The following is a 502,078-nucleotide window of genomic DNA, read 5'->3' on the forward strand; positions in this document are numbered from 1 at the left end:
CATTGCAACATGATTTACACATTTTTTCTCAATTTTCACCATCATAAAATTTTTGATTTTTCACTTAATTCAATTTTAAAAGGCTGAACTGAAATTTGTTGACCTGGGACAAACAGAGTACTATTAATCAGAGCACGATGAGCGTTTGCTGCTGTATAATCTAGCAGCGAATTCAACTCGATGAAGTCAACTGAATAATAGAGGTACAGCTTGACTTGTTTCATCTGTCGATTTGGCCTATTGATAAGGTGTCGAAGAGGTAGACTCGAGTTCGATTCCTGTTCGAGGGAATTTTTTTCACATACCATTCACGATTGATTTTTTTTATTGTTACATTATACGGCTAATGGCATCAAAGCATCATCCGTCAAACAAAACACCAGAAACATAATGTATGAGCATGTGTTAATTCTTTGAATTCTACAAACAGACCTACATTATTTTGTTATTGCTTTGCTTGCTCGATCATGAATGATAAATGAAAAAAAGCACCTTGACCAGGAATCGAACTCGAGTCTACTGATTACCTCTCCGACACCTTACCAATAGGCCAAATCGTCAGATGAAACAAGTCAACCTGTAGCTCTATTATTCAGTTGACTTCATCGAGTCGAATTCGCTGCTAGATTCCCCGGCAGAAAACGCACATCGTGCCCTGATTAATTGTGCTTATACTGCCCCAGGGAGTTTCTCATTATGCCCCACAGTGACTTGTTTTCGCAAGCCAACCAATTACACGCTGAGAATGAGTTCCTCATTTCTGAGTTGTTGTGAATGATCCGTGGAATAAACCATGAGTTGAAGTCGAAATTCGTTGCCTGACGCCATCTTAAAATCCAAGATGGCGGCTATCGCTGAACTTTAAAATGTTGTAAATGACCTAAAATCGCATGAAACCCTAACAATATTGGTGTTGGGTGATAGACCTAAACGAGTAGCAGTCGAAGTCCGCTATCTGACGCTATCTTGAAATCCAAGATGGCGGCGTCCGCTCAACTTTAAATGCTGTAAATGACAAAAAGTCGCATTTAACCACCACTATATGAGAATTGGGTGAAAGAGTCAAACTAGAAGAAGTCGAATTTTTCCTTTCCGACGCCATCTTGAAATCAAAGATGGCGGCTTCCGCTGAACTTTGAAATGCTGTTGATCACTGGAAATCAAATGAAACCCCTACAATATAAGTATTGAGAGAAATAGCTAAACTAGCAGAAGTCGAATTTCACTATCTGACTACATCATTAGATCCAAGATGGTGGCTTCCACTGCAATTTAAAATGCTGTAAATCAATCCCCCTTATTCTGCGCCGCGCGTGAGATGACGATAGTCGAGTCACCCGATTCCAGTAGTCGCTTTAGGTGAGAAACGTCTTTTAAAATTAACTTTTTGAGTTCTTATCCTAATCTAGTAGTCACCGTGTGAGACAAATCGATGCTTGTAGTGACGTTTTCAAACGAGAATAGAAACTCTGTCACATCGGCTTCGGGAATGAGGTGACAAGGCTCACGTGACTCCGACTCGACTCGACTATCGTCACCTCACGCGCGGCGCAGAATAAGGGGGAATGTAAATAAATCTAAGTTGAAAGGGATCAACGGAAAGAAGACAAATTTCGCTATCAGGCGTCATCTTGAAATCCAAGATGGCGGCTTCTACTGAACATTAAAATGATTTTAATCACTGGAAATCGCTCGAAACTCCCACAAAATGAGTATTAGTTGAAAGGGATCATTAAGAAGACGACATTAAGAATTGGGTGAAAGGGCTAAACTAGAAGAACCAGACCCTGTTTGTTTTTGGCAACACGCCCGTACATTTTGTGTTGCCAAAATCGAATGTTGCCAAAATCGAATGTTGTTAAAATGTAACGATTTTTTCCTCAACTTTGTTTTTACTTAGTTCTAAACTACTTTTTCTGATTTTTAGAAAATTTCCGTTCATTTTTAGTTCTTTTTTTATCATGTTTCTGATGCATTTAGCACCTTTCTCGTTTTGTTTATAGTGTTTTTTTTTGACATATTTACTATTTATGTCATTCTATTTTGTCTATCATGCTATGCTATTATTTCTAATTTGTATTGGTCCTATTCTAGCGAAAACTATAACGTTATGTTGTTTCTGTAAAATGATCGATTTTGGTACATGTGCCAAAATCGAATGTTGCCAAAATCAAATGTTGGTCTGTATTGTGGCTGTTTCATGTGATTTTCAGTAATTCACAGCATTTCAGAGTAAAGCGAAAGGAGAAATTCGACTTTTACTCGTTTATTAGGGGGTTCATGCTACTTTCAATCATTTTCAGCAGTAGTACAGTAGTTTAGCTGAAGCCAGCATCTTGGATTTCAAGATGGCGTCAGGAGACGAAAATCAACTTCTTCTAGCTTATCCCAATTAACTAAAACCCATATTTGGAGTTTTGATGTGATATTCAATGGTTTATAGCATTTTTAAAGTTAATCGTAAGCTGTGGATGTTTCAATAGATTTTCAGTAATTTACGGCTTTGAAAATAAAAAACAGAAGCCACCATCTTGAATTAATGATGGCGTCAAGCAATATTTTTTTTACTATTTGGGCCTTTTCACTCAATACTCATATTTTGAAGATATTCATACCACTTCCGGTAATTTGAAATATTTCAAAGGATTTTATTTATTTTTTAATTTAATTAAAAAATTTCACTCATGATATATCAAAAATTGCCTTGCCACACCTACCAAAAATAAATTAAATTTTAAAACAAAATAATTGAGGAGCAATAGCTTGAAATAAGAGCTGCAACTAGAGTTTCGAATTGCACTACAAAAATGATTTAATAAAATTTTCTGGAACTTGATCTCTAAATTAGTTTTCCAATATCTGCTAATTTTGCTTTGTTTTCATTAACTTCAAATTGATTCTTTAATTAATACAAAATGAATGTTTTACTGGTATGGATTACTCACCTCTTTTCCCTTTCAATGCGGGAAGGGTTCACGAACTACTATAGATACATTTTAAGTATCTGAATATCGTAACATTTCGCTCCATTCGTTTGATAAGTTTTCGAAATAAAAGTGACGGTCCCAAATTGTCCGTACGCAAACAAACTCTCTCATATTATACAGTCTCTAATTCTCAATAAGTAGTTGATTTATGCCAAAAAACTTGCATAGAACCGTCCTTTCTCCTCCCGATCTACAACTGCTGGAAAGACGTAGGGATCCCAATTTTACGAAATAAAAACCACTATCTTATCCCCTTTTCAAACTACAAGCATAGAGTACAGACGTACAAGATAGCCCACAAAACTTGGGTAAAAAATCCAACGCCCTTTTTTAACCAATTTTTGTTTTTTGGCTGGGCCACCAGATGTCTTCACACACCAAAGAGAACTGTCCATACAAAACTGAGAAAAAATAACAAAATTCAAGTCAAGTTTTAAACAGGTCGTATTAGCTACTTGGCATGTTTTAAGAAAATCGCTGTTGAAGTTTCGTAACACATTCGTCACGTTCCATAGAAATGTATCCTAAAACGTATCCGCTATTTTATTCAAACTTGCAAGAAGTACTAAATTTTAAGTAATGGGATGCAAATGAAATACGTGAATGAAACCCGCTTTGAGATGCCTAATATTAGTACTGCTGGGTGAAAATGATCGTCAAGATTGTTCTTATTCGACTGGACATATTGTGAGTTTAGATAAAAAATTTATAAACGTCGTTGGTGAACTGCACGGTAATTTTAAATTATTCAGAGACTGATTTGTTTTGATTCAGGAGTCGCACCTTGTATGAAGATGAAAACAACTGAGTGTGAAACCTTCAAAATTCTGAGTTGTTTTCATCTAGCGAGATCCAAATCATCGGACTTAGCAAAGACGCACACGCGTTTGAGCAAATTAGATGAAAACAACTCAGAACTCTTTGAAAACGGATGAAAATAAAAGTCAGACGGGGACGGATAAAGTTTTAAAATTTGTTTTATTTAATTGTATTTATTTATATTTTAATTAGAGATGTACCGAATAGTGGTATTCGGCGAACGGCCGAATACCGAATATTGACCTTTTCAACTATTCGGCCAAACGATTTGAATCGTTTGTGTATCTCATTCTTGTCCGTAAGGCCGATGACATAGTGAGAGCGATGCGATGCGAAATTGGCGAATGCGAACTCGAGCGGCGGAACAAATTGACATCTGCTTCGCCGCGTTGAGTATGTCAGGTTTAAGCGATTCACATACATTATCATCAAGTGTGGTTCACCGCATTGAATCGCATTCGCCGGTTCGCATCGCATCGCACTCACTATGTCATCGGCCTAAGAGTATATTAAATATACGTGAAATTTTCACGTGAACACAAACGATTGCTGGTGAAAACAGCAACAGCAACAAAAAAAAAAACAATTCCACCCCGGCAGAGGGTGGTTTGTACAAAATATTTCGATCCCGACCGATTCTACTCAAACCGTTTTGGCGCTAATACAACCAGTGCCATACACGATGCAAATCGTGTTCACAGCGACAAAATTTCATCGCATTTATACCAATGTTGTGTAGTCTGTGGCCCGCTTAATGTATGTAGAGACACTCTGGTGAATCCAAATTTTTGTGTGGCAACATTGCATATAAAACACTGTTATTTTTTTTAAACACAACTGTCAAAAGTTCGGAAGTAAGTTCGGGATTGGAAGTCCGGACTTCCGAAGTAAAATTTAGTGCTGGCGCTATAATAGCCCATACTTCCTTTGACTTCGATAACCGTTCAAGAAATGCGAACGCTTGATCAAAAAGTTGTCAGTTATTCTCTGTCCCAGTAGTTCTAAAATAAAAAAGTAAAATTTTTCCAAGTTAAAACCCGAATAGACTTGCACCTTGAAAAAACCTTGAAGTTCATAATCACAATACCATGAATTTGATGGTTTTCACCATGACTTTTACGATCCACGATATCGTGAATACACATTGAAGTTCATAGTTTACGACCATACATTTAATCGTTTTGACGAAAATTACCATGAAAAAGGGGTATTGTTATGCAGCGTGACCATGAAAAAAATGGCGATTTCCCATACATTGGAAAGCTGAAAAATATAAAGTTCATGGTTTTTACAGCTTCCATTTTTTCACAATAAAACCATGAAAACCCATTGTTTTTCATAATATTTTGATTATTGCTTGGATGATGAAAGTCATTGTTATTAATATTTTGCGATCATGGAATAAAATTTTATTTTAATTATGTTTAGATTTTTTTTATTTATTCCAAAAATACATTAATTTACATCACATCACAATCACATATCACTTTGTTAAATAACAATACATAAAAAAAACATGTTGAACATGAAATATTTTCTGAAACAACCGCAGACCATAAGATGTGGGATCTCCGAGTGACACTGAAATTTATTTCGTCCGCAGACCACGAGCCGGGCTGTTCTTGGGTCACTATATGTATAGGTAGTTCCAGCTTGGTGATTCCTGGTCATTCCTCCCAATGGCATTTTGATGCATTTTCCAAGCCCTGCGGAAGCCATCGGATTGGGTCTCGCACTTCGGGACTTGCATCGCTAGAATTGAGGAAAAAGTTTAAAATATGTTTTTCGCGTAATTTCGATACAACTCACTGGTGGTCTACTTTAAAAACTTCGATTATTTTACAGTTCTTTTCAAACTTAACGTACTGAATTGCGAATCAAAACAAATCGTACAAAAAGTTCACTTTTGGCGCGCGAAAATTTCAAGCTACACGAAAAAGTGGAAATGTGTAAGTATCAAAAATATTCAACCAAGTATGATGTTTCTACCATGAAGTATATGGTAAACATTGAATTTCATTGTAAAAATCATGTTTTACCATGGTTCTGGTCTATTCGGGAAGTTATTCTATTTGCATTTATCAAGCGATAAATTGAAGCCGTTCGTTTTACTGAGATATTGGCCAATTTATTCATGATTTTATATAGGATTACACCGTTACATGAGCGCTTTAAAAGTTGATTTGGTACTGTTTCCTGTCAGTTTTAACGCACTTTACTGATGATAGCTTTTAAATGTTAACACCCTTTTCTGAAGATTTTTTGTTCGAGCTTGTACGTCTGTTCTCTGTGCTACAAGGCAGAAGGGTGAGTAACATTCAAAGAAACCATATTGTATTTGGGCCCCTCCTTGTGTACTCCCTCCTTCAAATGATTTCTGATGTTGTATTTGGTTCCATTTAATAGATAAATTCCTGGTTTATGCAAAACAATTGTATGGGAGCCTCCTTCTTCCCTAACTTCATCTTCAATTGAGGAAAAGGAGTCTCAAATAAGCAACACTATAACCTTTTCTCGTAACCAAATGTCCTCCCATGCCAAAGCCAATTCTATTTCCTCGATAAGCTCTAAATTTATGCGAAAAAATGTAAAGGTGCCCCCCTCTCTTCTTTCTATCAGCCAACTGGAATAAGGCAGTAGTGCTAAATATTCATAGAAACATTCCTCGTACGCAAATATTCTCCCAAGCCGAATTTGGTTCCATTTGCTGGATAAGTTCTCGAGTACCGTGGCATATTTATATTTTTTGAAATCAGTACTGGACTCCTATTAACGTAAAACATGGTTGCAGAAATTTATTAGACTACTTTAAATTTGATTTAAAAATCGATTTCTTCTCTGTTTAGAATTTGATGCCTAGGGTTAACATTGATCAGTCTCTATTTTGAAGGTTTTATCGAGTTTTTCGATCATAAAGGATACAAAACACCTTGATAATATTTACAAATGCTAGTTAATCAATTTTACCTTGCTTTTTAACGTTTTCTTTTAAAAACATTTATAATCGAAAGAAAAAAATTGTTGCTGCATACATTTAGGGGAAAAATTATAACAATCGCTAAATAGTTTTAGCTACAAAATACGTAGGCCCTCCCACTATTTTGATTTCCTTTTTTTTCTTTAAAATTAACCATTCAATAGGTTTCCTATCCATTTTTCCATTACGAGCTTACTCTTGGAAAATGTCTTTAATTTTGTAAATATTAAAAATTTATCATTGAATGACTATAAAAATAGCACTACAACTATACATATACAGAAAAAAAGTTATTCTTTCACATTCAACAACCCGTTTGCTTCTAAATGCTTTTTAATATCATCAGGAGAGTTGTTTGTTTGTGAGCCTTGGAAAAATTAGATATTTAAGACTTTGAAATTATAATTTTACTAACAGAATAAAAAAAAACAAATACAAAAAATTGCCTTTTTGAAACTGAATTAATAGGCTTTCAAACATAGAAAACAGTTTAATAAACTCAAACTATATGCTGAGTTATAAATGATAATGTGGAAAATTTTATTGTTGGTCAAAGTTACCCCGGTGATCAATGTTACCCCGGTTTACGGTACTCTTTTTTGATGTGCATTTGAAATGTGGTTCAATTTTCTCCACGAAACTATCAAACTTGAATTGTCTTTGAAAATATTTATTTTTAATCTGAAGTCGCATAAATTAAATATGGAGAAAATCTGAAGGCCCTGAATTGTCAGATAGAAAAATCCACTAGTATTAGTTCTATTACTTTTTTGTTGGTAGAAAAACTACAATGAAGAAGTTTATCGTGAAAATGCGAAAAAATGAGGACTGTTGTGAAGACAACGGTAAGATTAGAAGAAAATTGTGAACCTCTTCAGCGATTTCTAAGATTTGAAAACCAAGGATTAAAAGCGAAACTTTTCGGATTCCAGAAAGCAAACACAGCAGGTGATAATGTTATTTAATTTATTTTACAATAAATTGGGCTTAGTAACAATGCTTCTTTGATTTTTTTTCTTCATTTTATTTTAACTTTATGTTTTTTTCTTCCCAGCAGCTGATTAAATATCAAACCAGAATGCAAGTCCGGTCCGATCCGATTTTTTTTTCTCAGTGCACACAACATGTTGTTCTTTTTCTGTTTACGATTGCACGTTTTTGTTTTGTTTTGTGTTTGCTTCTGTTATTTTGCATCTTTTCTGTTGTAGTTAAGCATCTTCGAAACTAGTTTGGATCTTCCTAAATTATCTAACCGGAATGTTTTTTTTTAATATTTCATGCTCAGCATTAGCGTCTTTTTTGTTTAGATTTCCGAATGTTTTGCAACCATTTTTCTTTTCTCATATTTTAGTTGGCTAATCTGTTACTTTTTCTTCTTCTCTGTGTTTGACTTTAATCAAGTAATTCATAGGATTAAGGATTTAGTAGTTTAGTCATTTTTGTTTTTTTTTCGTTTATCGTTTAGCAATAATGTCTCACAAAATATAGGGGATTTGTTGTATTTGCAATTACTCATACTCATAAATACAAGTGCGCGTGTGTTTTTGTGTGGGTGTGTTTATGTTGTATTCTAAGGGTTTGTAGTTATTTCTCTGTATTCCATTCATCTGTTTGCGATACTCCTGTTTTAATTGTTTGTTTTCAATTTATGCTCAAGCGTTTTTTTTCTATAACGCTTACTAACGCTTCCCACTACAACTATTTTTCTTTGCTGTTCTCATTGTTTTGGTTTTGTTTATCCGTGTAGCAGTGTAATGTGACCGATAAAAGGCTAACCAAAGTGTATTGCTTCGGGTTACGATTACTCGTAACCAGACTGTATGCAATGTTTAAGCTTAAATGGGACTTTCCGGCTAAGGTTTTGCTTTTTACAACTGGTTTCTTAAAGTTTCAATCTTTTTTCCCACTAATATTGTTTATCATTTATTCTAGCGTTATAAAAAGTAGGGTATTAAAACATCGCAGATTATCTTGTTTTTTTTTCTGTTGATTACTTCAGATGCTTGCTCACAATATGCCTCTGATGTCTAGTTTCACTTTCTGGCGGTAAGCGTTTGTATTCACTATTTTACACGTTGTAAGCAAACGCTTATTTTGTATTTCTTTCTTGTTTGTTTTCTCATCTTTTTTGCTTGTTTATCTTAAAAATGCTCAACTAGATTTTACTGGTTTGCTTGCTTATCGAAAGATAGAAATTGATTTAAAAGTGCAAGTTACTCGACGCTTAGTGTGCACGTGTTTTATTTTTTGCGGTTTTTCTTGCTTGTTTTGCTGTTTTTTTTAATTCTATTTTGGTTAAAGATGGATTTTGATCAAATAATCGGAAACATTTTTTGCTACTATTTTGAGTGAATTTTTTTTTCAACTTTCTTCTTTGAAAATAACGGCTACGCTAGGATTTGTTTGCCTCTGCTGTGGTTTAAAGAGTTTTTTTTTCAATTGTTTGCAGTAATCTTTGTTTCTATTTTCCATTTAAGGTGCACATGTGCCAGGGACTTTCAAATTAAACTTTCTACTGCGCATGCGTCAGAACATATTTTTGCTTGCCTACTTTGAAAAAAAGAAGAAAATTAAAATATGCATTTCCTATCTTTTAATTTTTATATTTTCCCAATCAAAGTTCTAGCTAACTGCAACATCAAAATTGGTTTTCTATGCCCTAGATTTGATTCACTTTAACTAACCGTGTACACCAACACCAACTTAGAAAATACTGCACAATGATTTTCTTAACCTAACAACTCAAAAGACTAGCGAAAAACTATAAACTATGGAGGGTAAATTATAAAATACTTTCCAATTAAGTACTTGTTTAACAGTAAGCGTGATAGATATCAACTTAATTTTTACCCATGAAACATTCAAAATCAATGAGGTGTTCAGAAATCAAAATCTTTCTAAAGTTAAGGATAAGTCTCTTTTTTACAGTTACAAAGGATGTAGTTCTCAAAAATCCACAAATCGTAATAAGAAATATGAATTCTAAACTCAGATATTAAAACTCAGAATTTATAACTCAGAACATAGAACTGAGATTGCTGAACTCTGAACTCTGAACTCTGAACTTTGAACTCTGAACTCTGAACTCAACACTCAGGCCTCAGACCTCAGAACTCCGAGCTTAGAAGTTAGAACTCTGACAAAAGAACTGAGAATTCAGATCTTTGAACTCAGAACCTCGAGCTTAGAATTCAGAACTCAGAACTTGGAACTCAGAGCTTAGAACTCAGAACTTAAAACTCAGAACTTAGAACTCTGATCTCTGAACATAGAACTCTCGAATTCGAACTCAGAATTCAGAACTTCGAAGTTAGAACTCTGAACTCTGAGTTTTGAGTTTTGAACTCAGAGCTTAGAACTCAAAATCAGACGGCAAAATTCGGAAACTGATCTTAAACCTCACAACTCAGAGTTCAGACCACAGAACTTAGAATTTTGAACTCCGAAATTCAAGTTTGAAATATGGTAATCCAATATTTTGATAATCCGTATTTCCGAATTTCTTAATACTTAAATTTTAATTAAATAAATTCAAAAATCATTTTGTGGAGTCATTTAGTTGTTTAAAACTTTCTCTTTCCAATGAAAGCCTACCAAAATTAATCAATAGAGGGATACAGTAAAATTTTCTCTTGTAAAAATGTCTGAAATGATTGATATTTTGAAGTTTGATCGTCTTCATGCAAGTTTAAAATGAGCAAAGTGTGTTGAGCAGTTTGTATTTTTCTACGCCTGTTGATTTAATAGTAACCTAATTTTTCTCGAAGTTTTTACCAACGTCATTCTGCAAGTGCAAAATAAAAAAATACAACTAATAACATAAAATGACAATCGAAGACGGCGGGTTAATTTGTCCATTCCTTTTCGTGTTTTTTTTCTCTTCCGGTTATTCATGCACAGCTAAATCAAAACAAGCAATCTGGACGGAAAATTGCATGCACACTTACATACACATACACACAGACAGTCCTGACTTTGTCGGATCGAAAATAGTTTTCGGTTTTTTTTTCTCCTCGCGTTTTATTTTGCTTAAACTTTTTTTGTTTGTTTTTTTCTCTTCTTTTAGAACTTATCCACTGTGTTCCGTCCGATTTTATTTTTAAAGAGGCAACGATCATTTTACAAAAATTGCAAGCTTTTTTTTCTTTTTTTTTTTTGTTTAGAGTAGAGTTTGTTATTAAAGATAAGCAATGCTTTTCTGTGCTGCTAAGGGTGTAAGGTTATTTTTTTTATGTTTTCGCGCTCGATTTAAGTTCATTCTTTTTTGTTGGGGGGGCAGGATTATCGAAAAATGCTTGGCACGTGAAAGATTAATTTTATCTCATGTTTTATGTATACATTTTAGTTTTTTTTTTATTTTTTTTTTTGATTTTGACAACTTGTTTCTCTGTGATTTATTGTTAAAGGTGTTTCCACCAAGAGTGGCAAACTAACACAACATGGGGAATGTGCTGCGATTTCTAGTGCTTTCTTCCACTGATTTTTGTTTTTAATTGTTGTCTTTTGTTTGTTGCTATGTGTGTGTTAAGGTTTATGTAAATATTTGCGGACGGATAACCTTAAAAACTGTGTTCACCTTGATTCGATCCTCTGATTCACATTGCTGGCTTCTAATTTAGTGTTTTTTTTTTAATATTCAAACTTACATTCTGCTCGAATTCAAAGTGTTTGCGGTTTTGTTTTACTTAAAACTGTTTAACCGACCTGTTTGGACGTCTCGTCATTTGGCAACCTTGATTTATGCTTCTTTCTCTGTTAGGAATCGTACAAACTCATTCTTACAAGTCGGTAAACATCGCTTCTCTTCTTAGTTTCTCAGTAAAATTATGGTGGCTAAACTCTGTTCATCCAGTGATCTAAATGTAAATGCGTTTGTGTTTTTTTTTATCGAAAGAATGTTTCGTTAGAACTTTTAAAAACCTCGTCTTGAATCCTGTCTTTAATTGTTGACGCTTCTGTCTTTCTCATGTCACCTGTTTGAATACATCAATTTTGGCATTGGTTTTGTTTGTTTCATACCCTCACGACTTTATCTCAAGTCAATCATGCTTTCACCCCTTCTCTCCTTGACTTAACCTATATTCTCATAGTTTTTGAGAATTTCCCCGTCGATAAAGTAGGCTGGCGTTAAATCTAAACACTGTAGCTGCATCATCAGTTTTTGTTGCTACGAGACCGCGAAAAGCGCCTGCTTTTGCGGGAATGCATTTAAAACTGTCGAAAGCTTTTCACTACCTTTAGAGTGTAGTTTTTTTTCTGCAGTTGTTTTATGATAAATTTTTCATTACTAATTTTGCTTAGTTTCTTCATCTTAATATGAACGAATGTGCACATGTTTGAACAGTTTCGAATTTCTAGACAATAAGTAACAACTTCTCCGCGCATCGGCTCCGATAACAAGAATTTGGCATCCTCCAGGTTTATGTTTAAGTACACATTTTTTTTCTATACACTTGCTCCTCCTTCTTCTTCCGCTCCTTCTCTCTGTAGATTGCATCGATAAAGTAGAACTGCTAATAAGGTAGGTGTATCTATACGCTTAGGAGATAAAACAGATGAATATTTCAAATCATCACGCTCACGCCGCAAGCCGTTTTTCCTCTTCTTTCGTTTAGTGCGAGGGAGGCGTCTGGCGATATTGCAGCTCTTCCTCGCCGGCCCGGGTGATCGTGATGTAGCGCAGGGACGAGTTTCAGTAACGTTGCTGGTACTCGTGGTGCCAGCGGTTGAAGTCGATGTGGAACACAATGATCGAGCCGGTGGCCAACCCCGCTAGCAAATATCTGGAAAGGAAAGAAAAAAATTAGTAATATGACTAGTATTCAGGCAAAAGTTCTGTTGACAGATAACGATTCTTGAAAATTTTTTGGCGTGTTTTTTAAACCAAATGGTATTCGATAAGATTTCAAAGTCTTTCATAAGCATCACGTACTTGCAACTCTTGACAACCAAAAAAAGGAAAATTGATAAGAGATCTATATCGCATGTTATTATGACCTGTTATACCCCGGAGAGTGAAAAAAACAAAAACAGCAAGTGAAGTCCTTCTGAACACTTCCGTTATAACATCCTCTTCAGGAGTCATCGTAATGGATCAGCCAATTTGGGGGTCTGCGACTGGACGATCAGAGGACTGAAAAAGAGACTGGGGATGGCTACCCTGCATCTTGGAAATCGTCATCTGGTTTACTATCTGGTACGATTGAACAAGTCCATCTACTACCCTAAAGACTAGTTCGGTATCCAGGAAGACATCGCTTCCGTTCAGGAACGTTTCTTAGCTGTACGTAGAAAGGATCTGTAGATGTTAAACAGCAGCAGACCCCGTTTCAGAATGCCAATCACCCATCCGAGACAGAAAATCAACATGTCCAAAACTTGCAGTCAGTAGCGTCCTGCAAGACGTCCTTCAGCGTCCTGCATAACTTTCATTTACAGAAGAGCGCGCGTCTTCTCGGAATCTGAGAGACGACCATTCGAAGATGTTGCAAGGTTCTGGTCCAATCAACAATCTCTTCGTTCCCTACCACGGTGGTCTGGAACCCAGAATAAAAATATCAGTTTTTTATGACCAGGTGTGACACTCTCATACTAGTTCGGAGTAACAAGTGAACGTACTTATATTGCTCTAAGAGCGGCCTGGCTGTCAGAGAATATGTAGATACCTGTATTGCTTGTACACATGTACCCTCTTTGATCCGCGAAGTAGTTCCACCTACCCGTGATAGTACAGCAGATGTACGGCCGAGAAAACTACACCTCCCCCCCCCTCCTCCCCCTTATGAAGACCCTCACAACGAACTTTGACTATGACCATGGATTCTCTATAGGAAACCGAATCCATTTAGTCAATGTGTGCTGCTCACCGTGCCGATGAGCCTGGAAGGCTGGCGGATCTCTAACGGTAGCTAATGGGGCACTACTACGCCAACCAGGTCACTGGCGAAGTGGACCTTATTTTTACCTTGCTATTCGTGGGACCAGAATGTCAACAAGAACACAAGAAAGATGAAGGAATGAATGCCAACCTGGTGGACCCGACGGCGGAGTCAGGGGAAACACTGACCGAGGAGCGCGCGGACCCGGACGAAGCCGTAAAAAAATTCTTTATTCTATTCACAAAGACATCCTGACTTATATTAAAGTCATGCAATGCAAAAACAACATTAAAAGCTCGAATACAAGTACTGAGTGGATTGTTGTATCCATAGCTTGTCCTGTTAAATGGTAACACAAGCCATGGTTTCGAAGATTACGAGAAGGGGTGTTAATATTGATATTTGAAAGCAAAGCTGAGCAATCGATACGGTTTGTAAGAAGGTCAAATATAAATATTCACTGTAACTTAAGGCGTCTAGCCGAGAGCATTTTTAAGCCAATTAACAAGCAGCGTGAAGGATACGGCGGCAGCTCAGCAGGATTATTCCAAGGAAGCTGACGAAGGACGAATCGGATAAAGTGTTTTTGGACTCATTCTAGATTAAGGGCATGTGTGACGTGATACGGTGCCCAAACTGGCGCTGCGTAGTTAAGTACACTACGCATCAATGAGCAGTATAAAGATTTGAGAGCATAAACGTCAGTGATAAATGCTGCGTTGCGGCGAATGAAGCCCAAGACAGAAAATGCTCTGGCTGCAGTTAGCGAAACATGTTCGTTGAATCTTAGTTTGCTATCAACTACCACACCTAAGTCACGAATAAAACTAACCCGCTCACAGTTGAATCAATTGCGTAGCTAAATTTGATAGTAGTCAGACACCGAGTAAATGAAACTTCTTTACATTTCTTGACGTTAACGGCCATTCCGTTTTCATCACACCACATCAGGAGCTGATCGATATAATATTGCAAGACAGTACAATCTATGATGGAAGCTATTATTCGGAAGATTTTGAGATAGTCAACGATGAATAATTTCCCAGATTTTAATCGGTATTCGAGGTCGTTGATGTATAGGATGAAAATTAGCGGACCGAACACGCTCCCTTGAGGATCCCCTGAGGTGATGTTGAATAGCGTTGACGCTTCGTGATTCACTTGAATGAATGCTTTGCGGTCTGACAGGTACGAATTCAACCATTCAACTATCCACCTCGGAAAGCCCAGATGTAAGAGTTTGTCGATTACAAGGGTATGTGGAACTAGATCGAACGCTTTTGAAAAATCTACCTATATTGGGTCTACCTGGCAACGAGATTCAACTGCAGGGAACAGTGTGTTAGTATAGTCCATTAGGTTTGTCGTTGTTGAACGTCGCTCAACGAAGCCATGTTGAAATTCGCTGATCAATGGTTTCCACAATAAGTTTCAACAAGTTTTATACTTCCTACCTTGTGAATTGGTACCATCTTAGCAGTCTTCTATGCTGACGGGAACGTACCCTCAGCTAACGAACGGTTGAAAATCAGTGTAATTGGTGCAGCCAGCGCTTCCGAACAACCTTTCATGAAAAATGATGTTAGTCCATCAACTCCAGGACCTTTGGTAGTGTCTAAACTATTAAGAGCTGTGAATACATCTACGGTAGAGAAACGAAAGTTCGGAACGGTCACGTCGTACGTTGGCACGAAGTGAAATCTTTCAGGATGTGATGAAGGAGAGGCGGTACGGAATACACGTTCAAAGAAGTCTGCTAACAGATTGGCTGCTTCCTCAGCTGTGCATGCTACACGTCCTTTATACTCCACGTTGCCCGGGATGCGTTTTGACGTTTTTTGAGTCCTGATGAAAGTCCAAAACGACGACGGATTCTCCTTTAAGTTTGATTGCAGCCTTTCCAGATACGCCACGTAAGTCGATGTAAGCAGATCGTTATATTCGCTTTCAATGGCTCGTAGACTATTGCTGTTTTCTTCGGATTTGGTACTGAAGAAGCGATTGCGGGCTTTACAGAGTCTGTTGCGTAAGTAACGGAGCTCATTTGTCCACCAAGGTTGCCGACTTAAGGTGGTCGTGGTGTTACGGTGACGTGGTACAAATTCGTGGAATAAGTTGTACAATGTTTCATAGAATGCATCCACTGTTCCATCGACAGAAAAGCAACTCAGGTTTTGTGTCCAATCTATTGTCGAAAGCTTATCATTCAACAAGCCGAGATCACACCTTTTAAAGTCAAAGCCAATAGCGTTATCCCTAACGTTGTCGTAGACTGGTAGAGTAAACTGCATGTCACAGTGTAGAATGAATGGCTTGTGATGTTCGTCAATCTTCAGAAGTGATACGGGTGGACCAATAAGCTCGACGTTATCCGGACTATTGACGTAGGCTAAATCGAGAATTCAGCCATTCGCATTTCTTAGGCAATTCAATAGAACAAGCCCGACAGCAGAAATTTCGTAGAGGACGCAGCACTATAGATGCCATTCACTCTGACATTGAAATAGTGGGCAGAGCAAGGCTTACGAAGAGGAAAGAGCTCCGCTTTTGCGTGATGGTCACTCTGGACGCGAAGACTGCTTCAATAGCATCAGTTGGACAGCGATTGCGTGGTCGTTCATCCAAATGAGAGTCCCGGCATATCTGTATAGGCTTGTGGAATGTTATTTAAACAATCGTCAACTACAGTATATCACCGGTGATGGCATACGGAAACAAAAGGTTTCGGCGAGGTTACGTATAGCTCCTACGAATGAGCCTCCCATCGGGAGCTGAATTCGTAGCATTTGCAGATGATGTAGTCCTCTTGGCGAGAGTCTCCTCGTCAGCGAAGGTACAGCTACTTGCCACAGTAGCTATCCCGGATGTGGAAAGCTGGATGCACTTCAAGTGCCTGCGCCTAGCCCACCATAAAACCGGGATGGTACTGATAATCAACCTTCTGATCTCACCCCAAAACAGGTACCATATCAGTTGGATCGTGTGATATCGTGTCCAAACGCGCAATTAAGTACCTAGGGGTGATGATCAACGACCCAACGACGATGATTTGTGTAAGAGAGCGGCAATGGCCACGGCCGCACTCACACGGTTGATGTCGAACTCCTCGGCAATCCGCAGTAGGAGCAAAAGGATACTGTCAAGCGTGACCACATCAATCTTGCGGTACGGAGCGGCAGCCTGAAGGCAAGCCCTTGCAGAAACTAAGCAGCGTTCAGCGGCTGATGAACATGCGGATTATTAGTGGATACCAGACCATCTTGTCCGAAGCCGCCTGCGTAATGGCAGGCGTCATGCCCATCTCGGTTTTACTAGAGGAGGATGTCTATTGTTACGACAATGAATGTACGAGATCTCGCCAATGAGTACTCGATGTCTAACTGGCTGCAGCTGTGAGACAGCTCAGTGAGAGGAAGGTGGACCTATCGTCTGATCCCGCACATCGGGAGCTGGATCGGAAAAAGAAACGATAAATTGGACTTCTATATGAAGCAATTCCTGACAGGTCATGGATGCTTCATGAAGTACCACTATCGGCTCGGGCATGTTTTTTTTTGTTTCGATTATAGTCGTTTTACCATTTTTATGGCATTCGCGACTTTATCAACGTTGCAGTTGGCGGATCGTTATTGAATAACTTATCCGGTACAACTGTGTTCAATGTTTACTCTTGGGCTCGAACTCGCGGCTCGGACATGTGGCTTCGCCTTATTGCCCAGATTGTGATGACGAAGAGGAATTACCTGAACACCGAGGTTTGCGGCGATACGTACCAACATACATGCCGTCTGTGGGCCCGACACGACTGTATACAACGTGATGCAGAGAATGGGTCCACCCGGGTCATGAGCTGGAGTCAACGGCAGTTTGCGAATGGTGTAGGATGACTCCATCATCGCCGAGGAGCCTTTGAGTAGTGTGCGTCCGATCACTTGATCGAAGCTACAAAGATAAGGCATCATCTTCTGCGTAATGGAGGTTATGGATGCGCTGCGAACGTGTGTAGGATACCCAACCGGCGGGGAGTATTCGAGTAGTGCCGCTTCCTACGGGTCTCATAGCGGACCTCGTAGGAAGGGGGTAAATCATTGTCGGGAGATAATCACGGACTCTCGATGCCGGTCGAGCCTATCAAGTCGGTGTAGGATATCGTCACTGTCGGGAAACATCAGAGTCGTTGCATTGGCGCGAGTCCAGGACAAGCTGCTCTCGATCTGGTGCACAACGGGTAGAAAAAGCAGTAGGGAAAAATCCTAGGGTTGCCAGCCAAAGGTATAAAAGAAGACCGGACAACCGTCGGAGTAGGCCGGTGAAGCTAGCGACGAGGGTCATCGACGGGGGGCTGTCAAGTAGTGTGCATCCGACCCCACGGTTTGAAACTACAAATATAAGACAACATTGAAGTAAGTACGCCGCTTTCGTGCGTAGGATGCTCCACCTTCGGGGAGCATCTGAGTAGTGAGGTTGCAAACGACCGAAGTTGTGGAGATATGACCTGACCTTCTTCGCAGTGGAAATCGTTGAGAGAGGGATATTCCACGATCGGGAAATACTCACGACTAGAGTGGCTCTCGACACCGGGTGAGCCATTCGAGTCGAAGGTGAATGAAGTTTCGTTGGGAATCATCTGTTAAGTTGCGTTATGTCCGTGTGCTGTGACAGGCGTGAGTCTAGGATAAGCTGCTTTCGATCGGCACTCGACGGGCATATAGGTGGCAAACCTCGAATCTTGGGGATGAGAGGTCTGGCTTCAAGTTGTTAGAGGAGATACAGGCCTCCAGTCATCAAGAGGAAAGGTTTGTGTGGTCAAACCCGAGTCTTTACGATAAAACGTCGGATTTCGAGTCGCAATAGGAGAGATCAGGCCTTTAATCAACAAAAAGAGGGAAATATGTAAGTGTTTTTTTCGAGTCAACACGAAAAGACATCAGATCTCGAGTTGCTAGAGGAGAAATCAGGCCTTAAGGCGCGCAGAGGAGAGGTATGTGTACCCCAAGTAACCAATAAGCAGTAATAATGGCCCTATTTTGGCATTATAGTGGGATACAGAATATACCCAACAAGTCTTGATAGCTTCATAATTTACCCAAGTGCTGATTGAAACGGGTTTGGACTGCAAATCGGCTGATATACTGCCTATGCGGAAATGTCAATAAAATTTCCAGTGGGTGCAACCCACTGGATGAAACAGAAAAAAAGGAATGTTTATGTTTTGTCTTTCATCCTCCGCTAGCTATCTGTTTTCCTTTCTCCCTTACCCTTTTCCCAACTGTAAATTTTTTCGTCGTATGCAATTTTTTGCTGGAGAAACAAGAATTGAACTCATAACCTACCAGGTGCTACCGGTACAAAGCATTTATCAGCACCTTTGGCTCTTGAACTATTTCGTTCATGTCTCAATTTTGAGAAATTTGTAGTATTTAAATCCAAATATGCTACCGTTACCCCGAAAAGGAATTGAACGTCACAACAATGAAACATGAAGAATTACAACATAACAGTGGTAAACGAATAAAAAAAACATCCATGTTTATCGGGAAAGTTTTAGGTTATTTCTAAGTTTTATCATGGCACAACACAATTTTTTTCCGATATATACATCAGTAAAATAACACAATAAATATTCAGTATTTCAATTTTCACTTTTTTTCTTTAATTTTTATAAGCCCAATTTTTTGGCAGAAATACTAGCATAAGCAAACTTGATAGATGAACCGCTCGTTTTCTCTGCTCCTCCAGGATTACTCGGGTGGTCTTCCCCGGAAGATTCGATGCGTTATCCATTTCCTTAAAAGTTTTCGCAGAATCTTCACTTTCTTGGCATTTCAGACTTCTCGGTCCAACGGGATGTTGAACAGCTCGAGCGTGTTCCACCGGCACTTTTGGCTAGCCTAAGATTGAGCGGCCTGGTCTTCTGCTTCCGATATTGCTGGAACAGATTCATCTTTGTCCTTCCGGTATGAAATCAAATGCAATTTTTATCGCCGGTAGAATCCACTGATTCGAAAGGTAGCACGATTGGAGATTTTCTTTTTATTGAAACTATCACTCGTTTTTTTTTTCTTTTCCAAAATGTCATACACAAAGCCGGCTATTGGCACTAATATTTGCTCTCTAAGCTCACACAGGGCTTATTTGACGTTTGAATGTCACCTAGCCTATTGGCATTAGTAAATATTCTGAACAGCTTATAGGCACTGTAATGCTGAAATGCAGCCCAGATGCAGCTTATAATAGTGCTTAATGGTTTGTTGGGACGTCAACCTCGAGGCGATGCGAGGAGGGGCCTGATCTCGAGTCGTGAGAGGAGACCTCAAGTTGCGAAGAGGAGAGATATATGAAGGAACTTCGAGTCATTGCGAAGAGATGTCGGTTCTCAAGTCGTTAGAGGAGAGACCAGACTTCGCGTCGTAATGATGAGATGTATTGCTTAAGTGGTCTCGTCTATGAGTATTACCTTGGAGCAGACTAGCGTGAATAGACCTCTCACTATTGAAGGATAATGTATTAAACAGTTGCAGTTTTGGGAGTAGGAGGTGTTCACGATGTATATCACGAGTTTTTTTTTATTGCACCTATGGACCCAAAGAAGAAACCTGGAGGAACGCGATGGCTCGCAGTGCCTTGCAGTAGAATCCGTAAACGGGGACTTACTGTGGATACCAACAGTAAAAACAGGCTAAAGTGAATTCTAGAATTACTTGAACTTCTGCTTGGAATACTATTGGCCAGTTTCCCATAGGAATTGAGATTCTGAGTCTAGGTCCGAACACCCCTGCCCCAGTTCTATTATCCATTTTCGACCCAACAGTAAAAAATTGTATCGATCCGGGGAGAACCGCAGGCTCATCTGATTTGCACACGCCCCTATCATTGATGGCTACATTGTGTGGTATGCCTAGATTTGCAACGGACTGCATACAATGATTGAGTTTATTTTAAATTTCTTCAGGACTTTTAGATGTCCTGTCAGATCCCCCTTACAGGACGTTAATTTCTTCCGGGTCGTAGCTTACAGGACCACTATACTAAAGAGATATAAGAGATTTTGGGTTTTATTACAGCTGTAAATACCCACTAGATAATTTTCGGCCGGCTTTGAGGCCTTGAAGCTCGGCATCAGCCTTCAGAAGTGCGACAGTCCGACCTCTTAGAGCAGTACATAAGGCGTGAGACATTATGAACAAAATTTCCCAGTGACCACGATCAGTAATTGAGCTGACCTTCAGATCCGGGTTGATAATACGAATCACATCTGTTGAGGCACAGACAGCTACAATTTTCGTCCCTTGAGTTGAAGGTTGGCCAAACGTTTCCAAGACTAATGTCCAATGGCTTGCCATATTTCTTGAAAATATCAGAGCTCCATGACCGCTTGAGATTCTAATCATAAATGATATGACTTTCTTTTTAATTTTTTTGTTTTTAATTGAGATAAAATAAAAAAAGAAAGTGACTTACTTTTGATCATGGGTCAGCGCCAACGATCGAATCCCACTATTGCAGGCGGGGAACGCATACAGCGGAGCCAGGTTGAACGTCCGCCAAACCTCCACGATACCCTTGTTGCCTGCGGTCATCAAGTACTCCCCATCGCGGGATAGGAGCATGCACTGCGAGAGGAAAAAAAAATAGGTAAGTTATGCCTTCCTTTCCAAAAAAAAACTGCAAAAGTTAGTTCTTACCTGTAAGTTATCGTTGTGCGACTCATGTCGCAGCAGCTTTCCGTTGATGGTGTACGCCGCCACGTTGCCCTCGTCGTAGTTGACCACGATGAAGCCTTCCCGCGACAGGGTGATGTTCTCCGGGGAGATGAATTCCGCTGGGGCCTCCAGCGAGCGCAGCAGATCGCCGAAGGTGGTGTGCACCAGCACCGGACCGTCTGATTTTGGTTAAAATTCGAGAGAAATTTTTAAGAATGAGGTTTTACGGGGTACTTATCGAGGTTTAAGCATACTTATCGATCCGGAAACCACCAAGCCGAGCTCGGCGCTGATCACAACCGATGTAACGGAGGTTTCGTGACCCGTGAGTGTAGCTCGTGGAGTTGGTATCTACAAAAAAAAGAAATTGTTTACGAAAAATTTCTTCATTTAAAACAAATTTATTAGTCCTACCTCTCCCTCTCCAACGATACTTTGGGTTCGTGCGTTCCAGTGCCACAGCAGGATGGTGCAATCGGCCGAACCCGATGCGATGTAACAATCCGAGGTGATGTTACACTCCGAACGGGACAGACACGTCACCACATCGAAATGTCCGAAGATAATCTGCACGATCTTAGCCGTTTCTGTCGAAAAAACTCGGAAGCTATTGTCCCAAAAGCCGCAAGCGATTAAGAACCGACTATCGACGGTGGTGACGTAGCAATTCGATTTGATGCGCAGCTTCTGGCTGAAGTTGTCACCCAAATGCCGGCGGTTTTGCTGTTGGCTGTTGTTGTTACCGTTGATTTGAGCTATTGGAAGCAAGGAAATTGTAGATTTTTTTGAATAATTTGGATATTAAATTCGAAGGAACTTACAAAGCAGTGGGTCCATCGTCAGCGGCAGGTTCGCGTTGATGTTCTGGGCGGATTCGGCGTAGCTAGGGCTCTGGATGCTAGCGGTGTATTGGCAGTTCCATCGATTGACTGCAAACTGGTGACCCGCAGTGACGGTCACAACCGAAGGCAGTGGCAGCTGAGGGTAGGTATTGGCAGAGATGTGGATGATCGGCGAGTTCAGATGGAACTTGAGGGACATGCACACGTCGTCCGGCATGGTGTTGAACATCATCGGCGACAGGTGCATGGCCGAGCTTCGCGGAGGATGCGGTTCCATCAGCAGCAGACTGGGCGTTTGGCCGAAGTTCTTGATCTGATTCTCGATCGCTTCCCGGGTTACGGGATCGGATATCGTGTCCAGGTCGACGCTTCCCTCGTAGGTGAGGTAGTAGAATACGTTGGTGGCACGCATGGCTTCCGGTCCGCGCTGTTTGTAGCCGAATATTAGATCGATCCACTGGTGTAATTGACATGATACGAACTCCGACTCCAGAGCCATTCGGTTGATTCGGACAAACTCTTCGGGAGTTTTTGCCCATGGCGGTAGTTCAACGTCGCTGACGATGTTGCCGTCCTCTCGTCGGCCTAGCCGGTAGTCGGATGAGTTGTAGAACATCTCCGGTAGGAAGTACCATTCCGGGATGAGTTCTTTGACGTCCGAGGTATCTCGTTGACAGTTCTTCCAGGATAGCGCAATGGAGGAGAACAATCGATCAGGGTGATCAAATTTTCCACCCTGCAGGGCTAGGAACATTGTGGAGAAAGGTTCGATTCGGATGAGCCAGTTCAGCACAAAAGCCGACGTCGAGTAGTGAGTTCCGTAGTGGAAGGGAGGTATTCCAGGGGTGTCCCAGCTTTCGTAGCGTTCCTCGAAGTATTCGCGTCTCGAGTGGTTCAGAGCTCCTATCGGTTTGGAAAGGTCTCGATAGTTAGAGGGTTGACTGAGGTCTAGTTCTCGCGATTCGTAGTTTGTAAGGACCCAGGGGAACACCGGATACTGGTTGAGATCGTTGTACGTTCGACCAGCAATGGTGTTTAGGAACATTAGATACTCGAAGTTGGAAATTTCTCGCCGTTGCCACTTTTGGGTCATGTTGGAGTTTCTCATAAGTTGACGCGGGGACATCATTGAGGCGCGACGCGTTTGCGGGATACCGTACTTGATACCGACACCGACGCGTGGCAAAGCCTTGATCACCTTCTTCACGGTGTGTTGATCGGGGAATGCAAACAGGATCGATGTTCTACTCGCAAGGAATATCTCCAGCGCTACGTTTTGCAGCAAGTATCTGCGGGAGAAGATGGCACGAATTTCGGAAAAGTACCACTTTCCGTGAAGATGATCACAGTACTTGAGAACTTCCTGATCGATACCTTGGAATTCGGGGTTATCTTCGTCTACCTCAAAGTACATCTCCGTAGAGGTAATTGACATAGTTCCTGGCGCGACCAATCCGGGTGCGATGAGCTTAGCCTTGGTGCTAATGTTCACGGGACCAGTGAGGTCCAGATCTAGTTCACGGTCTTCTATCAGTAGCTCGGAGTCATCTAGCAAGTCCGGTTGCTGTGAACGTGGAACGGCAATCTGGGAGTAGATTTCATCCCGTGCCGATTCTCGACCTTCGTCTCCACCTCCGTTTTCAAGCGACGCTTTGAGTGTTGCCTGAGGGTGAGTCGACCCCCTAGGGTTCTGAACCATTCGCTTTCTCCTTCTGGCGTCATCCTCCCAAGCATCCAACTTCCAGAAGATTTGCTTCTGATACGCTCCACTGCTATCTCCCCAAGCACCGTGTCTGTTGCCCATGATGTTGCGAACCTTTTCCAACAGTCGACTAGCGATGACATTGTCACGCCTTCGAGCGGCGGTGATCAAGTGATCGCACATACGCTCTTCTTCACGCCGTTCCAACAGCGTTTGAGCGCACTGTGACTCAAAGTCGGCATGTTTCAAGACGTCATCAGCTCGCATTCGATTAAGTATAAATTCGGCTTCATTTGCCACCCTTACGATGTGATCTTTCATGGCGTGGGAAAGCAATCTTCCCTCGTTGATCAGTTCAATGAACGCTAAGCCAGCGTGTTTCTGTAGACTGTTTTGCCATTCCTGGGAGCAGAGCAACATGACCAGCTCCACAACCGAGTGACTATTCTTAAATGTTGTTAAGCCCTTGCCTTCCATCAGCAACTCTTGACCATGCGATCCGACCAGGGTTTTCGAAAGGAACGGAGCAAAGTCTACCATGATCTCTCGCAGCAGCGGGCAAACCGGACCCAGAGCGATCTCCAACTTCTGGGTCAAGCTAGCCTCTCGCGAAGGAATCGTCATCGGTATCTGACCCACGAACGGAGCCTTCAAGCTCAAATCTTCCGGTCGACCCCGAGCTGACGAAGATTGGTAGTTGTCTGGTACTCGAACCACCGAGATATCCGACTCCAGCTTGCTCGAGTGATCTCCACCTCCCATGATCGGTGCTGACGAGAGCTGACTAATGGGCACTTCCGGGATGGCACCGCGCATTATCGACTTGTTGACGGCCGCTATTCCACCACTGTCCGTGGGACCTTCGTCGTTCAGATTGACGTCGGTCCAGCTTTCGTCGTTCGAGTTGGTCGGTTTGTTGTCGTCGGCCATGATCTCGCTCGACGTTTCCACCTCCGGGGCGTCGTTTTCGGTCGAGTTGAGATTCAACGAAGCCGCATCCGAGTCGACACTCTGTAGGGGAAGGGAAGAAGTCGATAGAACAGGTTAGCGTTTCCTGTTGGGACAAATTCGAGGTCGGGTGAAACACGCAGGTGAGCATCAATGTGTTTCAATCGGTAATGAAGAGCGAATGTGAGCGCGTTGGATGTGATTCGCCCTAGTGTTTTTTTTCGGGTGAGCATTTGTAATGATTTGATCGGTGGGTGAGACTTTTGTAAGGTTCTCTAGTTAGGAAAATGCTTCTACGTTCAAACGAAACAAAATGCATAAAAAAGCAGACCAATGAAATCGGAACCAAGCAATTGTGCAACTCGGTTGAGATCTAAAAACGTGAAAAAAGCTTACAGGATAACAGCATGAAAGTTTACCTTCGGAGACTTCTGTGGGGATCTCAACTGAGAGCCTTTCGGCGAGAGGGGCCGATCTTGAACCGTACTTATGCTAGTTGTAGTGATAGTTGTGGTTGTTGCCGGATACCTAGTGTTAGTAGTTGTAGTAGTAGAATTGGTTGATGGCTCGATCCCGTTGTTATTGTTATTATTTCCACCTGTCTGACTTCCGGGAGAGGTCGGAGACCCATAAACGGACGAAGTTCGGCGAGATGTAGACGCCTTGTCGTCGTGGTTTTAGTTCAGAGATCATACAAACCCGTATAGATAGCAACAGTTTGAAAGTAAACCAAGAGAACATCATGCAGTTACAGAGAGCAAACAAAATATACACTTTCATGATCGAGAATGAAAATGAAACAAAGACGTGGCTTCAACTACAAATTTTTCAAGTCCGACCACGTCTCTGATGAAGTCGATAAAAAAAATCGAAATTTTAAGATGTAACACCAGTTAAAAGAACAAATTGAATTTCGAAAAAACCTGAACAATTATGCAAAAGTCATGCAAAATAACCAGCTTAAATCTACCGGAAACTATCCACGAATGACGCCATTACTTATCAAAGAATTTAATTTTGCCAAGCATTATTCGTGGACAACTCCCTATATAACTCGTTCCTCCATAAATAAATTAACTCGAATCGAATCAACAAATTGAACAACGTTAAAAATGTTAGAATGGAATCAGTTTTTTTTCGTGGAAAAGGGAAAAAATGCTCACCTTGATCGACAGAGGACCACTCGAGTGAGACTCGTTGTCGGCGATGACCGAGGAGTTGTTCTCATCCACGACGATCACCTCGTAGTCGCCATCCTGAAGCGAGCGATTTCCTGGAAAAATAATTCAGAAATTTACGTTAGAAAATTGACTTAGGAAGTTGTTTTTTTTAATTTCTAAGATTTTTTGTAATTTTTTTAATGATTTATCGTTGAAATAATCAGAAACAAAATCGATCTAATTTTTTTTTAACTTTGATTGTCGGTTTTTCAATATAAGGTAGGTAATAACAGTTGGAGTGTGCAAAGGTTGAGGTTTGTGTGGTTGTTTAGTGCGCTCAAGCATGTTTAGAACTTCCATGTTACAAGAGTGGAGATATTTTCAATTCGTGTTCTCTAAAGAACAGACAATATTTTACGCCTCAATATAATACTGAATTCTGTATACTGAATTCAGATTCAGATATAAAAATCAGATTGAGTCATCAAAAATCAAATTCAGAATTCAGGTGAGAATTCAGATTCATACTTCAGACTTGAAAGTTCAGAATTAAGAATTCAGTGTAAAGAATTGAGAGTCCATAATTGAGAGTTCAAAATCCTGAGTTCAGAATTCAGACTTCAAAATTCAAAATTCATGAGTTCAGAATTCAGAGTTCAGATATGAAAGATCAGTATTCAGAATTCAGACTTCAAAATTCAGAGTTCAGAATTCAGAGTTCAGACTTCAGAACTCAGAGTTCAGGATTCAGAGTTCAGAATTTAGAGTTCAGAATCCAGAGTTCAGAATTCAGAGTTCTGAGCTCAGAGTTTCAAATTAAGAATTCAGAATCCAGAGTTCTGAATTCCGAGTTCAGATTTCAGGGTTCAGAGTTCAGAGTTCAGAATTCAGAATTCAGAATTCAGAGTTCAGAATTCAGAGTTCAGAATTCTGAGTTCCGAATTTGGAGTTCAGAATTCGAAGTTCAAAAATCAGAGATCAGATTTCAGGGTTCAGAATTCAGAGTTAAAACTTCAGAATTCAGAATTCAGAGTTCACAGTTCAGACTTCAGAACTCAGAATTTAGAGATTCAGAATTCAGAATTCAGAGTACAGAATTCAAAGTTCTGAACTCAGAGTTCAGACTTCAAAGTTCTGAACTCAGAGTTCAAAGTTTAGAACCCAGAGTTCAGAATTCAGAACTAAAAGTTCTGATTTCAGAATTCAGATTTTAGAACTAAGACTTCTGAATTCAGACTTCAAAATTCAGAATTCAAGGTTCAGAATTCAAAGTTCTGAACTCAGAGTTCCAAATTCAGAATTCAGAATCCAGAGTTCAGAATTCAGAGTTTAGAATTCAGAGTTCAGAATTAAGAGTTCAGAGCTCAGAATTCAGAGTTCGAAATTGAGTGCCTAAAAATTAGAGGTCACAATTCAGAGATCAGTTTAGAGAGTTTTGAATTAAAAGTTCAGAATAAAAATGTACGGGTTGAGGGTTCATAACTAAGAGTTAAGGATTCAGAGATCTAATTTCAGAGTTCAGACTTCAGAGTTTAGAGGTGGGAGTTCAATATTCAGAGTTAAGAGTTCAGAGTTCAGAACTACGAATTAAAAATTCAATGTTCAAATTTGAGAGTTCAGAATTCAGAGTTATGAACTCAGAGTTCAGAATTCTGAATTCAGAGATCAAACATTAGGCTTCAGAGATCAAAATTCAGACTTCAGAACTCAGAGTTCAGAATTAAGGATTTAAAATTCAGAGTTCAGAATTATGATTTAAGAATTCAGATTTCAGAATTCAGAGTTCAGATCAGATTTAGATCAGATTCCGATCATTTTCAAATCGAATGAGTAACATATTTAGATCAGATTCAGATGAGATTCAGTTCAGATTCAAATAAGAATCAGATCATATTTAGATCTGATTCAGATCATATTTAGATCTATTTAAAATCAGATATCACATCAGTTCAGTTATATCAGTTTTGAATCACAATCCGATCACATTTAGATCAATTTAAGATCAGATTCAGACCGTATTTGGATTGATTTCAGTTCATATTCAGACCACTTTCAGACTACATTCAGATCAAATTCAAAAATAAATTCATTTCAAATTTAGATAAGATTGAGTTAAGATTCAGATCAGATTCAGATAAGATTCAAATCAGATTTAGATCAGATTCAGATCAGATTCAAAATTGACTTTGATTAGATTCAAAATCGATTCAATTTAAATTCTGATCAGATTCAAACAAGGCTCAGATCAGATTCAGATCAAATTTAGATCAGATTGAGATCAGATTCAAAACCAATTCTAGAGACATTCAGATCAGATTCCAATCAAACTAAGCTCAGATTCAGGTCGGAATCAGATCAGAATCAGATCAGATTAAGATTAGATTCAGATCAGATTCAGATCAGAATCAGATCAGATTCGGATCAGATTCAGATCAGATTCAGATCAGATTCAGATCAGATTCAGATCAGATTCAGATCAGATTCAGATCAGATTCAGATCAGATTCAGATCAGATTCAGATCAGATTCAGATCAGATTCAGATCAGATTCAGATCAGATTCAGATCAGATTCAGATCAGATTCAGATCAGATTCAGATCAGATTCAGATCAGATTCAAATCAGATTCAGATCAGATTCAGATCAGATTCAGATCAGATCAAAACAAAATTAGATTCAGATCAGATTCAGATCAGATTCAGATCAGATTCAGATCAGATTCAGATCAGATTCAGATCAGATTCAGATCAGATTCAGATCAGATTCAGATCAGATTCAGATCAGATTCAGATCAGATTCAGATCAGATTCAGATCAGATTCAGATCAGATTCAGATCAGATTCAGATCAGATTCAGATCAGATTCAGATCAGATTCAGATCAGATTCAGATCAGACTCAGATCAGACTCAGATCAGATTCAGATCAGATTCAGATCAGATTCAGATCAGATTCAGATCAGATTCAGATCAGATTCAGATCAGATTCAGATCAGATTCAGATCAGATTCAGATCAGATTCAGATCAGATTCAGATCAGATTCAGATCAGATTCAGATCAGATTCAGATCAGATTCAGATCAGATTCAGATCAGATTCAGATCAGATTCAGATCAGATTCAGATCAGATTCAGATCAGATTCAGATCAGATTCAGATCAGATTCAGATCAGATTCAGATCAGATTCAGATCAGATTCAGATCAGATTCAGATCAGATTCAGATCAGATTCAGATCAGATTCAGATCAGACTCAGATCAGATTCAGATCAGATTCAGATCAGATTCAGATCAGATTCAGATCAGATTCAGATCAGATTCAGATCAGATTCAGATCAGATTCAGATCAGATTCAGATCAGATTCAGATCAGATTCAGATCAGATTCAGATCAGATTCAGATCAGATTCAGATCAGATTCAGATCAGATTCAGATCAGATTCAGATCAGATTCAGATCAGATTCAAATCAGATTCAGATCAGATTCAGATCAGATTCAGATCAGATTCAGATCAGATTCAGATCAGATTCAGATCAGATTCAGATCAGATTCAGATCAGATTCAGATCAGATTCAGATCAAATTCAGATCAGATTCAGATCAGATTCAGATCAGATTCAGATCAGATTCAGATCAGATTCAGATCAGATTTAGATCAGATTCAGATCAGATTCAGATCAGATTCAGATCAGATTCAGATCAGATTCAGATCAGATTCAGATCAGATTCAGATCAGATTCAGATCAGATTCAGATCAGATTCAGATCAGATTCAGATCAGATTCAGATCAGATTCAGATCAGATTCAGATCAAATTTAAATCAGATTCAGATCAGATTCAGATCAGATTCAGATCAGATTCAGATCAGATTCAGATCAGATTCAGATCAGATTCAGATCAGATTCAGATCAGATTCAGATCAGATTCAGATCAGATTCAGATCAGATTCAGATCAGATTCAGATCAGATTCAGATCAGATTCAGATCAGATTCAGATCAGATTCAGATCAGATTCAGATCAGATTCAGATCAGATTCAGATCAGATTCAGATCAGATTCAGATCAGATTCAGATCAGATTCAGATCAGATTCAGATCAGATTCAGATCAGATTCAGATCAGATTCAGATCAGATTCAGATCAGATTCAGATCAGATTCAGATCAGATTCAGATCAGATTCAGATCAGATTCAGATCAGATTCAGATCAGATTCAGATCAGATTCAGATCAGATTCAGATCAGATTCAGATCAAATTCAGATCAAATTCAGATCAGATTCAGATCAGATTCAGATCAGATTCAGATCATATTCAGATCAGATTCAGATTAGATTCAGATCATATTCAGATCATATTCAGATCAGATTCAGATCAGATTCAGATCAGATTCAGATCAGATTCAGATCAGATTCAGATCAGATTCAGATCAGATTCAGATCAGATTCAGATCAGATTCAGATCAGATTCAGATCAGATTCAGATCAGATTCAGATCAGATTCAGATCAGATTCAGATCAGATTCAGATCAGATTAAGATCAGATTCAGATCAAATTCAGATCAGATTCAGATCAGATTCAGATCAGATTCAGATCAGATTCAGATCAGATTCAGATCAGATTCAGATCAGATTCAGATCAGATTCAGATCAGATTCAGATCAGATTCAGATCAGATTCAGATCAGATTCAGATCAGATTCAGATCAGATTCAGATCAGATTCAGATCAGATTCAGATCAGATTCAGATCAGATTCAGATCAGATTCAGATCAGATTCAGATCAGATTCAGATCAGATTCAGATCAGATTCAGATCAGATTCAGATCAGATTCAGATCAGATTCAGATCAGATTCAGATCAGATTCAGATCAGATTCAGATCAGATTCAGATCAGATTCAGATCAGATTCAGATCAGATTCAGATCAGATTCAGATCAGATTCAGATCAGATTCAGATCAGATTCAGATCAGATTCAGATCAGATTCAGATCAGATTCAGATCAGATTCAGATCAGATTCAGATCAGATTCAGATCAGATTCAGATCAGATTCAGATCAGATTCAGATCAGATTCAGATCAGATTCAGATCAGATTCAGATCAGATTCAGACCAGATTTAGATCAGATGCAGATCATATTCCAAGAAAATTCAGATCAGATTCAGATCAGATTCAGATGAGATTCAGATCAGATTCAGATCAGATGCAGATCAGATTCAAAGCAAATTCAGATCAGATTCAGCTCCGATTCAGATCAGATTCAGATCAGATTCAGATCATATTCAGATCAAATTCAGATCAGATTCAGATCAGATTAAGATCAGATTCAGATCAGATTCAGATCAGATTCAGATCAGATTCAGATCAGATTCAGATCAGATTCAGATCAGATTCAGATCAGATTCAGATCAGATTCAGATCAGATTCAGATCAGATTCAGATCAGATTCAGATCAGATTCAGATCAGATTCAGATCAGATTCAGATCAGATTCAGATCAGATTCAGATCAGATTCAGATCAGATTCAGATCAGATTCAGATCAGATTCAGATCAGATTCAGATCAGATTCAGATCAGATTCAGATCAGATTCAGATCAGATTCAGATCAGATTCAGATCAGATTCAGATCAGATTCAGATCAGATTCAGATCAGATTCAGATCAGATTCAGATCAGATTCAGATCAGATTCAGATCAGATTCAGATCAGATTCAGATCAGATTCAGATCAGATTCAGATCAGATTCAGATCAGATTCAGATCAGATTCAGATCAGATTCAGATCAGATTCAGATCAGATTCAGATCAGATTCAGATCAGATTCAGATCAGATTCAGATCAGATTCAGATCAGATTCAGATCAGATTCAGATCAGATTCAGATCAGATTCAGATCAGATTCAGATCAGATTCAGATCAGATTCAGATCAGATTCAGATCAGATTCAGACCAGATTCAGATCAGATTCAGACCAGATTCAGATCAGATTCAGATCAGATTCAGATCAGATTCAGATCAGATTCAGATCAGATTCAGATCAGATTCAGATCAGATTCAGATCAGATTCAGATCAGATTCAGATCAGATTCAGATCAGATTCAGATCAGATTCAGATCAGATTCAGATCAGATTCAAATCAGATTCAGATCAGATTCAGATCAGATTCAGATCAGATTCAGATCAGATTCAGATCAGATTCAGATCAGATTCAGATCAGATTCAGATCAGATTCAGATCAGATTCAGATCAGATTCAGATCAGATTCAGATCAGATTCAGATCAGATTCAGATCAGATTCAGATCAGATTCAGATCAGATTCAGATCAGATTCAGATCAGATTCAGATCAGATTCAGATCAGATTCAGATCAGATTCAGATCAGATTCAGATCAGATTCAGATCAGATTCAGAACAGATTAAGAACAGATTCAGATCAGATTCAGATCAGATTCAGATCTGATTCAGATCAGATTCAGATCAGATTCAGATCAGATTCAGATCAGATTCAGATCAGATTCAGATCAGATTCAGATCAGATTCAGATCAGATTCAGATCAGATTCAGATCAGATTCAGATCAGATTCAGATCAGATTCAGATCAGATTCAGATCAGATTCAGATCAGATTCAGATCAGATTCAGATCAGATTCAGATCAGATTCAGATCAGATTCAGATCAGATTCAGATCAGATTCAGATCAGATTCAGATCAGATTCAGATCAGATTCAGATCAGATTCAGATCAGATTCAGATCAGATTCAGAACAGATTCAGATCAGATTCAGATCAGATTCAGATCAGATTCAGATCAGACTCAGATCAGATTCAGATCAGATTCAGATCAGATTTAGATCAGATTCAGATCAGATTCAGCTCAGATTCAGATCAGATTCTGATCAGATTCAGATCAGATTCAGATCAGATTCAGATCAGATTCAGATCAGATTCAGATCAGATTCAGATCAGATTCAGATCAGATTCAGATCAGATTCAGATCAGATTCAGATCAGATTCAGATCAGATTCAGATCAGATTCAGATCAGATTCAGATCAGATTCAGATCAGATTCAGATCAGATTCAGATCAGATTCAGATCAGATTCAGATCAGATTCAGATTTGATTCAGATCAGATTCAGATCAGATTCAGATCAGATTCAGGTCAGATTCAGATCAGATTCAGATCAGATTCAAATCAGATTCAGATCAGATTCAGATCAGATTCAGATCAGATTCAGATCATATTCAGATCAGATTCAGATCAGATTCAGATGAGATTTAGATCAGATTCAGATCAGATTCAGATCAGATTCAGATCAGATTCAGATCAGATTCAGATCAGATTCAGATCAGATTCAGATCAGATTCATATCAGATTCAGATCAGATTCAGATCAGATTCAGATCAGATTCATATCAGATTCATATCAGATTCAGATCCATTTCAGATCAGATTAAGATCAGATCGGGATCAGATCCAGATCAGAAGCAGTTCAGATTCAGATCAGATTCAGATCAGATTCAGATCAGATTCAGATCAGATTCAGATCGGATTCAGATCAGACTCAGATCAGATTCAGATCAGATTCAGATTCAGATCAGATTCAGATCAGATTCAGAACAGATTCAGATCAGATTTAGATCAGATTTAGGTCAAATTCAGATCAGTTTCAGATCAGATTCAGATCAGATTCAGATCAGATTCAGATCAGATTCAGATCAGATTCAGATCAGATTCAGATCAGATTCAGATCAGATTCAGATCAGATTCAGATCAGATTCAGATCAGATTCAGATCAGATTCAGATCAGATTCAGATCAGATTCAGATCAGATTCAGATCAGATTCAGATCAGATTCAGATCAGATTCAGAACAGATTCAGATCAGATTCAGATAAGATTCAGAATCAGATGAGATTTAGATTAAATTCGGATAAGAGTGTTTCTTTTTCCAAATAACTTCATTCAAATACTTTATTTCAATATGGTAGAAAATTATTGTTTAAATGCTTTCCCAACGATTTTGATTCAAATGCATCATTTTGCAAAAAAAAGAGTTAATCAATTGAGTGTAACATGGAAGATCAAACCATTCAAACAGTGAACAAGTGTACAAAAGTGTGGTGCATGTAGGGCAAGAAACGTGGCAGTGACAGCAGCGCGCAAGGGAATTGAACGACATTTGTAGTGTCAAGTGCATTATTGGTGGTTTTTGGTGGTGGGTGTAAGCGTGCATTGCATTGCTCTCTAAGTTCGAAAACAGAACAAAAAAGTTCAACAAAGGGCTGACATTTGACGAAAAAGAAAACGGCCAAGTGAACGAACAGAAGAGTAAACAAAAACAAAGAAAGATCAACCAACGCAACGCAACGCAACCGAACGACACAAACGCAAATCGGGGCAACGTTGAACCTCGCCTCGGAACAGAAATCCTTGACAGCTGAACTGTCAACGGAAACACAAGAAAGGAAATCATACCGAAGAAATCAAAACGATGAAGGAAAACTTGAACAATTCGGTCGGAAAAATATGTTAATTAAACGTTGAAATGTTTGGGGTGCCAGAACAAAACACAATACCTGTCATACCGTTACAATGATAGATATGGTTATCACCGTTATTGAGTGCTTTCTGCATTTTGACATTGGACCCGTGGCCTACTAGACCATTGTTAAGGGTTCCGATAGTTCGGCCACCGGACCGTAGATGACTCTGACCGTACATTCCTGCATTGCCTACCAACGAACTATTGTTATTGACTAAGTTGTGTTGTGTCTGTTGTTGTTGTTGTTGCTGCTGCTGGTGGTGAAGATGGCCGATCGACGTGTAACAATTGACCACATCCGACGGATAGCCATTGGTTAGGGAGCTCCCAGTTCCATTGTATGCCACCATTGAACCCATTGGGCCATTCATCGTCGGTCCATTGTTATTGCTCGATCCATTGTGCAGCGACGACGACGAGGTTGTTTGCGATGACGAAGACGTTATTGTGTTATTACTGCCGCCATGATGCATCACTCCAACTGATCCGACTGGGGGCTGGCCCAACTGACCGCTAGCTGCGGCTGCGGCTGCTGCAGCTGCTGCCGCTGCCGCTCCCGTTGGCACGAAGGCAGACGAGCCGGACGCTGCCGCTGCTGCTGCCGCCTGGTGGTTGGGATGTGAACCCGGCAGAAACTGGGGATACACATGGTGAGACCACTGCGGGAACAATGGTCGATTGCCGGAATCTACTGGAAGGTGTGATTCCATCATCGTCGATTCGATGAGTGGTTATTTATGGTTTTTTTTTATTGTTTATAGGATCGTTTAAACAGTTTGATTTACGTTAGATGGTGAAGGGGAACAAGCGCGCGCGCAGCGGTAGATTACAATAGATATATGGTGGTAAAAGAAGAGAAAATGTAGAAAAAAATGGAAAAGGGAGTTTGCATTTAATGACTTCCATTTTAATTGAAATACATTTTCTGAATGTGAATTTTGTATTTTTTTTTTTGACTTTATATACTGGCAACACAGATTTTAGGAATGACTACGATACACATACTAGTTCACATTTAGACATACATTCATACGGATACAAGATAACACCAACAAATCAAAACGTTGAAATTAAGAAACAAAAACATAATCGAAAATAAACAAGCTTAAGAACGAGCTGTGAAAAGTGAAGACTATCGTAGAGTAAGCGATATTGCCACAACTGGTTTTTAGGGAAATCAGATTGACTGATAATCTCATCAATTTAATAATCTGGAAAGAGATTTTTGATTTGTAGTATTATTCAGAACGACGTTGGGCTAAATTTCCATGTTTTCTCAACACGGAGAAAACACTTTATGTTGCTTTCGTGTCAAAGCACAAGATTTATTTAAATAGTTGCTGGCAATGTTCACGGAACTACGCTTCTGTTCTCCATGTCAGGAACGGCGTGCGGAGTGCAACAACGTCCTGGTGGTGTTCGGGACCCAAAACAGCAACATTACGAAGGTCCTCCTGCAAGATAGTGGGGTAAGCCCGTGACTACAAAAAATACAAATAACAACATTTCGGATGAAAATCGGCAAAGACAATCGCGACGAAAACGGACTAGCGATTGGGAACTTGGAACTGCCTATCTCTAAATTTCGTGTGCAGTACCCACATGCTCTCCAACGAATTAAAGAGCCGCAAATTCGACATCGTAGCGCTGCAGGAGGTATGCTGGAAGGGCTCCACGGTACGAATGTACCCAGATGCTGCGGCAACACACACGATCTTGGAGCAGCTTTTATAGTGATGGGAAAGATGCAAAAGAGCGTGATCGGGTGGTGGTCGATCAACCCACGAATTTTTCGGTTGAGAATCAAGGGCCGCCAGTTTGCTTCCAGCCTTAGTCGAAGTCGGATGTTTCTAACTCTCGATTCTCGATCAAAAGGCAGTGATTTTTTTCTATCGATAAAGTGTGTTAGAGCGCGTGGTGATGAGCCCATCACCGGGTGACCATCCAAATCGGACTGTTCCGGAATGGATGGATGCCCAAAGTTTGCACGGTCGGTTATATTATTTAACGCTACAAGGTGCTAAGGGAAAACAACTACCAACAAACCCGTTCTTGATTGGACGTTCCATCGAGAACCTTGCGGGTAAAATTGAAGGAGCCTTCTACGAAAAATCCCGGAACTGGTACGTGCTCAAGATTAGAAATAAGAACCAAGGAAGACAGCTGACAACATTAACTACCCTATTAGACGGTTCACCGATTATGATAGGACGTCATCTAAGCCTAAACCAACGGAAATTAGTGGTCACCTGCCGAGAAGTGGATGGAATGGAAGATAAAGAATTGCTAGAAGAACTATCTCCTCAAAAAATCATCAATGTACGCCGCATAACCAAAAAAACTCCTGCCGGAATCATAGGAACATCAACCTTGATTTTAACAATTAACAGCACCATTATTCCGGAATTTATCCATTTCGGACTACTACGTGTTCGTACACGTATTTATTATTCCCAGCCTCTATTATGCCGGCAATGTTTGCAATACGGTCACCCTAAGAGCCGTTGCAACAATATGTTAGCTTGCAAAAATTGCTCTCAAAGTCACGAAAGTGATGACTGCCAAATCGAACCCTTTTGTGGGAACTGCAAAATAACAGGTCATTCCCCTTTGGATAGAAAGTGCCCCATTTGGACAGCAGAATCTACAGCTTTAAAACTCAGCACCGATAAAAATATCCCCATTAACGAAGCACGACGAATGGTACACACGAGCAGCAACACACTCAGCTACGCAAATGCAGTCAAAGCCAACCAGAAACAACAGATTACAACACACCCACAACAAGTTCAAAAAAAAGAAGCACCAAACCAACAGACGAACCTGAACCGAAAAAGGACCCCTTTTCCAACCTCTCTTCCAACAACTTCGGCAAAAGAAGTTGTACGTGAAGAAATGGTATCAAACTCTTCTCGATCAATTGTGACGCGCAGCATGCAGCAGGTGCGGCCACCAGAGATACCCAAATAACCTCACCTCCTCATATCCTCCCACTTCCTATTTCCTTTCATATCCCCTTCCCACATATAATTTAATTGAAAGTGACCCTCGGCAAATTATTACTTTTATATTTAAGTTAAATGCCTAATAAACGTTAATTAAAAAAAAAAAATCATGGGCCGATTCTCAAATTACGTGCACAGCCCTCACCTCGGAAGTACCGGTGACGACAAAAACGAATTCTACGCGCAGCTGGAGCATGAATACGACCGCTGCCCAAAAAATGATATCAAGATCGTCATCGGGTATTTTAATGCTCAGGTCGGTCAGGAGAAGGAATTCAAACCGACAATTGGAAGGTTCAGTGCGCACCAGCTGACCAACAAAAACGTTCTCAGACTTATCGATTTCACCGCCGAATGGTCGTTCGTAGTATCTTTTTTCAGAACCGCCTCCCACACAACTACACCTTGAGATCACCGTGTCAAACGCAATCACATATCACACATCTTGACGAAGCCTCCTCGAGGACTGGTGGGATACCAACAAGACAGTCATCAAAAGTGTTGCGGAGAACGTCATTGGTCATGTGGAACGAACTCGACGGAACGACTGGTTTGACGAGGAGTGTGTGAGGGTGATGGACGAAGAGAATGCCGCGCGGCGGCAGTAGTGCAAAGAAGCACCTGTCGAAATGTAGAGAAACACCGACAGCGGAAAAGGCAGCGATTACAAATTTTCCAGGAGAAAGAATCAGCAACTTAAAGCATCCCGCAAAGGCTTCGTGCCGCAAGCTAAAATGTACCGGGATAAGGACGGGGGCATCCTGACGGACAATTGTGATGTGATCAAAAGGTGGAAGCAGCACTTCGATGAACAAAAGAACGGCGCACACGCAGGAGACCAAGACGGTGAAGGAAGGTTCATCGCTGGCGTAGCCAACGACGTAGAGGAGCCACTCCCAACGATGAGTGAAGTTTAGGAAGCCATTCGCCAGTTGAATAGCAACAATTCGGTTGAGAAGAATGGCATCGCAGCGAAACTCATCAAAATGAGCCCGGTAAAGTTAGCCGATTGCCTACACCGGTTGATGATCCTAATCTGAGACACAGAACAGCTTCTGGAGGAGTGGAAGGATGGGTCTCATCTAACAATAAGCCCCATCTACAAAAAGGGCGACAAATCGGACTTAGAGAACTACCGAGCGATCACTGTCCTAAATGTCGCCTACAAAGAGCTGTCCCGACTCCTACTCCGCCGCCTGACTCCACAAGCAAACAGATTTGTGGGAAGTCATCAGGACGGCTTCAATGAGGGGTGCTCTACGGCGAACCAGATCTTCGCATTACAGCCAATCCTCCAAAAATGCCGTGAACACCCAGTCCCTACGCACCATCTATTTATCGGCTTCAAAGCTACATACAGCACGATAGACCGTGACGAGCTATGGAAAATCATGGACGAGAACGGCTTTTCCGGGAAGCTGACCAGACTGATCAAGGCGATGGTGGATGGAACGCAGTGCTATAAAGCGCACAGGGGGCTTCGATAAGGCGATGGTATATCCTGCAGTGGTGGGCGAAATGTGGGGCACGATTTTCAACAGATCCAGTCAACTCATCTGCTTTGCCGATGACATTGATAGAGTCGGTAGATCATCTGCGGCGGTGGAGGAGATCTACGGCAAATTGAAACGCGAAGCAGGAAAGATTGGGTTGATGATTAATACGTCCAAGACGAAGTACATGCTGGTCTGCGGATCTGAGACCGACCGAACCCGCTTGTCCAGTAATAACAAGGTCACGATCGACGGCGCTGAAATGGAGATAGTCGAATACTTAGTCTATCTCGGCAAACTGGTGACCGCAGACAATGATACCAGCCGTGAGATCCGGCTTCGAGTTATCAGCGGAAGTCGTGTCTCTATTATTTTGTAGCAATATTAATTCTTAAAATTGAAGCCTAAGCTATTTTTTTTATTTATGTAAAAACATCATTGGATCACATGTTGATCCTAATGATAGCTTTACAGAATAATGAATCAAAAACTACTTTAATCCACACAGTCTTCGATACCATTTAATTTTTTCTTCGGAAAGTCGCCCTTGAAATGTCGAAGTCGAAGTACTCGGCAAAGCGGTTGAAAGTTCTCAAAATTCATAAAAAAGTGCTGTAGGCTCCTTAGTTGTTCAACCGGATTGGAACATACAGCTTCAGATTTTGGTTCATCAATCCTCGGAGTCGCACATTGAGGGGAATAGCTTCCAGCAGCATGGGAGAGTCAATCCTCGACGCAAGATGATCCGCTACGACTAAAACACGTGCCGCGATTCGGCAAACATGAAGCGTGTCTAAATCAATTAAGCGGCAACGGCTTTCGTATCTGAATAAAGGAACGGATCTAGCCAGTTCAAGTGTCTCAGGGCATACCACATGAAACGCTGCTGGATAGCCACTAAATATTCGTTTATCTCCATTCTGGTTAAATTGTCCCTCAACTGCAGGGCATTTCTACGGACTAAGCGTCCCAACCAATGTCCCCCATCCCTCATCGGTCAGAACTCAGCGACAACATCATCGTTCGACCGGAATACTGGCAACTCTTCTTCGATGACATTTCCGGAGCGAACGAAAAGAGGAGCCGAAGGAAACGGGTCATTAACAGTGTGGTCGCTGATCGTTGCGGACGTCCTAATCCGTCCGCCTGCACACCAACCGAGAACCACTTGGAAAAAGGTATCCGCCAAAAACGTGCCTGCAGCCTTCGTGCAGGCTCCTTCCTCAGACCGGTCCGGTTTTCAAGAGCTTCACTGCAAGGTCACCGATGGACCTAGCCATCTAACGGTCCGGGCTATCACCCTGCTCTGTACAGTGGAGGTAAGCTTTGCGCGTCTTCGACCGAGCTATCGGGAGGACGACCCACCCTGCAATCCCAATAGATCCGGCAGTGCATTACCGGTGGCCAACCACCATCACGTCAATGCGCATAGCCATCGTCATCGCTCGGGATTCCGTCAACATATGCCGGCATGTAACATATTTGTAAATGGGCCCCAACGTTCCCCTATCCCTGAACCCTTCCCCCTAAAATGTAACCCAGAATAAAACGTAAAAAATGTATTCGTCGCTTTGTGTGCGAGTACACGTTCGAAAACCCCTTGTGCATTTTGGCTTAGCTTTATCAGTGTGTTAGTCCCCCCAGGTCATTTGTCCACTCTACAGCAAGTGAAGCCGACCATGAGGTAACGAATAACTGAGCTAGCCGTCGTTACAGCATATTCGAGAGTTGAGCGAACTATGACGCAATTCAAGCTTTTGAGACAGTACACATCTTTAAACTGCTTGGTTACCCGAAATAAGAAGCCATGACTTCTTGAAGCATACAACGTATGAGTCCTCAACTTCAGTCGATGGTCTAGGATAATGCCCAGATCGTTGATGTGGTCCACCCGGGCGATGGTTTCGTTACCAAGAGTGTACTCCGCTTGAAGATCGTTCCGCTTGCGAGAAAATGAAATGACCGTACATTCACTCCGGTTCAGAGGCAGGCAGTTGGTGTCACACCAGTGAGCGAAGGTATTGAACTGCCTTTGCAAGAGATCGATATCGTCTTAGCCATTGATGGTGTGGAAAAGTTTGAGATCATCAGCATACGCAAGTTCATCAAGAACAGTGAGTACATCGTTAAAATAGATGACAACAATTATCGGTCCCAAGTGGCTTCCCTGAGGCATAACTGAACACGCGAAGAATTATCTTGAAAAAAATTTCCGAAACCAATCCAATAATGATATGCAGAATTCTAAGTGTTTCTAGTTTAGCGATTGCAATATCCTCTTTATCGAAAGCAGCAGAAAAATCAGTATAGTCAGTTTGAGACTTCATGGCAAAGCTATCTTGCACGAACGATGTGAAGGTCAGCAAATTTGTTGTCGTGGATCGTTTTGGCAAAAATCCGTGTTGATCGTTGGAAAAGTATTGCTTCGTAGACGAGAAAATCTGATCCAGAACAACCAATTCGAACCGTTTGGCTATCGAACAAAGAGCTAAAGTTCCACGATAGTTGTTTACATCTTTCTTATCTTTTTTTTTGTGAACAGGGAATATGTAAGCGTCTTTCCAAAGGGAGGGAAAGATTGCGAAGTCCAGCGAAGCTCGAAAAATATGCCTAACGGGAGTCAGCAAATGTGGCATGAAACTTTTCAATAAGACCCATCTGGACCCGTAGAAGATGAATTTTTAAGCTTAGCTGTCGCCTTCAAAATACCTGCGTCATCAAATGGGATACCGTTAAAGGAAAAATCTAGTGGTGAAATATTTCTTTTAGCCATATTCAGTTGCTCTGAGGAAATGAACCCCGTTGTGAAAACGCTTGAAAATGTCTCAACAAAAAGATAACATAATTCAGAATCGGTGTTCGCTGTGTAGCCGCTTTTCTCGATTCCTCCCGCTGATCTTTTTTTTTGTATGAGCAAATCCACTGCGACCAATTTATTTGATCTATTATGGAATGACCCAATTTACTATTTGTCTGATTACGTCATACTGTCATCAATTCAGGGCTGCTAAATTTCAGTCAATATCGTTCCATCCTGACCAACGTCTAGTAGTCAATGTCATCGAAAAAATATCAAAGTCGTTTACCAGTTGAATGAGCCAGCTACTATGTCAGTCAGGCAGCAAAGTCAATATTGAATGACATTTTTGCACTCCGCTCGCATCACACATACGTCTTTCTATTTCATTTTCTGGCTTGGTTGGGATGGATTTTACGTCATAAGTTGCGCAACAGTTGAAAAAATGTAGTTGTTGGCTATTAGAAGAAAAAAGTCATAGCAAGCATGATGTCGTTAATTCAACTTGGTAATGACATTGGAAGCTTTTGTCACTGACCAAAAATCAGTATCGCGTGACAAAGACATGCTAAGCAGTATCAAAGTCGACTGATATTGACTGTCTGAGACAGATCATTTGCAGCTCTGGTCATCATTAATTGAGATGTCAGTTGTAGACGAAATCAAGACATAGATCCAGTTTGGGATGGTGTTTCTTATGAATCCCACCACCTTACTAACCTTCATCTTCCAAATATCATCCCGCTGATCTCTGACGTACTTCCAGACAGATCTAGGGTTGGTCTTGAAATTACGCTGTAGCGGGTGGAGATAGTTCTGGTAGCGACGCCTGCTGCTTTTTTTGTGCGCCGCGTTTAGCTTGCGGTATTCTACTTTTGTGCCGAGGGACTTGTGCGTGCTGTAGTATCGAAGAGATCATCTTCAATTGTCGCAGTTGATAAGTGACCCAGGGGGCTCGTGGGTTGGAAGGTAAGCTACGTTTCGGAACATGACGATCGATTATGTAGTTCAGTTCTCCCATTCGATGGAACCTAGGACGAGGGAGATAGCTTCGTAATCTACATCTTTGAGGTACTGGTAGAAGGTTTCCTCTATGGGGGCGTTAATTTTAGTGACACCGAGTGAGACTACTAAATCTGGATGATTAGAAACAACTTTGACGACAGGAGCGGGAGCTAAATCTATAGTCGGATTCCCGAAGCCTTCGTTTATGAAGCAGAGGGCTAGCATACGGCTGTTTTCGTTCTCGAAGCTGTTGATCTGGCGAAGATTAGCGGTGCTCAAAAAATCCAGGAAGATGTTGGAAGGAGACGAGAAATAGGAGCGCATAGGATCTGGGAACAAAAAGGCACCGTGGGAAGGGATTTTCAAACCCGCTTTCAAACCAGGCATGTTGAAATCACCTATAACAAGTATGTCATCTTCGGGAGAGCAGATTGAGCTTACTTTGGAGAGACAGTGTGAAAAAGACTCTACTACAACCAGGTTACTAGAGCGATCAGGAGGAACGTACACTATACATAAGTACAGTGTCCGGTCACCGAGATCAATGCGAGCCCAAAGAAGTTCCAAATCTTTCCAGGAACTATCTTCGATCAGCTGAGCCGTGAGTCTGGACTTTACAGCAATTAAAACTCCGCCTCCAGTTGATTTTTTGCTGTTCAGGGGGCTTCGATCGCAACAGAACACTACATAGTCTGGGCCGATAATTTGACTGGATTGATGCGGTTGTTTAGCCATGTTTCTGTTAAGACGATGATTTCGTAGCAGGAACATGACGTGGCAAAGAGGTAGTCAACCAGACTGGAATTGACTCCACCGAAGTTCTGGTAGTAAACGTTGATAGGCTCAGATGTGTCGGGTTAAGAATAAGAACTAATCCCTGGACATTCAAATTCCATCACGTGGAGAAGAACAGTTGATAACAACGTACTTGCCTGAAAGCGCAGGCTGAGAAACCCTTCACCACAGACGAACTCAGGGCTGTTGGAAGGCCAGTAGATATTGTGAGTTTAGGATCAATCACGTTAGCTTAGTTTTAGCTAGATCAGGAGGCTGCGGATTCCATCATTGTAATCGCGTCAGAATAACTAGAGACGTCCAACAATAAAGACGTAAAACTTATTTCAAGTCCTTCATTTACCTCGGCAATCCTGCAATATAGCAAAGTCAGGATGAATATGCGGGTTTGATCGGAAACAGGATAGGCAAGGAAGACGATGAGACATCATTACGGGGTAATTGCTTCTGAGAGCGACTTGAATGTGACTTGAATAAAATGTATGCCTGTGTTTTGACTTTTTTTTAGCTAACAGTAAAGTTGTTAGCAACATTCAATTAGACCTTTGTAAGATTTTCGTACTCTACCTTACAGGTCCACGAAGTTTGAGGATGGATCATGCCTGAGGCTGGAAGTGAGTGTCGCTTGGTTTAACCGACAAGGCTAATGGAAAGTCAGCTAAATGGTTACATTCGGTAGAATATGTGAATTTTTAGCTGGAAGATTGTTGATATTTACAAGCATACTATTTTTTTTTAATTCAATCTTTTAAAGAATCGTTTGAAAAGGATTAAATCTTGACAACTTATGTGAGAAAAGTCAATAATATATTAATTTTTTGCACATTTCATTATAAAATTTTATAATTTTAGAAATATTCAACAGTGTTTTCTGGAATAATGTAGGAGAGAGTGGGGTATCATGGGTAACAGTGGGCCAACTCGAAATCTCGGAACTAAAGGGTGATTCGGTCAAAATTTGGTCAATATCAACTTGACGTATTTCTTTCAATTTTGCATTTAAAAACCCTGAACACCCCTCATTTTGAAGGTGTATGTGTGTGTAGAATGTTGCTTCTATTTTGATTTTGAAATTCACTCTTCAGTTGTAAAAATGCCGTCCAAGGAAGAAGAGCAGCGTATCAAAATTTTGCTCGCGCATCGCGAAAATCCGAGCTACTCGCACGAAAAGCTGACAAAATCGCTAAAAGTTGCCAAATCAACCGTTACAAATGTAATTAAAGTGTTTGGGGAACGTTTGTCAACAGCCAGGAAGTCTGGATCGGGGGGAAATCGAAAACCGGAAGACACTGAGACGACAAAGAGAGTTGCCGGTAGTTTCAAGCGAAACCCTAACCTCTCTCTCCGAGATGCCGCAAATAAGCTGGGTGTATCGTCTACCATCGTGCATCGAGCCAAAAACGAGCCGGACTATCGACTTACAAGAAGGTAGTGACTCCAAATCGCGATGATAAACAAAATACGACGGCCAAAGCACGATCCTGGAGGCTGTACACGACGAGGCTGACGAAGTTCGACTGCGTGTTAATGGACGACGAAACCTACGTCAAAGCCGACTACAAGCAGCTTCCGGGATAGTAGTTTTATACGGCAAAAGGAAGGGGAAAGGTAGCAGATATTTTCAAGCACATGAAGCTGTCAAAGTTCGCGAAGAATTATCTGGTTTGGCAAGCCATCTGCACCTTTGGCTTGAAAAGTAGCATTTTCATAGCTTCCGGGACTGTCAACCAAGAAATTTACGTGAAAGAGTGTTTGAATAAACGTCTGCTGCCTTTCCTAAAGAAACACGGTTGTTCCGTACTGTTTTGGTCGGATTTGACATCTTGCCATTACGGTAAAAAGGCCATGGACTGGTACGTCGCCGAAAACGTGCAGGTGGTCGCCAAGGACAAGAACCCTCCCAACACGCCAGGGCTCCACCCAATTGAGAAATACTGGGCTATTGTCAAGCGGAACCTAAAGAAGACTAAAAAAACTGCTAAGGACGAGCAACAGTTCAAGGCAAACTGGCTTTCTGCGGCGAAGAAGGTGAACAAGGTGGCTGAACAAAATCTGATGGCAGGGGTTAAGCGTAAGGCCCGGCAATTCGGATTTGGAGAAGCGGAAGCCTAACTGAATATTTTTTCTGAATTTTATACTAATTAAACTTAAAAAGGAAATTTAATTTGATTTTTTAAATAAACGATTTCACCGATTTACACGCGTTTTCCCTTGACCAAATTTTGACCGTATCACCCTTTTTGATGAGATTATTTTATTCCAACTGTTATTGTCGTCGTTCTGCTGCTTTCATTTAACTCGTCAAAATAAATGCATCCACAATTTATTGGCAAACGACCGAAAATTGCTCCGGCGTAGGGCTTATATTTTGTGTGAAAAATATAGTTATAGAGTGTATCGACCAAAAAATGGGTTTATCAAAAAAAAAAAAAATTAAGAAGTTTAAATTTTTTTAATGTACAATCTTTCGCTGAAAATTCGTTACATTTAAAAATAATGCTAGATACAGTGAAAGGAGCTTGAACTTCCAGCTTTAGAAGCATAAAATTGCCAAACTCTTAGACCAAATCGTCCGTATCTCATTGAAAAAAAAGTACCGGGAGGAACCGAGGAAATATTTCCGGCCGGCAACGGTACCGCAAAATGGCTTCACTTCCTAGCCGTGGCTGAGGAAGCAAATTTTCAGACTGGCTGCTCCCAAGCCGTCTCTACTCTGTTATGGATAGGCTAAAGTTAATTACCGAACTTTATCACTCTGTTTACACAAGAATACGAAAGCTTTCTCTAGGGTTGGGTGGGATGCAGCAAACAGAAAAGAAATGTTGGAGAAAAGCAACAAACGAAATCCTCCCGCCGGAACCAACCACGATTATTAGACACCCGGCCATATTTACACCCACACACTTACTAGCTCCAAGGTTCATACATATCGCGACCATAAGCTCATCTGTCGGCTGACGACGGACATTGGACAAAAACCCACGACGACGACGACCAGCTCGGAAAAATTATGGCGTTCATTATTTCAATCTTCCACCTACTGTTTTTTTTCTTTTTCAAGACTGGTGACTCTGTGAATACCTATCTTAGCAGTGGAAAGCTTGTTTGTCTCAAAGTAATCTTTAAGTTAACAAAAAATAAGGTGTTGATAATAGTTTTTGAAAATTGAAAAATACGTAAAAGATCATCACTATTTATTTAAAAAAATCCCAAACAACCTATCCGTATCAAATTTTCCGTTTTGTTTGCTTTCCCCCCAGACTATCTTCAATTAGGGAAATTTCGTTAAAGGCGAGCACCCAGAGGCGCTAACCCGACTCTAGGTCAGTCTGTGTGTCTATACCATAAATTTCAGCATAAATATTTCCCAATTTTCGGACGGTTCTTCCTACGCAATATGGGAACATCCTCTTTATGCTCGGTGGCGGCGTTGCCATGGAAAAGTGTCTGTGGTTAAAAGGTTTTTTTTCTCCTCGGTCGTTCCTCATAAAAGCTTTTGATGTTGTTCCAGGAAAAAGCAAAATCAAGATCCTAACTAGCTCAATAAGGCCCGACCGAGCGGATTTGCAATTCAATGGGAAGATAAATGAATCTAGTCGAAGCAATGTTAGACGTTCGAGAGAGTAAATAAGCATGGATTGGTAAAACTAAACATCTTTAAGAGTCAAACATGGAAAATTGTTAGGAATTTATCAAAATTCATATTTTTTCAGCAAAATATCGTGATAAACGCATATTACGCGTTTCAGTCTTCAAATTTTCCGTTTTCATCTCCTGAATTATGTCACTAACTTCATATTTTTTGTAGTTTTTAAAAGATTTAAAAATTTTCAAATTTATTAAATTTATTTTTGAAAAAATTTGTAAATTTATTAAAATTCATGTTTTTAAATTTGTAAAATTTGTTAACTCTGTAAATATTATAAATTTTGAAAATTTTGTTAATTTTGTAAATTTTGTAAATTTTGTAAATTTTGTAAATTTTGTAAATTTTGTAAATTTTGTAAATTTTGTAAATTTTGTAAATTTTGTAAATTTTGTAAATTTTGTAAATTTTGTAAATTTTGTAAATTTTGTAAATTTTGTAAATTTTGTAAATTTTGTAAATTTTGTAAATTTTGTAAATTTTGTAAATTTTGTAAATTTTGTAAATTTTGTAAATTTTGTAAATTTTGTAAATTTTGTAAATTTTGTAAATTTTGTAAATTTTGTAAATTTTGTAAATTTTGTAAATTTTGTAAATTTTGTAAATTTTGTAAATTTTGTAAATTTTGTAAATTTTGTAAATTTTGTAAATTTTGTAAATTTTGTAAATTTTGTAAATTTTGTAAATTTTGTAAATTTTGTAAATTTTGTAAATTTTGTAAATTTTGTAAATTTTGTAAATTTTGTAAATTTTGTAAATTTTGTAAATTTTGTAAATTTTGTAAATTTTGTAAATTTTGTAAATTTTGTAAATTTTGTAAATTTTGTAAATTTTGTAAATTTTGTAAATTTTGTAAATTTTGTAAATTTTGTAAATTTTGTAAATTTTGTAAATTTTGTAAATTTTGTAAATTTTGTAAATTTTGTAAATTTTGTAAATTTTGTAAATTTTGTAAATTTTGTAAATTTTGTAAATTTTGTAAATTTTGTAAATTTTGTAAATTTTGTAAATTTTGTAAATTTTGTAAATTTTGTAAATTTTGTAAATTTTGTAAATTTTGTAAATTTTGTAAATTTTGTAAATTTTGTAAATTTTGTAAATTTTGTAAATTTTGTAAATTTTGTAAATTTTGTAAATTTTGTAAATTTTGTAAATTTTGTAAATTTTGTAAATTTTGTAAATTTTGTAAATTTTGTAAATTTTGTAAATTTTGTAAATTTTGTAAAATTTGTAAAATTTGTAAAATTTGTAAAATTTGTAAATTTTGTAAATTTTGTAAATTTTGTAAATTTTGTAAATTTTGTAAATTTTGTAAATTTTGCAAATTTCGTAAATTTTGTAAATTTTGTAAATTTTGTAAATTTTGTAAATTTTGTAAATTTTGTAAATTTTGTAAATTTTGTAAATTTTGTAAATTTTGTAAATTTTGTAAATTTTGTAAATTTTGTAAATTTTGTAAATTTTGTAAATTTTGTAAATTTTGTAAATTTTGTAAATTTTGTAAATTTTGTAAATTTTGTAAATTTTGTAAATTTTGTAAATTTTGTAAATTTTGTAAATTTAGTAAATTTTGTAAATTTTGTAAATTTTGTAAATTTTGTAAATTTTGTAAATTTTGTAAATTTTGTAAATTTTGTAAATTTTGTAAATTTTGTAAATTTTGTAAATTTTGTAAATTTTGTAAATTTTGTAAATTTTGTAAATTTTGTAAATTTTGTAAATTTTGTAAATTTTGTAAATTTTGTAAATTTTGTAAATTTTGTAAATTTTGTAAATTTTGTAAATTTTGTAAATTTTGTAAATTTTGTAAATTTTGTAAATTTTGTAAATTTAGTAAATTTTGTAAATTTTGTAAATTTTGTAAATTTTGTAAATTTTGTAAATTTTGTAAATTTTGTAAATTTTGTAAATTTTGTAAATTTTGTAAATTTTGTAAATTTTGTAAATTTTGTAAATTTTGTAAATTTTGTAAATTTTGTAAATTTTGTAAATTTTGTAAATTTTGTAAATTTTGTAAATTTTGTAAATTTTGTAAATTTTGTAAATTTTGTAAATTTTGTAAATTTTGTAAATTTTGTAAATTTTGTAAATTTTGTAAATTTTGTAAATTTTGTAAATTTTGTAAATTTTGTAAATTTTGTAAATTTTGTAAATTTTGTAAATTTTGTAAATTTTGTTAATTTTGTAAATTTTGTAAATTTTGAAAATTTTGCAAATTTTGTAAATTTTGTGAATTTTGTAAATTTTGTAAATTTTGTAAATTTTGTAAATTTTGTAAATTTTGTAAATTTTGTAAATTTTGTAAATTTTGTAAATTTTGTAAATTTTGTAAATTTTGTAAATTTTGTAAATTTTGTAAATTTTGTAAATTTTGTAAATTTTGTAAATTTTGTAAATTTTGTAAATTTTGTAAATTTTGTAAATTTTGTAAATTTTGTAAATTTTGTAAATTTTGTAAATTTTGTAAATTTTGTAAATTTTGTAAATTTTGTAAATTTTGTAAATTTTGTAAATTTTGTAAATTTTGTAAATTTTGTAAATTTTGTAAATTTTGTAAATTTTGTAAATTTTGTAAATTTTGTAAATTTTGTAAATTTTGTAAATTTTGTAAATTTTGTAAATTTTGTAAATTTTGTAAATTTTGTAAATTTTGTAAATTTTGTAAATTTTGTAAATTTTGTAAATTTTGTAAATTTTGTAAATTTTGTAAATTTTGTAAATTTTGTAAATTTTGTAAATTTTGTAAATTTTGTAAATTTTGTAAATTTTGTAAATTTTGTAAATTTTGTAAATTTTGTAAATTTTGTAAATTTTGTAAATTTTGTAAATTTTGTAAATTTTGTAAATTTTGTAAATTTTGTAAATTTTGTAAATTTTGTAAATTTTGTAAATTTTGTAAATTTTGTAAATTTTGTAAATTTTGTAAATTTTGTAAATTTTGTAAATTTTGAAAATTTTTAAAAATTTTGTTAATTTTGTAAATTTTGTAAATTTTGTAAATTTTGTAAATTTTGTAAATTTTGTAAATTTTGTAAATTTTGTAAATTTTGTAAATTTTGTAAATTTTGTAAATTTTGTAAATTTTGTAAATTTTGTAAATTTTGTAAATTTTGTAAATTTTGTAAATTTTGTAAATTTTGTAAATTTTGTAAATTTTGTAAATTTTGTAAATTTTGTAAATTTTGTAAATTTTGTAAATTTTGTAAATTTTGTAAATTTTGTAAATTTTGTAAATTTTGTAAATTTAGTAAATTTTGTAAATTTTGTAAATTTTGTAAATTTTGTAAATTTTGTAAATTTTGTAAATTTTGTAAATTTTGTAAATTTTGTAAATTTTCTAAATTTTGTAAATTTTGTAAATTTTGTAAATTTTGAAAATTTTTAAAAATTTTGTTAATTTTGTAAATTTTGTAAATTTTGTAAATTTTGTAAATTTTGTAAATTTTGTAAATTTTGTAAATTTTGTAAATTTTGTAAATTTTGTAAATTTTGTAAATTTTGTAAATTTTGTAAATTTTGTAAATTTTGTAAATTTTGTAAATTTTGTAAAATTTGTTAAATTTGTAAAATTTGTAAAATTTGTTAAATTTGTAAAATTCGTAAAATTTAAAAAATTGGGAAAATTGGTAAAATTTGTTGAATTTGTAAAATTTGTAAAATTTGAAAAATTTGTAAAATTTATAAAATTTGTAAAAATTGTAAAATTCCTAAATTTGGGAAATTTGTAAAATTTGTAAAATTTGTAAAATTTGTAAAATTTGTAAAATTTGTAAAATTTGTAAAATTTGTAAAATTTGTAAAATTTGTAAAATTTGTAAAATTTGTAAAATTTGTAAAATTTGTAAAATTTGTAAAATTTGTAAAATTTGTAAAATTTGTAAAATTTGTAAAATTTGTAAAATTTGTAAAATTTGTAAATATTGTAAATTTTGTAAACTTTTTGATATTTGTAATTTTTGCAATTTTTGAAGTTTTTGTAGTTTTTGTTATTTTTGTAATTTTTGTAATTTCTGTTATTACTTTTTGTTATTTTTTTTTATTATTTTTAATTTTTGTAATTTTTTTAATTTTTTTTTGTTATTTTTGTCATTTTTGAAATTTTTGTAACTTTTGTATTTTTGTAATTTTGTTAGTTTTTTAATTTTTGTAATTTTTGAAACTTTTGTTATTTTTGTTATTTTTTTATTTTTTGTTATTTTTGTTATTTTGGTACCTTTTGTAATTTTTGTATTTGTTGTAATTTTTGTAACTTTTGTAATTTTTGAAATTTTGGTAATTTTTGTAATTTTTGTAATTTTTGTAATTTTTGTAATTTTTGTAATTTTTGTAATTTTTGTAATTTTTGTAATTTTTGTAATTTTTGTAATTTTTGTAATTTTTGTAATTTTTGTAATTTTTGTAATTTTTGTAATTTTTGTAATTTTTGTAAATTTTGTAATTTTTGTAATTTTTGTAATTTTTGTAATTTTTGTAACTTTTGTAATTTTTGTAACTTTTGTAATTTTTGTAATTTTTGTAATTTTTGTAATTTTTATAATTTTTGTAATTTTTGTAATTTTTGTAATTTTTGTAATTTTTGTAAATTTGTAATTTTTGTAATTTTTGTAATTTTTGTAATTTTTGTAATTTTTGTTATTTTTGTAATTTTTGTAATTTTTGTAATTTTTGTAATTTTTGTAATTTTTGTAATTTTTGTAATTTTTGTAATTTTTGTAATTTTTGTAATTTTTGTAATTTTTGTAATTTTTGTAATTTTTGTAATTTTTGTAATTTTTGTAATTTTTGTCATTTTTGTAATTTTTGTAATTTTTGTAATTTTTGTAATTTTTGTAATTTTTGTAATTTTTGTAATTTTTGTAATTTTTGTAATTTTTGTAATTTTTGTAATTTTTGTAATTTTTGTAATTTTTGTAATTTTTGTAATTTTTGTAATTTTTGTAATTTTTGTAATTTTTGTAATTTTTGTAATTTTTGTAATTTTTGTAATTTTTGTAATTTTTGTAATTTTTGTAATTTTTGTAATTTTTGTAATTTTTGTAATTTTTGTAATTTTTGTAATTTTTGTAATTTTTGTAATTTTTGTAATTTTTGTAATTTTTGTAATTTTTGTAATTTTTGTAATTTTTGTAATTTTTGTAATTTTTGTAATTTTTGTAATTTTTGTAATTTTTGTAATTTTTGTAATTTTTGTAATTTTTGTAATTTTTGTAATTTTTGTAATTTTTGTAATTTTTGTAATTTTTGTAATTTTTGTAATTTTTGTAATTTTTGTAATTTTTGTAATTTTTGTAATTTTTGTAATTTTTGTAATTTTTGTAATTTTTGTAATTTTTGTAATTTTTGTAATTTTTGTAATTTTTGTAATTTTTGTAATTTTTGTAATTTTTGTAATTTTTGTAATTTTTGTAATTTTTGTAATTTTTGTAATTTTTGTAATTTTTGTAATTTTTGTAATTTTTGTAATTTTTGTAATTTTTGTAATTTTTGTAATTTTTGTAATTTTTGTAATTTTTGTAATTTTTGTAATTTTTGTAATTTTTGTAATTTTTGTAATTTTTGTAATTTTTGTAATTTTTGTAATTTTGTAATTTTTGTAATTTTTGTAATTTTTGTAATTTTTGTAATTTTTGTAATTTTTGTAATTTTTGTAATTTTTGTAATTTTTGTAATTTTTGTAATTTTTGTAATTTTTGTAATTTTTGTAATTTTTGTAATTTTTGTAATTTTTGTAATTTTTGTTATTTTTGTAATTTTTGTAATTTTTGTAATTTTTGTAATTTTTGTAATTTTTGTAATTTTTGTAATTTTTGTAATTTTTGTAATTTTTGTAATTTTGGTAATTTTGGTAATTTTTGTACTTTTTGTAATTTTTGTAATTTTTGTAGTTTTTGTAATTTTTGTAATTTTTGTAATTTTTGTAATTTTTGTTATTTTTGCCATTTTGTAATTTTTGTAATTGTTTTAATTTTTGAAATTTTTGAAATTTTTGTAATTTTTGTAATTTTTGTAATATTTGTAATTTTTGTAATTTTTGTAATTTTTGTAATTTTTGTAATTTTTGTAATTTTTGTAATTTTTGTAATTTTTGTAATTTTTGTAATTTTTGTAATTTTTGTAATTTTTGTAATTTTTGTAATTTTTGTAATTTTTGTAATTTTTGTAATTTTTTAATTTTTGTAATTTTTGTAATTTTTGTAATTTTTGTCATTTTTGTAATTTTTGTTTTTATGTAATTTTTGTAATTTTTGTAATTTTTGTAATTTTTGTAATTTTTGTAATTTTTGTAATTTTTGTAATTTTTGTAATTTTTGTAATTTTTGTAATTTTTGTAATTTTTGTAATTTTTGTAATTTTTGTAAATTTTGTAATTTTTGTAATTTTTGTAATTTTTGTAATTTTTGTAATTTTTGTAATTTTTGTAATTTTTGTAATTTTTGTAATTTTTGTAATTTTTTTAATTTTTGTAATTTTTGTAATTTTTGTAATTTTTGTAATTTTCGTTACTTTTGTAATTTTTGTAATTTTTGTAATTTTTGTCATTTTTGTCATTTTTGTCATTTTTGTCATTTTTGTCATTTTTGTCATTTTTGTCATTTTTGTCATTTTTGTCATTTTTGTCATATTTGTCATTTTTGTCGTTTTTGTCATTTTTGTCATTTTTGTCATTTTTGTCATTTTTGTCATTTTTGTCATTTTTGTCATTTTTGTCATTTTTGTCATTTTTGTCATTTTTGTCATTTTTGTCATTTTTGTCATTTTTGTCATTTTTGTCATTTTTGTCATTTTTGTCATTTTTGTCATTTTTGTCATTTTTGTCATTTTTGTCATTTTTGTCATTTTTGTCATTTTTGTCATTTTTGTCATTTTTGTCATTTTTGTCATTTTTGTCATTTTTGTCATTTTTGTCATTTTTGTCATTTTTGTCATTTTTGTCATTTTTGTCATTTTTGTCATTTTTGTCATTTTTGTCATTTTTGTCATTTTTGTCATTTTTGTCATTTTTGTCATTTTTGTCATTTTTGTCATTTTTGTCATTTTTGTCATTTTTGTCATTTTTGTCATTTTTGTCATTTTTGTCATTTTTGTCATTTTTGTCATTTTTGTCATTTTTGTCATTCTTGTCATTTTTTTCATTTTTGTCATTTTTGTCATTTTTGTCATTTTTGTCATTTTTGTCATTTTTGTCATTTTTGTCATTTTTGTCATTTTTGTCATTTTTGTCATTTTTGTCATTTTTGTCATTTTTGTCATTTTTGTCATTTTTGTTATTTTTGTCATTTTTGTCATTTTTGTCATTTTTGTCATTTTTGTCATTTTTGTCATTTTTGTCATTTTTGTCATTTTTGTCATTTTTGTCATTTTTGTCGTTTTTGTCATTTTTGTCATTTTTGTCATTTTTGTCATTTTTGTTATTTTTGTCATTTTTGTCATTTTTGTCGTTTTTGTCGTTTTTGTCATTTTTTGTCGTTTTTGTCATTTTTTGTCATTTTTGTCATTTTTGTCATTTTTGTCATTTTTGTCATTTTTGTCATTTTTGTCATTTTTGTCATTTTTGTCATTTTTGTCATTTTTGTCATTTTTGTCATTTTTGTCATTTTTGTCATTTTTGTCATTTTTGTCATTTTTGTCATTTTTGTCATTTTTGTCATTTTTGTCATTTTTGTCATTTTTGTCATTTTTGTCATTTTTGTCATTTTTGTCATTTTTGTCATTTTTGTCATTTTTGTCATTTTTGTCATTTTTGTCATTTTTGTCATTTTTGTCATTTTTGTCATTTTTGTCATTTTTGTCATTTTTGTCATTTTTGTCATTTTTGTCATTTTTGTCATTTTTGTCATTTTTGTCATTTTTGTCATTTTTGTCATTTTTGTCATTTTTGTCATTTTTGTCATTTTTGTCATTTTTGTCATTTTTGTCATTTTTGTCATTTTTGTCATTTTTGTCTTTTTTTAACTTTGTAATGTTTAAAAATTTCAAATTGCTTTAAATGTTGTAGTTCTTATGAAATTTAATGAGGTTATATTTTTCAGTTTTTGATTAATTTCTATTCTTCTTCTATTTTAAATTTTTTCGTGTTTTTGTAGTTTATATGAATTCAATTTTTCAAAATAAAACATAATTATTGTGATTTTCTTAATCTTGAAGTGCATTTTGGTGTGAAGCAAGCCATGACAGTATTCATCATTCGTTGAAATCTATTGGGAGTTTTGTTCAGCCCAAACGGAAGCTCTGTAAACTTTGTAAATCTAATCAATTTTTAATTCAAAAGTTTTTTTTATAATGGAGCCATCTTTCTAAAAACATTTCAATTTATAAATAAATTACAGTGAATTATTAACACCAAATGTTTATTGACAGGCTGATAATGAACAATATAAAGTTTTATGAAACAACTTCGAACAGAATCAGAACAAACAAGATAAAAAATTACGTGCTCCATGTATCCGTTCAAATATTTCTGGCTAGAAACACTCGAAAACCTGCCAAGAACAGCTTCCACGCTGCCACTCCTTCTGCAGGGCAAAACCGCTAAACATTGTTGATTTGTACCAATAAATATTTGATTGTTCGGCGAATTCCGGCGGCGAATCAACGAAGCAGGTAGCATAATTCATTCCTCTGAGCTGAGCTATTTCACGGAAAGAAGGAAGGAAGGAAGAATGAATGGGTTTACGTTCGGTTTGGTTCGTTCCAAGGCCCGCCCCCGAAGGATTAATTCAACAAAGTTTTATTTTATCATTCCCGAGGAAACCATTTGCCAGCATTTTACGGGGTGATTCTGTTTTTTTTTTCTTGCTACCGTTTCTGTTATTTGTTTTCGTTTCGATTCGTCCTTCCTGTGTGGGGATAGAACAATGTCAGTCGAAGACGTGCATCTACGCGGTCGGTGTGCGAAAACGGAATCATTCAGCAAAGTTTCTTTCCGGGTCAAAATAAGGGGTGTGGGGTGAATTCGACCTGGACCAGCATCGTTTTCCCGCACCCGTTTAACCGTTAAACGAGAAGTTGAATTGAGAATATCTTACGACGTCGGACTGTGGGAAAGATATAATTTGATCCCAGAGGGATTTGGATGGTATACACTTTTAATTTTTTTTTCGTTTCCAAAACGCTCGTTAGCTTTTCACTCGCTCAAAGAAAATAATTCGAAGCAAACGAAATTTGAAAAAAAAGAAAAAATAAGGAAACGAAAGATCGATCGGAACACGTGGTTAAACGATGAGGATAGTAATCGAGAAAAAAAAAAGTAGGCGGGTGACCCAGCGGGAAACACCGAATACGAACTACTGTTGAGAATAAACGAACAAAGCAGCCTGTTTGCCAGGTTGAATTCATAGAAAATGCCGCAACCGTTGAACGAAGCCTTCGGTAAGCTTGGTACTGCGGTTGTGCGTATTCGAGGAAGCACAGTTTGCTAGACTTACCCTGCGTTGGAGTTGCTCGCTGCGTTACCGGCGATGAGTTCCGGTGGATTTGCAGTTCCGGCGGTGGTTCCAGGATGTCCCGATATTTGGACACCATCAGGACCGAGATGAAGTAGACGATGGCCAGCGAGAGGAATTGCGCTTGCTTGGTTTCCTCCTGGAACAGACGTTTCTTTAGATTAAACCATATATTAGGAGTTTTACGCTCGGTGGTTGGGAATGGAAGAAGGAAAGTTTGTTGTTGGGTGTTTCTTGCGGTTCGGGTTTTGCGGGTCTTAGGCAGATAGACACGATAGTTTTTTTTTTGAACGAGAAACTTATGACCACTCCGGGCTATACTCACCACATCCCGATAGATAACGGCGCGAAGTCGGTTGATGTCCATATCTTGGAGGAGTTTCTCCGGATCTTTGACCGGGCTCATTGGACCGGAGAGTGATTCGATGATCGTTTTTGAGGTTGTCTGGGCTCCTCGAATCAGTGCCTGTAGATGTGCCCCTCCAGGAATGTCCTTGAGGGACATCCCGTTGTAGAGGCCTCGGGTTCGCTCTTTGCATTCTAGGCAGTTGCGAACAGCACAGGTGCAAACTAGCCGGAGACACTGTCGAAGAATACCTCCACTTGACATGTTCTTCTCCGCCTCCAGTTCACCGAAATTGAGAGAACTAGCGAAGATCAGCACGTCAGCCATATTGACCAGTCGTTGCAGGAACGATACGGCCACATCAAGCGGCATTCCCTGGGTAGGCTCCAAAACGTCAAGCTCAGACTGAAACGAAGGAAATCATCTAAAAGTTACAAACAAACAATTCACTAAACAAGCACTTACATTCGGGGAGGTAGCGCTGGCCAGCAATGGCAACAGACCTCCGCACGCAATGATCAGGTTGTCGGCGAGTTGCGAAATCAAATGTACGGTGTTAACGACGAAGATTGCATTCTCAGCGGAATTGACAAAGTCCAACACGCTCTTGGTGGAATGGGATCGCCACACCTGGATGTCGGTCTCCAGGGAGAACAGAACGTCGGACAGCAGCCGTTGATGGATGTAGGACCACTTGAACTCCGGAATGCGGAACGGAGGTCTCGTAGGGCCAGGCGAGAACATCGGACGGGTCGAGGCCGATTTTGAGCGTTGTTGTTTACTTGGCCCACTCGTCGGAGCCGCAGTTTCATAGTGGGCAGCTGGCGAATCCGTAGTTGTACTGGTCGATGCCGATTTCTTCCCAACAGCTGCTGCCGGTGGCAGAGAACTCTGTTGAACTGTGGCACTAGTGGTTGCACTTTGAATAATTGAATCGTTGTGAATAACGGTAGCGACCGTAGCCGGAGTGTCCGGTATCTCGCTATCTTCGTCTTCCTCTTCGAGTTCCTGATCATCTTCCTCGATCAAGTTGTCTCTACTTCCGGACTCAGCTCTAGCAATTTCCGCTGAAACCGTTCCAACTTGAACGAATGCTACTCCCTTCTCCGGACTCGACTCGGTACTCATCTGCTCCAGCTCCTGGTCTGGTTCGGGTGTTGAAATCTGTTCTGCCTGCACGACGGCATCTGTTATGATCGATTCTACCACTTCCTTCACTTGAGCTTCGATTTCACTCTGCTCATTCGCTTCCACAATCACGACGTGATTATCGTTTGCATCAGCCGTAGACTGTTGCAGACTGTTTTCTACCATCTCGTTGACAATGTTGGAGATCATGGCTTTCACTTGCTCTTCGCTTTGCGGTTCCGCCTGATCGCTCTCACTATTGCTACTGCTAAGATTATTATTGTTTAAATTGTTGCTATTACCACTAGTTATTGCACTTGACGCTACACTATCAGTCTTTTGCAAAACATTGTCGGTGCTGCTGCTGTTGTTATTCAGTGCATCGTCTCCTACTGCCATATTCGATTGCAGGGCGCTTCCCGACGTTTTCAGCGAAAGAACACCCTGAACGACTTCATTGACTGCCAACTCAATCTCTTCATCCTTGATAACCGGAGACGAGGTCGTAGGCTCTTCACTTGTTTCCGTCAGCGTATCGGAATCCTTCAACAGGCTCTCCGATTTGCTGATAATTTCTTCAACAATCGTTTCAACTACCTGTTCGGATACGCTCCTCTTCTCTTCCAGCGATCCAATCTCTAATGCTTTTTTCATATCACTTTGTGACAAATCTTCATCCTCCTCCTCTATGTCTTCTTCGATCTGCTCGTCATCCATCTCCTCTTCTTCCTCCTCTTCTTCCTCTTCGTCGTCTTCCTCATCATCACCATTCTCCACCAGCCTAGCTTTGCTCTTAGCTCCCTCCGACTCTTCCGGCCCACAAACACACTTCTTTGTTGCCTCTATGGCACCTACATCACTCTTCATTCCCCCTCCTCCATCATCACCTCCGCCTCCCCGATCACCACCAGCACCTCGTTCCCATCCACTGATCGTACTGATTGGTCTCTGCTGCCTCAAAGCCGGATCCGTTATATTGTCGGTCCGATGTTTCTCGTAGTGTTCGTACATCTGGGCGAACTGCAACTTAAACTCTTCGTACGAAACCTTCGAATGTACAATGGCCAAGGTATCGACCCACACCCGCCATCCTCCGTACTCGTACTTGATAGCGTGGTGCAGCAGCATCCGGAACAGCGAGTAAACCATATCCGACAGCTTCTGCTCCTCGGAGTTCTTCGGATGGATGTAGGCCATCGCGATCAGCCACTCCTGCCAGACGCTCATCTGCAGCACCGTTCGACGATTCTCCCGGTTATTATTGCACAACAAGGTCATATCCGATAGGAACAGCTTCTTGACCTCTAAAAGTTGTTCACTTTGCTTCGATTGCCGAATTAGGGTGGCGACCACCTTCAGGATCATCGGATTCTCGAGTCGGTAGTGACTTTCCGGTTCCGGATGTTTGGCATACAGAATCTGCTGCGAGATATGCTCGGTCATGATCTCGTACAGCACGTTGTAAGTCGGCAGCGAGAGTGACTCTTCGTACAGCAGAAGTCTTTCCGCTAGCAGGGTGTATAGATTATGCGGTGACATCACGTCGTATTTTCGCCTTTTAGAAAAAAAAAAATGTAATCAAGTGAAAATATAAACAATAGAAATTCCCAGTTAGAAAAATACCCAAATCCACTTACTTGTGAGTGCTCCTGGACAGGAAGAACCCGAGCAGCTTCAACGCCTGCAGCCGGATCAGCTGACTTTCGGCAGCAAGCAGCTTGAAGATGGTACGAACTCCATGTTTCACGTCGAAAGCTGGCACCATCGAGCTCGGATGTTCGGACATCAACGAGATTAACATCTGCAGCACATCGTGCAGATTTTCATCCTCGTGCATCGTCATCAGATAGTTGAGGATGCTCTGCAGCTCGTCATCCTTGACCCCGTTTCCGATCATGATAAGCTGCTTCAAGAACAGCAGAATGTAGGCCCTAATGGCCAGGATATCCTTTTGCGCAGGCCGTGGCCCATCCAGACCCTTCGGGGTGATCCCGGACTTGGCCCGCGGATTCACTACCCAGTAGTAGAACTTGAGCGTATGCACCGTCTGCAGCACCGTCGAAACCCTTCGAACGTTGCTGTAGATCTGGGTATCGCTGAGGAACTCCGTGGCCAGATAGGCGTACAGACGAGCTTGAACCGTGGCCGGAGTGTAGATCCACAGCGATGGATTAAACAGCACGTGGTCCAGCAGCTGCCAGGTAAGGAAAGAGAAACAGAAGAGCTTCATCTTAATTTTGATTTTCATCTGTCCTGCTACATGGCCGGTTTGACTCTCTGGGCATGCAGCATGGATTGGTAAAAAATTGGAACGGAAATCAAAGGGTAAAACCGAAAAGATCAGGCTAGGATCGGACATTCATTCATTCTAATAAACGTAAGGGTTCGGTAAGTTTTGGGGAGTTCGAGAGTTTTGTTTTTTTTTTTTGGTTTGATTTTTATTTAGATTGAAACTAAACTGGGGGGAAGAAAACAAACATACGTGCAGTTGTATTGACATTCAAAGCATTATTTTTATGAACATGAAATAAATACATCCTTGTCTCATCGACCAGATGCTGTTGATCGTTTTTTGGCCATTTCATTTATCTGATCAATAAGACAAAAATTTCTGAACTACACAATGTGTAGTACACATATCTTACAACATTTTTTTAGAGAAGCAACTAAAACAGGCATGGAAAGAAAAAAAAACTTTGATTTAACAAGCACTCCTTATTTAAAAAAAAAACCTCGGCTTTAATGTTTTCGATAAACTGATATCGTTTTTACAAAGTTTTACAGATATTTAATCGAAATTCATACAACACGGTGTCTCTGATGGAACGATTTTATTTATCGAAAATTAGCATCGCTAATTTTTGCACCATTCGAAAGTAGGGACTTCCTCCTTTAATTTGAGCCCAAATTTGAAATAATCCACCGGGGGGTCTAGAACATTTTATTTTTATGAAGATTTTTTAACCTTTTTAACGGTGTTTTTCAAAGTCAAAATCGTACTAATCACTGTGAAAATGAGTGTCTTTCCTTTAGCGCAAATCCAACATCATATGTCAATAACATGATTTTATAGGAAATTTCCCTGGCTACAATTTTGTAGAAGACATCAAAGTGATACAAATTGAGAGAAAAGAGTTGGACTGTCACAAACAGAGTGATTATTATTTCATTTGAAAAATCCAATAAAACTTCTCACCACTGATTGTACTAAGACAAGAAAAAGTATTCTACAAGCTTAGTTATTGATTGTAGAGTGTATTAATGTTCAAAACGGTTTATTTACATTAAAAATCAATCTTTCACATAAAGTTGATCAGGATTATCTGATGTTATGAGCATTTGTAGCGTTTTATTATTCCGGAACAAATATCAAATTCTTTTTTTTTTTCAATTCAATATTTCCAAAAATCCCTAAGTGGGGAATAAATAAAGTTTAAGGTATTTTAACAAAAATTTGATACATTCTTCGAAAATTCATACAGTTGAAAGAGCGAAAGCCAAAATGTAGATGCTGGGAGTAATATCACCTGTCGTTTAGAATTTTTTTGTTTAAATGTTTGATCTTAATTTTCTCGATTGTTTGATTTTGTGCAATGTAGATTGTATACAAGTTTATTGCAAGCCAGCTTTGGTTCAATTTGTTTCCAATGTATTGAAAATTTGAATTAATTTTTATTTTAAATCCCCCCTTCTTCTCCCCTACTCGTGATGTTTCAACTCCTAATGACAAGAGATAGATTTCAAATTTGATCCGGCCATATAAAACAAAAGTCACCTGCTTGACTTGAAAATTAGGTTATTCAATTCATACTTTGAGCAAAGTTACATTTTGAATAAGTGCCTAATCTGGGCAAATATATGTAGAAAAAATATTTTAAGCATTTCAAGCCACTGCTTTAAATACTAATTATGACACGATGTTATATTTTGTTTTCATACAAGTAGGAAAATAACATTCTAGGGGAAAGTCAAATATGCAGAAATCCACAGACAAATGTTTGCAGTGTTCCATACTATCAGATAAAATCCCCCTTTTTTATCTAGGAAATTTGAAAAAAAATCATCAATTTGAACAAATGCAAAATTTTCAGAAAACGAACCAAAAAATTCGCAAAAAATCTGATGACTTCAGATCTGAAAACTTAAAGTTGAGAGAATATTTTCAGATAATAGTATTACAACAAATCAATCTTTTAAAATTGTTGGAAACAAAGTTGATGTTGAGATTTTGTTATCTTTTTTTTTCCTTTTTATCAAAAAAAAAACAATGAAAGACAATGAAAGATTAGGTTCAGTTCGTGTACGTTTGAGAAAAATGAACAATCTAGAATTTTTGCTTGAAAACTTAAACTCGACCAAATTTTTACATACACCAGTGGTTCCAAAAACCTTAATTTATGCAATCAAACATAAAGAAAAGATTGAGTTTTTTTTTAAATTTTATATATGACACTTTATCATGCTTGTGATACTCTTGTTTAAGGTTTAACAATCAATCAAAAGTGAAAAGTATGAAAACCTTCAGAAATCATCAAAAAGAATGAAAGATTTTCAACCAAGATGTTTGATTTTGAAATTCAGGTGAAAATTTTAAATTTGGGCTTAACTGTAAGAAGTAAATCTGATTTGTTTCCTAGTGCCAAATGTTTGTTCATAAAGTATTCAATCTAACTTAGCTCAGAATACAAATAACTAAATTTTCAAGACAGGTGGAAGACTTTTTTTCCAGAATAAAACCCTACAAATGCTCATAACTTCAGATAATACTGATCAATTTCATGTAAAAGATTGATTTTTCAACGTAGTTAAACCGTTTGAACATTAATACATTCAACATTCAATAACTACGCTCGTTGAATACTTTTTCTGGTCTTAGTACAATCAGTAGTGAGAAGTTTTATTAGATTTTTCAAATGAAATAATAATCACTCTGTTTGTGACAGTCCAACTCTTTTCTCTCAATTTGTATCACATTGATGTCTTCTACAAAATTGTAGCCAGGGAAATTTCCTATAAAATCATGTTATTGACATATGATGTTGGATTAGCGCAAAGGGTAAGACAATCGTTTTCACAGTGATTAATATGATTTTGACTTTGAAAAAAACCGTTAAAAAGGTTAAAAAATCTTCAAAAAAATAAAATGTTCTAGACCCCCCGGTGGATCATTTCAAATTTGGGCTCAAATGAAAGGGGAAAGTCCCAGCTTTCGAATGGTGCAAAAATTAGCGATGCTAATTTTCGAAAAATAAAGTTTTCTCCCAGAGACACCGTGACAAGTTTGCCACATTACGAAGCTAGACAGTTAGTTGATAAAAATTCATTTCCAATTTCAGTAAAATTTGATAAAAATTACCAACAATTTGGAAAACGTGCATGCAATCATATAGTAACTAGGTATACAATATTATCATATATGAAAATTTTGACATCTGAATGTGAAAAAAATTATCTTTTCAATCTACTTTTTGAAGAATTATTGAAGCTGATTCCAAGTACCAAATTTTTATTTTAGAGTTCTCTAGTGACGTTATATGTAGTTAGCGATCTGGGGCTATACGAAAAGATTTGCATTCAATGCCTCATTGCTAGCAAATTTTGATGTTGTAATGCAGCGATAAGTAGGTGGAAAAGTTGATTCAGTTAAACTGATTGATCTCTCAAGCCAAAGATATTAATTAAGATTGAGTAGTAAATACCAGTAGTGTACTTTTTTCGAAGAAACTTTTTTTTGCAAAGATCCGAATGGAGATGAATTCCTTGGTATGTAAACGGATTGACCGAAAAGCGTAGGATTCTTCTTTAACTCGATAGATTCAGTTTACGCAATCAAACAAGCTTTCAACATTTTAAAAATTTCTTCGAATCAGTATTTTCTCTATCTTTTTTTACCATTAAGACACTGTATTGGCTTTTAGGGGTGTTAAACGAAGACCATTGGACTTCTCTTGAATGCTTGATTGGATTTCCCAACTGAAATGTTGTTAATACTCAATTAATCATGAATTTTCAATTAAATTGAAAGTAATAGTAGGGTGAGTGCTCCTACTTTGGACCTAGAGCCTACTTTAGTCCTAAAATGCCGAAAATTTGAAATAATTCATTTTGCTGGCATAGAATAAAAATATTCCTATGCACATACTGAACCCTTATTCTTCCTGAATCCTACCATACCATTTTTTGCCATTAAAAGTCTTTCTGATAAATTTTTCAACGATTTTAAAAATGTACCTTCTCATCAGTGGTAAATCAGACAGCTCAATTAGTGGGGCGCGTATTAAGAAATTGGAGTTTTTAAGGAAAAATCACGATATTTTACTGACTAAGCCAAAGTTTGAAGGAAAATAACATTCACTGTGAAGAATATTAATCATTCTACCTATTTTTCCTAAAATAAATGAAAATCCATGGAAAACTCGGAAAATTTGGAAAGGGTCCAAATATGGGAAACTTTCGACTTTGATGTTCCATGTTTAGACCTGACATCACCAATACTTTGTATCAATACCAACAAATCAACAAAGGTGCGAATTTATAATTGGGGCATAATTCAGAACCAATATTGAATAATTCTAACATTTCTTGCCAGCTTTGAAAAAACTACAAGATAGTAAACACAAACAAGTTTTAGCTATTGTTCTACTGATAGAGCTGACGGGGAATAAACAAATTTGTGATATTCATAACCGAAATTTCAGTTTTTTTTTTCAATGTTAAAAAGCTGTTATACTTTTGTATGATAATAATTGATTGAAGATTATACTTTAAATGAATTTGTTTATTTGTTTTCGAAAAATAATACATTTTATAGCAATTTTTGTTCTAGGTCCAATGAAAGGCACCGGTCCAGTACCAAAATAGGAACAGTAGGTTCAAAGTTGGAAATGTTGATCATCCATATCTTTGCAAATCTCTCAATGGCGGCAAAACCTAAGTTGAAAATTTTCATTGAAACTTGCAGATAAGATCATGACTTATAAATGAATTTCCTGAAAGATATAAATCTCCCGTTAATTTATGAGAAAAACATGATTATTTAAAAACCATCGCTTAAAGGGTCCAAAGTAGGGCAACTAACCCTATCACAGAAAACCATCACATTTTTTTTCTGGAAAAATCACAAAATTTTGAAAAAATCAATACATCGAAAAATGTGTTTTGTTTGCATTAGTAGTTCGGGGGGGGGGGGGGGGGGGAGGGGGAGTCGAGTCATTCAATCAAAAGAAATTTACTCACTCGTTGTTGAATAGAAGGATATATTCACCAATCTTTCAGTTATCTATTTTTTCTGGGCGTCTTTATATCTGCGCAAGGTCAACAAGCTTATTTTTAATGATTTTTATTTGGAAATTTTACGTTCGAAAAGACAAATATTTGAGATAAGTTTTTGATAACTATTGCTATGAATTTAAAACTAATTTTAAAACTGTGATACTTTTTTATCATTTTGATTTTTTTTCTGAATAAGGATTTGAAAATAATGTGTTGTTTTTATGAATTTTGACACTCATTTCTCATTGTAAATTATGGCCGATGAATTTTACATCTATATCTAAATTCAATTCTGAAATAAAATTATAAAATATTAATCCGGAAGTCTGGAGCTTCTGGAACTCTACTTTCATTGATTTGCTCCTGAATTTCCAGTACTTATTCTTGGTTTTACAACTTTATATAACCCTGTACGTACAACCAACCCCTGCAATTAGACGGTGGTCATTAAAATAAGCGTGGAACCAAATCCAATTATTTTTATTTACTTTTAGCACAATATTTTTTAAAACACGTCAATCTAACAATCCATACTAAGTAATGAAAACTTTTTGACAAACAGATGTCACAGCTTAAGGAATAAAAAAATAAAATAGCTGATTACAGTTAGCTCTAAATTTTCCACCATTCTGGTAGATTTATAAAAAAAGATTTTAATTTTGTGAAATTATTTTATCGGTTATATCGGTGAAATATATATCCTTTGAGAAAGAATATTTAAGAAATGAAAGATTATAGACGGATAGAAGATTAGAATAAAATGAAAGATGTTGAAATTGAGCGGAAGGGTAATTTTAATTTGAAAACTTTTCATCACATTTCATCGATTTGTTCCTCACAGGCCTACTACCTTGCAGTGGTTGATACAGATAGAATTGTAGCAACCACCACACAATAGTAGGCCTAGCGTGGTTCGCCCCACAAGCGGAAACTTGCAGTACAAACGAAATCAAAAAAATGATTTTAAGTTAGCTAAAAAGATGTAGGGGAAAGATGTAGGGGAAAGAACGAATTTAAAAAAAAAATTTAAATTAGCTAAAAAGATGTAGGGGAAAGTCGGGTAAGACGAACACCCTAAGGTTGAATCGCAATAGAAAATCAAATATTGCTATTTTCGTTGCAGTCTTCATGCAAATGGGCAGTTTAGGATCTTTACTATCGTATTTTGCATTGACCTGATCCTGTCGAGGCGCCAACATCGAATCAGATCACTATCTGGTGATGGTGAAGATGCGCCCAAATTTCTCCGTAGTGAACAACACACAAAACCGGCGCCTGCCTCGGTTAAATATCGCACGACTGAAGCAACCTGAGGTCGCGGCAGACTACGCGCAATCGGTCGAAGCAGCGCTGCCGACAGAGGGCGAGCTTGACGAAGCCCCTATCGAGGACTGTTGGGATACCATCAAGACAGCCATCAACAGTGCTGCGGAGAACGTCATCGGTTATGTGGAGCGAACTCGACGGAACGACTAGTTCAACGAGGAGTGTAGGAGGGTGATGGACGAAGAGAATGCCGCACGGGCGGCAGTAGTGCAAAGAGGCACCCGTCGAAATGTGGAAAATCACCGACAGCGGAAGAGGCAGCGAATCCGAATTTTCCAGGAGAAAAAGCGTCGCCTGGAGGAGGAGGAGCTCGAGGAGCTGGAGCAGCTGTATCGTTCCCAAGAAACACGAAAGTTCTATCAGAAACGCAACGCAACGGGTAAGGAACATCGCCGGCGTAGCCAACGACGTAGAGGAGCCACTCCTAACGATGAGTGAAGTTATGGAAGCCATTCACCAGCTGAATAGAAACAAGTCGGCTAGGAAGGATGGCATCGCAGCTGAACTCATCAAAATGGGCCCGGACAAGTTGACCGATTGCCTACACCGGTTGGTAGTCCGGATCTGGGACACAGAACAGCTACCGGAGGAGTGGAATGAGGGGGTAATATGCCCCATCTACAAAAAGGGCGACAAATTGGACTGTGAGAACTACCGAGAGATCACTGTCCTCAAAGTGTTGTACCGAATCCTACTCCGCCGCCTAACGCCACAAGCAAACAGATTTGTGGGAAGTCATCAGGCCGGCTTCATGGAGGGACGGTCAACGACGGACCAGATATTCACATTACGGCAAATCCTCCATAAATTCCGGGAACACCAAGTCCCTACGCACTATCTATTCATCGACTTCAAAGCCACATACGACACGATCGACCGTAACGAGCTATGGAAAATTATTGACTCTCGGACGGCTTTTCCGGGAAGTTGATCAGACTGATCAAGGCGACGATAGATGGAACGCAGTGCTGTGTGCGGATTTCGAGTGGATTGTCGAGTTCATTCGAATCGCGCTGGGGGCTTCGACAAGGTGATGGTCTATCCTGCAAGGTGTTATTCGACGAGCGGTGGGCGAAATTCGGGGCACGATTTTCAACTGAGCCAGTCAACTTTTCTGCTTTGCCGATGACATTGATATAGTCGGCAGATCATCTGCGGCGGTGGAGTAGATCTACCGCAAACTGAAACGCGAAGCAGGAAGGATTGGGTTAATGATTAATATGTCCAAGACGAAGTACATGCTGGCCTGCGGATCCGAGACCGACCGAACCCGCTTGCCCAGTAATAATGATCGAAATCGACGAGCTGGAGATAGACGAAGACTTTGTCTATCTCGGCTTATTGCTGACCGCAGACAATGACACCAACCGTGAGATCCGGCGATAAATTCTCATCGCAAGCAACTGCGGTCGAGAAGACTTAGCCCTCGCACGAAGTGCAACCTGTAAATGACGCTCATTAGACCGGTTGTTCTCTACGGGCACGAGACATGGATATTGCTCGAGGAGGACCTGCGTACACTCGGAGTATTCGAGCGACGAGCGTTAAGAACTATCTTTGGCGGCGTACAGAAGATCGGAGTGTGGAGGCGAAGGATGAACCACGAGCTCGCGCGACTCTACGGCGAACCCAGTATCCAGAAGGTGGTGAAAGCTGGCCGGATACGCTGGACGGGACATGTTGCGAGAATGTCGGACGACTGTTCTGCAAAACAGGTGTTCGCTACGATTCCGGTAGACGAGCGAGGTGGTTAGACCAAGTGGAGCGTGATCTGGCGAACATGGGTTGTCCGAAAAATTGGAGAACGGTTGCCATGGACCGAGTGAATTTGAGGAATTATGTTCGTCAAATTATGTCGTGAGACGGAATACGATGTAAATAAAAAATAAATAATTGAAGGTCAAGCTTCAGGAAACACAATTAACAAACGACGTATTACAGGACACGACACGTAACGTTCTTACAAAACGGAAAAAGGATTCAAAATTACCTGAGGTACAAGAAATGCGTTAGAAAAACCTCACACTTAAACGCATGGGAGTCAATGTTCATTAGCACGGCCGAAATACCGCTAATGAACGAAGACGAGGCACCGATTACGTCGTCACTCTTCTCCCTTACTAAAAATAAATCGTTATAAATTTGACCATCCTTTCGACAAATACTACGACATAGTAGGATGCTGCAAGTGTTTTTAATTTCTTTGTGTGATCAGTCGGACATCGTCCTGTAGATGGGCAACATCGAGCCCGAAACCGGTGGCCAAAAAAAGGAATTTTGAATCCTTTTTCCGTTTTGTAAGAACGTTAAGTGTCGTGTCCTGTAATACGTCGTGTGTTAATTGTGTAATTAAGTTCTTACGTTGGCACAATCCCGTTTAATATGAGCTTCAGGAAACAGTAAACGAAAAACGAAAATTTGCAAATGTAAACTTTGCATTACCGTGTAACTTTGCTGAAAATTTCATTAATTTCTATCCATGCATTCAAAAGTGATTCATAAAAAAAAAGTGTTGCATTTTATTCGAATACACTCCTCATAACACATCTTAGCCTTTTATTCCCAAGTGTAGGGGAGAATCAGGAAATTTGATTCCTGTGGATACTACACAGCAAAAATTATTACCTGTAAAATTACGCAAATGTCCTGTAACAAAAAGGAGCAGGACATTTAGCGTAATTTTACAGATCGAAAAGATGATTACGTGACATTTAATTTTTAGTGTACAACTTTTACAGGACATTTGCTGTAATAATGAATGAATCTTCGTTAACTTTCAAGGAAAACAATTTAAAATTTCAGGTTTTGTTAATTACAGGTGATTTATTTTAAAGGTTGCAGTTTTAAGTGACACGTAATAGTCAAATTTTTTTTTTGTGTGTAGATTCCTCAGCTATATCTCTAGACTGGAATGTCTCACATAGATCAAATGTTCTAGAAAAATTTGAGAAATTGAACAAAATAACAAACCGATTATCTCGAAAACATTTTTTTTTTTAGTTGTGCATTTTGTTTAAAAAATCTAATAAAATGTGACTTGAAAATCTTCTTTTTATCACTTTAAAATATATTTATTTCAATATGGCAATCGTAAAAGTAATTCCATATTTTTAAAGCAACAGTAAACTCTCAATTTAATTCAAGAAAAAGTTTTCCTAAATGTATGTTATGGGTTCACTTAATCGAGTCCAAAAAGATGTATTTTTCTTCTGAATGGATGTAAATCGTTGCTAAGCACGAAGCCGTAAATATTTTATCAATAACTAATATTTATTCAATGATTTCCTGATAAAAAGGACTCGAAGTAGTGCATTTATCTAAAAATTGGAACATTGCGCCTTTAAGTATGCAATTAATATAGGGTAGTAAACAAACATTTAGAATATTTTTTTCTGACACTTACAAACTGAAATTGAAACTTTTTAATTTAAAAGTAACAGATATGGCCAAAAAAGTCAATGGAACTTTTATGTTTAGATTTTGCATGATTTTTGCCAAAAGGCACCCTCTTTTAAGGATCAAGTCTCCATAAACTTGCAAAATATCACAATTCACAATTATTTTTGGAAGTCGAAGAAATCGCTTCTAGTTCATCTACGGATTCATGAATCGATCTAACTTTTGCAGCATAAAGGGTGATACGGTCAAAATTTGGTCAAGGGAAAACGCGTGTAAATCGGTGAAATCGTTTATTTAAAAAATCAAATTAAATATCTTTTTCAAGTTTAGTTAGTATAAAAATCAGGAAAAATATTCAGTTAGGCTTCCGCTTTTCCAAATCCGAATTGCCAGGCCTTGAGCTTAACCCCTTCCATCAGGTTTTGTACAGCCACCTTGTCCACCTTCTTCGCCGAAGAAAGCCAGTTTCCTTGAACTGCTGCTCGTCCTTAGCAGTTTTTTTGGGCTTCTTTAGGTTCCGCTTGAGAATAGCCCAGTATTTCTCAATTGGGCGGAGCTCTGGCGGGTTGGGAGGATTCTTGTCCTTGGAAACCACCTGCACGTTGTTGGCGGCGTACTACTCCATGGCCTTTTTACCGTAATGGCAAGATGCCAAAACCGTACGGAACAACCGTGTTTCTTCGGGAAAGGCAGCAGACGTTTATTCAAACACTCTTTCACGTAAATTTCTTGGTTGACAGTCCCGGAAGCTATAAAAATGCTGGTTTTCAAGCCACAGGTACAGATGGCTTGCCAAACCAGATATTTCTTCGCGAACTTTGACAGTTTCATGTTCTTTAAAATATCTGCTACCTTTCCCCTTCCTTTTGCTGTATAAAGCTCCCGTTCCGAAAGCTGCTTGTAGTCGGCTTTGACGTAGGTTTCGTCGTCCATTATCACGCAGTCAAACTTCGTCAGCATCGTCGTGTACAGACTCCGGGATCGCGCTTTGGCCATCGTATTTTGTTTATCATCGCGATTTAGAGTCACTACCTTCTTGTAAGTCGATAGTCCGGCACGTTTTTTGGCTCGATGCACGGTTTTAGACGATACACCCAGCTTATTTGCGGCATCTCGGAGAGAGAGGTTAGGGTTTCGCTTGAAACTACCGGCAACTCTCTTTGTCGTTTCAGCGGCTTCCGGTTTTAGATTTTCCCCGATCCAGACTTCCTGGCTGTCAACAAACGTTCCCCAAACACTTTAATTACATTTGTAACGGTTGATTTGGCAACTTTTAGCGATGTTGCCAGCTTTGCGTGCGAGTAGCTCGGATTTTCGCGATGCGCAAGCAAAATTTTGATACGCTGCTCTTCTTCCTTGGACGGCATTTTGACAACTGAAGAACGAATTCTAAAATCAAAATAGGAGCAACATTCTACACACACCTTCAAAATGAGGGGTGTTCAGGTTATTTTAATGTAAAATTGAAAGAAATACGTCAAGTTGGTTTTGACCGTATCACTCTTTTTAAACTTCAGAGTACACGCTGTCAGAAGATGCAAAATACAGCTATCTGCAATTTTTTACATTTAATATTTTGAGAAGCAATTGTTGGAGTCGGTTTTTGTAGTTAATAAAAAATTATCCTGAATGAAAACAAAAAGTGATTTTTAATATGCGTTGAAGCGTTAATAATTCATCACTCATAGAAATAAAAAATTTGATTTGTTGAGCAAAGTTTAAATGAACGAAAATTTGCATCTTTTGATGGTATCAACATGAGTCAAAGTTTACGGAAGGAACATATTTTGGATAGTCGAAAATAATATCTATTTATATATTTTTTTCAAGAAAATACTTTGTTGTTGAAAAATTGTGATTCAATTCTGGATGCTAGATTCAAGTCTACAAATGAAACAAAATTTAAAAATTTTTTTTGTCCTTTTCGAGGCACCGTAAACTGGGGGAACTTTGATCAAAGGAATCTCTTTGATCAACATGAAACTTTTGCAGATAATCATCATTAACTAAGTCTGAAGTTGAAATATCTCAAAACTCTTTTCTACGTTTGAAAGCTTATAAATTGAATTTCAAATAGGCTAAATTTGGTTTAATGTTTTAAAATATCTATTTTTTCTAAGACCCACAAACAAACACCTCTCTTGATAAAAGTCATAGCATTTAGAAGCAAATGAGTTGTTTTATATAAAAGTTTAACTTTTTTCCTCTGAATAGGTATAGTTTTAGAGTTAATTTTATGGTCATAATATGATGATTTTTGGGTATTTAAAAAAAATGAAAATTTTTTATTAGAAATTAACTACATATCAAATTTTTAAGTTTGGACAAAAAAGGACATTAGAACAGTGGGAGGACCAAAGGAATTGCATGAAGGTAAAATTTAATTGGTTTTGAAACCAAACAATATTGAGAAATGTTTATAATTTTTGCCCCTGAATGTATGCAGCAACATTGTCCGTCTTTTGAGTATATTTGTTTTTGAAAGAAAACGTTAAAAAAATCAATTGAGTCCAAATAAAAAATTACTAATATTGATGTTTTAAGCCTTGTGTGCGAATTGGCATCAGAACAATAAATTTGGAGATACGTTAAAACTAGAGTGATCAAAGTTACCCCGAAACATGAAATCTGGTATTGGAACAAACATTTAGTTACAGATAGTCACTAATTCTGCTATCAATGATCATGCATTATACTTCTTACCTTAGTAAGTATTTTAAGACTTTTAAGAGTTACAAAAAAGCAACCCTTTCCAAACTATTCGAAAATTAATTTAAAGAAAAAGTGATCAATGTTCCCCCAGTTTACAGTACTTTTAAGATTTTAGAAATATATCTCCAGAAGTGACCTTATTCCAAAATTATTATTTTGGGTGTCTCTAAAAAATATTCTTTTGAGTTGGCTTGCATTATGCAATTTTGGGACACCTTAGTGTTCATGTACGTGAATTAATTACTTCTTTAGCTCCCATCAGTTTGACAGACATCATTCATCTTAAATTTAAAAGATTTTTTAATTTAATCTAAATAAGAATCCGGGATGCTGTCGTCCTGCCACACCGAACCATTAATCATTGATCACCATTGTCACGATGGCGATGACCGCCCGAAGGCAATCGCCCGTCACGAATCACTGCACTGATTCCGCAGAAACAATTGGATTAAACATTAATCTACTTTCTGGGGCTCCAGTAGGGGATGGGTGATTTTTCCCGATTATTGCCCATATTCGAGCTATCTGTTTAACGCTTCGGAAATGCGTTTATTTTCCGGATTTTTATCACCCATCGTTCGTTTTTTTTTTAAATAGTTTCACCAAAGGTACGAGGGCTGCTTTACAGTTAAAAATGGAAAGCTAGCGATTCATTCACTCGGCAAGAATGATACGACACACAGAGCCATTGAAAAGTGAATTAAAATCCTTCATGCGGAAGTAGGGTACATTGAACAAAAAAAAAACCGGAATGAAAAACAATCGCATCATAACTAGTTACTCACTCGCTCACACCCTACAACTCATTCAAAACAAACATACAAAAAAACCACTAAAGCGACACTACAGTGAAATTGAAGCGATAAATTTTCAATATTCATGTGCTGGAATGGAAAAAAAAACACACCAGAAAGAACGACATGCAATATGGTAGATAGAGTAAGTATTTTTTTTTTATTTCAATGCTATCTGAAAACGTGGTTCAAAAGTTAATCATAAATTCGTTTATTAATGTTTGATTTGACTGTTTCCTGTTTGAAAATGTCATTGTTTTTTTCTTTCATGAAGAAACTTTTGAGCTGAATAAAAAAAAAGTAAGACTGAAATTTGGTACAATCTTTCGATTGCGAATTTTTTTTTCGTTGAAAAAGATACTCTTATAAAACATGAAATAATCGATCTGAAATCGATGAGTCAGTTTTAAACAAGTGACACGAATAACCATCAGAAAACTTGAAATTGTTTGGGAATGACTTTTTGGTAGACAAAATAAGGAAAATATATTTTTTTTAAATTTATATAAACAAGGGAACAAACCTTCAAAACTTGTTGAAATTTGTTCAACGGTCTCGAAAACTAAAAAAATTAAATTATAACCAAGTTTTAATAAACATATTAAGTTATTAACAAGACCTCACTGAAACTTAAACATTTTAAATGAAGATGATTGTTGGTTTTTTTTCTTGGCTTTGATTTTGAACCCTCAGATTGGTTAAGCAATGTACAGCTTCCGGTGCATTTCAAGTTTGAGATTTACATGGCTGGTTCATATTCAAAGCGTACATTTCCGAATACAGTTTCACACTTTTGCGGTGCAATTTTGGATTAGCCTAAAGAGAGGTGCAATTGAAGATCTGCCTGCAGGCCTATTTGACTTTTTACACTAGAAGGTAATGGAAATGTCTGTGATTTGTGATCTAATTTCAAACTTTGGCGTGTGGGTGATTTTTTCTCGGTGAATTGAAGATGTGTGTTTGGTTTCTCTTTTTGGCATAAGACATCTCTAGTTGATTTTGTGGATTTTTTTTTCGAAAATGGGGGACCCCTAAAAGACATTCCTTCTAGCTGTCCTACTGTGAATCAATTCTAATCTCTCCAAAGAAAAATTTAAAAAATCGTGGGTTTTTGCACTCTAGAGAAGAAAAATTGCCGGTCGCCGATTGTGGACGGTGATTGATTGTGGTGGTGAGTGTGGAGTAAATTTGTGAAAGGACCTATTAAAAATGACCCGGTGACTCGGAGCTGAATCACTGCAGACACGTACCTGTTTCAGGAGCAAGTCCGAGTTTGCCGACAGGCAGGTGACCAAGTACTTGGTGAGGCTAAGGAACGAGCCCAGCACTTCCGACGTCAGATGATCGCGGGACGAGCGCTGCAGCATGAACGATATCACAAGAAAGCCACGATTCTGTAAGAGAAGAAAATGGTGAATTAAAGACTAATTAACATATTATTGAATATCAAAATTTCCCAAAATTGAGTTAAGTTTGAATGTACACTGTAAATTTTTGCTTCGATTTTTGGAAACGTTTAGCTATCCAAATTTTTGCTGGAAACCAGCGATCGGTTTTCAAATGGCTGGACTTTCCAGCAATTGATCTAGTTTGCTGGAAAATCAGCAATCGAGTTGTCACATTGGATTCTGTTTATCTTCGTACGCTGAAGCAAGGTGAAACTCTATTTTACGAATTTTGGTTAGATTGATATTTTTTTTTTTGAGGGATTTTCATCCTATTGGATGATTCATCCCATCTCCTACCGTGGCTAGTGAACTTTTTTCTTTTGAGTTTTTTTTTGTATATTTTTTTGTATTTTTTTTGTATTTTTTTTTTTGTATTTTTTTTGTATTTTTTTTTGTTTTTTTTTTTGGAAAAGGGAAAGGAAATGGGTTTTTGGTAGGGACAGATAGGAAGAAAGTTGTTCATATTTCTTCGTAGATGCTGCTGCTCCGGAGAAATGAAAGGACCTTTTCCTCTTCTTCAGGGTCGTTCGACAGGATCTGTCGAAGGTTGTCGGCTAGGTCGCAGTCCAGGCGGGCTTGCTGGTGTATAGGGCATTGCGCGAGGATATGTTTGATGGTGATGGCTACGCTGCAAGCGGGGCAGATGGGAGGATCCTCTTTACCCATAAGATAGCCATGGGTCAATCTTGTGTGTCCTATGCGTATTCGGGTTAGGGCTCTCCGCTCAAAGAAGGAATTCCGGTCGTTCCATGCATAGGTGCAGTTTTTGATCTCCCTCAGCTTGTTTTCGGTGATGTTGTTCCAGGTGTTTGCCCAAGAGAGGAGCAGGTGGTTTTTAAGCCAGTGGGAGGCATCTGAGGGAGGGATGGCCGTATTGGGGGGTTCCAGCTGACTACCGTTGAGAGCCAATCGATCTGCTGCCTCGTTGCCGGGAATCTCGGAGTGACCAGGAATCCAGCACAGAGTAATTTTTTTCGTCGCTGCAATGTTGGAAAGTGCAATGATCCATGGGTTCTTTGTGTTGGCTGCCTGGACAGCTCTCAGCACGCTTGCAGAGTCGGAGAAGATGACTGCGCCGGTAGATGGGCAGAGGTCCTGGGCTGCTTTTAGGATGGCGAAAGCTTCAGAGCTGAAGACGGAGCATTTGGGTGGTAGAGAGAGGGCTACACTGTCGGTAGCGCTGAATATGCCACATCCAACCTGGCCATCAGTGGACTTGGAACCATCGGTGAAGAACTTGGGTTTGCTTTGGTATTTTCGACTAACGAGTTGGTGATAGTTGGCCAGAGCAACAGTTGAGCTCCCTCCGGCTCGTACCGCGGAGAGCAAGCTAAGATCGACTTTTGGGACAGGAGCATTGAATTTGCGAAGTCTAGGTTCAGGGCGGGTTGATATTACAGGGATAGATGCTTGGTATTTTTGCAGGTAGTTTTCGGTACGCTGGACCATAGGTACTTCGGGGTTTCGGTTGTAGGACAGCCAACGGATCGTTTTAATGGAAAGGTTCTTGGCGATAATATAATATATTTTCGGGAGCGAAGGTGAAACCCATGGAAGGTGCCCAGTTGTCTACCTTGTCCACGGCTATTTGTAGTTGCTTTCGGGATAGTACGGAGTAGGGAGACACGGATATCAGGATAATGTCGTCGGCGTAGGCCAGAACATTGACGTCTTCTGGAACTACATCAAAGAGCGATTGCATCCCAACAAGAAACAACGTTGGGGCCAAGACAAAACCTTGGGGGACACCATTTGCTCCCGGGCTAAGGCCTGGGTCCGCAGAGGAGACGGAGGAGAAGTGTGTGCAGAAGGATTCAGCAAGCAATGCAGGGTCGTTAGAGTATTGTTGACCCAACAACAGATGGAAACGGCTGGTGCGATTGGAGCCACTCAAGCGTTTGATTTTATCCCAAACTTTGGCGGATGGAGTTTCAGGATTGATTTCTTCCACAAAGTCCCTCCAACTATTTCTTTTAGCGGTTCTAACAGCAGCTTTAGCGACAGACCGGGCAGCTTTGTACTCTCTAAGAGCGAGAAGCTTTTGAGGGTGGTCATTAGGAAGGCGACGTAGTGCTCGGAGTTTTTTACGGCGAAGCTTGATGGAGTCTCGAACTTCTGGGCCCCACCATGGAACAGCTTTTTTCCCTGGTACCCCAGTAGTCTAGTGAAGGAATCATATGTGTGGTTTACGCTACTTTTCAAAGCTAGCTCGATTTCGGATTGGTATCCGTCCAGTCGGCGTCCTCGTATTTCCACCGAGGTCTTGTGGCTATTTGAGGGGTAGAGTGCTCGAATGATACAATGATTGGAATGTGGTCACTGCCGTGAGTGTCTTCCAGAACTGTCCAGGAGAGTTTTGGGCTAAGGTTCCAGGACACTAAGCTTAGGTCCAGGGCAGAGGTATTCCCAGTTGAGGGGTCAATTCGTGTGGGAGAAGAGTTGTTCAGGATGTACAAATTGTTGGTGGAGCAAAAATTTTCGATGAATGCACCCTTTTTGCTTGTTTGGGAGCATCCCCAGCTAATGGAGTGAGCATTCAGGTCACCCAAAATTAAGACTGGTTGGGGGAGTTGATCCAGTAGTTCTTCAAGTTCTTGGGTGTATTCATTCAGTGGTTTCATGGGGGGTATATAGAGCGAGACTATGGTGATGTTTGTGGGGGATTTGAGTTGGATACCAACTGCGTTTAGTGGAGAGTTGATAGGAACAGTTGTGTATGGGTACCCATTTCTGACTGCTATACCGGATCCTTGCCCATGGTTAGAGCTCAAATATAGTTTATAGCCGTTAATAAGGTTATGAGCGATCTGATTTTGGCGGGTAAGGGTTTCTTGTAAGGCAAGTACAATGGGGGAGAATTGTTTGGTAAGGAGTTCCAATTCAGCTGTACGGGCTTTTAGACCCCGTAGGTTCCATTGTAAAGCGGGTGTGGGAGTTCTGGTTGAGACCGGTGAAGTAGTACTTGAGGAGCCATTATTGTTGTGTAGGGATTGGTTCACTTGAGTAGCAATGGGTGGAGCCATTTTTATAGATGGTATTGAAATTGGTTACTCACCGATCTGAGAAGATGGCTGGGGCTAGTTGTTGCTTCGGGAGTTCCGGTTGTTGGCAGATTTGGGTCCATTTGTTAGTAGGGGCTTTTTCTTTTTCAGGTCTACAGATGTTGGGCTTCGATCCTCTGATGATCCACGGTTCCTGTTCCGTTTGGGCGTGGCCGGAGCGGAGCTGGTTTCTGATGTCATGGTTGCATCAGAGTCGGATGTGTCTCCTTCGGTATCGGTTGCTGGTCTGGAACTTTCTTGATGTTTGTTTAGCAGGGAAGTAAGTTGAGCGACTTGTTTTTCCAATTGTTGGATTCGGCGGTCCTTCTCGTCGTTGACGGTGGCACGTCTGGCTGTGTCTAGACGAAGTTGAACTGAGCTGGCATTTCTGGCGGCAGCACATCGGGACTCGGGACTGGAATTCTTTTATGGCTGCACCCTGGGAAATTCCAAGGTCAACACGGATTCGAACGATTGATTGCTCTTCCTGCTGCTTTGGGCAAGTGCGGTTTATGGCAGTGTGTGGTCCTCCGCAGTTGAGACCTTTGGGATCTTTTTTGCAGTCTGGGTGTGGTCCAGGTTCCCCACAAGCAAGGCACATTTCGGCATGTTGGCAACGCTGTTTGGTGTGGCCAAATTTGCCACATTTGTAGCACATCATAGGGCGAGGGTAGTACGGTCTTTTGGGAACTCGGACATAGCCGAAGAAGACGTGGGTTGGGGGTACGGTTCCTCTAATGGTGAGGACCATGGTGTTGGTTGGTTCATCCTTTCCATTAGACTTTTTCAAGAAGCGGTAGACTCGGGTGATACCCTGATCCGCCAGCTCCTCGGTGAGATCCTTGTCAGACATGCCTGCCGCCTCCCGACAGGAGACAACACATTGGGTGGTGTTGAGAGTTGGGTGAGAGATGATAGATACGGGGGTTCCATCGATGAGTTGATCGATGCGGATTAGTTTGGTGGCTTGTTCCTGGCTACGGACCTTCAGTAAGTAGCTGGTTTCACCGTCGGTGGGATTGGCAGCTTCAACTCGACCAACAGCTTGGTCGATAGTCTTGGCGATGATACATGGATTAGATGGCAGCTTAGCGTTGGGTGTCGGTTTTAGAACCAAGAACTGGACGTCCCCGTGCATTCCGTCACGGTCCATCCAGGAGGGCATTGTTCTCCGGTTGCTACGACCAGGGGGATCCACCTGGGAGCCCCATGGTGGATTTCCATCCACCGACATAGCACTGGCTGCAGATTGCAGCACTATAAAGTCTCTTATTTAGCAAAAACACTTAGGAAAAATCCTTCAAAAATGATGTCCGGGATAGAGAAAACGCGGCGATAGACTTGATTGAGAAGGCACTGAAGAAAGCGAAGTTTAAACACGTCTGTACGTGAGCGCATTCAAAACGAACTGGGAAGGGAAATCCAATTGATATAATTATTATTATTTTCTTCTACAGTGAGTTTTTATTGGACAGATTTCATAAAAAATTCTAATCAGAACTCTTTTCTCAGGTGGCGAATGACCAACACTTTGGCACAAAGCTGCCACTCCAGAGCCGGCGTTGGAAAATTAAAAAAAAGCTCTTGAAAATAAATACAAACATAATTTATAAATAGAAGAAAATAAAAAATAATTGTTTTCCATTGCTCATTTTATGCACAGCCAGTATTCAATATTTAATTTTGAATTGAAATATAAATTTGGTAATAAATACAGCCGGTTGTTTTGAAAGAAATAGCTGGTTTCCAGCAATCTGGATTGCTGATTTTCCAGCAGTTTGAATTGCATTAACGTGTGCTGTTTATTTTCAGCAATTCAAATTGCTGGAAATTTTGCTACAAAGTCAGCGGGACAAAAACCAGCAAATTTTTTATTGTTTCGAGCCAAAAAAAAAATACTGTGGTCGAGCGGTTAGCGTGGTAAAACGGTTTTCGAGGAAGAATGACCTTAACGGGTTAAACTCCTATCAAAAAGAAAAAAAAAAAGAGAGTGGTAAGACGGTAATCGCTGGTCAACTGATGTCATGGGTTCGATTCCCATCTCGGTACTAGGTGTTAAATGTTAATCTTAAGTTGTCCACGTCATTTATTCAGTCTGTAAAGCCTTAATCGGCTAAGACGGTGCATGTCTTTTTTATGCAGGAAGCATCGTAGGTCCATAATGCTGAATAGCGACGACCAGCGTACTGGTAGACCTCAGAATTTGCTGAGCTTCGTACTAACTGTCTAAAAGCCAGGCGACGAGCTCAACGCGCGAGCCAAGCCTATACAGTTGCACTGGCGGGATTCGGTGGCCCAGAGTCGCCGACCGAAAAGTGTCCCGAAAAATTGAAATAGATCGTTGCACATCTTATTCCGCAGCATGGCCTGACGCAGTGGCCCTTTAACCCCGTACGACCCGGGAGCCCACGACATCGGACCAGTAACTAACAAGGAACTTGTGGTTAGGCAACCCGCTGGTGGTGAGCCTACGGCACCGGAGTGCAGGAGGACGGCACGTGAAAAGGACGTGGTGACCCCTCTGCGGGTGGAAACGATTTGGTCGAAGAAGGTCAGTGTCTTCGTACAGACTGACGGCGAAGCGGAGTTTGCCGGAAACGCCAAAAGGCAGACCGGTGAGATCACATGTCCGAACCTGTGGTGATACTTCATTAAGCATCCATGACCAGTCAGGAATTGCGTCCTCTAAAAATCCATTTCGCTATGCTTTCTCTCCATCCACTCCTTGATATTTGGGATCAAACGATGGCCTCTTTCTGAGCTGTCCCACAGCTGCTGCCAGTTGGCCATGGAGCTATCTCTGCCTCGTGTTCTCACGTTTTGCGTGCCTCTATTTTCGTAGCAATAGGAATCCTCCACCAACAAAACCGAGATGGGCATGACTCCCGCTACAACGCATGCAGCCTCCGACAAAACGGTGCGGTATGCACTGATGACCCGCAAATTTATTCGCCTCTGTATACTGTTCAGCTTCTGCTGGTTACACCGGATGTTAAGACCAGATTTCCAGGCCGCCCCTCCATACCGAAGGATTGACGAAACTACAATCGAAATTATTCTTCGCTGACTACTTCGGATCCCCGAGTTGTTCGCCATTATCCTCTGAAGCTCTCAGCTGGACGATTTCTGTTGAATAACTCGTCGCTAATAGCACAACCAACCAACTTTACTCCCTCTGGCAGGCTCATTGTCCGCACCTCATCGTATGTAATATTCCACAGGACCGGGCCCAGTATCGACCATTGCGGTACTCCAGCTGTACCATCCATTTCCTGGAATCCTTCGCTCGTAATATATTGTAGCTTGCGGTTCTGGAAATAGGTTTCCACTAATTTGCAGAGATATTTCGGTATCCTCGCGGTGCATCGCCCTTTTCGAAAGCCGTACGTACTGCTGGATACAATTCAAGATCAACTTTTCCAGAACCTTTCCAACCGTATTCAGTAGGCATATTGGCCTCTATGCCGATGGATTCCCCAATGGCTTTCCTGGTTTGGACAGCAGAAGCAGCTTCTGCCGTTTCCAAACATCTGGAAACATCCTTTCAAATTTGCAGTAGCGCTAAATTTCTTCAAGGTCCACCTCGGTGGAGCGTAGCAACTACCGAAGAAGATCCCATTGACTTTGGCTATCACGAAGCCTTCTTCATTCGATGTGACCACTTCTTGTATGGGAAACTTTCCTGTCACCTCTATTGTGGCCAGATTGGCACTATCGGTCACCCAATTTGTGCCATTCAGGGCTCTTTAAGGGGGGTCTGCTACTAACGCTATGTCTAGCTTCTCTTCCACCGCCATCTGTCGCAGAAGCTGTTGTGCTTCGTGACAGTGATTGAGGTTGATTTGGATTACTTCCAAGCCCTTGGTATCGCTGTTAGCGCCTTTTGGTAGGCTGGTAGCTTACTGCAGCTAGCCGCTATATGACCGGATTCTCCGCCCCCACAGCATAATCCTCGTCTGTTAACTCCCTTGCAGTCAAACGACTTGTGGCCGTACTCCGTGCATCAAAAGCATACCTCTGGTTGCTGGGAGATGGTTGTCTTACAAACTGACCATCCCACCTTTGGCCGCCTGTACATGAGTGCTGCATTGGCTGTTACCATTGAAAGCCTCACAATTGCAACCTGTGTTCCAGATTTGGGAGCACCCTGTCTCTATCGGATCGAGATCTGATCCTTGTCGATCTTACACTGGTCGACTTGCGCTGTCCTGACTTCATCTTCTGTCGTAATTTCGTCGAGGTTTTTGATACGGATGGTTACTTCGTGACATAGCACACGCACCCCCGCCTTCTCGCCTAGAACTTCCTCCGCTAGCACCTTGAAGGATGCACTCTTTGTAGCTGAACTTCTAATTTCCTTGTAATTAATTTTAACTTGTAGGAAGATTGTTCCAATTTACAATACCTCGAACGAAGAGTGATTAACCGTAATAAGAAGAACTATGCAGAGGAATTAAAATATTTCGAGTGTGTGAATTTATTAGAGAAGAGAGCAATGAGAAGTTTCTGTAGGTTAGAAACTCGAGAAAACCGTGATAAATTGAAGGCATATCTTACACAGGAATTAAGGGCGACTCGAAGTCTTACAGATCTCTCTGAAGCGTTCAAGTAGATAAAATCATCATAAATAAACAAAGGAAAAACATTAGCTTTGAATAATTTTAGTTTGGTATTAACATCAAGATGTCTAGTTGTTAGGTTTATTCTTTAAACAGCACCATAAATTTTACCACATTGAGCATTCACATGTCGATTCCAAGCGAGATCACGATCGAAAATAATACCCAGGTTTTCGGCGTGATCCACAAATTGAATAACGTCATCATTTAAAGTAAGTTGTTTATAGCTAATGAATGATTGTTGTTTTCCGAAGAACATAGCTTTTGTTTTAGAGGGATTGATTGGTAAGAGATTTGCGTTTGACCATTCAGTCAGTTTAGTGAGATCATGGTTTATTTTACTAAAGAAGCGGACGTGAGCTAACGCGTGCTAACCGCAACCTGGCTCGTGCAGCATCGAGATTAACATTTTCGATCTACTAACCTTCTCGAACATAACCTCTCGCGGTATCTCGTGGCTGGCTTTGAATATCTTGCTGCCTGATGGTCTTCTTGCTAGTTCCTCTGAGCTAGCTGGTTCATCCGGACTGGGTCGTCTTGGTGCTGACTGGTCTCTCTGGCTAGTGATCCTCTTCCAGGTCGTCCTCTGGCTGGCCGCACCGCAAGTTGAATACTTCAGAGTGTAATCACATTTACTCTGGGGGAGAATGTAACCCGTATAGAGTAAGTTGTTACCCGAAATGTCCCGCAAACCTGCACTGCTAATGACCACCTCACTTGTGCGCCAACGACGGAGATCATCCGCCGATGTGAGACGGCGTGTTGGATGCCCAGCTAGTAAAACTTTCTCTCAGGGCGGGTCAAGCGGACGGGAAAGGATAAATACTATTAAGCGAAACCCAAAACGCAAAGTATAGAATTTGCAATACGAGACGAACCAACCCAAAACTTACTTTGTCCAAATGAGCTTCGCTCACTAATCAAAATGCTCACAAAATACCATTTAAGCTTTATATTCGGTAGCTCTCAATCAAAACATAACATGAATACAATATTATATCCGTAATTGTAACCTGAGGCTATTTACCCTGGGTTTGCAAACCACATTATAAATGTTTGGTCAAACTAAACTGTAAATGTTTCATATGATAATGTTTATATATCTTATAGTCTAGAGAAGATCTGACCCTATTTGTTGCCGACGTAGTCGGATTGTTGTCCACGATTCCGTTTCGGTGGTGACAATGTTTGTGGTCGAACCACAGACGAACGGCTTCAGCGACTACCGAGGCTTGGTCTGGTTGACTCAGAGCTCGGATGTGAACTCCTACTGACCTGGCCTAATCCGTGAGCTAGATTCGGATCGCCGATCGGAGAACCCGATGGGGAATCCACGGTAGCCGTGTCCACTGGCTCAGGGCAGAGACTGGTGCCCCTACGGACGGATGACAGCATGCAATGCCGACCCGGAAGTGTCGGAAACCCTTGGCTCGGAACCCTAACGGGAGTTCCTATGGCTTGATTCGGCTGGTGAGCACAGCTTTTACGCTAGCCAGATGGCTTGCGTCTTCGACCACTAACCGACCGGGTCCCTTGGCTCGGAGGTGGTTGCTGGTACCTCCTACGGACGTGCAAGCTGCCTGGATGACCTTGACCACGCTATTGCCGATCACTCGGCCCAAACGTTGTTTTCTCCCACTGGCCAGACTCGGTTCAATATGTTCACTCAGAAAAATCCTATTATGTAGACCATAAGATTCTCTTATGAAGTGGCGCCATAAGAAAAAGTAATGAAATTCATAAGATTGTCTTATGATGGAATGAACTTAAAGGATGAACACCGGTTTCAATGGGGGGCTGTTGCTTTTCATAAGATAATCTTATGGAATAAGGATATATCGCATAAAATAAAAAAAAAATCAAGATTATTTTTAATTTCATTTTATTTTCTGCTAAATTCGTTTGAAAAAAATACATGGTGATACTAGCTGCACTTCAGCACCCGATTCCATAATAAAGTTTTATTGCACCTCATCTTTAACTTCGTGCTTTTTGCCGGTAACCAAGCTGAAAAGTAAATAAAACATAAAATGTACCTTAAGTTTACAAATACTTTCGACTTAAAAATAGATTTCAACTCATACTTACCACTTAGAAGATCAAATTCACATCAATGTTTTTTGAAAAAGTAGTAACTTTACAACTGGTGACTGCTTCTGACGACGATGGAAAATATGACTGATGGAATGAATGTGTTCATCATTTTTTTTGCAATGCCGTTTCTTGTATTTTTCATTAGAACTTCGAATGAGAATTGGAAGAATTTCATAAGACTCTTATGAAAAACGATTTTACACTGTAAAAAGCGGTTCATAAGAAGCATCTTATGAAAGTTATAATAAAAAGTCGCCTGAGTGTTGGATTCGGAACCGACTGGCCGAGACGACGGAACTGTAGAATCTACAGAAAAAACCTTCGTGTGAAGGTTTAATCTACACACACGTGTACGATTAGGTTACTAGGTGTACGAAAAACGGACTAAACGGACAATGGTCATACCTGATGATCTTCTTTTATCTAACGGATCTCTTTGCTGTAGCTTTAATGTGGTATTGTTAGAGCAGTTCTAGACAAAATGGATATCATTTAGTGTTTCGTTTTTGTTTAACAAAATTCTTATCACTCACTTTCGAACACGCTATTCATCGCATGCACCGATGATACATCTAGCGACAGTAAATAAAGGCTGGAAATACTATAATAAATAGTTACAAACTATCCCACCATGTGGTATTTCACCGCAGCCTACCATTTGTATCGAACGGAAACGAAAACACTTAAAATCTGCTGCGTGCACAAAACTTCAATTGCTCTCGATGAAGCCCAACGAACAAAGAGGCTTGAGTCAGCTCCTCGTGGCTTTACCAATCCCTTGGATAAGCCGCCAAACTCACACAATGGATTTCGGTCGAACCTAAGAGTAAGTGGGAAAGGTAGAAAGAATGCCACAGTTGATCAAGTTGTACTAAAAGATTTATCCAAGACACCGCTCATATACACTGAGGTGAATCGAATAAACGGTGTACAGAATACTGTTACAAGAGTACTCCTTTCGAACCAACTCGTAATTTCTGTATCCAGATACAGGCCCATAACCTGTTGATAAATGCAGGTTTCTGGGGTGGAATAACGTCAATCTTTATTCTCGTTCTTTGTCTACTCGTTACAATGTCACTTGTATCATTAGCGATAGCTTATTTGTCACTACTCACGCTTGGATTCCTTGACCGGAAAAGTTCTCATTTCCCAATGAGTAAAATGATACTTTTACCCAGAATATCTGGCAACACTTTTGTGTTACCACGAACCTAATTTGAGAAGTCTCGCTTAACCGTGTAATGATGTAAACATGTATTATCAGTGAAAAGAGATGTCCTTTTTAGTTGGACATCTTATGATTATGGCATTTTTTAGATGGATAGAAAGTTAGAAGAAATGACAGATGGTGAAAATGAGCGAAACCATCTTTCATTTCTTCCAACCTTCTATCCATCTATAAAATTTCATAATCTTAAAATATCCCTACTAAAAAGGATATCACTTTTCACCGATAAGGCCGATAAAATAAGTAACAAACATAATTACGGTGATTAATCTCTTCATGAAAGTAAAAAAAGTATTTTCTTAGCGCTAAATCATTCAAACTTGAGGTAGGTAATTAGGAAGAATCAGAGATTCAAATTCATCATGTGAAATCCGTCTTGTTCATTTTTTATTTAAATTTGAGAAAAGTTGTTATTTGTGATGGAATCTTTAAACCAATTTTAAACCAATCAAAATGTAGGTAATTATGAGATTATGTAGAAATATCTAGTATTTGACGTTTGGTTTTGACGAACATTTTCTTAAATCTTCTTAACTGGTATATTTAACCTCTATAGAGAAACAATTCTTGAATTCAAAATTTGAGGATGGCGGGAGACTCACCTGAATCATGTGCTGTTGGACGGTTTGTGAACTTTCCACAAGCTCACAAATAAAACCAAGAAGCTTTGCGCTGCGAAAGGATAAAAAAAAACAAAACATGACGAAAATTAATAATGCATTCCACACAATTTTTATCGAAAACAAAAAAAAACACGTCTCACCACAAGGTCGGATCCTTCTTAACGTCCGTCCCCTCGTACGGCATATCGAGCTGGGAGAACAGCGGAAACAGAACCTGGATGCCGCCGATCGAATTGAGCGTACAGTGTATCGAGTGGGTGACCACGGCTTTGACGTCCTGAGGGAGAAAATATTAACTCAAGCATAAACTGCCATATTCGGACGAAGTTATTCGGAGAAAAAATTACCTGCAACATCAACGAGTGTGGCGTATGTACAAAGTAGGACAGATTGCCCTTGGGAGCGGACTGTAGGCACAGCTGGCCATCGGTGGCCACTGGATTGTACATAAATACGATCCCACTGGACAGTTTGCCATCGTAGAGGACCTGGGTTGAAAGGGAATTTGTTTTAGTTTTTTGGGAAACAAAGATGTTTCCTGTCTTATTCGTAAGCACAGATACTCTAAGCTAGTTAGCGAGTTCTTCTATTTTTTCTTCACAGGTATATTTTCATGCGGATATATTTTTCTCGAGTTAAAAAAAAGTTGATTTGAATTGGAATAGATTCTTTTAATTTTGGTAATAAAAACAAATCGGGATTACATGCGGCAAATCGTAAATTATACAAAAAACAATCGAATGATAATGTGGGTGTTTGACCTTTTGACAAACCTTCCATCTGAACAAACCTGTTTTCCCAATTTCAAGACCAAGGGTGTAGATTTAACGGGTGCGTTACACGAAACAACTTAAAACGAACTTAAGCTAAACGAAAATAAGGGAACACAAAAAGCATGCTTACAGAGCCAAAATCAAACAGTTCGTCGGAGGAGGAGGAAGAAGCATCTAGCGGCGACCCGGCGGCTGCTCCACCACTACTACTGGCAGCCAGGGCACTCGACGACGACGGGGCTGCCTGGCGCTGGGAGGCGGCATTGGACGAGGTGGCGGCAGTGGTCGCAGCGGCTCCACTTGCCACCAAACTCCGATGGATGTTGGACTCGATCGGGGCCGGCGGCATCGGCTGGAACGACGAAAGGCCACTACTGGCAGCATCGCCGGCACCACTGCCTCCACCTAGGACGCCGCCGCCACCTCCGCCGGCCAGCAAGGCACCCTCGAAACTCACCCGCTTGTGATTATCCGGTAGGTTAAGGTAGCACTCGTTGTCGAACCGGAACTGAGACTGCAGGAGAAAAAACGGTCGAATTAGCCTCCAGTAGCCTAACCTAAAGGCTGATCATCCCTACCTTATAACCGGGACCTAACCGGTGCATGGCACAGATCTGTTGCGTCGTCAGCGCTTCACTGAACAGATAGATGGCGGCCATCTGGCCACAGAACACCCTTTCTTCGTCCAGTTCCGGCGTTGCACCGATGTAGCATTTGTCGAAAGGCTGCAACCATACAAAAACCCCAAAGGTTATTAACCCACAATACATACATAACCACAATCACTCACATCGTTCGTCGAGACGAACCAGGCCATTTCGGTGCTTGAGGCCAGCTGGCCGTTGACCAGGCACTTGATCTCACTCTTAGTCCACCGGTTGTAGATGTACACGATCGCGATCATGTACCACTTGCGCGGCTGGAACTCGTACTTGACGCAGTGCTGAAAGCCCTTGCCTTTGACCTTCATCGACGTCAGCACCAGGCAGTTGCCGACGAAGTGGGCCGTGTAGCCGACGCCCTTGGACGTCTTGAAGCTGATGGCGATGAACACGAATTTCAAATTAACTAACCCTTTAGATATCATTGTAGGCTTTTGAACCCCTAACTTACCAGTACAGATAAGGCTTCTCCCGTTCGATGTTGACGGAGTTGATTGGATCGAGCCGGAACCAGGTCGTGAAGGTGAATCCGTTCTCGTAAGGCCATTTTGCCAAAGGCGGGAGGACGATTGCCTGGAAAAATTAAAGATGAAAAGAGAGAAAAAACAATTGAGGATTTGAATCGAGGTCTACTGAAATCTTCGGGAGTAACAAAGTTTTATTCTGTTTGTTAATTTTTTTTGCGATACTTTTCCGAAAAGCCTAAAAGGGACTATAAAAGCACTTTTGTAGTTGTCAGTAAGGCGGGATCAATACAGAGTAGATGTTGGTTTGCTAGCAAACTTTTGGTCCTTCGAGCTGGATCAAATGGGGTATCTACTCAAAGAACTCTATTTTACATTTTACATTGGAAAATTGAGCTATATATAATGATGAATTCCTTTTACTGTGTTTAGCAACTGCATCCATCTTAGCATGGCATAGAAAAAGGACTAGGACCAAGACTAGGACAAGGACTATGACTATGACTGAGACTAGGATGAGGACTGTGAACAGGACTACGGCTGGGCCAAATACAAGGACAAGGCCTAGGACAAGGACTTAGACTAGGACTAGGACTCGGACAAGGAATAAGACTACTCTAAGACGACCATGAGTGTTATCGCTTTTCAGATCAGATAACCAGGGAGGTTTGAACAGAAACCAAGTCGTACCGCCATCCAGTTGAATCTCCTCATGAGGCTCTTCGGCTCATCTGAAGAAACAAACATTCACCAGCAATCCGAAATCATTATTGAAACCGAACTGGTTCGTCACGCTGCAAGTTTCCATTTTCACCATCTTTCATTTCATCTAACTTTCTATTCGTCTATAAAATTGCATAATCTTACTGAAGCTATTTTTACTAAAAAGGACATCACTTTTCACCGAATAGGCTGATGAACTAATTAACGCATTTCATAACACAGATTAAACATCAGTAGAAGGGAACGGGATTGTGTAATACAAAATGAATGAATACATCATATAGGGAGATTCCAAATACTAAAAAAAAATGTAATCGAAAAAGAATAAGAATCCTAGAGGGCGGTCAGAAACCATTTTCTTAACATTGTTTTTCAAACCAGTAATTTGAGTCGTTGAAGAATTTTGTACTCCAACTCCTGGATTCCTGAGTATAAAACCTTCCGTAAAATGCTCGTTAAATCATCAGACAGTATTCCTCCTTTTGTTAAAGATAAAACTGTCGTCTCCATCGGTTTTATAAAATAGCGCTCTATGTCTTTCTGCAAATCAAATACAAGTTTTTTTGGGAGCTCTATCCTTATTAAGCCATTTCAAATAAAAGTTTATACTCAAGCGTTGCATATCTGTTGTCAATTTATCGATATCAATATCATTGTCGTGCTGTTCATTCCATTTAGAAGAACTCTTCCAGTACTGTTGTCATAAATATTGTCCATTTCTACACTGCTCCACATCTTCTACAATGTTGCATGTTTTACATGGACTGTACCAAAAGAGAAGCAAATCTTTGTCCAATTCAAGTTTGTGATTTGTGCGAAAACTCTTGCTTTTTTGTGATTTTTAGTGGACGAAAAAAACTAGTAGATGAAGGAGTTGGATTTTTCCATAAAATAACTTCTGGATTGTCTCCGCTTTGGAGTTGCAAAGCTACTAAGCAAGTCGATAGAATACTGGAATCGTCATCTCCTGTATTTTCAAGGTACTGTTTGTAGTTGGAAAGAGAAACACCTCTATTGAATCCCCATTTTGAAATCAATGTGCAGTTAGTTAAATCGGATAACGAGAGATTCTCAAAATTTTCTGTTTGACTCTCTAATATTCGTTCAAGGGTTTAATTTAGAAGTCCGTGTAGAAAAACCTCGATTTTATCCCTTTAACATCAATTTTATTTTCGACTGGATAGCATTTTGTCTTCGAATCTTTTACTTCACTGTAGCTTGGAAACAGGTCTGCGCCTTTCTTTTCCAAGGCTTTCCGAAGAATTTAGTAGCTTCGTTTCAAGTTATCCACGTCCATGCTTCATCTATTCGGTGGCACGGGTTGAAGTCGTATCCACAATTTGTCGAATCAGGACTGCAGCAGCTCTGTAACAGAAGCTCGAAGATTCATTTCGATTGCTAACGCTAGGGCAGGTGTTGGATTGGAACTGTTTTTCGAATTTAAGAATCCTTTCGTTTTTGTGATCGATTGTTACTTTTGGCAAATGGAAGTGTTTTTCTTCCAGCTGAAGAAAACATAAAATAGTATTTAGTATCATTTATGACACTTATTAAGAGTTGAATAGTGATCGTAAGATCATAAATTATTGATGAAACTTACGGTTTCCTCCGGAATCCAGAAAGCAGCGGATTACTTCTGCTGCCTCGGGTAGAACCAAAACATTGTTTGTTTTGGTTCTTCACATGCTTTGGTTCCAATTCGCAATCGAGAACAATGGATCAATGATGCTGATGACAGGTGATGATGATAAACGTGGTACAAATGTTTACATAATCACACGGTTAGGCGAGAATACTCAAATTGGGTTTGTGGTTTCCAGATATTCTGGGTAAGAGTATCAGAGTACTCATTGAGAAATGAGTACTTTCCCGGTTAGGGAATATGATAAGGGAAGAGTGCGACAATAGCAATCGCTAATAAATTGTGTAGTTATTATGTGTAAAGCACCGAACCGAATAGCGACAGTAGGGTCAGCGAAGCATTTTTACTGGCGAGATTCCTGTCATTCGCAGGTTGGTTTTTCTTTTTTCAGTCCAGTAGGCGATTTCGATGTAGTACTTGAACATTGTTTATGTTATTTACTGTACATTTTCCTAAGGCCATCAATCGCACGCTTCAAGTCTCCTAGGAAACTCGCCCTGCGTCGTTATTATTTTCAACGTCGCGACGTGTGTGACGTGTCGCTAGTAGGCAAAGCTGCTATGATTATTAGCGCTCATATTTTGGATTTTTCTGCATGCAAAATATGTAATGACTTGACTTACGACACATGAATTAAGATAACTCTATTCCACCACTGAAACCTAGATTTTCAACAATTATAAACAAAAATCAGACTGTGAAATTTTCAAGTGTAACTTCTTTCTTAGCCATTCGTAGTTAGTTGAAAAAAATCAAGCTTTATTTCTTGAATTTCTTAATTTCGAAACCAGTCGTGAAAATTCTAATTTCAACGATTTCGGTATTTCGCTATACTTCGTTTTCAAGTGCTAAAAACTTATTCGCAACATGCACGATCTTCATCATCCACTCGATGCTCTTCTGCGCGAAGACACCAAATCGCACTTGTAGTTATTATATTAACTCTTTAACGCATGACTTTTTTAAATGAGAATTGCAGTTATTATTCCAGTGAAATAATGACATTTTAATTCGAATTACAAAACTCAACAGGTTTGAAGTCGATATTGTGAGTATTATAAAAGTTATGGCCTATCAAAGTTGAACAACAATTTTTGAAATTCTTAGTTCATTTCAATACGGTTTTGCTAATTTAATCAAAACCTTGTCAATTGGGCACAGGAACGTGTTAGTGATTGATTGAGTTTGAAAATTTTTTTAGAATTTGCAAATCTAAAAAAAACACCAATTTTCCAAAAACTACTTTTTTAAAAAGAAAAAAATGTGGTTTTTGACATTTCTCCGCATACTTTGTTCGATATCTCACACATACATTAAAATACCATTATAAAAATACCATGGGCTAATTTCTTCTAATCTCTAGAATATTTATCGTGAACACATCAATATTGTTTATTGCAAAAAAAAGTTTTGCTTAAATCTAGGTCTATCTAAGCATACATACTGAGTTTTCTAATTAGTTTTTTTCTTGACTGGCCACTTATGTTAGATTCGATCAAGCGATTAAATGTTGCAGTTGAGACATTAAAATCAAAGGGAGCTTTTTTTTGTCAGGAATTTACCGCACTCAAAGGGAGCATAATGGCGTAAGAAGCTAATTTTTTCGGAATGTAGGGAAAATTTTATCAACAATTCCATTCTGCCGTTTTTTACAATTTGAAATTTTTATACATTATTTTATTTGAATGGGCGGTAGTGAGGGTAAAAGTTCAAGACTAAAAACCCTCTTTAAATAAATGTACCACAACAACAACATGGGCGGTAGTTTTTTTTATATTATGTGTATAGCACCAAACGAATAGCGACAGTAGGACTAGCGACGCATTTTTACTAGCGAGATTCCTGTCATTCGTAGGTTTGTTTTCCTTTTTTCAGTCCAGTAGGCGATTTTGATGCAGTACTCGAACATTGTTTATGTTATTTACTGCACATTTTCTTTAGGCCATCAATCGCATGCTTCAAGTCTCCTAGGAAACTTGCGCTGCGTCGTTATCATTTTCAACGTCTCGACGTATGCAACGTGTCGCTAGTAGGCAAAGCTGCTTTGATTATTAGCGCTCATATTTTGGATTTTTTCTGCATGCATAATATTTATTTGGAGTCCATAACATTTACCTTATGTCTACTGGGATGAATAAAACGAGGAAGTTTTAAATCCCTTGAAAAGGGGGCAACTAAAATTTTAGATTTTTTTTCGAACATAAACATGAATGAGCTTAGAGAAAAAAGAAAGTGTGTGTGTAGCTTTTTTCCTCCTCTTTTCGCCAGTATGTTTTACGTTCAGAACCGTTTGTTTACGCTCAGTGCGGTATTGATGCCAGCGGTGTGTAAACTCGCTTCGGAAAGAATCATTCGGATGATTTCTTCAGAGTTTAACTTGTTGTGTGCAGATCGAACTGGTGCCTTCACCATTAACACATTCGCATCGTGGCTCGTGCTGTCCTGATTCATTTCTGCATTCACTTTCGTGTCTACTGAATTATTAGTAGTTAGCCGGTCGCTTGTGTCTTCAACGTCTGATCCCAAATCGGTGGTTGGTCAGAAAATTTCGGATTGAGCTGAGCGCCATTGTTTCTTTCCTGTTTCGAATCGCTCCGGCGTGGGTTGCGTCTTACCTGCTAGAAGGTCGGGGACTGGTTGACTGTTGGTGACATGCACTTAGCGTGGGCACTCACGATGAGCGACCGAGCGTCAAGTGTCATGTTATATTAGGGTCGTGCCACACTGCGTCAGGAGTGCTTGAGGTTAGTCCACATATTCACCCTCTTCTCGCAAAAAATGTAAACCAAAAAGAATGATGAATGGACAAATATGGGTTTCACATAATCGTATCTTTGCTATGATCCACTTTGCAAAACTTGATTGTGATTCCTGTCCACGTTGTTCTTGTGGTCGTCGCTCGTTGTCAGCCGTACGCTGCCGTTTGACAGGTGGCGTTCTGCTCCTGTCGGTAGCACTGTTTGTGATTTCTCTGCTCATATGAGCGGTCCTGACCATTCCTAACCTGTAATATACTTTAGGTTCATCTCGTTGCTTGTCCTCGCTTCCAAAAGCTTCGTTTCTTGTAGCAGATTGATCTATAAAGTTCGTGTCATAACCATAAGTCCATGCCTGCTTCACCAGTTCCCTATTTTCAAACCTGATAGTAACGGACAAATCTATCTTCGTCACTCAGACTATAGTTTGAAGACCTTACTTCAGCCTTGCGTGAAAGTAAACGGCGGATTCATCAGGTCCTTGTACCATCCAAGAAAAAGCGTTATGCTCGGCGGCAGTATCTTTCACCGATAGTCGGTGGTTTTGTATGTTGGAGACAAACATGCTGTAGCAACTAGCGCTGGAAAGGCTAGGACTCAGTTTTGCCACATTAACGATTCCTTGCAGCTCGTTGCCCATGGAGAGATATTATAGTTGTGTTCTCTTGACGGGGTCCTCGACATATCTATTTCACTCCTCCCAAAGTTTGTACGCTGCAATTCCACTTGGGAAGGGTTTCAAGTGGTCCCATCGGATGCCTGAAGTACTCGATCTGCTCGCATGCAGGTTGCCATTACTTGAAATCTTCCAACTATTATCTATTATGCTGCTGTCGGCCTTTTGGCTCTGTGCCGGTGGGGTTTGCATACGTTTATTTCCTTCATGCGCTGAATTCTTTCCGCATTGGAATGGTTCAATGGTGCCTGATTTTTCTGCTTCCGCGGTGTCGTTTTGATACAACCTTTTCTAACCGTGCCAAAAGCCCAACGGTATTGTAATAGTCATTCGCCTATTCCCTATCCTGCACAGATGGTCTCCTAATTGTGGACGTTCTTAACGCGCCTTTCTCGATGGTACTGTTGTACGCTGAATTTCAATGTTGTAGCCGGCGACGGGTACAATACACTTGGGCCATTGTTATTAGATTTTGTTGTTGTTGTTGTTACTCCGCGCTTCTCCTAATGCCCAGTAAGCGCGTCCTCTCAAAAATCGACAGAGCATGCAAAAAATTGAGAGTTGAGTTGAGGCGACACTCCAAGAACGCAAAAGTTCTCATTCGGTTTGTTCTGCCGAGCAGTGATGTCAACCTTCCAGATTTTGTCTGGATCTTCCAGACTTTTTGGACTTTTGCCAGACATTTTTTTAGGCTTCCAGACTTCCAGACTTTTGACATTTCTTCCAGACAATTCCAGACTTTTGGATTAGGACGTAAATTGTTCAAGAAACTATGAAAATTCAAAATGGTCATGGTAAAATGTGGCAGTAAATGATTAGAATTAATGAATTTTGAATGTAGAAGTGGTTTAAAGCTAGGGAATAATGGCAAATGCTTGAAGGTGTGCGTTAAATTGAGAGTCAAACAGCACACGTAAGTGATAGTGTCAGAAACAAACGATTAGTGGCTATCTGCAACATTGGGATTTGGAGACAAAAAAAAAAGGTCACCGACTTCCCAAACAGCTAGTCAGACTTTTCCAGATATTTCCAGACATTTTTTCAAAATCTTCCAGACTTTTTCGAAAAACAGTTGGCAACCCTGCTGCCGAGATACCTAGAGGCAACGAATACGGATGCGTACATGCGAAATCAGTTTGAATCGTACTCTCGTACGGTGTGGTCGCATGTATCTACGAGTTTTTTATATGCGTGCTCTCAATCGTACCAGTCGACTTCGCAGGAAGGCAAACACGCGTCTTGAAGAGAAACATACAAACACGATTCGGGTTGTTTTCGTGTGTTTCTCTGGAGGGCGTGTCTTAGATTATTTCGTGAAACTCACTCAAGGCACGCGTATGGTGTGTTTCTCTCTGCCGATTAGATGATGCAAAATCGCAAGAGAGATCGTTACGATCCCTCTGTCGATTTGAGTCTGCCGATTCATGTTTACTGGGCAGATGCGAATCAATATAAGGCGCACCATCGACGGCGGCCGACTTAGTTGTTGGGCGTTATCCCGTTCGGTCGGCAGCAAGTGCTGCAGTGGTGTGAAGTTAAGTGCCAAGTGACCAGGTGTGATACGTTTCGCTGTGCGGTTACTGGTAATCGTCTTGGACGCTTTCGGAGGCTGACTGTCAACGTGGATGCTGGAACGCACGGAACACGGGACGGACCGTGAGAGCGATCGAAGCCCGTTGATTCCGCTAGAAACCGCATTGCGTGGAATCGGTTGTTTTCACAACCATAAAAATTGCTGAAAGAGTACCTGAAAGAAGATCTCTCTCACACGCCCGAGTACGTGCTAGCAGAAAGCCGAGTAAGTTTCGTAAGATCGAAACCTACTAGTGAAGATTCCTAAATGTCCTTGGTTTACGCCAGAATCAGCATCGGCCTTTCTTTTGACCTCTGTTTTTCGTCTGGAAGAATACGGATTCAGCCGAGGGAAGCTGCCCTGCTGGTCCGTGAGAGCTCTCACGTTTGTGAAGAATTGTTTTATTGGCCAATTAGTTTTGCTAGCTTTTCTTTCAATACAAGTTTGCAAACTAAAGAGCGTTTAAATCTTTTTTGAACCATTTTCCTCATAACAAGCTTCCCGCGACTTCCCGCTAGCCGCCGGGCAAAAGTAACGAAGTAACTGAAATTTGGCGCATGAGCCAGTGTTTTTTCTTTGGATTTTGAGTTTCAGGATTTTCACTTTTTCTTAGCCCATTGAAACGTTACAGCATTTGTATGGAATAAAAATTCGCAAATTTTCTCTCTGCACTTAAGAGCATGAGACTACCTCAAGTTCATGAGTTCGAGCCCCACCAACATTGTTGGTGGGATACAATATTATTTCTCGATATTATTTCTATTATTTCTCAATAAGGCCGGAACAAATTTCAAATCCTTCTTTTGTCACTCAGAGTTGGAACATCGCGAGGGGGGGGGGGGACAATAAAAAATAATGCGAAAAACAAATAAATTGGAATAAATTGCACGGAAGCTTGTATGCAAAACAAGTTGCATACTATATCGTTGCACAAAACTTGTAAATCAAATATTTTTTTACCGAATAATTCAATCAAATCAAGAAAACAAAAGGTGAAATAACATCCATCTTCTTAAATTTGTTTTTTGGTCTTTTAATCTTTCAGATATTGTAATTTTTAAACGAAATTTACATAAATTACTTCAAACTTTATTTATTTCCCCCTTCGGGTTTTTTGAAATTTCGAAGGGGGGGGGGGGGGGGGGTGACAAAAGAAGAAATTGATATTTGTTCCAGCCTAAATCAATTCAAGAAGCTTGACACATAATTCCTTGACTGTCTGTGGTATTTGCTATGTCTCTCAAAATGAAAGCGATTGAGCTATCGACCTTTAATTATTATGATCTTATTGTGAATTGAACCAGAATCAAGGTCTCTCAATTAGTGTTGATATGCCGAATCAATAGTTCGAGTTATTCTAGAAGACAATAAACTCAACAGAATGTTTCTTCTTTCATGTAGCTTGATTTTAGCAATATATTGAGCAGGTGCATGATAAGAAAATCGATATTGCTTGATTTGACTTTTCAAAACATTTTTTTTTAAATCTTCAAGACTTTTTTGGAAAGCATTTGGCAACTCTGCACGGAACACGCATTTCCAAGGAAGACTGGCTGGCGTCTCTTTTTTTTTTGTTAATTCTTTATTTGAAACGGCTCATACCTTTAGGCTTTAAGGAGCCAAACTCTTTTTGTTTTTTTTTACAATAGTTTGCTTACTTCTAGTTCACTTTTTTTTAAAGAAAAGAAAATAGATAGGGAAATATGAAAATAAAAAGAATTATAGACGAAGATCAATAGCTTTAAGGAAAAGATATATTTCGAACATGTAGTCCAAGTCTATCACTGCCAGCACATCTCTCACTGGAACATAGGGTGGTTTTCCTCGGGCCCGAAGGGAGTCTATGAAATTCGTTCTAGCGACAAGATGGACCTCGCACGACCAAACAATATGCTCGATGTCGTGGTAACCTTGGCCGCAACTACACAAATTGCTGCCAGCAATATCAAAACGATAGAGTACCGCGTCTAAGGAACAATGATTGGACATGAGACGGGAAAATATACGAATAAAATCCCGACTCAGGTCCAATCTATTAAACCATGGTTTAAGGCTTACCCTTGGGATAATCGAGTGCAGCCACCGACCATCCTCATCCTCGTCCCATTTGCGTTGCCAGTTGACAAGAGAGTTTCTTCGAACTAAAAAGTAAAATTCGTTGAAGGCGATTTCACGCTGATACGTGTCGCCTTCCATCGCCCCCACCTTTGCCAGAGAGTCTGCCTTCTCATTACCCTCTATCGAGCAATGAGAGGGAACCCAAACAAAGGTGATGGTAAAGCGACGTTTTGATAAAGCACTCAAACTATCCCGTATCTTCTCGAAGAAGTATGGCGAGTGCTTTCCCGGTTTTATGGAGTGAATTGCTTGAACAGAACTCAGACTATCCGTTACAATAAAGTAGTGCCCGATTGGCCTTGAAGCGATACTGTCCAAAGCCCAATGAATTGCTGCTAACTCTGCTATATACACAGAGCATGGTGACTCGAGGCTGTAAGAGGCGCTAGATATTTCGTTGAACACTCCAAATCCTGTTGATTCCTCTATAAGTGATCCATCAGTAAAGTACAATTTATCAGCATCGACGTGTCTATATTTAGCTTCGAAAATTCTTGGAATCAGAAGTGGACGATGCGGATCCGGGATTCCACGAATTTCCTGCTGCATAGACAAATCAAACTGGACAGAAGAATTATCGTAGTCTGGGCTACAAACACGAGCTGGAGAATACGAAGAAGGGTTTACCTGCATTGACATGAGGACATGGTATATAGACATAAATCTTGTATGAAAATTTTGCTCAAGTAACCTTTCAAAGTTAACGATCACCAATGGGTTCATGACCTCACACCTAATGAGGAACCGGAGTGACAGTAGATTGAATCGATCTTTCAAAGGGAGTATTCCTGCCAAAACTTCAAGACTCATGTTGTGCGTAGAGGGCATACAGCCCAAAGCGATGCGAAGACAACGGTATTGGATACGCTCGAGTTTTATGAGGTGAGTTTTGGCAGCCGACTGGAAACAGAAGCTACCATATTCCATCACGGAGAGAATCGTAGTTCGATACAATTTTAAAAGATCTTCTGGATGGGCTCCCCACCAGGTGCCAGTAATTGATCTGAGAAAATTGATTCTTTGTTGGCATTTTCCTTTCAGATACTCAATATGGGCCCTCCAGGTACACTTGGAATCAAACCAAACCCCAAGATACTTAAAACACCTCGATTGAGTGATCGTTCTGCCTAGGAGTTGAAGCTTAGGTTGAGCAGGTCTATGTTTCTTAGAGAAAACAACCATCTCCGTTTTCTGAGCAGAAAATTCAATCCCAAGCTCCAAAGCCCAGGAAGATAATCTGCCAAAGTATCTTGTAAAGGTCTGTGCAGATGAGACTCAGTAGATCCTGTTACAGACACCACGCCGTCATCTGCAAGTTGTCTTAGTGTACAGCCTTCAGAGAGACAGCTGTCGATGTCACTCACGTAAAAGTTGTACAAAAGTGGACTCAAACATGAACCCTGCGGGAGGCCCATGTAAGAGGTTCTTCCAACAGCAATATCTCCGTGAGCAAAGTTCAGATGTTTCTCACAAAGCAAGCTGTATAAGATGTTGTTCAATACAGGAGGCAGACCCCGGGAGTGCAACTTGTCTGACAAAACCTCTATCGACACTGCATCAAAAGCTCCCTTTATGTCTAGAAACACTGAAGCCATTTGCTCACGTTTTGCATACGCCATTTGTATCTCTGAAGACAGCAAAGCAAGACAATCGTTTGTCCCTTTGCCCCTTCGAAACCCAAATTGAGTATCTGAAAGGAGACCATTTGCTTCTACCCACTTATCTAAACGAAACAAAATCATTTTCTCCATCAACTTGCGTATACAAGACAACATCGCTATAGGACGGTACGAATTCGCATCGGATGCTGGTTTTCCGGGCTTTTGGATAGCGATAACTTTCACTTGTCTCCACTCTTGGGGAACAATGTCGTTCTCCAAGAATTGATTAAATAAATTTAACAAGCGAAATTTTGCTGCGTCCGGAAGGTTTTTCAACAAGTTAAATTTGATTTGATCAATTCCCGGAGCTGAATAGCTGTTACAAGAGAGGAGCGCAAGTGAAAATTCGACCATCGAAAAGCTGGAATCCAGACCACACCTATCAGAAGGCACGTTCCGGATTATTTTTTGCACAGGTGTAGAATCTGGACAGACTTTCCGTGCGAAGTTGGATATCCATCTATGTGTATATTCTTCACTTTCATTTGTAGATGATCGATTACGCATGCTTCGTGCAACTTTCCATAAGGTACTCAAGGATGTTTCCCTTGATAAACCACCCACAAAATTTCTCCAATACGCCTTTTTCTTCCCTTTGATCAATTTTTTGAACTGATTTTCAAGGGAAACGTATGATTCAAAAAGGACAAGGGTTCCATGTTTTCGAAAATCTTTGAATGCTTTTGATTTGTCCTTATAAAGCTTGGAACACTGCTGGTCCCACCATGGATTTGGGGGCCTTCGAAGAACAGTTGAATCTGGGATGGGTTTTGTTTGGGCGCAAAGTGCACTTTCATGGATCAAACGTGAAAGGAAGTGATACTCTTCCAAAGGAGGTAAAACATTCATAGAATCAATGGCAACTGTTATTTCGTCCGAGTACTTTTTCCAGTCGATGTGTCTTGTAAGGTCATATGCCATATTTGTTGAATTTGAAGTGCTGGCCCCATTGGTGATTGTAATTTTGATTGGCAAGTGATCACTACCATTGGGATCAGGGATTACCTTCCACTGGCAATCCAATGATAGTGAATTTGAGCAGAGTGAGAGGTCAATTGCACTTGGTCTTGCAGGAGGTTTAGGTACCCGTGTTTTTTCACCCGTGTTCAAAATTGTTAAATTGAAACTGTCACAAATGTCATAAATAAGAGTAGAACGACAATCGTCAGTTTGTTCTCCCCAGACAGTTCCATGTGAATTGAAGTCACCCAGGATCAACCTTGGCTCAGGAAGCACTGAGCACAGGTCCTCTAGGTGATTTCGATCCACTGCAACTCTATGAGGCCAGTACAAACTGACAACGCATAAGTCCTTACCTCTTATAGTTATATGACATGCAACAGCTTCAATTCCTCCTGATAAAGGGAGGTGGATTCTATAAAAGGAGTGGCGCTTATTGATCCCCAAAAGCACCCCTCCATAAGAATCGTTGCGATCCAAACGGATAATGTTAAAATCGTGGAATGAGATGTTTGATTGAGAAGAAAGCCATGTTTCTGAAAGGGCAAAAATATCGCAACTAGTTTCATGAAGAAGAAATTTGAACGGATCCAGTTTAGGAACTAAACTACGGCAATTCCACTGTATAACAGTGATATCTCCGACCTCTCGGCGTAAATTAGCCATCGAGAGAGATAAACATTGAAATGAGGGGCCAAGTTTGCATCAATTGCTTCAAAAATGTCTTTACTACAGGAAGCATTACTGTAACAATGCTTTTGATGGATTCAGAAACGTTGAAAAACGAAAAAATTCCATTCAGAATGTCAGTCAACTTAAACAATCCTGACTGGGAAGTTGATTCTGAAAAAACTGCATTCGTCAAAGGGGCCTTTGAGGTCCCGGCTGGTGTTGCATCATTCTGTGGTGAAAAAATCGTACGGAATCCAGGAGGATTTTGTTTTTTGTTCTGCAGCATTCGGCTTTTTAGGGACACTGATTGGAGGGCTCATTGTAGGGATTTTCTTGGGTATTTTGGGTGTCTTGGGAGTTGTTTTAGCACGTTTCCGGGAGTTCGCAACGAAAACAAAAGGGATTTCCTCATCCGTTGTTTCTTCGTTGTCAACTGGCAACACAGAAAAGATGTTACTTGAATGAGGTTGGGCCAGTGGAGAAGCGCTCTTTAAGATAGAGGCATAAGAACGTCTCGATCGTTCCTTTAAAGAGCGCTTCTGTTTATCCCAGCAACTCTTGAATGCCTCGCACGAAGAGATTTCATGGGGTGAGCCCCCGCAATAAACACATTTCTGCTCTATTGCTGAGCATGCTCCAGCCCCATGATTCTCTCCGCATTGGGGACAGCGTGGCTTATTGCAACAGTGCGACGCTGTGTGCCCCAACTTGATGCAATTTTTACAATGCATGGGTCGAGGCACGAAGAGTCGCACAGGAAGCCTTAAAACTCCGTCAATCAAGACGTAGTGAGGGAGGGCGGTACCCGCGAAGGTCACACGAAATGAAGCTGAAGGCGAATACTTTGTAACTCCATTTACGACGTTGGCAGTGTTGAGTTGACGGCAATCCACGATTTCGACAGAAGTCGAATCGAGGCTCTTAAACTTACCAACGCCGTTAGATTTAACGTATTTCGCATCCAGACTCATTTCTGTGATCACGCCCTCTATCTCTACGTCTCGAGACGGGATGTAAACGTGATACTCTAGGTTCAGAAAATTACTTGCTACAATCTCGTTTGCAGCTTTCGAGTTAGCCACAACAACGCGCAGCTTGTTTGCACGCTGTTTTGTAACACTGGTTACAGAGGGCCACCTCGCCAGATCTTTGGTGATCTGTACCACGTTAAGAGGCTTACCGTTTTTTTTGGGCCGGATGAAAACCACCCATGGCCCAGAGGAAGATGAGCCCTCTGCATATGCTCGGAGTCGGGTTGTTCTACTCTCAGCTGGGGATGATGAAGAGGCATCATCCATCTGAGAAAGACTAGCATTTGAAGGACCAGCAGCATCTGGGTCCTCCAGATGCTCCTCATTTTCGTAGGTTGAACTCTCATCATCCATAACTGAGGGGTTTAACCCCCCGCCTTCGTTCATATTTTTTCCACGGAGCCACTAATGACTCCGTTTTAAAAATATGAGCGAAGCACTCAATGGTCGAAATAATAAAAAAAGGGAAAAAAGATAGGGGAGAAACAGAGAAAAATAAGAGAAATTACAAACTTGTTTTATTTTCTTCGTTGCACGACTATTCGGCCAATTTACAAGTCGTCTATTTGGTCCAGTGTCGACGATGGCTCCAACCACGTGGTCTTCCTTTGTTGATTGATGATGGCTGCCACGACGTCAACGATCAAAGCAACCAGTCTTGATGATGATGAGGCCGTGTTTTGCCTAACAATAACGGCGGCCCTCACCCGTCTGGCTGGAGAAGAAACACTTCCAGCGGGGGTCGATTGACTTCCACGGGGAACAGAGGAAAAAAAACCACTTCCAGCACTCGACAGCGCAGTCTTCAAAAAAGTCACCTACACACTTTTTCGTCACTAGCGAAGGCTTTCCAATTCATCCGCTATGGCAGCTAGCGGGAATAAGAGTGTCCAATGTGTCACCTTACGGCAAAAATCACCGGATTGAACGCGGTAACCGTCTCTCCACTCAAACGTTCGAAGGACACTTTTCTCACACACGAAGCTCGAGATGCACAAAACCACGACCGTGTTCAACAACTGATGGGAGACGAATGTGGCTGGCGTCTCTTTCGTCCGACAAAGTGCCATCCGTACCAGGTCCATGCAACGTTACACGATTTCTCTATATCTAGAACGTGTGACCAACATCTAAATATTTGCTTAGTGTTAATGAATTTCGTTTTAAAGCTTTTTTTGATCTGATTGAGGCTTTCATCTCCAATCCTCCAAGGCAAAAAAAAGCTTAAATCTGATAGAAAAAGCCTAAATCTGCCACAATAAAAGCTTAAATCTGAGAGCTATTCTCCACATGGCTTCTTTAACGTTGTATCCGCCTGTCCGTACGATGAAACTACAAGCTCCTCTCACTTTCAAACTGAGCTTTCAGGCCCATGCAACGTTATAGCAGTCATCAGAGATTCAAGCTTTTTTTTGTCAGATTTAAGCTTTTTCTATCAGATTTGAGCATTCATCTCCAATGCTCTGAACGCAAAAAAAGCTTAAATCTGATCTAAAAAAGCTTAAGAGCTTGCGTCTGGCTCACCACAAGACCGAGATGAGGCTGATCACCCACCTGATTTCAGCAAAATCAGGGACGATTGCAGCTGGACCGTGCGCGATCGAATCCAAGCGTGCGATCAAGTACCTGGGGGTGATGATTGACGACCGGCTGAGCATTACGGCCCACGTTGACTACGCCTGTAAAAGAGCGGCAAAGGCGACAGCAGCCCTCTCACGGGTAATGTCAAACAACTCGACGATCCGCTGCAGCAGAGGAAGGGTCCTGGTGAGTGTGACCTCGTCCATTTTGCAGTATGGAGCGGCAGCCTTGAGCAGGCAGTGTACTTGCAAAAGCTCTGAAGTGTGCAGCGGCTGATGAACCTGCGAGTAATCAGCGCATACCGAACGGTGTCCTCGGTAGCTGCTGATGTTGTGGAGGGGATCATGCCCATCTCGGTCTGCTAGAGGAAGATATCTTCTGCAACGAGCACAGGCACATGTCCGATGTGCGGAGACATGCCAGAGAGGCTTCGATGTCCAACTGGCAGCACCAGTGGGACAGCTCGGAACGTGGCTGGTCGGATCCTGGATGGACCGGAGACATGGAGAGGTGGATTTCTGCATAACACAGTTCTTGACTGGTCACGGATGCTTCATGCAGTACCACCATCGATTTGGACATGTGGCCTCACCATTCTGCCCAGCCTGCGGTGACACAGTAGAGACACCAGAGCACCTAGTGTTCAACTGTCCGAGGTTCGAAGGGGTACGCGCTAACCTGCTTGCTGCCTGCGGACCAGACACGATGCCAATACTTGGTGCGTGGTCAGCGAAGGGTTCACCCGGATTAGACTGCCCTATAGAGAAGTTGGAACCAGCATCAGTCCGGTGTAGGGTGATTCCTTCGTCAGGGAGCATCTGAGTAGTGCGCGTCCGATCCTAGCAGTATTTAAAGCATACAAAGATAAAACTCTACCTTCTGCGTATGCCGAGCTGTAAGGTAAGTCGTGAACGTTGTGTAGGAAACTTCCACCGCCGCCGAGTATCTGAGTAGAACGCGCTCCCTACGACGAAAGCTGCGGGGAAAAGACTTAACCTTCTTCGCAGTCAACGTCGTCGGCTGGTGAGTCACTCGAGTCGGTGTAGGATGACGTGTTCGCCGGGAATCATCCGAGTAGTTTTCGAAAAGCTCCGGATGTGTGCTAAGACAGGCGCGAGTCTAGGATAAGCTGCTCGCGATTCGACACACGGAGTGTGCCTCGAGCCAAACCAAGCGGAGTCAAGATCTCGAGTCGTTAGAGGAGAGGTCATTGGTCTCTTGCAATGGTCTCGAACAGAGGCGGAGAGCACGATAGTCGTGGAAACCAAGCGAGTTACGAGTGAAGGCCGGACCTCGAGTCGTCAGAAGAGAGGTCCTTAGTCTTGAATCGTAACAAGATGTTAGTTTTGATTTGAAACCGAGTAAACGGGGACTTCGTCTTTATCTCGGTACAGCCTCCGATGCAGGTCCGGATGGGAACTATGGCCAGAGGCCCCAGGTGGATTTTATGGCGTAGGGGTACATAGTATCTAGAGTCGACCAATTGCACCCATGGACCCAGAGTAGCATACTGGGCAGACGCGGTGGCTTGCCGTGCCTTGGAATGCAATCCGTAATTTTACCACCTGGGTGATCAACCAATAAAAAAAAAGACCAAAGGCCCCTGTTGAAGGCTAGGCTTGTATTAGCCTTTCCAACTCCGTTATTCTTCCTAATGGAATATGCACAAGATTGTCCTACTGGATTTCTTTTCTGTACTACGTGCCTCTTCTATCTGGTTCACTTTCAGGCACGATGCAAAAATCGCCTAAATCCTCATTTAGGAGCCTTTCAAACGTGAATGCTGGTATCTGATCGCGACCCATCCGCCACTCTCGGAAATATTTCGGAATTGTGACGTGATGTCATCAGCTTCCTTAAAATTACAAATGGAACTACTTTATGGGATGTGTACGGCGTGCGTCTGGGAGGTATGACGTGTTTTGTTCTGTTGGCTCATATTTTCGAGTTATTCTTTTACAGGGCAACTATCGTTTGGATGTCCAACTTCTGGTCCCGAACAGGTTTGGACTATCTAGCAATTTGAAGATGTCTTCAATGCCAAAAGAAATAAATACCTTCATTCAACAGTTATCTGTACACTCAGAAAAATACTATTATGTATGCCATAAGATTCTCTTATGAAGTGGCGCCATAAGAAAAATCATTGAAATTCATAAGATTGTCTTATGACGCGAATGAATTTTGAAGATGAACGCCTATTGCAATGAGAGGTTGTTGCTTTTCATAAGAGGTTCTTATGGAAACAGTAAATAACTTTCTAATAAGAATAATTTTAGATATTTCATGCTGAAAACATTCCCTTTATTATTTGCCAAATTTGTTTGAAATCAAATCATTTCTGGTCACCATCAGCAGTGCATGAACAGACGCTTCCATCAAAGTTTTTTTTTGCCGCATCCCAATCTTCGACCTTGTTAGATCAGATAGCTGAAAAGTAATCAAAAATGTATTTCAAATTACTAATATGTCGCTCACATCAGAAACAACAAATCGGACTTACCATTCCGGAAATGACAATAACATTTATCTTTGAAGTAAAACTAGTAACTATGAGCTGGCGATTGCTTCGTTCTGTTAGATGATGAAAAAAACTGTTGAAATGAACGAATGTGTTCATTACTTTCACACAATGCCGTTTCTTCTATTTTTCATAAGAACATCGTATGAAAATTAAAAGAATTTCATAAGACTCTTATGAAAAATTATTTTACACTCTAAAAAGCGGTTCATAAGATGCATCTTATAAAAATTATATTAAGAATTTGCCTGAGTGTAGAGATACATACACTCTCCTTTGGTCAAACTCAAAATTAAGTTGTTTTGGATCAAAATAGCACTTCAGCCATCGACTTTGAGTTCGCCGTTCGAACTCTTTTTGAACCATCGCAGGAAGGAAAAAGTGAACTCATTTTTAATTTCATAGAATCGAACTATGTGTTCAATAAATATTGAAAAATTATGGTCGAATTTTGAATCAAAACGAAGCAGTTTTTAGACCATAGGGTTTGAAAAATTCGAAAATGACCCCAAATCGATTCAGTCTAGTGTGCACTCTAAAAAAAAATCTGCTAATTCGGAACATCTGTACTTCATACTGAAGTGTACGGAGGGAACTAATTATTCAAATTTCAGTGAAAACAGTTTGCCTAAACACTCCAAACGCTCCATATATTCAATCACTCACCGATCCTTTCCGTCCCGGAAAGCTGAAGAACACATCCGGCCCGTTCCTGTGCGGCATCTGTCGGAGGACGTTGAGCAGCTTGGCCGAATGCCGGGGCCACTTTCCACTGGAGGCCTTCATGGCTCCAAATAGCAGCTTCAACTCCTTGACCGTGATACTGTAGCTGGCCAGCACTCCCAGCATCTCGATCAGAAGGTCTGTGGAGTAGAAGATAAAATAAATCAAAGATATTCCCTAGTTTGAAGTTGAGAAAGTGAAGAACTTACCAGCCACGATGGGTTCTGCCCTCGATAACCTGGCCAGGACGTGCTCAATCAGACCGATCTCGGTGCAGGCCTGCAGATTTCGTACGCTCTTCTTGAGGATGGCGATGAACACGGACCAAACTTCGGCCTGCAGATTCGCCGGACAGTGATCGAGCAGTTCCAGCATGTGCTTCACGTTCTGGGCATCCTGGACGACAAAGTTCAGCTCCATGTCGAATTCGCCGCCCACGAGCTGCATTCCGAAGAAAAGAAGCGAGAAAAAAAAACGGAAAGAATAAATTAATTAGTTTTTAGAAATATATGGCAGGAATTAATCTTCCCGGAAACGGAACTGCCCTGAGAGGTGCATTCCGGTGCATGGCCGGAAGAAAACTGTCAGCAGCAACAAGAACGGTATCGTTTGTGTACAGCTTCCTGCCGGGAGAGAAATCCCGTTTTCTAGGGCAGCAAAAAGTAAAGTATTTCCCGACGAGACCAGACCAGATGAGTGCAAATTTTCATTATCTTGATTTGTCGTCTTCGTCGTCGTCGTCGTCATCACCGCATATAGTCGTCATCACAAACCTGGTCCTCGACAGGCTGACTGACTGACTTGTAGGATGACTGAATGACTGACTGATGGTGACAGCAGCAAGTGGAAAGTCGGCGGGACGATGACGATGTGGTTGTTATCATTTACATCAATTTTATCGTTCAACTTTCTCCCGAGCATCATCTAACTCTACACACGTATGTATGCAGGTACGTGTCCCTAGTGAATGGCCCCGGGTGTTGATAACATTTTCCCAGGAAAGATGCTAACAGGGATCGGATTTAGGAGTAGAAATGGGGTAGAAATGTAATATTATTCAAAATCCCATTTATAAGGAAATTATAGACACCAAAACAGAAATGTCTTAATTAGAACTTTTTAACTATCATTCGCTTCAAGTTTTAACAACCGTATCAACAGGAATGTCACAAAAATGTTTTGATATATACACAATTAGAAGGCCTAAAATACATTTTAATAAAAAAAACGATAATTTTTAGTAAACTTCTTCAAATTTTAAGAAAAAAATGTATTTCCTAAAATGCTCTTCTCTGAGATGTAATGAAGAAAACACTAATAATTCGACTGAGGCCTTATAGCATGAAAGAAATTGGAAAAGAAACTCGAACAATTTTAAAACAATTTTTGATAAAATTTGGAACATAGACATGAGGTCATTACGAGCACCCGGGGCATAGTATGCAATCCTCTATTCTACAAATGTACCAATTTTCTTAAATAAAGTTTCATGAGGATAAGTTTCGTACTTATTATTTATCGTATTTATTACTTCAAATCATCTTAATCTGTAATTTATTTACGCACTGCAAAAAGATGTACACATTGTTCCTCAATTTTCACCATCATTAAATTTCTGATTTTTCGCTTCACTTCACACTTCAATCGGGACGACCAGAGCACCATCAATTGGGGCACGATGAGCATTTTCTGCCGTTGAATTTAGCAGCGAATTCAACTCGATGAAGTCAACTGAAATATTGAGCTGTACCGCTTGAAAAGTTTACTTCAGACGATTTAGTCTATTGGTAAATATCGGAGGGGTAATTAAAAGACTCCAGTTTAATTCCTGGTCGAGGCTTTTTTTTCAATTGCCATTCATGATTGATTGTTTGATTGTTATTTTACAAATAGACATACAATTCGCTGCTAGATTCTACGGCAGAAAACGCTCATCGTGTCCTGATTAACGGTGCTTATACTGCCCCAAGGGGGGGGGGGGGGGGTTCTCGTTATGCCCCTACACCCCTTACATACATTGAATGCTGTCTGTATTTTTTTTTTTAATTTAAATATCTTTTCAGGTTTCTATTTTTTTGTTCCAATTACAGTCGTTTCAAGTTTTGTGTCATTCGTGACTCAAAAGATGTTTTTTTTTTTCGATGTTTGCCAAATGAACTATAGAATATCCTTAAACAACATTTTTTTAATATTATAGAAAATGCAATCCTGTTTAAGGCCTTTCTAAAACAAATTGTTGAAAGTTGAAAAAATCAATTTTAAAAATTGATTCTGGAAATTCTAACTACCATAATTAAAAGATTTAAACAGTAACCAAATAAAAATGATCATTTTTAAAAGATAAATGTACAATTTTTCACATTTTTCGATGCCGGAAAAACTTTACCCAGTATGACGGGTTGGCTTGATAATATCACCTACAAATTTCATACAGGTTTCTTCATCCTCATTCTCCACTGTTGATGTAAAAATACAATCACTAAATTTTTTTTAGTAAATATTTTTATAAATAATTCGGTTACCAGTCTGGGGTAAAATGCAACAAAATGCATATCAAAGAAACACCTTGTAAATCTCATTTCCATATGCTGGAAAATGATTGTTTTGCATCACGCGTTTGTCAACGTTGAAATTTTTTTCATCCAAACATTATTTTCTATGTTTTCGGCTTTTACAATTTTTAGTAGTATTGTTTTACCCCTTAATGTATGCAGCACCCTTATTTTCAGAAAAAAGGTGAAAATAAATTTTCATAAAATCATTGCAAATGTTGTTTAATGATTTTAAATTCATCGCAAATTTATCAAAAACTATACATTTTCATACGTTTTCATAAGATTTTTCATCAAAAACAAAGTTTGTTGCAAGTTACCATATTTTCTGAGGAGGATGAAAATCACATGTTTTTAGAAAATTGAAAATAACTGAAGAATCCAATAATTTCAACCCTGAAACTTTTACTGCATAAGGGGAATGATTAACTGTGAACATAAAGTTTTTAGAAGCCATCGAAATCGAAAATTGTTGCATGTTGCCCGGTAGTCAATAAACAGTTACCTATAAATTTTGAGCGGAATCATTGATGAATTATATTCAAATTGATGTAGTTGTCGAAATGAAGCAAATCTTTTCTAAAAAATGGAACATGAGGCTAAACAATTTTTGAAACCAACTGGTTCAAAAACGATTTTTTTACGCTACTTAATAATCGATAATTTTTTTTCCATGGGTGGGTAAATACCATGGCTGTAGGAACGGGGGGGGGTTGGGGGTTAAACCCACCAAAGTTATTCATGAGTAACAGTTCAAATTCAAAACTTATGCCAAAACCTCGAAAATTTATCCCCAGTTCCAAATTTTGCTTCAGGTTTCCTAAATTTTCTACCTTGTTTATTTAAATTCAGTCCTAATCATTTTGATTGACATTTTACTCATTTCAATGGCTCTGGTTCCATATATTCCAAACAAAAAATTGCATTTCTATTATCATATTTCGGATTCTGTATTCAGTTTAGGATTCTTGATTTTCAGTTCAAGTAAAAAATTATAAACGAAAAGATGCTTAGAAATCCTAGTTCAAATTTGTTTTTTTTTCATTGCATATCAAAATTGATAATCAATTTTCGATTATTTTTTTTTGTTTCGTTTATAGTCGTTTTACCATCATTATGGTTTTCGCGACTTTATCAACGTTACAGTTGGCGGATCGTTATTGAAAAACTTATCCGGTACAACTGTGTTCGATGTTTACTCTTGGGCTCGAACTCGCGGACATCTGCTCAGGAGACAACAGACTTGCCAACTGAGCTATATCACAAGCCCGTGTCATTCAAGAATACATCGATTCATAATTTACAAAAATTATATGGCTTTTTAATTTTTTGAATAATAATTTTCTTTTCCTTGGTTGATTTTCTGCTTTCAGTCTCAAGTCTTTCAGTAAAATAAAAAAAATTCCTTCACGAATACCCCAGGAGTGCTAAAATGTTTAAAATAAATCAATAAACGAACATATAATTTTTTTTTTTTATTTTTTATTCAGTTTCAAAGTCCTTTAACTTAGTTCTTATGAAAAATTGTTTTATAACAAAGCTTCAAATGGCGATCTAAAATTAAAAACTCACAATCAGATCCATCATTCGAAATTATTTTTTTAAACCAAATCTGCTGTTAAAACTTAAAATAAGCAATCATAATAATGAATTCAGATTAAAACACCTTAACTATAGAATTTAAATTATAGATTCGTTATTGAAGGCTCTAAAACTCGGCTTTTGAAATTCTGGTCTGGAATTAAGATTCGGATATCGAGTATTTTTGTACATTTCAGTTATCGTGTTGAAAATTGGAAACAGATTGAAATTTTTTTTCTTGAATTCAGGTTCAGAATTCAGATTCAAAATTCAGGTTTAAAATTGAGAATATGATTAAGCTCGTAGATGAGTTTTCAAAAATTTCATTTAAAAATCGTTTGTACGCACATTTTAGCTGAAAATCACAAATACATAGTAGAATTTGAGTTTTTTTTGTTTTTAAGTCTACAAGTTCCGTTTTTCGAAAAAAATATCTGATTTTCATTTTAAAAATGTCTTTCGTAAGATTGAAAATTATTTGCTGATAAAAAAACATGTTTCTGATCTTCACCTAAAACATCTGCACAAAATTCTGTATCTTTTCGGTGTGTGTTTTAATGATGTTATCATTAATATTGCAGGTTCTCAATAACCAAATTTCAAGCTAAAATCACAAATTCAGATCAAGTTTGAAAGAAAAGAAAGGATTTGAAACGAAAAATTTAAATCTCTTACTTTTATTTTTGAAAATATGATTTATTTTCACCAATATGGTTAAATCCTTGAATTTGTTCTAGAGTTTTAAAATACAGTTTATTTAAAAAAATATGAAAGTTTTCCTTAAAAAAAATTGTTTAGACTCAAATCTCATCTAACAGACTCTTGAACAAATTAAAAGATTTTATTTCACGATGAAAGTGGATTCCATATTTAGTTACTTAAAGTTCCATTATACAAATATAGCTTACCATTTAAAAAAAAAATAGTGCGTATTTTCTAAAGCTACGATTCAACCCTCTAGAGGCCAAGTTTTTTTCGCTGAAAAATATACAGAAGCTTTTTTAATGATCTCAAACAACTATTGTTCTACGAAAATTTGATAGATGATAAAAATCGTTTGACATTTTTTTCAAAAATGTCATAATTTGAACTTGACTTTCAGTACTTTTTCGGTTGTAGTTTCTACACACTTCAATCAATTTTCTTAAATTTTTAAACATATTGACGCTAATCCATAGCTATATTTTTGTGTAGTTGTTGTCAAAATTGGTCAACAAATAACTAAAATATTTAAACTTATATGAAAAATAAATACTAAGCATATTTTTCTAATTGATGTCGTACTTGCCCAACCACGCCTTTAGACGTGGTTTATGTTCGATCTCTCCTTTCAAGCTTAGGATTTTCTCAAATAGTCAAGCCAGAGTAATGGTAACTTTTTGACCTTACTGACAACCTTTTTTTTTGGTTCGAACAAAGCACAGACCAAGGATTTCTGAGGCTACCAAATTGAACATACCAAATCATTGATGCGGTTTTATAATTCTTTTAATATATTATATTCATTAATATATTTATTCAAATATAATATATTTAAATTTATGAAAAAGTGTTAACAAACATGTCGCAAATGTCGCCTTCGGCGGTTTTAAGTACTGTATCACTCTAGGCCTAAGACATTTCATTCTGCGACAGTACATGACATTTACGAATTGGAAATAGTTTTTAATTGTCAATTTCGATTTACAAGAACATAGTTAACCCTATCTTGTCTTTGAAATTGGTTTTTATTTAAAAATGTCGGTATCGAAGCAAGTTCATCCATTACGTTATAACTAATTATTTTGATAATAATAAAAACTTTTATATCATAACAAATTTAATGCTGATATGAAATATTCTTAGAGACCAACCAATTTCAACATCAACTTTAATTTTTGTTTATTTTTCTTTTAAATACTCAACTCGACATTTAAAGGATTTTGATAAATTACGGAAAGCCACAAAATTCACTTAAAATTAAGGTGCAAAGAATTTACGAGCTTATTTTGAGTAATTTTGGCGTCTTGCTACTTTTGAAAATATGTTTATTAAGGAAAATTCTACACTTTTCTGATAAAATTTTGAAACATTTGAAACAATTTGTAATTTGTAAAAAATCATTCAAATTTAGATTTTCGTAAGCATTTTTTCAAGTCAAACCATCATAGTTCAGATCCAACAACTTTGAAATGAGAGCTGCAGCTGAAGTTCCGAATTGCAATTCAAATTTGTTATATATTATTTACTGAAACTGGATCTCTTAATTTGTTTTTCAAGATCTGAAATTTATACTCTTTTTTAAAGCTTCATAATGACTAAAATAACGTAAAAAATGTATGGATTTTCCACCTTTTTCCCAAAGTGGAAAGTTACGAACTCCCATAAAAACATTTGAAAAGCACTTTATCTTAAACTTAAATGGGAGCTCCCCAATCTTTTCCAATTTTGTCCCCCACTGCTTGAAAAAGGTAGGCTGATTCACTCGGCTCGAGTTTACATAAATTTCTAATTGAAAGAAAAAGATTCGTATTGTACTATATGGAGATAGAAATTTGAAAATCGATCAATATCGTGAATCGGGTCATTTTTTTTAGTATAATCCTAATATTCTGTATTATGAGGACTTCCAGCTCCTGATTAGCTTTAGATGGTGTAATTTTTGGAGTTGAAAAAATAAGCTATATAAATTTATAAAAAAAAACGATGAAAAGGATTTTGAATAACCATTTTCAAACAGATTTTTTCACCATCCTCGCCCTTCGAAGCAGTTTGAATATCTATGATTTTGGGCCAAAATTATGCAAAAAAATGTTTCGCCATATGCCAAACTCGTGGACATGAGACATTTCAGCTTGAAGTTTTCCCAAACAGCATTTGTCATGGTATGAAAATTATCGATTTCAAACAGTGCATGTTTCTTTTTTTTCTAATAAATTTATTAAAGCAAAAAAATATAAATATTAAAAAAAAATATCAGTTGCATCACTGAATAAATTCTCAGCATTTTTTTTATTTTTTCCTTGAAAGTCAAATATTCAAAAATGTTGGCAAAAACAATTTCTAAGTTCACATTTGTCCCGTTTATTGGGGCAACTGTGAATGCAATGTTTAATTTCAGATGCGTCAGAGTAATGGCTTAAAAATGGATTTAATACGTACTTCTGTCTGTTTTATCATGTTTCATGTATATCTGCAGTATTCCTGCAGTATAAATTTATGGTTGTTACTCCACATTTAACGAATGCTGTTCAAAGCAAATGACCTTCATTACAAACATATTTGAAAATTTTTAATTTCCGCTTCCGTTCCAACATTCAGAATACCCCTTCTGGTCTTTCCAACACATTGAATCATTTTAAAGATGAATTTCTTAAAAGTTCGACGTTTGACCTTTGCCCACCGTGTAAGTTGACAGAAGGGAAAATTTTTTTAACTTTTAAGGGTATACTAAAAATTCCTCATAAAAATTTTGTTTCCAGTTGAAAATCATTTCTAAAGTCTCACTTTTCAAAAAAGAAGCGGATCAAAAGTCTCTTTTATGCAGCCATGTAACACAAAAACCTTTTTCATCTTAAGTACATACTTCAATTGGTATGCAGGCAAAAAGTACGATGTTTTTTTCAGAACTTTTTAAATTAAAAAGTTTTCATTTTTATTTCTAAATTCGTTTCAGTTGTGCATTTGGGCCGATGTAACAATTTTTAGAAGAAAACAATTTTATTTTTATTTTTTTGTAACAGAGAAAAGATGAACGTTTGAACATGCTCTGGTGCTCCTTGAATCAAAATTCTTTGGGAAAATGAATTCCCTCACTTTTGGTCAATAAAAAGCAGTTTATTTCACTGATACCTTTCACTTATGCGTCAGTCCTATGTTATCCAATTTACAGAAAAGGCTTTTGATCAGTTCATGTGTCGGATCGGATTTTTTTATCTTCTTTAAATTTAAATGGCGCTTGATAAAACTTGTTCATGTTCAACAAAATGTTTCCGATCTATCTCTGTAGAAAACATCTTATTCATATTTCTGTTTTCAATATAATTCAAAAATAACGTTGTTGGCAAAATGGGTTAAAAAATTGTTTGTAAATTCTATACTTTCTGAATTTTTTTTCAGTTGTCTGCAAAGTGTCATACCATTATTTCATTAGCATCAGAACTAAATTTATATTTTTTTTGGCAACAAATGATACCTACATTAACACGAACTATTTTTGCAAATCTTTCGATTGGTTTTGATTCGATTGATAAAATACCCATTTGTGTCACATCTAGGGGTCATTTTTTTCACGTGCTGTGTACAATTAAGCAAGAAAAAACACATCTAGGTTGCATATCGCCCCCACGTGCATAAGAAATATAGGTTGAGAAACAGGCGCCTTATTATTCAATTTTTCCAGCGATCAATGAACAGTATGCTTTGGTTATTATCCATTTGCGACGACGTTTGCTTGGCCATAGAGACGAAAAACAAACCCCTAAAAGAAAAGAAAATCTCCAAAAATTAACGCCATGTCTTTTCAATTTCAGATTTTGGCAAAAAAAATGTATATGTTTTATTCGATCGGCAAAATGTCAATCTGGGTCACATCTAGGCGTCATTCATTAGCATGTGCTGTACAAATGAGCTGGGAATCAAGAAAAAAAATCACATCAAGGCTTCATATCGCCACCCCTTGCATTGAAAATATGTTTGGTTGAGAAAAACGCGCCAAAATATTCCCACTGATCAGTATGCTATGACATGGTTACTATGGATCGCTGGAAAAAGCTAATTTTCCGAGTGGAGTCGCCACTAGCGCTCAGAGCTGTCAAACCTCATGATCAAAGTAGCAGAGAAAACACAGAAAAATCAACAAAACACGGCACTGTGTTGTACTATGAGAAATCACGCGGACAAAAAATCGGAAAAAAAATCAATTAAATTTTCACTAGGAAGAAGACACTTTGTTTAAAAAAGTTCGTATTTCAGAACTCTTCCGTTCTTAAGATATTGAAAAATGAGGAAAAATTGCAAAGATATATATGTTTAATAATAAAAAAGTTACAAGGCTAATTTATGATCACTGATTATAAAACAACTTCTACGTACAATACATTGATGTAAACGTTAATCTCTGTGAAAATACAGTGTTGAGAGGCTTCAGAACCACTAATAAGAATATAAAGTATGAGAGAATGAAAAAAATTAGAAAAAATTTAATAATTAAAGCTTTCGGACGAGATCATTTAGGTCCGGATGATTTTTCATGTTTTATGTGGATATTTAACAAGTTCTGAAAAGTTCAGTTCCGATCTCAAGATTTGAAGCTTTTTTAGAATTTCACCAGTGTCAGTTTTTTGGACCTATCCTCTATGAAAAGTAACTATAAAACTATCAGATCAGTTTTCCAGATTTAGAAGTTACCCGTCTTTGACTTTGAAACTAGGTATCCTAACGGGCTACCTATATTGTCCTAACTTTTCAAACATGTTTTCTTTTGCAAATAAGAGCTGGCTAGAAGTGTTTAAAATATAAAAGGGCAGCCACTGAAAGGATAGGGGCCTGAGTTCCGCTCAAATACATGTATAATTTTTCCCATTTTGTATAAAAATTTTTATTTATATTTTATTATTTAATTTCCAAAATATGATCGTTAAATATAACTTTTTGATCTTACGATCGAAACCAAAAGGAATGACAGTCAAATCGTTGAAAACATTTCAATACATGTTTGTATTTCGAAATAATCGAAATTTTTCGGTTAATATTAATCAAACAAAAGCTACTTCTCGAGTAGCTCGAAACTTATAGACAACTAGTAAATTTTGTTGGATTATTATGAAAAATTCACCGGACATCGTTGATAATTTCGAAGTACAAACAAAAGCGTTGATAAAACCAAAACTCCAATTAATAAAGTTTGTCCGCTTGCTTGTATGACTATCTCTCATAGTGCGTTACCATAGTTGCCATAGTTACCACAGAAATTGTTTTATTTCCATAATAAACCAGAATAAGCGCCAAGGATAGACATGAAGTAAACGTGAAAAATTAGGCTGGCAGATTTTATGAAGTTTTAATTCATATTGAAATGATTTTTTTTTTCAACAAAGTAAAAATAATTATCTGATCGAGCGATTCTATCTGCGTGCTTGTCTTAATGAATCGAGTGCGAATGGTGCAAAAAACAATGAAATTTTATATTATGCTTTCTAGAACTTTTCAGCACGTTGTCGAGCCTGGCCATTTTTTTTAAAACGAGTGAAAAATCGTGCATTCATTTGAAATTTGGAATACAAAAACCGGGCATTATCCGGACAAATCAGAGCAAAATATATCCATTTTTCGAACAAAATCAGGAAAAGATAGGAGAAATTTGAACCTTTATTTTTTCGTCTAATGTGTTCAATGCTTCAAAATAATTCTTATTAATTTTGATGAAACTCATTATGAAATATCCGTTTTCGGATCAGAAATAAAATAAATCATTACTCAATTTCATTTTTTTTTTTGATAAATTGAACAAATTATGTGAATACATCCAGACAAAAACCGGACGATTGAAATAAAATCCGGGAATCCAGGCTCGCCTCGATATTTTCCTTGAATAGAAAATTTTGAAATCGAATAAGAAATTTATTAAATTGATTGATAAACATAAAAAATAGCTAAATTGAAAATCATTATCATTGTTTTGAAGGTAAAGGTAAAAATGGACAGTTGTTTAAAAAAAAAACATTTGAATAGATTAATCTAGCTTAATTTCAATATAGCTGAATGTCAGTTGGAACATTTGAGAAATTTTTGATACTATTAAAAATAATCTTTTTCTTTCCATTGAAGTAATTCAATGGTTTTTTATTCAACAGTTGAGGAATGAAAATGTTATGGCCAGTCATTTGATCAATTATACTAGCATTCAATTTGCAGTTGAATTTATCTAAAATCTAAATGATTTCATGTCACCCTAATCAGGTTCACTCCAGTACTGCCATCTGATTGAAATAAAAAGGTTTTTAATGAATACGATGGCAGATTTCTATCTCTCTAGCGGAAAACTACGATCCATTCTCTCGCGACGTTGGCTCGAGACGCCTCGACCATGGAGACGAAAAACAAACCGCTCAAAGGAAAAAAAATCTCGAGAAAATGGATGTTATGACTTTAATTTGTTTCGAAAAACTACAACTTTTGTATGGAAGCCCCCTCTCCCTTAAGTCGGAGCGGTTCGTAACTATTACAGAAACCACCTCCGGCCCCAAAAATTCTCAGATGCCAAGTTTCACGATGATCGGTTCAGTAGTTTCCGAGTCTATAGGGAACAGACAGACAGACAAACATTCATTTTTATATATATATATATAGAAAAGATTTCAAACGAACTTTTAAAGATGTATTAATTAAATTGCATTTGAGATATTTTTAAAGCAAAAATCAAATCGTTTTGCAAATTTCAAGAAGTTCATATATTTGAATCATCAATTGAGTTGTATAAATAAATTTAAAAATTGTATGTCTTTTTTATTGAAAAAATGTCTTCAAAAAATGTTAAATTTTTATTTAAAACACCTTGTTTTGGATCCGTGAATTGACTGAAAAAGCCGAAATATTTTCCCGTTGTTTATATTTAAATACATGAAAAGACCTTATTGATGAAAGTTATAACCATTAAGTAAGAAGATTTTAAGATCAATTTAGGCAGATTGAAAGAAATGAAATGACTAGATGTTAAAATTTGTTGACTAATTTGTCCTTATTTTCAAAAAATATCTTATTTGTAATTGAATTTTCAGTTAAATTATCAGCATATCGAATAAATCAGCAATAAAATAAATTAACCGATCAACCGAAACTGCATGTCAGCTAAGATTCTGATTGTCACAGTGTATAAATTAAGGCGTTTACAGTACCTTTATTTTGGCTTTATTTATGCAGTTCAAGCTGAATTTGTAGTGTCCTGAAAAATCCTGATTTTTTCTTCATGGTGTCCTGATTTTTGACAAAACCTCTTGAAGGAAAAAAATACTCTGATTTGATAATAAGGGGTAAAATTTTGAACTTTTTGTTCATTTCAGAAAATATTATGCAAATTGTTTCCCAACCCAAAATTCTAAACGTGAAAAAACGAAAACAATTGGAAGATGTTGAATCAAGCGTAGTAGAGTTGAGAGGGGTTAACGATTTGGAGATTTTCTTGAAACAAAACTGGAAAGTATTTGTAGAACCGTACCAAATAATATGCTTATTATGTGGAAATGTTTAACACGTTCGTCGCCACGGCATCCATATTCGGGTGACGGGTGTATTTCCTGGGAGGCCCCGTCACATCAAAATGCGTGTGCCGCTCTCTTACTCGAGTTTACCGCTCAGCTTCGCCACACGTTTTAAATATGGGAGTTCTCCCTCTTTGCTTGCTCTCTCTGAAAATTTCTTTGGGCCTGGCTAGTAAAACTACCAAAATGAGCATGGCGACGAACGTGTTAAAGTATTCTGTGTAAAATCTACTCTATTCAACATTTGCCATTTTCTTTTGGTTTTGAATTCTTACAAACTGGGTATTTGGAATAACAGAAATAGAATTTAAAAATAAGGAATTGCATACGTATCCTGAAAGCAGTGAATGAAAAAATAATAGCATTGATCCTTCAAAGGGTAGATCCGGCTCTGCCGCTGCTGCTGGCACTTCTTCATCTTCTTCTCATTTGTTTACCCTGTCTCTGTAAGGTGCACCAGTTGGAAAACAGGTGGATTTTAAATCGCTCAAAAATTAAACCTCACTCAATCAACAAAATGATGGGACTTGCACCCCCATAAGTTAGACTTCAAGCACAAAATCCTTGTCGCCAACCAAGTCCAACTTATTCGGAAAAGTTTGCCTCTGTAACCTGACTCTTCGACTCCGATGGAGATTATTATTGCCACGACGAGTGGTTTTGCGAATTTTCCCGGGAAAATTAAATGCACTCCTTCGTCATCGACTTTGGCGCGAAGGTGGGTGGGTGTGTGTGTGTGTGTTTGGGAAATTTTGACAGGTGCATTTTGTGGCCCCTGGCTGCTGGTGTAGCGAGAAATTTTCAACAGAACACCATTCCGATGTAGGGGTACATGCCCTATTATGCGCCACCTAAGCGAATCGCTGATTTTCTATGTATTCCACGTACAAATTGTGTTAAAAATGTGTGCAATCGTTGGAGAAAATTGTTTTCTACAAATGCCTATGATTTTTTATTACTCAAATTGCTATAGTTGCTTCAAAAACTTGATTGTTTAAATCCTTATTCAAAGCCACAGAACAAAACTGTGTTGCAAATACGCGCCGCCGTGTATTCAATACGCGCCTAGCAGCCGAACACACCCGAAAGCAGCCGAAGACCGAAAACACACCAATACTTACAGACACTTTGAATGAAAATAAAATCAAAATGGACTAATCAAAATTAAAAAAAAAATGAAAGTAGATTTTTTGGGCTGAATTAACGTTCAAAATAAGGTTTGAGACTTTTTGTTCATTTTCAATGAAAATTGGCCTTTTTGAAAAATTAATGCTATTTTCAGCCTACTACGATTGGCGCGTTATAACGAGCGCATGAGCCGTGATAAAACATACCCATAAAAAGCATACCATAGCGAGTTCGGTATAATTTTTTAGCATTAAATCGTAGTTTAGATTCTCCTCTATCGATGTGTAAGAAAATATTGTCTTATTCGTTTTTCTCTGCTTGGTGACACCTTATTGGAAGTGTTTTAAAATTTAGATCGAAATGAAGAAAAACCTAAATTGTGAAATTATCACGACACAGGAGCATTTTAAGGAAAAATTCATACTTGCCATGACCAATCACAGCATTTAGAACAAATTGGTAATATTTTGCAGGCTTAAAATGCTTCAGATTCTTCAAAACAAGAGTGGCGCGTATTAGCCACATAGGGCGTTATATGAACTTTTCCCCTACCTTCTACCTAGTACAGTATAGCATAAATTGTACGATTGGCACCGTTTTCGTTCATTCGTCGAAAGTAATTATTGACATGCGAGTTTAAACCGTGTTGAGTTTGCTCATCAATTTGCGTTTATTGCCCATTTATCAAACTCATTACTGTCATAGCTCCTGCATCGTGCACCCGTGCAAAGGTATGTATGTATGTATGTTTGTGAGTGGTTGTTTGAGCTGCAAATAACACACATAAAAATGGATATCATTGACACCACCTATTCGTGTTCCAGCTGCCATGCAACGTAATGGGATTTAACTTTGCCATTTGTGAATGGTTATTAATTTTATATGATTTTCATCCACATTGATCGGGCTCTCGGACACTCTTATCACCGATTTTCATGCAAAATTAATTAGACGATTCAACAAAACAATGGCGAAAGCTGACCAAGAAAAAAATATAGATTACATGTTTAATTATTTGGAATTTCAGATCGCTTCCTATCGTTAATCATGGGTTCGCATTTCACCGGTGTTAAATTTTATCTGATACCTTCATAATAAATAATGACCAAATAACAACCTGATTGAATGTGGAAAATTGTTTTATGAAACCCATACATCAAAAATTATTTTGATTACGATACCGAAATAAACCACCCTCTTCTTAAAAACTCCATTTTTTTTAATTCTTTTGACAAACATACACATATATGTAAGATCTCAGTGAAAACATCATGTTCCTTTGAAGAGATCTAATTCTGCTTAACACTAAGGCGTAGGGGAACATTCCCTATTATGCGCCACCTAAGCGAATCGCTGATTTTCATATGTATTCCACGTACAAATTTTGTTAAAAATGGGTGTAATCGTTGAAGAAAAGTGTTTTCTACAAATGCCTATGATTTTTCATTCCTCAAATTGCTATAGTTTCTTCAAAAACATGATTTTTTAAATCCATATTCAAAGCCACAGAACAAAACTGTGTTGCAAATACGCGCCGCTGTGTATTCAATACGCGCCTAGCAGCCGAACACACCCGAGAGCAGCCGAAGACCGAAAACACACCAATACTTACAGACAATTTGACTGAAAAGAAAATCAAAATGGACTAATAGAAATTTAACCAAATATGAAAAATAGATTTTTTGGGCTGAATTTACGCTCAAAATATGGTTTTAGACTTTTTGTTCATTTTCAATGAAAATTGGCCCTTTTGAAAAATTAATACTATTTTCAGCCTACTACGATGGCGCGTTATAAAGAGCGCATGGGCCGTGATAGAACATACCCATGAAAAGCATACCTTAGCGAGTTCAGTATGATTTTTTAGCATAAAATCATAATTTAGATTCTCCTCTATCGATGTGTCAGAAAGTATTGTCTTATTCGTTTTTCTCTGCTTGGTGACACCTTATTAAAAGTCTTTTAAAATTTAGATCAAAATGAAGAAAAACCTAAATTGTGAAATTATCACGACACAGGGGCATTTTAAGGAAAAAATCATACTTGCCATGACCAATCACAACATTTAAAACAAATTGGTAATATTTTGCAGGCTTAAAATGTTTCAGATTCTTCAAAACAAGAGTGGCGCGTATTAGCCACATGGGGCGTTATATGAACTTTTCCCCTACATCATTCAAGAAAGGCTATTTAGCAGCTTGCTAACAAATGCTAAAACCACCAGATAACAGAAAGAGTACTACGTAAGCCTTGACTTTGATTCGATTTCATGACGCTTGAACGCTATCCTCTAGGCCACGGTCGGCGGCCAACTTAAATAAACGGTAGCGGACCTATTGTGGACCAGGTGATTAATTTGGACCACCTTGCTTATAACTCTCTTTTACAGGGTGGCAACGTGAAAGTGATACACTTTGTTTATTGCATAAAACTCAAACCGTTTGCTATTTCTCCTCGGAATCAATTTCAATTTCATCTAGAAGTAGTGAAATTACAAACTAAAGGGTGTTCGGATTTATAAGTGGTCAACCTCAACTCGAAGTATTTTTTTTTCTAATCATTCATGTAAAAAATTTGAAACTTCCTCATTTTGTAGCTGTGCATGTGAAATGATGTTTCTGTTGGATTTTAACATTCGATCTTTAGCTATCAAAATAAATTGTTCAATATGGTCACCACAGTAGTAAAAATGTTCGGGAAACGTTTATCGACAACTGGGAAGCCTGGATCGAGGGGGTGTGGGATATATGCCATTTAAGAATTATACCAAACACGTTTAACATTGTCAACTGGCAACCCATTTTGCCAGCATTCATACATACTTTCGCGCTCTGTCACTTTTCGTCCAACTCTCTCCCTCTGGCGAACCTCATTCAGTCGTTCGTCGTCAAGCTCAACGGTCGCGTTCTGCTCGTGGAAAGCACATCACCAGGTAAGATTTTCCCTGGAACAGAAACCAACTAGTCGGCCCTTTCCGGATACTTCATGGGCTCCGGAAGGGCGCTCACATTTTGGCGACCGTGACAGGACAGGGGATTTCACATTGGTGATTCCCTTGGCAACAGTTTGAAAGTGCCGCAGAAATCTTAGTTCACTTTTCGGCTTGATTTTCAAAATGGCGGTCGGTGTTAGCAAATCGCGTCTAGTAAATTGATGCGATGAAGATTCTGGCGGATACCAGAAGCTAAAATTTAGTAGTTCGGCGGATACCGACTATTAGTTCACCAAACCCGGCAGATACCGGAAGATAAGTTTCCAATAGTTCGGCGGATACCGACTATTGATTGGAAAAACCCGGCGGATACCGGAAGATTAGTTTTCAGTTGTTCGGCGGATACCGACTATTGATTGGAAAAACCCGGCCGATACCGGAAGATTAGTTTTCAGTTGTTCGGCGGATACCGACTATTGATTGGGAAAACCCGGCGGATACCGGAAGATTAACTTTCAATAGTTCGGCGGATACCGACTATTAATTGGACAAATCCGGTGGATACCGGAAGATAAGTTTAGGCAGATTAGTTTAGGTTAAACTTTGATAGTTCGGCGGATACCGACTACTAACTTGACAAACCCGGCGGATACCGAAAACTAAGCTCGAATAGTTCGGCGGATACCGACTATTGGCTGGAGAACCCCGGAGGATATTGAAAATTTAGTCTCAAAAGCACGGCAGATACCGATTATAGATTTTACAAATCCAGCGAATATCCGAAGTTTAGATAGCAAGGTTGAATCCCACAACTACTGGATGAGGCTGGAGTTGAATTTCGTTCATATGGCACAACCTATCTAAAAATATACCATGGTTTTTGTTATTTATTGATACCTAAATGTACTCGTTTCAAGTGTACGTCAATACCTGATGAACGAAACACCAAAGTATTTGTCGATACCTAATGATCAAAGCACCACAGTATTTACCGATATCTGATATTAAAAGTGATTCAACATTATGTTGTTTAATTTATTTCCAGCGCAACTTTTCAAAATGCCTAAGTCTGGACGCTTTGTTCGCGTAAATTGGAGCGATTCAAGTGACTCAGAAATTGAAGAAATTGACGCCTACAGAAGCTTGGAGTTGTCGTAAGTCTAGATTGACAACATAATTGACAAGTTTAACCAGATTTTAACTATTTTTTTTAGAAATAGAGAGCCCACGAACCCGGAACATACTATGGACAAAACCCAGCACGGTACCCAAGGAAATATTGGATGTAATACACCTGAAGTTGATCGCTTACTAGGAAGCGGTACGAGCTCTTCGACTAAAGGTGACAGAATGGAACAAATTGAATTGTTCAGTAAAATGCTAAATTCATTTTTGGCAGCATACCAGCAAGAAGAACAAATTTCTCCAGCGACTCAAGTGGAATCACAGCTAACACCACAATTGAAGGCCAACTCAAGAGTTAATAATGATACTGAGCCGATACCTTCCCCACCCACCGCGGATTCATCACATGGCATTCGGTGGGGGCATGTCAAAAAGTTTCCGGAAGATGTTCCGACAGGGCAACTTTGGGAGGTATGGCGCCGTTTTATACAGAATTTTAAAATAGTGGCTTCACTGAGTAACGCTCAAAGCCCTTCTCAGTTAGGAAAGTTGCTGTTTCTGTCTTTGAGTGAACAACTGCAACGGATAATAAATGCCTTCAATTTAATGCCGGATTTCGAGGCACCAGATTGCTATAACAATCTAGTCCGAAATATCGAAACACATCTTGTTTCAATGACAGACCCGGCAACGGAGCATGAATCGCTCCAAAAAATGCGACAGAGCGTAGACGAATCGATGGTCTCCTTTCACTCAAGACTTGTTGAAAAAGTGCGGCTATGCGATTATAGTCCTGAAGACCAAGATAAGTTCGTAAGATCTCAACTTATATCTGGCATGCTGAATCGAGATCTGTCTAGCTCATCAAGGAACCATGGGTACGCCACAACACAAATAGTCCAAATTGCTACTCTGTTGTTCCTGCGATATACCTTCTTAAATGTTTACTGGGATACGCCCTAAGACCCATAAACAAAAAGAGGCCTTGAGCGAAAACCCAAACCCAATAGTCCCCGTGCAATAAACCAAGGACTGGGTGTTTATTTGTTTATTTGTTTATGGTGTTGCTGGGTAACCCCTTCTGGGTAGACCCGTTCCTGAGGAAAAGCAAAGTTTTAAAAAGTACTTGGTTAACTTAGAAAAACCAGTACCACTTGCAAATCATCGTCCAGCTTTGTCCCTGCGTTGGCCAATTTCTCGAATAGATTCTCTAGCACCATCAAATAAGCTTCAATCCCGTCGCTGTCATGGTACCTCAAGTCACAGATTCGCTTCAATAACAGTACTTTGGAGGATAGAGACTTCTTCTCGTACTGTTTCGCAAAGTTGGACGAAACTTCTTTCCTTGTGCGATTGTTGACTCTAACTCAGCAACAAGCAAACCGTGATCGCTGATCACCATCGTCCCACGCAGTCACCGCAGCCACGTTTACTGGTTCCAGGGCAAATGAACATCCACAGTCCCTCTCGAATAAGCAGGAACTCAACTTCTTGCCTCCACGAATCGTAATTTTCCTTGGTTAGCTTGAGGATACCATTCTTTTCCAATTTATTTAACAGTTAAATTTACAGACTGCTATGATGAGTCGTCGTCTTCTTAGCTTCCAATACTTTAGTTATCAAAATGGCGTCCAAGCAGAGGAGCTAAGAACCAAAATTTTGTACCTATATGCGTCGTGAAAATCCAAAATAAACGCTCGCTGAAATTGAAAAATCGTTGAATGTGGCCAAATCAACCTGCACTAAAGTAATAAAAGTGTTCGGGGAACGTTTGTCGACAAATAGGAAGCCTGGATCTGGGGAAGAAGCGTATGCCGCCTTTCCTGAAGGTACATGACTTTTCTGTGCTGTTTTGGCCGGATTTGGCATCCTACAATTAGGGAAAAGGCCATTGGTATGCCACTAAAAACACTCAGGTTGTGCCCATGGATAAGAACCCTCCCATTGGGGATTCTTAATTGGGCGATAGTTAAGGTTGAACCTTAAGAAGACCCAGAATAAACTATTAGCAGCGAGAAGCAGTTTGAACCAAACTGGCGTTCTGCGACGAAGGAAGTGATAAGGATAAGGTGATTGTGAAAAACCTGATAGCAGGCGTCAAACGAAAGGATCTCAAATTTTGACGAGCTCGACCGGAATCTTAACTGAGTATTTTTTCCGCATTTTATTCATATTGAACTTCATAAAGAAAGATACTTCGATTTTTTAAATAAAAATTTTAAAAAAAATCACCGACACCCATTAAAAATAGATATTTATGGATTAGGTATACATAGTTAATTCGGCGTTCCTCTTTATTTGAATCGACTATCTAGTCATTCATTCTAATGTGAAAAAAGCTCATAAAGTTGCTTATCTTCCACAGCGCGTCTCTCTTCTCAGGCTGAAGCAATCATTTCTTAAGTTTATAAGCATAGGTAGCCCTACTACCTGTCCAAATTCCCAAAAAAGGATCTTAATGAGAAAAAGATGCTGTTCCACAAACACTTCACTCTTGCAGGCTCTAGGACATTTCCTGGTGCTGTTTTTTCATTCACCTTTCTCGAAGCCTGGCTCGATGCTCTTTCGCAACTATCATTAGAGAAAAAATGTGTTCCATTCAGTAGGTTCGGACGTTCGTCAAATCGGGGAAGAACATTTTGTTGGTGGTGGGGGAGAAATTTCAAATAAACTGCTGTCAAATTGTATTGCAACAAGCAGCTTCCGGAAGAGCTTTTAGCTATCTTGATAGCTGAGAAAATTAAAATTTGATGAATCATTGATAAGATGCCTGGCTTTTCCTGCTGTTAGAGCGATCATCTTGAACGGTTTGACCCCTTTGAATTTGTTACATTTATCTCACTCAAACAAGCCTTTGATGTCAACTTAGACATTTAAAATATCTGAAAATGTTTTCCCCACAATGCAAAAATTGTCTATTTTTTCCTGGTTGGCTAGATAATAAAGATGATATCTCTTGAGAAAGACTGTGATTAGGTTCCTAGAAACCCTTTAAAAATACATTACAACAAAACGATTTATTTTAAAAGTGTGCAATCATCGGACGAAATAACAGATATGTACTTCCTAAATGATGGCTTCACGCCCTGCGAAGTCTCATCTGCTTATCAACGAACCGGGACTGTTGTAGAAAACATAAACAGTACCAAAGGAAAAACTCGTGAATCTTCAAATAAGACACGAACAAGTCGGTGAAGATTTCTGTTATCTATTATTATTATTACTTTTTTTTCTCTTCCCAGGCTCTTTCAGAGCCTCTTCTCAAGATTTTTCTCAAACGAGTGAGTGCGTGCAAAAGTAATGTCGTTATTTTCCATGTTTGCAGCAGCATAAAATGACATGCTACTCGACGAAAAGCGGAAGAAGAAGTACTGTGGATGTGAGTGGGTGGCCAGAAAAAAAAGAAGAAGCTGATTCGAATCGACTTCTCTCACATCGTGCCATTTTTTTCCTTCTATTTTCTCTTTCCAATGGCGCTCTTGGAAATTTATTCATAAGTAATCCGCTTCCCCGAAAAGCTTCTGATATTTTTCTCCCCCGATTCTGTTTGGTTTTTTTCTGGTCCTTTCCACCGGGTGCTGCCAACCGGAAACCATATTATACATGATTTGATGGGGGGCCATTATAATTTCATCTTTTTTTTCTCGCTCGTACGAGCGTGAGTGTATTTTGTATATGCCTTTTCTTTTTATTTATTCCCAAGGAGGAAAAGATGAAGAAGAATCAAGTCATGTAACCCATGCGTAATGAGTTTTGGTGTTTAATGAGGTTTTACTGGTAAAAATAGCATACAATTTCACTAAGGAAATCGAATCCATTTTCTTTTCTAAAACTTCGCAAAAACTAAGCTCCAAACATTCAATCCACTATAAATATACTATAAATATTGATTTTTAAAATCCATATTCCAAGCAATCAATTCTTTAATCACAAATTTCCCATTTTCAAATTCTCAATTTTATTGGTTTTTAAATTCTCAATAACCAACTCTCAATTCTCAATCCTCAATTCTCAATTCTTAGTTCTCAATTCTAAGTTCTCGGTTCTCGATTCTCAATTCTCAATTCAAAATTTTCAATTCTCAATTCCTAAATCTCAATTTTTAAATTTCAATTCTAAAATCTCATTTCTTATTTCCCATTTCTAAAATTCTCAATTCTCCTTTATGGATTATCAATTCTCAATAATCAATTCTTAATGCTTAATCATCAATTTTGTGTTCTCAATCCTCAGTTCACAATTCTAAACACTCAATACTCAATTCTCAATTCTAAATTTTCAAATCTCAGTTCTCAATGTTTAATTCTCAATGTCAAATGTCAATTATCAATTCTCCATTCTCAATTCTCATAACTCAATTCTCAATTCTCAATTCTCAAATCTCAATTTTCAATTCTCAATTCTCGATTATCAATTCCCAATTTCAAATTCTCAATTCTAAATAATCAATTCTCAATCTTAAATACTCATTTCTCAATCCTCAACTCTGAGTTTTCAATTCAGGATTTTCAATTCTCGATTCTCAATTCTCAGTTCACAGTTCTTAATGCCCAGTTCTCAATTTTCAATTCCCAATTCAGACAATTCTGACAAAAATGTCAAAAATAACAATTCTGAAAAATGTGAAAAATGTAAAAAATGTCAAAAATGTCATAAATTTAAAAATGCCAAAAATTTCAAAAATGTCAAAATATCAAAAATATGAAAATTGTCAAAAATGCCAAATATAGCAGAAATGAAAAAAATTTCAAGAATAAAAAAAAATACAAAAATAACAAAAATAACACATTTACAAAAATAACAAAAATTTCACAAATAACAAAAATTACTAAAATAACTAAAATTACAAAAAATTACAAAAATTACAAAAATATCAAAAATTATAAAAAAAAACAAAAATTAAAAAATGACAAAAATGACAAAAATGACAAAAATGACAAAAATGACAAAAATGACAAAAATGACAAAAATGACAAAAATGACAAAAATGACAAAAATGACAAAAATGACAAAAATGACAAAAATGACAAAAATGACAAAAATGACAAAAATGACAAAAATGACAAAAATGACAAAAATGACAAAAATGACAAAAATGACAAAAATGACAAAAATGACAAAAATGACAAAAATGACAAAAATGACAAAAATGACAGAAATGACAAAAATGACAAAAATGACAAAAATGACAAAAATGACAAAAATGACAAAAATGACAAAAATGACAAAAATGACAAAAATGACAAAAATGACAAAAATGACAAAAATGACAAAAATGACAAAAATGACAAAAATGACAAAAATGACAAAAATGACAAAAATGACAAAAATGACAAAAATGACAAAAATGACAAAAATGACAAAAATGACAAAAATGACAAAAATGACAAAAATGAAAAAAATGAAAAAAATGACAAAAATGACAAAATGACAAAATGACAAAAATGACAAAAATGACAAAAATGACAAAAATGACAAAAATGACAAAAATGACAAAAATGACAAAAATGACAAAAATGACAAAAATGACAAAAATGACAAAAATGACAAAAATGACAAAAATGACAAAAATGACAAAAATGACAAAAATGACAAAAATGACAAAAATGACAAAAATGACAAAAATGACAAAAATGACAAAAATGACAAAAATGACAAAAATGACAAAAATGACAAAAATGACAAAAATGACAAAAATGACAAAAATGACAAAAATGACAAAAATGACAAAAATGACAAAAATGACAAAAATGACAAAAATGACAAAAATGACAAAAATGACAAAAATGACAAAAATGACAAAAATGACAAAAATGACAAAAATGACAAAAATGACAAAAATGACAAAAATGACAAAAATGACAAAAATGACAAAAATGACAAAAATGACAAAAATGACAAAAATGACAAAAATGACAAAAATGACAAAAATGACAAAAATGACAAAAATGACAAAAATGACAAAAATGACAAAAATGACAAAAATGACAAAAATGACAAAAATGACAAAAATGACAAAAATGACAAAAATGACAAAAATGACAAAAATGACAAAAATGACAAAAATGACAAAAATGACAAAAATGACAAAAATGACAAAAATGACAAAAATAACAAAAATGACAAAAATGACAAAAATGACAAAAGTGACAAAAATGACAAAAATTACAAAAATTACAAAATTGACAAAAATGACAAAAATGACAAAAATGACAAAAATGACAAAAATGACAAAAATGACAAAAATGACAAAAATGACAAAAATGACAAAAATGACAAAAATGACAAAAATGACAAAAATGACAAAAATGACAAAAATGACAAAAATGACAAAAATGACAAAAATGACAAAAATGACAAAAATGACAAAAATGACAAAAATGACAAAAATGACAAAAATGACAAAAATGACAAAAATGACAAAAATGACAAAAATGACAAAAATGACAAAAATGACAAAAATGACAAAAATGACAAAAATGACAAAAATGACAAAAATGACAAAAATGACAAAAATGACAAAAATGACAAAAATGACAAAAATGACAAAAATGACAAAAATGACAAAAATGACAAAAATGACAAAAATGACAAAAATGACAAAAATGACAAAAATGACAAAAATGACAAAAATGACAAAAATGACAAAAATGACAAAAATGACAAAAATGACAAAAATGACAAAAATGACAAAAATGACAAAAATGACAAAAATGACAAAAATGACAAAAATGACAAAATGACAAAAATGACAAAAATGACAAAAATGACAAAAATGACAAAAATAACAAAAATAACAAAAATGACAAAAATGACAAAAATAACAAAAATGACAAAAATGACAAAAATGACAAAAATTACAAAAATTACAAAAATGACAAAAATGACAAAAATGACAAAAATGACAAAAATGACAAAAATGACAAAAATGACAAAAATGACAAAAATGACAAAAATTACAAAATTGACAAAAATGACAAAAATGACAAAAATGACAAAAATGACAAAAATGACAAAAATGACAAAAATGACAAAAATGACAAAAATGACAAAAATGACAAAAATGACAAAAATGACAAAAATGACAAAAATGACAAAAATGACAAAAATGACAAAAATGACAAAAATGACAAAAATGACAAAAATGACAAAAATGACAAAAATGACAAAAATGACAAAAATGACAAAAATGACAAAAATGACAAAAATGACAAAAATGACAAAAATGACAAAAATGACAAAAATGACAAAAATGACAAAAATGACAAAAATGACAAAAATGACAAAAGTGACAAAAATGACAAAAATGACTAAAATGACAAAAATGACAAAAATGACAAAAATGACAAAAATGACAAAAATGACAAAAATGACAAAAATGACAAAAATGACAAAAATGACAAAAATGACAAAAGTGACAAAAATGACAAAAATGACAAAAATGACAAAAATGACAAAAATGACAAAAATGACAAAAATGACAAAAATGACAAAAATGACAAAAATGACAAAAATGACAAAAATGACAAAAATGACAAAAATGACAAAAATGACAAAAATGACAAAAATGACAAAAATGACAAAAATGACAAAAATGACAAAAATGACAAAAATGACAAAAATGACAAAAATGACAAAAATGACAAAAATGACAAAAATGACAAAAATGACAAAAATGACAAAAATGACAAAAATGACAAAAATGACAAAAATGACAAAAATGACAAAAATGACAAAAATGACAAAAATGACAAAAATGACAAAAATGACAAAAATGACAAAAATGACAAAAATGACAAAAATGACAAAAATGACAAAAATGACAAAAATGACAAAAATGACAAAAATGACAAAAATGACAAAAATGACAAAAATGACAAAAATGACAAAAATGACAAAAATGACAAAAATGACAAAAATGACAAAAATGACAAAAATGACAAAAATGACAAAAATGACAAAAATGACAAAAATGACAAAAATGACAAAAATGACAAAAATGACAAAAATGACAAAAATGACAAAAATGACAAAAATGACAAAAATGACAAAAATGACAAAAATGACAAAAATGACAAAAATGACAAAAATGACAAAAATGACAAAAATGACAAAAATGACAAAAATGACAAAAATGATAAAAATGATAAAAATGACAAAAATGACAAAAATGACAAAAATGACAAAAATGACAAAAATGACAAAAATGCCAAAAATGACAAAAATGACAAAAATGACAAAAATGACAAAAATGACAAAAATGACAAAAATGACAAAAATGACAAAAATGACAAAAATGACAAAAATGACAAAAATGACAAAAATGACAAAAATGACAAAAATGACAAAAATGACAAAAATGACAAAAATGACAAAAATGACGAAAATGACAAAAATGACAAAAATGACAAAAATGACAAAAATGACAAAAATGACAAAAATGACAAAAATGACAAAAATGACAAAAATGACAAAAATGACAAAAATGACAAAAATGACAAAAATGACAAAAATGACAAAAATGACAAAAATGACAAAAATGACAAAAATGACAAAAATGACAAAAATGACAAAAATGACAAAAATGACAAAAATGACAAAAATGACAAAAATGACAAAAATGACAAAAATGACAAAAATGACAAAAATGACAAAAATGACAAAAATGACAAAAATGACAAAAATGACAAAAATGACAAAAATGACAAAAATGACAAAAATGACAAAAATGACAAAAATGACAAAAATGACAAAAATGACAAAAATGACAAAAATGACAAAAATGACAAAAATGACAAAAATGACAAAAATGACAAAAATGACCAAAATGACAAAAATGAAAAAAATGACAAAAATGACAAAAATGACAAAAAATGACTAAAATGACTAAAATGACATAAATGACTAAAATGACAAAAATGGCATAATAATGACAAAAATGACATAATAATGACAAAAATGACATAAATGACTCAATTGATAAAAATGACAGAACTGACAAAAATGACTTGAATGACAAAAATGACAAAAATTTCAAAATTGACAATGATTATAAAAATGACAAAGATTACAAAAATGAAAAAAAAAACTGTGATTTCAAAAATTAAAAGAGTGACAAAATTGACTAGAAATCAAATAAAATCGAACATGAAATTTTTTAAAACATGTTATGAGTCATGAAAATCTACCCATAAAATTTGCAACAATCCAGAATCGAGATGCAAAAAGCTATGACTAAGTAGTGTCCCATTCCTGGAGCAGCACAAACAATAATTTCCCTTAATCCCTTAACCTTTTCCTTTGGCATCCTTGGCACTACACTTAGAATGCACATAGTCGGTAGTTAAACAGAGCAAACAGTAATCCAATGTTACTTACAGAAGGGCAGGCAGAACCCTGCAGAAAGTGGATTAAAATCCCAACGACGACAACGACGAAAGTTTTCCTCCACATCTTGGTCTCTCGGAATCCTTGTTAGTTGCTTTCTGGAACATGGAACTTTTCCAGCTTTCGGTTTTAGGGAACGACACTCTGAATGTCTTCCATCTTTCCGGAAACAAGAAAAATGACCCCCCTTCTTCCCCACCCAGGAAGAAGCAGAAGGATTTGGGGCAGAGAGTGTGCCCTTTTTGATGAGTTCATTGGCAGCAGAACTACACTAAGAGTTTGCCTTAGGATAATAATAAAGTTCAGTCATGGCCTTTGGAAATAGATATTTGCTCTGCACTGTCGACTGTCGGGTGAAGTCTTGGAAGTTTGGGGTTTCAAGTGGAGCGGATTTCCTGGAAACATCCTTTATGGTTTGCTTGAATACTGTCAACAAATTTCGATTGGATTGCATCCGTTCCAGATTCATTTACATATTTATTCTCATCAAATATCAAAATCGAGTTGCTTTCCAGATATTTTCTCAAAATAAACAACATCCCCCATCAAATTTGTCCAGCAATTGGTGCCCCCGCAAAATTTTAGGCTAAGCTGTTGCCATTTTAATCGGCAGCAATTCATCTTTTCAATTTGCTATTAGATAGCCAGTAAAACTAAACAACAACAAACAGCGCGAGTATTAAATTGAACCGAACATGCCCCCGATTTCGCCGATTCCGTTGATGATGACGAATGATCCTGAATGAGCTTGAAATATGAGCGGCCATTTGTTTCTATTGAGCCTTGTTTGTATCCGCAAAAAGTTGAGGTACCACCACCATGGGCTGACTTTGAATTGAACGCATTTGTCAGGCAAAGTTTGGCGCTTCCGAGAAAAAAAAACTGAGCAGCGAAATCCTCCGGATTTTATCATGATAAGCTTTCTAAGATAGGGGCAATTCTGCTGAGAAAATCCCTACGATCGATTGAAAAGAATCGAGAACAACAAGGAATCCAAACGATTACTTGAAAGATCTGAGGAGTAAATTGTAAAAAAAAATGCAACTTCTTGTTTTGTGAATTGAAAACAACATATTTGATTTTTACCTCTGTTTTCGATTAATTGCACTATTCCAGATCCAACCAAAACAGAGTATAAACTTTGTAGAATTTATGGAAAAAACCGCAATTTTGTCAATAGCTATGTAACACTGACTGATTTGCTGCTTCTACAGATCGTCACCGCCACCGCCGTCCAGTGCTCGACATCAAATTTTTCTACTTTTTTCTCCTCGTTTATCTCCGATACATTCAGACGCGACTAATCAATGAAAAATTTCTGGCTGGAAACCTGTCAGGTGCCCACTAAAGAGTTCGTTTTGCTGTCCTTTACGAAATTTTTCAAAACATCGTTCCACTAGTGGTCCCAATATTTTGCGCACGATTTGACCACCGTATTTTGTTCTTTTGTACCATTTTAACTTGCTGAAATCAAGTCAAGCCGGTTTACCTATACGTCATTTTTTTTTGTCACATCTTCAATCGTATTTTTGATTCACGCTTGATAAAACCTCTCATACTCCCTATTGTCGTTCGCTGCAACGAGCTGCCTGAAATCATCGTTTGTGCTAATCCGCTTTCTATTGCGCTGAAGTTTAGAGTCATCATTGATTTCTGGGAACTTTTTTCGGGAAACCTTAAACGGGGAAAACCTTCGTCAGGGGAACTTTCTTCGGGAAAAACCTTCTTCGAGGAAAACCTTCTTCGAGGAAAACCTTCTTCAGGAAAATATTTTTCGGGAAAATTTTATCGAGGAACCTTCTTCGGAAACACCTTCATCGGAGAAAATCTTCTTTGAGGAAACCTTCTTCGAGAAAACCTTCTTAAGGGAACCTTCTTCGGGGAAAACCTTCTTCAGGAAGAACCTACAGGAGAATTTTCTTCAGAAGAACCTTCTTCGGGAAATCTTCTTCGGGAAAATCTTCTTCGGGAAAACTTTCTTCGGGGAAACCTTCTTTGGGGAAACCTTCTACGAGGAATCTTCTTCGGGACAGGCTTCTTCGGAAAAGCCTTCGGAAAACCTACCTTGGAAAAATCTTCTTCGGGGAAAACTTGTTTGGAAAACTTTCTTCGGAAAACCTTCTTCGAGGAACCTTCTTCGAGGAACCTTCTTCGGGAAACCATTCTTTGGGAAAGCCTTCTTCAGGAATTCTTCTTCAGGATAACATTTTTCGAGAAAATTTTTGCGAGGAACCATCTTGGAAAAACCTTCATCGGAGAAATCTTCTTTGAGGAAACCTTCTTCGAGAAAACCTTCTTAAGGGAACCTTCTTCGGGAAAAACCTTCTTCAGGGAGAACCTTCAGGAGATCCTTCTTCAGGAAAACCTTCTGCAGGAGAACCTTCTTCGGGAAAACCTCCTTCGGAAAAATCTTCTTCGGGAAAACCTTCTTCGGGAAAATCATCTTCAGGGAAAACTTCTTCGGAAAACCTTCTTCGAGGAACCTTCTTTGGGAAAGCCTTCTTTGGGAAAGCCTTCTTTAGGGAAACCTTCTTCGGGAACCTTCTTCGGGAACCTTCTTCGGAAACCTTCTTCGGGGAAAACCTTCTTCGGGAAAACCTTCTCCGGGAAAACCTTCTTCGAGGAACCTTCTTCGGGAAAACCTTCTTCGGAGAAAAATTTCTTTGGGGAAACCTTCTTCGAGGAACCTTTTTCGAGGAACCCTCTTCGGGGAAAACCTTCTTCATGGAAAACCTTCTTCAGGGAAAACTTTCTTCGAGAAAATCATCTTCAGGGAAAACTTCTTCGGAAAACTTTCTTCGGAAAACCTTCTTCGAGGAACCTTCTTCGGAAAAACCTTCTTCGGAGAAAAATTTCTTCGGGGAAACCATCTTCGAGGAACCTTTTTCGAGGAAACCTTCTTCAAGGAACCTTCTTCGGGGAAAACCTTCTTCGAGGAAACCTTCTTCGAGGAACCTTCTTCGGGAAAAACTTCTTCGGGAAAATCTTCTTCGGGGAAAACCTTCTTCTGCTTCCGAGAAGAAAAAACTGAGCAGCGAAATCCTCCGGATCTTATCATGATATGCTTACTGAAATAAGGGCAATTCCGCTGAGAAAATCCCTACGATCAATTGAAAATAATCGAGAACAAAAAGGAATCCAAACGATTAAATGAATGATCTTTATTGCTTTACAGAAACCTATTTAAGAATAAAAAAAACCATCAAATTGAAAAAAAAATTAAAAAAAAATCCACAATTCAAAATTTGAAACCTTTATAATCTGAATTTAAAATCTGAATCTGAATCCGAAAATTAGATCCTAAAACAAAGACGACAAACATCGTCAACAAATCCAGAAGTCAGGATAAAAACTCAAACAAAACAACAGGCAGCCAAATTATTTCAAACACAGACACCCATTCGAATCCTTCGGAAAACGTCTTCCGAAAAATGGAAGCCCCTTCTGCTGTTAATTTCTTCCCCCCACAACCCTCAGGATCCATGTCAAAGGAAAAGATCCGGCAACTTATTAGAGGGGGAGTTAATTTCGTGGGTTTCGTTAGCTTGAACAAACATCGCCGGCGAAATCACTTTTTAACTTAAACAAAGCAAAGAAAAACGCACGCACGCCATCATAGCAGAAACAGCAAGTAAACAACCATATCACATCACATCTAATCATTCGCGCCTTTCAGTAAATGAGACAGGAATTTTCCGATCCCCGCGACTTCTAAAATTTTGCTTAATTTTCGTGGGGGGAGCAGGGAAAAGTTGTACGACTCCAAACTCCCGCCAAAGCTCTCTTCCTTCGTTGGAACTCCACAGAGGGTGGTGAAGTTTAAATTTGGAGGGAGGCACCTTCCTTCGAGGGGGTTGGGAACTGCTTAATTCTCCAGACATCGGGTGGCGCGGATGATGCTTAGGGAGGGTATCGTTTACAACCATTTTCCACACCTTCCAGAAATGTTTCCACAATCAGCCACCCGCCAAAGTCACTAGCTAGCTACTAAGATATTTAGGGTGGAAGTTTCGTTGTTTTTCGACAAATCACGTGGCGAAACACGCTGTAATGAATATTTATCGGCGTCCTAGACGACGTCGTGTGCAGTTCTCTACTGTAGCTTATTTGGTTTTCGCTTATCTATGAAATTACTGATGGGAGGAAGAAAACCGCTAGGAGTCAGCTAGGAAAACATTCATTTGATTAGAGCTAAGATTGGTTTTAAAAAATTCGAATTGACAATTTTATTTGACACCATAGGGGTTCTGGAATTTGGATTGTTCCAAAAAACTGAATTAAAAAAAAAGACATCGTCTTAGCCGATTTAGGTTTTATGACGCGGACAACTTAAGATTAACTTTTAACACCCAGTACCGAGATGGGAATCAAACCCATGCCATCAGTGGACCAGTGATTACCGTCTTACCACGCAAACCACTCGACCACTGAGACGATCACAGAAACATCTCTGGTAGAAAACCATCGGCTCTAACGTATTGAAGAGCCCTTCGACTGGAACTATCAAACTGGGATACATCGCGAAAAAGGTCTAAATTTTGCGTAAAGAAATAAATCCTTCCGAAATGCCGAAACTCTTCCACATTGAAAAACAAATTACTTTATTTTGAATCATTTTCATGGATAGACTTTGATTAGATTTTGGAATTCATACTGCAAGTGCCACACACAGAAACATTTCTTACTTAATTGATCCTGACTGAGAAAACAGCTGTTGCAAAACAGCAAATGCAATTGCTTAGTCATTTTCATACTACACGCCCCTTGTTTTAAACTCAAAATTAAGTAGTTTTGGTTCAAAACAGCACTCAACTTTAATTTCGACTGGGCAAACGCAAAAACTAAGTTCTGACTGGCATACTCAAAAGTAAGTTCGAAAGCGAGTTCCATTTTTTTTTTAACTTTCTTCATGCCTTTATTCGTAGCTACTCAAAATGCAGTTCGGCAGCCGAACTCGCTTAGTGCTTTCAGTTCAACAGACGCAAGGAGGGTTCAATTTTTAGTTCATTAGATCGATCTCAGTTTTGCTCATCGCCGAAGGAAAAATGGTATTAGTTTCAGTTCGCAGTTCGAACTCCGTTCTGAACCATGGCAAGGAGGAAACATGGAACTCAACTTTGATTCATACAATCGAACTATAATTTGACCACGGTCAAAACAGCACTTCAGTGGCAGCCCTCAGCTTTGAGTTTGACAGGGTAAGTTCTGACTAAGTTCTGACAAGCATACTCAAAACTAAGTTCGAAAGCGAGTTCAGTTTTTCGAACTTTTATTATGCCCTTATTCGTAGCAGCCTGAAATGCGGTTCGGCAAAAATGGAACGAATGGCATTAGTTTTGAGTTCGCAGTTTGAACTCCGTTTTGAACCATCGCAAGGAAGAAAAAGGGTACTTAACTTAAAGTTCATAGAAACGAACTATGTTTTGAACCTCGGTCATACTTAAATTTGATTTAAAAAAGGAGCGTGTACCTTATGAATAAATTTTGTTTTGACAGCTGTATTTTCAGTCAGAAGTAGGGTTGCCAGCATTTTTTTTTTCCTAAAATCAGGGAACTGGCGATCAGGGAGATAAATCGCACTGTCAACAAAAGAGAGATTGTCAACACATAAGAGTGAGCTAGAGCATGGGTCGATTCACGATGACGTAGCTCCCTTTTGTGGTGACAGTTCGCGCGTCCTGTTTACAAAATTTTACGAACGAGAAATGGGGTGCGGCGAAATTTTTCGTGTATCTGCACGGTCAATAATTTTTAGTCAAAACTCAGTTTTAAGTTAGCAAAAAACCAAGTCCAATTTTGTGAACTAAGTTTTGCGCATTTTTCGGTTTTTTCGGAAATGAACTGGAAGTTGAAAATTATTAAAAATTTTGAAAAGAAGGATTGTTTCAACGTGTTTTTAAAACTCTTTTTTCAACTCATTTCTTGTGGACCAACTCACTTTGCATTGAATATTCTGGGGCAGCGCTTCTGCTTGAGAAAAAAGTCACATCGAATGTTCAAATGTGGAAGCTTCTGAAGAATTAGAATGTGCCGAACCGATTGTCCGGAAGTTTCTTGTGTTATTTCGACCGGAAGCTGTAATCAAATACACATAGTTTTTCGGCAACACTATTCAGAGACAGAAGAATCCTGTATAGGAAAAACTCTCCGGTAAACATACTGAAAGAAAAGGCTTAACTATTCTAAAATTTTACGATATTATATTTTCGAGGAATAAAAATAACGTCGGACAGTTTAACTTATAAGTTTAAAATCCTTTTATTCCAACATTTCTGTTTCAACTGGGTTAACAAATAAAATGATTGATTTTTCATCATTTGATACATCTTATTTCTTAACAACTTATTTCCTTTTTAATTTTTTTTAAATCCAAAATTGAGCTTAGAACTATTGCTAAACCAAGTGAATGAAAATTAAATGAGGACCCAAAGGTTTACTTTACTTCCTCAGCGTGTAGAATTGGAAAATAAGGAATCAAAACAGGAATCGCGAAATGTCAAAAACAGTGAGGCCAGGCCGTGCGTGAATCGACCTATTTACATCCAGGGCTGCCAACATTTTTTTTTCAAAATCAAGGATTGGTGAAATAATAATCAGAAGACGTCAGAGTAACTAAAATTTCGCTCAAAGTGATACCCTTTTTTTTGTTGTCATCGATCCACATTTTCACTTCAGCCATGCTATCTAATGCAGTTCTTTAGTACCCATTTTTCTTTACATTCGTAAAAATCAGGCAAAATCAGGCAAAATCAGGCTTATTTAAAAAAAATAGGGAAATCCAATGGCTTGTCGGCTTGTCAGGATGTCAGGCTGAGCCTCGAAAAATCAGGCAAATCGTAAAAAAATCAGGCCCATTGGCATCTCTGTTCACATCGACTGATGAAGAGAATTCCCTTCTCCGGAAAAATCTAGGTGTCCTGATTTTTCAGGATTTTTCCTATTTTTTTTTGTTTCCATTATAGTCATTTTAACATTTTTATGTCATTCGCGACTTATATCAACAGTTGGTGGACAGTAGGGTGTCCCAAAATTGCATTATTTCTGGGAACCTGGGGGCTCACCCTCCAAATGATAGATTAGAATGTGGAGAACAAACTTTGGTATGGAGCCGACTAAAAAAAATCATGTTTAGAGGTTCCGCAAACGCGATCTTTGAAAAAAGTTCACTTTCAAAATATTTGGTTTTAAATTAATTCTGGGTCTTAAACATTTTCTCAAAATTTATAAATTTTATATTTTTTTAATTTTTTTGGATTAAATACTACAAGCGAAACATGAAAACTGAACCCAATTCGTGTAAAAATTAAAAATAAGCAAGCTATTTTCAAAAAAAACATTTTTTGAAAATAGCTTTTAGCAGGTTTTTGAAAAAACCTGCTTCGGGTGAAGCAGGTGTGAAAAGTCAATTTTTACAGCGGTCTAAACTATAATCTTCCAAAAAGGTACCATTTAGTCGGTAAAGATCGTAATGGCCAGGATTACTATTTTGACTATACAATTATAACTACTGACCCGATTGTCATAAATTCAGGTTTTCGGTTTTACGAAAGAAACCCTGTTCAGAAAAAAATAACTGGAGCCCGTCGAGGAATACCGAAAACAAAAACAAAGATATTTGATATGCCTATTTAGGATGCTTCTTAATTTGTTTGTTTTTTTTAAATAGAATATTTTAGAAAATTTCATATTTTATTTGTTCTAAATGTATGGAATTCGTTTACGCTTTTTCAAAAACAAGCTTTGGAGGTTGAAAATTTATTTTTTTTATAAAACAAAAATTTGATGTAACTAATATTTGAGGCTCTTATAGCTGAATGACATCATAAATTTGACTCAAAAATATTTAGCAGAGATTGGATATAAAATCACATGTGTGTTCAAAGTAACTCCGATGAATTAAATTGTGTTTTGGTACAACATTCCATTTAACTAGACAGAACGTTCAAAAAATCAACATTCCCGATCATGTTTCATACTCCTTACCCCAGTAAGTATTTTTGCAACTTTTTCAATTAAAAATACAAGTTTTTTTTAGAAAAACATAATTGATTTCCATGTTTTTCCTTTTTCCGTATTTTTCGTGTATTTTTTTGTCTAATTGGTTTTTGGTCATAATTAACGTGTGAGTTTTCGCAAATTTTGGAAATAAAATTAGGATACCCGGGTTTCATTTCGAAGTTCTTTTTATGGAAAACGCAAAAAACTGTTCGAAGAATGACTTTTGGATATTTTCTTCTCATGCAGTGAAAAACAAATTCCATAATACAGCGTTTATAGGAATATTTTCTAGCTACAACTTTGCCCAAGGTTGTTAAACGGTAAGAGTAGAGCGAAAAAGTTTCAAAGTCACAACCAGCGCAGTACCTTTTCTATAAAAAGAATCTAGCAACACTGTCAGATTGCCAGAAGCAAATCGTCCCAATACTCAGACACATTGACCAAGCGGATTTTTTTTTTTGCTTTTAGAATCTCAAGATGTTTAGACGAATTGATCTACACTAAATTTTCTATCATTGTTGTATCAACAACAATAGGTTTGAGGGTTCCTAGAATGTTTCAGGGTCCTAGAAGGCTTTGCAAAAAAAATCTACTTAGCTCTCTAAAAACTCAATTTGTTTTCGCTGAATATTCAAACAGAAGTTTAGTTTTTTTTTATTACGAACAACTTTTGATCTATGAGAAATCGTTGAAATTTTTGTTTAACACTATTTGTACTGGAGGGGGTCAAATGACATTGTTTGAACTTCAAATGACTGTACCTCCTTTAAAAATTGTTTTTTCGCAAATTTTTCTTCATGACTATTTTTATTTTCAAAATGCACTTATTTTTTCATAAAAATATTTTTTTTCAAAGTTTGTAGGTTTCAAAATACGTATGTGGTATACCTATTTATACCGCCGGGGGTCAAATGACCCCTTACACCTTTTCCGCTAAAACTCTCTTGTTTCTTAATCGATTTTTACAAAATTTATATTTTTGAAAGCTTGTAACGTGACTCAAATATAGTTCTCAGACAATATTGAGCTACAAACATCGATTTTAAAGTTTTTCGAAGTCTGAGAAAAAAAGTCCGAAAAAACATGCTTCGGGGAAAAGACTGTAAGTCTGTTAATCAGTGCTTGAAGAAAAATTCACTTTGTGCCTGAAAAAGCTGGAGTTAAACGCTATATGTTGCGCATATGGAAATATTTTTTTTAATTTTTTTTTATGATCATGGCCACCAAAAGTGTAGAAAAGTGGTGTAAAGACGTTCTTTTTAAAGAATCAACCGCCAGAACTGTCCTAGTCACAGTAAATTTTTTTTGAAAAGTGAATTGGAAAGTTGACGTAATTTGTGACATTTTGGTATCTTTAGATTTATAAAAAACACGAAATACAGGATTCTTGACGGTTATTTAAAGGAAGCTATTTTAAGGAAGTTATATCAATCTGCATTTTCTGAGATTATTCTTTCACCTAAGTGAATTTTTCTTCGAGCACTCATTTACAGACTTACAGTCTTTTCCCCGAAGCACGTTTTTTCGGACTTTTTTTTTCTCAGACTTCGAATAACTTTAAAATCGATGTTTATAGCTCAATATTGTCTGAGAACTATATTTAAGTCACGTTACAAGCTTTCCAAAAATATAAATTTTGTAAAAATTGGTTAAGAAACAAGAGAGTTTTAGCGGAAAAGGTGTAAGGGGTCATTTGACCCCCGGCGGTATAAATAGGTATAAACAGAGTGCCGGTATGTTTAGTGTTAAACAATTTTTTATAAATTGCAAAACCACAGGGGCGAAGGAGCTTGACTTGCAGCACTTTTTGGGTTTTTGTTTTTACACAGTTTAACCGTTTTTTCCCTAATTTCGAAACATACTAATACTGTTTCCTAGCTATGCTTTTTCAAAACTATATTTAAAATGTACGGGAATTGAGGTTAAAACAGCTATAACTCCATTTTCCGAAGCGTGCGGTGGCTCAAAAAGCCTTCGTTTGATTTACATGGGATTCGATGAATACTTCATGCCTCAGGATTTGCTCTAGAATCGAAGATAAGTAAAATTACGGTAAATGTTCTGTTCCTTTTTGTTACAGGACATTTGCGTAATTTTACAGAAATAATTTTTGCTGTGTAGTTGTAACCTGACCTTTATACATGACTTGACGAGAACAAATATGATTATATTATGAGTCTCCCATACAAATAGTGTTCTATTTTATTTGTTTTAAAGCACCTAACCACTCCAAAAAGTGTAAGTCCGTCGGTTACCAAGTTGTTAATGTGGTCTCTGAAGCTTAATCCTGAATCCAGAGTGATGCCCAAGTCCTAAACTCTGGTTACCCTTGCTACATTTTTCGCGTAGAAAAAATATCTAAACTGTATAGAAGTAGGTATTGTTTCTTGTAAACGATATTGTTGAGCAATAAGAACTATTTCAGTTTGAAGTTTCACACAATTTTCGATCATTTTTACGGGCAAAAATAACTATCCGTCGTCAGTGTAGATAGGAATAAATAAGTCCTTGAGAAATTCTGACAAGCTGTTCAAAAACAAAATGAAGAGAAGCGGCCCCAAGTGACTGCCTTGAGGCACTCCAGTGAACGCTTTGAAAAATTCGGAAAAGAGGTGTTTGCAGAAAAATACTGCAGTCTGTCAACTAGATAAGATTTGATCCAATGGAGAATATATCCTTTGCCATCCAATCCTAAACACGGATTAAGAATTCACAAAGGTTTGTTACAACCGGTCTTTTCTTAAAAAAGCCATGCTGACAGAGTGAAACTCTTCTTTCTAAGACTGGATACAAACGTTGATAAACAAGTTTCTCGAAAAGTTTCGACGAAGCTGAGAGTTTGTTCGCGCCTCTATAGTTTTCTGCTAGCCTTTTGGAGCCTTTTTTTGTGAATAGAGATATTTTACAAATCTATGAGAATGATCCTGTACTCAACGAGGAATTAAACAGCAAAAGAAGAGGACGGCCTAATTCGTTGCCTTCCAAAGTATGTTTGGAAAACATAGGTAGGGTAGGGTTTTAGAGAGTTAATGTTTTTGAGCTCAATTCAGTCTCAATCCAAAAAATCTGTTTATCCTTCGCATTACACCGATGTAGATTTTATCGGAACTATAAATTAAGCTCCGATAAAAACTCCATACTTATAAATTAACGACCACCGCACGCCGATAACCAAATTAACTGAAAAGCCTCCTCGTTAATCAGGCCACTTTTCAGAATGCGTACCTAATTGTACGTGCCGAGTTGGAATCGAACTTCAGAGCGAAAGGATGCAAATTCGCCACCGGTAAACAGCTTTAACACCACCCGCGCGCCGTCGTTCATTAGTACATTTTCAGTTTCTGCGCCAGCCAGCAATCAAATGGCACAAATCTGGTTGGATTAAACACAAACATCCCCTTTACTCCACTCCACTTAGAGAGAGATACAGATAGAGCAAGAGATCCTCCCAGAGCCAGATTGCACTAATTTCAAGCCACCAACAGACATGCAAAACGCAAACATTCCACATCCATCCAACAAACAGACATTTGCGCGCATCTAATTAGAAGATGATATGGATAATGATGATGGGACCTTCTCGTAACGTAACATAGTTTGAAGTTGTTGTTGTTAGTTAGCGTGTCGTTCGTTGTTGCTGAACCGGCATAATTAGATACCCGTAGCTGGAAGGAGAGTCCGAAGAAAATGGGCGAAAGGAAGGTCCTTAGGACAGGACGTTCCGGGCTTCAGGGTCAACCCACACACGTAAATATGTAACTAGAACGGGGGAACTTCTTCGGCTTTAATCTAAGCAACGCACCCGGATGGGTCCATGGATGAGGACACGGATTTCAGTGAAGCCTGTCCGCACTTTGCCCGATCCTTCTATCCGGTAATTGAAAACCAACGAGCCGGCAGCTAGCAGCAGCAGCAGTTATCTAGTTGACCCTAGTAAGTGTTTGGGGTGCTGCCGGGGCCAAGAGATCTTGTCTGTTATCTCTCTATCTCTCTGGATGGCGGCTGGCGGCTACCAAGTGGAGGACCTTCTGCTGATGGCTCCTTTTAGGGCCAGACCGGCGATGGCCAGCTTAATGTCGTTTGACCTTTTCGTTTTGCCGGCCGCTGCTGCCGCTGGATGCTGGAAGCTGGGCCCTGGACTTTGCAGTGGGTGTTTTCTTAGGTTGAATATAAATATTCACAAGCGAGAGGTTTGCCTTGTGTTTTTGCATGAAATCGTAATGAATAACCTTTTTCTGTAAAAGCTTGTTCTAGGAAATTCTACCGAGAATTATAAACTTGGCATCAAAAACAGGCTTTTATTTGTTCCTTTGAAACTTTACAGTAACCCACAATATTTATATTTTAATATTGCCTCCATGTTCATATGACTATTGTGATTAATTTAAAAATATTAAAAAATAACATTAGGAGTTAATTTCCTTTTAATTATATGCTTACTTACTTAATGATCCCGCGCCGATCCACCGGTGCATAGGGCCGTGGTAAAAGACCTCCACTGTTGACGATCCGGAGCCAGCGTCTTCACCTGGTCCCAGTCAAGATTCTCGTCGACAGTTCGGATTTCAGCGGCTAGGCTTCGCCGCCACGAGTTTCTGGGCCTGCCTCTTCTTCGATGACCTTCTGGATTCCAGTCAAGCGCCTCTCTGCAAATCTCGTTTTCATCTTTTCGCAGCGTGTGCCCAATCCATCTCCACTTACGTTCCCGAATCTCGATTTCTAGCGCCCTTTGATGACACCGGCGATGTAGTTCCTCATTCGAGATCCAGTTGCCAGGCCACCAAGCGCGGATGATGTTCCGCAGGCAGCGGTTTACAAATACTTGCAGTTTTCGCGTCGTCACCGCATATGTGCACCAAGTTTCGCACCCGTACAGCAATACGGATTTGACGTTTGAGTTGAAGATTCGGATTTTTGTTCGTAGAGAGATCTGGCGTGACCGCCAGATGTTTCGGAGACTCGCAAACGCAAATCGGGCCTTTCTGATCCGGGTTTCGATGTCTTTCCTGGTACCACCATCAGGCGTTATCTGGCTACCAAGATACTGGAAGCACTCCACTTTCTCAACTTGTTGCCCAGCTCCCATGAAACTGGAGGGATCTCCTGTGTTGATCTCCATCGACTTGGTCTTTCCGACATTGACTTTGAGACCTGCTGCCTTGGAACTTTCGGTGAGGTCGTCGAGTTTGCTCTGCATGTCCGGTTGTGTTTGGGCGAGCAAAACAATATCGTCAGCCAGGTCAAGGTCGTTCAGTTGCTCCATTGTTGAAGGATTCCACGGCAATCCTCGGTTCGGTGCACAGTCGATCGATCCAGTCAGAATCTCATCCATTACGATGAGGAAAAGTAGCGGTGATAAGATACATCCTTGTCTCACTCCAGCAGTTACCGGGATTGGTTCGGACAAGACACCATCGTGCAAGACCTTGCACGAAAATGCCTCGTATTGTGCTTCGATGAGATGGACTAGTTTCTCTGGGACCCCTCGTCGCCTTAGAGCCGCCCAGATGTTTTCATGATTAAGTCGGTCGAATGCTTTTTCGAAATCAACGAACACCAGCAGAAGAGAGTCCTGGAATTCGTTGATTTGTTCCAGTATGATTCGTAGCGTTGTGATGTGGTCCACACATGATCGTCCGGATCGGAATCCAGCTTGTTGCCGTCGGAGTGTAGCGTCGATTTTCTCCTGGATCCTGTTCAGGATCACTTTGCAGAGTACTTTGAGGGTTGTACAGATCAACGTTATGCCTCGCCAGTTACCGCACTCTGTCAGGTCTCCTTTCTTCGGGACCTTTACGAGGATACCCTGCATCCAGTCGGCCGGGAATGTTGCAGTATCCCAGATGTCAGCGAAAAGACGGTGCAACATTTGTGCTGATAGGGCAGGGTCGGCTTTCAGCATTTCAGCAGGGATGCAATCGATCCCAGGTGCTTTGTTGGATTTCATGTTTTTGATTGCCGCTTCTATTTCAGCCAGCGAGGGCGCTTCCGAGTTGACGCCATTTATGCGACTTACTGTTGGCGCTTCAAGCTGCGGGTTCTGTTGGCCATCGCTATTCGTGACTCGGAAGAGTTGTTCGAAGTGCTCAGTCCATCGTTTGAGCTGATCTGTTCGATCGGTCAATAACTGACCTGCTCGGTCTTTCAGCGGCATTCTTGCATTAGTCCTTGCACCACTGAGGCGGCGAGAGATGTCATAAAGTAATCGGATATCTCCATTGGCGGCGGCTCTTTCCCCCTCTTCGGCTAGGGAGTTTGTCCAGGCTCTCTTGTCTCGTCTACAAGCTCGTTTAACTGCCTTTTCCAGCTCCGCATATCGTAAGCGGGCGGCTGCTTTGGCTGACCCGGTACATGCCTGCTCAATTCCGACTTTCGCCTTCCTCCGATCATCGACCATCCTCCAAGTTTCATCCGACATCCATTCACTTCTTCTTCCACAAACTTTACCGAGAGTACCATGGCTCGTCGTGATAAAGGCATTCTTGATTCCACACCACTGTTCTTCGACTGTTCCGTCTGTCGGCAGCTCCGAGGCTCGGGATTCTAGCTGTTCAACGTATGCCCTTTTCACCTCTGGATTCTCCAACCGGCGGACGTCGTATCGACACCCGACTTTCTCCTCGCGCCGTTGGACACGCGCAACTCTCAGTCGTATCTCGCCAAGGACGAGGTGATGGTCAGATGCAATGTCTGCGCTTCGCTTGTTGCGGACATCAAGAAGGCTCCTTCTCCATTTTCGGCTGATGCAGATGTGGTCAATTTGATTTTCTGTTCGGTCATCTCGGGAAACCCAAGTGACCTTATGTGCTGGTCGATGGGGGAAGAGCGATCCACCGATCACCATGTTGTTATTGCCACAAAATTCTACAAACAGCTCTCCGTTTTCGCTCATCTGTCCTAGGCCATGGCGCCCCATGATGCGCTCAAGGTCTTGATTGTCGGAGCCAATCTTTGCGTTGAAGTCGCCCAAATGGATTTGAATGTCACCCTTCGGAATTCTCTCTACCACGCTGTTCAGTTGACTGTAAAACTGCTCTTTCTCCTGCAAATCGGCAACGTCAGTTGGCGCATAACACTGGACCATTGTAAGGTTTCTAACCCGTGTTCTGAATCTGGCTACGATTATTCTTTCGTTTATCGGTTTCCATCTAATGAGGGCCGCGTAGGCCTGCGGGCTTAACAGGAAACCAACTCCTCGTTCCCGAGTAGCATGTTCTCCTCGTATGCCAGAGTGAAGCAGGACTTGCCCGGATTGTGTCTTGTGTTCTCCAGTATTAGGCCAACGGACTTCGCTCAGTCCCAGAATTTCAAGCTTGAGGCGGCTAGCCTCTCTAGCAAGTTGTTCCAGTTTGCCTTGTTGGGCAAGGGTTAAAACATTCCAAGTTCCAATTCGTGTCCGTGTTTTCATGCTAAAAGTCGTCGCCAAAGTTCCAGATCGGTCATTTCTTTCGGATTCCGTAACAAGTTATGAATCGGGAGCAGTAGGTTGTTAGCCTAAAGTCCCTATCCCGCGATGGGGCTGCCATCTTGGACTTAGCTGGCGGGAGCCGCATTTCATAAATTCAGCCGCTTGCTGCAAGACAGACGCTGTTTGAGCCGCCCCTGACCTGGAGAACAGACGCTCGGTTTAATTATATGCCTGTTCCTCAAAGCTTCCCAAATTCTCTAAACTCTTCTATGGAGCACCTGGTGGCGCAACTGTTTGATTAATATCTCCCATAGCGGTTGACAGTTGATGATCATCGATGATGCTGACAACAATACAAATGTTGTCATCATACACGCTAAACTTAGCCAACACAGCTTGTGGCTATGAGTTTCCTGCGGTGTTTGCTGTTTAAACTGGGTAGCTAACCCAGAAAATGATAGTATTCAAGGGATGATTCAGAGTTGAGAATAACTTTGAATAAGCGACAAGATTGTGATCACTATAGCTCTAAGTTACCTACTAAGGACTTGAAAAACTGAAATGAATGAACGGTATCTCTTTTCCAAGTTGCAACTTTGTGCACATCTCCGGTGTTATCAAAGGGTGCTAGAAATTAAGATTCGGGAACGTAAGTAAAATGGAGTGGGCACACGCTGCGAAGAGATGAAAACAAGATTTGCCGAGAGGCGCTTGGAAGGAATCCAAATGCGTATCGAAGAAGAGACAGGCCCAAAAGCTCATGGCGGCGTAGTCTGGCCGCTGAAATCTGCACAGTTGACGAGAACCTTGGCTGGCAGCAAGTGAAACGGATCGTCAACAGTGGAGGTCTTTTACTACGGCCCTATACGCTGGAAAATCGACGCGGGACCATTAAGTAAGTGATTATCTCATCTCCAAACAAAAATATCGTTGCTAAACCATTGAATTCAACATGTTTTGGGCCCAGACACGTCTGCTAAAGGTCCCAAGAGGTCATCCAGAGGTCCGAGGTGGTCAGCCAAGATGTTCCAAGTCAGGTCCCGAAGAAGGAAGCGAGGTCAACCAGGAATCCGGAGGAACTTGCAGCCAAGGAACAAGTCCGGGAATGGTCGGTTTCCGAGAGGGTTACTCTCGATTCCGTAAGTTGCCCAGCCCGAGGAGGGCCGTCTTCCGAAAGGGATACTCAAGACTGATTTTCTTTTCGACTGCCGGAAGGAGACTTTCGCAGCATGGAAGTGGAGGTTTGAGCGCCGATAAGTAGCTAAAAACCTTATCCACACCAAGATGGGAGCCCCGAGGAAGACAATTGCGCCATTCCGATGAAGGAACCCGCAGAGGAGGAATGATGCCTGGTAGCCCTCCGGAAGCGCAAAAACGAGGACTCCGAGACGCTAGACGAGATCGTGATGGCCATCAACATCATCGTCCTGAATGGCATAATCGGGGTACGATATGCGAAGGAGGCCATGGACATTTGGGGGAAGACAAGCTCCACGACCTCAAACATCGTTGAATAAATTATTTGAGGAATACGATCTGATCGTTTGGGAGCTTGAGCGCATGAGTGCGAACATCCCGGCGGAGGTCCACGTGCTGATCTCTGCGGTTTCCGACGGCTACAATCATGTAGAAGGGGCTTTGACCGTTCTACCGATTGGAGACCTTTGCGCGAAAACGATATTGGAGCTGTATAGAATGATCCTGAACGCAGAGTTGGCATTACAAAGTCAAGGGGACTTCTCATCTAGAAGTTCAGCACCGAACTCCGCGATGAATGCTCGAGAAGATAATTTTTTTGGGTGTGGCGAACTGAGTCACTACAAGAATCGTTGCCCAGCCCAAAGCAAAGGCTCAGCGTTCAACTGCTGGGGTTACCAGCGGGCGAAAAGAGCATAGGATCAGGTTTGTTGTCGATTCCAGCGCTATCCAGCACATGATCCAGGATGAAGGATTTCTCCAGGACGTCAGAGATCTTGCCGAGCCCGTCGTCATAGAAACGGTTAAATTTTGCAAGAGTCTACGTACTTAAAAAACTGGGAAAGTTTTTTTGAAGAGCGTCGTTGGTAAAACAATAAAACCTTTAATACTCTACAACGTTCTTTTTATACCCGAACTGGAAGAGAATTAATTCGCAGTTCGAAAATCACCGAGAACGGGAAAAGGGTGATTCTTCTGGGCAACCAAATTCAGTTCGAGTATTCTAGGCTGGTTTTTGTTGAAGGGTAAATCGTTGACAGCTTGTACTGCCTTGATTTTTTGTGGTCTGGTCAGCCTCATCGGAAAGCGCTGCTTGGAAGCCATACGAGAACACAAAAAAGGGATATGACAGAAAAACAGACAGCCAACAAGTTCCACAATGCAAAACTTGGGTCGGTTAGACCACTAGAGTTTGTGCTCTCAATCGTTTGTGGGTACATAGAGGTGCCCAATTCCGTTGTTTCGTCACCTTCATCGACGACTATACCCTATTCATGGTCCTGAATCCGCTCAATTTTTGTTTTAATTTTGTAGTTTTGTATGTTTACCCGAGCAGACTTTTATGGCAAAATTATAGCAAATTTTGCTATCACGCCTTGAGAGCCGAATTTGCTCTCATTTTGCTTGACATAAGGTGGTACACAGCAAAAATGAGAGCAAAGATTTTCATACCTGGTTAGCAAAGTGATGCCTTATTTTGCTAAAACTGAGAGCCGAACTACACCTCATTTCCCGACAGCTTGAAGAGCACAATGATGCCAGTATAAGGCATCACATAATTTTGCCTGACATCAAAATTTGGTAGAATTTTGCTTTCAAAATTTTAACAAAACTACAGCAAAATGAGGTATAATTTTGTTATACCTGTTTAAAAATTGCGTTTTATTTTTGCTTTGTTCTACCTTAAGCCAACCGAAATGAGAACGAACTTGATGATCAAGGCGTGATAGCAAAATTCAATCATACATACAAAAAGTATTTTAAACAATAGTTCCTATATTTTTGATAGAAAATTTTCAAATCAATACATAGCAAAATTGGAATAATCTAACCATTCTTGTCTGCTCGGGTTATATGTGGAATCAATTTCTAAGTGTTGCTAAAATCGCCTGCGCTTATGCAATTATTCACTGTTACTCTGGCTATAATATATAATAGATACCAAATTGTTCATAATATTCATGTCTCGAAAAATCGCCTTTGCTTATGCAACGGGTCAAACACTTATTCTGGAAACTCAGCATTGAATTTTAGAATATACTAGCTAGATATGTAATCATGTATGTAGTTATAATTTTTTAAAATTTATCGAATTGCGTTGTGTGAGAATAAATCCTCTATGTACACAAATGAAGTTAAGGCTAGAGTTAGTTGCAGCAAAACGATTAAAAACAAATTTTGAAAAAATGCTGGTGAGTTAATATTAGCAAATTTGGTTTATCTTCGAAAAATTTTACCATTTGAACTTCTTTCATGCAAACTGTTATATTTCATATATCACTCCACGGATTTTTCAAAAAAATCACTGAGTTTTTTTATAATAAAGCTAGCTTATGTCAAATTTTCTACAGTCTCGAATAAAAACTACGCGAGGTAAGAAGTTTGAAGCTTTGGGCCAACAAATATAATTTTCTATAAAATTTTAAGATTATTTTGAAAATAATGTTTTCCAACGAAAAATCAATCAAAAAATTACCATTAGAGTTAGAAACAAAAAGGTAAAACGGTTCGAAGGGTTCAAAGATGTTGTAAGGTTAGAATTTAAAATTTTCTGACATGGATTTGTTTATTACTTTTGTAAGAAATTGTTGAACTGAGTTAATTGTCATAAATATAACATTCGTCCAAAAATCTATAGAAATCACGTTTAGGGCCCAAGATTAAAAAGTTCTACCTTGCATGACTTTCAATCAATCCATCCGAAAAGTCATATTTTCGTTGGAACTGTTGTATCTCAAGTTCTAAATATTTGCGAAACGACAAATGTAGCCAGATAATAGTGGGATATTTACCTTATATATTGCTCATATGTAAATTTTTTAAAAAAGTCATAAAAGTCCTTTTATTTAAATATTCCAAATTAAACATCTATGTGCGTGCACCAGTTTCAATAAAATTACTTATGGTACTGCGAATATGGTGCTATAAACTGTAGCTAAACGCCTGAATTTATATTTGAGAAAACTTATCGTAATGAATGAATTTATTTATGGGAAAGTAGAAATACATATTCAACATTGAGATAAGCTATAGTCGTCTTTCGATGTTCCGATTATTTTAGGGTCTATTTTTTTCTATTAGAACTGAATAAGCATAACCAGTCTAATTTCAACACGTTATTCAAAAGCCTCAATTTATGCAGCTTATATAACATATATATGTAGAAAAGATAAATTTCAATAGATATTTTTTTATAATTTATATTCATTTTAATGTAGTGTGTTTTTTAAGACAGTGTTAAAAATAGTCATAAAACTGAAATTTCCATCAAATCACCATTTACCACGCTGCGATTTGACAGCCAAATGCAACATTTCGAAAACTCTGAGGTTATTAAATACCAACATTTTCTCCAGCAATAAATTGTAGTTGTTCGATTAAGTACCTTAAAAACTCATCTAAATTTCATAGTCAGCTGGCACCCTGAGTACCATTGCCTTATAAAATCCTAGACAAACAGCTAGCAACTATTTTCGCAATCTTAAGATTATTGTTTCTCTTAATAGTATAGTAAAACAGAAAACTTACTTTTTGGCTCGGCCGTCTTCCCGGAAATAATGAAAAGAAGCTGAAGAGCAGATTACACCTGATCTCATCCAGTCGATATGTCTCCTGTGATGCACTTTTCTTCTAGTATTTTTTTTTTTTGCCAACTTCTTCTATCCTTCTTACTACTGACGGAACAGTGGAGGATTGATCGGGTTGCAGACGGCCCAGCTAGGCGTTGAGTGAGAGCGGTCTCAAGGCCGTAATCCATCTGGAAATTTCAAACGCCCAGATAGAATGTGGGAGCTTCCAGTTCCAACCAGGTTTTGCTAACAGTGCCAACACGCTTCTTTCTTGAGCTTCCTGCGATAGATGAGATAGGTACAATAATTGCTTTATTTGGAATAGTTAAAGCAATATGCGCTATAATTACCTGATTTATAATTCTAATTGTGATGTTTTCATACGGATTACTGGTTCCCATCGGCAGTTTTTCACGACGTTATGTTTGTTCCCGTTTCAAATGCAAATAAAAATTGTGTTGCGGTTAGCGCAATTGTTTTTGTTATTAATTTGATACACGCTTGTTTTTATTTACCATGTTTAGCGTTAATCATAAATATGTTTGCAGATAATAAAAATTTTCGGTACCAACACATGAAAAGGATCTATTTCCATATATGGCTAATCGAGAAAAACGCGTTTTAAAAAAATACAATCTTTTTTAAATCGCTAATGAAAAATCACTTGCAATTTTCGCTTTTTATGAAAGGCAAACTATTTTAAGAAGCACCCTCTACATTTTAGAATAGATGAATATCAATTTTCATGAAAAAAACAACGTGCTATCGTAGATAGAACCTATGCTCACGTAATGATTTGTCTTCCTTGTTGCTAAGCTCGCGTTCCTTTGCAACCATGTTTTCATGTTGAATAAAGAGTTGATTATTTTGAGTTTGTTTGCATTGTAGCAGCGAAAAATTGTTCAGAAAAATTGATTTCTTGCATCGAATTTGAAGAATTCTCTAGAAAATTGTTGGCTTTCTATGAATTTTTTTCTGTTTTTTTTGCATAGAAGGCGACAAAAACCCTTTTTTTAAATGAATTTTCGCTGGTAAAAGTAAGTTTTGAGGAACTCAAGAAAATAATTTTTGTACGCCTTAACGTTTATGAAAACTAGTCAAATCTGTTTTTAATTATTAAAAATTACCGTCAAATTCATTGTTATTGTTAAGGTACACCATAAAAACAGACAAGGCAAGATTTCCCATACTTATAAAAATTTCAATATTTTTTGTTGATGCTCAAGAAATATTTTAACGAAGACCATTTGTTTTTAATGTTTTTTTGTGGACGAAAAACGGTCTTTTTGCACTTGTTTCGATGTAAATTAATTTTTACGTCGAAAAGACAATGATACTTGATGCCAAGTTTTGATTTAAATAAATAACAACACTAGATAATTTTTCTAAGCAATGAAAATGAATGAAACCAAAGTATGCTATGATTTTGCCATCAATGCTTCATTAAATAATTGGTTCGCTATTATTTTTCTAAATATTGCTGCCAAATCAGTTTGGCATCAATGTCTGCTCGAGACTCGAGATAACAGTCGCAGCGACTTAACTGTTTGAAATAGTTAAATAGAAGAGAGGAGGTTTATATATTTATGTTGGTGTAACTTCAGTTTTCATAATAATGACAACTTAATGATGCCTATTTTTGCCACTTCTGAAAAATCAATACTTAAAATGCGCGCACTACGCCGGTAACGAATAAATTTACTGTGTGCAGATCTATTTAATTCTGAACACTTTAATGAATCTGATTGTTCATCACCAAAAATTGAATACCAAATCATGCTATCATTTTGATCTCAATTTTATGCTCTATCGTAATAAATGAAACCTTCATGATGCCTTGTTTTGTTATCTTAGAAAAAAAACCAAACCAAAAAGTGCTTTCATTTTGGTCTCGATGGTATTGATCTGGTAATATATTTCAACAAATTGATGCTACAATGAAACCTAATTTTGCTATCGAGAAAAATGCGATACTAAATTATGCTATCATTTTGGCATTGATAGCTCATTTTGGTTACCGTTTGCTATCGATTGAGGCATCAAAGTCTGCTCGGGTACCTCTAGAAAATTCATGTTCTTTGTCCAGTCTCACAGCAAGATAGCATCACAGTAAGCTACATTTTTACTACTGGCTGCTGTCAACTCACAGAGGAGGAAAGAAAAAGAGAAAATGGAAGGATCTCCTGTAGCAGGCGTCCGCGAGTGTAGTCAAGTTGTAAAGTGTTTGTGAACATTCACGGAATTCAACGGTTTGAACTCTTCACAGTTCAGCCCGCAGATCCCTTGTGGTCTCGCGTCTCAACGTAAAGGACTATCAACGACGTTCTCGGAGCTGAGGACCTCGAAATATCAAGGAGAACATCCCCTATCGGTTTGACGTAAGTGGCTTAATGGTTGAGACATCAAAGATACGGGACACTCTCGTGGGACGCCTGCAACGACCGAGTCCAGCAACGCTCGCTGGCGTCGACGGCTTTGGCACCCTATCGATACGCGCTTACAACAACGACCCTCCTACTTCCGGCACTGCAACGTCGCGAAGCAATAACAGCAGCACATCACGGTTAGTGAGCCAAATACACGCCACAAATTACACAGAACATTGTTTTATACTCACAGGCAACACGCTATTTAAAAACATTAAAAAAATATAAAGAAACAAGAAATTTCCGGTATTCTGAATTTTATTCGTGAAGTCCCGGTTACCTAGTAGCCAGCCGGCTCTAAGGTTCCGTGCTTTGAGAGAACCTTGCCATGGCTAGTCTAGACGCTGCTCTTTCTATTAGTAACAGCGGTCAGCCGAAGTGTCATCACCCGAACCCACATCCGAGTGATTAGCCTATGATGTACAAAATTCTGCCGATCCAGAACCGGTGCTGAGACGCAGTCAGCGAACTCGAGGAGCTACTCAACGGTACGTGGTCAACTTAGCCGCTGTTATTGATGAGGCGCTACCTCGAAACATCTAAGAGCTAAAGCGCCGAGACGACTAGGAGTCTTGGAAGACCGTCATTGACGAGGAGATAGCAGCCTTAGAAGAGAACAAGACTTGGGAAGCGGTCAGCTTATCACCGGGTCACAGAAACCCATTCTATCGAAGTACGATTGGTTGCAGAAGGGGTGCAGAGACCAGGGCTGGACTACTGGGAAACCTTCACTCCGGTGGCCAAGATGGAGAGTGTTCGCCACCTCTTGGCGTTGGCAAACGAACTCCACGTGGTCGTGCATCAGATGGACGTCAAAACTGCATATCATAACGGGGATTTAGAAGAGGTTATATTCATTCAGGTGCCAAATGACGACATCGGAAAATCGAAGATGGTTCGGCTGCAGAAAAGCGTGTACGGCTTGAAACAAGCGGTTCGTGCTTGGAATCAGTGATTCGACGACGAGATCCGAAAACTTGGTTTCCATTGAAGAGTGACTGCTGCGTTTATAGATCCTGCAAGCAAGGTCTCACCCTTTTCCTGAACGTGGATGACATTCTAATTGCCGACAAAGATTTATCAGAGGTTATCTGGATAAAAACCGAGCTTGAAGGTTAAATATTCCAAATGAGGGATCTGCTGGAGGTTAAGACTTTCTTGGAAATGATCATGACACCAACCAGGGCCGTAGGAAGAACCGACTCATGGGGGGGGTTTTGGTGACTTATTTTTATCTATGATTTACTCAATACTGCACGAAAACAAAAAAAAAACAAATTAGGTGTGTGACTATATGATTATTCATTTTTAAGTACTTTGATATTAAAAACTTTTGTAATAAATCGTTATTTTAGAAGTAGGAGATAATTATCATTAGATTTTCGGATCAAATTTGCTTGATGAAAAACCTGATCCTAACGGTGTGTTCGTAAATTGATTTTATCTATCGAAGTGTTTTTTCGTATCGATGCTGGCGTTCATAAATTTAATAATGAAACCTCATTCTACTAAATTTAACACAACACTTACCCTTACTCGAATATATGAAATTAGCAAAATTTTCACTATTGGTTTCTGAAACATAAAATGTCGAATTTTGGGCGTCCTTAATGTGTTAATAAGGTGAGAATGTTTTTTTAACAGCAAAAATTTTTCATAAAGAAGAATCAATTCCATAATGAAAATCGTGTGGATGATTTTTAAAATAAAATTAGGGTTTTCCGGTTAAAACAAATAACTTAAATTGAACCTTTTATTTGTGATTTTCAGCTGAACTGTGCTTAGAAACTAATTTTGATTGAAAATTTGAAATCTCGAAATTGAATTGACTAGCAATCTTAACACATTAAGTACAGCAAAGAAATCTATGACGAAAAACACCGAAATTCAGCATTCTATATCTCAAAAATCGCTGAATTAAATTTTACAAATTTAGCATTTTTAAGTTACGGCAAATCTTGTTTTCAGTTTTTTCGAAAAAAAATAATTTGCAATTAAATTCAGTCCATTTGAGCTTTACTTCAAAGTGTAAAAAGCACACTTTTGCAAGTGAAAAAACGAGATATCTCGTATTTAGTCCGCCATGTGATAAATTTATGATCTATTATGGAATTCCTCAACAATTTATGTTGAATGTAAAATTTATTTATCAACTTTTTTTTCTGAACTTTGAACCTGCATTCCGAATCTGAATTCTGAACCTGAATTCAAAAATTGCAAAATTTGAATCTGTATCCGAATTTCCATACGATTTCTGAAATGTACAAAAAATACGATTTCCAAATCTAATTCCAGATCAGAATTTTATGAGCCTAGTTTTTGAGCCCTCATTCAAGAATCTTTAATTTAAATCCTGTAGTTTAGGTTTAATCTAAATTTTCTATTTAAATTAATTATATTTAATATGTCTTGTGAATCAGCATTAAAATATTAATTTGCAATGATCAGAATCTGATTTTTTTATTTTGGATTGCCATTTTGAAGCTTTAAATGTTTGAATTTTATGTATGAATCATGTTTAAGAACTTCGAATTTAAATATTTCTCTTTTGTCATATTCGGAAAACTATTATCAAAATAGTGAAAATGCATATAATCTCGAAAAGCGTGATTCAAATTTGATGTGAAATGCAAAACCAAATTTGAACCAGAATTTCAAAGCAGCTTTTATTTCTAACTTCTTATGATTATCAAACTGAAAATCCATTATTCTAAACTGGATACAGAATCCGAAATACGAAAAAAGGAATACAATTTTGGTTATGGGAATTATGGAATCAGAACCTACGAAATGGGTTTAATTTAATTTAAAATTTAATATTCAGACCTGAATTTATATGAACAAGTGAGAAAATTTTGAAAAGTGGGATGGATTTTTGAGGTCTTGGCATTAGTTTTTATTCGAGATTGATAATCTTGATTCACCTTAATCTATTATTATAATTTGGTTCTGAATTTAAAATTTGGAGTGAAGAGTAGAATACCTCGCATGTTTTTTTGGATCCTCATGGGGGGGGTTTAACCCCCAAAACCCCCCCCGTTCCTACGGCCATGACACCAACATTCGGTGGACGAAGCTGGACGATGGTGAGGTTATCAACGAGCTGCCTGTCAAGGATTTGATCGGTTGTCTCCAGCATCTGTCGACATCTTCGAGTCCGGATATCTGAGCAACAGTGAGCAGCAGTGAGCAAATACCAGGCCAGCCCGGCGGGTAGGCACTGGCAAGGCCTGAAGCTTATTCTGCGATACCTTCGAGGTACGACTAATACGGCGTTGGTATTCCGCAGAAACGCGGAACCACTCATCGGATTTGCTGATGCAGATTTTGCCAACGATTCCGATGATCGAAGATCTGTATCGGGTTATTCATACATGATCTTCGGGAATTTAATTTCGTGGTCAACGAAACGTCAGCAGACGGTCAGTCTCTCATCGACCGAAGCTGAGATAGGAGCCCTTTGCCATTCAGTCAAAGAAGGTTTGTGGTTAACAAACTTCCTTGGTGAATTGGGTGTGGTTAGCACTCCTTACATTAACGGAGGTCAACATCCCATGCATCCAGTACCTGCAGGAGGCGAAGAGCCATCAGCGGTTGAAACACCTGGATGTCAAGTACGCGTTCACCAGAGGGATCATAAGAAGTGGTCAACATTCTTCGCGACATATCTCGACTGAGGATCAGCCAGCTGATGAGTTCACGAGGTGTTACCGAGGGCGAGGCAAGCGAAGCTGTTTAGCATTCTCAATTTGCGCATTGAGGGGAGGTGTTGAATCTTACGATTTCCTAACGGCGGCAACCGTTTTCTGCTGCCACGAGCCGAACCAAAACATTGTTTATTTTGGTTCCTCTTGCTATGTTCAATTAAAATCGAGAACAATAGATCAATGATTGCTGATGACAGGTGATGATGATAAACGCGGTACAAATGTTTACATCATCACACGGTTAGGCGAGAATACTCAAATTGAGTTTGTGGTGACACAACGGTGTTGCCAGATATTCTGGGTAATAGTATCAAAGTACTCAAATGAGTACTTTCCCGGTTAGGGAATATGAAAAGTGGAGAGTGCGACAATAGCAATCGCTGATGAATTGTGTAGTTATGTAATGACTAGACTGACGAAACATGAATAAAGAAATGTTATCATCACACACGCTAAACTCAGCCAACACAGCATTTGGTTATGAGTTTCCCTGCAGTCTTGGCAGTTTATTCAGGGTGGCTAACCCAGAGTATTATGGTATCTAAGGAATGATTCAGAGTTGAGATTTACTAAGAATAAGCGACAGGTATGTAATCGCTATAGCTTTAAATTAGCTTCTTAGGACTAGACAAACTCAAATGAAAACACGGTGTCTCATTTCAAAACCAAAAACCTCGTTGCTAAATCATTAAATTCAACACTTATTAAGGTATGAGAATGGTTTACCAGGAGACAAACTAAAAGGTATAACCAAATAAATCTCTCTTTACGGTAGTTTATAATTGTGGAAACCACATAATGCCAAAGTGACGATTGAGGAACGTCCGCGGTGTATAGCTACAGGAGAGGTCCATTACGATAGCGATAGCTAGCGACGAACTCATGACGAGTGCCCGTGCCCGTAGATGCGTCATATAATATGCACTGCGGTTCTAATATTGAGCTTGACCCACACATTCACCCTTCTCTCCGAAAAAAATGAAGAAAAAATAAATCAGATAGATAATTTACACACATTCTCACTGGTTTCCAAGCATAGGGTTTTCCGCACAAACATGCGATTGATGAGATGTGTATGTTGCATTGATCATTCAAATTGAATGACTATCACTGCTTGATTTTTCAAACTACGATAATTACACCTCAACTAAACTACACAATGGAAGACATTTAGAGTTGCCAGTGCTTTAAAATTTCATCGATTCGGTTAAGTTATGAACAATAACTAAAAAATTAACAATTTAAGTTGACATATCTTGTCGTCCTAGCAGGATCTAAATTTTCTCTCCGAAAAGCAAAACATTCACTTTCATTTGACTTTGAGTTCTGGCATTGCAATTAATTTTCATAGATTTTTAACAGATTTTTGATTTTTCTGTCCGGGTAATTTGGGCAACGTTTGCAAATCACAATGTTATCTGGCTTGGTTGTTTTTTTATTGTTTTATTTTGGTTAAACTTGCGTTGATGAGCAACAACTTCTGCTTGATTGCATACGCAACTACTAATGCTTGATCAACCAAGCGATATTTCAGTCACAGCAAATCTATATCATTCACAATCATTCAGGTGCAGCTTATTTGGCTCGCAGATGCAAATCATCCAGCACGCAATACGGCGCAGCTCTTCCCGCTCGCAATTTGGCGCAGCGAATCCGGCTCGCAATTCGGCGCAGCACAGTTTGCTCGCAGGCGCAGCTTTTCCAGCTCGCAGTTTGGCGCAGCCATTTCGGCTCGCAAGCGCAGCTTTCCCAGCTCGCAATTCGGCGCAGCACAGTTTGCTCGCAGGCGCAGCTTTTCCAGCTCGCAATTCGGCGCAGCCATTTCGGCTCGCAAGCGCAGCTTTTCCAGCTCTCAATTCGGCGCAGCACAGTTTGCTCGCAGGCGCAGCTTTTCCAGCTCGCAGTTTGGCGCAGTCATTTCGGCTCGCAAGCGCAGCTTTTCCATCTCGCAATTCGGCGCAGCTTTTTCAGCTCGCAGTTTGGCGCAGCCATTTCGGCTCGCAAGTGCAGCTTTTCCAGCTCGCAATCCGGCGCAGCACAGTTTGCTCGCAGGCGCAGTTTTTTCAGCTCGCAGTTTGGCGCAGCCATTTCGGCTCGCAAGCGCAGCTTTTCCAGCTCGCAATTCGGCGCAGCACAATTTGCTCGCATGCGCAGCTTTTCCAGCTCGCAATTCGGCGCAGCCATTTCGGCTTGCCCTTTTTCAAATATCATCTTAGTTCAACATAACAAAGTAGTTAAAAGAAAAAAATTTGCAACTCAATTTTGGCCCAAAAATCGGCTCCTGGAAGGATCGCCAAATGTGGAAACCACATAATGCCAAAGTGACGATTGAGGAATGTCCGCGGTGTATAGCTACAGGAGAGGTCCATTACGATAGCGATAGCTAGCGACGAACTCATGACGAGTGCCCGTGCCCGTAGATGCGTCATATAATATGCACTGCCAGGGTTGCCAACATTTATTTTCAAAAATCAGGGAACTTGCGAAATAAAAATCAGGCAAAATCAGGCTACGCAAAAGTAACGGAAATTTCGCTCAAAGTGATGAACTTTTTTTTTTTTTTTGGTCATCGCTCCACATTTTCACTCCAATATGTGTTGTGAGCCTACTTAGTTGAATAATTCTGCTGCATCAAAGCAATCCCTTCAATTCTCTTTTTAAATAAGAATTAACGGGATTCTTTCGATTGCTTTGATTCAGCCACATTTTCACTTTTTCACTTCGGCTATGGTACCTACTCCAGTTCCTTACTACCTATTTTTCATGACATTCGCAAAAATCAGGCAAAACCAGGCATATTTTCAAAAATCAGGGAAAATCAATGGCTTATCAGGTTGTCAGGCAGAGCCTTGAAAAATCAGGCAACGCCTGAAAAATCAGGCACATTGGCATCTCTGTGCACTGCGGTTCTCATATTGAGCTTGACCCACACAATAATCAATAATTAGACAGCAATAATCACTCGAATTAATTCTAGTTGCGCTTAATTTTCCAACTCAAAAAGTGCCAATTTCTTAAGAAATTGAGGGAAACTTACGCTTCTGAACATTATGGGAAATACGCCAGCTGGTGAAGTCGCCCCTAGTGTGCTTTTTCGTAGATGTAAATGATACGATTGTGTTCCTATTTAAAGAAAATCTTGAAATAGCTAGTAGCTATCAACAATTGTCTGCTGAGCAGAGAGCTCCGACACCCACGCATTCAAGCAGGCCCTCGTAGCTGAAGCATTTTCCCTAAAGCTTCTTAAGAAAACTATGCTCGGTTTGTTTTCGAAACATGCCGAGCAACTGTTGCTTGTAAGTTTATAGTTTATGGAATTGGTTTAAGCCACCGTAAATTAGCAACTGTCTTTACCGGAAAACTCGGTGTGATTTAGTAGTCCGGATTATTGTTTCCAAACCGGGGCGAAACGTCCTGAAACAAATAACAAATAGTTTCGAGTCGGAATCCACGATGTTTGACTGAAAGTTTTTCATTCCATTAAAGAGCCTTAGCGTGGCATTCATCAAATAAAAAGGAAACTTAGAAGAGCCACGTAATCACCTGCAAAGTACAAGATACCGAGAAACGCACAGCGTTGAAAACATTAAAAAAGATTAATGACATAATTTTCGTTACAAAACTGCCCCCGTTTTCTCACCGGGAGAGCAACATTACATCGGGTCATAAAAACAAAAGTGCTTTCCGGCTAAGACGTTCGTATCTCGGTAAGAAATTTCTTTTCGGTATTCCACCTCTGTTTTTTTTGGAAATGTCACAAAACCGATAATGTCACCGGCACCCGAGAAATGAATGTGGAAAAACAACATAAATTTTAGCACTTTTTTGAGCACCTGTCTCGCCATCATGAAAACCGATGAAGGTTTTTTTTTCATATTGGAATGCAGTCTACTTTCCTCGGATCTTTCGTCCTAATGAATGGCAGGTTCTTAATAATTTTCATGATGGAACCCCAGAATTGATGATCTATGATGCTGTCAACGAGCTTGATTTTTGTCAGAAAGTTTTTATTTTCGTCAAGAAAGTTTTAGGTCTTTTTTTGAAAAAAAAAACATTCTATTTAAAATAGACTTGCATTTTCAACCTGTTTCTTATAATAAGCTGATTGATAAATCAAAGAGTTGACTAACTTAATTTTTTTTTAATCTTTATGCAGGATCGACAAAGACTCTTATGACTTCAAACAAACCAAACCGGAAAAAGTGCCTAGCAGTTCAGAACAAACCCACCAAGAAAGACAATCATCTGCGAGCAAATTATCCCCCCTAACCGGGTGTGGTTTCTGCGGCTTGCTGTTGTTAAACCAGTACTCGGCAATAGAAGGCTGCTGATGCTATCCAAAAGCAAACTCCGGCTATCTCTAGAAGCAATATCAGGCTCATCGTGATGGCCTTGGTAGTCCGCCAGCCAGGATTATCATTAGCATTAATGGTTACGATGACGTGAAACGGATTGTAAAGTTGATTCTGATACCGTAGCGTCGTTGATATTCGCTTAAAATCATGAATAGTAATGAAAGTTCCCAGTCGGTTAGGGCGCGGTTTATTTGATGATTGTCTCGTCGTCTCTTTTTGGTATGAATCAATTCTCGGGATGTTGGTTTGACAGAATCTGCATCTTAGAGACAGGCAGGGGTGATCTGAGTCACTTACATTTTTTAATTGATTCGAACAATTATCTACCGATTTCGAAAAAAAAAACATTCAAAGACGATTTTTGTTTTGTTTAAATTGTTTGTTCTCATATTTTCATTGTAAACAATCATCGAAATAAATTTTGATGGTTTTTTGTTGATTTGTTGATGTTTTTTTGTACTGAACAAAAGTTTGAGGGAAGTATCAACAAAGAAACTAACAAATGTTGCAAATGGCTTCCACTCATCAGTTTAAGCGCGTAAGCATCGCGATTAATTTGATCAAATTAAACTGAAACCTCTCCAAAATCACCGTTAATCATGATGGCAATATCAATTAAAGCGATCTGGCTGGATGGCACAAACTTTTTCCTCCCTCCTTTCCAAAGTAGGTAAGTAGAGAGACTATACGCGCACGTTTCACTCATAATCATCCGACAACATTTAGCGCGTTGTGTTTTAGTTAGGTGGGTGGGCAGGCAGGTCCTAGAAGAGAACAAAATCAAAAACAAAACAAAAAAGAATACACGACACCATCCATTAAGCCTGACAGCTCCTTCAACATTTCGTGCTCGAAAAGAACAAGGTGGGAAAGGAAAGGATCGACCGCCCCCGAACCGATTTCGGAATCTTTCATAAAAGCTGTTGGCTCTCGTCGTCGTCGTCGTCGTCGTCACTCCGTTAATCATGTTAATTACGAAGGTGCTTAGAGAAGATTCTCGTCGGCAAACTGACAGGGTGGATCCAAAGAAGAAGTGGGGGTGGAAAAATTCCTACCAGTTGTCGTTGTCGTTTCGTGATGACCGAAAAAGCTCAGGTGAATGGAAGAATCATCCCCCCTTTCCTTACGTACCCGATTCAACAAGACGACGATGACGGATGGACGACTGGGTGGATTCGAAATGGATTTCGGGGTTCTGGGGTTGTCATCCCCAAGCCGGAGCAAGGAATATTTTGATGGGCAACTTGACTGATTTATCCATTTCGATTGTTGACTGCGTTTGAAGGTGGAGGACGCGATGAAGAAAGCTTCCTGTCATTATTGTTTTGTTGCGTTCGGTTAAGACAAGTGATGAAATTTGAGCAGCAAAACTTTCACCTGACACGAACACTTGCTCTTCGAGTGACGTGTTGAATTATCGAGAGGCACTTCACTACATTTGTAGAAAAAAGTTGTATTTGAGGAATCTGGGGGTGCTGCATACATTTAGGGGTAAAAAAAACTAAAAAAATGCTGAAATCATAACGTTAATGGTTAATATTTGGATTTAGTGATTGTCCAAAAAATATTTTTACACAAACAGTGTTGGTAAAAGATAGCAAAAGCAGTTTTAAGTTTGTAGGTGATATCATTAAGCCAATGCGTCATTCTGGGTAAAGTTAAACGGCATCGTGTGTATGGCTTTGAAAATAAGTACAGAAGAGCTTCAAATATGTTAAGTAATTTTAGGATATTCTTGACAATTTATTTTACCAATTTTAAAAACCCAATCACTGTTGAATGTTCAAAATATCAAACATATTTCTTTTCAACACATCTTGAAATTCAATCGATACCGTTCTTTTCCTGCTGATGATGTTATCCTTCTGTCAAAACATCCTTCAAGAGACTCACCTGAAAAGAAAAAGAAAAAAAACAAATTTTAGAATACTGTCTTTAAAAGGTACCAGTAAATTATTCTGACCACTCATCAAACGCAAACTCATCTTAATTGCTTGAGCCCAAAACAGATCTCTACCCACAAGCATGTCGTTAAATAAAATCATTCACCGGGTCCCTCGCACAACGGGAACAAAACATCTCTCGTTTTCTTCTAATCGGTCACCGAAGTCGTAAATTTTCCGGCTCGGAACCTTATCCAGCTCGGAACTGGAACTGGAATTGAATTCCTCAACCCACTGGGATAACAACAAATCAACAACGACGATTCCCAGAAGTCATAAAATATGGCGTTTAGTCTCCCCATTTTCCTCGTTCGGAGGCTGTGGAAAATTTGGGCACCCCCCTTTTTCCACCGTTCATCAGAAATATGTTTAAGTATAAAAATCCGAAAAAAAATAACTCAATTCGAATGTTGTACTCAATGTTGATGTTTCGAGCGACAAGTCCCTCCGTTGATGATTTCTGGCTCAATTTTACGACTGAGACGTTGGCCTCTTTTTGCGATCTCGGCATGATTTGGTTCGGTTGAGTGAGAATGTCCTAATTTAGCATGACCCTCGGAGACTTCGTTTCGTTTGCTAGCTGAGATTTGAACTTACCCGGATAACAGTATCTATGATATTTTCAAAGTTGAAGAAGACTTGATCCTTAATTAAATGAGAGTTGATCCTTTATTCAGGGTGCCCTATCCCTTGGCAAAATTCAAGCAAAATCTAAAGTTAAAAGGTCCATTGACTATATTTGCCCAGTGTCAGACAAAAATAAAGCTCAAAATTTGTCTACTACCCTCTAGTCATTGCATACTTGAAGGCGCAATTTTAGATAAAAGCATTCATTTTAGCAATTATCAGCAATTATTGGATGAATAATAGTTATCTTACCTATATATAAAAATGGAGGCGTTTTCTTTGTAACACCATCACGTATAAACGGACGATCGGATGGGGAGGCTCCCATACAAAATCATCCCCTCTTGCTATCTTATATATAAAAATGGAGGCGATTTTCAAGGAGGAGGAAATTTACAAGCGTTTTGACGTCTTGCTGGAACAAGTCCTTGAAATTTAAAAATGCTTGTTTTTTTGAGGTTGTAAACAATAAAAGATTTTTGTATGCAGGGGTTATAAAAAAAAAACGAACACAAACACATACAGGATCTCAATGAAACTTAATGTTTCCTCGAAGAGATTCCTTTCACTTAACTCTAAGCGTACATCTTTCGAGGATATGATGGCTAGCATCTTACAAATGCTAAAACCACCAACCCACAGAAATTGTACTTTGTATGCCGTGACCGGGATTTGATCTCATGACCGTTGGCTTAAAAGACTGGAAGGCTATCCTCTACGCCACGGGCTGCGGCGAACATGATAAAGCCTTCTTCCTCTGTTGTGTCACACCTGGTGATTTTTCAGCGTTTTTAAACATTTTTACGGTATCGAAGATAACGACGAAACCTAACGAAATTTTGTGATAACATTTTGCATGAATTGACAAAAGACTTTTAGTTATTGGTTGTTTTAACGTGAAGCAAACATTTTTATCATGTTAAAGAGATAGCGATCCTCAAGAAAAGGATATTGAGTTGACAAGAGTATGAGATGATCAGAGCACCTTCCTCGTCTTAATCAGTAGAGTAAAGTCAAACAAAATTCAAAAGAGAAAACGATGAAAAGTTATTTTTTTGTTCCTCTTATTAAATTTGGATATTACAAGAGTTTAGTGCAGGCCATTGAAAATAAATCACATCTTTACTCAAACTAAAAGCATCTTTACAATTTTTTTTTATAAAATTTGTCATTTTTGGCATTTTTGTCATTTTGGTAATTTTTCTCAAGCTTCGTCAATTAATGCAAGCTACGATTCACACATCGATCTTTAAAACTAAACCAAAACAAAGAACAAATATCCAGAAATATTTTTCGGGAAGATCGCAATTTAGGCACTAAGAATAAACATTCCAGACTGCCCTTATTTTCAAAGCCAAAATTGTGAAAATCCCAGGTGCTCGGATTTTGAGAAAAACCAGCACGGATTTCGTCCAGATTTATCCATTATATAAGCGAAATCTAACCAAAAAAAGTTCAAATAAAATTACCTTGATTTATGATTTTTCATCAAATAACGAATCTAATTGAGCCTTCCAGAGAATGGAATTTGTTAACATTTTTTGGAACTATAAAATAAGATATCAATGTCACTGAGCAACATCGAAAGAAAACAATTTTATGTGTTTATTTTACAAGAGTTTTGTTGAAATTTTATAGAATTACCGGGATTTTGGCTGGCTTTGCTCAGATTTTGCTCGGTTTTTTAGTTAGAAATTTTAAATTCCAAGGCCCGTTCTTTGCCAGCTTTTTGGCTTAAAATGCCCGGATTTGTCCGGTCTAAGACATTTCATTTTACGGCTCTATATGATGTCCACAAATTAAAACTAATTTTTAATTAAAAATATTGATTTACAATTCAGTTAACCTTTTGTATTGAAACTCAATCCTTGACACAAAAATACCATACCACATGTTTGAAACTGGTTTTCACTAAGAAGCGTAACAAAAGAAGTTTGAAATTTAAAACCATCCATTTGAATTTCAATATTCATTCATCAAATACTTATTTTAACATCACAAGTTGGTAGCCATGTGACTAGTATTGAATACTCACCATATTCAACAGAATTTGCAAAATAAAAACAAAAACTTAATATCCAATATTATGAATAAAAAAAAACAGTAAGTTTCGTTCCAGTTTAATGCTGATAAATATGAAATATTCCTCAAGAAACCAATTTCAGCCTCAATTCTATTTTGTTTCTCACTTCTCTGAATGCTTAGCTCTATGTTCAATGGGGTTTTGATAAATTACTCAAGGCCACAAAATACACATTTTTTCGATGTCCAAATAACCAGTTTTTGATTAATATGGATGTCAAAATATGCAGTTAGATTTTTTTACTTTTTTAACAAAACCTATAAAATACATAAAATAATCAAAACAAAGTTTCAAATCAATGATCAACTTTCCTCTAGATTGCGAGTAATTTTCATTTCAGCGTTTAAAGTTATAGAAGTCTGCTACTTGTTAACTCTACTCCATTTAATAAAAGTTGAATTCCAGATACTTTTATCATCATATTTTTTAAATCAAATTCAAGCATGAACAAATTCGTTAAATGAAATAATACTTTTTTTTCATTAATTTATTCAGAAGATTGGGAAATGCTTGCACTCTTTAAAAACTGTAGAATTTTACTTTTTTACATCACAGATATCTAGACTTATAAACTCCATATAACCAAGCTAGGATCGTATTTTTTACCATCTTAATTTGGTCTAAAATTCAAATAAACTTACCAGATCTTTAATTTTTTTAAATTTTTGAATAAATTCACCTAGTTCAATTGATTAATTCTTTTTTTAATTCATTACTTTCTAATCTAAAATCTAAACTTTTTGTAAAAAAAAAAACAGCTTCTCCTTTGATCTTTTCCAGGACCCAGTATTTCAACGGCGACAAAAATATTCAGAGCTTGAAATTTCAAAACTGCGCTTTAAAATTTACAATCGTATTATTTATCTAGGTATATATTTATATAACTATAAAAAATTTTTGTGAAAGGTTCTTGATTTTTTTATCTATGAAAATTTTCAAAAATTATTCAAATTTGCAAGTTTAAAGCTAAATTTTAATGCGCTTTTCTAATTAAATTGGTGTTTGCTGTGTGCTTTCATCAACACTTACAACAAATCTTCAAATTCTTTATTTTATCTTAATCAGTTTTCTATTGATCATTCAAGAAACCATAAATTTCTCAACCTGTATTTCCTCAATATGAGCTTTAAATTTTGAATTGAACATGTTGTTTCAAAAATATATTTATAGCTTCACTACTAAAATGAACTTTTTCAAAGCATTTTTTTTTTTGATATCTAGAAGAATTAGAAAATAAAAAATAATTTTATCTCTGACTTTGAGCACTAGCATTCTTGATATAAAATTGAGTTTCTTCTGTATATCAAATTCAATTTAATCATCAACATTGTATTTTGATTAAATCCGCTCAAGTTCAAAGCAGGTTTTTTCCCTAATAACAATTCACAATTTAAATCTTGATTAAATATTTTTTTCAAACTCAAAATATTACAACGGATTTTATTTACATTTTTCCAACAAGTTTTCATTTTAAAATGAAGGAAAGTTATGGAAAATAAGACAATTAATAAACAACAATTATTTTTATTCCGCTGAACAATTTTTAATCATGATTTATATCTTACCTGATCTGAAATTTATTTAGGAATTTGAATTCATTTTTTTTAATTGGGCATAAAATTTATATTTTTTTTATGTTTATGTCCGAAGCTTTGATTTATTCGAAATTTAAATTCAAATTCGTTTTCAGGGTTTTTCGAAAATGTTAATTTTAAATTTGTAAACATGACTGCTTAAAATTTATTTTCAACCAAATGTTTAGTTCAGAATAAGGAATCGTTTAGTAAAATTTAATATTTTTCCAAGTTCGTGTGATGGCCATAAGTAATTATTTACTGTGCAAATTTAAATTTTGAAACTCCCACCCCCAGTTTCTCTTAATATCAAATTGTAATAGACACCTCTAATGACTATTTTTTTAGGGGTTTTTTATTATTTTCTATGACTAACCAAATATATCTGAAATTGCCTTACGCTCATAGAAGTTTAAAATTATTCAAGCGAAAATTGAATGAAAAGCGTGATGGTTTTTATAATTTTCTAGCTGATTTTACCTGGCCTTGCTCGGGTTCACATAAAATATAAATAAAAATGAATCGTTTGAATTTTCGAAACTTTGGAGCTTTAAATATTCATCATTTTAAGAAATTTGTCCCATGTTTGGCCTTGTAAGTTTTGTTAGTCTTTTTGAAGTTTTTATTGAGATTATTCACTGTGTTTGTCGTTTTCATACTATCAAAAATTTATAGTTTTGACGTTTTAATTAATCGAAATTCAAAATAATGTTTCTTGAATGTTAAAGGGGGGGGGGGGGGGGGGGGTAGGGTCTAGCACTTTCAAAAAATCGATTTTTTTATTTTTTTCATTTTCTTATTGTAAAACATTTCAAGAATGTTATGTCAAATTTTCAGGTCGATTGAAGCAAAACTGTAGAAATTAAAGGCCTTTATCTCCTCCTATCTAATATTGCAAGAAAGCAAGAGCAGAAACTTCAAACGCGTTTTTCTCGAAAGCACATTTTTAAAGTCCGTGGACATCGTAATCTGAAAACTACTTATCCGATTCTTTTCAAATTTGGAACATATTTTCTACATATAAAATACCAGACCCCAACGTTTTTCTTTTTTGTTTTTTTTTTACTTTGGGGAGATTTTACAGGTGTAAAATGGCAGATTTTTTCTTAAAAAATCGTAGTTTTTACTTCAAACAGCCACAAAAATTTCATAAAAATTTTTTTAAGTTAAATAAAAATGTTGGGGTCCAGAAAAACATCTATTAAAAGTATTGTGCTCTGATTTTTTGACTTCAGATGATTCTGTGCTGAGATAAAGTGTCCACCGCAAATCCTGTTTTCTAAAAGGCATCCTCGAAAGTGCTCCGTCACCGGCTCATTTTTCAATATTTTTCTACGAAAAAATTACTAAATGTTCTTTTAACAATGCTTTGTATAATGCAAAAAATTTTAATACATTTGTTCGAACGATAGCTCTAGAAAAAAATCGTGAAAATGGTGTTTTATACCCGTTAGACCCAACCCCCCCCCCCCCCCCCTTCATTCATCCTTTCACGAAAAATATTTTTGATTATCATCATTTTTTTGGAAGGTTGAAAAGAATGGGCCTTATATCTATTTTTATCTTCAAAAGATTAAACTGTTTTTAACCTTTCCCATTCCCTATCTGATGAAAATCTCTTATCCTACTTTTCAAGATGAATGATCTCCCTGTAAAATGGTATATTTTAGTTTTACTAAGAAATTTCTAAAAAGAACTCCAAACTTTGTTGAACCATGTTGAAAACTCAATTTGAATGTTTTCAATTGTATGTGTGTATTTTTTCGCTTTTTAGTTTCACACTGTTTTGTTATGAGTTTACCTTAAATGTTGAAAGTTCCACTAATAGTGTTTTGAAGTTACCGAAAACAAATCATTTCTGAATTGAAATTACCATTTCAATGTTATGCAAAAAGTATAATGTACGTTCTATTTCTTTTTTTCTATTCTTGGGCACAAACATTCCATTAATTATCTTGAAGAGTAATCAATGTTAAATTCTAAGATATCATATGTTTGAATTCGCAGTACTAAGCAGATTTACAATAAATTTATTCAAAATTGGATGGTAGAATCGACTACATTGGTCTTCAATAATAATTCAAAAGTTAGAAATTGTCCAATGAAATTGAGTTGTATTAAACTCAAAAGCTCATATCAAATTATCTTATCAATTATCCCTCCGTTTAAATTCCTCGAAAAGCGTTGAAATTGCAGCTTTGGACTTCTAGCTCAAACTCCAATAAATTTGTCTTTCTCTCTAAGGAATTCCAAAAATAAAGGCAATGGTTGGCTCTTAAAAGCTGGAATTTATGAAAATCGGTTCATAAGTTTTTTCAGCACTCAGTCCAAATAGTTATTCAGCTGATGGATTCAATTCATTGTTCACTGTTTAGTTCACTGTATGTATTTTGTACACCCTCAAAGCCCCCCAGCGGCGGTAAAGAGCACTTTGAAAGCTTCTACAATTCTAGCCAATACATTCTTAACAGGCTGGTTTTATTTTTCAATTCAAAATGTAGACTCATTATTGCATCCGAATATTTCGTTCCAGTACCACGTGATTTGAACAGAAGAAGGAATAAAAACACCCGCTAAAATTTCCCCATTCAAATATTTAATGCTTAGCAAGCTTTGATTTGTTTTCAGTACACGTGAACTCTGAATGGTCGTTTCTAATGCCCGGCTCATGGTGATGGTGAAATAACCCCGCCAAAGGAAAAAATCGGATGACAAAATGGGTGCCATGACTTTTGATTCGTGTCAATAAAACCGAAAGTTGTGTGGGAGGGTCCCTATTCATAGGTGGGAGGGGCTCAGAACTATTACTAAAACCTTACCCTGGTCCAACTACATCTTTGTACCAAATTTCAGGCTGATCGGTTAAGCGGTGTGGATTTGTATAAGGTGCATACAAACAAACATATATAGTCCAACTCATCTTTATATATTAGAGAAGAGAGAAGAGATAGAGATTTTTTTACTTATCCAGTTCATGCTTATCCAAATTCGACTGTATTTTCAAAAGTTTGGGTTCACGTTATTGACGGCTTTGATTTTTATCGTAAATTACCACATGTAGTTGCCGATTTAATTTATATTTAGAACGTATAATTTGCCTACTTATTATGTTTGCATTTAACTCGAAAAATTAGTTTTAACCAGTGTTCCGAAAATCACTCATTTTCAATGAATGTTTCTGATTGCACTTCGCAACTGAACGTACAGCGATCGGGTTTTGTTATTGGTGGCTACTGGACTTATCCAATCATCGATCGTTCTATTCATCGCTAAAATACAGATCACCTCGCACGATGTTTGCTGTCAAAACAGTGCAGCACTATCATCAAATTGGAATCTCACCATTGAGTGATGCATACGGCGAATCATGTTGGGCTAGGATCAGGAGTGAATGGCTCAGTGATACATGTAGCCGATCATTAGCAAATGTTGTTTGATTTTAAACATAGCCAATTATTAAATTTATTTGATTTTACAGCTTTTTTTACTACAGTAAGAATAAAATCAAACTGTAGTTGAGTTTGTGATGGAAAGATGGTCACTTCCGTCGTCTTTTCAATTTCTAATCAGCCAGGCGGATACTTAGTGAGTGACATTCAGAATGGATCAGTTGGTATCTCACTCATTTCCGATATGCTATGTTTGCAAACCCGATGATTCTGAATGATGGGACTCGGTTGGCATTGCTGAGTAGAGCGCTGATCGAGATTGCATATCAGTCGGGCGAAGCAGTTGCGAGAGGCGCTATCCCATTATACAATCAGAATGTATCCAACAGGAAACGCATCCTGAGTGTTGTTATTTTGATTGATTTTTGGAACATTGGTTTTAACTCAAATTTTTCACGGTCGCCATGGAATAAAAGTTATGAGTGCTTAATGTTTTGACAAATGTTGGTAATGTCTTCAGAATTTCCTGAAAATAAGGGTAAAGTAATCAATTTTATTTTGCTTTCCAGCTAAAAAAAGCGAGTCTACATCAACACCATCATCTCGAAAGCTGTTGCTATGGTTATTTTTCTTCACTTTTAAGTAGTTCCATGTGAAAAAAACGAGAACGAGAAATGTGTACTTATTGTCGGATGGAATGGAATGGACTGGAATGCGAAAAGTCCACTCGAGCTGTTGAAATGCACTTCAGCTGCAAACCGCACCGAGGTAGGAACTTGCACCGGGAAAAACAGGAGACGATTTGCGGTTCACTTGGAATAGGGGTTAACTTACCCATTAAGTGGACTATGGATTTCCGTAACGCAAATTTTTACTAAATTTTACTAAAATTTACTAAATTTTACTACATTTAAACTTAAGATTTGGCTGATCCAAGACACTCACACATTTTTCTTCTCTAGGAATAATCAATCCCAAAAGGAACACATTTTCGCCTGGGAAGCTTCTGTGTTTCCCTCATTATTGCTGTCGATGCACTTTCTGGGAAAACTCTGGGCGAATAAAACGTTTCCACTTAAGACCAAAATGAAAGCACCGAAGTGCAACGAAGTGGTTTAATGTCGGCATGGAACATTTTTCTCCGGAAACGACTTTTCAGCTTAAGTTGTAAAGGCTGACTACTTTTATGTTAGAAAAGTTGTACTCATTGCGAAACTGTTCATTTTACCGAAACGATTAGAAATCTGAATGCCTCATACACATACCACATTCCGAAATTGGCCCAAATAAATCAAAAATGAATGGATTCCGTGGAAAATTATATGCACTCGAATCGACAATTCATCAATCTTCAATAAACCACTTTCATGTCCAATTGCCACACCACCTCGAAACACGAATAAAACCAATCGACCATTAATCACACCGGGGGCGCCCATACAGTAGTAATAATAATCGGAAAAGAAAACAAATTCTCTCCAGCTAGATCAAACCGATCCGGAATCCGAAATTGGCCGTTGGTAACATTCCAGGGCAGCAGCAGCCAATCGAACAGCTTCGGTAGCACACAAAAGAGAGCCATAGGGGAGAGTGGGGATACTTGATCCCCTTTTCTTATTTTCACCATATCTTTTTGGAAAAATTTAGCAACTCGCCGTCTTTGACATTTTCTGACAGCTTGTAACTTCAAGTTTCTATGCTCCAAAAATTAGAACGATACTTGAACCCGTTGATGAACTAGAAGCATTTTCGTGGGAGTAAAAAAATTGCGATTTTTCTGAAGTTACGGGAGACTTGATCCCCTTTTAAGGAGACTTGATCTTTTATTCAGGAAGCCCTAATCCTTGTATAAAAATCAAACAAAACCCCAAGATAGAATGTTAATTGAATATTTTGGTCATGTTTAATCTCATTTCACAATTTATAGCATACATAAGAAGAAAATTCTATAACTTTGTCTCAACGCTATTAACATTGCATACTTAAAGGCGCTATTTTTTATAATTTAGAGAAAATTAATTATTTTTGCTTTTTCCTTCAGACAATTGTTTGATAAATATTAGTTTTTGGATAAATATTAGTAATCTCGTAATCAGCAATCATAACGATCAATTCAGAAGAAGAATATGCCGTTTGGAAGGGGGATCAATTGTACCCATTTCTAGGGGATCAATTGTACCCATAATCAACATTTTAGAAAACTTTTTCTGAGAAAAGTTGAGAGTTTTCCATTGCTTTGAAAATATGGCATTATGAAGTTCAATTTACGCTCGAACGATTGATACATTGGAACAAATATTTTGGTCATAATTTTACCATGTAAGGAACATTTTAAAGTGATGAAAAAAGATCTTCAAGTTACGTTTTGTGAAATGTTTCAAACAAAGTTCAATTACTCAAACAGATATTTTGTTAAAATTTTTTAAACTACAAGCATTGTTATTTTGCTCATTTTGGCACATTTTTCTATAACATTTGATCTTTGTAAGACATTCCAGTTTCGAGATATAGCTAAGGAATCAAGTATCCCTAGGGATCAAGTATCCTCATTCTCCCCTAAACGTTGAAAATCCCAATCGGAAATCTTTGTCAACAGCAACCTACAACAGAAAAAAATGGTTCTACCGAATGTAGCCGGTCTCCCATTCACAAATCGTCCGTCCGGCCCCATCTCAAATGTGGGTGGGTGGAGGCGTAGAGGCTTCAATGGAGCCTGTTATTTTATTGTTGCTGCTGGTCCAGGAAGTAAGGTGACCACAAGCCCTGTGATCCCCTTATTTAGCCAAATAGCCAGCCGATATATGTGTGTTGTATTTCGTATCGACTTCCCTCGCTTTCGATATGTAAACCCCCACAAATCCTGGCATTCTAATCAATAATTCACTGTGGGCCGGGGGCGGAGCTTTGATAAGTTTATTTTTCACTAACAAGAAAGTTAAACTCGGGGTGATTTTTTACCACATTTTATTCTTTTGATCCTCGGTAAATTTGTGTTATGCAAAGTTTCGACCAGTCACAGCTTAACAGAAAATAAACAGATTTGTAGTCTAAACTAACAAAAATCATTTAAAATTTTAGAATTACTGAAACACAAGCAATTGTTGAAAGTTTCCTAGGATTGATAAACTTTATTGACAAATTCATTCAAAACGATGAAATGTGATGAAAACTTTTTCAAATTAAAATTACCCCTCCGCTCATTTTCAACATCTTTCACCTTATTCTAATCTTCTATCCGTTCATATTCTTTCAATTCTTAAATATTCTTTCTCAAAGAATATAAAATTTCACCGATATAGCCGATAAAATAATTTCATAAAATAAATTTACGCTGATTAACTCTTCATTTCAAAAATATTTATAATCTTCACGAACAATACATCATATTTCACGGTTTTAATATAAAAACCGTGAAATCTGCTTATATATAAAAATGGAGGCGTTTTCTTTGTAACAACATCACGTATGAATAGTCGGTCGGAATGAAGTGAAATTTGGTATCCGAGGGTTTTTTGGGTCAGAGATGGTTTGTATAATAGTTTCAAGGATCTCACTTTTTATGGAAGGTGGTCCCAATACAAATTCAACTTTATTTGTTACGATTTCCATAAGAATTCGCGAGCACGATGCAGTTAAGGACGTATAGATGAAATTAAACATTTATTACGATTTATACCTAAGAAAGTAAAACGAAGTTTACCGGGTCAGCTAGTCTTATATATAAAAATGGAAGCGTTTTCTTTGTAACACCATCACGTATGAATGGTCGGTCGGAATCGAGTGAAATTTGGTATCCGAGGGTTTTTCGGGTCAGAGATGGTTTGTATAATAGTTTCAAGAATCTCACTTTTTATGGAAGGGAGGCTCCTATACAAAATCAAATAGAAACGGAACAAACTGGAACAACTTGAAGACGATTTTCACGAAAACTGATACACGAGCACGAAGAAGTTAAAGAACTGTAAACATTTTCCAACGATTTTTTAAGGAACGGGTAATACGAAGTTTACTGGGTCAGCTAGTATGATATACTGTTCGATAACATTGACTAAACTAACATGATTCTTAAAAAAATCTTTTCAATTTCTGGCTAAAAGCCTTCTGCTGCATTATAAATAACTGATAATCAATAAAATTTTACTTAAGAATACATAAAGGAGCATGTTTGCCAATCTGTTTAGTTTGCTCAAATAAAAGCACAAATATGTTTAATGAATTTTTACCTATTTTCAAAAGGTATCTCGTAAACAAGCCCTCGTAAATTAAGTTAGTATTTGGAATCAGCACCCTAAAATGAGTCAATTTTTAAAAGAAAAATGTGTTTTTTTTGTTTCAATTAAGCTTTTTTTCTCGCTGCGTATAGTCATTTTGGCTTTTGAAGCTTCGTTCAATCATAGATAAAAATCGGTTTCAACTGGTTTCTGCCAACTGGTAGTTGTTCAATGAGCCAACGTTTTGGTCGAAACTAGTCAGGTCGTTGTCAATAAAACAAGTTGAAACTAATCAAAATGGTCGAAACTGATCCAGCTCAACAAGGGGTTTCGTCACGGCCTGGAAGAAATCGGTCGAAGTCAATTGGAAAAAGAAAGGTATTCAATCGTCAATCCATTTCTACTTGTTTCGAACACACTTCATTAAAAAGACTTTAAGTCAATGGAATCCTGGTAGAATAATGACGATGTAAAACTCAAAACTTAACAATTTTTCTATTAAAATGGTTTTTTTTCTCAATTACTGAGTGTCTGCAATAACAGTGTAAATACCCGTTTTAAATTTGCAATCACACTGGTGGGGAGCGCGTGTTTTAGCCGATTCCAAAATTTAAAATCATGCTAAAACTGGTTTACCTAAAACCAATATTTACGCCTGAACCGTTGCAGGTGCTCTTAGATAAATTCAACTGTAAATTGGAATTGAATGCTAGTGAATTCATGAAATGACTGGACATAGCATTTTCATTCCTCAACTGTTGAATAAAAATCCTTTGAATTACTTGAATGGAATGAAAAAGATTATTTTTAATAATATAAACAATTTCTCAGATGTCCCAACTGACGTTGAGCTATTTATTTATTTATTTTATTTATTTATTTTATTATTAATTCATCGAACATAAAAGTTTAAATGAATAGTAAAAACACGGTCAAACAATATTTAATAATCTGGACTGACGTATTCGACGAATAAAGCGACTTGTAGATTCTCCAAACTGGTGTAGGTGTTCAGCATCCTGGAACATACGCACCATCGCGCTTAGTGGCTCATTGAAGCCATACGAAGTTCGGTGAGTTTGATTGAATAGTAACGAGCCAGATCGTAGGGTCCTTGATGGGGCACTGAAATTTATCATTCATAGCAAATTTGGCGATTGCACTTCTCCGTTGAAAATTTTTGAGATAAATGCTGCCTATTGAGTCTTTCTGCGGCATCCAAGAGTTTCTAGACCCAAAAGCTGACATCGCTCAGGGTAAGCGGGGAGATCTTCGGGGTGGCGCCAGGGAAGGTGTCTTAAGGCGACTCTGACAAATCGCTTTTGCACGCGCTCAATCCTCAAAATCCAACTTAGCTGGTAAGGGGCCCAGACAATTGAAACATGTTCAATTCTTGATCGGACGAGCGCACAGTACAGGGATTTTAGGCATAACGGATCTGTAAATTCACGCGCCACTTTGGTGATGAAGCCGAGTTGACGATTCGCTTTATTGATGACTGAAGAACGTTGACTGTTAAACGTGAGCTGTGCATCAAGGATGACTCCAAGGTCATCGACTTCTGATACTCTGTTTAAAAGCTGGTTGCCGATTTTATATTCGTAGAGGAGTGGTGTTTTGCTACGATGAAAAGTGATGACGGAACATTTCGACACGCTAAATGATAATTTGTTCAGTGTGCACCATTCGCCAAAGTGATTCAAGAGTGATTGCAAGCGAACGCAATCTTCGATATCGATAACAGGAAAAAATATTTTAAGATCATCGGCATATCCAATTTTGGTTCCGTCTTCTAAGCTGATAATCAGATCATTAAAGAACAGAGCGAATAGTAGGGGCCCCAAGTTGCTTCCTTGTGAGACGCCAGACCGATTCGTAAATGGAAAGGATACGCTATCGCCGAGCTTGATTCTAATACAGCGGTTTGTTAAGAAGGATTTGAGCCAAACAACCATGTTGTTATGAATACCAAGCTTAGCAAGCTTAGCCAACAAAATCCAATGGTCGATAGTGTCGAATGCAGCTTTTATATCGGTATACACAGCATAAATATGTTTTCTCTTTTCTATCTGGTTCATGCAGAATGATGTATATTCAAGCAGATTAGTACAGACTGATCTCCCTGGCATGAACCCGTGCTGCTCACTGGCTATGTAATGCGATGACGCGCGTAGAAGAGCTTGGCTAACGACAATTTCAAAAAGTTTGGAACCAGCAGACAAACTGGTTATGCCTCTGTAATGTTTCACATTACGACGTTCGCCATTCTTAAAAACAGGAAACATATACAAACTTTTCCATTTGTCAGGAAACTTACGTTGTTGGAACGACTTATTGAAAATTCGGGTTAAAGGCAATGAAACAGCTTCGATGCAGCGAGAATAAATAACAGCCGAAATCCCATCCGGTCCAGGCGCGAAAGAAGTTTTAAATTTTCTAGCAGCACAAACGATGAGCTCTTCATGAACTGTGAAGGTATTAAAGTCTATCACATCTGCTGGGACGTTATTAGTCGCTTCGCTGCAATCGCTTTCGGGTGTGACGGAATCTAAAAATACAGACTTAAACATCTATACGTTTAGAGCTACTTGAGGAGTAGTTTTTGTTTGATTATTATTATAACTCATCAAAAAATTTCGATAATTTCGATATTCATACATATATTGAAATGTTTTCAAAAATTTACTGTCATTTCTTTTGGTTACGATCGTAATACCTCCCTCAAGTTAATACTTTACCATCACATTTTGGAAATGACTTATGTGGTCATAAAAAATGAGAAAAATTATACATGTATTTGAGCAGAATTCATACCCCTATCCTTTCAGTTGCTGCCTTTTCAATTCTTAAACACTTCTAGCCAGCCTAATTTGTAAAAAAAAAACACGTTTGAAAAGTTAGGACAATTAGGATACCTAGTTTCAAATTCAAAGACGGGTGACCTGGAACTCTGGAAAGCTGATCTGCTCGTTTTATAATTACTTTTCATAGAGAGTAGGTCCAAAAAACTGACACTGGTGAAATTAAAAAAAAGCTCCAAATCTTGAGATCGGAACTGAACATCCAACATCCACGGAAAATCAGCCGGACCTAAATGATCTCGTCCGAAAAATTTAATCATTTCATTTTCTCTGATTTCCTCCATTTTATCATGCTTTATATTCTTGAGCCTCTCAACACTGCATTTTCATAAAGATTAACATTTACATCAATGTATTGTACGTAGAATCTTTTTTTTTGGTAATCAGTGATCATAAATTTGCCTTATTACTTTTTTATCAAACATATATATCTTTGCAATTTTTCCTCATTTTTCAATGGCTTAAGAATGGAAGAGATCTGAAATACGAGCTTTTTTAAATTTCAATTAAAAAATTGAAAGTCACAGTCACACAGATTACAATACCTCCCACGAATTTGAAATGGTAAAAATGGTTGTGCTCGATTGGAACGACTTTTGACCGTGCGATTGGAACTCCGCAGTGACAGTCTGCCACACTTTTATTTTAGGGCTTTATGCTTACTAGTTTCATGGAAAGACCGTTTTATTGCGACTTTGATATCATCCGAACTTTGCAGTTATCCCGCGCGGTTGATCAGTGCGAAGTAAATAAAAGCATTTGCATGAACCGCAACCGCAAAATTTTAAAACTATCCCTCAATAGTTTGAGATAATTTAGGTAGCATTTAATGAAAGGTATAATGTTTTGCTGCCTATGCATCTGCAGGCATGGTAGACCTTTTTACAATAAAGCTATCCTTGTTTTATGTCTTATTGCGACTGGTTACTTGAGAGAACGTTTGTTATTATCCTGCGCGGTTGTTCCGTTTGAAGTAAGCTAATGCCAATTGCATGAACCGCAACCGCAATTTTTTAATTAATCCTTGAAGAGGGTGGAATAATTTGAAACAATTTCTGTCTCCTTGTACGACGCAAGTAAGGACCTGTTACGACAATGAGGGAACTTGAATGTGAAAAATAAATCATTAATTGGCTCAAAAGGACGTAATGGATTAATCTATTTCTTGCATAATTTCATAACACAATATTAGGAATATAGTTCAACATGGCCGTAGGAACGGGGTTAAACCCCCCCCCCCCCCCCCATGAGGGTCCATCAAAAGCATGCGAGGTTTTCTACTTTACACTCAAAATTGAAAATTTTTAATCAAATTATGATGATGGAGTAAGGTTATTCGATAGTACCTAACAATTTTGACTCAAAACTGACCTCAAAACCTCGAAAACGAATCCCAGGTTCAGAATTCAGCTACAGATTTTCAAAATTTTCTCACTTATGGATAGTGATTCATTTAGTATAACTGAATTTAATTCTGGTTTCTTAATATCAAAATATAAATTGAATTTGTGTTTTCAAATTTCGGATTAGGTATCCAGTTTAGGATTCTTGTTTCCGGTTCGAATCATCATAAAAAATTTAAATAAAAAGCTGTGTTTTAAGTCGTCATTTAAATTTGGTTTAACATTTCCTATAAAATTTGATTCATTGTTCTTGAAACTCATACGCATTTTTTTCATTTAGTAAATATTTTTTCGAATATGAAAAAAGGCGTTTTAAAAAATTTAGTTCTTATGTGATATTCAAATTCTAAGCTCATAAACTTTAAAACTTTGCATAAATCCAAAGATATCAAAGCTTCAAAATAGCGATATATTTATTTGTTTAGATTTGCAAGTCGGAAAAGGAATACGTTTTTGAAATAAAAAATAATCATTGAAACCCAAAACATCCGAATTTATATTGTAAATTCATGATTAAGGGCAACGAAACTGATTTCAATTCTTGGCTCATATTTCTAAAATCAGAAACCCTTTTTTTGAACGTTTCTGAAAACGTATTGAAATTCCGAAACAGGTTGACAATTCAAATTTTTAATTGAAGTTCAAAATTCAGATTTGGCTCGTAAAAGAGTTCCACAATCGAAATAAAATTATCAAGATGACTATTTCGGTAAGATTTTAAATAACAAGAGATTGCAGGATGATAATTGTGATTGTTACTTCGATTTTAGAATTAAACCAAAGTCAGTTCGTTTGCACAATTCAATTGTAAATGACAGTAGAATAAAGTAGAATTATAGTTCATTTTGCAAAAAATCCTTCCACAGAAATTGATATTTGATGAAAATAAATTGATGATAAAGGAACATGTATCTTCTTTTCAACAAATTTGTGGGAATTTCATATGTTTTGGTGTATTGTTCAACATTATTAATATTGCAGTATTTTCAAGAACCAAATTTCGAACGAAAATATTTAACTAAAATCTAGTTTGCATGAATCCGATTTGTATTTCAAAATTTTAGTCTTTTACTTTTACCTTTGAAAATTGGATTTATTTTAAAATTTTCATTCAAAGTTGAAGGCTTTCTTAGAAAAAATAAAAATAACTGTAAGTTCAAGTCACATAAGCAAAATTCAGCTGGCCAGAATACCCGGTTTTACCCGGGCTTGTAGGGATATTTAATTAAAAAAAAATAGAGAAAGCCGCCCAAATTTTGTTAGAAAAAAAAAAACATTTTTTATCCGGATTTATTCACATTTACGTCGGAAAATAAAAAAAATAAATAGCATCTTTCAACTTTGTTACCCAAAAATTAAATTTTACAAGCTAGATTTATTATTTTTTTTTTGTTTCGATTATAGTCGTTTTACCATCTTTATGGCATTCGCGACTTTATCAACGGTGCAGTTGGCGGATCGTTATTGAAAAATTCATCCGGTACAACTGTGTTCGATGTTTGCTCTTGGGCTCGAACTCGCGGACATCGGCTCAGGACACAACAGACTTGCCAACTGAGCTATATCACAAGCCCGTGCTAGATTTATTAAAATAATCACAAAAGACTTTTTGAGAGACTGAGATACGATTCAAAATCTGGTTGTGTTTTTCTGCGGAAAAAATCAGTCGATTTTTTTTTCTTGATTTTTGTTGAATAGTTCTTGGATTTGAAAATTTTTAGATTGACTGTCCGTGTTTTCCCAGGTTTTGAAAAAAATAGCTCGGATTTGCCCTGCCCAGATACGTGCGGCAGAACTTTTTGTAATCTTAAGTTAAGTGCACCAGATTTTGATGCAAACTTGAGATTTCAACCTTCGATGAAAGTAAGTTTCCTATTATGGTGCTAAAAAATTCTTTATAAAAATCCTAATTATCATTTGAAAGATTTTAGGATGTATTTAACACGGAAAACTAGTTTCTATTTAGCTATAAAAACGAACTTAAAAATAAATAATCAAATAGTATTTAAAAATAATAAGTATTTTTATTTTTTTCAATTCATGCATTTTTTTGAGCAAAAATGTCATAGAAACAAAATGGTCACCAAACCCCCCCCCCCCCCCTCCCATGAGTCAGCTCTTCCTACGGCCCTGTAGTTCAATGAATGAATGTCAGTTTTAAACCAACATGGAAGGCAATTCTATTGAAGTAATGAAAAAAGCTTCCTTAAGCCGTTGTCTTAGGGGCCTCTACCCTACTTTGTTTTTATTTTTGTAACGTGATTAGGGCCCCCTCCCTGGAAGAATCATAGAACCATTTCTCGTACCCATGTAAAAATTCAATTCCATTTGTTAGATGAGTTCAAGACATGCAAAACAATTGTCTGGAAGCTCTCTTCTTCCCTTTCAATATCCTCAATGGAAGGAGTCGCAAAAAAAATTGTAGAATCGTTTTTCAAATCCAAATGCCTTTCCCTGCCAAATTTGGTTCCATTCTCGAAAATTTTTAAATGATGTCCCCGTAAGGAATAAGAACCCCCCCCCCCCTCGCTTTCTTATTTTTTCACTGGAAGAAAGAAGTTCTCGAGTTATGCTACAAAAATTGTATGGAATCCTTTCACTAGAAAAAAAAAAGAGCGGTCTCAAACCTCCAATGATCAAATAAATATATGTTTTATAAAGAAAGCCCCCCTCCCCTCTTCCTATCTACCAATTGACATTGGGCAGGGGTACAAAATATTTATAGAAACATTCCTCTAAATGAGTTTTTTGTTTTTCATGACGGTTTGTTACATGATCAGCGATGATTGATTTAACTCAGTATCAATTAATTTTACAACTTCCAATCGAACTGTCACTCAAACAAGAGATAATTGACAAAATTATTGTTTCAACCTTATAGATTAAACAAATATGTTTTCAATAATTCAGCAGATGCAAGTTCTGCTAAATGTTATTTTTTTCCGTTTTCTTCTATCGCTTCCATGAGTTAAATTTTTATGTTAAAGCTTGGTGGCGATACATGTTTTTCTTCAAATGTGCATCGGCAAACGTAAAAACGAAAACGTAAAACATCCAACCCAATCCATCGTTAACATCGCGCATACATAAATATTTTTATGATTTCCGAGGAACCCATGTGCAGCCCACATGTGTTGTACAACATTCGTATAAAGCTTTTTCGGCGGCCTCTGTCCTGCCGTATTTCCAAGACATCCTGCCTGTGTACCAGCACCTTCATCATCCCGCAGCAATGGAATTGGTTGCTCGGCCGGGTGGAAACTCTTTCCCGACCTTCAGGAAATTGGGAATTCATCCACCGTTCGAAAAGTTGCCGCTTCTCTCCCTCGTCCTCCTGGGGGAACAATTTCCCGAGCCAGAAAGCCAACCCAAATCGAATGGATCCAACCAAACAAACCGGGAAACGTAGGGGAGGCCCCACCCGTAAGTGTTGCGTCGCGACGCCTTTCCGATTGCCGACACGGGACGTAATAAAATATGATTTGTTACGAAAATCCTGACCATTCGTCGGTGCGTTGTTTATGCTTTTGCCCAATATTTTTGCCCCAAACTCATAATCCTCGCCAGATTGTCGACAGGGATGCTGGGGCTCGCGTACCTACACATGAGAGTTTCCCCCTTCCATCATCGATCAACCGGATCCGGAAGCTAGCTAGACTTCCGGCCTGCCTGATGGTTTCTAACCGGGCTGAATGCGTATGAAGGTACCTACGATGTGGGTGTACGGGATGCGCGAAATTGTTGAAGTTCGAGCCCACCAGATGACTTTTATTGGCTCTCCCTGCCCTATCTTTTCCCACATTTCTTCGTACTTCTCCCGAATGCTGAGCGGTTTTCTCGATTGATGTTTATTGGGAGAACGTTTGAGCGATGATATTCAATCTTGAACCGCCGCAATCTTCAACCTTCTCGGGAGGAAGCTGTCAGCCTAATAGGATAAATTAATAAGTATTTGATTTTATGCCTGTTCGAGTTGTGATCCGCAATTAGGGAGGCTGTTCAATTTGTCATGATTCAGTACCACAGTTACCTGGAATAGTGATTTCTGATTTGAAATTCAAGATGTTGTGTTTCATACCCAACCGATAACTACGACAACCTGTCCCAATTCTCCCCTACCCCCTGAATATCTTTGTCTCAAATGACTTTATCCTGAGTTAAAATACTGATAAAAACTATAAAATGAGCTCTCTGGGTAAAATTCCTGATTTTTTAAAAGTAACTTTTGAACGGTTAAATTTACATAGATGAGATGACAATATTTTCCTTGTCATGGAAGATGGAAAACATCTCATTTTATATCCTTTGTTTTTCGCTCAAACTCTTTCCCTTATTCCTGGCAGGCGGCATGAGCTGCTTATCCGTTAATCTCTCTACGAGACTAGCTGGCGCCATCGCTCAAAACTCGTATAAGTAGAGTGAGAACGCCATTAGGGGCCAGAATGACCGAATCCTGCTGCCATCACCAATAGAGGTGACCGTCATGTCGGTCGGAAGAAAGTTCAACGGGCATCGTCGCCGTCAGAGGTCGCGCCTTATTGCTGCTTCCCCGTTTTGGCACTTGGCCCATCCTCATCATAGCCAGGGATTGAAGGAAAAAAGTTTGGGCAAAGGCATTAAAGTTTCACTTTTATGCTTTGCTGCGATCCACCATTTCTTCGATCCACAATCGCCGCATCCGGTCGATAAAAATCGCCAAATCTTCGGTGCTACACGCTGTGCGTTTGCGTGTGCGTTTATGATTGAAATGTCTGTTAACAGTGGGTCATCACCCAGGCGTTTTGATTTGATTTGTTTTTTTTTTACTTGAGCAATGTTATCACAGTCTTGATGTTATCACTGATAATAATTAATAACTCTGTGATTTGATTTCAACACATCCATCATAGATAAGTTGCTGGAAACATTCAGAGAAAAATTTTCAAACTTCAAAACTGCAGCGCAGCAAAGTCGGCCAAATAAAAAGTTTTCATCCAATTTTCTTCTGATACAGGGACGGTATGTTTTCATGAGATATTGCACAAGGTAAGGAATATTTCTAGCTAGTTGGCGTATCTAAATCTAACCAAATATTGGGCCCAAATAAACAATCTGAATAAATAAACTCGATTTTTTTTTAAATTCATTCATCGAAAACCACTGTACTGTTGGTTTACACACAGTTCAAATACGTACTTTACATGAAAAGTTTGTTTTTAGTTTACATATTTTGGCTACAAAGAAGAGACTTTTGTTGGAAAATATTTTTGTGATTGATATTCCAGTGGAAGCAGAATTTTTTTGATTTTTTTTTAATATGACCTGAAAGTGTTTAAAATAAAATTAACTCCTGCATAACTTACTTCAGCATTATGAGAGAAAGGTCAGAAAGAGGAGAATATTCAAAATTATGAAATGTCTTTGTAAACCAAAATCTTTTGATCAAAACAGTCGAAATGAAGTTGTTGAAATGAATAATTCAACGCAGGTTTCAGTGGTGGAATAGAGTTATCTTTATTCGTATTTCGTCTGTGAGTTCAGTAGAATACAACTATATTAATTAGCGATTGCTAATTGTCACTTTCCACTTCTTATATTCCTTAACCGGGAAAGTACTCTTTTCTCAATGAGTTTTCCGATACTTCTACTTATTTTCTACCTGCCAACATCGCAGTGTAACTGCTAACCACAGTTTGAGTTGTTTGGCTTCACAGTGTGATGATGTAAACATTTGTACCATGTTTACCATCATCAGCTGTCATCAGCAATCATCAATGATCAATCGCCATTGTTCTCAATAGACGAATTGTACAAAAACAAACGGAGAACCAAAACAAACTGGTTCGTCGACGGTGCTGCAGAATCTTCTGCTGCCGGAATTCGCGATTTCGAAGCTAATTTTTGACAGGTCGTGTGTGTGCAAGAAAATGTAAACAAACGGGTGGAAATACTAGCTTCTAATAAATCATTATTTTCTTTGATTTGTTTAGAATTTTCAGAAAATGACGGATACAGATTTGAAGTAGAAAGTTCAGAGATTATTGTGAGCTACAGGAGAAAATGTGTATGTGCCGTGAAGCATCGCAAATCGACATAAAAAAAGGTCAATTTTTTACTACTCCAAAAACTATTCAGAGTATTTCACATATTTTTGAATGAAAGCTCGAGCCAAATGCACATTTTCAATTGCAGTTTTTTAAAAGAGTAGTCAATTAACGTTCCTTTAAAATTTGGGAAAGACCCACCAATTGGTAAGGTAGAATTTTTTATTAGAAAAAACATAAACTTTTGCTATCTTCTATTAGGTTTCCTTCTGCAGCTGCATAAAATCAGGCGTAATAATTTTAAAGCTGGAAGACGGATTTGGATATTTGATGGTGGTTTGGTTGACATGAAAAAAAAATTATATCCTTGGATTACTACACAATTCAAGTTTACTTAAATGCTTTTCAATTGCCATCGTTCAATGGTTATAAAATGTTTTGTATTTTTATCGGACCTCATGATCTCATTTTTTTAGGGAAATTTTATTGAAAATTATATTTATACAACCACTAGCCGTAGGAAATTTTAAATTAAAACTTAACATTTTTTACTGTCTTAGGCTGAAACTATTTAAATTTTTATAGAACGTATTTATTAAATGTAACAACTAAACCAAATCCAATAGTTATAGTTTAAAGTAACAACGAGAAAATCGTTCTTTTATTCAGACCAACGAGAAGCGCATAAAGTTTAATATAAAAATATGATAAAAAATATAAATTATTGGAAAAAATTAAAAGTTAAGAAAATGGACGAAAAGATTGATTCACATGGGGGCCGTTCAGATACCACATGGACAGAAAAATGAGATTTTTGACCCCCTCATCCCCCTCCGTGGCCAAGCGTGGACATTTGGCAAACCCCTACCTCCCTTCCGGATGTCCACGTGGACAGATTTGAAATTGCTTTTTTTAAATCTAATTTGTAATAATTATAATTATTATTAATTTCAAAATTATCATATTTATAGCTTGCCACTTGAAAGGCTACTAGTTGCTTAAACTTAAACTGGAAAGCTTTGCAATTTTAAGATTTTGATTAAAACATCTTAATATTTATTCACCTTTAGAAAATATTTTGAAAGTAAGTATGTCCACATGGACATTACCCAAACCCCTACCCCCCTTTTCGTGGACATTTCCATATCCCCTCCTCCCCCATAAGTTGTCCAGATGGTATCTAAACGGCCTTATGTTAGTTTTCTCTGACCGACTGACTTTTTTAAAATGGAACTATCAGATAGAATTGACTCTCCTACTAGGCTTATTTATTTAAATTTACTAGAAAACAAACTCCAATTTTTCAAAGGAGTGTTTTTTTTTCAAAATCATTTGGATTTATGAAAACTTAACTCGAAGCAATGTAAAGTTGTCTATAATTTATCGTTCACCCAGAATGTTGCTCACGCAACATCGTACTACCCCAGATGGCAGCAGCGCAGCTTCGAAAGAGCGGATACTTCTCCCGAAAACCGTAAGTTCAACAGAAGTAAAATTTGGTATCAAAGATGTTTTGTATAATAGTTTCAAGAATCTCACTCACAGAGGGGCCCCCATACAAATCGAACTTAAAATAGAACACAAATCGAATAATTTTAATACAATTTTCATCAAAATTTGATTCACATGCACGAAGAAATAAGAAGTACGTGTAGATGAAGGTAAACATTTATAACCATTTATTTATTTAAAGGTAAAACGAAGTTTATCAGGTCAGCTAGTCTATCTATAATTTAAAAATGAATTTCTGTCAGTCTGTCTGTTCCCTATAGACTCGAAAACTTCTGAACCGATTTACGTGAAAATTGGCAGGTAGGGGTATTGGAGGCCAGGTAAGGTTCATATTATGATTTGAGACCCTTCCCTCTAACAGGAAGGGGGGAGAGGGTATCCCAAGCAAAATACTAATGTTTGCATAACTCGAGAACCGATCATGCAAATGGTACCAAACTTGGCATGGGAGGGTATTTGGATACGCACAATATTGATACGATTATTTAAAACCCCTTCCTCTTTCCAGTAAGGAGATAAATAGGAAGGAGGGGTCCTCTTTTAAATTTTTTTACATAACTCAAAAGCTAATTAGGCAAATGGAACGAAATTTGGCATGGGAGGGTATTTGGGAACGAGAAATGAACGAGACCCCTGCTTTTTTCCAGCGGAAAGAAAGGAAAGGAACAGAGGAATTTCATACAATTTTTACTGCATATCTCGAGAACTATAACATCGAATGGAAGTTCCATTATGGAAACAAATTTGGCATTTTAAGGTTTTTGGCTACCGTTAAACGGGGTAACATTGATCACCGAGGTAACTTTTATCCACATAAAAATTTTCCACATATTCATCAATAACTAATTCTAAAGTTAAATATCTCAAACCTTTTTTCTACGTTTGAAAACCTATAAGTTGAGTTTCTAATTGGGAAAAACTTTGTTTGTTTTTGATAGAGTAAGGTGGGGTAAAAGTAGGTTTTTTGATTATCACAATCTGAGAACAGTCAAATTCCAAAACTCTGGCGTGGATTGATAGTATTTTAGAAAACCTTCATCCTGACCAAATTGTTTTTCGTGGCAGTTGAAAATATTCCGAAAAATTAAGTTAAGTTGCTTTTTTGCATAAATGATGTAATATGAGATAACGGCAAACATGTTTGAGCAATCCAAATTCTGGCTTTTAATGAAAGTGTTAATGGTCTGTTTTGTTGATTTCAACCACTATCAAATGCCGAAGAAAGAATTTCATAAACATGTCTCTGTTTTGCACAATGAACTGTGAATAACAAGGAACCTTGAAGAGGCAAAAGTACGAACTAAAAATGTGGCAAAAGTACGAATTATATACAGGGTCCACTGAAGTAAATATGGATGGAAAGTTTTAACTTTTTTTAAAATTGCACTGGAAACATCAGGGCATATTTTTGTTTCTAAAATGAACTGCTTTTGCGAAAAATTGCTCAAATACGACGAGAACTGGGTTTCGTAAACCAGTTGAACATGGACAATTAGTATAGAACTAAAAATTGGCGCAGGTTGTTCGCCTATGTATAGGATTTGTATCAGAAGCAAACACAGAAGCTGCTGCTGTAAGCAAAGATTGATATAAAATAACTTTCATTCTGACTTCATGCAGAAATGTTTAGTTTTGAATGGTCGTACTGTTACACCACATCACTCGAACTTTTGCCCCAGAGGTGGGGTAAAAGTACGTTTCGATTGCAGTTAGGCATTTTTACTACAGCTATCAAACACAAAGTTAACGATTTTATTAGATTCCTATCCATTTGTCCAATACGGGCCTACTCTTGGAAAATGACCTTAATTTTTAAATATCAAAAATTGATCATTTATTGATAAATTTTTGATGATGATTTTTGATGAAATTTATGAAAATAACACTATAGCTGTGCATATACAAAGAAAAAAATTGTTCTTCCATATTTAACAAAAACCGTTTGCTTCTAAATGCTTTTTGGTATCATCAGGAGAGCTGTTCGTTTGCGAGCCTTGGAAAAAAAGATATTTTAAGATATTGAAGTTAGATTTTTACTAACAGAAATAAATTTTAAATTCAAACGAAATTTCGCCTATTTGATACTCAATTAATAGGCTTTTAAACGCAGAAAACAGTTTTCAAAAGTTCAAACTACAGACTGAGTTATTGGTGATAATGTGAAAAAGTTTATTGTTGGTCAAATTTGCCCCGGTGATCAAAGTTACCCCGTTTTACGGTACCCTAATTTGAAAACTGATTTTAGCAATTTGTAGGTGCTGATTCCAAATTTGTATATTTTTTTCTATCAGCTCTAGTTGAAGGTGAGTAAAAATTTATAAAAAAAATTTTTGGACTTTTTTGACAAACGCGTAAGTATTTATAAAATTTCAAAAGAATCAATTTTTCCTTACACCTCGAGTAAATTTGACTTCTGGATAAAATTTATAAAAGTATTTATTCTGCTATTTTTCCCGTAACGGCAATTGCTAAATCTTTCAGAACCAAAATGAATCTTGGATATTTTTAAAGCTTAAGCTAAAATACCTTGCAGTCTTCAACAAAGTAGTTAAATAGATTGAAATCTTGAACGACTTTTTACACATTGTTGAGTTAGCCAAACTGGTTTAAGTTACGTCATTTCAATTTTTATTGATTGTAAAGTTAAAAAGATCATCAATTCAGTAGGAATGCTACAGCTGGATTATTTTTTAACCTGCATCATTATTATGAACGCTTTTATGATGGTGTTCCACCAAATTTCCGAGATAAAATTGGCTTATCTGACTTTCTTTCAAGTGAATAATTAAAATGTATGAATTGCATTTTTGCCATCGCAGATGATTGCACTCCGGATAGTCCTAGGACTCAGTATGAAAAAAGTCGGTAGATGTCATCCACATTTCAAACTGAAATGCATTTTTAGCACATTCCTTCTCGCTCGCCCGGTGAAAAAGGTGCCATAAATCATTCCAAATGATGAAAAATTAGCCAAGCTGATAACAAAAATGGCATAACGTAGTTTGGTGGGTTGTGTTCCAGAAACTCACCCAGTTCGAAATAGAAGAGAACATAATGAAATAGGAAGTTTTGTATCGATCGTCTCGAACCGTGAGGTGAGATGTTTCTTATCTTCCCTCTGACCTCTCCCACCTCTGACTAAAACCGAGTTCCTCTCAGGGAAGAATTTCACAAATCAACTACCATCTGAGAGCGCAGCTGCTCCCCGGACCAGAAAAGCTCCCAGAAACCACAGAAAGCAAATTGAATCCAGAGGTTTCCCTTACTTATTTTCGGGCATACTACTGGGGGAGGCACCTGAAAACTTTAACAATAAATTTCAATTAAATTCCCCGGGAGGTACCTACTTTCCACTATACATTCTATACTGTACTGTACTGAACACGAAGACGCCATGATTTGAGCCGAAACAGATAATGGGGTCGACGAGGGGTGGCCATATTTATTTTTCTGTTCGTATATGCTCATAAATTGGCACCGGCTGTTAGTTTGGGGAGCACACTGCATCACACCTGTAGGAGGCGAAGAGAGAGTGAGTGTCAGAACCAATATTCTCTTAGGAAAGGTGCAGCAGCAGAAACTTTCCGATACATTTTCTGTGGTTCTCTGGTTTGAACATTCGGCAAAATGGAATACGGAACAAACCTGCCAATTGCACACCAACTTCCAGAATTGATAAAAGTATAAAAAAAAATAGTCCTAACCAGCCGGAGACTATTCCTTTTGGCGCGCTATAACTTCTGGCTCGGCTCCTAGCCGGAGCAGTTCTTATCGGGGCCCAGGTCATAAAATGCCAAACTTTCAAAGCTTTTGCCCATACAACAAGCGAGCAGCAGGAAGCTATAAAATGTCTATAATTTATTACTGGATGGCGGCAAAGTTCAGCCTAAAGAGCTGGCTTTTCCGCAGGAGACGGTTCTATTATTGGCACCAGTGCTGAGCTGTTATCAATTATGCAACACATGATAGGTAAGAAACGTCTTCTTACTTTGGAAATGACGAAACTTTATGGCTCTTATTTCACTAAGGTGATCAAAGTTCCGCCCGAAACGACCGGAAACCAGTCAACAGACTTCCGGAAACTGGAGCTTCTTGGAACGTTACAAGTCCGCAGGAAGATTTAACTCCTGAAATTTAGCAAGATGTATTCAGTAGAACACTTTCAGTTTAGAAAAGCTCCATCATGCTGTCGAATGCTGAAAAGTGAACATGAGATACTTGAAACAATATCGGAGGGATTCATTTTTGGTATTATTTTCTTTGTTTAAAAAGAAAAACAGAACAAAAAAAATTTAATTACAAGTAGTTTCCCAAATGCTGTGATTCATGCAGATGCGTTTCTGCAAGATTTGTGACAATAGTTTACAGGATATTTTTCAAATATGCATAAAATTGTGTAAAACCGCAAACCAAGAAATTTTTGTGAAGAGATCACCGTTATGTATGTTTGAAAGGTGAAAAGTGATGTCCTTTTCAGTACGGACAGATTAAGATATTGAAATTTTTATAGATGGATAGAAAGTTAGAAGAAATAAAAAAAGGTGAAAATGAGCGAGTAGAATTTATTTAGAAGCATTACACTGGGTGACAGCCAAAAAATAGTCTCGGGTTTCTCAGCTGATTTAGCCTAATTTTTGTGTCCTGAGTTAGAATATCACATTGATTTTGCTTTTTTGCAACTTTTTGAGATACAGCCATATGGCTATATACGCTTCAATATGCTAGTAATAGGGGTTTTAACCTGATTGAACAAAACCATGGTCATTTTCGGACACAGGGCGTCAATATTAGTCTAATTCAGTTGGAAAACCCTGGGCTGTTTTCAAAAAATCTTTTTTGTCACTCAGTGTTATCATCACATATCAAATTTTGATTCAGCACGGGCCAAGTACTATGAAGTGGTAGATACAGATAGAGTTGCATCTACCACCACACATTAGTAGGCCAAGCGTTTAGCGTATTGCCAACCGTAGTATCTAAAAGTTAGCGATCGCTAATTAAATACGCTAAATATGCCGAAAAAGTTGTCGCTTTTAACTTCAAGCGCTAATCGCTAATCGCTAACTGTTGACCAATATTAAGGCCGGAACAAATATTTAATTCTCTATTTGTCACGCTTTTCCCCCCTTCGGTTTTTCCAACTCCCCAAGGAATAAATAAAGTTTCACATATTGTATTCAAAGTTCGATAAGTCTTTCCTTATTTTTATACGCGCTGATCTGTAAAATCTCTTTAAATTGTGATAAGTAAATATTAATACCACTTCAAAACAAATGTTGATTGAAGGATGTTAAAAATAATTTTATAATGAACACCTTTTATTGTTATCATCATCTGTAAATGATGCGAAAAAGTGCTAAAGAGAAAAGGATGACACTAAATACATCTTTCCTCTAACTCGAGTATTTGGTAAGTATGTGAAATTAAAACTGTACTCTATTTCCTTCAGAAGTTCTTAACTCTATCAAAATATATATTTTACTTGCATGCAATTCAATCTGCCAATTCGTTTAGGATAATTCCTTGTGCTGGAACCCAGTTATTTTTAGTTCCCTTAAAACATGAAGCCTCTTAAAAATATTATCAAAACGCCCTAACGCATAAAAACACAAATTCTTGCGTGAGTTTTTACTACGTTCGTATGAAACATCTTAAGAATTCACAGAAAACTGCTGCAAAAGTTATCAAAACAACTTTAAAATTTGTATTCTACAATCACTATACATAGAGTATGTTGCCCAGACTACAATTATTCTAAATGGAAAAAGTTATATTAAAATCATATTTCAAGTATAAAATTTACTGATGACATCAACTATCTTATCATAAAAGAAATTGAGAGATGAAAAATTTGGTATAACTTGTAGGGATGAGATGAAGAATATACAGAAAATAAATCAAATTTAATTAAGAATAAAATAAAATATTAGTTGTATTCGGCAACACTGTAGATGAATAAAATAAAATAAATTTCTATTCGCTGTTTCGAAGCTGCGCTGCTGCCATCTAGAGTAGTACGATGATGCGTGAGCAACATTCTGGGTAAACGATAAACTATAGAAGACTTTGTAATCTTTTGAGTAAAATTTTCATAAATACAAATGATTATGAAGAAAAAAACTCCTTTGAAGATTTAAGTTTATTTTTCCACTTAAATCAGATATACTAGAACCGATATACACCACTTAACGAGAAATCGGGAGACACGAATAGCGCTATCTGGCGACAGAAATGGAACTATTACACTGTGAATTTTTTCGGAGCTTTGATCAAAGATGCCAGGTGTCCTGATTTTTCAATTGACAATCGCAAAAAGTGTGGCGTAGCATATAGAAAAGGCGGAAGTGAAATGATTACTATTTGAATAAATATGAATTATTAACAGCGAGTATTCTTACAATTCTTAAAACGTTGTCTAAACCCTTAAAGCATCGGCAGCGATAAGTGCTATCCCAGGTGTTAACCCCGGACACATTCTAGGTCCTTTTTTAGCTTAGGCAGTACATTTGCGCACCGGTAAGTGCTAAACTGGTTTCCATTTTAGCCACTGGTGACGGTCCGATAGGTGTTGTTGTTTTTTGATGCTATTTCCTTTTTTTAGCATCTGTCAAATCAGGAGCTGGTCGGTATTCAAATATTGCTCCTGGCTTGCCTTTTCAATACCGAGGAGCAAGTGTCAAAATTGAGTGTTATTATAGCTTTGACACCTGACCGCTGCTGATACTCTTAAACATCGTGATTGTAATATTCCTATCGATTTAGCTCAAAGTTTTAAAAAAGAAAGAATGAAAAGGGAATGTTATTAGAATCATAAACTTTAAGGTAAAGAATTCGTAATGAATGACTAATTTATTATGACTTCATAAATAACTAAAAATACATTGATTTACGACACTCGCCATAAAATCTGCCTGCACAGATTTTAGACTTTTGCATTGCAAATTTCCGCCAACACTTAACGAGAAAGCAAACAAACTACAAACTTCTTAATCAAACATTTGCGCCTTTTATTTTCTTTAAATCAAATTCCATAAATTTCATTTCATCTTTGTCTTTATTTCGAGTTTTTAACAACGATCCGTTACCTAGAATATGTCATACAAAACGGCAAATCAAAATAAGCGGAAGCTAAATACAAATTTTAAAAGCTTAGCTAAGAGACGAAAATTAAATATAGATAAAGTAATAAAAAAAAATTGAAATTCAAAAATGACTATTATTAATTTTTCCTAGTTATATTTAAACAGTTTTTTGTGTTTTGGAATATCATTTGTTTTGCAATAGTATAAAATAATAAAAACGTTTCATTTCAAAACCAATATACTTGCCAATACCAATATAATTTCGTCACATTCCATGGCGGGAACAGAATTTTTCCTTCTTGGTAATAACAAATGACATGATGCTTAATGTGCACACAGTTTTCGTATTAATTAAAAAAAAAGTGCTTAAATTTTGTTTTCTCCTTGATAATCGTTTCTGTGAAACTATTTCAGCTGTGATTTTTTATTTGTTTAGATTTTTGTTTTGCGTTCACGTGCACAAATAAATGATGGAAAAACATTAAGAAATATATCGCATTCCGATTATTCATTGCGAAAAAAAGAGTTTTTTTTATTTATTTCAGTACAATTGGTTTGAATTTGAAAGAAAAAACAATTCTGTTGCATACATTTGTCTCAATTAATAAAAAAAATCAATCTGTGCCCTTTCAAAATGTTAATCTGGAGTTGACAAAATGCTGATCAGGGATGCCGTCCGAACATATTTTCATCACTTTTTTGTTTAGTTTAGGAACACATAAAAAAATAAATTCCGCTCATTTAAGAAATGAATTCAAAATTCGCACCACCAGCCTTAACTTCTTTCATGTTTTTCAGAAGAAATGTAACAAGTCTCTCAGGCATGATTCCAAGTCCATAATCAGAAAACATGGATATTGGTTGTTAGCTTTTTGTTTTTTTGGAGCACTGGCATTTCTGAAACGCTTTGTTAAAATTGATTTTTTAATCAATTCATTAATTATAAACATTCAAGAGAGATTATTGTCATGTTATTGCTGGATAAATGCTCGGTATAATGTCCTTTGACCTAAGATCTGGATTTGATAAATGATCAAACAAACTTTATAGTTTGATAATGATAAACCAATTTGTTTGAAAATGTTCAAATATTAACAAGAAAAATCTAGCATGAGACAATAACAATACCATCTTTTAATACGAATCGTTTAAAACCCCATTTTTGCCAAATTGAAAAGCGACACCCGTCATCTAGTAAAGAGAAAATAACGATATTTCTACGTAAATTTCGTGATATTTTTTTTCTTAACTATTATTAGTAAGCAAAATTTTGATAAACAGTTAAGCAGTTGACCGATTGAATTTATAATCTTTTTCTTAAAAAACACTTTATGCGCATCCAAATCTATGTATTTTTTGAAACAATAAAATTTGTTGGTTTACTAAAATTTTTATGGTGCAAGAATAGAAACAAACAATTTCATTTATTATAACTGGCATCCCTGATCAAGTCGAGTCGGAATACACGCTATTCACAAGTTAGACGAATTTCTCGAATTAATGCTTCCATTTTGTCCGCTAGAGGATGCTGATGGTGTCGCCTTCTCATTATATGAAGAAAATAAGTGTGGTGAATATTGTTTCAATTATATTTGCTTAAATCATAATAAATTTGCCCGGTTTAAAAGTCAATTTTATGTGATTGATCCTTTTTAAACTAGTCAGTCGGTGAGAAAAAACCAACATGTAAAATAATTGTTTGCGCCTATTTTCAAGACTTTCTTTTTTTTTCAAATTTTTTATCTATATTTTTATTGGAATTCTTTACGGCTTGTGGTTGCATTAATTAAATTTTCAATTAGTTTCGCCAAAAAAAATCTCAGACCATAAGGTCCGATAAAACGACAGAAAATTGATGATAACCATTGAAAGATGTCAATTGAATAGCATAACAGTAATCTAAAATTGTGTAGTAATTCGAAAATCTTGTTTTTATTCACTTAAACCACCATCAAATATCAAGATCCACCCTCCAGCTTTCAAATCATTACACCTGATTGTATGCAGCTGCAGAAGAAAACTTAGAAGAAAATAGCAAAAATTTATGGATTTTTTGAATAGAAATTTCTAGCTTATCCATTGTTGGGGCTTTTCCAAATTTTGAAGAAATGTTAATTGACTTCTCTTTTAACAAATTGCAATTGAAAATGTGCACTTGGCTTAATTTTTCATTCAAAAATATGTGAAATACTCCGAGAGGTTTTTGGAATAGTAAAAAAACCACATTTTTTGTCGTCGATTTACGATGCATCACGGCACATACAGATTTTCTCCTATAGCTCACAATAATCTCTGAACCTTTTACTTTAAGCATGTATTCACAATTTTTTTGAAAATCCTTACCAAATCAGAGAAAATCATAATTTATTACAGGCTAGTAAAACCACCCATTTGTTTACATTTTCTTGCACACACACGATCTGTCAAAAATGAGCTTCGAAATCGTGGATGACAACATTTGCTATTTTTTTTTTTTTTTTTTTTTTTTTGAGATAGGAAAAAGCCCGCGGGAGTAGAATTTCCTTCAAATCCTTTCTCCCGTAGGCATAAAACCTTCTCATCATATTTATTTTTTTTTCTTTTTTCAAAAGATTTTTTTTTACAATTCATGGGTTCACAATAATTCAAAAGTATACACTAATTTTTCTGATTGCGATGGTGGCTGCAGCGATGGTGGAGGGCGGTGAGGCGGCTTGTTGGTGGTGGTGGTGGTGGTGGAGGCGGAAACGAAAAAGAAGAATATATGGGGGCAGGTATTAGTTAGGGCTAACGGTGGCGGTGGGCATATGATGAGATTTTTAGGACGATTTTGCACCCTCAGTAAGATTTGAATCTCTGTTGAGAGGGTGCAGTAGACTTCCAGTTTCTCCAGATTAGGCGTCATCAAGTTTTTATAAATGTAGATTTAGATTACTTCTTATAAAAGTTTTGAGCTTCAGCTTGAACTTCGTAAGGTTGTTCTCAAGTCGTACGTGCGATGGTAGAGCATTGAACATTTGGCTACCGTAGTATGAGAAGGTAGTTTTTCCTCTTTCTGTGTTCATTCGACGTGTCGACAAGTAGTTGGGTCTTCGAGTGCCATACCTATGGATTGCGAGAGGGATTTGCAGATTCCGGTGAGTCAGGGGGTTGTGGAGGAAATTTTTCATTTGTATAAGAACTTGTAGTTCTCGCAGGGCTCTGACAGGAAAAACTGACGGCGGAGATTCTCGATACAAATCGATTGTTGGGTATAATCTTGGTTTTCCAAGTACTATCTTTAAGCACCTATTCTGTACAGCTTGCAGTGGCTTCAATGCGTTTTTGCTGGCACTTCCCCAAATTGCTACCATGTACTGGAGTTTTGATTGAACAAAAGCATGGTACATTGATAAACGTTGCTTCATAGGAATGTATTTTTTAATCCTCCAGAGAAGCCCACATGTTGAGCTTATTTCTTTTTTAATGTTTTCGATATGGCTTGTCCATTTAAGATCGGCATCAATGGTTAGTCCAAGATATTTGTAACTCTGTGCTTTTTCTATAGTTGTGGATTGTACTATCAGCTCATTCCTTGGTTGAATTTGAGGCGACCTCCGAGAGTTGAAAATTGTGTATTTTGTTTTGGAAAGATTTAAAGACAACAAATTATCCGAAAAATAATCCTGGAGCAGTTGTAGATCTAGCTTCATCTGAGCAACGATTTCGCTTGGATCATTCGTGGTGTACAACAAGGACGTGTCGTCTGCGAAGAGTCGCGGTTTTCCCTTCAGGCCTAGCTTTGGTAGGTCATTTATGTACAGAAGAAAAAGCAAAGGTCCCAGATTGCTCCCTTGTGGTACGCCGACTGTCAGAGGCAGATGCACACTCTTTTTTCCGTTGACTGCAACATACTGTTCCCGTCCGCTTAGGTAATCTTGAAATAGTTTGTTAGCTGTTCCTCTGATTCCATAAATATATAATTTATCCAGTAACACAGAGTGATCAATTGTGTCGAAGGCCTTTTTCATATCCAAATAAAGGATACCAACAGTCTTTTTTGCATCTAGATCCAGTTTCATCCACTAGCTCACATGCTGCCGTCAATGTACTCGAGCCACTTCTGAACCCATATTGATGAGTGTATAAAATTCTGTGAACTTTAAGAAAATCTAGCAGTCAAGAAGCTAGCATTTTTTCCAGAATTTTACTAAAAACTGATGAAACAGATATCGGTCTGTAGTTGTTCACATCAGATTTACAGCCATTTTTGTATACTGGAATGACTTTGGCCATTTTCAGGTAATTGGGGTAGGAGCCAGTTAAGATCATTTCTTTAAAAACATCATTCAAAACGTTTGCAAAGAGCTCATGGTGCATTTTGACGAAATATGCTGGAATTTCATCAGAGCCACAACTTTTTTTCGAATCTAGCTCTTTTATTTGTAAAATAACCTCGTTTGTGTTAGACGGTTTCAGGAACATTGAGGAATTATTTTGCGTCAAGGTTCCAAATTTGCCAATATTTCTTTGACTCGGAATACTTGAAGCTAGCCGGGGTCCAATGGTACTGAAGTGTCTATTGAAAACATTTGCGGTCTCCGGTTCTTTAACTTTACACCCATTTTCCACAATAACTGTCGCCTCATTCAGAATCTCCTTTCCGGATATTGATTTAATATTTTTCCAAATATCTGCTTGATTAGGCGTGTTAAAGAGGTTCCTGTAGTAGTCCTGTTTTGCTTTCCCTTTTTCACGATTGACTTTTAAGGATATATGGTGTAAAAGTGCTTTCAAATTGATGTCTCCGGGCCTTCGCTTGCTTCGGGCAAGTACATTATGTTTGATTCTCATCAGTTTCCACAGATCGAACGACATCCACGGACAATTTTCTTTGATCTTGGCTTCAACTTGGATCGTTTTTGTAAATTTTTCTTTCAGATTTCTGTAAATTTTGATAAGTTTTTGCAGTTTTCCACTGGCGCTATTTTCCGAGATTTGTGATACTTCATTTCGGAATGCTGCGTGGAGTTTGTGATGTTCAATTATTTTCTTGGTTAATGTGCATTTTGTTAATTTTTTATTCAAATTGAAGGCTGAGATTATCATGGAATGGTCGCTTATAGTTGAAGGAATTGTAGCATTTTTTACTAAACGTTGTAAACCATCTGAACAAACAACATGATCAATGAGATTTCTACTTATGGGTCTTGTCATGAAAGTATTTGTAACAGTATAATTGTAGCAATCAAGAATTCTAGAATAATCCTGTGCTGTTTTATTTTGAGAGTTATTTATAGGTATGTTCATATCACCCACAATAACGTTCAATTTATTTTGACCTGTTGTGCTTAGAATTGAATCAATTTTTGTTAGAAAGGCATTGCTATTATAATTCGGAGGTCTGTACATCGCATGAACATCGAAATGCGAATTGCGTAGATCTATGCGCACATGTATATGATGGAATCCATTATCGTGTTCGTTTTTTAATTCGGTGGCTACCAGAGACGATCTCAGATAGATGGAAAGTCCTCCTCCTTGTGAGTCAGGTCTGCATGAGAAAATACTTTTGTAGCCATTCAAATTATACAATTTAGAGTTGATTTCTTGCACCCAAGTTTCACCTAGCACGATGATGTCAATCACCCCAGGATAAAGTTGCAGTGTTTCCTTAATGGAATCAAATTTTTCCATGTTATTCATGCCCCTTACATTGTGTTGCAATAAAGTAAGTATATTATTACTATTTGGTTGGAAAATTGCTTTATTTACGCATGTTATTGTATTATAAAAATAATTATTTGAAGCTACACTCATAATTTATAGTATAATTTTTACGATCTGCTGAATATCTATATCATAGCATTTTGTCGGCGTTTTGGATTCGGTTCTACAGGAGATGAGCCACAAGATGAATTTAATGATCGTTTGTTTGCCTTTTCGGAAAGTTCTTGGAGTTGCTGCGTATTCGAGATGATAATTGGTTTAGCGTTATCCGATTGTTTCATTAAAATTTTCCCGTTTCTACCAGGCCAAACGTATTTCATTTCCAATTTTGTTTGTAGTTCTTTCGCTTCATTCAGCAGATTCCGGCCATAAAATGTCATCTCATCGCGGATCGTGATTCGTTTCGTACTCCCTTTAAAATGATCATTCAACGAAGATACGAGCAATGGGCCATACAATCTCTTCCGTTCCATAAAAAGATCCTTAATTGCTTCCGATTCGAACGAAACAACTATAGGTCCTGCGTTATCTGAGTTCGCCTTTCCGCTGATACGTTTAGCACCGGATATCGAGTTATGCTCAATTTGTACACTCATGAGTTGGCATAGTCTAATAACCGCTTGCTTAGCATCTTGGTTTTCCTCAGTTGGCATTCCCAAAATCACAGCATTCTTCGCCAGTGAGCTCCTATTCAATTTGTCCAACTCGGTTTCCAGATCAGCAAACTTTTTGGCGAGACCATCGTGCTTAGCTTTCCATTCATCGACATCCTGTTTCACATTTTCATTTTCATTTTTCATTGCAGACAGTTCATTCTTAAACTGATCAAACTGATCGGAGATAAACTGTTGAGACCTTTCGATTTGCTTGGTAGTGCTGGCGATTCCTTCAATCTGCTGTTGCAACTGATGAACCGCCAAAACAGACTGGTGCTTTGTCTCCTCTATACGTTGTCCTAGCTTTCGAATTTCCAAAATAACATCCGAGAGATCATTTGCTTCTTCGTTTCTATCAGTTTGGGTGAAAATAGAGCTGCACTCAACGGTACAGAAGAAAGGTTTGGCTTTAGTCTTAGCAATAGCGTTCCCAAAAATCTTTTTGCATCTAGGATGAACCACCCTATTGCACTGAGCGCATTCGATCAATCGTGAGGGATTGTCTTCTACTTTCTGACACACGTAGCACACAGCGTCTTCCTCATCAAACATTTTAGCGAGTTCACTGCAGAAAAACACATGAGCTAGTGAGTTGATCGATTTGACAACAGGACGCGTGAGTTGAGATGATCGATCAACCTCTTTTTATAGCAGAAGAACTAGTGGCAAGTTCCAGAGTGAGTGACCGCGATGTAAACAAACGCGAAAAATGTGGAAAGAGATTACCTAAGTAAATCCGTGTTTCCAGTGTATTGTACCATGTCCTGATAATCCTTTGACCCCAGCTAGCCTTCCGGTCCAAAATACGTGGTTTCGCAGATTTAATCCAGGTGAGATATATCACTTTTGGCAAAAAAGAAATCTGGCTTTGGATTGTAGTTCAACCTATCAAGATGGCGCCTTCGGTATTTTGGCAGCACTTGACAAACAAACAACACAAAGTCAGTCATTGATCTATTCTTGCGAGCGACAGACGTGTTTAATTGAATCTCTGAATTGAGATTCGTAAAATCACGACATAACTGTCAGATCAGGACACCAAGCTTCGCTGATATTAAGCTTTACAGTTGACGCAAGAAGCTTTTGTAGGAAAAAAATCAGTCTCTGGTCACTGAGGTCGATAGCTTTAAGAACTTTCTTCACATGGAGGCGCGATAAGAGTAGAGTAGAGAAGAGTTGAGTTGAGTTTAGTTGAGTAGGGTTAAGGTTAGAGTATAGAAGAGAAGAGTAGAGAAGAATTGGATAGAGTAAAGTAGATTAGAGTAGATTAGAGTAGAGTGAAGTAGAAAAAATTAGAGGGTAGTATAGTAGAGTTGAGGAGAGTAGAATAAAGTAGGGTAGAGTAGAACTAAAGTAGAGATGCGAAGAGAAGATAAGAGTAGAGTAGAGAAGAGTTGAGTTGAGTTGAGAGAAGAGTAGATAAGAGTAGAAGAGTAAAGAGGAAAAGAATAGAGTAGAGAAGAGTAAAGTAGATAACAGTAGAGTAGAGTAGAATAGAGGAGAGAGGTAGAGTAGAGAAGAGTAGACACGAAAAGAGAAGGAGGAAGTAAAGTAGAGTTAAGAATAGCAGATACAAGTAGAGTAGAGAAGGGTTGAGTTGAGTAGAGTAGAGTAGCAAAGAGTAGAGTAGAAAAGAGTAGAGTAGAGTAGAGAAGAATAGAGTAGAGTAGAAACGAGTAGAATAGAGTATAGTAAGTTAGTATAGAGTAGAATACAGAAGAGTACAAAAGAGAAGAGTAGGGTTGAGTAGAGTAGAGAGAAAAGGAGTAGAATAAAGTATAGTAGATTAGAATAGAGAAGATTACAGAAGAGTACAGAGGAGAAAAGTGGAGAAGAGTAAAGAAGCGTAGAGTAGAGTAGAGTAGAGTAGAGTAGAGTAGAGCAGAAAAGAGTACAGTAGAGTAGAGTAGAGTAGAGTAGAGTAGAGTAGAGTAGAGTAGAGTAGAGAAGAGAAGAGTAGAGTAGAGTAGAGTAGAGTAGAGTAGAGTAGAATAGAGTAGAATAGTGTAGAGAAGAGTAGAGTTGAGTAGAGTAGAGTAGATTAGAGAAGAGTACAGGGAAGTGTAGAGTAGAGTAGAGTAGAGTTGAGAGTAGAGTAGATTAGGGTAGAGTAGAGTAGGGTTGAGCAGAGTAGAGTTTATAACTGTAGAGAAGAGAAGAGTAGAGTAGAGTATCAAATATCTTTTGCATTGAAAATATTCGATAAACACTAAAAAAAGCGAGAATTTCCGATAATTTTTGTCATTTCATAAAAAAAAACTTCAAATAGAACTTGCGCACCTAAATGTCATTTTGCAAATTTGAAAATAGTCAATCGTTCAATTGAAACAGAAAAAAATATTAAAGCAGTCCAAATTTAGCACATGTTGTTTTGTTATGCTTTGGAATTGATAAATATTCTGTACCAAAGTTGTCATAAAAATTTGTGTTTTTGCGAGAAAAAATTATGATTTTCTGTGGTTTTACTTCAACAAACTGTTTTCCCTGAAACCATTTTCTATAGTTTCATTGAAAATTCATCAAAAGTTGGGTCTTTTTACAATTTACTTGAGCTAAATCAATTAACCTATTCTTATCTTATTTTTCCCTACTAAACTTAGACATCCTAAATTTATATTGGCATCAAAAATTAAAGTTTTGAAAACACGTCTAGAATTTAAAAAAATTTGTGAAATCTGTGAATATTCCAAAGACTCTGTGTTCTGTGACACAAATTTTTTGATGAAAATTTGCTCAGTAATCTGTGATATTATCGATATTTCTGTGATTTCGCAACCTTACTTGCTACACATACATAAAGGTCTGTTGGGCTCACATATTAGAGATTTTTGTTCACAATTTCGCTGAAGTTGAAGTGAAATGTTTATTTTTTTCTAAAATTCTGGGATTTTTGTTTGAAAAACAGTCAGAGGGTGTATTTCTTATCATCTTCTTTTAAAAATAACTATTCTTTTGGTTTTTCACTAATCTTCAGTGAGAAACCGAGTAGAAAAAAGTATAAAATAAAATTAAATTAATCCCCTAAATAGGTAGGGGAGAATGAGGATACTTGATTCCTGAGGATACTTGATTCCTTAGCTATATCTCGAAACTGGAATGTCTTACAAAGTTCAAATGTTCAAGAAAAATGTGCCAAAATGAGCAAAATAACAATGCTTGTAGTTTATAAATTTTAAACAAAATAATTGTTTGAGTAATTGAACTTTGTTTGAAAAATTTCACGAAATGTAACTTGAAGATCTTTTTTCATCACTTTAAAATGTTCCTTATATGGGAAAATTATGAAAAAAATATTTGTTCCAATGTATCAATCGTTCGAGCGTAAAATGAACTTCATAATGCTATATTTTCAAAGCAATGGAAAACTCTCAACTTTTTTCAGAAAAAGTTTTCTAAAATGTTGATTATGGGTACAATTGATCCCCTAGAGTTGGGTACAATTGATCCCCCTTCTAAACGGCATATTCTTCTTCTGAATTGATCGTTATGATTGCTGATTACGAAATTACTAATATTTATCCAAAAACTAATATTTATCAAACAATTGTCTGAAGAAAAGAGCAGAAATAATTAATTTTCTCTTAATTATATAAAATAGCGCCTTTAAGTATGCAATGTAAATAGCGTTGAGACCAAGCTATAGAATTTTCTTCTTATGTCTGCTATAAATTGTGAAATGAGAACAAACATGACCAAAATAGTCAATTAACATTCTATCTTGGGGTTTTGTTTGATTTTTATACAATGATTTGTGCTTCCTGAATAAAAGATCAAGTCTCCCCTAACTTCAGAAAAATCGCAATTTTTTAACTCCCACGAAAATGCTTCTAGTTCATCAACGGGTTCAAGTATCGTTCTAATTTTTGGAGCATAGAAACTTGAAGTTACAAGCTGTCAGAAAATGTCAAAGACGGCGAGTTGCAAAATTTTTCCAAAAAGATATAGTGAAAATAAGAAAAGGGGATCAAGTATCCCCACTCTCCCCTACTGTTTTTCATCATAAACTGGAACACCTAAACCAATAATATAAGTCTTAATAGTTTAATTATGAAAGGCTTTCTAAAGTATGATTTCCATTACTTTAGGGGCAAAGTGCGCATATGTGTGTACCCAAACGCGCCATTAAACGTATATTAAGTATTTATTGATTTAAGTGCCCCCGAAAGTGTTTGAAAGGTTAAACACTTGTATTTTACTTCACAGATGGAAAAATGTATTGCAACGCACAGTGTAGCCAAATATACTGACATTCTTGTGAAAAGTTAATTAAATCTTAATGAATTCAAGAATTTCAAATATTTCCGATTATATTAAAGTAATTTTTTCCAATTTAGCATAGAAATTTCTTTTAAAATATGGTGATGAAAATTGTACATAACTTTAAACAAATAAGAAACATGCTTAGAGATAAGCAGACATGGCGAGGTTTGCCCCGCCTCGACATTTTTATTTAAAATCGCTCAAATAATAGAAATGATTATTGAATTAGTATTTTTTTTGTTTTTTGATGAATGTAAAGACCCATGTTTATCTCTAGATCAGATAACAAGTGGTTTTTTTTTATTTTTAAGAGCCTTAATTCCTTACGAGAAAAGTTTAAAAATTGCAAGAAAATCCACTAAAAAGTTTCGTTTTCGTTTTTCGTCAAATTTACGTAATATAAAAAACTTAGAAGGTTCACAAATGTTTATGAACACAAAAAAGTGTAAACAGAACAAACTGGCATTTCAGGAATGTTGATAAATGTTTATTAGTGAAATTCTGATAGTGGCGCATCTTGCCCGCTCTGCGCATTTTGTACCTAGTTCCCCTACGTTTAGTATCAAGTAAAAAAAAAGCTGAAGTTACATTAAAGCTACACTGAGAGTTACAAATGTGCGTTTTAAGAAAAATCAAAATCCTCGTTTTGAATCATAATTCTGCATCTTATATCTTAATCTGAATTCTGAATAATTTTGGATTTTTTTTCACTCTCATTTTAATTTAAGGCTATTTCAAATCAATGTTTTCTCTGAACATTTTGGGGATCAGAGTAAACAAATTTCAAGAAGTTCATCATTCAAATGAAAATCTCATAAATAATGACGAAACCTCACATCTTCGGCTTCATTTGTTTTTCTCATTTCATAACGAAATTTCGATGACTTCCATTCGTTTCGATTCGTTCGGCATTCCAATTACATCCGGTTCGGCCGAAAGTTCAGCTGCCCGGAAGCCGCATTTCGACTTCCGCCAATCAATGAAGCCAATCAGCTTCACGTTTTTTTTATTCGCTGGTCCATCCACTTGGGGTTTTTCGTCTGATGATGGTGTTGTTGGAAAATTCTGTTTGTTTCTCCAATCATCAGATTTATGAGTCTGAGCCAGTGTGTATTTCAATGCGAAAGAAAAACGCCTGGGAAAACCCACAAAAACCGAAATGAATTGGGGAACCGGATGAGAGAGAAAAATTTGAAAATTCGTTATCGAGGTCAAGCTTATTCGATTTACTAAATTTTTTCAACCAAGCCGGGTCTGAGTATCACTGAATTTATTCCTAACTTCAAGGTTTACGGTTAAACCTCCCCACAATTTTATCAGTTGAAACCACTCCTTAGCAATGAAAACAAGAAAAAAAAAGCCGTTCAAAAGCGGTGACGAATTGTTCCTCGGTGAACACGCTTCGGGTTTTGCGGGGCGAGCTATTTATGAGAACAATTTGTCGATGTCAGGCAAAACAAACACAAACCACTTCAAAATAATGGATTTTACATCACACGTTCAAAGGAAATAAAAGACCGCTTTCGTTATCTCTCTCTCTCTTGGTCTGTCTCTCTGTTGCCAGTTTGAAAAGCGGATGCTGTTGGCTCCTTCAGCCGGCGACGTGTGCCATTTGCAAAGAATCCAGTCAAAGGCAGCAGTGAGAAGAAGAAGAAGAAGCTGACAGTTAAAACTCACACCAGCATGTGCCAACCACCAGCAGCCGCAGCAGCATCACCACCCACGCCAAGCCACTCACCTAGCAACCCACCCACCCACATGTGCGTCGAATGTGCTATTCCACCTTTGATGACTGAAAAAGGGCGTTAATAATTGATGCATACCCTTTTGAGGCGAAAGTGAGGGTGGATCTTGGAAAAAAAATTGCTACAATTTTTGTACGAAACAAAAAGGAACTGCTATCGAATGGTGTTCAAAATGTTAAACGGTCTTCTGAAAGTGCACACTGAGCTAATCTAATGGTATATTCGATCGATGATCATGTTTTTGTCTCTGTCTGCATCGCGCAGCGGAAATGACGGTAGCAATTTGCGACAGTGCAAGCTGTCTAAAAGCTGGGCGACGAACTGCGTGAAACGATGCCGATAGAGAAACGGGAGGCCTTTCATTTATCGAGCAGCCAGGGTAGCATTTAAGCGAGCTATTAGGAACAGCAAGGGTAACTCTTGCAAAGCATTGTGACAAAGCCTAGATGACAACCAGCGTGGCCAGATTACAAACCGCTTAAAAATGGTTGAATTCAATGATTTAGCAACAGTGGTTTTGGTTTGAAAATGAGATACCATTTATTTATTTCTGTTCGTCAAGTCCTTACAAGCTAACTTAGACCTATAGCGATAACAATCTTGTCGTTTAACCTAAGTGATTCCCAACTCTGAATCATTCCTTAAATACTATCATTTTCGAAGCAACCACCCAAACTAAACTGCCACCACTACAGGGTAACTCATAACCACAAGCTGTGTTGGCTGAGTTTAGCGTGCAATATGACAACGTTTATATTGTTGTCATCATCATTGACTATCATTAACTGTCAACCGCTATTGTTCTCAATATGCGAATTGACTAAAGAGAGCAAGAATCTTTCTTGTTAGACGTTAAGTTGAATTTTTGTTAATCCGTAGAAAATCGTAAGAATTATGTGAACGAACCAAACATATTCAACCGTCGACCTTTGACTTCTGTCCTTTTGGTACAACTACGTCAGTCAAATATGGATGCCACAACCAAGGTTGACGAAAAAAAAATCCGTGGTTTTTACAAAAAAAAATCTCGAATTCTGTGATATGGACGCATTAAAAAGAGTGTATCTCAGAGCTAGGAAGTCGTAGGAAGAGGGGCATAAAAAATGTGGCCTTTTGGAGGCAGCCGACATGGTCGACAAGATGCAGGAGTTTGTGCGAAGTACCTGGGACATCAAGACCTGGGTGCGGAAATTTATAGTGCCGTCAAGGAACGAACGGATCTGGTGCGGAAAGCCGAGTCAGCGGAGAAGGGATTAGAGGAAGCAAAATTGGTTGCTTCTCAAGGACCTTCGAAGGAGTCCAAGCCGAGAAGAACCGCGAAAAGAAATCGCGACTCCCCCGTCGTAAACGATGCCTCCAAAAAAGGAGGGGTACGGACTACGAGGATTCAGAAAGGAAAAAGCAGTGCAGGAGGCTGGCGAATGGTTCGTAATAGAAAGGAGAACACGAATAGAAAGGCTGTCATGAAGCCAGAACCACCCCCAAAACCAAAACCTCAAAGGGTGATGTCCAGGGGTAATGCCCTTATCGGGGAAGCGAAAGAAAGCACATCGTATGCGGACTTGTTCCGGAAGCTACGCTCAGAGCCAAAATTATCTGCTCTTGGCGAGAGTGTCACCAAAACAAGACGCACCCAAAACGGCGAACTGCTTTTCGAGATAAAAGACCCGGCGATAAAGAGCGCCGACTTCAAGGAGCTTGTTGAAAGCACCATAGACGATGAAGCGACTGTCCGAGCGCTATCGCAAGTCGTATCTATTGAATGCAAGGACTTGCATGAGTTTACCACTGCAGAGGAGCTCGAGAAAGCACTCTTCAGCATACCTGGTATGAGCAACGACTCAGTAGCTATAAAACTGAGAAAGGCGTACGGTGGAATGCAGATTGCGACGATTTCCCTCTCGCCAACAGCGGCTAACACTCTACTGACGGCAGGGAGTGTAAAAGTTGGGTGGTCAGTGGGTGGGGCACTTTAGAACCGCACCCGGGATACCGAAACAAAAGAAACGCTGCTTTAATTGCTGGGACTTTGGTCACCAATCCCGAAACTGCAACGGTTCCGACTGGTCACGATGTTGCCGAAGATGTGGTGAAGAAGGACACTTCGCTAGTGTTTGCAAAAATCAACCGAAATGCATGCTGTGCCAGCAGGTGGATGACAACGCTCACGAAACTAGTGGTTCGGACTGCCAGGCATACAAAAAGCCAAAGGCAAGCCAGTAAAATTGGATGTAATCCAGCTAAACCTCAACCATAGTAAGGTCGCACAGCTTCTGCTGGAGCAAACGGTAGGCGAAAGGAAGTGTGATGTGGCGCTTTTATCAGAACCATACAGATTTCCTTCTGGAAACGGTAATTGGGTAGCGGACAGGTCTGGCTTAGCTACTATCTACGCCACGGGACGCTTTCCTATCCAGGAGATAGTGGTAGATTCTCGGGATGGATTCGTGATTGTTAAAATTAACGGCATCTTTTTCTGCAGCTACGCTCCACCAGGATGGACGATCGGGGAGTTCAACACAACGTTGGATGAAATTACTCACGAACTGACAGGAAGGGCCCCTGTAGTGATAGGAAGAGACTTCAACGCCTGGCCAGACCTGTGCTTTGGAATGCCATGTACAATGAGGTGTTAACGCTGAAACTACCATCAGGCGCGCAGATAGTCGGATTTGCTGACGATATCGTGCTCATGATCACCGGCGAAACAATCGAGGAGGTATTAGAGCTTGCAACGGTGTCCGTAGAAAGGGTTGGCATCTGGATGGAGGGAGTTAAGCTTCGATAGCTCACCATAAAACCGAAGATCTGCTCGTGACCAATAAAAGAGTTGTGCTGCTCATGGAGATAACTGTTGAAAGGCACACGACATCTTCGAAACTGCAGCTGAAATACCTTGGAGTAATGGTCGACAATCGCTTAATTTTTGGTGCGCATGTCAAATACTGTTGTGAAAGAGCATCGAAAGTCATAGATTCATTGGCCTGAATTATGCCGAATTGCCATGGTGCAAAGAGTAGCGAGAGACGTCTCCTTGAGAGCGTAGCACTGTCGAAACTACGATACGGAGGAGTGGCCTGGAGCTTCGCGATAAAGTAAGAGCGCAACAGATCCAAATTACGGATCACTGTGCATACAGGACCATATCAGCAGATGCAGCTTTTGTCATCGCGGGCATGGTTCTCATAGGCACGAGTTGTTAGAGGAGTGTGTAAAATTCAATGAGCAGCGTCAATACGCTAATCCCGCGACTTTCAAACTGGGTAAATCGGAAGTATGCAGAGGTTAACTTTTTACTGACGCAATTCCTTTCGGGTCATGGGTGTTTTAAGCAATACCTTCATCGGTTTAAGCTTATCAGCTCGCTTTATTGCCCGGAATACGTAGATACGGAGGAATCGGTAGAATGTCTGCCCCAGGTTCATTTCAAGGCGTCAACAACTTCATCATCCTGCATCCTTCAAAATTTGAACGCTGAAAACATTGTGACCGAAATGTGTCGTGACGAACAGTTGTGTCGTGCTGTAGTCGACGAAATCTCGCAAATCATGCGCGATCTAATAAGAATCAGGAAAGATGATGAACGGAGAGAGCGAGATAGTCAACCAAATTTAACAAGCTAATGGAAGGTCTTGGGCCTCGTATGACACTACAATTGAAAAGCAACGCTATCTTAGGGCGCGGTACAACTCTAATCTAGACTCATACGTAAGGTGGGACTTAAAAGGTTTCACGTACTCAACTACGATCTTTTCTGCAGCAAAAGGAAGCGGGTATATCATTCGGGGTGGTCATGATGGGATTCTGGCACGTCTGGCACACGAAGCCCAATTTGGTTTTAGTGGAATGAATCCACTCACGGCAGCAAACACCCGGCTGTTATGGTTTGAAGTCAAATTTCCATCTTGTAAAAAAAAAAGACGGAGGCTCCTTGAACAAGTTGATGGATCGTGTGCGCATCCGAAAAGCAGAGATGGAGAACGAGAACAACTACTACAGATTACATCATCAGTAGGCCACGACTGTAGCAGCCGTTTCACGCTATCCAAACGCTCAAGTTAAACACAATCCGTTTGGGTCAAAAGCATACAATAACAGTCGTGGAAGAGTCTTTCCGCCGTGGACAAATGAGAAGGCAACAGGATGTCCAATCATGTTGGAGGTGCTTGAGCGTATTTCATTCTGCCGAAAAATGCTTCCATGCCGACAAGGTATGTCGTAATTGCAATATTCGAGGACACTTTGTTCGCGCGTGTCCAACTCCGGTGAAGCAAGAATCTACCAGACGTGTGGAAATTTGGTTTTATTTTTAACAAGAATGAATATCAATTTTGTTTAACTACTGTGTACCATAAATAAAATAGAAATTTGCAATAAAAGAAATCTAAGTGTTGTATTATTTTGATGTGATTATTACAGGAAATGCACCAAGAAAGCAAGAAAATATAGTTGTTGACTATGTCGGATCTCTTGTACCAGATGATAGAGCACCATATATCGTTGCTTATGTTGCTGGTGTCAAAGTAAATTTTTTCATTGACTCAGGGGCAAAAGTCAATACAATCACGTCAGAATGTTTCAACGCAATCCTCTAAGATCAAACTGCTAAAAACAAAGTGCACGAACTTATTTACGGACGGGATAAAGTGCTCCGAGGGAACGCATCACAAGGAAATATTGATGAGGTGGCAACTTTCTCAGCAGAGCTTTTTTTATCCAAGGAAAGACCAATAACGATAGAGAAGTTTTATGTAGTGTCCAAGTAGCGGGCATTATTAGGTTACAATACCGCTGTACGATACAGTTTACTGACAGTAGGTCTGGATGTGCCTGTTAAATAAAATAACGATCCAGATTGACGATGTGAATTTAACATTTATGAAGTACATGCAAGCCCACTTAATTTTAATGGCATGTGCGGCGGAATGAAAACTAGAGAGAATTTATTTTATAGAAATTTGAAAGAAAGGTGGATAGACGGGCATTAGTGCGCCAATAGGAGAAAGCTTGATAGGTGTTGAAATTTTAGGCTAGAGGGCATAATGATGAAAAGCTCTCATAAATTGCTCCCGCCTTTGTTCTACACTAGCTAACTATACATGAGAAACTCAGAAAGAGAAATCCCATGTATAGCGAGCCCAGTGGTTTGAGAGCGTGTTTTAACGCACACTTCAAACGAGCAAAAACGTAAAAACCCATGGGCCTACTGAGCTTTCCTGGCAACGTCGCTAGAACTGTTCTCGCATAAGGAACGCTCAGTAGGCCCATGGGTTGTTACATTTTTGCTCGTTTGAAGGGTGCGTTATAACACGCTCTCAAACCACTGGGCTCGCTATACCGTCAAACGGGGCATCATGCAACAGCGGGGTTGGATGCAACATTTAGATAACACCACACTGATTCAATTTTTAATTTAATGTAATGAGATAAAGATATCTTTTAATGATTACAACATGATGATGACATAATTTGTAGCATCCTGCGATAGTTTTTTAAAGTTTTTGATTTTCATATAAAATTTAAAAAATCGAACAATAAATGTACAATTTTTAACATTTTTCGATGCCGTAAAAAACTATACCCAGTATGAAGGATTGGCTGGATAATATCACCTACAAACTTTATACTGGTTTCCTCATCCTATACCAACACTATTGATGTGAAAATAGTTTGCGATAAATCACTCAATTTTTTTAAATAAATATTTTTATAATTCAGTTACCAGTGTGGGGTAAAATGCAACAAAATGCAAATCAAAGAAACACCTTGTAAATCTCATATCCAAATGCTGGAATATGATTGTTTTGCATCACGCGTTTGTCAACACTGAATTTTTTTTCATCCAAACATTTTTTTTAATGATTTCGGCTTTTTCAATTTTTAGTTCTATTGTTTTACCCCTAAATGTATGCAGCACCCTAATTTTCAGAAAAAAATGTGAAAATAAGTTTTCACAAAACAAAAAATCACAGCAAATGGTGTTTTCATGCGTTATAATCTTGAATTCATCGGAAATTCATCAAAAACTATACATTTTCATACGTTTTCATAAGATTTCTTATCAAAAACATAGTTTGTTGCAAGTTACCCCATTTTCTGAGGAGGATGAAAATCGCATGTTTTTAGAAAATTAAAAATAACTGAAGGAACCAATAATTTTTCTGACTACGCCAATTTGATGTCCTGTCAACCTTGAAACTTTTAATGCATAAGAGGTATGATTAACTGAGAACATAAAGTTTTTAGAAACCAATGAAATTGAAAATTGTTGCATGTTGCCCCAGTTGACGGTACATGGGATTTCTCTTTCTGAGTTTCTCATGTATAGTTAGCTAGTGTAGAGCAAAGGCGGGAGCAATTTATGAGAGCTTTTCATCATTATGCCCTCTAGCCTAAAATTTCAACACCTATCAAGCTTTCTCTTATTGGCGCACTAATGCCCGTCTATCCACCTTTCTTTCAAATTTCTATAAAATAAATTCTCTCTAGTTTTCATTCCGCCGCATTCCGCCGGCGATTAAAACCATATAACAAATTCAATATACCGGCAGTGAAGTTGAGTTACAACAAATTCATGCCCTCTGTTGTGGCTTGGAATGTTTATACGCATATCCCGGCAGCCTTCAAGGCGTTGATTAATCAAAAACTGCATGAACTGCGGCAAACTGGCATAATTGAAAGATTACTAAAGATATGGACAGAAGTTTTAGCTCTTCCTTGCTGGTAATACCGAAAGGTAAATCGGACATCCGCCTAGTAATCGACCTACGTGACCCAAACAAGTGTATTTTTGGAACACTTTTCAAGATGACGACGTTTGAGTCGATATTGTAGCAGCTACACGGAGCAACATATTTTCCCACGTTGTACTTGAAGAACGCGTTCTTTCATATTGAACTGGCGAAGAAGGTTCAAGATACCTCACGATTTTTTTTGCTGGTGAAGCGCTCTACAGATGTTGCCGACAACAATTTGGGCTCACGACCGCACCGGATATCTTCCGAGAAGCGATGCAAACCGTAAAAAAACTATTGTGTAAAACCGCTGCCACCGGCAATTTACGAACTACTCAAAGTGAATATGTACGCGAAGATATGTGTGTTCATGTACGACGAGATGTCTGTGACCGAAGCACTCGAGGCACAATTTTCCCGTATGTTTGGATAACGTGCCGCTATTAAGCCTACCCCCATTCTGATGGTCCAAAGCACGATGACGTTTTTGGGCCAACGCCAAAACGTATCCTGGGCGGCAAAAATATGTTCAAGGAAATGTGGCGTTGCTCTACAGAGAAAAGTTAGCACTAGTAAGGCTATCGGATCTTCTATTTGTCCTCAATGACTGGTTCGATGTTTTCAATTCGTGGTCCCTAGAGAATCTTAAAAATTAAAAAAAACATAGGGATTGGCCCTTGATGCTTAAAATGAGGTTCTCGATCGCATGTACAACCTCATTGGTTCAATTAGACCTGGTACATCAAAACAAAAAACTTGAAAGTACATATGTATTTCCACACTTCAATGCTTCTAAAAATAATCATACAATTTTCGAATGCAGGCCTTCCAGCGAGCTATTCTCATGCCCATCATCTGTTTGAAGATACTCTTCATTGACATCTTCTATTTCAGCCAGCGAAGGCGCTTCCGAGTTGACGCCATTTATGCGACTTACTGTTGGCGCTTCGAGCTGCAGATTCTGTTGGCCATCGCTATTCGTGACTCGGAAGAGTTGTTCGAAGTGCTCAGTCCATCGTTTGAGCTGATCTGTTCGATCGGTCAATAACTGACCTGCTCGGTCTTTTAGCGGCATTCTTGCATTAGTCCTTGCACCACTGAGGCGGCGAGAGATGTCATAAAGTAATCGGATATCTCCATTGGCGGCGGCTCTTTCTCCCTCTTCGGCTAGGGAGTTTGTCCAGGCTCTCTTGTCTCGTCTACAAGCTCGTTTAACTGCCTTTTCCAGCTCCGCATATCGTAAGCGGGCGGCTGCTTTGGCTGACCCGGTACATGCCTGCTCAATTCCGACTTTCGCCTTTCTCCGATCATCGACCATCCTCCAAGTTTCATCCGACATCCATTCACTCCTTCTTCCACAAACTTTACCGAGAGTACCATGGCTCGTCGTGATAAAGGCATTCTTGATTCCACACCACTGTTCTTCGACTGTTCCGTCTGTCGGCAGCTCCGAGGCTCGGGATTCTAGCTGTTCAACGTATGCCCTTTTCACCTCTGGATTCTCCAACCGGCGGACGTCGTATCGACACCCGACTTTCTCCTCGCGCCGTTGGACACGTGCAACTCTCAGTCGTATCTCGCCAAGGACGAGGTGATGGTCAGATGCAATGTCTGCGCTTCGCTTGTTGCGGACATCAAGAAGGCTCCTAAAAACATGAAATCCAACAAAGCACCTGGGATCGTTTGCATCCCTGCTGAAATGCTGAAAGCCGACCCTGCCCTATCAGCACAAATGTTGCACCGTCTTTTCGCTGACATCTGGGATACTGCAACATTCCCGGCCGACTGGATGCAGGGTATCCTCGTAAAGGTCCCGAAGAAAGGAGACCTGACAGAGTGCGGTAACTGGCGAGGCATAACGTTGATCTGTACAACCCTCAAAGTACTCTGCAAAGTGATTCTGAACAGGATCCAGGAGAAAATAGACGCTACACTCCGACGGCAACAAGCTGGATTCCGATCTCGACGATCATGTGTGGACCACATCACAACGCTACGAATCATACTGGAACAAATCAACGAATTCCAGGACTCTCTTCTGCTGGTGTTCGTTGATTTCGAAAAAGCATTCGACCGACTTAACCATGAAAACATCTGGGCGGCTCTAAGGCGACGAGGGGTCCCAGAGAAACTAGTCCATCTCATCGAAGCACAGTACGAGGCATTTTCGTGCAAGGTCTTGCACGACGGTGTCTTGTCCGAACCAATCCCGGTAACTGCTGGAGTGAGACAAGGATGTATTCTATCACCGCTACTTTTTCTAATCGTAATGGATGAGATTCTGTTTGGATCGATTGACTGTGCACCGAACCGAGGATTGCCGTGGAATCCTTCAACAATGGAGCAACTGAACGACCTTGACCTGGCTGACGATATTGTTTTGCTCGCCCAAACACAACCAGATATGCAGAGCAAACTCGACGACCTCACCGAAAGTTCCAAGGCAGCAGGTCTCAAAGTCAATGTCGGAAAGACCAAGTCGATGGAGATCAACACAGGAAATCCCTCCAGTTTCATGGTAGCTGGGCAACAAGTTGAGAAAGTGGAGTGCTTCCAGTATCTTGGTAGCCAGATTACGCCTGATGGTGGTACCAGAAAAGACATCGAAACACGGATCAGAAAGGCCCGATTTGCGTTTGCGAGTCTCCGAAACATCTGGCGGTCACGCCAGATCTCTCTACGAACAAAAATCCGAATCTTCAACTCAAACGTCAAATCCGTATTGCTGTACGGGTGCGAAACTTGGTGCACATATGCGGTAACGACGCGAAAACTGCAAGTATTTGTAAACCGCTGCCTGCGGAATATCATCCGCGCTTGGTGGCCTGGCAACTGGATCTCGAATGAGGAACTACATCGCCGGTGTCATCAAAAGGCGCTAGAAATCGAGATTCGGGAACGTAAGTGGAGATGGATTGGGCACACGCTGCGAAAAGATGAAAACGAGATTTGCAGAGAGGCGCTAGATTGGAATCCAGAAGGTCATCGAAGAAGAGGCAGACCCAGAAATTCGTGGCGGCGAAGCCTAGCCGCTGAAATCCGAACTGTCGATGAGAATCTTGACTGGGACCAGGTGAAGACGCTGGCTCCGGATCGTCAACAGTGGAGGTCTTTTACCACGGCCCTATGCACCGGAGGATCGGCGCGGGATCATTAAGTAAGTAAGTAAGTTCATTGACATCAGCAAAAGGTTCATCATCAAGTATTTGATGACTGCCAAATTGAAACGGGATGTATTGGAGAGCCATTTTCGGTGCTTCGGGCCCGCCGTGGTGGCAACGATCACTCAACCTCTCTCAACGCCGATTGAGAGTGATCATGTTGGGCAAGCATATACCATAAGTCAAAACCTCATTTTGCTGCGTTATATTCGGGGATAATTCATCGTAAATTCATCAATGAATGAAGTCGCTCATCCACCCTAGTCCCATGTAGTCCTGCATGCATGGCTCCGTTGAATAAAATCCCTATTTAAACCGGGACAGGCGGGAGAGAAAGTTTGCCATATAAATGTTGTACTGTTGGTTGGATGCCTGGCTGGTTGCCTGGTGGTGCTTTGGCCTGTTTGCGGTTCCTGGATTTTAGATGAGATTCTCGACAGGCCCCCGGCAGCCAGCTAGCTAGCAAGTAGTCACCTAGGTTTAGAGCTTGCCTGGAAGTTACAATCATGTGTTTTTAGTTTTCTACTCCTATATGTGGAAGGAAAAGCCCCGGAGTCTGGCTGATTTTGCTGAATGAAATGAAAACCGAAAAAAAAATTGGAAAACCTAACGAGATTCTATATAGTAGGTTCAACCACCAGAAGAGCGTTGAATTATTCAATCGACTAGGGATTCCACTCGCAATTCTGGTCTGGTTTGGTCTGGTCTGGTGGGTTCGGTATTGGATTGTTTCTCAGACGTTAGGTCTGTGCTGTGTGTGTTGTGGGAATCGATTTTAACCCCTTCAGTAGCACTTTATTTATGAGAAAATTTGAAAACTTTTCTCGAATGTCATTTTGATGAAGGTTTTATTTGGGTCTTCATTAGACGGGTCTGTACCGGATGAGTTTTCCAAAGTTTAAACATTCATCATGCTGATAATCACCGTAAACATTTGAATTCAATTTGACTACTTGTTTGCCTATTGATTCATTTATTTTCTCAGCACAGAAATTGTTTTTTATTTTGTTTGCAATTTTAGTAATATTTAAGAAACCGTTGGTGAATTATTTTCTTCCGAAGAGTTCTATTTTCCCACAGGTACTTTTGTTGGAAGAAAGCTTTTCTGCTTAACGTGGGAAAAAGCGAAATCCTATACAGTATGAAAGGAGGCAAAGTTGAGCAATATTTCAGCTGTTACCGCAGAGCCACAGCACAGCAAAGCAGCTGAAATCATTTGAGACAAGTACCGGCTGCTGCTGCTGCTGACTCGGTTTTAATATCCCCCTGAGGGGGATGCCTCGGGTTGCAGTTTTTCCTCTCCTTTTCAGCCTGACTACGCATTTTTGTTCTATGAGAGCTGCCTTTCTTTGGGCATGAAGACATTTTCCCTTATGCCTGAAATATAATACCGGCGAGAGTAAATTTGCATAGAGTCATCTGAGAATTTTTACTATTTTTTCGTTTTCCAACGAAAAATGAACTAGAGGTTTAATAAACAAGTTGAAAACAGTTCTTAGCAAGTTCGACACACTTGAATTTTAGACATTGATAAAATAAGTTGTAGTAATTTTTATTGCATATTTAAAGGGGTTTTCTGTTTATGTTACACACGATTGAAACTCTTTAGATCAATTTCTGACGGTCGCCAAGTAAGGAGAAGAGTCAGACTATACAGCTTTCCGTGTCATATACGAATTTGAGGTTTTCCATGTTTTGGACTGCTATTTAAAAAAAAATTGTAGCATCTTGAGTTTGTAGATTAATCATATAAATTGACTTGACATGAGCTTAACAGGCCAGTTTAGAAATTTTCCAAGTTTCGAAGAGCCACAGTTTTTTGCTCGCTGCTGCCGATAATTAAACCATTTCAAGTTAAATTTTTCTAAATAAGAAACTTATCTTTTTACTTTCAACATTTTTGTTTCGCTGCAAAAATCTTAGTGGTTTTCTTTTATGATAACATCAACTTTTGGACTATGAAAAACTTAATGGTTGGGGAAAATTCTCAATAATTAAATGAAAATTGCATAACCACAGGTGCTATAGAACTGACCTTTCAGTTCTATTTCGGTTGTTATTCTCACAAATTGAAACCGACAATTTTTCCTAAATTTAGAAGCATATTAGGACTGCCTCATAGCTATACTTTTTTTTGTAAGTTATTGGTAAGATTGTTCTATAAGTAACTGGGAAATTTTCACCTATACGAAAAGTAAGAAATGTACATGTACGTCGATTTTCTGTCGTTTTTTCCTTTCATACCACCTTTAAACGAAGTTTGATGAAGTACATCTCTTCTATTCAACCCTCATTCGTGTCTGAAATTTCGACCCGTTACAGTCTCTGGAATGATAATTTGACACTCCCGAATAAAAATAATATTTCTCTCTTTTTCCCCAACCGATTTTAACATAACTTATAATTGTTGAACCCTTGTTATGTAACTCAAATATGATATTCAGACATTATTCACCTACAACACTTCAGACACATTCCACGCGCTTGTACCGCTCAAAAGTGATTTTTATCCGTTAGCGTATCAAAAAATCTCAAACTTGTCTATAATTCTGATAATTCAAATCACACAAAACCAACGGAAAAAAGAGAAAAAAAATTGAAACATGTTTTATATGATATTGAAAATCAAAATTTTTGTTGGAAAAAGTGGTTATTTGGACAACTTCTCCAAAATATTTTTTTTAAATATATGGATTAATTTGTTTTGGATACGTTGAAGCCAAAAAACACTGCTTCATTTTGTAGGAAGGATAATTTGTTTAAATCCAATGTGAATGTTTGGAAAAGCGAACAAAAACAGTCGTAAATGAATGTTACACGACACAAAAAAGTGAACTTTTAAATTTTACCAGAAAACATTGACAATGTTAGACCGTAAAAAATGAGATCTTCTTTGGAAATGATAATTCGATTCTAAAACACTAAATTTTATAGAAATCGGTTGGAATCTAGCTGAGTTATAATAGCGCGAATTAGTGAATTCACGTCACAAAATTTGATTTTTTGTAAAATTTCATAAGGGGAATATGCTCTGAATGCTGTTTTGACCTTCCAGATGGTCGGATTTTTACAAATCGAACATGATTTTGCTGATTTTCAAATAAATACGTTATTTTCAAATAAAATACAAAAAAAAATTTAAAAAATTAATTTTCATTTTTTTTTGTGAATTTATAAATGAAACTGTGAGAAGCAGTAGTAATTTGAACGTATTTTTTTTTGTTTCGGTTATTATGCCATTTTGATGGCATTCGTGGCTTTATATCAACTTTGACGTTGGCAGACAGTTATTGAAAAACTTTTCCTGTATAATTTTGTTACTCTTGGGCTCGAACTCGCGGACATCGGCTCATGAAGCAACTAACTTGCCACCTGAGCTATATCACAAGTCGAATTTTAACGTATGATCCCTCAATATGTTGCTATTCATGAAGTGCCAATCAAAATAAGGTAAAAGTCAGGTGAAGATACTGAAAATGTATGATTGTAAAAGCCGGAACAACAAAATATTGTTTTTTAAAAGTGCACGTAAAATTTGATAAGTTTGAAGGTTCTAAAAAATGCTTCAGAATAACTTGATATTTCGTGACGTGAATTCAGTCAACTATCTGTTCTGTTTAAAGTAGGGTTGCCATCCGTCCCGCAAAAGCGAGACATGTCCCGCTTTTTTCTGACAAAACTTTTGTGATAGACTCAACCCTTTCCTATTCTACCACTTCAAAATAATTAGTCGGTGCTTGGTGGAAAAGCTTTTATCAAATTTCTCTCCTATCATTTTCAACTCCTGTCTTTTTTTTTCTAATCCTCTTTCATCTATTTATGATTTCCAAAACTAGACCAAATGTTCTCACTTAAAGAATATGGCATTCACCAATAAGGCTGTAGAAATTAAATATATAACACTTTTATGAGGTTTCCCTTACTTAAACGGGAAAAACCTAAATTTAGCCGCAATTTTAATTCATTGATTCAATACAGAAAATACGTCATTCAAATGTAATGCATACCCGGACCGGACGAATTCGGGAAATTTTTATCTAAACATGGCAAAATCCAAGCAATTATATCTAAAAACATATCAAAATTCAAGCAATACCCGGACAAATTTGGTCTAAACCACGGAATCATTCAATAAAAAAAATAAAAAAGTATACACTTGAAAATATTTTTTTTTTTATCAAAACGCACCATCAGGTTTTAAATCGTATTGTGGGCTTCCGTAAAACTGTTCATTATTATTTAGATTAAACTTGCTCAAAAACTAAACGTTTCATAATAACTCAATTAAAGTTTATTGCTCAATTTTGGAAAAAAAAAAATGAATCTATGCAAAATCAAGGCTTTTTTCTACGAAATTCAGGTAACCAGGCCGCAACGAACTTTTTCTTAATTTTGTATCAAATATCCGGGCCGGGTAAAACCGGGCAATTTCGCAAGCTTACCTTAGTCTCACCATAGCAACCTGGTTTTCGATTGAAGAAAATATTCTTTAAGTTGCTTTGAAATGATGATGGCTCCAGATATTTCTCCGGAATCCTAGCAGAATTCTTTAAATGTAAAACTTAAGAAAAAAGTCAAATTCCGGAAAAAATAAACAAGGCAGCGAAAAAAAAACTTGTTAGATGATGAAAAACGACTGCTCAGCAATATAAATACTTTCTTCAAATTTCGGATTTTAAACTACTCTGAACCAAGGTTTCCGAAAAAAAATCCTGTGTTTTGGCGGAAAAAAATTGACTTTCTTTGATTTTACCCGAAATTTCTGTCAAGGTTTTCTGTGACACTATTTCCTTATGTTTAATAGAAAATTTATGGAAAATTAGGTTTTGTTTACGTTTTACTTGTGCAAAATCAAATAACATTAGGGGAGAGTGGGGATACTTGATCCCCTTTTCTTGTTTTCACCATATCTTTTTGGAAAAATGTAACAACTCGCCGTCTTTGACATTTTCTGACAGCTTGTAACTTCAAGTTTCTATGCTCCAAAAACTAGAACGATACTTGAACCCGTTGATGAACTAGAAGCATTTTCGTGGGAGTAAAAAAATTGCGATTTTTCTGAAGTTAGGGGAGACTTGATCCCCAATTGAAGGAGACTTGATCTTTTATTCAGGAAGCCCTAATCCTTGTATAAAAATCAAACAAAACCCCAAGATAGAATGTTAATTGACTATTTTGGACATGTTTGTTTTCATTTCACAATTTATAGCAGACATAAGAAGAAAATTCTAGAACTTTGTCTCAACGCTATTAACATTGCATACTTAAAGGCGCTATTTTTTATAATTAAGAGAAAATTAATTATTTTTGCTCTTTTCTTCAGACAATTGTTGGATAAATATTAGTTTTTGGATAAATATTAGTAATTTCGTAATCTGCAATCATAACGATCAATTCAGAAGAAAAATATGCCGTTTGGAAGGGGGATCAATTGTAACCCAACTCTAGGGATCAATTGTACCCATAATCAACATTTTAGAAATATTTTTCTAAAAAAAGTTGAGAGTTTTCCATTGCTTTGAAAATATGGCATTATGAAGTTCTTTTTACGCTCGAACGATTGATACATTGGAACAAATATTTTTTTTCATAATTTTCCCATGTAAGGAACATTTTAAAGTGATGCAAAAAGATCTTCAAGTTACAGTTTGTGAAATTTTTTAAACAAAGTTCAATTACTCAAACAATTATTTTGTTAAAATTCTTTAAACTACAAGCATTGTTATTTTGCTCATTTTGGCACATTTTTCTAGAATATTTGATCTTTGTAAGACATTCCAGTTTCGAGATATAGCTAAGGAATCAAGTATCCCCAGGGATCAAGTATCCTCATTCTCCCCTACTTTTCAAATTTTTGGAATCTAAACTTAGAAATCCGAAATTTATATTGACATCCGAAATTTATATTGACATGCGAAATTTAAATGTGTATAAAATTTAAACAATCTCTGAAATCTGTGTTTATTCTCAAAATTTTCTTTTCTGTGAAGAAAATTTGCTTAAATTCTGTGAAATTGCAGATTTTTCTTCGATTTGGGTTCTGAAGTATTCAAAAATGGAAGTTTTCTCGATAATTAGATTTTTCTATGAACTATTTTAGCTGATGGAATATATGCATATGTACATGAATGGTCATAAAAATTAAGTTTTTAAGAATTTTTTAAATGTTCCCTCTTTTTTTGGCGATGTCCCGCTTTGTTTCGTGAAATGTCCCGCTATTTTCTTACATCAATAGCATTTTCAAATTGCCCCTTGTAGGAAACTGCAGCTTTATTATTATTGTTTATTGTTTATTATAATTAAGTTCATCAAACATAAATGTTTAAATGAATATGTTTAGTTACAATCTAATTAGTAAAACAATTTGGACTGACGAATTCGACGAATAAATCGGCTGGATGATTCTTCAAACTGATGCAGGTGCTCAGCATCCTGAAACATACGCATGATTGCACTGAGTGGTTCATTGTAGCCATAAGATGTTCGGTGGATTTGATGTGACAGCAACGAATTAGATCGCAGAGTTCGCGACGGAGCACTGAGGTTTATCATCCTTAGAAGATTTAGCGATTGAACTTCTCCATTCATAATCTTAACAATGAAAGAAGCCTGTCGAGTCTTTCGGCGACATGCGAGGGTTTCGAGACCCAAAAGCTGACACCGATCCGAATATGCTGGAAGATCTTCGGGATGACGCCAAGGCAGGTGTCGCAAGGCGAATCTGACAAACCGCTTCTGTACACGTTCAATCCTCAAAATCCAACTTAGTTGGTACGAAGCCCAGACCACAGCAGCATGCTCAGTTATAGATCTGACGAGGGCGCAGTACAGTGATTTCAAGCACAAAGGATCTTTGAATTCACGTGACACTTTGGTGATGAAGCCGAGCTGACGATTCGCTTTATTGATAACTGAAGAGCGTTGGCTGTTGAAAGTGAGCTGAGCATCGAGGATCACGCCAAGATCATCCACTTCAAAGACCCTCTTCAAAAACTGGCTGCCGATACTATAGTCATAAGGGATCGGTGTTTTATTCCGATGAAAAGTTGTCACAGAGCATTTTGAGACACTGACTGTTAGTTTGTTCAGTCTACCTACACCATTCATCAAACTGGCTCAGCAGAGATTGGAGGCGAATGCAATCAGCAGAACATTCCACTGGCAGAAATATTTTAAGGTCATCAGCGTAACCAATTTTCGTTCCGTCTTCTAGGCTAGTAATCAGATCGTTAAAAAATAGCGCAAATAATAATGGCCCCAAATTACTCCCTTTGGGGACGCCAGATCGATTAGTAAAAGGATATGAAATGCTTGTGCCATACTTGATGCTTATGCAGCGCTCTGGAAATTTTCGTTGCTGGAATGATCTGTTGAAGATCCTAGCCAGATGCAAGGAAAGAGCTTCGATGCAGCGACGATAGATAACAGCTGGAATCCCATCAGGTCCAGGAGCAAATGAGCTTTTTAGCTTTTTCGCAGCGCGCTCAATAAGATCTTGATTAATTTCAAAAGTGTTCAATTCAAAAGCATCGACAGGTACATGATTGATGGCTTCACTGCACTCTCTTTCGGATGAAACGGTGTTCAGAAAAACGGACTTGAAATATAGGAAACATAGGAACGTGAGAATTCAACCAGGTGCAGATCAAATCACAGAACAGTTCTGTCATGGCATCAACCGATGAGGTGCCGAAGAGATCGTCCCAGTCAATGCTACTTAAATATTGTGCGAGTTGTGAAAAGTCCTGCTGATGATGCTACAATCTTATACAGTTCTGAAGTTTTTGTTACATTAAAACGAAGTATCTGGTAAGCCTAGTTTAAAGAGAATGAATTCACGTCACAACTTCAAATAAGCATAACTTCGTTTATTGTTGTTCGATCGAGAAGCTACGTCCAACAAATTGTGGGTAATTTTTTTTTTAACTCATTCTAAGACTCCGGTATTCTATTCCCACAGAGAGAACAGGAATTCAAAGTTGCATGTACTGAAGTCAAAAACGGTCAATTCTAGCGTGAATTCACGTCACAAAAATAATCGATCACAACAAAAGCAACTTGAATTTTGTTATGACCAAATTATATTAATTTTGAAGGAAATTCAATTTTTTTTTTCATTTTCAAGTAAATTGGTTGACTTCTAGAATGATAACTGTCCAGAAAAGTCCGGAAAAGCGATTTCACGTCACGGTTGAATGTGTCTTCACTTTCCGTTATTCAAAGTCTAAGAAAAAAATCCGGTAAAGCATGCTTCGGAAAAAGTCTATTGATCAGCTACGGAATGCTCAAAAAATGTTTCAGTTGATTTCCAAAAAACTGAAGTTCGAAGCCATACGAAGCACATAAGAATATATTTTGTAGACTTTTTTTTAAGATCATGACCACAACAAATGTAAAAAAAAAGTGGTGCAATTCGTACTTTTCAATCAATGAATCGTCAAAGTTGTTTAAGTCACACCAGATGAATTTTGAAAAGAGGATTGGAAAGTTTAAGTAAAGGGTGTCCACGATAAAATTGCCACACTATGAAATTGCTCTAACTTTTTAACCGTTGGGTAGAATTTTATGAAAATTTGGGTGGATTTAGTTCATAGTGCATTGTTTACCTGCGATCGAAACTCTCAGAAATGGAGTCGAAAGAACAGCTCGTGCGTTATTAGATCTTGCGCATTCATTACGAGAACAAGGATATCTCGCATCGTTCCATCGCTAAAACGTTGGGAATCGCGAATTCCACGGTGTCGGGAGTGATTAAGCGGTTCGAGGAACGAATGACCAACGATCGGAAGCCCTTCAACCGAAACTCGAACGCCTCCGTTCGGGATGTGGCTAATAAACTGCCCCTAAACCGAAGTTTTGTCCAGAAGGCCAAAACTAAGGCTGGGCTTCGAACATTCAAGGTACAAAGGGCCCCTAACCGTGACGATAAGCAGAACATGTCTGCCAAAACACGTGCCAGGAAGTTGTAACTCAATATGCTGACGAAAGTTGAATGCTGCATCATGGACGGCGAAACATATGTGAAGGCCGACTTCAAACAGATCCCCGGCAACCTGTTTTTCACGGCCAATGATAAGTTCAGCGTTCCGGAGCATGTCCGCACTCACAAGATGTCCAAATTTGCGAATAAATTCCTGGTTTGACAAACCATCTGCACGTGCTGGAAGCGGAGTGCATCTTTCGTGACCCAGGACACGATGAACTGACAGGTGTATATGAAAGAGTGCCTTCAGAAGCGGCTGCTTCCTCTCCTGAAGGCCCACAACGTCCCAACAATCTTCTGGCCGCATTCGGCCTCATGCCACTAATCCAAGGACGTGCTGAAGTGGTATGTGGACAGTAAGGTCTCCGGACTCCGGAGCTTTTTTTTTTTTAGTCGAGGAACTGAAGAAAGTATGGGTTTACATGCAAAAAACGGTTGATTCACAAGTTGTGCAGAATCTTATGACCAGGGTTAAGGCCAAGGTGCGGGCATTTGCGTATGTACTGTAAATAAAATACTCATAAATTGAAGTTTAATAGTTATTTTTCAATCCCTGATAATTTGATGGCAGTCGGATGAAAACTCGAAATTATGCGAATCAATTTTGTGTGTGGCAATTTCATCTTGGACTCCCTTTAATTTACTTACATATCTACCTTCAGGGGTTTTGATAAATACCATGTAAAAATCACTTTCGGTCTAAAAAAAATAGATTTTGTTTCGATTTTGTTCCTATCAACGACGATTAAATATTGACAAATCACTCTTGTTCTCCCTGATTTAAAACTAATTCCAGATCACGATTAATTTACCGAGCAGAATCAACAACAACCCACCAGTAGTTTTTTTCTAGGAAAAAAAATTCAAGAATCCTGTAGCTTCTCGAAATGAAAATTCCCGAACCAAACCGGGGGGTGAGCACAATTTGGTCGTCTGGTCCCTGCTAGGACAGATCACCATCAGCCGTCCTGTCAGATCAGGGTGTGATGATGACAAAAATTAGCTCAGTTAGAAGAGCTGGGATTTGATTTCGTTTCTGATGAGTTGACCCCTCCGCTGGCTTTCGGGACTGGAACCAAACGGTGAAAGTTGTTTGAAGTTTTCGGGGGTTTCAGCAGTTATTTTCCTTCAAGGGAAGCTTTTTCCATCCAGATTTTCGAATTGGTCCCCCCGGGTTCCTTGCGAGAATTGGTTTTGGTTGGCAACCGGGTAGACTGCAGGAATTTTCCAGGTGGAACTAATTGGTTGGAGAGAAATGCTGCGGGAAAGAGGTTCGAATTATGTGCAGCTTGTTGAGCTCTGAGGAATTTTCCTACGGATTATTTTTTTTCTCTGCCTTCTACTCTATGTTCAACAACTTCTGCAGCATTGCTGCTGGTGCCAGAAATCGAATCTGGTTTGTGTGTTCCCAGGGTATGTTTGTATGTGTCTGTAGGTGTAAGTGTGTGTGTGTGTGTTTGTGCTGCTGGGTTCAAGTTGGTTCCAGATGGCGAATGCGGGATTGGCCACTTTAATTTTTGCGGTAGTACGTGACCCGGAACTCCATTTAACAGGAAAACGAGCTGCAAATTCAATGTGCAATTGCTCGATTAATTGGTGGCATTGATTGGAATTGATCTGATCTAATTAGTTTGGAAGCTCATTGTTTTAATTGGTCTTGCCCGACCACTTCAGGAAACGAATCCTGGTGGTATTGGGGAGCTAGAAATCTTCATAGTCAAAAAAGGATGATTAAGTATCGGTTTGCATTTAGACCTCTACTAGATTCTCATCAAACCTACAAACTCATAATTATCCTTCAATTTATTATTTTGTAATGCCTCATCAAACTCAAAATCATAGGAAAACATCCAATCCCTAAAAAGACGAGAAGGTTTTGTAGATTCCTCTTTTCCTGACAGCAATGTCGAAAGATTTCAATTCCAATGTTTTTGCTTCAAAGCCTGAGATAGCCTTTGAGGGGTTCTAAGCAATTTTCTTTATTCGGTTCGGTAAATTCGGTTTCTAAATGTGCACAATTTGAAATTCCTAGTTTACATACATAAAGGGTGATATGGTCAAAATTTGGTCAAGGGAAAACGCGTGTAAATCGGTGAAATCGTTTATTTAAAAAATCAAATTAAATTTCTTTTTCAAGTTTAATTTGTATAAAATTCAGGAAAAATATTCAGTTAGGCTTCCGCTTTTCCAAATTCGAATTGCCGGGCCTTACGCTTAACTCCTGCATCAGATTTTGTACAGCCACCTTGTCCACCTTCATCGCCGCAGAAAGCCAGTTTGCCCTGAACTGCTGCTCGTCCTTAGCAGTTTTTTTGTCTTTTTTAGGTTCCGCTTGACGATAGCCCAGTATTCCTCAATTGGGCGGAGCTCTGCCATGTTGGGAGGGTTCTTGTCCTTGGGAACCACCTGCACGTTGTTGGCGGCGTACCACTCCATGGCCTTTTTACCGTAATGGCAAGATGTAAAATCCGGCCAAAACAATACGGAACAACCGTGTTTCTTCAGGAAAGGCAGCAGACGTTTATTCAAACACTCTTTCACGTAAATTTCTTGGTTGATAGTCCCGGAAACTTTGAAAATGCTGCTTTTCAAGCCACAGGTACAGATGGCTTGTCAAACCAGATATTTCTTCGCAAACTTTGACAGTTTCATGTGCTTGAAAATATCTGCTACCTTTCCCCTTCCTTTTGCCGTATAAAACTCCTGTCCCGGAAGCTGCTTGTAGTCAGCTTTGACGTAGGTTTCGTCGTCCATTATCACGCAGTCAAACTTCGTCAGCATCGTCGTGTACAGCCTCCGGGATCGCGCTTTGGCCGTCGTATTTTGTTTATCATCGCGATTTGGAGTCACTACCTTCTTGTAAGTCGATAGTCCGGCTCGTTTTTTGGCTCGATGCACGGTTGTAGACGACACACCCCGCTTATTTGCGGCATCTCGGAGAGAGAGGTTAGGGTTTCGCTTGAAACTACCGGCAACTCTCTTTGTCGTCCCAGTGGCTTCCGGTTTTTGATTTCCCCCCCGATCTAGACTTCCTGGCTGTCGACAAACGTTCCCCAAACACTTTAATTACATTTGTAACGGTTGATTTGGCAACTTTTTGCGATTTTGCCAGCATTGCGTGCGAGTAGTTCCGATTTTCGCGATGCGCGAGCCAAATTTTGATACGCTGCTCTTCTTCCTTGGACGGCATTTTGACAACTGAAGAGTGAGTTTCAAAATCAAAATAGGAGCAACGTTCTACACACACACCTTCAAATTGAGGGGTGTTCGGGTTTTTTAGATGCAAAATTGAAAGAAATACGATGAAGCATTACAAAATAATTAATTTAAGGATAATCATGAGATGACAGATCGTCCTCCTAGAGCTTAGATTTAAAACGAATACTGTTTTTTAAATGAATGTTATCATTTCTTTGTACAATTTTACCACAGATAACAGACGTACAAGCTCGAACAAAAAATCTTCATAAAAGTGTGTAAAATATCGAATGCTTACATCCAAAAAATACATTGAAAATTGACATGAAACAGTGCCATCTATTGCGCCGTTAAAAAGTTACAAATCAAATTTACGAAAGCTCAGATTACAAAAAGGCCTAATAGGGAAACGGACTTATTTTGGACCGGGTACATATTTTGGACCACCTTGCAGCTTTTTTCCAATATTTTTCTAATACATCACGTTAATTATGAAAATTTTCAACATATATAGTTCAAGCTTCTTCTTTTGATTCAAATCATATCTAACATTTCATTCAAATAAGCTGATAAGGGGGAGAAAATGGAAAATAAAGTTTTGATTTTTCACAGTTGGGCCAAATCAAGCCCATTTCAAGAGGACGTGCCATTATTAGCGTCAACTCTCAAGAAGATTCCTGCCTAGCAATGATGAATTCAACAACTACAAGCATGTTCACAGCTATAAGAAAACACTTGAAAACTAGTTTGCAAGATTGGAGAACCAAAAAAACTTGTTTTAATAGCAATTTGACCCATGTCGAAAATAAGTCCTACTTTATTCCTTAGGGACTTATTTTGGACCACCCAACATAACCTGGGTATTAAACTTGCTTTTAAATGTTCATGAGCGTAAAAAGACGTTGTACGACGGTATGAAATAATTATGCATACTATTTCAATCACCTATTATAAATAAAATTTAGGAATTTCGGCATTATTTCATTTAATTAACTCGCTGAAGCCCAAACTTTCCTTTAGATGGGGTTTACTTCAATCGGCATAAACTAAGCCAAACAATGAATGTTTTAACTTACTTTTTGTGCACTTCGCTTTAAACCACGTTAATCTAATAATCCACATTAATGGCAACTGTTTGATAAGCTGTTGTCAAAAGCTACAGCTTGAAGAAGCTTAAAAATATTATAAAAAAAACTGGACATGCAACAATTTTTCATTTAGTCCTTTTTTTATTATGCTTCATGAAAAATTATTGACAGTTTGGTCTAAAAGTTACAACCATTCAAGGTTGTTTTTAGCGAAAAAAATATATACTCAGTTAGGTAGAAAAGTCGAAATATAAACCCCGTCTAAAGGATGGGTTTGAAAAAAAAAAAAAATGACAACAAATCGGCTAATATGCAACGATTTTTCAGTCCCTGTGGTTATGCAATTCAAAAAACTGTTGAAAAATTTACTCCAATGATAACGATAAAAATTTACTCCAACGATTTTTTTCTAGGACAAAAGATGTTTTAAAGATAAAACTGAATTTTTGTAATTTTTCAGAAAACATAATTCCCGCATATTTTTATCTTTTTGAATCTAAGTTTTTACAGAACTGAAGGCAAACCAAATCTACTAAGGTTTTGGAAGCCAAAATGCATCAATAAATGTCGCGGAGTTGATGACGCCAGACTTTCTTAACTTATCTTTGGGTCGCCTGAAGGAGATTTGTGTTCTGAAAATTGATGCCAAAGATAAGTCAACTGGCCAGTATTTAACAATGCAGAAAAGTGCATTTCGTCGAGACTGCAATGTGCTGTCGGAATTTTCAAAACATTTTATTAACACTATATAACGGACCGTTTTTCTGTTTTTACTCTATTCTAATCAAACAAACAAAACTTGACTACTATAATAAGAAAAGACAAGTTTAACTGAATTATTCGCATTGAGCATCAATCGCTGTCATAAATATAGCAAAATTTAGAAAAAAAAGACTTATTTAGTTTAAGGGTGGTCCAAAATAGGTCCAGAGGGTGGTCCAAAATAGAAACCTGGTGGTTCAAAATACCGACCAGAATGATAATCGAAGAAACGCGTTTTTAAGCTTAAATCTTATTATATTGCAAAAAAACGATATGTTTCGAAAGAAAAAGCCTTGATCTTCGTAATGGATGGATAATGCAGTCAAAAATTGTAACATGTACTATTTTATTTTAGAAAATAGTTTAGCCACTTCCCAAAGCGGTCCAAAATAGGTCCGTTACCCTAGTAGGGGAAAGTCGGGTAAGACAGACACAGCGGGTAAAACGGACACTTTCAATATTTCGAAAATTACATTGTTTGGCACAAATCTAATGATGGGAATATGTTCGCCTAAGTGTATCAACACTTTCGAGAACCTTTGTTTATTTATGGCAAGCAAGCTCCCATCATAGTAAACAAAACAAACAAACACTTTGAGGATCAATTATTTGATGTAATTTCTCTCCTCATTAAATAGTTCATAACTTGCAAAATTTTCGAAAATTTCAACCGTTTTCAAAGGTAGAGTGCTTATTAGACTTTTTTTAAACATCTGGACAAAAATCAGCGAACTTCGGTCAAAGGGCTTGAACAACAAACGTTTTGAAAAAAAAGTTGATAAGGCGGGTAAGACGAACACCTCAAGGTCGGGTAAAACGGATTCATAGGTTTCCCCAGCTATTTTATATTTTTCATCGGTGTGATCCTCGAAACGCCTTCAATAGTGCTTGGCAAGAGCAACTGTCGGACGAAAAGCATTCACCATCACAAACAGGCCATAACAACTGTAAAAACAGGATCTCCACACTGTTTTGCTTCTGGACTCGGACCAATTGGTTCCAACTTGGTTGAAAAACGTTTTCAAATACTTAACTCACAATAGTATCTATTTTTACAGCAATTTTTGCGCCAAAAATTTTATCCGACTATTTTTGAAAAGTGTAATTTACAAGCATGTTTTAAATAGCTATAAAAACAGTCTTGATGAGAAAATTTACTTATTCCAATGGTTAATGCGATAGCAAATAACCTAAACTGCTCATCTGCTCGAAAACCGCGATGAAAAAAGCAATATCTGATTTTCTATTGCGATTCTACCTTAGGGTGTCCATCTTACCCGACTTTCCCCTATATGAACACAATATTAATTAAACTAATGCTGCTCTAAAATAGACGGGTTCAAATTATTGCTAGATATCTAAATGCAATAAAAGTTTTGCTGGACAGAACTTCATTTCCTTTATTTTTGCACTACTGAGGTAACAGTTTTGGAATCAGTAACAGTTTTGGAATAAGTATTTGCACTTCTTGGACGGTGATTTCAGAGGACGAATCGGCTATATCCAGTCAATTTGGAACAATCTTGACGTTCAGTCTTACCCATCAGAACTGATTCTAGACATCTCAAAGCGGGTTAGGTGCTCCTACTTTGGACCTAGAGCCTACTTTAGTCCTAAAATGCCGTAAATTGCTAATTATTTATTTTGATAGCATATTATAAAAATACTACTATGCACATAATGAACTCTCATTCTTCCTTAATCCTACCATACCGCTTTTTGCCATGAAAAGTTCTTAAGATAAAATTTTCAACGATTTTGAAATTGTATCTCCTCATCAGTGGTAAATCAGACAGCTCAAATAGTGGGTCGTGTTTTGAGAAAATAAAACGAATAAGGAAAAATCACGTTTTTTTTTTCATTGTCCAAGCAAAAATTTAAAGAAAAATTACTTTGACTGTAACAATAGACTGAGTCGATTTGGGGTCATTTTTGAATTTCTCAAACCCTGGGGTCTAAAATGCTTCGTCTTGGTCCAAAACTCATCCATGATTTTTTGCAGAATTTTTCAGTAACGTTTACATGAGTAAATTTGAACTTTTAGGTTTGTATGGGAAAATTAAATATTTTGTACTGAAAAATCAACATCATTTTTGTTTCTTCTGTGGAACCTAGCCAGCTGATGGTTTTTGTGCCAATTTATAAAATTCCTAAAGGAAATTTTCCGCTGAACAACTTTGTCTAAGACCGTAACTTCGTATCTTATTAGGCAAACAAGTTATTAGCAGTTTAACAGAGGTATGTCTTTTCGCATTGATAAACAATAAATTCAATTGACATCCCTGCAGGGTGCCTAGCGAGATATTGCATCGCTGCTATTTATGCAATACTTCGCGAGGCTCCAGCAGTGATGTCTATTGAATTTATTGTTTATCAATGTGAAAAGACATACCCCAATCGACTCAGTCTACTGTAACAACATGAACGATACTATCTATTTCTGCTAAAATAAATGAAAATCAATGGGAAAACCGGAAAATTTGTAAGAGGTCCAATAAAAGGAGACTTTCGACTTTGATGTTCCTTTTTTAGACCTGACATCACCAAAACTTTGTATCAATACTAACTAACTAACAAATGCGCGAATTTTCAATTGGGGCATAATTCAGACCCAATATTGAACATTTCTAACATTTTTTGTCAGCTTTACGCAAATAATCTAAAAGTAAGTTAACACAAAAAGTTTCAGCTCTTTTTCTACAGCTAGAGCTGATGGGGAGTGAAAATGCTTGAGATATTTATAACAAAAATTTAACTGTTTTTAATGTTTAAAAAGATGAAATACGTTTTTATGATAACATTTGATTGCAGATAACATTTTTAATGAGTTTTATAATTTATTTTCGAAAAATCATACTTTCTATATAAATTTTAGCTCTAGGTCCAATGAAAGGTACCAGTTCAGTACCAAAATAGGAACAGTAGGTTCAAAGTTGGAAATTTTGTTCATCTATATCTTTGTCAATCTTTCAATAACTACGAAACCAATGTTAAAATTTCTCATTGAAACTTGCAGATAGGATCATGAACTTTAAATCAATTACCTGAAAGATGTAATCCTCCCGCCAATTTATGAGAAAAATATGATTATTCAAAAACCACCGCTTAATGGGTCCAAAGTAGGGCAACTAACCCTCCTTTCGATTATCACTTTTGCATTATATTGTTTAAAATTTAGTATTTTTAGCTTGAAAGAAATAGCGATTAACTTTTAAAATATTTTCCCATTATGCAACGTGACGAAAGTGTCATGAAACTTCAACAGCGAGTTTCTTGAAACATGCCAAACAGTTCATACGACCTGTTCAAAAATGTCCAAAATTTTGTTTTTTTTCTTAGTTTGGTTTTGACAGTTCTCTTTGGTGTGTTTGTAGGTATCTGATGGCCCAGCCTAAAAACAAAAATTGGTTCTAAACAGTCGATGGAAATTTTAATCAAGTTTCGTGGGCTAGCTTGTACGTCTGTTCTCTGTGGTAATATTTCCATTTCTGTCGCCAGATAGCGCTATTCGTGTCTTCTGTTTTCTTGTTAAGTAGTGTATATCGGTTAAAAAATATCTGGTATATCTGCTAGGCTACAAATGTTACATATTACGCTTTTTCAATCATCTTCGAGTATCGTGAAAGGACCCGGTTGTTCAAAAATAGATTTGATAAAAATCCTCTCTGTCAATTATGAATTTTTCATAAGTTGAGTTTGTATCAAAAAAAAAAAATACACAAATTGAGCTTAATTCTGGACAGACAGAAGGATAGGTTGTACAGAAATATAATGGAAATTATCCTGAACCACAATTAAGACTCAATAGTTTTCAGTCCAAAAGTAATTGAAGCCAACAAATGTAGAATTAATCTTCAGAATAAAAGCACAAAACATTAAATTTTAGACATTTGAACGAGTTGAAAATTTCCACGTTAAAGTTTCAAAAACCATAAATAAGCAAAAATGGGCAGTGACTGAATTGATCTTTTAAACTGTTATAACCCTTCTCTGAATATGACAAACGTTAAATGATTCTCCGACCTTCTGCGTTTCTCGAAAACAGCCTCCATTAAAATAGGGTGGAGGTCAACGACCGAATTTCAAAGTAGAGAAAAACAAACCCTAAACCGGGGCAGTGCCTTCGGCAGCTTGAAGTAAGAAAAATCTCCGGGTCCTATTCTTTCCTTCGATTATATCCGAAGATTTTCCCAAAATGTTGCCTGTGTTCCGAATCGCCTGGATGCTTGTTGTTGTTTGCTTCAACTACGTTCAACCTCGAGGAAAATTTAACCAATGTTCACAATTTTTTTTTTTTCATTTTTTTGGAGCTCTTCCGCTCGGCAAACCATTTCCCTAAAAAGGGAAAAACATGGCCAAAGATCATTCCGCCCGGCCGGTGATTCGGTTCTTTACAAGAATTTTTTTTTATCCCCAGTTGTTGTTGCTGCTGTCAGGGAAAATAAAATAAAAGTCTAACAGAGAAAAAAAAACATGCAATGACCGTGTCCGATTGAATAGAGTTTGGGAGAAGCTATTTATTCCAGCCCTTTTCACTTTATCCGTTTTTATGTGGTATTTGCCTTGGCTTTTTATTCCGCACTTTTGCTCGGCCATTTTTGCTTCAACGAGTCCTGGCCTGACTTTGTGCGAGAAAAATTCGCTTCACAGAATCCTGCAAATTTTCCGCTTCCAGAGAAGTTTTCATTTAAGTTTATTTTAAGCCCGTTGGAGGGAAATGCAACTTGAAGCAAAAACTTTAGTGATGAAACTGCACTCGTGTTCCAGTCCACGAAAATTCAGAAATAGAAGACCACAACTTAAGAATTTTTTAGGAAAATGTTCAACCCTAACGAGTAAAACAGTGATCTGCCTAACGCAGTTTGTTAATTGAAAAATACTATTAGCAGTGATGAAAAGAAGGTAGTAATCCAACTAGACGGCTCATTGTCCGATGAGCATCATTTTAACTGAGGCTGAAGTCATAATCCTTTCAGCAAAAGCAATCTTTCGAAGGAACTAGGCAGCAGCAGCATCAGAATTTCCACTTTCTCTCGGTTCACTCGGCCTGGTCGAGTGTTTTCCACTTCCGGTCTGCTAGGCCCAGCTCCAAGTTGCTTCGGATCCAATTAACAGGAGACCACTCGAAAAGTCAGTGATTCCTGACGTTCCGTTGCCTGTTTCCTTCTTACCCACTTTGGTTGGAGGCCGGAAGTGTTACCGAAGGTTCGTCTGGCTGGGGACTGGTACTCGACAGGGTTGCGTTTCATGAGATGCAGGCGTTCTATAACTTACCTGAAAATGAGAGAGAATAAAAAAATAATTAATATTTGAGCGAGGAAGAATGACCTTAATGGGTAAAATTCCTATAAAAAAGAATTAAAAAAAAATATTTGAGGGTAACGAAAGTATTTTTTCTTATCAGAGATATATAGTGAAATTTTAGCAATCGGTGTTATAATTAGGCATTTTTATTTCTTTTTTTTTAAGTGTTGGAACAATTGTTACGAATAACTTCAATCAGCCGCGATTTCATGGATAAAACCATGGTTTCTAAGGATTTTTGGGGTTTCTCCGCCCAACACTCTCTAATTCGACTCTTGAGCTAGTCTACGCTCCCAAACTGCTTCCCATTTTCGTGAACATGTCGTATTTACAAGCATCGAACAGAGAGAATCGACCCGAGTACTCGACTAATCGTTCCGGCGGCCAACCCCAGTCCGGGATGGTTTCTGGCGATAGCTTGTGTGCAGATGCAAGGACCATTTTACCGGTAAGTTACCTTTAGGAAGCTTTTTTAACCCTCCAAAGCCGTTCGGGTCAATATGACCCGAAGCGCACATTTCAAACATCTTTATCTTGATTCCAATATACTGATGAACTGGTAATTTTGACAGACCAAGTATGTTCTATGAAAATAATTATCAAATCAACGCCAAAAAATAAAAATTTGAGTTTTGAAAATCGGTTCATTGGGAAATGAAATACAGCTAAGCAAAGCCAAAATTGGATGTCGTTTTTTTATAGTAAGATTTTTTTCTACCGGAAGATTAGTCATAGCGGTCAACACTTTCATTGGACCCCAACATATCTATACATTGTCGGATAGATGGATTCTTGACAATTTCAAACATTAATAAAACAGTTAAATACAGAAAAGCTGTCAGAAGCTATGAGTATTTTAAAAATAAAATTGATTTTTCGGACTTTTTACTTTCTGGACCAGTTTCTGATAATCTGGTAATACTTATCAACTTTGTTTTGAAATGTTGAGTAATTATAATAAATTACCTAGACAATGAATATAATATCATCAAAATCGGTTAACATTTGCAGCCAGGAGAACGAAATCAAACTACAGTTCAAATTTCCCCGAAACGGATTTTTAGCGAACGGCTTTGGAAGGTTAAGCAGGGAGTTTGACTTTTTTATGATACGGAAATCTAAGGCTATTACAATGTGTTGTGATATCAAATAAAACAAAATACTAATTGCATCGGAAACTGGTAATGTAATCATATTTATTTTTATCAAGGAATGTAAAAAGTTCAGGTTACAATAGTGATTGATAAGTGAATGGATTATCAATCCGCTATATTGGCAACACTTCCCAAATGACTTTCAATCTGTTCAACTGGTAACAATTCCAGTGAACACTACAAATTCACTCTTCGTTGATTCTAGAACAATAGCGAATTGACGTTCTCTCTCACTTGCGACTCTCTGTTATTGTTTACATTAGCAACGCAGTTCGTCAGTCCGGAATAATCGTCGTGGTTTAAACATCGGTCGTTCGGTCGTCGCAAGTGAGTTTCACCCAATTCGCACGACTCCCCTCAATTCGCACGTTCAGTAACTCGAACTGCTTGCGATGTTGTGCCTTGGGGAGCCCCTTGGTGAATGTATCGGCAGGTGTTTGATGTGTTTGACATGATGACAGATAGACCATCTGTTGACGTGTCGTTGACTTCGGGCCCTTCTTCAGCATTCTCGTTACCCACGAGATGCTTATCTTCGTTACAAAAATTGTCTTATAGAGAATTCGATTTCGCGTGGTGGTGCACCGGGGCACTACCGGTAAAGAGGACGGTGGAACACTCTGAAAATATTCGGTGTTGCTTGCGCTCTCACCAATACATCATGAATTTTGACTTGCTTTGACGTGCTTCCCGATGTAAACAAATATCAGCTGGTCTGGTTTATTTACCGCAAAAATCACGTTCGAGCTATTTCCACATTGTTTTTTTTCTTAATCCCGAAGAACGAAAAAATGGAGGATGCGGATCGGACGCCCTCAAGAAGAAATGTGCCCAGAAGGCTTGCTGCAATCTATTCCAGGGGATGCCAGAGAAGAGCAGCAAATCCGAGTGCAAAAAGTCCAACCCAAGGATCTGGTGGAATCGCCCAAACCGAAGAGTTCTCTTGCTCGAGCGTGTCCCATAAGTTGGTCTTGTGCCGCAAAAAGCGGTAAGTTGCTCAAGCACAGAGAACAGAGTACGGGCTGGAGCTCAAAACGTGTGTGAGAATACCAACCTAAGTTTCAAACCAAATTCGTAAGTGGACTAACATCCATAAGATGTCGCTACCAGTACACCTACATATTTTTTAATTTTTTCGACACGCTCAGAAATTAATACTCATCGCTCATCTCAAAGGAGGCCAGTGCAATATATGGCAGTAACACATTGTTTTGTGTGAAAATTTCTAAAAAAATCATGATTTAAAAAAATGCAAATCATAATTCAAACACACTTTAATCGCTATCAAATACCTCATATTGCTCAATCAATATTGACGCTGAATTGAAAGTTGAATTCCAAGTTTTAAAGCATGGGCTTGGATTTTACTATCAGTAAACAATTTTCTAGAACAGAAAATTTGAACATAAATGTTATAATTGTAAATTATGGGTCGATATTCCGGTTGATGTTACCTGAGTTCGATACATGAGGACTTGTAATCAGTAAAATGTTACAGTCAACAAGTAACAGTTACAGTTACAAGTCCTCATGTATCGATCTCAGGTAACAGCAACCGGAATATCGACCCATAATTTATAATTTTAACAGTTATGTTCACATTTTCTGTTCTAGAAAACTGTTAACTGATAGTAAAATCCTTGCTAATACTTTAAAACTTGGAATTCAACTTTCAATTCAGCACCAATATTGATTGAACAATATGGGGCATATGATAGCGATTAAAGTGTGATTGAAATATGCTTTGCATTTTTTTAAATCATAATGTTTTTAAAATTTATAACACAAAAAATTGTGTTACTGTCATACACAGCAAAAAATTTCAAAAAGTATACGCAATCTAAAATGTGTGGCATCTATTTTTTCCCCAGTGTAATTCAAAAACGATGTAATTTCAAACTATTTTGGGTCTATTTTTCATCGCTTTAAAATAAAAAGTGTAAAATTAAACTCCATGCAATGAATTTACACTGTCTGATCTAGAAAGCAACGTTGGGAGATAATTTTCCATCAAAAAATATGTAAATAATAACAGCTCCATTGTTTTCCTTTATTTCGCGGCTAAAATTTATTTGTTTTCATTCGAGGTGATGATAGTGAAAGTAAAAAGTGAAAGTCAAGATCGCAGAGGTTCTAACATTGAAGCTCCACACAGGCACCGTACGAGCAAGATTTGCTAGCCCGTAAATGCCATGGAATTCCGAACGGATGAAGGTAAATGAAGTGAAATAAAGGGAATAAAAACTGAATATGTCGAAATTAAACAGTTTTTCTTTCTTTTTTTTACAGTGACGTGGATCCGGATTGTCCGGAACAGAAATCCTCCTAACAATGCGACTGGTTACACTGACCAGGGTGGACATCTTTGTCAACGGTTGATGCAACTTCCGGCGCTGCCCATTATGTGGTGAAAAAAATTATTTACAGTCTGTAAGTGGTTTTTTCTAAATAAATGTTCAATAAAAATATTGATTGTATCTTTGTATTTTTCATAAGGCTTTTAATATTTGAAACCTGAAGAATGAAATCTAAAATTTTACATCACTGTGTATTTTTACACGATAATAAGCCGTTCGATTTTTGTGCATCGCTTTCGATCTAAATTTACACGCCGTGATAGAATTTTAGATCAAAAACGATGTTCCGTTTTCGTGCATCGTTTCCGATCTAAAATTACACGAATTAATTTTGCTGTGTATATTGCACTGGCCTCCTTTGATATAAGCGATGAGTATTAATTTCTGGGCGTGTCGAAAAAATTAAAAAACAGGTGTACTGGTAGCGACATCTTATGGATGTTAGTCCACTTACGAATTTGGTTTGAAACTTAGGTTGGTATCCTCACACACGTTTTCAACACATTTTTGTTCGGGGCCCGATGTCTGTTCTCTGTGCCTCAAGCAAGCTACTCTGCAACAAGCCAGCTCCAAATGCGTGAAAATCGTGAAAGAAGTGCTTCAGGGTGACGATGCTCGGTTGTGTCAAGTCCCGGAAGGTAGTTCGAAAGTGCATCCGCATTGGCGGCTTGAATTTTGTTCGTTTCGGTCTGTAATCAAAATTCTTTCCCCCGGCTTCCGCGATCCGAGATTGCCGTTTTGCTTCCAATTTTTTCTGTAATCTCAAACGGAAATACTCTAACGAAGATGAGATTTGCGACGAATAAGCGTTACTCTCAAGTCAAAATATCGGAACCATCAAGCTGGGGAAACTCCAGTCCAGCAGCAGCCGATTTCACACACACCAACAAAAGTGAGGGCAAAACTCGATTCATGCTCGTTTTCAGCGTGGATGGTGCAACACTTTCGGGTGGTGAAAATGAATACGGTATTATAAACAGGCCTCACTTCATCTCTGCAAGGTTAAAAAGCTCGTATTGCTAAATAAAACTCAAATTAAAACCCTTTCATAACATATAGCTTGAGTGATTTTGATTTTAATTCTTTCCCATATATTAAGAAAAACTTTTAGTGGAACTTTCAACATTTAAGAAAAACTAATCATAAAACAGGGTGAAATTAAACAGCAAAATAAGCACACATACAGTAGAGAACATGCAGAGTGTGTCTCCAATAAGGTTCAACCAAATTCAAAAGTAAATAAATCCTGAATGTACCTTTGTACGGGGAGATCATCCTTTGTGAAAAGTGGAATAATCTTCAAAAGGTATCGTTCACATATTCTTAAAATATTCTATAATACACGGGAAAGATAAAAAAAACATTGTTTTCATCTGAAAAAAATAAGGCCAGTCCTATTATAGAGCTTCTAAAAAATTATGGGTTGAAATGTTAGGAAGGGAAGTTATTTTTTTTTTCTATTAATACAAACTTCAAAACTAGGTATAAAATTTTCAATAATTTGAAAACGATAAACACAGTTAATAATCCCAATAAAAACTAAAAAAAACTTACATGGCAAAACATGGGCCAAATTTTCATAACGATACGAAGCTTCAAAAATTTCGAAAAGTCAATTGACTTATTTCGATTTACATTTTATGTGAACCCGAGCAAGGCCGCTCGGCTAGTTTTTAATGAATTTTGAGACATACTAAGATTTAAAATTGTTCCTGAAATAACTGAGATAAGTAAATTGAATTTGAATTTACTAGAAGCGAACTATGCAGGTGCACGTTCCTCGATTTGCTGTCGTTTTTTCAAAACCCTTCCTTGAGACGGGGCTCATAATTCATCTCTTATACCTTAAATAGGATTTTTATTTTTCTAAAAAAAAAAACAATCCAGACCCACGGCTAGAAAACTGAAAAAAAAATAAAAAAAAACGTTAAATTTTCAAAGTCTGATTAAATCACCGACCAGTAAGTGGATAACAAATTTCGTTTCTGTAAAACGATCATTATAATTTTTTTTTGTAAACCTTCAAGAAAGTTTTCAAATGAGCAGGTTTGAAAATTTCATCAAACTTAGTATGCCTCATACATAAAACAATAGTTTTGATAAATTTGTTTGGTTCCGATATGAATTATTATTTTAAAAAACAACGACTCTTTTCGAAAACTGCTCAAGTTTTTGTCAAAAACTAAAATAAAAATGCTGCGGCGAATTTCTATATGCCTCATCTAGATCCAGACTGGTCCAGATCCAGAAAAAACTGCAAAAATAAATTTGAAAAAATATATTTTGAGGCCACATAAATGATATACCTGTTAGGATGAGATGATGGATATGTATGAAAAAAAAAAGTTTTTCAATAAAGGAAATGTAAACGATGAATTCATGATGCCTCTAGATATGGTGGTCTCTCTTTGGCAAAAAGTAGGCGAGGGTAGGATGCGGCGGAAGGGGCGAAATTTTGACAGCTGGCTGTTTGCTGGCCAAAAAAACTTGAAAGCAGGCAGTATAATTAAAGAATTGTTTTAGTAGTGGTATGATCTGTGACGTCACTATCATAAAAGATTTCTTTCGAAGGATTATTTTCCCGTACTGTCTTCAAATCATTTGCACCAAGAACCACAACGCAAGCTTGAGGGCAGTAAAAGGAACAGGAGAAGGTACAATCTTGACAATAAACAAATAACGCGGAAGGAACATGTCTACATCCTTCCGGAATCTTCCCTGTTTGGTAAATTGCATTTTTTTTTTTTAATTTCGTTTGAGATTTTATGTTTCTTTTTTATTATTCAGATATATTCTCACCGGAATGCGGCTGGTAGTGAACTACCGATTGAGAATCAAACTCAGGAAATCGCTTACAACTGAACAAAAACTAAGCAATTGCGAGTATGCATATTTCCGGTTGTTTATTTTCGATAACAAATCATGATTTTACCGATCAAAAACTTCAGCAACACGGCCAGCGATAAATATAGACATGGTGCAGCGTTTCATGGTGCTGGATCCGATTCCGCAGCACCCATCGGAAATGAAATGTTGACCAGAGCTGAACGGTTGAAAACAGCCCCCTCGGAGCACATTCCGAGTTAACATTGAACTGCTGAATCTGGAGGACTGAACTGGAGGTGAGTGAGAAAATGAAACATGTAAAATTAATGTTTTTACAGAATTTACTTCGTCAAACCAGTGCCTACCGAAATGGAAGTAGCTGTAACGATCGTCAAAAAAAAAAACAAGAAAGGAGGTAAAAAGAAAACGGCCATTGGTGCCAAAACACGTAGAGTGCTGAAAATGAATGGTAATCTTTCGTTAGTTTTTATGGTATGACCGAGTTTTAAGTTGAGATGAGATATTTCGATACTAATTTTTTCCTATCTAAATGATAATTATTCAGTACTCGTAGGATGTTAAAATATCTCAAATTATATCAAAAAATCTATGCGATCATATCAAAATTATATCAGTTTTAGATATGCTCCTTTCAAGATTATTCTCGTTCAGATATCATAGTTTGATATTGGGCAGAACAAAACCTATCAAAATTATAACTTATCAAGATATGAGTGCTTCGAGAAATTTTTCTAGTGGAATGTCATTAAACCGCACTATTTGCTAGAACCATGCCTCATTTTTGGTTTCCCAAAAATTGGATTCAATTTAATGAATCTGTTGAGCAAAACTCATTAATGTACAATTTGGGCCGTTGACTTCGATGTCCGTGTTTCATAAAAAGTTGTACGTATATCAAAATATGATATAATCATATTATTTAAGGACAATCCGAAGGCTTGTGATATAGCTCAGTTGGCAAGTCGGTTGCTTCCTGAGCCGATGTCCGTGAGTTCGAGCCCAAGAGTAAACATCGATCACAGTTGTACCGGATAAGTTTTTCAATGACTTGTCCGCCAACTACATCGTTGATATAAGTCGCGAATAACATAAAGATGTTAAAACGACTATAATCGAAACAAAAAAAAAAAGGACAATCCGAAAAAAATCTTTATTATTGATCAACCCCATTCAAGTCTGTCAATCAGAATAAGATATAATTCAGATTGGAGAAACTTAAAATAGGAAATTTTGAGTACTTAATTATAACTGAATCAGATGTAAATATCTTGGTGAGATACGTTTGAGTTTTTATTTTGATATACTCTCCTGATCGGGTATTAAATGCTAGCAAATCGTCGGCCACTTCTTCTACACAATATCAAAAACCAAATCCCCTTTTGTTATTGTTTCCATGCAAAACCATGAAACTTAACCTTAGCTGATAGTACATTGATCCTTCTCCCTTTTTCGTAAACATTACAGCCATTGGCATGTGAGACCACCATATCTAGAAGCATCATGGATGAATTCGGCAACGCTGCAGATAAATGAAATAAAATAAATTTCTGTGCCAGCGTTTTATACACTGCTGGAAATAAGAATGAAGATAAGCTGTATATAGGGAATTCTGTACTTCCCTGTGATTATTCAATTCAACACTTGTCCACGGTAGATTCATAGAAGAATGCCATTTCTTGAAATACAGTTTTTTCGCAAGATTCATGCATCTTAAAATAAATATGCTCTATAAACGGATTTTCGGGTTGAAAAAAAGTATAAATACAAAGTCTATTTTATTAGAAAAACACGTTTTTATTGATCTGATTTTCAAAAACAAATGACTTTAATAATGTGTAGCATCGCCTTTCTTGGCAATGACTTCTTGCAATCGTCGTGGCATAGAAGCTATGAAGCTTTTCAAAACATTCGGATTAAGATTAGACCATTCGTTCTGAATCGCCATTTTAATTTGTCCAGCCATTTCATAACTTCGGCCATGCTTGAAAATGTTACCGGAGAGAAGCCCCCAAACGTCTTCGATCGAAATTCAATCGGGGCTGCAGGCTGGCCACTCCATAAGAGGGATGTTTTGAAGTTCCAAGAACTCTTTCGTATCTCTGGACGCATGGCAGGCAGCATTGTCTTGGTGGAAAACCATGTTTTCGCCCATAACATTTTCCGAAAATGGAACAAGATCTTATTCTAATAGCTGGCAATACATCTGTGAGTCCATCCGGGTAGAGATGAAACAAACAGGTGTCTTCCCAGCCATGCTTATGCCGGCCCAGATCATGACAGATCCTCCACCAAAGTTTCGTTTCTCTCTCATGGGCCTCTTCTGTCTCTTGTCTTACCAGCGGCTGCTAAAACCATCTGGCTCGTCTAGGTTGAACTTCTTCTCGTCACTAGACACCACGTTTGACCACTCTTGATCACAAAATTGGTACTTTTCGGCAAAAGCAAAACGGACTTCTTGTGACGAGGAAGAAGTCTTGGTACAGGCGTTGTTTTGGTGAAGGAAACATTAGGATCGTCTTTGAGAACCTGCCGAATCCGACGCCCAGATACTGTCAGCTTCATCTCCGCCTTGATTTCCTCAGAAGACAGCTTTTGGTGGACCGCCAGTCGTTTTATTTCCCTCTTACACCTCGGCGTCAGGGAAGATGGACGTCCACATCGCTTCCTTGTGGTACATTTTTCGCCTAGCCGCAGATAATTATGCACCACATCCTTACTCCTACCAATCCTGATGCCGATTTCACGCAAGGTTAGCCCTTGTTTTCGAAGAGTATCTACTCTACCCTTCTCATAATCGCTCATAGGGCTATTTTTTGGGCATTTTTCCTGTAAATATCAAATAAAATGTGAAAACCTTGACCAATGATGTTTTCTTTCTTTGTCACCATCAATTCACTTCGTGTTGAGCAAAACTTTTCACTTTCAGCGTAAAAAATATCTTCCACGAGCGAAATTGAACAGAAGCAAACAACTGTCTTTATACTTATTTCCAGGCACAAAACGAAAATATTTGTACTCTGACACGCACACATGCATTCTAACCCATTCTGACACTCAGATATTATTCTACTCACCACTACATTTACATTGACTAACATTAGGTTACAGTTGTTTACACTGTAAACGTAAGAGCAGTAAAAACTATGTTGTCTTTATACTTATTTTTAGTAGTGTATATTGGCAACACTAGGGAAAAAAAACAAAGTCAGTCATTGATCAATTCTTATGAGCGGCAGACATGGCTGAGTGAGTATCTGAATTGAGATTCGTTAGAATTGTAAAACCAGGATAATGGCGGTTGTTAGAATAAGTGCAGATTGTTAACGCTGCTGCTACGATTGTTTGTTTATGATATGCTACGAAAAAAAAAAATGTTTCTGATGTGCCCGGTAAATAGACGGATTGGCTCAGGCAGCACAGATTTTTAAGGCTGCTGTAAAGTTTGTTTGATTATATTCCGGCTCTGGTAAACAAAGACAGAGCGAGAGGAAAAGTAAACATTGGAATAGCTGTTGATAAAAATGGGATGTAAAATTGAGATTAAAAATATTTTGGAAAATATACGAAAGCTTTTACTAAGGATGGGATATAAAATTATGATGAAATTGATGTTATAAATTTGAATTTTCTTTTAGAGAAAAAACAAAAATCGTTAATTTTTTTTTCCAATAAATATGATACATTCTGCTATATTTTATAATTGATTCTACTATATTTTATAATTGATTCAACTATAATTTATAATTCATCCAACAGCACGTAACAATTATTTCAATGATGTTTTTTAAAATATGATTAATAAATACGGGGTTTTCGCACTATTTTGAAGCATTTGAAAAATATAGTATTTTAGGACAATTTGATCTATTTTTTAATGAATTTTTCATGATTTTGTTATTCCAAAATAATACAAAATAATAAAAACAAATTAAAAATACTTATCATTTGCTCCGCTTGTAATGAAATAGCACATTCAAATTTGCATTTTTCATTCTCACTGCTCGGATTTCCGCAGCCATTCGAGGAGATGATGCAGCTTGCTCGCAAATTTAGGGCAACTCCTCTCGATCGGGGATCGGAGGGTTGTTTTCTAAACACATTTATTCGTTACAAGGAGTTCGTTGTTGGATTTGAATGATTTTGGGAGTTAAAAAAGGATGAGCACACGATTAAAATCTTGTACTAAATCCTTTTTTTCGGCTCCTTCGGTTATCTCGGGCTGCTTCCGATCCGATCGTTCCGTTCTCTTGGTTCTATTTTTAATGGTTCGCCTCTTCTTAAAATCGGATTGTATTCCACCGGAAGAATGGAGGAAATGATGGCTCTCTTTCAATTTTGGCTAATGGAGGAACAATGACCAGCAGTTCTGTTTGAAATTCTCACGCACAAATCTTTCACGGACATTTTACGAGCATGGATTTGTAACGACTAAGGGCTTATTGGGAAGGCAAGACTTATTGCCATGCAAGTGACAAAAAAAAACACAAAAAATAAAAATGGCGTCAAGAAAAATTGTTGATATGTATGTGTGAGACTTCAATAAAAAAAAAACAACAGTGGTGCCATTTCAATCAAATATAACGATTATTGATTATAGGAATACACTGTTGATTGAAATTGCTTTGAACTAAACTAATTAAATCAATAATATAATTGTAGTTAATCTTATTCTGTTAAAAGTTGAATGTTAAAATTCAATCAGACGACTATAGTTGAATCTACTTTATTTGTAGGTGAAAAAATTATATTATTATAGTTGATTGCATAGAGTCAATCAGCAGTTTATAGTTGAACTTTAGCCAAACCCACACTTTATATCCCAAATTCAATCATACTATTGAAGTTGAGTCTAACGTATCTATAGTTGAATCAAGCATACCATTACTGTTGAATCTATTATATTCTTAGTTAATTGCGTAAGGCCAATCAGCAGTTTGTAGTTGAATCTATTGTATTTATAGTTGAATGTGGAAAAATCAACTATACTTCGATGATTGTTATAACAAGCTGAAATTATCAGGCCAACTATCGTCTTTTTTCTCCGAGAGGGATGAAATGAAGGATACGTAGGAAATAAATAAAGTTTTTAATTAAATGAAATAAAATTAAATAAAAGATAAATTCGGCAACACTGAAGAAAAATGAAATTAAATAAATTTCGATGGCAGCGTTTGATATAGTTGCAACACTACACAAAACAAACAAAACAAAGTCAGTAATTGATTTGTTCTTGTGAACAACAGATGTGCCTAAGTGAATCTCTGAATTGCGATTCGTAAGAATCGTGTTATCACTACAGTACCTGTATTTTTTCAAATAAGTGTTGTTCATGCTTCTTATTAGACCGCTGCAAGCTTTGTATGGAAACTTCAAATTCCTGGAAAATTCAAGTTCCAAAAAATATATATTTGGATGGAAAATGTTCCTTGATTCTTGCAGTACATTTCATGTGAATAAAGTACAAACATAAACCCCAGAAAAGATATTCAATGTACATAATATAAAATTTTGTTTTCAAAATTATTTTTTTTAATTTTATGATTTTTTACTGCTTATATGAAAGCTGTGTAACAGTAGGATGGAAATAAAAAATCTCAAAAAACTTCTTTGCATTGCCAGAGAATTTATTGATTTGTATAGCGTTTGCAGAAACATTTCATGCAATTATTAACAGCTCTAGCAAGCAAAGTCTGCCATTTTTGAATATTTTTCAATGGATTCAGATTTTGTATTTTGAAATGGTTTTAACTTTTTCCATGAAATTCTTAGCTGCTTGTCATGTTAGCAAAAAATGAAGCTCAAGAATAGTCAAAACCAAAAATCAAAGACTGACTCCATTTCAAGCTTATTTGAATTTTCTGGATGATTCAATGTGCAAAAATTTCTTCCCCATACCAATTTCCATAGAAAATTAAAATTCGTTGCGCTAACTCAGGAATCAACCAAATCATCTCAAATTTTACATTGATGCTTGGTGACCCAAGAAACATCGAAAAAACATATGGGAGCAAAAAGTCATTTTTTGCAGCGGTCTTCTTCTCATATTTGCCATCAAGTGTGGATTGTTGGATTAATATGTTTTGAAACATTCTGAGCAAAAAACAATTTTGAAATAATGATTAGCTTTGGTTTTATGTCGATTTTAATTAATCCCGACTAAAGGCGGAATTGAAAACCACGGGGTTTTGTGTGAAAATATATGCAAATATGAAATCCGCTTATTGTGTTCACCGTCTAAAAATTATGGTTATTTTAAACTGCAAAACGCATTATACAGAAGATAATGAGAAAAAAAATTTGCTCTGGCTGCAATTTTAGGGTGTAACAAAGTGCCCATTTTTATGCTAATAGTACAAATATCCAATAAAAACAATCGACCCCATTTCGATGATCCGATGATAGCGCACGTCAGCTGCCTTCAACAGTAAGTGGGTACCAAAGTTGTTGTTGGCATGGTTAAGATGTTGTCCATCCATTCTAAACACATCCAGGGTTCCCCCTTCCGCCCAATTCCACCGATTGGGCACACCCTTGAGTCCCATGCCAGACACTCAACTTCCGGTTAACTCAATCGCTTAAACACACCCTTTAACTATAAGCCGAACGGCTGACGCGGCGCCACAACTTGCCATAAACCCATCGCCCCCGTCGTCGCTATCAAAACCGGAATCGACAAGACAAACATGTGGATCCGGGTGTTATGACAAGGTTTTCGCCCGAAAATTTGTGCTGAAACGAAAATCCCACCGAAAACCGATATCGTTTTGTATTGCATGCATTTCTTGCTCGTTGTAAGTTTGTATGAGAAAAGGTGCGGGCGAAATCGGGCGGGTTTCTTTGCTTTTCCCAATTCCTTCCGGGTTCCGTTTTTTTTTCTTTATTTCGTTCAAGAACTACAATTCTGGCGGTTAAGCAGAAAAGATCTCCCTCTCGAAAAACCCGCAACATCAGCCACCATCAGCCAGTTCTTCGCAGCGCAATTCCTGAAGGGGCACACAATCCTTTCCCGGCCACCTTCATCGGCTTTCGATTCCCCGAAACGAAACGGAACGAGGGAATTTAGTGTGTGTTTCTTTCGAAGGACTGACTGGTGGCAGCAAAAGCACAATTTTCAATTTTACGCCTCACTGGAACAATATCGATTTTATTCCCTGTCGTTTGCTTTGGTTTCCGATATGTCTACCTACTGTACTTTTGCACGTCTGGGTCTTGTCCTGGGGTTGCTGTCTTTTTCTTTGACAATGTAAAGCTTCCTCTGACTCTTGGTTAACAAGAAGTTGAAAAAATTACTGTATTTTGGAGACATAGTAGTTGGTGTATTTTTTCAATGTAAAATTTTTCCTTGAATTCTAACTGTCTGTGCAGTCATCATTTACATCACGTGGGTAAGGGTTCCCATCTATATTCAAAATAAATTCAAGAAGGCACGCGTGATCGGGTGGTGGCCGATCAACTCACGAATGTGCCGGTTGAGAATCAAGGGCCGGTTCTTCAACATCAGCATCATCAACGTGCACAGCCCTCACCTCGGAAGTACGACAAAGACGAATTTTACGCGCAGCTGGAGCGTGAATACGACCGTTGCCCAAAACATGATATCAAGATCGTCATCGGGGATTCCAACGCTCAGGTCGGCCAGGAGGAGGAATTTAAACCGACAATTGGAAGGTTCAGTGCGCACCAGCTGACCAACGAAAACGGCCTCAGACTTATTGATTTCGCCGCCTCCAAACGAATGGCTGTACGTAGTACCTTTTTCCAGCACCGCCTCCCACACAAGAACACCTGGAGATCACCGTACCAAACTCAATCACAGATCGACCACGTTTTGATTGACAGCCGGCACTTCTCGGACATCATCGACGTTAGATCCTGTCGGGGCGCCAACATCGAGTCGGACCATTATCTAGTGATGGTGAAGATGCGCCCAAAACTCTCCGTATTGAACAACACACGAAACCGGTGCCCGCCTCGGTTAAATATCGCACGGCTGAAGCAACCTGAGGTCGCGGCAGACTACGCGCAATTGGTCGAAGCAGCGCTGACGGCAGAGGGCGAGCTTGACGAAGCCTCTCTCGAGGACTGTTGGGATACCATCAAAACAGCCATCAACAGTGCTGAGTAGAACGTTCTCGGTCATGTGGAGCGAACTCGACGGAACGACTGGTTCGACGAGGAGTGTAGGAAGGTGATGGACGAAGAGACGGGCGACAGTAATGCAAAGAGGCACCCGTCAAAATGAGGAAAATCACTGACAGCGGAAGAGGCAGCGAGTCTGAATTTTCTAGGAGAAAAAGCGCCGCCTGGAAGAGAAGGAGCTCGAGGAGCTGGAGCAGCTGCATCGTTCCCAAGAAACACGAAAGTTCTAACAGAAACTCAACGCATCCCGCAAAGGCTTCGAAATGTGCCTTATCACATTTCGGTGAAGCCGAAATGTGCTGGGATAAGGACGGGGACATCCTGACGGACAATCGTGAGGTGATCAAAAGGTGGAAGCAGCACTTCGATGAACACCTGAACGGCGCCCATGCAGGAGATCAAGACGGTGGGGGAAGGTACATCGCCGGCGTAGCCAACGACGTAGTGGAGCCACTCCCAACGATGAGTGAAGTTAAGGAAGCCATTCACCAGCTGAACAGAAACAAGTCGGCTGGGAAGGATGGTATCCCAGCTGAACTCATCAAAATGGACCCGGACAGGTTGGCCGATTGCCTACACCGGTTGATAGTCCGGATCTGGGACGTAGAACAGCTACCGGAGGAGTGGAAGGAGGGGATAATATGCCCCATCTACAAGAAGGGCGACAAATTGGACTGTGAGAACTACCGAGCGATCACTGTCCTCAATGCCGCCTACGAAGTGCTGTCCCGAATCCTACTCCGCCGCCTAACGCCACAAGCAAACAGATTCGTGGGAAGTCATCAGGCCGGCTTCATGGAGGGACGGTCAACGACGGACCAGATATTCACATTAAGGCAAATCCTCCAAAAATGCCGTAAACACCAAGTCCCTACGCACCATCTATTCATCGACTTGAAAACCACATACGACAGGATCGACCGTAAAGAGGTATTGAAAATCATGAACGAGAACGGCTTTTCCGGGAAGCTGATCAGACTGATCAAGGCGACGATGGATGGAACGCAGTGCTGTGTGTGGATTTCGGGTGAATTGTCGAGTTCATTCGAATCGCGCAGGGGGCTTCGACAAGTTGATGGTCTATCCTGCATGATGTTCAACGTAGCGCTAGAAGGTGTTAATCGACGAGCGTTGGGCGAAATGCGGGGCACGATTTTCAACAGATCCAGTCAACTTATCTGCTTTGTCGATGACATTGATATAGTCGGCAGATCATCTGCGGCGGTGGAGGAGATCTACCGCAAACTGAAACGCGAAGCAGGAAGGATTGGGTTGATGATTAATACGTCCAAGACGAAGAACATGCCGGCATGCGGATCCTAGACCAACCGAATCCGCTTGTCCAGTAATAACAAGGTCACGATCGACGGCGACAAGCTGGAGATAGTCGAAGACTTAGTCTACCTCGGCTCACTGGTGACCGCAGACAATGACACCAGCCGTGAGATCCGGAGGCGAATTATCAGCGGAAGTCGTGCCTACTATGGACTCCACAAGCAACTGCGGTTTAGAAGACTTAGCCTTCGCATGAAGTGTAACCTGTATATGACACTCATTAGACCGGTTGTTCTCTACGGGCACGAGACATGGATATTGCTCGAGGAGGACCTGCGTACACTCGGAGTATTCGAGCGACGAGTGTTAAGAACCATCTTTGGCGGCGTACAGGAGAACGGAGTGTGGAGGCGAAGGATGAACCACGAGCTCGCGCGACTCTACGGTGAACCCAGTACTCAGAAGGTGGTGAAGGCTGGCCGGATACGCTGGGCGGGACATTTTGCGAGAATGCCGGACGACTGTCCTGCAAAACAGGTGTTCGCTACGAATCCGGTAGGAACAAGACGAGCGGGGGCGCAACGAGCGAGGTGGTTAGACCAAGTGGAGCATGATCTGGCGAACGTGGGGTGTACGAGAAATTGGAGAACGGTTGCAATGGACCGAGTGGATTTTAGGAATTATGTTCGTCAAGTTATGTCGTGAGACGGATTACTATGTAAATAAATAATAATAAAAACAGCATAAGAATATAGCTACAAAAATATTTGTTGGGGACGAAAAATATCCGAGAGAATACTTTCAGTGTATGTCCGGATGAACTGGATAAATTTGCGCGACCGAGCCGGTTCTTCGCGCAAAACATCGCTTGCACTGTGGCTGATGTTTTTTCAACGTGTTTCAATGAGAAGCGGTTTTTTCATGCGAATTGAAAATTCGCTTCGCGCTCGTTCTCACTGTGTCTTTGACCACACAGTTTGTGATACACCAAAAATAATCTGCACGTAGCGGCTACGTGAAAAACTATATAATTTTTATCCAAATGATTTTCACGTAGCTTCTACGAATAAAATATGTAAACGCTCCCCTAATAAGAATTGGTGCTTCATGAATGTCAGCTAAAATTTACGTGAATTTAAGATAGTTTCAACTCGGTCGGATGGCGAAAGCAACATGAAATTAATTTAGTATCGAGGTGTTATTTGAATCAGTTTAATTTTTTGTTTTGATTGTTCACACTATTATTTTATTTTGAAAAGCATTTTTAATAATAATTCAACCATAGAATAACGTAAAATCTTTATTATATTGTGAAATGTTTCCACCATTACTGTAAGATGCCATTGTATATTTTTTTGTTGCTGCTGCTATTTATCGTACCAACGGTGTTGCTGTGTCTGTAAGGTTAAAGCAAAAATTAAAATTGATATAAATTTGCATCCTGCAATCTTGACTTACCGGTAGATGTATTTGAGGACCACCAGTTTAGCCTATTCTGATGGCCTTGGTCCTCCAGCCGCTGCAAGATTAATAAAGTCATCACGACCATCTATCAGATCAAAATTGATTTCCATTTTCGTTGTACAGATCTACAAATAATTTTAAAAAATAAATAAAAACATGAATAATTCAGATTAAATCGGAAACAAAAAAATCTTTCTACTCACTGTCTTCCTTTTGCGGTTGTCCTCCTCCTCTTCGACATCGATATTGAACACACCAGAACTTGGAAAAACAGCGAGAACACCATATGTGGAAGAAGTAAACAAAAACTGATGATTGGCTGGGCCGTTTTTTTTCTTATTAGAATAGCATGCTACAAGCTCGTTTAAAAAGCTCAAAACGGATTTCAATTCATTCACTTTCACTTTACGTGAATTTCATGTGTCATCTATGAGGAAGGAGAGAAGTTATAACAAGATCACGTAGAATCGATAATATGCAACATGATCTTAGTTTACGTGAAAAATACCGTAGAAATAATTTCTAAATTATTTTGGGTGTAGAGATTGCTGTGATGAGTTGCTGAGTGTTCTGTTTCGACTCTTAGGAGACAACTTATAGAAAGAGAGTAGGAAAGAAAAGCCCTGAAATGGCGCCTACCGAGAAGAAGGACCCCGCGGCGAAAAATAGCACAACGGAGAAAAAGGGCGTAACATAGATAAAGAGTGCGCCTGAAAAAAGTGACACTCCTGAACTCCGATGCCCGATAAATATTCCTTATATGGGTGAGAATAGCGTTACTTTTCAAATCAATTTTATTTTAGAATATATTGATTTGAAATTCCTCTGCTCATGGTATTCGACCATGGATATAGCGCCATTGCTCGCTTTTGTAAATAAAAATTAAACAGAAAAAATTTTTTGCTACATCCATACAATCTTTGGAAATTTACCCTTTCCAAAGATTTCATGGTAAGTATTAAAAAAAATTAAGACAAGCTTTTTAACTTACGAATAACAGAACCAAAAATTTCTTCGAAAGCTCACTTCCCTAGATCAACCTTACAAATAATTGCATTAAGAGCGTTTGCCCTACTATCGCAGATTTTTTTTTCCCATCGCAGCACACCGAAATGTTTTCACAAAGAAGTGATTAAAATAAAATAAATGAAAAGCCATCAGAAATAGAAAAAAGACTTTTTATAACTCAAAAAAATGAAAACCATTAAAAATCCATTGATTGAAGGGACTGGACTACGATTTGAAAGAAAAAAGAATGGCTAAGCAAGATAATTCTGGAACAAACAATCTTTTTTCAGCTAACTTTTCTTGAAAATCTGGAGATTTCCATAGAAAATTTTCAGAAAACATCATTTCTATTCAATTTGAATAATAATTATTAAGGAACGAACTCACCAAATAATCTTTGAGTCCTGATAGTCGTTGATTGATTAAACTTTCCAGTCAGCTCTTGGCGGATTCCCGCTCTAGACAGCGAGCGCCCAAGAAAACGCTGCTAAAAGTTTTTACTTCACCGAGAGAGACTGTTACTTTCCTGACGATCACTTTTAACACACATTTGGAAGTACGATATTTCAATTTTTTTTTTCAAGTTTTGAATCAATTTTACCACTAAAATATTAATAAAAAATAAAATTTTCCCCGACGGAGTGAAAATAAAACGCGTCCGTTGTCAACGAATCATGGCCTCCTCCATCTTCGTCGCTGCAGAAAATAATATTGAACCCATAAACTTCGGAAACGAGTGTATACATTTAGGGGTGATTCGATGGTTTATTTCAGGGATGCGCGAAGCTATTTTTCAAATTATTTTTTTTTTTACTTTTTTCTTCGATTGTCATAAATTACTAGTCCAAATTAAACCAATAAAATTTGGCATGTCAGTAACTTGCCCCACAGATGGTTAACTTTTTTCTGGAAATTTTAGTGTTCTTTTAAAGGCAAAAGTGCAATATTATTAAAATGCGAAATATATTGACGTTTTTTTTTATTCAGATGACATTTTTTTTCCTGTTATTCAACTATCACTTTAAAATTTGGAAAAAAACATGAAAGCGAACCGGTAGAACAAACCAAAAATCGGAGGGCTACAGATTTTCACAGGCATTTCTAAGTCCATTGCCCAAATACTGGCAAAAAAATGAAACCATTTGAGCACCATTTTTGTTCTTGAATATTGAATATAGATTATCTAAGTTATTTAGATTAGCTTTAGTAATCCGATCCCAGTAATATCTGAATTTATTAAGTTAAGAAAATCTATGAAATCTGTAAAAATCATTTAGATTAAAAAATGTTAAATGTAATTTTTGGCCGAATTAGTTAGAAAATCTGAAAAGCTATGATTTTTTTTCCAAAAAAAAACTTACTAAAAATCTTAATGGAATGATTTATACGGAACTTTGAACTGGAAAACAGTTTTGTAGAAAAAATCGACGCCTTAATCGTGAAAAAGTGAGTGAAAAAAGAACCCTCTGTTTGATCAAAAAATTACTTGCCTCGAATAAACGGTTCAAACTGTTATACTAACAAAAAAAAGCCATAAAATTTTTGTTTTTAATAAAATTAAAAGGGGAGCAAATGATGGCTATCCAGAGAGCAAAAATGTGGAAAAACTTTTCGTACAATGAAAAACCCTTCCAATGGCGATGAAGTAACACTCAGGTTACTGATGACGGTTTTTCTGATAAAAATCTGGCAGGGAAATTTACCTAGGATTCAAAAAATCAAGATTGAGGACTGGAACTTGGACGAAATTCGTTTAAAAATCTCTGAATTTGCTCAACTTTGCTCAACTCCTTATTTTAAACGGAGTTTTGAATAAAAAAAAATGTTAAGCCTTCGTAAAATTCAAAGTATGGAAAAAATGTTAGTGAGTAAATTTCGATTAGGTTTCAACGTCGTGATTGTAATTGTTCTTTATTGACTAAACGTCAGCCAATTACCAAAAGAAAAAATAACTTTCCAGAAGAAATTGAACTGATGAGAAGTAGTACAATTTTTTTGAACATAACAAAAGCCTCGACAAATTTTTGTTCTTACTTAAAAAAAAAACAAATAAAATGATGTCTCTGCTTGGAAGAACAAATGTTTACAAAAAAAAACGATTACCAAATTTCCATAGAAACTAACACAAATTTAGTGACGTACCTTATCAATTTCAGCTAGTATTGTCTGCTTTTCATTTGAAAAATCGTGTTCATTTCAAACATTTCAAATAAATAATACACGAATTTGTTTTATCTTTCCTTTGTAAGTTTTTATTCCTAAAACCGCCTTTGAAAAAAAAACATATCCTTTCCTCAAACACTTCTACAGGTGTGGTAAGGCAACACGTATCATTGGACTCGCAACAGAATGCTAATCCCCGAGAATTAATGTCACAGTGGGTGGAACGTGAATGTTCACACTAACATACCGATTCACACTGGCAGCATTCATTCATTCATTCATTCGCAACAACACCTGCAATGAACAACACGATCTAGCGCCGCTGCCGGTCGATGCAACTGTCAAGGTTCAACAAATTTATCGTAAGCCAGGGGTAATTAATTTTGGGCTCTTGATTGCGCGATGTAAGCCGTTATCTCTGGAAGTGTAGGAAAAAACACCCCTCCAATTTTCCCCCATAGAAATTCCATCCGACAAAAGTTGAACCATGCAAAATTTGCCAATTCAGATCCGTGATGAATGGTTCCAACGGTTAGTCGGATATGTGTGGCCACAACAATAATGCATGGATTTTCCCCCGGATTCAGATGATCATGGGGGGTGTGTGTGTGTGGATTGTGGATATAGGATAGGGGAGGATAGAAGGACACTCTATTTACAACCGGTGTTTAACAAGCTTTTGGGAATTAAAACATTGAACCGGCAAATTTGTGTGCGGGACAAATTGGCTTCTATGGAAATCAGGTTGGATTCCATTCGTGGTATTGAGGTCAATCAATTTGTGTTTCAAAACTGCTAGTTAAGTGGAACAGTTTGTTAGGATAACATGATTGCCAGAAGCCTTTCCAATCTGTCCTGCTTCGGAAAGCCCTTATAACTTTTTAAACCACGACGAAAACTTTGCTGAACCCTTTTGAATTTTCGAAATGAAATACCAATGAGCTACAATAAATTACCCCTGAAGGTATGCACAGTTATTCTTCGTTTCAGCATGAGATACCATAAATTTACCTAGGAGTTCCGAAATCCACCAAAACTTACTTAACGCCAACATTTACACCCAAACACATTGGAAAAATCACTTTATTCTCTGGAAGCAGGAAAAAAAAAGCTAAGAAAGACGTGCACGGGAAGCAAAAATCAACCCACTTTTCTCGTGTCGCCGTGTTTCCCGGTAAAAAGGACCAGGTCGAAGTAGCCTGGCGGCAGCATCCGAGAGGCCGTCCCGGCTATATCGGAATTAGTTGAACCAACAAGGACAACCAGGAAAAAAGAATAAACCAGAAAAAAAGCAAAATAAACCGACAGAACCCTGACAGCAACGTGTCACGTTGAAAACGTGTTTTCGGTGCTGCCTGTCTGCCTACCTTCAGGAGTCGAGTGCACCGAGTTTTGTAGGTAGATGAAGCTCTTCGTTCGTCGCACGTAAATCGAAAGAGTAGACATTCTCCACGTGTCTTCTGTTTTTTTTTTCGCTGTTGGTGCTGCTGCCACACTGCTCTGACACGTAACACGATCACTATAGTACACCCAAGGTTTGGGTTTGTTACATATTGTTCAGAGAGGCTGTTTATCATGTCATACTGTTGGTCAGAATAGGGATATCCCTCACTTGTTTGGACATTTGTCTTAACGGAAATCCTATGGATTGGTATGCCGTGCTCAATGTCCAGGTGGTGTTCAATGTCATGAACCTCTCAAAGCTACATATGTATATGATAATGTACCATACCATAAACTGACGGATTAATGTCAACTAGTTCAAGCAAATCGGATTCAAGAAATCCTATGCTAATGATTTGAATTTTCGTAACAGAACATTGTTCAAAACATTTTCCAAAATCATGATCATGAAAATCACCGCCTTCATAGCTATGGTTCAAAAAGCGTGAGATGCCGAAAGCCAGCGAGCCGACTGTGGAATCCCGGACGGCCCATTTTCAGGATTCATCTCGAGATTAATGCATAACCGACATTATCGATCTCTAGATATTTGAGAGATCAATTAAGCTAGCGATTGCTATCGCTGATGTGTATTCGCGCTACTGCGCTCCAAGGCAATACTCATAGAAGAGACCACTTTCAGCAAAACCTCTCATCCTTACGACTCGACGTTTGAACTCAACTCTAACGACTTGACAGCGACATCTCCTACCAATGACTCGAGATTCCCACATAAACCTCTCCTCTTCGTGACTCGAGGCCTGATCTCTCCTTATACGACTCGACATAGACTCGAAGTTGACGTACACATACCTCTCCTCTACATGACTAAGTGCTCGATCTCTCCTCTAGCGACTCGAGATCTGACCTCTCCTCGTAATGACTCGAGGTAACACCTTATACCCCTCCTCTTTTCGATAAAAGGCCTGAGCTCTCCTCTAGCGTCTCGAAAAACGACCTCTTATCGAAAAAAACTCGAGGCTGACCTCACAAACCTCTCCTCCTGAAAACTCGAGGTCTGACCTCTCCTCTAACGACTCGAAACTCGACCTCTTATCTCCAAGATTTGAGGTTTGCCACCTTAATGCCCGTCGTGTGCCAGATCGAGAGCAGCTTACCCTAGACTCGCGCCTGTCACAGCACACGCGCGGTCTTAACGCAACTACTCGGATGATTCCCGGCGAAGACGTCATTCTACTCCGACTCGAATGGCTCACCCTAAGTCGAGAGCCACTCTACCCGTGGGTATTTCCCCATCGTGGAATAACCCGCTACATAGAAGATGATGCGTTATCTCAAACGGGTCGGGCGCACTCTACTCGACGGCCCCCCCATCTATGGGGTTAGTCTACTCCGATCGTGTCCGGTCTTCTTTTCAACCCTTTGTCTGGCACCCTAAGATTTTTGGCTCGCGGCTTTTTCTGTGTGACGACATCCTACACCAGTCCTTCGAGGTTCGCTACGCAGAAGGTATTGCCTTATCCCCGAAGTTTCCCCCGTAGGAACCTGTACTACACACCTTCGTGGCGCACCCGTGGAGGTCATGAGTGAATGAAGTATGATACCTACGCAGAAGATGATACCTTGTCTTTGAAGCCTCGATCAAGGGACCGGACGCAGACTTCTCAGATGCTCCCCGGCGATGGAGTCATCCTATACCGTTCGTGGACTGCCACCGACTCCAGCTCCTCTGCAGGGCAGTATGTTCCAGATGAACCCATCGCTCACCGCATGACAAGTGTTGAAGTCCGTACATATCCCCTGCACCACGTTGTCTACAATAGTGTCGGGCCCACAAACGGCAAGTTTGTTGGAAAGTAGCATGTTGGCAATATGGAGAAGCCACATGTCCAAACTGGTAGTGGTAATTCATAAAGCATCAATGACCAGTCTAGAATTGCGCCATATGGAAGTCCACTTCACCGTGTCTTCTTCTGATCCAAACTCCCGATGAGCAGGATTAGACGATGGGTCCACCTTCCTCTCGCTGACCTGTCCTATAGCTGCTGCCAGTTGAACATCGAGTTCTCATCCTCCTCTTGCAAAACAGAGATGGGCATGACGCCTGCCACTACGCAGATGGCTTCGGACGAGATGGTCCGGTATCCGCTGATAACCCGCAGGTTCATCAGCCGCTAAACGCTCTTAGTCTCTGCAGGTTACACCTTCTTCCCAGAGCCTGCCTCCAGACCGCCGCTCCGTACCGTAAGATTCCAAGATACCTTCTATGAACCATCTACGATACCTGTTAGGGGTGAGATCATTTTTGTGATCGGCACCATTTCGGTTTTGTGATGGGCTAGACGCAGACACTAAGGGTGCATCCAGTTTTCCACTGCCTGGATAGCTAAGTAGCTGTACCTCCGCTGTCGAGGCGATTTACGCCAAGAGGACTACATCATCGGCAAATCCTACGAGTTCAGCTCCCGATGCCAGGTTCATTCGTCGGAGCTCATCGTACGTGATGTTCCACAAGACCGGGCCAAGTATTGACCTCTGTGGCACACCCGCCGGAACCTCTTGTGTCCGTATGCCCTCACCGGTCATAGACTGTAGTTGGTGATTGAGGACATAACTTTCCGCAAGCTTATACAGATATACCGGGACCCTCATTTGGACGACTTCACGTCCAGAGTGACCACCGCGCAAAAGCGGAGCCCTACCCACTTCGTTAGCCTGACTTTGTCCGCTATCTCAATGACAGTCTACGGTGCTGCGTCCTCTACGGAACCAAACTGTTTCTCCGAGAGTCCGCTCTCACTTTCATTGTACCTCTGGAGTCGGTTCTAAATCACCTTCTCCTGGACCTTACCTACTGTGTCCAGTAACGAGATTGGCCGATACGCCGATGGATCTCCTGGAGGCTTACCCGATTTTGGCAGAAGGGGGGACGTTATAGGGAACACCCTGGTACAGGTACCTGTCTACAGCATGGAAGAGACTAACTGGGAAGAAATTACCTTTTTTTTTTAGTTGGTAACCACAGGGGTAAATCCCGGTTTACGGATTGTATTCCAAGGCACGGCGAGCCACCGCGTCCCCCCAGTTTGCTACTCTGGGTCCATGAGTACAATGGGAAGACTCATGATATACTCCGTGTATACCCTTGAGAACCGACATCTCCTCGCAATGACTCGAGATTCCCACACAAACCTCTCCTCTTCGCGACTTGAATCCTGATCTCTCCTCTAACGACTTGAGATCCGACCCTTCCTCGCATCGACTCGAGGTTTACCTCTCCTCTGCACGATTCAAGGCTCGATCTCTCCTCTAACGACTTGAAATCTGACCTCTCCTCGTAATGACTCGAGGTGACCACTTGTACCCCTCCTCTTGTTGGTAAGGGGCCATAAAGACTCGGGGTTGACCACACAAACCTCTCCGCCTGAAGGTTTGAGGCCTGACCTCTCCTCTAACGACTCGAAGCCCGACCTCTTATCTTCAGGGTTCGAAGTTTGCCACCTTGCCCGTCGTGTGCCAGATCAAGAGCAGCTTATCCTGGACTCGCGCCTGTCACGGCACACGCGCGGGACTTAACGCAACGACTCGGATGATTCCCGACGAAGACGTCATCCTACACCGACTCGAATGGCTCGCCCGGCGTCGAGAGCCATTCTACCCGTGGGTATTCCCCGAACGTGGAATAACCCTTTCCCAACGATTTCCACTGCGAAAAAGGTCATGTCTTATCCCCGCAGCTTCTGTCGTTGAGAGCCGCTCTACTCGGATACTCCCCGAAGGTTGAGCATCCTACGCACGAACGCGGCGCACCCACGGCATCCGCTAGGCAGAAGGTATTGTCTTATCTTTGTAACTTCAACCGTGGGGTCGGACGCACTCTACTCGACAGCCCCCCGTCGATGGGGTCAGTCTACTCCGACCGTTGTCCGGCAACCCTAGGATTTACATAGAAATAACCTGGTGGAGGTCATACGGAGTTTTCTCCCAAGACTGGAGCTCAGGTACGGCTAGTCAGACTTCCGGCTCTGGTAGGAATCTCAGACTATGTCTAAATCGTCTCACCGTGACCACAGACAATGACACCAGCCGTGAGATCCGGCGGCGAATTATCACCAGAAGTCGTGCCTACTATGGACTCCACAAGCAACTGCGGTCGAGAAGACTTAGCCCTCGCATGAAGTGTAACCTGTATATGACACTCATTAGACCGATTGATCTCTACGGGCACGGGACATGGATATTGCTCGAGGAGGACCTGTGTACACCTGGAGTATTCGAGCAACGAACTATCTTTGGCGGCGTGCAGAAGAACGGAGTGTAAAGGCGAAGGAAGAACCATGAGCTCGCGTGACTCTACTGTGAACCCAGTATCCATAAGGTGGCGAAGGCTAGACGGATACGCTAGGCAGGACATGTTGCGGGAATGCCGGACAAATGTCCTGCAAAACAGGTGTTCGCTACGAATCCGGTAGGAACAAGACGAGCAGGGGCGCAACGAGCGAGGTGGTTAGACTAAGTGGAGCGTGATCTGGCAAATGTGGGATGCCCGAGAAATTGGGGAACGGTTGCCAGAAATTTTGTAATGTTATGTTAAGGTCATGTCGTGAGACAGAAAATCATGTAAATAAAAAAATAAAATAAATAAAAATTAAATTGATTTTAAAAATAAAAATATTCAATTGAAGATCTTGAATCCACTTTTGAAGTTAAGTTTTCGGAGTGTATCAGTGGATACTCAAATGACTGTCCAAGCAACAGTATTTGGATGACGGATTTCGGATCCCTCTTTCTGCTGAGTGCTGATGACATAACACATGGTGCTACATCCGTTCGTATTCACCAGGCGATCCCTAATTTCGGAAATCTGAATCCTGCGAAAGACGAGAAAGGCAAATCCGCATTGGATGAATCCTCCAAGCAAAACTGCATCTTAAGTCCAGTCTCAAGTTTCTCGAGAAATTTTGTAACGATTTTAATAAATCTTTGTTTCGAACTTCTGTTTAACAAGTCTCGGAATCCTAATGGGATCTAGAATTCTGTTGTAACAATATTTCAAAATCAAAAGTTTTTTATTAGTTTTGCACCATTTCTTTGTGTGCCTCGCCTTGCTTCAACCATAAAATCTTTCCGAACCGAACCATCAACTCAACCCAACGCAACGCAACGGATTAAAATACATAGTGCCAACCCAAGAGATAGGATCATCAATATTCTTCACTCCTTCCGTCGGCGTTGTTGGACCGAAACTGTCCACATGGCAGAAAAGAGCAGCCAAACTCTCGTAACTACGGTTTTCCCGCAACGTTCCCCGATATCTGGACTGAAGTTGAGCTTTTTTTTTCATTCGTGTCCGTCCATGTCTTGGTGCCTCCCGGGATTGACCCAAAGTTTCGAATCAATATTTAATTTTGCAAACCGGAAACCCCCGGTCGTCTCTTTCTATACTACCCGAAGGAATTTTTCTCGTCTTGAGGATAAGAGCAGCAAAACTAACAGCAGTCAGCTAGCTAGCTAGCAGCCAGCAGCAGTAGCACAACCGATAATCCGGAAAGGATTTATGCGAAGAAGATTCTCCAGATAAGATTCGATTTTTTTTTACTATCCTCGCCCCCCACATCAACCATTTTCTGCTTCCGTAGTTAAAAGTGTATTGACTTTGAATTTTCTCCGTTATGAGTGGGATTGGATGAGAAAAAAAAAAGAAAACGGGGAAATTGGAAACCGTAAAATGTTTGATTAAGCTGCATCGGATAGCTGGAAGCTGGACTTGACTGGAGCCCTTCCTGGACTCGATGCAATCGGAGTTTCCATTTGCTGCAGAAATTTAGTCAAGGGCAAAAATGAGGTTGAGATACTTACTTACTGGTTGAAATAAAGTGTGGTGCTGTTTATGGGATTTTCTTTCCAAGGCATTGAGACGAAATTGTGATATGCGCAAAATCTGTTTTCTTGGAAGACAGAAACGATGATTATTTTAACAGATGACTTAATTGAATAAAGAATATGATGATTATTTATTTACGATATTTGAAAATCTCAGCTCGAAGGCATGTTGGGAGAAAAGCTTTCATGTATTGCTAATGACAAAAATGACAAAAATGACAAAAATGACAAAAATGACAAAAATGACAAAAATGACAAAAATGACAAAAATGACAAAAATGACAAAAATGACAAAAATGACAAAAATAACAAAAATGAAAAAAATGACAAAACGACAAATATGAAACTTACATAAATGAAAAAAATGTCGAAAATGACAAAAATGCCAAAAAATTACTTTAATGACAAAAACAACGAAAACAACAAAAATTATAAAAAACACGAAAATAACAAATATTACAAAAAATACAAAAAAAAACTAAAATTACAAAAATTTTAATTATAAAAATTACAAAAACTACAAAAATTACAAAAAATACAAAAATTACAAAAATTACGAAAATAACAAAAATTACAAAAATTACAAAAATTTCAAAAATTACAAAAATTACAAAATTACAAAAATTTCAAAAATGACAAAAATTACAAAAATTACAAAAATTACAAAAATGACAAATATTACCAACATTACAAGAATTACAAAAATTACAAAAATACAAAAATTACAAAAATTAAAAAATTACAAAAATTAAAAAATTACAAAATTTACAAAAATTACAAAAATTACAAAAATGACAAAAATGACAAAAACTACAAAAATTACAAAAATTACAAAAATTACAAAAATGACAAAAATTACAAAAATTACAATAATTACAAAAATTACAAATATTACAAACATTACAAGAATTACAAAAGTTACAAAAATTACAAAAATTACAAAAAATACAAAAACTACAAAAATTACAAAAATAACAATAGTGACAAAATCTATAAAAATATCAAAAATGACAAAAATTACAAAAATTACCAAAATTACAAAAATTACAAAAATTACAAAAATTGACAAAAAATACAAAAATTACAAAAATAACAATAGTGACAAAAATTATAAAAATATCAAAAATGACAAAAATGACAAAAATGAAAACAATGACAAAAATGACATAAATGACAAATTTTACAGAAATGACAAAATTTACGAAAATGACAAAAATGAAAAGAAAGATTTTTTTTGACAAAAATTACAAAAATGAAAAAAAAACCAAAATTATTTTGATAAAAATAACAAAAATGACAAAAATAACCAAAATGATAAAAATGACTCAAACGAAAAAAAAATATCAAAAATTGACTAAAGTTCGAAAATGACGAAATTGAAATTAAAAAAAAATGTCAAAAATGACAAAACGGGCAGATTTGACCTCCATAATGCATCGCAGTACTATCATTTTACTTGCGTCGAACCAATATTGGACTGTTTTTCCCTAAAGAATATAGATTATTGTAAAAAATTCATGCGTTAATATTGGCTAGTCAAACTCCTCCTGAGCCGATGTCTGCGAGTTTAAGCCCAAGAGTAAACATCGAACACAGTTGTACCGGGCTAGTTTTTCAATAACTATCCGCCAACTGCAGCGTTGAGGTATAAAGTTGCGAATGCCATAAAGATGGTAAAACGACTACAATCGAAACAACACAAAACAATAAGTTAAATGTGAGAAAATGCAGATTGAACAAAAATTCGAAAACAGCCAGGTACTTTTGAAAATTTGTTCAAAATTCAGGGGTTCTAATTTTAAGAAATCAATGTGTCCAGACTGTGTCTAATTCAAGTTGTCAGCAAAAGTTATCGCACATATTAGCGATAAGTGGATAAGCGCTTTTGTGCCTGTGGAGATGATATGAAGGATACGCACAAAATGAATGAAATTATATAAAAAAATAGTTGTATTCGGCAACGCTGAAGGTTAATGAAATAAAATAAATATCAATGGCAACGTTTGTTGTGTTAACAACACTAGGCAAAACAAAGTCAGTCATCGATCTATTTTTGTTAGTGACCGACGTGTTTGAGTGAATCTCTGAATTGAGATTCGTAAAAATCGTAAAATCACGACAATAGCTTACTTCGTAGAATAAGCACAAAGAGAGAAGATTTTGAAAGCCGCTGTTACAAAAAAATGTTTCTGATTCAGCCTCCGGTAGAAAGCCGAATTGGCACAGGAAGTGCAGATTTTTAAGACTTTTGCTACGAAAAAAAATGTATCTGATTCAGCCTCCGGTTGCAAGACGGATTGGCTTTCGAAGCGCAGATTTTTAAAGCTGCTGCTGCTGCTGATTGTTGACTATGATTATGTCTTCCGGTGGAAAAAGACGGAATTGGCTTAGGAAGCGAAAATTTTAAGGCTGCAGCTGCTGATTGTTTGTTTTTATTTGACCTTCCGATGGATAAAGATGGAATTGGCTTGGAAAGCGAAGATTTTTCAAACTGTTAGGAACCGTCGATTTTCAAGACTGCGGCTGCTGATTGTTTGTTTTGAATTGTGCTTCCGGTGGAAAAAGTCGGAATCAGCATGGGAAACGCGGAGTTTTAATGCTGCTGCTGATTGTTGGTTTTTATTGCGCCTTCCGGTGGAAAAAGACAGATTAGCTTAAAAATCGCAGATGTTTGAATTGGCCTTCCGGTGAGAAGAGGCGGATTGGCTTAGGAAGCATAGATTTTTGACGAATTGGCACAAAGAGTGCAGATTTTTAAGGCTGCGGCTACGAAAAAAAAAAGTTTTTTATGATTTGGCATTCCGGTAGATAAAATCGGAATTGGCATAAGAGATGAGAAGAAGGATATGCAGAAAATAATCAAATTGTAGAATTAAGAGGAAGGATATTTGAAAAAAATCAACAACAGATTTAACAACAATGTAGAATAAAGATGATAGATGTTTGGTAAATAAAATCTTGTTTAAAATATCTTCCACCTTTTTAAATGAAGAGTTAATCACCGTAAATTTTATTTTGTGAAATTATTTATCGGCTATATCGGTGAAATTTATATTCTTTGAGAAAGAATATTCAAGAATTGAAAGATTATAGACGGATAGAAGATTAGAATAAGATGAAAGATGTTGAAAATTGAGCGGAAGGGTAATTTTAATTTGAACACTTTTCATCACATTTCATCGATTTGTTCCTCACGGGCCTACTACCTTGCAGTGGTTGAGACAGATAGAATTGTAGCAACCACCACACAATAGTAGGCCTAGCGTGGTTCGTCCCACAAGCGGAAACTTGCAGTACGAACGAACAAAAAGATGAAATGTGATCGCTCAGAAAAGCTTCAAATACGACCGAGACACATTTATCGATAGATGCGTTTCTCGGTATTCTATCATTAGAAACGCATCTATCGATAAATGTGTCTCGGTCGTATTTGAAGCTTTTCTGAGCGATCACATTTCATCTTTTTGTTCGTTCGTACTGCAAGTTTCCGCTTGTGGGACGAACCACGCTAGGCCTACTATTGTGTGGTGGTTGCTACAATTCTATCTGTCTCAACCACTGCAAGGTAGTAGGCCCGTGAGGAACAAATCGATGAAATGTGATGAAAAGTGTTCAAATTAAAATTACCCTTCCGCTCAATTTTCAACATCTTTCATCTTATTCTAATCTTCTATCCGTCTATAATCTTTCAATTCTTGAATATTCTTTCTCAAAGAATATAAATTTCACCGATATAGCCGATAAATAATTTCACAAAATAAAATTTACGGTGATTAACTCTTCATTTAAAAAATCAATACTTGGCTAAAAAAGAAAATAAAAACACATTTCATTACATCGGTAGATAGCCTAGTATCGGACCATCGACCGCAGCGCGAATAGTCAAACCCGGCTAGACCGCACGTAATGATAGAATACCGAGAAACGCATCTATCGATAAATGTGTCTCGGTCGTATTTGAAGCTTTTCTGAGCGATCACATTTCATCTTTTTGTTCGTTCGTACTGCAAGTTTCCGCTTGTGGGACGAACCACGCTAGGCCTACTATTGTGTGGTGGTTGCTACAATTCTATCTGTCTCAACCACTGCAAGGTAGTAGGCCCGTGAGGAACAAATCGATGAAATGTGATGAAAAGTGTTCAAATTAAAATTACCCTTCCGCTCAATTTTCAACATCTTTCATCTTATTCTAATCTTCTATCCGTCTATAATCTTTCAATTCTTGAATATTCTTTCTCAAAGAATATAAATTTCACCGATATAGCCGATAAATAATTTCACAAAATATCTTCCACCTTTTCCTTCTGGTACATCAGGAAGATCAAAAGTAAAAATATTGTATAAAATTGGCCCAAGTATACAGCCCTGAGGGACACCAGCTCTAATGAGTGTATTTTCAGAGCATGAATTTTGATAGCTTACTTGTAAGGTTTCGGCTAGTCAAGTTGTTTTGTTATATTGAATAATTTTGGTGAGATATACAGGAAAATCAAATCGAGCTAATTTAGCTACTAAACCTTTTTGCCAAACACTGCCGAAAGCTTTTTCCATATCAAGAAGAGCAACACCAGTAGAATAACCTTCAGATTTGCTAGCGTTAATCATATTAGTTACACTCAAAAGTTGATGTGTAGTAGAATGTCCATGACGAAAACCAAATTGTTCATCAGGAAAAATAGAATTCTGATTAATGTGAATCATCATTCTATTCAAAATAACTCTCTCAAATAGTTTACTTAAAGAAGGAAGCAACCTAATTTGTCTACACTGTAAATTTTTGCCTCGATTTCCAGCAAAAAAAATTGCTGGAAATGTTCAGCAATCCAAATTTTTGCTGGAAACCAGCAAACGGTTTTCTAATTGCTGGATTTTTCAGCAATCGGTTGTGTTCTTGTCATTTTTGCTGAAAAATCAGCAATCGGTTTTCAAATTGCTGGACTTTCCAGCAATTGATCTAGTTTGCTGAAAAATCAGCAATCGAGTTGTCATATTGGAGTCTGTTTGTTTTCGTACGCTGAAGCAAGGTGAGACTTTATTTTACGAATTTTGGTTGGAATAATATAATTATTTTTATTTTCCTCTATATTTTAGCAACCAGACCCAAGTCAAGGGTGAGTTTTTATTGGACAGATTTCATAAAAGATATTAATCAGAACTCTTTTCTCAGGTAGCGAATGATCAACACTCTGGCACAAAGCTGCCACTCCAGAGCCGGTGTTGGAAAATTTAAAAAAAAAGTTCTTGAAAATAAACAAAACATAATTTAAAAATGGAAGAAACTAATTCTTTTTCATTGCTCATTATATGCACAGCCAGTATTCAATATTTAATTTAGAATTGAAATATAAATTTGGTACTAAATACAGCCGGTTGGTTTTGAAAGAAATAGCTGGTTTCCAGCATTCTGGATTGCTGATTTTCCAGCAATTTGAATTGCTGGAAACCAGCAATAACGTTTGCTGTTTTTTCCAGCAATTTAAATTGCTGGAAATTTTGCTGGAAAGTCAGCGGGACAAAAACCAGCAAAATTTTGCTGGTTTCCAGCAAAAAAAAATTTGCTGTGTATAACTTGAAGGCTCTGAAGCACTTTTCCAGGATTCAAAATTGGTGTTACTTTGGCATTTTTCCATTTATGGGGAAAATAAGCCAAGTAAAGACATTTTTTAAAGATTTTAACTAAAAAATTTAAAGTACTCTCAGGCAACTTTTTAATAATAATATAAAAAATCCCATCCTTCCCCGAAGCTTTCATATTTTTAAATTTTTTGAAAATCTATTTAAGTTCATCAATATTTGTCTCGCAAGAAAATTCAAATACATTTTGCTTCGAAAGAATATCACCAAATTCTAGGGAAATTTGAGCATCAATTGGACTGACAACGTTTAAATCAAAATCATGGGCAGACTCAAACTGTTGGGCTAATTTTTGAGCTTTTTCTGAATTAGTTAAACGCTGTTAATCCCCATCTTTCAAAGTAAGAATTGGCTTCTTGGGCTTTTTCAGAATTTTAGTTAATTTCCAAAATGGCTTTGAGTAGGGTTTTATGTCTTCTACTGCTTTTTGCAAAATTTTCATAACGAATAAAATTTTTACGCGCGTGTGATCTCATTTTGAAGGTCGCAATAAATCAATTTCAAATAAGGATTCCTAGTACGTTGATATTGGCGTCGACGAATGTTTTTCAGTCGTATCAAAAACTGAATATCATCATCGATCAAAGGTTGATTAAATTTCTGTTTAACTTTAGGTATTGAAGCGGCTTTAGCATTGACTATTGAAGTTGTCAAATTTTCTACAGCCAAATCAATATCTTCTATTGAATTCAGTGGAACGTTCACATCTTAATTACGTTCAATAAAATTCCTTTATCGCTCCCAGTCAGCTTTTCGAAAGTTAATAGGCATTGTACCTACCCTTATCCTAACCACCGTATCTCCGTAGCTTAGGGGCCCTTGCATTTGTGTGTTCCCCATATAAACATTATTGGTTTTTTTCCTTACTTTTGGAAGAACTCACCAGTGGGGTTTTTGCCAGAAGGCGTGCTTCACCATTGCTATGCCCCGACCAGCACCAGTGAGAGAATTTTTGTTTTAAGGTTTGCTATAAGGCCTTTCGGTTGCTACCGATTCCACATGTCGGCACCCGATGGACCAGGCTTCATTTCGGCATTTGCAGGATTGTTATCCAACTCGGACTTTTAGGAGCGCAAATCTGAGCTATCCGGTAAATTTGAATCGGCAGAGAGGTAACTCAAATCGCCAGAGGGATCGTAACGATCTCTTTGGCGATTTTGCATCATCACATCGTTAGAGAGGAACACAACATACGCGTGCCTTGGGTGAGTGCCACGAATTAAACTAAGACACGCCCTCCAGAGAAACACACGAACACAATCCGAATCGTGTTTGTATGTTTCCCTCCGAGACGCGTGTTCGCCTGCCTGAGAAGTCGACAGCTACGATTGAAAGCACACACGGGACACGGGGACAAAATGCGACCACACCGTGCGAGGGTACGATTCAAACTGATTTCGCATGTACGCATTCGTATTTGTTGCCTCTAGGTATCTCGGCAGGACAAACCGAATGAAAATATTTGCGTTCTTGGAGTATCGCCGAAGTTAACCGTTTTATTCTAAGTTCGGTGACTCAACTCTCAATTTTTTGCATGCTCTGTCGATTTCTGAGAGGACGCGCTTACTGGGTAGGACTTGGATTAGGAACTCACTCACGACGACCGAACTTGACACCACGGCGATTAATATGAACTGACGAACCGCATAGTAAATGTAAACAATAACAGAGAGTCGCAAGTGAGAGAGAACGTCAATTCGTTATTGTTCTACACGCTAAGAAAATTGTAAATATTGTTCATGTAAAAAGAACATACTTTGAAGTTCGAAAACTTTTACGTAGAAGTGAGTTTCAGAAATAACATACTGTGTCAATTCTTTCTGTTCTACAAAACCTTCTCTGTAGAAAGTACTGCAATTTAAGTAAATTTGTAGTTGACGGCATTTTGCCTCTCACTCGCACCATCAAGAGTCAGTCTAAGATTTGCATCCTACTAGCACGCACGCAACCACTTTTGCAAAACTGCCCGGTGTGTCTTTGCGGAAGCCTCAAAAATAGTTCGCTTCTCTCGGTAAGTTTAGAAACATTTTCATCTGCTCTATGTTTTTTTTTATAATTCCTCTCCATAATTTTAGGATAGTGGTTGGTTTCCTCTGGATCCAGAAGCGACATTAAAGCGGTCGATTCCGCAATCTGATTTCAATATAGTCCCGGCCGCAGTCAAGCAAACCAAAAAGAAAGCTATTGGGTATGTACTTTTAATTATGTTTTTTAACAATTTTGCTAACTATTTTTTGTTCCTACAGGATTTCTAACTTCTCCAGCCAGTCGGCTACTGAATCTCATAGACATCGTCCAGTCCCAGCTTTTTTTGCCTCAATTACACCAGCTCAAGCAACTGTCCCGAAGTGGCCAATCAGCGTGTCTTCCAGTTTATCCATCACTCTATGGCCAATTCAACAGGATCCCTAGCGAAAAAATTCTTAATGAACCAACGAAGACAGTTTGCTAAAACAAACAGTTAACCCGGAAATGATGGAGGTGATTATTACTAGATCCATAGCTCTAATTTTATAATTGATAGACAATAAATAAGCATACTCAAAAAGAATTTGAATCAATTTGAAAGAAAATATCCCTGCTTCTAAATTTCTAATTTGAATTCAGAAATTTTCCTTCTTTATGTGATTTTAACATATCTTTCAGTTCACAGAGCTCTACTTTCTTTTGCGTACTTTTTACATACTGGTACTGAAAGCCTTTGCTACATAATTTATCGTACCATCATTTTTACATACTGGTGGCTTCCTGCGCTTACGGGTCGTTTTGGCTTCTTTTCACTTACTTTTGTGTAGGATGTTCTAAGGGTGTATAATCGACAAAGAGTGAATTCGTAATGCTCACTGGATTTGTTGCCAGTTGAACAGATTTGAAATCATTAGGCAAGTGTTGCCAATATGACGGATGGGTAATCCAATATATTAATCACTATTGTAACCTGACCTTTTTACAAGACTTGACATGCCTAAATATAATTAAATATATTATCAGTTTTCCGATACGAATAATACTGCGTTTGATTTTGATATCACAACAATCTTGTAGCGATTGAAGAGGGTCCCGCGATCGGGTGGGTTTCGCCCGAGGCACCGCAAAAGAGCTCATATTTACGACCTTCAATTCACGCACTACTTTCGACCAACTTTACGTTATTTAAACTCGCATAATTTTCGTCTGTGTTCTCGGATTCCAAAATTGACGAGCCTGTTGATCGTACATCGTCATCTATCATATTATGAGGAATTTTGCAGAAAGTTTCCTCATTCGCCATGTCTCCGCCCATCGAAGGGCAGGTCGAAGAGCTCTGACACACCTGCTGTTCGCTCATATTCACTATAGTACAAAGTTTTAGAAACCACTTGATTGCTTGTTGTTCAGCCACTACTAGTAGTTGGCCCTTGCTGAATAAAAATTTGATGTGTGATGATAATGCTTCTAAATAAATTCGATCCGCTCATTTTCACCATCTTTCATTTCTTCCAACTTTCTATTCATCTATAAAATTTCATAATCTTAAGATGTCCCTACTAAAAAGGATATCACTTTTCACCGATAAGGCCGATAAGTTAAGCACGGCGGTTAATATAAACTCTTAAATACGTTTTCTCAAATTTCAAGACAAATTATCCCGATGGGTAAATGTTTACATTTATGCATTGGAACAAAATAAAATTTTTTATAATTTTTCAAACTGAGCGAGAGAAAATGGTTATAAATATGATTGAGAATAACCGGATGAAATGAGTCAATTGTAACAAAATTACAATGATATCTTGAAATTTCTTATAATATCGAGAACACAAGAAAAACAGTTAATTGGGTCTCTTCCATAATAAAACGTATTAACAAGGACTTGATTTATGTCCACGAATCATCACTTTCATTCTTTATTCGGGACAAGACGGTCATTTTTTAAGCTAAAATATGTCAAACACTTTCTCCTTCTGTAAAATCACCCTCTTCACTTTCTAGCTCCCATCTAGCTACGCAAAAACTGTCAACCGACTGTCTCAGTTCCTAATGCACTTATCTGATTCTCCGGTCCAGAATTGCTGCTGTCAGCCCTCGTAACATCGTCCGAGGATGCTGCGATAACAACGCACAAAACAACAACAACAATAGCCAAAAACAATGGAGGATAAAACAACGACACAACAGATGAAACAAAGTCGACAGCCAATGACATCCCGGTCGTGACAAAGAACCACGCTGAGCTATGGTTTTGGTCACTCTGTTGTAGAAAACCTAAAAGAATGGACAATGGATTTATGATTTTTCCCTTGGCAAGAACTTTCAGAACATCAGTAATTAAGTAAAAAAGTGCCTAAATATGAAACTGATTACTTCGATATGCTCTTTTAAATTGTAATCCAGAATGATATTTTCCACTAATCACTGAAATATCTATACGAGATACTACATTCAATATAGTTTTGTTTCGCAAAAGTTAACCCACTAACCTGCCAAGATTAGCGGCAGCTAGCTGTAAGCGTCGTGTAGCTCTGATGAAATTTCCCCGCCCGAAGCATTTCCTGGACTGGTTTCGCTTGGATCAGTACGATATGGCGAAATGCCCTTGGGGTTCTAGAAGAGAAAAGTAAGTCGCAGAAGGCGACGACGACGACGACGACAATCCAGTAAGCAAGTAAGAAAGAGAAGCACGAGGGTGGTAATGGGTGGTTCGTTATCATTAAAAGCGCATTAAATTCACCTGGATAAACCTTCTGTCCTGGCGTCTGACTGGCTGGCTGGCTTGGTGGTTGTCCTGTGTCATTGTAGTGCGCGCCCTTTTAAGAAGGTGTCTTCCGGGTGAAGGGTTTCTTTTAACGCAATTGCTACCCCCAACAAAGTACGGAATGAAACCGATAAGGGATGATAATGCCCTTTGAATTAAATGGACAGGGCAGCATCTCTTTTCTAGGGAATGAAACAGTTGGTTTTATATGCCAACATATATTTCTTTGTACATACCTATATATTGCACAATTTCGGATCAAAACTACCAAACGGGTGATACGGTCATAATTTGGTCAATGACAACTTGACGTATTTCTTTCAATTTTGCATTTAAAAAACCTGAACATCCCTCATTTTGAAGGTGTGTGCGTGTAGAATGTTGCTCCTATTTTGATTTTGGAATTCACTCTTCAGTTGTCAAAATGCCGTCCAAGGAAGAAGAGCAGCGTATCAAAATTTTGCTCACGCATCGCGAAAATCCGAGCTACTCGCACGCAAAGCTGACAAAATCGCTAGAAGTTGCCAAATCAACCGTTACAAATGTAATTAAAGTGTTTGGGAAACGTTTGTCGACAGCCAGGAAGTCTGGATCGGGGGGAAATCGAAAACCGGAAGCCGCTGAGACGACAAAGAGAGTTGCCGGTAGTTTCAAGCGAAACCCTAACCTCTCTCTCCGAGATGCCGCAAATAAGCTGGGTGTATCGTCTACAACTGTGCATAGAGCCAAAAAACGAGCCGGACTATCGATTTACCTTCTTGTAAGCGACTCCAAATCGCGATGATAAACAAAATATGACGGCCAAAGCGCGATCCCGGAGGCTGTACACGACGATGCTGACGAAGTTTGACTGCGTGGTAATGGACGACGAAACCTACGTCAAAGCCGACTACAAGCAGCTTCCGGGACAGGAGTTTTATACGGCAAAAGGAAGGGGAAAGGTAGCAGATATTTTCAAGCACATGAAACTGTCAAAGTTCGCGAAGAAATATCTGGTTTGGCAAGCCATCTGTACCTGTGGCTTGAAAAGCAGCATTTTCATAGCTTCCGGGACTGTCAACCAAGAAATTTACGTGAAAGAGTGTTTGAATAAACGTCTGCTGCCTTTCCTGAAGAAAACCATCATAAAAGCTTAAATTTGTCTTACTTCTAAGGTTCATTTTAATAAGAAGCAAAAACCACTCCATTTTCGTTTTGAGCTTCTTTACGTATAATTTTCAAAAGTCAAAATTTTTCATCAAAAGGTATCGAAGCCTTGCACGATTATTTTTTTAAATTTTTTTTAGTTTGTTTATTCACAAAATTCTTTCTGCCTTATGTTCAATGCGCATTATCCTTAAAATGCATTGATTAGATATGTTGTCTTGTCAGCCATTTCGTTGAACGGCCGTAGGCGCATTTAACCCGATAGGCCCATTCAGGAAACCTTTCCCCTAAGTCTGATTAGGTCTGCTGGGGTGTTGGGTCTTAACTCTCATCCACTGTCTAGAGCATAGGTCGGCAACCTGCGGCTCGCGAGCCGCATGCGGCTCTTTCGATGTATAACTGCGGCTCTTTAGCTCAATGTGTGAAAGTTTTGAAAATTCTCGAAATTTTCTAGAGTAAACGGACGCAACATAAGTTCCTCCATATCAAATAATATTTTCCAGGATTCAAAAAGAAACAAAAAACTGCTATTGAACAAATTAACAGCATCTTGTCAGTTTGCAACCAAGTTGAGATTTAGAAATCAGTTAGCGTTCTTCATAAAAGTCGGATATAGCATTTGGAAGCCTGGAGAATTTTTTTTCGCTGGCACGGGAAGTTTTCCCTTGGATTTGATTTTCTGATTTAATCGGATAAAAACCGAGCGTTTTTTAATCGTCAAATAATGTCCTCACAGTTAAGATTATGAAATCGAGTTTGTTTTTCTTGAATTGAATATTTTAAAAATAAATCTGATTTACCACCGTTCTGATCAAATATGAACATGATGATGATACTGATAATAATTGTTTTGTGCATTAAAATTTCTTTCTCGAAAAACTTGTTTTTAAATTTTTCAAATATTGAATTCCATCTCTCAATGTTCCTTTTAAATCCATGAAAAAAAAATCAAGTTCTTCGTCCTAATTTTGAACATGAGTTCAAGTGAACAAAATTATCAAGTTTGTTAAAAAATATTTTTGTAAACCGGGAGCTGAATGCTGGTCTAATTTTCGAATTTCATGTATAATATGAATATTTTTAGGTATTCATTCGAAGAAGAAACTTTATTTGATAAAGACGCATTTTCTTCCATAAACTTTTATATATCTTCTTACAACTGTTAGATCTTTTTCTAATTCTAAACCTTGTTTCTAATTCTGCAATTATTTTTAAAACGTCATGGCTTTTCTAAAAGTTGATTTTGATTTCTTTATCAGAATTTCGGTTTTGGTTTGATCTATGAAGTGATGATCAAAATACTGTCAAAAAAAAAAACTAAAATTTGAGTTTATAAAATCTCTTCGTTGAAAAATAAAATACAGCGAAGCAAAGCCAAAGTTTGATGTTTTTTTTATGTAAGATTTATTATTGTTATGGGAGATCCGAGATAGCTATCAAAACTTTCATTGGACCCCAGCATATTTCTGCATCATCGGTTGAATCTATTATTGACGATTCCAAAAGTCCAAGATAAGCAAATCTGTCAAGAATTGAAAGTATTTTAAAAATATGATTTTGGTTTGAAATATTTCAAATTGTTTTTTTTTAAATATTTAAAAATAAGAACACACCTTGAATCTTATATCAATAAAATTGGTTAACATTTTCGGCCAGGGAACCGCCAACAAACTACTATAATATTTAACGTTACAAATTCGCAAGTGAAAACTGTGAAAAAATCAAATAGTTTAAACTCCAAATCACTTATTGTATAAAAATTTTAAATATGAATTTGTGATTGGAATTCATAGAAACTTTGACAGAAGGATCAATCTGAATCCATTATATATTTGAGACTCAGAGGTTTAGACATTATTTTTAAGATTTCATTAGTATGAAGAAATAACTAGGAAGGGTTACGATTTTGAACATAATTGTGAATTTAAACTTAATTTTTTTTTTAAATTTTATCAGAAACCAAAACGAGAACAAGAGAGCTGCATCGGAATGCTTGTTATGAAAAATTTAAAAGAAATTTCATAACCACATTTTATAGACCACATTTCGTGACCGATTGTTAAATTTTGTCAAATTTTGACTCATATTTTATTAATTTAAATTTGTTGGTTTTTTTATTCTAAGGCCCGGAAAATATTTATCTATTTAAAATGATAGTTTCAAGCGCATTACAAACAAATGAACCTCTATGGATTTTAAAGAATGTTCAAATCCCAAAAAAAATTAGTTTTATTTGTAGAAGTAGAAAAAACAATAATAGTGACAAACCCTCGCATAGTTTTTTTTATATTAATTTACATCTTGAAGCATGCATTTTTATGATATCAAATTTTCAATGCATCTTTTTAATGTTTCAACAGAACACATCGAATGTCTATTTTTTATCTGGGAATAGGTATTAGGAAAGAATTGCACCAAAGTTTAAAATGATAATATTTATCAGGTCACTATGCCATATCTCCAAAATTTCAACGTTACTAAGCTGTACTTGTTTTGAAAAAGCCAATAAATCAACGAAAATCTGTGGCGATGTGAAAAAGGATAATAAAACTGAGTTCACATCACGGTGCAATGTATCTTAGCGATCACCATTTAATTTGTAGTAAGGATAAAATGAATTGCGGCTCTTTGAAACTTGGACATTTCCCTAATGTGCAATTTTTGGCTCTTCTGCCTCAAAAGGTTGCCGACCGCTGGTCTAGAGTGTTAATAGACACTTTCAGGAGCCTAACATTTTTCAGACGCTCCTTAAAAGCCCAGAAACCCTTCATTAGTTCTAGAGTTCCAATTTGACACTACTGGCTGAAAAACGCTATATTTACTTGTTCATTTGTTCAAAATTTATTGTTTTGGAAACCTTTTAACGTAACTAAAGTAAAGTGTTTGGCACTGTCGTGGTTTTACGATTTTTATGAATCTCAATTCAGTGATTCACTCAAATAGTTCTGTCACTCACAAAAATAAATCAATGACCAGAGGTGCCAGGTGTCTTGATTTTTCAGGATTTATCCTGATTTCCGAAAGACCCTCCTGATGTTTTAAATCGTCTTGATTTATCCTGATTTTTTTAAACGGTCGTTAAATGCTCTAAATCATCGGAGGCCAATCTTAACAGCCGGTGGGCCAAATTTTAGAAATGACATTTGTCTGCGGGCTAAAAAAAATTTTAGAAGATTTGATTTCATTTAATTTTTTATAAATAGTTTTTTCTTCAAAATTATTTAAACACGTTTAAAAGTTGGAAAAGTATCATACATTTTAGAATGGTATTTCCATTACATTATTTCAATGCATTTATTAAATATCAGAGAAGATCTGCAGAAAAATTTAGAAATCATAACAAATATTATCTTTACAGAAATATTAAAAAAAACCCAACAAGGTTCTCAAGTGACGAAAATATTATATTTTTTGAGCATCGGAAAATAAGCTTTTATGATCGTGAAATCATCTTGATGTACACGCTCCTTTATTTTAACTCAAAATTAAGTGCGACCGAGGTTCAAAACATAGTTCGATTCTATGAACTTAAAGTTAAGTACCCTTTTTCCTCCTTGCGATGGTTCAAAACGGAGTTCGAACTGCGAACTGATCCCTTTTTTTCCTTCGGCGAGGGATCACAGCTGAGTTCGACCTAATGAACTAAAAATTGAACTCTTTCTATTGGACTGAAAACACTTAGCACAAAACACTTCATAATGGAATGTCCACCGTGTCACCGTAAAATTCCGTCATTGTCATCATATGGTGAGCGGCTTGGAATGTCCGGAGACTTCCGGATGTTTTTTACTTCCCGTGGGAAGTAACACCCGGAAGTTTTCTTTGGCCGGGAGTGTCAAAACTTTCCACCGCTCTGTAATTGCACTGCAATGTACCGGAACAGTAACATCCGGGTACAAAAAATTTAAATTATCCTTTAATTCCCTGATAATAAACAACCTTCCAATAAAAAGAATAAATTTGAGTTCGGCTGCCGAACTTAGTATTGAGTATGCCTATCAGAACTTAGTTTTGCTATTGCCCAGCCAAACTCAAAGTTGAGGGCTGCCACTGAAGTGCTGTTTTGAACAAAAACTACTTAATTTTGAGTTTGAAAAAGGAGCGTATATAACATACGCAACATGTTCCTCAATTTTCACCATCATTAAATTTTTTATTTTTCACTATAATCAATTTCAAAACGCGTTTGTACTCAAACTTGTTGGCTCGGGGTGTGAAGAGCGCCATTGATCAGGGTACGATGAGCATTCTCTGCCGTGCCGTGAATGGTAAATGGAGAAATCACCTCGACCAGGAATTACTCGATCATTGTAAATGAAAAAAAAAACACCTCGACCAGGAATCGATCTCGAGTCCACAGATTATCTCTTCGACACTGAACCAATAGGCCTGATCGTCAGATGAAACAAGTCAAGCTGTAGCTCTATAATTCAGTTGACTTCATCGAGTTTAATTTGATGCTAGATTCTACGTGACTAATTTTCAGGTTTTTGCAAAAAAAAAAATTAAAATGTATTTTTAAACGATTTTATCTACTTTTTTAAGTTCTAGCCCGTTAGGAAATCGACTTTTTTAGTGTTTGAACATGAAACAATGAAGTAATTCATAAATTATAGCTGTTTTCTATGGTTAAATTAGCATCCTCCTTAAGGTGGCTATCATTCATGTCCTTATCTCTCCTAAAATGAAATAACTCGTCTCTTAAACCTCTACGATGTTTGTTTGCAAAAAAAAACTCTGTTCCTATTCCCACTGACAGGTGATGAATTACACCATCACTATCGGAGCATAACATTTGTAAAACCTTGTGTGAACATTGTTGTTGTTGTTGAAGTTAAGCTATTTTGTAAGGTCTTACAATAGCAAGCCAACATAAACGAAAAGGAGGGAAAAAATTCAAATCTCAATCACTCATCATTCCTGAGAGCGAGCGGGCGCCCGGCAGGAAAAAAGTGCCAATTTTCCTTCGATTGTGTTCCCTCGTTTTGGCTCCGAGGACCAATTTCCAAAGCCAGATGACATCCCAATCTCGCACAAATACAATGAAGTTATTGGGGTGGCGTGGAAGGAGGGTCTTCATAATACAACACACAGACGTGATTGGATCATTGTGTGGTTTGGCTAGGCGCATTTCGAACGGAAGAGCCGTTTTGATTCAAGCAAGAGGCCAAAAAGTTTCCGGAAGCGTACATCCCGGGCCAGATATACGTGAGCCAGGTCATCCATCGTTTCATCGGCTCTCCTCCAACTTCATTCATCCATCCTACAGCGGCTCAGAGCGATCCAATCCATCCATCAATCAAATTGATTACCGGCTTCTGCTTCGACACAGAGTGTAGTGAGAAGCGCGGTGCGACGTTCTGATTGTCGAGGGATGAGTGATGTGGTTTTATCGGTCCTTACACCTCTGGGCCTGGCTAGCTAGCTTCCGAACATGTGAATATGGTATTCAACTGGAAGCTTCGCGATGCGTTTGGCCAATGTCCCATCCATATTATCGCGGCCCAGAATGTATGGGGTTTATGTATTCGAGAACACTAAGGATTCGAGAAATGGATCCACTTGATTCGCGCGAAACTTTCCGACACAGGAAATTGGCTCCATTGCATTTGGGCAGAAAGCCAACCACGCCAGTCCAACAGACGCTCGACGGCTTGATCCAACTGGATGATAATTAGTTAATCAGGGATCATGTATGGGCGGTTTGATTCCAAGGAAATTTGGGGTTTTGACAAACTCTACCACGATGGTTGGGCTCAACTTTTGAAAACGATTGGTCTTTGAATATTCCCAGTTAATAATGGAATATTCAATCATTTCTGGAAACTCGGGTAAAGGGTGATACGGTCAAAATTTGGTCTAGGGAAAACGCGTGTAAATCGGTGAAATCGTTTATTTAAAAAATCAAATTAAATTTCTTTTTCAAGTTTAATAAGTATTTATTCAGGAAAAATATTCAGTTAGGCTTCCGCTTTTCCAAATCCGAATTGCCGGGCCTTACGCTTAACCGCTGCTATCAGATTTTGTACAACCACCTTGTCCACCTTCTTCGCCGCAGAAAGCCAGTTTGCTTTGAACTGCTGCTCGTCCTTAGCAGATTTTTTTTTGGTCGTCTTTAGGTTCCGCTTGACAATAGCCCAGTATTTCTCAATTGGGCGGAGCTCTGGCGTGTTGGGAGGGTTCTTGTCCTTGGGAACCACCTGCACGTTGTTGGCGGCGTACCACTCCATGGCCTTTTAACCGTAATGGCAAGATGCCAAATCCGGCCGAAACAGTACGGAACAACCGTGTTTCTTCAGAAAAGGCAGCAGACGTTTATTCAAACACTCTTTCATTTAAATTTCTTGGTTGACAGTCCCGGAAGCTATGAAAATGCTGTTTTTCAAGCCACAGGTACAGATGGCTTGCCAACCCAGATATTTCTTCGCGAACTTTGACAGTTTCATGTGCTTGAAAATATCTGCTACCTTTACCCTTCCTTTTGCCGTATAAAAGTCCTGTCCCGGAAGCTGCTTGTAGTCGGCTTTGACGTTGGTTTCGTCGTCCATTACCATGCAGTCAAACTTCGTCAGCATCGTCGTGTACAGCCTCCGGGATCGCGCTTTGGCCGTCGTATTTTGTTTATCATCGCGATTTGGAGTCACTAGCTTCTTGTAAGGAGATATTCCGGCTCGTTTTTTGGCTCGATGCACGGTTGTAGACGATACACCCAGCTTATTTGCGGCATCTCGGAGAGAGAGGTTAGGGTTTCGCTTGAAACTACCGGCAACTCTCTTTATCGTCTCAGCGGCTTCCGGTTTTCGATTTCCCCCCGATCCAGACTTCCTGGCTGTCGACAAACGTTCCCCAAACACTTTAATTACATTTGTAACGATTGATTTGGCAACTTCTAGCGATTTTTCCAGCTTTGCGTTTGAGTAGCTCGGATTTTCGCGATGCGCGAGCTAAATTTTGATTCGCTGCTCTTCTTCCTTGGACGGCATTTTGACAACTGAAGAGTGAATTCCAAAATCAAAATAGGAGCAACATTCTACACACACACCTTCAAAATGAGGGGTGTTCAGGTTTTTTAAATGCAAAATTGAAAGAAAAAGGTCAAGTTGATATTGACCAAATTTTGACCGTATCAACCTTTGGTCCTATTTGCCAATTTGGTCCAATCAACCTCAAAAACGACCATGTGGGTCGACCCTTTTTTTGAACCAAGAGTTTTTGGGGTTAATTGTCCCGTTTCAACTGTACACGCTCAGCAAGAGTGCGAAAGAAATTTCAAAAACCACTCTATATCGTCCAAAATTACTCCATAAACTACCGTGTTGAGCTCAATCATTCGTATGCTCAAGCCAAGGTTCTCTCCAGTGATGCCTAGAATATCCTACCCGGATTTCCCGGTCGGGAATTCCCGGGAATTGAAAAAAATCGGGAATTCCCGAATCCCGGGAAACGCTTAAAAAATCCCGGGAATTCCCGAAGCCAATAAAATGTGCGAAATTACTAAAAATTTACACGACCTAAGTTGAAAAAATGGGTCAAATTGAGCAAGAAAAATGATGATTCTACCTTGATGGCTTTGTCTTAATTATTATTTTCTGAAATCTGGTTAAAACATTGAATTTAAAAAAAATCAGATTGAGAACTATGAAAAACAAACAATTCCATCAATGAAACGCTACGGAAAGAATCAGAATATTTCTATTTTCTATTTTCTAATTTTCTATTCTGTGAAATTTTGAGGTATTAAAAAAGGTTGAAATGTTTTGCAAAGCTACTACCTTAAATTAAAAAATATCATATTGCTAACGATTCGTACGCAGTAGCTGATTAAGATGTTGAAATCTTCATTTTCAATTTTCCCGGAATCCCGGGAATTCCCGGGAAAAGGATCGTCAGATTTCCCGATTCCCGGGAACGCTAAAATGGCCGGGAAATTGGCACTCTAATTGATGCCACATTAAAATCGGTATTTTCGAACTCTAAAAAATCTTTTTCGGTATGGAAATCCGAAAAATCGGTATGAAAATCGGTTTTTTTGGGGTAGATAAAAAATGGTTTATGGTAGTGTTTCTGAATTATTTTATCCGTATACAAATCCATATTATTAGCTGTAGCGCTGATGTGGTCGCCCGGTATCGGCAAGAAAAACTTTTGGGTTCGAATCCCATAAGTTTCCGACAGGTAAGATGTGTTTCATTGTATAAATTGTATAAATACATAATAATATATTTCAGAGGGAATGCATCTGGGGTAAATCTGAAGAGACTATTGCAAGCGGAGTGGATTGCCAATCATTGTAGGTCTCTGAAAGTTGGATGCCTTCTCTCGACGAACCATCGGCCGTGGAAGCCTGAGAAGCAATTTGAAGGCCAAGCCACACAGACATAGGCTGGACCTTGCTACCGATGGGGGAACCATACCTACATACATACACATATAAATCCGTATTATTAACTCAAGATCGATATTTTTTGCACTTATACCTCTTTGGCTCTAAGGGACTTGTAAAAAAATTACATATAGTAAAGTTTTTGTCAGTTTCAAATTTAAAAAAAATCTTCTGAAGCAATCTCGTTATATTCTCAATCAATAAATTTCTTCCAGTAATCGATTAACACATGATTCCTGGTAGGTGTGATCCTTATAGAGTGTTCTTAACAATTTTTTATACTTTAAAAATTCTGAAAACTCATACATATTTCATCTCATTAGGGGCCGTTCACATACCACGTGTACAACTTAGGGGGAGTCCACGCTTGTCCACAGAGAGGGGGGTAGGGGTCTGGGTCATGTCCACGTGGACATACTTAGTTCCAATATATATTCTAAAGGTGAATAAATATTCAGATGTTTAAATCAAAATCTTTAAATTGTAAAGTGTAGAGAATATTAGAGGTTTTAGAGAATATGACTAATAATAACATTTATCATGTAAATAACAATAATGTTTAACACTAATTTCGAAAGAACAAACTCATGATAAATAAGATAAACAAGAGAGTTGAGCATGAGTGGAAAAAGCTCCTTTGAAGAAAGACCACAGACCCTTACGATTTATGATAGTGTTTGTATGTTTCTAAAGAGTTTCTCTGGGAGTAAACGAATCGGGTTCAGCCAAGAAGAGTCAGTTAGTAAAGTGTTGTTGATATGCGCAGTTCGAATTCTTGTAAATAGTGATAATATTGATAGTTTTGGAAAGAAAAGGTGAATATTGAGGAACAACCAAATGCATCAGTCACGACACAAAGCTTTCCAGTTTAAGTTAAACATTTAGTAGCCACTTGAAAGCAAGTGATAAATAGAAATTTTAAATCTTTTAAATTATTTCATATCAGGAAATGCAGTGTTTTCTAACTGTCAAATTAGATTTAGAAAAAAAAAATCAAATCTGTCCACATGGACATCCGGGGAGGGGGGTAGGAGTTTGTCATATGTCCACGCTTGTCCACGGAGGGGGAGGAGGGGGTCAATAATCTCATTTTTCTGTCCACGTGGTATCTGAAAGGCCCCTAGATTATCTTCAGCTGACTATCCAGGTGCAATTATAAATATTATGGAATATGTAATAGAAAACAGTGTTCCAATATTCCTCATTTACAAAAATATTTCTCATGCACTTTATTCGTAGATTTCAATTTAACAGAAAACCCAATTTTTTCTATAACCTTGCTAGGACTGAAATGTATCATAATTTTTTTTACAAAAATCTCATAAATCGGCATGAAATCGGTATGTTTTGCCAAAAGTCGGTATTCAGTATAATCGGTATAAATACCGATAAATCGGTATGTGTGGCATTGCTGGTTATCTCTGTTTTGCTCTCCCTAGTTCGCTATTTTGCTCTCTCATCTGGTCCGGTCAAAGCCTACTTCGACAATTCTTTGCTGATATTCCATCCAGTCCAGAAACTGAGCAACTCAAAAATGAGCTTACGATGCACTGTGAGGAATACGCATCTTATATCCCCAACCATTTTCATTTAATTATATTTCACATACCTATACTCTACAGTGTGGAGTGAAGGTTATGTAGGGAATAGGAGTATTAGAATATTTGAATAGTAAGAATAGTTAGGTTGATCGAATTTAGATAACCGTGAACGCGCAAATGAGAAGGCCGTAGCCTTCGTTAAGTTGAGATGTGAGAGTGTGCATGATTGTCATGAGAGTCGCAGATGAATGTCAGTTTGAATAAAGCCTGCATATTGGTGTGCGTGAATGAAGATGGGTTGAAAAGTGTTTGTGAATCCAAATTGCAAAGCTTTTGAGTAGTAGTGAGAAAAAGCAGTTGAGTAAAGAAATTTTGGAAGGATAGACGTCTTGAAGAAATGATCCGTGAAAATTGAAAAATGTGTTCTACGAATGACGTTCGGTCACTACATCCTGTACCATCAGTTCAACGTTTTCGATCAGTTGGGGAACTGACTACCCCGAATGTAGTGCCAATTACGGCCACAACCGTACCAATTTTCTTGAAGTAGTCTCATCTAGTGCCTTTGAGGATCGTGAGAATCATCTGGCTCCCACTTCCGCTGATTACGACAAAGAGACCCCCGTTTTCTTAAGATTGTATTGTAACACTTCACTGGTTCTGGGAGGATTATGTTGCAGAACAGTGGTTATTGAAACAACTTGTTGGTTTGGCTGTTGAACATTGACTGACTATATTTTATTTCTTAAAAACTACATGCCTTCTCGGATGATGTTTGATTATTCTAAGACTACTTTGTTGCACATAATTAGCATATTTACAACACTCCTCCTCAACAAAGTTAAGTTTTAAGTTTGGCTTCCCAGGTTTTCGCTGATTCCTTGTTGATTTCGACGGCTCTCCAGCTTCCCTCGGTCGGCCGGTAGGTTTCTTCGACTCCACAGCAATACCGGTAACTTCTCCAAAGCGTTCCGGTGGGACTCCCTTAGTCGCTCTCGTTGACCGTCGCGGTTCAGCAGGTGGTTCGAAATTCAAAATGGATTCCAACGATTCCTCACCTTGATTTTCGGTTTCTTCGGATTCTTCTTCATTGGCAGTATCGAAACCATCTAAATCTGCCGCATCGTTGTCGTTCTCGATTTCCTCCAGCGTCTCATGAACGAATGGTTTCAAAATTGAGTGAAATTCGACGATATTCTCCTCCTGAACGACTACGGTGGGCCCTTCAACCAGATTTCGCCTCTCACTTTGGGCGATCGCATTCCGGTTCCGGCGGCCTAGCTTCTCGTTGCTTTCACGTTTGCTATCCTTTGGATAGACCTCGCCAGCCAGGGGGATAACTTTGTTCGGTTGCTTCAACACGTACAAACCTTGTTTGAGTGTTGCTATGGCAGCAGTTTGGTTGCCATGCATCACCCGGCAACCTTGTTTGTTGAAAATAACAGTTCCATTTTTCTGCACCAATGAAGGAACCGACAGGAGATTTGTAGCCAACGTGGGTGCATAAAATGCCTTGCTCAGCTTGATTTCCGTCTTCTTGCCTTTGTCGTCGATGCACTGGATCAAACAGGGACCTCCAACGACAACCGCCCTTTTTCCATCCGCCAGAGTAACGGTTTTTTCTTTGCTCCCGTTCACCTCCAGAAAATAATCTCGGTTCGCGACGAAATGGCTTGTCGCGCCCGAATCCACAATCCACGGATAAGAGGCTTCTGTCTTGCTGGCCGTGAATGCAAATGAATCTGCATTTCCCTTCTTCAGAATCGGTTTCGGCTCATTCTCGGAATTTCGAATTCGCTTACGGCACTCCTTCATGATGTGACCCGCTTTCTTGCAGTAATGGCAGGTCTTTTTCCTTACTTGTCCAACCTTCAATGCTAAATCGGATTCAGCACCTTCCTTTTTCGCTGCTTCGTCTAACAGCTTCCGTTTGACGAGTTCGAGTGTCAGATCGTTATCCGAACGGCTCTCAAGGGCAGTAGTCAACGTGTCGAATGAACTTGGCAGGCTTCGCAAAATCATGGCGACCATAAGATTGTCCTCCAACTTCTGCCCGGCATTCGCTAGACTGCTGAACAGCTCCTCCATCGAAAAAATATGCTCCGCCATGTCCTCTCCTTCCGAGTAGCGCTTGTCACAAATTTTCTTGAGCAACGAGACCTTCGATGTTAGACTGACCTTTTGATGGTGGTTTTCCAACGCCTTCCACGCTTCCTTCGCGGTCTTCGATGAACGGATTAGCGGATGCTGATTGTCCTCGATGAGTAACCCGATAGTAGCTCTGGCTTTGGCGTCCCCAGCTTTCCAGACAGTTTCTGCTTCCGTAGCTGGTTTCTCACCCGAATCAACGTAACGCCACAAGTCTTCCCGAACCAGCAAAAGTTCAACCTTGAAGCACCAGCTGGAATAGTTGGAATTGTTCAGCTTCTGCAGGCTAAATTTGCTTCCGTCCATATTGCTTCTAGAATATTCTGCTTCCGTTCGAAGAATTTTTCACGCAGGCCCATAACCTGTTGCAGAACAGTGGTTATTGAAACAACTTGTTGGTTTGGCTGTTGAACATTGACTGACTATATTTTATTTCTTAAAAACTACATGCCTTCTCGGATGATGTTTGATTATTCTAAGACTACTTTGTTGCACATAATTAGCATATTTACAACAGATTAGGCACTAGGCATTTGTGAAACCTCAGAGCCCCTCGACTCAGTCGCGCAGCTTCCAGCCAGCGTCATCAGTTGTCCCAGACCTGAGTTCGACTGTGGTGATGAGATTCTCCAGCCTGCATATTCAGGCTAGTATTCATCTGGTTTGATAACATTTTCCTTGTGTTCTGAAGTTTCACTTAGCCACAAATCCTGCATGCGCTATCAACATGCCTCGTCCGATACTTGGCCTGCCTCTACCTGGATTTCAACATTTGAGCCTGAGGAACGATTTGAGCCTTTTGGAGACCCCGGAGCCCTTCGACTCAGTCGCGCTATTTCCTGTAAGCGTCAATAGTCATCCTGGCCCTGAGTATGACATCACTAAGTGTTCTACCCTGCGCGATGACCTTTCCAGTGATCGCCGACCCCGCGCTACGTTGGAATCGTCCGAAACCTTCAACTTTTTCTACCAGAACATCGGTGGTGTTAATAGTTGTTTAATTGACTGCTTATTCCTACTACGACGTCAATGCATTCACCAAAACCTGGTTGAACGACCGGACCCTCTCTAGTCAGATTATTGACCCAGATTACGTAGTTTTCCGTTCCGACCGTAGGCCCCGTTACAGCAAAAAGTCTACTGCAGGTGGAGTCTACATTCCCATCTCAGTCAATTGAAGATGTTTGAAGATGAACAGCGATAAAGTGAACTCCGATCCCGAAATTTGTGATCTATTTGTCGAGAAATTCCTTAGCGTTTTTACAACTTGATTCATTTCTCCTAAGCAATTGGCTAGAGCTGTGAGAAATATCTTGCCAATAGGTTATTCTTTTAACGGTATCTTAATCGACAATGCATCCATATTGAAAGCGACAGCTAAGCGCGATTGCCAAATTGTTTGTACTGGTGAGCTTGGATTCTATTTATTCGTTCTTCAAGCACCGATCCTCAAAGGCACTAGATGAGACTACTTAAAGAAAATTGGTACGGTCGTGGCCGTAATTGGCACTACATTCGGGGTAGTCGGTTCCCCAACTGATCGAAAACGTTGAACTGATGGTACAGGAGTCGAAGGCCACCGGTTGTAGTTTTTTTGGCTGATTCACAAATTCACGAAAGAGTGTTCCAGAAGGCCAGGTAAAAGGGCTCAAAGCGTGGGCTTTGGGCGACTTTGAATTAAACATATCTCCTTGTGGGCCCGTCTACTCGTTTAGGAAGCAATCGTTCCACCTCGACCGGCATAGTTGAATCCAGGAAACGAGAAACATTTTTTTCAACGCCTGCGTCCGTGATATGGGGTTGAAGACCTACTAAATACAGCCTGAACTTGGTTGTCCTGGGTGAAAGTACGATAAACGGGACTGAAAGGTCACTAAGATCAACGACATTTGTCCCAGTCATCGTTGAAGAAACCTGCTATACTGCATCATATCCACGGCAACGCTTGAAGTTCAGTTACGGAAATGTTTGTGGTGTCCTATTCAATGGAGGAAAGGCGTACGAAGTTGTAGGTGCTTTTTGAGTCAGAGCCATATCGTCGATTCCCTGTTGAGGCGGATATTGAATCTACAATACTGCTGACAAATGTGAAAAAAATGCCTCAAAATCACATCCGATCGGCTCAAGGTTGTTAATTACCTATTGGCACTCTTCACACTCCTTTTTCTCCGTTGTGTTGGCCATAATATCGTTACTAAGCAGATTCATACAAATTCCAAAAGCCTTCGCAAGCACGCCTAGTAGAAATTTTAGCAGCGCTCGACGATAACACAACTTCGCATAGAATAAACTGGCCGAATTGCGTAACGCTTTCTTAAACCGTGTGAAGAAAAAAACAACAAAAACAAAACGATCAACAGGTAGCGAAACAACTGTCATAATTCGTCTTGCTACACGCGCAAATCGTGCCACGGCTGATGAACCTGCGAGTTATCAGCGCATACCAAACGGTGTCCTCGGTAGCTGCTGATATTGTGGCGGAGGTCATGCCCATCTTGGTCTTTGCTCTGCGAAGTAGTTCCACCTCCCCGTTGTGCAGAATGGAAACGTGTCTACAGACTTGTCACCTGTAGGCGTACGACCGAGAGAACTACACGTCACACTTGGTGCAGCCGGCCCGCCGACGAGCTGCGTGCCGAGTGTGGCACAAACATGGTGCGACTGGTTACCTTGGTACCAGTGCTCAGTTGCAAGAGAGAGGGGTCGTAACGTGTATCGGGTAGTCGCGACCCCGATCCCGTTTTGATCGATCTGCCTTTTGGGGAGGTTCCTGGCCCCGATTAGCGGATACGATCGGCTCACGACGGACAGAGAGGAAGTGTGCCGTAACATGTGGCGCCCAGTGGAGGATGAGTCTCGAAGAGTCGAGACGGAGAAAAGGTTGGATGTGTGGATATCTCCAGACCCGAGGAGAGGCGAGTTGCTCTCGTCTCGAATTGGGTCAAGAGACGTACTGAAAGAGGGCCCTTAAGACACGAGGAGAGGCGGGTAGAGACGTCTCAAATTGTATCAAAAAGGCGAGCGTGAGAGGGTCTCGAGTCACGAGGAGAGGCGGGTCATGACGTCTCGAATTGTGGCAAGAGACCGAATGTGGGACTCGAGTCACGAGTAGCGGCGAACGAATAGCTGTCCCGGGAGTCGTGAATCGCGACAAAGAGTGGATGACGATTGCTGGTGTAGGAAGTTTAAAAACGAGTATTGCAGTGGAGCGCTTTGCGCGAGTATGGTCTTCCCATCACGGGTATAGCCTTTGTAGCAGGTCCGGATGGGAAATATGGCCAGAGGCCCCAGGTGGACATTATGGCGTAGGGGTACATAGTATCATGAGTCGTCCAATTGCACCCATGGACTCAGAGTAGCAAACTGGGGGAACGCGGTGGCTCGCCACGCCTTGGATTGCAATCTGCAAAAAGGATTCACCACCTGGGTGATCAACTAATAAAAAAAGAGGAAGATATCTTATGCTACGAGCACAGGCACATGTCCGATGTGCGAAAAAATGCCAGAGAGGCCTCGATGTCCAGCTGGCAGCACCAGAAGGACAGCTCGGATCGCGGCCGATGCTTGATCCCTAACGTCGGATTTTGGATGGATCGGAGATAAGGAGAGGTGGATTTCTGCACGACACAGTTCTAGACTGGTCACGGATGCTTCATGCAGTATCACCATCGGTTTGGACACGTGGCCTCGCCATCCTGCCCAACCTGCGGTGACACAGTTGAGCCACCAGAGCACGTAGTGTTATACTGTCCGAGGTTCGAAGGGGTACACGCTAACATGCTTTCCGCCTGCGGACCAGACACGACAGCCGACAACATCGTGCGGAGGATGTGTGAAGGTGCCAGCCAATACTTACCGCGTGGTCAGCAATGGGTTCATCCGGATCATGACTGCCCTGCAGAAGAGTTGGAACCAGCACCAGTCCGCGACCGGTGTGGGGTGACTCCTTCGCCGGGGAGCATCTGAGTAGAGTGCGTCCGAATCTAGCAGCAAAGCATACAAAGATAAGACTCTACATTCTGCGTATGCCGAGGTGTTAGGTACGTCGTGAACGTTGTGTGGGATACCTCCATCGCCGCGGAGTATCTGAATAGAACGCGCTCCCTACGACTGAAGCTGCGGGGATATAAGACTATACCTTCTTCGCAGTCGAACTCGTAGGGGGAAGAGTATTTACGCCGCGAAATACTCTCGGGTAGAGCGACTTCACGTCGTCGGTTGGTGAGTCTTCCGAGTCGGTGTAGGATAACGGCTTCGCCAGGAATCATCCGGGTAGTTCCGTAAAGCCCCGGACATGTGCTGTGATAGGCGCGTGTCCAGGATAAGCTGCTGTCGATTCGGCACACGGAAGGGCAAAGAGAAGAGGGCCTCAAGCCATATCCTATCACAAGACAAAGCAGGATGGAAACAATAAGCCAGCAAGGATATTGTCGAAAGATTTACCAATCGTTGTGTGTGTGTGTATGCAAACCGGCATTAGAAAAAAATCTTTGTTGCCAACCGGCGGCAAAAAACCACCATCCAAAATGAGCTGTGCCTGTGTATGTAAACAGGCCGGCAGTAGCAAACAGTTTCTAGTTTCCCATTCCCACCCTGATCCACTCCTAACTTGAAAATTCGATAAAGAAAAACATTATTCCACATGGTGCAGCGTAATGTATGTGAATGTCATAAAGGCACAACAAGTATCTGAAACTCGACTGCACGCCTCGAGAAGTTTGGAGCGAAAATTTCTGGCGAGCATAGCATGACAACATTCCGACCCCAGGCTGATGACCTGGTTACCCGATAGTTTAGCAATTATTCTTTCCGAAATTCTTCAGCTCATGCGTGTTTCCGGCACAGCTCTCGGGGAAGCTCATTCCGAAGATAATATATTCTGACAATAAGTAACAAGCTTTCCTAAATTTCTTTATCAAAATTAAAGGAAATTTCCAACTTTTTGCTTAACACATTTTGGTACTGTTTCTAAATGATCAATCTTTGTTCATTTTTTTCGGTTGTGAAATGTGTTTAAAAAAGTGATTCCGGTACACCTGCATTCATTAGCAAACGGAAGTTGCCGCCCGAAGGTAGACGACGAAACAGGAATGAATGAATGTTCAACAATTTTTGAGATAAATGTACTCTCCACCTAAGACGGAACGGAAAAATTACTCACAACTCCTTCTTTCATCACATTTTCCACCGGGCGTAAAATTTCAAGGAGACGAGATACAGAAAAAATGTACAAAATCTCTTCTTGGGCAGATAACTTTCTTGGCAGCTCTCGAAACCACGCCGCCCGATGCCAGATCCTGCCTTAGCCTTTTCCCCCGTAAACTCGAAGGAGGGAGGCTTCCCGGTAAAGTTTGTCCTTCTGTTGGAAATCAAGCAAACCTTCCAGCTACCGGAGCCGCTTTCCGCCTTTCTATCATCGTTCCCTCTTAGTTCGTTTAAATCAAGCTCAAAAAAGCCCTTACAAGAAGTTCCCAAGCATAAGCAGATTGCTGGCTGTGCTGATGCTGGAAGGGAAAAAATATGAAGGAAGTTTTGGCCTTTCCTCACCTTCGCCTGTTTCGCCACCCACTCTTTGAAGTTGTGAATTTCGGATGCTCTCTTCTTGCTTCCTGGAGCTGAGCTGGGCCAGGATCACCAACCGAAGACACGGCAAAGGAGCAGGACAAGGCGTTGGGGAGCTAAGGCTATCCGCATCCTTATTTAAATATTTGCAGTTTACGTTAGCCGGGGAATGTTTGCTGTGGAGTACTTGGTACCTATAGTAGGTACATCGCAGCTATAAATTGAACAGTGAGATCAGCGCGTACATTTTTCTGCCGAAGTCGGTTGTTGGAAGATGTTGAAATTGTTTACGAGTTTCTGTATTTAATAATTTTTTGCGGATGTTGAAGATGGTCTCTTGAATCATAATTATTCATAATCAATCAGGATAGGGAAGACGTGATCCAATTTTCATCAGAATCAAATCAATCGAAAAAATCCTTCTAATTCAACCATGGTGTTGCAGCTCATTTTTTACTTTTCATTATAAATATCTTTTCAGAAAAATTTAGCATCTAGCCGTTTTTTGCAACTTCTGACATTATTTATTTCCGAATTCTTAAAAATTTAGAAAATTATTTTATACCGTAAAATATTAAGAAGCTTTCTCGTGGAGTTGAAAATAGTGACATGTTTATCGTTGAAGATGATAAAATCTTTTGTTCAGGATTCTTTAACTTTTTGCAAAAATCAAACAATATCGAAAGATTCATTGACTATTTTTACCCATATTTCTTTATATTTTACAGTTAAAACCTTATTATCGTGTGCTAATAAAAGGCGAAAATCACAAGACAAAATCATTATTTTCGCTCGGTGCTAAGGGGGTTAATAGATAAAAATCGCGGACCACAAGGCTTTTGACTGTTTAACCCTTGAAAGTATGCAAACATTTTTTCATTCAATGCACTTTAATGCCGTATTTGTTTTTACCCTGGTCGTCCACTAGTTGTGCACTACGTGCTGTTAAACTGTTTCTTTTATATGAAGATGACAGCAGTTAATGCACAACTGGTTGGCCACCAAATGAAACCAAAAACGGCATAATAGTCCACAGTCGGATCCATGATGCGAAATTTCATGGTCTTCATCATTGGTCGCAAAGATTTTCACCAAAATTTGGCGAGTCTTGGATAGTCAAAATCAATTTGCCCCGCGGGTCATAAGGTTTATTAATCCTAAGGGCCCCTTAAGATTTAGAAATTTCATAGATGGATAGAAAAATAAAATAAAATAATCTATAAAATTCCATACCTTAAAATTTCCCTACTTTTAAGGACAACATTTTTCTGAACTGGGCCCTTTCATTCTTAACTTGATGCGACACACGCACACAGGCCGTCACGAAACGCCCGACCGATGGGGTAGAAGTCAAGGGCCGTCGGTTGAAGTTTTTTGGCTGATCTATGAATTCACGGAAGAGGATTCCCGTAGGCCAGGTCAATGGACACAACGCGACTTCTTTATATGCTGGATCTAATCCGATTTTAAATGAGACGAAATTTCTAGTGGAGCCATCCACACCTTTCGGGAGCAGTCGTTTGACGTCTACTGGCAGAGGTAACTCCAGGCAGCGGGAAACTATTTTGCTGATATCTTCATCCGTTATCTGGGGCTGAAGTCCAGCTAAGTAAAGCCAGAACTTGGGTGTCGGGAGTGGAGGTACAATGAAAGGAACAGAAAGATCACTGAGATCGACAGACTTGGTCCCAGTCATTGTAGACGACACTAGTGAAAGACCGTCATTACCACGGCGACGCTTATAGTTCGGTGATGGATGTGCTTGTGGTGTCCCTTTCAGTGGTGGAAATGATTGTATCGTCTTTGGAGGGTCAATCATCTACCTTCTTCGATAATAACTCGAGCTAGAGCGTAAGCTTATCGAGGACATTCCCAGAGTAATCGCTATTTGAAGCGGGATTATCGTTCTTCAGTACAAAATCGTCAATATAGCAACGTATGCTGCGCCCATCGAGTTCTGCACGACAGGGGGTACAAATAAATATTACCTTGCCCTGTGTGAACAGTTCTCTATTGAGCCGAATATTAAACCCACAACACTGTTGGCTAATGTGGAAAAGTTTACCGCAAAAACCGCATCCAATAGGTTCCAGATCGTTAATCACCAATTCACATGCCCCATACAGCTTCTTCTGCTTCATATTGGCCATTTGGTTAAAGGAAAACGAATTTGAAGAAAAAAAAAAGTTTAAAACTTTTTCCGTAGGAATATTGTTCAGTTCCTCGTCTGTTCCAAACGATATCTGTGCCAACCGAACCAGCTCAAAACAAAACAAAAACAATTGTGCGGAGTGTTGTGTTGAGTTTTTTCAGCGCGGAATTTCGTCTCGGACGAAGCAAATTAGACGCGATTCCAGTGTCCGCGGTAGCACCAGTAGTTAGGAAACACAAGGGACGCACACGGGACGGATATAAATGATTCGGACACGACGCAAAATAACGATGTAACAGGACGCAGTAAGTAACACAATTCACTATGGCTGATCTATCTTTAAGTGTTTGTACCTGTGGTCTGCGAACAAGTATTTTCTTCACAAAAATAATCAAGTTTACAAAGATGAATGCTTAAAAAAAGTAGCTGCCCCTCTGTAAAAATCATCTGTATCCCCCTCTTTTCTGGCTGCATTTGGCATCTGGACATTACGCCAAGCCTGTACTGCAGTGACTTTCAGACAATAACATCTAATTGGTCGAGATAAACATAAATCCACCAAATTGTAGAGATCTCCGCTCGATTGAACGATACTGGGCGATTGTGAAGAGGATCTTTAGGAAGGAAGGGACAGGTTCTCAAAGCATGAAAGAATTCGAGAAAAATTGGAAGGCAGCGTCCAGGAAATGCACAAATGCTACTGTGCAGAATCTGATGGAAGGCATTTCATCATAAGCGCGATCATTTTTTAGAACATAATTTTTTGACTCATATCAACCATGATATTGTTTCTAATCATACTGATCTTCAATAAACCGAATAGAAAAAAATGAAAAAAAAAATACTCATTTCCTTTTTTCACAGAAAGATGTTCGTAAAAAGTTTTCGATACAGTACACAGAAAGAAAAATGTAATCTTACATTGCACGTTTTCACATCATCGCCACGAAAAATATGAAAAAGAGTATAGCATCTAAAGGCTAAGATGAACTTTACATGTCACCGCATGTAAAATCCAGCGTCAATGTCAGTTTGCCAATTCTGTTTTGTTTTCGTTCCTATTGGATTCTCAACGCAGGCGAACTTCATCAATTTTTTGTTCAATCTGGTCGTGTGCACTAATTTGCGACAAACAAAGGTAAGAAATATCATTAAACAATACCGTATTTTCAAACTAACAACGTTCCTTGACAGGAAATCGATGGTGTATGATGCGATGGAGCTGAATGTAAAATCATTGCCCCAGCCTTCGCTCCCGTCGTCGGGAGAATCGGGAGAAAAAAAATGTATCCTATCAATAATTATAATTATTCGATACCTTTTTCAAAGTGTTTGGTTCAAGTATTCATCTTCAAACGGTGAGTTTTAAAACGTGAAATAAATCTCTTTCTCTGTAAAAAGCCAGTTTTTTTTTTAAATAAGTAAAATATTCCCTGACGAAAAACGATCAAAATAATGTAAACCTACAATAAATAACAGCATTTAATGCTCATGAAAATTTACATGAAATATGCCGGTTTATCGCACGCAAATAGCCGATTCCTTTCTACCCATGCTGTTGCATGTAAATCCACAAGGATTTTTCTAACTGTGTACTCACTATTACTGCTACCAGCAGAACAGGGAAGAATTTTTTCTTGTTTGATTTCGAGGTCATTCCTTCATTCTTAATTCAAAATGTGTAGAGCTCCGCTGAAGAAGTGTTGACTATGGTCGTGCTTTATGACGTTGAGGGTAAAAAGCTAGTCCAATCAAGCAGAACGGGCGAATTCTCTAAACTCAAAGCAGATGAGGAAACGAGACGGCGTCTTCGATCTGCTTTTACAAATGGAATAGAAAAGAAAAGGCTATATTGAAAACAGCTGACTCCATGCTCACGGTATCACAATCCACACCAACTCCACGAAGAACAAGAGCAAACCAAGAATACAAGAAGGCTCAGCAAATGCTGCTAAGCTCAACGGAAGAAAACAGCCCGTTCGAAAGAATGATTTGCATGTTTAGATTAATCAAACAGCATCGAACAGTGAAAGGAAAACCTCGGGATCCATTTATCAACATCCAACAATGGGAGAGCAAGAGTAGAGAAAATGAAGGACGTATCTTCATAAATAAATCTCATGAAGGAGGACGACTGTGGAACGGCTGGCGAGGAACCCACTTACGAAGTGGTAATGACCTCCATGTACGATCTAATAAACAACACAGCACCAGGTTTGGACAACCTATTTGTAGCGAATTCCTCAGACTTGGGTCGGAACAACTATTGTATGATCTAGTAGAGCAGGTGTTCAGAACTAATGAAGTTCCTGGATAAACTCCCTCCACATCTCAATTCACAACACGCCAAATCCAAAATCAATGGATGACTACAGACGAATATCTCTGTGCTCAGTGGATTACGAAATCTTTGCCAGAATACAACTTGGGAGGTTCCAACAGCAGTTAGATCCAATCCCAAAATATCAAAAGGCTTTCCAATCCAAAAGAAGCGCTACTGATCAGGTGTTCGAGCTGCGTCTACTTGATGAGCATTGGATGAAAGCATCATAATCGTCTAAATAGACTTGAAGCAAGCTTTAGACAGATCATCAATCAACATAGGAAATTCACCTTCAGAAAGCGTCAGTGCAATGGTTTGGTATACGGATGACCTTTAAAGAAAAAAGATATGGGAATCAAGCATTGTAGCCCTCTGAGTCCCCAACTCTTCACATTAATGTTGCACCATGTTCTTCTGACAATGTAGGAATTTTATCCCCAAAGTTGAAACTGGCTCAAGGTACCAGCATCACGATCCCATGCATTCTGGGATACGCGAATGATCTGTTGTAAAAACGAAGAAGACATCTCGAATTCGTTGGAGATCCTAGAGCCTCTGCTACTATCGATATTGTTGAAACTCACTCGTGACGACCGATCGACCGATATTTACACCACGGCGATTATTCTGGACTGACGAGCCGCGTGGCAAATGAAAACAATAACAGAGAGTCGCAAGTGAGAGAGAACGTCAATTCGCTATTGATCTAGAATCGACGAAGAGTGAATTCGTAGTGTTCATTGGAATTATTGCCAGTTGAACAGATTGGAAATCATTAGGGAAGTGTTGCCAATATGACGAATGGATAATCCAATATATCAATCACTATGGTAACAAGACTTGAGGAAAATAAATATGATTATATTATCAGTTTCCGATACAAATAGTATTAAGTTTTATATGATATCACATCAGATAAGCCTGGAGATAAATCCTGAAAACATATGTAAACAAAATTAAAATTAAAATGAGGTATAATTCATATTATTTCAAAATTGAAAATTAAACAATTCATTTGGAACGCTTTTCAAAATCTATGTGGAAAAAAATTATCCTGTGGATTAAGTTTCGTTAAGCCCCATCACCGGACACAGCCAAAAGCATCCCTATGGTACCAATGCATTATTCCATGCCATTTGATCTGATTTGCCAATAAAGTCATTTAATCGAATACTATTTCACTGCTTATGTGCTCTCTTACTCGAAAAATGTTTCCATTCATTCCGGGTGCTTCCACTCCTGGCGATTGCCTTTCGGGAATGACTCTCTTTTCTTTCACGGGACGCAAACAGAAACATATTTGGGTGAGGCGCCCGCCCTTCGTAGGATGCCCGGCACCAGGCCCAGGACGAATCTTGCTTGTTGTCGTTCCATTGTTCGTCTGGTTTCCGTTTTGCATATCCGGGGCAATATTCCATTACGGATTTGGGTCAGATAAAACCACATCTTGCTCGATTCCGGGCAGCATAGTTTCCATTCACCGTTTTCGGGGTATGAGTCGGAATGAAGCAAACGGGAAGAGAAATGGTCCACGGCTTCCCCGGCAAGATGGCAGTGGCTTTTCGCACTCTTGCCGTTTCGAAGATTGATGCAACTCCAAGCGGTTGGAAAGGCAGGAAAAATCTAGGAAAAACAGTTCATTCACCACCTTTTATGGCAAACTCTTTCTATCTCGTGCCTACACTTATTGTGTGGAAACAGTTTCCTTTGAAGGCTCCAGAGTTGGACCCCCGGACCGTGCAAAATTCTGGAAAAGTCTTTCCCTAAAAAAGAAGAACAAGAGCAAAAGATCGTTCCGAAGAAAAAGGTTGACCAGATAGATAGGGAACTCATTGAAATTCAGCTCTATGCCGCCCAGTTTTCTCCTGTTGAATATGTAACTTTTTTGTGGAATCGTCGCCTGGCAGACGGCTGTAGCACTTCCTAGGACTTTGGGAAACAAACTTGGAAGAAAATGAGCCGGAAACGATGGACGGATGCTTTCTTTGTGCCGGGCAAGTAGAAAATAGGATCCCGAGCTGAACGAGCCTCACTCGGTCGTTTGTGGCTGTGGGAGGGAAATTAAAACCATGGGTGTTGAATTTTAAATGATTGGATTATATTGAGATCTTTTGAAGCTGTGCCTTGGTTGAACTTTTGATGGATTGCGCCTGAAGGTAGACAGGAAGATAAGCTTTGTTTTGCGATTTTAGGATTTTTTGGAAAAGTTATAACATAAATGCACAGGGACAGTAAAACAAGTTATTAAGAAAGTCCTTTGCGGAAAACTCTTCGGAATTTTTTCAATGGCACTAGAACAACAACCGTCAAACAAAATTAAACTTCCATAAACTGTCGGCAACAAGACGGAGCTCATTCATCCAACAACTCACAGTGCTTTGCTATACCTGTTTCTTCAAGGGAAAACTTTCACCGGAAGAATTCTTGTCAAAATTTGCGCACTTTCCGTAATCACTTCGGCTAAGTACAGGCGGCCGTCATTGCAAAGGAGCCAGCCCACCACGCCGAGAAAAGTCAAACTCGTCTCAAACTTCAAGATCCTCAAAGCTTTGTGCCAGCCGATTTCGATGATGAAAAGGGTCTCCCCCGCAATTTTGCTGCTTGGGAATGGGTGCTTTGATTTTCTGTAGAGCTTCATTCTTTAAAGGGGGCAGCCGGCCCACACAACAGTGTGCGGTTTAACTCCGCAAACTTAAATTTACCAAACGAAAAACCGACAACATTTCGACAAAGATGTAAGTAAGTCAAAAAAATGTTTAAAGGGATCTTAAACATAAAATAAACTGGTAAAATTTACTAATGGTTCAGGTATATAAACATGGATCAGAAGTTAAAAATCGCCATCGTCGTCCGTTTCAATTGTTCCCTTTTTCACGATTTTTTCGTGATTAAATATGTAATAAGAAAAAAGGGTAAGTTGAAAAAAATTTAATTAAATTTTATACTTTTTTTATACTTTTTAAGGTACTGCATACATTTAGGGGTAAAAAAATACAAAAAAAATCTACTAGCTTAAATAATGAAAATTAATGTTTGGATGGACGCAATTTTGGAATTAACAAACGCATGATGCAAAAAAAAAAAATTATATTCCAGCGTACGGAAACGAGTTTCAAAAGGTAAATCTTTGATTTGCATTTTGATGCATTAAAGCCCACACTGGTAACTGAAAAAATTTTTTGTTTTAATTTGATTATTGTTTGAAACATGTTTTTGCTCCAACAGTTTTTGTATAGGATAATGAAAGCAATATAAAGTTTGTAGGTGCTATCATTAAGCCAATTCGTCATACTGGGTAAAGTTTTTTACTACATCTAAGTATGGAAAAATTAGTACCTACATCTATTGCTCAATCTTTTAAATTTTCTAAGGAGTGTATTCGAAAAAAATGCAACACTTTATTCGGGGATAACTTTTGAATGCATGGATGGAAATCGATTAAATTTTTAGCGAAGTTACTTGGTAATGTAATGTTTACATATGCTAATTTTTGTGATGTTCTGTCAAGTGGTTTTTGAGATAGCGTCTGATGAAGAAATTTAGCGACTCTAATTTTTGGGCAACACGTGCGCCATCAATAATGCATACAATGAACCACCTTTTTTTTTTAATCAAGGCATTTTTTGATTACGTTTGATGTTTCTGGAAGCTTGACCTTCAAAATAACTCCAAATTTTCAATTTGGTCGAAGTTAAAACAAATCTAGCCGATTGTCCTCTTTCGGCACACAAACAACATATTTGATTTTTTATCACTCCATCACCGTTTTTGCGTAATGGCAGGATTACAGATCCTATTTAACGGAGTATAAACTTTGTGGGTCCTTTTGAGGAGCTTTCCAGAGAAACCGGTCACATTTGGAGGCAGTCATCTTTGTATTTTTAGCCATTCATCCTGTCAATCGTTATGAAAGAATGAGTAATTTGCAGTTTCCACAGATCGTTAGCCACCTCAAGGACTAGACATTAATATTTTACAATTTTCCATCCTTGTTTATCTCCGGGAAACACAGGCGAGACTTGTCAACGAAAAGTTTCCGGTAGGAAACCTGCCAAGTGACCGCTTAAGAGTTCGTTTTGCTGTCCATTACGAAATTTTTCAAAATATCTCTCCTCAAGCAGTCCAATTCTTTTGCTCACGATTTTACCACCGTATTTTGTTTATTTTACCGATGGGCAGCTTTTCTACCTTGTAGAAATGAAGTCAAGCCTATTTATAAGTCAGTTAGTCGAACCAGTCAGAAAAATTCATATTTTCGGATAGAGCTTAAAAACTGAACTTTGGTCGAATAGATGCTTCCAGCTTATTTTGGGTCTCCCTCTGGGACTTTTCTGGAATTTTTCGATCCTGCCCAATTTTGTCAATGAACTTGAGTATTGGACGCTATCTCAAAAACCATCCCAGCCCGTGGCGTAGAGGATAGCCTTCAAGTCTTCTAAGCTAACGTTCGTGAGATCGAATCTCGGTCACGGCGTACATAGTACACGTTCTGTGGGTTGGTGGTTTTAGCATTTGTAAGATGCTAGCCATCATATCCTCGAAAGTTATACGCTTAGTTTTAAGTAAAAAGGAATCTCTTCGAGGAAACATCAAGTTTCATTGAGATCATGTGTGTGTTTGTGTTCGTTTTTTAAAAAAAAATCCTTCTGAGGATCAAAAACTTATATAAACTAACTTACGATGTGAGAAACTATGTCATCATTTTTTTTTAATAATTAAATGATAACTTTATTACATTATATTAATATAAAAATTGAATAAGTGTTGGTTGTGTCCAACCGGGCACAATGCCTTAAAACAGAGAAGATCAGAAAAAAGAATAATAAACAGGAAGGTGATGCTGGTCATTGCCTCTTGATAACTGATCATCAACATCGTTTTTCATATCCGCATTTCGGAAGATCTTAGACACTTCAACTGGCGATGAGGAAAAATCCAAGTTCAGTGATTCGATCTGTGGTGGATTTTTTTTGCGTGAAGTATAACAGCAACTGCTGTTCGGAATTCGGAGAAGTGAGACTAATTGAGTGAAGCGAATTGGTGATATTTTTTTGGAATTCACCTCACAGGAGCAACAAGTAGGAAAAATCCTAAGTGTGAATAAGTGTTTAAAGAGTCAAGCAAATGCTTATATCATTGCTGCTAATTGGCAAAGTATAAAAAACGGATATTAACGACGGAAAAGCTGTGTATTTTAATCTAAAATTGGTGAAAATAAGAATAAAGTTAACGCCATTTTGATTCTGTTTACGATTACAAGTGTAATGAAAAGAATGTGTTGTTCTAATTGCACCAATGTGAAAGAACCATAAGTTTCAGAAATATTAGTTTTATCTCATTATTTTTTGGTTTCGTTCTAAGTCTATTATCTGCGGTGTTGAGGGAGGTAGCTCACTTGCTTACCAGGAAAGTTCTGGAGAGTGAGTTGCAAACATTCATCTGAACTCGAGTGTCCACCGAGTGGGGGAGTTCTATGCAGAGATGCCAATGTGCCTGATTTTTCAGGATTTGCCTGATTTTTCGAGGCTCAGCCTGACAACCTGATTAGTCATTGAATTTGCCTGAATTCGAAAATATGCATTATTTTGCCTGATTTTTGCGAATGTGATGAGAAATGGGTAGTAAGGAACTCGATTAGGTATCATTATTGAAGTCAAAAAGTGAAAATGTGGCTGAATCAAAGCAATCGAAAGATTCCCTCCAATTCTTAAAAAAAAAATGGAATCTTTCGATTGCTTAGATTCAGTAGAATTTGTTGAATAAGTAACCTGTGAATTTATATAATTATCAGTAGGCTATGCATTAAGTTTCAAATAAATGTTCACTTCACTCTGACTACTCTCATAAACCACACGCGTTTTGCTAATAGGTTATGAGCCCAGAGTATCGCCATAGTAACGGCCAAACAAAGTGAACATTTCTCCTTCAAGATTTGAAATTTTTTCCAGAAGTAGTCAAGATCGTCGAGCGAATTCAAGCAGTTCCAACAGCAACTTAGCAGCAGAAGGAAGCAGGAATGGTCCGAATAGGATTGCTGGCGGAAACTTTTCAATGCCGATGGTGGAGCGATTGCGAGGACGCGAAAATTACTCCTCGTGGTCGTTTGCTACGAAGATGGTCCTGATCCGTGAAGAAACGTGGGAAGCTGTAGATGGCCGACAAGACGAGGACCCAGTGGATGCGATTTCCATGAAGGCACTGGCAACGATTAGTCTCAGCATTGAACCCGTAAATTACAGTTTGGTTCAACGTGCTCGAACTGCAAGGGAAGCGTGGAAAAACCGTAATGTCGCGTTCCAGGATGACGGAATGACTTGTCGGATCGGGCTTTTGAGGAAGCTGACTGGAATTAGTCTCGAAGATTGCAGTACCGTGGAGGAATATGTAAGCGAGTTGATGTCGACAAGCCATAAACTCGCGGAAGTGGGTTTCGTCGTAGATGACACGTGGCTGGCTAGACTTCTTTTAATTGGCCTACCGGAAGCGTACGAGCCCATGATTATGGGAATGGAGGCATCGGAAGCGAAAATTCTGCAGGACGTAAAGATGTCGAATCTGGCTGGTCCGAACCGAGATGGTGCATTCTTTTCAAAACAACGATCAACGAAAAACACCGAAAAATCCGGCGTGAAATGCTAAAAGTGCAATCGTTTTGAGCACAATCGAAGGCGAAGAAGTTGATCTACCGGAAGCAAAAAAGAAGCAGTTTTCGAAGGTTTCAGTGATGCTGATTGGGCAATGACCCAGAATCTCGACGGTCCATTACTGGATACACTTTCCTGTTTGCTGGAGGATCTGTAGCATGGAGTTGCAGAAGACAACCGACTGTGGTACTCTCTACTACAGAAGCGGAATACATGGCCCTGTCCGCAGCTACGCAAGAAGCTTTGTGGTGGCATGGATTCCGGAAGGAGGTCTTCGGAATAAGCAAATCGGTACCACTATTTTGTGACAACCGAAGTGCCATTTGTCTAGCTGAGAAGGAAATAGGATACTCGCCCCGAAGCAAACACATCGATCTACGACATAATTTCGTAAGGAAGCAAGTTGAGAAGAAGACGATTCAAATATTCCACGTTGCGTCCAATTTCCAGAAAGCTGATGTCCTGACGAAAGGAATTCGAGCTCCTAAATTCTTTGAAGCATCCAGAGCCCTAGGTTTAGAAAATTCAGGTTATGAGGGGGATGTTGAATAAGTAACCTGTGAATTTATATAATTGTCAGTAGGTTATGCATTTAGTTTTAAATAAATGTTCACTTCACTCTGACTACTCTCATAAACCACACGCGTTTTGCTAATAGAATTATTCAACTAAAGACTCACAACACATATTGGAGTGAAAATGTGGAGCGATGACCAAAAAAAAGGTCATCACTTTCAGCGAAATTTCCGTTATTTTAACGAAGCCTGAATTTTTTTTCACCTGTTCCCTGATTTTTGAAAAAAATTGTTGGCAACTCTGGTTCTATGTGGTTGAGTGAGAGCCGTTGAGAGTAGAACTCAGGGTTTGTTTACAAACCTAAAGGAGTGCTTTTGTGCTGAGTGGCCAACTGTGCGTCCATTGGTGTATTTTGCAGGCACTATTATTTGTGTTGATTTATCCTGTTCAAAGGTAAACCGCTTAATTTTCATTGTTTTTGAAGACTCTACTTTGCATTCAGTCTATTTTTTTCAACAAAACTTTGATGTAAAATTAATACAATGACTGAATCGCGACAAGTTTTGAGTTCTAATTTGGCAACCTCGAAAGAACCTTACAGACGGGGAACGTCTTTCTCGGATTGGGTTGAAAGATTGGAGTATTGCTTTATGATTAATAAAATCTCGGATGAAGATAAAAAAAAGCTCATTTTATAACCTTAGCTGGACCTTATATCTTTACTGAATTTAAGTTACTTTTTCCGGGGTCGGGTGCGTTAACTGAGGCTCATTACGAGCAAATAGTAACTGCACTAAAAACGCGAATCGATAAAGTTGACGATGAAGTATCACAACGTTTAGCATTTAGCGGTCGTTTCCAAGAGCCCGGTGAATCAGCCGAGGATTATCTTTTATCACTTAAATCGATGGCAGAATTTTGTAATTTTGAAGGTAAAGAAAACACAATTCGCGATCGACATTCCTTTAAAACTATTACTCATCAAAAAGCCGGTTTTAACATTGAGTGTAGCAGAAAAAAATATTGCGGGTTAAGAATAAGCCAGAAAACGTACAAAAAGGATGGAGCAATGTCAAGCTCAAACAGCTGCAGTTGGAGCAGTCGTTAGACCAACGTTTCGTAAACCATATCGCTCAAATAAAAATCACGGGCATAGTTCCAACAATTATAAGAAACGGTATGATCAACCAATCGAGAATAAAAAAAAACGATTTTCGGGACAACGCAGATCAGATAATGACCCTATTACCTGTACATATTGTAACAGAAAGGGACATCTGGTACACAAATGCTCCGAATTGAAAAACTCGAAGAGGGATGCGGTTAAATATTCGGATGCTGTACAACCTGAAAAATTGAGATCATCTACGGATGAAAAATTAAGCGAGATGCTAAACCGTTCGAGAGCTGCGTAATCTGACTCGGATAGTGACTCGGATAGTGACTCGGATACAGAAGATCTTCAATGCTTGAATGCGACGTCCATTAATAGAGTTAATGATCCTTGTTTGGTAAAAGTCCTTTATAGAAGGGAAAAATATGCGGTGTCGGTAATTGAAAAAAAACAATGTTATGGGTTACTTCCTGTTCCTTTAAAGAAATCATCTAAACAATTTATAGTTGTAAGGGGTTGAAAACTTTTGATTGAAGAGGAAGCTACAGTGAACGTATAATACATGGGTGTATTAGCTAAATTAAAATTAGCAGTACTTAATTGCAGTAACAATTTCTTGCCTCTCTTTGGTAGATCATGGTTGGATATTTTTATACCTAATTGGAAAGAAACATTTTCTAGTGAAATTATTATTCAAAGTGTGATATAAGATGATAGAGATAAAATTATACCAGATTAAAAGCAAAAATTTAGCGACGTGTTTATTAAAGATTTTTCCACTCCCGTAAAAGGTTTCAAAACTGATCTTGTTTAAATTCTGACAATCCTATTTTTAAGTTCCTTACAGGCTAAGAGAAAAAGTTGGACAATATTTAGGTAGATTAGAAAAAAGAAAAAATAATAACACCTATCAAAACTAGTTAATGGGCACTAGACTGAGTCGATTTGGGGTCATTTTTGAATTTCTCAAACCCTGGGGTCTTAAAAGCTTCGTTTTGGTCCAAAACTCATCCATGATTTTTGCAGAATTTTTAAGTAACGTTTACATGAGTAAATTTGAACTTTTAGGTTTGTATGGGAAAATTGAATATTTTGTACTGAAAAATCAACATCATGTTTGTTTCTTCTGTGGAACCGAGCCTGCTAATGGTTTTTGTGCCAATTTATAAATTCCTTCAAGAAAATTTTCCGCTGAACAACTATGTCGAATATCATAACTTCGTATCTTTTTAGACAAAAAAAAGTTATTAGCTGTTTAACAGGTGTATGTCTTTTTGAATTGATAAACCATGAATTCAATTGACACCACTGCTTGTGCCCCACGAAGTATGGCATGAAAAGTGGTCTTGTAATACTTCGCTAGGTACCCAGCAGTGGTGTCAATTGAATTTCTTGTTTATCAATATCAAAAGACATACACCTGTTAAAGAGCTAATAACGTTTTTGTCTAAAAAGATACGAAGTTATGATATTCGACAAAGTTGTTCAGCAGAAAATTTCCTGAAAGAAATTTATAAATTGGCACAAAAACCATTAGCAGGCTCGGTTCCACAGAAGAAACAAACATGATGTTGATTTTTCAGTACAAAATATTCAATTTTCCCATACAAACCTTAAAGTTCAAATTTACTCATGTAAACGTTACTTAAAAATTCTGCAAAAATCATGGATGAGTTTCGGACCAAAACGAAGATTTTAAGACCCCAGGGTTTGAGAAATTAAAAAATGACCCCAAATCGACTCAGTCTAATGGGCACCTCCAAAAGTGATTGTTATGAAAAAGAGTTACCTAATCAGGCTAGTTATTGACACAAATTTTAGGCCATTTACTCAGCCATAGCCGGGGTGGAAGTGGAATCTTCGAATTCGCACACGCCTTTTGTGTTATGTAAATGCCCTTAAGAGTTAAGTAAAAAGGAATCTCTTCGAGGAAACATCAAGTTTCATTGAGAACATGCATTTGTTTGTGTTCGTTTAAAAAAAGAAAGCCACTTGAAAGCACTTCATCCTTAGGCGAAATTCACTAACTTTAATACAATCACATTATTTACATACAAAGCCAATGATTCACAAAGTTAAGACAGACCACATCATCTCTCGAATTGGGAATTATTGAATATTTTGTAAAAAAAAATTATAAAACAGCTATTTTTTTTTTAAATCTACAAATTTTAACAGTGAATGTTACCTTGTTTCATCAATTGTCTTTTATGTTTTCCAAAACACAGCGTCTAAATAGTCGTACTAAAGTTTCTAGAAGTCAATCCCATCAATAAATTAATTAATTTGACAAACATACTTCTCATTAAAAAAAGACTACTATCATCCATCGGATCCAGATAATAATCATAACTTCAGGAGGGTATCTTTCCCTACCAACGAACGCCTGAGAAGAAAATTATCACTCACCCAGACATAGTCAGGGCAAGACAAGACATGGGGAGAGAAATCCCGCCGACCAAACTGTCGCCGACACGTGATCGGTATGCAAAATTGGACTTCGGTAACATACCAAGAGATACAATGTTGTTTAGTCATCCCTGTTAGTTGTTTACTAAGCTGGAGCCGAGACTCAGAGAGAGTCTGGGGGTAAAAACTAAATTTATAGTCGGATTTATATCCAGTTCGTGTGCTTTAGTTGGTTGGCCACGATAAGGACCTGGACCGGGAATGGTGTCTCCTCAACACATTTGCGGTCTGTTTTTTATTGTTATTTTTATAGTTTCCCAAAGGAGTAAACTGTAGATTATTTAGTTCGGAACTAGTAAGGGATAAACCGAGATGCTGCAGGCTGAGAGCCAGCATCGGGTAAACAAGGATGAGTAAGGTGATTTGGTGCATAATGTTGTTGATAGTTTGGACTGCTAACTTATTGGACTATTTATGCTGAAAACGGTACACATCATTAGAGAAATTGGATTTTTGTGGTTCGGTTGCATATTATCTTACATGTTGTTTACGGCAGCTCTAAGAGAAGGTGGCACTTACCTAAGGAAGAGAGAATAAAGAAAAAAGGTTAGTTATTTTTTCTGAACGAGATTATGGCTTATGATTCATAGATAATGAGTTTAAAATTGTTTTGAACAAAATCCAATTACGGGCTCTTCTACATTTTAAAACTTTTAAAAGCTTTCTTCGCACTTTTCAATCTGGCGCTGATCTCTTCCAAATGATAGTTTAAATTTCGCTGAATACATTTTATCCGGATAGTGCTAAAGTTGGCTTAGAGCAAGTCCAATGGTGTTGGGAAAAAGTGGTAGGAATTTTGTTAGCTGTAGCACAGATGGGAATTTTTCTATCGTGAAAAATAGACCAAAAATGTTGACCGTCCACCGGTGTGATAGAAAACGAAGGTATAAAATTGGGGGCAACCAGCGATGCCAAGTGCATTTGCTGTTCAGTATTTTTACTATTTTTCCAATTTCGAATTGATCGTTTAAAAATTGAAATCAAATTCACTTTATTGAAATAGTAGTGCTAATACCATTCTAAAAACTTTTTCTAAGTTGTTGAGAGAGTTTTGCATTGGATAAGTATACAAGTTTCACTTAACTGAGCATGTCTCATCTATGAAACAACAGCTTTGTTGATTTTGTTTGGTTCCGGCACGATTTTTTTTTCATAAACGCTTACAAATCTTTTAAAAAAGTGCTAATTTTCTATCGAAACGTAAAAAATGCTGCATCAAAATTTCTATTTGCCTGACCTAGGTTATTATATGGTAGTGGTATTGTAACGTTCTTCCAATGCTATGAGTAAAATTCTCGAAATTGTATTGGCAAGTAGAGCACAAATGAAAGTGAATTTGGTCTTTGATGGACTCTTCGAATTTAAAGGTTTGCATATAATTTAAATTAAGTGTTTTTGTTTGTTAACTTTCAATACAAACTTATATTGGTCGGCCGTTTCATTTATTGTTCCTTCTCTGAAAATCCAACCAGATCCCACCTGTGGAACGTTCCGATATCAGAACCGTTCCTGACCTTGTTTCAACAAAGGGATCAGTGATCCAATCCACCGGAAGCCAAATTTGGTGCATTCCGGCAGCCCAACCTAAAATTTGGAATATGAGGTTTAATTATAAAATAATTTGCGTTTGGATATGATTGACACTCGACGAATTAACAGCGAGGGTTCCGTTTTCTAAAGATGATGGACCATTAAAGGCGGGTTCAAACCGGACATTCCGACGGAATAACATTTTTCAAATAAAAAAAATGAAATTCCTACTCCCGAAAACCGCTCAAACAAACAAAATTTGTTTACCCAGCTTTCTGGCATCTCTGCGCCTCGAAATATATGATAGCCAATTTAATTGGCAAGGGCATGACAAAAATTGGCTGTAGGTTTTAAAGAGTTGATTAGCTTCTTTGTAATTCGTATCAATTTAAGTGATAAGAGAATGTTTACAAAAGAAAACATCACTTTATGTTAAAATCATGAAATTGGTCAATTTCCTTTATTTTCCCCTCAACTAAGGTTTTGAGCATAAGAAAGATGGCAGCACCGAAGCGTTTCATGCACGAATACTGTATTGCAACGCCGACTGTATCACTCGGTTCGGTGTTACAAAACATCGTGTTTTTCTATCACCCTCGGCCAAAAAGTGTTATACGATACAAATTTTGCAGCGCGAAACTGTTCGAATATCAGATTTTCCCAACACCAATGGACGGCAAATGTGTTGTGATGTGATGTAAACCATCGAAATTTCCAACTCCATCTCAACCAGTGAACTTGCTCTTAACATCGAGCAGCATTTTGCATATGATCAGAACAGAAGTTTATTCAGGTGCTCATGAACGTGAGTGCTTTTCATACACTTTTTTTTCGCCAATTTTAGAACAAAGATACCGAAACGTAAAAAGGATGCTGCAGCATCGGAAAATTGTGCTCACCGGAAAAAGTTCACATCGATAAACTTTCTTCTCATCCCAGTTTTTCTTCTGTCTGCATGTACGAACGTTCCGGATGCAGCAAAACGCAAGCTCTCCACAAGCCCGGAAACCGGGGGCCAAATCCTTAAGAGAGCTGCTGGGAGAAGTTATACAATTTCATTCTGAGCGCTCGTTTTGCGCTGCGAACTATACATTCAGAATTCGGACAGGGAAAACGGAACTGCCGAAATCGCACGGAAATGTGAGAAAACTGGAGCACCCACTACCGGACTCCGGACCTCTGCTGTGATGGTTTGGTGTTTAAGATGATTGAGAACGAGATTACTTTTTGCCAGATGGTGTGGTCTGGTCATCAGAAAACGTGGGTCCCTACAAAAACTATTGCATCAGAAAAGCTGGAAATTGGCTCTAGCGCTCTAGGTTTTAATTATGTTTATCAACATGTCCGATTGCTGTCGGATAAAAAGGTTGCACCAATTACTTAAACTACCCAGTAATCAATTGGTGTAGTTGAGTTGTTTGATGCAAGTTGATTTCTTTTGTTGATTTTCAAACTTTTCCCATAGATAAGGAATCCCGTGTTGGACTTAAAAGGTATGGAGTCGTTTCGATCTAAAAATTTGAGAAACAAGTATGTAGTCCTGGTCCCCGATCTTCATTCTACATCTAGACCCTGCGTAACCCTGAACTTCATCCAGCATTAAGATCCTGGGTCATGATTTTGATTCTGATTTCGGATCCTGATCCAATGATCTGATCTTGATCCTCTGATACCGATCTTGCATCCTGATCCTTTCTCTAGATCCTAATTTGATTCCGGATACTGAAAAATGATCACATTTTCGTAGGTGATGGAAAGAATTAGATAGACATGAGCTATCAAAGAACGAAAGAACATAAGCCGTAAATATCATGAATTTTTCGAAAAAGATACAACAACGGCTCATCGGCAGGACTTGAACCTGCAATCTCCGCTTCAGTACAACGGTTCAAGTCCTGCCGGTGAGCCGTTGTATCTTTTTCGAAAAATTCATGATATTTACGGCTTATGTTCTTTCGTTCTTTGATAGCTCATGTCTCTCTAATTCTTTCCATCACCTACGAAAATGTGATTATTTTCAGGTACCAAGATGTACCAAGCGATTTCATAACATCAGTATTGACTGAAAAATGGTTCTAATCAAGGATTATGTTTGAATTATGATTCTGGATCTCTTTCCAATCCTTAATTCTTAATAAACTATACTCGCGACGATCGAACGTTTCACCGCGGCGATTGATCCGAATTGACTAATCGCGTGGCAAATGTAAACAATAGAGAAGGAACTTTAAAAACTGTACAGAATATATTAAAGATAAACAACTACCCTCAACAACTAGTAACAAAAAATGTACAACACTTTAAATAATAGTTAAATCGAACAATCCAAAAGTTTCATCACAATTCCGTATTGTGCAGGTTTAGGTGAGAAGCTAGCCAAATATTTTAAACAGTACGACATCAATGTAGCTTTCAAATCCTTAAACAAAGTAAAGAACACAATTTTCACGAAAACTAAAGATAAAATACCAAAAGAAAAAACAACAAATGTGGTTTACAACATAAAATGTGGAGGTTGTAAAAAATCTTACATTGGTGAAACTAGTCAATTTTTACACAAAAGATTAGAACAGCATAAGAATGATGTAAAAAACAAAAAAGTTGGAGGCACAGGACTTGCTCAACATAGTATAGAGTACGGTCATGCTTTCGATTTCAAAAACACCACTATTTTAGAAAAAGTCTCAAAATACAACACTAGAATTTGTGCAGAAATGTTTCACATCAAAATAAGAGGAGACAATGACGTTGTAAACAAACAGAAAGACTCAATCAATTTTAAATCAGCCTACAACTCCATTTTACCCAAGATCAGAACACTGACAGATAAATGTAAACATAACATCAAAAACAAACAACAGACAACAAACAGTAGTTAGACGATCGCTAGATAAAGTAAGTTATATAATCTAGTAAAATGGAAAATTTGTATTGAAAATAAATTATATTTAAGGTCCACTGAAGAGGAGCGAACAGCCAAAAGTAGCTCGAAACGTTTGGACCAACTTGCAAGTAATTTTGTTTCATTCCTCGCCGAAAAAAGTCGATGAAAACAGCAAACAATTCATCGCGGCGATTAAACCAGTTAATCAAATGTAAACAAATGTAACAGAGAGTCGCAATTGAGAGAGAACGTCAATTCGCTATTGTTCTAGAATTGAAGTAAGAGTGAATTCGTAGTGTTCACTGGAGATGTTGCCAGTTGAATAGATTGAAATGGGATGGATAATCCAAGCACATATCAATCACTATTGTAATCTGATCTCTGAACATGATTTGAAGGGATAAATGTGATTGTATTATCAGTTTCAGATATAAATTGTACTCTGTTTTATTTGATACCACAACAGTTAGTTAGTTAGTAGTGGTTAATTGGCTGTAGCTTTGTTTCGATTTCTCGTATAACATTGATTTTCGGATTGCGATGTCGAACCCAAAGTTGGAATGTTGCATCGCAGTAGGCGGAGCTGGTAGTGCTGGCCTTGGAGGCCAGCAGCTACCTCAGACAGAGACTGTCTTGGCGCTACCTCACACGGCAGCCGGGTTCTCAAAAGAACTGCTGTTCAACGGCCTAGCGAAGATCTTCGGAGCCTAGACAGACGTCTGGCCAGGCTCCGGATTGGAAGAATGGAGACAGTCTGTGCTCCGGGTGCGGCAAGGGGGCACCTCAAGTCGCGCTGTCCCAAGCTGAAGGCGACCAACAAGAACGGTTCCAGGCGTGACAAAGGGAGCGCTCACGCAAGCAGGCAGAAGAGGCATGCGTCCAGGCGGTTAGCACTCTTGGTCCCCTAAGTGCAAATTCTTCTATCGCACGCTGAGGTTATTAAAGCTTCCATCGATAAACTTCTCAACGTTGCCCCCTTATTGTTGCTGTGGATACGATATGTTTGACAAGTTTGTGTGTCGGTTAGCTGATTTTCACTGCAGTCCGCGTATTATCGTATCTGTTTCCGAGTCTTCCGTTGTAAGTCCGCGTGAAGTCAGTTTTTTCGTGTTCAATCTGATTCAGTTTTGGAAAGAATGGATACGTGATCCAAAGGTAAGCCCTTTATAAATGCATGTGAAATTGTGCACGAATAGAAATAAAAAAGAAATTGCAATCCATTGATTGGATTAATAGCTCTTACACCAATTCTGAAAATTTTGTATTGAACTTTTCTGAAAAATACTTCATCAACAGTCCGTGAAAACTCGATCTCGAGACATGCGATGCTTGATTTAATAGATAAATGTCCAGAAAAGCCTCTGATTGAAAAGTTTTCATTCATGGAAAAGGAACTGGTCAGATTATTTGGTTATACCGATAACAACGTCAAAGGTTTCAAGCAAACGCTTAATGCTTGTAAAATGCTATTCAAAGCCAAATTTAAAGCTGCTTGTTATAACAAAGCGTCGATGATTAAGATGAACCCGAATAGGATAAATGCTAACGTAACATTTCCAGAATGTGGCACACCTCGGAAAAAGACCTCTGGACGGCCCAAGATGGGTTTTCAAACATTGAGCGAAACGAGCAAGCGTCGGAGAACATGGAGTTTGAGAAGCAGCCAATCCCCAGAAGATTTGACATTTGCCGCTCAAATGACGCAAAGGTGACCGAGTTATTTCTCTTATGGATTACTTATATGCATGATAACATTATTTTCCAGATCTGCAGGCAATATTGAAGCCTCTTTTTTAATAAAAGAAGCTGCTAAAAGTCGTCGGTCAGCCTACAACATGCGGAGAACATTGAACTTTAAAAGCAAATGTCAATGCTCGTTGGTTCCGATACGCTTGCAAGCTCAATATGATGGAAAACTAGTCATTTGGCAAAATCCAGTTCCGTCTTCACCAACACGCAGAAAAAGAATGGGGAATGGTTTCAATAAAACGTTTTGTTATTTTATTTTGTATTTTGAAAGCAGATTTATGGATTGCTTTCACAAAAATTTGGAATATAGATAATCGAAAAATTTTGTTATTTTTACACGCTCATTTTTTATGGCATCAAATTAAACTATGGTTTATTTTAAAACCAAAATTGGGTTTATTGGTTAAACGTGTAACTAAAAACGATAAATTGAAAAAAGAAAAAAAAGTAATGAAAATTTCATCAAAGCTTTCATATCATCGGAACAACAAACACGGGGAAAACCGTCGAGAAGGCTTTGGCAAGGGTACAGAACCAACGCAGCAGCTTTTAAGGTAGGTTTCTAAGTTCCTTGCTATCCCGAAAGCTGATCAAAAACGGCTGGGGGAACATCATTTCGCTGAGAATTCATTTTTTCATCAACTTTTTTTTCATTTCTGTTCCAGATGATTCGACCCAAAACATGCCGCCTACCCTTTCCAGTTTCCTTAGACTGCTACTCAACAATGCAATCGAGCTGCTGGATTCGATCGAGAAATATCAGGCTCCCGTTTGGCGTTCTTGGCGTAGGTGTTGGCCGTCGGTGAACTCTTGGAGCTCGTCCAGGTCGTAGAAACCTTCGTCCTTTTTCCGCGCATCTGGTAAGGCGAAGAGCACACCGTCCACGGCCTTCCCGATGACAGCCGTTAGGATGCTCGCCTGCTCAAGAAAGCTCGCGGTTCGGTCGCGGTCGTGCCCGCCCGTCGGCGTGTTCTTGGTCTGGCTCAGATCCAGGCATCCAGGCCGTCCGATCGAGAAAAATTTTATAATTTTGTAAGATTTTGAAAAATTTCAATAAAAATTCAATAAAATTTTTTTAACATGCTATAAATCTTTTAAAAATACTAAAAATCCGAAATGCAAGTACACATATAAATAATCATACATTTGTTTCATTTCAAATCCAAAAATTAAAAAAATTTCAAATATTACAAACTTGTTATTTTTTAACCAGATTTGGGTTGTAATCTTTACGCAAAATTTTATTATTTTGAAATAAATTATAGATCACTTTCAAAAAGGGTGTATTTTAATTTCAATTAAACGATAAGTTTAAAGCAAATCGATATTTTTTGTCAGTGCTACCAGAAATATATTTGTGCTTTTTCCCAACCAAAAATTTTATTATTTTTGGTCGAAACTTTATTATTTTCACAATATATTTTTCTGCGTGAAGATACTGCCGTCCTTTACGATTCCGGTTTACCGCTGAAACAAAAGATTGTATCATGGAGGAAATGAATTATATAGAAAACAAAATTAAAACTTCAGGTAAACCGGAATATCGAACCAAATCTGGTCAGCTACTAAGAGTAGGACACGTTTTGTTGTCAATTATGGCAGACGGAAAAGTCTGCAACGCAGAAACCAATACGACATCAACGATGAGGTGTTACATTTATGGGACAACTTCCAAAAACTTCAATGACTTGACTGTAAAACAATCGATGAATCCTGAGTCGTTGAAATTTGGGCTGTCACCACTCCACGCCAGGATACGTATTTTAAAATCGTTAATTCATTTATCAAATAAAATGGCAACAGGTTGTTGGCAAGCTAGAACAGCAGAAGACAAGATGGCTGTACAAGAAATGAAGAAAAAAATTTAGAAAGAGATTTGGGAAGGAATGGCAATCCCGATTGATTTCCCTAAACAAGGCGGAGGGAATGCAAATGATGGAAATGAAGCACGAAGGTTTTTTGAAGAGGTTGAAGAATCATCAGAAATAACCGGTATCGATCTAGGTCTACTTCAAAGACTAAAAGTTATTTTAGAGGTCATCACATGTGGTTTTGAAGTAGATCCTAACAAATTTGGCACTTTTGCTTTTGAGACAGCAGAGCGTTATGTAGATTTGTATCCATGGTACCCGAAGACGCCAACCATGTATAAATTTTAATAAAGGGTGATACGGTCAAAATTTGGTCAATATAAACTTGATGTATTTCTGTCAATTTTGCATTTAAAAAACCTGAACACCCTTCATTTTGAAGGTGTGTGTGTAGAATGTTGCTCCTATTCTGATTTCGAAATTCACTCTTCAGTTGTCAAAATGCCGTCCAAGGAAGAAGAGCAGCGTATCAAAATTTTGCTCGCGCATCGCGAAAATCCGAGCTACTCGCACGCAAAGCTGGTAAAATCGCTAAAAGTTGCCAAATCAACCGTTACAAATGTAATTTAAGTGTTTGAGGAACGTTTGTCGACTGCCAGGAAGTCTGGATCGGGGGGAAATCGAAAACCGGAAGCCGCTGAGACGACAAAGAGAGTTACCGGTAGTTTCAAGCGAAACCCTAACCTCTCTCTCCGAGATGCTGCAAAAAAGCTGGGTATATCGTCTACAACTGTGCATAGAGCCAAAAAACGAGCCGGACTATCGACTTATAAGAAGGTAGTGACTCCAAATCGCGATGATGAACAAAATACGACGGCCAAAGCGCGATCCCGGAGGCTGTACACGACGATGCTGACAAAGTTTGACTGCGTGGTTATTATTATTATTATTAATAGTTTATTATAGAGGATTTTAACTAATACTAGTCCTTCGTCCTCTGAGGGAAAGAAAAAAATACAAATACATACACAAATACACTAAATTACAGTTTTCTTAATAAATTTGCACTTTTCAAAAAATCTAACAACTTTTTTTCATTGCTTGGATTCAAGGCAGAGGAAACCTCGTGACTGAACTGCGTGGTAATGGACGACGAAACCTACGTCAAAAATCTGATGGCAGGGGTTAAGCGTGAGGCCCGCCAATTCGGATTTGGAAAAGCGGAAGCCTAACTGAATATTTTTCCTGAATTTTATACTAATTAAACTTGAAAAAGAAATTTAATTTGATTTTTTAAATAAACGATTTCACCGATTTACACGCGTTTTCCCTTGACCAAATTTTGGCCGTATCACCCTTTACATGGAGCTGAAAGTATACAACATTGTATCATACCAATAGGAATGCTTTCAGAAGAAGCAGGGAAAGCGCGAAACAAATATTTTAAAAACTATCGTGCGAATTTTTCCAAAATATTTGCTCTAAAAACCTATTAAAGTCACTAGCTTAATTGACTTATAAAGCAAAAAAATAAACGATTTAACGTTAAAAATTACATATTTTTATAAACGCAAGACCTGCCAGATCATAATGCAACCAAAACATTAACTGAACTCAACCGAACTAGGAAGATACAGTTGTTTGAAAACAGCTATTTTTTCTAACTTTTTTCAATAAATCTCGTTTCAGCCTAAAAATTTTGTTTAGGTATGTTCCACAAAACTGTTCCATTTCAGATAACTCAAAACTCTTTCAAACGTATGTTGCATGTAAAAGCTCTGCCTGAAAAGATATAGTAAAAAACTGAAATTAAAAAAAAATATTTTTGAACCTTTCTAACTTTTTATGGTTAGCTCCTACGATGTTGACGTCTTCAACAAAATTACTAAACTTTTTACAGTCTGAAAACTTTCTGATTACATGATAGCTCTAAAATGAAAATTTCAAAAAATAATTTTTCTATCTCACTACTAGGTGATTTAATCACTTTTTTCAAAGGCTCATTTGAAAGTCCTTGTAATGTAAGTAAAATGTCCCGAAGACACTATAGGTCTAAAACGCTTCGTTTTGGCGTAAACAATTTTGATCACCTTTTTCTATCATTTTCCCCTGTGTGCGCCTGGCTGTTCAGTTGATGCAGGTTGCAAGCAGCTGGGAGTTACGGTTACAGGCGTGGCAGCCCCGCAGTCGTACGGAATCTCGAAGGCGAGCACAACTTCAAAGGTCACACCTCCGCAGGCCCGGTAGAAGGCCATCCGTCAGGTGAAGGTCGTCATCAAGGCCACTACAAATAGCGGAAAGCGTGTTCGCTTCATGGTGGATTCCGGACTGACTCATCACATGGTCTGTGACGAAAGATTGGTGGAGGACATCTCGAAGCTAGCAACACCGATCGAGTTGTCCACAGCCAAGACTGGTGAGTCAACGAGAACGAATGAAAAAGGCACAGTACCGCTAAAAACCATGGTTAATGGTAAAAAAAAAATAAATTGTAAAAAAGTTCTTATTATTACTGAACTAGAGACAAATCTCCTTCCGGTTGGAAAGGCTACCACCACAGGGAAAAAGGGTTACTTTTTCTGATGGTAAGGTCACAATTACAAACTTGGGGAACGTCATTTCTCAAGAAGTAGTCATTGATGGTTTGTATTCCCTGGAATTGGTTTCGGATATTAAAAGCTCAAAGGCTTTTCTTGGGAAGAACCGGCACAGAAGAATTGGCCATCTAAGCAATGCTGGCGCTACCACACTTATGACACAGGAGATGGTAGAGGAAGTAGATTTTTCCGTCGAGACTTCCAAAAAAACGAAGTTTGCGAAAGCAAAAAGTTCAATGGTCTGCAAATGCCGAGGCTTAGTAGGCCACTTGAAGTAGTATACTCTGACGTTTGCGGATACATGGAAGTAATACTGTCTAAGTCAGAGGGACCTCGACCAAAGAGCAATCCCCCCCCAGTTCTTGGTCTAAAGCCACGAGAACTGATCCGGGGTGGGCACTACATCGGCCTCTTTTTAGGCGACTTGACTGGCTCTCGACGGCAACGGAGGCCTTCGAGGGCGGTCATGGGCAAAACAGGGACTTTCACTGGACAGCAGAAAAACACCGGTCTTCTAATTTAGTAAATATATTGTTACAAACCTGTGTCAGTGTATGGTGTGGTGTGTAAGCCGGCTGACGCTGGAACGCTGCGACGACGAGACTAGGCCTGATTTCGTGGGATGGTTGGATTGAAGATGGGCAATCTGGCGACTACGAACAGGTGGTTTAGCCTGATACCTTTGGTTGCTGAACTAGTGGTTGGCGATTGGAGGTACGATGGTCATTTAGGCGAATGACCAGGTGGTTTGGCTTGGCCTGCTAGGATGCTCGATGTTAGATGGCTTAGATGCTAGGTCTACGGTTAGTCACACCTGCCGCTGGCTCAACCTGCGATGAGCTTCCCCTACGGTTGACCAGAATAACGTTCGGCGGGGTGGTTTGAGACAAAGCTAGTTGCTCGGTGTGGCGGACCAACCAATCCTTGGTGCTTCCTAGTGGAAGCTGCACCTCAGACAGCCTGGCCTAACCTCACTTCGCTCTGGCTTCCAGCAAAAGGAGCAAAATGGGTCCTGCGACAATTGGCTCAGGTTAGCGAATGTAGGGAGTTAACCTTTGTTTAGAGGTACCTGATTTCCGCTCAAATATAAGTGGAATATTTTTCTTTCCACTATGGCAACCTATATTGATAATGGTGCCTTCACTGAACACGTTGCACTTGTTGCACAATTGCACTGATTATCGCGACGTGTATCGGTCAACGGTCTGGAGTGGAAAGAACCAATCTAATTGTTCAATTGGCCTTCGGACCCTCATCTTAGGTATTCAAGACCCTTTTCCGCTTTTTGTATGCGCCCAACCTTTTACTAGTAAAAAGGCCTTTTTAAATTGTTTCTCGTCCCGTATGGTATTGCTGTGAGTCTGTTATTTGTGTTGTGTTTTAAATTTGACTTGACCGTTGGGAGTCCCTCGCTAACTGTTTCTACTGTATTCTTTTTATTTATTTCTTTTTATTAAATCCTATAGTGAATTAAATTTAACTACATTAAACATACAATGACGAATAAAGACTAAAACAACGCAAGTCGATACTTTATTATATATCGAACTAGATGACTTCATTATTGCCTACATTCAGGAATTAGCTAAACTTCAGTGGAGTGCGTTCACACCCACCTCCGCTTTTCCTGAGTGTTCTTAATGTGGTGATGTAGGGCAAGACGCTCAACCGGTAACAGAAGAAACCACGTTTGATGTTTATCGATATTTCGTGACCTTTACTGTTGAATACTCACATTTAACAATAATCTACCTAATGAAAAGCAAGAGCGAGATTTTTGACAAGGCTACACAGCAAAAAAAAATGTAACGATGGATGATATAATTTGTGGAGACGACGTAGTGTTAGGGCTTTTTGTTGTTATAATACATCTAAACGACGTACGCGAATACGAACATGTCGTGTAATGTAATATCACAACCTTCTATATGTGATATCGCATCAAGTAGTCAATGTTTTCCTCAATTGACGTTCAAATGTTATTCATTTCAAAAAGGAAGAAACGGATTACGGACCTCAGATGTATTTGTTTGGCTTGTAAGTACAACTAAAACTTTATAAAAATGTAAGCAAAACCATAGCTTCAAATATAATGTGATTATTTTTCATTGTGCCGTAAGTAGGTTGGACGAGATTGTTGATGAAGATAGTACATGCAATGCTCTACGAATGCGACCTTCCGAAATTGTTATGGACAGAAGCTGTGTTCTGCGCAGCTTTGTGGTCGATATGTCCTGAGAAAAAGAATAATATTAGAAACACAAATTAAAATATCGAATTCACGAAGTGGAATTAACCTTACTTCACTACTCAATACAGTTATTTCAAATTTAGTAATTTATTTAGATGCTCGGATGCGTAAAAATGTTAAAAATAACCAACCAAGCTGACTGATTCATGTTTACAGCGCACCAAAAATGATTTAAAAGCAAATCAAACTTAGTCATGCTATAAGAGCGTGTAAATCTCTAAGAGAAAGTGAGTGGCTCGTGAGAGTGAGAGAATGGTTGGATGGATGAATGCGTGACCGTAGAGAGTGAACTGGCATTTCGGGTGAACAGATGAGGATCATTCTAGATTCTATTTTTGAAAGGGAAGGTAAGAGTGTTTTGCAGGAGAATTAATATTTTGGAAAAGGTGCGTAGTTGGAACGGAAAAACATGGAATATAAAACGAAACGTATTACCGACAGAGAGTTACCACAATGGCGCGGATTACGCTCCCATAACGTGAGTATTCGTGGAAATATATAATTTGAATTTAAAATTACCAAAATGGCGACGTTTACATTAGAGAGGGCTTGAATCTTAACTCGTTCATTATATTTGAGTCATCTGCAGTGGTGCCACATATTTCGGTATAGCAGCGGTTTTACAAGCTACCCAGTTTAACATACGGATGTATCTAAGATTAAGTGAAACTAAATTTAAAACTTTACATCATGCATGTACAAGAATATCATTCAAATGTGAGTTCTTCCAGTATATTTAAATATTCGCGAGTTGTGATAGTGAAAAATCTCATTATCTTACATTATATTCCAACATAAATAATAATAAAATAAGGGAAAACATTCATAAAGAAAATCTTTAAATAAACGATTTATGCCATGATTGAGTTGAAAACATTCATATGGATTGTCCATATGCTTCATGAATGCTCTATGTTGAAGAATAATGATTTTTTTAAATGATGCAATTAAAACCAGTGTTGGTTGCTGGTGGAGTATGAAGTAAAAACATTTTTTTAATTAAGTTACAACCAAGGTTCTTAGATACACGAGGTTCTCCGACTTTCACAGTAAGTAGGCGAGGAGTGAGCGGGGCTCTCAATGAGTTTGTTTGTTTTTTATTCAGCTTTTCTGTGGTTTGTTGGTAAATAAACTTGATGAGGTCCGCATAGTTACATAACCTAAATAGCCAAAATGGCTGAATCGGGAATTCGACAGTCGGTAACACCTCCTATATATATATACACACACCTTGGTTACAACGACATAGTTCATTCCACCATAATATTGTTTCAAATTAAGAGTCTTACATGCCAACTTATTTCGACACATATTGAAAAATTTACAATGATTTACCCCCTAAAAAACTGCTCACGTTTAAGAATGTTGATGTTTGAGTATATGCGATGCAACTGATAGAAACTGGATAGTTATATTTTAATTTAATTTATTTTATTAGAGAGGCTTGCTTGGTAGATTCGCCTCTTATATAGTAGTATACTTTTGGAACTGGAAGTATACTTACTGAGTTATCTTGAATGGAATTAAAAAAAAAATCGAGTGAAATATCTATATATAAATAATAATATCCTCCAATAGAAATCATTTCTGTACGTTACATTACAAATATTTAATAAAAAAGTTCAATAGAAGAAATAATACAAATATTTACAAAGTTCGTACAAACCTTGTTCGGAATTGTTTAAAAAAAAGGCTTGAGAAATGTCTAGTACCGTTTAGTTTTTTGCGAGATAACCAAACTAAACAAGATAAAATAAAGTAATTTTGGGTTGTGAGTATGACGATCGAAAAATACGGCTTGCGAAATTAAGTTGTGTGGCAGATCACAGAAGAAAGATTCATAATAGAAAAATTAAATATTAAATGAATATGATAATTTACCCAAAGGCGGCTTACGACAGTACAAGTCTTTTTATGTTATGTTGAAATGTGAATAAAACGATCGATGAGAGATGGCTTGCGGCAGGTCAAGTCCATATAAGGTTGTGCGACAGGTCACAGTAAAACAATCCATCAAAAGACGGCTTGCGACAGGACAAGTCCCGTTTAGTTTGTGCGAGAGGTCACAAACTAAATAAGATGAAATTTAGATATGTTGAAATGTAATATGACGATCGATAAAAGACGGCTTGCGACAGGTCAAGTCCGTAATAAGTTGTGCGACAGGTCACAATTAAACAATTCATCAGAAGACGGCTTGCGACAGGACAAGTCCCGTTTAGTTTGTGCGAGAGGTCACAAACTAAATGAGATGAAATTAAGATATGTTGTAATGTAAGTAAAACGATCGATGAGAGATGGCTTGCGACAGGTCAAGTCTATATAAAGCTGTGCGACAGGTCACAGTAAAACAATCCATCAAAAGACGGCTTGCGACAGGACAAGTCCCGTTTAGTTTGTGCGAGAGATCACAAACTAAATAAGATGAATTTAAGCTATGTTAAAATGTCAATATGATGACGATCGATTAAAAAAAGGGATTGTGAAAAGTCACAGTAAACAACTGATCAAAAGACGGCTTACGACAGGACAAGCCCCTTAAGTTTGTGCGGGAGGTCTCAAACTAAATGAGGCGAAATAAGGAAATGTTTGAATTGTAAATACAACGATGAACAAATTGAAAGTTCTGTACTCTATAAAGCCAATTGTTTCTGGCTGGTTTATATATGTACAAGACAAAATAAATTTCGATATATTGAAATAAATAGACTTGACAAAAAAAAAAGAAAGTTAGATTTATGACAATCTGAAAACCATCTGCCATGCAAAGAAAATGTTATTTCAACTATAAAAAAATCTTAAGTCAAGTGTAGATAATATTAAATAATTTTATGCGTACATGATAAGGTGACCAAAGTGTTATTTAATTGATCTAATTGAATTTCTAAGAAAATAAAACATGCTGCTCAATTATGTGTTGAAATAGTTTTCACGTTGTTATATTCAACAATATGGAGTTGAGGACACGCATTGAAAAGCTGAGATTTAAAAAAAAAGTCATAGCTATATAGGTACTTTACAACTTATACGTTGTATGAAAAAAGAAATAAGATTCTGTTTTTAAATTTGTGTATGACTCCTTTTTCATCTGTTTGGTTAAATATCCGTAATAGAATGTTATTATGATTACTATTTGTCCCTATCTAGGACGAAGTAGTAGAAAATATTGGACACATCAATAACGGCGAACTTACTAACAGAGCTCGGGACTGTATAAAATAAGTTTCATTTCGGTTGGAAAAGAACGCGTGACTACAAATAAAAAAAAAAGACATTACTTGTAAGATTGTAAACATATCAAGAAACAACTATGCAACAGCCAAAGGCAGCTAACGAAAATCAAGTTTATGAAGTTAACCAACCTTTCTAAATTCCTGACGGTTTTGTGGATTATGATTCCTTGTATAAGCGTTCGCCGTAAGATTGTGTACAAGTAAGGATTTTTTTTTTGCTAAGTTTATTAAAATCAGTAACATGAAGCTATTGAAGGGATGGCTTTTTTTTATTGTATTCAACTTATGCTACAGAATTATGTTGGTTTGCTGATTTCAGCTAGATGTGAGTGATTAATAAAGCTAAGCTATGCTAAGCCTATTTGTTGTGCAGGAAATTTCGTGTTTTTGACTTAAAAAAAGACAGCTCACATCAATTGTATGTTAGGTACATGACAATATGATCATGTGACAAAAATGGTCTTTAATTGAACCAGTTGAAATTTTAAGACAAACAACTGTGATGAAATATTTTTCACGTTAATTAAACTGAAATATCAAATTCATGGCTTTAAACACTAAACGAACGCATATATTTGATAGTTATGTACATAGTTATGTGATATTTCGATCACCTATTTGGTAAAACAATGATTATTATATATGATTATCACTTTTCTCGATCTAGAACGTTATAGTAGAAAAATAACGAAAAACCAAAAATACAAACAAGATATTATGAATCGGTTAATAGATAGTTAAGAAATACCATTAAGGATAGTATATAGAGTACAAAAAAACGAGGAGGATTCGGACATATAATAAAAGGAACAGTTGTAGTCTCAATATCTTAAGCACTATTTCATTGAACAAGTTCACCTCTAGCATTAGCCTCTACACATACAGCTTTTAAGTACAGGTTGGAAAGAGTAAGTATCAAATGATGCATGATCAATGACTAATTCACAAACTAAAATAAGTGAATTTTAAGACATCGACTATGTGAAAGGCGGTATGCAGCATTAACAACAAAATGGTGTATGGTCACTTCGATTCGAAATTTTTAGATTATAACTTATCAGCCTAATACATAGGCCCTTATTCTGCGCCTCGAGTGACGTGACGATAGTAGAGTCACCCAAGTCACTCTATTCCAGCAGTCGGTTTAGGTGAGGAACGTCACTTCGGATGAACTTTGTGAGTTCTTACCCTATTCTCGTAGTCACCGTGGGTGAGGATTGTCGCATTCGGGTGACGATTTTAGGTGACAATTGTCGGTACCTTTTCAGGTGACGACGAAGAACAAATCTAAGCAAAATCGTGAACAAAGCGGTATTTTAACAATAAATTGTAACACAATAGATATAAATAAACAAAAATAGCTTGTTAAAATTGTTTTTTCTCCATTTAAAACCACTTATTTTCTTCTAAAAATCAGAAAAAAAAATTCGCATATCTAGTCGAAAATCTTTAATTTTAATCTGAATTACCAATTGTCGGTACCTTTTCAGGTAGCGACGAGTTAGAAAATTAGTCGAAAAATGGCTTCAAATATGCATTAAATACGATACATTTGAATGTGAACCCAATTACATGTATGATTCACTTCAAATTCTAATACAAGGCATTTCTATAAAAAATAAATGTGGAAAAGACGTCAAATTTTCCCATGTAACCAGAGTTTTGTATTTCAATCTTTAATTCTGGTGGCAATTGAAATTAAATTTTTTCCTATGAATCCAATATTTTAATTTTAAATTTATTTTCTCCTATTAATTAGTAGTTTGATAACAATTTTTTTTTTGTTAAAGAACTGTCCAACTAAATCTAAATTTTAATAAAAAAAAAACACCATAAAAATTCTGAATATATGTGTTTTGTATTGAAATAGTTCTTCATGTCTTTCCGGAATGACAAATGCCGATGTTGGTACGGTTGATGCGCTTCCAGTTGGAATCTGTTGCGGCAATGTTGGTAGGACCCAGCAGACTGGAGAAATAATTGGTTCCTCCCAGCAGCGTGACGCTTTTCCTCTTGTCAGAACCACCAAATAAAGTGCTGAAACAAAACCAATTCAAATGCAGTAAGATATTTTTGCCATCTGCAATCAAATCATTAATGCTTCTATACTAACCTGAAAAGCTTCAAATGTTGGCACCGATGTTCCAAGTTGAATCAATCCACTTTTGCGCTGACTGGCCTGGATCGCTGCCGTAGACTTCCGGATTTATCAATTTTTCGTATCTTTCCGTATCGTTTTTCCTTTTTTTTCACATCCGCTTTGGTCCTCAGCTCCAAGTGCAGCTTGGGCAGCTTGCTTACACCGGTTAATTCGACGGATGCCTTTTTTGAACCGGAATTCGCACTAGTTTATTAGATTATAAATATTAAATTTCGAAAACGCGAACAAAATAAAAGTAAACCGAGCAAATTTGACACATGGATTCATTCAGTCACTCACCAGAGAATGAGCTCCTGTCACTTTACCCACATCGACTCTGGGAATAAGGTGACAAATCTCACGGTGACTTCGAGGTGAGGTGACAATCATCACGTCACGCGCGGCGCAGAATAAGGGCCATATTGAGGATGGACTCAAATTCGAAATTTAAATTTCCATATAGAAAAGAAATTTAAATGGTATAATAAGACTGCTGCTAACGTCAGAAGCAATAAAAAAAATTAAATTAGGATTAGCCAAATTTTTATGTGAACTTAATCGACAGTCAATGTAGCAAGCTTAATTTAAATTTAGCAGATGAATTGTATTTGTTTTATAAATAATGAATCTTTCGAAAGCAATTCCTTTTAAAGTTTCAATCATCTGGAAAGCGCAATACGATATCGTACATTTGATTTTCGATGAGTACAAACATAGTTTCTTGTTAGTTAAATTTTAAAATGAACGCTTGTTTTGAAACTACAAAGTTAAATTTATATTATTGTTAATCAATGTTTTAAAATGTGTTACACACTATACGTGACAGGGTGTAGTGTACTGTCTACTAGGTTACAATTAACGAGCGATTACTGTATGCTGTGATTATTCGGATAGAAGTTCTAACTTTGATTCGTAGTTTCATTTTGTAATTACACATGTTAGGGGAAGAATGACCTTAGACGTTAAATTCTCCTTTAAATAAATAAATTAATAATAATAATTACACATGTCTAGGGTATGAAGTGCAATTGATAAACATTTCTGCGCGAATTTTTCTATTATGTGGATGTCTCTAGGAATCAAATCGATAAATTTTTCACCGCTTAATTCAGCGTATTGGCAGGTTTTTTTGCGTGCTGTTCTTGCTATTCATTTGGGTTTTAGTTGGAAGTCAACAATGCTGCCCCGAGGTATCGATGATAGTAGTCTGAGTATCACCAAACATTAGTAATGCTACAAAGGTGTCGCTATGGCACTATTGACGAAGTTCTCTGATTGGCCTTAGTGCTTATGGTAGTTTGAGCTTAGTTAATTATTTATGCGCCGCTGTCCAATATCTATTTCGTTTCCTATAAAGCAGGTCACTTTCAACGAGGGGTCTCCTGGGTGCTCTAAAATTTGGAATGGAGCTGTTATCTGGTGAGGTCTTCTTTCAAATAGTATTTAATTATTATTGAGATGTATTTACCTTTCGGATGTAATTTTCCTCGCGATTCCCACGAACTTTCTTTCCACAGCCTACGGCCAAATGGGTTTCGTAGGGGAATTGACGGCTAAGAACAATAATGAGATAAAAAGTGCACTTGATGGAGGTCAACATTGTATGTTCGGATCTTTGCTCCTGAGGAAGTCCGATGGCCTTCGTTAGTGGTTTTCAGGAGATTTGGGACTTTCCAGTCGTTGTTGAGATACGTTCTGCTTTCCTTTTTATAGATCCGGGCCGCGGAGCGCTTCAGGAATATGGTTGAATTTAGTTGGCCGTCGTAATTTTTTCAGAACTAGCAAGCGGAAAACAAAACATTGTTATGGATGATATGATATGTCAAAAATGAGTGACTAGATAACAGGAAGGAACTCAATTCACTCAACAACTCAATGAATGACTAAAAAAAAAAAGAATACGATTTCGAAGGGAACTATTTGTGAATATGTATAATACCTAATACACTATTATAAAAGTTATTAATTATGATAAATATTATAGGTCCGTTAGGTCGCTTAGGTTGAATAAATCTTAATCTCATCCTTGGTCGTTACTCTGAATTTTTCGTGGGTTTCCGAATGAATTAAACTTAACCAAAACAACCGCAGCAAAGAATGTTGATTTTCTCGATGTTTTTTTATCACTTAATTTTTTTTGCATAAGTGAGAGACAGATTTTGTTTTCTTAGCAGTGAGGACTTGTGCAAAGCCAGAGAATTTTTTATAACGAAATGTTAGTGCCGTTAGTGCGAAAGAGAAGAGCAAGACCAACATCATGAATTTTACACACTTGCATCGAACAGAATATATTTACTAATGAGTAGAGTAGAGAAGGAGGCGAATGTGGTCGATATGTCCTGAGAAAAAGAATAATATTAGAAACACAAATTAAAATATCGAATTCACGAAGTGGAATTAACCTTACTTCACTACTCAATACAGTTATTTCAAATTTAGTAATTTATTTAGATGCTCGGATGCGTAAAAATGTTAAAAATAACCAACCAAGCTGACTGATTCATGTTTACAGCGCACCAAAAATGATTTAAAAGCAAATCAAACTTAGTCATGCTATAAGAGCGTGTAAATCTCTAAGAGAAAGTGAGTGGCTCGTGAGAGTGAGAGAATGGTTGGATGGATGAATGCGTGACCGTAGAGAGTGAACTGGCATTTCGGGTGAACAGATGAGGATCATTCTAGATTCTATTTTTGAAAGGGAAGGTAAGAGTGTTTTGCAGGAGAATTAATATTTTGGAAAAGGTGCGTAGTTGGAACGGAAAAACATGGAATATAAAACGAAACGTATTACCGACAGAGAGTTACCACAAGCTTATCTTACAAATCGATAGCCCGCGCGAGTTCTTGTGGAAAAGACGCCATTCGAAATGTGGTACGGCAGTCTGACTTGAGTAATCTACGCATTTTTGGCTGCAATGCGTATGCTATTGTACCTAAAGGGAGGAGGCAAAAATTGGATCCGAAGACAAAGAAAATTAACTTTACGGGCTACGCAATCAACGGCTACAGATAGGTTAGTCCTCACGTACAGTAGAGATACGCCGTAGCGTAGTATTTGATGAGCAAGAATTGCTAGATCGTCGGAGTGAGCTTGTTCATTCTACAGTTTCGCAACGAGCAAGCCAAAATTCGCCAACAATAGAATTCGAATCGCCAGCAAAAAGTTCAGAAGCGTCCAAGAACTTCGTGGGTAACGAAGATGACCCAGCAAACATGAAATCGTAATAGAAATGATAATCCAAATCGAATATTTAGACATTCTCAATAAACATCGTAAACAGGTGGGTATTGAGTGATTTTCCATCATTCATTTACGACAAGCTTTGCCTAAAGAAAGTTGAATCGGATAGCAGTTTAGTCAATTCGTAAATATGTCTCGAAAACGTTGAGAATATGCTAATTCAACATTTACGATTTGAGTGAACTGATTTACGATAAATTGGCGATCCTTCAATTAACACTCTTTCCGGTCTCCTCTCATAAAAAGAGAATCTCACCCATAGAGCTATAGCGTGGATCATATCAGCTGATGAGTTGGCATCGCGGTAAGATATCGGACAGCCAGCTCGGAGGACTGGAGTTCAAATCTCGGTCGCGGAAATTTTTTTTCGTTTATTTTGCTTTTTGTGGTAAAATCAAATCGTTGGAATCTTGTCATTGTAGATATATCGCCTCCAATTTTGTAGCTATATGCTATTTTGGTAAGATTAATACAATCTTTTCATCTGGTATATGTTTGAATAATTCTGTTGTTCCTGTGTTATACCTTCATAAATGTTTGCTGGGGAGCATCTCGTGGGTAACGTGAATGTTGAAGACGAACCCGCAGTCAACGAAACTTCAAAAGACGGCCAGTCTGTTATCTACAGAAGCTGAACTTGTTTCATTCTGTATGGCAACCAAGAAAGGAATGTGATTAATAACATCCTTGGCAAGCTAGGTGTGGCAACACCGACTCTTTTTTAATCAAGAAAGACAGCATCCCATGTATCCAATTCACAGAAAAACCTAGGAGCCATCAACGGATGAAGCATTTGGACCTGAAATACATGATCATTCGAGAGCTGATTTCGGAAGATCCACATGAAACACATCCGTTCGGAGGACCAACCTGTCGATGCATTCATCAAAGGGTTTCCCAAGGCACAGCTTGACAAGCTATTCGAGTAACTGAATGTGTGAATTGAGGGGAGTTGTTGAACTACACTCGCAACGACCGAACGACCGATGCTTTCACTGCGGTAATTTTTCTGGACTGACGAACCGCATGGCAAATCTAAACAATAACAGACAGTCGCAAGTGAGAGAAAACGCCAATTCTCTACACTCAGAAATGAAAAAAAAAAACATTTATATTTAATAACTCAGTAATTTCTTTGTGTGTAACTATTGTGTTGTGGTAATTAAAAAATAAGTATTCAGTTATTATTTTTTAATGCATTGGAAATATTTCTCGAGAAGAAATATTTCAGTGCATAAAATCTATAACCGAAACATTTCGTTCTTCTTGTTTTTGCTCATATGCGTAATGTTTGTTTACATTGGAATTGTGGAAAATAGTGCGCGGTTGTAAATAAAGTGAAGTTTAATTCGTAATTTAACATCGAAATGGACTATATAGAGGCCCAACTGGGGGCGGATCTAACGGAGCACCTTCGAGGTAAGATAAAAAATTATCATACACATCAGGGTTTAAAGCAAGGGCAATCAAAAACTCCTTGTAAGTTTTTCTTTCCAATCCTATGCATATTTTTCATCATCGCAAAAACAGCGAATTTAACATTATTTTGAAAGACCCCATTCGCTAGCCATTTACACAAAATTAATATCTGATATTGGGGCTTATTCTGCGACTCGAGTAACGAGACTCATCTACAGTACCGTTCATAATTGTATAGAAATTGGAAGCTCGCGCTCTGTCATTTTGAATTTGAACTTCCAAAACTACATTTTTTTAACATTCCGTAACAGAATTTTTGTTAATGATAATCTTTTTTATTTATTTTCAGAAAACGGAATAGACACAGTTCAGCTATTTCTGCTTCTAACCGAGAACCACATACTAAACAAACTAGGATTAAAACTTGGCCAGTGGATGAAAATCTGTTCAGTCCAAGCATCGTTGCAATCTAATTTGGTTCCAAAAATAGTACCACAGGTACTTCAATTATTTGTATAACATATTTATTGTATATTAAATTATTTTTTGCAATTACAGCATCCGCCTTTGACATTCGAACATACCGACTTCGAAATCAATGAAGCGCTTGTAGTTGATTTCACTAATAGCTGTCCTGTATTGCAAGATTTATTATATAATAAGCTGGGAGGTGATAAAGTTTTTTCAAGAAGTGGTAAGAATTTACTCGTAAGAACGTTATGCATCCACTTTTTCCAGCACCTAATCAATCAAAAAAGGTACGTGACTTTCAGTAATTTAAATTTCACTCGAAGTCCCTGTTTTATGGTGCTTGGGATCAGAGGGGTGCCTGGGACTGTTGTACGAAAATCGTCAAACTCAGAATTATTTGAATGTATGTATTTTCTATTTAGGTCTATAAAACTGCATTCAAAAAAACAACTCGCAAAGTCGATTGTTAGAGCTTTCGAAAGATTGAAGAGCTTTGAAGTGGGGAAACAGAAGAGGTAATAATATAAACGAACAATTTTAAAACAATATACACAGGACCGTTCATGAAAATAGGTTGCACGCACATAGATTTTCAACTTTGCATTTCGATAACTTTGAACTTTTTTTTTTAACTTTAACTTTTGCTTCAAACTTTTTATTTCAGTTAGGTCAATTATTCTACTATAACTTTCCTACTATACTACTATAATAACCCAGCGCATCTTTTCGAAAATTCACTGAAAATTTTTTGAAAATTAGAGTAAACTTGTGTCAAATTTTGAAAAATATCTTTGAGCAGGAACAAAGTTACGCGAGGTAGAGCAAGCCTCATTTAGCTTCTTTCGCGAATATTTTTTCATTCGAAAATCATTTTCACCATCAGCAATCAACTCCAATTAACTTTATCAATAGTAATAGATATACAAATCGTGGTTATCGCCTAATGCCTGAAAAGTAACGTTTGATATAACAAAAGGTTGGGTACACGTTTTCTTCATTTTTCAAAAATCCCTTAATGAATTTTTGGTAATTTGTTTTGAGATGTTACTGTTAAATGTTCAAAAAAGTTGTAGAATTGCAATATCTCAAGTATCAAATACTATCGAAACTAAAAAATAGATCTAACTATAATAACAAAGTTAGAAAAAAAATATCATCAGAGTTAAATGATATGGATGTGTAAAGTTAAAAGTCTAGTACGTGCATCCCAGTTTCTAGAGAATTGTGAACGGTACTGTATAGGTAGGTGTAGAAAGAAAGTTAAGTATTTATGTAACATTTCTTAAATTTTCGTCTCTTTTCTTTTTTTAGTTCGAGTTTCTCTGGGAGAAAAACGGGGAGGCGACAAGAAAGCACACCGGATACATAGAAAACTGGGTGAAGAACGGTCCATGGATCACCATTTTCTGCGGCCCTAATTTTTCTAAGGCGCTAAATGTTGCCTTGAAGTCCTTTAAGGCATTCCACCCCAGTGCCGCCTAAACTAAAACAAAATATTTCCTTCTTCGACATAATTGTTTTGAACATTTCCACCAATAGTCGAGTGATGACAGTTAATAACTTGTTAAAAAAAATTCAAAAAGCTATGTCAATTGAAAATCAAAATTTATAAAATTTAAATTGTTGATTATGTTAAGATTAAAAATTTGTTAAAAAAAAAATGAAAATTTGAAGTCTTTAATGTTTTATTTCTTCCGAAAATTTTCTTTATCTTTGCAATAATAATTCATTGAAGTGTAACCGTCGGTTTGAATTACTTTTATTAACGAACACCTGATGTCACTACCGTTAATTTTTCCAATGCAAATTTTAATAACCGAGGTATTTCTCGACGAGAAATATTTCAGATATTACACGCTGAGAACTAACTTTGTGAGTGGGCACGGTAAAGCTTGAAAATACATGAAAAATAATAATTTTATTTTTTTTTCATTTCTGAGTGTATGGTTCTAGAATCGACGAAGAATGAATATGTTGTGTTCACTGGAATTGTTGCCAGCTGAACAGATTGGAAATCATTAGGGAAGTGTTGCCAATATGACGGATGGATAATCCAATATATCGATCCCTATGGGTCGATCCACGATGACTTAATTCTCTTTTGTGGTGACAGTTTGCATGTCCTGTTTACTAAATTTTACGACCGAGAAATGTGGTGCGGCGAAATTTATCGTGTAGCTGCACGGTCAAGAAATTTAACTCAAATCTCAGTTTGAGAATGGCAAAAAACCAAATCCAAACCAAGTGTAAATTAAATTTAGCGAAAATTCTTGACGGAAATCTCTCCGGGAATGTACAGAAAATTGAAAATGCTCAAAAAAAAAAGTTAGAATAAAAGGTTTGTTCATTGAAATGTTTCAACATATGTTTAACCCCTTTTTTCATCATATTTCTTCTGGATCAATTCACTTTGCATTGAATATTCTGGGGCAGTGCTTCAACTTGAAACAAATTTGGAAGCTTCTGAAGAATTCGAATGTGCCGAATCGAATGTCCGGAAGTTTCTTTCGTAATTTTGACCGAAAGCTATAAACAAGTGCACATACTTGTACGACGACACCATTCAGGGCCAGTAAATCCAATATAGAAAAATTCTTCGGTATATGTACTGAAAGAAAAGGCTGAACTATTCTAATGGCGTATTTTTTTTTTGATTCTGGATTTGGCTCTGAATCCGTCAGAATCAAAAAAACGACTTTCGGTTTTCGAGTTATTCCATACGTAGGTGTGCGTGAGAACGAGCGCAATGTTTACATGCAGCTGTCATTTTGTTCTCCCTTCTGGATTTCTTCACTCGGTTCTTCACATCCGGATTGCCTTTTTTCGAGTCCGGATTGCACTGGACAGCAGATAGTACGATTTTTCTTTGCTGAGAAGTTCAACATCGCGGCAATAATCATTTTCCCGTTCATTATTTCAACTGTTTTGCTTTCAGCCACAAACAGCTGTTTAATGTTTTGACAACAACGTTGAGAGTATTGGTGAACTTCTCGCAAAACTGACTTTTTTCTCAGGGTGACTCTGTCCGTTTTTCGAGCGAACCTAGGTTGCCTCTAGAGCAATAAATGAGCACGATGACAGCAGTTAGAGCGAACCTAGGTTGCCCCTAGTTTGACTCCAGGTGAAAAAAAAAGGTATAAATTTTAACGATATGATATTTCCGAAGAATGAAAATAACGTCGAATAGTTTAATTCAATCCATTTATTGTAGTATTTCTGTTTTTTTTTTTCATTATTTGATACTAAAAACATCTTATTTCTTAAGAACTCATATTTCTTACAAGTTTTTTTATCCCAACATTGAGCTGAGAACTTTTGCAAATAATGTGTGAATTAAAATTAAATGAGGACCCAAATGTTTGCTTTGCTTCCTCTGCATGTAGAATTGGAAAATAAGGAATCCAAACAGGAACTGCGAAGTGTCGAAAACAGTGATGTCAGCCATTGCGTGAATCGATCCATTGTAAACTGACATTTTTACCTGATTTGACAAGAATAAATTTGATTATATTATCAGTTTCCGATACAAATAGTATTGCGTTGATTTCTCATTTCAACAGACAGTTTTAAAAAAAGATTGAAGGTAAATCAGTTTGCAAGAAATCCAGCAATCGGAGACTACGAAAAATAAATATGCCATTTAAAAATTTACACTGTTTGCTTCTGCGAAAAACAAATTATCGAATCACTGACAGCAGTTGAAGGAAGTCCTCCACTCATTACTAATTTCCTCCCCGACACTCGGAATGTGTTTTTGACATTTTTACCTTATTTTAAGAAGCACCTCAATATATTCGAAATGTGTCAACGTAATTCGGAGTATTGTCAATGTTGAGTTAAAAAAAGTGGGTAACTGTGGCATCCACCTGAAGATGTGTGCGTGTTTCTGAGTGTTTGGGAAAAGAAATAAAATTTGAAAAGTTTTCCACACAGAAAAAATTATTTTCTGTAAAATTACAGCAAATATCCTGTAACAAAAAGGAGCAGGACATTTGCCGTAATATTACAGGTCGAAAAAAAATTACGTGTCAGTTATTTTCAAGTGCACATTTTTTTTACAGTATGCTTTAAAATTACAGGACTAATTTCAAACCGCGTACAGGGTTGTAGTTTCTAGCTTACTTTTATGTTTATCGGTTATATTAGTGGATGAAATTAAATGAAACATGATAAATACTAAAACGCAACTGCTTCAATGCTATAAATTGCAATTTTATTATTCAATATTAGAAAAAATCGTTTTCTACCGAGGAACATCAATAACGCTGGCGTTGCTAATACAGTAGTGAATCTACCTTTCTGGCAATACATTGATTAAAAATAAACAAATGAACTTATTCATCCTTGGTATTATCATATCAAATAAGAAAAAAAAATTAAAATGTTGTTATTGAAGTCATGCTGATAAAATGTCCGAAGTAATGCATCCTTCATAAATAATTTGCACCAAATTTCATGGATAAGTAATATTGTTTGATAAAACGAATGGCATTTGTGAATAGTTTTAACGTAAACGCAACCTTATTTCAATGGTTTAGGTACATAGCAATTTTGTAGTTTGTTATTCAAACCTAATTTGTTATTCAAACCTCAGTTTGTTATTCAAACCTCATTCGAGAAATCAATATTCTTAAATTTGTAATGCTACATCGGTATAATTAATAAGATATCATAATTCCGAACCTTTGAATTGTTTGAGGTAATAACTTTAGCATATATTGGTTAAAATAAGTATCCTTGTATTAAATTTCACAACGCTCTTCTTTCAAATCAATATCATTCTAGGAATAATGGAAGGCAGATCGCTTCTTTCGATACGAGGCGCTTGCTGATAAAGCAACATAAGAGGTTGTCACCGGATTTTCTGTCCATTTTGTCACCCATGGAATTTTTCACCTCCAGTTAGTTCTTGATCTCCTATGGGGGCTTTGGCTAGTCGTGGTTACTTCCGTGCACCGCTCTTGTACGATCGCTCTGTTGGTTCACCAGCCCAACCAGCCTTAATGGTGGTTCTTGAGCAGTTTCAGAATGCTAGAAACTATCTCATGTACTTCGTAGCAATAACCGGAAAGTTCCAATTTTTCATAGTCCCGGCTCCGGTTGGTGCAAGCTTCCGGTACTTGCTTGAAAAGTTTGACTGCCGCTGCTACGGATCCAACATTTGACACCATACGGAACTCGTGCAAGTGATCGAAACACAGGAAAATTTTCTTCAATGTTGACTGCAAAACGAATAATGAGTTATCGAATGGTTTAGATGTTTTCAGAAGAAAAATCCTACCTGTTGGTTAATCGAATACGTCGCCAAGACGGATCGACCGTAGAACCTGAATATCAGGAGATAAATGAAAAAAATCATATCAAACTAAGATATTATTTTGTCGATTCTCGGCCATAAAATGGTTGATAATGAATGGTCGTAAGCTTGTGAAGTAGCCTTATTGAATTACACCAAGGGTTTTTTTACACCGCCTAGGGCTTAAAATATTTTATCTCAGAAAGAGCGTTGATTCACGAAAACCGCGTGAAAGAATCGTACTTATGACAAAAAACCGTGTAAAACAAAGCCGTATTTTGAATATGGAGCAAAACCAACCCGTGTTAAAAAGACCTTAGAGTTGTACATAAAATATTCTATCCAATCATGGTAAATTTTTATAGGCCTTTGATTAAATCGCAATAACATTTTAAACTTTATCAGTTAGAATATTTCAAAAAACAAAACTTCCTTCTTGTCTTAAAGTGTTAGTAAAAAATAGAATGACAATTATTTTAGCTGAACAGGAAGTCTGGCTGATTATTATTATTATTAAGTTTATTAGAGACACTTTACCACTCCTGGGATATTCGTATCTTAAGTCTGGCTGATGTTGATAAATGAATGTTTAATAAATTATCTTAACTAAGACCCGTTTCCTGTTGAGCCCACCAAACCCTCAGCCTATTTTTAATGTGTTTCATAAATATTTGTGTTGAGCATTTTTTTTGAAAGAGCCTGACCATCACCAGATGGTAAGAGATTCGCCATCAGCTGTTGGATTCAATCTTCATGCTCGAATTTCTAATTAAATTAAGAAAAATTAACCAGATCTGAATTAACAGTTGAGTCGCCGCGACGATTACGGGCCCCCAACTACTTACCCAAAGTTAGGAGAAATACTCCCGGCACTCAAACATTAATAAGTAATATGCCCCAAAAAACCATTTGTAATTAAAAAAAAGAGCATCAACGAGTCTGATGGAACACTTGTAAGTGAAAATTCGTAGAAACAAAAAAAAAGTCTAACAATCCCAGTATGAATTTCTTGAAATTAAAATATTTGACCTGGAAAATTTAAAACGAACCGTGTATTTAATTGCATCATCTTTCGATGAAGTTACATAACTATTGGTTGATGAAAAGCATTACTTACTTGCTTAAAACATGGACATGATAATCCGGCCATTTTACACCTGTAATCCTCAGAAAGTTCCATATTTGTTGGTTTTCTTCCATCCATATAACTTTGGTACACCCTAAAAATACAAATTTTACAAATATCGCTCAAAGATTAGGTTTTGTTTACTACTTACTTGCTTTAAGATTCAGTGACGATTGTCTGAAGCATAGCCAAAGTGAATGATCCACTGTCGAAAACCGTTTGCTTCCCGCAATTGCCACCGGTTCGACAGGTTCCAGAGATGTGTTTTTTCTGTTATCAGTCATTTCACTATCTTGGTAAATTTCCGGTGATCCGCCGGTCCAGCCGCTAAACTTTGCCAATCCTGGCTAATCAGGAAATTCCGCTCCAGCGTTCGGACAGGCGATGGCAATCTATTTTACCATTTCTGGTCAATTATTATCAGTTCGACCGGAACATCAATAAAACTCCCCGGCCAGCTTCTCCCGGTGCATTTTTGCTGCTCACTTTTTACGATTGGGCCTGTTCGTCTTCGCGACGTTCACCGGATTTTCGCTGCGGATCAACTACCAATTTTGTTTCAGCACAGATCGAACTTCGGAACCGGAACAAAACAAAACAAATCCGCCCTTTTGACGTTTTTCTTTTTGTTTCGCAACCGGGATGCCAAGAAAGTATTGTAATGAGCAACTGAAAATTGAAAATAATTGGACGGCACACGTTATTTAATGACACGTAATTTTTTCGACCTGTGATATTAAGGTAAATGTCATGCTCCTTTTTGTTACAGGACATTTGCTGTAATATTAAGTCGCTATAAATTTTATTTCAGAAAATTAATTGAAAATTACATGCATTTTTAATTACAGGTTGTTTTCTTTTAAATGCAACCATTTCAAATGACACGTAATAGTCAAAAATTTTTTCTGTGCACCCCCCATTCGACTGTGTTGAATCCATTGAAAGCACAGCCCCTCTCTTGAAAATCGTAGACCCCCTCCCAGCCACCTTTTCATCTGTTATGTTGTTTTTCTTTCAGAAGAGAGCTTCCTCCTTGCCAGGACCACGACGACGACGAAGACGCGTTGTCGTTGTCGATGAATAGATTTCGATTTGGATTTTTCGAGCCAATCCCACACGATAAAGTTTGCAATCCAATTTGGATTCAGGTTGTTTTTTTTCTGTATTTTCGTCAGTATTCACCAACGACGATATAGTACAAAAAGTTTGTCAGCTTCTGTCGGATTGGAAGCAGCTTTGGGCTGACAAATTTGCGCAATAGGTGCCTTACATTATAAAGGTGGACTACTAAACGATGCCATTAGCTAATGTGGTTTTCACTTTTGCGAATGTTTTTCTGATGCGAAAAATTGAGTCTCGGATCGAACGTCAAGCAATTTCCCATTAAATGTTTGGAATTTAAATAGTTGAATGGGCAATCACGTTTGTAGGAATATTTACATCATATCAACTAAACAACTCAATTTTGCTAATTAATTTTCCAGAACATCGAGAAAAACTGATGCTTGATATCTCGATGACATGACGAAATTTTCAACTTCAGTCCAACATTCTTCTGTTTAGAGACCGTTCTAATTTTTTCACGATGCGCCTGCAATTTTTATTGGAATTGATAAACTAATGTCATCTATCCTTCATTGAATTCCCTTGATTCGATCGATCATCTTTCGAGTGTGTTTGCATTTTTAACAGAATCAAGCTGTTAAGCATCCTACGGTTTGCTACAAGGACTGGAAGCTTTTCTCGCAAAATGAGGAGAAGCCCAAATCTGTCTAACGAAACCGGATATCTGCCGTGGAGTGCAGCTGCCAGAAAAATGATAAAATAGAAATGCTTTTATTATCGACTGGGGAATTGGCTTTGCTACCGAATATTTTTGGTTGTTGAAATTGGATCCCAGTCTACCTACTCACCTTCCTACTCAATTCGTTTAGATTTGCTTGAAGTGTTTTTGCGAATGAATAGTCACCCCGTCAACAATAATCGAAGACTCAAACATTGATGGGTTGCGAGATAACTCACATATTTTGAGCTTAAATTTTAAGGAAAATTAGCTAAACATATTGCTACAGGCGAAGATTGTTTACTGTGTATACTTCAAAGCGTTCTAAACAAACGAAAAAACCAACTTCCTTTATTAAGCGAATATTTTCGGTTTCTAGCATTCTGATAGTGGAATTGATTTAGACTTGTGGAAATTTGCTTTGTTGAAAATGCGGGTTTCAGTGGTGGAATAGAGTTATCTTTATTCATGTTTCGTCAGTCTGGTCATTACATAACTACACAAAGTGTGTTCAATGAAACCTAGTCGAAACGGGTCGAAACAAGTAGAAATGGATCGACAGTTCAGATCACCTGTCTCTTTCCAATTGACTTCGACCGATTTCTACCAGGTCGAAACTAATCCTGCTGCCGAGCTGGATTGGTTTCGACTAGTTTCAAATTGCTCCATTGAACAACGACCTGACTAGTTTCGACCAAAACATTGGCTCGTTGAACATCTACTAGTTGACAGAAACCAATTTAAACCGATTTTTACCAACCATTGAACGAAGCTACAATTCATAAGCGATTGCGATTGTCGCACTCTCCTCTTACCATATTCCCTAACCGGAAAAGTACTCATTTCTCAATCAGTACTTTGAAACTTTTACCCAGGATATCTGGCAACACTGTTGTGTTACCTCAAACCCGATTTGAGTATTCTCGCCTAACCGTGTGATGATCATCATCACCTGTCATCAGCAATCATTGATCTATTGTTCTTGATTGTGAATTGCACATAGCAAGAGGAACCCAAACAAACAATGTTTTGGTTCTGCTCGTGGCAGCAGAAGTAAGCTGCTTTTCCAGACGCCGGAAGGAACCGTAGGTTTGAACAAGCTTATATCACGATCGGTACACCTATTAATATTATAGGGTAAATATTCCAGAGAACAGTGATCACTGCATGGGGTAACTTGATTCTTCAGCTAAACATACCTCGTAGCGATAATCTCTTTCTTACTTTGATTGAAAGAATAAACAAAATGTTACTTAAACCTCTTTTTTTCAAAAAAAATTCAATTGATTTTAACATGGAAATATAAATATAACAAAAATATACATTACTAAAATGTTCATGTATTTTTCACGCTTAGTAAAAAAAAACACGTCCAATGGGCTGAAAGTTCAAAACGAACACGTATTCACCTCCGTGTATCGTGTACTCATTCTCTGAGTTCAATTGTATCAGTTCCTCCAGCATCCGGAAGCAGCAGCAGAAGATTTCTGCTGCTATAAAACGAATCAAATCATTGTTTGTTTTGGTTCCTCTTGCTATGTCCAATTCGCAATTGATGATTGCTAATAACAATCGAAACCTGTCTTGATTACTCATTTCAACTCTTTACAATTCTCGCCTCTTTAAAAAAAAGTTTAATACAGTTCATTTAACAGCCTAATTTTTAAGTTCTCATTACGGATGCCAACAATTCGAACCAGTAATAGCTATTTTTCGCTCAAATTGCAGAACGATGCCTGCATCTTGAGTGACAATGAAAAGTCTTCTTAGGACTTCCCCTGGTTGCTGCACCCTGTGCGTAAATTGGTACCTTTGGACTCACACGTTCTTCATGTTTACGTTGCGCTGTCTAGTTTCCCATAAGGGAAAAAAATGTTATTATTTAGTGAAAACCGCTTGGTCACATAGAATGATTAGGTGCGCCTTGTTATTTGCCCAAGGATGTTTTAAATCATGAAAAAATAACCAAGAACCAAGCAAGACAGGGTGGAGCTGTCAGTATACCACATCCCCTTTCGGTAGGGTTCGATTGTTGCCGCAAAAGTGTGCGTAGCCATGGCTTTACTTTTTGAACATGAATCTCAATAAAAGAAAGCACAATTGATTAGCATAAACTAGCAATTATGTATTAAAATTCGTTCATCGATATCAAAGCGCTATTCCAAAAAAAGCTGGAACTGCAAAATAGAAAATATACATTGCTTACCAGATTGCCAGAACTATACCTTCCGCTAAAATCGTCGCCAGGAAAGTCACTACTACAAAGGATTATGGTGACTCCCTCAATTTCAATACGAAATCCGCAACTTCCTAGTCCCAGCCGTTGCTTTCGGACCTTTCGCTTTCGCCAAATAGCGTATGCGCCGAAGATAACCAATATCACAAACGGAAATAAAATAATTTTAAGTCGTTGTTTACCGAGGAACTCTGGCCCTTGCCTGGGTCCGAAAAACAAAATTGCTTACGGATGATAATTCCTATCGAAAGAAAATCAATTCACTTAACACCGATTTTCTCACCGACACTCGTCGCCAGCAAAATGTTTTTGATTTTCTCACGCTTAATCAAAAGCACGCCAAATTGGCTTAAAGCAGAGGTGCCAGGTGTCCTGATTTAGTAAGATTTGTCCTGATTTTCGAGAGACCGTCCTGAATTTTCAAAAACTCTTTTATTGTCCTGGTTTTTTTATTTTTTTCTTCTTTAAAATGTCCTGGTTTGTCCTGATTTTCAAAAATAATATCTCACTCAATGATAATCGAATTTGTAATTGAACTATGAGAGCTTCGAACAAATCTGCACAAAATAAAAAAGTTAGGCAGTTAGGTCTAAGAGTAACCACCATTCTGGATTTAATTTTTGAGATTATGAGATATGAGTCAGGCTTAGTATGTTTAACATTGAGGGAAAAATGGTTGAAGTGTGTAAAAACTACAACCAAGAAAGTACGAAAAGTCAAGTTCGTTTGCCCCTGTGGTTATGCAATTTTTGTAAAATTGGTCAAAAAAATTTCCTCATCTAGAAAGTTTTTCGTAGAACAATAGTTGTTTTTTCACAAACTCAGCGATTGTGAATTTTTAAGCGAGAAAAACAAAATAGATTAAAAGCCTCTTTTATAAAGGAAAAATGGATACTTGATCCCTCTTTCTTATTTTTATCATGTAATTATGGAATAATTTTGCAGATCGCCGTCTATTGCATTTTCTGACAGCGTGTAATTTAAAGTTTATATGCTCTAAAAGTTAGAACGAGACATGAACCCGATGATGAATTAGAAGCGTATTCGTAGGTCTGAAAAATTTTAATTTGTTGAAAGTTAAAGAGGACTTGATTAATGGAGACTTAATCCTCAGGGTGCCCTAAGCTTTGGCTAAAATCATGCAAAATCTATAGATAAAAGTTACATTGACTTTTTTGGCCATATTAGTTTTAATTTAAGGTGTAAGACAAAAAGAATTCTGGAAGCTTGTCTACTATCCTATATTCATTGCATACTTAAAGGCGCAATTTTCTAATTTTTGCCAAATATGAACACTGTCCATTTTTGATTGCCTTTTATTTACAAAACTGTTCAAGAAACAGCCTCAAATCCATAATTAACTTCGCGATAACATTGCCCCCCTTGAGATATAAAAGCGACTCGAAACGGTTTACGGTCCGGATCCGGTCCAGACAAAAAGCGGAATCGAAGGACAGCTCCTGTCAAGAAAACAGAAAACACAACAAAGCCGGAACCACTATAGGACACAGCATTAGCTAGTGATGGTTCCGGGAAGAAAAAAAAATACGGCCCCGATTACTGGCAGATCCTTGGAATTAATGAGTTCCTTCTCTATGCAATTATCCTATTGCGAAGCTCGTCACTGGCAGCGGTCGCGATTCTGGTTTTGCTCCTTCCTTGACGGTCCCCGGGGACTCCGGTCTCCAATGACGATTAATGAGCAAAAAACAACAACGGTCCATTGATTGAATCGATTGAGAGCAACTCTTTGGCCGGGCAAACTTTTCCGGTATCATGATGCTTATATTTATAGGGAGTATTTTTTTCTAGAAACGAATGAAATGTCATTAAGATAACAGACGGTTTTACGGGAATTTTTTTTAGGAATATTTAAAAGTTTTTGAAACTTTTTTTTAACCTTCCAAACCCGTTCGCTAAAAATCCGTTTCGGGGAAATTTGAACTGTAGTTTGGTTTCGTTCTCCTGGCTGCAAATGTTAACCGATTTTGATGATATTATATTCATTGTCTAGGTAATTTATTCTAATTACTCAACATTTCAAAATAAAGTTGATAAGTATTACCGGATTATCAGAAACTGGTCCAGAAAGTAAAAAGTCCGAAAAATCAATTTTATTTTTAAAATACTCATAACTTCTGACAGCTTTTCTGTATTTAACTGTTTTATTAATGTTTGAAATTGTCAAGAATCCATCTATCCGACAATGTATAGATATGTTGGGGTCCAATGAAAGTGTTGACCGCTATGACTAATCTTCCGGTAGAAAAAAATCTTACTTTAAAAAAACGACATCCGATTTTGGCTTTGCTTAGCTGTATTTCATTTCCCAATGAACCGATTTTCAAAACTCAAATTTTAATTTTTTGGCGTTGATTTGATCATTATTTTCATAGAACATACTTGGTCTGTCAAAATTACCAGTTCATCAGTATATTGGAATTAAGATAAAGATGTTTGAAATGTGCGCTTCGGGTCATATTGACCCGAACGGCTTTGGAGGGTTAAGAATCCTAAATTTATGCAATTTATGCTTTTCGATTAATTCATTGGAAGTTAGTTATGCTTTCTAAGTATTAAGCATATGATTTCGAATAACAGAATATGCAATTTAATACTCACATTAGATGTTCAATCTGTTTCAATCGGGCTGGCGAGTTGTCAATCGCTTTCACTTCTTTATTTCGAACCAAGTGGACTATTTTAGGACTACGTTCCAATTTCCCAGTTTTTCCCTTTCTCAAAATGAAGGATTCCCTTGTCGGAAAGTTTCCCGTCGTTTTCTGCCAAGAAACTCAATTACAGTCCCCTGCTAAGTTAAATCCAATAAGCAAAAGTAGCAATTCATCAGACACTTGTGCCGCAGCCTATCTATAGGGAGCAATCAGCATCCCGCAGCTGGGCAGAAGCTTTTCGTAGGTGGTTGCTGGAAATGGAATACGAAGTGTTTGGGTGGGTCTCCTCGGTTCTTTCTAGATTTTTTATAATAATTCTTAAGGTTTGAGATTTAGTTATAAATTGATAATTTATTGATTAATTATGTTCCGTATTGATATTTCCCATCTGCAGGAACACTCTGATTGACGCGCTTTATTTTTAATATTGTGGATATTGCATACTTTCAAGGCGCACAAGTATACTCAAAGGCGTGATAAAAATATCAACAGTTCTAAAGCACACATTTTATTATCCGAATACGTATTTTAAAAAATAATCTTTTATTTTTTAAGCTTTATGACTCTATAATAACGTCACAATGCCTCTTATACGAACCATTTTCCAGAAATGCTTGTCTCAAAAACTAGAACGAACTGCCACTTTATTGCTTTTTTCAACTCACAAATCAATCAATCAACGAGCGCATTTGACATATCCAAAAGGCAAACAGGCACACACATTCAAAAGCACACTCTGACACACTTCTGTTTTCCTCCAAAATGCGAAGTATCATAGCCAAGCTACTCAAACTCCAGCACAGAGTGTCTTCCGGTTCTATTTTGTTTCTGGCAGTTCCAAGAGTCAGAAGCCACAATCACTTGATCTGCAACAAATCCATCAATCCAGCTAGCAGCCATCTTTCAATTCGGACACAATTGGCATTTGGGAAGGCGTCGGCCAGAAGTCGATATTCATATGTTACGTTTCAATCTGTTCCTATTTCGGTTTTGATTTTCATTGAACCGATTATCCTTTTTGTTTCTTCCAATAATAATTGAGTTTGAACATTTTCAACGGATTTCCCTGACCACGCACAGGGGAAAAGACAAATCCAATTTTCATTTCCCATTTTTTTCGGGATTCCACCCCATCATACATAGCCCGTTATCCTGCTAGGAATTTAACGAGACTAAATGGAGAGTAGGTTAAATAAATGGCTTTCGCCAACTAGTCGCCACAACAGATAACATGATTCGCATATTTTCGTACACATGTAGATTCACCACCCGCTGCTGACTTTGCTCGGTAGCATACTAACGAATCGAATTGACAAGAGAATACACACACATACACACATCCAAGCACACACGCACATGCACGCTTCCTCAATTGTAGCATTTTGATACGGAATTATCATGCCGGGCGTTATCAATGCCGTCGCCTTCCGATATGTGAAGTATCGAAAGTTTAAGTCTAGGGTTACCGACAAAAGGTATCATCGATTGCGACATTGTCTCAAATGGCCCGATATTTTATATTAAAATATATCATTGATATCACTAATTTCTTTTTCTGCTCTGGTTTTGCATATCATTCTGGCACAAAGCTTAATAAATAGGAGAGAATGAGAATACTTGAAACCTGTTGATACTTGATTCCTTAGCTAAATCTCGGAAACTGGAATGACTTAGAAGGATAAAATTTTTTAGAAATATCAGCCAAATGAAAAAAAAAAAACAAGTATGCTATGAACTCAAATAATTTTAACAAAATATTTTTTTGAGTTTTTGGACTTTGAACAAAACAAAAACAAAAATAATAAAAAAAAGAAAATTGATTTTCATTTGAATTTTTAAAATAGCGCCTAAAAGTATGCAATGTCTCTAGGGTTGAGGCATAGTTTTGGAATTTTCTTCTTCTGACATTTATAAATTGTGAAATGAGAAAAAATAAGACCAAAATAGTCAAATGACATTCTATCTTGAAATTTTGTTTAATTTTTTTTCCAAGGATTAGGGCCCCCGGAATAAAGGATCAAGTCTTCTTCAATAAAGAATCAAGTCTCAAGTCAACTTTAAAATTATCGCATTTTTTTTACTTTTGTTACGGAATCCGAAAGAAATGACCGACCTGGAACTTTGGCGATGACTTTTACTAACCCTTGCCCAACCTGGCTCCGGATCGTCAACAGTGGAGGTCTTTTACCACGGCCCTATGCACCGGAGGATCGGCGCGGGATCATTAAGTAAGTAAGTATTTTTCTTACTTCCACTTAAATGCTTCTAGTTCATCTACGGATTCATGTATCGTTTCAACTTTTGGATCATAGAAATAAGAAATTACACGATTTTAACAAAACGACCAAGCATCCCTGAAACACCACTGATGTACACCACTTAACAAGAATCAGGAGTTTCAGAGGTGTCCTGATCTATCAGGATTTGTCCTGATTTACGAGAGACTGTCTCGATTCTTCAAAAACGCTTGGATTGTCCTGATTTTCGAAAAATGATATTCAAAATGTCCCGATTTGTTCGGATTTTCAAAAAAAAAATCTAAATTTTATCTAAATTTATTGATAATTGATGAAAAAATCATCATTTGTTCGATATTAACTTCAAGCCAGCCACGGTAATTCGTGCTACTGTTGCATAATTTGAGGCGTCTTCTACACTGTATTTCGCCTTAAACTATGCAATTAAAGCAGAGCTGCATTTCATTTTCTTTATTTAAGTGGTGACCTGAAAATTCCTGATTTGTTTCATCGTTCATTTTGGAAGAGTGAGAAGGGGGAGGGCGGGTTGTTGGGTGTGTTGCCCATTGCCTCTTCTCCTCCAAGTAGATCTCATTGAACTAAACAAAATAAAAGAAGTAACTCAAACTTTTTCAACCCATTTTTGCATAACTTTTTTCGATATCCTTCGATAAAGCTTCAATCTACGAATCTAGAATTTTCCATGCGAAAAATGTTGATAGAATGATGATTTTCGTATTCTGTAAGTTGGTGGGGATGAATAAACCAACTGGTTTAAAATCCCAAAAAAAAAAAAAAAAGTATTCTGTAAGTTAAGGATACAAAAATATCGACTTATAAGCTCATTAAAACAATTTCTTGCTTAAAATATCATTGATTAAATTAAAATAGCACACTTTATAACGAGAGCCCCGACACACTTCCGTTTCGTTAGCGGGTGGCTTAAGCGCCACTTCCTTACGGAAGACCACCCACCTAGTCTTGGTTTACCCAGCTGAATGAGACTCGGACGTGAGTTCCTTTTTTGTAGGTAGGTGGTCTTCCATTCGGAAGTGGCGCTTAAGCCACCTGCTAAGAACCGGAAGCGTGTCGGGCCTCACGTTATATTTGGCCCCACGTTGGGCGCCAAATATAACGTGAGGCCCGACACGCTTCCGGTTCTTAGCAGGTGGCTTAAGCGCCACTTCCGAATGGAAGACCACCTACCCTTTCTTATCTTGCCCAGCTGATGAGACTCGGTCGCGAGTTCCTTTTGATTCCCGATTTTGGGAAAGAAGCGGAAGGGACTCTAAAAAGGGATCCGTACTTCGACCCCTAAGGGCCGCCCCGAAGTCGAGACAAAACCCGGGAGAAATCCGTGGAAATGGGAGTTAGCTGTTCGTTACGAAAGCAAGCTAGGGGCGCTAATCATCGGACAAGACCAAACCCCTTACCTGGATCAGAAGAGACAGAAATCGATTGGATTCGCGGCCAATCTCCGCAGTAAAGTATCAAAGCAAATTAATCCCGAACCAACGAACCACGTGTGACTCCCTTTCCAGTTGCCCCAATCAGACTATCATCGTTAAGTATACGCTATTTGCTTACAATTTTTTGTTCGATTTATTGCCGATTCATGTGTGTTGTGTTGGTTTTATATTCTACTGTTAGGCCTAACAAACTTTCCCTCTTTCAAAATTCTATCTAGCGGTGCATTCAGGTGGAGACGCTTGGTTTCTAGCAAATTTTACTTAGTGATTTTGAGTCGAACAAATTATTTAATTTTGTTTAGTTTTTCGACTTTTTCCAACTTACCTGACTGAGTCAGCACTTTTCCTACGCTTTTTAGCACTACACTTCCCTGCGCTCTTTTTACCTCAACTGCGAGCTGAGCGGAAAACACAAAAGGGCTAATTAATAACCGGAACACTGATTCACGGATCACAGGTGAAAAAAATTACCACGCGAATTAAACGATCTTCACCCAACTGAACTTCAAGATCAAGTGGTTCAGGAAGTCGCATTTGAAATCAGCCTTCTTGATCTAGTTCAACTTCGTACCGGAACTACCCGATACGAAGACCTAATCGAGAAGTTAAACAAATAACTCTCTTTTCCGCGATTTTACAATGCAGCCTTGTCTTCCACTTCCAAACCCGAGTCCAAAGACCAAACCTTTTCTCTTCCAAACCTAGGTGCACAAAAGCATCCCGAAAGAGGTCATTCACCTGGTGCACAACAAGCTTGCAGTCGGTGATCATCTGAAAGATGACTCTCTAAACTAGGCTTGCCAGATGGTTTTCAAAAAAAGCGGGACATTTTGAGAGAAAAAAGAGGGACATTTTAAAAACTTGTTAAATATGTATATAACAATTGTGAATTTCTACTTAAAAAATGCGGTGCATTTTTACCTAAGTATAAAGTTCTATAAATCGATAATGGAGGCATATTTCAGTTAATATAACATCTGCCTTCCGAACCAAGGCCGTCTATGCTTTCAAATTCAGGTGTAAACATCGAACAAAGTTGAAACTTTTCAATGTCCTTGCGTTGGTAAAAAAGTGCGAATGATACAAAGACGTTAAAACAACATTGATTGAAACAAAAATTAAACCAATGATGAAAAAATTATAAACATTACAAGCGTTTTTTGTTTTGTTTTAAAATTGTCAACATTTTTTCTTGATAATTACCATATTTGCGACTGAATGTCATGACTAAACTTATAAAACTCTCATTAGGCAATTCAGCTTACATTTTATGCAAAGAAATCAATTTTTGTATATGTACAATGTAGGTATTCACTGAATTTTTATGGAATGTTCTTAAGCCTGAAATTTCTGGTTTGTGAAAAGAGTTCCAGTTTATTTATTATTTATTAGCATAATTTTTTTCACTGTAAAAGTCACATCAGCTTCGTTTCAATATTGAGAAGATTTCAAAATTATAAAAATCAAATGAACTCTCCAGAATCAGTTTTAGTGCAAAATCAGTGTGCCATTTTTAGTAATCTAACACTAGCATTACCCTAAATGAGATTTTTTTGGAAATTTTTCGAAATACTGAAAAGCTATAAGTTTTGCCATGTCAATACTCAATAGTTATTTATGCACTAAGTTGCAAAAAGAGGTTTTTCAGCACGAGTCGTAAATTTATCCAATGAGGGTTGCTGAGTCGGATAATTATGTTGCGTGCTAAAAAAATCAAGTTTTATACACGATTTTATGCAAATTCGCAACATTCCCTTGAAAATTCATTGATTAACCAACAACTAAAAATAAAGTTGGTCGTGCTGAAATGCAGCACTTTTCGATACTGTTTTCAATGTCCAAATGTTCAATTTTCAACACTGAACTGCAGATATGTTATTTCGAATAAAGAAAATGCTTTTTAACATTAATTTACATGTGATTCCCCCCAGTTTAAAAAAAATAGAAAAATAGAATGAATCATAAGGCGTGTCACAATCTGACACTGTCACAAACTCAAATGAACTTGACATAGAAAAAATGCATATAGCAAATGACATATTTTTAATTGAAACCTAGTTCTCCTTAAAAATTTAAATGCAATGTCTTGTTTGATAGATATAAATTTGACAATAATAGGAATTGCATTGAAAAATTGAAAAGAAATAGGGGATCAATGAAAAAGCAAGCATTTTTTTGTATGATGTGCAATTTTGATAAAGCTAAATTAATCAAACGTAGGCAAACTTTTTTTTTAATTTGAAAAACTTGGTTTGAAAAAAAGCGGGACATTTCGAGTAAAAAGCGGGACGGCGGGACATTTTCCAAAAAAGCGGGACATGTCCCGCTTTTGCGGGACGGATGGCAACCCTACTCTAAACCATACTTTCTACCCCAAAAATGTGTCGGGTGATCGAATACATCTACAGGCGCGCTTTGATGTTAATGATGATGAAGTTAATGATTATTATACGGTGGGACCTGGCAGAAGGATTCATTCGCTCAACTTTTTATCGTTGATTTTACTCTTAGAAATCTTTATTTAATTTTATGTTCTAAGTGGAGGTATTTTATGAATAATTAATTTTATTATTATTGTTTCGTTTTATTTAGTTTCTGATTGGATCTTATTGATTAATTTAAGGGGTTTCAGGAATTTCTGCTGTTGGTCTTACGGCTAACTAGTGTACCCGTTACAACTTGTTGTTAAACAGCAGAACATTTAAAGAAATTTTTCAATCATTTTTCATTCTAGATCTATTTTATATCAGCACAAGGTAACCACAAAGCAATTTAATGATTTCTTTTTTTGGTTGAAAAAGTAAATATTTCGAATAATTTTAGACTTAAAAATTGTTATAAATTTTATCATTCTGATATTCTTTTTAATTTTCTGTTAAAATTTTCTGAATACTCTTTCGGATATATTAGGTTGTTGTTATCAATTCTGAAATTCATTTCTTATTGTTAATTACCGTCGAAGAATTTAAATTTAATTCTGTAACAAAGTAATGAAATTTGGTTCTGAGTTCTGGAGCCTTTGGACACTCTAGTTTCACTGATTTGCTTAGGAATTTAAAGCTCTCGTTTTGTATTTTTTACTTCTTTCTAAGCTGAAATGAATTATATATAATTTCAAACCTTTTATTTTCAAATAGAAACAAACTGGTAACAAAGAATGTTTGAATAAAGCAATTTTTTGAATCCCTTATTACATTATCCCCAATTTTTAAACATTTCTAAGGAATAACTCAGAGGATCAGCATGTTTGTGCCTAAGCTTCAAAAACTGATTTTGGAATCTTTGATCTTTCAGCATTCAAAGCATTTGTCAGGTTTTGCTAATCACCTCTAGTATTGGTGACATGGCATGTGAAAATTTTAAAATTGGTCAGTTTTTGGTAAATTCGATCTTTGATAACTGACAAACTAATAACCTACATGAAAACTGAGAGCCGATATTGAATCAATTTACTATTCATCAATCGATTAAGGATTTAAAAAATTATTTAACGTTTTTTTTTAAATTTGAATAGAAAAGGTTACAACTTTTTCTGATATCAATTAAGAAAACCGTTAAGTGTTTGATATTGAACATTTAAATTCAATCAACAGCTTGGCTGTAAACTGCGAAAATATTAGACTTGTCGTTTTAAAAACATCACAGTTTTAATCTTGTTTGAAATTCCTTAGAAATTCCCGCTTTTTAAACGTTTGGAAAAAAAATAATTAGAAAAAAACTCAAATAACTTTTTTTCTCAAAAGGAACGTCTTTCGAAGTCGGAAAAGTTTATTCTTGAGTTAAATTCTATAATTTCAAAATATTTGCAAAAAATGCACAAATTTGTTTAATAAATTTTTATCTATTTTCAAAAGTTATCAAAAAAAACTAGAGCTAATAAAAAGAAATGAATATTTGGAATCAGCGTTCCAAAATTATTCTAATTTGGCTCCTATATCCTTTGCATCTTTGAAAATGTTAATTTTGTTGCCTTGTGAAATTAAAAAAATATGAAATGAATCATCAATTTTTGATACCATAAGACACAAATTTTTAGAGCTTATTTTGACTGATTTTGGATTGCTAAATTCAAATATGCATTCAATTTTGTTTCAGCTCTCGTTTCTGAGACACAAGGCTTACATATGAAAAAATGTAAAACTCATTTATCAAATTTGAAAACTTTATAGAAAGAACTGAAATTGTTAGAACTATTTTGAAAATAAACTTTTAGTATCAATGGTATACTTTCTCGATGACTGCGAGACTCGCAGTGCGAGTAGTTTTGACTTTTGAGAAAAATTCACATTAGTTTTCTGTTTTCCCAGTTCTACGAAAATCCAGGAATTTCAAACCGAAATGATATTTGTAGTCTTCACCGAAGTTGAATAAATTAAAACCTTAATATCAAATACTTTAAAACGTCGTTAGGTAACATCAGAAATAGTTTTTTTTTTTTGTACTAATGCTTTAATAAATGCTGGATAACATGAATTTGCTAAAGCATCGCAACGCATTGTATCTCTGAAACAAGAAAATGTGGACAAAATCTGGATCCTTCATGAAAAAAAGATTTTTAGTTTTAGTTTTATGTAGGTGCTTATGCTGATAATTTATGACTGATTTCATTTATTTTACGCAAAATCTTTCAAAATCAGTTATGCGATATATGCACCAAAAATACTGCTATCTTGTATAGTTAAAAGAATTCTTTAACTGATACCTAATAGAATAGATTTTAACTTTTAACTTCAATTAGGATTGTGTAAATGATCTGGAAACAATATTGACGCTATGATTGTTGTGAATCCGGATTAGTCAAAAATCCCTCCAACATCTTTCGAGCGATTGATTGTCGAATGATAGCGGGATAGTTTAAAGTTTAAACTATTATTGCGAGTAAGTATTTTCAATTCTGGGGCTGAATTTAAATGTCTATCCCCAAAGCACCCATTTATTGATATTGAATCAGAATTACCGTAAACTGGGGTAACTTTGATCAACATTAAATTTTTGCAGATAATCATCATTAACAAAGTTTGAAGTTAAAATATCTGAAAATGTTTTCTTCATTTGAAAGCCTTTCAATTGAGTTTCAAACAGGCAAAATTTGGATTTTAGTTGGAGATTTTTCATATTACTTAAAATGTAGTTTTAAAGTTTGAAAATATCTGTATTTTCGAAGAGTCACAAACCAACACCTCTCCAGATAAAATGATAGCATTTAGAAACTCGCCAGAACTGTCAAGTTGCCAGGGGGTTGAGTATGGATAAGGAAATTAGAAAAATAAACTGTATCTATAGGTAATAATAAAATAAATTACTTGATTTATTCCGTTTATCCGAAAGAAAAGAAAAGAAGCGTGTTATATTTTTGCATAACACCTTTCATAGAAAATAATAAAGAGAGAGAAAAAAAAATAAACAAAAAGTTATGCGTTGCAGAAATACAATTAATAAATTTTATGGGTGTACCAAAGGTTGAGAAACGTCAAGTCCAGCGCCAGACTAGGTACGCTAGGGGACTAAGAAGCAAGGTTGCCGAAAAAAATTCTGTGTTTTTGAGAAAAAAAATTCCGAATTTCTGTGATTTTACCCAAAAATTCTGTGATAGTTTTCTGTGATGCTTTTTCCTTTATTTTCATAGAAAATTCATGATAAATTGAGTCTTTTTTACATTTAAGTTTGGCAAAATCAATAAAAAATACATATCCTATCATACATTTTAATTTAAGATTAAAAAACCTAAATTTTGTATTGGCTCAAAAATCATAATTTTGGAAATCGATTCAAAATTCAAAAATTCTGTGAAATCTGTGAATATTTCAAAATTCTGTGTTCGTTGACACAGATTCTGTGATGAAAGTTTGCTCAAAATTCTGTGAAATTACAGATTTTTCTGTGATTTCGGCAACCTTGCTAAGAAGGTATAAATACGGAGGCGATTTCGAATATTGCCCATAGGGCGTTGGGAAGAAAGACAGCTTGCAGTTAAATTCATTGACAAAAAAGAATATATCTCATTCGTTTAAGCATAGTTGAAGGAGAAGGACACACACAAGCAGAGCAAGCAGAACAAGGAGAACGAGGAGAACAAGTTTTCTCCTAGAGTCGGAATAGATCGTTCGGTAAGCTCTCACATTTTTGTGAAAGAGTATAGTGGGAGTTACTGAGCGCTCTGTTTCGACTCTAGGAGAAAGCTAGACGAAACCCAGGAAACTTTTCCAAAACCAGATGGACCAACCAGTTGGAAAAATGGAAGACGGCAAGGAACACGACAAAGGAAAGCAAAAAACCTGCTCCCATTTGTTAAACTAAATTTAGCGCATTTTTTTGGATTTTGGCGGAAACCTTTCCCGGAATCTACAGAAAGTTGAAAATTCTTTAAAAGTTCGAATAGAAGGTTTGTTTATTTAAATGTTTCAAAATGTTTTCTAAACCCTTTTTTCAACATATTTCTTCTGGGCCAACCCACTTGGCATTGAATATTCTGGGGTAGCGTTTCTACTTGATCCGAAAATTCCATCGAATGTCCAAATGTGGAACCATCTAAACAATTCGAATGTTTATAATCGAATGTCCGGAAGTTTCTTATGTTTTTTTGTCCAGAAACTGTAAACTAATAATGCACATACTTGAACGACAACACTATTCACGGCAGAAGAATCCAATATAGGAAAATTATCCGGTAAACATACTGAAAGAATCTATTCTAAATTTGTACGATATGATATTTTCGAGGAAAGAAAATAACGTCACTGTCGTGATTTTACGAATCTCAATTCAGAGATTCACACGTTTGTCGCTCGCAAGAATAGATCAATGACAGACTTTGTTTTGTTTGTTTGTCAAGTGCTGCCAAAATAGCAAATGTTGTCATAGAAATTTATTTTATTTTATTCATCTACAGTGTTGCCGAATACAACTATTATTTAATTTTATTCCTAATTAAATTTGATTTGTTTTCTGTATGTTCTTCATCTCATCCCTACATTCCTTCTCACCTCTATTCTGAATTAAAACTTTACACACGTCAACGTTTGTTTTTTTTTTCTTTAAAGCAAAATTTTATTTACCAAATATCCTCAATTTTTATTCCATATTCCACATCTTTATTCTCCATCCTACCAATTTTATTTAATTTCTGCTTATCCTTCATCAAATTTCTACATTCCTTCTCAACTCTATTCTCAATAGAATCTTCAATTTACCGACTCTTGTTTTTCTAAAATACAAAATTTTATATCCCGAATATCCCTCATCTCAATTCTACATTCCATTCTCTGCAAAAGCTTTTCAAATCTTTTTTTTTTGGCATATTCTTCATTTCATTCGAAAATATTCTTCACAAAAGCCTTCCCAATTTGTGCTTTCTTTGTCGCTCTGCATGCTTTTATTTACCAGAGCCGGAACAATCCGCAAAAAAAAATTCTTAGCAACAGCTTTCTCAAACTGTGCTTTCCTTGTTACTCTGTCACTGTTTACCAGAGTCGGAATAATTCGATAGTATTCTAAGAAACAGCCTGCCCAACCAGGAGGCTTATTCAAAACAAACAATCAGCAGCAGCAGCCTTAAATATCTGCGCTTTTAACGGCAGTTCCGTCTTATTTCCACCGGAAGGCCAAATCAAAACAATCAGCAGCAGCAGCCTTAAATATATGCGCTTTTAACGGCAGTTCCGTCTTAGTTCCACCGGAAGGCCAAATCAAAACAATCAGCAGCAGCAGCCTTAAATATCTGCGCTTCTAACGGCAATTCCGTCTTATTTCCACTGGAAGGCCACATCAAAACAATCAGCAGCAGCAGCCTTAAATATCTGCGCTTTTAACGGCAATTCCGTCTTATTTCCACCGGAAGGCCAAATCAAAACAAACAGCAACAGCAGCCTTAAATATCTGCGCTTTTAACGGCAATTCCGTCTTATTTCCACCGGAAGGCCAAATCAAAACGATCAGCAGCAGCAGTCTTAAATATATGCGATTCTAACGGCAATTCCGTCTTATTTCCACCGGAAGGCCAAATCAAAACAAACAGCAGCAGCAGCCTTAAATATATGCGCTTTTAACGGCAGTTCCGTCTTATTTCCACCGGAAGGCCAAATCAAAACAATCAGCAGCAGCAGCCTTAAATATCTGCGCTTCTAACGGAAATTCCGTCTTATTTCCACCGGAAGGCCAAATCAAAACAAACAGCAACAGCAGCCTTAAATATCTGCGCTTTTAACGGCAATTACGTCTTATTTCCACCGGAAGGCCAAATCAAAACGATCAGCAGCAGCAGCCTTAAATATATGCGATTCTAACGGCAATTCCATCTTTTTTCCACCGGAAGGCCAAATCAAAACAAACAGCAGCAGCAGCCTTAAATATATGCGCTTTTAACGGCAGTTCCGTCTTATTTCCACCGGAAGGCCAAATCAAAACAATCAGCAGCAGCAGCCTTAAATATCTGCGCTTCTAACGGCAATTCCGTCTTTTTTCCACCGGAAGGCCAAATCAAAACAATCAGCAGCAGCAGCCTTAAATATCTGCGCTTTTAACGACCTACCGACTGCGCCATTGTCGTGATTTTACGAATCTCAATTCAGAGATTCACACGTCTGTCGCTCGCAAGAATAGATCAATGACAGACTTTGTTTTGTTTGTTTGTCAAGTGCTGCCAAAATAGCAAATGTTGTCATACACTGAACCCAAATCCACTCTTAAAATACACATGATTTTTCACTTAAAAACAAGGATCCAGTGATTTTCTTCCATTCAAGTGCGACATATACATTTCACTTGGCAGTCACTTAAATTTCAAGTGAATTCATCCACATTCACTTCAGTCGTCATTTAAATTTGAAGTGAGAAAAAATATTCACTCCCCCATCACTTGAATTTTAAGTGAATGTTGGGTCGGTTGTGTTTATTTTCAGAGTTCAAAATGGTAAATTTTAAAGAGCAGCGATTAAACCTTATGCTGGATTTGGATTTTCCCAATTCTTTACTAGGCGATTTTGACGGTAGTTTGTGTTTAACGTGATGTGAGGATAAGTTATTTAAAGGTGTTATCATGTTTCAGCTTGTGGGTTGAACTGGACAGATTTTCTGGTTTGCAGCAGGGAAGATTTAGAAGTCGCACTATCCGCAGTAATCGATCTACCTTGGGATTACGATGGAATTTTCCAATCAATAAATTTATGGTGAAAGCGTAATGTAAGTATTTGAAATCGAAGTGGTGTTCTATAAATGTTCTTTGTTTATTTAAAAAACGCGTGAGAAACTTACTTAGAAACTCAGATAAATTTCACTCAAATTTCCTAGTTTAATTCACTTGACCGGTCACTTAAGTGAATTCACTAGACCCATCACTTAAAATTCAAATGAAATTACGTATGGCGAGAATTCACTACAGATGTCACTTATTTTTTAAGTGAAAATTATTTTGGGTGTAGAAATTTATTTTATTTTATTCATCTACAGTGTTGCCGAATACAACTATTATTTAATTTTATTCCTAATTATATTTGATTTATTTTCTGTATATTCTTAATCTCATCCCTACAGTCACATAGTTTAACTTTTAAGTTTGAATTCATTTATGCCAATATTTCTGTTTTCAGCTGGATTAACAAATAAAATGATTGATTTTTCATAATTAGATACCAAAAACATCTAATTTCCTAACAACTCATTTCGTTTTTAATTTTTTTTTATCCCACAATTGAGATGCACAAAACGTGTGAATGAGAATTAAATAGGGACCCAAATGTTCACTTTGTTCCATCAGCGTGAAGAATTGGAAAATAAGGAATCCAAAAAGGAACTGCAAAGTGTCAACAGCATTGAGGCCCGGCAGTGCGTGAATCGACCCATTAGAATTGAATATTGCGGTCCCGGAGAGTTAAGAAAAAAAAACATTGGGAATGATATAACAATCCTGAATAAATGAAAATATTTGTTAGTGTTGTTACACCAAAGACTACCAAACTATTTTCTATTAATTTGTTTTATCATCTAGTTCTGAACGATTTACTAAAGATAACAATCAGTATTTAATTAAAGCATTTCAAGGAAAACGAACGGGCGTTTAGTCCTATGCTCAGCGAGTGATTCATCGGGCCTATTCATTTACAAAAATGACTTCAATCAAAATAAGTCCTCCGTGCGCCCTATCGGATCTTTTCTATCTGTATCTAGGTCGAGGGATAGAATGGAGTTGTGGAAAACAGCCAGCCACCCTCACTTCATCGCACAATCAATTTTGTGTTCGACGGACGAATAGTGACTGTGCTGCTCTGAGTATTAGCGTCGTCGTGTATCCTCTTCAATGATTTCGCTGCGTTGCCTAACTTTAGGCGTGCCCGGAAGCTGCTCGAGTATTTTCTAGCAGTGTGGCATTGTTGGGGGAACGAAGGGAGGAGCCGAATAAATGGCGCAGATCATTTCTGATGCCACATTAAGCCCCACAAACAGTCCCCAATGAATGGAACCGATTGTGTCGATATGGCTGCGGAAGCTTGCCGATATCTGTGCCTTCTCGATGCTTCTCGAGAGCCAGTGAATGACACAGCCTCGGCTGACTGTTGTTTGTTGATGATCCCGCGAATCGGTATTCTTGCCCGGAAGATCCGGAACACTTGCTTTGCTAGAGCAACTAGAGGGTGGGAAATACAATGGTGCTATTTCGATTGACTCTGGAAGGGTTTCCAGCAGGTTGGGGAAGTTTTTCCGTTCGAAAATCTTATAGGAAAACAAGTCAACTCTCAAAGTTTGATTCGAACCGTTTGGCTACACTAGCAAATTTGATTCACCCGCATTGGATAGGACGATGCACAGAGTGTACAGAGGAAATTGACACACTAGAGCACCCGAGCTAGTTCCGGGATGTGGGTCGGAATATTGAATTAGAATCGATTCGAGCGTGAATGTAATCTGATTGTGATTATAGTTATCCGAGCGAGCTTTAGCAATAGAGAATTGGAAGCCAGAGGATGAGCACAGGATTTTGGATGGGAAAAATGGTTTAGCTTTTACAACAACCATGACTTTGTTCGGGATCGACATGCAAAAGTATGTAGGTATCGATATGAGGAGCTTAGAAATATGCGAAAAAATCTCATCAATAATTGAAACTGTCGCTTTTGGAGAAATTGTTATGGAACGAATGAATCATTTCTACGAATCTTCGATACTGGTTACTGATCCCAAAGTTTTGATTTTAAACTCGGAGAATCAATTCTCAAGTTTGGATTACGAAAGTTTAGTCTCATAGCTTCTCAATCAACCAACAGTAGAATGTGAAACACTTTAAAGTTTGAAGATCAAAAAGATGTTTATTTCAAAATGTCCCTGTATTCAACAAAATATTTTTATCCTGTTGACGAAAATAACCTCCATCATAACCAACAGAAAAACGAAGCCAAAGCAAAGAATGGATGGCAAACATCGGAAAATTGACGCACCATGGTGTGTCTCGATTTTCCGGGAGACTGCCTCGAGGAAGGGCTTCTTCGAATTTTGAACTGAACTCCAGTGCAGTTTGTCTGACTGAGTAGCGTTGTGTGGGGATGCGTGGGAGATGTTAGATCACAAGTTGTTGTGTGCCAACGTCTTCGAGTGGGATTTTGTTTTTGAAAAACATGTATCGACAGTCAGTACAACGTACATCAATACAAACAAAATCGCAGTCCTTGGAAGGATAAGTGGAAAATGTAGGCTAAAAATTGATTCAAACTGTTTGTGGCAAAAATGTACGTCGGTAAAGGAGTCATTATTTTAGAGATCACTAAAATCGGCATAAAACCAAAGTCAATCATTAAATTATCTTACTTTTTGCGCAGAATGTTTCAAAACATGTTCATCTAACTATCCCATACCGATTGCAATTGTTCGACAAGCAATAATTGAATACTACAACTGAGAGAAGCATAATAACCTGAGAAAAGTGAAAATGGACCATTCTTAAATATTATCATTTTAGTAGCCTCATAAATCCTCGATCCAAGTGTTAACGATTCAACAAATTCAGGTCTAGAATTACAACCATCCTCAGTAAGGAACAAAGAACAAAAACAAATTGACTAATGTTTGTAAAGTGTGTAAAAACTACATGAAAAAAGGTACCGAAATTCAACTTCCTTTGCCCTTGTGGTTATACAATTTTCTTAAAAATTGGTAAAAAATTTTCCTCAACTATAAAATCGACAGTAAAGGGTTGATTTCTTTAGAAGAAAAAAAAGTGATATTTTTTAGATTCAAGAAGACTTGATACTTTGTTCAGGACACCTTAACCTTTATGGAAAAAATAAGGGCGTTCTCAGCACCGATTTTTCGCCTTTATTTATGCAATCAAAGAAGAGCTGCATATTATTTCCATGAATCTAGTGTTGTCCTGAAAAATCCAAATTTTTTCTTCGTGGCGTCTAGATTTTTGACAAAACCACCTGGCACCTCTACTCAGCCACAGCCTCGAAATTTAATGGGTCGATTCTAGAGATGCTAGGTGTCCTGATGAGGTGAGCAGGATTTGTCCTGATTGACGAAAGGCCGTCCTGATTTTTTTTTAAATTGATCTGATTTTTTATAATTTTTTTAAAATTTCCCTAGTGTCCTAATTTTCTAAAAAAAAATCAAAATTGTAATTGAATTTAAAATTAAATTATCAGGATAACGAATCAATCTGTAATCAAATATTTTAATCGATTATAATGTTCGGTTCAGATGATGGTGATGATAAATGGTGTTTTCCCGATTAAAATGCAGGCTAACCAAGATTATGGTCGCTTCAGTGCATAAATAATGGCGTCTACAGTACCTGTTTTTCGCCATCATTTATGCAATTAAAGATAAATTTGTTGTGTTCTGAAAAACCTGATATTTTTTCTTCATCGTGTCTTGATTTTTGGCAAAACCACCTGTCATCCCTAGTCGATGCTAGCTGACCTCACTGTTTTGACATTTTCGCAGTTCCTATTTTGATTCCTTTAACAGGGATGCCCGGTGGTTTTGTCAAAAACAAGTCCCCATGAAGAAAAAAATCAGGGTTATTCAGGACACGACTAATTCTGCTGCAATGGCATAAATGAAGGCGAAATAATGGTACTGTAAACGCCTTAATTTATGCACATCAGATGGCCCGCAGGTTATGTCGAAGAACATTATTTAAATATAGTCTGAACCGAATATTATTATCGGTTTAACATGTTTATAAGAAAATGAGTTTCGATATTCTAATGATGTTTTTAAAAATATTTCATAGATGGTTAGACGAAAAGAAATATGGTGAAAATGAGCGGATAGAATTTATTTATTTCTTCTAACCATCTATCCATCAATAAATAAAAATTCATAATCTTAAAATGTCCCTACTAAAAAGGACATCACTTTTCAAGGATAAGGCCCATAAATTCAAACAAAATACATTACGGTAATTGATGCATTTTATATAAAAACGTTCCTTAACTTCTGAAAACATTACTGTAGACTTTAGAACGTGGATTTCAAGCATATTGCTTAACGCATTCGGCAGTCTATTGCATACTCGAAGGCGCATATCACGCTCACTGTTTGTTACGAACAGGGTTGGTAAATTTCGCCCGTCACGCTTGACCCGACTAGTTTTTTTTTCATCAAACGACCGGCACCTTACTCAATTGACGGAGCCTCACTACTCGCATGACGGATAAAGCACGACACCAATCAACATTTCTCCGTCATGCGACTGGCGAAGCTCCTACACATCCTCGATCGGCTGCTGTCGACAGGTACAACTAAAGCTTAGTTCTTTTAGAAATGGGACAGTTACGAATGCCTGTATCTAAAAAACTATTTGTTTGAACGAAATACTTTCTATGAAGAAAAAGAAGGTAATGTTATGATCTTTCATGAAAAAATTTGAAAAAAAATATTTACCGTTTTTTGTTAAAGAAATTTCTACTTAATTCTTGGTATCACCCATTGGCCGGCGCACACTTTTTTCAGTCATGGTATTGATCAGTTTCTCCAACTTATACTTCGTAAAATCTATATTTTAGGTGGCTTCACCCTCCTTCTTCAATTTGTGATACTTTCTGGTCCAACACTTCTCTTGAAACTGGAAATTGGAAGCATTTTAGTGGATACAGTTGTTTCGAAATGAACAAATTTGATTATTTTTGACCACATTTTTGAACGTTTTTTTTTTCGGTACCGGTTTCATAGCTTAAGAGCTTTGGAACTATCAAAAAATGGTTGTTTGAGGTTGGATTTCAATTAGTCATCACTAGGCAACACTTTCAGCTTATCGGAGAAAATTGTTTTGGACATTTCAGCGATCTACCCTTAGTTTTTCGTTTATTGAAAATTAAAAAAGCTGCTATAAGACTTGACTTCCTTGATGATCCTTAACCGTTGTTGCCGATCATGTGCTTCTCTCCAATGCTTGATTTGAACTTTGTGGACATTATTGACAGTGTTTGCATACTTATCCACCACAAAAACTCAGTAATTCTTTGAATAATCAACGGTTATGTCAGCTATCAATTTGATATTGACGCATTTTCAAGGAAACTGTGCAAAATTATTTTTTTCTTTTTCTCTTGCATCGTACATATCTCAAAAACGCGTAAATTTTAAAATTTGAAAAAAATAGGTCGAATAGTACTTTTTACAGGCAACAAAATGTTGTCAAAAATTTGGACCTCCGATAACTAGTTAACGAGCTATTAGCAAATGAAAGTGTCCCATTTCTAAAAGAACTAAGCTTTAATTGAACGACTTGCTGGCAGAGAGCAACAATAGCAATAAAAAACTGAAAACGGGCTTGCTGGCAGGAGCAACAATAATAATAAATGCGTTTCTTTTTCGTCTTTGGTCGTCTTCGGCTTGCTGGCAGGAGCAACAATAATAATAAATGCGTTTCTTTTTCGTCATCGGTCGTTGAAATGCGATTGCTTGACTAGGTAATTATTTTAGCTTCCAATGACTGGGGAATGAATGACTGGCAAACGAATTGACTGGTCGTTAAGGAACAGTCAAATGAGTTTGAAGGACCATTTTACCGTTGACCGTTGAATTTTGCCAACCCTGGTTACGAACGACGACTAAAAGATGCCTCTAGGAAGATGCGATACTTATGCAAGTTGTTGAATATTGTATTTTTTTATGCAATTCTTGTTTAGGATGTGGAACACATGCTTCGTTAACTGGAAAAAATAAGTTTGTTTTTCTGATGAAAAGTAGGTCTTCCAACAAAAAAGAGTACATCTCTTTAAATTTCACGAAACGAAGAGTACGCCCATTTCTCAATCGAAAAAAAAGTGCATGTTTTCTTGAAAAAGCACGTATGGTATCCCTCATATAGAATAACGGACTAATGTCGGACCACCTTGCTTATCTCTCTTATGAAGCTATTAATCATTAAAAAATATAGTAAACTAAATATTTTTGTTTAAAAATTTCATAAGTGCATTTAAAGAGAGATGAGCATGGTGGTCCATAAAAGGTCCGTTGCCCTTTTTCTGTCCCAAACATGTTTCCGATGCAATGTTAAAGGTACTGCGTAAATTTAGGGGTAAATATTTTCCTAAATTTGGTAACAGGAGATCAACAGAAAATTGAAATCATAATCGTTCCAATATTTTATCAACCTACATGTTGCAATTCTATTAGATTTAGAATCATTCCAAAAAGGGTAAGTAAACGTCATTCTTCAATAAAATGACCCGAAAAGTTTTATGGTGATGGCTAATTAGCAACAAGTTGAGAAAATGGAGTGCTTAGGTATCTTGGTAGCCGTATAACGTCTGGAGGTGGTACCAAGAAAGACATCGAAACCTGGATCAGAAAAGCCCGATTTGCGTAAGAAAAATTAAGTTTTTTAAACGGTTCGTTAATCCGTTTGCTTACTGTCTGAAACGCATAATCTTCAAAAAAAAAGATCATAGAAACTTTTCAATCTGTTCACAATAATCTTCCATCAGTTCTAATAGCAGATTGAAGTTGTAGAGGATTAAGGCGAAAAAGTAGAAGATAAACAAATCAATAGAAAGAATATTGAACAAATCATCTATATGCATTCAAAGCAGAAAAGGTTCTGCACGAAAAATCTTCTCTTTAATCATTTTTAATCCAGAGAGAAAAAACCCATCGAATGAGCTCCGCCCATTTCTCTGACGCTCGGGAATTCGACGCTATAAAAAGAGCGTATCCAGCTCACGCGGGCTCATTCGTAAAACTAATCTCGTGTCGGCAACAGCGGGTAAAGTAAACCCATGAAAATTGGGTCTAGATAGGTTCAGCAATTTTCATTGCTACCAATCGAAAGGAAAGAGTCAATCCTGAATTCATTTCGGAAGATCACGACTGTAATATCCAGGGTTGACTTGCACTTTTCAAAACTGTGGGCTCCCATCAACTGATCCCATTCGGCTGATGTGCATAACCAAAAATCAAGTGCCAAGTTTAGCAATACCTTTTCAACGTCCGTTATGTCAGTCAACCAACGATTATGTTAAGAACTTCTGTAGCCATCTCGCTGATCATTTGAACCAATTAGGAATCTGCAGGAGCAAGTCGTGCTACTGCTTTAGGCAACAAATTATTAACAATTTTTACGTTTGGAGCAAATGCATTTGTAACAGCTATGCGTTGTGATGTTGGACTACCCGAATAAAAAATTCGAAAAATGATGTTTATGGCTCAGCAATTGGTGGACGAATAACAGAAGTATGCTGTAAGTCAGGTGAAATTTGATGAAAAGAAGCAAAAAATGTCATACTCTGAAATATCCACGGCCAATTTTATAGGTGGATTCGGCACACGCTGCGAAAATATGAAACAGAGATTGTGCAGAGAGGTGCTTGAATGGAATCAAGGATATCGAAGGAGAGGCAGGCCGAGAAACTCGTGGCGGCGTAGCCTAGCCATCAGAAATCACAACTGTCGACGAGAATCTTGACTGGGACCAAGTAGAGACGCTGGCTCCGGATCGTCAACAGTGGAGGTCTTTTACCATGCTCCTATGCGCCGGAGAATCAACGCGGGACCATTAAGTAAGTTATTTTATAAACGCACTAGGGGTGAACGATTCGTTCGATGATGTTGCCACACGTATATAGTGTCAACATCGCTTATTTCAGTGCACAAACGGAGCAAACCCTCCCAATACCAACGGCAGTGAAATAAGGTGGACGTGCTGAAACGAAAGATGTTTGCCATTATAACCCAATTAAAAATACATTGGCGCTAAAAGTTGATAATCCAACAGCAAGAACTCATTCCAACGCAATTATTGTATCCATACCCCTAGATGAGGTGAAAACTGAGGTTTTGAAAAAATATGGTTACTTAAAAGTCATTGAACCGTTGCTGATGAATGATATGAAAAAGTTGTAGTCAGAATCAAGTCATGTAACTAAATTTTCGAAAGATGAGTTGTATACCATGAGAGCTGTGTTGGATCACGTTTCCAGCGATCCAGCAAATCTATGTTACAATCTCTGCTTCATAAAACGATACGACTGTCATGGGTTACGGAAGCTATTCACAATTGGGACGATTCACGTCTTCGGATTGTGGTATTCTTGAAAAACCAGCTGCTTTGAGTAGCTTCACAATTGAACAAAAATCGTATTAAAACCAATGCACGATCTCCTGAAACTGGAAGGGTGATGATGATTCTCATTTTGATTCTCCGATATTTGGTCGATTCCAATAAACTGATAACGGTAGACAAAATTAATCAAATCATCAGGAAGTGCAATTATGGCGTAGCTGAGAAAAGAGATAAGTCTTCTCCGAATTTTTCGGTACTATCACTTAAGATAAAACAGCAAAAACTTTGTCCAAACTTCGTCACAATGCTGGTTGCATTGTTGAGAGCATTGCCGTTTATGTTTCGGCAATATGTATTTACATGTTTCAATGATAAAAATTCGCATTTCACTGTAGGCATTACTAAACTCACAAGAACCCAATTTATTTACTGCTGAAAAATTCGCTGAAGCTTGACTCTTCAATTACCAAACAACTAGTGTTCTACGACGTACTTAATAGATGCGGTTTTTTTACATTTTTTAAATAGCACAACCACAGGGGCTAAGGAACTGGACTTTCAGTTTTTTTCGGTAGAAGTTTCTACACACTTCCTCCATTTTATACTTAATTTTGAAACATATTACGACTGACTCACAGCTATATTTTATATCAGTGTTGTTAAAATTGTACCACAAGCAGGGTTCAACACGCAGGAGTGCGTCGAATGAGAAAGAGCAAATAAAACGCAGCTCTTTCGTTCTCGGTTCACGGGCACATTTGATTGCTCGAAATTCTCTCGAGAAATTTGCGACCAAAACGCAGATTGAAAATTTTTGAGAAGAGCGAATTCGCGCGCGCCTATTCGAGAGCGCGAGCGGTTCGGAAACTGCGTTTGCGTTTTTCTGCCGCGTGCGTGTAGGAACACCGAGCATCTACCGAGAGGACACGGCGGCTCACCGGACGGCGCGCGCGGCTCTCTTTAGCACACGGAGTGTTCGCCGTGTTTTAAGGGCCGACGGGATAATCTGTGCGAATAATTAAATCAATAGATATGGTAAAACAGATAGAAGCAAGCAATAGCCTTGGGAGGAGGGTTATAACAATCCATGTTAGAAGTTTTAAAATACATACTAGTAATAGTAACTAGTACTAGTAACTATGAAAAATTTACCATGCAATAGTAAAATTTCGCGAAAAACGCCGAATCAAAGAGCGTTACACAAGGATTGTTGAAATGAATGTTAAAAATATTCTAGCCACTAGTAATAGTTACCAGCACTAGTAATTATGAAAAATTTACCATGAAATAGTAAAATTTCGCAAAAAATGCCTAATGAAAGAGCTTTACACAAGGATTGTTAAAATGAATGTTAAAAATATTCTAGCCACTAGTAATAGTTACCAGCACTAGTAACTATGAAAAATTTACCATGAAATAGTAAAATTTCGCAAAAAATGCCTAATGAAAGAGCTTTACACAAGGATTGTTAAAATGAATGTTAAAAATATTCTAGCCACTAGTAATAGTTACCAGCACTAGTAACTATGAAAAATTTACCATGAAATAGTAAAATTTCGCGAAAAACGCCAAATCAAAGAGCTTTACACAAGGATTGTTAAAATGAATGTTAAAAATATTCTAGCCACTAGTAATAGTTACCAGGACTAGTAACTATGAAAAATTTACCATGAAATAGTAAAATTTCGCGAAAAACGCCAAATCAAAGGGCTTTACACAAGGATTGTTAAAATGAATGTTAAAAATATTCTAGCCACTAGTAATAGTTACCAGGACTAGTAACTATGAAAAATTTACCATGAAATAGTAAAATTTCGCGAAAAACGCTAAATCAAAGGGCTTTACACAAGGATTGTTGTAATGAATGTTAAAAATATTCTAGCCACTAGTAATAGTTACCAGCACTAGTAACTATGAAAAATTTACCATGAAATACTAAAATTTCGCAAAAAATGCCTAATGAAAAAGCTTTACACAAGGATTGTTAAAATGAATGTTAAAAATATTCTAGCTACTAGTAATAGTTACCAGCACTAGTAACTATGAAAAATTTACCATGAAATAGTAAAATTTCGCAAAAAATGCCAAATGAAAAAGCTTTACACAAGGATTGTTAAAATGAATGTTAAAAATATTCTAGCCACTAGTAATAGTTACCAGCACTAGTAACTATGAAAAATTTACCATGAAATAGTAAAATTTCGCGAAAAACGCCAAATCAAAGAGCTTTACACAAGGATTGTTGTAATGCATGTTAAAAATATTCTAGCCACTAGTAAAAGTTACCAGCACTAGTAACTATGAAAAATTTACCACGAAATAGTAAAATTTCGCGAAAAACGCCGAATCAAAGAGCTTAAAGAGGTAAATTTTTCATAGTTTCTAGTGCTGGTAACTATTACTAGTGGCTAGAACATTTTTAACATTCATTTTAACAATCCTTGTGTAAAGCTCTTTCATAAGGCGTTTTTCGCGAAATTTTACTATTTCATGGTAAATTTTTCATAGTTACTAGTGCTGGTAACTATTACTAGTGGCTAGAACATTTTAAACATTCATTTTAACAATCCTTGTGTAAAGCTCTTTCATTAGGCATTTTTTGCGAAATTTTACTATTGCATGGTAAATTTTTCATGTTACTAGTGCTGGTAACTATTACTAGTGGCTAGAATATTTTCAGCATTCATTTTAACAATCCTTGTGTAAAGCTCTTTCATTAGGCATTTTTTGTGAAATTTTACTATTTCATGGTAAATTTTTCATAGTTACTAGTGCTGGTAACTATTACTAGTGGCTAGAACATTTTTAACATTCATTTTAACAATCCTTGTGTAAAGCTCTTTGATTTGGCCTTTTTCGCGAGATTTTACTATTTCATGGTAAATTTTTCATAGTTACTAGTGCTGGTAACTATTACTAGTGGCTAGAACATTTTTAACATTCATTTTAACAATCCTTGTGTAAAGCTCTTTCATAAGGCGTTTTTCGTGAAATTTTACTATTTCATGGTAAATTTTTCATAGTTACTAGTGCTGGTAACTATTACTAGTGGCTAGAACATTTTAAACATTCATTTTAACAATCCTTGTGTAAAGCTTTTCATTCGGCGTTTTTCGCGAAATTTTACTATTTCACGGTAAATTTTTCATGATTACTAGTGCTGGTAACTATTACTAGTGGCTAGAATATTTTTAACATTCATTTTAACAATCCTTGTGTAAAGCTCTTTCATTAGGCATTTTTTGCGAAATTTTACTATTTCATGGTAAATTTTTCATAGTTACTAGTGCTGGTAACTGTTACTAATGGGTAATGTTAACCTCCTACATTAATTCTTATAACCCTCCGCCAAATCCCATTGTGCGCTTACATATATTTTAACTATCCTGTTGATGAAATCATACACACAGATTTCTCAATCGGCACTGCAAACAGAAACACGAACGAAACACAAGGCCCTCACTCGAGCCCGTGCGCGCCGCCCGGTGACGAAAAGAGGGCCGCCTCGGACCATTCGGAGAGCCGCCGCGCGCTGCATTTTGGGCCGCTGCGTGCTGTTCTTTGAGCCAAAAGAGAGGCCTCACCCGCCGCTCGATTAGGACGCGCGAGAGCTAACCGTGCCTGTTTGACTCGGCCGCTCGCGCAGATTTCGGATAGTGCACAGAGATGCCAATGTGCCTGATTTTTCAGGGAATGCCTGATTTTTTGAGGCTTTGCCTGACAACCTGATAAGCCATTGAATTTCCCTGATTTTTGAAAATTTGCCTGATTTTGCCTGATTTTTGCGAATATGATGAAAATTGGGTAGTTAAGAACTGGATTTGGTACCATTGCTGAAGTTAAAAAGTGAAATGTGGCTGAATCAAAGCAATCGAAAGATTCCTTTCAATTGGTTTTTTAAAAAGGGAATTAAAGGGAATCTTTCGATCGCTTTGATTGAGTAGAATTATTCAACCATGTAAGCTCACAACACATATTAAAATGGAAATGTCGAGTGCTGACCAAAAAAAAAGGTCATCACTTTGAGCGAAATTTCCGTTGCCTGATTTTGCCTGATTTTTATTTCACCAGTTCCCTGATTTTTGAAAACAAATGTTGGCAACCCTGATAGTGCATCTCGTCGACGAGAACGAGCGGAAAAGATTGAGCGAGCGTGTTTTTGTTTCGAGCGAGAGCGCGTCAACGGCCAGAACGCAAACGAAGAAGTGTTTCGCTCGAGAGAAATGGTTTGCGTGTGCCGCGCGCGTCTAAAAGAGTGCGTTTTGTTGAACCCTGACCACAAGAATTGAAATATTACAACTTATATGAAAAGTAAATTGTACATATCTATATTTCGATTCGTTGATGTTGTCTCCCAACCCCGCCTTTAGGTGGAGTTTATTTATTTATTTATTTATTTATTTATTCATTTATTTTTTTGTTTCGCTTATAGCCGTTTTACCATCATTATGGCATTCGCGACTTTATCAACGTTACAGTTGGCGGATCGTTATTGAAAAACTTATCCGGTACAACTGTGTTCGATGTTTACTCTTGGGCTCGAACTCGCGGACATCTGCTCAGGAGACAACAGACTTGCCAACTGAGCTATATCACAAGCCCCTAGGTGGGGTTTATGTTTCGTCTCTTCTACAAAGCTTAAGATATTTTTTCTCAAAAAAATTAATTAAATTATAAAATAAAATTTATACCAAAATCATTTTTAAATTTCAAAAAATGTTTGGTAATCCAAAAAGAAAATAAAAATAAACTACAAAACAATATATTTGCAGTTCTAAATCTTCATCTAGTTATGTAAGGACTTGATGTTAGACTTCAGGATGAAGGAAAAAATTGCATGGCTATTTCAAAAACATTGTCATGATGATTATTTAAACCACTTCTGTGTTCGAGTATTTTCAAAAAACGGCATAGTGTTACATGAACTTAGTAAAGGTTATTCAAGATTAAGTTTGTGATTTTTTCAATTCTTTTTTCTTGTGATTTTTCTTATTTTAAAAGAATTGAAGAGCCAGCAGCCTTTTGAAGTTACTCGCCCAAAGTATGGTATCGTTAGGACGAACTCAATTATCTTAATTCAAACTCGCTCCCCCCAAATACTCCCGGAAACCCGAAAAGCAGCGAAACGGTAAGAACAAAACTTTTCCTCAACAAAACACACCGGAAGGACCCGATTGATTTGTCAACCTTGCTTTCTTTCCGCACCATGACAGCTTTTGAGGAATCGAGAGAGACCGACGGAAAAAAAACCAAAAGAAAATATGTTCAGGTAGGCAAAACTTTTCCTTCGGGTCCGAAACAAAAATCAGACTGCTGTTCCTTTTTGAGGAGAAGTTCCTAAGAAGACGCATCAGATGGCGTCGTAATTTTTGGCGTTCGATGAAGGCTCGCCTCCCCCTTGTCAATGTCGTGGCTCGGCTCCCGATTGACAAATATTCGTAAGAGGTTGTTCTCCTTGGTAGAGTGGCAGAAAAAAATTGGATTGGGGTGTTGAATGCGGAAATTTTGCAGCATCTGGAACGACGTAAGTTGGGCTGCGTGTTTTTTTGCACTCTCCCCTTCTATGATTCAATGTTATGAGCTAAGAAAAGGTGAGGAAATGTCTACCGAACATTTTTAAGGCATAAATTTCGATGTTGGGGTTTGAAAAGTTCCCTCTGCTGGAACAAAATCGAAAGAAAATCCGAGCATGTCTTTAATTTGAGCGAATTCGGTCGGAGCCTTTAAATTTAATGTTGTGGTTTCATTACTTTTTTTTTCTAAATGTTCAATTCGAAGCAATCAGAGCTGAACCCAAGCAACAGTTTTAACTCTAAAAGGTGTATGTTAGCAAAACATTGTTTAGCTGCTGATTTATCAAGATCTGTACTGATTTTTTTTTAATGTGTGCTGATATAAGTACTGAAACGTAGTGATTTAAGGGGAAAAAAATATGTAAAATTCCCTAACCTTAACTAATTATCACAAAATAAAAAAAAACATCGCTGTTTCAGGCGCCTAACTCAACTCAAAGGCAATAAACGCCTTTAAGTATACTATAAGGTGCTGTAAGGCAGTGTTCCGAAAATCACTCATTTTCAATAAATGTTCCTGATTGCACTTCGAAACTGAACGTACAGCGATCGGGTTTTGTTATTGATTGCTACTGGACCTATCCGATGATCGTTCGTTCTATTCATCGCTAAAATATAGATCACCTCGAACGACGCGTGCTGTCAAAACAGTGCAGCACCATCATCAAATTGGAATCTCACCAAAGAGCAATGCAACGGCGAATCATGTTGGTCTAGGATCAGGAGTGAATGGTTCAGGCAGTGAGTGAGTGGATACATGCAACCGATCATACGTAAATGTTGTTTGATTTTAAACATAGCCAATTGATAAATTTATTGGATTTTACAGCATTTTTATACACCAGTAATAATAAAATCAAATTGTAGTTGTGTTTGTGACGGAAAGACGTTCACTTCCGACGTGTTTTCAATTTCGAATAAACCAGAAGAAAACTGAGTGAGCGACATTCAGAATAGATCAGTTTGTATCTCACTCATCTTCGATAGGCGATGTTTGCAAAACCGATTATTCTGAATGACGCGACTCGGTTGGCATTGCTGAGTGGAGCGCTGATCGAGATTGCATACCCGTCGGGCGAAGCAGTTGCGAGAGGCGCTTTCCTATTATACAGTCAGAATGTTTCAAATAAGAAACGTATCCTGAGTGTTTATTTTGATTGAGTTTCGGAACATTGCTGTAAGGGCCCAAAAAACACAACAGCTAGCTTGAAATATGGGAGAATACAAGTCGAAACAGGGATTATAGCTTCAGATATTTTTTCTCAAGAAAATAAATTAAATTATAAAATAAAATTTATATCAAAATCTATTTTAAAATTTCAAAAAATCTTAAGTAATCCAAGAAGAAAATAAAAAAAAACTACAAAACAATACATTTACAGTTCTAAATCTTCATCTAGTTATGTAAGGACTTGATGTTAGACCCCAGGATAAAGGAATAATTTGCATGGCTATTTCTAAAACGTTGTCATGATGATTATTTAAACCACTTCTGTGTTCGATTATTTTCAAAAAAACGGCATAGTTTTACATGAACTTAATAAAGGTTATTCAAGATTAAGACTTTGAACTTTATAAAAAAGTTGTTCGGTCCATGGGAAGCACCCAAAATCTAAATCCGTTATTTAAGCTAATTTTAGAACAACCATTAATCGAACAATTTTTACTTATCAGCTTCAAAAGCTTCAACGAAATTTGAGCAACTCAATACGCCTGATCATGCAAGAATTTGCCAGAGCAAAACAAAACCTAATTAAATCATTGTTTTGTGCAAAACAAGTACTTTTTAGCATCAAACAAGTTTTGTTGAAAAACACCAAATAAGAAAGTAAAATTTTGAACCTTCGCACTAGTCGGTAGACTGATGAGGGAAATTTGACGTTTGAAAGATTTTTTTCTTTTTTTTTTATTCAGTCTTCCTCTCCCAGGCCTCACCTAGATTTGATCTATTCATCTAAAACAAGCTTGCCAGATAGCCCGGTTTTAACCGAACTTGCCCGGATATTTGCCAAAATATTTTGGAAATGTTTGGTCCGGTTGCCCAGGTTTCGTTGAAAAATGCCCGGATTTTATTTGTTTATTTGTTTATTTGTATAAAAAATCAACGGATCATATGTTGATCCAAATGATAACTTAATCCTAAATAACTTATCAAAATTAAAATTAAAATCCACTCGACACAGTTCTGGATACGTCTAATATTTTCCTTCGGAACACATTTCTCGATACGTCAAAGTCGAAATGCGCAGAAAAACGATTAAAAGTTTTTAAGATTCCGACAAAAGCGCTGTTGGCCCCATAGTTGTTCAGACGAATGGGGACGTAGAGCTGCAAATGCTGGTTTCTTAATCCTCGGGGTCGTACACTGAGAGGGACAGCCTCCAGCAGCGTGGGTGAGTCTATTCTCGATGTCAGCAGGTCAGCCACAACCAGAGCTCGAGTAGCGTTCCTACGAACTTGAAGCGTGTCCAAGTCTATAAGGCGGCAACGATTTTCGTAGCTTGGCAGACGAAACAGATCGTACCAATTCAAGTGACGTAGGGCATACCGCAGGAAGCGCCGCTGGATAGCCTCGATTCGTTCAGCTCCGTTCTGATAGACGGGGCACCAGACAGCTGATGCGTACTCGAGAATGGAACGAACTATGCAGCAATAAAGACTTTTAAGGCAGTACACGTCTTTGAAGTCTTTGGCCATGCGAAACAGGAATCCAAGGTTTCTAGAAGCTTTGTCAACAACATAGTTCGTGTGAGTCTTGAACTCCAGCCGTTGATCGAGGATGACTCCTAGATCGTTGATGTGTTCTAATCGGGTGATGGTTTCGCTTCCAAGGATGTACTTCGCACGAAGAGTGTGCCGCTTACGGGAAAATGATATAACCGAGCATTTGCTGCGGTTCAACGGCAGGCAGTTAATGTCGCACCAGTCAGCAAATACGGAAAATTGCTGCTGTAAAAAGTCGATATCGTCTTGGTTGTTTATGGCGTGAAAAAGTTTCAGGTCATCAGCATAAGCAAGTTTTGTGCCTTCAAGGAGCGAGAGTGCGTCATTGAAGTAGATTACGAAAATTATCGGTCCTAAATGGCTTCCTTGGGGTACTCCTGAGGGGGCAGGGAATTGCCTGGAAAAGGATTCACCAGTTCGAACGGATAATTTCCGTCCCGTTAGATAACTCCGGAACCAATCCAGTAGAGATCCACAGAATCCTAAGCGTCCGAGCTTTGCGATTGCAATATCATGGTTCACCTTGTCAAACGCAGCTGAGAGATCAGTGTAAATGGCGTCAGTTTGGGTCTTCCTGGCAAAGCAGTCTTGAACGAAAGATGTGAAGCTCAGTAAGTTGGTAGTTGTGGATCGTTTAGGCATGAATCCATGCTGGTCGTTGGAAATGTGAGGTTTGCAAAACGAGAAAACAGGATCCATAACGACCAGTTCAAAGAGTTTGGATATAGCGCATAGAGCTGATATCCCACGGTAGTTGCTAACATCTCTCTTGTCCCCTTTTTTATGGACAGGAAACATATGAGCTTCCTTCCACAGTGAGGGAAAAATTGCGTTATCCAGCGAAGATTGAAAAATATATTTGATGGAAGTCAGCAATAGTGGCATACAACGCTTCAAAAAAGTTGCTGGTATACCGTCCGGGCCCGTTGAGGTAGAATTTTTCAACTTTGCTGTTGCTTTCAAGATGCCTGCATCTTCAATTAGGAATCCATTCAAAGATGAACCCAGAGGTAAAATATTCCGGACAGCCCTGGCTAGTTGCTCTGAAGAAATGCCCTCGGTGGTGAAAACGCTTGAGAATTTCCCGGCGAAGAGCTCACAAATTTCGGGGTCGGAAGCGGCTGTGTTGTTGTCCAGAAACATGTGGGACGGAAGCCCTGTTTCATTCCGCTGATTTTTTACGTGCTTCCAAAATTTTTTCGGACTGGTCTTGAAGTTTCGCTGGAGCCGATTAAGATAATTCTGGTAGCAGCGCTTACTGGTCTTTCTATAAGTCGAGTTCAGTTTGCGGTATTCATTCTGAGCGTAGAGCGACTTTTGCTTGTTATAGTTACGAAGGGCACGTTTTTTAGCTGTCTTCAATTCCCGCAGTTCTTTGGCGACCCACGGAGTCCGTAGATTAGCACCTACGCTACGTTTTGGCACATGGCGATCGATGGTGTAATTAACGATATTCGTAAACTTCTCTGCAGCTGCGTTGGGATCAGAAAGATCGAGCTCGACTTCCCATTCTATGGATTCCAGAACGCGCAATATAGCCTCGGAATCCATCTTCTTGAAATCGTTATAGTAAGACGTTTTCTCAATGGGAGAATATAACCTAGCGGCACCGAGTGAGACCACTAGAGCTGGGTGATGTAGGACGTCTTTGACGAGTGGAGCGGGAGCTAAATCGATCGTCGGAATCCTGAACCCTTCGTTAACAAAGCAGAGGTCAAGCATCCTGCCGTTCTCGTTTTCAATGTAATTTATCTGACGTAGAGTCGCTGTGCTTAAGGCATCTAAGTAGACGCTGCAAGGTGCCGTGAAAGAAGAACGCGGAGGATCTGGAAACAGGAATCCGCCTTGTGAAAAGCACCATTTCAAGCCAGGCATGTTGAAGTCGCCGATGACGAGGATGTCATCTTCAGGAGAGCAAATGGAACTGACTTTAGAGAGGCTACGTGAAAAAGATTCGGCTACTACCAGGTCACTGGAACGATCAGGAGGCACGTACACTACGCACACATAAAGTTTCCGATCACCAATATCGATGCGGGTCCAAAGAATTTCCAGATTGAACCAAGAGTCGTCTTCAATAAGCATGGCGGGGAGTTTAGATTTAACAGCCAGTAACACACCGCCTCCGGTCGATTTTTTGCTGTTGAGTGGACTTCGATCGCAACGAAACACTGCGTAATCAGAGCCGATAACCTGACTAGATAGAGTGCGGTCGTTGAGCCATGTTTCAGTAAAAGCGATAATGTCGTAGCAGGAACACGAAGTGGCGAGGAAATAGTCAATCAAGCAAGAATTGACACCACCGACATTCTGGTAGTATATGTTAATCGAGTCGGCTGATTCAGAAGCAGAACAGGAACGACGATCACTGGAAAGGCAAATTCCATCAGGCGGAGAAGGACTGTCGGTGATATAATACTTGCCAGATAACGCAGGCTGGCGCTGGAGAACCCCTTCACCACAGACGAACTCAGGGCCGGGACGACTGTTGACGCTGGCTGGAATCAGCGCGACTGAGTCGAAGGGCTCAGGGGTCTCCGTAATTCCTAGTTCGTTGCGTCCCGGTGCTGGAGGCCCAGAAGAAGTCGAAGGATTAACGAGGTCCGGAAGATTTGACGGTGTGCATCTGTGGTAGAGTGGAAACAGGATACGCGAGGGGCATGTTCTTAACATAAACTGGTACTTGCCTGGAGAAGAGGCCTGGAGAACCCCATCACCTCCAACGAACTCAGGGCCAGGACGACTGAAGACGCAGGCAGGAAACAGCGCGACTGATTTTGCCCGGATTTATTCACTTCATTTGCAATATCGGACAAAAACTCAAACTGTGATTTTTCATTTTTCAAGTTTTGCGTCCATCAATAGAATTTTTTTAGCGAACTATATCAAAACAACTTGTTCACTTTCATTCAAGAACAGTTTTCTGGAATAAAATAATATGATGTGTTTCGATGGAAAACAAATGTTTCAAGTGTTAGATTTTTATTGAGTTATTCCTGATTTTGAATTAATTCTCCCGGATTCTGGGATGAACATTTTGGTATCAAATGCCTGGAATTCTGCTAGGTTTTCCTATAAAATTGCTACATCTACAAAGAGCTCCAGTAAATGAGTTTTTGGCAACAAAGGGCAAGTATGAATCTTTCAAAGCTGCTAAAATCGCATTGAATTCCTTATGGATTTTTAAGTTATTCCGACTGAACTTTCCGAAATTTTTATTTTGTTTCAAGAGCTAAGTGTTAATTCTTGGTCTTAAACACATTAGCTTTGTGTTTGTTCAAATCAATATTCATTTAGGGATTATCTCCAGGTGATAGGTATACCAGATCGCTTTCCACAGCTTACAAAAATCGAACACACACATATAGGTCTCAGTGAAATTTCATGTTCCGTAGATAACTAAATTCTTCTTAAGACTAAAGCGAAAATCTTTCAAGGATATAATGGCAAGCAGCTTACTAATGATAACACCACCAGGTCACACAAAGAGTATGGGAGAGTGGGGAATCATGGGCCACTTTCTTTCGTTGTTCCCTAACTTCTTCATTATAAAAGACAAAATGAAAATACAAAATGGTATGGTTTTCTACATTTTCAAGGTATCATAAGGTATTTTTTTAAATTTTTAATAAGTTATTTTCCCCAAATTCTGACTGTTTTAAAAAAAGCAATATTTTTTGGATTTTGAAAAATGGTGGGGAATCGTGGGCCACCAATTCCAAATTGATCAAATAACATGCAAAGTTTATGAGTTGACCCAAAACTGTGATTTCCTAATTCATTTCGTTATTTTAAAGTAATTTCAAATGATGACATGAGAAAGAGAGCTGTGTACGATCGCATAGATTCCAAAACCTTGCTCGCGAACGTTTTGGCAAAATTTCTTTTATAGGATGGACAAAATATTTTTCATAGCTCTTCATTTAGCGTAAGAAAACTTTAGAGATAGGAAAAACGTATTTTAAGTTCTGAATGTGTATAAAAACATAGAAATATAGATGGCCCAAGATGTGCGGCCCACGATTCCCCACAAGCTATGATTTGCAAATTGGTTGCGATTGTGTGACTTGTTGATGTTTCATCAAAAATTCCTTTTCCACGTGAAAGATCATGACAAAACTAAGATCATAAGCGTATGATCATATTTTTGTTATGCACTTTAGGTCCCCCATCGATGAAATTAGCGGGTGTTTTTTTTTTAATTATGTAAGTAAATTTTTGAATGGGTCGATTCACGATGACGTAGCTTCTTTTTGTGGTGACAGTTTGCACATCCTGTTTGAAAAAAATTACGAACGAGAAATGGAGTACGTTGAAATTGTTCGTGTAGCTGCACGGTCGAGAAATTTAACTTTAAGTTTTAGGATAGCAAAACACCAATTCCCATTTTGTGAATTAAATTTAGCACATTTTTTGTTTTCTTAACAGTTATCTCTCAGAGAATGAACAGAAAGTTAAAAATTCTTAAAAATTTCGAAAAGGAGGTTTGTTTATTAAAATGTTTAAACATGTTTTAAACCCCTTTTTTCAACTTATTTGTTCTGGACCAATCGACTTTGCATTGAGTATTCTGGGGCAAAAAATCCCATCGAATGTCCAAATGTGGAAGCTCTTAAAGAATTCGAATGTCCTGAATCGATTGTCTGGAAGTTTCTTGTGTTAATTTAACCGGAAACTGTAAACAAATGCATATACGTATACGACAAACATTCTCCGGTAATCATACTGAAAGAAAAGGTTTAACTGTTCTAAATTTTTACGATATGATATTTCATCATCTTTTCCTTTCCATCCTCCCGAGCGGGCTTCGAATGACAGAATTATCGTTTTGTTTTCTCTGTGATCAGCAGTGCAACCAGAAGACTTAAAATCAGATAGGGATTGAATAATGTTGACCAAGGCGGGTAAAGCTTCAGGTGTGTTCTTATAAGAATGCACGAAATCGTCCATCTTGTGACAGGCAATCGTAATCGTCGGCATGGTAGACGAACAATTCGCTGTCAAAAAACGCTCCGTCTCCACCCCCCACCAATGAGAAACTTTTGGTACCCCTTGCCTACTTTTCCTCAATATGCACCCACCCTACTGACTCACCCTGATGTTGACCCATGAGAAGAGTTGCCAGGTGTCCTGATTTTTGAAAATGTGTCTTTAACATGTCCTAAATTGTCCTGATTTTCAAAAAACAGCACAATTATAATCAAATTTGTTTTCAAACTATGAGAAATTCGAACAAATCTGTAAAAAAATAGTTCAACTCGTTTAACCGATGGTAATAGTCGGTTCAGATGATTTTTAAATGGTATTTTTTTATATGAACTGCAGGTCAGTCGAGAAGCTGTTCACGTCTGTTGCATAGATTTATGCGTTTAAAGCACATGTATATTGCCTTTGTTTATGCAATATTAACAGAACTGCATATTATTTCCATAAATTTAGAGGTGTTGTAAAAAATCCTGATTTTATCTCCGCGGTGTACTGATTTTTGAAAAAAAAAAAAACCACCTGGCATCCCTGCCCATGAGAGAACTCGAAAATACTGTCGCTGGCAACGATTTGAAAACTTTGAGGGTAATATCTTGCGCTCTCTTTCATTCTTCCGATAGGTGCGAGTAAGATGTCGGATAGAGCCCAATTGGTGTAATTTTCATCGCATTAGAAAGAAGTGAAACTTATGTATGAATATTGCCTCCACTTTTGTAGGTAAAACCTGCTTTTGCAGCTTACATACGATCATTTTATAATGTATATGGATCGTATATCAAAGTACTATAGGAATACAGCTATTAATATGTTTGCTGGAATTGTTACCAATCATCGAAAAAGAATAGATACCTTAAAATATAAAAAAATATGTTTCTATGCTTATTAAAATAGTTTTATCTTGCTGTTTCGCATGGAAAAGGTTTTTTTCATGAAATATCAATAAGTCACCTATAAACCACCTAATCCATCCAACGGAAGATAAATCCGAAAACCAACTGACCCAACGACCGATAACATTATTTATTATCAAATCCAGCAGCGGCGACCGCAATAAATAGCAAAACACAATCCGAGGCTCATCAAAAGTTCCAAACCACCACTGACTGAGTGACATTGGGGGGTACCAAATATGCGTTTGTACAGCCCCAAAAAAAAAGGAGATCCAAAAGCAAACGTGACAGAACCATCCATCCGAATCAATTCATCGTTCATCATCAGTATCATCACACCGACCGGTTCGATTTCGATCCGTTTTCGGGGGCGAATGGCTACTACTTTACGTAACCTTTTAACGCTGCGGTTGCGACATCCAGCCCAAATGTAATGAAAAAGAAGCATTGCACACATTCCTTGCCTTGCCTGTTAGGCTTGCTCCATGTCATCGAGTTTAGTCAATCCGCTGGAGAAATGCGGGGGGAATCCAACTATTGACCCGCAATAACATTGATTCCCGTCCGTTTGATCTGTTTTCCCCCAAAACGACACTTTGGGAAGACAGTAAATCCTCCTCGGTTGTAAATCATAGCAATCCGTCGAAGTTTGGGTACTGATTGTTCAGATTGTTTTTTTTTTATAGACAACTTCTACCAAACGGAAGATACCTCTAGTGTTTCCGGAGAAAAAATATGTCTGCATTTGACAAGTAAGTCTCGTTTAGTTTTTCCAATAGAGCGCACGCTGCCAATAATGGTTTGATGGTGTGATTGTTAGATAATGGAAGTGCTGCCAGCGTTCGGAAACGCCAGGAAGGAAGGCACCTGTGCAAGATGGGAGGAAAAAAAATGCTTGTATGGCGGTGGTGATTCCAATTGGAAGAAGAATAACACCTTCTGCTGGACGACGGCTGACGGGTCATTACTCGCAGGCATTTGGGTAGATTATGTAATGGTCAGTCAGCATCAAGGGATGGATGGGCCATTTGCTCGCAAGGATGTCCTTGCAGCGGTTTTTTTTTGGTCGGCTCGGTTCTCGGTAATTAGAGCCTGGGGAAATGGTATGGCTCATGTCATTTCCAGAAGTACGGATGGGCTATTTGTATCCAGCGCTCGAATTGTGCGGGTGTGTTTGTAACCGGGGTTCCATACACTAATGATAACGGCTCGTCGTCACCGACACCGTCTATGCACAGGTAATTTGTAATCGTTCTGCCTTTTGTTCAAACATTGTTCAAGTGCGATAAGAAATTGTGAGCGCTGAATGCCCCCCACCTGATTTATGCCACTGACTGCTGTAACCTTTTCGTGGCAGTTTCATTTTTTTGTGAAAATAATGAGCAATGATGACGATGAAGAAGAAAGGTTCTGCTGCGCGGACACTTACCAAATATAGAACGGTGTTGACCACCTCCCGGTTCGAGACCTGGCCAACCTCAATCAGCCCGATCAGGACGGCAAACTTCAGATTGTCCGTCATCGTCATCTTGACCACTTCTTCCGGCCGCTTGATGTCGCTGAACGGCGGCCTCGAAAGGTCCGCCATTCTGATTATTCCTCCTGGCGGCTCCAGTTTTATCAATCCGCAAAATACTTCCAATAAATGACTTGTTCCTGCTGGGAAATCTCCAGCAGACTCCAGAAACTCTTTGTCACACAAACGGCGCACTGATTTTCTTCCAGAGAACTCTAGTAGTTGTCAAAACATGTAAACACTCTTGCTCCTCCTAGGTTTGCTGCCTCCCACCGGAGGACAACTCCTCTCGGGATCGCCCTTTCTTCCTTCGAGCACTTGCTCCGGATTCGACCTTCCGAGCTTCAGAAAACACTTTCCCAATAGAAGACAAACACACTTCACGAAACACTCACACGGCGGTGGCGAAGCACCAAGCTCCACCTAGAGCCACTAGTAAATCAACTCCACAGCACCAACTCAACTCATTTGGCCACCTTTTTTCTACGCCATGACGGGAAAATATCCTTGGACCAGAAGATTTTCCAAGCTGGCTCCCGTAACTCGACCAGAAAATGATTCACGACATTTTTTCACACTCATACACACACGGAGTCGTGAGAGCTCCAGCGAAGCACCACCAGCGATAAACCACACACGGTTCCTATCCAGCCAGTCAGCCAACAGAGAAGAAAAATCACTTGCACTATCTTCCCCGACGAATCCAGAAAAAAGTCCGGAACCGACCCGTCCCGGGGAATCCGGATTCCAGTTCGACGGACAAAACGGCGATTACTCCAGCAGTAACAAATCGCAATGCAAGAAAGAAAAGTAGATGTTGAAAATATTCCAGAATTCTTCTTTTCTTCCAGCAGCAAATCTAAACTTCTGAACACCCGCGGACCGACCGAAATCTGTGTGTGCGACACAGTGAATCGACGCGAGCAAAATCATCGATTTTCGCTTTCTTCCCTATCGGAGAACCCCCGTTTGGCTTTAGTTGGACGGTTTCGGTTCGGTCGACACTCACACATCCAAACAGGCAGGGGCGCTCTCTCGCTTCCTGGCTGGCTGAAGCAGCAGCAAGTATTCTGACAGTTGCTGTGTTGGTCGGAGAGAGACGGGGAGTAAGAATTTTCGTCTGCTTGCGCTGGCCGACTGGAAGATAAAAACCGACGAGGGAGTGGACACGGATTCGGTTGCGTTGTTTTGGAAATGTTTTCGTCGTTCGTCGATATGACAGGTGCCGAAGGGAAGATAGCTGTCGTTGCTGTCACACTGAGAAAATGCAACCGCAAACGGCTCCAGTTTAGTAAACTGGTATAAAAGATAAACCGACGAACGGGGGGCTCCAGACAATGGTAAAAATAAGCAGTGTGATAATTGAAGTGTTTGGCGTGGGTATGTTTGAGCAAAAAGCGTTCCAGAAACGAAAAATAACCAGTGTTAGAAAGATTCCATCTAAGAAGTATTGGTTAGTTGATAGTTGAAAACAATAAATCACAAGAATTGATGTCGCTGAAAATCTCCACCTTTAGGCGAGCGCATAATGAAGAGTCTATGTACATAACATCATTTGCTAACTCCTTCTCTTGTGGGTAACCGAATTGTAAAAACATCAACGAAGATGAAATGAACGCTTTCATATGATTTTTTTTACACTGGCCCAAGTTTTAAAGTGACAAAAATACCAAAAATACTGTTGAGATAGATTTTAAGGATTAACAAATCAACAAGATTTCTGGCAATGATACAGGAGTAAAGGTAGTTATCGACGACTGCAATGATCCACAACGGCAACTGTTATTCCATGGCCTATAGATTAAGGACCGTTGATCAACAATTAGAAGAAACTACTCTGAGGCAGGAAATTTTGCCGTCAATTCATGAAAAACAAACCTGCAATTTTTTCCGATTATTGTTCTGCTGAAGGTACATGTGTTAAAAATACAAATCTAACAGCGAAAAGTCCATTGTGAAAGTATGGTTTGTAACAGTGCTAACTGGTAACTTTTTTACATCACTTTCTCTCTCGTGTTCCAACATGAATGAAGAATCTAATAAATCAAGTTGAAGCTTTGAGAAACAAAAGAAACCCGCATGCTAGCAGCAATTTTGGTGAAGCAAATAGGGAAGTCCTTTTAACAGTCATTGATTTCTCTCCTAATCATTTAAAACCAAAAAAAAAAGTATTTCGATGTGTTAATGCCGAATTCAAAGAACAATTGTACACTAGGAGATTTAGTTCATCTCTTATCAGAGAGTAAAAGAGTAAAGTAGAGTAAAAAAAAGGCCTTTCCGAACACTACCTCTACTCAAGCTAGGTTCTATTTCTAGAAGCAGCAGAATAAAAAATAAATAAAATATAAAAATAAAATAAAATAAAAATAAAATATTCACCTTTTAAATCTCGTTTCAATTTGCTGGAATATGATTGTTTTGCATCATGCATTTGTTTATTTCAAAATGTCATCCTTCCAAACATTCATTTTTATGATTCCTGCTACAGCGACCGAAATCAGAATAGTACCATCATGTGTTTTGCTTGTTGAAATATGAATGAATAAAAATCACCAAAATTTTCTTCCACAATTTGTTTTGAATTGTTTAATGGATAAATGAAAATTTTTGGACGTTGCAATCGGCGTTGAGGATCAAAAGTATGAAAAAAGGGTGCGAAATAAGAAACAGGTTGTAATTAAAAAAAAACTGGGATAAACCGGGGTAATCCTGACTTTTTTCAGTTCCAAGTCATAGATGGCAGCATTCTGTAGCAGTTAAAACCAAATTTAGTCTTAAAATTGATTTTTCAGGTTTTTTTAGGCCAATATTCATCATTTCGGGGTAGTTTCCAACACAATTTTGTTGGAGTTCACGCTGCCGAAAGCTTTTCCGCATTTGCAAAAAAAATACCAGCACAAAAGTATACCACCGTCAAAATTCCTGCTCATCTTAATTTTCGATTCAATTTCAACCGAAATCATCCAGCACACCTGAATTAATCCCAGATATTCGAAAATAGACATCAATTCGGTTTAATTGCAAGATAGTGCTGCCTTCTATGACTTGAAACTAGAGAAATAGTGTTGACTATTTAAAAACATAAGTATTTTTGAATTTGAAGCCTGTTTTTTGGATTCAAATTCTGCCTCAAATCTATGTTGCGTCATTTTGCATCATACTTACGAATGTTCATGAAGAATTCAAGCAGTTTGATAAAGTATTATTGCTCAAATATCAAATTACTCAACGCTAGAGGAGCATCTCTTAAACCCTCCTTTGAAATTCTAGAAAACTCTTGAAAATGCAGTTATCGATTCAAATAGTAACTCTCTAGAAATAATCTTGTTTTTGTTGAAAACCATAACACACTTTTTTCATTTTTTTGGTCCTCAACGCCGATTGCAACGTCCAAAAAAAGTAAATTTATGCTTGATTTATCTGTTAAACAATTCAAAACAAATTTTAGAAGATAATTTTGGTGATTTTTAATCATTCATATTTTAATAAGCAAAACACATAGTGGTACTATTCTTATTTCGTTCATCGTAGTAGAATTGTTTGTAGTATTTTTTACCCCTAAAAATATGCAGCACCCTTAAGGTTTTTTCTTGGAATCGTTTTTGACAAAAATAATGTAAAATTTAAATCGAACAAAACAAAAAATTACTGCAATTGTTGCTTTCTGCATTAGGACATCACAAGTATACCAAAAACTTTAAATTTTCAAACGTTTTCATTTGATTTTTCATTAAAAACACTGGAGTCACACACCATGTCTTTTGTCAATGGGCCATGGGCGCGCTCGCAGTCCCGGTATACGATTTCTCGTGTGTTAAACAGAGAGAGAAATAGCCTTCACTCCAATTTCACTCCGATTAGCTGTCATTCTTATGGAAATGTGTGTAAGAGTAAAGAGCAGGCTTTATTCTTTTTAGCAGGCCCAATCCCAATAATGCTGTAACACGAAAGGCCAGTGGGGAAATACTCGACCACGTTGCCTGCTCGCAGAGTATCATCGTCTCGACATTGAAAGAAACCATTTGCAATGATACAAACAACCATAGTATAAGCTTGACAGAATTTTTTCAGCCGGGCCAATTTCGTCAAAACCTAGCACTTTCTGAACAAAATCAAGAAAAAAAAAATTTGAAAAAAAAATCTTAAACAAAAATTAGCGACAGATTTCAAATCGTATTTTAGGCTTGCAAAAAACTTTTCACGATTATTTTTATAAATTTTTCACGAAAAAAAATCGTTTAAACATCGGGTCGAACTGTTCTCAAATTTTGTATTGAATATCCGGACAAACCCGGATAAAACCGGGCAGCCCAGCAACCTTGCCATAGGTACGATCGTTACTACACTGTCAACCAGTTCCAATAAAAACCCATATCTCTGAGCTAAAGCATCGTCACCAGCAGCTGAACACGGAATTCGTGGAAGCCTTGATAGACGTTCTAAATTTGTCTCTAAAAGGCTGCCAAAACTAAAAAACACTGCAAAAGGACCCATTACTTTCGACTTCTGCAAACGCCAACCAAGAAGCAATCTTAGAAATGCGTGATGAATGCGCAAGATTTTATTACGCATGCGCTGTTCATTCGACTCCATTTCCGCGAGTTTTGATCACAGGACTTTGAAACTTGCAGGATGTTAAAAATGCACTATGAACTAAGTCTACCTAAATTTTCATTAAATTCTACCCGACGGTTTAAAAGTTAGAGCAATTTCATAGTGTGGCAATTTCATCGTGGATACCCTTTGAATACTATTCGTTCGCATCCGCCCTCCTTGTTCTTAAGTTCTAGAGATCAGTAGTCTCGACTTCAACAAATCACCTGGTCCTGATAATATTACCGTAGCAACAGTGAAAGCCCACCACCTGGGGTTTTTTCAACATCCTGACAGACGTCTTCAACGAAACTGTCGAAACTGGTGCCTATCCTAATACATTGAAGCTAGCCCGCGTAACTCCTATCTACAAGTCAGGTCCTGTAGTGATTGTTCCGTAATTCGGTTGGATATCTTCCCCTGGATCAGCAAAATGTGTTGTTTTCTTACAAATCTCTTTAGAACTGAACAATTTTCCTGTGATTCAGTAGATTACGACCCGTCCGAATTTAATGCAGTCTAGGTGTGTGGGTATTAGGTGAAAAAGTTAAACAAAAAAAAAAACAAATTACAATAAGATAAAACCAGATAAAATCGAATACATCTGGGATGGCGATCTCGAAAGTTTCGATATCTTCCGAGAAACAACATGTACTTGAAATGCGTCCATGTTGAGTACGAAAGAAGTTCGTTCGGAGCAGCATCACCAGATCTACTAAGGGGAACTTCTCTAAACTCCTGCATGAAAGTGTCCCGCAAGTTTTTCCACTTTCTTTTGGCTGCATCAGCTGAAAAAAAAAAAAATTTTGAATTAACAAAATTTAGATAAAAAACTGATTGAATTGAATACCTATAAATTTACACATTTTATAGCTTACCTGTACAGCTTAAACCGGTAGCTAATGATTTCCAGGCTTGGGACACCAAAACCCGATTTTGGTAATCCTTAAGTGTAGGATTCCACAAGGCTGGCCTAGAGATTTTCAGTTTCCATCCTGTAATTAGGAAGTGACAAGTGTAAGAAATCTTATAACTTTAACTTTTTCACGTTTGAATGTATTATTTTTTTGCACTAGTAAATAGTAAAATAAACTCACCTGTTTTATTACTGTATAAGAAGATGTTGTTTCAACAGCTGGTATGCAAAAATCCAAAATGAACAATTCGTTTGAAACAGACACTGAAATTCTTTCAATTGTATGTTCGTTTTTTATCAGTGGTTGTATTTGGTTGAGAATGAATTGATCAACCTACTCTCGCTCAACGCTTTACTCGGAAGCAAAGGTTGCTTTGAGGCAGCGAAAACGACAAAACCGATGATGCATACGCTCTCAACATGGCCCACCTTCATGCATGAAGCAATATACATTCGAGGCAGCGAATCCAAAAAACCAAACGAATGTCTCTCACTCATCTCCTGTTACATTCTTGAGGGAACCGAATTCAAAAGGCACAGCAAACCCGAGTCTCCTCGTTTGTGCCTGGATCGAATGCGTGAGGTTTTTCTGCTATTGCTATTATTGCACAGCAACCGCAGGCCGGCAGCTAGTTTTTTCGTTTCTTTTTCCTCCCCTCTCATTGCACCATACGTTGCGGGCCTGTGCAATGCAATAAGTTCGGTTGTTTTTGTTGTTGCCTCAACCTTTGCAGCGAGGTTGAAGATGTTCTCCTCAACGACAGCTATCGGCTTGAGTCCATCAAATTCAATAACGTAAATGAGTATGTGTGCCTCGTTTTCTTCATGCATCATGTAGCAAACCGAACGTTGAGAGAGTTCGTTCGGGACCTTCGGGACAGCAAACGAATAGCAGATCCTCCTCATGAGGGGAGGTTTGAATGAATGTATATGTATCGTCTCCTGTATTACTATGCGAGGCCTCAAAGCGTGCATTTTGAGAGCCTCTGATGAGAAAATTGGTGAGGATTTCAATCACTGTTTTTTATAAAGAACTCTGTTATTTATAATTATATAATTCTATTTTCGCTGAAAGTTATACCTATATTATCAATCCTAGTTGGGGGAGATAGAACAGAAAAATACTCTCCAAATGTCAACTTTTTCTGATTAATGCACTTACCAGTTCAAAAATTGAAAATTTCGAGCGGCATTTAAAGGGTGAATTTAAAAATATATATATATTTATAATATGTAGCCATTGATGTTGTACGCACAAACAAATTCACCATTTATAATATTTTAAAGTTTACTTTTAAATAATTATGAAGTGTTTTTATTTGACCTTTTTTTTAAACATGATCGAATGAAAAAAAAATTGTTTGAAGGTTTTTTTTTCTAATCTAAACGTTTTAAGGGCTCTTTCTCTAAAGTTTATTATTTTCCGTTGTACTATAACTCGCCGAAAGGTGCGAGGACAATATTTTTGAAAAAAATATGTCCTGAAACTATTTTCCTTTTTTGAAATTGCAATTGTTGAAATGTGATTTTTTCAGTTCATTTCCCGTCCTTGCATTCATTCTTCATTAAACATTCATCCAAAAATTTCATTAATTTTCACTTTTGAAGTAAGTGACAAGCCAAGTTATATTTTCAGTTTCTAATGGTTTCATTGGAAAATATGGAAGTTTATAATAGAAAATTGCAAATTATTGAGTGCTGTGAAGCGTATTTCGGCAAAACCATTCCAAAAACTACACAGCAAAAAAATCTGAATCCTTAACAGCACTGAAGTGTTCTAATCCACTAAAATTACATGACACGCAACAGCCATAACAGCATTAAATTTGAAGAACAATAATATTACACGATCCAGAACACAATTAAAAGTTCTAATATTTAATGACATGGAACTCAACATTTCAATGTAAAACATATAAATTTTAATCCAAAAGACATTGAAACATCTGAGCACAAGTATCTTAGCAAAACAAGTGATTCATGGTGTTATATTCGACAAATCGAAGAAATCCCGATCAGGAGGGAAAAACAAAATTATATCAAAATGAGATATTTTGATACTTATTTTTTATCTATCTAAATGAGTTATAATACAGTACTCGTAGGATGTTAAAATATCTCAAATTATATCAAAAAATCTATACGATTATACCTGAATTATATCAGTTTTTGATATGCTCCTATCAAGATTATATCTGGTTCAGATAGCATAGTTTGATATTGGACAGAACAAATTATATCAAAATTATAACTTATCAAGATATGAGTGCTTCGAGAAAATTTTTTTAGTGGAAGGTCAATAAACCACATTATTTGATAAAACCATGCCCCATTTTTGGTTTCCCAAAAATTTGATTCAATTTTATGAATCTGTTGAGCGAAACTCGTTAATGTAAGGTTTGAGCCGTTGACTTAGATGACCGTGTTTCAGAAAAAGTTGTACGTATATCAAAATAAGATATAATCATTTTATTTTAGGACAATCCGAAAAAAAAATCTTGATCATTGAATATGAGCTCAACCCCATTCAAGTTTGTCAATCAGAATAAGATATAATTCAGATTAGAGAAACTTAAAATCGAAAATTTGGAGTACTTAATTATAACTGAATCAGATGTAAATATCTTGGTGAAATACGTTTGAGTTATTATTTTAATATGTTCTCCTGATCGGGATCGTTTAAAATTTAAAATCGATCTAAGCAGTCATTAGCTTAGCTTAGCTGGATTGACTACTCACATCCACCTTGAACTATGGAGCCCGAAATGCTTCATCATGAATTTCTACCAACAATAGTAAGGTTTATTTATTTATCATTAAGTGATTCCATTATTGCTTCCACATTACTTTTAAAGCAAAACGAACTCCATTGTCGCAGGCGTGGCTCAGTAGAACGAATTCCACATCGCCAATGGTTGCTACTCCGTGATTGACCGAGGCCATCAGGTTTGTACAAAGGTCAAAAGAATGGTGCTTGGGATTAGCAGCTCATCCTCAATGAACAAAACAGATGCTCTCTCTTTGAACATCAATAACGGCGCCGGCCACGTCCTAGTAGTCAATGGATAGATTGGAAAAGGTAGAAAGGGATGAAAGATCAATTTTGTGCTTTAGGACCGAGGTCACCTCTGCATCCTAGCAAAATAATTTAAGGTTGGAGGTTTGGGAGAAAAGGATATGAGCAGGATACACTTTTGACTAGTGTAATGATGTGAAAAACCAAATCCTATACGTTGTACTACGCTTCTGTTCTTTCCTAACGGCTAATTTGAAAATGCGTAGTGTTTTTCTATTATTAACTTCCAATATTGAAAAAAATGAAATCAGAGTAAAAAAATATCTGTTAGTAAAACAATGTTGACTGTACTTCTTTTATTTAACGCTTGACAATTTGAATTTAAACATCTTGTATAAAATATGTACATATCAGATAAATCCTTTTCAATTTTTCAAAACTGATTTTACTAAATGAAAATATTAGTATCATGGTGCCAAAATAGTTCATTGTTAGTTCTAGGATTAGCAATATTTAAAAATTTTGGATTCCTGGATTTATGATTGGACCAAAATAGGAATTCTAATGAACACTGCAACTTTCTGCAGATATTTAACTTTCTTAAATACTCTTTAACGTCGATTAATTGTGCCAGTTTCGCGAAAGGAATAAAGGTACAAATAAAGTTTTACAACAATGTATGTAACTGCAATTAAGAAATGTAACGATACCTAAAGCCATTAATCGGAAACTACACTTTACGATTTACTCAAATCGTTTAACCCGGCGAAAATGAAAGTCAAAGTTTTTCATTTCCACTAAAATGCTAAAATTGTATCACTATGATCTGTGAACCCAGCTAACCTATAGCGTTTTCGTTTATTTTCCACTGGCACGGGCACACTTTTTCCTCATAAACAAACAAAATCTTCACCCTGAACGACGCATATAATGTATGCATCGTCCCGGGCGGCGATTTTGTTTGTTTATGAACTGCAACACTATAAAATACTGAAAAAAAAGTACTTAGCTTCGTGCTATCAGCTTTTTCTAATGGAGAGCGTTCCAGGAGGGAAATCCAATTCAGGGATCGGGAACTCAACAGGCAGGAATATCGAGGTCCCAAATTTCTCCAACATTTTCTTGATGAAAATTTTGTCCAGTTCCGTCAAGTTTCTTGTTGATGCAATGATTTTTGCACGGTATCACGATTTTTCTTCAAAAAATTTCGAAGCCTCTGTCAAACACGTCTTTCTTGTAGCGTTGACTACTTAGATCCTCCAATAAATATTACAATTATTGTCATTTTCCTAAAAACAAATCATGATTTTTTTATCTGATTGGACATTTACTTTAGAATGCACATTTCTTTTAAACTCTGTGTTTTTTGAAACGTTTATCAGTCCAATTTATTTTTAGTTTGTGTGATCATGAGTGAAAAACGGTATTTGAAATTCCTTTCCTTATTTTATTGTTTATTTTTGGTATAGCTATTTTTTTTAGCTAAATTTGAAATTCGAAAACCCCCCCCCCCTCCCCCCCCATGAACGGGTCCTTCGCACGGGCCTGATTGACCTTGCTTAACATTCTGATAGTTTTACTAGCCTATCTATGTTTGAAATGATGTTCTTTTTTGACTATCCGGCTTGGTTTACAAAATTTCCTTAGAAAGGCGGTGAGCTAGGATATCCAATCAAAGGGAGCGGTGTGTAAAAAAAAGTTCAAAAACCACTGTTTTAAACACTCGACGACAAATACCCACATGGCGAAATAACCCCAACTATACGGAGTAGTTAACCACAATTTTCAACTACGTGTATCATCTCGCGACGAAAATAATGGTTTGCAACCACAACAGGCAGCCGAATAAATAAAGGATGTGCCGAGTGGCAGCGATGGCGTCGGAAATGAGACATTAATGCCATTCCCGCTGGTTGTCGAAAAAAAAAACTACAGGAAACACTATTGGTCGGGGGTGATAAACTCTTAAAATTGATCTAAGCAGTCATTGACTAAAAACCACATGTTAGTTTTCGCATTCCATTTGTAACAGTCCTAGAATGAAGAAGTAATTCTTAGTACATCAAAAGAGTCTTATTCTTGGAAGCATCTGGAAGACATATCAATTGGCGACGAGGACACTTCTGGAATCCAAGTACTCTTCCAGAATTGAACCCGAGGAAGAATGGCAGCAAATGAGGAACTGCAAGCAGTGAATTTGCAGATGACAAAACTTCTCCAGCGGTTGGCCGTTCTACAGGCAGCAAATCCAGAGCAAGTCTTGGAATCGCTGTCCACCAACATCAGCGAGTTCAGCCCGTTACTCGGATTTGTTCGAAAGCGACACACGAAAGGTTAGGCTGCTGTTCCGAAAATTGGACACTTGTTCCCACAGTCGCTATGTGAACTACATCCTTCCTCAATTGCCGAAGGACATCCCTTTTGCTGACACCATCAAGACACTGCAAAAGATCTTCGGTAGGCAAACATCCGTTTTTCACAAGCGCTACCAGTGCCTACAGCTGCGGTCCCAAAGCACTACGTTATGCGGACATTCGAGCAAGACTGCTTTCCCGCATCGAAGGAGGAACGGACGAAGCTCCGGTGACAATTCAGACTCTTATCGACGAGTTCCAGCGAATTGTCAATCTCAAGTCGGACACCACGATGATAGAACATCCAGCAAGTTCGAACAAATTGATTCACACACATTTCGGAGAACAAATCCGGCATCCAACAACGTCCATCAAAAACAGAAAGTAAGTCCACCCCTCGCACTCCCTGCTGGCAGTGTGGACAAATGCATTTTGTCCGCGACTGTCCCTTTTCCGACCATCTCTGCAAGGCATGCAACCGCATCGGTCACAAAGAAGGCTACTGTGGCTGCATGAGAAAGTCAGGCGATACTTCAACCAAACCCCAAGCGAAAAAGAAGAAGCACTTCCACAAGAAGGTTGACTCCAGAACCGAAGCCAAGGGTATTTACGTGAACCACATCACAAACAGTCCCCGCAAGCGCAGGTATGTGACTGTCACCATCGATCAAGTCGCTATTTCGTTGCAATTAAATTCCGCAAGCGATATCACCGTAATTTCCAAAGCAACATACCACCAGCTCGGTAAACCGAAACTTACTCCATCATCGATTGAAGCATCCAACGCATCCGGTGGTCGACTCAATCTCATCGGCGAATTCAATTGCGATGTCACCCTCAACGGCATGAGCAAGAGTGCCTATGCTTTGTTACGTCATCACCAGACCTCAACGTGCTAGGAATTTATTGGATCGACCTGTGGTGTTCAACATAACATGAAATGAAATAACATCACAGCTTCAAGCAAAACATCCGGCGGTTTTCGACAACTCTCTGGACCACTGCACGAAAACAAAGGTAAAACTTTTCCTTAAATCAAACGTCAAGTCTGTTTTTTGTTCGAAGCGACCAGTTTCATTCAACACAATTTCTCTAGTGGATGCTGAGCTAACACGTCTACAATCGCTCAACATCATCACGCCGATCGATTTTCGGAGTGGGCCGCTCCGATAGTAGCAGTACGCAAGCCGAATGGTAAAGTTCGCATCTTTGCGGACTATTCTACTGGACTCAACGAAGCGCTGGAGAGTAACCACTATCCTCTACCTGTCCCGGAGGAAATTTTTGCTCAGCTGAATGGAAGTTCGATATTCAGCACCATCGACCTTTCTGATGCATACCTGCAGGTGGAGGTAGACGAGGAATCGAAAATGCTTGTCATCATCAATACACATCGGGGGCTTTTTCAATTTAATCGCCTCGCTCCCGGAGTGAAGTCAGCACCTGGGGCATTCCAACGGCTGGTTGACACAATGATTGCCGACATTCCTAGTGTTCGGTCATTCCTCGACGATGTCATCATATTCGGACCAACCTGGGAAGCACACAAAGCGTCATTGGATCAACTACTTCAGCGATTGGAGGAATATGGGTTCCACGTCAAGATGGAAAAGTGCCACTTTTTCCAAACTGCAATCAAATACTTGGGGCATATCATCGACAACAAAGGCATCCGCCCTGATCCAGAAAGGCTCCAAGCCATCGCCTCAATTTCAGCAACAACCAACGTTTCCGAACTGCGCTCATTCCTGGGAGCCATTAATTTTTATGGCAGATTTTTCCGCAACATCCATGAACTTCGACATCCACTCGACCAGCTAATCAAGAAAGATGCGAAGTGGCAGTGGAACAACAATTGTCAACGGTCATTCCGGCGATTTAAGGAAATCCTGCAGACCGAAATGTAGCTAACTCATAACGATCCGAAGCTACCAATCATCGTGGCTGCGGACGCTTCAAGAACGGGCATTTTTCATTTCAATCAAATATTGCCAATGTCTTGGAGGAGGTAATGTGACTTAAATACATGACAAAATAAATTTTCTTTCAGAATATTCTTGTATAATACTTCAATTTTGTGCATATTGAGTGCTGATTGCATACTCAAAGGCGCTTATAGTTTACAACGACTAAAAATGAATGTTAAAACAAGATGTTAAAGTCCTGATTTGTTGTAAGCTGTATCCCTTTTGCAGTTTTTGCATGAGATGTGATCTTCACAAAACTTCATTAAATGGAAGAAACACGTTGTTTTTTTCTGAATAAATGTATTTTAACAAAAAAGAGTACCTTAGGTAAAAATCACAAAAAGAAGAGAACGCCCCTATTTCGATCGAAAAAGAGTACATGTACTCTTAAAAGAGTACGTATGGTATTCCTATCCCATACCAACACCGTTGGTGTGGAAATATTATTCGAACATTCCCCATTTTTTTTTTCAAATAAATATGTTTATAATTCAAATACCACTCTGGGCTAAAATGCATCAAAATGCAAATTGACCTTTAAATATCGTTTCCATATGCTGGAATATGATTCAGCTGGAAGATTTTTTGAAATATTGTTTACACCTAAATGTATGCAGTACCCTTAAACTTTTTCTTTAAACACATTTTTGACAGAACAAATGTTAAATTTAAACAGAATAAAACCGAAAATTACTGATTTTGGTGCATTATGCGTTATGACATCACACGTACATATATAAAAAGATTTTTGATTATAACAAAGTTTGTGCAACTTACCCCATTTTCTTTGTAGGGTGAAAATCGCATGTTTTTGTAAATTTGAAAATAACTGGTGAAACCAATAATTTTTCTGTCTTTGTTAATTTGATGTACAAACCGTATGATTAACTTTTTGGAAGCCATTGAAGTTGAAAAGTGATGTATGATGCCCCATTAGTATAGGAGGCCATCAAACGTCTAAATGTATGCCAATACCAAGATTAAGTATGTTTTCGACAGCTGTTTCTTTAACATGCTGAGATCATTTCAAATGAGTGAAAAATGTTGAAAGATAAACTTACGTTTAGCAAGAATTCATATGAAATTAGATATTTAGCCACAATATTTCAGTTTTTTTCTTTGCCTAAAGACGGTGGTGTGGAACGAATGACCAACAAAAAGTTTTGTACAAAGCTATTTTATTATAATAAACTAGCAGACCCGGTAAACTTCGTCTTACCATGTTCAATTTGGCGTCCATTTTCTATTTTTCCTAGTTTTCTTTACATTTCCCTTCTTTCCCTTTACTCGAATCGTCCCGCTCAATTCTATCAAAATTAAACCAAAGAATTTAAACTCAACGGGTCTTTTAAAATCCAATTTTTGTAACTTGTTAAATAAATAACTTTATGTTGATAATATGTATGTTTCATTTGCTGTTTTCCATTCAGTAGATTTATTTCGTTTTGTTATATTGTTTTTAATATCGGGACAATTTTTGGAGTATTTTCCGAATATTTTGCCTAAAGCAGCGCTTTCAGCTCCCAATAAGCTTTGGATGGTGTATTTTTTAGAGCTGTAGAAATGAAACACATAAGAAAAGATTTTTTACTAACCATTTTCAGCTTATTATTCACCATCCTCATGCTTCGAAGCAGTTTGAATTAAAATCCATATTTTCACCAAATCATTTCCAAAAAGTTTCGCCTGATACTTAAGTTATAAGCTTTACACATTTCAACTTAAAGTGTTCCCAACAGCACTTGTCATGGCATTACATCTGGTGATTTTGCGTATTGCTAATTCCTTTTTTTTATTCAAGCAAAAAATGCAAATTAATTCCTTTGAACTTTAACCCAATGAATCAAAGAAACGATTGGTTTTGAAAAGAGGAAAACATATGTCTAGATATATTCACCCATTATTTTAAAGATTTTAATTCAAGCAGTTCGGATTTCTAAATTTCCAGAACATTGTTGGTGGTGATCTGCGATTTCATATAGGATTACGTTATATTTTTAAGATTTAATAACATTTAATTGATCAGCAGATATTTTTTAAATTTAATAGATTGAAAATAAATAATCTGTTCAGGCTACGATGGTTTCATGAGTTCATTTTATTTCCTGGAAATTTTCATATAAACATAACCTTAATAAAAATTATGTGTCTTTTTTATTTTAAATCTTAATTTTCAAAAATGAAACACCGGTCAAATCCTAACGAATATCACCACAGTTCAACTTTCATATGCTCTGGAAAAAGTAATATTTTCAAAAAAAAAAATAGTTATGTTGTCCCATTTTTTGGGGCAAGTGAAAACACATAGGTCTTTTTAGATGCGTCAGTGAAAAGACTTAAAATTAATTTAATACTTGTTCTCGTTTGTCTGTTTTATCAACTTTCATTGCTATATCCTAAGTTTTTCTCCGGAATAAATTAATGCTTGGTACTTCAATTTCACTGAATGCTGTTCAACCAAAAGACCTTGATTTACAAAGACCTTTATAATAATTTTGAATATCAGCTTCAGATTCAACACTCGGAATATCCTTTCTGGCCATTTTGAAGATAAAATTCTTAAATTGTAGATGTTTCATAGCTAAATTGCGCGTTTTCACTTATTCCACCTAAGAAATTACAGGAATTAATATTATTTTTAACACTACATATCAGGTCATATTAAAAGTTTATCATAAAAATCTGCTGTCCCTGAAATATCAATCACAAAAAAACTTTTCAACAAAAAAGTGAATCAAAAGTCTCTTCTATATAGCCAAAATATGTAAAACAAAAACACACTTTTCATGTTAAGTTTGTACTTGAATTGTGTGTAAACAAACAGAAAACGTGTACACAGTTTTGGAGAATGATTTAAAAAAAAAAGTTAAGTTTATTTAATCAAATTTTTGTTTGGGCCCAACAATTTTTAGATGAAGAAATAATGTATACATTTTATGTAAAAGTTGATAGATTGCTTAATTAGTTTGATAGTTGATAGTTAGAAATTCTTCCGGAAAATGCATATCCTCACTTTTTGTTATTAAAAAGTAGATTATTTTATTGATAACTTCAATTTACGTTTGCAAAAAATCAAATAGTTCATTCTGCCTTCAAACTTCAATTCTTTCTAATCTTTTTGCAAAGAACAGATTCTTGTTGAGAGAACGAATGGTCAAGTTGGTTAAAATCCTCTATTATTAAACAAATTAGAAGAGAATAGACTCTTGCTCAGTTAATGTGTCTAGCATTCTAGGCGTATTGGATTATACGAAATTGAATGTAATGCTTCCCAATTCCTTATTTTCAAACGTCCTCAAAGTGTCATAACGTTATTTCATATTTATCTTTACCAAGTTCATATTTTTTGGCAACAATTTACTACTTTAATTAACACGAATTAAAAATAGTTTTGATATTTGAAATCGTTTATATGGTTTTGATCCGATCGATAAAATATCAATCCGTGTCACATCTAGGCGTCATTTATTACCATGTGAAATAAGCAAAAAAAAAACACATCTAGGTTGCATATCGCCCCCACGTGCATAATAAATATAGGTACTTGGTTGAGAAATAGGCGCCATATTTTTTAATTTTTCCAGCGATCAATGAACAGTATGCTTTGGTTACTATTATCTTGCAACGACGTTTGCTAGCGACGCCTCGCCCATGGAGACGAAAAACAAACCCCTCGAAGAAAAGAAAATGTCTAAAAATGGATGCCCGACTTTTCAATTTCAGATTTTGGCTAAACAAATATTATATGTTTTATTCAATCAGTAAAATGTCAACCTGAGTCACATCTTGGCGTCATTCATAACCATGTGCTGTAGAAATGAGCTAGGAAGCAAGAACACAAAAAATCACATCAAGGCTTCATATCGCCACCACTTGCATTGAAAATATGCTGGGTTGAAAAATACGCGCCAAAATATTCTCACTGATCAGTATGCTATGCCATGGTTACTATCTTCTAACGACGTCTGCTGGCGACGCCTCGACCTTGGAGACAAAAAACAAACCGCCCAAAGGAAAAAAAATCTCAAAAAAATGGAAGCCATGACTTTTATTTCATTCAAAAAACTACAAATTTAATTATTACGGACAACTAATGCGACTTTGTGTTGTTTTTATTCGATATAAACCGATTCGCATGCCTACAGAATATTCTAAAAATAATTTCATTCGAATCGTTTGGGTCATTTCGGAGGAGTAGTACTACAAACACCGTTACAAGAGAATTTTATATAATAGACTAGTTCATATTGCAGGTATTCCCTTAATCGACCTCTACAAATTTCATCCAGTAACTGTTTCAAAATGAATCAAATTCAATGTATTTTATTCAACTTTTCACAGGTTCATAGTGTCCTTTGGGGAACGCCGCCGTCTTCAACAGAATATGGCTTTGCGATGACATTCCAGCAGATGTTCGGTATGCCACCAGGGCCAGGATAATTCCCAAGCCCAGTACAGTGAACCCCGCGCCGTATCCGAGCTGGGCTACCATGGTCAGCATTTTCAGCTTCTGTATCTCCGGTTGCGAAAGCTGGAAATTACGAGAAAACCAAAGCACCGGAACATAGGACCGAGGGGAGTTTTCGTACAACCTGGAATAAAAAAAAGTCATGCGTTAAGTCTTTCTTTCAATTTACGAGATTCGAGTGAACTTACTCAATGCCCGGATAAGGTTGTAGTAGTACATTAATTTGAAACCGAACGGCTGCCTTCAGGACTAGTCCTGTAATCGGTTCAATTATGAGGTAGAATTGATGACGTTCCTTCTCCGGATTCATCCCTCCCATCTGATCGTGGTAAAAGGAATCTCCCATATAAAAGTGCGGAAAAGAAACGTAAAATGGGGCTCCATATCGACACTCGGTCGCGTTGATCACACCCGATGGCATGAATTCCCCTCCGTGGTTGCACTGGTTCTCCGCGTACAGGGATCCATTATCGATGGATCTTCCGGTTCCTACGAAACGATACCCCGTCAATCCGTGGACTTCCTCCTCACGCTCGAACTCAAACATAACCATTCGACACATTTCGGCGGTGAAAATCTTCAACGGAACGTCTTTTCTGAGTCGAGTTGGGAATATTTCGCCAGTAAAACCCCTAAACTTGCCACATTCTTCATCGGCAGCGTCAGCGTGAGCCTTGTAGTTCCAATTTTTTACCATTGCGTAATGATCTGGATCCTCGTTACCCAAATCCATGTTAAAATATCCGCAAGTTTCCGATGTATCGTTGAATATCTGGAACCAGCTGAATCGATCTTCCAGAGGTATCGAGGAACCCATCATACTTAGGATTTCCTTCCCCCTTTTAAGCATTGGCTCCCGATAGCCATCGAATAGAAGCTCGCTGGCTTGTTTGGTCACAAAAACGCCCTGATGGTAGCTCTGAAGAGCGATCGAGATTGCTTTCTGAGCTGCAAAGCCCCAATATCGAGCTTGATTGGCAGCTGTCAGTGCCACCGCATTTATACTGTTGATGGTACTGTTCAGTGATACTTGACAGTTGGCTTCATCCAATTTGTAGCGACTTCGTAATCTATAACTCACGGTACCGTTGCTTGGATTGAACTCGATGTCTTCTTTCGAGGGATGTTCTGAAAAACAAATAGGTAAAACCTCATAAAACTTGTAACCAAAAACTTAAAAATCTGTTTTATTTTAAATCCTACCAAGATAAGCGAATGGGCCGATTTCGCGAAACACCGGTTTGGTGCTTCGGTTGGCCAGAAATTCATGAGCGTTGGTCCAATTGAAGAGGGTTATTTCCCAGTTCAGGTGAAAGGGGGGCTGCCGCCAAATGGCAAATGCTTCCGATGTGGGGTTGATGGCTTTACCCTGTGAGTAGAAAAATCAATTAATGTAAATGTTCGAATTATTCATAAATTTATACGAGAATGATGGATCCTTATTAATTTAAAACTCTTCCTAAACCTTTCAATTGGATAAATTACACCATTGTGCATATATTCAGGGGTCAAACAATTCCAAAGATGATCGGGCAACAATTTGTGGAGCTTGGTTCACGCTCCTTTTCTCAAACTCGAAATTAAGTTGTTTTGGTTCAAAACAGCACTTCAGTGAGTTCACAGTTCAAATTCCGTTTAGAACCTTCTCAGGTAGGAACAGTGGAACGCAACTTTAAGTTTATAGAATCGAATTATGTGTAGAATTTCGGTCAAACTTCATTCTGAGTAGTAAAAAAGGAGAGTGTTCTTTTTGTTTGGGTACACGTACACTGCCGGCCAAAAGTTTGAGATCACCCACTAAAAAAATGCTAATTTTGATCGTTCATATCTCAGGACATATTGCAAAACTTCTGATCTCATTTGAAAGATAATGAGCAATAGCTATTTCGGAGGTTTTTGCCCAGAAATAATGTTTTCGTTTTGTACCTTAAACTTAACCTAAAATTTTCAAAAAAATCGCACTCAATATTTAAAGCCGATGTCCGACTCCTTAGTATGGTGTATCGGCCAAAAGTTTGGGATCATTCTTTTAAAAACATGCAAATTTATCTCATTCATATCTTCCTCTTCTAATATCGTATTGCAGATCTGAAGGGTTCATTTGGCAGCTTAGGAATTGTTGTTTTTTCATTAATTCATTCCAAAATTATATTTTAAAGTAGGGATACCATACGTACTCTTTTACTCTTCTTTTTGTAAAATTTTACCAAATGTACTCTTTTTTATTTGGTGAAAGGAAATAAATGAAATTTTTTCATATAAATTAACTTATTTCTTCCGATACATGAAGATTGTATTCTTATTATAAATACAAAAAATTCAACTTTTTATGCATTCGTTGCACAGCACTTCAGTTTTGCCTCTTTTGTTACGTGTTTCAAAGGATACATTCATATGGAAGGAATAACGAGTACATTCACGAATTCAATCTGAATTTTTCATTCAAAATTAGCGCCTTTGAGTATGCAATGAACTTCTGAACAGTAGGCAATATGCATATCAACAACTCACTAAAAAGCATAGAGCACAAATCAAAAGCGAACGAATCAGCAATAATGTTTTTGAAGAGTGAAAAATACGCCTCTAAAAAACTCTTTTAAAACTGCAGTTTTTTTTATCAACTTTGGTGTGCTTTCTCAGTATAAAATCGAAAACTTTGAACAATCCAACTTAAAATACTGAGCATTTGTCAATTAAGTCACATATATTGTAACAAATACAAAATTTATGTACTCTTTTTGGAGTTGCAGGATATGGTAACCCTGTTTTAAAGTGATATCCATAAAAAATTCACCTGATATTAATTGTTTTTTGAAAGTTCACACTTATGACTCTACGATGAGTGTCGTAAGGTTGTTCCAAGCAAATATCACACGAAATGGTGTAGAGGTAGGGCTCATAGTTTGGATATGGGCATAGTTAGGCAATTATTATTATTTTTATTTATATTTTTAATTATATATTTTTAATTTCTGGAATCTTTGACTATTGTCATACAGATTGATTGTTCAAGTTTAGCTCATAATTAAATTACATAGCAATTAAGTTAGGTTACGTCAGGGATTGCACATTTAAACTTAGATTTTGTAACATGATAGTCAAACAAGTGAGAAACAGCATTGAAAACTTCACAACATCGAAAGAGGGGGTGATTCCGTCCGAAGACAGTCCTGCTTCTTGGCAGCCAAAACATGGATTGATTACGCAGTCGGCGTGCTGAAACGTATATGTTTAATCTCTGAAGCAATTGCGGGCAGTCAACGGCATTTGTTAAGATATCGTAAACGAAGGTGCGCTGTAGAAAAGTTCTTCTTTGGCTCAAAGACGTCATTGATAGCAAGGCACACCTCTCAGAATAGGGTGGTAACCGTACGGGATCTTGCCATGGCAATCGTCGCAGGGCGTAGCGGAGGAATTTTTTCTGAATCCTTTCGAGTCTTTCGCTGTGGACAGATTGGTAGGGTGCCCAGACCGGTACCGCATATTCCAGAACACTGCGTACCAATGAGCAGAAACTGTTTTCAGAGCATACGGATCCTCGAAGCTGAGTGTATTCCGACGCAGGAAGCCGAGCAAAGCGAAGGCTTTGGCTACAGTGGTCGCGATGTGTTGAACAAATGAGAGCTTTTGGTCAAACGTTATTCCGAGGTCTTTAATAAAGGTTACTCTTTCGAGAGAGGTGACCCTTAGACCGTAGTCGTAGACAACAGAGGCTCTAGTCCTAAAAAAGCTTATACACATACTGTAGGAATGTTGCCAGATCGTTAATAAAAATCACGAAGATGAGCGGTCCAAGATGACTACCCTGCAGAACACCAGACGGCATGTCGAATACGGAGGAGTGAGACCCACGAATGTTTATAAAGCCTTGACGATTCAGCAGATACGAATACAGCCATTTAGTTGCCCATCTTCCAAATCCATATCGATCAAGTTTTTCGCGTACGATTCTGTGAGGTACTTTGTCGAAAGCCTTAGCAAAATCTACGTACATCAAATCAACTTGCAGTTTTTTACCTGTTGCAGAATGCAAATCGCTGGCATAGATCATTAGGTTTGTCAAGGTTGTTCGTTTCTTGATGAACCCGTGCTGGACATCGGTGAGTATTGGAAAGGCTGCTGAGAAGATTCTCTCGTATATCAGGACTTCTAGCCCTGTGGAAAAGCAGCAAAGAATCGATATTGGCCTGTAATTCTCCACACGATGAGCATTTCCTGACTTATGGATCGGTGAGATTGATGCGATTTTCCACAGAGTAGGAAAAGTACCTTCCGAGATCGATCGATTGAAAATCATGCACAGCGGTGTGACAAGCGAAGCAGCTATTTTCACAACAAGCGATGTTATAATCCCATCAGGCCCAGATCTTTTCGAGGGATCAAGAGAATTTAGCACTTTTAGAACTTCTTGTTCACTGAAAACGGGTTGCGGTAGAATGATGTCATAGCTAGGAAGTGTATCAAAGTACACATTATTACAATCAGGAGTGACTGGGCTATACACGCTGCTAAAAAAATCTGCAAACAAGTCAGCTGACTCTTTGATGCTTTCCGATGTGCGACCTTGAAGCGTCACAGACGATGGGATACAGTTAGTAAGGCGGCGGCTATTGATGTATTTCCAGAAAGTTGAAGGATCTTGTTTCACGTTGCGTTCGATGTTAGAAATTGTAACCACGGGCTAATCTACTGTTCAGTGGAGCAAGAGCCCCCCTCTAGCCTCAGGGTCAGCACTCGTAAAAGGAATCGCAGAATCAAGGAAACACTTTAGATCGGTCAAGAGAACTCCCACTTTATTTTCCCAAAAACGTAAAGCACTAACGTGACACTGGGCGAATGGCTTTTTGGTTGTTCACTTCCCCGATATGAGGGTTTTTCCCCAAGGAATTAAAACGGTCCTACCTCGTGTTGCGGTGGTGACAATGGTGCCGTGACAGTGTTGTGGGTTGGCTTCGGCTCGATTACCTTCTCGCGTCTTCCCGGCGGCTGGTGACAGGGATCCAAGGATCTCTTGGTGGGTTGTAGCGACGACGGACGAAGCACGCTGGGTATCGGCTGGTAGTTCACGACCCTCGCAGTTTAGGTGGAGCGGATTGGCGGTTCCCTGGATGGCAACCTCAAGGGTAAACCTTAGGTGGATCGACCGGTGGAGCTGATGTTGTTGTTCAGCCAAAAATTACGGGGTACTAAGGCACATGATGGGATGCGGAAATGGATTAGTCGGACGCCGGGTACGGGGTTCAAAATGGCGGTTACCTGGTTAAAAGTGTGTCCCAGATAACTTGCTGGGTGGCCTACTGACTTTGTGCGGTTGTGTGTTTCTTAGCAAGGCTATTGACCCCGTACTCCGGTCATAGACATTTGAGGTCCGTCCAGTAATTCCTCCCATCAGGTCCTGTTACGCTTCGATGCGTTAGCGTTACCGTTACCATAACGCGTCCTTCAGCTCCACCTGGTGTCGACTAGCGCTCTGTTGACCTGATCACGCTGCCTCTACGCGTTCAGTATCGTGGAGTGGTCATTCTCCGTTCCTCCTCAAAGCACCTCCTTGAATCATAATGGTGTGTTCCGAATTTTAAACTAAGATTCTCACTACACTCAACGGTAAACTTACGCACTGGTTACAAACTATATTGGTTGAAAACAGCGTTGCGAAGAGTCGAATATTCAATCTCTAGCCTTGAGAACATTGACTTGTTTTGGTCTGTCGGTCTAGAAGGTAGCGTTTACGGGCTTTGCGAACTAAATTGCGGCTCATCCGTAACTCAGAATTCCATCAAGGGAGCTTGTAAGGCTGATGTCGGTGTGGTCGTTTAGGCGGCGTGTGAATGTGTAAGACGTCCCAGAGATGATTATAGAAGGTTGATACAGCAACATCGATGTTCAGATCTTCGAAAAGTATTTGTCAGTTTGTGTTCAGTAACAATTCCATAACGCGGTCGGTAAAAGTAAAACAGTAGGATGATGATGTCGATCGGTATTTAAAATTGCGTTTGGAGGGTGTAAAATGTCAGCTAAATCTTCCTCCATATTAAAATAATGTGATGGGAACTTGTAACAAACCACCGATTTTTTATATCATTTAAAAGATCGTGAGCATAACCTTATTCGTATGTTTCTGACAAAATATGTGTATGACTTAATCGTAGCTTAAGAATTGGAACATTTTACAAAAGATGAAAAGAAATTCGTCAGACGGCAATATAAGATCTGATCTGGATGGGAATTTCAGCATAACACTTTCTGCAGCGTCATCCATTTATGTAACTGACAGTGAATATCTCAATCCTCTTAGCTCAAAGAAAGGCAAGAAAAAGCTGACCAAATTTGTTTTTTAAATACAATGTTTTGATGCACATGTTAATGCCAAACTGGACACTATTTGCTATTTGCTCATGGTAAAAGCAAGTGTTTGCCAATTATATGGATTCCTAAAAGTACTGATACTTTTCGCTGCAGATCTGAAGATGCTTGAAAGGAAACCGGAATAACTGTCAAAATAGTCGATGGACTTATGATGGCCGTAAATGTATGTGGATTGCAGTAAGAATATGTCTTCCATGGCAAATTATGTATTGCCAGGGCTGATGTAATACATGCTTCAAATAAGCTTTATTTTGCTTAAATTTTATTGAAGCGTTTCTAAAAGCCAGACCACCCAACAAGTTGCATAACATTGCCCACTGCAGCTTCAATTTTAGATTAGAAAGCACAAGGAAAAACGTGTTTAAAAATTTGAAAACTAGTCTTACGAAGAGACTAAGTGTGACAACAGGCTTAGTCGATGTCCAATCAAAATTATGAAAAGGATTGATACTGGATGGACGTACTTTTTAGGGCAGCTTGTTGACATGATAGAATCTATATTAATTCTTTCAACACCTAGAGCTCATTTTGCAAACTCTTGTGCTCGGTTCTTAGCTCCCTAAAAGTGCCAATGGGTCGTTTCGTAAAGCCATCCGTAGAAAATCGTATTTTGGTTGCTAATTCCATCAAAATTACCCCCCTAATGTATACTATATACTTTGGTATCCCTAAATGTATGCTATGTATTTTGTATATTTGGTTACTGGCATACGATGACAATTGACAAATGATTTTTACGGGTAGAATTTCTGGTTTACAAGAAATATGATTGATTCTGTTAATTGAGTCTTTTTTTGACAAAAGTGAAAAAAGGGCATTTGGTCAATTAAAACTCGAATCAACGAATGATGTGCTAGGAGTATGATGCAATAGAATTAAATTTAAAGATAATATTGATTGAAAGAAAAATGTAGAAATTATTGTAACAAATTTTAACCCCTAAATTTATGCAGAAAGCTTGTACTTCTTCTAATATTAGTTTAAGTTGTGTAACAAGTGCTCGGTTAGTACTGTCAGTGGTTGTTGTACTTTTGTTCGCGGCAATAGTAAATGTGCCAAGAAGACATTTTGTTTGCGGAGAAGTCGCCTGCGTCGAAGTCCACCCCAGAACTCCTACGCACCAACCTGCACAGCAACACTTGAAAATCCCACCACCAGATGTCGGTGTTCGAGTGAAGAGGCGAGGCGAAATGATGATGAGCGAGGCGATACGACGATCAGGATGGGGCGAAAGAACGGTGACGTCTTAAGTCATTCTACGCGGCTACGGGGTCAATGATCGGCCATTTCACTGAAGTTAGCCGAACACAGCACAGCAAAGAAACGTGTTCAAAACCAAAGTGCATACAGTGAAATTGTTGGAATCCGGAAGAGCCGAATTCCCTGGATATTCAGGTAACCCAAAGAACCATACCCCGTAGCAGCCATGACCACCGTTCTCAACGATATTCTAAAACCCCCCCATCCCGATTTCCTAACAGGATCCGAGGTTTTACCTTGTTTTGAAGATCGGCTCGTTGTAGTAAGGTGTTACATAAAAACCGCCATCACACCGCAGCGAGTCTTACTGAAGCCAACGGCGCTTCACGCGAGCCATAGACGCGCCGGTCCACAACCTACCGAGTGACGCGAGTTCCAAGGATCATTATTCGGACCCGCACTACCAATCCACCGTGGTAAGCCGCCAGCCCGAGGCCGCCGACCTACACTCTACTCCGGACACTATCGCGAGAACCTACAACCCGAAGCCAACATAGTGCGTGGTTGAAACAGACCGTCGGTCACCAGTATCTATCACCGAGCGGCATCGCTGTTGCGGAGCAGAGAGGCAGGTTCATCCAGGAAGGCGAGACACAAGGTGGTGCAATCACTGCGTGTCACGAGGTAGGAGGTAGCATAAGGGGGTGGGACGTAGTCCCTAGTGTGCGCATAATCTCAATCATAACCCAAAGACAAAAAGGGAAGAAATAAAACGTGGGAGGTTTCGAAGTAGATAAAGTGTTTTCTTGGCTAGCCGAATCGTTCTTAGCTTAAGCCGACCCTGAGGCATACATACTAGGGAGTTTCAGCACCGCTGAACCCGCTAGCCGACACATTGTTATAGTTGTTGTAAAAGAAAGTCCAATAGAAATTAAATTAGGTTCGGACAAAAAATGAAATTACTGCTATCGACGTTTTTATTGCCTTGACGAAACCTATGCTAATGAATTTGATTCATAGATGTTTATTAGTTATTTGATTAAAAAGTTTGTATAACATATTACTTCTTGCTGAAGAAACCAATTATTAGAGATGTACCGAATATTCGGTCGGTCGAATATTCGGCGCCGAATATCGCCGAAAAACCGTTAGGCCGAATATTCGGCTCACCGAATAGTTGAGCTAAGTATTCGGCCGAATAGGCCGAATAGGCCGAATATCTTCTACAGACTTGTAAATTTTTCAAATAATTTGTGATCATTTATAAAATATACAAAAGAAATGTTGTAAAAGCTACATAATCATTAAAAACTTATGGTTTCAGCAAAAAATCTAAGGTGTATCCGCGTATCTTTCACAGTAGATCAAACAGGAGAATGCTGAACGGTATCGCTTTATACTTTGGTTATAGTTAATTCCAGATTTTCAGGATATATTCGGGCTTGCCCATACATCCAGTAAAGAATCCAGATAAGTCTAACTGGACGGGATATCCATATATTGTTTAATACTTCCCGAGTTTTGCTCGGGTTTATTCAGATTTTTTGCTAAATCATATAAAAAACTCAAATTCCTCTTTAAAATTTTTAAGATTTTGTGTTCAATTTTAAAAAAAATTGAAAACATACATAAATTTTGCCTTTTTTTTCAAAAATCAATCTGAATGCCTGACCGTCTGGATACGTATGGTTGAATGAAAGTATGGTTTGCTTAAGGTTTAAGATCATCTATCTTTTCAACAACTATTTTAGAGATATCTTGCTCAAATTCGATGTTAATCTAATTCAATATCAGAGAGGCAATTTCAAATAGCTTGGCACCTGTTCCGACATGTTTTATTCCAGATTTCACAGGAATGCAATCTCTTTGGTGATAAACGTCCTAGAAGCGACTAGTCATCTGATGTCTTTTCAGTTATTGCTGACATTTTAAAAATCAGAAAGACCCCTACGTAAAAAATATCTTGTAAACATCATCTGATCATATCATGTGGTTGAAAGTATTCGACTAAAAAACATGAGGGGCATTAATATGGAAGAAATAGAAAGCATTGAAATAATCGCTTAAGGTTTTTTTTTATTGAAAACTCAATAGATTATTCGACCGAATATTCGGCCGAATATTCGGCCGAATATTCGTTTGGCCGAATAGTTGAAAAGGTCAATATTCGGTATTCGGCCGTTCGCCGAATACCACTATTCGGTACATCTCTACCAATTATTGTTTGACTACTTCAGGTGATGTGCCCTCGTTTGCTTAGGGAGTTACATCAGTTATTTACTTACTTAATGATCCCGCGCCGATCCTCCGGTGCATAGGGCCGTGGTAAAAGACCTCCACTGTTGACGATCCGGAGCCAGCGTCTTCACCTGGTCCCAGTCAAGATTCTCGTCGACAGTTCGGATTTCAGCGGCTAGGCTTCGCCGCCACGAATTTCTGGGTCTGCCTCTTCTTCGATGACCTTCTGGATTCCAATCTAGCGCCTCTCTGCAAATCTCGTTTTCATCTCTTCGCAGCGTGTGCCCAATCCATCTCCACTTACGTTCCCGAATCTCGATTTCTAGCGCCTTTTGATGACACCGGCGATGTAGTTCCTCATTCGAGATCCAGTTGCCAGGCCACCAAGCGCGGATGATATTCCGCAGGCAGCGGTTCACAAATACTTGCAGTTTTCGCGTCGTTACCGCATATGTGCACCAAGTTTCGCACCCGTACAGCAATACGGATTTGACGTTTGAGTTGAAGATTCGGATTTTTGTTCGTAGAGAGATCTGGCGTGACCGCCAGATGTTTCGGAGACTCGCAAATGCAAATCGGGCCTTTCTGATCCGTGTTTCGATGTCTTTTCTGGTACCACCATCAGGCGTTATCTGGCTACCAAGATACTGGAAGCACTCCACTTTCTCAACTTGTTGCCCAGCTACCATGAAACTGGAGGGATTTCCTGTGTTGATCTCCATCGACTTGGTCTTTCCGACATTGACTTTGAGACCTGCTGCCTTGGAACTTTCGGTGAGGTCGTCGAGTTTGCTCTGCATATCTGGTTGTGTTTGGGCGTGCAAAACAATATCGTCAGCCAGGTCAAGGTCGTTCAGTTGCTCCATTGTTGAAGGATTCCACGGCAATCCTCGGTTCGGTGCACAGTCAATCGATCCAATCAGAATCTCATCCATTACAATTAGAAAAAGTAGCGGTGATAGAATACATCCTTGTCTCACTCCAGCAGTTACCGGGATTGGTTCGGACAAGACACCGTCGTGCAAGACCTTGCACGAAAATGCCTCATACTGTGCTTCGATGAGATGGACTAGTTTCTCTGGGACCCCTCGTCGCCTTAGAGCCGCCCAGATGTTTTCATGGTTAAGTCGGTCGAATGCTTTTTCGAAATCAACGAACACCAGCAGAAGAGAGTCCTGGAATTCGTTGATTTGTTCCAGTATGATTCGTAGCGTTGTGATGTGGTCCACACATGATCGTCGAGATCGGAATCCAGCTTGTTGCCGTCGGAGTGTAGCGTCTATTTTCTCCTGGATCCTGTTCAGAATCACTTTGCAGAGTACTTTGAGGGTTGTACAGATCAACGTTATGCCTCGCCAGTTACCGCACTCTGTCAGGTCTCCTTTCTTCGGGACCTTTACGAGGATACCCTGCATCCAGTCGGCCGGGAATGTTGCAGTATCCCAGATGTCAGCGAAAAGACGGTGCAACATTTGTGCTGATAGGGCAGGGTCGGCTTTCAGCATTTCAGCAGGGATGCAATCGATCCCAGGTGCTTTGTTGGATTTCATGTTTTTGATTGCCGCTTCTATTTCAGCCAGCGAAGGCGCTTCCGAGTTGACGCCATTTATGCGACTTACTGTTGGCGCTTCGAGCTGCAGATTCTGTTGGCCATCGCTATTCGTGACTCGGAAGAGTTGTTCGAAGTGCTCAGTCCATCGTTTGAGCTGATCTGTTCGATCAGTCAATAACTGACCTGCTCGGTCTTTTAGCGGCATTCTTGCATTAGTCCTTGCACCACTGAGGCGGCGAGAAATGTCATAAAGTAATCGGATATCTCCATTGGCGGCGGCTCTTTCTCCCTCTTCGGCTAGGGAGTTTGTCCGGGCTCTCTTGTCTCGTCTACAAGCTCGTTTAACTGCCTTTTCCAGCTCCGCATATCGTAAGCGGGCGGCTGCTTTGGCTGACCCGGTACATGCCTGCTCAATTCCGACTTTCGCCTTTCTCCGATCGTCGACCATCCTCCAAGTTTCATCCGACATCCATTCACTCCTTCTTCCACAAACTTTACCGAGAGTACCATGGCTCGTCGTGATAAAGGCATTCTTGATTCCACACCACTGTTCTTCGACTGTTCCGTCTGTCGGCAGCTCCGAGGCTCGGGATTCTAGCTGTTCAACGTATGCCCTTTTCACCTCTGGATTCTCCAACCGGCGGACGTCGTATCGACACCCGACTTTCTCCTCGCGCCGTTGGACACGTGCAACTCTCAGTCGTATCTCGCCAAGGACGAGGTGATGGTCAGATGCAATGTCTGCGCTTCGCTTGTTGCGGACATCAAGAAGGCTCCTTCTCCATTTTCGGCTGATGCAGATGTGGTCAATTTGATTTTCTGTTCGGCCATCTCGGGATACCCAAGTGACCTTATGTGCTGGTCGATGGGGGAAGAGCGATCCACCGATCACCATGTTGTTGTTGCCACAAAATTCTACAAACAGCTCTCCGTTTTCGCTCATCTGTCCTAGGCCATGGCGCCCCATGATGCGCTCAAGGTCCTGATTGTCGGAGCCAATCTTTGCGTTGAAGTCGCCCAAATGGATTTGAATGTCACCCTTCGGAATTCTCTCAACCACGCTGTTCAGTTGACTGTAAAACTGCTCTTTCTCCTGCAAGTCGGCAACGTCAGTTGGCGCATAACACTGGACCATTGTAAGGTTTCTAACCCGTGTTCTAAATCTGGCTACGATTATTCTTTCGTTTATCGGTTCCCATCTAATGAGGGCCGCGTAGGCCTGCGGGCTTAACAGGAAACCAACTCCTCGTTCCCGAGTAGCATGTTCTCCTCGTATGCCAGAGTAAAGCAGGACTTGCCCGGATTGTGTCTTGTGTTCTCCAGTATTAGGCCAACGGACTTCGCTCAGTCCCAGAATTTCAAGCTTGAGGCGGCTAGCCTCTCTAGCAAGTTGTTCCAGTTTGCCTTGTTGGGCAAGGGTTAAAACATTCCAAGTTCCAATTCGTGTCCGTGTTTTCATGCTAAAAGTCGTCGCCAAAGTTCCAGGTCGGTCATTTCTTTCGGATTCCGTAACAATTTCAAGTCGGAAGCAGTAGGTTGTTAGCCTAAAGTCCCTATCCCGCGATGGGGCTGCCATCTTGGACTTAGCTGGCGGGAGCCGCATTTCATAAATTCAGCCGCTTGCTGCAAGACAGACGCTGTTTGAGCCGCCCCTGACCTGGAGAGCAGACGCTCGGTTGTTGTTGCACGCCGCCCCTGACCTGGGGAACAGACGCGTGCGGCCACCTTCTCAGTCTGCATGCGACCAAAGCATCCACCGGGGTTGGGTACCCGATCTCCGCTTAGGTTACTCGCACCCCAGCCGGCACCGCGGGGAGGTAGAGATAGGAGTTGTGAATAAGAGGTGATATGACCACTATGGGGTCTCGTGTTGCACATTATCCACCGTTTACCAGCCTACATCAGTTATTGAATTTAAAAAAAATAAATATTGATTTTACCAATTATTTTCAAATTTACTATAACATACGATTTTCACCCTACTAAGAAAAAGGGGTGGTTTGTATTTAATGAAAAATCATATGAAATCGTTTAAATGATAGTTTATGATCAGCTGCCAATTCTGTCTGGATTGATATTTTATCATGAAATTTTCACTAAATCAGCTTTCACAAGATACAGCTATTCTCGTGAAAAAGGGGATTTGCCGTATTTTAAACAATGTACATTGAAAAACTTGAAATTTTTCCAAAAGATCTAAAAAAGTTTGGTCTGGCCGAGTTTCATCAAAATCGATTGACGCGATCGAAATGGGACCGGTTTTAAAATGAGGTTCGTTATTGTCCAACAGGTGATTTCATTTTATTTTTTTTTGACGGATGAAAATATCGTAATAAATGATTGTTGAGATTTTTGTTTTACAAAACCAAAAATTTACACCACAAATCTTGGTAATTGATAAAAACTTCATTCCTGATTTGTTTGGAATTAAAATGAGAACAAGTTTCAGAAACGACCTGCAAAAATTGATTTACGAATTTGATACTTATAAACTTGGAGCGAGTATCATATCCGCTCTTTCTTTAGAATCTCCTTTGAATTGAATATTTTCTATTTCTTATCAAAGCAGGAATGAAGTTTTTATCAATTTAATTTATTTTAAGTGAAAAATTCTGAAATTGTGAAAGAAAAATACAATAAAAAATGGTTACAATATCTTCCATACACACATCCGTCCAAAAAAAAAAAAGAATGAAATCCCTTTTTGGAGATTAATGAAACTCATTTTTAAACAGGTCCCAATTTTGATTTCGTCAATCAATTTTGCTGAAACACGGCCAGTTACTAGATCCAACATTTTTACATCGTTTGGCCAAATTTCAAGTTTTTTCAATGGAAATTGTCACGAGAATAGCTGTATCTTTTTTCATAGTACAGTCTACAAATTTTGTGGGATGTTGAACTAGATTTGGTGAAAATTTCATGATAAAATATCAATCCAAACAAAAATGGCAGCAGGTCAAAGTTGGAAGCGAGTTCGCTGCTCCACGCGATTTCATCCTTTTTTGAACGCAACTGTATTAAGCACCAATTGTAGTAATTTTTGGTTTTGTTCGAATTAAATTTTACAGGTTTTTGTCAAATATGTTTTCAAAGAAAAAACATTAAGTTGCTGCATACATTTAGGGGTAAAAAATGTTACAAAAATTTCTTATAGCCAAAATCATAAAAATTAATGTTTGGATGGATGAAATTTTGAAATTAACAAACGTGTTCGCGGATCCAAACAATCATATTCCAGCACATGCAAACGGGAAAAGAAGAATCTTTGATTTCTATTTTGAAACATTTCAGCCCAGACTGGTAACTGAATTATAAAAATATTTATTTAAAAAAATTGGTTATCGTCCGAAAAATATTTTTTACACCAACAGGGTTGGTATACGACAAAAGAAGCTATCTAAAGTTTTTAGGTGAAATTTTAGTCAATCCGTCACACTGGTTAAAGTTTTTCGCGGCATCGAAAAATGTTAAAATTTGGCATTTACTGCTCGATTTTTTTATTTTAATTTTCCATGAGAATCGAAAACTTTTAAAAACTATCTCACGATGTGAAAAACTATGTCATCATCGTTTTGTTATCATTGAATGATAACTTTATTACATTATATTAAAATAAAAATTGAATAAGTGTTGAGGTATATAAATGTTGCATGATGCTCCGTTTGACGGCATTTGTTAAAATATTTCAGTTATTATTGGAACAATTTGGACATTAATTACATTAAAATATAGCTCTGAGACAGTCTGTCTTAAAATGATTTAAAATTTGGGATAAATGGTTGGAGTTTGTAAAAACTACAACCGAAAATTACTGTAAGGTAAGTTGTTTAACCCCTGTGCTTATGCAATTTTTGGAAAAATTGACAAACAGTTGATTTTATTCAAAAAACAAAACTTCTTCCCCATTGGGTGATTTTCAGGGGTAAAAATCTTAGAGGTTCCTTAAAAATTAAGTCAAATTGAGCTGAAATTTTGCAAGGATCAGTTTTTGCGCCAATCTATAAAATGTATTTCTGAGAAACATAGTTAAGGCATACAACAAGGCAGACGCACATGGCTCTGTTTAAAGTTGAGACCTTAGAAAATTGCTATCAAAATTTATTTTTGTAGGTATAAAAACGGTTGACAGAAGCATTTTAAAAACATACCTTTCTCACCAGAACGTCCAGTATATCGCTCCAGAATGCCGTAAAAAAGACACCAAACAGTATCAGCAAAGTGCCAGCAATCCAAGTTGCTCTAACTTTCTGGTTCTTTGATCCACCGAACGCAATAACACTCGGCATAATGACGATCGAATACAGACCAGAACAACTTTTCGACTCAGGCATGTAAATAAATCACACTTCCAATCGCGAGGGACTTCAACGCACGAATGAGCGATGATTGGGATGTGTTGAAAAATATTTTCAGCAATCCAAAAGGTTCTACGTTTTCCTCTCAATGCATTGCAAAAATAAACGGGGTCAACTACTGGTAAGATGAAAGATAAGAACATGATTTGTCCTTGAGTCAATCGTAGATTTTTTTAAGCTCAGGGTAGTCGAATCACCAGTTTAGAAAATATGTATTTTCAACAACTTTTGACTCACGCATTAGAAACATTTCCAAACTTTGGAGATTTCCACAATTTATAACTCTAACTTTTTTAACCAGTCTATGGATAGCACATTTAAAGGAAATACATTTTCCGAACAGTTTTGGGTCAATTAGCTCAGGTCACTGTGCTATCTTCCATTACACTATCGTTAAGCAAGCAATACTATACCGGTGATTTTGATCTTCCAACGTAAGTGGTTGAGATAACCCAACAGTTAACATACATACGAAGCTACATTGTTTGAATACTTCCAGATAAACCCATTATTTTTCTTAAATTACTTTGTAAATGAGTAGACAAGATAAGTTACACCGGGGTAAGTGGGGACGGTTTTTCGTATGGTTCAACTTTAAAAAATCAGCAGTAGATCAATTTTGTTAAAGTTTCGTTCAATGTGATGAAGAACATGTTGTTTACAAATGCTGAAGAGATTAGCTTGATAGATGCAACGCGAGAAAAGTTATCATGTAAAATGTTATGGACTGCTAGTGTTTTCACTTACCCCGCTTTATGAGGTAAGTGGGAACTGTAGATTTTCCCTTTAGAAATTTTCAACAAATTTTTGTTTTTCTGGTTGAAAACGTTACTTTATTGCTTGAACAGTCCAAAATTTAAAAAAAAAAAGGGCATGTACTTACTAATAGTAAGGCATCTTTTAATGATTATTGTGTGTAATTTATGTTGCAACGCACGAGATCCGATTTTATCGAAAATAAATAGCGGAGAATGGGGATACTTGATCCGATTTTCTAAGTTTCAGTATATCTTTCAAGATTTAGCAACTCGCACCCTTTAACATTTTTTTGACAACGTGTTATTTCAAGTTTCTATGCTCCAAAATTTTAAGCATTTTCGTAGGAGTAAAAAAACGCAATATTTGTGAAGTTAAGGGAGACTTAATCCTTTATTCAGAAAGCCCTAATTCTTGAAAAAAAATCAAACAAAAACCCTAGATAGAATGTCAGTTGACTTTTTTGGTCATGTTTGTTCTCATTTCACAATTTATAAGTGTAAGCAGAAAAAGAAAATTCGATAACTTTGTCACAACCAAAAGTTCATTGCATACTTAAAGGCGCTTTTTTTAGAATTAGCCCATTTTTCAGACAATTATCTCGTACTCAGCAACGATCAGGATCCATTCAGAAGATGAATTTACCTTTTGAACTCTAGGGATCTTTTGTACCCATAATGAATGAGTCAATTATTCTAAAATTGACTGGACTTGGTCTTAGACTGGGACTTGGACTTGACTTGATTTTTTTACCACTCGTAATTCGAAAACTTATAAGGTTTTTGTTTTTTAAATCATTCGAAGCGTGTTAGCATTGCAATCTCGATGAAAGATTTAAAAAGAAAATAAAAGCAAAAAAATCCTTAAATTTAAAACATTGTAACTATTAACAATTAAGTCGTTAAGTCGACTATCAATTCGAGTCGGGCTATTTCGATTAGGACTAGAAATATAGGAAACGCACAAAGTGTATAAGAAGAATGCAATGTTAAATTAGGTTTATCAGCTATTCAAAAAAAGATAGTTCACAGGAAGATAAGAAAATTTTAGTTAGTTTACGGTATTTAACCCTCCAAAACCAAACACCGTTTTACACGCGGTTTAATAGAAAAACAGCCATCCATTTTTAACTTACTTTTTGCCCAGAATGTTTAAAAAATATCAATCAATGCTATTTATCGATCTAAAAAAATTCTTGGCTGTTAGGTTGAAAAGTTACAATCATTCTAGATTGATTTATGAGAAAAAAAAATCCAAGGCTGCAGTCACTATCAATATTATAATATTTTTTTCCAATTCAATGATAATTATCCAAAATTATTATTCGGATTGGTTTATTGATATCACCTACAAGCTTTATATTGCTTTGATTATCCTATACTAACACTGATGGTTTAAACATATTTTTCGGACAGTAACAATTTTTTTTTTAATAAATGTTTTAATAATTCGGTTACCAGGCTGGGCTAAAATGGATCAAAATAAAAGATTCACCTTTTAAATCTCGTTTCCATATGGTGGATTACTGGTTTGTTAATTTTAAAATTGCATCGATCCAAACATTATTTTTTATGATCTCAGCTAGGAGAGTTTTATGTAATATTTTAAACCCCGAAATGTATGCAGCACCCTTATGCTTTTTTCTTTAAAAACACATTTGACAGGAAAATTGTAAAATTTAATTCGAACAAAACCAAAAATTTCTGCAATTGGTGCTTTCTGCGTTATGACATCACTATTATATCAAAATCTATAAATTTTTAATAAATTTAAGTTTTCATTAAAAACAAAGTTTGTTGCAACTTAGCCCTTTTTGTTGGTAGGGTAAAAATCGCATGTTTTTGAACAGTTTAAAATTATTGGTAAAAGTAATAATTTTTATGACTACATCAATTTGATGTCCCATCCCATCAACCTTTAAACTTTTGTTGATTATCCTTGAAACCTTAAAGTTCAAATTCACTTATGTAAACGTTACTTGAAAATTCTGCAAAATATCATGGATGCGTTTTGAACCAAAACGAAACTTTTTAGACCCCAGGATTTGAGAAAGTCAAAAATGAATAGATGTATAAAAAAATGTATATTGAAATATCTCAGGTTGATTAAATTCTGGAACAAATCAAAAACCTTTTATTTAAAAGCATAACTATGTGTTAGCCTTGATATGATTCAAAATTTAGGAAACAATGTTTTAAGTGTGTTAAAACTGCAACCGAAGGTACTGAGCATTAAGTTCATTTTCCCCTCAGGTTATGCAATTTTCTAGAAACTGTTACTCGACGATAAAGTTTTTCGTACAACAAAAGTTGTTTGTTATAATATGGCTCAATATCAGTGATTGTTTTCATCGGAAAAAATCGAATCTTAGGGGGTTGGGTTCAACGTTTTGAAGTTGCTATTGATCCCTAAATTAATGTAATGATTTATTTGAAACAAAAAGCAACACTTTCATTTGAAAAAAAAAAAAGCAGCCGTAGGAAAAACCGCTTAGCGGAGGAAGAGGGGCGGGGATAAATCGGGACATGTCCGTTTTTTTAAATCCCTCAAGATTGTAGAAAATAATGTAGAACTGGGAACAATTTAATATGATCCTAAAAGAAAAGGGCTACCAGGTTTCGTAGGAAGTCTAGAAATAAAAATTTAAATTTTATTTGATTTTTTGCCCCTTAAGTTAGGCACCACCATCAACATTTCTTCGAATATAAGTGTGGGTGATAAAGGTGATTACTGGGGCTTGCAATAATCAAAATAAAAAAAGGCCCTTCGAATTAGCCTTCTAAATGATGGAAGCTAAAATGAACAAATTTTTAATGTAGAGCAGTTTCTAAGCACACGCATTCCTCAATAAACAAGCAACTGTCATCCCACTTGAGGAAGAACAAAAATTAATGTTTGAATATTGATAGTGGAAATCCCTTTCCCTTTGGTTTTTTTCCATTGATTAAGTTTGGTTCAGGGCAACAAAATACACCATCTAAAACGCATCAACTGCTAGAGGAGCATCATTTGACAAAAATATTACGGAAATAGTCCAAAAATTGTCCCGGTTCACCCCATTTTACGGTGTTCAAAATAACTTGGTGAAGAATTTGCAATTTAAATTGCCCATCGAAATAGTCATCTTGATAATTATATCTTAATTGTGAAACTCATTTGCGAGTTAAATCTGAATCTGAATTTTGAATACATACAGTGAGCGAAATAAGAATAGCACCACTATGTGTTTTGCTTGCTAAAATATGAATGTTTGAAAATCACCAAAACTTTCTTCTAAAAATTGTTTAACGGATAAATCAAGCATAAGTTTACTTTTTTGGACGTTACAATTGGCGTTAAGGACCAAAACTATGAAAAAAGGGTGCGAAATAAAAATAGCACCACTTGTGTTTATCAACAAAAACAGGATTATTTCTATAAATTTACTTTGTAAAAGTGAATAATAATGCTTCTACGGATTATTTGAACAGTTTATTGCGTTTTAAGGACTTTCTAGAATTCCAGGGATTTTCAAAGGTTTTAAAATGGACTTTTAAGAGATGTTCTTCTAGAACTAAGGAATTTGATATTTGAGCTGTAATTTTTTACCAAACTACTTACTTTCTTCATTAAAATGACGTGAAATGATGAAACAAACATTCGGGATTAATTTTGAATCAGAAAAAAATAGATTGGAAATTAAAACTTTGATTTTGCTCAGTAAACTACACTTTTTCCAGTTTCAAGTCGTAGATGGCAGCACTATCTTGCAGTTAAAGCCAAATTTAGTCTCAATATTGATTTTTCAGGTTTATTGAGGCCCATATTCATCATTTTGATGTATTTTCCCATCACAGTTTTGTGGAAGTTCACGCTGCAGAAAGCTTTTCCGGATTTGCAAAAGCAAAAAAATTTACAACCGCCAAAATTCCTGCTCATCTCAACTTCCGATTCAATTTCAAATCATTCCAATAATACTGCTAGTTATCTGGTTCATCAAGCTCCATCGGAAAGTACAAAATTATTCTGATTATCGGTCCAAGAAATTCACTTTTGTGGTTCCTTGATGAAATTCTTATTTTTTGATATTGTGATCTTACAATTTCCAAGGCGGTCACAAGGTACCAAGTACTTATTTCTTGACCAAAATCATCCAGCACACCTGAATTATTCCCAGATATTCGAAAATGGGCATCAATTCGGTTTAATTGCAAGATAGTGCTGCCATCTATGACTTGAAACTAGAGAAATAGCGTTTGACTATTTAAAAACATTAGTATTTTTGAATTTGAAGCCGGTTTTTTTTAATTTTAATTCAGCATCAAATCTATGCTTCGTCAATTTGCATCATACTTATGAATGATAATGAAGAAATAATGCAATTTTAAAAAGTATTATAGCTCAAGTATCAAATTCCTAAACGCTAGAGGAGCATCTCTTAAAACCCCCTTTTAAAACCTTTTAAAATCTTTGGAATTCTAGAAAGTCCCTAAAATACAGTTATCTATTCAGATAATTCGTAGAAGCATTATTATTCACATTAAAACAGAAAATTTTTAGAAATAATCCTGTTTTTGTTGAAAAAACACAAGTGGTGCTATTCTTATTTCGCACCCTTTTTCCATAGTTTTGGTCCTCAACACGAATTGCAACGTCCAAAAAAAGTAAACTTATGCTTGATTTATCCGTTAAACAATTCAAAACAGTATATAGAACAAAGTTTTGGTGATTTTCAATCATTCATATTTTAGCAAGCAAAACACATAGTGGTTCTATTCTTATTTCGCTCACTGTATTAGTTTTAAATCTACTTACTTTAACTTAGTATTCGAATTTCAATACGACTTTTGAAATATTGAGAAGAAAAAAACGATTCCTGAATTTAGATTCCAAATCAGCATTTCCATTACGAGCCAAGTATGGAAATTTGTAGCAGACTCTCAACGTTTTGGATTTCAATCTGAATTTTTTATAGTAACTTTTAATCCGAATTGCAAATTTGACTTAAAATGTGAATAAAATGAAGAAATGATTGATGAACCTGATTCTGAGTTTTCAATTCTGGATTGACATTTCTAAGCTTAATAATGTTTGATTTCTGCATAAGAGCTTATTTTTTACTTTTTGTCAATGGAATTTTTAAGAATTTAGTATGAGAACTTCATATAAATATCAAACCGAAATTCAATTTTATTTCTAATTTTACTTTTTCTCATATTTTCGAAATTATTATTTTATTATTGAAAAGGCATGTGAGTTTCGAAAATCATTATTCAAATTGTGAATGAAATGCAAAACTGAGTTTGAACGATTTCAAAAAAGCTTTTCTTTGCATTTCTTAATTATGATTCGAACCGAAAATCAAAAATTCCAAACTGGAAACCGAATCCAAAGTTTGAAAACTGAAATCTAATTAATATTTTGATAACATGGGACCAACACCTCTGGAATGAGTTTAATCTTCTTTTAAATTTAATGTTCAGAAATAAGTTTCTATCAACAAGCAAGAAAATTTTGAAAAACTGAATTACAATTCAGAACCTGTGATTAGTTTTCGAGGTTTTTGCAATATATCTGAGTTAACCTTCCGAAGCTGTTCGGGTCAATAAGACCCGAAGCGCACATTACAAACATTATAATGATCCAACTAATCCAATACTGAAGAAATGAGAATTTTGAAAGACTAAGCATGTTCTATGAAAATGATAATCAAATTTACAGAAAAACTAAAATTTGAGTTTTTAAAATCGTTAGTTGAAAAATTAGATACAGCAAAGCAATGCAAAAGTTAAAATTCCTATTTATTAGTAAGACTTTTTTCTATTGGAAGATTAGAGGTAGCGGTCAGAACTTTCATTAAACCCCCACATATTTCACACATTACATCGCTGAAAAGATGTATTCTTGACGATTCCAAAAATCAATGAAACACCTCAATTTAACAAATCTTTCACAAGTTATACATTTTCTAACAGCAGAACATTAACAAACTACAGGTAAAATTTCCCCGAAGGGAATATTTTTCGAACGAATTTGGAGGGTTAAGATTGTTACTTATGAAAAACAACCTTATTCAATGGTCGAAATTAGATTAAGAATTTAAAACTCTGAGTGTAGAGCTTTCTGGACCCTCATGAGGGGAGGGGAGGGGTGTTTACAGGCTAGGCCTTTCAATGAAAATTTCTGACAGGAGATCCCCCAGATGCCCGCTACAAAGATCTATTCCATTAACGGTTTCACCATTCATCGCATAATTTCACCACCGTATTCGGTTTCATCGGTGGACAGCTTTTTTTTATTATAAACGATTCATCGTCATGCTTATTTTTGTAGTTTTACTAGCCGAGCTCAAAGAAACGCTCGGAGAGACAAAATAAAGAAGGAGAGCTAACAGCTTTGTGCCGTGGGCTAAGCTGAGCGACTAACATGAGTAAGAGAGCGTCACACGTTTTTGATGTGACGGGGCCTCTTAGGAAATAAACCCGTAACCCGAATATGGGTCCCATAACGACGAACGTGTTAAGATACGATGTTTGCTTTATTTTTTGTTTGTTGGGCCAATCAGGCAGAAAAATTGACCTGCTCTACAACTTCTCCATTTGAAAGGTACCGTAAACTGGGAGAACTTTGATCAGCGGGGTAACTTTGATCAACATGGAATTTTGGCAGATAATCATCATTAACTAAAGTTAAAGTTTAAATATCTGAAAACTGTTTACTACCTTTGAAAGCCTATAAATTAGGTTACAAATAACAGGGGAACAGTTCGAGGACTCAGGGAATTGCATAAAGATAAAATTTCATTTGTTTTTGAGGCCAAAAAATATCGAGAAATGTTAAAAATTTTGGCGCCTAAATGTATGCAGCAACATTGTCCATATTTTGAGTATATTTGTTTTTGAAAGAAAACGTTGAAAATTCAATTGAGTCCTAACAAAAATAACTGTTAATAATGTTTATGCCTTCTGAGCTTAATGGCACGATAACTATAATTTTGAAGATGTTGAGGTACGTAAAAACCATAATGATCAAAGTTACCCCGAAACTCGAAATCTGATTTTGTAACAAACATTTACTTATGACCACCAATATCGTTTGAATTTACTGCAATCAATGATCATGTTTAATACTCCTCACCTCAGTAAGGGTTTTAAAGCTTTTAGTTATTACAAAAAAGCAACCCCCTCCAAAATATTCAAAAATGAATGAAAAAACTGATCAAAGTTCCCCCAGTTTACGGTACATATCAAGGTTCTTTTTAAACACGAGGTTCTTCGACTTTCACAGTAAGTAGACGAGGAGTGAGCGGGGCTCTCAATGAGTTTGCTTACAAACATAAAAATATTTGCTCAGCTTTTCTGTGGTTTGTTGGTAAACAAACTCTATGAGTTTCGCCGTTGCATAGAAAAAATGGCTGAATCGGGAATTTGATATACGGTAACACCGCCTATATGGTACATATGGCGTTTTGTTTAAACCCTCACTTCTCATAAATACCTTAATGAAATTTATCATTCATCACTGTTAGATCCTCTAGGACTTCTAGAACCGTTTTCCACATAAATTTTGGTCGCCTAGTTGATTTCCAGATGTTTTGGGGTCTCTCAACAGGACTTTCATAGATTTTTTTTTCTGCCGAATAATGTTGGTCAATGAATTTATTCATTAGAAGCTGTCCCAAAAACTACTAGAGAGATCGTCACCGAATTTTGCGAATACAGTCCTTATGCCAAACTTTATACCCATAAAAGGTGATACGGTCAAAATTTGATCAATAACAACTTGACGTATTTCTTTCAATTTTGCATTTAAAAACGCTGGACGACGAAACCTACGCCAAAGCCGACTACAAGCAGCTTCCGGGACAGGAGTTTTATACGGCATCTTGCCATTACGGTAAAAAGGCCATGGAGTGGTACGCCGCCAACAACTTGCAGGTGGTTCCCAAAGACAAGAACCCTCCCAACACGCCAGAGCTCCGCCCAATTGAGAAACTCTGGGCTATTGTCAAGCGGAACCTAAAGAAGACCAAAAAAACTGCTAAGGACGAGCAGCAATTCAAGGTAAACTGGCTTTCTGCGGCGAAGAAGGTGGACAAGGTGGCTGTACAAAATCTGATGGCAGGGGTTAAGCGTAAGGCCCGGCATATCGGATTTGGAAAAGCGGAAGCCTAACTGAATATTTTTCCTGAACTTTATACTAATTAAACTTGAAAAAGAAATTTAATTTGATTTTTAAAAATAAACGATTTCACCGATTTACACGCGTTTTCACTTGACCAAATTTTGACCGATCACCCTTTAAGACGAATAATAATTTTCTGACCAGATCTAGTCCTAGACCTCGACTTAGTTCGATCTGTTCTGGATAAAAGGTGATTTTCACAGAATACCTCACAATTAAAAAAAAAAGTTTGATAGAGAAGGCAATGATCTACAGCAAGAAGAACAATCTTGAAAAACTACGACTTTCTTTCAACCGTGAGGAAAACAACAGTTCTGTATCACATCTGTATTCGATCTTTGGGACCCTTGCTACCGGTCCCATTCTGAACCGGTTGATAGTCTCCCCGGGAATCGCCCCCGTTCTGCGTAGGGTTCTGCTGGTGCTGCACCTGCTTCCGCTGACTCGATTTGAAAGCAAAACTCAGGCCTATTGCCAAGAAAGTCATCAGCAGCCCGATGACGGCCACCGCGAAACCTCCGATATAGCCGAGATCAGCCACGTTGATTAGACCCTTGAGCTTGTGCACCTCCTCGCGGGATAGGTCGAAACTTCGCGAAAACCAAAGCACCGGAATGTAGGAGCGTTGCACGTCTTGGTACAGCCTGGAATTCGGAGGAAAGTTATCGTCAAAATGTGTTTTTTTTTTGGTAAAATGATTTTAAAACTTACGCAATGGCAGAGTACGGCTGTAGGAGCAGATTTATCTGGAACTTGGCCGAAGCTCGCAGCACGATCCCGGTGGTCGGCTCGATGGTGATGAAGAACTGGTGCCGCTCCTTGTCCGGATTCATCCCTTGGACATGGCTTTTGTAGAACGGATCAGCCTGATAGAAGTGGGGGAACGAAATGTAGAACGGAGCTCCCAGTCGACATTCGGTTATGTTGATCAGTCCCGATGGCATGAATTCTCCTCCATGATTACACTGGTTTTCAGCGTACAGAGATCCGTTATCCACGGTTCGAGCATTTCCTACGAATCGGTAACCGATAACTCCATGAACGTCCTCTTCCTGTTCAAACTCGAACGAGACCATTCGACACATTTCGGGCGTGAAAATCTTCAACGGCTGATCCTTCCGGAGTTTGGTAGGAAAAATTTCCCCGTTGAACCCACGGAACTTCCCACACTCGCCATCGGCAAACGGGGCTTGAGTTTTATAGTTCCAAGCTTTGATCATCCCATACTTACTGGAATCGTCTTTCCCAATGTCCATATTGAAGACTCCGTACGCTTTCTTCGACGCATTGATCGTGTGGAACCAACTGAAGCGTCCCTCGAACGGAATTTCCTCCCCAATAAACTTCATAATCTCGGTGGCCCGATCGATCATCGGTTCCGGGTAGCCTTCGAACATCAGCTCACTGGCAGTTTTGGTAACCACAACGCCCTGCCGGTAGGTGAACAGGGCAAATGAAATCCCTCGCTGGGCCGCGTAACCCCAATAGTGGGCCCTATTGGCCGCCGACAGGGACACCACATTGATATTCGTCACCGGCTCATCCAGGGACGCATGCGTTCTCCGCTTATCCAGCGTAAATGTGCTTCGACGCCGGAAGCTGACGGTTCCGTTTTTGGTGTTGAACCGGATGTCCACCTTTTCAGTAGATTCTGCAAGAGAAAACAAACACTCAATTTATCCTCTACTTGTAAGTAGTTTTAAATTAACAAAATCAATCAAACCTGAATACACGAAGGGACCAACTTCACTGAAGGCAGGCTTCCGAGCCCGGCTCTGGATGAAATCTTCGGCGTTGGTCCAGTTGAACAGGGTGATCTCCCAGGTGGGATGGAACGGCGGCCGTCGCCACATTTTGAACGCATTGGACGTCGGGTTGATGGCTTTTTCCTGCAGGCGAGAACGGAAAAAAAAGTTGAAATTATCTTTGATTTCCTAGTTTAAATCGAATCGTATTATGAATTATGAAAATAATTTTTGTATGGATTATTTACAGAGTACATGATTTTGAGCATAACGGCTATATTAAAAAATATGATAAATTGAACATAAAAGATACAAGCAAAGAAAATGGTTCAGGATAAACTTTTTTCGAAAATTTAATACTGATTTCCATTCATGAAATTGGAATAATGAATGAAACACTTTTAGCGTGCAAGTCAATCACGGACATCCTTTTCGTCTGGGTTTCTCTGTCGAACCAATTTCGTCACCAGCCTATCTGAATAGATCTGTGCCTGTCTGCGGTGCATATTGTTCGCCTCGTCCAGATGGGGGAGGAGCCCAGTAACTACAATTAAAGACCTTCTCAGAATGGAATATTTGGACTGACTTTTACTGCACCAATTGTAAAATATATTTATTTCATTTTGAAACACCCTGAAATCTTCTTCGATATTGACTGTCATATAAAGCTTCATATCATCTGCATATATAAGCACGTTAAGCTGGTTCAATAAATAAGTAATGTCATTGACGTATAAGATAAATAATAAGGGACCGAGATGGGAGCCTTGAGGCACACCAGATGTCACGGAGATGCTTTCCGAAAGTGAACCATTGAATCTAAAAATTTGGTACGGTTTGTCAAATACGACTCAATCCATTTCAGCAGTTGTGCACTGAATCCGTTTTTATGTAGTTTAAAAATTAACAAAGGGATGTCGATTCTATCAAAAACTTTACTGAAGTCCGTGTATAGAGCCTGAACGGAATTTCCTTGATCCATGGAGTGGATATTATAAAAAAACGAATTCAAGTAAATTAGTCGCTGTAGATCGTCCTTTAACAAATCCATGTTGCTTTTCAGTTATGAGTGTTTTATTTGATTATATATTTTTGGATTCACTATTGCTTCAAAAAGTTTCGGTATGCACGATATGATTGCTATACTCCGGTAATTTTTAATGTCAGATTTAAAGGTGATTGAATCTACCACAGTCAATGATGCTGAGTCGGAAAAATAATCGAAAAACGCAGTGTCGCGATCGGCTTCCGAAAAACTGGTGTAAACGCTTTGGAAAAAATTGGCAAACAAATTACATATTTCATGGGAATTATCACCGTTAGCGCTGTCCAAGTGCATACGAGATGGAAAATTACTACTTTTCAATTTGGAACTTACATACTTGAAGAAGCTTCTTGGGTTAGATTTAATGTTTTCCTCTGTTTTCCTATTGTATTCTTCGAAGGAGGTATTAATGCATATGGCTAGTTGGTTGCATGCTTCTTGATATTCTTAACTATTAGCTAGCGATGGTGTCTTTTTTCCAGTTTTTATGCGCTTTCTGCTCTTTATTTCTAAGATGCTTTAGCTCTTTTGAAAACCATGGCGGATTTCTGTTATTATTCGTTTGTCGCTTTACCAACACTCCTTCCTCCCAGGAGACTGAAGACTCTGATTCCGATACCGATTGACAGCCAAAAACCCAAATCACCCAGAACATCACATCTACCCCTAAAAGAAACCGGAATAACAGCTCCATAAAGCACATTGGAAGATAGTAACAAAACAACAAAATGTGGGCTTACAGGTGATCAAGTTAGCTTAGTTATACAGGAACAGGAAGGCTCTGCGAAGTAGTTCCACCTCCTCGTGGTGCAGAGTGGAAACGTGTCTGCTTTATGCAGATGTACGGCCGAGAGAACTACACCCCCCCTTATGAAGACCCTCGCTATTGAATTTTGATTACGGCAATGGAATTTCTATCGGAAACCGACTCCATTGGTGAAGGTGTAAAGCTTAACCGTGCCGATGTACCTGGAAGGCTGGCGGGTCGTTAAGTCACGCCAGTCTCTAACGGTTGCCTGTGGGGCACCGTGACACACCCCGCAGTATCCCAGTCCTTGCTGCGCTAAGCAGGTCACTGGCGCAGTGGACCGTTCGTTACCTTGCCACTCGTGGGATTCAAAATGAGAAAAAAATTCAAAAGAAGCAAAAAGAGACGGAACGGATAAAGGCGAGAACCCGAATCCGTTCGGCGGGAGCAGCCTTAGGCGTTCGCCGGTTAGGCAATCTGTCAACCCGGTGGACCCGACGGCGACGTCGGTGGAAACACTGAGCGATGTTCGTGCGGACCCGTACGAAGAAGTACAGGAAGCGCTGGAGGACCAACTAAGCTCCCCGGAACTCCAAGATCCGGCGGTCACGGCCATGGCTGGCATCGCTGACCTTGTGGAATGTGTGAAGGGGAAGTCCAACATCCACAAGGAAATACGCGAGAAGCTAGCCAGGGTGATGCAGCTTTTCATCGCAGCCAACAAAGCTGTGGTGGAACGTCTTGCGGAGCCCGAGGCCAGACTAAAGGAGCGAGGGCCGGCAGAGACCCCTCTGAGGGCGGACACCGAGATGATCCTCGAACTAAAGCGTGGTGCTGGAAACTCCAGCGGGACCCTTACGGTTAAGGCAGCCGAAGCCCTTGGCGACAAGGTGCGTGCCCTCTGTAAGGAGGTGACCATCCGGGTTAAAAACCTGGTTGAAGTCACGACGGAAGATGAACTGCGGGTGGCACTGGTCGAGCAGTGCAAAATCCGCTCAGACCAGATGTCGGTTCGTCTGCGGAATGGCCCCCCCAGATCTGGCATGCTGATTGGGCTGGTCAAACTTCCGGTTGCAGCAGCAAACGCCGCACTTAGGTGGGATGGTCTATCTGTCAGATATCCAGACTGCTCCCTCTCAGACTGCTCCCAACCAAAACGATAAGTCCACGCAACATTAATCAGCACACAGCTCTTACCCATGCAATAGTTCACCAAATATTAAAAAAAAAAAATGGCTGATAAAACCATAAATAATAATACTCCATAAACAAACCTCTCCACCTCGAGAACTTAAACCGGAAAGACCTCCACTAATCGCCCACTTAAAAAAACAATCAACTTAGCAATCAGGTGGAACACTCGTGGTCTCAACTGCAGACTCGCTGAAATCCAACTGCTAGTAAGAGAATACTCCCCCATAATCCTAGTCGTCCAGGATATTCTTAGTAATTCCACAATTGCCTCCAATCTTATCCGTGGATATCATCTCTACACCACCTCCAACCCGACCTCCCATGGTTCCAATGTTCCGTCCCATGGTGGTCTGACGAAGTCCGTGCGCTGTAAAAAAACCATAGAAAAACGTAGCGAGCTCTTAAAAGAATCCCTGACGACAGCCCACTCAAACCCTAGATGCCTAGATCGCCCTAGATGAATTCAAGGCAGCACTATCACTGACCCGACGTATCGTCAGGGATGCCAAATCAAAATGTTGGCAACAGTTCCCATATGAAATCTATCCCAACAGTCCATCATCATCACATCCATCATCCAACACCATCTAAAATGTCTCTCCCTCGACTTATCGAAATTCCACAGTGTCGCAAGTGATTAAGCGGTTCGAGGAACGATTGACCACCGATCGGAATCCCAGAAGTGAAGAAAAAAGTATTCCGTACAACACCAAAAATCACAATCGCGAAGTTGGGGCCTTCAACCGAAACCCGAACGCCTTTGTTCGAGGGGTGACTAAGAAGCTGCACCTGCAGAACATGCCCGCAAAAACCAGTGCCAGGAAATTGTACCTCCACATACTGACAAAAAGTTGAATACCATCAATACTAAATATACGGAATTGGTTTTGTTAGAAAGGCGTCCGAGGTAATGCTAACCGAACTAGAACCACTCTACAACAGCTGCATACGACTCATCAACCAGCTCAATACCCTCACTCATGGCAGAAAGCGGATAGATCCCGTTACGGTTTCTCGTGGCTAAGCACCTATCATCCAAAGCCTTTCGTTCATTGGCAAATGGACGCAACAACGACTCCCCAATGGTGAAAAGAACCAAAAGCTGCGTGCTTCACACATCTAAACACGATTTGTTTTGGTTCTCCACATGCTTCGTGTCCAATTCGCAATCGAGAACAATGGATCAATGACTGCTGTTGATAGGTGATGATGATAAACGCGGTACAAATGTTTACATCATCACACGGTTAAGCGAGACAACACATATTGGGTTCGTGTTAAGACAACATATTCTGGGTGACAGTAACAAAGTACTCAGTGAGAAATGAGAACTTTCCCGGTTAGGGAATATGCGAAGTGGAAAGTGACCACCACCGAAATCTGCGTTGATGGTGTTCGGGTTTTAAATATTTTCCAAAAAGGTCATCAAACATAATGTGCCTCAATTTCATTTGAAAACCTCGCTAAGTCAGAGTTTAAATATGATCTTTTCGGGCATAAACCTACCAACAGAACTTCCAAATCATATCTTCGTTTGGAACAAATTATCCTACCAATAGTTCAAAATAGTGGACAAACCAGCACATCTCACTGGAAGTCCTTTTAAATGTAACATATTTCTGTTTTTGTTTAGAAAGGTACATTTTTCCAACATCTGGCATACGTTTTAGTTCCGCGTCAATGCAAGTATTTCCTATGAGATTTTTTTTGCAAATTCAATTGTTTAAACTGAAGTAGCTTTTCTTCTAAATTCAATGATCTAGTATTTCTATTAATCCTAGTTAACAAATACCTAAAAAAAAAGATTATGCGTAGGAACTACACTCTTGTTTCATACAACATGAAACGAGCGGAAAGTCATTAAAGGCTGAGTACCTAGAAATTCCGATTTCACTGGATCGAAGCAATCGAAAGATTCCCTTCAATTCGACCACAGGAATCTTTCGATTGCTTTGATTCAGTAGAATCATTCTACCAAGTAGGCTCACAGCACATAATAGGAGTCCGGTTTCACTCTGATTGGCGGGGAGAAAATCCACATTATAGTCTAGTTTTGTTCCTCATGCTATCAGAAAATACTTGTGTATCAAATTTTAACATATATTATGTTATATAATGATAAACTGACAAAAAGTTATAAAAATGACCAAATTGAAAAAAAAAAAAATAAATAAAATCATAAAAATACATAAAAGACAAATACAACAAAAGTGGCAAAAAAAAAGTAAAATAAAAAAAAAATTCAAATGTAACAAAAATGAAAAACAAATTCCAAATTTTAAAAAACCGAAAAGTGGAAAAAAGTTAAATCATAAAATAACCCAAAAAAATACTAAAATTACAAATATTACAAAATTAATAGAAGAAATTGATTAAAATTGAAAGGTGGAAAAATCAAAAAGACAAAAATGAACAAAAACGTCAAAATTACGTAGATTAAAAACATTTTTTATCACAGCCTGCCATGAAATGATTGAGCAACATACCCAACTTATTTTGGCCGAAGTTATCGAAAAAGAACTGGAGGTATTTGGAATTCAACACTCTCAAGTTTTGAGCATAGCCCATGATAATGGAGCTAATATGATCGCAACCGTTGCTAGGCTGAACACATCGATGGAAGAAAAAAAATGAAGTAAATAGCAGTTTAAGGCGATTTGTTGTTGGATGACCATAACATAGTTAAACAACATTTGAGTTTGGAAGATGCTGTTGATGATGGAGACGCCGAAATCCCTTCAGAAGAATCCGAAATTGATTGCTTGTCACCACTAATGGAAAATGATGACTTAAACGAAACTGTCCCAGAAACTAGCTACAGCATCGAAAATGATTCATCTTCTGTAGAGGGAGCAATAATTCATCCAGAAATGCAGAGCATCCGATGTGGCGCTCACACAGTGCAGCTAGCTGTCTGGGATGTGTAAAAAATATCTAAAAATCGCCCATAAATTCAATATGTAAAAAAATGAGACTTCAAAAAATCGAAAAATTTCGCACTTCAGTCAATGCCGCTTCCCCCAAAAATGATCGAAACGAGATGGAATGTTTGGTACATTATATCAAAATACCTCAAAACGATGAGGCAGAAATCGTTTCACGATGTAGTGACCACCAGTCATGACAGAAGTCTAGGTGATCTTATTTAATCATAAAAATAATTTCAGAATTGATTCTTACTCTTACTTCATATTTTCAAATGTCTCTAGACATTGGATGTTCATCGATATGTTGGCTGAAGCATTTGAACCAGTGTTCAAACTAACGCTGCGACATCGATGCACAACCGACATTATCGATACTTGAGAGATCAGTTAAGCTAGCGATTTCTATCGCTGATGTTAATAGCTTGTCCCTCATAATTGGCTCTCATCATTAGAGAGCAAAGAGAGCAGAAATTCATATACCTACTAGGGTGCCACAGAGCGTTGCCTGATTACAAACCACTGAAGTCCTTAGGTTTGACGAAAATCGAAATTCGATTCTAGCTTAATGAAACTTGATGACCTTTTTTTTGGTCGTCAGGTAGAATTTTCGTTTATCTGCAGAATCCCGTTAATTTTTTCGATAATCCGTAGAAAATCCGTAGAAAATGTTTAAAAAAACTGGAATATCTTACAATACAATGATCAAAAGTTCTTAAAAATTTGCCAAATTGAGAAAAACAACTAATCTAACAAAATTCTCAGAAATATTTTTTATTTTGGTTATTGAACTTTGGTTGAATAATAATATCAAACTGTGACATGAAAATCATATTTTATCATTCCAGTTCCCATGTAAATTTGTCAATTTTGTCTTAACATCTGAAAATAGAGTCTGCTCTGACTATAAGGTAGTAGAATAACTTTTAAAAATTATTGGTTTCTTTGGTTATTTTTAATTTTCAAAAAACATGCGATTTTCATCCTCCTCAGAAAATGGGCTAACTTGCAATAAAATTAGTTTTTAATGAAAATTCTTTTGAAAACGTATGAAAATTAAATTTTTTTTGATGAATTTTGCGATGTCTTAAAGACCATTACGCATGAAAACACCAATTGCAGTAATTTTTTTGTTCTGTAAATACTAATTTTTACATTTTTTCAGAAAATAAGGATGCTGCATATATTTAGGGGTAAAACAATACTATAAAAAACTTCAAACTGAAATCATAAAAATAGGATAAAATACCTAGAATTCGATAGTTTTTGCATGTTTTATCAGAAAAACCATTTAAATGAATTAATTGACTAAAGCTTTCATTTCAAATATGATTGGAAATATGAATCAGACATTTTTCTTCATTCTCTAACTTTTTTATTGATCAAAAGTCCCGAAACTAAGTTTGAATTATCTTTTTACTGAAACTTTTCGATGGTCTAGTTTACGACATTCAATTTTAGTTTTCGACACAAAAAGTTTTAAGTTTTTTTTCGCATTTATTAAAATCAAATTGGACTTATAAAAAAGGTAAAAACAATTCAAAAAGTTCATTTTCTTATAACAAAAATGCACTTTGTGATGAATGCTTATAATTGTTCTCACTACACAAGTTATACTCAAAAAAATTTACGTTCTGTACCCAAAAATATGGCAGATGTCAACTGCTTTGAGGATGTCTAGGCGTTGGAGTAAATTTTTATAATTTTTATTTATAGAGGGTGGAGAACGGATATTTTTAAAGATGTGACGCAACGGAAATTAGAGGGTTTTTTGGAACGGAAATTCGGATTCTATTTTTATTGCGTCTTTCAGGCGCACATTTTCGTGCTACACATATTGCATACTTTTGATGAATTAACACTTTGAATGTTAGGTAATTTTCAAACCATTATAACTTTTTTGTTATTGCTCTAATCGTGGTAAAGTTTCGGCTGGAAAGTTTGTCATGATACAAGCTTTATCAAAACTAGAATTTAAAACAAATCAATAACTCATGGAAAAAGTTATTGATTGTAGGGATAAGATGTAGGATATGTAGAAAATAAATAAATTTTTGTATTATTAAAATAAAATAAAAGTTCAAATCGGCAACACTGAAGAATAATAAAATAATATTTCGTTTGCGTGCGTTTTCAAAATCAGTATTTGCTTATTTTAAACTTATTATAATATTTTTTCTGAATTGATTAAATTTTTTGACTATCAACAGCTAAATGTTTGAATTCATTGCGGGGCGTTCCTAAATGGTTGAAGATAAGCCATCTTTTGCTTATGAATTTTCAAGGTGAATTCAAAACATCTGAAATATATCTTCATGTACCTACTGCTTGGTAGATTAAAAAAAATGTTTCTAACTTCTAAACGAATGCAATCCTTATAGAAAGGGGGGCCACTATGCTAATATTGGGTAGAATTCAGTAAAATTTGTTATTTTTGTAGAATTGTGAACAAAATTAAGAAGAAGCATTTTTGTTAAGTGAGTTATGTGGTTTAATTTACTTCAGGAGCATAATCGATAAAAAAAACTGTCGAAACCACAATAATTAAAAATGTGCTGATGTAGGAGGGAATTTGATATTTTTTTGTATGCGGGAATTTTCCGAAATACCGAAATAATGTGACACCATTTACAGCAGGCATGTCGAACTCGTTTTAGTGTGCGGGACGCATAGAAAACTTTCTATGACGTAGAGGGCCGCAGCCAAAATCAGTTAGAAAACATAACATATTAGGATAATAATTTTTTGCTTTTTACGGTCAGCTTTTCATTAGAAATACCCGATGATTCTACCATTTTTGTGGTCTTTCTCAAGGGAATTATCTGTGTGCTGTTTCCCTTGAGAAAGACCACAAGAAATGGTCGAAACGTCGGGTATTTCAAATAAAAAGTTGTTTGATTCAAATCTCAGACCGTAAAATGCCAAAAATTATTATCCAAAAACATCTTCCCGGTCGAAAACATAAATCTAACATATTAGTTTCGTGGAAATTAAAGGGTGATACGGTCAAAATTTGGTCAATATCAACTTGACGTATTTCTTTCAATTTTGCATTTATAAAACCTGAACACCCCTCATTTTGAAGGTGTGTGTGTGTGTGTGTGAAGAGTGTTGCTCCTATTTTGATTTTGGAATTCACTCTTCAGTTGTCAAAATGCCGTCCAAGGAAGAAGAACAGCGTATCGAAATTTTGCTCGCGCATCGCGAAAATCCGAGCTACTCGCACGCAAAGCTGGCAAAATTGCTAAAAGTTGCCAAATCAACCGTTACAAATGTAGTTAAAGTGTTTGGGGAACATTTGTCGACAGCCAGGAAGCCTGGAAGTCGGGGGGAAATCGAAAACCGCAAGCCGCTGAGACGACAAAGAGAGTTGCCGGTAGTTTTAAGCGAAACCCTAACCTCTCTCTCCGAGATGCCGCAAATAAGCTGGGTGTATCGTCTACAACCGTGCATCGAGCCAAAAAACGAGCCGGACTATCGACTTACAAGAAGGTAGTGACTCCAAATCGCGATGATAAACAAAATACGACGGCCAAAGCGCGAAACCGGAGGCTGTACACGACGATGCTGACGAAGTTTGACTGCGTGGTAATGGACGACGAAACCTACGTCAAAGTCGACTACAAGCAGCTTCCGGGACAGGAGTTTTATACGGCAAAAGGAAGGGGAAAGGTAGCAGATATTTTCAAGCACATAAAACTGTCAAAGTTTGGCAAGCCATCTGTACCTGTGGCTTGAAAAGCAGCATTTTCATAGCTTTCGAGACTGTCAACCAAGAAATTTACGTGAAAGAGTGTTTGAATAAACGTCTGCTGCCTTTCCTGAAGAAACACGGTTGTTCCGTACTGTTTTGGCCGGATTTGGCATCTTGCCATTACGGTAAGAAGGCCATGGAGTGGTACGCCGCCAAACAACGTGCAGGTGGTTCCCAAGGACAAGAACCCTCCCAAAACGCCAGAGCTCCGCCCAATTGAGAAATACTGGGCTATTGTCAAGCGGAACCTAAAGAAGACCAAAATAACTGCTAAGGACAAGCAGAAGTTCAAGGCAAACTGGCTTTCTGCGGCGAAGAAGATGGACAAGGTGGCTGTACAAAATGTGATTGCAGGGGTTAAGCGTAAGGCCCGGCAATTCGGATTTGGAAAAGCGGAAGCCTAACTGAATGTTTTTCCTGAATTTTATACTAATTAAACTTGAAAAAAAAATTTAATTTGATTTTTTAAATAAACGATTTCTCCGATTTACACGCATTTTCCCTTGACCAAATTTTGACCGTATCACGCTTTAATTATGAGCATTTATTTACACATTTTTTCTGCTAAATTTCTCAAATTTCATATCTCATCATCGTTTTTTTGCGGTTTATTTATTTTCGATAACGTTTTAGCTTTATATTCGTCAATATTGATCTTCATTTCTTTTGTACTAACACTAAGTTTTGTTCTGAAATAACTGTATTAAGATGGTGACAGCTTAGTATAAAAAAAGAAGTTCAATGAAGACGAATGTTAAGCTAAAATTTTATCAAAAATAAAGGAACCGGAGAAAAAAATTTAAGATGAGGAAAATTTTCGAAGGTGATAGAAAGTATTAGAGAAACATGACGTATCAGAGAAAAAAGAACCTAAGCCGTACATATCGTGAATTTTGCTTCTTTTTTAAACTTATAAACTGTCAAACGACAAGTAATTCGACCAAAATATTTAATGTACGACGAGCTGCTAAATTTTTCCGAACGATATAATGAAAACAAGAAAATAGGATCAAGTCTCTCCATTTTCTCCTATTTATATCACACAAATGTAAACGCAAAACAAAACAAACTGAGCCAGAACAAATTAGTATAGACGAAAGCCAGTAATTCGTAAGTTTGAAAACAAAAATTGTAATTTTAGTAATTATTTGTAATTTAAAAAAATTTTAGTGTCCACTGAAGAGGAGCGAATACCAGAGTAGCTCGAAACGTCTGGACAAATGGTATAAAAACGTTTTTTAATTTGTAAAACTCGCCGAAAAACATCGATAAAATTCAACAACAATACATCGCGGCGATTAACCAACATTCATTTATATCGGATATTAAAATTCTTAACCAGACCCAAAGAGGTGCCAGGAGGTTTTGTCAAAACTCTGGACACTGCAATGAAAAAAATCAGGATTTTTCAGGACACCAGTTAGTTGCTGGAAATAAAATACAAATCTGCTAAGATAGCATACATTAAAGGCGAACTACATGAGTAGTCGCCTTAACTTCTGCAACTAAAGCGAGCCGAATCTTGGCTGGCCTACAGTTTCGACGAAACACCATTCAAATATCATCATATGCTAAGATTATCACCGGTAAAACTTCCTACGCCGTTATGTTAACCGAAAAGTAGTCATGCAATACTTCGCTAGGCACCCAGCAGTGATGTCAATTTAATTTATTGACATATCTCTGTTAAACAGCTCATAGCTTTTTTGCCTAAAAAGCTATAAAGTTAAGATCCTCAACAAAATTGTTCAGCGGAAAATTTCCTTTGGAGAGTTTATAAATTGGCACAAAAACCACAAGCAGTACAAAATGTTCAATTTTCCCATACAAACCTAAAAGTTCAAATTTACTCATGTGAACGTAACTTAAAAATTCTGTAAAAAATCATGGGTGAGTTTTTAACCAAACCGCTTTTTAGACCCCAGGGTTTGAGAAATTCAAGAATGACCCAAAGTCGACTCAGTCTACTGCTGACCCTATCCTCTTGATTTCTGAAATATTTTCATTAAAACTGCCCACTTTTTATACACTGGATGGATTATAATTTCTAAAATCAATTGATATACTTTTTATGAGGTTTTGAAGCATTTGTAGCTACGATTTCCGAATTTACTAAAAGATGTCGGAGTTCGACCAGATTTTCAAACGTTCAAGCAAGCCACAACTTCCCGGAAGAACTTAAATCGAACAAAATCAGCCTTCCTACTGCAAACTGAAGGAATCGCCTGCATGGCTACGAATAGAATATTTTTACGCGATTCATAGCTAAGTCATTGTCTTCAACATTTTGAATGTTGACCTGATTTTTGAAGTTACAGAGCCCTAGTTCAGAAATAATTTAATCCTTAATGCATAGTGTGGTTTCAAAACCACACTTAATTCAAATTATTTCGGAAACGTGTGAAAAAAAATAAATCAAAATGAGTTGTTTGAATGACTTTTTGAATTTTTGAATGCTTTTTATTCATCATTAAATATAACAAATTTGACCATGTTTGGCTATGTAAGCTTTGTAAGTTTTGTTAGTCTTTTTGAAGTTTTGATTGGTATCATTAACAAAGTTTATCGTTTTCATATTATTGCATAACAAATAGTTATAAGGTTGTAACAGTATTCTGTACACCGTTTATTCGAATCACCTCAGTGTAGATGAGCGGTGTCTTGGATAAATCTTTTAGTACAACTTGATCAACTGTGGCATTCTTTCTACCTTTTCCACTTACTCTTAGGTGCGACCGAAACCCATTGTGTGAGTTTGGCGGCTTATCCAAGGGATTGGTAAAGACACGAGGAGCTGACTCAAGCCTCTATTTTCGTTGGGCTTCATCGAGAGCAGTTCGAGTTTTGTGCACGCAGCAGATTTTGAGTGTTTTCGTTTCGTTTTGAAACAAATGGTAGGCTGTGAGGAAATATCACGTGGTGAAATATATATAGTAACAATTCCTTGCAGTATTTCCAGCCTTGAATTGCTGCCGTTAAAAGTATCATCGGTGCATGCGATGATTAGCGTGTTTAAAAGTGAGTTATAAGTAATTTTGTAAAACATAAGCGAAACACTAAAGTATATCCATTTTCGTATTAGAACTGCTCTAGCAATACCAACTTAAAGCTTAGGCAACAAAGAGATCTATCCGTTAGATCAAAGAAGATCAACAGGTATGACCATTGTCCGTTTTTCGTGTGATATATAACCTAATCGTACACGTGTGTGTAGGTAAAACCTTCACACGAAGGTTTTTTCTGTAGAGTGTAGATTCTACAGTTCCGTCGTCTCGGCCAGTCAGTTCCGAATCCAGCCTATTGAACCGAGTCTGGCCAGTGGGAGAAAACAACGTTTGGGCCAAGTGATCGGCAATAGCGTGGTCAAGGTCATCCAGGCAGCTTGCACGTCCGTAGGAGGTACCAGCAACCACCTTCGAGCCAAGGGACCCCGGCCGGTTAGTGGTCGAAGACGCAAGCCATCTGGCTAGCGTAAAAGCTGTGCTCACCAGCCGAATCAAGCCGTAGGAACTCCCGTTAGGGTTCCGAGCCAAGGGTTTCCGACACTTCAGGGTCGGCATTGCATGCTGTCATCCGTCCGTAGGGGCACCAGTATCTGCCCTGAGCCAGTGGACACGACTACCGTGGATTCCCCATCGGTTTCTCCGATCGGCGATCCGAATCTAGCTCATGGATTAGGCCAGGTCAGTAGGAGCTCACATCCGAGCTCTGAGTCAACCAGACCAAGCCTCGGTGGTCGCTGAAGCCGTTCGTCTGTGGTTCGACCACAAACATTGTCACCACCGAAACGGAACCGTGGACAACAATCCGACTACGTCGGCAACAAATAAGGTCAGATCTCCTCTAGACTATAAGATATACAAACATTATTATATGAAATATTCACAGTTTAGTTCGACCAAACATTTATAATATAATCAAGATTATTATGTTATACTCTGTTATGTTTTGATTGAGAGCTACCGAATATAAAGCTAAAATGGTATTTTGTGAGCATTTTGATTAGTGAGCGAAGCTCATTTGAGCAAAGTAAGTTTTGGGTTGGTTCGTCTCGTATTGCAAATTCTTCACTTTGCGTTTTGGGTTTCGCTTAAGAGTATTTATCCTTTTCCGTCCGCTTGACCCGCCCTGAGAGAAAGTTTTACTAGCTGGGCATCCAACACGCCGTCTCACATCGGCGGATGATCTCCGTCGTTGGCGCACAAGTGAGGTGGTCATTAGCAGTGCAGGTTTGCGGGACATTTCGGGTAACAATTTACTCTATACGGGTTACATTCTCCCCCAGAGTAAATGTGATTACAAGCTTTGCTAACAGAAATTAAAATAACTTCTCTTAAACGCTTATTCGTCCTATCACGGAAAAAAATAAACTAAGGTGCCAGATTGGATTTATCTGAATTTGCCCGCATATTTAGACAAAATATGAGTAAAGTACGGTCCGGACCGTTTTTTTTTGCATTTTCCGACAGCGTGTTATTTCTAGTTCATATGCTCCAAAAGTCAGAATGATACATTAACTAGTAGATAAACTAGAAGCATTTTCATGTGATATTTTTAAAGTTACAGGAGACTTGATTCTATACTAAAGGAGACTTGATCCCCAATTCAGGGTGCCCTGAACCTAGCCAAAAATACAGTAAAATCCGAAGATAAAAGGTGACTATTTTTTGCCATATTAGTTTCATTCTTCAGTTTGTAAGTATCAGATAAAGAGATTTCTAAAAGTTTAATACTACCCTAGAATCATTACATACTTAAAGGCGCAATTTTCTAGTTTTTAGGGAATTACAGTATTATTAGTCCTTTTTGGCAGTATCTTAAGCTTGCAAACATATGTGAAGATAACCCACCTTTCAAGGTGGAGGATCTCTCCATAGAATGGTAAATTTAAGTTTCATTTTTTACTTAAAAATTTCTGAATAAATTTTCTCTGTATGTTTTCAATGTGCTTTTTAAGTTTTTTTTTTTATGCCAATCCGTCTTTTTCCACTGGAAGGCTAAATCAAATCAATAAATCAACAGCTACCTTAAACATCTGCGCTTTCTAAGCCAATCCGTCTCTATCCACCGGAAATCCAAATCAAATAAACAATCAGCCTTAGAAATCTGCGCTTGCTAAGCCAATTCGTCTTTTTCCACCGGAAGGCAAAATCATAACAAACAATCCACAGCAGCAGCATTAAGAATCTGTGCTTCCTAAGCCAATCCGTCTTTCCCACCGGAAGGCCAAATCATAACGAACGACCAGCCTTAAAAATCTGCGTTTCATAAGCCGCCTTTTCCACCAAAAGGCCAAATCACAACAAACAGTCCACAGCAGCAGCCTTAAAGATTTTCGCAAACTGAGCCAATCCGTCTTTTTCCATCGGAAGGCCATATCATAACGAACGACCAGCTTTAAAAATCGGCACTTTCTAAGCTAATCCACCTTTTTCCACCAGAAGGTCAAACCACAACAAACAATTCACAGCAGCAGCCTTAAAGATCTGCGTATCTTAAGTCAATCCGCCTTTTACCACCGGAAGACTAAATCAAAACAAGCAATCAGCAGCATAGCATAGCATAGCATAGCATAGCATTGGGTGACTACACACATCTTGCATTGGCTGATACATACGGTACAACTAATTATCAAGAACAATACAAGATGCCAAAATGAGTATCTGGATTCAAAACTCATTTCAAGTGTTGCCATTGAAAATCAGTGTAGTACTACAATGCACACCTCGACAAGTCAATGTAATCATAGTGGGGATAATCTGAAACAGCTAAAGAAACTTTTTAGGTGCAGAGAACTCATACGACCCAGGATGCTGTTTTCAGATAGGAAGGGGAAAGGTTGTTTTATAGGAAATCCTACTTGGCAGATAGGATTGATGAAGAATTTAAATACAATTGCTAAATCATATAAGCTTATAAAAAAAGAGAAAACAGGAACGAGCTCACCAATCTGTAGACAATTGTAGATGGACATCGTACTATGCAAGATGCTCTTTTAGTGAACCTACATCCACCGGCTTCTGATTTAATGAATGCAGAAAAAAAATCTTCAGAGGGTAGCAGTAGTTAGAGTCAAAAACACACTGGCGATGACTGCGTGGAAGCACTACAACAATTCGCCGACACTTCCGGTCATTTTGCTCTCACAAAAGCCGTGCATCGTTTTTTTTAAAGACTCACATACGGCATAAAAAGCACTTTTACATCCCGTTAACACTGAATTCTGTTGATAGCACAAAACAAAATAAACGCTCGTCTTTCCGGAGCTAGCGGTAAGATCCGCTAATTGAAATAAATGCACCTATTTTACTTTAAATTTCTCGAACAACTTGCGAACTTTTTTTCTCTGTATCTTAGTTGTTAATAGCTTCACCATGTTTCACCATTAATTTGTACTTGAAACTAAAAATTGATTAGATTTTTAATCGAATTCACCAAAAATTTTTATTCGCGAAAAAAACGGACGGAAAAAACCCTCTCATCTAAAATTCATCAAAACAAGCAATCAGCAGCAGCCTTAAAAATCTGCGATTCCCAAGCCAATCCGTCATTTCCATCGGAAGGCCAAATCACAACAAAAATCCACAGCAGCAGCCTTAAAGTTCTGCGCTTCCTAAGCAAATCCATCTTTTTTCCTCTGGAAGACTAAATCAAAACAAACCATCAGCAGCAGCCTTAAAAATCTGCGCATCCTAAGCCAATTCGTCATTTTCTACCGGAAGGCCAAATTCAAACAAACAATCCACAACAGCAGCCTTAAGAATTCGCGCTTCATTAACCAATCCGTCTTTTCCGCCGAAATGCTAAATCAAATAAAAAAATCAGCAGCAATTTTAAAGATCTGCCAACCCGTTTTTTTCCATCGGAAGGCCAAATCATAACAAACAATCAGACTTAAAAATCTGCGCTTCCTAAGCCAAGCCGTATATTTCCACTGGAAGGCCACCTCACAACAAACAATCCATATCAGCAGCCTTGAAGATCTGCGCTTCCTATACTCAAAAATCGGAAATTATCTATTTCTACCCCTTAAGTGTCACCAAAAGACGTCATTCTACTCCGGAATACGTCTAAGATTCAAGGCGGAAGTGAAAATTTGAATTCCTGTTGATGCAATTAATACTACTTATTTTTCATTCATAAATGAACTCGCGAGTGCTAAACTCGCCTAATTGGACATCCGTCGTCGATACGAGATATTAGAGTTGAGAAATATTCAAATAACTAGTATTTTGATCGAGTTTGTCGAAAAACATGCAATTATCATCTTTGATTATTAATCTTCTAGCTCGAGGGAAGCGCCTGTCGTTGATAGTTGAGCAAAACAACTACCCGTAGTAAAGTTATCTCAGGTCAACGAGTGCCAGCCGGGTCGCCTGAGTATCAAATGAGAAAACTTTGTCTAACTAGAATGGGAAAGCGGCCGATTAATTACTATGGTAGCTCATCGCGTGCGATCGTTCACTAGGCTTGAGTCACGGCGACTTTGCGGAAGCTTCAAACGAAATGGTATTCAGTGGCAGAGGTTAAGACGATTTGCATGTTACTGTGGGGTGATTCCATCCGAATGGCGTGAAACTATCCCAAAGAAGAAAGAAGCTGCGAACAACAACAACAACTTAAACAACACAATAATGAACCGAAAACAAACACAAGATATCGATCAGGTTGTTACGGGGGACATGAGTGTTAGGGGCCTTAATTGTAAACAATTAGCATTGATGAAGACGATGATGGGTAAGTGCCTGCGTAGTTGTTTGCCGTATCAACTGCTGGAATCAGTAAACATTTAGGCGTATTAAGATTTCAATTACATACGCCAAAATAATTGGTGAGGAAAAATTGTTGAAATAACACGGATGACTGCAGCAACACTTAATTGGGGGATGACGATCTACTCCATTTGATTGAAATAGATGTTAGGGGTTACAAATCTAATCATATGACAGAGGTTGTTAACCCGATTGTAACCGTAAAGGAAATTGTCAACAATCCAAATCAATAATGTCGAATTTATTCAATAAATTCAAGGTGTGTAAGAAAAAATCACAATCAAAATATGAAATGAAAATTAAAACTCAAAATGAAGAAAAATGTACGAATATGAAAAATGGCAATAACACGTGAAAGGGACGAAATAATTGGAAATTGCTATTTGGAACTAGCTGGCGTTTTACCCTAAAAAACAATTTTTTTTTCGTTGAAAGATTCACATTTTGCAGATGAATAGTTCTATTGCTACAAGCAACTTTTGTTCTACGAAAAACTTAAAAGAAGATAATGACTTTTTTTTTCTGGTGGATAAAGATGGAATTGGCATGAAAAGCGCAGATTTTTCTGGCTGATGCTGTGGATTGTTTGTTTTGATTTGGTCTTTCGGTGGAAAAAGACAAATTGGCTTAGGAAGTGCAGATTTTTCAGGCTGCTGGTGTGGATTGTTTATTGTGATTTGGTGTTTCGGTGGAATAAGACAGATTGACTGAGAAAGCGCAGATTTTTAAGGCTGGTCGTTCGTTTTGATTTGGCCTTCCGGTGGAAAATGACGAATTGGCTTGGATGCGCAGCTTCTAAAGACTGCTGCTTATTGTTTGTTTTGATTAAGCTTTCCGGTCGAAAAAGACGGTTGGCTTAGAAAGCGCAGATCTTCAAGGCTGCTGCTGTAGATTGTTTATTGTGATTTGGTCTTTCGGTGGAAAAAGATAAATTGGCTCAGGATGCGCAGATTTTTAAGGCTGCTGCTGATGGTTTGTTTTGATTTAGTCTTCCAGAGGAAAAAAATGGATAGGCTTAGGAAGCGCAGATCTTTAAGGCTGCTGCTGTGAATTGTTAGTTGTGATTTGGTCGTCTGGTGGAAACAAAAACAGATTGGCTTAGGAAGCACAGATATTTAAGGCTGGTCGTTCGTTATGATTTGGCTTTCCGGTTGAAAATGATGAATTGGCTTAGGTTGCGCAGATCTTTAAGGCTGATGATGTGGATTTTTTTTTTATTTGGCCTTCCGGTGCAAAAGACGGATTGGCTTAGGAAGTGCAGATTTTTAAGGCTGGTCGTTCGTTATGATTTGGCCATCCGGTGGAAAATGACGAATTGGCTTAGGATGCGCAGATTTTTAAGGCTGCTGCTGATTGTTTGTTTTGATTTAGTCTTCCGGAGGAAAAAGGCGGATTGACTTAGGACACGCAGATCTTTAAGGCTGCTGCTGTGAATTGTTTGTTGTGGTTTGACCTTCTGGTGGAAAAAAGCGGATTAGCTTAGAAAGTACCGATTTTGAAAGCTGGTCGTTCGTTTGATTTGGCCTTCCGATGGAAAAAGACGAATTGGCTTGAAAAGCGCAGATTTTTCTGGCTGATGCTGTGGATTGTTTGTTTTGATTTGGTCTTCCGGTGGAAAAAGACAAATTGGCCTAGGAAGTGCAGATTTTTCAGGCTGCTGGTGTGGATTGTTTATTGTGATTTGGTGTTTCGGTGGAATAAGACAGACGAACTGAGAAAGCGCAGATTTTTAAGGCTGGTCGTTCGTTTTGATTTGGCCTTCCGGTGGAAAATGACGAATTGGCTTAGGCTGCGCAGATTTTTAAGGCTGCGGCTGATTTTTTGTTTTAATTTTGCCTTCTAGTGAAAAAAAAAAAGAATTGGCTTAGGAATCGCAGATCTTTAAGGCTGCTGCTGCTGGAAGTTTGTTTGATGTGATTTAGCCTTCCGGTGGAAAAAGACGGTTTGGCTTAAGATGCGCAGATCTTTAAGGTTGCTGCTGATTGATTGAGTTGATTTAGCCTTTCGGTGAAAAAAGACGGATTGGCGTAGGAAGCGAAGATACTTGAGGCACCGGTGTGGGTTGCTTGTTTGGATTTGGCCTTCCAGTGGAAAATGACGAATTGGCTAAGGATGCGCCGATTTTGAAGGCTGCTGCTGATAATTTATTTTGATTTAACCTTCCGGTGGGACAGAGCCACTCCTTAGGAAGCGCAGATTTTAAGGCTGCTGCTGATTGTTTTTTTTTTACTTAGCCTTCCAGTGGAAAAAGAGGAATTGGCTCAGGTAACGCAGTATTTTATGGTTATTGTTGCCGATTGTTTGTTGTGATTCGACCTTCTGACGGAAAAAAAGACGGATTGGCAAAGGAAGCGCAGATTTCTAAGGCTACTCATTGATTGATTTAATATGGCCTTCCGGGGGATCAATAAGGAATTGGCTTAGGAAGTGCACATTTTTAAGGCTGCTGCTGATTGTTTGTGATTTTGCCTTTCGGTGGAAAAAGACGGATTGGCTTAGGAAGCTAAAATCTTTAAGGCTGCTGCTGTGGATTGTTTGTTGTGATTTGGCTTTCTGGTGGAAAATGATTAATTGACTTAGGAAGCACAGATTTGAAAGACTGCTGCTGACTGTTTGTTATGATTTAGTCTTTCGGTCAAAAAAACGGAATTGGCTTAGGAAGCGCAGATTTTTAAGGCTGCTGTTGTGGATTGTTTGTTCTGATTTAGCCTTCCGGTGGAAAATGACAAATTGGCTTAATCTATGCAGATTTTTAAGGCTGCTGCTGATTTTTTGTTTTGATTTTGCCTTCTAGTGGAAAAGACGATTTGGCTTAGGAAGCGCAGATCATTAAGGCTGCTGCTGCTGATTGTTTGTTTCTGTTGAGAATAGCGGTGAGAAGGAATGAAGCGATGAGATGAAGGATATACAGAAGATAAATCAAATCTAAATAAAAATAATTGTGGTATTCGGCATTACTGAAATTTCTATGACAACGTTTGTTATTTTAGCAACACTAGGCGAAATCTAGGGATTTTTTACGCTTCCAGAATGATAATTTTTCAAAAACTAAGTACTTCCATTTCCTGCTTTCTCGTGTTTTAAAGCTTCTCTTCCATGGATCACATTGGTCCGTACCAAAAGCCCCAAAGTGAAAGAAAAGCTTCTCTGCAATTAGGATTGGCTGTGATTAAATAACAATTGAACATTGTTTAAGTCAGAACTTGAGTAAAATGTTCGATAAAATATAAGATTATTTTTACCAATATTTTACTAAGTAAAATGGGATAAAATTTTAGCAATCGTTTTAAAATTTTAAATGTGAGCAGGTTCAAATTAGGGTTTAAATCATTTGAAGTGTTCAATTCTAAAGAGATAGTTTGACAAACAATCCACTTTGGATTCCTTCCTCAATCAATAGTAAATACTTAGCTAAAAATCATGTATTTCAACATAAAAAAAAATAAAAACACGCGTAAAGTGTTTAAGCTATAAAAACAAAAATAAAGTACACTTAATCGAAAACCAATTTTAGACATAAATTTTTTTACGACAATTTCTGGAATTTGAAATTTCAATTGCCCATTTTGAACCACAATATGCATAAAAATGGTTGAAGTGTTTGGAAAACACTGGACAACATATCAATTTCCGACAGAGCAACACAAATGTCATCATCTGTAGAATATCGAACGTGCAAAAAATATGGTTGCCTAACTTAGTGTTGTTTCAACCGACTTTGGCCTGAACGATTGAATAAAAAGGAAATCGAAAGATTCCTTTCATTCAATTACGTTAATCATTGGCTCAGAAATTAAACTTTCACCACACGGTGACTAAATAACAGGATGCAAGCCACTATGTGAACTTGCCCTAAATCAGAAATGTTACATAAACTCGAAACAAATGTTTTGAGTTTACCGGTGCGTGGATGCGTTTAAAGGAATCATTCGAAAGAAAAAAATTCGCATAAATCATGGGCAAACCAGCGATGTCACAAGAAATATTCCAGTAAGTTATTACTGAGAATAAAGGTGATGTTTGGTGAATTAACTGCAACAGATTGAATTTGAACGTGTATTATCCAATGTTGCAGCGTTGATTATTTGTAAATGAAATATTATACACCAAAGTTTTGGCAGTATAAATAGGTTCGCTCACTAGATGAAATGAATGAATGAAATGAAGATGAAATTTGCCTGAAACGGCAAGAGGAAAAGAGATTCTCCAGAGGAGACGAGACCTGGAGCTTCGAAGAAAAAATCCCGGGATCCTAAGGTCCGGCAGGATTTGGTCGAAAATAAATAGGAACGCCAAGTTCCCAAGCGCCAACCCTGTGGCAGACAGTTGAGCAAAAAAAGAAAAAGATCACAGAAGCCAAACCCAAGTTCAAACCGGGTCAGGGACAAGTGGGAGGCGCTAGTGATAAAGGCACCGGAAAGAACCTACGCCGCTGCCCTTTGCCAAATGAGGATCGATATGCTGGTGGGCCTAGAAGGGGGTGTGAGGAGAATCTGCCGGACACGCTCTGCCGTGATGATCCTTGAGCAGACGCGGCTCAACTACCAAGAGTGCAGGGTATAGCATGCTCACTACATATAGTTGTTTCTTTCTCAGAATATCGGTCAATTTGTTTGCGGCCTTTTTCCCAAATATGTAGGGGAGAGTGGGGATACTTGATCCCCTTTTCTTATTTTCAACATATCTTTTTGGAAAAATTTAGTAACTTGCCGTCTTTTACATTTTCTGACAGCTTGTAACTTCAAGTTCCTATGTTCCAAAAATTAGAACGATACTTGAACCCGTTGATGAATTAGAAGCATTTTCGTGGGAGTAAAAAAAATTGCGATTTTTCTGAAGTTAGGGGAGACTTGATCCCCTATTGAAGGAGACTTGATCTTATATTCAGGAAGCCCTAATCCTTGTATAAAAATCAAACAAAACCCCAAGATAGAATGTTAATTGACTACTTTGTTCATGTTTGTTATCATTTCACAATTTATAGCAGACATAAGAAGAAAATTCTATAACTTTGTCTCAACGCTAATAACATTGCATACTTAAATGCGCTATTTTTTATAATTAAGAAAAAAATAATTATTTTTGCTCTTTTCTTTAGACAATTGTTTGAAAAATATTAGTTTTTGGATAAATATTAGTAATTTCGTAATCAGCAATCATAACGATAAATTCAGAAGAAGAATATGCCGTTTGGAAGGGGGATCAATTGTACCCAAATCTAGGGGATTAATTGTACCCATAATCAACATTTTAGAAAACTTTTTCTGAAAAAAGTTGAGAGTTTTCCATTGCTTTGAAAATATGGCATTATGAAGTTCATTTTACGCTCAAACGATTGATGCATTGGAACAAATATTTTTTTCATAATTTTCCCATGTAAGGAACATTTTAAAGTGATGAAAAAAGATCTTCAAGTTACATTTTGTGAAATTTTTCAAACAAAGTTCAATTACTCAAACAATTATTTTGTTAAAAAATTTTAAACTACAAGCATTGTTATTTTGCTCATTTTGGCACATTTTCCTAGAACATTTGATCTTTGTAAGACATTCCAGTTTCGAGATATAGCTAAGGAATCAAGTATCCCCAGGGATCAAGTATCCTCATTCTCCTCTACTGTTCTGCCGGTATTGATTCAGACTACAGCTACCTAGCATCGTTACAATCTTACGTTGTAAATTTGTTTTCACTGTGCTTCACTGAACTCGATATTTATGAAAAAACTAGCTGACCCGGTAAACTTCGTTTTACCTTGTAAAGTATAAATCGTAATAAATGTTTAATTTCATCTACACGTCCTTAACTGCATCGTGCTCGCGAATAGATTCTTATGGAATTCGTAACAAATAAAGTTGAATTTGTATTGGGACCATCTTCCATAAAAAGTGAGATCCTTGAAACTATTATACAAATCATCTCTGTCCCAAAAAACTCTCGGACACCAAATTTCACTTCATTCCGACCGACCATTCATACACTGAACCCAAATTCACTCTTAAAATACACATGATTTTTCACTTAAAAACAAGGATCCAGTGATTTTCTTCCATTCAAGTGCGACATATACATTTCACTTGGCAGTCACTTAAATTGCAAGTTAATTCATCCACATTCACTTCAGTCGTCACTTGAATTTGAAGTGAGAAAAACTATTCACTTCCCCATCACTTGAATTTCAAGTGAATGTCGGGTTGTAATTGTGTTTATTTTCAGAGTTCAAAATGGCAAATTCTAAAGAGCAGTTTGTGCTGGATTTGGATTTTCCCAATTCTTTAATAGGCGATTTTGGCGGTAGTTTGTGTTAAACGTGATGTGAGAGAAAGTTATTTAAAGGTGTTATCATGTTTCAGCTTGTGGGTTGAACTGGACAGGTTTTCTGGTTTGCAGCAGGGAAGATTTAGAAGTCGCACTATCCGCAGTAACCGATCTGCCTTGGGATTATGATGGAATTTTCCAACCAATAAATTTATGGCGAAAGCGTAATGTAAGTATTTGAAATCGAAGTGCTGTTCTATAAATGTTATTTCATTTAAAAACGCGAGAGATAATTAACTAGAAACTTACTTAGAAATTCAGATAAATTTCACTCGAACGTCATAGTGTCACTTAAGTGAATTCACTTGACCCATCACTTAAAATTCAAATGAAATTACGTATGGCGAGAATTTACTACAGATGTCACTTATTTTTAAGTGAAAATTATTTCGGGTGTACGTGATGTTGTTACAAAGAAAACGCCTCCATTTTTATATATAAGAAGATGAGAAGAAGAGATAATTTTGTATGGGGACCCCCTTCCATAAAATGTGAGATTCTTGAAACTATTATACAAACCATTTCTGACTCCAAAATCCCTCGAATACCAAATTTTACTTCATTCCGACCGACCGTTTATACGTGATGTTGTTACAAAGAAAACGCCTCCATTTTTATATATAAGATGTCTACAGTCGATCCTTCTGAGGATTCTGGTCCAGATAGAATACCTCCCGCTCTTTTGTAACATTGCGCTGCATCTTTATCCGCCCCGATCTGCAGTATCCTTAACCGATCGGTAACTGGAAGATCGTATCCCAATGCATTTCTCGCATTTCCCAATGTTTTCACGCAATTTCTCCAATACTCAAGCCTGGAAATGCTCACAGCGTGGAAAACTACCGGCCAATATCGATTTCAATTTCAATATCGAAGATCTTTGAAATTATGATGTACGAGCGAGTGTATGCCGCAGTTAAACCATTGATTTCGGAATATCAACATGGATTCGTCAAAAAAAAGGACAACAGTTACTAATTGGATGTGCTACGTAATTTCACTGAACAAAAGTATGGAGAAAGGTTGCCAGGTGGATTCAGTTTATATTGACTTTGCCAAAGCTTTCGTCGACCGTGTGCCACACAAAATACTGGTTACAAAGTTGAAACGACTAGAATTCCCGGCTAGGGCCCTCGAGTGGATTGCGTTATATCTAACCGACCTTCAGGCTTTCACCAGAATACGAAACACGCGCTAACGAATGTTTGCCACCTGGGAGTTCCTCAAGGAAACCATCTTGGACTCTTGCTGCTTATTGAAGGGTCATACGGTCAATATTTGGTCAAAGGAAAACGCGTGTAAATCGGTGAAATCTAGAGTTTGTTTTGATTTGGTCGTATGAACCAATATAAACAAAACTGAGTTATTGGCTGCAAACGATTGATAAACATGCTTTCTATGCTAAGTAAAAATTTGGTTTCATTTGATCAATAAATAACTTGAATAACTTGATTTAAATTTAAGACGTATAATGACTTTCTAATTTTCGAGTGCATTTTGGTTTTAACGACGTTTTGCGCTACACTGGATTGCTGTGCAGCCAAAGGACGCAAAATAACTGTTTGGCTAGTTGATTTTTGCGTCGTTTTGCATTTTCGCCGAAATCGCGTCCCCAAGTGTAACAAAGTTAATTAATTTAAACGAAAATGGTTTATAAAATTGGTTTATTCTATCTAAGTTAAACAAATTTCTTTGTTCCTGTTGCTAGGTAAGTTCTAGAAGCGTAATTTATATGTCTGGATATATTTTCAGCTTTATAATTTTTCATTTTAGTGGCAGTGGATAGGACCGCAGTTATCGGAGTCGCAGGTAGAAACCAGTTGGCCAGTCGAATAGTAATATATATATTCCTGATCCAAGCAGCCTCCACAGCTCCGATTCCAGCCTGCTGCATCAGTGAAAAGGATATTTTCCATTGGCAGAGCAATGTAGGCGAAGCAGATGGCGAGATCTGTCCCACGATTGTTGTGTAATTCGGAGAACCCGGAGATCCCGTAGAGCGCATATCATAACGGGGATCCAGATAACACTCTAGAGGTGTTAAATAGTAAGTCCTCTTTCTGTTGCTTCATTTGAACGTGCTTTGAAAATTGCAACATAAAAAAACCTCCAAATTACATGCAAGTAATTGTGCAGATATGCATAAGCACATTAATTATGGCAGAATCAAGTAGAACATTGGCACCTGAAACAAATTAGCTTGAAATGGTGAAGTTTAGGACAAGTGAAATCAGGTTTAGAGATAATATTTTTTTAATTTGCAAAACGACGTTTCAACCAATTGTGCAATGCAAAAGGTTGTACGTGCATGTTTGCTTGAACAACTAAATGTATGCCTCTATTCAATACATGAGCATATTCACTATCTGTTTTAGTATCGAAAACGAAATTTCCAGGTAATTCTGAACTATGTTTAAAATATTGGAATTAAAAATGTGTAACAAAACTTCAACAGCGATTTTCTCGAAACAAATCATGTGGCTCATACGACCTAATCAAGACAAACTCTAAAAATCGTTTATTTAAAAATCAAATGAAATTTCTTACTCAAGTTTAATTAGTATAAAACTCAGGAAAAATATTCAGTTAGGCTTCCGCTTTTCCAAATCCGAATTACCAGGCCTTACGCTTAACCCCTGCCATCAGATTTTGTACAGCCACCTTGTCCACCTTCTTTGCCGCAGAAAGCCAGTTTGCCTTGAACTGCTGCTCGTCCATAGCAGTTTTTTTTGTCTTCTTTAGGTTCTCTGGCATATTGGGAGTGTTCTTGTCCTTGGGAACCACCTGCACGTTGTTGGCGGCATACCACTCCATGGCCTTTTTACAGTAATGGCAAGATACCAAATCCGGCCAAATCAGTACGGAACAACGGTGTTTCTTCAGGAAAGGCAGCAGACGTTTATTCAAACACTCTTTCACGTAAATTTCTTGGTTGACAGTTCATAGCTTCCGGTATGAAAATGCTGCTTTTCAAGCCACAGCTACAGATGGCTTGCCAAACCAGATATTTCTTCGTTGCCGTATAAAACTCCTGTCCCGGAAGCTGCTTGTAGTCGGCTTTGACGTAGGTTTCGTCGTCCATTACCACGCAGTCAAACTTCGTCAGCATCGTCGTGTACAGCCTCCGGGATCGCGCTATGGCCTTCGTATTTTGTTTATCATCGCGATTTGGAGTCACTACCTTCTTGTAAGTCGATAGTCCGGCTCGGGTTTTGGCTCGATGCACGGTTGTAGACGATACACCCAGCTTATTTGCGGCATCTCGGAGAGAGAGGTTAAGGTTTCGCTTGAAACTACCGGCAACTCTGTCGTCTCAGCGGCTTCCGGTTTTCGATTTCCACCGATCCAGACTCTCTGGCTGTCGACAAACGTTCCTTAAACACTTTAATTACATTTGTAACGGTTGATTTGGCAACTTTCAGCGATTTTGCCAGCTTTGCGTGCGAGTAGCTCGGATTTTCACGATGCGCGAGCAAAATTTTGATACGCTGCTCTTCTTCCTTGGACGGCATTTTGACAACTGAAGAGTGAATTCCAAAATCAAAATATTAGCAACATTCTACACACACACACCTTCAAAATGAGGGGTGTTCAGGTTTTTTAAATGCAAAATTGAAAGAAGTACGTCAAGTTGATATTGACCAAATTTTGACCGTATCACCCTTTATGTGTTTTGAATCAATTCTAAAGTTCAGATAGATAATTCCATCCTTAAAGAAAATTCCCATTTCAACTCGCGATTAAATATTTTTCCAAATCTGGGATATTTCCGCAGAATTTTCCTATCAACCCTTCAAGTAAACATAAAGAAAGAACATGTAAACAAAGATGTAAAGAATTAAAAATTATTATAATTTTACTGCACAATTTTTGATCATAGTTAATTGGTTTACCAGATCTTAAATTTATTTTAAAATTCGGAATTACTTTCTTTTTAAAATTGGTACTCTATTTCAAAAATTCTTTTTCTGTACACTGATTCTTATGTCCGAAGCTTTAAATGCCATATTTTCAAATTGTGAAATATTGATTTCAAAATTATTAAACAAGACTGTTAAAAAATTCTTTTTAAGCAAATTTGTAGTTCAGAATAAGGAATCAGTCATTTTGAAAAATTTATTACTGACTTATCATAAATAGCATTAATTGAAACATTAGTTCTGGTTTATTTTTATCGTATCAGTACAATTTATCATTTTTTTTGAATTTGTAGAATGGTCATGAGAAGAAAAACAGTTTCAAAAATCAATTTCCTTATTTATTGTGCATTTTTAGTATTGTTATTATTTCTAGCTAGATTGGAAATTTGAAACCCCCCCATGCCTTTAGCACCAAAAAATCGATTTCAAATGATTTCACATTTTTTTATAAAAAGGAATGCGAAATTCAGAATAAGATTCTAATCAGATCAAATATTAAAGAGTGGAAATTTTGACTTGACAGGAAGATCTGATTTAGCTGGTGAATATTAAATAAAAAACATGAAATAATACTCTTTACTAAATGAACTATGAATTCGTTGAGTAAAAAAAAGCAAAAATTGTACCTTTATTGGAAAATTTATACAACATTTATGTCACATTGTTTATGTCGCATAATCACTCAATAAAACTCTGAACTTATTGCATTGTAATAAGAATTCAGGATATTTACTTGAATGGAGGGTAATTTAAAAAAAAAAAGAAATACTCAGAGTTAAAAATATAAAAACCGAAAGTCTCAGAAAGTTGTAAATAAAAATGTAAATAAAATTTAGGTGTTATCTATATATATAAAAATGAATGTTTGTCTGTCTGTCTGTTCCCTATAGACTCGGAAACTACTGAACCGATCATCGTCAAAACTGGTATCTGAGGGTTTTTGAGGCCGGGGATGGTTTCTGTAATAGTCAAAACTCCATCCGACTTAAGAAAGGAGAGGCTACAAAATTTGTAGTTTTTCGGCACAAATTAAAGTCATGACATCCATTTTATTGAGATTTTTTTTCCTTTGGGCGGTTTGTTTTTCGTCTCTATGGTCGAGGCGTCGCGGCCAACGTCGCAAAAGGATAGTAACCCAGGCATAGCATACTGATCAGTAGGAATATTTTGGCGCGTATTTCTCAACCAAGCATATTTTCTTTGAGGGGTTTGTTTTTCGTCTCCATGGGCGAGCAAACGTCGTCGCAAGAGGATAGTAACCAAAGCACACTGTTCATTGATTGCTGGAAAATTTAACAATAAGCGCCTGTTTCTCAAACACGCGGGACGATATGCAACCTAGGTGTGTTTTTTTTTGCTTATTTGATTTGTACATAGCACGTGGTAATAAATGACGCCTAGATGTGACACGGACTGGTATTTTACCAATCGAATCAAAACCAATTGGAAGATTTGCAAAAATACTTCCATATTTAGTTCGTGTTAATGTAGGTAGCATTCGACTTTTCATTCAAGGAACATTAGAACATGTTCAAACGTTAAACTTTTTCTGTTAAAAAAAAATAAAAATAATGTTTTCTTCTAGAAATTGTTCCTTCGGGCCAAATACACAACTGAAACGAATTTGGAAATGAAAATGGGAGCTTTTTATTTTAAATAACTCTGAAAAAACCATCGTACTTTTTACCTACATACCAATTCAAGTACGTACTTAACATGAAAAAAGTATTTGTGTTACATGGCTGCATAAAAGAGACTTTTGATCCGTTTTTGAAAAGCGAGACTTTAGAACTGATATTTATCTGGACGCAAAATTTTTAAGAGAAATTTTTAATTTACCCTTAAAGTTTTAAAAACAATATTCCCTTCTGTCAACTTACACGGTGGGGCAAGGGCAAACGTCGAACTTTTAACAAATTCATCTTCAAAATGATTCAATATGTTGGAAAGACCAAAGGGGTATTCCGAATGTTGAAACTGATGCGGATATTGAAAATTCTTAAATGTCTTTGTAAATGAAGGTCATTTCCTTTGAACAGCATTCGTTAAAAGTGGAGTAACAAACATAAATTTATATTGCAGGAATACTGCAGATATATCAGTGAATTTTGATAGAACAAAAAACAGGAATTCGTATTAAATCCATTTTAAAGCCATTACTCCGACGCATCTGTAAATAAGCTTTGCATTGACACTTGCCCCAATAAACGGAACAAATGTAAACTTAGAAATTTGTTTTTGCCAACATTTTTGAATATTGGACTTTCAAAGAGAAAATAAATAAAAACGCTGAGAACTTATTTGGTGATGCAACTGATATTTTTTTAAATATTTATATGTTTACCGTAGTAAATTTATTTAGAAAAAAAGAAATTTGCACTGTATTTAATACATAACTAATTTAATATATTTTTCATTACCATGATAAGTGCTGTTTGGGTATCGAGCCGGTTAAATTTGCTTACCTTCTTCAAGCAGTGGGGGACAAAATTGGAAAAGGTGGGAGAGCTCCCATGTAAATTTAAGTTAAAGAGCTTTTCAAAGAAGGGACCATATTTAAAAAGGTTTTTTTGGGTACCGAGTACAAATTTCAGATCTTGAAAAACATGTTTCAGTAAATAATATATACCATCTTTGAATTTCAATTCAGAACTGCAGCTGCAGCTCTCATTTCAAAGTTGTTGGTTCTGAAGTATGATGAGGTTTGATTTAAAAGAATGCTCTCTAAAATCTAAATTTGAATAATTTTTTACAAATTACATTTATTTCTGGAAGGTGTAGCAAAGCACAACGGGTCAGCTAGTTATACATAAAAGCAAAGAAAAAAATGCAAAAAAAATGAAATTAATATTTAATCAATGTAATTGCAGATTTCCAAAAACTGTTTGGAACATTCAAATATTTAAAAGTATATAAAAGTGAATCAGCGAAATTATTTAAAACAACCGTTGAAAATTTCCATACCGTTAATCGATTTTGCTGAAACTTACTCAAAAACTTTGATTTTTTTGGGTTTCTTTGTGAAAATTGTGAAAAAATCCGGGCAATATCCGGACTTTTTTCACGATATCCAGGCAACCGGGCCGGACCGGACTTTATCGAAATTTTGCATCAAATATCCGGGCAAACCCGGATAAATCCGGGCAATCTGGCAAGCTTAAGGTAGAAGGAATTATCTAGACTTGCCCTGATTTTAAAGTAAAATTTGAAAATGGAACTCTCCACTTTTTCCATGAATTTTCGTAATTCCATGTGGCAAAAAAATTGGAATTAAATCTACAGATTATTTCCAAAAATTTAAAAAAAAAACTTTCATATTTGCCTGGCCTGGATCAGTGCTTCAAAAAATAAGGAATGTTTACACTAAGGACCCCTCTAAACTTTTAAAAGTGTGATATTTCCGAGCCATAATTTCAGGGGAATCCTATACTATTTTATTTAACGTTTCAATACAGACTTATAATTTTAATTTCCAATGCTGGTTTTCTATAACTGAAGGAATGTGATTTTAACATATAAAGATGTGGGTTAAAGAAAGCATAATTTTTAGGAGCCTGATTTAATTTGAATGGATTTTAGCAGGATAAAATTCTTCTTGCCATGGCTTGAATCCGCAATAGTGATTCAAAAATTTTCACTGAAGAATAAGTGAAGAAGGATCATCAACGAATGAACGCAACATTAATGAAGAAGGATCATCAACGAATGATTTTGTGAGGCCTTTGAAGCCGAAATTCCAGTTTCGAGAAAACACTTTTGAAGATTTCGAGTTGTGAAAATCAACACTTATTTTTTAAAAAGGTAAATTTTTAACTTTATTAATTTTATCGAAATCGACGTTTAACGACTGTTCAATTTACCGTAAAAAAAATTGTAAAACAATCCTTTACATAAACCGAGTAGTAAAGTAAAATCAAAACAATCGTCGGAAACTACAGTTTTCTAATTAAATTAATTTATAAGTGGAATTTAACGTTTTTTTAATTAAAAAACATAGCTAAATTATTCTCTTATCAAAGGGTTTATCTGGATTCATACGAATATGTAAATAACTTTGTTGGTGGACAGACACTTGGAATAGCTCATAGAAGAATGTTACCAAATGTCATGACAAGAAATGCAGTGAAGACAGGTTTTATTTACATATTTTAACCTATTGCTAAATCACCTTCCTGTGACAAATGCAAATCAATTCAAAAGTATAATAAAAACGCCCCAGAGAAGCAGCCATGGAGCGACTGGCGTTCAGTGAACTGAATATCGTCTTTGAAAACAAAAAAAAATAGATTCTAAACGGCGCAAAAAAAAAACACCAGAAAAAATGTTATATTTCTAGTTATGTTTTCCCAAATCTACGTTTTGAAAAGCTTATTTTAAATCCAGACTATAAGAATATCAATAAAAATTGGAATTCCAGCATTCTGAATACAGTTATAGTTAATGAATTTATGAAGTTTTGTTTTGTAAACTACTCACTGCACTTTAAAAATCACTAATAAAACATTGATATTTTAGTGCACAACATCTCATTACTGTCACTTATCAATTAATTTCTGTTGTGATCGGTTCTCATGCATATTTTTTCTTACTACTAGTACATACATTCATCATTTCAAATGACCAGGAATCTACAGTTTTCACACCTTTTCGTTAGGTTGAAAAACAAATAGATACTCAGCTTCTGATTTTTTTTTGTTTTCAGATAAACACACACCTTTATCACAATCGCATCCAGAATGTGGCCCCAGAAGATGGCAAAGAATGCTCCAACCAGCGCCAGAATCACCCCTAAACTTGCCACACAGTAGAACTTGTTGATACGCATGATTTCTCCACTCTTCCCCAATTTATTTTTTCAAACATATATTTTTGATGCGTAAACTTCCGGCTGGAAAAGCACCAAAAACAACAGCTTATTATTCGATTCCCTTCAGTCGAAACAACATCAGCACTATATTCGAGCACACGAGTATCACAAGTTCAAGTTCAGCTGGCGGAACGGGAAAATTGCACCGCGCGCAGCGACTTTTCTCCTAGAACACCTCCCCCTGTTCAATCCCCGCTTTGAGCCGCTGTTTATTTCCTTAGAAAAAAAAAAAACTATTATTATCCACCGTATAAACACGAGATTACTAACGAGCGCAGCGCCGCGGATTCGAATTTGCGACCGATCGCGAGGAACTTCAACGCTAGAATAAGCGAGTACTTTCTACATGCTAGTTTTACACAGTAAAGTGCTAGTGCTCTGGGTACTACTATACAGTGTAGTGTAAGGGTAGAGGACGCAACAGTTCATTCTTCAATTATTTTGACGCGGGGCCAGCAGTTGTTGTTTCATCGAGGAATCAGAAAAAAAACACCCCTGCTGCAGTTGAGTCTAAGCAGCTCGGCTATGATAGGAGATTTCCGACGCGGCATATTTGTTATGAAGGGGTGGACACGCGCCTTCTCAATTTGAATACTCGTCACTCGTTGCCAAACACTGAATGACTGTCTAACTATCTAACGAACTGTCAATGTTTGTTCAACAGTCAACATACCTGCGGAGCACATATGAAATAGTTATTGTTGACATCAACAATTTTGACACAGTCTTCAAACAGAGAAAAGTGCGTTTTCATTTTTTTCGTGGTTCACGATTTGGATATTTTAGAACATTGAACTGGAACTTCAATATTCTAGGTGACATGCATGTAAGAAATTGAAAATAATACTGTACGGATTACCGTCTTGTTCGGATTGTAATATCGAATTTATTTCTTTATCATATGAAAGTCGTCTGATTTAAAATTTGAATACAGGAATCAATTGTTCGTTTTGTAGAACACCCTTAAACTAAGCTTAGTTCTTTTAGAAATGGGACAGTTACGAATGCGTGTATCTCAAAAACCATACGTTTGATCGAAATACTTTCTTTCGAGGAAATGAAGGTAATCTTATGATAATTCATGAAAAAAATTGAAAAAAATATTTATCGTTTTTTGTAAGAAAAATCTCTACTTCATTCTTGGTACCTCCTATCGACCGGCGCACACTTTTTTCAGTCATTATATTGTTCAGTTTTTTCAACTTTTACTTCGTCCAATCTGTATGCTAGGTGGCTACATCCTACTGCTTCAAATTCTACTACTTTCTGGTCCAATACTTCTCTTTTGAAAGAAACTGAGGGCAATTTAGTGGATAAACCTGTTTCAAAATTAATAAAACTTGATTATTTTTGAGCCACTGAAAAGAAGTTTTTAATGGAATTTCTGCAAACAAAATCTGACAAAAAAAGAAGTAAAACCATCAAAAGATTAATATTAAAGTATAATCGGCTAGTAAAGATCATAGGTTGCGAAGGGTACACACAAAATAACTCTTTTAAGGCTCTTTAAAACAGCGAACATCAATGTTTTTGTTTTGAAAATTGTTGTTTTTTTTTTCAATAGGAGCAGAATCTTGGCAAATCTTTATATTTTATACAAAATAACCAGCAAATAAATATTTTAATATGCTCGGAACCTTACAACGAGCAAATATGTAATGGGATTCAAACTCTGGAATTTGTTTGATATAGGGTTTTTCACAAGTTTTGTAGTCCTTCAGAAATCACTTGTCTCATTGTCTCGGTACCAACTTTACAGCTCACGAGCTCTGGAACTAGCATAAATTTGTTGTTTGAGGTTTGGTTTGAATTACTCATAGTCAGGCAACACTCTCAGCTTATCAGAGAAAAAATTGTTGGACATTTCACCGATCTACACTTAGTTTTTCGTTTATCCAAAATTAAAAACTCTGGTCTGAGACATGTCTTCCCTGATAACCCTTAACTGTAGTTGCCGATCATGGGCTTCACTACAATGCTTGATTTGAACTTTGTGGACATTTTCGACAGTGTTTTCATACTTTTCCACTACCCACACACACACACTAATTCTTTGAAAAATCAACGATTTTGTCAACTATCCATTTGATAATGATGGTTAATGATGATAATTGATGGATGTGCAAGATATTTTTTTCTTTTTCCCTTGCATCATAAATATTTAAAAAACGCATGAATTTAACCCATGAACCCATTTTGAAAAAAATAGGTCGGTTAGTAATTTTCACAGGCAATAAAATGCTTTCAAAATTTTTAATGTCCGATTACTAGTAAACGAACTATTAGCAAAAGAAAGTGTCCCATTTCTCAAATAACTAAGCTTTAGGTGATTAAATATCAGGTCGTTGATCTATTCCGTGAATTATGAGAGTCAAACAAGTTTTCGTAAAAATTCTATTAAAAATTTTTCAGATTTCTACACATTAAACACGTTTATTGATAGTCTATTCAGATTAATCTCAGATACATTTCCTACAAACACAAATGGTTAATATATTAATTCAGTTATTCAAGGAACGCATCTTACCTGTCGGTCCGCTTATAGGATTCGAACCCAGTAGGCTATAAGAAGGATGTTGTGTGACAGAAAAATATGAATGATTGAAAATCACCAAATTTTTTTTCCTACAACTTGTTTTTAAATTGTTTAACGGATAAATCGAGCATAAGTTTACATTTTTGGATGAAGCGATTGGCGTTGAGGATCAAAAATATGGAAAAAGTGCGAAATAAGAATAGTACCATATATGTTTTTCTACAAAAATCAAGATTATTTCTTAAAATTAACTCTGTAAATGTTAATAATATTGCTTCTACGATTGCTACCGATATAGGTGGCAGGAAAAAAAACCAAAACCGATCGATAAATTGGATGCTTCCGGTCACCGAAATGTGGAAGAGCTGAACGGAAGGGAAGGAATCGCATATTTCAAGAAAGTTTACGTGTTGACAATGATAAATAAATGTATAACGCAAAATTGATTTTTTTTTAAATAGCTTGTTAATCCCAGAAACTCTACTTTTTCTTAAACTTAGATTTGGCTATTTCAACCGAAAACTGCCTCAACCAGCCTGATACTTTCATTCACTCAAATCCCATTCGAACCTACATCAAATGTTTTGAACCTGTATCATAACCATTAAACACTCAATGGTTTTTTTTTCTTGTAGCCATCCAAAATATTCTCAAAAGGTCTTGCATTCAATAAAAAAAAATCAAACACCCACGATTCGCAGGATTTTACTTGCGTTTGTCATCCAATGGCAGGAATACGATCGATTGAAAACGGGAATGCAGTCCAGTAAAAGAATGATAACTGAGGATTTAGATTAAAAAGAAATTTATAACTTGGAATAAAAATTTCTTTGGCCTTTAAAACTGAAGAACATTCAGTTACGTGGTTAAAACTCGCCATAATTTCGTTATTATGAACACCCCAATCGGAAATAAACTTCATTCTTTGCCTTAAACGGTCATGATTCGCAGCATCAGACTCTCGTTTTTCGGCCCACAGAAGAAATACGTTCGAACGAAAACGGGAATGCAAAGTTTCGTTCGTACGAACGATGTTCGAAAGATCGAACTGATTTCATTCGTTCGAACGAAAACAAGAATACGAAATTGCAATACTTTCGAACGAATGTCATTCGATCGAAAACAAGAATAAGGGTGTATATTAGAGTACCCATTTCCCGGCCATTTTAGTCTTCCCTGGAATCGGGAAATCTGACTATCCTTTTCCCGGGAATTCCCGGGATCCCGGGAAAAATTGAAAATGAATATTTCAACATGAAGATCTTAACCCTTTACTGCGAACGAATTCTTACCAATATGGTAATTTTAAATTTAAGGTAGTACCTAGTATTGCAAAACTTTTTTTAATGGCTAGAAAATTTCATAAGCAAACCAAAGACCCAAAACAGAGTACTTTAACCGACAAACTGGTCTGATTCTAGCTGCAAAAATTTGAAATTATTGAGAATGATTTCTCACTGTCTATAGACGTTAGTTATCTAGACTTCAGGTTATTCATCAAATATCGTAAATTTTCAGATAACTATCCATTTGTTTAACAAAATGTAATTTTTTGCTGATGATTTTGCTACTGTCAACACTATCCGAAACGGAGTTCTAAATGATGAGTGTTGCAAAATAGAACATTCAGATTTTTTTCCGTAGCGTTTCATTATTGGATTTTTTGTTGGTTTTAGAGTCTTTTTGTCGTTTTTCACTCTTTCACTAAGTTTTCGATTGGAAAAACTTTTTTTTTATCAAATTCAATGTATTAACCAGATTGAAGACAACAAAATATTTAAGACTAAGCCATCAAGGTAGAATCACTGATCACACTCACATGACACTTAGAACAAAAATTCTCCCAATTTCTGGCCATTTTTTTTTTTCAAATTGTACCTGTTTAGCCCGTTGTAATCGTAGAAATTGCCTATTTTTTGAAACTTTGATGGCACTTTCTAACTGGGATAGCATTTCTTCAAATCGATCGATTTGCATTCTGCAATCGATATTGCGTACTGTTGGAAAAATTATCCAACAAACGAAATCCATTGTCCAGTCAGTATGGTCAGTGGTAGAACTTTCATTTTCTATGATCAATTTGATTCATTTTTTTTTCTATTGAAATCGTGTTAATTTGTAGTGATTCAGCACATTTCACTGGCTTCGGGAATTCCCGGGATTTTTTAAGCGTTTTCCGGGATTCGGGAATTCCCGAATTTTTCTAATTCCCGGAAATTCCCGACCGGGAAATCCCGGGTAGGACACTCTAGTGTATATCTCTGCACTTTTCGACGTTTTCCAGCATTCCAAAGGTTTAAAAGGGGTTTTTAAGATATGCTCCTCTAGTACTAAGGAATTTGAAATCTTAGCTGTAATATATACTTTACCAAACTGCTTCCCAGCAAACATTAAATCGTTTCAGAAATGACAACTTGCGAATCGCAATTCCCACTGCACAGTGAAAAGTTCATATAAAATGTCGTCTGAAGTCAGTTTGACACGTTCGTCGCCACGCTCATTTTGGTAGTTTTACTAGACGGGACCAAAGACATTCTCGGAGAGAAAATGCAAAGAGGGAGAATTTAAATATTTGAAACGTGTGGCTTAACTGGCCCACGAATGTGGGTCCGATGGCGACGAACGTGTTATGATATGATAGAAAGTCTGCCATGTAAAATGAGTTTCCTCAAGAAAATAACGAGATGTTTAGAGTTTGATGTATAAGATATAACTGAGCGTAGCTCCTGATTTTATTTGTTTTTATATCCAACTCGATAACTCCTTCGGAGTATTTTATGGCAAAGTTATTGTTTTTGGTATAAGCCACAAAGCTCGAAAATACAATACACAACACCATGTTGGTATTGGTAAGTTTTGAAATGATTTTGCTCCTAAGCGGGCTTCAAGTGAGAAAATTCGTTGTACGTCTCGGTGGTTTTTGAGAAATCAATTTTATTATAACAGTTTCCAAAATTGCCTCAAACCGTACGGGCTAAATGCGCCTATTTATGTTTCAGGCAAAATTTCTGTTTTTTGGCAATATTTCCGTATAATTTCAATGGAAATGCTAGAAACTGATAGCTTTTATACGACAAAGCTGAAGTTTAAAAAAAACCCTTTTTTTTGTAGAATAAAACAAAAGTTAGGGTTGCCATATTGTGGAGGCAATTCATCCATAAGAAAAACTTTATCAAATCTGTTTTGAGATCTTCAATTCACTCTAGAAGTGTTTTTTCCTGTTGGGGAGAGAGTCTACTGCGACCATTACGTTGATCTATTGTGGTATTACCCCGCGTTATTATTTTTACTTTGGCCCTTATTCTGCGCCTCGAGTGACGTGACGATAGTCGAGTCACCCAAGTCACTCTATTCTAGCAGTCGGTTTAGGTGAGAAACGTCACTTCGGATGAACTTTGTGAGTTCTTACCCTATTCTCGTAGTCACCCTGGGTGAGAATCGTCGCATTTGCGTGAGCATTTTAGGTGACAATGGGCGATGGAAGCGAAAAGTTATTCTTTCTCTCCTTAAGGGGGGGGTAGGGTCTAACGGGTAAAAAAAATCACCATTTTCACGATTTTTTTTCTAGAGCTATCGTTCAAACAAATGTATTCAAATTTTTTGCATTATACAAAGCATTGTTAAAAGAACATTTAGTAATTTTTTCGTAGAAAAATATTGAAAAATGAGCCGGTGACGGAGCACTTTCGAGGATGCCTTTTATAAAACAGGATTTGCGGTGGACACTGTATCTCAGCACAGAATCATCCGAAGTCAAAAAATCAGAGCAAAATATTTTTAATAGATGTTTTTCTGGACCCCAACGTTTTTATTTAACTTAAAAAATTTTTTATGAAATTTTTGTGGCTGTTTGAAGTAAAAACTACGATTTTTCACGAAAAAATCCGCCATTTTTTATCTGTAAAATCTCCCCAAAGTGAAAAAACAAAAAAAGAAAAACGTTGGGGTCTGGTATTTTATATGTAGAAAATATGCTCCAAATTTGAAAAGAATCGGATAAGTAGTTTTCAAATGACGATGTCCACGGACTTTAAAAACGTGCTTTCGAGAAAAACGCGTTTGAAGTTTCTGATTTTGCTTCTTTGCAGTGTTAGATAGGATGAGATAAATGCCTATAACTTCTACAGTTTTGCTTCAATTGACTTGAAAATTTGACACAACATTCTTGAAATGTTTTACAATAAGAAAATAAAAAAATAAAAAAAAACGATTTTTTGAAAGTGTTTGACCCTACCCCCCCCTTAAGAAAAAACCCTTTAGAACTGTCAAAAGTTGGGTGAAATTATAGCTGCATCCCACTTGCACTAATGCAAAACCATCACCCAAATTCGTCAGCGCTTCCATCGCCTATTGTCGGTGGTGACGAGATAGAAATTTAAAAGAAATTTTATTGAAAACGGAGAAGTTAGGCTGTAAATTCCGAATTTCACTACAGTATGATGGTTTAAGAATCAATTAAGAAAAATTCACTTTCATATTTGTATTTTTAAATTTATTCATACAGCGAAACATTTTTTTTACAAGACGTTATTAATAAAAAACATATAAAATTGGGCGACGGTTAACTTTATTTCACTGTTAATATTCAACATGATAAAAAAAAACACAATTATATAGCACTTCACTCCATTTTATTCGATTCCCGTCGCTGGGGGAAAATTTCACTTGCACCGAGTAGTTGTTATTTCGGACAAATTAAAGGTACGGCTTCGAAGTCCTGCCCTAAACCATTCTTCCTCACTCGCAGTATCCCACGTCTTTCGCCATGTCCCGCGATCAAATCCGCCTTTTGTGACCCTGCTGGTTGAAGCAGCAGCCATCGATTGTTGTGCTTTTTTTGTTCTTTTCGATGCGAATTCCGGATTCATCGTTTTCACTTAGGGCGCACAATAATGCCCGTTTTTTTTTCTTTTGTTGCTTGCTGTCACCTTACGACCCGTTGATGGTCACATACGAACCGAAATTATCACAAAAAACTTGGAAAATCAGCTCGGAAAATTCGAATTGCGAGCCAAAAAAAAAACAATACAGAACAAATTCTACCATTTTGACAGATGCGTTCATTCGGCCACTCACCCAGAATGAACCTCTGTCACTTTACCTACGTCGACTCCGGAAATAAGGTGACAAATCTCACGGTGACTCCGAGGTGAGGTGACAATCATCACGTCACGCGCGGCGCAGAATAAGGGCCTTTGCTATGCTACTTGACACCCCTACACTATTGGTAAAAGTTGCAGTTGTTTACCGGTAGCACTACGAGCACACACATAACTAGGTAGGATCTCCAAGTGCAATCTAAGTTCCCTTGAAAAGATCCATCCACATGCATGTGCTGCATCATTGAGGCGTACAATTTCAAGGTATACCCGGCTAGCATTTAACTAATGCTAAAACCGCCAACCATCATCATACTATGTGTGCCAGGTTATGTCACGACCGGGATTCGATCTCATGAACGTTGGCTTAGATGACAAGGATGCTATCCTCTAGGCCACGATCTACTGGCTCTAGAAGTGTAAATAAGAGCTTAAATTCGTAGTTTTAATGATAAAAGTCATATAGATATTTTTTATATTCAGCCTGTTATTTTAGGATAGAGGCATTTAACAATTAACAATAACAATAATTAACAATTTTAATCCTTAATATCACTTTCAAATCATTATCAAACCATCATAAAAGCTTAAATTTGTTTTACTTTTAAAGTTAATTTGAATAAGAAACAAAATACATCCAACTTTTTGTTTTGAGCTTCTTTACGTATACTTTTTAAAAGTCAAAATATTACATCAAAAGGTACCAAAACCTTGTATGAATTTTAAAATGTTTTTGAGTTGGTTTATTCATAAGATTCTTTCTTGCCTTTTGTTTACAGTGTATTGCCTCAAAATGCATTGATTAGATATGTTGTAAACCACCCTTTTTCCAGTTTCTTGTCATTGATAGCCATCACTATCTTGCAGTTTAAACCAAATTAGTTTTGTTACAGTTCACGCTATAGAAAGCTTTTCTGGATTTGCAAAAATCATCAGCAAATGCAAATGCAATTTTTTGTGATGTTCTGTCAAGTGGTTTATGAGATGGCGACCAACGAAGAAATTTTTCGACTTGAATTTTTGGGCAACACGTGCGCCATCCATAAGAGCAAGTGGTAGAAATTTTGTCACTTTTTGCACATTTTGAAAATTTCGCCATGCAAAAATATTTTCAAAATCTGTGGCCTTCAAGTTTTTTCAACAACACGTGTTGTAGTTTCGCGTACTGTGATGCAAAAATAGCAATATTTCTATCACATACGGCTGGAATAGAAACAGTGCTGTAAAAAAATCCAACGACCAAAAATCTTGAAAACATTTTTGCATGGTAAAATTTTAAAATTTTCAAAATGTCAAAATTTCTACCACTTTTTCCCAACACCAGTGAACTTGCTCTTAAGTTCAAAAATAAAATGAAAATTATCAAAAACTGTATGGAAAATTGCCTAATACAAGAACTTATAAGCATGGTTTCTCAAAATTAGCTAATATGCATCTATATCCCTTTGCCTGCAAGGACCTGAATGTAAGGCCAAATCTACTCAATCTAAAAATAGTTTTTCTAAATTACCTGAATAAGCATTGAGGAGAAATTATTTTTCAATTTGTTAATACAAACCTTATAACTATTAGTTTTAATACCAATAAAACTTTTCAAATACTAACAAAACTTACAAAGCTTACTTGGCCAAACATGGGCCAAATTTGGTAAAAAGATGAAAACAAACCTTGGAAAAATTAGAAAAGTCAACGACTAATTTTGATTCATATTTTGTGTGGACCCGAGCAAGGCCGGGTTAAATCAGCTAGTTTAAAATAAATACCATCCTGACAACCCAAGGTAATCTTCACGTCTCGGTTCGATCGACTACGCTTATTGTTTAGCGTAGTTAGCGGCGGCTAACTTTTTTCTCGTTTGCTCAAATTTTAGTTAAAAAATATCTGTAATTTGATTACTAAATTTCTAGCTGGTTAAATTTGAGAAAAATTTTGCTAAATTCCGGCCTTGAAAGTTTTGTGTGTGTACACAGTAAATTTTTGCCATGATTTCCAACAACAAAAATATGCTGGAAACGATCAGCAATCCGAATTTTTGCTACACAGCAAAATTATTTCCTGTAAAATTACGCAAATGTCCTGTAACAAAAAGGAGCAGGATATTTACCGTAATTTTACAGGTCGAAAACATGATTACGTGACATTTAATTTTTAGTGTACAACTTTTTTACAGGGCATTTGCTGTAATAATAAATGAATCTTCGTTAACTTTCAAGGGAAAAAATTAAAATTACAGGATTTGTTAATTACAGGTGATTTATTTTAAAGGTTGCAGTTTTCAGTGACACACAATAGTCAAAAATTTTTTCTGTGTAGAAACCAGCAACCGGTTTTCTAATTGCTGGATTTTTCAGCATGCGGTTGTGTTTTTGTCATATTTGCTGAAAAATCAGCAATCGGTTTTTAAATTGCTGGACTCCGGTAATTGTTCTAGTTTGCTGGAAAATCAGCAATCGAGTTGTCAAATTGGAGTCTGTATGTTTTCGTACGCTGAAACAAGGTGAAACTTTATTTCACGAGCTTTGATTAGATTCATACAAATATTTTTATTTTCCTCTATATTCTAGCAACCAGACATCAATTAAAGCCCAAACTCTATTTCAGGTGGCGGATGATTAAAACTCTGGCACAAAGCTGCCACCCCAGAGCCGGTATTATGGTATATTGATAAAAAAAAACACATTGTTCTGGAAATATACTAAATTGAAAAATGGAAGAAAATAATTGTTATTTATTGCTTTTCACATGCACAGCCAGTATTCAATATAAAAATTTCAAATTTCTCCAACGTATTTATGCGCTGAATTGCACTCTTTAGATTACAAGTTCGGCAAAATTTCAATGCGAATCACCACATACCCGACACCATGGCTTCGTGTGACCTGTTTTGGAATGAATGTATTGCGTGTATGTGTATGTGTTATAAGAATGAATGAGTAAATCAATTAGGCAGCCGTTTAAAAATTTATAACATTTACCAATTTTGTTGTATCAAATTTTATTTACTTTCTTACAAAGCATTTTTAGTTATTACTTTTATCCGGCTGACAAAAGATCATCAATCAATCAACTGAAACCATATAACATGACATCAAAATGCATTCAAATTTGTTAAGCTTCTCAAATATAAATTTCTTTTCCTAGATTTAAATAGAAGTTTACGGCACTAAAAATCGTAAATGTTTGAACAAACGTCTCTTTTATCAAATAACGGATGTTAAATAAAAAATGAGAATGTTTTCAATACCTTTCAGTAACTCAAATAAAAAGCGTAAAATTTTCTTTCTCTAAGAAAATTGCTCTTTGGGCTCCCTAGAAACAGTAGACGTGTTTGGTTTTGCTACACACACAAAAAATCAGATTTTTTTCATTTGATGTAAAATTTGATTTCATGTAAAATTTGGTCAGATGTGTTGTATATTATAACGCAGCCCTGAAAAAAAACATGCGTTTCCCCATTCGGGTCATTTTGTTGTAATTTTACATGACTTTTGCTTGAAACGATGTTTGGAATCAGACACGTTTCTATCGCTTACAGGGTGTGTCTTGTTTGCTAATTTTAATAAATATAAAAAAGTGAAATCCTTTTAACTATTTTCACCGAAAACAAATTATGTTTTGTTGCTTATCGAAAAAAACACACTTTCAAAAAAGTAAATTACTCGATAGAATTTTGTACACTTTATTGGTGAAGTGAATTTTGTTCTAAGCAACAGTTCACCTCTTGTTTTTGATTCTTAATATTTAAAAAAAATAGGAATAACTCTAACCGATAACATTGACACGAAATCTAACAAATAAAAATGAATAGCACAATAAGTAGTCAAACTTTTTGTTCAAATAAATATTGCACAAAAAGGTCAACAATATTCTCAATTTGTTTTTTTACAAAAGATTCAGCACAATAAAGCTTTTTTTTTTCTCTTTGTTATTCGCTTTAAGTATAAACTTGTGAAATAAAATAAAATCTAAACTCTTGGATTTATTTACAAGTTAATCGTTTTGAGTTGTTTTGTATTTAAACAAACAAATAACAAGCTTCACTGCCTCTTCCTCACATTCCATCATTCTACAAAAGACATTTCAAAGTACAACGAACAAATAACAAGTATTATTAATCAAAAGACATTCTAGGTTAACTTAGTGCTACCTATTTTGAAAAGTAATGTTTTCAAAATCATCCATCCAAAAAGTATTAACGAAACTAAAAGAAAATTCAGACACACCCTGTAGCAGGATCGTTTCAAAAACAAACACCGAACGGCCGACCGTAAGCAGCAAGTTCGATTTGATGCGCAAAGAAAATGCTATTTCAAATCTGGAGCTCGTAGATTTCAAGTAATCATAAACATTATCAACATCTTTTAAACCATTATCATGCTTTGTTATTAATCTGATGGCAAGAGTTTGATAAAATAATGATTTAAAAACTAAAAAGGGATAATGAGTCGGAACGGTTTCATTGTTATGGTCATGTAAATTCACAATAACATTTTTTTGCTTTCGGCAATTTACATTGCATCATAAATCATGTAAATTTAGTAGAAAGAACTTGTTCCACTTATTTGCAGGTTATAACATGTAATAATTTAATACTGTGTAGTTTGAATTTAGTCAAAGCAAAGATGGCGTCGAAACAGCACGTGCTCCGCGAACGCATTGCACGGTTCTACGAAACGCATATCCAGCAAGGGAAAAAGTTCACGGTGGCACATTTTAAGAAAGAAAATGTATCTGTCAGTACGGTATATCGTATCCTAGGTTCCCTGAACGTAGAGCGGAAGGTCGGAAGTGGTCGTCCGGTGACGATGATGACGAAGCAGAGGAAGACATCGTTAAAGAAGCTGTTTGACAACAAGGACGCAACCAGCCTCAAGATGGAAGGAATCGTCTGCATGAAGAAGACGAAGTCGCCGGAGTACACAGAGGAGCAGATTGAGACGGTTAAATCACAGTGTTACCACAGTTTACTCAACCGGTGGACGGCAGAGTAAAAAGAGCAACAGGGCATATAGTCGCAGTTACTGGGAAAATATTTTGGGCGGAAGTAATAACGTTATTATCATCGCGGTCTTATCCAAAAGTAATTTGAAAAGCTCATGTTAAATCTCTGATTTCTATAAAATTTCCGAAAAAAACGTTGTGGATAAAGATATTAAAAGTAAACAGAAGTAGATTGAAGGATACTGCGTGTGAAATCGACCTATGTGGTAACAAACATTTATAATATATCATACTAGGTAACATTTGCAAACAAACATAAATTACAATTTAAAATAAGTAATATGAACCTCATTTAGGTCACAAATCAGCAGTAGAAGAGCAAATCAATTCGTCGCGCCGCCTACTAAGTGGTTTGAAGCCTATGCAGATCAGTGAGGTTAGGATATTCATTCTACTTGTAGCTCGCAATCGAAAGTGTTTTGAAGAGCTCGTATTATCAGTGGCTTTCAAGCAATTTACCTTATCTTACGTGAGTATAAATTCAAATCAAAGTAGGAGACGAATATTGACTGCTTTAATTAAAAAACTAGAACAACAACGATCAACAACTTCTCAAAACCATCGGTCGGTCTGGTGAGGCGTGAAGTTCAAAATCAGAGGCATAAAATAAGTACTAGCAAATTGTAAGTACGATTAGTAAAATGAAACCAATTGTGAACTCATTTGTAACTAAAAATATACAATTTCAGTTTGAGCTGCTATACTGCTACGAAAACACTAGTACTTAGTCCATTCCGATCCCCAACAAACTCAAAAATTTGCTAACGGATCATGGCTACAGTATCGGACTCGGATCAATCGTTGGATTTAACCCTCACCCCATGCGCCCTCTGCAACCAAGTTTCGGAAGAAAATGAAGGTATGGTTCACTGTAGGATTGTTCGATCTTCGAGAAAAGATCGATCTCCAAGATCGATTCAGATGAACGGTTCTGGGATCGATCCATCTAAAAAATCGGAGCTTGAAGATCGATCTCCGATTAATCGATCTTTTCCATTTGTAACAAAAGGGAACTGCTTTTTATTAAAAATATGCCAAAAAGACACAAAATTTAAAATTTGTATAATCCTTCCACATAAGGAAAGAAAAAAAATTCAAGCACTTTTATAAATGGTGAACCGAAGTTAGTGTTTTAAAACAACACTTATCAAAATCCAAATATCCCGGTAACGATTTGATATTTTTAAGTAATATACTGACGAGAAATATTTTGGAGTTTGAAAAAAAAATTTTTCAAATTATTTTTGTTAAAAAAATTTTAGTGTATAGGATATCGAACGAAATATGCAGAACAAAAAAAATCAAAAATAAAATTTATTCTTTTTTTTACCATTTTTTGAATCTTAATCAATCACAAACACCTTCCTGCACCCAATTTACAAGGTTTGGAATAATTTGCAAAATTGTACTGAAATGAATTCAAAATTTCTAAAATTATTTTTCAACTGATCATGAATGCTGAATAAAAAAAATCGGATCGACAACGAATCGAACTCGAGTTTTCTGATAATCTCTCCGACACCTTACCAATAAGTAAATCGTCAGATGGAAACTAGTCAGTTGACTTCATCAAATTTAATTCGCTGCTAGATTCCATGGCAGAAAACGCTCATCGTGCCCCGATTGATGGTGCTTATACTGACCCTATAGTTACTGATTTTCGGATTTCGGTAAAAAAAAATTAAAATGCATTTTTGAACGTTTATAACTACTTTTTTCAAGTTTCATCCAGTTAGGAAATTTAATGTTGAACACGAAACAATGATGTAACTCACATATTGAAGCTGTTTTCTATGATTAAAATAGCGTCCTCGTTAAGGTGGCCATTATGACCTTTTTTCACTAAATGAGAAAAATAGATCGAAAGATCGGATCGAAAATAAACCGATCTAATCGATTTTTTCCTGGCCGAAGAATCGATCCAAAAAATAGAAAATCGTAGTTGAAAAGATCGATCTTCCAAGGATCGATCCAAGATCGACCGATCCTAGTTCACTGTGATTCTTGTAAAGGCTGGTTCCACTACCGTTGCGTCGGAGTGTCTGACGATGTCAAGAAGGAGAAAATGTGGTTCTGTAGCGCGGTAGCGTGTCAACAAGCATATTCTGAGTACCTGAAAAAACAAGAGGTTGCAGCGAAAAGGAAGAAAGCGAAAAAGGATGATGTATCAGCTTAATCGGACAGCATCGCTCACACACTTGAAAATCGGATGAAGGAACTTGAACGACAAGAAAAGGCTAAGGATGATGAGCTGGAAATAGAAACATCTTTGCGGGTGCGAAAATTAGCTCTGCGAAAGGCTCGTCGTATGAAGCAGCTTGCAATCGAAAATGATTTAAGGAAAATGGAATTGAAGCAGGAAGAAAAACTAAACGCCAAGGCCTTGAAAGAAAAAGAAGATCATTTAGCCAAATTGGAAGAAATGCGCGCATCATTTTCGTCGAAACTCACTTTAGTTCAAGGTAAAATTGATAGACTGAATGATAGTTTGCACGAAAGTAAGGATGGAATGAAACATAAAGCGCAGAAACTAAAGTTTGAGAACACACCCAAGGCGCGTGCAAAATTTGATCAACAAAATAGCGATACTGAATGGACCTCATCCGGGGATTCAAATTGTACTGATTCTTTAAGTGAGAGCAGCGATACAGATATTTCTACCGAAATCGAAAAGGAGTCGAAGGGCAGGAAACATGACAAGTCCAACGGGCTGGGGCCCCAACCCTCTCAGGCACAATTCGGAAGTTACCTATATTCACAGGAAAAGCGGAAGAATGGCCGCTGTTTATAAACAGTTTTAAGTCATCTACCATAGCTTGCGGCTACACTGAGGTAGAAAACTTGGTGCGTTTACAAGAAAACATACAAGGAGACGCGCTCGAAAATGTTCGTGGTCAACTTTTATTTCCCAAGTCGGTCCCAAAGGCGATTAAAAAGCTGCGTCAACTGTATGGGCGTCCAGAACAGCTTCTTCGATTCTATTTAGACAAAGTTCGGCAAATGGAATCTCCTAAGACTGACAAATTACATACTTATATTCCCTTCGGTAATGCCGTTGAGCAATTATGTGAGCACTTGGAAGCCGCAGAATTGAAAGAACACTTGTTGAATCCGATTTTTATTCAAGACCTTGTCGACAAGCTTCCTGCGAGTGACAAACGGGAGTGGGTGCGTTATAAAAAACGAAAACACAGCGCAGACCTACGCGTTTTCAGTAAATTCCTGTCCCGAATTGTAGATGAAGCATGCGAAGCCAGTGTTTCATTTCATTCCAAAGCCGATCCCAAGGTTTCCGGTAATGCGAGGAATAAGGAGAGACTATTTAGTCATGATATAGCTCAAGAAGAGGAACCTTGTGAACTGCCAACTAGTGAACCGCCAGCACGCGACCAGTCGACCACCAACCTGAAACCGTGCAAAGTATGCAAAAGCTCAAATCACCGTCTTCGTGACTGTCAAGAGTTTAAAGAGATGAGTGTTTTACAACGATTGGAATTAGTAGAAAAGTAGTAACTATGTCATGTATGCCTGAACGATCACGGGAAATCATGGTGCAGATTCAAAATTAGATGTGACATCGGAGACTGTCGAGAACGCCACAACCCGCTGTTACATAAATCAGTTCGTAGAGTCGTCATGAATACACATTTCCGTTCGAACTCTTCAATTCTATTCCGCGTCATTCCGGTCGTTTTACACTATGGTCGAAAATCAATAAAAACAACAGCCTTTCTAGACGATGGATCGTCTGCCACACTGGTCGAGCAGTCACTAGCGGACGAGCTAGGAGTTGTCGGTCAAAAGGAGCCTCTTACCATTACTTGGACAGCTGATGTGTCACGCGTCGAAGAAAATTCGATGCGGATGAATCTTAAAATCCGTCTTGTGATGATAATGAGCTTTGGTGTTTAAATGGTACTCGCACAGTGGGAGAGTTGAAACTACCAAAACAATCCATGTGTTTCGAAGATCTGACTGAAAAACATGCTCATCTCCGTGGTTTACCCATTCAATCCTACAGCGAAACCTGTCCGGGTTTGCTCATAGGGCTAAATAAATTGCATCTAATGGCTCCACTCGAAACGAAAATGGGTGGCATAGGAGATCCTATCGCTGTTCGATCTAAGCTTGGTTGGGCAATTTACGGTCCGGTTGGTAAGCAACATATTTATAGCGATTCCGAATTTTTTGGCGTTCACGTGGAAGTGAGCAACGAAGAGCTGCATGACCTCATAAAATTACAATACACCATAGAGGAAGCTACTGAGTCGGTTGTGCGAGAATCTCCAGAGGATGTACGAGCTAGACAAATTCTCGAGAGTACCACTATTCGAGTTGGTGACAGGTTCGAAACGGGCCTGTTGTGGAAGACGGACGACCCGAAATTTCCTGACAACTATCATATGGCGCTTGCTAAAAACTCCTGATCTGTTCGCAAATGTTTGTCAGCAGATAAAAGAGTATCAGGAAAAGGGCTACACTCATGAGGCGTCATCTGAGGAATTAGCTTCATCGTCGTCGAACAAGTCCTGGTATCTTCCGCTAAACGTGGTCCTGAACCCTAAGAAACCAGGAAAAGTACGCCTAGTGTGGGTTGCAGCTGCAACCGTATCCGGAATATCTTTAAATTCACAACTACTCAAAGGTCCAGACATGTTAGTGCCTTTACCAGCTGTCATAAACAGATTTCGAGAACGTCGAATCGCGTTTGGTGCGGACATACGCGAAATGTACCACCAACTACAAATTCGGAAACAAGATCGACAGGCCCAGCGTTTTCTGTTTCGAGCCGATCCGAACGAAAGGTTCAAAACTTTTATCATGGACGTCGCGACCTTTGGCTCCACTTGCTCGCCTTGCTCAGCCCAGTTTGTTAAAAATCGCAATGCTGAAGAGTTTGTTAAACAATACCCCGAAGCAGTGGCAGCCATAACCGGTAACCACTACGTGGATGACTACTACGACAGCGCTGATACCGAAGATCAGGCAGTAGAGCGAGCATTGCAAGTGAAGTATATCCATTCAAAGGGAGGATTCGAGCTTCGGAACTGGGTGTCAAACACCCATGAAGTTCTTAAACGCGTGGGAGAACCAAAAGCTGAGCAGATCGTCCATTTCAACCAAGATAAAGCTTCTGATACTGAACGTGTCTTAGGAATCATATGGGATCCAGAAGAAGATGTCTTCTCCTTTTCCACTGACCATCGAGCAGACATAAAAGAGTATCTGGAGAACATTAAAAAACCGACAAAACGAGTAGTATTGAGTTGCGTGATGGGATTTTTCCATCCGTTGGGACTTCTGGCGCCATTTACCGTACATGGCAAAACGCTGATCCAGGACCTTTGGCGTAGTGGATGCGACTGGGATCAGGAATTAAGCAGTGAATGTTTTGGAACGTGGAAGCGATGGATTGATCTTCTTCCTCAGGTGAGAACTATCCGCATTCCCAGATGTTACCTTGGTCAAATTCATTCAAACGATGTCACGTCATTGGATCTTCACGTTTTTACTGACGCTAGCGAAACCGCATACGGATGTGTTGCATACTTCAGAGTTACATGGGCAGGAGGAATCAAATGTTCTCTTGTTATGGCGAAATCAAAGATACCTCGTTTGGAATTGATGGCAGCGGTACTTGGAGCAAAAATGCATCAGATAATCAAACAAAATCACAGTTTCACCATTCATAAATGCTATTTCTGGACAGATTCACAGACAACTCTCAGCTGGATACGATCTGACCAACATAGGTTTAAAACATTCGTTGCGTTCCGGATAGGCGAAATTCAAGAATCGACTAATATTTCTGCTTGGCACTGGGTACCCAGTAAACAGAACATAGCGGATGCCCTGACGAAGTGGGGACAAGGACCTCCACTTGATTCGAAGAGTGCCTGGTTAAATGGCCCGGAATTTCTCTACGAACCTGCTGATCAGTGGCCGAAACAAGAATGTTCTACGGATGTTGTGGAGGATGAATTGAAATCAGTTTATGTATTAGTACACGAAGGGAGTTCAACGAAGAAGGTGATAATGGTTGATGACATATCAACGTGGGAACGCGTACTCCGCATTACAGCTACAGTTTATCGATTTATATGTAACATCAAAAGAAAGAGGGAAGGTCTACCTATGTTGGTCTCAAAGGCTACCGAAAATTAAGCAAAAATGCTTAAAGCTAAGTTGAAAACAAACCAGTGTCCGTTGCAAAGGGAAGAATTGATCAAAGCAGAAACAATCCTTTGGCAACAAGCTCAATACGAGGCGTTTCCAAATGAAGTTCGAATACTAAAGAATAATTTAAAACGAAAGGAAAATGAGTCCCTGCAGCAACTGGAGAAGTCCAGTGTGTTGTATAGATTGACTCCAGTGATCGATGACAACGGTGTCATGCGCATGGGCGGTAGAATGGAGCAAGCCGAGCACATTCCTTTTGACACCAAGTTCCCTATTATATTGCCCAAAGATAATTTAATAACCACTAGACTATTACAGTTTTTCCACGAGAAGTGTGAACACGGGAATAAAGAAACTATTTACAACGAAGTCTGCCAAAAATTTTGGATTCCTAAGCTGCGAGTGGCTATTCAACATATCATGCGCGAATGTATGTGGTGCAAAGTCTATCGATGCAAGCCAGAAATACCTCGAATGGCTCCACTTCCGGTCCAACGACTCTCAGCAAAGCTTAGTCCCTTTAGTTCAGTGGAGATAGATTATCTTGGTCCTTTGGAAGTTACTGTTGGCCGACGCAAAGAAAAAAGATGGGTTGCCGTATTCACATGTTTGGCGGTGCGAGCAGTACATATGGAGATCATCTACAGTTTATCGACCCAATCATGTTTAATGGCTATTCGAAGATTCATCAGCAGACGTGGAACTCCCGAGGAGATATTTTCGGATAATGGTACCAACTTTTTGGGAAGCTGGAATCAGATGCTGAAGTCGATCGATTACGAATGTGCTGAGAAAGTGACCAGTCCTAAAACAAAATGGCATTTCATACCACCGGGCACCCCTCATATGGGAGGAGCGTGGGAAAAGATGGTCCGGTCGGTGAAGGAAGCTCTGAAGGTGTTTAGTGACGGACGAAAGTTGACGGACGAAATCTTAATTACAGCGCTATCGGAGGCGGAAGATCTGATCAACTTTCGACCCCTTACATACAAATCGCAGGAAACAACGGGCTCGGAAGCGCTCACTCCCAATCATTTTCTTCGTGTTATGAAACCTATTGATATGGAAGGAGACGAAGTTGAGGTGGCAGATGCTTTACGAGACATCTACAAGAGATCCTTGTATTTGGCAGATCAACTATGGCAGAGATGGTACAAAGAGTATTTACCGACTATCAATAAAAGAACCAAATGGTTTGAAGAACGTCGAACACTGAAGAAGGACGATTTGGTGTTTATAGTCAACGGAAAAAACAAAAAGCACTGGATCCGAGGAATAGTGGAGGAAATTTTCGCGGCTCCAGATGGAAGAGTACGACGAGCTCTAGTCAGAACAAACGTCGGGGTTCATCGGAAATCCGTAGCAAATTTGGCTGTTCTAGGAGTAAATCCGGATGTTATGTAGGAGTACCGGAGTTTACGGGCTGGGGAACTGTTACCACAGTTTACTCAAACGGTGGACGGCAGAGTAAAAAGAGCAACAGGGCATATAGTCGCAGTTACTGGGAAAATATTTTGGGCGGAAGTAATAACGTTATTATCATCGCGGTCTTATCCAAAAGTAATTTGAAAAAGCTCGTGTTAAATCTCTGATTTCTATAAAATTTCCGAAAAAAACGTTGTAGATAAAGATATTAAAAGTAAACAGAAGTAGATTGTCGGTGGATGACCAAAAATTCCGGCTGGCGTACCTTGAGGAGAAAAAGATACCGTTCGTGCCGAAAGATCGTAACCCAACAAACTTGCCCCAGTGCCGCCCAATAGAGGATTTCTTTGGCTCACTCAGTGCCCTAGTGTATAAAAACAATTTGAGGGCCAAGGACACGAAGCAACTGACTACAAGAATCCGGAATTGTATCCGAAAAAAGGACGTAAGTGCCGTACAACGTTCTTGTGAGAGCATCGCGACAAAGTTGCGTCGTACATCAGACCACGGCCCTTACTCAAACATTCACTGACATTTTTTTGAAGTAAATACATTAGGTGGTATGAATAAGAAAATAGCAATTGCTTCGATAGCTTTTACTTAGCTCAAACTTTAGAATGGCAAAATTTGAAAACATTTGCTCAACTAGATATGAAAAAGCAGAGTAGAACATTTACTTTCAACCCGCTCCGGATTAAAAATATGCATGCCATTCGAAGTATTTGATTCACAAAACTGCTCGAAAATAGCAAAAGCAATTACTAGAGCTTTATTCATGTCAGCCATTATGTTATTAATAAAAAATACTGAAATCGATGAAAAAAAAAACTATTTTTTTACATGTGATTGAAAAAATTCTCATTTTTTATTTAACACCCGTTATTCCGCCAAAAATATGATTATTTAACCAAATAATTGTCTCTGTAACTATCTGAAGACGAAGGAATGGGTCATTAATTCTTTTGAGCGTTATGAAAGGAATGATACAACCCGGGCAGACTTTTATGGCAAAATTATAGCAAATTTTGCTATCACGCCCTGAGAGCCAAATTTGCTCTCATTTTGCTTGACATAAGGTGGTACACAGCAAAAATGAGAGCAAAAATTTTCATACTTGGTTAGCAAAGTGATACCAAATTTTGCTAAAACTGAGACCCTAACTACACCTCAAATCCTGAGAGCTTGGAGAGCATAATAATGCCATTATAAGGCATCACAAAAATTTCAATAATAGCAAAATTCGGCATCATTATGCTTTCAAAACTTTTAGAAAATGACAGCAAAATAAGGTATAAATAAGGTCTCGATCTACGCAAAATTTTGGATCATTTGGCTTTTTATTACCTTCAATTAACCAATATAAGAGCAAATATGGCACTCAAGGCGTGATAGCAAAATTATGAAACTCTCTTTCAATTCTGCAACAAAAAGTGAAACAAATTTCATAAAACATTCGAAGTTCATAAAAACGCCTTTTTTTATGCAACCTCAAATGAAGGGGTATTCATACCACATTGGCAGATGGCAGCTTTCCTAGTTTAAATTTCAGCCTGACATAGTAAAAATTCGCTGAAAACGAACTGTATTCATCGTTACAATTTGAAAATTAGGTAGGGGGAACTTTTCTACAACCAGACACTTAAGATTTTTTTAGCAATAACTTCAAAAATATATTGGTTCCTCTACTGATTTTAAAAGTATCAATTATTTTGCAAAATTTACAACACTTGGCAAAAGCTTTCGATGCCTATCATTGGTTTACCTTCAAAGAATAAACTACCATTTCTCTTAAACCATATCAGGCTGGTTTTTACTTTATTTCTTTGATGCTAAAACAATATAAGGATAATGCTTTTTCGAAAAATCAATGTTGTCCGGCCATAGACAAGTTCTCCCTACTCCTTCAGAATTATTAAGAAAATAATTATCCATTTTGATGATTCCTGACTCATCATAGTGTTTCCTGAAAATCATTAGGTATAGATTGATTTTTTGTTTTTAAATATGGCTTCAAGCACAACCAAGCTAAGCTAAGATAAACATTGCGGCAAACATATACAGTCAAAAATGTAGTACAATACCTTTACTTATGCATATGTTTATGCGCCCTTAGTTATGCAACATAAATAAAACGTAACATAAATTAAGTGTAGGTGCAGTTAGAAAAATCTGAACAGAATTACATGCAATGGCATGGATAGAAAAAAATCGGCTTTTTAAGTGTGATCAGCTTATTTCATTTAAATTCCGATCCTTTATCGCATATTGCATATAAACTTCCGGTGGCATTTGAGGTTTTTCGTATAAAGTAGGTAAATTTAGATTTTCAAACGCAATTCATTTAAATATTTTACCATAGATGATCGAATCATCATGATTCTTGAAATTGTAAACAGCGACTATCAATTTAACGCGTCATCTAATCTAATCCTGACATTTATCGTTAATTTTCCACTCACCTTATACCAATGGCTTGAAATTGTCCTCCTGCACCGATTTCTGCTCGTTTCCTTATTCGGGATGATGGCTTCATCTTGGTCGTACAGAAACGATGTGAAGTCCGATTTAGCTATTTTCAGAGGTTGGCTAACAAGAAATTTGGAAAGCATTTTGCTGCCCGGTTCTGATGTGGATTGGAGATTTTATCTGGATTCTTTGTTGGTAACTGATTGCCATGTCTTCCTTGTGACGAAAGGATTACCAGAGTAGCTACAGTCGTCGATTGAATTATAAAAATTGCTTCTGTTTCTTGGGTCCCGAGTGGAATGAACTTTTTCGTAACCGGAGTGAATCTGAACTTCCTACGGTGAGGTTTGATGCTGTTGTAGCTGTGTACGACAACGTAGGCTTCTATCGGTTGCCTCTTGACTGGAACCGCCTGTTTTATGTAGACCTTGTACTTATGATGGTGCTTTTTTTTTGTTTCTTTTTTTGTTTATTCGTATATTTTTAAGATCATCCTAGAAATACAAAAAAAAAGAAATGGACGCACAGTGCCTAGCAACGAACTAAAACAACTTACCGGAATATCCACTAACCTAACCTACGAACAAGTTTCCACATTCGAATGTGTTCCATATGTCGACGAATCGTTGACATATTCTTGAGCTGAACTATTATTGTCCTGAAGGAATCAGCTTCCAACTCGGCAGACGTTCCGCAAGTAAGTTGGGCGTCCTGGAAAGCGTAAAAAATACAAACATTGGTTTCGGTGGTAAACGAAATTTTTTGGTTGGGAAATTCGGCGTAACAACTTACCTTCACGTTCCTGAAGTTCGGAATATTCATTTGAGTGCTTTTTCGAGGGTGCTCTTAGAATGAGGATAACCAAAAGGTTAAATTCTACCGGCAAATCTGTAAAAAAGCAAGACCGGCGTCGTGCAAAACAGGCAAACAAAAATACAGACCGTGGCAGGTAACCGTGGTGGTCAATGGAGCTGCTCCGTTGCGACACAAATTCAAGAACCGAAACAATTAAACAAAACCGCCCGCGCATGACTTTTGACGTTTTGTTGTTGATGTCTAACAGGGATGCCAGGTGTGCTGTATTTCTTAAAACCTAAAAACATTTTAATGTTAAATGTTTTGGATAACAGTTCGTCATTGTTCGTATCAGTTGCACACTATCACATATCAGAAAAAAGAATAAAAATCGATTCGATTTTCATCCTTTCATCAGTAGGATCGGTCCGGAATTGGATACTGTTTTGGTCCGAAATCGCATGAAAATGAAACACTTTTTCGGACGACGCATGCCCTGTCAAGAAAAACTTACCGATTTCGAATCAAAACCGAACCGAATCGTAATGAAAACTTTTATTTTTAACAGTAATTGGTTCGATGGAACGCTACCGGTCTGGGAAAGTTCAGGTTTAGAAAACTAAAAACAAAATAAAACTAACTTTTTTTTATATAACGTTACGTGGAATCTATTTAAAAAATGCTTTGAATAACATCACAGCAAAAAAAGTAGTGTGATATTACATCAAATACCTGCACATAACTTGAGTCGCAAAAGGTACCTAATTTTACATTGTCTTGATGTACCCGGCTGTTTGGAGACAAAGAATATGTTTCGTACCGCTGATCCATATGGGCCAAATTTCCTAAAAATTGAAAAATAATGAAATTATTTTTCAAGCTGTGGGTTTGCTTATATTTTTGATTAATTTTGGTAGTACTTACAAGCCAAACAAATACAGCTGAGGTCCGTAATCCGTTTCTTAATTTTTGAAATGAAATCAAATTTGAACGTCAACAAAGGAGAACATTGACTACTTGATGCGATATCACATAGAAGGTTGTGATATTACACTTCGCGACGTATTCGAGTTGTGTACATCATTTAGATGTATTATTGCAACAGAAATCCGTAATCCCCAGAAATTACATCGTCCATCGTTACATTTTTTTTTGCTGTGATGTAAAAACATTTGACAATCCTGTAAATGAAAGGCTCCACCAAAATAAACAAGTTTAGTTAAATTTTGTTTCACCATAAAACATAAGGCTTTTTTGTTAAAAATCATAAATGATTTATGATTTAAATGTTTGGCAATTTAAGAAAAGTATGATGAATCAAAATTTCCAGATAAATATTAACACTAAGTTGACTGGTATGTTTATTTGCCGTTTTTCATATATTGTTAAATTTTCAAATGAAGATTTTTGTGTTTTAAATTAAAAAATTTTAGTTACATGTAATACTTTTTTTGTGCTCGTTGTAATTCAGTAGAATTGTGAAAATTTATGTTGCTTAGACTTTGTTTTGAAGTTGATTTTTTCACTTTCGCCCAGATATAAGTATGAATTTTTTTATCAAAGTATCCTTTAATTTTTCCTTTCGGTTTAACTGACTTATTTATGAAAGATATAATTAAACCTGATTGATGCTCAGTTTTGCTCTCATTTGAAACCGACAACAAAATATGCTAAAATCTTGCTGTTGGTACCCCATGTTGGTCTCGGCTTGCTGTCAAATTTAAATTGTTGAAACCTGAATTATGCCTGGTTTTGCTATAATAGAAATTCTAACAGCAAATGATACTATCATTTTGCTGTGAACACCTCATTTTGTTCTCATTTTGCTATCAATTTGGGCATCAAAGTCTGCTCGGGAATATTTATATCTTTATTTCTGAGTTAAAAACTAACAATTCCCGTGCAAATACTTATACCAAATATTTTTCGCAGAAAATTTGATGATACAGACGATAATTAAAGCGTTCTTACGATTTTTCATCAACATATCTAGGTTTTAACTTAAAATTTTAAAATATTTGATTGAGAAAGCTAGCGAATTTTCAGCGAATTTGATTGAAAAAATATTTGATTTTTATCATAAAGCAGCAAATCAGATCTGAGAAAGCAAGCCAAATCTTATAAATATTAAATTTATGCAGGTATCCGGGGTCACCAATAAACATGCGATTAGCTTCCTAGACGTGCGTGCGGGTCGCCTGAAAATGTTCAGCAAATGAACCTTTGAATGTAAAACTTGCTTCAGAATCCAGAACTATCCCCAGGCATCCATGCCCCATCCAATAGCTATCAACCCTTCGATATCGGGTTCTAATTTTGAGCGTAGGTTCCGGATTCATGAATGTTCTGAACCACATTGCAAAGCGGCAACCCTCATTTCTATTTGCCGTTGAAATTCTTAATTTCCTTCGGTGTTATCTCTTGCCCCTTGATTTGCGATAGTTTTTAGAGAAGGCAAAACATACAAACAAAATATAGGCTAGACTAAACAGCTAATAAGATACCTTCAGCAGACAGCCTATATTTCCAGCTAAAATAGTTATCATAATCAACGCAAAGATTATTCTCGGAATCAGTTCACACGTCCATCGGCAGCGGCGCTTAACAATAGTCTCATTTGCTGGGATCGGTTTAGTTTAACTTTAAATTGGATTCAACTGAGCTCTAATTTCCGGTGGATAAGTTTTTCTAATAGTTAAGTTCTACGGCTGAGAAAAGCTTCATTAAGATGGAAGATCGCACTGATGGGTTAATTGCATGCCTATAGCTCTAGACTAGTAGCCGAGTAAAAAGTAGTTAATGCGTTTCGTATCAATGATAGTAGAAATAACACCTGTTCTAACCTTTGCATATTTGTTCAACTAATTGTTATGATTGGTTCTGGAGTGTGCGTCATTCAATTCAACATTTAAGCAGGTAAAAAGTCAGAAACTATTTTTCTCAAATTTTTATATATTCAAATCAAATTTTTTTTTCATAATTGGTATGACAACATTTTAAGAAATAGGTATAGGCTAGCTCAAAGTACTCTGTTTTGATCACTTTAATACAAAGTTTCATAAACGAAATGGTTTAACTATGTATGTAATTACAAAACTACTTTGAAAACAATTCTACGAATGACTTTATGTTGCTAAACAATTCTCTTACTAACTACATCATTTTCCAATCGGTCATAAGGCTGAGAACTCCGTTAGACCTGATTAACCACAATTATCAAGCACATGCCTCATTTCTTAAACGAACAACAATAGGTTATAAAAGTTTAAGTAGCATGTTAGGATCATTTTATTCTCAATTTGGTTTAATAACATGTAATAAGATTACTGTTACGTATGTACGAGCTGACTGCATGAGACTTGACCATCAAATTAATGCCCTTATCTCCCCTTTATTCGAAGGAATATTAATGCTGGTGCCTAAATCTATTCTAAGAAATTTAAGATTTTCAGCGAAAGTTGAGAGTCTAATTGGATCAACTTAAAAGTAAATTTTTTGACATTTTTTCGTTTTTTACGGTTTTTTTGATATAACTCACAATTCGAAGCAGTTTGAAGCAATTATCTATCTTTTTTCGTCAATGGCATTCTTTATTGTGTATACCAAACTTGCAGACACGTCTCATCACTATTTGCAGTATTTACAAGTAACATGAACATTAAAAAATATATAATACTAGCTGATCCGTTGTGCTTTCCTACATCTTTCAAAAATCTACTAAATTGGTTTAAATTATTTCATTGTCGATTTGTTAGTAGATACATTATTCAAAGTTAGTTTCAATATCATTGAACTTCGACCTCTGGATTAGTGCTGCAACTTCAGTTTCTATGTGCAAGACAAAGATGATTATTTATAATTTCTGAAATGGTTTTTTTATTGATAAACTAGCTATCCCGTACGAACTACGTTTCGCTTTCAATTTAGAATATGTTAGAACAGTTTGAATGAATGTCAATTTACAGGCATTTTCCAGATGCAATTCCGAATAAATTTTTAAGCAATAATTGCAAAAATGTTGAACACGTTATATGTACGTTCACTTTTTTTGTCGTTTGATACTAAATTTGAAATCAGGAATCAATCGACCGTGCCAAAACACCCCCGTTTAATATTTTTCTTTTCGATGCGATACCAACTCAAGTAATTATTGCAAAACTAATTCGAAAGTTAATAAGACCCCCTTTTTTGTCGTTTGATACAAATATTGAAAGTAGAAAAAAAGTTTCCGCCCCAACCCCAATAAACCGTGTATATATTTCGACTCGATCGTTGCAGATCGGTGGCCTCTTTTCCGTACTTTGATCACTAAAATCGATTGCCGTTTCTTCAAAACTCCCGTGTGCAAGTTTTCAAACCAATCCCCATTGCATAATAACGTCAATATCGCAAAAAACAGTGAATACCTAATATGGACGTCCTTTGGCTGACCTCTGATCCAAAATTGGATAATTGGAATCAATTGTTCGTCCTTAATATTTTCATGTGCAAATTTTCATCTCAATCCGATGTATAACAACGTCAATATCACAAAAAATTGAAAAGGTAGCAATCGTTTGCACATCATTCAAATCTCTTGTGTACCAATTTTCATCTGAATTCGATGTATAATAACGTCAGTATCACAAAAATACTGAACAGTGAATATGGACGACCCCTTTGGCTGGCCCCTTACACAAAATTTGATACCGGCAATTGATTGCTCGTTTCCAATTCCATGCGAGCGCAAATTTTTAGCTCAATCCGATGTACGTCAATATCACAAAAATATTGAAAAGTTAATATGGACGACCTCTTTTGCCGACCCCTGACCCAAAATTCAATACCTGAAGTCGATTTCCCATCTCTTAAAACCCCCATGTGCAAATTTTCATCACGATCCGACGAAAAATAACGTGAAAAACGCGCTTTTTATATCTCTTCCATCCCCTATCTAATGAAAATATCTGTTGAAGATTATCCCACTTTTCAATATGGATGATCTCTTTTTTTTTTTTTTTTTTTTTTCTCAAGGGATTTTAAGCATCACTGGCTTATTCATCCCGAAGTGGGTTGTTTCACGTATTGGAGGTAATTTTTTTTTTTTGTATTTTTTTTTTTTTTTTTTTTTTTTTTTTTTTTTGTGGGGGGGGGGGGGGGGTAGGGTTTATATTTGATGAAGGAGTTGGGACTTTTTGAGGAAGCTTAATAGTTTTTTCTCTTCTTCAGGGCAGCAGGAAAGGATTTGTCGTAGGGAAGTTGCTAAAGAGCAGGAGAGTCTATGGGGTTGGTATTGAAGGCAGGAGGTAAGGATATGTTTAATGGTTATTGGTACTTGACAGGATGGGCAGTTGGGAGGATCTTCTTTAGTGATAAGGTGGATCTGTGTAAGCCTTGTATGGCCGATTCGGAGTCTGGTGAGGACTCTTCTCTCGGTGATGTTTTGTCTGTCTTGCCATTTTTCGGTGGTATTTTTCATCTCTCGGAGCTTGTTCTGTGGGGTGGCAGTCCATTCGCTGCCCCATGAGTTGTTGATTCTGCTTTTCATGTGTAGCATGGCATCGGACTGGGGGATGGAGTTGACGGTTGATGGGAGACTGGTACCGGCAGAGGCCAAACGGTCGGCTGCCTCGTTGCCGGGGATCCCGCAGTGTCCGGGTACCCAACAAAGGGTGATATTTTTTCTGGGGGCTGCCTCCGAGATGGAGTAAATCCACGCATGTTTAAGATTTCCGGCAGCTATAGCTGAAATCACACTAGCTGAGTCGGAAAATATGATGGAGTGTGGGTTTGAGCGTTCAATTGCGTCGAGTAGAGCATAAGCTTCTGCGCTAAAGACAGTGCACATGTTGGGTAGGCCAAGGCTCCTATTATTCATATTATCGAATATGCCACATCCTACATTGCTACTGCTGTCCTTGGACCCATCGGTGTATATGTGAGGTAGGGCATGATATTTGTCTTGAATGAGTTGGAGAAAGTTGGGAAGGACTGTTGCTGGGGGATTTCCCGCTTTGATTTGTTGCTTGAGGGAAAGGTCGACTTTGGGAATGGGATCATTCCAGTGCCGGATCTTGGGTCCAAGTCTAGGACAGATGTTGGGGAGAGGGTCACCTGTTAGTTCAGTTAGCAGGATGTTGGTTCTTTTTACCATTAATGAGCCGTTAGATGGACTGTTAGCCATGGTGCGTAGGGCTTTGATGATAGGTGTTTGGATATTAGATACTTGAAGGGTAGTTGACCACTTTCGGCCATTAGGGAGGGTATGGGACTGGTTCGAAAGGCTGAGCTGATAAGGCGAACACACTCATTATATAATGGCTCAAGTTTTTCGCACACTTCCACTAGTTCTCGGCTGATAAATCCAAGGCCGTACAGAAGGGAGGGGATCAGCCAGCCGTGCAGAAAGCGAAATAGGGAGTCTCGATGTGCTAAACTGGTTTTGTTGGTTAGTATTTTAAGGATGTTAATTTTGTTGGTGGAGTGTTTTCTTATTTTGTTGAGATGGCATCTAAAATTGAGCCGGTCATCTACCCAGACTCCTAGTAAGCGGAAGGAGTGTACAAGGGGGATGGTTTGGCTCAGCATGGTGAGAGGGGGGAGTTTTCGAAGTTTTCTTCGATTGGGCCCCAGATGTAGTAGTTTTGATTTTGCTGGGGAGAATTCAAAGCCGACAGTGGGAGCCCAAGTTTCGACAAGGTGAACGGCAGATTGGAGTCTTCTGCGGGCTAGGATGGGGAAAGGGGAGGTGGAAATGAGGAGTATGTCGTCTGCGTAGGTTAGGGTTATTATGTTGTTGGGAATTGTTTGGAAAAGGGTATTTATTGCTATGAGGAACAGGGTGGGGGCGATGACGGAGCCTTGGGGGACCCCGCCGTGGATGGGTTTCATTTGAGAGCGTACGCCGTTAATGAGTACTTGGATACGTCTGTTCGTGAGGAAATTGTTGATGTATTGCAACAGGCGCCCACCTATGTTCCATTTGACCAGTTGGTTGATAATGGCAATGCGATCAACCCGATCGAAGGCCTTAGAAAGGTCTAAAGAAAGACATTCAATGTGGTGGTGTTGGTTCAAGTGGGTCTCAAAGAGAATTTCAAGGTCATCGAAATAGTCATCTGTTGACTTTCCGGCCCGAAAAGCGTACTGTCGGGGGTCAAGGAGTTGTTGTTTTTCTAAGATGGTGTGAAGGCGGCGATTGACAATTCTCTCCATAATCTTGCCTGAGCAATCAAGGAGGGTGATAGGACGGTAGTTGTCGATTATTTGGGGGTTCAGGTTGGGTTTTTGGATGGGTATGACAAGTCCCACCTTCCAGCTATCGGGGAACACGCCCTCTGTCCAGATCTTATTTAATATTTAGAGAAATGTTAGTTTTCCAGATAGAGGTAGGTTTTTGAGACATGGGTAGCCAATGTCGTCTGGGCCAGCAGAGAGTCCTTTAACTTTTCGCAGGGCGAAATCAAGTTCGTTTAGGGTGAAGCGACAATTATAGTCGGAGTTCTGATTTGATGGGGAGGGAAAGGGGAGGATGACAGAATTGGAGGGGGTGGAGATATTAGAAAAATGGTCACAGAATGAATCGGCCAGCCTTGAGGGATCATTAATGTATTGTTTGTTAAGGAGGATGTGGAATGTATCTTTGCGGCAGCCACCGTTAAGAATTTTAATTTTAGACCATAGGACAGTGGAGGGTGTGTTCGGGTTGATTTGTTCAGTGAACTCTTGCCAGCACTTGGTTTTGGCATCTCTGACAATTCGTCTGGTCTGAGATCGGGCGATTTTAAATTCATTGAGGGCGGCGAGTTTTAGGGGGCCGTCGATGGTACATCTTTTCAAAGCGCGGAGCTTCTTACGGCGGTTTTTCACCGCATCTCTTACTTCGGGGCCCCACCATGGGACGGTGGATCGCCCGGGAATGCCACTGGTTCGAGGGATGGATAGAGAAGCTGCTTCGGATAAGATTTCGGTAAAGGATGTTATTGTTGCTGGTTTTTTAGCGGAGATAAGGCTGTCAACAGTGAGTTGGTATTCGGGCCAGTTTGCTTCGTTGTACTTCAATCTAGGGCGGGTTAAAAGTTTGGGGGTGGGTTGTTGTAGTTTAATTAGTATTGGTAGGTGATCACTACCGTGACAATCGTCCAATACCTCCCAGCTGAACCTTGGTCCCAGCTCCCATGAGACAAGGGACAGGTCCAAGGCGGCCATGTTACCGGTTGCAGGGTCAACACGGGTAGGCTGACAGTTGTTTAAGATGGTTAAATTTTGAGCGACAGCAAGATTTTCTAGGAAAGCTCCTTTGTAGGATGTGTGGGAGCTTCCCCAAAAGGTGGAATGTGCATTGGGGTCGGTCATTATTATTATTGGAGGGGGCAATTGTGGGAAAAGATCTTCTAGTTTGTCGACGAAGTCACGATAGGACATTTGGGGGGGGGATATACAATGAAACAGTAGTTATTTCTGAGGGGCGTGTAGACGAGCGCATATTGCGTTAAGATCAGTATTGATGTTCAATAGCTGATGGGGGATGTTATTTTTAATGGCAAGTCCGGCACCTTGGCGGGAATTCGGGTTTGAGACGGTGTACAGGTGGTATCCTCGAATGAGGTTAGCGGGTATTGTGGTGTTACTAAGGATATCCTGTATAGCTAAAACTAGGGGGGAAAAATCCTTGATAATCATTTGGATTTCCGGAAGCCTAACGACAAGACCTCTGGTGTTCCACTGTATTGCAAAATTGGTAGACTTTTTCTGGGTTGGGGGATTGTTGCATCTCTTACCGTGGGGCTGTCTATTATTTGCGGGATTATTGTTGTGGGGGTGGCTATTATGGTTCGTATTGGCCATTTGTATATGAAGTAGGGAAGATTATGTATGGGTAAGAGAGTTTAATTTAATATGGCGAAAGGACTTACCGTTTGGATGAAGGGGTGGGTGGGGGTTTACCTGCCGATTGTGGGGGTCGGGCCTGGGGAGGTTGGTTCTTTTGGCGGCTCACTTTCGTCATTGGTTAGGGGGGACTGTCCATAGAGCTGTTTTGTCGGCTACGTTTCGGAGTTGAGGTGTGGCACTGAGTGTTGGGGGTCATCGTGTGACGTTTGGTGTCGGATTGGGAGTCTTCGGATTCAGAAACCTCGGAGTCTTGTGAGGTGGTAGAGTTGCCTACCAGGGTGGATTCGTTGTCGCTTTCCTTGGCTTGTTTCTTCAGCTGTTCCTTCAGTTGGGAGACTAGAAGCTCAAGTTCAGCGATTTGGAGGTCCTTGTCGTTGTTGGAAATTTGGGCGGGCGGAGTATTTACCGGATGATTGTTCATTTGTTGGCGGAACATTTTCGTTGCTTCGGTATGATTGAGGCCAAAGTCAACCTTCAGCCGGACAATGGATTGTTCTTGTTTGAAGAGGGGGCAGGAGCGATTCATTGCTGAATGGTTGCCTCCGCAGTTGGTGCAGTGTGGGGGGTTTGGGCATTCATCGTGTGGGCTTGATTCTCCGCAGTCAATGCAAATTGGGGTGTTGGGGCATCGGTTCTTGGAGTGACCAAACTTTCCGCATCGGTAGCACATAAGCGGCCGTGGGTAGTACGGTCTGGTGGTCACTCGGAGGAACCCGAAATAGATATGCGGGGGAGGGACAGAACCTTGTAGTGTAAGTACCATGGAGTTGGTGGGGGTGGTGTTTTCTCCCGTCTTTCTTAGGAAACGGAAAACCTTGGTGACTCCTTGATCGGCTAGGGATTTTTGAAGTTCGTCGTTGGTGAGGCCGTCGACGCTATTGCAAGAGACGACGCAGTGACACGAGTTTAGGGTTGGGTGTTGTTCGATGATGATTGGAGTTCCATCGGTGAGGCGATTGAGCTTCATCAGTTTCGCAGCTTGGGTCGGATTCCGTACTTTAAGCAGGTAGTTGGAACCACCATCGATTGGATTACCTCCTTCGATTTTACCCACTAGCTGCTCGACGGATGTGGAGATGGTGAATGGGTTTTTTGGAAGCTTGGAAGGGCTAACAGGTTTTAAACGAAGGAAAAGAATTTCCCCATGTTCGCCACGGGGATCCAACCATTCGGGAACCGTTCTTGCGTTTCGGCTTGGCCGGAGGGTGGAATGCCCCCAAACCGGAGGAGGGTCCCCCATCATGATGGAAAAAGTGCCCTCTGGGCGTAGAATGTGTCGAAGACGATACACTGGAAAAGTTCTTTGAACGACGCGTAGGAAAAATACCAAGTGGATGGTATATCGAGAGGATGTCTGTGATTTAGAAAGACTTGTAAATCAGACTGAAAGCACTTTACGGAGCGAAGGGAAAAAGCAACCGTTCGAGAGCGCGGTCAAAACAAGACTATGGATGATCTCCCTGCAAAATGGTATATTTAAGTTTCATTTACTTGGAAATTTCTTAAAAAACATCCGAGCTTTGTTGAAGCATGTTGAAAACTCTTTTAGCATGTTTTCAATAGCATGTGTGAATTTTTTCGCTTTTCAATTTCGCACTGTTTTATTATTAGTTTACCTTAAATGTTGAAAGTTCTATTAAAAGCTTTTTGAAGTTATCGAAAACAAATCATCTCGAAAACACCATTTTTATATTATGAAAAAGGTTTTTTTTTAGTTCTGTTTTTTTCATGGGCACAAACATCCCATTATTGGATGGTAGAATCGATCACATTGGTCATCAATGATAACTCAAAAGTTAGAAATTGGTCAGTGAAATCGGATTGTATAAAACTTTAAACCTCAAATTTTATTATCTAATCAATTTTCTAATCCCCTATTAAAATCCCAATTGAAGCGTTAAAATCGCAGCCTTGACCTTATAACTCTGAATCTAAAAATTTTTTTTCTCTATGAGGAATTCCAAAAATATAAAAATGGTTGACCCTCAAAGCTCTCCAGCGGCGGTAAAGAGCACTTTGAAAGCCACTACTATTCTAGTCAATATATTCCTAACAGGCTAGTTGTATTTTTCAATCAAAATGTAGGCTAATAATTGTATCCAAATATTTCGTACCGGTAGCACGTGCTTTGAACAGTAGAAAGTACAAAAACACCCGACCAAATTTTCACTTTCAAATTTTTAATGCTCAGCAAGCTTTGATTTGCTATCCAGTACATGTGAGCTCTGAATGGTCGTTTCTAATACCCGGCCCATGGTCATGGTGAAAATAATGCCGCCAACGAAACGAACTGAAATGAAAATCGGTTCACAAAATGGGTGCCATGACTTTTGGTTCGTGGGAATAGAACCGTCGTTGTATGAACGACCCCCTTCAAAAAGGGTCATCCGAAAATCTAAAAACATTTTTCATCATTCCTGGTCCTAATGAGCACCCATGTCAAATTTCAGCTCTCTAGCTCTTAAGGCGGCTGAGCCTATTGAAGACAAACATACAAACGAACAAACAAACGGAAATTACTTTTTAAATATATATAGATATCAACAGTTTTATTTAAACGGAATCCCATCTTTTTCCCTTTAAATGCGGAGAGGGTTTTATTTAGAACTACTTCCTGTGGAGTAGAGGTCTGAGGTTATTAATGAATTAATTTGAGTATGCATCAACCCTCTAATGTTATTTTAACTTGATAAGTTTCACCATTTCAAACTCTTTGCTGGAAAATGGGAGGGGTCTAGGATAATCAAATTTGGTTTCATTTGTTGAGTTAGTTCTCGAGTGAATTAAAAAGTTGTACGGGAGCCTTCCTCGCCTTTCCCATCTTACAACTAGAGTCGAGGAGGGGTCTTGAATAATCGTTGAAATATTTTTCGTATCGAAATACCTCCCGCCAAGTTCGCTTCCGTTTGAAAAATGTATATGGATGTCCCACTTCTCACTTGTTATCTACCCACTGAGAAGAAGGAGGGGTCTTGAACCGTCGCAGGAGCATTTCTCATATTCAAATACCCCCCCGCTGTAAAATTTGGTATCATTCGCTCTATTAGCACAGAGAACAGACGTACAAGCTAGCCCACGAAACTTTTGTACAATTTCCAACGATCGTTTTGAACCAAGGATGCCTAATTTCTAAGTCAAAGATGGGTGACCTGAAAAGGAGATCAGCTCGTTTTATAATTACTTTTTGTAGAGGGTTGGTCCAAAAACTGACAATGGTGAAATTCTCAAAAAGCTCCAAATCTTCAAATCGTAGCTGAACTCTTCAAAACTTGTTAGAATATCCACGTAAAACTTGTAAAAAAATCAGCCGGACTTAAATGGTCTCGTCCGAAAACTTTGATTATTTCTTTTTTGTTCTGATTTTCTCATGCTTTATTTTCTGATTAGTGACTCTGAAGCCACTAATAACTTTATGTTTGTAGAAATTAATGTTAACAACAATGTATCATACGCAGAAGTTTTTATCAGTGATCAAAATTAGCTTTTTTAGTTCCTTTTTAGCATTTATATTTGTACAGGATTTCTTCATTTTTCAATATCTAAGAATGGGAGAGTTCTGATAATTAAGCTTTTCTTTAACAAAAGTGTCTACTTTCATGAAATATTTAGATGACTTTTTTCGATTTTTTTCGATTCTTTTCCGCAAGATCTCTCATAGTGCAACACATGGTCATGATTTGTTGATATTTTTGTGTTTTCAATGCTACTTAGATCATGAGGTTTGATAGCTCTGATCGCTAGTGGCGACTCCACTCGGAAAATTAGCATTTTCCAGTGATCCATTCATGGGAGCTTTTCATCAACATGCCCTCTAGCCTAGAATTCCAACACCTACTAAGCTTTCTCCTATTGGCGCACTAATGCCTGTCTATCCACTTTTCTTTCAAATTTCTATAAAAAATGAAAAAATTAAAATTCTCTCTAGTTTTCATTCCGCCGAACATGCCATTAAAATTGTAATCATCGCAAATATAGGCACTGTAATGTATGAAAGAGCAGTTAGTATCTTATTCCTCGCATAACAAATCAGATTGTGATAACATATTTTACTCGACTCACCTACTTACTAATACAGCCGGTTTCTCAGTCGTATGATGTATATGCTTAAACAATCATCAATGATACCTATAGCAATGCATTTGAAATGTATGAAAATTAGCGACAGTCTGGTTGTGAACAATAAATTCGAGAGAGATCATTTTGTATAGCCGTCGACTGGTTTTGTAGACATTTTGCTATCTCTAACGTAATTGTGCATGATGCATCAGCATGCATACGTGCTGATAGCTGCTAGTAGGAGTGAATGCGCTCCGAGTCAATATTATTTGAAATTTGATTCGCTAAACCTGGGAATCCGCCAATATAGTTTCCATATATCACTGACTAGACTCAATGTCTAACTGTACCTGTCTAAGTATTCTGTGGAATCTGATTAACGCAAATGACTAGTGCTTTCTTCAGCACTGAGACGATTTGCTAGAACTAGAAGCCAGATTATTTCCTTTCCAAGGTATCGTGTCATTCGACTCATAATGTTGTAAGTAGTTTTCTTACTGCAATTGAACAAGATCAACGCAAGTTGAAGTGTTCAATGAAAATGCCCGACTAGAACCCTCAAACGGTACCTAAGGACAGCAAGTTGATCTAATGTGTGCGGCAGTCGAACCGAGTGAGGAATCAAGTTCAAGGTAGCAGATAGACAGGTTTCCTGTCTGACTAGGTTCCGCAATTGCGATCACCAGTACGTACATTCATATGTATACAGGTGCTAGTGAATGACGATTATTACGACAAATTTTCAATTGCTTCATAAATCTAGTGCCTGTACTCTGATCGGCTTACCTGTAGATATGATACAGCTCGGTTTTGGGATTTGTATTGACAGTTTGATGACGACAGTCGACAGCAGCGATCACCTATCAAACAGCGATGGGATACAGATTTTATGACTGAACATTGTCATTATCAAACAAACCGCAATGCCTCATTGTGGCTGCAATTCGCCACAATGCTAGGTTGTTTTTCACGAAAAAATAAACATACCTATGTCTTAAACTGCAGTGAAAAACGGACAAAATGGATGTGATATTCCCATTTTCCATTTAAAAAATCGACATTTAGTAATTTGTTTTAATATATATTCGTGAATTTCCGTGTTATTTGTAAATACTGCAAAAAGTTATGAGACATGTCTGCATGTTTGGTATGTATACGGTAAGGAATTATAGCCATACACCGTAAGAAATAAAGTTAAATGTTAGTGAATTTACTTTACTAATGATCCCGCGCCGATCCACCGGTTCACAGGGCCGTGGTAAAAGACCTCCACTGTTGACGATCCGGAGCCAGCGTCTTCACCTGGTCAAAGTCAAGATTCTCGTCGACAGTTCGGATTTCAGTGGCTAGGCTTCGCCGCCACGAGTTTCTGGGTCTGCCTCTTCTTCGATGACCTTCTGGATTCCAATCTAGCGCCTCTCTGCAAATCTCGTTTTTAGCGTGTGTCCAATCCATCTCCACTTCTCCCGAATCTCGATTTCTAGCGCCTTTTGATGACACCGGCGATGTAGTTCCTCATTCGAGATCCAGTTGCCAGGCCACCAAGCGCGGATGATATTCCGCAGGCAGCGGTTTACAAATACTTGCAGTTTTCGCGTCGTTACCGCATATGTGCACCAAGTTTCGCACCCGTACAGCAATACGGATTTAACGTTTGAGTTGAAGATTCGGATTTTCGTTCGTAGAGAGATCTGGCCCGACCGCCAGATGTTTCGGAGACTCGCAAATGCAAAACGGACCTTTCTGATCCGGGTTTCGATGTCTTTCCTGGTACCACCATCAGGCGTTATCTGGCTACCAAGATACTGGAAGCACTCCACTTTCTCAACTTGTTGCCCAGCTACCATGAAACTGGAGGGATTTCCTGTGTTGATCTCCATCGACTTGGTCTTTCCGACATTAACTTTAAGACCTGCTGCCTTGGAACTTTCGGTGAGGTCGTCGAGTTTGCTCTGCATATCCGGTTGTGTTTGGGCGAGATTCCACGGCAATCCTTGGTTCGGTGCACAGTCAATCGATCCAGTCAGAATCTCATCCATTACGATAAGAAAAAGTAGCGATGATGAGATACATCCTTGTCTCACTCCAGCAGTTACCGGGATTGGTTCGGACAATACACCGTCGTGCAAGACCTTGCACGAAAAGTCGCCTTAGAGCCGCCCAGATGTTTTCATGGTTAAGTCGGTCGAATGCTTTTTCGAAATCAACGAAAACCAGCAGAAGAGAGTCTTGGAATTCGTTGATTTGTTCCAGTATGATTCGTAGCGTTGTGATGTGGTCCACACATGATCGTCCGGATCGGAATCCAGCTTGTTGCCGTCGGAGTGTAGCGTCGATTTTCTCCTGGATCCTGTTCAGGATCACTTTGCAGAGTACTTTGAGGGTGGTACAGATCAACGTTATGCCTCGCCAGTTACCGCACTCTGTCAGGTCTCCTTTCTTCGGGACCTTTACGAGGATACCCTGCATCCAGTCGGCCGGGAATGTTGCAGTATCCCAGATGTCAGCGGAAAGACGGTGCAACATTTGTGCTGATAGGGCAGGGTCGGCTTTCAGCATTTCAGCAGGGATGCAATCGATCCCAGGTGCTTTGTTGGATTTCGTGTTTTTGATTGCCGCTTCTATTTCAGCCAGCGAGGGCACTTCCGAGTTGACGCCATTTATGCGACTTACTGTTGGCGCTTCGAGCTGCGGGTTCTGTTGGCCATCGCTATTCGTGACTCGGAAGAGTTGTTCGAAGTGCTCAGTCCATCTCAGACCTGCTCGGTCTTTCAGCGACATTCTTGCATTAGTCCTTGCACCACTGAGGCGGCAAGAAATGTCATAAAGTAATCGGATATCTCCATTGGCGGCGGCGGCTTTCCCCCTCTTCGGCTAGGGAGTTTGTCCTGGCTCTCTTGTCTCGTCTACAAGCTCGTTTAACTGCCTTTTCCAGCTCGATAAAATATTATTACAAGTATTTCTAACATTCAACAACTGCATGTTTAACATACTAGTTGAAGATTGAAAATCGATTTGACTCCTTAAAAAAATCGTTAATGTTCTCGTATTTTACAGAGTAGGTAAAAGAATACAAACAGAATATTTATTTTTTTTTTTTGCAGAAGTCAAAATTTCTTGTATAGTTTTGTCAGAAAAACGCAAAAAAAAAAAAATTAAATTATGTCTACCTATTTTATAAAATGATTTAAGTTTTTTTTTGTTTTTTTAGAAAGAGAAAAAAACGAATAAGATTTGGATTCAAGGCACCCAAATAAATAAAAAATAGGTCTTAAAGTCTGTGCACCTCGGAAAAATGTTAATTTTGTGGCCTTGTGAAATCAAAACCATTTCGAATGTAGAATGAAACATTTAGAAGGACAAAAATCACATTTTCTTTTTTGAAGAATATTTCATAACAGCATAACATTTGCAATGACATCAAAGATTTGTTATAATCAAAGTGATAAGTAATAAACTAATAAATACTATGTTAATTTTTTTTTCTGATAATCCTGTTTACTATCGTGAGTGGTAAGCATCTAACACTTGGCTACCCGCTGGTTGATGTGTTAAATTAGTATTCGATGAATGAAATTCAGTGTTAAAATGATTGGTTTCGAATTCTGAAATTGTTAAGTTGTTATAGTTCTTAAAGAAACCCCATTCCAAAGAAGGGGTAGTTTTTTGAGTGTCTAGATTTAAGTTTCAGTACAAAGGGTTTGTAGAATTTCAATTAGAAATTTACAACTTAAAATTGGTTTAAATTAGGTAACGCATGTCGACTTTCGTAAAATGAAATATCTTAGTCTAAGAGTGATAAAGTATGTGGTGGAGTACTTAATTCCGGAGGCGAGCCAATTTTCTGACATCTTTTAGGATCGAGTAATTTCCCGTTACTACAGTTACTTAAAAAAAATACTTAGAAAAAATCTTCAAAAGGGGGGTTAAATACCTAAAGTCCCCCCCCCCTCCCGTTCGCACGGCCTTGCTTTCCATTGAATTCAGATTTTTTATTTTGAATGAAATGGTTATAACTGTTTCCATAAAAAAAACTTAATAGTTAAAGAAGAACTTCATTTCAAGCTTATTCAAATTTCCTGGATAATTGAATAAGCAAATATTTTTTCTTCAATATAAATTTCCTTACAAAATTGAAACGCGTAGCGCTAATTCAGGAATCAACCAACTTATCTCAAATTTTACGCTAATAGAAAATTGAGATTGCGGATTGAGACTTCTTCTAATGAAAAATATATGCAAATTATTAAGACTATGGCTTCAAAAATGTTGAAATTTCAAACTAATTTTTTTCTTAGATCTGATTGACAGTCGAGGTTAATGACGATATTGTCATGAATAAAACCCCACAGGGAAACGAAATTTTAATTTTGATTCCAAATGACTTAGAAATGCCTGAAACGTCGACTGATGCTATTAAAAAAATGTTGATTAAAAAAATAAAGAAAAATATCCTTATGATCGACTTATCGATATAAATGCTGGTAATAATTATGTTTTTCGTGAATATAGATATAAAACTTAATTTATTAAACTGTAACCCCTGATAAGAAAAGAAACGTTAGAGTAGATAGTAAATCATAAGGTTGTACCTTTGAAAGAAATGCTACTTATTTCCGCTAAAAACCTTTAACAAATTAACCAAACAGTTGTTGGAGTTATTAATAATTCAAAAATTTTTCCATAGCTCCCAAAAACCTATTAAACTTTGATTGGTAACTTTATTTTTGGCATATTTACTCGAGTTCGGAGGAAATAAATGTTTAATTATAAGTGCTTCAACAGAAAGCAACTTGTGTGATGAAAAACCAACATTTAAAGCCACCCACAAGCCCATT

At 37.7% G+C, this 502,078-nt stretch overlaps 6 protein-coding genes across 21 annotated transcripts; 3 read left to right on the forward strand and 3 right to left on the reverse strand.

Annotated features, from left to right (window-relative positions):
- Window positions 1–7,732: 7,732 nt before the first annotated feature.
- On the reverse strand, window positions 7,733–385,514 carry LOC129738763 (neurobeachin). Of its 16 annotated transcripts, none has more exons than XM_055730034.1 (24): window positions 384,494–385,514; window positions 107,506–107,737; window positions 107,240–107,436; window positions 88,647–88,768; window positions 88,324–88,570; window positions 88,112–88,258; window positions 87,991–88,047; window positions 87,108–87,248; window positions 86,901–87,037; window positions 86,740–86,809; window positions 74,955–75,098; window positions 59,839–60,395; window positions 57,539–59,756; window positions 57,053–57,478; window positions 56,710–56,881; window positions 34,578–35,234; window positions 26,020–26,129; window positions 25,276–25,518; window positions 22,186–24,919; window positions 21,779–22,119; window positions 21,619–21,715; window positions 21,347–21,543; window positions 21,123–21,274; window positions 7,733–12,566 (listed from the first exon to the last, which is right to left on the reverse strand). In XM_055730034.1, the coding sequence occupies exons 1-24, from the start codon at window positions 384,650–384,652 to the stop codon at window positions 12,476–12,478; spliced, it is 9,648 nt and encodes a 3,215-aa protein (XP_055586009.1). In that variant the 5' UTR covers window positions 384,653–385,514; the 3' UTR covers window positions 7,733–12,475. The 16 variants fall into 16 exon arrangements, with proteins under 16 accessions (XP_055586009.1, XP_055586008.1, XP_055586004.1 ...); XM_055730033.1 differs by having other exon boundaries at window positions 59,839–60,425; XM_055730029.1 differs by having other exon boundaries at window positions 87,664–88,047.
- A 9,755-nt stretch (window positions 385,515–395,269) lies between these two features.
- Window positions 395,270–396,358, forward strand: LOC129761052 (uncharacterized). The gene is made up of 3 exons (XM_055758754.1): window positions 395,270–395,438; window positions 395,567–395,770; window positions 395,841–396,358. Exons 1-3 carry the CDS (start codon window positions 395,270–395,272, stop codon window positions 396,356–396,358), a joined length of 891 nt encoding a protein of 296 aa, XP_055614729.1.
- Window positions 396,359–396,931: 573 nt separating this feature from the next.
- On the forward strand, window positions 396,932–397,366 carry LOC129761053 (uncharacterized). The gene has a single exon (XM_055758755.1). It carries the CDS (start codon window positions 396,932–396,934, stop codon window positions 397,364–397,366), a length of 435 nt encoding a protein of 144 aa, XP_055614730.1.
- Window positions 397,367–401,705: 4,339 nt separating this feature from the next.
- LOC129756818 (protein peste-like) lies at window positions 401,706–417,607 on the reverse strand. Its single transcript, XM_055753843.1, has 4 exons — window positions 417,402–417,607; window positions 403,098–403,263; window positions 402,083–403,022; window positions 401,706–402,018 (listed from the first exon to the last, which is right to left on the reverse strand). Exons 1-4 carry the CDS (start codon window positions 417,582–417,584, stop codon window positions 401,754–401,756), a joined length of 1,554 nt encoding a protein of 517 aa, XP_055609818.1. The 5' UTR covers window positions 417,585–417,607; the 3' UTR covers window positions 401,706–401,753.
- A 9,239-nt stretch (window positions 417,608–426,846) lies between these two features.
- Window positions 426,847–461,088, reverse strand: LOC129756079 (protein peste-like). The gene is made up of 4 exons (XM_055752833.1): window positions 460,659–461,088; window positions 428,251–428,416; window positions 427,239–428,178; window positions 426,847–427,171 (listed from the first exon to the last, which is right to left on the reverse strand). The coding sequence occupies exons 1-4, from the start codon at window positions 460,767–460,769 to the stop codon at window positions 426,847–426,849; spliced, it is 1,542 nt and encodes a 513-aa protein (XP_055608808.1). The 5' UTR covers window positions 460,770–461,088.
- Window positions 461,089–479,618: 18,530 nt separating this feature from the next.
- LOC129761054 (uncharacterized) lies at window positions 479,619–481,031 on the forward strand. Its single transcript, XM_055758757.1, has one exon. The coding sequence runs from the start codon at window positions 479,619–479,621 to the stop codon at window positions 481,029–481,031; it is 1,413 nt and encodes a 470-aa protein (XP_055614732.1).
- The last annotated feature ends 21,047 nt before the right edge of the window (window positions 481,032–502,078 follow it).

This window comes from Uranotaenia lowii, chromosome 1, assembly GCF_029784155.1.
Source record: "Uranotaenia lowii strain MFRU-FL chromosome 1, ASM2978415v1, whole genome shotgun sequence".
Taxonomy (NCBI): domain Eukaryota; kingdom Metazoa; phylum Arthropoda; class Insecta; order Diptera; family Culicidae; genus Uranotaenia; species Uranotaenia lowii.

What these genes read in the sequence shown, in the direction of transcription:
- LOC129738763 (XM_055730026.1), bottom strand. Translation starts at nt 384,652, where the DNA reads ATGGCGGACCTTTCGAGGCCGCCGTTCAGCGACATCAAGCGGCCGGAA. An exon ending in GGTTAGGTCCCGGTTATAAG is followed by an intron (nt 88,048 to 88,111) that starts GTAGGGATGATC and finishes TTTCTCCTGCAG; the next exon opens with TCTCAGTTCCGGTTCGACAA. An exon ending in TCATTGTAACGGTATGACAG is followed by an intron (nt 26,130 to 34,577) that starts GTATTGTGTTTT and finishes TTATTTTTCCAG; the next exon opens with GAAATCGCTCGCTTCAGGAT.
- LOC129761052 (XM_055758754.1), top strand. Translation starts at nt 395,270, where the DNA reads ATGGCAGCAAATGAGGAACTGCAAGCAGTGAATTTGCAGATGACAAAA. An exon ending in TCGAAAGCGACACACGAAAG is followed by an intron (nt 395,439 to 395,566) that starts GTTAGGCTGCTG and finishes GATCTTCGGTAG; the next exon opens with GCAAACATCCGTTTTTCACA. An exon ending in GATGATAGAACATCCAGCAA is followed by an intron (nt 395,771 to 395,840) that starts GTTCGAACAAAT and finishes CATCAAAAACAG; the next exon opens with AAAGTAAGTCCACCCCTCGC.
- LOC129761053 (XM_055758755.1), top strand. Translation starts at nt 396,932, where the DNA reads ATGATTGCCGACATTCCTAGTGTTCGGTCATTCCTCGACGATGTCATC.
- LOC129756818 (XM_055753843.1), bottom strand. Translation starts at nt 417,584, where the DNA reads ATGCCTGAGTCGAAAAGTTGTTCTGGTCTGTATTCGATCGTCATTATG. An exon ending in TGGACGTTCTGGTGAGAAAG is followed by an intron (nt 403,264 to 417,401) that starts GTATGTTTTTAA and finishes TTCTACTCACAG; the next exon opens with GGTAAAGCCATCAACCCCAC. An exon ending in CGGCCCATTCGCTTATCTTG is followed by an intron (nt 403,023 to 403,097) that starts GTAGGATTTAAA and finishes TTTGTTTTTCAG; the next exon opens with AACATCCCTCGAAAGAAGAC.
- LOC129756079 (XM_055752833.1), bottom strand. Translation starts at nt 460,769, where the DNA reads ATGCGTATCAACAAGTTCTACTGTGTGGCAAGTTTAGGGGTGATTCTG. An exon ending in TGGTCCCTTCGTGTATTCAG is followed by an intron (nt 428,179 to 428,250) that starts GTTTGATTGATT and finishes TTTCTCTTGCAG; the next exon opens with AATCTACTGAAAAGGTGGAC. An exon ending in CAGCCGTACTCTGCCATTGC is followed by an intron (nt 427,172 to 427,238) that starts GTAAGTTTTAAA and finishes TCCGAATTCCAG; the next exon opens with GCTGTACCAAGACGTGCAAC.
- LOC129761054 (XM_055758757.1), top strand. Translation starts at nt 479,619, where the DNA reads ATGCTTAAAGCTAAGTTGAAAACAAACCAGTGTCCGTTGCAAAGGGAA.